At 36.3% G+C, this 506,508-nt stretch overlaps 2 protein-coding genes and 2 long non-coding RNA genes across 21 annotated transcripts; 2 read left to right on the top strand and 2 right to left on the bottom strand.

The window, feature by feature from the left end:
- Positions 1-15,491: 15,491 nt before the first annotated feature.
- On the bottom strand, positions 15,492-27,360 carry LOC106035732 (uncharacterized). 3 transcript variants are annotated; one of them, XR_007162935.2, is made up of 3 exons: positions 27,221-27,360; positions 21,706-21,815; positions 15,492-15,613 (listed from the first exon to the last, which is right to left on the bottom strand). It is a non-coding gene; the product is annotated as an uncharacterized lncRNA (long non-coding RNA). The 3 variants fall into 3 exon arrangements; XR_007162934.2 differs by lacking the exon at positions 15,492-15,613 and adding an exon at positions 17,100-17,546; XR_001206950.3 differs by lacking the exons at positions 15,492-15,613; positions 27,221-27,360 and adding exons at positions 17,100-17,546; positions 26,924-27,041.
- A 345-nt stretch (positions 27,361-27,705) lies between these two features.
- LOC106035729 (uncharacterized) lies at positions 27,706-49,023 on the top strand. Its single transcript, XR_007162933.2, has 3 exons — positions 27,706-28,865; positions 31,446-31,523; positions 47,997-49,023. It is a non-coding gene; the product is annotated as an uncharacterized lncRNA (long non-coding RNA).
- A 7,089-nt stretch (positions 49,024-56,112) lies between these two features.
- KCNIP4 (potassium voltage-gated channel interacting protein 4) lies at positions 56,113-489,897 on the top strand. Of its 10 annotated transcripts, none has more exons than XM_048062812.2 (9): positions 56,113-56,312; positions 436,935-437,036; positions 442,927-443,051; positions 470,221-470,290; positions 476,248-476,318; positions 483,163-483,270; positions 484,386-484,490; positions 484,834-484,896; positions 489,748-489,897. In XM_048062812.2, the coding sequence occupies exons 1-9, from the start codon at positions 56,252-56,254 to the stop codon at positions 489,793-489,795; spliced, it is 753 nt and encodes a 250-aa protein (XP_047918769.1). In that variant the 5' UTR covers positions 56,113-56,251; the 3' UTR covers positions 489,796-489,897. The 10 variants fall into 10 exon arrangements, with proteins under 10 accessions (XP_047918769.1, XP_047918772.1, XP_066851813.1 ...); XM_066995712.1 differs by lacking the exon at positions 436,935-437,036 and adding an exon at positions 218,810-218,919 and having other exon boundaries at positions 56,177-56,312; XM_048062816.2 differs by lacking the exon at positions 436,935-437,036 and adding an exon at positions 267,547-268,081 and having other exon boundaries at positions 56,197-56,312.
- PACRGL (parkin coregulated like) lies at positions 423,650-504,168 on the bottom strand. Of its 7 annotated transcripts, none has more exons than XM_013180662.3 (9): positions 503,884-504,168; positions 502,405-502,562; positions 501,469-501,536; positions 500,410-500,500; positions 496,851-496,985; positions 495,042-495,149; positions 494,365-494,445; positions 468,880-468,976; positions 461,925-463,841 (listed from the first exon to the last, which is right to left on the bottom strand). In XM_013180662.3, the coding sequence occupies exons 2-8, from the start codon at positions 502,543-502,545 to the stop codon at positions 468,902-468,904; spliced, it is 699 nt and encodes a 232-aa protein (XP_013036116.2). In that variant the 5' UTR covers positions 502,546-502,562; positions 503,884-504,168; the 3' UTR covers positions 461,925-463,841; positions 468,880-468,901. The 7 variants fall into 7 exon arrangements, 4 of the variants coding, with proteins under 4 accessions (XP_066851816.1, XP_013036116.2, XP_013036127.2 ...); XR_010830979.1 differs by lacking the exons at positions 461,925-463,841; positions 468,880-468,976 and adding exons at positions 486,619-491,815; positions 492,174-492,318 and having other exon boundaries at positions 503,884-504,162; XM_066995715.1 differs by lacking the exons at positions 461,925-463,841; positions 468,880-468,976 and adding an exon at positions 423,650-423,691 and having other exon boundaries at positions 503,884-504,165.
- Between the last annotated feature and the right edge of the window lie 2,340 nt (positions 504,169-506,508).

Raw genomic sequence — 506,508 nt, 5'->3', positions numbered from 1 at the left:
ATGGTCCTTCACCACATTCTTCTCTCTAAATTGGAGAGGTATGGATTTGAAGGATGGACTGTTAGGTGGATAAAGAATTGGTTGGCTAGTCACAGCCAAAGGATTGTGGCCAACAGTTCTGTGTCTGGGTGGAGGCCAGTCACAAGTGTGTCCCTCAGGGGTCGGTCTTGGGACCAGTGCTCTTCAACATCTCTATCAATGACATAGACGGCGGAATCGAGTGCACCCTCAGCAAGTTTGCAGATGACACCAAACTGAGCGGTGCAGTCGATACAATAGAGGGAAGGGATGCCATCCAGAGGGACCTGGACGGGCTGGAGAAATGAGCCCATGAGAACGTAATGAGGTTCAACAAGACCAAGTGCAGGGTGTTGCTTGGGCTGGGGCAATCCCAGGTATTTATATAGACTGGGTGAAGAAGAACTTGAGAGCAGCCCTGCAGAGAAGGACTTGGGGGTCCTGATGGACGAGAAGCTGGATGTGAGCCGGCAGTGCATGCTTGCAGCTCGGAAGGCCAACTGTGTCCTGGGCTGCATTAAAAAAGGGGTGGCCAGCAGGGAGAGGGAGGTGATTGTCCCCCTCTACTCTACTCTTGGGAGAAGTCACCTGTAATACTGCCTGCAGGCCTGGGGCCCCCAGCACAAGAAGGATATGGAGCTTTGGAACAGGTCCAGAGGAGGCCACTAAGATGATCAGAGGGCTGGTGCACCTCTCCTGTGAAGAAAGGTTGAGGACACTGTGCTTGTTTAGCTAGGAGAAGAGAATGCTATGGGGAGACCTTATTGTGGCCTTCCAGTCCTTGAAGGGAGCGTATAAACAGGAGGGGAACGCCTGTTTACATGTGTTGATAGTAATAGGACAAGGGGGAATGGTTTTAAACTAAGACAGGGGAGATTTAGGTTAGATATTAGGAGAAAGTTTTTTACTCAGAAGGTGGTGAGGCACTGGAACAGGTTGCCCAGGGAGGTTGTGGATGCCCCATCCCTGGAGGCATTCAAGGCCAGGCTGGATGTGGCTCTGGGCAGCCTGCTCTAGTGGCTGGCAACCCTGCCCAGAGCAGGGGGGTTGAAAGTAGATGATCTTTAAGGTCCTTTTCAACCTAGGCCATTCTATCATTCTATGATATGATTCTTTTCATATTTGTTATGACAAAACACTTTTACTCTATGTCCATTTTAGTTTTGTTTTCAGAGAAGCTTTAAAAGCTGTACAACACATTTTTATCTTTCTTATGGCCTGCTGGTGTCCTTGCAATAAGATATAGATTATTTTGTTTTGAGAGTATATTGCAACTGCATTCAGAACCTGAGACACCATTTTGCTAGCTGCTCTATAAAACCAATAGAACACTATACCAAAGTTTTTTCATTCTGTATGGAGAAGACAAAAATGCTAAACATTTATGGATTACCATGGTGTTTCCTTATATCTTTCTGTGACCCCTAAGATGTATCATGGTGGTCACATGGTGGTCACATCCTCAGTTGATCTAAATAAATTTTTTGCTCCATACTTGATCAGTTGAGTGAAAGCATTTTGCACCATCTGAGAAAGTGGTCCTTTTTATAATTTATATTCTCATAGAGTATTTAATTTTATTTTAAATAATAGGAAACAAACAAACAAAATTACCTTATGCACTGTGCTATTCATATGCGGACAGAACACTAAGATTGGCCAGCTAAACAACTACCCACCTGCAGTCTGTCAGCTGCATTTGTTCCAAAATACATCGCACAGCCACCATCATATACTGTGTCTGGCTGTGATGGAGTTAACTTTCCCCACAGCAGCCCATGCAGTGCTGTGCTCTGCACTTGTAGCTAGAACAGCACTGGTATCACACCAGTGTTTTGTCTATTGTTGAGCAGTGCTGGCACTCTCTCCAACCCCCCAAAAAAACAGTAGGCTGGGGGTGTGAGCAAGAGGTGGGGAGGGGACATCACCAGGGCAGCTGACCTAAACCAACCAAAGGGATATTCCATACCACATGGTGTCACAGTCAGCAATAAAAGGTGGGAAAGGGAAAGGAGAGGGGGGCTCTCGTTATGAATGCATTTTGTCATAGAAATGCCAACAAAAGTTATTAGATATTGGTTAGCATTGAAAACAAATTTTCATTGGTTTTCACTTTTTATTTATATATTTTTTTAATCTGCTATGCAATAGATTTTAATAAGAAGTCAGGAATTGGTTGATGATTTGGCATAGGAACAAGCTTCTGCTTTATTCAATTCATTCAGTAATTTTTATGTTTTATTTTTTGCTATACCAAAAAGCCCAATATTTCAATATTTTTTTTTCCAATTTGGTAATTGAAGAAGCTTAAAACAGAGACAGTTCCAGGACTAAAGGACTAAAGGCCTACATTTTAGATTTATAAAAGCTGCTAGGGCCCATATTAAGGATGAGAACAGCTCATTGCCTATGAGTAGCCAAGGGGAGCATCAGGAAATGAAGAGAACCTAATAGTACTTCTATAATACAGAAGGAATTAAGAGGTAAATGAAAAGCAGAGACAATTCTTTGTCTAACAGACTTCAGCAAATTTCCAGTCTCTGGTTAAAATTGGGAATAATAGTACATATAGGTACAGACTCTTTAAAGAAAGTGCATACAAATATAAGGATAGAACCAGCCTCCAACCTGAAGACTGTATTTGATAATGAAAGTCAGAAAGCATCACAAACCTGGGTATATCACCCTTTCTTTTTGAGATGCAAGAGAACAGGGAAGTGGAAGATGTGCTGGGCCTCTTTTAATCCTTAATACCTAGAAGCATGTTAATGGTTCCATAGAGTTACTTACAGTAGCAGTCCAGCTATCAAATCTTCAGTGATCATCTTCTGATAGTTGGATTGCTCTTACTTTCTTTTGTGCTCAAATATGGCAATAAAATAGAACTTAATAAAGTATCTCCCAGCCAAAGCTTTTCTTAACTTGAAAACTGTCATGTGCTTGGTATAAAGAACAACACCCAGTGCTGCAGTTTACTCCATAAGACCCACGTATACCAAAACATCAATATTTAATCACAGCATAGAGTAGTTTACAATGTAGCAGTCTTAAATTTTCCAGGTATTAATTTTTAAGTGTTTATATCAGACTAACACATTGCTCAGGTTCACAGAACAGGTAGTGATCCAGGACTCATTTGTTTGCGCATCAGCATCACTCATGCTTTCCCAACGGTTGCTGCCTTTGAAAGAAACTGTTAATTTTTCTCAGACTTAGAGAAGAATGTATGCTAGAGGCACACAGATATAGATAAAAATGTACTTAACACTAATTGTTGTTTTGTATGTCATAATTTAAAAATATTGATTGCAGTCTATAATTGAATACTTGCAGCTTCTTAGGTATAAGACATCATTATTATTATTATTATTATTACATATTATTATATAAGATATTTAGGAAGTGAAGTTTTCCTCTCTCGCAGGCATGTTAGGAAAAGAAAAATATTCAGACTTTTTCTTTCTGACATGTCTTTGTATGCTGGTGGAGAATTAAGATCACAAGAATATGATTGTAAATATATTTGCTTAATAAGTAAGCAAAACTTTTGGATAGTTGGGGTCTGACCCATTGCTCTTTCTTTACTGATATTCCATTTCATTTTCATTATTCACATAATTTGCATACTTGCCTGAAGATGTGTAGCAAAGAAACTGTCTTTAAATGATCTAGAATTTGTATCCTTGATTCACTTGATTTTGCATTTTAAAGTACCTACTTTACAAATTCTGGAATGTTAAGTCACTTTATATCTAGAAACATGATCTCATTTTACATTTGATGACGTACAATTTCTGACAGTAAGTTATTTCTTTGATTGAGATAGCATACAGGTCCCATGAATGAATACATAGCATAAATATGGAGGTTTTAATATGCTGAAATTAAACTTCTGGATCAAAAATCTGTAAGCTTTATTTCATATTGAGAAGTGGAGGAACACTATCATATTTATTATTTTAACAATCCAACAGTTAGAAATATAGGAAATTAAAACTGGATGACTGAAAATAAATTCACTGCTAAAATAATCTAATACTTAATCCAGTGACACTTTGTAAGTAAATTGTCCACTGAAGCTTGAGTCTCTGTCCTGTAAATTCCTATAAAAACTAACTATTATCTTAATACCTTTTTGAATATGTATTAAAGTGGGGATTGTGAGCTCTTTGGGACCAGAAAATTAAAGTGCAAGCTTAAGAAAAAAAAAAAAAAAACTTCCCTGGGGAATATCTCTTTCTACTTTTCATGTGGAAATCAGCATAATGCAGGTGAGATTTTTCCACTCCAGTATTTTATTTTTTTCAAATTCCTATGAATTTATGACTATACTTCTTTTTATCCTATTTAAACTGTTAACCATTTTAATCGCAGAATTACAGAATAGTTGAGGTCAGAAGGGACCTCTGGAGGTCATCTGGTCCAACCCCACATCCTTGATAAACTTTTAGGATCAGTGACATTCTGGCAATAAATTCCACAGAGTAGTTCTGATGCACACTTTAAAAGCATTTCTATTTATCAAGCTGAAAAACATTTTTTGGCTTTGTTTACTTTTATTTCACAGTACAGTCCGTCATTCACCGATGAGAAAACAGAAAAACAAAATGCCATAGATGACAGTCTCAAAAGACAGAATATAGATCAAATTCTAACTACGCAACAAACTCAACAAATTTGCATCTTTTCCACAGCTTTAATGTTTACAAGGTGAAAGGGGCAGGTTTGTTCCCTCTAGATTTTTGAATTTTAAAATATGGATATTCTAATTCAATAGAGATATCGTCAGTAAAATACTGTATCAGATTCAGGTAATAGACTCTGCACCATCATTTAGATTAACACATGCATATTATTAAAAGGTGGCATAAATATTAGTGAATCTGACTTACATAATGCATGCTATAATGACATTTTGTTATTAATATATAATAACATATATAGTAGATTATTCAGTATATAATTATACTAGTATATATATTATATGTCTAATAGCTTAATTATATAAGTTTATGATAATCACATAGTATTAACATGCTATATAGTTATCATATATGTTATATAATTTATACATAATTGCTGCAACTACGTGTAGTTGATGGTAGGGAAAGGGAGTGTAACGTTTGTTACACTGGTTAGAAAAATGCATGTCACAACCAGCTGCTGACGGTTAAATTCTGCTGCACTTATCCTAAGAAATTGAGTATTATTTGTATTACATTTATTACTTTTCATGCTACCAACAGTTGCGAAGGTACTTTGGAACTGTTGATTCAGTACCGTTTATAAGGTGTTTGTCTTTTTGGTAGCACAGACTTTTTCAGATCAATAAAATATGAAGATAAATGGTGATAAATGAATAGTTTTTAAATTCCCTTTAAATCTAGCTTTATGATCACACTTACTTATTGTGTTAGTTCTTCAAAGCACAAAGAAGCTGCCTCATCCTTCATATCCATTGAAGGCTATACTCTTTTGCAGTCCAAAACACACCAATACCAGATTTCTTATTAAAGAGATTATCACAGAGTCACTGTGTTATCTGGCAAATGAATCATAGACCTAAAAATTAAGAGTGTTATTACTCTTACTAGAAAATCCATTTAATCCATGTGTTTCTGTTTTTCTGTCAATAGAAGGGGCACTCGTTTTGTCTCTCACAGCTAGATACAAAGCTTGATCAATGGGTACAATATTCTGCCAGTGTTTAGTTCTTGCCTGAATCACTGAAGCCTCACTATTTTTTCCAAAAAATGCGAATTTAGACTTGACACTTGGGTCCTGAAACAGTTTGGAAAAAAATATGTTTAAGCTGTCCATTGGTAACACATCATTTTTACTTTAAATGGATGTTTTTTACTCACAGAAAAAGTATCCCCAGCTTATATGTACAGAACTGGTTAGAAAATTAGATAGTAACATCTGTATAAATATACACTAATATTATCCTCTGCCCTGTCAATAAGAGGATATGGAGGCAGATTAATTCTTAATTTTAATTATCTTTTTATTTCATTGAAGTTTAGTCTTTTTTTTTTTTCTGCTGCTTTTGCACCTCATTAGTCATGATCAAAGTGTATTCCTCTTAATAGTGCTTTAATGTGATGCTTTGATCACATTTTCTGACTAATTTGAAAGTCCGTTAACTAAATTACAACAGAGCCTGGTGCATTTGAAGTTTTTGGATCTCTTTTCCTCAGGCCATTTTACTCGAACAAACTTGGGGTATTTAAATGAGTTTCCTAGGAGCCTAGTTGCTCCGGACTTCTGCTATAATTGACAGAAACACCTTCAGTGAAATGTGAATCAAGGATCTTGAGAAGATGATTTGGCACATCTGTGGTCCAAACCATTCTCAGGTGATTTCTATTGACTAGAAAAGATGTTAATGGGAACCTGTATCTAAAGTTAGGAAACCTATTTAAAAGTTCCTAGCAATAACTAGGATAAGTTTGGTTTGTATTACATGAATTTGGCCATGATCCTTGTCTTACTTACAAGGGACTATTTTAATAATTCTTATTTATGGCTATCAACCAACAATGAAATACATTCATCCATGAGCTATAAGAGCACCTCTCTGTAGGCTCAAGAATAAACACCTTAAGCATAGGTCTTATATATATATATGTATATAATAAATATATCTTGCACTTCCATACACAGTGTATTCTACCAGTTTCAACTATTTATATGCTTTCTTTCTTGGAGACCACCTTAAAGCCATCTTCAACCTTGCTAGCAGAAATCTTTTATCCAAAGGAGAGGATGCAGACCAAAATTTTGCCACAAAAATTTACTTAAATCAATGTTATCCCATAAAAGTAGTTCTGTTGTCAACTTGTTTCTACCTCTGAAAAGTGTTTGGTGAGGGATCCATCACATATGGGCATATGATGGGCAAGACAATGGGCATAGACACAGCAAGGCCACATGATCAAGTACCACATATTCAGGAATCAGTAACTGCTTCAGATGATGGAATAAAGAAGTTTGGTAGGCAGTTAGGAACCCCCACAGGAAAAAAGTGTCAAAATCCTCATTAGTTAGAGGTTGATTTATATTCCCTCTGTGATAGCTCAGTGGTAAATAATTCCTAAGCAATGTTATATGGTGTTTTTTTTTTGCTATCCTGGAGCCATATTCCAAGAGATGTCATTCATCTCATTGCTATCAATAGTCAACATACTGAGTATTAGGTGAGTCAAGGCATAGTAGTTGTTAATTTACAAAACTTAAAGGCAAGAATCCTTGCAGTGTATCATATTAACTTCCATGCTAAAAAATGGTGTGCAGTCAGTTCAAGTTAAATCCTGTGACACTACTCCATGAAAAGCCATGCCATACACTTCATCAGAAGCAACCCAATCCTGCAACACAGGCAGTATATGAGAAGCAGGGAACGTATCCTTTGAATCAACATTTTTGTGTGTGTGTATGTCTAGGCACCAATTTCTTGGACATTCCCTGCTTATTTCATCTTGGTGGTCTCTGGGGCTGAAAGTGTCTAGAATTGGGGCTACTAGCCTTGCTAAGGAGCACAGATGCAGGACAAATAAGTTGACAGCAGCACTGTGTGTCTTCTGACTGAATGGGATCACTCAGAACAAAACTGGAGATATGGCAGGCTGTAAAAGTTCCATCCACACAGTGATCATGTTTACATAATCCAAGATACTGTTTAAAAAGGCAGGAAGTGATCAAAATAAAACTAGTTAAAGATGAGACAGTTCATCAGTGGTTTTCAAATGTTCTCCTCCACTAGTGTTTAAGCACACTTTTTCCTATAATTCTTGGAATGTGCTCCTTACCCTGTAGTTTTGTACTTTGCAGTGAGACTTGATTCTCATCAGGACAGTCTTTGCATCTCTTTCCTATTCAGTGAATACGTATTTATTGTTAATTTGTGTAGCTGCTCAGACACTCACAATTAGCACTTTCATTTTCTGCCAGTTGTTTAGTCGCATCTAATCATTGTGAAAGGTACAGAAAATCTTTCTGAAAAATCATTGAGTTTTCAAAAATGCATCCTGACAGTTATATTTGGCTTTATAATTTATTGTGTTCATTTTCCTACCCCTGGCAATGAATTCTAACACTTATTGCCGTACAAACCTCAGCTGCCTCTTATTCAGCTGATATATGCTCCACATAAAGATGCCACTGAGTCTTTAATGTCTTTACTAAGGCAAAGGGTGGTCGGTTCAGAGTGATAGGACCTGGTCTGTCTCTGTTGGATGAAATTATACTCTGCTTGGATAAAGTCTTCCATTCCCAACACTGAAGCTTGCTCCTGACTATAGCATTAAGCCTTATTCCTAACAAAATGTCAAATTTTAGCTCTTGAAAATCCAATTGTATTTTTTGTAACCATTTAGAATTAAAAAAAATTAAATTCCAAAGTGCCTTAGACTTTGTTAGTGTGATCTTAATGCATATCAGGAGGAACTGAGAAGATGTCACGAGTTCAAGCACAGGCATCAAAACAGCCCATTTAGAGATTATTTCACTGGTTTATTTGATGATATTGGATGCTTGTGAAGGAAAGGTAGAATCTCCAAAGACAAATAATGTAAATCAGTCCTCTTGCTGCCGACCTAGCCAGGATGCACAAGCAGATGTGTTGTCTTTCTTGGCAAACCATCTTTGGCAGGTTGACACATGCTCTGAGAAGGCAGGAATCAGAGCAAGGGCAAACTGTCAGAAAGCAGAAAAGCTGAAGTTTTACAGCACAGAAACAAGGGAACTCCTGCAACAGCTTATGAAATGTTGGGTGCCTCTCAGGCTGGCAAAGAGTTCAGAGTAGGATGTAGAGAAGCTGTGAACCACAGGAACACTGCAGAAGGAAGAATTGAGAACTGCTAACGAGTCAGCAGATGTGGTAGCTGGATTCTGACAGATTCACATTTTACATAAAGGAAGCTGAGGTGAGATAGAGGCAAGCCTCAAAGCTTGCAGGACACAGGGCTTGGAGCTAGCCCAGGCTTTTAAAAAAATAATAAAAATAATGCTTTGGGCAGTGAATTAACCCAGATCAGGAGATGCAATTGCTCTCCTACAAGTCTTCATTGTTAGATCTGCTGCAGTTTGAACATTACCTACTCCTAAAGGAAGTTCTGCCACAAGAATCTGTATATTTATATGTCTCTGGGGAGAATATGTCCCATTAACCAAGATAAAACAGAATCTGATTTTGAAAAACAGATCTTTAAAAAGAGTGGACAAGCCCTACCTTCAAATTGACCTTACCAGAACTTTCCCTGAAGAGCACAGGAGAAAGGGATTTTACTTCATACTGTTATGGAACATCTTCAGCAAAGATACATACTCACCTGCTTACCCACCCTGCATTGTATCCAAGTGATTTTCTAGCAGCAGCTGAATCAGTTCAGCACTTTCCAGCTCTACTGAATATCTCAAATAGTTTGGGCTATGCCATGGGAAACCTATTGTCTACTTCAGGTCATTCTCCCAGGCTTAAATCTTCCCTATAATGAACTACTTCATGGTAAAGAGGCTGTTAATCTCCCAGCATAAAATTCTCCCTGTACGCAAATTAAGGTTTTGAAAATAAACTTAATAATTAACTAATAACTTTTCTGACTATATATCATTTTGTCTTTGCTTACACATAAATCTAAGTGAAAGAACGACTTGAAATTAAGTAATCATTACACTAATTTACCTTCAATTTTGCATAGTTTTGATACAAATTTGTATTCTGCCTCCATGTATTTAAAATATAAGGGAGCATCAACTTAGTCCTAGTGGAACAGTGGTCCTAGTTCAGGTCCACTGCTACGTGTATTCAGCTGCAGAGACAGCAAAAGTAGCATAATGCTTTTTGACAATAATTCTAAAGCATAGAGAGGAGATGCAACAGAACCGGGAATTTATCTCAGACATAAGCAAGTATGAAATTCAGTAAGATGTTAAATCAAATCAGCAACAGAAATGACCGTTTTTCATTAAGACACTGAAACTGAGGTGAAGTAGTCTGAAGAGATAGATAATGAGATGACTCAAACATCTGACAAATGTCAGTGGGCTCAGGTGTGCTTTGTATTGAACTTGCTGGTCTTAATACAGCAAATATGAGCATTTATAAATATATTCAAAGTTTCACCAGCTCACCAGCAAGTAAACAAATAAAAATAGCTCATTGATTTACAGATATGTCAGGGTTTTTAAAAAGGGAAATTTGAGTAGCTGGGTGATAGAACAGTTTCTGCGGTAGCTACCACATTAAGCATTTTTTTTCCCAGCCTAGCTTAATTATCTTGTTAAAGAGGTTATTGGCGTGTTTTGAAGCAGCACCAAGTCTGACAAAATCTGACAAGAGTTAAGATTGCATATATTCTTCTGTCTCAGTCCTTGGAAATGATGTGAGGAATAATAGGTTTACCTAGGTTTTAGTTGCTAGAGGGGAAGACAAAATACATGTGGATAGGAAGCTAGTGTGTTCCTCCCAGAGCATACTTGTCCATAAACTGCTCCCCAGGCCATCACATCTCTGGCACAGGTGACTGCCAATAGGCATTTTAATGTATCTGGGTAGTGAGCTAGATCATGCAATGTTGCCTGAGTTGCTCAGGTTGTGTGATGAGTGTCCTTGCCAGCAGGTAATAGCAGAGTGCAGTGACTGGGAAGTGTGTTTCTCCCGTAGACCCACCAGAGCATGTAGACCCAAGGGGAGGTGCAGTGTCACCTGCAGCTTAGCATCACCCATCTTTCCTACTCTCAGGCTCCCTGCACTACGTGCAGCTCATAGTGGGAAACAAGCCACTTTGCTCCATGGTGAATGTGCTGTGTAGCTGTGTCTGGGGGGAAAGAAAATGTTCAAGCCCCCCACTGACACACAGAATGAGAGTTAAGAGGACTGGTGACCACTGACCTGTGTTAGTTTGGTTACAATAAACCATAACTTGAAACACAGACAAAGGAGAAAAGGCTCCATCAGCAGAGAAAGGCAGGGAGGTTTGTGTTTTGATGGGGTGCCTCATCTGCCTTGAGCTTGAGGAAATATCTGCTTTTGTCACACATACCAAACAATGTGTATGATGGGAACCTGCCATATAGCAGAGTGAGTGAACTGTTTGTTGGACCTCCTGCCAGGAATCTTGCTGACCTGGACAATGTTTTATATAATGGGAATTATGACTTTCATTTTATGACAGAAATGGCTTTTTCTGTTTGAGATATTAACTTTACCAAACTAAATTTTACATTCAATTTACCAAAGTCATATTTTTACCTGTTTGTAATAGATTGGCAATGGTCAACAGATACCAGCTGAGCCATATATCACTGCTGATTTATCAGTGACATGAGACAGAAAGGAAAAATTTCTTCGAGAGCTCAAACTAGAAATAGCTTGTACACCTTAAAACCCATGGACCCAAGGGAGGTGTCTATTTGTGCTATACTTAAGTCCCTCTTACTGCAAGTGACGTTTTGTAAACCCAGAAACTTTGGATATGAGAAAATGGCAGTCAGGGAAATAGAACCTCAGCAGATACCTATCATCATATGGATGAATTAATTAATTCAGTGTTATATGGTTGACTTATACCAGCTAGACCATGATCTAGCCTCTTGCAGGATATTTTATGCCTACCACATTAAGAGATAAACAACTTATGTTGACTTTTTTTTCCTTATTAAGAATAATGCACATCATGAAAGCTACTGTAATCTTATCTACTTATTTTGATTAGAATAAAATATTAGCTATTTTTTTTCCATTTTAGAGTATGTGTCTATTAAATACTACGCATACAGCTTTGTAACTGTCAGTCCTACAAATGAATGAAAATATTATTATGTTGTTAGACTTCTATAATGTCTTAAAGTAAAAGGTAATTTTCCTCTGTTGCAAACTCTGTTTCTTTCTGGAGCTGGGACTGCATAAAGAGAATGTAAATTTTAAGGAATTAAAGTTAATTATGAATTAAATGTTCTATGAGTTTTCTGGGACATCAAACCTGCACTAGGTTGCACATGCTCTAGGTATTCCCTGTGGTAAGGGGTATGTTTAAGTCTCAAAACCTAGATCTTTTAAACCCCAGATGCCCTTTTGCACATGCTCTCAGTTTTCAATCATGACATCACTGGGTTCCTGTGCATACATATTTTTGATCTTTTAAATCTATCACAGCTATTACCAATATATTATTTCAACTGTTCACTGGGAAATGGTCTGAAGATACAGCCAAATATTAGCGTGTGAAATGACAATATATTAATATCTAAAGTCTGTGGACTCTTAACACTTCCACTAAATTAATTCTCAGAGCACCTAAATAACTGACAAGAAGATTTTGCTTCACCATGGAAATTTTGCTCCAAATCAAATATATTGCTTGCACCTAACTCTGTCAGGATTTCCTTTAATTCCCCACATTTTTGCTTTCCAGAGGATCATTGGTTATCTATACCTAACTCCAGACAAAAGACAGCAAGGAGAAGAATGTGTCTTTTCCCCAGTCCTTCAGCCCTGACTCTTACCCTTCTACCAAATGAGTAGGGAGAATGGAAAGAGTAGGAATATAAGGGCTTACATTTCTTTTCTGTTTGTGGAAGAAGAAATGCAAGTTTCAGAAGAATGCTGCAACAATTAAACTGAATAGTTATGCAAAACTAATATTGGACAAGGAGGAGGACAGAAAATAAATCTCTTAGCATAGACATCTGGAATTAGGGGATACTGTTTTCAGTGAATACTCTAATGGATGTCTTTATTTTCAGCTTTCCTAGCAGCTAGCTGAGGTGACTTCTTGTTCACCTGAATGTCCATTGTGATTTGTGCTTGCTGCATCCCAAACTTCCCCTGTGTTTTGGAGAGCGCTTTATAAAATTCACGGAGCTAAGCACATGCAAATTCCTTATAAAATATAAAAGAGCTGTAGGCACTTTAGGAGGGATTAGAGGGAGAACAGGATTAGCCACTGTTCTGAGCAGGAAAACTCAAAAAAAAAAAACCATTTAAGGATTGAAATCAATCAATCAAGTGTTCAAGGTAGAGTGGCATTTTAAATACCACTGCTGCTGGAACAGGGCACATTTGCTCTAATCTCTTCTTTCTCTAGATATCTAACTCATAACTTGAACTCTGCCAGGCACCCAAAAAACAGCTGCTGCTAAACCTGAGCTTTTAGCTGTTAGGATTTGTCTGGTTTGTTTTGTGGGGAAGAGTGTCAGTTATTTTGTGGGTTTTGGTTGTATTTTTTTTGCTTTTAAAACACTAACATGCTTTAAGGTGATATTTAATTATTTATTTATAATGGTTAATTAAGAAGTTTGCAAGTCAATTATGCTGAACGTTAGTCTGGAGAGAAAAGAAAGTATTAAAACAGAAATGACCACAATAAATGGTAATAATAATAATAAAAAAAATATTAAATGTAGGAATTGTAAATTGGATGTGAACATAGGACCTCCTTTGTATCATTCACAAATAAAAATTAATTTTAAATTAATTAAAGACATTTTACTGTCTGGTTCTGAAAGACAAAAACAAGAGAAACTCTGTACAGATGCAAGAAGTACAGGTCTGTAAGTTAATTTATTGCAAATCAATTGACTTTGTGGTGAAATCTGGATGCTGAAAAGGACATTGGAACTGTCTTAATTTAATTCAGTGAGAAGCCTTCACCACTTCCAGAAAAATACTTCCCATGCATTGGTCACTTAAAATTAAAATTAAAAGGAAGTGATGCCAAAAACATGTCATATTATAATAAAGCATAAAACAGACAGTATTTTTATTCTTCTTATGTCTACATTCAAATATCTATTAAGTATATTGTGATTTAACTATGCATACCCATTAAGGATACTTGTAAATGGTGATATCATTACAGTTTGCATTAGAAAAATACCAAGACAAACATCAATTCAGATTTAAATTAATATATACATGCAAAGGAACTAGCTCAGTAGGTCTCTTTTTATATATTAAAAGATTGTTTTGTCTTCAGGAAATACAAGGGACCATCTCTGAATTGCTAGTCATTTTACTGATTTGTATTTTGACAGATCCTAAAATGTATCTGCTGGTGGCTACACCTGTCAGAAGAAATGAGCGGGGAGACTTTGGACTTAGTTTGACTTAATTCTGTCCTGAAGTCCTAAAAAATTCCACTGCCCTGCCATCTAATCCTCAAAATGCCCTCTGTATAACAGTTTAGTGGTTACAGCTTCTTCCTTTAAATTACACAAAGAGTTTTGCATTCAGAAACCAGAACTGGAGGATCTGTTCTTCAAGGTGAAAAATGCTGCAGCCTAACGTCACAAGAAGATTCTCATCTATGCTTAATGAATCTTTTGTTTTCCTGCCTTTGGCACAGTTTCAATAGAAAGCACAGAAAATTCGTGCGGTTTGAGAGTCTGGGTGTTCTTCCAGGACAGAGGTTTTAAAACTCTTCAAGCAGAGGATGGAAACGTGAGCTTCCTACTTCCTGAATATGTGGTTCCTGTATTAGTTTACTGTACTAACCTACATTTTAAAACTTACTCACTCTTTGCTTTACCAAAAAAAAAGTGTGCTAACGCCCTTGCAGGTTGCAGCATCTTGACTGGATAGATATAATTCCCTGCAACTTTGACTATACCATGCCAAAGACAGGCTTTTAGAAAGATTTTGGCTAGCTGTAAGTAACTGCCAGCTAACTAAGTTGAATTTGTTGAACTTTTAGTTCTGCATGCTGAACATAAGTCCCATTTACTATCACTTTCCAAGGCTCTGTATCTTAGCCATGTGGGTATGTATGGGGTAGTTAAGGATGGCCCTCTGTATTCTTTGTTGGTTTTGGCATAAGTTAAAAACCTTATTTGAAAACCTAATCTTTCATGATATAGTATTTTAGTTTTATTATAATATAAATATATTTAGTTGCATTGTTTTTAACAAAAAATTATGAAATAGTAGAAAAAGTAGAAAAGTAGAAAAAGTAGAAAAGACAAAATACTTGTAAATCACCAAATACCATAAAGTCTACTTGAATCACTCAAATAACTCGTTTATCAATCATTAAAACTAGCATTATGCTCCTCAAGCAATATAATGGAAATTAAGACCAAACCAATACAGGATAAATTTAATTTCAGCATTCGTTTAGGCCTAGATAGTGGTTTTGATATGAAACCAATCAAACCTATTTCTAAAATAGAATATGCTGAATATAATCCTGAAATGGTGTTTACATTCAACAGTTTTGCTTCATTGTGACTCTAATATTGTATACATTTTAATTAAGCTATATTTACCTCCTTCACCTTTTTTTCAATCATTTTCTGTCATTGACCTTTGTTTAGGTAATAGTCAATATTCACACCAACTTGGACTCAGACACTTAGTACACACACAAGGATTTTGTCACTTGGATCCCTGAACTTTACTTCTGTCTAAATACACAACAAGGAAAACTTATTCTACTTTATCAAAAATGCTAAAACACTAAGAAAGAGACACTCTTGGCTCTGGTACTGTCCATACTGTGAGCTGTCTTGGTATCATGAAGCCTGGAAACTCCAAGCTCTTCCTTGGTCTGTCAGATTGTCTTCTGAGATGCTACCAGATACATCAGCAAAATCTCTGCCAGAAAATTGATGGAGTTTTGGTAAATTCAGACATTTGGTATTTACTGAATCCACAACTTCTGGTAAAACACCTCATCAATCTTACTTGTTTGCTGCTGTTTCTCATCATGTAAATTTACTACTAACTCAGCTCTGTGCTTAGTCATCCCTATATTAATTTGTAGTCTAACTGTTTATAAACATATGTAACATAAAAAAAAAGGCTATTATAGTTTCATACTTCCCTGCATATATTTTCTGGATGTTTTAGAAAGGTATTTCATAAGGCCTTCTTTACTTGTCACTTAAAACCCAATGATTCTGCTTTTCAGTAACTAACAAACTGCAACATTGGCAAATACAGGTTCATAATTCACAAATGAGGTCTATCCTGCCATCACTGGAAGCTTTGACAGCAAAACTAGACAAAAAGCTGGAGAAACAAAGAGCTTCAGATCTTGGCTTTATGTCAAGAACATTATAAAGAGCTATTTATACTGTATAGCATTTTGTAAGTACATTGTTCCCTATTTTAGGATGTTCTGTTTGTAAAATATGAAACCTAAAGGAAAATCAAAGAATGTGATCTAGTTCAATTAGCCATTTAAAAAAAATAGTCTTATAAGGATTGCCATCATCTGTCACAAGAAAAAAATCCAACATTTTGGTGAACTCATTTGAAGTGCTCTGTCAATGATATGCCAGATGTATTCAGGTTTTCATCAAAATTCCAAGTTTGTGCACAAATATGACAGAAGATACAATCACACAATGTTTCTGACTGTTATACTGTAGAGATGCAGAGATCAAAATAGATTTTTCAATCCTGATTATTAGTTCAAATATCCTGAATACTAATGATAATTTCATGATCTAATTATAAATGCTCAAGAGAAGAAGGATCACTTAAAAGTCCATGGCATAAGAAGCATGAAGATACTCTCACTATAAAAAGCAATTCTACCATTTCTTTCTTTTATTCTAGGCTATCCTTTAGCTCTAACTTGCATGTCTTCACAGCCAAATTTTTCAGGCCATAAATCCAATTTAGTACTGCCTATATTTTATGCTGACTATATTTCTGAACCCTACCCCCAGGACAAACTTTTTTTTTAACCATGAGGAAAAACAAACCACAAACACTTGACAGAAAACTTCTCTTCCCTTCAGATACATTGGATAAGACATGCAAGTCCTATGGACTGTGTTATACAGAGGTCTCTAAAAATACTTGTAAAAGTTTCTTCTGATTTTAAACTCTAGGCAGCTATTACATTTTGGAAGAGAGAGAGAAAGAGAAGGCAGGCAGTCAAGAAGACAAGGAAAAAGAAAGGAAGGAAGGAAGAAAGAAGAGAGGGAAAACTCTTGTCATCACTGAATTCAATGGCAATTCTTTCCATAACTAAGCAACAGCAAGATTTCATTCTGAGAAAAAAGTATCTACTACTGTTATAATGGACTTCCAGATTATCTAAAATGCATACACTTGTTTTTATATTTGATTGTCCTGGCTGTGAGTAGAAGTCATCCTGTATCAGTAAGTTATGTTGATGAAACAAAAATAAATTCCTAGCAAAATATAAAGGGATAAGAAATCAAAGATATTTTTGATGATTTAATTTGATAATTTAATTTTCATTCCATTGGATGTAATTGTCTACTTAATCTTCCACAAATTTAATGTTGATACTCAGCAAATTAAACCCTAATACGTCAGCATAAAACCACCGTAGCCAACTGAAGTACAAAACCTGCTAGTGGAAATAGGTATCAGATCAGTTCTGATTTTCTGTGTTGTGGTATATCTCCCTTCATTAGTAAAATGATATGACTATCTTTGTAGCTGATAAGGCATTTTAATTGATTTTTAGCATTTTTTCTTAGCATTCATTTCTGGCAGATTCACTCCTTTTTTCATTATACAAATTGACGTGCAATTAAACTATGCCCTGAGGAGAAAAAAAAAAAAAAGGATGAATCAATAATATTGATATTTTATGCAGAACTTGAAGCTAAGGATTTTAATAGAATTAAAAATATGCTTGGTAAGGTTAGTGCAGAAAGTGTGGACAGTGTGAACCTTAAAATCAGAAGTCTATAAAGGTCGTTGTGAATAGGGTGTATGCTTACAGGGTATTTCAGTAAATTTCTCCTAAGCAGATATTTACCGTATGTTACAAAGTAAATGTACACATACTTTTTCTGATTTTCCACAATGTAGCCACAAACCCACACATTCCAAGGTCAGACAGAAGCCTCCTGTATTGCACAGTCATCACAGAGTTTTATTTTGATACCTCTGCGATGAATCAAATAGTTCATAGTTACATTTCTGTGGCTTTCTATCAGATGGCTAACCTGCTCAGCCTTATTTCAAAAAAAATTTGGTACTATAGAACTACAATGCATGCATACACAATTAAATACAAGTATATGTAGCTTGGATGAGTCTGAGCAATAACAGTAACACGCTCTGGAAGAAACTGGTAGGGAATATGCAAATTTAGATAACCACGTCTGTCCCTTGCACTTACCTCAGAGAGAAAGTATTCACCAGACTATTCAATATCCTTTATGCTTAAGCATCCATGGCAACAAAATGGGACATCCTACCTGTTACTCAGATGGCTCTGAAAACCCGGGGTACCTGGGAATACCATGGAGTGCAGGGATACATAGATATGATGTGAGTGAAGTTGAGGTGACCCACAGTTTCAGTTATTATGACCTGTGGACACTTCCATATTACCTAATAATAAAATGAAGAAAAGGATAAATTATGTGTGGTGTGTGGCCCTCCAGAGGTGTTTGAAAGGCCTGTTTGAATAAGGATAGCCAAGAGTGTTCATCTTATTTCCTGCACAGACCTGTAGCATGAGTCATAGTTTGCATCCCTCATTTGCAGTCTTTGAAATGGTACCCTCTGTTTCCTACATTATAATTATAAAGCAGCTTTTAGTAGAAAATATCTAACTATGAAACTGGATCACGGAGCTGAAGAGAACAATCCCATCATTCGGCCCAAAAATATTTTAAAGCAAACAGTTTACTATTATACAGTAAGGCATTTATAATATGATTTAGCAGAGTAATTGAACCTTGCAGAGGATTCCCTGACACAGACATCAACTACTTTTGTTCTAGCTTGAACCATTATATAAGCTGTGTCCCACTGTGATGGGTTGAGCCCGGCCAACAGCCAAGCACCCACACAGCCTCTTGCTCACTCCCCTCTCCTGTGGCATGGGGAGAAAGTAGAAGGAAGGCTGGAAGACTTGTGGATGAAGTCAATTTGGTCAATATTGATCAGTTGTCCTCTCACAACTTCTTGCCCACTGGCAGCCTAGTCACTGGGGGCAAGGGCAGAGGGTGAAAATGAGAAAACCTCCAGGCTGTGTAAGCATTGCTCAGCAATAGCCAGAACACTGGCATGTTATCAACACTGTTTTAGTTGCAAATCCAAAAACACAGCATCACACAGCTGCTAAGAAGAAGATTAACTCCATCCCAGCCAGATCCAGTACACTACCTATATGAAAAGTCAGGAGCGATTTCTATCAGAAAATCTTGGCAAGAAACTAGACTTGACTGGGGAGCAGGGGGAGCTTACAGATAGGAGAAATTATGTATTAAGTTGAGAAGAAGGCCCTTAGAGTAGCTCTATCTGCATCATGGCATCTGGTCAACAGCCAGAAGAACCCCAGGCCCTTGAAAACTGTGCAATACTGCTCTGTTTTTCTGCACTTTGAAAGTTTTTAAAATACTTGAGAACTGTTATAAAAACATATGCAGTTCTTCAACTGTTGCCATGCTTTGAAGTCTGATACTTGTCCTCACTTCAGCCTGAATTCAATGGCAAAGTGCTGTGGAGTTTAATGATTTCAGTGCCTCACTACATTTGCTACTTGATACGCTCCATCTGTTTTGTTCCTGTCAAGCCAGTCATGTTATATGTTTGATAAATATTTATAAATACAAGTTATTAAACTGAATCCATTTGGAAATAGAGTATGGACCAGTAATATTCAGTGCTGCTTTTGTATATGGATATAATTACACTGAGGTTGCTTATAATATGTATATAAAATCACAGAAGAAACCCTGGGCCCTGGGAAATGGTGGCCACTTATAACATCCCTTAACACTTATTATATTTAAGAACTTTAGAAGCATCCTGAAATGGTCTCTTCCATAAGCATCTGGTTTTATATTATTTTCATTTACTATCACCGTCTTTCCATTTATTTTCTACTTTTCTGAATAAAATATCCCTTTCAATGCTTGCATTGCAGACATGACTTGTATAATAAGCACTGCCCTGTTACTCTTAGATGAGTCACTTACACTTTCTTAATAAGTTTCTCTGGTTCCCAAATTCTACTGCCAAAAGTGCTTGCTATAGAGAAATATTTATTTTGTAACTTTACCTAGACTTCTAGCAAACTTTGGCATAGTTCCTTTTTACTTTCTGTATAATTTCACCAATACTATTTCCTTGTTCTATCTGCTGGTGAATTCTTATTTTTCAAGTACTTATGTGTTAAAATGAACCAGAATGATAAAATGTATCTTTCCCAAAGTGTTAACAAGTATTGTAGGAAAACGGCATTGAATTAACAGCTTGTACAGTAAACAGCATTATTGGTTTGCCCTTATGTATTATAGCAGTAAGCAAATCAAAAAAAAAAAAAAAAAAGGAGATTTCTGTTTTTTTGTTTGGCATTGCTATTTCCAATTCCTTTTCATTTTTACTTTGAATGAGTCATCTTAAGGCAAATTAACTTCTGCCCTGCGCTGCAGGAGGTAATTTTAACATGGCAGCCTAATGGGGCCAAATTATGCATGAACAAAATGTGGGAAAAAAAGATGCTCTATTTCCATATGCTAGCATCTCTTGGGCTATGCTTGTGCTAGGGCAAGAGAACTTCTGCTTCAAAAGCCATTTCTCAAGAATGTTATGTCTTTCAGCTATTAAACATTATGTAAAAGAGAGATACATTTTGTCAGTCTTCTGCTCAGCATAGTAAACACCTGAGACTCAATTACTGTAGCTGCAGTTGCAGGTATTGAAAAACACACCTAATGACAGTTCTCTTTCATAGACATGGTCTAAGCTCCTCCTGAGCTATATTTGTCATTTTAGTAATTCAGCAAATTAAGATTTAATGACCTTGAGGAACAACTTTTGACTGTGAGGCTGTACCTTCTGTGAGCTATGAAGTTTCCATTTTCTACTGCTATGTCTTTTTGCTTTTGCTTATAAGCCATGAACAGTAACTGAGATAACTAAACAAAATGCTGCTTTTTGCCCAATGAATGAATGGGATTTGAACAAACCATAAACAATAGTATTTCACTGATCCTTTCTTTTCTCTTCATTAGAACCCCTAATTCTTGTTATTTTGTTGTCACTTGCTACTTCAGCTCATTCTTACGTTTTCATATGTTGCAGAAAAATTAGTAAGTTTGTTTGGGATTTTATACAAACAGTTTTAAAATCTGATATTTTTTAACACTCCTCTCCCCTTGTTTTCTGTTCATTACAAGTCGAAGATCAAACGAGCAAAGCTTTGAAACTAAATGGTTGCTTACAAATATTCTCCTTATGCTATAACTGAACCTGATAAATTTGAATATATTTATTGCTTTGAACCTCCAGTGATGTTCAGGGTTGTTGGTACTGAAGTATTTTTTAGGGTTTTTACTCAAAGTTTCTTTTTTTCCCCTACGTGTCTGGCAGATCAGGAAGCTAATATAATGATCGAGAAGGGTGATTTCTGAATTGAGAATTCTGCATGTTTATGAGTTACTGAGAAACAGCCACCATATTAGAGAATGACTAGTAAATAACTTTACTGATGTCAGACAAGTAAGGCTTACACATCAGTTCTCTGTCTATCACTTCTTGAATAACTTTAAAATCTGCTGACCCATTTCAGCCACACATGGCAGAGGACTAAAGCTTTTTAAATGTTCCTGCAGAATTCTTGAAAGAGAGTTGTCTGGTCTGTAAACGAGACTTACAATGGAGTGAGGGAAAAACTACACATGCTACCAAATCTCATCAGCCACTAGAGAGTCTCTACAGAATAAAGCTGTTACACATACCTCATCTATGGAAAAAAGCTTCAGGTGGATGTTGTGCTCAGGCATGAGACATGATCCATGGCAAAACTAGTTCCTTCAGTTGTGCTGCTTGGGGAACTACTTTAGCGTGCCTGTTAAAAATCACAAACATATGAAGACTATGGTTGATATAAAATGTTAAATTTTCTTCTTCAGGGTTATGGGTAATATACATTGATGACTTTTCTGGTTCTTTCACTTCCAACTGCAACTTCCAACTGTAAATTTTTAATTGCAAGGAAGGATGAACCTCTTTTCCTTTTCTGAGACATGTAAGAGAGGATTTGGCTTTCATAGGTATGAGTGGACACATCAGTGCTGTTGTTGCCAAATGTCTCTTCCCAACTCTTCTGTTCATATCCTGTTTGTTCCCATGTACCTTTTTTCACTTCACTACACTCTTGCTGGTAATTGGGCAACTTTCAAAACACAGACGTGTGTTTCTCATTCTCAGGTGTTAATCAGTTCTAGGAGATCCTCCCGGCTGCTGGTTCACATGATAAACAGAAGACCAAACTCATCCTATGGGTGCACATACTGGAATGCAACAAGTTTCACAAAGTTGTAATGTTTGACTATTAAATTCAGTATAGAAAGTGTCAAAAGAAATTAGCAGAGCATTTGGGTTTTCTGGTAGATTTGAAAACTGTGAAATCAACACTGTACAACAACACAGGAAATGATTTTAAAATGATACATTTTATTCAGAAAATGTATCTTTCCTGGGAATATTGCAAGATTTTACTAAAAACTGAAAACTTGCACTTTTTCTTTAATAAAAAATAGGCGAAGTGTTGATATTTTTCGCAGAAAATGTGTCAACTAAAATGATTTTTGTAGGACAAATTTTTCTGTTTTCTGACAAACCAGTCAGCAATGACATGGCACAAAAAAGAAAAGATTCCAAAAATACCTTTTATTCAGCTGAAAGGATGAACAGAGATTTGACTTGATATATCTTTGCAAATGTGTGTGGGTGGTAATTACCAATTTCTTTTCAGTCCTCCTATAACTCATTTGACTTAATTTGATTTTACAATTAAAGGTTTTTGCCTGCTTCTATGTAATTTTTAAGTATTTGTATCATATCAAAGCTCTCTGAATGTCTATATTCTGGCATCTACTGATTAAGTACTTTTTCATTTGGTTTTGAACAAAGGAAGATTAATTACAGCTCTTGCATTAATTCTTTCATAGAGTTCTGGTACCTTGGGGAAAATGTACAGATCTACTGAAACATCTTGCTTATGAGTGTGAACAGCTCAATCTATTATTTTACAGAAAATATTTCAAAATGTTATGCCCTTCCTTTATTAACACCAGAAATATAACCAATTTTTGTGAACTGTAAATGGATTAAACAAAACCTGTAACCAGGTGCAGTAAAAATAGCCACTAACCTTTTTTTCATGATTCTAAACTGGTTACCGTACACCACACTGTCACACTTTACTGCACCATTGTGAAGAATGACCTAGTTCTGTCTTTTTTTTTTTTCCCAGTATATTTTTTGTTGTAAGATTAGAAATTAGGAGTTTTTTTGTAATAATATAAATTACACTTTTCCCACTTTGTGCTCTGTGGTTGTCAGAATGAAGTTTTCTGTAGCGTTTGAAAAAAATGATAATAGCATTTATTAAAAATCCATCTCCTGTTATGTAAGCTTTTCAGAAAATACTGTTCAATTCTACACATGCAAAAATTATGACTTTTCTAATTTTTAGTGTTTCTAATATTTCCATGGCTAATATATCTGCTACACAGTAAATGAATGGAAATTTTCAAACAACTGAGCCTGTACAAATAACATTATCTTTCTAAGTCATTGGTTTTTCCATGTGAAGTATGATCTCATACTAGCAGTGCATACTGGTCTTAAAATATTCATAGAAGGTCAAAACAAAATTATTCTTGTGTAGACATATTAATTCTTCTTGCTTCCTACACAAATGAACATTCTGATGGAAGCTAAATTTATGGGCCATATCCAATCCAATGCAAAGTTAGGAGAGCTTTTTCTTGGGCAAAATAGGAACAGGACACTAGCTGTTATGATTCATCTTAGATTAGAATGAATTTCCTTAACTGCTTTATGCTACTGGAGGAAGTATGGCCTTATGGGTAGTATTAAATTCATAAAAAAATGAGTTGGGTGGCTGTGCCACAGGTTTAATGGCCACTCCTTCAACTCCACACATAGGTGAGGCAGAGAGGTGTCAGTGTTTTTCAATTTAAATAAGAAATACATAAGCTTTTCTTTCATTCACAGAAAAAAAAAATCTGAAACATGCTGCCATGTTTTAACATTTTAACAGAGAGAATCAAGCTCTAGCTGACATATAACACAGAGCAAAGTACGTTATTTTCATACATTAATGAACAAACTCTTTCAGGAAACGTCCAGGTTTAGATTATGGTTTGGTGTTTAGGATTAAGGAGCAGCTGGGGGAGAAGGGGGCAACAAAAGGAAAATGTTTCAGATTTTTGACAAATCATTGTCCCATAAGCTTGAAGACTTTTATCTCAAGAAACTAAAATCTCAGTGCTTTTGCATCTGAGGTTTCAAATCCAAGAACACCTAGTGAAATTCTAGAGGGACTGACACAAATATTACCAATGATGAAATGATCTTAGTTCAAGCCCTACATGACAGCCCCTGTGGATCAAGAGATATACTTAAAATCGTCTTGTACTTGTTTCTAGGAGACATAGATTTTTGTTGTTGTTGTCACTAATTAAATGCAATACTAACTTCTTGTCATATTTTTGGAGTGTATGAAAAGAATAATTTCTTTTCTTATTTTGGTTAATGAGAGATACAATTCCTTGGCATTTTCTGATATTAATTTCTAAATCTACTCAGAAAATATGTCCATTGAGTATATAGGTTCCCCACCTTGGTTTATGTTCTGAAAATAAAAACCTGGCTGCAACTAAAAAATAGCTGAGAAATTTTAAGAGATCCAAGTTTCTGCACAAGAAGTAATGCCAAGCTGGTATCTCTTTTCTGAAAATTGCAGAATGTGTTGTATAAAAACTTGAAAGGGGTGGAGGAAAATCTGTTGGATCGGTTATAGAGTATTACAACAGAAATTGGGTAAATGAGGGTTATAGACAGAAAATTCAGCAAAATCTTTCTGAATGTTCATGATTCTCCTCAGAAGACTAGAAGACTGGTAGCAGATTTTTTTTTATTTTTTTATTTTTTAGTAGTATTTCTAAATTATGTATGTCAAAAAGCTGGAAAGAATGAATATCAGTGTCTGCATTCTGCTCTTCTAAGAAACAGTAAGCCAAGTCTCTATAGTTTGCTTTTCCTAATAAGAAATAGAATATATGTTTAAACTACAAGATTACTGAACTCTTCAGTAATCAAAGAGTTAACATTATCTGTTGTTCTTGGCTTCCAAGTCAGAAAAGGGTTAGGTAGATTTAGGAAGTTTAGAGACATTATCCTCTTAGCCTGTTTGGTTGCATGCCGAGGAAAATCTCATTACAAAGGACACATTCAGTTCTCCTATGAAAGTTTATCTTCGCATATATGGGAGTCAACAGTGTTATTCTGAATTTTATAATGAAGTTACAGAATTCAATGGATCCAGGAAAGGCAAACTGAGATTATAAACTAGTTTGTTGTTTGCTTACGTGCTTTAAGAGCAAATCACTGGTAAATGCTGTTTTAGTAATACACAAATGATTTGGTTGCAATTAATAGGTGTTAATAATGTTTAAAATATTAACTGAAATTTAAAATGGTGCAACAGGTAGATAGAAAGTGGGAAGTTGTTTACTATCACCTATATGCAAATGGTTTTCATTTAATTTTCCAAACTTATTTGGAAAAATTAATGAACTAATTTGGAGAGATTTATTCTCTGAAGGATAATAATTTGCATTGCAATTCAGTTTGGAATAGTTGCTAATGTTTTTAGGATAGAATGGAATTAGTATTCTGGAATTAATTGGTTTTCTGTGTTATTGTTACTTAGAAATATTAAATTTATTTTTTCCTTCAGAATCTGATGGTTGCTAAGGAAACCACTTGTATTATATCTGTGGATATGGCATAGCCCTTAACTATAAAAAGAAAATAGGCAAATGTGTTTACAACTACCTTACTTCTAGCCAGAAAGAATCATGCATTTTAATCAGCAAGTGATCCTCATCTGTCTTAATTTCTGTATTTTAATACAACATTTAGACTGCACACACTATTTCAGGAGGATTTATGCATAGTTAGTGTTTTTGCGTACATAAAGGTAACCTCAAGGTAAGAGTTCAATACTCAGTTAAACAAACAGAGACTGGGTTGAGGTGTGGTTGAGAAACTATGGTGGGACACCTAGTTGGTATTGGATTTACCTATAGCCAAATGCTTTCATTTTCTCTCTTCAATCTGTCTTGCCTGAGTAGAGGTGCAGAACTCTGTTCTGTGGGAGGTACTACACTTTGGAAGGGAATTAAAATTGATCTGAATGCTCACAGCCATCAAAGACTATCTGATACTTCAGTAAAACTACTTTTGAGGGCACAATCAAGTGATAGCTTGGATTAGCTATGTTTGCTTTATGGAGTTGGCCTATCTTTGGCAATCTATCTGCTGAATAACATGGGGTTCACTTGAGCAGCTGAGACAATTTGTCTTAGAGATGGCTGAATTTAGATAGGTGATATAGGTTATATTTATATAGGTTTAGATAAGTCATAGAAGATATTGGTGGAAGAAAGGGGAGATTTACTATCAGTCCATTGTTATAAATTTGCCAATGACTTCCAGGTATTCATTCAATAAAGGATGCTGAATAAAGATAAGATTGTTCTGATCACATTTAGGAATTCTGAAATTCTGACATGAGGATCTGAGTGATGTTTATGAGCTCCCTGCTGCCTGATGGCAAATACCAGGACGAGTGTAATGAATCTCATGATCTCAACATGGTGCTCATGTAACTGTGTGTCAGGACTCTGAGGGCCCTACCAGCCCTGCCTGTCCCAGCCAGCCCCCGAGGGCCTCCTCCACTCTGCCCATGCCCCAGGACCCCATTTCAGCCCCCCAGGGCCATCAGCCCCTGCCCCAACAACACTACAGTAAGGCTGGGCTCCGTCTCCCCCCAGCCTGGGCCCACTGGTGGGCCGATGCCCCAGCCTGGCCTCAGCCTCTCCCCATCCCCAGGGATGTGCCTGATGCCCAGAGCTATACCTGACTGAGGATCCCCTCATCCTGATCGCCCTACAGGCTGGCCTGGCCTTGGCCCCGTTGTTGCCACGGGCTTGCCTGATGATGTGAACTCCTGGTTGAACCAGGCCTCCATGCCTGCCTTGCTCAGGTCCTCCCAGTCGGGAGCCATTCCTGTGCTCAGCTGTTGGCCCTTGCTACTCCCCACACGACATAAATGTCCGAGTTGCTTCACTTGATATGCCCTCTTCCCACTGAAATCCCATCAGCTGCGATCAAAAGGAAGGTTTCCCTTGATCATAGTTAAAGCCTAGATCTAACCTCAGGCACAAACATGGGCAGGGTGGATCCAGGATGATGCAGTGCAGGAGGGGGTGAGGAATGCAGTGGAAAATAGGCAGGTCCACGCTGTGCTCCCCAAAAGCCTTGCCTGGCTTCTCTTCAAGATATCACTGAAGCTGTTTATCTAATGTAATTCTAAAAAGGGAAGTATAAAAAGTACTGAAGGGAAAGTGAGTGAAGAAGCTCCTTAATGTGTGGCTGCTTTGGCCTAGCAGCCTCAGGAAGGCTTTAGGGCCCAAAATGCCTGCTTGAGAAAGAGGGCATCAGCCAGAGCACACAGCAGTGGTGTGGCGACTGGTTTCCTAACCCAACTTGAGCACAGGCACCTGAAATACTGGTGAGCAGGAGACTGCAGTTTGCTGATGTACATGGGCCTTGTGACTGGGAATTATTGTGAGGGACTGGTAGCAACCTGCAACATCACTGAGCCCAGGCAATATCCTGTATAAAAGTGACAGGCAGGATTGTGATCCAGACCTATTTCAATCCCTTCTGACCCCATTTAATACTTAATCTAATCAGGAACACATAGGGAACAACTATAGTTCCTATCAGTCTCTGGGAATTAACTTTTCCTATGTTTTTCAGCCATTCCTGGTTAGCATGCTTATCTGAAAGGCTAAATGTATAGTAAAATTAAAGGTACAACAGACTACAGAACTGCTTCAGTTGTTAAGCAGCCATAACAACAGAGGCAAGCAATAGTTTACCTAAGCCTGCTTTCCCAACTTCTCCCAGTGCTGCAGAGAGTCGAAGGCAGTTTATTCCTTTGAAGAATAAAGTTACGGCTGGAGTACAGTTACAGAAAATAACTTCTGCAAAGCTAATGTCGCTGTTAAAGTGAATTTAATTAATTCAGATGGGCTAGAAGATATAATTTGGGAGATGCTACCTGCAGCTCTGACTCACTTGCCATTAATTTTCTAGGAGTCCTGGGTTTCCTACCCATCTGGAAACTATTATTTAGGATTATAGTTAGCCTTAAACTCCTGGAGACTAGAAGCTGTGACTTTGATAGGAGTTTAGCTAGGCCAGGTATATGAACAGCTAGTAGTTAGAGGATAACAAGAAAGCATTATTCTCAGTTTTCCAGGTGTTTAGAGAATTTATTTTTTTATTATTATTTTTTTTTTCTGATAAATACAGGGGGAGGTTAAGTGTTTTGTTTGCAGCAAATGTGGCTTCTGGAGCAATTCTATTATAAAGTTGGCAAGCTCAAAGAGGTAAACGGTGGACTAAAACAGATTCATATGAACAATTTCTGTTCTCCAGAAGGCCTGTGAACCTTGCCTGCCTAGAAAATTGTGGCTGATATCAAAGTGTTTTCCTTATAAAGTCTGAGAACATCAGGCTAAAAAAATCTGTTCAGATATAGTCAGTAGTGACAAGAAAACCTGTTTTTGGGTTGAAGCACTTTCAATCTGCAGAGTCCTTGCTTACCTGAAATAGCATGTGTAGATAGGCTATTGATTGAATTGACTGCATACTTTAAAAATAAAATCAAGACCAAAAAAAGCACTACTGTCAACTGGTATAAGAACTTTGTCTTCAATTTTTAGACGACACTTAATATCTTGCTTATATGGGAATCTATGGAAGCTGATATGGAAGACAAGATTCTTCGGTAAGAAGGGTCTTTTTACTATCTGCTGAATTTCATTTCATTCTCTATAAGCAAATCAGAAACCGTTATTGCTCAGTTTCAATGTTTTTTTCCTCAATTTTTGGTACTGTGTTGTTTGCCTGGGTGGAATGCTATTGTTAGGGTTTGGATTTGTATAGATAGCAGCTGCAGGAGGAAGGTCTTGCAAAGCTGTTTCAATTCTTAAGCTTGTTCAGCTTCAAAGAACTAAATAGAATGCTGTTACCTCTTTACATTCCTTTTCTTTTCCTGGGCTTGGGAACACTGTTGGTTACCTACTTTATGTACCAGGCTAGAGTCTGAGTTGCAGCTGTATCTTGCTGTGCCTGTAAAGGCAGGACTACACATTGGGCCACTTGCATTTTATTCACACCACTTCTCTCCAGTTTTCAAGCAATATTGATTATCTTTCATATGTGGAAAAAATAAATTAAGGTTAGGCTAGTTTACAACACTTAGGAAGATGAACTACTGTGGAGCAGCTAACACAACAACCAGGAAAATGTCTGTACCAGGTGAAACCCACCATTCATCCAGTGTAGTTTCCTTCTGTTAATGATGCTGGCCAATACAATATTGTAGAAAAAATAAAAACAACAAGTTTATAGTGATGATTTCCAGAATACTCTTTCACCTCCAGAAATTTGTGATTGAGGTGATTCAGAGGTTTCCTGTGCCAGAAGCATTGCTCTTGAATTCAAATGTGCTGTACCATACACCTTACCCTAACTAGAAGCCAAGGTTCAACTACTACACTGGAGAATATTTTTGGTTTCTTTGATGATAGTAGTGTTTGATACTGGGCCAAATCATCCTGAAGGAAAGTGAGAAGTTAAAGGTGTTTTCAGAATCAGGATTATATATGAATTGAATGTTATGATCTGGTGCTGTTGATAATCAGCTTATGAAACAAGAATGAAATACCCTGATACAACTGTTCCGGGAAAAACACGTAGCCTGACAGCAGAGCGATTGCTTGGCAGGTAGCTCCGTGGTAAGTACTGAAGGAATAGAAGTCACCTTGAGAGCAGATGGAACACAATCAAAGATTAATAGCAAATTTATGATCCTTTTAAGAACAGGAGCCAAATAAAGGCAAATTGAATCATAAATTTAGAGGCTATATAGGATCAGAACATGTAAAAGTAGTCGTTATTGGTAAAATCAATTTGGCTAACATGACTAAGAAGAGAGAGCATTCTGAAAGGCTGCACCATGGGTTCTGGGCTAGTTTTGCTAATCTCCCTTAGCAATTAAAAGAGAGGAGGAGGAAACAGAGCACAGCAAAAGCCGTAGGTTTTCTAAATTCAAACAGGAGACTTTTCTATCCATGGGCTTTGGGAATTCTGGATAGGATATGGAACAGCAGTAAATCCTTCTGTCATAGCAGAATAACTTTGCATTCCCTCTGTTGAACAATGTGCATATTTAACAGTTTATGTGAGAGGCGCTATAGAAGTCTAGGCTCATCTGATCGTGCAGCACTTGAAACAAAATAACTATTTATTTGTTTTCTCAAGTTTTATTGAAAGAAAGCTGTAAAAGAAATGAATTCATAAAATATTGATGTCTGAGATGTGATGTTTATTCATAAATATTTATTCTACAATGTTTATCATAAAATGCACTAGCAGTAAAGCTATATTAGCTTCAAATCTGGTAGCCAAAGTTATGTCAGTTTCTCTGTGCAATCTAGTTCCTTTTATTTCAGCTAAAACTAGAAATTTCAGACTTAACTGCCTTTTCACATTACCTTGTTTTAGGTGGGGTGAGTCTGTAAACAATAACAACCGGGGAGAAGAAAGTGAAACAGGAAATTAAGAATTTGTACAGTGTTTCATCAATTTTGTTTACATGCTGCCTTTCAGCACCAAGTATTGCTTTAGAAATGAGAAATAAAATTAATTGAGAAAATAAATTGAAGTATTGCAGCTGCAGCAGTGTTGAATTCAACAAATATATTCATTTTTTATAGTTAAATCTAATGGTAGTAAAATTTAGTGAGGCTTTTGGAATCATATTCTGCACTGGTATAGGAACAGCTAAACTGTCGTCAAAGGTTGACAGGTATTTCTGCTGATTTCTAGAAATCTATTTCTTCTTGATAGTGATAAGATGCATGGCATATAATACAAAACAGAGCTGGGTGTAGTGTAGTGTTTTAAACAATCATCCAAACCCTGATATTTGTCTCTGGGAAGTGTTTAGGGATCAAGGTAATTCATCTAAAACTTAATGCAAGAATGAATAATGTCAAAAAACACCAGAGCAGGGACAAATGCATTTTAATCTAGTGTTTCAGCTATTATGTCAACTGAGCTTTGTTTTGTGTTTTTCCAATGCTGAACTGTAATTAATGGTGTTGTTTATATTCATTGCAATAGCATCAAGAAACCACAGTTGAGAACAAGGCATTATTCTTTTATTGAATTTAGTTGTTGCTAGATAAGAAAGAAGACGACTCTGCAATCTACAGTCCTAATTCTACAAGTGAACATTTTGCTCTCAATGAGAATTCTGTTGAAATCAACAGAACTTAATATAGAAATGCCATCTTTGCAGAAACAGCATCAAGATCAGAGCTCAAGTGACAGCAAGCTGGAAACAGGCTGTAATGAGCTGAAGAGAAGGAACACAAAGGTAAAAGTGACAAGAAAATATGCCTGTGCTAGACTAATGATATACATGCTAAGATGCATTTAAGTCATTGTTCTCTTTATTTGAAAACTGTAGACTCACAAAAGAACACCTCCAACTAGTTCAGGGAGAGGTATGCATCAACACATAGCTGTGGCTGTCTGTTTTGCTGTTGATTCAATGCGTTGACCCGCTCTGAAGTCATGCATCTACAAATCTTACAAATACATCATTATAAATGATTGCTGTACCCATGGAAAAGCTGTAGCTAATAAATAGCTTAGGACTCTTCAAGGTGGGCTCCAGTAACTACATAGAAATATGCCTACAGTAAAATTCAAGCCTTGGATTTCTATATTGCTTGTAAAGATATCCCAGCCAAACAAGGGCACTGTCTTTTCATGAGGGTATGTATCTGCAGCTATTCTTGTAAGACCTGAGCAGTGTTAACTCTTTATCTTAAAATGTTGGAGGGGAAGGTGACCTTTTCAATTAGTTGCATAGCAGGTAGAGCACGTGCTCAGGAACCCATGAGGTACTCAAACCTGTGAGTTTCCTGTGAATGTTCTGATCATTATCAATTCAGCTCACCAAGAGCTTAGGAAAATTCACAAGAAATCATAAGATCTGGTCAACCTATAAGGCAATTCATGCAATGCAAAAATCTCCACACCCATCACATCAAAGACACTACGGGAAGAAGGCAAGGGGCATAGGGTTCAAAGTATAAATAAAATCTAATAAATAATCTGTATACTTAATAAAGTGTTTAAAAACATTTTAAAAAATCCCAACAATCTAATAAATAATCTAAATATCTAATATAAAGTAAATATGATGTATTTTCTAAATATAAAGTATCTAAAAAAAGTTTAAAAAAAATCCAAACTGCACAGCTTATATAAGAAGAGAATGAAAAATAGGCACCAAAATTAGTGTGATCCTAACTCTAATTAGATTTTTCCAGGTACTATTTCAACACACTGAATATAGCTTTTGCTCAAGAAAGGTGCCAAAAAGTATAATTTATTGCTTTCTATGGTAAGAATTCAAATTCTCTAGAAAAAGAAAATGGTTAGTATGGGCAATTTCACTTTAATCCATTTCTTCTGTATTAACAAAGCTATCAGGGAGCAGAAAGAGCTTATGCTTAATGACACTAGTGCAGTAATTCTCTCTAATAACCCTTTCAAAGCTTAGACTTTTATTTTGTTTTTAACTATTAAGGAAAAACATTTTTCATTTGAGTAAATGTTAATATCTGTCAGTGAAAGTATTTATGAACTTTGAAAGCTGAAAATATCTTGAATTTTCACATATGAGCAATTCTGTTGCTTTAGCACAAACAAGTTTATTTTGACAGGAAGGGCCTTCTGTGTGGAGTAACCTGTTTGTATTGATTTTTATAGCAAAGACTTCCACCTACAGTCTGCAGTTTTAACTTAAATGGTAGGTAGGTACCACCACTGCCAGCTACAATGCAGTTTCACGGCAGTGGCCATTTCATGCAAGATGTCTTCCCAGGCAAGTGAGTTAAAAAGTGTGACATAACTACATTTTTTTTCCTAAAAAGATGTATTTCATAAAGGCTTACCTACATCTTCTTTATTAATAAAAGATTAAACTTGCGCTGATTTAATATTGCTGAATAAAAGCTATTAGATGTACATTTTTGTCACCCTTTAAGAAATAGACTTCAAAAGGTAGAACTTGTGAGCTATTTGTATGAAAAAGAATAAGGAAATTAATTTGCACCCTCATTTTGTGTGCTTTTTTTCTCCTAAGTTAAGGATGGCTGGGGTCATTGCCCATTTGCTTGATAACATTCCATGCCTGGAGGGTATAGCTTTCAGGAACAGTATTACATAGACCTAACAAATTCTGAATCTATTAGTTGACTTTTCTTTAGTAATTTAGTACAATTTCTTATCTCAGCAGATAAGATGTAATTAGAAGAGAACCTCTACTAGTGTATTTTCTTTTTCTCCACAATATTGTTTCCATTTGTACACCATTAGTAAACTTACAAAATAACGAGTATTCAAGTGCTTTGAGTTTGGTATTAAATATAGAAGAAACTATAACATTACAAATAATATGAAGCAGTTCAAATGTTATCTATTATTACAGATGCTGCTAATAATTTGTCAGTGAAGTGTTTCAAAGCATACAAAATGTCACTGACCCAATTACTGAAGCTACAGTTCTGAAGTAGACTTTGTGCTGTAATTGCTAAAGAGTTATTTAAAGCACCTACAAAATGTGATTGGGAAGGTAGCTGGAGCTGAGTAAGAGGGATATATATATTTTCTGTTAAGTCTGTGACAACATTCCTAAGCTATGTATGAAGAAAATAGTAACTTTGACACTTGGGTAACTTTGCATTGATTTCATTAATGGTATCCAAATTCAGAAAAGGAATGAGTGATTCAGTCTATTCCCTCGGTATATACAAACTCAAATAATTACAAGTTGAAACAAACATTACATATTTTCAGTCAATATTATGTATTGTAATGGAGCTGTGTGAAGATGGGCTAGAAAGTTGGCAGATAATAACAATTTGCCCCCTTTTGCGTGAGAAGAGTACTGCATTTGCCAAGACTACAGAATCACTTTCTGTCTCTTGCATGGATAAAAATTAAGTCCTGCTGGCTTAGGAGATGCTCATCTTTGCAGGGTGATTGAAATACTTTGGTAGCAGCTGCTGCAAGCTGTGCTTTCATGCTCCTAAGCCCAGGGATTTTTTTTTTCCTGAAGATTTCTTTTGGTACCACCCTGAGGCTCTTAAGGTTTTATTCTTTTCCACTTAACATTTGTAAATTAATGAAAATTATTTTTATTCAGCATTATTTAGTTTCTATTGAATTGATGAATTTGTCTCATTTCTTTCATTTAGTCAAATGATTTTTTTTCTTATTAAATGAACTATCTTGGCTGCCCTGTACTTACATTTCCTGACAGTGATACTTTGTCAGCTACTCTAATTCAGTTATTTCTTACATTGGTTTCTGGGTTCTTTCCATGCTGTAGTTTTGCTTTTTGTTGTCTTTGATTCTCAGTATGTAGGTCATGCTCTTATCTCATCCCCTAACTTGAACTTAGAAAGGGTTGAAACTTATAAGCTTACTGCTCAGCACTTAGTTAACTGGTTCTCCATAAGCAAAATTTAATTCAAAATAATTTGAATAAATGTAGGGATCACTTGAAGAAACATCAAAAATTAACTTTGCTAGTCATGGTGAATACATTGAGACAAGGATTTTATTTCTAATCAGAGGCACAGGAAATTATTTTTCATAAAAAAATTTCATTTTTATTTCAAAAAATTAAAAATTTTCATTTTTATCTTGAGGGTCATCACGCGGCACTTGCATGGCAAGCAGGCGATCAGGCCCAGTCAGCATGGGTTTATGAAAGGCAAGTCCTGCTTGACGAACCTGATCTCCTTCTATGACCAAGTGACGCGCTTGGTGGATGAGGGAAAGGCTGTGGACGTGGTCTACCTTGACCTCAGTAAGGCTTTTGACACCGTTCCCCACAACATTCTCCTCAAGAAACTGGCTGCTCGGGGCTTGGACTGGCGTACGCTTCGCTGGGTTAGAAACTGGCTGGATGGCCGGGCCCAGAGAGTTGTGGTGAATGGAGTCAAATCTGGTTGGAGGCCGGTCACTAGTGGAGTCCCCCAGGGCTCGGTACTAGGGCCGGTCCTCTTTAATATCTTTATCGATGATCTGGATGAGGGCGTCCAGTGCACCCTCAGTAAGTTTGCAGATGACACCAAGCTAAGTGCGTGTGTCGATCTGCTCGAGGGCAGGAAGGCTCTGCAGGAGGATCTGGATAGGCTGGAGCGATGGGCTGAGGTCAACTGCATGAAGTTCAACAAGGCCAAGTGCCGGGTCCTGCACCTGGGCTGCAACAACCCCAAGCAGAGCTACAGGCTGGGAGATGAGTGGCTGGAAAGCTGCCTGGCCGAGAAGGACCTGGGAGTATTGGTGGATAGTCGGCTGAATATGAGCCAGCAGTGTGCTCAGGTGGCCAAGAAGGCCAACGGCATCCTGGCCTGTATAAGAAGCAGTGTGGCCAGCAGGTCGAGGGAAGTGATTGTGCCCCTGTACTCGGCTCTGGTGAGGCCGCACCTCGAGTACTGTGTTCAGTTTTGGGCCCCTCGCTACAGGAAGGACATGGACATGCTCGAGCGAGTCCAGAGAAGGGCGACCAAGCTGGTGAGGGGTCTGGAGAACAAGTCTTACGAGGAGCGGCTGAGGGAGCTGGGCTTGTTCAGCCTGGAGAAGAGGAGGCTCAGGGGCGACCTCATCGCTCTCTACAGTTACCTGAAAGGAGGCTGTAGAGAGGTGGGGGTTGGTCTATTCTCCCATGTGCCTAGTGACAGGACGAGGGGGAATGGGCTAAAGTTGCGACAGGGGAGTTTTAGGTTGGATGTTAGGAAGTACTTCTTTACCGAAAGGGTTATTAAGCATTGGAACGGGCTGCCCAGGGAGGTGGTGGAGTCACCATCCCTGGAGGTCTTTAAAAGACGTTTAGATGTAGAGCTTAGGGATATGGTTTAGTGGAGTACTTAGTGTTAGGTCGGAGGTTGGACTCGATGATCTTGAGGTCTCTTCCAACCTAGAGAAATCTGTGAATCTGTGAATCTGTGAATAATTCCATCCTGATCAGAATGAATTGTTTTTTCTCTATTCTGATACCAAAAAAGTCTTAAATGCCTGTTCAACAAATATATATTATTGTTGGCAGATGATTCCATTCATTTATAGACCAAAATTAAAAAAAAAAAAAAAAAAAAAGGAGTTGAAGGGCAGTCATCCTTTTAATTAAATTATGGGGAGAGGGGGAAGCTTTAGTCATATACCAGAGGGAATACATAGGGAATATTTCCACTATGATTTTCAGGTTCTACTATGTGTTTTGGAATGTTTTGGAATCAGTATGAAGTGGCAGACATTGTAGGCTGTCTTAAAAACTAAGATGAACCAAATGGTCTTTGCTATAATTTCTATAGGTCTTCATTAACTATTTGATCCGGTCAATTTGTATGTTGATTAACAAAAGACAGTAGCAAAACTGTACTTCTGCACTCAGCTGCTGATTGTTAGCTCATTAACTAACTTTATTTTATGATCAGTTTTCTTCTGTGTGTATTAAAACCACTATGCAGAATTACCTAATAGCACAACTTAAGCATTTATTTGGGTTTATTTCCTTATTTATCCATTTTATCATATTAGATTTTTTGCATTATCGTTAACTTCATGGTTGCATTTTTCAGCATCAAGAGATCAAATTCTTTCCACTTGGTTGCACTGCTAATATTTCTAAAATGTTTCTAAGTATCTGCAGATTGTCTTACTGATAGTTCACTATTTTACTTCATTTCAAGTTATGTTTTTTTTCCCCAAAAAAGATGTTAGTGATGGTGAGCTATCTTAAGAATTCTTACTGTCGGTGATGTCTGAAATAATAGTATTTTCCCATAACATTATTATTTTAGCTTCAAGGGAAAACAACTTTCATCTTTAATACAGCAAAGATCATACTGTATGTAAAGCACATGCATGAAGAAAGACTCTAAGCTATGTGAGGAAGAAAGAAAAGATATTTTAAGCATATGGCATTGCTACGTAGTTATGATAAAGAGCTAGAAGGTTTTAGTAACACTTTCTAGAAAGACTGTTGGTACTTTAGTTCTATTAATAACAAATATTAGAGATGAAGCATTGTCTCATAATTCCTCATCAGGAAAAATTACCAGAGCAACTTGACTTTGACATCTGGCCTAAAATAGCACTGAAAGAGAATTTTGCTTAAGTGATTTTATACTATATGCCTTCATCTTTTGCATTTGTGCTCTAGAAAGTCACGTTGACTCTTAGATGACATCATGATATGAAAGAAACTGCTAGTATTGGCCAAGAAGTCTTTCTCTCAACTCTGATCCACTGAAAATCTATGAATTATAACTTAGTTGTAAATTACAACAATGACAACTAGAGCAATATGGAACTGAAAGTATGTTATGAACTAAAAGTTCATAACTTTTTAGGAAATAAATCTTTATGGTGGAATAGAAGTGGTATTAAAATATATGGGTGAAATACACCCTAATCTAGTCTTCTTTTTTTTTTTTTTTCTATTTTGAGCCTGTTATGGTTGATAGAGACAGGCACTGACGCCATTAAAATATAAACTGAAACTTAAAACACTGGGGATGAAAAAATATTTGCTGCCTTCAGTTGTGGGATCCTTGATTGTGTTCTGCTGGCACAATTCTCATTGTTAGAAAACCCAATAATATTTCTGATATTTATGGTAAAGGACTGTGTTTTGACTGTAAGGCCTTTGTTATATAAATATAATAAAGCCAAATACTTTTAAACTGCTTACAGTAAGGTTATAATACAATTCTTCTGGGGTGACCATTACCAAACTTATAAGCAAGGTGGAATAGAACTTTAAACATAATATTATGCCTTGATTTTTCCCTGTGTTAGTGGCTTTTGTTTGTTTATTGCCGTACTTTAACTATTTAGACAGCTGCTGATCCCTCTCCCCCAACAGTTCCCCTTTCACTGTTGGAGAAGAGCTCTGCTGCTTTAGAATGCCCCTCCCGACAACATCCCATTTAAAACCTCAGCTTTTTTTTAGTTTTTCTCCTTGTGAACCACACCTGTGGGCTTCATCCATGCAGCTGCTGATGCAGTCATCCAAACATGTCTCCCCTTCTCTTCCAGCCTGCCAGCTAAGGCAGTGTATTCATGCTGGGCTTTTCAGCTGAATGGCAGAGCAACCTAACCCTTTTGTGACTCAGCCAAAGGTGAAGTACATGTACTTCATATCAGGTTTGTTTTTCTTTCTTAAATACATAGCACAGAAATGTTTCTCTTCTTTTGCCTGGCTTTCAGCAAGAACACAGAATATTGGCTGCTAGAAGACTGACAAGAAGATTATAAATTTGAGCTGTCAAACAGGTATCAGCATTACACCCCCATGCAGTTTTTGTTAATTCTGCTACTTTGGCTATTAGATTTAAGCTATATATTCTGCAGACAGCACCGAGACAAGTGAGACAGAATGGGAATAAGGATCGAAGGGACTGAACACTTGGAACATCTTTTTTTCTGTTCTTAGGAGGTTCTAGACATAAAACCTGTTTTTCAAATGTGAATGACTGAAGTATGTAACCTAAAAATAGTTGACATTGAAAAAAGGAAGCACTTTCATAACAAGTACATCAGTCCATGCATAGGAAAGTTTGCAGTAAAATGAAGCATTAAGTTTTCTTGCTGAAAATAAGAAACCACATAATTTCTTTCTATATTTTGTCCTTCTAGTTAATAAACAATCTTTCTTAACAAAATAACAGGCTTCTTGAGCCATGTAAACATATTGTAGTTACTGTAGAACTTCCAAACGAAAATTGTTATTTTCAAAAATAATTCCGATTTCATATTAAGTAACCGTTTCTCACATACAGAATATACTAGCATGGATTGTTTCCCACCTGTGCAGTAAGTGGACTTCTGTATTTTTACTGAAGCAACATGTTAGAAATGGGTGAAAGTAATTTTACAACAGAAAGGTCAGTTTATTATTGTTTTCTTAAGTGTAGATAGCTCTGAAACTAAGTCTTTGAGTAGTTCTTGGGAGTATTTGAGAGATTCCAATGGAATTATACGTCTGCTTTCGAAGCCTCTGTAGTATTTACATAAAAACCTAACTGACATTTTCAGAAGCTAAGAGGAATCTGGTTTAGGTATATATGCTGAACAATTTTGATAGAATCCTGAGATACAGATTTTTGAAAAGGTATTTAGGTGCTTCATAGTGTTTTCAGAAACAGCCAGACGTAACACCAGGGAGACTTTGTTTAGGAAACTGTCACTAGCTATTCATTGTGTCAAAATAGTTTCCCACACCTGGCACACTTTTTTTTTTCTTTGTTTTCTGATTCCTGTGAATCTCAACATCAGTGCACTTATTTGGAAACAGCAGTTGCTGCACAGGTTGTTCCTTGAGACTGCAGTTGAGGCTGAACTGAATTTAGATATTTTCAGATTCAAAGACTGGATTAGAAAAGGAGAAAAGCAATCTTACTATTCTTCTAAAAAGACGCATTAAACCTATTCTATGAGCAAAGCTACAAATGAAACTGGTGTATCTGCTCTTTATCTGCCAAAATCTATGCAATTTTCAGATACAAGTCATACCTGAAGTAGAGAATCCTAGCTCATTCACGGAGAAGTATCTTGGCTTTTGACACCTTGTGTGTGAAGAAGTCTTTGCTTTTATTTTGTTTTTCCTTGAACAATATTCCATGCCATGACAGTCATCAGTCTATGATTTTTAACTATGATCTCACTTGAGACATATGCATGTATTGACATGCATAAATACAGTGAATCCTACCACAATTATTCAGAATTTCCACTCCTCATCCTTGTTACAAAGTTTCTTGCAGGCAGAAGCAAAACATTTTTGTTTTTAATTTCTCTCTGGGAAATTATTTTTCTTCCCCTCTATGCAAAATAGAGCAAAGATACAGAGATATAGCAGAGGTATAGCAAAAATTTAGTATCTTTCTTCAAACACAGAATAAATCAATACATAGTTGTTATGATTTTTAATGTAATCTTCTCGTTAGCTTGAAACACATTTGAGTTCATAAAAAAAGATCCTGAAACCTTTCTGTATGGCAATAAAGGAGCTGAATCGTGTTTTCCATTGAAGATGTGGTTTCAGTATGACAAGTTGCTTTCATTCATTTTTTTTTTTTTCATTTGGCCTGAGCAAGAGCATGAAGAGTAAAAATGATGGCTTCATTTTGGTTTAATTTTTTCCCAATACTGAGTCAAAACTTACAGACTTTATGGAAGCCCATTCATCTACTCAAATCAGGAGGACTTCTGCTTTCCTAAGAAACAAACAATTGGCTCTTTATTGCATGATCTGAATAACAAAACAGTGCTAAAAGACATTTTTTTTTGAAGTGGTATAGCTGGCTTTGTCTTCTGGCATTTTGTTACAGCACCCTCTGTGCTGTACTTTAGAAACCTAACAACTTTTTTGTCTTATTTACTCTTTACGTATTCAAAAATATCCAACTGGGTTGTTTCCAGTAACAGTGTAGAGGTCTTTTTCTGCTTTCACTCAAATTAGCTTCATTTTACAGATAAGGAAACAGAGGAGGTAAGATATGTCAGCATTCTCTAAGGGATTGGTAAATGAGTCCAGGTTCAAGCTATAGTCCTTTAAGATGATCCTCTGAGTAAGTTAGACTTAATAAGTAAGGTATGGGAATAATAAGTAAGGTATCTATTTGCTTCTGATATTTTAAAAAATCCTTTGATAGTGAGTAATCCAGGTGAAAAGTAATATTCAGAGGGAGAAAAGGCAGTAATTTTAGGGATTTGGATATTTCTGTTCCAGAGATGTAATTTCCTAAGGCATTTAGACCTGAAAATTATTTGTCATTCCAATACCTATTACTGGTTCATCTGACATAAAGGGAGATTTTACTGCATCCTCTGTTATGTTTTGCTTTATATGTGACTCTGTAGATTGTTAAACTTTTACACCTATTATGGGATTCAATTTCTTCAAAAATGCATGATAGTGCACAATTATAACAACGTTCTCACTTTGAATCAGCATGTTGTAGGCAGTTATGGCAACACGTTGTCTGTCACTGAAGCTGAGTTGAGATTAATATTTCTGCTGCTTTTTCTTATATGCCTAAAACAGCATTTGAGCACTGAAAATAGTGTGTATTTCTTAGCTCCCTTTCCAAAGACAGTTCTATGCAAGATGAGATCAAAAAATCTGCATGCGTATATTTAAAAAACAAACAAAAAAACCCAACAACAAACAAACACAAAAGATATAGTTACTCTTTGGGCCTGTTAAATCAGTAAGTACAAAGATAACTTTCACTGAATGTCTTTTATGCTATAAGAAGAATAATGACTTTATTTTTATTAGCTGTATTAACTGTTAGTGAATTTATTCCCATAGCAAGAAGCTGTTTCAAAGGAAATTCTTCATTTCATATTGAGTTTACAGCTTATTTTGCTTCTACCTGATTTATTTATTTATTTATTTATTTATTTTTAACTCACAGAAGGTGATCAGATGTAATGAGTTTTTTTCTTGCTGGATGGTGAATTAATGTTCATGGAGTTAGCTTATGCTATGTATTTCTATGGCACAGAGGTGTATCTTAAAGAAACAAATGGTAAATCTGCTTTTATTATCAAATACTTTTTCAAATAATTTATATTGTCTTCTCTGAACTGACTAGGAAGTGCAGTGTAGACCTCTAGATTAGTAGTTGATGGACACTATTAGGTCTTCCCTTTAGGAGGCTACATTGCTACTTCCCCCTGAAGCAGTATTCTGACACCTGTGCTTTTATGTCTGACAGTCTTGTTAAACAACAAATAACATATTTCGTGCTATACCTTAAGATCTGTTGTCTGTCAATGCTAATTTTGATGGGTTTTTGAAATGTTGGCAGTCTTTTGGAGATGGAATTGCTTTGAGCTAGAGTTCCTTCTGATTTGTTTTAACTATTTCTCAAGGTCATGAATCCAGCTACCTGATGTTGGACAGGTTGCTCCAGAAGGTTATTTTTGTATAGTTACTAAAGTATTATCAATTCTGTTCAAGAAATATGTTACCACTAAATTTCTTAGTGAATAGTGAAATACATCTGTCATTTGCTGTCTTTAGCAGTGTTTGACTAAATCTGGGCATGGAAGAAGACTAATGGGTAGGTAAGTGTCATCAACTGGTAGGAAGCACCAGGGCCAGGAAGTTTCCTGAGCAGGAAAATGTGTGTGTGATTTGCTACTCAGCAAAAAATACTGTCATGCTGTTTGATGTTCAGGGAATGACATTAGCAAATACACTTCTTTTCAACCATTTCACTTTTGGAATTGTGTAGTCTAGACTATTTTCCCTGTGATTTTCAGAATTTTGAAACTTTAATTATGGTACTGTGGCAGATGGTGCTCTGTGTTATTAATGTTCTTGTTATCATGACACAAAAGTCTTCTAATAGGTGTTCCTGAATGTAATTTAAAAAAACAAACAAACAAAAAAACCAACCAAACAAAAACAAATTTCCAGCATGTTTCATCATTCTTTTCTGTTACTAGCAGAGTTTCATAGCTATCAGTCAGCTATCATACCAGTAATACAGTCAGTTATCATACCCCAGAAATACCAAAGGTGTTACTTCCAGGTGAAGACTGCATGTAGTTAATTATAAGAACTTTAGAGTCAGAATGGTTTTGGTTGGAAGGGATCTTAAAGATCATCCAGTTCCAACCCCCTACTATGGGCAGGGACAACTCCTACTAGACCTGGTTGCTCAAAGCCCCATCCAGCCTGGCCTTCAAGGCCAGGGACAGCGACAGAGCATCCACAGCTTCTCTGGGTAGCCTGTTACAGTGTCTCACCACCCTTATAGGAAAGAATTTCTTCCATGCATCTAATTCAGATCTATGCTCTTTTAGTTTAAAGCCATTATCCATTGTTCTATCACTACACTCCCTGACAGAGTCCTTCTCCAGCTTTCCTTTTGGTACTGGAAGACCTCCTTAATATCTCTTTCCGGAGAAGAGAACCTTCTCTTCTCTTCTCTTCTCTTCTCCAGGCTGAACAACCCCAGCTCTCTCAGCCTGTCCTCACAGGAGAGGGGCTCCAGCCCTCTGATCATCTTCATGGCCCTCCTCTGGACTTGTTCTAAAAGGTCCATGTCCTTCTTGTACTGGGGGCCCCAGAGCTGAATGCAGGGCTCCAGGTGGGGTCTCATGAGATCAGAGCAGAGGGGGGGAATCAACGCCCTCAACCTGCTGACCACGCTGCTTTTGATGCAGCCCAGGGTACGGTTGGCTTTCTGGGCTGCAAGCACACATTGCCGGCTTATGTGGAGCACCTCTTCAACCAACACTCCCAGGTCCTTCTCCTCAGGGCTGCTTTCAGTCCGATACAGAATACTGTAATAAACAAGAAAGGTTATATGATAGAACTTCAGGAACTCATGATAATACTGATTTATAAAACAGTGCTTCCACTGGATAGCATGTACAAAGTCCATATAGGCTCCCAATTATTTCTAGTATAATGTGGGTGCTTTGAATTATAAAAACCAGCAGAGGAATTAACAAATAAAATGGCTGTATTACACGTTAGATGTCTAATGTAGTCTTTTCCTCATATCCATATAATTTCCTCATGTCCATATATTCTGATTTTCATCTGAGCATTACAATACTTGCTTTCTAATGGTTTAGCAACTGGAACACAAGAAACAATGGTCTGAGCTCTGTATGATAGAATATGGTGCCATGCAGAAAGGCTTGCAATAGCCGTATCGCTAGCTGAGGTATCAGTGGCATGTAGACACCATAAGAGAGTCTAACAGTTATTCTTCGAAGTATTTTAATTTGGAAAGGTGTGGTGCTAGATAGTCAACACAAGGTTGCACTCTCCTCTTTTTCTGGTTTATCATCTTTGTCAATACATTACTATCCACATGGCCAAGCAGTTTTTTTAATTTTTTTTTTTTTTTTAAAGCTTTGCCAGTTGGTCACAACCTTTGCCACAGGAGAATGATGGCTTGATAGCATTAGCAACTGCAGCTGGGTTTATGAGTCTGATTGCTGGTTTACCAAAATTTGACAGATTTTCAAGGCACAAATTACTTTTGATTGTTAAACTTGTTTCCTAGCTAAATTTATGTCCCACTTGCTCAATTCTGTTGCCTGGTGCTTGTCCTGATCTCCCTATCTAATCTTCGCTTTCCTAGTTCTTGACTTTGGCACAGTTCCTGGCAACATTCGCTGCATAGACCTTTGACTTTGTGGAATCAATTTCTTCCCCATTTCCTGACCTTACTTACCCTGGCCATGGTAGCAACTTTCCATCTCCATTTCTGATTCCATTTTGTCTGACACTTAGTGTCCTAATAGTATTAAATGTGCACATATGCCATTTAAAAAGTAATTTATTCTGTAAATCGTCCTTCTCTTTCTCCTATTAAAATAGGATTGAGAAGATGAAATGATCTAACAGATTTTAAAGTATACAAACCTATAATTCCATTACTGATTCAACAATGCAGTCACAACCTCTCTCCATCAAGAAAAAAATCATACGCAGGAGGCGGTTTAGGTCAGGTCATCCCTAATGAGTGAGTGGCAATCTTTTCTTTACATAGCTGTCACTCATAAAACAGGCTTTGTCAGGTGGTATTCAGAAGAAGCCCCGAAGTGTACCTTATGGAGAAATAATTGCTTTTGCTAGAGACTGGTTGTTAGTTTTGTGACAGAACTAAGGCACCTGATGTGACAAGGCAATGTGGTGACTAATCGCATGCCTTCAGGCTCATATGAAAAAGGAATAACATGGAAGTTAGCAATGTTATCTTTTATGACAGTAAGCTGGTTAATTTTTTCACTATACCCTGCAGTAGCTCTAGCTGCATTGATCAAGTCCTGCTGAGGGCCACATGGTGTAAGCTGGGAAAAGGTTATGCATACTCCCTCTTGACCATTACTTTCATGTTTATTTGCTGGGATCCCCTGAAGCCAAAGAATGTGAAATCCCTGAAATGGTCTCCAAAGTTTAACCTTAGTGGGAGAGAAGTGCAACAGAAGCACACAGTCCTTGTAGTTTGCCGCTGTTGCAGACGTATCTCAGAGCTAGACTGAAGCTGAAAGTAGGGATTCACTTTCCATGTTAGCTTCGCTTTAAAGTTGGAAATGTATGGCATAGAAATGTTGGGAAATTGGCATTCACTATGGCTATCTGCATTTGTGCTACCCATTCAAAATGTTTAAGAATTAATTCTTCTTTTATTGGTTAATTGTTCACATAACCTATTTTGTCTTTTAAACGTGTTTTCAGGAATTGGAAATTCACCATAGTTCCTTCCAAGCCCTGGTTTCCTAAGCTTTCCTATGGTTTTCTGACTTCCTGCTCCTTGCTCCTACCAGAGCCCATGTCATATCTGGAAATTATTATCATGGATCCTTTGCATTTCTTAAGTTGATATTTGCCCTTAAGTTGATATCTTGCTGGAGCTAGTCTAGGCTGATAGTACTTGGTCACTCAAATGACTCGAAGAATCATTTACTGTACAACTCTGCCTCTGTAATAATTGTATAAGAATTGTATTGAAGAAAGGAGAGGATAATAGAAGAGATAAGCAGATGGGTAAATAAAATCCACAAAAATAAACTTTGTTCTGCAAACTCTCCCTCAATCCCAATACTCTCATGTAGAAAAATGAGGAAATAGTGACTTTGTATGACTACTCAGGCCTCATGTGAGATGGCATGAATCTCAGAAAGCTCAGGACCTGGTGTTTCCTAGAGCAAAGGAGTCCTAAGAGTTGAAACTGGCAATTTACAAATAAGTTGGATTCTTGTGAGAAAAGAATGGTGAATCTGGAGTGGCAAAAGCAGATCTAAATCATCTAACTGTTTGAGAAAGGTGTCAATGAATCTTCTGTCTAGTGACCCCAAAAATGAGCAGCACATAGGGAAGTCTGACTTTATTGGATCTTCTAAGCAAATTCTCAGCATAAATCCATTTTCTTCAGCACTGCCTTTATCTGTGCCTCGTACATGCAATTCAGTGAGCTCAGCATTGTGTGAGAGTAAACTAGGATGCCCTTGCATATTAATCTAGTCTGTGACCTGGTAATCCCTTCTCTTTTCCAACTCCTGTGGAAATATAAACATTCATAGCTGCTAACAAACCACATCTCTCAAATCTCAAAAGCAACAAGCAGTACCACATTTCATATTGACATTTCTCATAAAGTGTATCATACAGGTCATGGTACTCTTTCTTCTTAGGGACACAGCTTTGAGATTCAGGTCAATTTTATCTTTAACTTATTTTGAAAATTTTCTAGCTGGTATGCTGAGAATGTGCAAGTGGAAATAAAAATGAGTTTCAGGCTGACAGTATTTCAAACAATGTCATGCTTTGTTGATGGGAAGGAAGAATTAACCTCATGTTTTTTGATGGTAAGAATAGCAATACTTATTATTAAGTTCTTAATAGATAGTACTGGTCAGTTGACATTCAGCATTAGTTTATAAATAAGCACATTGGGGCAGGAATGACATATTTGAGAATTTATCTTTCAGTTCTTAAAGTCATAGTACTCTTCTGGGAGATGTAAAAATAAAATGTGTATATAATCTTTCAAAGCTAAAAAGTCATTTGAATAAGAATGATGCAAAAGGGTAAGCAAACTGATAGTAACCTGTAAAATACATACTATATACATATATATGTAATGGAGAACTGAAGTGTTTAAAACTGGAAGACTAAGAGACAGCTTCATAAGTTTACGTATTTATACTTATTCACTCCAGTGTACTGTCACCACAATAATAACTTAAATTAGGGAACACAGAGACCCACAATCTTAAATCACATTTTGCAGTGATTATTTTTTTTATTATTATAGAAAAAAATAATTACTACCATTGAACTGACTTGATCTGCAGCACTTAGAATACTACTGTAAAGGAACAAAGTAATTAAGAGAGAAAATTCTGGCTTTAACCTAGTCTAGTGGATCAAACTGGGAGGATGCTGATGACAGCAGCTAAGAGACAGAAGCCTGCCTTATAGATTTAATAATAAATAAAAGTGTGATCAGTGATGCTGCTTTATGCTCTACTTTAGTCATTAATTAATCAAGCTATATGCACATATGGGAGGCTGTTGAAAAAAAAAAGTGAGTTCTGCTTCAGCATGCAGATAATACAGCTTTATATCTGCATTTCCAACTCCTGATGAAGGAAGATTACATTGCTGTCTTTCTGGGGGAACTGCGGCACAAATGCAATTTGGCTGAATATCAAGATGGCATTGGGTCAGCTAGCTGGTGAAAAAACTGGAGAGTAAGGCAGATACATTCCGGCGTTTTTCATTTAGGATGTATATCTGCCCTTAGGTCATTGGCTGGAAGGTTGACCTTGGCAGCTTCTTGATCATTAAGTTGCAAGTGCACCTTTTGTCATATGCTTAGAGACTAAAATTATTTCATTCTGATGTAGAACTTTCATTGACCATAAGATGAGCTATGGGTGGACTAAATTCTAAAATCCCTCCAGGTTGTTAGTGACCAAAGCTTGTTATTTTGGAGGACTGCTTCTTCAAACATTTTTTTTTTTCCATATGCATATTATGCATATGTTTCTTCTATGAAAGACAGTATTTGTTTTCAAACTTCTCATAATAGCCAAAGGTGTAATGCCATTTTTACTCATGAAAGCCTGATCTCACTAAATCCCTTCAGTATTTATATCTGTGATCACTGAAAAATCTGAACCTACCTGGGCTGCAACTGGTGAAAAGTAAGAGACTGATAGGTTGGCATTTATGTGGAAGGAAAGCTGATGTGATTCATTTTTTTGCCTTAATCAGGTATTTCAGCTTTCAGGACAGACTGTGAGACTACCTTCAAGCAATGTAAGAAGATGGGCATAGGCAAGATATTTGTACTGTGATTACTCAAGCAATTCTACCTGAATTTCATTACAGCTATATCCTTTCTATCATTTCATAAGTACTATGACTTCTTGCTTGTTTGCTGAGCTGCCAAATCCTTATCAACGTGGTTGCTCTTTCACTGAAAGAATTAAAAATATTAATTCATTTTAGTCAACAAATGGCATCGTATTAGACTTAATACACTTGTCTAAAGTGAAACGTCTTTTCTTATGGCCAAGTAGTGTGAGGTTTTGGCCTGAGAGATGGTAAGACTGTCATTTAGATGTAACAAGTTGATATATGGGAAACCTGAAGTAAGAATAAAAATTAGTTGATGATGCAGAAAATTTGAAACAGAATTGAAGCAAGAGAACTGGTCTTCAAGGACTTCAGAGAAGAGATTTCCATGACAACAGAATACTTAGGTATGCAAATTAAGAAACAAAACATCTTTAAAAAAAATCAGGAAATACACCTCTATTTTTATAGAATAAAATCCAAACAATCTAGGAGCACCTGGATTGTTTTCTCTTTTTCTGTAGGAGAAGTGGGGATGGTGAGCTGACAAGATAGGGCCACTGCTGGCTAAATTCCCTTCTCGCTTCAATCAGTACTATTCTTTTAACTGTAGGACCATAGAGGTGTATATAGACAGAAATGCGTCAAGGTCTGTCATAATGCTGGGCTGTGACACAATCAAAAGCTCTAGATTTTCTTCAGCAGGTCATCTCCATGGCAGCTAAAACAAGCTCTTTAATGATGGAAATTCCACCAACCTCTTCAGAAAATTGATCTAATATTTGGCTTAATCTTAGAACTTAGAAAATTTCCCCTAAATTTTAACTACTTTTTTTGCTGCAAACTAAGTCCCTTTCTCCTATGACTCTCTGCCGCTGACCACAGAGAACAATTGATTGCTGTCTTCCTTGTCATAGCCATTTAAATATGAAAGCCTGTTATGTTATCGTGTCCTACAAGTTTTCAGAATATTACATAAAGGAATTAATGTTTATTATAGAGGCTCTTGGTATTATAGATTGTTATGCAATCTCTGCAATAAGTATTGTAGCCCTTCTCCCATGCTGTATTATGAATTTGGCATTATGTTCAAGAGCTTTTCTTGCTAAGGAAAGGAAAACATGTATGATTTATGATCATACAGCTCTCTGTTTCATAGATATCATATAATTCACAGACTTATCAAGCTCTGCCTTGAAACATTTATTTTGCTTTTCCTCCTATTCATTCGGAAGGTTGTTCCAGTTTGTGAATGCTTTAATGCTTAGCAACTTTTGTTTCATACACAACTTAAATGTATAGATACTAAATTGTACTATTTGTTCTGGTGTCAACAATGACCTTTAGCTGAAATAGTTTTGTGGTGTTTTTTTTTTTTTCTTCACTCACTGTTTTTTACCTGCCTGATGTATCTATACAACAACTATATCCCCTCTTGGACTTCCCAGGAGGAACTATTCTAAGAATCAAAATGCTTTAAAACTGTCTGAAATTTGCTAAGTTTGTATTGCTAATGATTGTTTGATATTCCTTAAAATGGCTTTTGAATTAGCTAGGACTCCATATACTTTTGTTCTTAAAACCCTGTAGTCTGGCAACTCTGTGGATCTGGATTTAAAAATGGAAAATATGAAGCACTGCATTCAGTTACATTCTGTAGCTGGCTGTACAGAACACTACTGCTCTCTGATCTCCACTAGCTGAACATAAAAGCCATTATCCTTTCAGCTGTTACTCGTTTTTTTGGTAAGAAATGATGTGTGAGGTAAATAGGAAAGGGAAAGGAAATGGAGGGAAGGGAGAGGGAGGAATAGAGTGGGAGAAGGGTTTACTGGAATAGAGTGCAGAATTACCTGCTGAGAATGAAGTACAAAGAGCAATGTGAAGCCAACATACTGCTGAATGTAAAACTGCCAGAAAAAGTGTTGAGAAATCATGCTGCCATAAACTGGCTCAGTCTGGGCGCTGTCCTACGCTAGGTCAGCTCTGGGGTTTTTATTGCTGTTTTTTGTTTAGGCATTTCTTTTTTCTGTCTCTTCTGAGCATAGTGCAGATTACTATTAGCAGGTATTTCACATGAGATCTTAAAACCCATGGTCTATTTTTTTATAAAAAAGTATAGAATCTACCCCCCCACCTGCCACCCCCAAGAACATAGGTTTGCTACAGTATAATTAGCCAATATTTTTCTTCAACCTACACCTGTCTAATGCACTGTTTTTCAGCTGCCTGTCCTCTGAAGTTGGCTACATTTCAGCAGCAGGTGAAGCTGCTCCCAGTATGCTTTTATTTATAAAATGTTTTGTAATCTGCCAGGCTAAGAATGAGGTGCTTAAAAACCGCAGTGCTGTTATTTTACATGAACTTTATGTAAATATGAAACATTATATTGACTCAGGTTTACTAATGAAATAACTTCAGTGGCAGTCTAATAATGACAACAAACAATTCAATAGCAATTTAGATTAAGTGATACAGATTATGCCAAGGAAGTCTATGAGCAGCACATCAAAGTCGTGTAGAATATTACATTGGTTCTTAAAAATATAACCTTGCATTAGTTTGTAATGACTCTCTTCTAAAATATCTGCAGTGTGGCCATTACAAACTATGAATCACAGTTAAAACATAGATATAAAAACAGAAGACTCTCACAAATCAAAGGTAAAGTACCTAAATGCCACCACTGAGCAGCTCCAGTCACCTGCAGCATACTGCAGTGAAGCCAACAAACAGATACAACAGCAGAAAAAAATGCCACAGCTTAGCATTCCAGAGTGCTTATTTTCCATTGACAATGACTGAAGGGTGGGCCCCAACTTCCCTGAGTTTTGTTTTAAAAGCCCCAGCAAAGAAGTCAAAGCACATCTTGGCAGATTTACACCCGGAGACAAAGTTTAAATTGGAGGGCTGTTAATTGTTTTCTATTTTCTTTTTGGTTACCACATACTAATTCTGACTTGTTTATTCATTTCTGGTAAATTGAATTGCTTCTGACCCCTAGAGAACTTACTACAAAATGCAAATACAAAAAAATAAATTGAGTTTCAAGGAAAGTAGGTTCTCACCCTTTCCTCTCACCTTTTCAGTAACAAGGTAGAATAATAATAACGGCTAATTTTTGTCAAGTTCCAGGACAGGACTTCATTGTTTCTCAATGTTTCCTGTGAAAGAGTAGGGATACACATTGCACTTCTTCTGAAGTGTCATGGTTGAGGTTTAATAAGCACAAAAATCGAAATATGCAAGATTACTCTTTCTGAAAGCACCAGTGCTTCCTGAAACAGTGGATGCTAACAGGAAATCTTAAATATAGATGCTTCCCTGTTTCAGGGACAAGTAACTTAGTAGTAGTGATACCTTTCCTACTCCTACAATCTCATTTTGCACTTCGGACTCTCCTATATCCCCCCTTTGCTGGGTTGGCCCCAGCTGGCAGCCAAGCCCCCACACACCTGTTTGCTCACCCCTCTTCCCTACTTCCGCAGGGGAGAAAATGGCAAGAACAAGAGGGTGAAAACTTGTGGGTTGAAGTAAAGACAGGAAAATCATTCAGCAGTTACTGTTATGGGCAAAACAGACTTGGGGAGATACCTTAATTTATTGACAATCAACAAAAATATTTAATTACTTGATTTGGGTATTCAGAAACAAACAAAAAAAAGACAAATGTTTAAATAGTAGAGGAAAAACACATTTCATCTCCCTCTTCTAGAGTCAAATTCACCCCAGACACTTCTTTCCCCTTGATTTTACTGCAGGTTACATTCCACTGAATGGATGATGGGCAGGGCAGGAGGCTGGGGTCTGTGCATAGTAGTTTCTCTCTGCTGCTCCTTGTTTCTCACGTTTTTTCTATAGTTTCTTCATTGTTATGGATTTCCTCTACTCTGGCATGGACTTTCTCCTTGGGCTGCAGTACTTCAGGGGGGTACTTGCTCTAGTGTGTGTCCTCCATGAGCCTCTGTCCCTTGAGCGGTATAGCAGACACTGGCTGCCCCTGAACTTTCCCTGAGACCAGCCCTGGAAACCCCCCACTACCAAAACCATGCCAGCAACACACACCCTAAGTCAGGGTGCCAGATGACTCTCAAAGGTGTAGGCAACATCTCACTTAAATAGAGTATTTATATCATAGACACTTGTAATATTTGAGTATGGCCAAATTATAGTTAGCATTTTCTGATTTAGAGGACACACAAAGGTTTTTTTTTTTTTTTTTTTCCTAGAATGCATCCTTACGGAGTATAAGTTAAAGATAAATACAATACACTTCTCGTAGCAAAAATACTCTTAGAAATCTGTTGTAGCATAAAGAGCAGTCTTTCTTTCTCATGCCTGAATAAAAACTAGCAAAATGGAATTTTATTACTTTTTGGAGGAGGAAGAGAATTTATCCTAGAAGTAAGTGGCAAACTAATTTAGTTGTTTTTATTTATTTATTTTTGTATTTTTAATCTTTTGGAAAAACATCATAAGTGACGTGCACTATAAGCTGAATGACAAATTTACAACTTCTGGGAGTCAAGAAAGGGCCCCACCTGGAGGGCCATTCTCCAGCAGAGGAAGCACTACAGAAATAAATGGCTTCTCAGGAGGCCATCAGCACGTGGATGCACTGAATCATTTGGGGTTATATTGGTTCTATTCAACTGCTTGATTATAAATTATTCAGATCCTTTGTGCAAATACAATTTGGGTTGCTGAACTAACTGTGTTAGCCCTTTGCAGATGTCCCAAGACCAGTGGGGAAGTAGAAGAGGCTGAAAGGACTGAATCTTTGGATATTCCTATATGCTTTCTGAGCCTAAGCCTTTTCTCATCTACACAAATAAGTAGGAAAAAATCAGGTCCTGTCTAAGAGGAACGTATTACCACCGGAAATCATGATGAATAATCTTGATTCATCTAAGATGATTTGATTAATTTTCTCTGTTGGATGAAAATGACTCCTTGATCCCTAGTCTAGCTTCATGATTTAATAATTAATTCTACGTATTATATATTTTAAACAGCTGTGGAAATCTGAGCTTGATTTGGACATAGGAATCATAGTCTTGTTAAGTCTTTCCAATTAGTTTACATTTGAGGCTAACAAAAATATGCTGATTCAGCTTCTAATTGAAGAAATCAAGTGGAAACTGCATCAACGATTTCAAAAAGAAGAAATTAAAATTTTATCATAGGTGACTGGAATAAATCTTAATATATACGTGTACCCTTAAATATATGAGCAAAGTGTTACTAGCATTTAGCTCTGAAATAAGTATTTGAAATAAATCAGGAAGGAAGAAATTACACATTTTGAAAAACAGAAACTAGAACTAGAATGAAACTCTATATTCATAGAAATGTAATTATACGTTGAAATGTAATTATATAGAAAGGATGAAATCACAGTTGATGTCAATTTTTACTGAATGTTATATAGAGCAGATACGTGGTCTTGACATGCTAATTGGAGAAAACTGAATCAGGTTTGGTAAATGACAGAATTTTCCCTTTAAAGCAAATTCGGAAAAAACAAAAACAAACACATTGAGGTATATTTTCTTTTACATATAGCATCAAAATTACACATATTTAATCTTTATATTCAGGAATTATTGCCAACCTTTGTCATAATCCAGATTTAGTTAAAATTAAACCAGATGCTCAGTGGTTGAAAATCTGCATGGTTCTATTACTGTTATAGCTTATGAAGTCAGAAAATTATATTCATTTATATTAACTGAGGTTTTGCCCTGTTATTTTTAACTAGGCTTTCATTTTTAGTACTGTACCCCTAATTTGTAAGTAAGTGGTAAATATGCTGATGTTTGGATTTCAATGGCGGTAGTGGTGAAACAAGAAAACTGGTATTTAGAAGGTGAAAGAAAATTAAACAGCCAAGAACTGGAAAAGTTCAAATGGAAGCTTGGGAAAATCTATGGCTTTTTCCAACAAAAATCTTTATGTCCTGAGAGAACAAAAAGGAAAAAAATAGGCAAAGGAATTTGATCAAATTATTTTAAGCAAGGTTTATGAAGAAGAACAGGAGATGAAGAGCAGGTGGGTGGAAACAGAGAGCAAGTAGAAAAATAAAGGAGATGAGCTTGGGAGAAGCATGTAGATTGATAGAGACTGTTGAGTTTATTTGGGTCACTTTCTTTTTTCTTTGCCTCAGACACAATTGATCATAAAGGTTACACACACTGCCTTCTCTGTACAAACTTGGTAGTCACTGTAGTGCTCACATTGCGTGCTGTGCTACATACCCGTAATTCTTTCTAAGACACAAGACAAATATCTATCTTACCTGGCAACTGCAAAGGTGTTTTTGATGTATTACTACCGTTCTTTCCCTAGCTCACTCTGTTATGACCAGCTGCTACTGTATATTTAGATTGTTTTCATAACTCACAGAGTTTTGATACAATGTTGGGGTACGGCATAGTGAGGAAAAGGAGGTGACAGCCATAAATCAGAATTGCTTCACTCTGAAAACTATGTATGTGTGACACCAAGGTCTCTTGCAAAGTTGTGATGCATTAGAGTTATCGGTAGGTTACCTTCTCAATAGTAAGCCAGCTCAACTCTTGATAATGAAACCAAATCCTGGTCTCTCTTCTCACTCCTTTGAATTTCTCTCATGAAGGGGAGCCATATTTTGGCTACCCGAGGATTCTCCTTATAGAATGAAAATCTTTTGATGGTGTTTAGCAAATACAGTACTCTGAATCCTGACTCTTCACAGTCTTTCCTAAACCTGCAGCAATGCATGTGTTTTTATCAGAAAAGATCACTTGGCAGAAGCTACTCAACATTGAGTTGTTCTTGGCTAATGTTATATATAGCTCTCTGTCTGCCCAGTCATTTCACCATTTTGGAGTGAAAACAGGCGTAAGTTTGTCCCATGGAATAGAAGAAGGTAGGAGTCTTTTCATAAATCATTTCTTGGCAGTATGGTGTAGCAAATACACCTTTATCCTTCAGCTGATAAGAATCTGATTAGTACCGGGTTCAAGAAATGATATGAAATCAGACACCAAAATAATATTTAAGGTTTTAGGTAGCAAGTCTGTAAACTTTATTTGCCTTGAAAAAATCACTATGATGGTTGGGGAATGTACACACCGAACAAAAGAATAGCTGGGATTTCCAAAACAAGGCATTATTCATGTAAGAATAAAAGAAATAGTAAAGAAGATTAAAATGTTAACCATATAGAAATGAACTGGAAGAGCTGCCATAGTTGAAGCATTTTCTAATGATTTCTTCTCTCATGGAAGGCCGTTATAAATTAGAGGTGCTATGAAGGTCTATTAAATGCCATTTCCATTTTTCTTTAAGCATAATGGCCAAATCTTTCCAGGTATCACTGGGCAGGACCTCCTTAGTTTCAGTGGAATTGCCTGAATTTCTCCCAGAGCTGTTCAAAGTGCCAAACAAGCCATTTCCGTCAGGTGTTATTTCTATGCTCCATACGCTGCCTCCTACGTTTCACATCCTATGGCACAACCGATCGTAATTTGGCCAAATACAGCATTTAGTAAACAAGGAAAGGGTTTGACACAGGCTTTTTTTGTTTGATACAGGCTTGCTCTTTCAGATCTGAGCTGGTGGCCCCCCAGGAGCTCTTCCGACAAGCACCCGTGGGCAGCAGCAGCGCTGTGAGCCCCCCAGCCCCTGCTAACCCCTCAGAGGTAGGTGCTCGTGGAGCACAAGTCAGAGGAGCTCCATTATTTGAGGGCTCGGTGCCGCCAGCGCCCGGGCACCGAGGCGGGGCGGGACAGGGGCTCCAAGAACCACCTGTGTGAAGCCGTAGGGCGGCGGGCACGGCCCGGCCCTCGCGGGCTCTCCCTCGGGGCTTTCCCCGCTGCCAGGCCCGCCCTGCTCGGGCTGCGGGCGCCGCCTCCCACCCCGCGGAGCCCCGGCAGGGCAGGGAGCCGCTCTCGGGCTCCCCTGCCCGGCGGGGACCGCACCGGGACAGGTCTCCCACGGCGTCGTCCCACAGCCCCGCGCCGCGGCCCGCCCCGTGCCGCGCCGCCACGGGTGGCGGGGGAGGCGCCGCCGCCGAGGCGGGGCCCCGCTCCCGATCCTGATCCCGATCCCGCTCCGGCTCCGCTCCGCCGCCCCCTGGCCCCGCTCCGCCCCGCTCCGGCTCCCGCGGCCCCGCCGCGGCTCCCAGCATGAACGTGAGGAGGGTGGAGAGCATCTCGGCGCAGCTGGAGGAGGCCAGCTCCACAGGCGGTAGGACGGGAGCAGCGTGGGGGCGCGGGGATTTTGTTTTATTTTTCTCCCCCCTTTATTTTTTTCCCTCGTAGTTATTTTGGGGTTTCTCCCCCCCCCCCCCACACCTTTTCAGCTGCAAGTCTTGCAACTTGGCGTGGGGCTGGGGGGGGGGGGGGAGCTGCCTGCTTGCATGGGGGAAATGCATCTGTGGTGTCTTGCAAAAATGTGCGTGTGCCTTATGGGGACGGTAAGCAAACGCTTAGTGCCTGGGATGTGGGGCTGGGAAACCGTCAGCGCTTCGCAAAGCCCGCCGTAAGGTGCCTGCTGTGACCCAACTGGTACTTTTGCCTTCGCTGAAATGATCTGGTGCTGGGTACGAACCTCTCGTCCTCTCTGGTGCTAACTCCCAGGAGGTAATTTTGGTCAGTCCCACTCACGCCTCCCTGCTTTGGTCTCCTTTGCACCTTCCTTGCGTAACTACCTGATGGAGACCAGCTCGTTCTAAGCCAAAGGATACCTGCTGCCTGTCTCTTCTCTGTACTGCAATTTGCAGTGTGCACGCACCTGAGGGAGGTTACAAAATAACTTGTGCCTTAGGGAGGAGAACAGCGTGCTTTGTGGTCCGTCGCTGCCAGGGTGCTGGAGTTTTCTCCCAGCATGTGTAGGAAACAGGTTTATTTAGAAATGAAGCTGTGTGGGTGCGATGTGTGTAACATGCTGTTGCTGAGGAAGGTGCTCTGTTGAAGGTAAGGTGGTGCAGAGGAAGGTTGGAGAGTTAGCTGAAAAACTTTGCAAAATAGGCAGTCAAAAATAGAGGAAAGTTGCTCTCTAAAAAGAAAAGATGGAAAGCTGTTTCATATTTGCTTCTGTGTTGCTAGATTTCTCATAAACTGTGCAATGCCAGTGTAGAGTAACAGTCTTGTCATGAAGTTGTTTGAAAGGTGCAGTGGAGTCCCACTCTTCACTGTTTTCTGATGTTTCAAAGTAGTCTTTCTGCTTGCCAGAGGAGGCTCACAGCCACGTGCCCTCTGTTGGATTGCACTCGGTTTTCTCTCTCCTTAGTCTCCCAGCTTTTCTCATTTGATAGGGCTTGGAGCCCTTCAAAGAGGATACTAGATCACTTCCCTTAGGGATAAGAAACTTTTGCAATTGTGTATGCAGTTCGTTTTAGGTTATCAGCTCAATTGTTAGACTGGCTTTGCATTTCTTTAAAGCTTCAGAAAAATATACATTGTGGTTATCCAGCAAGGGGCTCAGCCACCAAAGTCATGTTGTGATACTTCTCGCTGCTTTTCAGATCTCAGCCCCAAAGTTATAATTCAGATGTGTCCCTCCACATACCACTGTCAGCCTTACAGGTCTCTTCTGTTAAATATCAGAAAGTCAGTCTGTTTTCCCTTAACACATACACCATCACTGGCAAACACCAGGCAGACTCTTAACTACACCTGTACAACCACCCAGCAGGACTGTTCAGGGAAAACACAGCTTGGGTCGTAATTCAGATGCAGTGGATTTGTACAGCTGCTATTGAGGCATAGTTTGGTTTATGGGCTGTTACTGTAGGTGTTGAAGAATAAAGAAAGTTTGCAACTTAATGTTTCATCTTACAGGTGTGGTTAGCAGTAACGGGAAAGCGTCTGTGTGTAAACTAGGGAAATATTATCTGAATCCATGCCATACAAATAATGTGATATATCAAGGTGATGTTTTTACAGAAAATACTTTCTGTTGAGCTGTATATTATGCATGTGTTTCATTCTGGTTCTCTTGATATGTCTTGTCATTTTTAGAAATGAAGGAAGGATTTAACTCATATTAAGCTTGTAATGGTCAGAGCTAAGATACACTTTTGCACTGTTTTAAAGTAAGAAAACAAAATCTAACTGAAACATGAGTTGATGTAGGAAGAGCATCTCTCAGAAATAAGTTATCTTTATTTTTTCCACTTCTGGCATAATAAAAATGACAGAGCTAAAAGGAGATAGCCCCTTTTCTTAGAGTGACATACCTGAGATCACCACTCAACTTATATCCCATCACTAGCTTGATTTTTGTTAAAGTCAGTGTCTAGCTTCACTGCTCTGGGCTTCCTCCTTATATGACGGAGTGCACACATGTTCATAGTCTCAAAATTTTGTTCCTTTTTGATCTGAACTTCTCTTTCCACCTTTCTCTTCTCTAGTTGTCTCCCAGGGCCATCAGCATTTTGGAATGCATTTGTTGGTTATTTAATAAGGAAGCATTCAGTAGATTTATTATCACTATTTCTCTTCAAATACAAACAATATTTAAAATGTTACTTATTTTTTAAATGGTGATGTCTGCAGTAGAATTATTGTAGGGGTTTAAAGGTAGTACGTGAAGCTCAGTAAATGAAACCAACAGAAAGCAGTGCAATTGTTCTTCCATTTCATTTTTTTTGAAATAAAGCCCAAGCAATACACAAGCAGCTTAAGTTATGAAAATTATTAGCAACAAAGGAACCACTTTGTACCTTTAAATGAGTAATGATGCCCTTTGGCCACTCTTCCCCTTACATTTACTGTATTGCAACTTGGAGGACATCTTTTACATTCAAGCTAGCGTCGGCTGCAGCACCACTGGGAGTTGTTGAGTAGCAAAATGCTTCCTCTCTGAAATACTCAGCCATTGTAAAGATGAACTGTTTCATCCCTCTGCCACATGAAACAGTCTTTATCAATGTCTTGTCTGTGGGGAAGTTGTGTTTGTACTAGTGATAGCCAAAACTTGTCTGCTACTGGGTAAAGGCAATGGTCTTGGCAAAACCAGAAGAGCAGAGGGAGATTATTAGAACAAGTTCACGCGGCTACCTGCATGAGTAAGTTTAACCAAAAGGTGTTCTGTGGGTTGAATGTCTAGGACAAATTTAAGGTGGGGGGTAAACTAATATGAATGAGGCACTTCGTATGCACTGCTTGCTTTACTTTACAGTATCATAAATTCAAAATGGGAATTGTGCTGACCAGTATGCCCTTCCTTGTTCAAACAATAGAAATCCTGACAAAAGCTGTGAAGTAAATTTATGACAAGTTTTGAAGCTTTCTCTGTGGCTAGACAGGGCAATGTCAAATTCTGCATGTCAGAAAAGAGGCTGTCATTTCTACAGTATGTGCAGAAGACAGAACAACTAGTACTATTGAAAGGTGTTTATCCAACTTGAAGTTTTCTTAGTTTGGTATTCTCTGCCATACCTCTGAGAGATCCTTGTGCGATAGCGTTCACTTTTGATTTTAATGAATGGTTTGCTCTTGTTGCTTGAGGCATTCTTAGAAGACAAAGGAAGCAGTGACAGAAGGACAAGAAACTACACAAGGGAAAAGTTAAATATAACAATTTAGGAAAAGCGATGGCAAGAAAAATGACGAAAGTAAGGAAAAAATGCACTGGAAGACAATGACAAGAAAAAAGGTGGGAGGGAGGGAATAAAAAGCAGTTTTTTATACTACTTAAGGTACAACTGATATTAAAGAAAAGCGTACCCTACTGAGTGATACGGGAATAATGAGGTATATACTGGACCAAGTCCTTCACAGCCAAGTTGGGATTCACCTGACACGATGAAAAGCAGGTGGTGACTTTCCAGGCAACTTCCACCAATAAATACATCAGAGCTTTGGGTTGTCTAGGAGCTCCATCCATATGGCATGCTGTCAGTCAGGAGTCAGTATCACTTTGGCCACTAATGGTCTGTTGGCCCTTAACACTCTTCGTGTCATCATAGATACGATAGATCTTCTGGCTGTTTTATCTTGTGCACTTGTATCCAGTGGATCTTGTCTGTGCCTGAGCCCTCTGTAACACAGATATGTTCTCTTTGTAGGAGCCACAGTCAGAAACGCTGCTTCCAAATTCCATGTGGTTCTGTGAAATTGGCAAATATGCAAGGGAAGGAATAAATTAAATGGACTCCTGATCTAATACAGGAGGTATCTTTACAAATAAAGTATAAAAACATGTATATGAAGTATAAAAACATATTCTGTTCCTGCACGACGGAGGAAATAACTGAAGTTTTGAGAGACCTAAATGCAGTGTAAGCCTCTGTATAAAATTTGGTCTTTGCCTCTATCACCAGTTCCTGCATTCAGTGAGCACATGAAGCAGTGATTATATGCAAAATTCTTGTATTGAGAGCCATATTTTATATGAATGCCGAAAATGCTTTGGCCTCCCACCAGTATCAATTTTATAGACTTTGCAGAAAATATACTTTTCATTATTCTGTGTTTCAAAGTTACTAACCACGACAGGAGAGTTGATGCAAATAACCAAATGTCTGGACAAGTTTCAGGTGTATAGAGTTTAGAGAACTGATTCCAGGTGTTTTTAGACTTTATGAAATATATAGAGGCAGATGCAGGGTCTAGCAGTTAATGTAGCTGTAAGAGAAGTAGATGGCTTGTGTCATGGAAAGCTTTTACAGTGTATCAGATATGCACTTAGGACTCATGCTTTGGGTTGGAGCTGAATATTTGATCTGCGCACTGTTCAGCTGTAATCTATCCCATCTCAGCCATCCTGTTTGCCATTGTGATTTATTCAGAATCTTTGGCACTTGAAAAAGAAAGTATCTAAAAATACCACAACGCCTGATTGCTTCGCTGTTTCATAGATATCTGCATTCTTGCCAGCATGCCCTACTATCCTTCTCCCCCAAATTCTGCTTGTCCTCTCTTGCAAGTGTACAGAGCACTGAAATAGACTGTATGGGAAACCTTGCTTGCCAAATGAATGCTGGTCATTTATTGTCTGCTATTAGCAGAGGCCATTGCTCCTATTTGAGATGAGAGAGAAAATATTGGCACGAGGTTGTGCACTGGGCCAGGAGCCAAATCTTTTTTTTTTTTTTTTTCCCAGTAGTTGTACTCAATACAGTCTGAATCAAGTGGTGTGTGCTAATAAATAACAGAATCCTTTAATTAATAGTTTTGGGCCTATTCTGGGGAGTAAGGGTCACAGATATAAAGACCTTCTTTCTTGTGAGTGTGTCATGGCAGCATAGCTGGAGATAGTAATGGTGAGGTTAATGGGCTTGTTTGGACGTTATATCTCTATAATGTTTGGCTTGATCTATAATGTGTGGTTGTGTCAAAAGTGAAGGGACAAAAGGCTGACATAGGTGTTAAAATTTTGATAGTTGTTGTCTCTTCAGAATCCTGTTTTCCCTGATCTTTGCTTGCTATTGCTTGGCTGGGTAGGCAGCATTTGGCCCAGGTTTCTCACTGGTTACACCAGGTACGATGTGGAAGAGAAGTGAAAACATATATATATATATTTGTCTGTAGAACTGTGGAAGGCAGGGAGTCAAATTATTTTGTGATGTTCTTAATTATTATTTTGTAATTGTATTGCAGGAGACTTGTGTCATGGGCTCATATAGATGAGGACTCCCCATTCTCACTCTCTCCAGAGGAGATGAGTTCGGCGTTACCGCCTTCATGCATGCAGCAGCAGAGGAGGTTAGGCTCCAGCCTTGCTGCTATGAATCTGAAAGGTCCATAGAAAACTATACATTGGCAGCACTTTAAAATATGTGGTTGGGTTGAAAAATATATCGAATCCATTCACCTCTAAGAATAAACCCAAACACAGAATAAAAGCTGTATATCTGAACACATACTGTGTTTTATTTCTGGCAGACTAGCAGAGACTTAATATGGTATTAAAAGGAGCTAGCTTTCTGTCAGAGGTCTGAAATAAATATAGCGTTACTTTTCTTTTGTAGTCTTTTTCACCTATAAAACAACTTAAAAACATACGACAGGGAATCACAACTATAAACTGTACCTCTAAAGAAATTTATGCTGCAGTGACACGGACAGTGGAATGAAAGTCGTAGATGCTTGTGTGTCCGCTGGAGAAATGAACTACAGGTGCAGGGCACAATAATAGGGAATTTTTAACTATAAATGTCTTGACCCGTTAAGAACAATGCTTCACGCTTCGATGTTTGGATTTTATTACAGGAAAAAATATTTCTATTTGTAGGCCAGATATTTTCACCAAAGAAAATGTAAACCCAGAAGCTTCCCTGAGCACCATGAAGTATCTAGCACTCTACAGCATGCTACATCAGTATGCCACAAAATGACTAAGTGGTGACAGCATAGAAATGGTTAGACAAAATTAAAGGCTCTAAACGTCCTAAGACATAGACTGCAAGGTGGTTGCTTTATTTCATCCTGTCAGTAGGAAAGTGTTTGCTATTTTAATGATAGGAAAAAAGGGCCATTTTACTGATACATTGTCTTGTTCTTTCAATTTTCAGTTGTCTTTCCAGCAGAGATTTTTTTATGAATGATACTTTAGTCATGAGGTCTTAGTGCAACAAATCTTTTTCTTATTTTTGAATTAGTTTGCTTTTGCTTATAATCCAGAAGAAACATTTAGGATTTATTAGAATTTTAAACAATAGCCATAAAACATTATGATGGCTCTGATTTGTCACAGTGTGGTGTGCTGTTGTCGTTGTTTTTCTTTTAAAGTCATTTATTCTTGCCCAAAGTGAGAACAACCAGAAGAGCATGTCAGCACAGTAACTCATTTGTGTCTCCTTACTATACCTATATATCCTTTGATACCTGTGGGAATAATTGCAGTGAATAAGGATTTGGGCCCTAATATTTGTGCAAATCAGGAGAACACTAAACCTGGAACTGAAACACAGATCAAGATTACATGACTGCACATAAAGGAAGGAAACAGCTGTGCTGGAAATACTTAATGGTAATTAAAAGCTTTATAGCTCTAGTATATCCTGAAATAAAGTCAAACGACCAAAACCTCTTATTGAATCACTTGTCTACATGCCTAACAGTAAACTGAACAGCATGTCTAAGCACCCCTTCATTAGCTCTCTAGTCTCTTAATGATACAATATCTGGGGGGCTTCCCTAATTTGTACTACCTGGCTCGTGCTGCCAAAGGTGCATTTGCTGTCTGGGCATCGCAATATGTTGCATTCCGGCTATTTTTCCCTGCTGTATAAAAGGACTACAGTAGGAAACATTGAAGCTAGTGATGCTCATGCTGTGCTAGTTGAGGACACCTTGGGTCAGATCCCTAACTTGTTTCCTGCAAGAAATTTGACTTTCTGTACGCTCTCACAGAAATGGTTCTGGTAATCTGTACCAATTGATTTCCAAATCCTTGAATGGTTTTATTAAATAGAGCAGAAGCAATATGATTCAGATGAAATCACTGAGTCACTGCAGACATGGATGCTGCAATATTGACAAATATCCATCTGTATATAGAAATATATATATTTTTAATTTTGTTGTTTGTGCACCAAAACATAGTCTTTAATTATTTAAAAAAGTAATTTAAATAGTTGCAGTATAACATTATGTCCTGTTCTTTACTTGTATTGCCTGTATAGTTTTTGCTTTGAGTTTTAATTCAAGGTAATGCTTTTTAACAAAGAAATTATAGTGTATCCTAACTTACAAGCACAGAGGAATTCAGTTTGGTTTAATCACTATTGAACAACCTGAGGAAAATTTTATAAAATTTAAGTAATTCTGAGTTTTAAAATTAAATATAGTTATTTGACTTTCTTAGAATTTTTGACAATATTACAACATATGTTATAATAAAAACATATTGAAAGGCACCATTTTGCCAAACAAGAGCTAAACATAATACAACAACAAGAACTGCACTAAATGGAGAATGTCCTAAATGCGTGCAGTAAGTTAGAATGGAGGGAAAATACAGGGTTGGTTTTTTGTTTTTTTTTTTGAATGTGATATAATTGCCTCATGCAATTAAAATTATGACCTTCTGAAAGTTGTGCTGTGTATATCTGTCAGATACAAGTGTTGCTGCAACTGAAAAAGAATCTTTTGAATATTATAGTATGTAGATGAGCCTGTAAACAGGTTAAGTACTGTAATTTAACAAGGTATGATCACAGTTTCCAAATAACTGAACTAGTTCTTTCGTAGTACTTTGGCGTGAGCACTACTGCTCATGGTCTCAAAGAACATCCTAGAAAGGACTGACTTTTTTTCAAGATGGTTTGTTTCAGAGCACGCCATGGTGCGTAATACCAAGCCTTCTGGGCTGGAAGCATCGGGATGGGGCGGGGTGAGCCCCTGCACGTAGAGCCTGAGCACCATGGAGGGATGTGCTGTGTGTGTGCTGCACAGGTGAGCACAGGGATAATGACAGGCTGGGCTGTGGGGCTCCAGTCCTGAGCAGGTAAAAGAAAGGAGAGAAAAAAGATCCAGAAATGCCTTCTTATGTGTGTGGCTTTGGTGGTATCTGAGCAAGCTGATTGTGGGATCTGCTGTTTTATTCTCTTTCACTGGAGATAAGCGAACCAGGTTTATCTAAAATACATAGGGGGAAAATCCTTAAAGAATACTCCTTTGAAACAATATAGAAGATGCATATCAAGTAGATCCAGCGATAGAATCATGTTTTGCTTTATTGAATGCTGGTAACAATACGATAGGTGTTTTCTCAGATCTCCATAGGTCCTGAGTTTTAACAGTATGCCTGTCAGATGATCCCCAGATGTCCTTTATCATTCTGACTATTGATGTATATTCCACTGTTCAGTAAGGGAATGGTACCCTACATATCTAATTCTTTATATTCTTTCTATATTTCCTTTTCTCATGTTGATTTGTGGGCATCTGAGGTTGCCAGATTTTGTTCTAAGATGCAGTGTTATAAAAAGTATCACATGTAGTAATGCTGTCTATTGAGGATAAATCTAGACTGTTTCTCTGGAGTATTGTGTGCTGGCAGCATCCACCTGCTGGTAAGTGAAACAAGTATATAATGAAGCTCATTGTTATTTTTGAAAAGATGCTGTAATTGAATACATGCATACACTGGCTCTTAGGTGCACATCCAGGCTATGCTGTCTACCAGCATCTAAGATGCCTAAGGAAGGAAAAGAGGAAAAAAAAATAATAAAGAAACTACTTTCTCTCAGAACTTACAGGTATGATTAAGATACAGAGGTCTTCATGCTACTGGATTAGTAACATACAGTATTTATATACTATGATCTTTGATCTCTGTGTTGATGGTAATGAATGTGGGAGGGTTTTTTTTGTTTGTTTGTATGTATGTATGTTTTGTTTTTGTCCTCTGTTGCTTTTTGGAATGTCATGTTGTGCAATTGTCTTCCCAGGCTATTGTCCAGAGTTGGGTAAAGGAGTGAACTGTGGCTAGGACCTAAGAACCCACTTCATTGTTTTTCTTCAAATCTATTGCTTTCAGTCCATTTCTGTAGGACTGCACACTTCTTTCCCTATCCGGGCATTGGGGAAAGAGGAGGTCAGATATCGGTAAGGATTTTGTAAACAAGCATGGGTTTTGCCCTTTCTGCTGTCCATTACTTGGTGGTGAATATCCCCTTTGCAGGAGAAGACAGAACCTCCAAGCAGTTCAAGCAATATCTCCCTGTTCTGCCTCTGTTTGGGTGCCACTTAGAAAGGGCACATGAACCCCTCAGCCAAAAGGGCCCTTTCTCTCCTTCCTTGTGTAATCTTATACCTCAGTCTGATGATGTTTAGGCGTTACACAGTTCTTTCAAGTTTGTTTGATTGTCAGTCAAAGGAGAGGAGAATATGCGATGTCTTCGGTGAACTTCTAGGTTTCTATTCAAGTTTTATAAAACTGAATTCCAGTAGTCAGGAGGAAAAATATGATGAGGTTAAGGGGAGGAAGGAACACTTGCAACTGAGGATATATGGTGACGTGGCTCTTTACATGGCACACCTGCTATCAAGCTTTCCCCCTAATACTTTAGCTCTTCTTTAAACACATAAGCTAGTGAGACTTAAAATCATACAGATGCATGTTAAAATACCTTGCTTAATTAGCTTGCAAGGTTGTAGAACATTTAGGCATTATGTAGACCTGTAACAATATTTGCCTCCATTGCACTTCATTTTTTTTTTTGCGTTCAGCTAATTTTCTGTTACTAAAATAGAATAAAACAGTTCTATATTTTAGACTTAGAAACAAGAAGCAATCTTTATAAAGTCTTTGAGTCATCACAGACTTCTTAAAAATCAGTGACTTTTTTTAATTCCTGAAGATATGGGTGTTATTCAGATAAAACCTCATGATGTTTAAAAAAATGAATTAAAAATCATAATTTAACTGTATGTTTTACTTTACCGGGTTTCAAAAGCTACTCCATATATTTAGAAATACAAAAGCGAAAACATTTTGACCTGCTCAGAATGGAAAGTAAAGCTATCTGAAAGGTGTCAGTATATTTCTAACATCTTATTAAGGAGTGTTTTATCAACAACACTTTAAATTACTACTAGACTGACAACCTGTTAAGACATTTTTAATTAAAGAATTCAGAAGAAGGGAAAACACAAAAAAGCCTTTCAAGAACCCATAACACTAATGGTGTGTTCTCCAGCATGCTGCATCACAAAGAATACATGTGGAAACAGCTGTCAGTTAAGAGGCTAATTCCTCACTGAAAACAACAGCAAAAAGTTGATGGCATTATCAAACTGTTATTTGGTGAGTGGCAACTTATAATTCTGCTTGTATAGGTGGTAGATTGTCCATTTCGCAGATGTAGTCTTAGAAGAAATGTGTATTCAATAGTAAACATACAGTTAATTACATAAACTGATGCCAGCTTCTTGTTTGAACAACACTAAAACAACACTTTGTGTTCCAAGAGAGGGCATATGGATTAACTGCGCCTTGCACTGAGGCAATTAATATGGATCTTCTCAATCCCTCGGTGCCTGTTGCATTGTGATTAGAAGGGCTGATTTTATGACAGTTGCAGTGCAGTGTAGTGATTACAACTGAGAATCATCCTATTGTACTCAAGAAATATGCTTTGTCATAAGCCTTTGAACTTTGTTGATAAATAAAACCTTTTATTCATCAACACTTTATATAAATAAAATGTTTGAACTAGACTTTAGTCCTTCAGATTCTGAAATGTGTTACAGAGAAGGAAAGAAATAAAGCTTTTATTTCTTCCTGTGTGGTCGGTAAGTTATTAAACCAGAAAAAGATAGATGGTAGCTTTATAGGATACCCAGCTACACTGACAATGCACCTTATAATGCTAATGTAATGCAAAAGTATATGTGAAACAAATGAGCTATATAAGTAGAATCTGTTTCTCTGTTGAGGCCACTGAAATTGTAACTTGTCTTTTTAAGAGTCAGCTACTTATTTACTATATGGGAAACAAAACTTTTTCAAGGAATGCTGGTATATTTGGGTAATATCATTGTTTGAGAGATTTGTATTTTAAGGGGAAAAAAACAAACACCACCACCAAGAAAGCTGTCGATTTTCTGTCTCATAATGAAATAGACATAGTCAAGTTTCTAGGTCTATATTCTCTGAATGTACAACTTTATGTAATCAGCAGCGGTCTACTCTGGGCAGAAGGCTGATGCAAAATGCAGCTCAAATTTTTTATTACAACAGATTTATTTGTAATTTTCAGATAAAAGCAATAGAGACATAGTTACAGAAAAATAGTTTCAAAGAGAAGCTGAGAAGTCTCGCCATCTATCCTGATGGCCAAAGGCAGAAACAAATGTTTATACGTTAGTGTAGACAGCTTTTTTCTAATGCGTACTTAAAATCCACCGGTACTGTGTGCTTCATAACATTGTTAGATAATCTATTCCAGAATTTATCTTTGCTGGTACAAAGTTTTTCTTAGTTCTGAAGTAAATCTTCTTACTTGTAAAGCCTGGTACACATAATCGATGAAATACCTGCCCTAGATTTTACAGTACAGAATAGAACAAAACCATTATTTCATAAATATTGCAGACTGTTGTCTTGTTTATATCTTCAAGTAAGAATGGCTGCCTCTTTTGCAAAACACTCCACGCTTCATGTGTTCAGCAGTGTCAGACCTCCCAGATACATAGATGTTACAGAATGAAGAAAAACTGTTTAGGTTTCTATAGGATAGATTATTTCTGTGGAACTCTGCCTCATGTTTTCTAATTTACAAATGAATCTTTGGATGTTGTTTTTTATCTTCTAACTTCAAAACCTGTTCACTAACCACAGTGTTTGAAATTGAAAAAATAAAAGTAGGGTGCAGTTTTCAACTTAGCTCTGGAAGCTGTTGCATTGTACGTAGGAGAGGTTTCATCTTGCTCCTGTTGATGGCAATTGGTCTAATCCTATGAGTGCTCAGTAAGAGTTATGTCTTCGACAAAGGTGAAATCATCATCTCCCAGCTCCTGTTGGGTGTGAGGAGCAGTCACTGTAAAGTAAGCATCCTTGCAGTGCAGGAAATCTTTTGCTTTTGTACAAAGCATCTCTCAAGAATTTGGAATGGGATAGGAGCCATTGTGTTACAAGAAATAACAACTATCAGCTCTTCCTTATTTCTGTGGGAAGCTTGATGAAAGTCTGTAGGGATCCTCACGGGCCTCCAGATCTGGTATCTTTTGTGATCTGAATGGGTATTGGGGGAAGGACAACTTGAACTTGCACAGCTTTCCAGGTGTTAGATTTGGACCTTCCCTTCAGAAAGCAATTATACAGGTGAGGGGGAAATTTTGACAGTGACCTTTTTATGAACTGCATGTTTTCTTAGGATTTTTTTTAGCTCTTCAACATTTTATATGTAGCATTAGCATCTTTGCTTTCTCTTCCATGAATAAAAACTGAAGACAGTTGCTTTAAACAAATTTTTAACACGAAAAGTCAATGTCACAGGCAATAGTAAAGCTTTTGAAGCTTCAAAAACTTGTTATTCAGATTATTTTTATCAGTGGTGTACCATCTCACACTTGAAAAGATGTGCCTCTGCTTTATACGAGTGTCTAACTGAATGTTATTATAATGATAAAATAGTGTATGCTCATTCCTCTCTCGTTTTTCAAGGCTGATGTATCTAAGACTTTAATCAAGAAAGATGTCATGTATTTTAACTTTTATGCCAGCTTAAGCCTTTCTAGTTGTAATTTTTGGTGTATATACTCCAAAAGTATTTCACTTGTTGCCCGGTGCCTGATTAAAATCGCCATTAGAATGGTACTTGCATGCAAATGACCACAGCATATTTTTATCTATCCTTTCAAAATTCATTTTTATAGTTTGATAGTTTAGGGGTATGGTTCTTTAGGCTTGTAGTTCCAGGAGAGTTCTGTGATAGCTCATCTGTGCATGTTAATAAATTAAACTGTGTGTTTGAATTCAGTTGTGAGGTGTGATAAAGCTGTGTTAACTAGCCCAGACAGAGCCTTTTATCAGGCAGTCCTCTAGAGGCACCAAGCTGGCGCTCTGACTTTACACCATTCAATATTCCTCGCCTTTTCCTTGCTAGGAAAACGTTACACTGTTGATTTTTATACTTGTATATATATAACATCATTTCTTTTGTGTATACTTTGGCAGCTTCACAGGGTTAACGTTCATCACAACTAATGCATTTTATACATCGTGTGGCTTTGCCTTCATGGTATTTTTTCTCCCTTTGAATTTAATTTAAATGTTCCATAAATACATCAACCTTGCATTGCCTTTTTACTTCAGAAGAACTTTGTCAGACACTTGACCTTAGCTGGAAATAAAGCAGGCAATGTATTGTATTTGCTGTGCCTGTTCTTGTATAACTTTTTATCAGACTAGTCATTAGCCTTTTATTAAGCTATTAAGACATTAAGCTATTATTTACCTTTTGATAGTGCTGTAAAGAGAACTGCATTGTTCATTGGGTGATAGGTTCACAATGCTTTTAATTAAAATTCTCGCCATCTTAAAATAAGGTTGCTGGACAATTTCTGAAGTTTTGAAGAAAAATAATTGGTAAGAGACAAAGAAATTAAATTGAGATGGCTTAGGAAGATCATGACTTTCTCAGTCTAGGCATTCAGACTCTGCCTAGATTTGGGAAATAGGATTTGCAGAATGAAATGGTATTCAGTAATGATGAATAAAAACTTTACAAGGTTTTATTTCAGACTGGCTCTTGGCTAGTTCAATGGACTGAATACCTGCTAATGGTTGGAGTACATTAAGTGATCTTCTGGAGCACATCTTCCTTCTTAGTTTCATCTAAAAGAATCCAATTTGTGCATTCTAAATCCATTCTGTGACGTGAACCAAGATGTGGTATCTAAGGAGTATTAGGTGACTTATTCTGAAAGCACACCCCCAACCTGAAAGGAAATGCTAAATATGTTCACATCAGACAGCACTGTGGGAGTCTTCCACTTCTCTAGAGGCCCAGAAATTGGGTGTTTGTTGAATTACAGCTTCATCTGCTTTGCAGAATTCAAATCTGATTCTTTCGAGCTCAGGGAATTTATGGAGACACTCCTGGGGGCCATGCTAATATTTTAAGGATGTTTGTTAAAGTTTGGGCCTATATATATATATATTAACGTTTGCTAAAATACAGTAAAATATTCAGAGTAGATATTGATTTCAACAAAATTGCATCTTGTAAAATATTAAAGTCAAATTCTCTGTCAGAGATGTTCCTAAGATTTAATCACCATCACCAAGCATTAGTATTATTGAGGAGAAACTGTTAATAGCACTGCAAAGAGTATAAATCAGTATGGAGATTGGGTAACATTTTATATTACATTATAGAATCATAGGATGGTTTGAGTTGGAAGGGACCTTAAAGATCTAGTCCCAACGCCCCTGTTGTAGGCAGAGATGCCTTCCACTAGACCACTAAATCATGTTGCCCAAAGCCCTGTCCAGCCTCACCTTGAACACTTGCAGGGACAGGGCATCTGTACCTTCTCTGGTTCACATTAGTTTGTTACGGCACCAGAATTTGAAATTCTGAAATACAGTGCCAAAGCTGTGCAGCTTACAGATTCTTTTAAGTATGTCTGTAAGTACATTTGTAGTTTGATCATAGCAGTTGAGTAGGGTTTTCCTTGCACACCATGACTGTAGGGTCTAATATTATTCTCACTTGCTATAGAAATGACCACAAAGCCAAAGGAATTTCATTTGGTCTTCACCATATTTTTCAAGCTTAGAAACTACACCTTGCAATGCCTTTCTATCTTAAAGAATCAAGTGTATTGTTCAGAGTGATTATACTTCTTTTAAACATTGCTAAATTGCTTCCAAATCCAATTATCTCAGAGATGACGCAGCTACCAGATTTATTCTTAGCTCATGTAAGTACCATCTCAGCCTACTATGAAAAGTGCTTTAAAATCTTGAGTAGATAAAGACTTTGTTCCTTGTCTCCCATATTCATTTAACTTGAGAAACACCACACAGGTTTGGTTTTTGCAGAGCTGTGTGAGAGGAATGCTATTGTTTGATGTAAGCTAAGAATGGAAATTATTAATGGTAAATTCTCGAAGGCTGAGAGTGATTGAAACTGATGAGGCCACACCTGGAATACTGTGCCCAGTTCTGGGCTCCCCAAGGAGAGGCATGGACATAACGGAGAGAGTTGAGCAAAGAGCCAGGCAGATCATGAAGGGATTGGAGCACCTCTCTCCTATAAGGAGAGGCTGAGAGAGCTGGGACTCCAGCACAGGGAAGAGACTCAGGGTTTCTCATCAGCGTCTGTAAATACCTGAGGGGATGATGTAGAGAGGATGGAGCCAGGCTCTTTTCTGTGGTGCCCAGTGTCAGGACAAGAGGTAACGAGCACAATCTGAAAGACATGAGGTTCCCTCTGAGCATCAATACACACTTCTTTACTGTGTGGGTGACTGAACACTGGCACAGGTTGCCCATAGAGGTAGTGGATTCTTCCTCCTTGGAGATCTTCAAAAGCTGCCTGGACGTGGTCCTGGGCAAACGTCTCTATGTGGCCCTGCTCAAGCAGGGGGTTGGACCAAGTGATCTCCAGAGGTCCCTTTCAGCCTCAGCCATTCCGTGATTCTGACTGAAACCAATTACTTTTTTTTTTTTTAAGTGCCATTACACACTATAGGTACATTAATTGCAATTAAGTTTTTAGGGTTACTTGTGATTTTGTGGCCCCCAGAATGGCCATATATGGCATTTTCATCTTTATATAGACTTCTGTGCATAGTTTTGTATTTAAAAGTTATGCCAAGGATGATAATCACTGAGAATAGAAAACTGGAATTAATATTTTTAAACAAATGGCAGGGAAGGCTGTAGTTATCTATGAAATTTGAAGAGTTGTTCTATAGTTAAGATGTACCGTGTAACTAATGGTTTATGGATTGGAAAGGAGTGGTTTTAGGTGTTTGGTGCTAACTATTTCAGCTCTCGATAAGTGAAATGCTTAAACATCAAAAAAAAAAAAAGTGATTAGGTTTTAATGGTTTTGTTTAATATCTACCCAAAGATGTAAGTACTGAAGCATTACACATTTGAAAATATGCATCTCTCTAAAAAGTTAGAACTTTATTGCCGTGGTCTATCTGAAAATAATTTTGGGAGTAAAATCTTATGTTAATTTCATTTTCTTATCTGTTAGAACTCTTATTTCTGTACATAGAACCCTTGTGGAATGGGATCCATTCTTTTTGCAGTTTCTCTAGAGCTCTTCATTTGCCTCTTCAACCTTGTTGGTCTCCTATTTTTGTGAATAGCTATCAACGGCTGCCTAGGTGAGCATCAATAGCTGGAGATTTGAGCCACATTGTTGAAATGCTGCATTTGTGTGCATATGCATATACAGCATGCAAGAAAACTTATTTTCTATTTCACTGTCCATGTATGTTGACTTTGATGTACATCCATGGTGTTTATAAATGAAATTAATAGGTCAGCTGGATAAAACAGATAAATCTGTTCATACTGGCTTTTACAGAGGTTTTCATAAGCTAAGTCTGGGATGTGTACAAAGCTGTCACATTTTTCCAGTGAAAATATAATCCTGGTTAGGGGTCTGGAGTTTGTTCACATTTTTCACTTTGATAAAATGGTGTTGAAAGTTTCTTAATGTGTTGTAGCCCATGGCACTACCATCTAGATATTACATAATGGCCCATTTAAGAAATGCAGTCAGAACAGATGCTATAAAGCTCATATATTAACTTGTATAGAGATGCCTCCAGTCAAGTGAAGAATTTTTCAGTTACTAGTCGAATACAAGGAGCTGCACAGCTGAACTCATGTCAATATTAGCCTATTTTTAAAGAAAAATATTTGGTGATTGTATCATAATACAAGCTGGAGCTTTTTCTTTAGAATTGTAGTATTACATTTTTCTCTTCATCTTTATTTGAATCACAGGAAAGTTTTACCTGCCTGAAATTCTGTCTCTCTTAGAGCCTTATTTTTTGCTAGGTTGGATACTGATATCACTATTGTGGTTTTGCTCCATATTTTTTATGATAGAAAAGTGAATCTTTAACTCATAAATTTTCTTACTAAAAACTATAGTATTAATAAAACACACTCAAAAATGTTTCAGGGAAGAACACGAGCTGAAATATTTGTACTTGTCAGAAATCTCTTTTCTTGTAAATAAAAAGGTAATTTCAAGGACTTCTTCATTCTTACAATGAAGCATCAATGTAACCTTGTTTGCAAGCATTTGTTGCATGTCTAAAAGTTAGAAAAGAATAATAATAATGAAAAAGTGTCTGAAACCTTTCCAAAGCATTTAAATTATTTCAAATTTTGATTATGAGGTTATATCTTGTGTCAAAAGCATACATAAGAAAATTGCCCATTAGATTTTTACAAATTCATGAATTTTTAAAAACAGGTTGACACTTTGAGGTGGTCCTGGTGGGCGTATTAGCTCTCTACCAGTTTTGAAGGCAAGACAGATTTTTTATCAGTGTCTTCAGACCTTGTAGAGCATATGTTAAAGACTTCAGTGGGACAGCTGTTCAAAGTATCTTTCCATGCTGAAACAACGTTCTGTTAGAACTTGTCAAGACCATACTGCTTATTTTAGTAGAGAGGAGATACACGTTCAGTTGCTTCAGTTTATTTATTAGCAGTTTTCTTATTTGGAAACTTCCTGTTTTTCAAAGTGTAGGTTAGAACAAGATGCTTAAATTTCAAAAATGACAACTAGTATTTCCATATAATAGAACGTGGCTACAACCGTACTTCAAATGTACCACCTTTTATTGAAAGAATTAAAACCACTAAAAGGAGATTCAGGAAAAACTGCAGCTACCTGTAGGCTGATTGTTTTAGTACATACCACTTACCTGTACTAGATCGGCTAACTGGATAATCTGCTTAAAAAGGTAAACTAAATTGACCATCATAAGTATCTCATAGTTGTGTTCAGAATGCTTCAATCTTTTCACTGTTTCCTTATTTTGATGGTGCAAGCTCTATAACTACATTATGGATGTTGATACTTTTCCCCACTAGTAAAGGAAATTGGTGTTTACTGGGCCAATCTCTCATGGACAATGGACTATCAGAAAAAAAACAGCTTCTCCCCAAATTGACATGCTCCAGCTTGTTGGACCGTTTTGTATTTTGCAATAGAGGGGCCACCGGTGTGGTGGAATCCCAAGTGTATGGCCAGGGATGGAGAAAATTCTGTTGTGATTTTTGGAGGAGCAATACAAATGCCTGGAATAGGTGTCACGTTCAAACTTACAAAGTCATAACCACACAGAAGAGTGTACATGCAGATAAGGAGACCCAAGTTGGGTATAATTGTTCATGTCTGGGAAAAACAAAACAGAAAATACCCTAATGACTGACACTTCTCAAAATAGAGATGTGCACCTGTGGAACTCCTTCTCTGTTAATATCTTTATTCGAAGATGTAGAGTCATCCGCAGAAGAGGTAAGTCACAAAATTTGACTGAATTTGTGCTTGAAAATAGTCAGGGATTAAAAGTATTTTGATGAAAAAGAGAGCCTGCAGCCATGCTCTACTCCCTCATGCTTTAAGACATAGTCACCAGGACTGAAGATGGAAACCCTTTCTCCAGGCTGCAAGAAAGAGAATACTCCAAAAAGTCAGGTTATATTAGTTTGTTACCTTTTTGCCATATTAATGTAGAGCCTGTTTAAGACTCTGGTTTCTGTATTCATTAAATCAAATGACTTTGTTAATACTAGCTTAGGGCAATCTGGGGATACATTAAACCTTAATTAAAGCTAGTGTTAAGTGTTGTATGTGGGCATCACCTTTTGGAACTAAAACCACTTCAGTGCAGTTATAAAGCTGTTGAAGTAGTGAACTGACATTGATTTTGAGAAGAGAGCTCTTGAAGTCATTTATTCTATTTATATGGCTCCTTCTATCTTGCAGTGAAGTTTAGCTTTTCAGATTGGGACATAATTTGCACAGAAACCTGGTAGCCTACTTAAAAAAAAATAAAGTCTTATTAATATTGAATTTCTTTGCTAATCAGCCAGCAATTAATTTAATGTGGATGGCAGCAGGCTTAAAGGTACTGTTCTGTGATTAATTTGCAGTTCAGCTAGGAAAGGATTATGGTAACTAGTTATAGTAGAAGCACTTATTTTAAACTGTTTTTACTGAAGGACCACTTCTTGTATTATGTGATTATTTCATAATAGCCCTTCTATCTTTTGATATCGATACCTAGAGAATGCTGAAATTAGTGCTATACATGCTTGTTTAAAGCACATTTGATATTTAAAACTTTTGATACGAGGAATATTTTTCATGTCTTCACTTTCCCTTTTGGTACATCTAAATAAATATGTTTGATATTAAGACACATTGCATCAGGCCTTAACAGAACTGTATTTGAAAATAGAGAAAAAAAAAAAAAAGAAAGGTAGAGAAGAAAAAAAGGCTATGAACCTGTCTAGCTTCTTGTCTTGCTACTTTTTGATCTCAAATACTTTCTGACATGGTGAAGATGACTAGATATCTGTATGACTTAGTCTTTAAAATGTTCATCCAGTGGTTTATTTGTGCTGTACATGTAACTCCCTTTAACAGGAAAGGAGAAAGAAGATGGGTTTGATATCACATTGCCTATGTGTAATGGGGTATTTAAATCAAGTTGCTCATATCTGGCTGCCTTGGTTCATCATTCTGCTCAATTACCTTAATATCTTTCTTTTTATAGATTAGCAAAGTTTGGTGTGCCATGTAAGTAACAAACACTGCTGTGCAACATGATGTTAGATGGAATAAACCAGACACATTGCTGTATAATTCAAATTCTCCAAAAAAAAACCAAACAAAAAAAAACCAATCAAATATTGATGGTATGTCCTCCCCTTGCAAATTCTCTATTCATAGAGCTCTTACCGATTCATATAAGAGTTCTGCACCCTTGAGGGCTTGCAAAGTTAGACTCTTACTTAAGCTGTATGCAATCCAGCACCAATTAATGGGATAATTTAGGTAAGGTTAACTCCCTTTCATTGGCATTTTGGCACTTCCCATGATGATTAATTCCGTTCCACTTCCAGAGAAGTTTTTCATCCTATCCTTAACATCAACAGTTTACTCAAACAGCAGAAAGAAAAGAAAAAAAAAAACCCAAACTGTAGACATTGGTAGGGAGAGTAGTATTTTGAATGCTTTGTTTCTCCCTGTGGAAATCTTCAAGTATAATGACTCTTTTTCGCTGACATCAGGTTTCAAGGGCTCTGCAGAGAGTAGTGGCGTGCTCTAAAATAAAATTGTACTTTTCAATGTGCGCTACAGGGTCCTAAAGTCTCCACTAAGTTTTCTCTCTTAAAAAAAAATAAATAAAATAAACTTGAGAGAATTGAGGGTTAATTCTGAGGTTTTTAATTATTTTGTAAGATGATTTTCAAATAAAACATACATCATCCTGGCAAAAGCAACAGAAGAATTTGTGTGTTTTGTTTTAAAATGGAGACATTCAGCAGTGCCTCATATAAATATATAAGATTTTGGCAAATGTGACAGAGAAATGTCTGTTCCTTTCCATGAATATTAAAGGTTTTCTGACTGAATGAATGCTTAATGCAAGGAAGAAATAAATTACCAATTTTTTACTGGTCAAATCATTACTTTTTGACAAGTTTACTTAAAAATAGCCAAATGGGACTGAGGGTAAGTGAATGAAAAATCTTTTACTTTATTTCTCGTTTTGCCTAGTAGGAAATTCCTCTGTCCATTTGAAACCCATTCATTCATAGCATGTTGTACTTACCTGTGTTGGGCCTAGTATTATTTTTACAGACGTAGAAAGTTCAGCCTTCTGTGTAAAGGAACTGGGGTTTGCTTTGACTTTTTTTGGAGGTAGACAATTATGAGTAATGTCAGTCTGTCTCCCTAACAACTGTCATTGCATGGCCTGATTCTTCTGAAGACTCCAGAGATGAATATTAAACGTACGCACTTTACAGTGAGAAAGGACTACACTGAAATTTCACAGAAGTAAGAAAATACCTTAATTTGCATCATCTTGTGATTAAAATGAAGTATGCAGGTTTAGTTCAAATACTGAAATAATATGATGCTTTTTCTCTGCATTGGATGTTTTTTTGGACACAAGATAAAAATACTGTGCTCAGTTCATCCAGTTCAAGTCGGAAACACCACAGCTTAAGAGAACTGTAAATGTGTTACCTGAGCCCTGACAACTTTTTGAAATGATGCTAAATATACTAAGAAATTTCCCTTTTCACAGCAGAACTAGCCTGAACATTTTATTTCTTTTTTGATCAAGCAGACTCTTTAAAGTTCACACAAAATTTGGGGCTGTGAGCCTGTGGGGAGAAGCTAAAAGTTGCAACCCAGGAGACTGACAGTATTAGTGGGTATCCAGCCATACCCACAGCTTTTTAATTCCAGCTGCTGTGGGCTCCAGAAGGGCCCTGGTGGTTTGCACCGTGATGCCCTTCCACACAACCATGCTGTTACTTGCAGCTGCCTGCTGCTTTCGCTCCTCTCCCATTCCCCAGGCTCACGACAAGGTTTGGGAGGGGATTATTGCAAAGCATTTGTACCGCAGCATGGATCCTCCTCAGATGACCAGGAAAATTTTACAGTGCTCTGTTTCATATCATCGAGAGCACTGGTAATGATCCTAATCTTCCAATTTTAAAAAAAGGTGATTACATTGTTATCATTAGTGCCTGCCTGTTCTGGCTTCCATCAGGTTGATGCTTCAAGGAAGCAAAAATAGTGAATTCAGAAGTTTTTTCCACAGCGTTTTTTCCAGCCCAGTGATAAATGGGTAGTACTGGAAACCTGAAATAACCCCCTTTTAAAAATTATTTTTAAGTAATTGATTTGGCTTTGGCAAGGATCTCGCAGTTTTGGAAGCGTGGCCTTTATTTAGAGAGGTTTGATAATGCTGATGCTATGTTTCAGTACAAACTAACCCACAGAATGCTTTTGGAAGAGCATTGGCATTTACTGACTTTCTTTCAGTGGGTAAGGAGGTCTTGAATACCTTATCTGAAATCTATTAATGTAGATTTTATTGGATTATTGGGTCTTGAAAGTTTAGTTAATATTATTGATTATTTTTTCCTGTTTATTTGTTAAAATATTCTGTGAGTTTATGAATGAAATTCAGGATTGGTTAAAATTGATAATATATAGTATATGCACAAAATCTAGGGTTGAACGTTTTTTAGCTATTAGATTTGTCAGAACTGCTGACATGAGCAAATGTAATGGTGCATTTGTGTATGTGTTTCCAGTTGCATATTTGTTTGCTTAACTAAGAAACTGGAATGGATGTACAAAAATTTTGGTAATATTGCTATCAAAATATTAAAACAAACAAACAAACCTTCAAAACATTCCAATATGCAGATGAATTAACAAGCTAGTAATTAAGTAAATATTTACTGCACAAATATTACTTTTTCATCATTCTAAGAAGTGTTGATCAAAAAGGGGTAACCAAGTAGGATTTAAACATTATTTTTTTTTGAGTTTATTAAGTACTTGAAATCAGAATTGTATCGGGATTATTTTTATATGATAGCTAAAGTAAGGTAATAAAACTAGACATAGCAAATATACAGTACCATTGGAAAAACTTCATTGAATTCAATATCTAAATCAGTACCTGGGATAAGCAAATGTTTCTTTTTTTAACCTAAGTAAAATCAGACTCTGTGGAATTCACTACCACAGAAATGGTTGTTTCATTCTGCAACATATATAGAATAAATTATCCCTGTTCTTTTATATGCAAATACGGACAAAAATGAAAAAATATGGTCTAGTTGAAGAATTAAAGGGATTTATTTTTTCTAGGAAAGGCAGAAGAGATGTCTAGTGTTACACCATACAAACAAAATGAAAGAAAAGAATCTTTTAAACTGAAGGGAAATACGTTTAGTTTTTAGGGCTTTCTAAGAGCCAAAGATTTGGTTCTCAGTATGATTTAAAGACAGTGGAAGAACTATTACAGGTGGCTTCCGAGAAACCAGAAAAGCCACATCAGATCGCAAATGAAGACTTTTGCATCTTGCTTTGTTCCTTGGTTCTTAGCTTTCCAATTTCCATTGGGCCATATCAATGTACTGGATTGTTTTAAAGCAATAGCTATCCATCTATTTGCTGAATTCTTATTTTGAGGCTTACTGCTGTGGTAATTTGAGCGCAAATTAAGCGAGAGAATTCAGTAGCCATCCAGTGCACAGTATATGAGTAGCTTTTAATAATGTACATGGCAGGAGCTTATACAATTATTTTTCTTTGAACTTTGCTTTCTTTTTTTTTTTTAATACGTATTCTAATGCTGTGCAGTGTTAAACCCACCTCTCTCCATTTATCAGTCACTTAAAAGGAGAGATTTTTCTGTGCCAACATCAGGCGACTGGCACAAAGTTAACTGAGTGCTAATTACATTTCAAAAATTTTCTGTGCTCAGAACTGATTAGTTGCAAAGCCAGAAAGTGTTCTCCTGCTTGGTTCCCATCTTTGTAGATTTTCTAGGTCATAAGGTACCTAAAGACCATGGTTCCTCAAGCCTTTAAGATATCCATAAATTAACCTGTTTTCAAAGCATTCTGTGTATTAATGTGTGTTGAAGAGTCATGAGCTTCTGTTTTACTTCGCCTAGGGTTGCAGTTAGAAAAGTGCTTTTGTTAGACTGTCTTCCATGGGCATGAAATATTTGTAATATCTTGGAATCAAGGGTGCTTTCTACATACAGATATTTTATTGAATTAAAGCTGTTAACTTCTGAACGGTGAAGGTGTGGAAGGATTTCCCATGAAACTTCGAAAGAGAGGAATAGCAGTAAGATCCAGATGATGGAAAGGATTCATTTAGATCTTCTATCAGGATGATATTACACTTACCAGTAAGGGATTAAACATTCTTTACTTACAGTTGTAAGAAGTGCAGTATACGTGACATCTCAAAAGTCATTGAGATTTAAGTAGCTGCTTCAAACTGATTTTCTTTTTTTTGTCTCTTGAACTGGTAAGCTAAATAAACATTAAAAATGAGATGTCTTAACAGGGCCATAACACTTGAATTCTGAATAGTATGAATGGTACAAGAGCAGTTGTACTAATAGTTTTGTCTTTCTAATACAATTATTATGAACCTTAAGCATTGTCGGAATTGATAACATGAAAAAATGCAGATGTTTTTCCATTAATTAAAGTAATAATTCTTTATATTTTCTTCCTAGTCCAAAATGTGATTAGATAGTTTCCTTAATGTAGTTTGATTTGTTTAGTAGCTAGTAGTTTAAATTTCCTTGTGACCTTACGCATGCAACAGAATAAACAGTTATTTTTTCTCATGCGTTAAATAAGTTTGTGGTTGGCCAGATTACAAAACAGAATGTGTTTTCACAGAGATACTTTCAGAATATTAATGTGCTTTTCATGTTGTACCTAACAAAGACTTCAACTTCAGTACTAGTCGGTATAAATATATTTAAATGGCTCAGATGTTCAAACTACCTTGTAATATAATTAACTCAGACCCATGCAATTATTTCAGTATAATTACTTTAATCTAAAACTTTGCCATTACCTTCTCTATTTTCAAATTCCAGTAACCAACTCTATTTGCTGCTGCAGATGATGAACTATAGTGCTTATCTTCAGATGTTTCGTTTAGAACTTTCTTGCATCATGACTCTCTTAGGATGAAACTTTACAGGACTTTATGAAGGGAAGAAACGTTCTGCCTTCCTCATGAAACATGGTGAGGGAAAGAGTTTTTCTTATCAGTAAAAAGAAAACTTTGCAATGTGGTAAGACAGAAACTTGAGACTTGTCTAGAAAAAATGTCCCTAAGGTTTAGAATACTAGACCTTCACAGTGAGAACAGGACTAGGTTTGGTTGAACTATGGTATGGTATGAACTATGTATACAAAAAAGGTTTGATTCTGTCTGGTCTCCTTGATACCAATGTAGGCTCTCAGTGGCTCTATGGAGCCGCAAGTTTTTAGCCGAGAACCAGCTAGTGCTCTGCCTAAAACCTGTCAGCGATAAGCACAATAACTACGAGGAATGAATCAAAAATTTTTGTTGGTGGTAGGCTGGGTGGATCAATTATTTCCTCCCAGACTACTGTTGTAGGCTCCTATGCAAGTCTAGGTAGCCTAGAACTGAAACAGGTTTGGTTGCCTAATTTTGAGTACTAAAGTATGCCAGGGAAAAAAATGATCTTTGTAAGCAAGGCAAAAATATATTGTCATCTCCTAAATAACTATCTTTGCTGTTATATGTTGATTTCCAATCATACTAGTGAATGATAGTTCCTTACCTTTTCCCTAGTAGGTTGTATGGTTCTTAATGCATTCAGTGTTAGAAGAAAAAAGCCCAAACAAACCAGTGAATACCATTCTGATGGCAATTATTTTCCTATTTTTGAGCTGCCTAAGCAGTAGGTACTTTTATTCATGGATAATTATTCTCTGCAAATTTTCCTAAAGTTTTAATAAATATCACTTGCAACTAGTTTGTGTCAGCATTTCTCTTCATCCAGTCTCACTCCACTGCCGTATCCGTATTCTGTTGCATAAACTAGCCACAAAATTAATTTTAAGTTTTTATAAGAAGTGTTTGAGTGACAGAGCTACAGCTTTGGTATTGACATTTTATTTTTATTTTATTTTTATTTTTTTGCCACAAGGCTTCTTTTGGCTGCAATAAAATTAGAAGGTAGAAGATTGTTCTTTTTCCTCATATTTTTGGGGATTCATTATCAATTTTTTCCTTTCACATTTCTTATTTCCAGTATAAATTTGCTCCTAATTTGTAGTATATGTGCAGAACCTACATTTATTATATTCTTTTCAAAGGGTCTTGATTCCTTTTTCAGTGGTAATGATTTGTCTTTCTGTATACTGAGTAGAACAGATAATTGCAGTAAACAGGATCAAATTTTGGGGACTTGCTTATGAAAATCAATAGGCACCTAGGTGATTGTGTAACCTCTCTATTTTTGTAGCCTCATTTGCCCTGTTTCTTTCATCATTACTTTTTTCAGATGAGGATATCATTTTGCAGTTATCCCAGAGGTAAGGCTTCGGAGTGTACTGCACACTTCCCAAGGCTCAGAAAAACAATATTCTTCTTAAATCAAAACCCAGCTATTTCTATTGTTAATATCTTCTAACTTCTAGTCAACAATTTCTTGTAAATTTTTACATGATGTTAAAGCACTGAAGTAGTCTGTGTTTATTTAGGGAGTTTTCTTTCCCCTGCTCTCCCAATTATACTGATGTCTGTCAACTGAACATTTGGCTCACTGATATTTTTTTAATCTCTGTCTACCAAACAAAACCCAGAGACATGTAATTCATTACATTGTATAGGTTAGAATTTAGGAAAGTAATGATTCCCTGAACTCATTGAAATTCATCTATTACTGTTTATGTATGGGACTTTTGCCTTGCAACAAACGAAAAAGAAATCTCTTGTACTGTCTGCAGCTATCTTATCTAGGACTGTACTTCTGTTTTATCCATATTTACAGTTGCTTTCATTTTTCACACTTCAGTATAAGGATGTATGAAGCATTAAACCTAATCACTCAGTGTTATGATACAAAACTGAATCTCTAGTCCATTTGCAGAGTGGCACAGGTGTGCATCTTTTGAACTGCTTTCGGAAACATTTCTCATTGTTCATGTTTATTTTCTCTTCAAGTCTTTAATATTTGATTGATGAAAAATCACATTAGTGGTTTAACTGAAGTACTGTTTCATGTGATCTCAAAGGACTTCCTTCCAAAGCTTGAATCAAATTACAGAAGATGGTTTGAAGAACATAGTAGCTGAGGGAAGAAACTAAAATCAATACAGCTTAAAATTTATTGTCTGTTTTTCAAAGTTATTGACTCCTGTATATCATTTTAAGACTGTGCTCCTATTAAACTTGGGACAAAGTAGTGTTCCTTTACTTGCTAGATTATGGCAGAACATGCATAAGGAAGCAGATATTAATGAGAGAAGGCATTGGTCTGGAACTCAAGCTGTCTAGGTCAAATCCCTGGCTCTGCTACACACTGCCTTGGGCAAATCACTTGGTCTCTCTGGGCTCCCGTTCCCCATCTGTCAAATGGAGACAATGGATGTATTCTTCTGTGTGGCCTTTGCCTTGCCTAGTAGTACTGTGGCGCAGAGGAAAAAGAAATGTTTCTTATAACATGTTTGTATACTACCTAATATACTGCAGCCATTAGGTATTTCCATAATATAGTAACGGATGACAGCCCCAAGGCGGGAGCATTTTTAATGTGTGTTCTGTGAAATGCATTTGCAGTCTACTTCAGACCAGTGTAGAACTTGAAATAGTGTAGAACTTTCTCACAGCCTTTTTGACAGATTAAAATTTTTTTTGGTTACCATATTGTGGTTGCCATAAAGACTTAGCACTGACAGCACATACCACCCCGAGGTATTATTCTTTGAGTCCCCCCCATTCTGCCTACCCTGTCCACTCACAAATACCCTCATAATGGGCATTATCAGTAACTAGCGTACATCAACTGTTGATAAATAATGGATTTTTACTGTCTTCCATGACACTGCTAGTAATATTAACTTTTACGTCTCTTTTGCATTTCTTGATCTCATAGTCACTATGGGTACTAGGACTTGATAGAAATTGAAAGGGTATAGTATGCAGCCAGAAGAGGGCAGGTCAGGGCAGAACATGCAGGAATTTTGCATCACCCTCTGCTGGGGCTCCTTTCTGAGAGGCTATAGGTTGAATTGAAGGAGTTTACACACTCAATTTAAAAGGGAAGCTAAGCACCGAAAATCAGATGGCTTCTCTGTCTTTTACTCCCTTCTAACACAGCAATTTGTGAATTTCCGGTCTTGTTCAGGTTCTTTCCCACATAAAATCTTCAATCTCGACCACTATGAAGAAATGTGCAATTTATAAATGCCTTCAGATGAGTTAGAGAACGTAGAGGTGTTCTCAGTTTCATGTTTTTTATGTGGAAACACCTTCTGAAAATCTAGTGACCTGATCCTTTAACACAGAGTTGATTAATATATATATTTTTGGGTCTGAAATTAATATCTGGAAAGAAATAATTTATCATTGTGTAAAGATCTGTGCGTGTTCGTATTTTAATATATCACTTAAAGTGAAAATCAGAACATGTAGTATTTTGACAGACAACTTTGACAAGGTTGGAGATTATTCCATAGTGTGTTTCCTTTTTTTTTTTTTTTTTAGATTAATTTGGCCATTTTGAATTAGAGAGTAGTATGGTCTTAGTATAATATGGTATAAATTAATATAGTGTATCGTGAAGACAAACTGAGTACCACATTCTTCATCCTTGTACTGAAGGTTCATACATCATAGAATTTTGCTTTCTGGCATTATTATATAGATATTAAATAACTAGCTATCCCTGCAGATGTGTGAGACTTATGTGAAGGGAACTTCTTGCAGTGCTACATGTAGTTTCCATGAATTAACAAAGAAATGTAAGAAAGCAAGATACAGTTACCTAAATTAGAATTTGTGATGATAACCTAGATCTTCCAAGAAATGTCTTAATTTACTAGAACTCCACAAGTTCCTTAGCTACACTAACATGGTACAGAATTAGGTCTGGGAGAAGTATCTGGGTACTAAACCACCTTCCCAACTTTCTGCAAAGTGTTAGCTTCTTAAAACATGAGCTGTACTCATGGTAGTTGTCTTAGATGAACAGCAATAACAGAACGAGAGTTTGGGGAGCTGTAGGACAAATGTCATGTTAATTACATGGGCTGGTAGTGTTTCTTCTTATGAACGTTATGATATGGGGAAAATAAAACAGGAATCTGATAATGTCACACATCCTGGATTTTTAGCTCTGTGTCTTATTAGTGTTTATTTTGCATCACAAATTGAGTTTTCCAACTTGAAAAGAAAGGTATAATAAAGAGAGTCCTAATTGCAGCGTTTCTCCTCTTTTACCCCACATACTCAATATCTCCCTTTTTCGTTATAGACTTGCAGTTGGAAGTTTTTGTCTGTTGAAACTATTTTTGTGTTACTGCTTAATATGTTCAGTTGTTTATATATCACTTCATTGTAGTGCAATATTTAGCCATAACAACAGTTACTAGTATGAGTGGGCTGGATCATCATGCTGGTAACACCTGTCATGGACATACATAATGAGTACTGCTGTGGTGCTCCATAGGAGGAGCACAGGTCCTATCTTATGGTACCTTCATATTGTCCTGAGTGATATATATTTATTAATTTATTTATTTACTACCAATGCATGTACTATTTTCTTTGTTTGCTGATGTCCCTCCAGTCTGTTAATATTTCTAAGCCTGTCAATTTATTTACTCTCTTTTACAGTTTTCCCATCTGTAATATGGGATAATAATGGTGCTTAACCAAATATATTCATCTGGTTGAAATCTGCTATTAAAATTTGCTCAGTTATTACTGCGGATGATATAATATAATTGTTTGCTTGGTCATTATGCATTATGTGACAAAAACTGGCTACGCTGAAGTGTGAGAATCAGGATGTTTCAGTTAGTGGACTCGAGTTACTGGGAACTAGGAACTGCTATAAAGGAATGAAAAGTGAATAGGAGTCACAATGAAGATGAAAAGAAAAAATAAGGATATCAAAAGCAAAGCATGAAAAGAGTCAAAGAAATATGAATGCTTATTTCTCATAAATTGGACTCAACTTTTACCATCTAAAATGCCAGGTACTAGAGAATAAGCTTAGTGACAGTGCAACCACTTTATTATAGATATTATATATTATAGGTATTATAGATATTATATAGTTATACATTAATTGTCAGCATTTGATATATAGTCTTATTTTATAGAAAGTATCTAACTGATAAATTACAACTGCATATCTTTTACAAGAAATAGAAATATGTATATTTTTGAAAAGGAATGTTCATTTCTTCATACGCTCTGGTCCCTGATTTTGCTCTTCTGTTTTAGTCTCCTTTAGAGTTAACACATCCAATTACAAGATGGGGACAATGACAAAGCTGAAAGCTTTTGAATTTAGTAGCAAAATGTGTGCCCGTGTCAGGCACACATCAATTTACATGACATGGGAAGGTCGAAAATGTCGTTATTATTTGCAAAACTTATGGCTGCCTTCCTAACCAGTAGTTTGAAAAACTCAACTGTAGATGCTAGAAAGCCATCTGATCTATGAGGTGGTTTAGTAATTCAAACCCCTTGATATTGCCTAAAGCTATGAAAACAGGGATACACTAAAGAACATCATTGTAATTATTCTATTAGGAATCCCTTCAATTATTCAGATGTTTTAATCACTGGAACATTTAATGTAGTGCTGAATGATGATCATATGACAAAATACAAATTTGTATGGAGCTTTGACACCCTCTTCTTCGCTGAAGGACAATGTAGACAAATGGCCTCATCCTGGAAAATTGATTAGAATTCGTTCATTAGTATTTAGATTTTGTTAGAAGTTTTGTTAGAATTTCTAAATTTTGCCAGAAAATCTGACAGAACTGTTACAGAAATGTGTTACGTTTCCAGCTTTTAGTGACTGTGATGATAACCTTGTAAGCAACCTGTTAAATAAGCCGGGAACAGCATAGTGTTCTTTTCTTCTATCTGGAAATCACAGTGATTATTTAAGTCCAGAAGTGATCACAGTAAACTTCTAAACTGACTGTTAGGCAGAGGTCTTTTTTCCACAGACCGGATGATAATTTATGTTTCAAATATGTTTTATTGCTTCTTAGCAAACCAAGCAAGAAAGAGATCATCACACTAATATTTAACTACTCTAAAATTTCATCTTATTTTTCAGATTTGTCTAGCTTCGGTTTTCATCTGTTGTATTATACTTGGTCCATGTCCATCAGCCTCAAAAACTTTCCATAATCAGCCCTTTTTTTTTTTTATTTTATGAGTATCTTCAGAGAGAGATGTAGCCATCTATCAATTTCCTTCACTATGTAGTCCCTTGGAATCATTACTGTTTTCTCATCTCTTTGTAAGTGTGGACTCTAAACCAGAATGCTCTGTATGGCTTTTTTTTTTCTTGAGTAAGTTTTTGAACAAAGCTAGATCTATTCTTTGTTCTTAGAAGTGTTGTTTTGCATTCTGCTGAACTGAGAAATGTTACTGAATTTACCCTGTAACAGTAAAATGTCCTCTTAGATTATTGTCTCCCTCAGTTTTTACATTTGTCCATATAAGGAATTTATGGCATCCTTTAAAGTGCTGATAAAACTATTTACAAGTTGTACAAAAAGTCAGTCCCTTCTTCATTCATAGATGTGTGCTCATTCATGGGTGAACTCTTCCATTCATAATTAGTAGGTTGTTAACTATGAAACAATAAAACCTAATGAACAGAGGCATAGCTGAGGACACTGACATGAAAGCTGCTAACACAACATCTGGCTAAGGTGTAATGTCAACCTCTTCATATTATGTGATAGAGAAGGGACATAGAATTACCCAGAATTAAGACAGGTAACACAATCTTAATATGTTGATGCATTTTTCAGGCTCCTTGGTTCATAACTAATTCAGCTGTCAAAATGTGGTTTCTAAATCTAAAGTTTTTTTATAGTGCATCAGGTGAACAGTCTTCATCTATGCTGCCTCCATAAGCAATGTGGAAATACATATCATTTTATCTCATTTTCCATCCTTTATTAGAGCAGTCTAACTCCTGTCTCATTTTTTTGAAAGAAAATGATTCTTTGTGTGCGAATGCCCAAAGAGGAAAATGAAAAAAGATTATTCTTATTCATTAGCACTGAGAAATAAGTGAACTGTCTCTCATTTAGTAAGGATGGATAAAGATGAGACTTCTGTTTGTCTCTCAAGTACATCTTCCAAATGATATAAAAATCTGCAACATTATGACAGGCTGGGTTGCAAAAGTGTGTGAGCTACTAAATTACATCTTTGTTGTTTCTTTCCTAGTTCTATAATGCCTGCAATGCCATTGTGTAGGAACAGCACAACATGGAGGTTTCTGAGAGCATACTAGTTCACTGGGAAGTGACAACTTTGATTTTCTGGAAGGAAGCAGTGGAATTGCTATAAGCTTGCAGTGTTTTCCATCGTCACAAAGTATTAGAATAGGGCATGCTGTTGATGGAATTTGTTTTCCTAGTTTCCAAGTTTCCTGTATCACTGGTAAAGTACCCTGCATCACTGGACCATTAAAAATGTTACTGTAAATACCCTGGCATCACTGTACAAGAATAGGTATTTAACCTGTTGACAGGACATAGTCAAATGTAAAAATACACCTTAAGATTGAACATTCACAAATTACAAACCTGTCGTTGGAGTTTATTTTTGAATAGTGCTAGCTTCCTAAACCATTGGTTGGTTTGTTTGTTTGTTTTGCAAGTAATACTATATCTGACTTTTCCCTGAAGTAGTCTCATGTAAATATATCAAAACATCAGGGTCCACGATGATAAAGTTGTTTCTGTAGTAAGAAGTTATGTTTTAATATATTAAGATTATTTTAGGAAAAGATCCCCAGGTGTCCTAGTTATGGGAATTATGGAAGGTCTTGGAAACTGTAGATGGTCTCCACTGTACACACTGATTACACTGTGCTTGCTCTAGAGGGAATTTTAAGTGGACAGAAGCCTTATACGTGACAGTGTTTTAATACTTCTGTAACGATTATTCTTACATGGACGTGAATTTGAGATAGGGATAAATTGATGAGAAGTTCTTCAGTCCTATAGCATTATTTTATCCGCACTGTACTGCATGAGGGTCATAAGGCTATTATAGAAAATCAATAGATAGAATATGACTATTAAAGGTTTTTTTCTTTAGTTGCTTGTATTTTGTGTACTAACTACTGAGGGAAACTGTCTTTTTTAATTGTAAACCTGTAGTTCATAGTTGTCTGGTTACCATTTTGTGTGAATTCGGTTCATTTTCTCTGAAAACTGTGTCCACAAGAATCACCACAGCTATCAGTTCTGCTAACTAGCTGCCCTATTAGTCTGTCCAATTAGGCCAAGAATTTAGAAGAAGGAAGGAAAACATTGTCATTGCTTGTAGCTGTTCTAACGGAAGATTAAAGGTGTTGCGCTCTCATAGCTTTCTCTGTTCTTTGACAAAACAGAAGATTTCTGTTTCCGTTGCTTTCAGGCACATTCCCAACAAATGATAAATCTTTGTAAAATAAGCATTTCAAAATTGTATGGGTGGCCCAAGTGCTAAGTTTTTGGGACATTCAGCTTATCAGATGCTGACTCGCCTTGAACCTAAATTGCAAGTATTGATCATCTTGGTCTCTGGATATTTATAAACACCTTGAACTCATGTTTTAATAGCCATGGCACATGTAACTAGTTTTTGACTGCTGTGCATGTTGTCTAATTTAGTAAAGACTAAACATTCCCTGACAGTCCTAGAAATAGAGAAAGCTACTATATAAGAATGGTAAATAAGTCAGAATCTACAATTTTAACTTGCTGTTAATAGATCCAGTAGTACTGGTAAATTTATTTGTATGAAGCAGCAAAAACCATGTCACTTATTAATGTAACTTACTAAATAGTAATGTGGTTAAAGAACACTTGTAAAATGCAGTTATTCTAAAGTTGCACAAAAAAGGTTCCTCCTGTTACCCTTTTAAATAATAAATGCCCTTTTTTTGTTTGCCAGCATTGTTTCTGCCTCCTTAGTTCTTCTCAGCTTACCACAATGTGAATTTCCACTTGCTATAGGTTTTAGTTTCACTTTAGGACCATTAAGGAAGAAATTGTACATCAGAAAAAAAAAAAAAAGATTCAAATGGTAATTTGTCAGTGTATAATAATCACCTGAGCCTGATCTTGAAAATTGCTGAGTACTACATCCTTCTGTTATCCACGAGTGTTGTGAGCACTCAGCACATCACAGAATCAAGTGTTGATGCTTATGTGACTGCAGTCTAGTGCAGTTGATTATATCCTAAATTTATATTCTCTACACCTCTGTTTAATCTTTGAGGCTGTTCATATCCAGGAAAAAAATAAATTATTTGAGATCAGTTTCATAAGAGTAAAATTTTATGACACCATATGAAAGCCTTTATTAAAATTCAGAAATATCTGCTACTTTTTAATTCACTTCAGAACATTGTTCACACTGCATGTATATCCAAATAAACACAGAACATTAAAGTCTGAGAATATCTTTATTGTTTTTATCTCCTATTCTATTGTCCTTGAGACTGTTTATCATTATTTTGCAGAGCATTAGGCAACAGGCATGATATGTAACGAGATGATGATTTTATTTGGTGCAACATCATATGACACCCTGAAAAATGTAAGTTTGCATCCAATATGTATGGTTCTCTCCAAAATCTGGAAGATTGTTTAAGGGTTCTTCAGCTGATACTTCATCAGGCATCCAAGTGACAAATGTGTTCATAGTGATTCATGTGTAATCTCTCCAGGCAATGTGTATATCCCTTGTAAATGAGACTTCTGTGTCTTTTTGAGGAAATGTGTGAGTTATGTTCTGCTGAAATATGAAATCATCAAACTTCTCGTCTAATGGTTCACAGTCAATATTATTTGAAACTGAAATGAAATATGAAACCTGTTTTGCTTCCTTTCCCAAGTGTATCATGCGGTGGCATTCCTATATATCCTCAAGCTCCTTCTTCAGTGACCATAATACAAATAAAATTCTTCTCATGGCTAAACCAGATTTTAAAAGCTTCTGATTTCAATTGCTCCGGTGTGCCCCCTTTTCCTTTTTTTTTTTTTTTTTTAACTTTTTTAAATTAAAAGAGAAAAATTTCTCTTTTTTTAACCATTTAAAGGACTGTATTTATTGACACTTATGACATTATACCATATGATATCTTTTGGATTTGTTCGTGCTCTTCAGTGAGTAAAAGACAGCAATAAGAATTTCTATAGGAGTTAGGAACTCATTTTGTAGATGATTTGTTATAGCATTTTCTTATTCTAAGCTGTTTTACTTCTGACAATACCCTGGATGAAGAAGACCATACCTTGATCATTTAAAAAAGGGGGGGGGGGGACGTTCTCATTGTCATTCAATTAGCTTCATTTGTTAGTACAGACCCATCTACAGCAGTTTGATAAGCAGTTTGTTTTGCATGTGAGCTGGAGGGTTCTGCCCTTTTTTGTTACCAGCGCTATGCTCCCACTCAGTGTTATTCAATGCTGACAAAAGATGGCTGGAAGATATAACATCCAGCAGATAGGAAAGGAACTATCAATTGTGCTAAAAAGTTAATTTCTCTTCTATTTAATTTTTTTGTGAAAGCCTTGCAAGCTAGTTTAATATGCATTAATTAAATGTTCATAAATAATAAATAAATCATTGTCTCTAGGAGTTTTACTGACTGCATTCTTAATTCAATTTCATTCTAAAAAAATAATTCTTAAGTGGATCTGTGAGAACTGAACACCTTTTTTCTATCATGTATTGAGTGATCTACAAGGATGGAGACAGTTTAAATGTCCTGGCCAAATTTAATTTTGTTGCATTTTGGAAATTCCAGGCCATGGAATAAGGATGAACAATTTGTTTCATAGTTTTGTAGATATAAATTACATGTAAATGATAAAGATCCACAAAGAACGGAAACCCTAGGGAACTTCTAGGGGTATTTTGACAAATATTAGGCCAATTGGGAGCCTGAGCAAAAGCCATAGAAAGATTTATCTCAAAATGTAGCGCTTTCCAAAGTGGTGATTGTCACCTTTCATAGAGCTCTGATAGCTATGAGTTAACTGGGAATATTCTGCTGTTTATGTTGATGCTTTTGAGCACAACAGGTGTAGGGCCCATTAGAGGTGTCAAAGTCAATGGCAGGGAGGGATTATTTCCTCTTCCTACAATAAACTCAAATCCAGTTTAAAAATGAATACCTCTCACTGTTTGAAAGCAAAATACAAGCAAACACTTGTGTTATACAGAACATTACTTACAGTTTTCTGGTTAGTTTAAAATGCAGACTGTGACAAATACCCGTATTGATGAGTGAGATATTACTTGTAAAAATGACTTAGACCAAGAGAAGAGTTTTCAACAGCAAAATCTAGTTGGATTTTCTCTTTAGAGGTTGTTGCTAAGTCCATATGCTTACAGAGTATAATCAAATAATGCACTTATGTTCATTTCCTCTACTTTTACTGCTCTACATTTTATTCATCTTCCCCAATGCCATACATTCATGGCACCACTTTTGATACAGATAGGTAGCGATTCCACGCTGTTTAAGCCCAGTTTCGTATTCTGATACTTCTGAATTAGCATCTTGATCTATCAATATTTCTAACTAATTACACACAAAGCAGTACCATAATTAATCTCATCAGTATTCATTCTCAGCTGTTGGACTTCTTAAATAAGGCCTTTTCTTGTAAAGGCATGGTGATATACCAAAGTACAAAACAGTATCTGTGTGTGTTAGACATGTAAGACTTCTGTATATTCATCTTCCGACTATGATATATAACATTTTGGTTTAGAAAGTTAAACAGTCCAACAAACATGTTAATTCTTCATGAACTCCAGCTGTGTTTAGCACACTTCCAGGTATATTTCTACCCTTTTGTAGTATCCGAGGATACCATTCTCACATATAAAATGGCTGAGCTCAGCCTTACTCAACCCATCCCTCTGACATCCTTCTTCCAGTGTCCATCTCAGTGGGAGGATTGACCTCTTCAGTTTTGAAAGAATACCCAGCTGAGGTAATCTTGTAAGCTATTGATGCTAATGAATAAGTTTTTAAAATATATTTTCTATGGATTGTTTACTTAATACCTTTCACAGCAGTGGCATGTGATTGTTCAAATTTGCAAGTGTAAAGTTACCTGTAAAAAGAAACCTTCTGGAAACAACTGAAAGAGGTTCTTAGAGGTTGCATATATATATTTTTTTCCCTCTAATTAGTTCAATTTTCTCCAGTGATTTTAGAAAATGAAAGGTTATTCTGCACCTGTAATAAATTCTGTAAGAATTAAGCACTTAAAATATTGACAAGAAAGCTTCTTGGCAATTACAATTTTTTTTGACCTGCAGATAGACTATATATCTCTTTGCTGAGAAGTATTTATTACCACTAAACATCTAAAAATCACTGTCATTTTAACCAGTTGGGGTAGAATATATATACCCCAGACAAATGCTACCAGCAAGCAGGAAGGTTTTAATTAACATTAACATTTAATTAACATAAAAATCCATTCTGCCCATATCAGAGTTACAGTTATTTCTGTCATCACTATAATCTGACAGGAGGTAAACCCTTTTTCTCAGAGCAGTTCAGCTACTGAATCATGCAGTGAGAGCTCATCCCAATATATCTATATCCCCAAGAGGGCTCATTATGATGTGAAATTCCTCTGGCACAGTGAAGCAGCTCTCTGAAATGCCCACCCACAAATACTTGCTCTCGCTTATGTTGTTCATTGTTCCTGCTGCAGTCAAATAATTGTTGAAGGTGTCAAAATGTGTTCCTGTCACCTGCACTGCCCACAAGTACTGTGACATAATGCATGTGGATTCAGATGTTCTCCTTCTAATCCAGGCAACCAGATTATAACTGAAATCAATTATTACCCTATACTACCCCACCAAAGGGTCCAGAGCTAAATAAAAAGAATCTCAGGGAGTGCTGCCCCAGAGCACATTCCTATTTTTTTTCCTTACTCCTTTACAATATAGAGATTCACCATGCGTGAAAAGGCATAAACTGCAGACATTTCGTACATCAAGGAGGATGACCTTTCTGAGGTGAGAACAACTGGAGAAGATAGCAGTTTTCCCCATATTTATAGGAAATGTTCGGATGCAAGACCTTCCACAGACCTTCCAGAGTGGCCGGCACTGCTCAACTCTTACTGCATTTAAGCTAAATTAAGATTTGCCTGTTTATTTTCCCTACCTCTTGGCAGAAGCAGAACCCCAACTTTTAATTGATATTAAAGAACACAGGAAGCTTTTGATTCCAAATGCCATTTTTTGCCTTTAAATAGACAAATAAAAATGTTGAAAACATCTTCATAAAAAGTTGTTAATAGAGACCAAGTTAATGCAAAAGCAAATCCTTAGAGAGCACTATATAGGGGGACAAATAAAGAGCTGATAAATTTTCATTTCCAGTCTTTCTGTTCCATCTTTCATATTACAGAAATAAATTTTCCTTTCCATTAACAAAACCTTTATTTGATCATCCAAAATTTGATATAATAAAATATTATTAAAAAATGCTTCTGCTGAGAAAAACAAAGCAAACCTTCTGCTTTTTCTCTGAAGCAACTCATTGTAATATTCCTTAATATGCCAGCAGTCTCCTGCATACTCGTCCAGGACTACATTCTGCAACCTTCCCTATTTTTCAGTGTTCATTTCTTAACTTACAGCTGTAATCTCTAGTGGCCTAAACATCACTGGTTAAACCTAGCTTCATCATTGATGCTAAAAATTTCTTTCATCAAGACCCTTATGAGACCAGAGTTTTCACAGTTTGTAGTTATCAGGAAAGATTCTTGAAGCAGTTGTACTAGAGTAATTAACTAATGCAGCTAAAAGTTCTGTAAAGTTCCCCAATAAAAACATATAGATGCCAGGTCAGTTTTGACTCTTTCCTCTAAAATCTTAGCCATTTCTCACTCTATAATGATGCCTCTGGTCTTTCCAATTGCTTTTTTTTTTTTTTTTTTTTTTTTTTTGTTATCGAGCAAAGAATTATATAGTTTTCAATAAGTCTACCCAAAATTCAGTTCCATATTCCCAAACTTCAGTTCACATCAAGTAGTGATAAGAGACAACTTGCATACATGCTATTATAGCAGTCATGTTCATGTGCACCCAGGTGAAAGACATTCTCTCCTAGCTCAAATAAGTATTCCTCAAAATGTCTGCAACTGTGTGGTATCACATAGCACTTACATGATTCATTGCCTTGTGACTCTGGAGTTTTTAACCAACATGACTGAGATCACTCATAAAAGCAGTTATTTAACAATCAATAGGAAATTAACGACTTTTATACAGAAACCGAGCTTTATTTTTGGAGGTAACTTATTACGGATGAAATTTGATAATAGGAAATAGTGAATAACCTGCTTTCTTTCTGCACTCCCCATTTCCATGCTGCTAAAGGAAAAAATTTGCCTTTTCTGACTTGAGGCATAGGGTCAGGATGAGTACAAGTTCCTAGTTACTTGTGCAGTAACATCTAAAAAAGAGCTCAAACCAGAGGTATTCCAGCGTTTTTGCAGATCATTTATCCACATCTATCTTGTTTTCGATACTCTCACTAGTACATAGTTCTGTTTATTTTCTTTCTTACATATTTTGCTAACTCTCTGCTGGGAGATCTCCTCATCCCCAGATGCTGAGGTTGCTCAGTCTCAGTAAATTCTAGGCACCAGTTCCCAGTAGGTGCTAGCTGAACCAGGTGCATCGATTTCAGAAACTGGCTGCTCATTTGAACTTGCTGAATGATTCAGCCTTCCACCTCAGTGTGTTCCTTGGTTCCCTTAGATTGTTTTGCCTAAATTATTCAATGATTCTAGATACTTAGGGAAAGGAAGGATCCTGTGCATCTGGAAATGAAACATTTTCCACCCATAATACTTTTCTGTATGTTGCCTACAACATGATCAGTTTCTCTCCAACATTGCACATACAATCATTTTTTATGATTGTTTGTAAATGTGGATTTGCAACCAAACCATTTCCTTTTGTCACAGACAGAGAATGAGATTCTCAGAGGAAAAAGATGTAAATAAAGTGCATTGGTTCAGAATAGCGATGTTAATTCCTTTTATAAATTAGCTTTTATGAAAGTGTGACGTACGGTCAGTTGCTTGGAAAAATTCTGTGGGACTTTGAATGTTATGATTCTATCGCTTAGATTTATTGTAAGATGACTAAAAAATTCTAACCTAACAATCAACTCTGTGAAGAATATCTGATTGATGTTATACTTCTATTATGGAAAATAATTGCTATGGAGTTGATTAAGGTTGGAGGTAAGGAAACAGATACATTCTGATATGAACCCCTGAACATCTGAACTGTTTTTAGGAAAAATACTTCCTTCTAGGAGTAAAATCTCAAGTGAGGTTCTTCACATTGTGGCAAATAGGACACGTTTTGCAGCTGCACATAAGCAATTCCTGAAGATTTCAGTGAAGGTTCTACTTCTCCATATCCTCTTGAGTACTGTTAAATTTGTGCTTTCATATATCCCATCTCGGGCAAAGCTCCTTTGCATTCTCGCTGCTCCTGAAGAACTTATTCAACTAATACGGGACTAATAGGAGGTCGTATCAAGCATCCTTCTCCCATCGTGTTGGAACAGTTTCTCTGTGTCTAGACAATATTCACTCCTGTTTACATCATGGTATAATTTTCCCAGATGCCCATCTCAGCTCCTGTGTCTGCTTCCCCACTCACTCTGCCTTTGGATTCACGAATCTCTGAGATAAGGCAGCTCAGAAGTGTCCTAAGGAAGACAGAATAGGTCATGAAAGCTAGTGTTTGAGTTGCAGGATCAAGAATTTTGCATGTACCTTTAGATGAGTAGGCAGTTTCTTTGCAGATTTATATCAGGAAACCTTTAAGTTATTTCAATAACAATGTCTAGTTTTAGCTGTTTGGGGCTATCCTATATGATGCTGTATACTATACGATCCCACTTACATTTATGTTTTCTTCTTCCAATTCAAAATTTTGTTTGAGGAGTCACCTGGACTAACTCTTTTTTGGTGAAAATGTATTTCTTTTCTTAGCGAACTGAAGCACCAGTTTTGTATTCATTCTCAGAATTACACCTTTCAAAGTTATTAGAGGAGAGCTGCGAAATATGCTTGAACTGGAAGAAGGTTCTCTACTGCATGTATAGAAGTTCCAGAAGCTCTTATCAGATTGAAATTCAGCTCACCTTGATAGTGGCTGGGGATGGGAATACAGCCATGACTGGAGTGCTGTGTCATGCAGTAGGACTCAAAGAACCCGATACCATCAAGTGCTGTTCAAACAGTGCAAAGTCAAGTCTTCCTCAGTTCTAGATAATGATGGGCCTGAAATACATCCCTAGATAAGAATCTGAATGGAAGTGCTGCCCTATGCTTTAGCAGCCTAAAAATCTGTTGTTAAGGCTCTTACTGTTATAAACAGAATTGACTGCTGGTAGACTGTTTATAGAGGTGGAATTAGTACTTAAAAAACTCTGTCCTAGCCTGTACTGATAAATCTGAGGTGCCTGCAGGTAGGTACATGGTTCTGTGTGTAACTATTTGTACTAAACAAAATTGCTAAGTCATAGTTCAAATGTATGCAGGAAATTTCACATTGTGTATTGCATGGCCCAAACTCGCAAATTTATATAATCAGCATGAAGATTAATTGAGGTAGAAGGAAAACTGAGTGATTAAAACAAAAACACACACAAAAAAGCTTGGAATTCTAGTATCTGTTAAAAAAAAATAAATTTCGGGAAATGGAAACATCTTCCTTGATTCTTTTGGATAACCAATAGAAACTCTTGCTGCAAATGCACACAGTTAGGTCATGAGTTATATCATGTTTTTTGTTTAGGAAGAAATAAGTTTACAACTGAAAAGTCAGCTTTATTTCTGAAACTCGTGTGTATACAGTGAACAATGCCAACTTTTTTTTTTTTTTTTTTGTACTCTCTCTTAATTTTTTCCTTTAGAACATAAATTGCGCTTCCTGTTGTTAGATTCAGGTCGTGAGGGAGAATGCAGTGAGAGGGAACAGGAGGGGAGTGAATTGGTGGCTGCTTTGGCATCCTGGTTCTGGCTGGGTATAGTTGCTGTGTGTAGCTGAGTAGCTCCCCCAGTGCAGCATGGAGCCAGCTGTCACCCGGCTGCAACAGCGGGCACGTTGGTTCCCTCAGCAGCAGCGAGCTCCGTGGCATCAAGCACTGGAGCAAACAGGAATGCTGCTTAGGACTCTTGCATGACCTTGGAGTAGCATAAAAGTGCAGGAGCCCTAGGCAGGCACCTATTCTTGTTTTTTTTTTTTTTTTTGGCCCCTTAGTAGGGCTTTGGTTAGGTCCTAGTCAGAGCTGGTTGTTGCTAACGGCCCCCGGCTCCTTCAAAGTGGCAGTCTATCAAGAAAAATACTGTCATATAGGAATTTATTGGTCTCTCTGTGTGAATCAGAAGGTAGTGTAGAGGAATGGTCCCCAAGTGTACAACTGGCTTTAAGTGGCTCAGCTGCTTTTCTGCATTTGAGTGACAGTGGCATTAAGGCAGCTCAGAAACCCAACTATTCATCTTTTCTGGGTAGAGCAGCTGTCTTTCAATAGCAGCTAGAGGAATGCAGCTCTCCTTTATGACACTGATGTAAGGCAAGCTAAGATAGGAAGGATAATAGGTTCATGCATAGAGGATTACATTATTTCCTTTACCTAGACAACTGACTAAGGTAAGAGGTAAATATTTATTCACCATCTAAAGATGTTATGTAATTTATAGATTTTAAGTAATATCAAAATTTTTTTTTAATAGCAGATAAAATCTGAAGTTTTTTTCTCCCTATATCTGTAAAAATATATTAATACTCTAGATAAATAATTCATAACAAACCAATATGAATACAATAATTCCATTAAAGTTAATTAATATTCTGATTGTATCAGCTGAGAATAATGGTCAATGAGATCTTAAAGCTTTTCCCTCTATCTCCCCTCCATCTCCTCCATTCTCCCCCACACCCATCTCCCCTACCTCCAGTCTATGGATTTAAGTTGTATATGTATAACTTTCAGGAAAAGTAAAGGTTAAGTTTTTGTTTAGGATGGATGTCTTAGTACCAGAGAAGAAAACACATGAAGAGAAAGAAGATTTGCAACATTATCATCAGAAACCTGCAAGCTGCAAGAAATTGCTTAGGAATTGCTGCTTGGTAAAACGATTTTTTGCCTGGAAAAGTTTGAGCTCTAAAGGTACCTTTCCTATTGAAATTTTTAGTGTAGGAGCAATTGCTGTCTTTCCAAGAATTCCGAATTTTTGATAGAGGTACTACTGAATTTAGCATCAGTCAAGTTACAGGTACAAAAAGTCTCTACTGTCTTGGGTCTATTGTGCAAAGAGATTAGAAATGGTACAGCTTTGATTGAAGGTGCTTTATCATAATGTGATATAAATAATTGTACTGCATAAGCATTCATTTTGTAGCACACCAAAATACATGATCTGCAGAAAAGGTCTGCAGAAAAAAAAAAATCCTTCAATCACAAGCTAAATGAATACATGTAAAATCCCAGTAATTAAATCTATCAGTTTATCAGGGCTCAACCCCAAGATCTGTTTTGATGAGCATAAACTCCTTTGATCACTTTCAGAGTATATTTACATGGATATTACATGATCAATTCCTTTGTCTTAGAGAAAATGGAGAAAGGTAACATCCTGTCACTTTTTTACATAATGATGCTGTGTACTGTATTTATTAATAAATATTGAAAGAAATGCTTCTTTTTAAATTGGAACTTGGCTGTGAAATATCTCACCCATTGAAAGTCTAACTCTTTTATGAATAATAAATTAAACAACAACCACAGTGAAGTGATGGTTAATCTGCTTTATTTTCCTCTGGAACCTACACACATTTAAAGATTTTATTCAGCACTGATTCCTCTTTTTACCATCATATTTGTACTTTGCACCATTATGTAAAAATAAAACAAAAAAATTGTCCCAAACAACCCTTTTGTGATTTGGCAGCATTTTTCATCTCCTTGCACATTGTTTATGACAATTAAAAAAACAGGCCCTCTATATATTGAATTTGTGTCAAACTGAATGAAAGAATGGATGACATTATTTAGTCATGACAAACTAAGTCACCATACCCTGAGTGATATACTTTTTTATTTATACATTCATTTTAAAAGATATGCTTCAGTACCTTAGTTTCAACATTTAGGAAAAAATGAGCTGGTTAAATGCAACCTGCCTCTGATCTTAAACTGCCCTTATCCGTCTATTATCCAAGTAGACATGTGTTTGATATGCCTTTTAACCTCAGCACAATCATTTATCTGTTCTTGGCCACTCGTTTTTAAAGCTTTAGGATAATACTATGAATGGTTGCTTTAATCAGTATACATATTATGGTTTGCTAAATACATCCTTGATTGTGTATCAGTTTGTACCTATAATTCTTGTCACTTTCATTTATATTTTATATTGTTACTGAAGCTAATGAAGCAAAAATGATTTTGCTGTAATCCTTTCAAAACTCATTCTTTTGTTCATAGAAACTTTTTTTTTTTTTTTCCCTATTGGGTCATTTCATAGTATGGCATGAGTTAAAACTCATGAGTTATTTATCAACAGTCTGTGTGGGCCTAGGGAATCAGCTCTCTAGTCATAGTGTGTGAATAAAAAGCAACTTGCACTGAAGTTAATATGTTTGATTCTTAGTAACTTTAAACTGGCTAATCATTTTCACCTCTGGAAAGGGTCTACAAACTGTTGACAGGAAATGACAGAATTGAGGATTTATTTTGTCTTGGTAAAGTGAATCAGAAGATAGATGAATCAGGATGAATCAAGTTACTCTGGGTTACTCCAACAGAGACAAAATGGGAATTTAACACGTTGTTAACTCAAAATTAAGCCATTAATTTTACTTTATCAACCAGATGATAGAAAACACTTTCTCAAGGGAACACCTTTACAAGAACCTTTGTATATTCATCAAGATCACCAAAACTGACCTCCTGAGGTACTTTCTTCAACACTGTTTTTCCAAGGTGACTCCACTGGCCAAATAGGTTTTCTTGGACTTGAGTACTATTGTCTTCTGACACCTGTAACGTGTTATATATGGCATATCACACTGAGTTCCTGATCCACAGCTAGGTAAGATTTCATACACATAAACAAACGGAGCATTTCTGTAAACACCCAGGCTTGACCATGCAGATACATACCCACCCATTCTCTGGAATTAGTTAACTCAGCAAGAGGTCTTCTGTAAATAGCCTTTCTCCTAGTACCCATGACACTGCTATGGCAGCTACAGAGCATGTGGCTACTGAAATACTCACTCAATGCCTAATACTTTCCGTTGGAGGATGAAGATGGGTTTGCAATTGATACTGTGGTGGCTCATTTCCACTTAGTCATTCCTTTACACAAATCAGATTCCTCATTGGTTGTCTTAAGATACCTCACACTTGTGAAGTGGTATAAAAGTTATCATTAGGCATTTAAGATTAAATACTTAAAAAGCAACCAAAATTTGTTTGGTCATATTTTTAAAAAATAATGAAGACTGTAAATAATGAGTTATTTGGTTATTCACTGCTATTATAAGGGTTTGTAGCAGGAAATACTGTATAGTAACATGCAGTTGATCTTTCCTTTAAAGTAGAATTTATTTATTTTCAACAATTTGTTTTTCTTATTGTAGGTCATTTGCATGATCTTGAAACTGAGTTTGTCAACACGTTCTTTTAACTTTATAGAATTAATTATACTTTCAGAGACAATTTCCATTTATGAATTCAAAGCATGCAAATAAATACTTGACTTACTGTTATGTTCAGATGATTTAACACAATTTTCAGAATGAATAATCTTAACTCCTATGGTAAAACGTTAGAATGTCAATGCACTGGGGTTTTCTTCCTGCTCTTCCTGCTTCAACATCTGTCGTATGAGTAAGAGAAGAATGTTGTAACATAAATACTGGAAAGATGGTTACACTCAACCCTTTTCTATGAACTATTAACATAGCATGATTTTCATGCAGCCGTGATTGCTCCAAAGGAAGAGCAAGAGAATAAAAAATGGTGTATTGGATTTCAAAGAAAAGTAAATGGAATAACAGTTGTCAATGGGAAACAATTCGATACTAAAGTCACTATTTTAGTCAATGTTCAAAGCTCAGTAATTTGAGTAATTCCTCGCACAGCAGTTTCAGAGAGTAGGTATCTTGTAACTAAGGCTTGAGGAACAGTTTCAGACTATTGCCAGGTATACATCAGTTAGAGCTTGATGTTTCAGTGAGCTCTGGGCCCAAGTTTAAAGTGTATTTGAAAAACTGAGCAGCCTGAAGTATCTCCTTACTAAATTGGCAACCTACTCAGTTAACCTAGGGCAGTTATGAGTCTTCCCTGATTATTCCATGCCATGAATATACATCCTGCTACAGATTTTTTAAAATGCAAATGAGGGACACCAAGAGGAAAACAGGTTGTCTTTCACAAAGATAAATCTGGAGGAATTATATGGCTGACTGCATTAAATACTGCTAAAATGTTACTGATTATCAACTGTTTGTTATTTATAGATTTTTATATTGTTTGTGTTTTCTCAAACCACTTATTTATGAGTTAAGATAAGAATAATTTAGGAATAATTCCAAGCTGTCAACTACTGAGTGTATCTTTCTCTGTCAGCATATTTGACAGAATATTTAATGAAAAAATAACGAAGTTTTTTGAGAACTAATTAAATGTTCTGCTCTCCCTAGAATACTTCATATACTCTCAGACTTTAGATATCTTAAAAAATTCCTTCTGGACTTTGTCAGTACTGGTTTCTTAAAAAAGGACTTCCTGTGAATGGGATGATAGTCTGCCCCCTATTGTACGTTTGCCTTTTCTTATACACAAATATGTTGAGCAGTACTTTTGAATCCAGTCACATCTTAGACCATGAAAAGAAAGTTTCCTCCCAGTTCAAAATTAGGAAGAATCTGTGTTAATATTGAGCACGGGTCCTTTGGACTGAAACATTCTTCCAATGTGTCCCTCAGCTCTAATTCTTGTGTGTCTGTTTCAACTACATTTCTGCTGAGCAGTGAAGTAATGGTGCAAAGACAACCTGAAAGGTAGACAGCAGGATTACATACAAGGTTTAAAGTAGATGTCTTTTCCATTATCAAAGCTCACAAAGCTACTAAACAGGAGGCAAGGGTTGTTTCCTAAATTCATTACTGAAGCAAAAGCCTTTTCTTTTCCCTAAAGAGTTTGCTCATGCATAGAATGATAGTTACTGAAGTCTGCCTTATTTCAGGTTTACTAAGTCATGCTTTTCTACACGAAGATAATAAACGAAGATAAATGAAGATAAAAATGACAGAAAACAACAACACTAAGTAATATATATCCAGAGTCAAGGACAGCATATCCTCCTGAGTTCATTCCCTTTCTCTAGTAACTGCTCTTCACAAACATCCCTCTCTCAAAGTATTGCTGATACACAGTTCAGATATTAACTTGTCCAGTAATTGAATTTGTATTCAGTTGTCAGATGCATCATTTTTCAATTCATGTCATGTCAGTTCAATGTTTTTCCCAGTTTTTTCCCCCCTAGCTTTCTCCCAGATGCTTTGAACAATATCATGTCATCACGAGAAGAATTCAGAAAACTCCAGATGAGCACAAAGAGAAATTTGTCCTATGTGCCTATAGAACTGAAGTTCATATGACTTTGCTGAGTCTGAGAGCCGCTAAGAGAAGGAAAAAGGAGAGAGTTGGAGAGAGGACCATGTCTCTTATCCTTTCCATTTTAAATGGTCAACATCTGTAAATAAGTAGACTGAAATCTTTTCCTACTAAATCTGTCCAGAATGCTCAATAAGGAGTATGTATATTACTATGCATGTTAACCACTGAAGAGATTAATGCCCCTGAGATTTTATACTCTGAAAACAGATAGAAATGTATTTAAAAATTGAACCTTTCATAGTTTTAGCCAGTACATAAATCTTTGTCTATTTTGTAAAGACTCTAAGAAGAGAAACTTAACTGGGAATTCAAAATGAATGATGTTTAGCCCACTTTGTCTATTTGAAATATTTATGAAAATGTTTTACGTGTTGATGATGATGCAATTGGTGTACACATTGGTCTTAAGTAAGCTAGCTACTAAGGCCAGGCAAAGTTACAGTTAAAACCTTATTCACTTTGTGTCTTTTAATAACCTTTTTCAAAGAGAATGAGCATACTTAGTGCTGCGTTAGGTATTTCTTTTATCACAGTGAACTATGAATTAGCATTGTTTTCTTATTCAGCTATAATAAAGCAAAAGTTTTTGTGGTGCCTTATATGTTCTGGCGCACTGTGCAAACATTGCATTTTATGCTGCAAAAAAAATCACCTTCGGAATAAATACAGCATGTGTTGCATGTGCTTATATTTTCAAGGGGCTGAACTGAATGTAAAATGTGGATGTATTCTGTTTATTTGTTAAAATTTTGCAAGTAATAAGCTTCTTTCAGATTTTTTCCCCTGACACTAATTTAGGACTATTCTTAGCTAAAAAATAATCAGTATTAAAATAGGGATGTAGATGTTCATATTTATATGTAGGAAAAGATTGTTCTACAAATTTTAATAAAACATGGTGGAAAGAAAAGAAAAAAGGTAAGAGAAAATAAGGTATTTCTGTTCTTGTTTTCCACCAGAGCTTGTTCTTCCCTTATGATCTCAAACAAAAGAGTTTGTATGATGAGACTCGGCAAAAAGGGGTGCCTCATAGTTTGTTCCCTTTTTGCCAAATGTTAACTCTGAAAGACAAATCATGGCAATAAAATTAGGAGCTCTCCCTGGTGGATGTCATTTTCTTTTAAATGCGCAGCACAGAGTGATCTAATCTCAATAAGACCTCTAATACTCTCTTCAGGGTAGCAGTAATAGTTAATGGCACAAATTAACAGGAAAGAATATTATTCAGGAATGTTTGTTATCTTTCAGGTCATTAAGGGGGAAATTGGAAAAACATTGATTCTCACAACTTAGAATCATTCCAAAGCGATTATTCCAGTGATTAATGTTTTGAAAGGAGCTTTTCACTGTGTATTTGTGTACAGACTTGCTAAACAGAGCAATGCATATAGCTAATGAAAGTATGAGGCTCTGACAATTATATATAAAATTAAAGTAATATAATTTTTGGCTCAAGGAAGTTTAGAAATCATTCTCCAAAATTTGCCTTAGAAAAAAAAACATGAATGCATACCTTCTGAAGGTTTTAATACCTCTTAAGGTTTTAAAAAATAACACTCAGAGGCCACAATCTTGACAAAAGCCCTTGCTGCTTTACTTATGTGCATATAGATGAAAATTTTGATAACAATTCCAAATTTAAAAATCAAATTGCACAAATTTTGCAATAACCACTGGTTTACAGTTTGGGGAGAATTTGTTCATGCCTCTTCAGAGTCCTTGAAACAGTTATTTGTGCCAATAAACATAACTATTACCCATAATTTTGTTTTTTAGATGCTTTAATACAAAGATAGCAATTTGCAAAATGCAGATTATGAAGTCAGTTCTGCTAAGGGTGAATGTGCTTGTAAAATGGATATTTCATGGGAATTAGATTTCCTCAGCATTTGAGATTCGAAGGATTGAACGTGCTCCATAGTTAACCCCCCCAGAAACATGGTTCTGAAAAAAGTGAATACATCACTCTATGGAACTTCTGCTTTATGCTTCCCTGGATATTTAGGTGTTACAGAACACGGAATGCTTCTCCTTTTCTCTTGGAGCTTTGTTTCCTTTATGTTAGAATAGATATTTATGGTCTTCTGCAATTGCTACCTTGTCATCCCAGCATTTCTTTGAAGCAAGTTGCAGTTACTAGGAGGGACATGATACTAGAAAGTCAAGTATTAACTTATGGCAGATTTACACAAGGGCACGTTGAACTTCAAAGCTTTTTGTCCTTTGCTTCCCTTTCTTTTTCTACAGAGCAGTGTTGACACTTAGTAGTATTCATAAGCTTCCTAAGAAACAATGAACAGTTTTAAACTAATTAAGAGCCTCAAATGGACATTTTTTATTGATTTTTTTTTCGTGAAAAAATAAAGAAAGTGTGTTTTCCTTTCATATAAAAAGCATGAGGAACCACTGAGCTGAATGGAACCTTCTCAGGGATGTCACTCTGGACTTTGCATAATGAACTTTTATTTTTCCACTGAGATCCTTAATCCTACTTACCAATGATCACCTTATTCTTCAATAAGTTTAACCTGTTAGAAAAAACCTCAGCATCTTCGTGACTTTGGCCTAAGAATAAAAAAAATATGTGATTAATTGCTCTTTAATGAGCTAGTTATATCTGAAAAATAATTGTTTTTCTAATTGTAGTTGTTTTTTTCATAGAATTGGACTTGTTGCTTCAATGTCATGCAGATGTTAAAAAATGATTAATTGCAATATAATATAGCAATTGTATGTCCTGAACACCTAAGCAAACTATGGAGTTATTACCTCTTTATTTGTAAATCTGATGTCTAATTTTGTCTCCCCAGATTTCCCTTCTTTGTTATACAAGGGTCAGTATGCCATTTAAAAAAATACTAAAAAACACAGTTGTTAATTCATTGAAAATCTTTTACTTAAAACTCAAGTTCTAAGGATTGAAGGTTTGGAATATAATAAATGTAGAGGATCGCCCCATTTGGGAAACTAAATTGTGTCCTTTATGAAACCAATATATACTTCTAGTTAGTCTCTGTATTCACAGTATCTTTGATTTCTGCTGTGTCTGCCAACAGCTGCTTTTTTTATTTCAAGACATTCTATCAATCAAAAACTAATAGGCTGAAAAAGTGTATTAGATTAAGTGGAAGGACTTTTATATTCATGGCATACTTAGAAAATGGAATCAATCTTTAAATATCTTGCCACTTTCCATCTGGGCATTATTCCAGCAATTTAAGTGGCTAAATATATTGAGAGTATTCCAGATTAAATGGTAGTTCTGAATGTCTTTGTGTAAATGGTATGGCCCATAAAGAACTGGATTTGTTGTGTTGGTTAGTGATATCTGAATTTTGTTTACCGAAGTGTATCAAATATTAGTGCAGTATAACACAATTGTGTTTGTGAGCATCTGTCCCTGAAAAAAATGCTGAGACTAGAAGGAGCAGTTCTGCTACAGACCTAATAAGCTGCCAGAAGCAGCTTCTTTAAAGTATGCAATGCCAACTTTTTTCTTTCCTTTTTTTTTTCCCCTTTTTTTTGTGGTGAAGCACTGGATAACTTTTCACAAAAGGTCAAATTAAAAGGAAAAACAACGTATCTTAGAAGTGGAAAGTTAGGTCAGAAGAAGGGAGGGAAAAATAGTAAGAAACAAATTAATTGGAATGACTAAAACAAGAAAATTACATGTTGCCTTGTTGCTTTCCCCACTCTCCCCTCCCCCATTTAATTTATTGCTGCCGTCGCCTTTCTTGAATGCTTGTTTCCATTGGAGTCTGCAGTGTGGTCCTGACAGCTCTTCTGGCAGACAATGATTCTGATGGGATAGATTTGCCCTGCTTTCAGCCCAAAAGGGGTAAGTGGGAGGACCTGATGCTCTTCGTTGCTTCAATAATGCTATCCTGCTGGGACCTCCCTGCTGTTCCTTCCAGTAGCATTATCTTCTTGGCAAGGAGATGTGTTCTCAGTTGTTCTTTAATTTTCTTATTCATCCTTTCTGTGTGCAAGAGACTCACAAAAAGACTGGAATTCTTCACCGAGCCATCTAAATGTTTTGTGGGCACAGTACTGTATTAGTCATCTGTGGCAACATTGCAACTGAATTTTGCAGATCACCTCAGCCAAATGCCAATAAACCTGTACTGTGCAGCAAAGCAGAAGGCATACTTGATTTCACATATGTCAGAGAAAATGGTGCTGCAAATATTTAGCTACCTAAGCACTTTTGGTACTTTTCTCTTGCAAAAGCGAGATACCTGGGGGGTATCTCAGGACACATTGGGATGATCATCATTCCCAACAGTAGATGAAACCTATATCTGACCATACAAGGTCCAAAGGTCTAGGGCAACAGAAATGTGAAGCTGGCTTCATTACCTGCTTCTGGCTAACGCAAAGGAATGGATTAAGTCTGTGGTGAATGTAATAGCAAGAGGTGTCTAATGGTGAGAATGCGTCGTAGTTAGACCTCTGTCTATTCAAATCACCCAGTTCCTCAGAATTTAACTAGCATCAGTCTATGTGACTTTTATGTTTTACCTCATGTATATGTGTATTTAAGGCCATGAAAATACAACAACTCTTGAATGTAGTATCCATCAGCTGAGCTTATAAACATCTCTATATTTATCTTCACTGGTTAAGAGGTAAAATGTTTTAGCTTAGCTTTCAGTTGACAAGAGCTACCTTCCCTAGCTATGATAGTTTGGCTGCTTTTAACAATGACCCTTTTCTGACATTTGGTTCATACCACTTCTGATGTGACTGAGATGAAAATGATTGGTGAGAAAGATCAAGCTTAGATGGAGGTGGGGAAAAATCTCAATGTATCCCTACAGCAACTTAGAATTGAACCTTTTTTTTTTATTTTTTTTTTCCCTGAATCTCAATAGTATCTGCTGTGATTAAATGTCTCTAAGCCCAGAAATTATTTATTTCCCTCTAGTTTTGAACTATATGGAGGCACAATATGCTACTGCAGCTATCAGTTAAAAAAAATCTACTTTTTAGTGAACATAGTGAAATTCTCAGACGATGAACTGATTCACAGAAATGCTTGTAAAGAAGACAGTGCAATTTCTTAGCTGTTTATTGTGTGAATAAGGAAGTAGTGAAAAAAAATGCAGGAAAGAAAGGAGACCCACATCGTTAATTTAGTCTGGAGAATGGGATTTCTTCTGACAGAGTGCTCCTATGTGATGTTAGAAGAGTCAGTTAAGACAAATTTAGGGATGGGCACTGAGTATTTCTTGTTTTCTGAGAAAATCCTTGCAGTTTGATTTGCAGACTACTGAGCGCTTGCAGCATTCCCAACTTGACTTTGAACATATATTGAAAGGCTGTGTGAACAATGTGAGAATCAGCTTCCATTAATTTCCTACCAAGTGCATGAATTAGTCAATACCTTTGATCTTAATCTTACTGTGCCTTTTATCTGCATTAAGTAGGTATCATACCCTCTCATCTCATGGGGATGTTGTGAACGTAAATGTAGCAAAATTTGTGGAGAACCCAGACACTGTCGTGATGAACATCGTAGAAAACTCTATTTTGAATTCAGATTCTCAGTAATATTTTGCAGGTAAATTACTGGGTAACAAGATGTGGAGAGTGAGGTTCTGAATTTGGTGAATAAGTGCTACGCATGAATTAAACTCCTTAATTAAGCTTAATTAATCTCCTTTTCAAAATATAGCCAATGGTCAAACCATTAAAAGATTTCACCATAATGCATAAGTGGAAAGGGGCTGAAGTAATGCTGTTAGTATTTATGAACACAATGCAGTTATTTTCCTGTATATTACCTACATAAGTAATATATACAAAAGAATTCCTTAGTTTGAAGGATTTATAGCATAAAACTCAGAACTTGTCTTGTCAGACCTTGTCAGACTTGTCAGAACTTGTCAGACTACAAGTAGTAGTAAACCAAAGTGATTGATCAAAGGATCAGACCCTACGATACAAAGTATGAAAAGTGTGGTGAGTAGGGAAGGATGTGCATCTTCTAGTGTACTTCCACTTGTGTAACGTTACAAAAAATCAGTGAAAACCTTGCCATAAGTTTCATCATAGTAGGAATCACCCAATTTGCTTTATAAAAATGCCTCTGTAGTGAGTAAGATAAATCTTTATATCAAATAACACTCTACTGTTGGCTTTGTAACATTAAGTTTTAATGTAGTAGCTCCTTCACTGATTTTTGCTAGAAATGCTTTTTGAATGAAGTCCCAATATGTCTTATTTGACCAATATCCCCACTTCACTCCTTATTTATTTTATTTGAAGTAAATTATGAAATCTCCAAGTCTTAGAAAGTTTTTGAATTTTCATTACCAAAATCAAATCACAGAAATGAAAAAAAATACAGATTTATTTTTATAATTTATTTAAGCTACAATTGATTCTATACTAAAAACTAATCAGTATACCATAATTGAAGAGATATTTTTGGACCAATGTACCAGCTGGTATCACAGATGGTACAGATGGCATAAGGCTCTTTAATGGGATAAAGATAATGTGTTGGCACAAAGAGAGCTGAGTATGTGAACATGATTTTTCTTTCCCATTATGCACTATCTAATCAGCGTAATTTTAATTGATACACAATTGATATATCTGTATTCCACACATCTGGATAAATGCTAAGATCAATACCTTGTAGTCAGTGACATTAGTATAACCATACTTTGTTCTGGAAAAAATCATACACCGTAGTAGGCAACAACTCATTAAACCTTGTGGTTTAAAAGAACGAATTGCAAGGTAAGTTTGATATTAAAATTTTAAAAGGAATTGATATGAAATTTCTGGATGCAGATGAGTCCCTCAGAAAGACTTAATTCTGGTTAGCTTTGGTATTGGCGTCTGTATGGCAAAAAGTATGATAGTGGTATTGGTAATGAACGATCTTGCTGATAAATGATGAGGAAATCATTCTAATTATTTTCTCTGAAGATCCAGTGGGGCTGGATATTTCTTGACAGTAGTAGAGGGGTCTCACTGGGTAGTATGGGTTTTACTGGACTTAATTTCTTTTTTTACATATGATGTCCTATAAAGTAGTGTTGAGTTCAAAAGATTTTTTCTTGCACTCCATTCAGATTTTTTTTCTGCTTTGTGTACATTGCACAAGACAGAATAAACATCTACAGTATATTGTGTAGATACGTTGTGTATCTACTGTGGTGCTTTCAGTCATGAAGACAACAAAACATTGCTAGATAAGTTTGTGGTGCTTTTTATTTTTATTATTTATTTATTTATTTTTTCTGATGTCTGACATAATCCTATCTGCCACTGACAAAAGTTGCTAGTGGGGATTTTGCTGAATATGTAACCATTTGCATCCAGATTCAGTTTTCTTTGGTATATAAAAGGGCTCTGTTCATCAGAAATGGGTTGTTGTGTCTTTTCAGGTTAGATAAAACCTTCTGCAAAATTATTTAAGCTTTTGTTTGACACACCAAGATTGTTGAAGTATATTTCACAGAATATTATACCCAAAGACTCATTACTCCAATATTTACAGCCATTTCCAGATCATACAGAAATGTGGGTGAAGGTGTTAGTTGTTTATTTATGGACATTTTCATTTTGGAATTAATTTCACACAGATGAAGCCTGCTGATTGTTAGGGCCTGTTGAAAGAAAACTAGTGAAAACTACTTAGGATAACAAGTTGATGCATTCAGCCACCAGTCTGGAATTAGAACTATATAGCTTAATGTCCCAAAGAAAAGCTTCTGAAGGGAGAAAACCTCTCAGTAAAATGCAAATCCAGCTGAAGTTTCCTGATCAGCATTCCTCTGAATAGCTGTGACTAGAGAGATATCCAAAAACTGCCCTTCTAACAAGTTCATAAAAATTGCAACAGAAAAGGAGAATTTTCCCACTTTTTCTTTTCTTTTTTCCTCTTCTAAAGCGATGTATTTTATTCTCTTTGTGTGTCTCTCCTACCCTCTTCTGTAAGGCAACAGTAGTCATATGGTTTTCATATATACCAAGGACAGAGACACTCTTTTTGCACTGTTTAGTGCCATTGTGCTTTTATTATTAGAGGTAAATGTGCATAAAGACTATCTACATTCTGTCCTGCATCCTGGCATAGATATCTTTGAGCTTATGCACTGAAGTATACTTTTGACCATTAGACAGACAATATTATACCTTCTTGGCAAAGCCAAACTGAATTTTTTACCTAGAAGTTGACAGAATCTAATAAATGAGCTAATAAATCACAAAAAATAAGTGGATTAGGAGAAATAAGTGAGTATGACCTACAGAAGGCAGTACAACTGACCTCCAGATTTCTCACGTGCTTAGGAAATGTAAGTAGGACGTATGAAAATTTTGGATATCATGTCTCTATTTTAAATACTGATCTAGTCACATGTAGCTAACATGTCTGCTCCATTTCCCCTCATTTTGAGAAATACTTTTTTTCCGTATTCAAACACATTATAAAATGAAATATGTCAAAATCTTAAGCTACCAGAACTAAAGTTCTTATGCTGCTATTGTTCTGTGTATGGGGAGAGGGATGAAGCCCTACTTTCATTTGTATTTCAGAAATGTGTTTATACCTCTTGGAAATAACCTGTTAGCAAGTTATCTTTAAATATTGAATTGTGAAATAAATCCCGTTTTTTCTGCTCTATCTTCTTTTTCCATGGTTGGTTGTGAGGACCTTGGCAATGATAGGGTTTATTGGGAGTTACCTATTTCTCTAGTGGGTTCTTGTGGATCCATCCACATGAGAGAAGTTTCTATAAAGTTAATGTTTCTGATTTTTTTTTAAGGGAAAGACTTTGGCTTGTATAGGGACTGAGGAGTTTATATCCAACTGAGGGCTGCAACTATACTGGCACTTGTTTCAGAAAAAGCTCTTTGTTGGACTTTGAAATTCTTGCCTTTTTAGGAATTAAAATTGGATTCTCAAGGTTTTTGTATTATTAAAAATAGGTTTATGCTTAATATATTAGGAAATAAGTCAACACTTAATCATTTGCAAAAACGGGGAAGGAAGAATTTTGGGTACCAGTAAAGAAAACATTATTATTCTGCCATTTGTCTTTTCACTTTCACTGGGAAAGCTGATAAAATTTCTATATTTCATTCATAGAAAATGAAAGATTAGCCTGAATGTTTTGTTTTTCTTCTTGTCTGTTTTCTACTTTTTTTTTTTTTATAGCCTATTTTCTTCCTCTGCTCAGAAACTAAAGGTTGTGATCTCATCTATGAAAAGAGTTCAGAAGAGCCTTCCTTCAGTATCATAACGCCTGCTGAGCTTTCAAATGCCAGCTGTTTTATATTCCAGTCCTATATGTTTTTATTAAAGCTGATGTTATAAATAATTTCAACTTTTATGAACATCCTTCACAATTATGAGAGATACTGCAGTTTAGTGAGATGTTGATTTTTAAACAGCAATTAAATTCTTGGTTTTGGTTTTATTTATTTTTTTTACCCCCCAAAAAACATGTCTTGCTTCTTCTCTGCACTATCTATACCAAAAGTATAGATGGTATATTTAGATGGTCCTGCAGTTTTACTTATCCTGTCTGCCAGATTTTGATTGCATTATATAGAGTTTAAGTTACGCTCAGATTGGAGATTCTGAAGATTTGGAAACTGCAGATAAAATTGAAGCAATGCATTGTTCTCTGAGACAGTGACCCACACAAGAGACTTGCATCCAGTTGTGGAAAGAATCTGCATGAGATCTCTGCACAAGACAAATGCTATGTTACCTTTTTGTTTATAGTAACTAACAGGGTACCGAAGTCCTGTTTCTAAGTGCAAGATATATATGGGATTTTTTAGAACAATGTCCAGACTAAATTCCAAACTTTATATTGCATAATCTCTACACATAATATTTGTGATCTTCCTGAACAGGAACTGAACTAGAAATAAAATTGAAAACTTCCTGAATTTTAACTTAACAAGTCCATATAATAAATATATCAGTGTGTTTCAGTGACTGGTAAAATAATTTTAAGTTAACTACAGAAGGCAACATCTGTGGTCAGACCAAAAGATCTGATTGTTAGCTGCCTTTCACTTCATTGTGCTCTGGGAGAGGTGTACAGGAAATGATTTCTTCTTTTTGCTCAATGTTAGTAATAGAAACCTCCTTAACCTTTGCTGGAGGAATGCAGATACCTTTGTTCTTGACTATCATTGTTGCAGAGCAGAGCCTGAGCTCAGTTTTTTGTTGCCTTTCACTTTGTGTAGTAAAATGCACTTCTACAAATCAAGTAACAAATCTAATAAATAACAACTAATACTTAAAACCCTATTTATGCCAGAAATAAATGACTTAATTAAGGATAAGACTGTGGGGAAATGGGCTGTCCCCAGTTCGTAAGCAGTAAATCCATCAGCTTCTCTAAACACCTAGCAATGTTCTTTGGAGTCCTCCGAGTGAATATTTTTATAATATTTAATTTATCATAATTTTCTCCTCACTGTTCACAAGTTTTAGGTGAGAAGCCAGCTGTCTTTATATTATTTCATTAATTAATAAAAATGGTGTCATATTAGGCAGGTTTTAGTCCTATTTTCAAGTTTAAAAAAAAACACATAATAACAGGGTCATATTTTAATTAATTTCCTAAGTTAAAGGTATCAGATTATAATATTTTGGAAAGGTTCAATGATTCCACTTTTTTTTTTTTTCCTACCATATTATATAATTCTTTTAATATATAATATTATATATTATAATATATAATATATAATAATATATATAATTCTTCTTTTTAATATTCTATATATTTTCAACTGTGAGGAGTGATTCACAATGCGCTAGTTGGTTTTAAACTTTGAAATTATGCTGAAAAGTAACAATTTAAGTTTCTGAAGCCATAATAGTTTTTTTTTTTTTTTTATGTACAAGTATACATTCTAATTTATGTAAAGTAAAATTTTCACTGAACTTGCTACCCTGAGGTGTAATCTAAGGACAGATTTCTTACTTCCCTCTGTCAACTCACGAGAAGTGTGGGTCAAATCAAAGAGACAGATGTATATATATTGCTTGTTTATCTGCCTGATCATCACTATACAGACGTACCAGGAATCCAGCTGTTTTTCCGGACAGTGATGTACTATGCAGAGATACCACAGCTGAGCTAACTCTGCAGTGGGAAATAAGATGCAAGCGCTAGTGCAGGACCTTCACTAGGCTAATTAGCCGACTAAGCAGTGCTAACTATAGCAGGCATTATGCCACGCAAGCAGAGCTGTGCTACTTCTGAGACACAGCTACTGTCTATACACAATGCTATTTTTGGTGTTGTGAACTCCTCACAACTTATTCAGAGCTAGCTGCATGCATCTAGCTTCCCTCTGGAGCAGGGAGGGAGGAAGGCTGCTTCAGGCAACAGAGAAAGAGGAAAAGAGGAAAATGGTGCTGAGTTTCACTCATGGGCTGGGGCTTCTGCAGGTGTACAGTCTCAGTCACATCACTGCTTTCTTCTGAGCTACACGCCAGGTCTATAAGCCATGTCCACACATCAGGCTGCATGCCTGACTTCGCCACTAACTCACTGAGTGTGAGCAAGCCATTTTGTTTCCCGTCAGCTCTCTTACTCAGCTTGCAAAACCAGGAAAACATTTTAGCTCCCTGCAGCTTTGGAAGGGAGATGCTGCAGTGACTGTCTCTGTTTCTTAATCTCTGTTTCTTCAAGTAATTAGCATTACTGAGATATTAGTAGCAACTTTGCTAGTGCCTGTGAGTAGAGATCTGCAAACAGCCAGCTATTAGTTGTGATGGTTGCTCCAAAACGACTTGAAAAGCAGTGTTTGAGATTGAGAAAACTGCTTAATGCACCCCAGAGATAAATAGATTTTTTTTCAGGTTGAACTTCTAGAAAAATTAACGTTTGGTACAAAATTTGAGTTAAAAATAAAAGTTGTTAAGAGTATCTGGTTTGTTTCTTTATAACGAAAAAGTTTGACTGAACTCAGCATAGACCCCCCCCCCCCCTTTGTTTTTTCAACTAAACCAAATCATATTTTTTTGTGTGAAAAATGTTCTGGATAAAAAATATTTTCCAGCTTTATGAATCAATTCCACTAACAGAGAGGAAAGTTCTTAGAAGTTGTTGTGGAGTATTTGTAATGAGTATGTGGTGAAAGTACCAAAACTGCAGCTATTTGTGGTAAGCCATGCTAAGAAGATACAGCTAAAAATATTTCTCCTTCTTTCGGTAGTCTATGATAATGTTAATACCTCCCTTAATGATTTAGACACTCATTACTTTTTCCATATTTTTTTTAAACCAAATTGTAATTCATTTATCAACTTCAGAAAAGCCCTGCATGATTTTCAGCTGGTCAAAGACTTTGGGAAAAAAATTAATGGTGCAAATTATGATTAATATCTTATTTACCCTGCCTTTTTTTTTACAGCAGCACCACCACAGCACATTCATTCAAAGTGCCGTGATATCAGCAAGTAGTGATATATGCAGTATATAGACAAAGAAGGTTATTCACATGGGGAAAAATCATTCTGCAAACTGAAAAATGAAACAAGAAACGTTCTGCTAGTACCTTTTGGCCTACATCAGCTCTCAAGTCATGGCAGGAAGTCCTGCCATCTCCATGTCATTTGGGCCAGGCTCCCTGTCTGGGTGATGTCAGTAACTCTCCCTGGCTCCAGTGTCATCTCCTATGGAAAACCATCTGTTGTTCTCTTACCAACAGCTGTAGGATGATAAATGGAGGTTTTTATGGAAAACTTTCACATGCTACTTCTGAGCAAAGGAGAGTCTTTTCAACTCTGAAAGCGTGATAAGAATCAGCCCCTCTGAAATATTCCCATCATGAATATCAACCTTTTCCCTATTTGAAACTGAGTCAGAGGCAATAAACTATAAATCCTATAACTCGTGCATTTTCTGGATGAAGAATGAGTACATAGACTTTTTAGGAAACAGTCTTGTTTAACCATTCTTTGTTATGGGCAATAAATTCCAACTTGCAGTGTTCATAAAGTGACTATGTAAGAACGAATCAGATGTTCCACCAGGCTGTGCCCTTTCAGAGCACTTCATGGACTAAATCTTACTCCAGGACATCAGATTCCTTTTTATGAACATCATATATGTCTTGGCGTTGTTTTAGTGAGAATTTTCTGCTAGATGATTTCCAAAAGGATAAAGACAAAAGTATGCATGAATAATGAGTGAAAAGACCCACAATATTCTTTCATGCAAAAGGAAACACCATTTCTGCTATCAAAAGGAAAGGTAGTCTAAATATCCCATATAATTCTAATTTTATCATATAAAAGAGGAAAAGTAAAAGAAATTTTTTACTTCAGGTTTACAGCAGGGTTTTTACTTCCATTGGTGGACAAGGAAAGAACAACTGATGTCATCTACCTGCACTTGTTCAAAGCATTTGATACTGTCCCGCATGATGTCCTTGTCTCTAAAATGAAGAGACATTGAATTGATGGATGGATGTTGTGGGTGGAAAAAGGAATGAGGAATGATATGCACTTCACTCGGAAGAGAGAAGCAGCAATATAATTTATTGATAACAAAGCTTATACATATCAACAAAGATTTGATGATGGTAAGGTACACCTGATTATAATTGGAAGGTACACCTAATTGCACACTACATAAAAGGCGTTGTATACAACTCAAAGACACTAAATGAAAGACATTATATACTACACAGAGACTACATAAGAAACTGGGTTAGGTGACATTACATCAAGGAAACCCTCCTAATGAGTCACAAGGTTCAGAGTGGACCCCCTTGCTTTCTAAACTCCTTGAACTGAAGAGGTAAGGAGCCTAGGTGTGGCTGAACCCACTCCTAGTCCCAGACTTGGCCAATGATTTGTGTCTAAAGGATTATATGCATTACAAGAATCTTTTATGCTACTTAGCTAAGATTATAAAGTGTGATCACAAAGCACCATTACAGTGTGTTAGCATACTAGCCCTTGGCTATTTGTCTTCTGTCTCCCTTGAATCCAGGACACCACCATCATGACTGGACACATCCATCATGACGGCCATTGAGTGTTACTGGCTTAGGCCGGATGCTCTGCTTAAGCTTGGGGTAGGGGGTGAGACAGGAGTACTTCATCACAGAGGACCACTGGGTGAATAAGGAATCAGCTTGATGGTTGCACTCAAAGGGTTGAAGTTAGTGGCTTGATGTCCAGGTGAAGACCAGTGACAAGTGGTGTCCCTTAGGACTCTGTATTGGGACAGGCACTATTTAACATCTTTGTCAGTTACATGAACAGTGGGATTGAGTGCACCCTCAGCACGTTTGCTGATGACACCAAGCTGTGTGGTTTTGTTAACATGCTGGAGGGAAGGGATGTCATCCAGAGGGACCTGGACAGGTGGGAGAGATGAGCCTGTGTGAACCTCCTGACTTTCAACATGGCCAATTGCAAGGTCTTGCATCAGAGCTGGGGCAATTCCAAGCGCAAATACAGGCTGGGCACAGAATGGATTGAGAGCAGCCTTGAGGAGAAGGACCTGGGGATGTTGGTGGACAAAAAGCTCGACATGAGCTGGGAATGTGTGCTTGCTGCCCAGAAAGCCAACTGTATCCTGGGCTGCATCAAAAGCAGCATGGCCAGCAGGACGAGGGAGATCATCCTCCTTAAATATTTAAATATATCTGTTATGTCATAGTCTTGGCTTTTTGCATGAATTACTGTGGAAAGATGGTCTATGGAAAATGTGTACTAAAGAACTTTTCTACTTCAAATCTGAAATTATGTAATACCTACAAAAATGCTATCTTTAGGTTAATACAATGGGAAGGGTCAAGAAACGTTTGAAGGTTTGGTATTCTTCTGTTTATCAACAATACATACCAAACATTCTGTCCCTGAGAACCAGGAGCTTTATTTTAATTCCTTTTATCTAGCTAGAGAAAGGTTAAAGGAAAAGATTAAGCTATTAAGATTTGTAAGAACTATGAGATTCTCTAAAGCAATGCCAAAAAAGCTTTATTTTTGGCTCAGTTATATGATAGCACAAAACAACTTTTGTTCTGCTTTCAGCTGAGCTATTTATACTTTGTAGTTCACTGAGGACAGTGCCCTAGGATATCATTATTTTCCCTTATTATTATTTTTTTAATGATAACGGCATTTGAGAATATTATTCAAACATTTATTTTACTTTGTGCTCAGAATGTTTAAAAATGCCCTCATTATTTCCTCATTTACACTAAATGACAGTTCTGTGAGTTTAATTCCATGGAAGAAAATCCACATCATACCAACCCAGAAAAGCAGGTGATACTTCTTGCAGCCTGAAGGAGTGAGACTCAGCTTCTATTTCTCTTCTGGAAATGAAGGAAGGGAGGACGGCAGGTGGTAACAAAAATGATAGCAACACAACCTTCTGCACTGAAACCTGACCCTATAAAAATGCAGCAGAACCATGGCCAGTGAAAATGGTTAACTGTGGAAATGTTGCCTGAGAATCCTGACATGATCAACTATCTCTTCTGTACAGAGGATCACTAAGAGTTAGTAGAGATAGTAGAGCCTGGACTAGGTGCTGAGTGGTTCAGATGCATGTTGAGTGTATATCTTTTTTTGTTGTTGTTGTTTGTTTGTTTAAATACAAACTATAATAAGTCCACTATAATAAGAATTTCATGCTGCAGAACAGAATTGTGGCCAAGGTCTTGGGCTGCTGCTAGGTTAGAGCCCGTGTTCATTCCACTTCTGAAGCCAGATGGAAAGTCTAAGTGAGAGTCTGTAGGTGTTGTGAAACCCCAGTGCTGTAAAATTCATGCTTTGTATCTCGGGTCATGCAAGAAGCACCCAGCTTGGACCCTGGAACAGACAGGGAAGCGTTAAGGACTTTACAGTTTACTTGAGAAAGAGCAGACCAAGGAAACAGTAAGGAGATTAAGTTATTTAATCAAGGATTTGGGTTTGTTTTCTCTTTATTCATAAGTTTATCATTCTTACATGCTCTCTGTAGGGTGACAGTCTGATGCAGACTTCAGAACAGCATGGGATCTTTCACAGTCTAGTGAGAAAGCCTATCACTTTTGGAGAATGGTCCATGTATTTTACTGCTTTGTAGCTCTGTTTTCCTATTGATTTTGTTCATGTTGGATTACTTGTGGTTTAAGTAGAAATTTCTCAGCTTCAGTTTAAAACCTATTTAAGCCATGCTGTTAGCTAATATACCTGATATATTCTTCTTTCCCATTTTACTGACATAAATTACACTCAGTCTGTTTATTCCAAGCTGTGTTCATGCACACTGAGCTATAAACTACGGGACAGCAAATAGGGACAAGTTAAAGAGAGACATGTTTTATGGAAAACATGTTATGTTTATATATAACTTAAATGCAGACGTGCAAACAGAGGTTGGTGTAACATAAAAGTAATACAAACTCCCTCAGTCCTTTTTCTTTGTTTTCCCTATAATGTTAATCTGACATCTTGTGGCCCTGTAGCCTAGTTATCTTCAGTAATCTGTTTTGTCTTCATCTTTGACGTGCAGCTCCCCCAACTAATAAATTTCTGTATGAAATCCTAGCAAATAGTCTTATTACTGCCCTTTCACAGTCATAAGGCTCTGAACGTCCTCAGTGGTGCAGTAAAGTGTGATTATGCTGGAGGTATCGATTTATATTTTTTTATGGTTTTGTTGCATTACTCATTTTCCTTTAAAGTTTTATAGTAGTATATTTGTGAATGTAATTAAAACTAACTGATTTCAGCTATTTAGATTTAAATGTGGAGAGAAACCAATGAATTTAACTTGTATACAATCATTGGAAAAGCATAATTGTATTTCAGAGGTGTCATATTATGGATACCATTGTAAGCAATATGAGAATAGAAAAGCCATGCATTTTTTCCATATTTTCAACTTTCTGTGGTTTCGGTAGCTGGGCTGCACCCAGATGGAGCTCTAAAATGCCTAGAGCTGACCAAGTGTGGCTCTAACTCATCCAGGTGCCAGTATTTGAAGAAAGCAATCCATGTTAGGGGCTACGTGCTGGAAGGTGGGGATGCAGCCTCACCACACAGAGGCTGTCGTAGAGACAAACGCCACTGGCAATGGATCAGGATGTAGCATTAATAGCAAAAGCAGTGTTGTGCAAATGCAAAATCATTATTATAGCAAACACTAAACTGGATAGAAAAATTCCGGTGGTTGATTAGTCTTTGTGGCAAAAGTTAGATTGTATGTCTAATCTAACAGGGTACAGGTGTGCCCAATGTACCTGCTGGAGGACAAGCCTCAAAGGAGAATTGACTTCAGCTGAACTTTGTTTAGCTACCTGGGGGGTAGTGGGACATGGGATTAGGTTTTGTGGCTGATTATCTGAGTGAGGAAAGCTGTGATGTACAGGTTTATTCTGATGAAAAAGGCAGTGGTTGTGGGTGTTCTTTAAATATGCTGTATTTGAGGGGGCCTATTTGAAGGAATGTAGAGGAGGCTTTGGGGGGTCAAAAATGGTGGCCTTTTGTAGAATTCATAAAAGGACTTGTAGAAGCAGCCTTAGACTTACTGCCTTGTAAGTAGCACTATAGGGAGAGAATTTAAATGTGGAACTACTGCAGTATTTAGAAGCATTTGCTAAGACAACACTATAGAGCATTACAATGACTATGTGCCTCAGCTAGAAACAAGGTGGAAGGCTTTTTTGGTGAATGATCCAGGGAAAAAAAAAAGGATTTATTTTTTCAAGCTATTAGTGTTTTAACGAAGAATGGGGTTAGTGGAAGGATGCAACCACAGCAGGTAAGTCTATGCTACAGCAATTTATGCAGCATAAATGGTGAATTTTTCCCTTTTTTTAGTGTGTAGAGGGCACATTTGAATTTAATGTTAAACTGTACTGTCCAGTTGCAGTTTATGCTTATTTTAGCAGACTAGAAGCTGATCTGTGTTGAGCTATCACCACCTAGTGGTTAAATAGAAGTTATAAAAATTGCAAAAACCCGGAGACTTTCAAGTTATTTCTTGTTAGCTGTTGTGCTTTAGCCACTTTGTGGAAAAGGTAGCAGCAATAGGGCTGTTTAACTTTGTTAAAAATGAAAATTAATATATGCTACAATATAGTAATACGTTACAAACTTCCACTTTTAGTGGTTCTTCTTTCTGCATTGTATGATAGCTTACTAAATAATTTCTCTCATCAGTGCTTGCAGAAGTAATTAGCTAGTGGACTAGTTTTCTGTTCTTGCCTGCATGTGATTTATTTTATGTATAGCTTTGGTGCTCAAGAGGATGAGGGCTTTTTTTCTTCACTGCTTTTGTTTTTCATTACATAATGAAAGCCTTAATTGCAGCTAACTGCATTTTATATTTATGATGTACTGACTTGTTTGAATACTCTAGTTTGCCTTTTATAAGATACATATTGTATGAACAAATGGATTCACCTGCTTTGATGATTTTTGTCTTTATTAGTACAAAAGCGACAATGTGACCTTCTCTAGACCACAGGGTATTTTAAATATTATAACATAAACTGATGACAAAATCAAGTTAGCTAAGTATGTCTCAGTAACTAGCTTTTATGATGTGTTTGCCTATAGGTAGCTATAGGATATGAAATGCTGATGTAGACTTTTAATAAGAACACTTTCACCATTGTCATGGGGAGTAGGCTTGCTGGTGGAGCTAGACTGATAGGGCAGTCTTTGAATTTTACACCTGTTTGAATATGTGTTTTGTCTGTATACTTAAACTTTGCTTTACCTGCTGGAGCAATTGACATATGTTCCCTCTATCTCTGTAGGTGGCTGGGGTGGAAACTGTGGCTCACACCTCTATTAGTAAGCCAGCTATTAGGGTGCTTCTCAGTCCTTTAATGTGAATACTTACCCTTATCAATGCTATAGAAAAGTGACATTTTCATTACGCCTTACTTGAAATAATTGCAAGGGGGAAGAGACGGAAAAAATAGATACATGTCTAAAATAAATGGTCTTTTTTAGGCAAAAGATGCTGGGCTATGGGAAAGTGATGATGCATGCTGCCTCTAAATAGCTTATAATGGTGATGTGGAGACAGAAAAAAATGTCTGAGGAGCAAAGTTACACAAGAATAAGTACGAAAAAATTAGCTGTCAATAAATCCAGGCTTCTGGCTGTTAAAGAGATGTTAAAGTGTCTGAAGCAGGCACCTAACAAGTGACAGGACAAGAAGGGTGACTACTTCAGAACTGAAAGTTGGTATATGTGAGGAATAACTAAGATGTGATTTTTCTGCAGTAGTAAGTAGGTGCTAGACTTGGTGATCTTGGGAATGCTCCTCTGAACATATGTCCTGAAACATAGACGCAATATGGTTTTGAGAAACTTTTGAACATATACTCATACATTATTTTTCTGTACCCATCCTCTGCAGAGAGGTGTATATCACGGGTAGCTTTCCTGTCTTGTTTTCTCTAACCTACATAGACCCAGGTACATTTACCTGCTTCAGAGTTGCACTGCTGTGTCACTGAGCCACAAGATGCTCTATCTATGTGGTGTTAAACTGTTCTCATACTGCATTGTTGGGTAGGTCTCTGAAGGTACTGAGCTAAGCCAAATCAACATGCCTACAGCACTTTCACTTCACAGCCCAGCAGTGGCCTTTTCTAGTGCTGTCTTAAGGAACCGATACAACCAAAAGTGTAAAGCTGATTCACAGTTTCCCTCCGCTTCCATCCATGCTGTTTGTCTTCCAGTGCAATGCACTGCATCTATTATCTTCACTGTATTGCTTATCTTCACCTTTTATAAGCTGTCACTCTTTCTGAGAAAAGAATTGTTTTCTTTTACTGTCTTAATTGCGCAGAGAGTTGGTACAAGCAAGAAAGGAATGTGATCCATGATCTTGTTTTATAAGTTCTCTTAAAAACAACTGTAACAGTGCTAAAAATCATAGGTGGTTTAAATTTGTAGTTTTTTTGTTCTTACATATTATATATGTAATATATATATTTATATTGTAACTGCTTTACAGAACTTTGTATCTTTTGGCTTTGTTTGGATTTGTTATGTAATTATAAAGTTGCATATAAGAAAAGTGAGAAGAACAGATTTTCCCCTAATGCACAGATGGAAGACATGAAGATTATGTGCTGTACCTCAGATTAAATGGCAACTTTATTTCCTGAGGTAAAAATAGTATGTTATCTTTTTGACAACTTGAACTTAATTTATTTTATGTTCTGCTCATAGAAGCAGTTTTCTTTGACCACAAATGGCTGTGTTATGTGTTTTGCTGCCTTGTTAGACTGAACGCTTTGTAGCCATGTTTTCCAGGAAGGTTTCTTCTGGTATCTGCCCATTTCTGATGGTTTTGTTCTGAACTTCAGAGATATCATGAGTGTAAATAAATCTGTATCAGCGTCCTTGGACACCTGTTAAAACTTTTGGTGTGAAACACATAAGATTTTTTTTAAATAAAATCTGTTGTTTTTATAATGAGGAGGTAAAATATCAAAACAATTTTTTTAACTTGACAAAACCAATATTTTTTAGGTGTTGATTTCATCAAATCTAGTAGTGTTTTGGAAAAGTGTATTTTTAACTATAAAAAGATAAAAGCCGTACTATGTTAGAAATTACTTCTGCTGAACATCTAATGAGATCTTTTTCTTCAACCAAGATCAAATTGTGTATGCTCCTAGCTTAAGCAAAAATGTCTGGTCTAGCTTTATCTCTGCCCTTCCCATATTCATTATCTTTTCTTATACTGATTACTAGTATTGTGTCTGGAGAAATTTTAATGTTCTAAATGATGCATTGTTCTTTAATGTGTTACTATATTTAATTATGATACTCTCCTTCTAAGAGTTTTGTCTGCTGTCATATTACAAAGTGGGAAACTCAAGAACTAGCAAAACATTATTCAGTACTTTACCACATGTATGGGTTTATGTGCCTTGTCCTGGAAGATGCCCCTTGTGATATTAGTTCATTATGCTGCAGTCCATCTTTGAACAAGATTGCATTGATATACAATGTCAGGGGGTGACAAAAAGGCAAGAGAAGCTGGTGTCTACTGGAAGCACCAGTAGTAGTAGCCTGGTGTGGTACAAAAGGCAGAAACATAGGAGTTGTGGTTTTTCCATGTCTCTATTTCTGGAAGAGCTTTGGCTATCGTATGTGTACAGATAATAACACTGCATTGCAACTGAACTTCTTGATCCTCCAGGTTGGTCTTCCAGTTGTCCTCCATCAGCACTGTCCTGTACCAAATGTATGTGTGAGTTTCTGTCATCCTTTCGTTTAAATACATCCTTTTCCTATTTATATGTATAGGAAAACATCCTTTTGATATTTCGTTGATATCTTTATTTTCCTTTTTCTGATTATTTCCTTAACCAAAGAAGAAAACTAACAGCTGTCTGCCATCATGTTCACTGAAATCCTGTTCCTTCTCCCCTGGCCCCCCTCCACCCTATATTGTTGTGTGTTTGTAAATCTTCCCCAGTAAATTCAACAGTGAGCAAAACAGGGTAGCTTTATTAGTATCTCCTGGGCCTCATTTGCTTGATGGTGCTGCTGCTGATGAGATGGTACCAGATGGAATGATAAAAGGCCTCCCACCATCACATTAAGGTAAACTAATTTGTCTTTCACAAGTGGTAAACTGTAAGAAATTAAGCAGGCCACCTGTAATAATGTCCAGTAAGACTATAAATTATACTAACAGTTTCCCAAGTTCTTGGCTGTAGTTGGTGCCTACTTGCATACCATCAAACAGATGAGTCATAGAGGTCTGGCTGGTAGAAGTTATGGATCCTAGGGGAGAAAACATTACTTGTGGTCTAGGAGAAATACAATTGTTTTCCGTGAAAGGAGTGTGGTTTTTAAAGGATTAGAATGAATAACTAAAACAGCATCCCATGACTTACTAATAAAAAATTTCAGAAACGCTTCTACAGACATGTTGTTTCTCAAAACAGATGTGACCAAGTAAACATTCTTTGCTCTGAAAAGAAAGCACAAATTTATGTCAGTCTAGGATAAACGTAAACCCTTCAGGTGGCAGTCCCTAACACTGTGCCATCTGGTAAATCCCACTTCTATTTGAAGTTGCTATAACTTCATCTGATGTCTTGAGTGAAATTGTGTTTGTAAGGGTTACTTTCTGGCCTACTGCCCTCACTTTTGCCTCTCTGTGGTTCTAAGTTTTTACTACACGTGTTGGCTATGTAGTCTGCCCATCCAATGCTATGTGAAAGGTGAAATCCAAGCTGTGGGCATCTTTGGAGCTGCTAGAAGAACTATAGCCTTTGCCTAGAAGCCATGCATCATGTTCTTTCAAGTGCTTTTTTGTATTGCTGAGCTGAGGGAAAACCCTGTCCATCCTATTGACTTTTTAATGACAAGGTATTTTATAAACTGAATCAAAATTGTGAATGAAGAAGCATTTTCTGTTGTTGTTTTTTGTGGATGGACTATTATTATTTTTACTTGGACAAAGGATGTCCTGGATGCCTACCCAGGCCAAAACATTCAGCATTGCTGATCATGCAGAAGGCTCATCTTGGAGCTCTTGATGCTTTAAATACTCTAGAGTTTCTCTTCTCAAGAGGTAATTACTCTTACTACCTCTGTTTCTCAAGTGTCCCATTTTCTTGAAAATAAACTTGAGATGTCTTCAGTTTGTGCTTTTAATAAAGGCACTATTGGGATGTCTTGGGCTGGTGTATGTTTAGTGACACCTTTCTTTGAAAGACAAAGCCCTGTTGGGAAAAGGTCTGAACAAGGAATGTAAACAATCCACCTCTTCTTAGGCTATGACTAGGCTCCATTTGGACCTAGGTAACTTGAACACTGGAGATCTAGCAGTGTGTGCCCTTATATGTACACAGTTCCACACCCTTCATATAGGTAATGAACAAACAGAAGCCCTCTGATAAAACCCACAGAATACAGTAGTATGCAGGAAGAGGCTATGAATATGGCATGTGCAAAACTATTGAATTAACTGCATTGATTAAAAGCCTGTTTTTTGTTTTCTGATTAGCAAAATGCAGTAATGGTGTTTGTGGCAATGCACAGTGAGAATGTACCTGTCTGCTGAGACTTATGGAGAACAATTTATAGCAAAATGTCAAACTCCACTGTAATCTCTCAGACCACGTGGAATTTGACAGATTTGTAGTTTTTACGTTAGATAATAGTGGAAAAAGATAAAATCAAAGATTAATACATTAGCCCAAGTTTTCAATTGGAAGAACTCTTTAATTTATAGGAAAGCATGCCTTTTCCTGTTGGATTTTAGTATTTTTAAATGAAGAGAGATGGACAGTTGATATTTCTTGTTCTGGAAAGCTTTGTATGGGAATGGAAAAACTGAGGCTATTCTATGCTGTTTCAGAATTATAGAGGCCAATCCTTTCAGGAAATGTAAATGTAAACAAAGTGGCAACAACAGCTGATCTAACCTAGCATTTTTTTTCATTTTATTGTGATCAGATGGAGATCCTAGATTTTCTTTTGTTTTTATTAGTATTTTGCCTAGGTGAGAGTTTCAGAGACATCTTAAGCAGTTTTCTACAGAAAATCTGAAAGTCTACTTAGGTTTTTTTGGCTGTTCAAGGAAACTAATAGTTTAAAGATATTCTAGGAAACCTAACCATCAAAAGTATATCTGACTAGGAGATAACTGTGAAATAGGATTTTATTATAGAAAAAAATGTATCTAAATGTTCATGTGAAACAGTTTTATGTCTATCATACACCACTGCAGCTGAAAATGTGCCTAAACTTTGCACTGAAAAAATGTTTCAGATTTCTTTCCCGGAAGAAAGCAATGAGTGAAATAAGTGTGTTCTTTTACTTGGAACCAAAGGAAGACTGTGTAGTTTTGTAATTGTATGTAGATCTTAATTTACTGCCAGATAATATTACAATTGCAAACTTTAGGGATGCAATTTGCATCCCACTGTACTTGCTTCTGGATGGACATACATTATCTTAAGCATTGCCACAGCAAGACAATGAGAATATTTTGTATATCCAGTGGGATAGCTTTCCCAGCTAATCTGTTGCATTTTCTTAAAAGAAATAGCAATACATCCTCAGTAGGTATGGGAAAATTGGAGTAGATGAAAGATGCTACAAAGTATTTTAGTTATTTGCAGCTTTTCGCATTCCACTGGCCACTGACATCTTTGCTGTCTAGATTTTTTTAGAAAGAAGTTAATGTTATTGTTCATACAGCACATACAATGTAAATACTGAATTTTTGTCATTCTTCCTGCCTCTGAATGGATTTAAAAATCAAAATCTTTATTCAGAGCACAGATTGCTCTTAAAGTAATGATGACATAATAGTATAAGATAACTGCTTAGGAGTTAATTTGTGAACTTATGAAGGACTGCATTAAATTGCAGTAGCTCCTTGAAGCCTGGATCACACTGAGTAAATTTTATTAATTGCTTTTTATCAGATTGTCCAATAAAGTTGGTTTCATTATCCATTACTGAATTTATTCTTTTCTGAGTGAGCTTTCAGGTATTGTTTTCGTTGCTGGCCTTATGCTGCAATACAGTGACATGAGTGGATCAGTGTCAGACTCAGGTGCTTTATTTTTTTTAAAAAGCTTTATTTTCATGGTATTTCTCACTGTCTTGCTGGAGACACTGAGGTGCTAACCAAGTAAGAATGTCTTTTGCTATAAATTGCTCAAACTAATGTGTCTAAACTATGCACAGCAGTGGTTATTTCTGGTTAATAGCCTCAAGACTGGAGATTATATGCTTCATCAGCTGTTTGGCTTTAAGTTATTTCTGTTGAACAGTTATAGGATGATTTGACAGCTGTTATTCTGGGGTGTAATTTTTTTCTTGTTTACATGTATTTTCTACTGCAGATGTTCCCTACCCTCTGGTAACTCTTCCATTGTTCCCGTCCCCTTCCAAAAACAAAAGCTAATTCATAATACCTTTTATGACACCAAAGCTCAGTTGCTTGGCATAGAGCTATTTTATGGCACAGAGCAATCCAAACAATGGGATAAGTAAGTGGTAGTTTCCAAAAAGGCATTCAAATATGAACCAAGCATTCTGTGCCCTGTGAATTTTCATGTGTTTGATTAAGCAGCCATCCATTTTCCATAATGGCCAAATCCATCACTTGGAAATGATGGAAAAAACCTTCCTGCTTCATATTTTTAATTCTTCTGAGTGTGTTCTCGATTCAGCCTCACACCTCTCTGCAGGATAAGTTTATTCACTGATTGAAGATTTAGAACGGGCAGTGCAGACAAATGAAGCTATCCTACTATTAATTTTGGGGCATTCTCAGATACAAATACAGGCTGGATGAGGAATGGATTGGAAGTGAAAGTAGCCCTGAGGAGAAGGACTTCAGGGTTGTGGTTGATGAGAAGCTCCACATGAGCCAGCAATGTGCGCTTGCAGCCCAGAAAGCCAACCGTATCCTGGGCTGCATCAAAAGCAGTGTGGCCAGCAGGGTGCGGGAGGTGATTCTCCCCCTCTGCTCTCATGAGACCTCACCTGGAGTGCTGCTTTCAGCTCTGGGGCCCCCAGCACAAGAAGGACATGGACCTGTTAGAATGAGTCCAGAGGAAGGCCACAAGGATGATCAAGGGGCTGGAGCACCTCTCCTATGAAGACAGGATGAGGGAGATAGCATTGTTCAGTCTGGAGAAGAGAAGGCTCTGGGGAGACCTTAGTGACCTTCCAATACCTAAAGAGGGCTACAGGAAAGCTGGGGAGAGACTCTTTGTCAGGGGGTGTAGTGATAAGACAAAGGATACTGGCTTTAAACTAAAAAAGGATAGATTCTCATTAGATGTTCAGAAGAAATTCTTTTTTTCAGAGGGTGGTGAGGCACTGGAACAGGTTGCCCAGAGAAGCTGTGGATGCCCCATCCCTGGGAGTGTTCAAGACCAAGCTGGATGGGGCTTTGAGCAGCATGGTCTAGCGGAAGGTGTTCCTGACCATGGCAGGAGTTTGGAACTGGTGATTTTTAAGGTTTCATTCAGTTCATTTTATTCCTATATTTGTTGTAGGGTTTGTAATGAAAGGGTGCACATGAATCAAAGCAGGGTAATTCTGTTCCTTTTTTTCCCCTAAGAAAAATAGGGAACAAAAATAAAGGAATATTGAACTTACACGATCAATCCTCTTATTTTTGTATTTAAATTAATTAAATTTTGTATTTACTATTTATACATATGAAACATCAAAAAAAACCTGGATGTTCTTAAGCAGTATTTCTAAAGGAATTACCAATAGCTTTCACTCTGTACACAGGATATTAGAGACCTGTTTATTATATTAGAGACCAATAATCCATTAACTCTGAGATCAATACTGATCTTTCTTGTGCTCAGTCCCAACCTAATATTTAACTGTGGAAAAATAGAATTGTTTGGCTGGGAACGGATGAATGATTCTCCCAAACAGCCTGATAGGTTTATGGCTAGAGCCTTTGCTTGCAAGGAAGAAATGTGGAATGAAATAATCTGTTAAAACTAAGCAGAGGAGTGAATTTATTATTATTTTTTAAGGCTACTTTCTGTATAGTGATTTCTATACTTACCTGTTACAGAAGAGCTGCTTGATATTCCCACAATTCTTCCAGTGCATTTCTGTATCAAAATGAAATATTGTTAGATTTAGAACAAGCTGGTAAAATGAACAGCAGCAAACTGCTGAAGTCATGCAATGACTTTTTAATTTTGAGTGTGAATTTGCCAAACTGCTTGTTGTGGTGCATAACTTTTCACTTAAGTCCATTTCCAGAGGGATGGGAGACAGTAAAAATGCTTTTTAACAACACTTCAGAAAGTACAATCTAATAAATCTGATTTATGGAACAAAAAGTTGAAATGATTGAACTAGTAGAAATACGTTGTAAAGGGGAAGAATAAATCTTACCTGTAAGAGAAATTGCACACTGGCATCAATCAGGATAGATTTTTGGGTAGGCTTTTGCATAAAATTGTTATAATTGATTCAAGTATGGTAAGGATTTGAAGGACTTTTTTCTAAAAGTTTTCTTACCAAATAGTTTTAATAGGATAACAAGAAAAATACTCTCCTAGCCTAGTAAGAGAGTAAACTTAAGAGCCAAAGGCATAAGAATTAATGGAAAGAGGTTTAGTTTTTCTTACACGTTAGTCAATTATCTGGGAAAGAAGTTGAATGCTAAAATGACAAATTTAGTGGATGTTCCCCAAGTTAATCAGAATATTTAAATATAAAATTTAGTAGCAGTAGTGGCAGAAGATTATTGGTCAGTTGGGGGTGACAGTTTGTATCAGTAATAAATCTAAATTATTCAGAAGAATATATATATAACCAGAATTAGAAACTCTTAGTTCTGGAAGGCGGGCATGTCATTGGGAATGTGGAGGGAAAGGAAGTGTTTAACAAAATATCACTGTTGCTCCTCATACATTCTATGCGCACTCGCTTCAGAAAGGACATGGTAAAATCAGCAAAGGTAAGAGAAAGGGCACATTGATTTTTCTTTGCTTTTGGAATAGCAGTGTGTCCATGTGAGGAGAAGTTATTTAATTTAGAATGCTTCTGTTTGGAAAAAAAATATGAAGATAATGGATACTAGAATATAAATGGACTGAGGAGAGCAAATAGAGAAGGTTGTCCAGTCTGCCTCACAACACATGAGGCAGGGAGCAACTAATGAAAGTATTTAGTGCAGATTTGGTTTTAAAAAAAGTTTTACATACGATGCTTAATTAAATCAGGGAGTTCACCTCTGCTAACTGCTAATAATTTTTTTAAGCCATTAGTCAAGTTCAAATAAAAAAATGCTTTAACTGATTTTCAGTACACTGGCTTATATAAAGTCTGTTTGGCAACTCCTAGGCTGCAGATAACCTGTGATGCAAAAGTATGCAAGGAGAAGTAGTGGTATGTATTTGCCCCAATTTCCTGTTTCAATATCTCTTATTGAAATCTTTGATCAAGTCCCCTAGTTTTATCATTCTTAATATATGTATTCCATAGATGTGCTTGCTCGCTCTTGAACATGAGCTTTTGGTTATTGACTCATCCAAGTGCAGGGGAATGGGTCCCAGTTTGAAGGTCTTGAGAAACACACTTGAATAACTTCCAGTCTCTTGGTTGTGTGGCTCATCTACCTTCATGAGGAAGGGCTTATGGGAAGACCTGAACCGTAGAGAATGAGCCACTATGTTGTAGCAGGACTGTATCTTCTTGGTGAACCTGTTTCCCAAATATCCTGATGGTAGAAACTTGTCTGTGCTGCTGGCTGCTGAATTACATGGGAGTGAAACCTATTTTCCCTCACCTGGCCTGACAGTCTTGCACTAGGTATGCTTGGAAATGTGCTCTTGGCTAAAGATCACACCTCTAAAATGTTACAACATTTAGCTGCAGTGTTTAATGTTCTGATCTTATGAGCACCTCTGAAGATGGATGTCCATATTCATCAAGTCCTCAAAATCGTATCGTGTAGCTGGAAACAATACAGCTTCAAATTTTTTAAATTTCTGCTGATGTTGGCTGAAGTTGGTACATGGTGCTGTACTGGTGGCAACATACAGGAATGAGTATCTCTGTGAGCTCTTCCACTCCCTGTCCTGAGCTCCTTTGCAGCTTCGAGTTTTGCTTCCTTCGGCCTATAATCATTAGTGATGAAACAATTCCCTTTGTCTACCTTACGAAGGCTTCATTCTGATCATTTTCCAGAGCAACGAGCTAAAGATAGTGCAATGTATCTTCCTAGAAAGGACGGGAGTTGCAATAGCTGGCTTTGCAGTAGCTCTGTGACCCAGGTTGGTGGCCAGCAGGTGGCAGCGCCACCAGGCACAGCTCAGCACAGGGAGCTCCGAGTTTCTTCCCCGGTAACTTTTTTTTAGGGTCTTATGTAAGAGTTACATTTCAAGTAAAAGCATTAATCGGCAAATATGACTTTCTCTTTCTTATAAGACTTCAGTGGGTTAAGTTGTAAAAATGATTTTATGTTTTCAAATGATAATTGGAAGAAAACATGCTTTTTTTCTTTATACTTCACTTTGCAGGCTCTACTGCAGCCAAAAAGGGGGAATATAAAATGCAATATGAAAAAAGTCTTTATTTAAGTTCTTAATCTCTAGACTTGCTCATTACTGTTATTCATAATGACACTTTATTGCATGAACATGAGGATTAATATTCCGTGATTGTAAAGACTACTAAGAGAATATGCATTTTCTTATACATGCGTATATACTAGCTAGCTCTTGACTGACCTTGACAAAAACCTTAGCATGATTTTTAGTTCCCTTGAAATCCATTAAGAAAGTTAAATTGCTCCCTGTGCACAACTTCAACCTGAACATAAAACAAGCAATGAATACTGGGTTGTTTGTGGGTAGTTCCAAATGAGCCCTGTGCCTCCCTATGATTTTTCCAGACCCCTTAAATTTTATGGTGATATAAGAAGGAAAGAGCCATTAGTTATTGGAATGCTTAAAAAATAAACTAAAAAAGAAAGCGGGGTAGTGGTAAGAAATAGCTACTGTAAACTGTAAGAGTGGAGTTAATTGTTTCTCATCGTATACTCCTTTTCTTGTTATGTTTTGCTGTGTTGCTCAGTGAATGCAGGACAACACACCTAACTGCATGCTATTTCCAGAGAGGAATGCTAATGCTTACATACCACAATGCCTGCGTGGTTTAATCACAGACAGCTTATTCTGGAGCAATACTAGGAGAAAATTTAAGTAAGAGATGTCCATGTTATGTATCTAAAAGGAAGCGGTCACCAGCCTAAACACAGAGATGGTTAATTCAGAAGTGTTCAGCAAAGTACATAATGTGAAAACATCCAGGATTCTATGATCCACCTTCATCTAACTATATAATGTAAATCTATTTAAACATGTAAAGTGAAATTATTAAAATTTTAGCAGAATAGACTAGTAGACAACATCTTTAAGGCAATTTAAAATATGTAATTAATACAAAAACGTGTTAAGTTTAGTATTTTATTGTTTGGAAACATTGGATATGATGGAATCCAGCCTAGTGTTGGCTGAATAATAGTGGAATTTTGTGAGTGACAAGACATGGGTCTGGGAGGGCCATGGTTAAAGCCAACTTTCATGGCTTCTGTCCCTCACTGCACACACAGAAGTAGTTCTTGATCACTCCAAGGCTTTGAAAAACTTTTTTTGCCATTGCTTGCCTTGACTGCTCGATTTTTATTTTTTTTACCTTGAAGGTCATGCTTAATTTTTTTACATGAATTTTCCATACTTGCACATGATTATTTCTAGCTTAATTTTGCACAAATATTGGTGGACTTGAGCAGGCTAACTGGATTACCACTTTTCAAACAGAGCTCTTACTTTTTTTGAATGGCTTTTAAACAGTGTACTTGCGTCATTTAGCTTTTTGTCAAGTTTCTAGACACTCCAAAAAGCTGCCAGTGTATTTGACTTGCATAAGTTTCACACATGTAGAAAGTTTTCTCTGCTTACTATTGAGATTTTAATTACTTTTTATGTAGTGTTTGCTCTAGCTACTGTAAACAGCTGTCTTGGGATGGTTTGGATGATGATGATGATGATTTTCTTCAAGCAGTTTTAGGAAAACAAGATTCTTCAGGAACAGGTACTGGAAAAAAGGAATCCTTAAAGACCAGTCAGCTATTTATCAGGTAACTGTACTGAGCCTTAAGCAATGGTGCTTTTTGAGTAACAGGGCATTAAAATGCCATGCTTGTTTAAAGAATGTATGGGAGCAGCTGGCAGATATTAAGATAAATTTGCTGCTTTCCAAAGGTTATGCTATTTAAGTTCAATTTAGTCAGCTTGTGTATTTAGATGACTCTGCATCACCCTGCAGAGGCCACAAGATGCTCCTTCTTAACTTTCTCAAGAGTACTTGCATCTGGCTTTGAAGGGAGCAACTCTCATCTTATGTGGTTCGCTTCTTGTTTTTTTTTCCTCCTCACATCTGAAGTGCAGTCAAGTTAATCCCCAAATCTCCTGTGGCAGTAGTGAACAGAACCGGGGTGGTGGGAGATCCTGACTGTGGCTGCCCCTTGTGTTGTCATGGCTGCTCCTGGTTTTCTTACTTCCCTTCCTTCCAGTAAGGGGATAATTGAAGGCTGTCCTCCAATTTACAATCTTCTTCATGGGCACCTCTGTTAGGTTGAAATTCTTTATGCTTTTCACAACAACGTACATGAAAATTTGCTGTCATTACTTATCACAATTCAATGTAAGATAAGTCAGTCACCTGTTTCCTAGTAGGGTGGAGAAACAGAGGCAGGAACCACATCCATGGAAAGGATATTCATTGTTTGAGGTGCTAGGACACTTAAAAGGTACAGAAAAGAAGGAAAGATCACTTCTGATTTAATTGTGTATCTCACTAATGTAATTGGAATATGGCATTAAATGTTCTGAATGCATTCATGACAAAACATCTCTGAAAACAATGCAGTTCACCTATTGGAAAAATACACCTAAATGCTATTTGAAGGTGACATAGTACAATTAGACTACCCAGGTTGTTCATTTTATGTTAAATCGAATGGAGCTGGAAAAGGTATTTCAGAAGAAAATAGGTATAAATCCCTCTCTCTACCCATTCCTTGAGAAACACAGCACACAAGAGAACCTGTCAGACTTTATTGATTTCCATGGGCTTTTGTATGGTTTAGTATTCAAACCACTCGGAACTCTCATTATCTGTTAAATGTTCTCTAACTGCTGCCTGTCATAATATTGAAAATAGGAAGCAAATGCTTGAAGGAAAACAGGAGGGGCACAAAACTTTTCCACATCCCCTAAATTTGCTTTTAGCCCTTGTGCAGAATTTTAATTTAGACCTTTATAAACTAGAAGCTTGGTAAACTGTGCCTTGTCTCAAGTTCTGCTGATTGACCTGAATTAACTAAAACAAAAGAAGATCTTAATAATGTAAACATAGCTTTAAAATGAACCAATGAATTCTGATAAGTTTAGGGTTGTCTTTTTTCATTTGCACACTTCTCTAAATTAAAAATAAGTTATGAATTCTTAAGGATTCAAGTACTCAGAGGCACATAGAAACTTTTTACCTTTTTTTAGTATGCGGTCCTGGCAATGTTGGAATCTACCCAATAAGCAGATGTTGAAAACTAGAACTGTTGTCTAGGGAGGCTGCTCTGTTCACCCTCTCATCTTCCATCTTAAATTTCATTATGGAAGCTTCCCTTTTTACTTACAATGTTCTTCCTACATTGTTTTAGTAAGGACAATAGAAGTCAAAACAGACGAAATTCTACATGGAAGCAAAAGGACTGAGAGGAAGAGTCAAACTAGAGCTCTGTATTTGCAAGATCTTGGGGAGAGAAATAAGTTTCTTTTGCCTGTTTATACCTTATGTAATTTAACCAAAATCTCATTCTTTTATTAGTAGGTAGATTGACATAATTGTGTTAAATTCAGGCTTTGCTTCCATACACAGTATTTCTTATCTGGACTCTTTCCTCAGCTGTGCTAGGGTAGCTGTTTATAGATCTGTGCTATAATGAAAATTGTTGAAACTATTTTTGCAGTATAGTGCACTTTATTCCTTCCTACTTATGCATTCAAGGGCTAACTTTAGTTTTTTAGATGTCGCATTACAGTGCAAATGTGCTCAACTGGGTATAAATGATGCATTTTAAGTTCTTGCATCAGAAAATTACCCTAGTATAGGTCATGCAGAGCAGATTCATGTGTCATAATGGCATCATGACTTTGCTACTGTGCCTAGTGCCTCAATGTCAAATTCTAGAGTTCGGGGGGGGGAAGTATGATTATTATTCAGGTGCTGGAATAACACTGTTTTTCCTGGTCTGTCAGCTTCTGAAGTACAAACAACAGCTGTTGCTCAATGCTGTGGGTAAGTGTCTGGGGCACAAGCAGTTGATTCTGTACCCAGGTTTGTGTGTGCAGGGCCCTGGAGGTGTTGAGGAAAGTACAGCTGGTGAGACCCTTTCTGCAGCGGGGCATAAGAGAAATGCTGGCACAGAGACATCTGTATCCATTCTCCAGAGACTGCATGCATCACTGTGGCACCCCAAGCCCATAACATACCTGGGCAGTGGTACCAGCTTCTGAACAGTTTTTTCTTCTTCTCCAAAGGGAGAAGAGCCTGTGCACAGAGCTGAATTTCATAAGCATTTCCATTTGCATCACACTGTCCTCCAAGAAAACGTGGCATTGCCCATTGCATGTTTTCAGTTAAATAAACATCATTCAATTAAGCAGTCTTTTGCTTGGTGTTTGGAATGCATTGACAGCTTTTGCTGACCAGATCCAGAAGTTGAGCTCTCCCTTTGTAAAGGCCTTGGCTGTTCTCCCAGTGATCATTCAGAAATGCTGATACAATCTAGTGAATTTTTAACTGGCCACAGTGGCAGACTGGCACAGTGTACTGGAAATAGCTTCACACATAACCGGTATGCTTTCAGAGGATCCTATAAATATATTTAAAAAGTTGTCATTCCGCCTTGTATTGTAATGGCTTATATCAGCCAACATTTAAATACTTCCTTAAAAGCCACTCCAAAAATGCACAAAGTATTTTTGAAAGTTGCCTACCATCTTTGTTAAAACCTTTCATTTATGCTTTCTAAGGTGAAACAAAGCATAGTCTGGGGGTGATAAATCAAGCTTCACTTATTTTGGAAATAATTAACACTTCAACTTCATAATGAAGTGCCCAAGGCTTATAATAATAAACTGTAGAAACAGTCATAGAACATGACTATCCTCTGAGACTCAGTTCCATTGTCTCAACAAGCTGTGCATAAGTTTCAGATTGTATCTTATTACTTAGTTTGTTTTGAAGCTGCAAGCAAATATTTAACAGCTTCAAAGTAAAAGTCTGAAAATCCTGGAAATTCATTCTAGTTTAATTAACCAGAATGAATTAACAAGAAAGAATCCATTTATACAATAGCAACAAGCCTAAAGTTAATTCCTAAAATGGTGATGGTAGAGTTTAAAGCTCTACTAAAACTTACACAAAATGTGGTTTTGTTTATGTTCAGAGTATCACTAAAATGCTTTTATACTGTATTGACATCTGAGATTTTCTTACCGAAGTGTCCTGAAATGTATTGCCATTAATTGAGGATTTGAAATGCTTACAACATACAGACAAAGGATAAAATAAAACATTCTGTAATATTAAGAATAGGAAAATGTAATTGTATCCACAAGATACATATACATCCTGTCAGATATACCAATGGTGATGAATGAGAACAGTTTCTCCAACTTTTTTTCTAGTATGTTATATATAGTATTACACATGTTCAATGTCCATCTGTTTGATTTTAAATGCCTGTTCCTCATGACATAACTCATAAATCTACAGTACCACAGTTACAGAATCTGTGCCAAATATTAAATACATTTATGGTGGTGCAGTTGTAAGACCTGTTTTATAGTTCCACACAGAGGAAGGGCTGTCCTTTCTCTATACTCTGCAGGAGCCTTTTTACTGCATCTCTGATTAGGGGGATGTATCTGAGGAAAAACTGTTCACGTGGATTTAGATACTGCAGCTCATTTGGATTCCTACCTGTGTGTGTAGCAGCAAACTACAAGTCCCTTCAGTATATGATATGCCGTTTTCATACAGATATTTCATACGCATACGAAGCTTGTGGTGGGCCACGTTTTCCAGATGCTGTAGTTACTTGGGGTAAAGTTGCCCAGAAAAACATATCTGGAAGCAGATCTGTATAAGCTACAGTAGCTGCAGAATAGATTTCAAAGGGGAAGAATGCAGAAGGGTTGTATGCATCCGGGTTGTGTGTGTAGGGGTTGAATAGATGGTTAAAATCTGCAGCATCCTGGAGAGATGAGGAAACCACTTATCCATCTGCTGCCGGAAAATTATTCAGCAAAGTCCTGAAGTCTCATCCTGCATGAACTGACTCCTGGGGTGTGATGCTGGTGGCCTGCCCTCACACCAGGTGGCTGTCAGTGAAATGTAATGGGCTGTTGACTCATTTCCCAAAGGAAGTGGTAGAAGTCAGGTTATTTGCAAGGCTTAAAATTAGGTGTGACAAAACTCTTGGCAAGGTACGGACAAATAGTGGTGCATCTGAAGGAAGAGGAAAGTATGCCATCTTGAGCTTCCCAGTGCTTTTCCCTCTGTGGAAGAGTCCTGTGAACCCAGATTTACAGGTGCCCAAAGCAGCCATGTGGCAGCAGTGAATCCAGTTGTATTTTAACTGTTCTAAAGGCTGCATTAGACTACTGGCAGCATCCAGAACTGAAGTGAGAGAGCTGTGAGGTAATTCATACTTTTACTGCTTAATGTGTCTGCTTTGCTCATCAGTTTTGCACTCTGGCAGCTTTAGGTGGCTGGTGGGGTCAGTGAGAACTGCATTGAATTCTGGCAACCCACCAGTCCTGGGAGGTGCTTAGCAGCTTATGGGAAGCCTCACCTGGAAATAGCCCTGAAAAGGCACAGAATTTTGTGGTGCCAACTTCTCAAGAGCTGGTGGGACAGGCAGGGTTTTCCCTGATCTAGCAGAACCTTACTTTAGCTGAATACTTCGGCACCTGAATAAGCCTGGAAGATATATTTTTAAGAAGTATGTAAAGTTTCATTTTTAATGGGTATCCTAGTTAATCAGAAGGCTTTCACCTTGTATGAATTCTATCCAAAAAGTCTTGCATACCAAAGGATTTTTTTTAACTGGGGTAAAGAAAACTAATGAGCATCAGATGAAATATTAAACCTATTTGGAAGTGTTCAGTGTTACCAAAGTAATCCATCAGATTCTGGACAGGCAACTGAGATAGGCTTCCAGAGTCTGATTTGCAAGTGTGCTAGGGTCTGTGGACTTAAATTTTGTAATACTTGCGTTTTTTATTTACTCTTTTTTGTTGCTCTCCTTCATCTGAAAGAGAGATTATGGATAGGATGATGGCCAGTTTATTGGTCAGGCTGCTTGTTAGCTTTCAGTGTTTGCTTTCTGAAATGTGCTTGTCTATTTGCATACAAATTGAGCACAGAATTGTTCTATACTTAAGTAACTTCAGAGAAAGTTGTCATTGGTAAAGAACAACCTCTGAAGTTCTAAAGGAAATAATACCATTAGTTACCTTACCAAAATATATTTTTACTTCTTGTTTTGTTAGGGTTGATCAAAAGCTGCCAAAACTGATTGTATTTCTCCATGTCCCAGTGGTATTGAAATAACATTAGATGAATCTAGCACAACTTCAATGCAAAAATAATCTTCACTACTTTTGAGTAAAAATTAGATGCACTCTGAATCAAGGCTGATGTTTGAAAATGCAACTTGGTTTTAGCTATTAAAGTAATAAGAAGGAAAACAAAACAGAAGGAACATCAGCTCTGTTCCAATAGTATATATAGCTGACTAATTTAACCGAACTTTCTCATTGAGTATGCACTGGAATGAAAAGAAAAAAAAGTAAATCAATATCACTCTTGGATATCTTTGAGATTGTTTCAATTCCTTGTGTCAGTCTTCTCCTTTTATCAATGAATGAATATGGCAAACATGGGTATGTAATGGTCAATATTTTGAGGTCAATATTCCATTCCCTTTTAAATACATGAGGAAATCACTGTTCTTAGGATGTTATTATCTCAGTGGTCTGGTTTGTCTGGGCAATATACTGCTAACGTATCCTTGGTTTAGCAGCAAAATACATCCCGCTCTTACAGAACTTGTGTCTTGGCAGGCTGTTTCTTTGGTGCTTGTAAGACACCTGCTGCCATCTATATTGGTTTGTTGTCTTGTGGCTTGTAGTGTCATGGGCTCTTAAGCAGACTTTGATAGTCCTTGTTTTGTTACTTTTCTTTTGATGTATTTAGTCCTTCACAGATCTGTTAGTTGGTTTTGCTTACTTCTCTGCCTGCTCTGTGAGAAGTTGTCATTTAAGAGGACAGGCCACACGAATTTGTCTACCTTCTGTTGTCCAGTTTATTTTTTGTACTGTGCTCTGTGAACTTATCTATGCATTTCTCATCTGCATCTCAGGTAGATGAGACTATCGTCTGCAGGACGGGGAGGCTTGTTGCTGGTACATGCTGAATTTCTCTGGAGCCACAGTAAAATCTATAAGGGATGCTTATGTATCATCAGGGGGATTTGGGCTCAACTTGAACTGAGGTTTAAAAAGATGAAAAACAGGAGGAAGAAGGAACAGTGAGATTAAGGTATTAAATAGAATGAATCAACATGTAAACTAACATTATGTTGTCTTTAGAAAATAAGTATCTAGTGAAGTAGCATCTTTAGAAAAGGCAAAATGAAAAATCCTCCTGCCATATTTATCTCTAGAATATTATAAAGTTCAACTATTAAAGATATTTTCTAGCAGAACAAATTTTCTGTGCACTATGTTGTTAAAGCAGATACTGAGAGTTTAGACTTGCCAGTGCATAGAAATGCGATGCATGGTGATCTATTTTCCAACTTAAAATTGGAAAAGAAGTTCTTAAGCGAATAGTTTGTGATAATGGAAGGATTGGTACATTCTTGGTACACTGAAATGGAGAATCATCGTATTTTCTTCTGAAAAAGAACGATTTTCATATTACAAAGGGAGTAGTTCAAATAGGCTTTGACTACTTGCTGCCTTTCTTCATTTTACTGCTGTATCAGATTGCTAGTCTCCTTTAAATGTTTAAGCCAGGGCCACTTTTGGAAGGACCCAAGACATGATACAGGATGATTAGCCTTTGTAATGTCCCAGAGAGATGAGACTGAATTACTGCCTATGTCAGAAATTTTAGCAAGATATATGCATTGGATCCCATAATAAGGAAGTGGCTGTGCAGATGCCAAGCTTTTTCTGTCAACACTCACAGACAAAACATGAAAAACTAACTCTGAGACGTGTTAGGCGTTTATTTTTGCAAATGTCTATAATACACAACTCGTCATTTCCTCCTCATCTCCTGTGTTTGCATTGACTGAGCCAATTCACCCTTTCAACCGAAGTGTGCAGATAACTCCTGTTAAACTGAAACCTGTGTCTCCTTCAACTTAGAAAATACATTGCAAGGAGTGTTTTCAGGTTCAAAAACCACTTATGGCGATAATTCAGATCAATTTTCGGGATAAATTCAGTGCAGGTACTCTACAGTTTGTGGGGCAGGATTCAATTTTGCTAATACTTATGTCTTCCCTATTATTTGTGTTAAAGACTGGATTCCTTGACCCAGTTTGGGATTGCTGACTGCAAAAGCAGCAAAGAAATTATCTGGGGAGCTTGTAGGAGACTTAAATTTTTTTTAAACTGGTGTTTTTTGATTAATTTCACTGTTCTAAAGATACCCATGCAATTCTTCACACAGGCATGCCTTTTTGATAAAACTGAAAATAATTTTTGATCATGAATTCCTAGATTTTCTTCTGATCTTATCTGAAACCTGTATTTTTAGGTATGAACATGACTAAAATATGCAAAAATATTCAGCACTGCAAACTTGTGAATAAATTCCTATTTCTGAAAGTATCCTTTTGTCTAATGCATTGCCAATATCTTTTTGACATTACCATATTTCACCTCACAGAAGCTATTTATTTCTAATTTCGAATCCTAACAGTGACATGGAAGCAAATTCAGTTACTTTATAACTCATTAAATTCTTTTCAAAATTTACTATTAAATGTAGTTCTTTTTAAGACTGATTATTTTTGCGCTACAGTTTTTGTGACTCCTGGGGACTACTGATAATTTCTTGTGCTCTAATACTGAGACATGCCAGAAAAACATTCCATGAATAAACATCCTACGTGTGAGTCAAGATTAGGCTTTGTTAAAATTACTTGGATTTTAGTTTTCCTACTGTCCCACGCTTTCTTCTGTAATGACATGCCAAGAGCACCTTGAGTTTACATAATTGAGTTAAAGCTTTTGCTTTAAATTTCTGTTTTTGATGCTTTAATATATTCTTGCAGAAGAAAAATGATTTGTATTTTATCATGAAAATAGTTTTCAAGAATGAAACAAAACATTTTCAAGGTATTCAGCTAATTTTATTTTCAGCTAAGTTTATTTTCAGTAGTAAAGTGTTAGCAAATCATGTCTTCCCTGTGAATATAGTCAGTTCTTCAGCTTTAAGTCAAGTTCTCCGCCCCTTAAGAATATGTATGAATGTCAGCGTAAAAAGCTCCTCCATGAAGATAAAGGTCATAGAGAACTGATCTCTTCTTTTCACTTGCTTTTTTTTGAGAGTTTGACAAAACAAATCTGTAAAAATAAATTATCAATTGTATGCTGTGCAGTGCTTACCTTTTCCAGGTGCTGCCTGGGCAATTAGTTTATGATGTCCTCTCTAACAATTCCATCTCCATCAGTATCCAGAATCATTGAATGGCTTGTGTTGGAAGGGACCTTTAAATATAATCTAGTGATGATATCCAACCCCTGGGCCATGGGCTAGGATGTCCAGGGCCCCATCCAACCTGGTCCTGAACACCTCCAGGGATGGGGCATCCACAACCTCTCTGGGCAACCTCTTCCAGTGCTTCACCACCCTCTGAGTGAAGAATTTTCTCTTAACACCTAATCTGTCTCCTATCTTTCAGTTTTAAACCATTCTGCCTTGCCATGTTGTTATCCAATGGAGCTAAGAGTTGCTCTCCATCTTGTTTATGAGTCGCCTTTAAGTACTGAAAGGTCACAGTGAGGTTTCCCTGGAGCCTTCTCTTCTGTAGGCTGAACACCCCCAGCTCTCTCGTTCTTCACAGGAGAGGTGCTCTAGCCCCTTAATCATCCTTGTGGCCCTATGAATCAGCCAGCACATGATTCAGGCTGGAAAGGATATTTGGTCATCTGCTCTAATTCCCCGCTGAAAGCTTCTGCTAGGTCTTCTCCATTCCCTTTCTGATATGGAGTTGTGGTTGAGCTCACCCACTGGGATGACCCCTGTGGTAAAAGAGTTGAGGTGGATTTTGTGCACTCATAGCTGCTTCTTGGAAGAGTCAGTAGCAAAGAGAAGAGGTCTGGAGGAAACTAAGACCTCTGTGATGCCCTCGACTTACGATTCTTTCCCACCTGGGATTTCAGTCCTGCAGAGGTATATGTATAAAGAACATGCTGCACATGTCTAACTTTGTTAATCTGTCACAAGAAATTAGGTGAAGGACAGAAGATCTTGAGAATTCAAAGATGAATTTAAACCACTTCTGTGCATGTGCAGTATCTGTATTTGCTGTGGGTAGATACATAATACCTCAATAACAAGGCACAGTTATCAAAAAGTTATTTGTTATGAGTTATATGTATGTATATATAGATAGGGACAGACCTATCTATACATACATTATATATATATATACTTACAGTGAAAAAAAATTCCTTCAAGTATGAGGGAACACAATATATAGCATTAATGCAAAGCACAGTAGTCACCCTTAAGTGTGTGTGTCAGTATTTACAGCAGGGAATACTCTAGAAGGTAGTATAAGACGAGTTAGTGTCTCTTTCACCAGCTCCTGTGGTGGTTAGTGTGCATTTAATGGAATTATTTTTTTCCAATGGCAATGAAAGCTTACCTTTAAAAGTAAAATCTAAGTGACAAATTGCAGACAACTTCAAGCATTAGATCATTAGGATCTCTTATCTAAATTGGTTGCATGTCAGTTTTCCTTTGTAGCACTGAATAATTTGGATAAATGATTCTTCAATTGGTAATTGCATTTCCTTAACAACAGTTGGGTGATGGTACATAAAAAGTAATAAAAGCCTTCATGCAGTGCCCTTTCCTGGAGCTTGTCACAGTCTCTACCTCTGATAGTGTATGACAGTGATTGCTCAATTCATATTTCCTTAAAAGCTGTAGCTTTACTGAAGTTGTATCTAAAATTATACTGCTTTATTTCACCACTGCACAATTCACATAAAACTGAAATTTGCTTCCTTCTTTTGTTAATACTAGAATATATTTTGAGAAAATGTTTAACTTCAGTTCAACTTTTTAACTTAAGTGCCTGTAATTTTTTTCAAAACCTGAGGTTGCCATTAGAAACTTAGTTTCCTAGTATTTATATTATATATTATGCTGAAAGATTGTTTGAGCTCTTTGTCAATGTCATGAATTATATAAGTGAATTTAATTCTGGATTATTTGTATGAAAATTACACAACTTCTATAGCTGTGTATATGTTGTCTGAAGTTCATATGGGACTAAAATCACGTCTAGCCATACTGGGATTTTTGCTGGCTATCCCGTTCTGATTGCTTGGAGGGCCATTCATGAGTTACCTACAGCAAAATTAAGTGAGGTCAAATGTTGTCCACCAGCTTATTAATTTTGTATAAAAATATCAAAAGAGAAGTGAGAGTTCAGAAAGGAGGAGTGGTAGAAAAGGTGTCAAAATGTAAGCAAATTTGTCTTATAGATTGCAAGAGATAATCACCACCATGGATCCAATGGTGTCCCATTGGTCCGTTGTCTTCAAAGATTTGGTGGGGAAAGTACCTTGTGTCTTGAAAAGGCACTGTCTTTCCATAGTGTCCGCTCATGGTATTTCTACCTGGTTTCCAATGTAATTGTATGTACTGGTTCGTTGCTATGCATGTTGTTAAATTTCTGATTGGTAGGGATTGCTGTCCCTGGGCAGGAAGGGGCCCAGCACCACGTGCCCAGCACGCGCTGCACTGGCATTTTCTCCTACCCATGCATTCCGGCCAATCCAGAAGAGATGTGCTAGCCATAGGGAGAGGTAGGTCAGCATTGCTAGGCAGGCAACTCTGCAAACAACGTTTGAGACAGAACAAAAATTTGAGATTTAGTCAACAAAATGCAAGTATTGTGAAATATAGAAACATGCAAATCATACAAATGGAGAGTAAAAATGACAGATAATCATGAGTGTTTTTTGTTTTTATTGTTTTAGATGAAGCTATTTTCCCCAGTTATTTGATATAGCTGGAGGAATTACGAAAATTTACAAAAATAATTAAGGAATAGATTTCACTCAAGGAAGACAGATTTTCCAATATCTCATTCATATTGTTTGAAGTTCCTTTGGCTTCTACAATAGAAAAGATTACTGCAATTTGAGTAAAATCTTTCATATGTGAAAATTATTAGAGGCATAAAACTTTAATTTGCTGAAACATTCCCCAAAATACTTTTCATAATAACTCCTACCTTTTTTTGTAAGCTGAGATAGAAGTGATACCCTGAGACCTGCTTGTTACTAGTATTCCTCATCAGTCTTCCATTAATAACTTTTAAATTTGATTTTATCTGTAGAGTCTCTCTTTCTAGAATATAAGCGGATGTTTGGTTTTACTGAACGTTTTCTACCCTGGCTTTATCTGGCTTTCTATAGAAACATGTAGTGCTTGTTAAAAATGATTCATAGGTCAAATATCTTATTATTGGTACAGGTAACGGCATGATAGCTGTCTAGGAATATTGGCTGCTTGATTGCCTGGAATAGAAAAGCTCTTATGCCTCTGCAATATTCATACATATAACTTTTTTATCACACACAAATGTAAATTCACTTGGTGGTTTTACTAAGAGAAAGCAAATAAGTATATAAGTCCTGTGTATCTGTTCTGACTCTCCAAGAATATAAATTCTTCAGACTTGTTAATTATCCCGTTTTTGTTTGAAAAATTGGTAGTGTGATAGGATAGCTCTAGAAACCCTAATCTAGAATGTAATAAGCATTCAAAGTTGTTCAAGTCTTTGCATTATGTAATCTGAAATGCACAGTTTAATTTCCCCCAGTAATAAACCAGTTTAAAACCTCATTGCAACTAGCACTATCTGGAGTTTCACTGTATAGAAAATTGATTGAGATATGAGTAAGCTGCTCCATCTTGAATGAAAATACAATCAATGTATTAGATATATTAGTTTCCTCATGCATCTTTGTCTCCACTGCCTGAGTTCTGTATCTTTTCCATTTTGGTGAGACTTACTAGGAGCCATTATACTTGCAAAGTACTTAGTAGACTTTTGATTGCTACAAAGAATATAATTGTGTTAGAAAAGAGGAATCAAAGCCTTCCTATTGCATGAAAGTGTCCAAACGACTTGTAAATTTGCTTGCAAAATTCTGAAAATCCTTAGCAAAATAAAAGCACAGTGCATTTTTATAAAACTAATGACGCATCAGAAATTTCTTAATTCAGATCTTATTGAGTCAAATATCTAAATAAAATAGAGTTGATGTTCTTTCTTTGGAGGTAACTTTGATATTTTTGCAAAAGAATTTTTTCCTTTATTAAGATGACTTTTGATATTTAATGTGCTATTTTAATTAGATGATGTCAAAGTCTAGGCTGAAAATAGTGTAGCCTTCTGAGCAGATGTGAATAATTATTCACTAGATGTTTTTGACAAGGCTTTGATGTATACATTTTTTTCAATGTTGAGTTACTTTTAATAAAGGAATTATGTATTTGGGGAACAACTGGTTGTACCTGCCTATTAATGTGTGAAATTGTAACAGTGTCCCTAGAAATGTCATTGCTGGAAACAATAATTGTCATTAAAATCTCAGAGCTCAAACTGTTCAGAAAGCTGGTGAGTTTCAAAATACAAATATTGCCATCTTCCAAGTCAATTAATAATAAAAAAATGCTCTTTTTGTCACAGAATCACAGAATTGAACGGGTTGGAAGGGACCTCAAAAGATCATCGGGTTCAACCCCCCTGCCAAAGCGGGTTCCTTAGAGCAGGCTGCCCAGGTAGGTGTCCAGATGGGCCTTGAATATCTCCAGAGAAGGAGACTCCACAACCTCCCTGGGCAGCCTGTTCCAGTGCTCCGTCATCCTCACTGTGAAGAAGTTTTTTTTGTATGTTGGTGCGGAACTTCCTGTGCTCTATCTTGTGGCCATTACCCCTTGTCCTATCCCCACAAACCACTGAAAAGAGGTTGGCCAAATCCCTCTGTCTCCCACTCCTCAAGTATTTATACACACTGATCTCATCAATGTCCCCACTGACTTTTAAACTTCACCAGGATAGATAAATATGACTCCCATTTTAGTAATTCATATATTTATTTTGTTGTCTTTAAAATCATAGAATGGCTTGGTTTGGAAGGGATCTTAAAGATCATCTAGTTTCAACCCCGCTAGGACTTGCCACCCACTTGACCAGGTTGCCCGGGGCATCATCCAACCTGGCCTTGAACACTTTGAGGAATGGGGCATCCACAGCTTCTCAGTGCAACCTGTTCCAGTGCTGCCACACCCTCTGAGTGAAGAATTTCCTCCTAACATCTAATCTACATCTCCCCTCTTCTGGTTTAAAACCATTTCCCCTGTCCTATCAACCTGACCACGTAAAAAGTTACTCTCCATCTATTCTTCATAAGCCCCCTTTAGGTACTGAAAGACTGCAATGAGGTCTCCCCGGAGCCTTCTTCTCTCTAGGCTGAACATCCCACAGCTCTCAGCCTTTCTTCAGGAGAGGTGCTCCAGCCCCTTGATCAACTTGGTGGCCCTCTGGACCTGCTCTAACAGCCCCATGTCCTTCTTGTGCTGGGGGCCCCAGACCTGTCTGCAGCACTCCAAGTGGGGTCCCTCAAGGGCAGAGTAGAGGGGGACAATCACCTCCCTTGACCTGCTGGCCATGCCTCTGTTGGTTGATTGTTTTTTCTTGACTTCCCCTCCCTTTCAAAAAAAAAAAAACAACAAAAATGAACATTTGAAAATAATATGAACTTTCAAAGCAAGTATGTGCATATATACACAGATTGAGTTTAGAGACCAAGCTCCTAATAACAGTAACTTCTACTGAGTGCAGTCTTGGATGGAAAGTTGCTCTGTTTCTGCAATTATTTTTGAAAAGTGCGGTATAGTACTGTTAATAATGGCAAAATTGTTTTCAAAAATGTCATTTCTGCCTTTCTTTAAAACATAATCTATCCCCTTAGTACTTAATATTGACTTGCCTAGGATAGATATGTGTGGCGGATGCCTCATAGCTATGCTGCCAGTCTACTATAACAGTGCAAGAATATCAAACTGTTGTAACACCAGAGTGAATGAAGTAAGAGTTTTTGGACGCTATCATCAGATAATCCATTCGGTTTCTGAAGCTCAGGAGTCTGTATCCAACTGAACAATCCTTTCTAAATCAGTTTCATGTGCTGCTCTGACTTCAGAGTGTGAATGCTTTATGGAATTTACCATTTTAAAGGGCAGTTTTACTATGGAGGTATATGGCTAGTAATACACATGAATAGCACCATTTATAAAGCCTTTCAAGACTTCTGTGAAATTACATAATATCCCTGCTTCACAAAATCATTAGTCACAGACTTAAGAGAGCACTGAACTTAAGCAGAGCAAAACCAGTATTTTAATTCTTTTTAATGTTTAACTCCTTTTAGTTGCCTTCATTTTAATTGATTTGTCAACTAACTTGCACTTAAATTGTAGCAATATCTTAAGCTCTTTGTCTTTTCTAGGTGCACCCTGATATTAAACTCTAAAACAACTGAATAGAGAAGAGAATATAATTCATGCATTGACACCTTTCTTAACCCAGCTTTAGAATGAATTTCTGATGTTGCTTTTTATATTGCTAGGAGTTAATCTATAAATAGTTGCAAATGCAAATCTTCTCTCTGTTTTTGCTTGACTTCTCATTCCAGTGGTTTTCTTTGAAGCAGCACTCATAAATATTCCTTAATAGATGAAAATATCCTTGAAGAGCAAATGCATTCCTAAAGTGTTGTAAATGTCAAAGGAAGGGTAGAGGTAAAAATTATCTCTGAATTTCTTATTTCTACCAGAAATTACTAGAATAAAACTCTGGGGGGGGGGGGGGGGGGGGGCAGAGTGGAGCGGGGCAGGGGGAGAGCTTGCAGAGAGCACTGATAATGCAAAGATAACCATGCTGTTTCAGGGTGCGATCTTTAAGATCAGATGCATGTTGTGACTTATGGAAAGCTATATCTGATTTAAGTTACTTTCTTCTTGTAGCCACAGAGGAATTCATTAGTACAAAGGAACTCAAGTTCTATATCGTGCAACTTCCATTTCCAACCTTGGCTTGAGTCAAAACTCAGTTTTCCACAAACATGTTTTTTGATTGTCTATCCTAATGAAGTTTATAGACATATCCTTCTGCTTTCTCCATCCCTATGCTTATCAGATCTACAAAGATGTTGTAGATAGGTATACACAAGGACAGTAATGGGTTAACTTCACGTAACTTCACCAATGATCTTAGAGGATATTACTATAGCTGCTCCAAATTTTTTTTCTTATTTAGTGTTGTATACAAATTTACTAAAGCACATTCAAACTGCCAATTATTTTTGGTCACTACCTAAGAAAAATAAAGTAAAATATGGAAATTGGAAATGCTTTTTGTATCAGAATATCAAATGTTGGTCAAGTATTTCTCACGAACCTGTTGACACTGATTTTACTTATGGTGACCACAAGAAGAAAATGTCAGTATCTTATTATAAAGATTTTTTGCGTCTCGTAGCAGCTCTGGGGAACAGTAAAACCAAGGGCAGGTAGCAATGTACCTGAGGCCTTACCAAACTGGGACTCTCTTCAGCTGTTAAATGTTTCACTTCAGTTTGGAATTAACTGTGTTGTTTAATACTCAGAATCTCTTGAGACATAATTTTGTTTTCTGGCTTCATATACTTCCCCTAAAACATGGGAATATTTGCACTATGAGACACAAAAACATAAAAGAACAAGGCTGAATATGGAAGGCATCTGTTGTTGTTGTTTTTCTCAGTAGGAATAGGATCCTGAGGGAATAGGATGATCTAATTGAGCTAATATAAATTGTGAACTATGACAGATTCATTTAGAAGAGACCTGAAATGGGATTCCAGCTTAAATTGTTCTGGAAAAAAGTCTTGGACCTGTAATATTAAACTGATTATTTCATGTATATTCATCTTTTTGTCGCTCTACATTAGCTGTTTCTTGTAACATTGTGTTTGGAAACTTGGCTTCGGAGATTGTGGACGTGTCTTCACTTGTCATTTTCTGTCTACTCGTTGGTTTGCTCCCTTGTACTTGTCACAGGCTGGAATGAAGTTTTACAAATTCACGTCAGTGTTGTTAGTTTTTAAGACTGTTCAGTTTAGGATTCACGTGTCAGTGTTGTTAGTTTTAAGACTGTTCAGTTTAGGAAATACATATAAGATTTGCTAGATTACAACACGCTTATATACATTGCAGTTCAGAAAAATGAAAGTAAAAAAACCACTTTGAATAGTATATATTTGTTGGTCCATATTCATAGGCTATACTGAATAATTAGAAATCAGAGTAGTTCAGTTGGAAGGGACCTGCAACGGTCACCAAGTCCAACTGCCTGACTAAAAGTTAAAGGATATTATTAAGGGCATTATCCAAATGAACATTGACAGGCATGGGGCATCAACCACCTCTAGGAAGTGTTTGACCACACTCTGGGTGATTTTTTTTTCCTAATGCCCAGTTGGAAACTGCCATGGTGCAGCTTTGGTCTGTTCCCATGCACCCTATCATCAGTTCCCAGGGAACAGAGACTAACACTTCCCTCTCCTCTTTGTTACACTGATAAGCTGTCAACAGCTGATGCTGATGTAGTGGCAACAATGACTAGTAATTTCCAGCCACTGGTGTATTATGATGGCAATGAGAACCTTTACCAGAGAAAACAGATGCTTCTGAAGCTCTATTGAAGGGTTGTTCTAGTGATGCTTTTCTGGCTGGTTGAAAGAATCTTTTATGCACTTCTGTTTTCAGTATCATCCTGAAATTCTGCCACTTTGCACTCAAATTTAGAAACCCATCACATCGTGTTTCCTGGTAAGTAGAATGTCAGTTCCAGCCTAATATTGCTGCATGTACTCCAACAGGCAAAGGAAAAAAAACTTTTCAAGAGCTTTTCACTCTCTCATTCACTTTTATATGCAGCTGTATAGATTCAGAGTAAAACTACTACTTTGTTTATTTTGGATTATTCCCTTTGTGTACCATTCTACCATTAAACTCTTTGCTTACTGAGTCTCTTTTCTTACTGAGTTATTGGGGGGGAGAAGGAAGAGGAAGATAACTTATGACTTCTTCTTTGAAGGGGTAGAGGAAGCTAGTTAATTGAAGCATCAATACTGGCAACATTTATATTGTATCTTTTTTGAGGTTGTTATTCTAAAAGAAGTGTAGCTACTTCAAACCCCAGAATGGAAGGAAAATACAGAAGCATGCATCTCAGCATCATGGACTCACTGAGCCTTTCAAATTGCAGGAGTGACAGTAAAAGACTTATTTTGCAAAGGAGTCTGAGCCAAGGAATTTTTGGAAAGCACAAACTTTGTAGAGCAACTTTGGTGATTTTTGTTTTATCTCTGAGATTCAGCAAGAAGTTGTTGTCTTTGGCAAAGAAGATTAATTCTAGTTCTATTCAATTTTTAATGCATTATCCTGATGTGCACTTTCTGATTAGCTTAGACCACTGTGCATATTTTTCTAAGTATTTCAAGATATTTTCAGAGAAGTATCCTCTACCAGTCACAGATGTGTATATATATTACCAGCCACTTTGAAAATAACATTTATTTCTAGGTGGATTATTAATGTAATTCTGGGGTTCATAGAGTGTTTGCTGATAGAATTGAAGCTCCCAGACTCCACACATGTTTACAAAAAGCTAATAATTATGGCTAGGTTTTGACAGTCTTCTCCAGCGTTATGTAGATCAGAGCAATCTTCTTGTGTATGTAACTACCTCAAAAACAAGCAAAAGCCTATAGGGAGGAAAAAAACAACAAAAAGCCAAAACGCTATAGAAAAACACTGAGGATTCAGCAAGCAGAATATCTCTCTATTATGAAGTTGTCAACAAAAAAAAAATCTTTAAGGGTATTTGATACTTGGCAGATCTGCAATAGCTAGTTGTTTGTAAGTTGAATTTCCTATAGGTTTCTGATAGGAAAAAATTGTTATAGGCTTGAAAATGAAGCTTTTATTTCCACCTTCATTCTGAATGCAGATTTGTAAAGGGTCCTTTAACTTTGGAAAAATGCCTTGGCCGTAAGTATTTGATTGCTTAAACTTTTGAGTACTGTAGCATTTTTGTTACAACTTTTGTCATCTCTTTAGAGCAGATGTGCATTTTGACCACCAAAAGCTTTGTGCCATTTAGAATGGATAAATTTGCTGATATCCTCCAAACCCAGGGGAAGTGACAGGGGTAATTTTTGCAGTTGGTTTAAGATAACAAAAGAGTATCATTAAAATTTGATCACCTTCTACTTAAAGTACTGCTGGAAAAGGGATAGCTGTTGCTCTGGGCAGACCAGATTTTTTAGTTTAAATGCCAGATGTTAATAACCATGGAATAGATTATCTAGTAATGGACCAGATAAAGGGGAGTTATAAAAGAAAGCATCTTTATAGAAGTAAATAAAGTCTGGATGAGGAGTGGAAATGGTTTTGAGAATGCATTTCTAGAAGAGAAACCAGGATAGGAGCCTCTGGAGAGGCAGTACAAGAAAAGACCCGGCCCCCTGAGGAAAGTCTAATTTACTGTGGAAGAACTAAAGAGTGATGTAGAAACTGTCATTACCCACTTCAGATACCTTTACTACTACTTCAGGTGCAGGAATGTCTTGAGTGGTATAAAGTAAAAATTGGTTTACTTGTTGCTGTCTTTGTGTGCTATGGTGATCAGTCTGAACTGCACATTCAGAGTAGGCACAAGGTTGCAGCCAGGAAATTATGTTCTTCTACTGCTAAGCAAGTTCAGAAATAGCACTGCCTTTAAAGAATGAAAGTGGTTAGATCATGAGGATGCATTGCTGTGAAAGGTGACTGGAAAGAGACCTTCTTGTGGTAAGAGGTGTTAACACATGAAATGTTGCTGTGGGCAAAAGAAGGAGAACACTATTGTCTGTATCTGGTCTATACATCTACAGAGTCAAGAGTTAAACTTTAAATAAGCAAAAATAAAATAATTCGTAATCAAAATACAAAAAAAATTTATTAGTCCAATTGCAATCATACTAGCAGTTCATGCTGACCTGAGATCTTGTAGTGCAATGAGATCCATGACCAGAGACCTTCAGGAATAATTTCATTTTGATATCATCCTTATTCCTTCCCCAGACAGTATTGTAATCTTTCCTCAGGCTGTAGCATGTTTTGAAATAAGACTTTCTCCTGTTGGTTACTATTCTAATTTTAATCATAGTTATTTTCCAAGGCAGAGTCACACAAAGTGCACTTGTGGTGCCAGTCTCCCCCCCCCCCCACACCTTCCAAAGCCAAAGCAATATGTTATATTTAGAAACAATATTAAAAAGTGAGAAAATTCTATAAATGTTTTCAAATAAACATTTTATCTTCAGAGAAAAGTCAACTAGATAAAACATCTGTTACCCAAATTTCTTTTTTCCCCCCTCATTCATCATGTGGAAAACAAAGTTAAGCTAGTAAAATGTGACCAACTTGAATTCTCTCAAGAGTCTATATGGGGGAGTCTGGCTAATGATGATATAAAATGTAGGATGAAATGTGGTTACTAATTGAAAGCATCTTTAATTTAAGGAGTGTGGAATTACCTAGTTTAACCAAGAGGCAAGAACTGAAGCTGTACATAATGCCATAAATTCCTTATTGACCGAAACTGGTAAGGGCATCTTTGCAATTAAGATGCTTATACCTGACAAGTTACCTGTGTATTGGAAATTTCAGAGAATTTTTTCCCACTCTAGTTCCTTGGACATGAGATAACTCTAATAGAATTTATTTTTTGACTGAACAGCTTATCTCTTTCATTTTTAATATAGTTTCTGCAGTAGAAGTAGCTGTCCTATTCCGATGGGGGAAAGTTTGAAGTCATAATTTCTGTAATATAAAACACGATTTCTACTTGGTGACTGAAATTCTATATCCAGGCACGTGGAGCAGCTGCTATGAACTAAGATTTCTGCAGGGTTTAAGAACGCTCACTCACCCCTGTACCATACAAGACCTCAGAAGTTTACCATCATTTTTCTGGTAACTGGTGGTATTTTCCTGTATCTTTCATCAACACCGATGCTCAGGAGAGCGTGCATGATAGAAGAATTATTGTGCTGATGTATAGAAATGAGAGAGATGCTCTGTTGTCATTACCAGCCTTGCAGTTAACTTCCTGTTCTAGGCTTCTGAGTTGGAAATTTATTTACAGCCAACTAATGAAATTTTCTTTTGCTTGTCTAGACCATATATAGATTATTATGGTTATCACTGATTTGTAACCTCATAATAGCTGAGTTCATAATAAAAACTACTTCACTTCCTTAGGCTAGAGAGTTGGAAAATGACTTGAATTTATGCTGAAGGCCCTCATTTGATTAGATCTTTTTAGACTGTGTTATCGCTAAGAGACTGCAATGATGTCATGCTAAATTTTTATGGTTTCCTGAGCTCTGAAGCACAGCAGCCCAAATACCTGCTGTACCATGGGATGCTCTGAGCTGGGAATCAAAGATTTGGCCTTTCATTAATGCCTGTGGGTCACACATGAGGTTAAATTCCCTCTTTGCTCCATTGTACTGTTTTTTTTTAAACTCTAAGATTAACTTTGATTCTTCGTCCTTCTGTCTCTGGTCCTTGCGGACTGATTTAAAGAAGCATTACAAGGACTGATGAGGGAAGCTTGCCTGAAGCTGCAGGTAGTCATGGCCATACTTCTTGGAGAAGTGGCAGTGTATATGGCCGCAAAAGAATGTGTGTTAGGAGGCAGGGAGAAAAATGGTACTGCAGCTGTGTGTAGTGTGTGACTTCAAGATCATAATGCAGACTCAGAGATTTTACTTTACAGGGCCAGCAAAGTTAAATGGATGTGATGCTTTCTCATTTATATCCTTGATCGTTGTGTCCTATCTGCAGTGCATAATGTGTAGCTTCTTCAGGCTTATCCATCGCATGAAGCCAAGACGGATTTCAAACTTACTGTAGTTAATAAAAATAAAAAATTAAAAGCTTTTGGAATGTTTTTCATTTCCCTGTAATGCAAACAAATGTGCAGTATAGAAAATCTTAGTTCTGAGTGGTACAATTTTGAGCATATAAGAACCTTTCTTGTGGGTGAACAGGGTTCAACTCAGGTTTATCAGACCAAGCAGATCAATTCTAAGTCAATTTAAACTGACAAATGGAAAAATAATTTTAATTATTATATACATTGGGAGAGCTAATCATCTGTATTATATGGAATATCCATGGGCCAGTATTACAATTGCAACAGTTCTGGAAAACTGGGGAGTAGATGAGTAACTGCTTATAACTAAAGGGTACTGCAGGATTGCAGACAGGCTGTCCTCAATATCTGCAGGATTATGCTAGGAGGGGAAAGACAGACACCTCAGCCTAGCATTGGGGTAGTTTAACTTTTTATTTCGTATATGCTTATACATGAATACTTAACAGGATAAATTTTGGGTTGCAGGACAGCTTGTTTCAAAATTACTCCAAGCAAGGATGACCTAGGCTCTGAAGAGCTGTTAGGGCTGTTGCCTCTGCCTCTTCTTTCTCCTCCCTGAGGTAGTAAATGCAGCATACTCACCCAAATGCATTGCAATTCATGTGAGGTTAAGGATGTAAAGACTTCAGGAGTTGCACCTCTAAATCTTAATTTTGCAGGTTTAGTTTGATTTCCTGATTAAACTGCAAATTTGCAGAATCCACAATTGTTTTGCAATGCAAAATGATGGAAAGGTGGTGGTGATGATGGGGGGTGATCCCTGAAAACTCTAGGAAAGCACTTGACTGAAAAGATGAGATGGAATTTCTTTCTCTTCCATTAATCTCTCCATTAAATAGAGATTGAAATGTGTGTAGAGTCTAGTAGAACTAAAATGAGTATAACAACTCCAGATATCTTTTTCCATAGGGAAGAGAAAATAGGAATTAATTCTTTCATCTTGGGGGCAAAATTTAAACTTCTTATGAATGATGTATGTGAATTTATGTTACTTATGAACTCAGAGCCACAAAATGAAGAGAGAACCCGTATACTTGTTGATAGTAGCACATCTTAATCTTTTTTCATTTGAGAACACTCAGCATCGGTTTAAGTTGAAAGATAAGGCCACACATACAAAACGGGGTCTGTATAATAAGGGTGAATATATTTTAGTGTTCTGTAGAAAGACTATTCGTAACACAGCTCGTGCAGGTTTTTATAGTTAGCTTTGCATACAGAGATTCAATTTATATTGAATGTTAAAGGCAGTACTCTACGTTCTGCAGTGAGAATTTTACAGCGTGTGCACAGAACTTAACGTGCAACATGAAAACTGCATTATGCTATTTTATGTTTCAGCAGGTAAGTCCTAGCCTTGTTTATTCCCCAGCACAAACCTCTGGCTGGCCGTGGAAGGTCAGGCTGGGAAGTTGCTCATGTTTGACACTGCAGCATTTGGGAGTGATGAATATTTAATTAGGCAAGAGAGGACCATGTGGGAGGTTGAGGCAGCTGTAGCTCCTCATTGAGTGTCTGCAGTATCATCTTAGAGCGTTGTGTGGAAATGAATCCCTGGGGTAAGCTTCAAGGACACAGACTAGGTTAAAAAAAAAAAAAAAAGGCATTCTGATTGAGTAGCTAGTTACAGGGAAGTCAGAAATAATAGAGACAAATGACAAGCGTTTTAAAAAGTGTTTTTGTTATGCTGGTCAAAGGTTTTATGCTCTTTCTGGCTAAGCCACCAGGTTTTACTGAGCTCCATAAATGTAATAGAAAATTAAGTCTGAAACTATAGAGTTTAGAAATATAACAGCAATGGAAGTAATTTCTTGTATACAAGTATTAGCTATTAGAATGGAGCATGTGTATGACTTGCTGATATTATGCAAACGGCATGAGATAGCAGTCATTTCTCTGTAGTACCATTCTCAGCCCAGCACTAGTTGTTTGATTTTTGATGATATTATTCTTAGCAAGCTTTCAGGAGAAGCTAAAAACTAGAGACAGAAGCAGGAAGATTGTGCATTAATTTTCAGTGGTATAGGCTGGGGTAAAGGTCTCATGTTATTTTGTGTTGCACATTAAGAAACATGGACGGGATGGATAAGTGAATTTGGAATGCTATGAAGTTGTTTTTTTTTCCTGTGAAATTTTTGTTAGATTTTGCTAAATGAAAAAAAATGTTGCCTTAAGTACATTGGCAGTCCCCCTGCTAACTGTCCTGGGCTCTGTGGCAATTACTGTTCCCACCCACGACAGAACAAGGCTATGTCCACATCCCATATGAACATCCATTTTAATATGGAGTAGATGAAGTAGAAAGATTTTTGTGTTGCCTGTTATTGCTGTAATGTTCAGGACAGAAAACAATGAGCAATAACAGTTCTAAACCAAGTAAATTTAGCTTCATCCCCTAGCTTGTTGGCATGGAGCAGTGAGGAAGGGAATATCTATCTGCATCTCTGCTCTCCCTGCTCACATTCTAGCATGTAACAATTGCTGGTTTGTGTTATTATCTAAGACTTAAATTTGGGCAAAAAAATAAATTTTTGGGAGAAATTTGTATTGCTGCTTACTGTTTGTGGTTAAAGCCATGGCTGGTATGGTCATAGAAATGGTGAATACCGTGGAATTCTGCAGTTTCTGGTGCTTTTTGTGAAAAAGGGCTCTAATCCTGCTGCATCTATTTTAGATGGCAGTCAACTTTGGACACCTTGCTACAAGCTACTGTTGAGTCAAGAAATAAAAAAAGAGAAGAGCTATTAAAATAAATACACTGGGGACTATGATTTAGAAAGACTCTCACATTTATGACAGGCAAGGAGCAACTGAGAGGAAATCTGATGATGGTCATCTACGCATGGCAGCTGTTTATTGCGCTGATCGTAAACATCTCGCTGTTACCTTGTGTTCACCCATCTGTTTGTTTCTGCCCATCTGTTGTTTCTTGCCATGTGCTTAGGTTGTAAATATCTGTTCTTTGAAATAAGGTGGCTAGAAACCCTCTGATAAAATGTTCAGTTGTGGAATTCAGCATTTGCGTTAAGAACAAAGACTCTGGCAAGGCTCTTCAGTCAACAGTGAGGAAACTGTGTACAGGTTCTCAGTGTTCCTGGTTGACCCTTCCTGAGGTTGAGGCCGCTTACTGAATTTGTTGTTTTTAGAAGATTCAAATTAGCTCTTTTTAAGGAATAGCACAGGCTACTTCAGGAGGAAATTGCACTCTTTCAATTTGGAAGATCGTTTAAAATGTATGTGAATGAAACATACAATGCAAATAGTCTCCAAGAAGCTGATCAGCTTACGTACTCTGCATATGTCACTTCAACTCATGTTGTTGTGTGTGTTTTTTAATTTTTTTTTTATTGCCAGTCTGGTGAACTTGCATCTAGCAGGCAATGTCATCCTTATTGCAGGGATTTCTTATCTGTTTTTTTCTTAAACCATTATGCAGTGCTTTTTTGCAAGTTGAGTCCTTGCTGTTGTTAGCTATGACATCCAAATTTAGCTTCTGATGGAGTATTTTTAAGGGATGATTTTGCTTTATTTTGTTATTAAATGCAATCTGTATTTAGCGTTTTTTCTCAAAAAGAAACTATAGTGCTAGCTAATTCAACATTTATCATTTTATGCTAAGTCATCACAATGGATTATTCTTTTTAAGGAAGATTTTTCTTGTAGCTTTGTTTAAAAATCTTCATATAAAAAAATAGAAAATATTTGATTATTAAGAGCTGTAGAGTATACTTCGTACATTCAGAGGAACTTTTCTATTTTGTATTTAAAGTGCTGCTGTGGTTGGTCTCTTTTAAAACAAATAAAACCACATTTCCTGCCCTTTTATTTCATGCATTCCAAGTACTTCAAAATAAAAGAAGTTGCTTTGTACTGTTCTTGGGTGCCTGTCGATTGGGCTGGATAAACTAATTTGAAAGTCCAAGAGTTTACAAATAATATTTACCTTCTCCTTCCATTTGCTTTTCCTAAACTCTGGGAAAAGAATTGTTTTGCATACTTTATTCCTTCTCTATTGTACTTCAATAGTGGTTTCTAAACCCTGATTTCTAAGTACCTGATTCCCAAGTCCAGAACTTCCAGGAGCTGATCCATGTCCTTCTGATGTTAATAGAAATCTTATTAAAAAAAAAAAAGTTTTACTTCAGACCTATATATATTACGAATTAGTAGGGGCAGTCATTCTTATAGATATAAAAAGTATTTTTATATTCCAGTGCAGAGACTCTGTTTCTGAAGACTTTAATGTGTCCCATCTTAAAAAAGTGTATTGCCAATACATAGGAGTTGGTGTTCTCCAAAATTATTTCACTATAATGTATTTATTGACAAAACCATGGTGTTTTTTAACTATTCTTCATTGTGATTTTTCCTTTCCACTCTTCCCTGATCTGCCTTTTTTTTTTTGATTTGGGGTAAGTAGCTTCTAGTCAAAGATTGGACAGCCATTTGTTTTGAGCAGGAAAATAATGGGAGCTAGATTCGGATTCAGTTTTATCGGAATATTACACTGTTTGTTAAAAGTCTCTTATTGAAACTGGTCTGAAACCTTACATGAACTTTTTCTTAGACAGTAATTACTGTTATTGCTGTATTGAAATGTAAAAGGTTTAGGAAAATTAGTCAGAACTGATGCTACTTTGTTTTAGGGGAGGGAAAAAAACGATCATGGTGACAATGCTTATTTAAAGCTTTAGAAAACCAGTATTTCACTTCTTCATTTTGAAGTACTACTGCAAGTGAAATTTATATAAAGCAATTAAAAATGTTAAAGGATTAAGCAGGTCAAGGACTCTGGCTGAGAACCATTTGCATTGGCCTCTTCTGTCTTCAGCCAAAGACGAGATGCTCACAGTTCTGTTTTCAGTATCCATCTTCACTTCTACCAGCTGTTTAGGGAGTTTCCCTTTCAGAGGTGGAAGAAGGTGGCAGTGGTGTTAAACTCTCTGTGGCAAGGTTTTGTTTTCTTGTTGTTTGTGGATTTATTTATTTTTAATGCCTTTTCTAAATAGAAGAGTGGCTGTAGGATGAAGCAGTGCAAATACGAAATGCTGAAACTTGCCTAGTTTCTTCCAGGGCTAAACCCTGCAATGAGCTAAAATGGGGATTTCTTGGGGGTGTTTCATTTTGGCTCTTTCTGATAGCTTCATGGCCTCACTGCAAGCATAAGAGAGCAGGCTTGTGTTTTAGTTAGCATAGACAGAAAACATGTCATCTAACTGCAAGTTTGCTAATGCTTTGATGTGTTGCGTCTAGAATGTATCTATCCCTGCTCAGTGCACAGTACAAAAATAGTTTGAAGATGCGCATTTGTGTTTATTACAGTTTTTTAAAGGCATTTACCAAAATGTTTGTGTGGTCGATGCTGTCATTAAAATTAGATCAGACAGTGATTTTCTTCTGTTAAGCTTTTCCTTAATGGGTTCTTTGTCTTCTTTTAACTGTATTAGGCATTACATATTGCATCACCATCTAATGCAATACTTGGAGTTGTTCTGCGTTTCTGTAGTCCAGGGAAGTAGTCCGAGGGAAATGAAAACGTATTCTTCAGCTTCTCTGCTCATGGGGAAAGACTTCAGCAGATCACTTTTATTAATAGGAAACGCTTCTCTCACGCAAGGCAGCAAAGCATGAATTTCTACGGGAGCAGCAAAGAGTGCGTGCAGCTTCCCACCCAAAAAAAAGCCTTTCTTGGAGCCACCCTAGCTAAGGTCTGTTGGCTGCCGCCTGCCCCAGCCTTGGGGGACCCCTGGGGCCCTGCAGCTTTTGAGGGGCTGGCCAGGAGCCCCCCAGCTCCCCTGCCTTCTGCAGGTGAGCTGGAGGTGAGGCAGCCCTCTCTTCTGACCTTGAGCAGCGCGCTGTGATATCCGCCACTGGGATGTTTTCTGTTAAACCCACCTTTTGATGTTGTGCTGTGATTTATTTATTTTTTCCATCTTCCTCCCAGCAAAACGGAGCGATGCCGTGCCCTCGATTCCCTTGCTGATTCCCTGAGGGGCAAAGCGGAGCCTGTGTGTGATGTCTGTGGGGTGTGTGTGTGGTGTGTGTGTGTGTGTGGGGGGGGTGGTGTCTGTGTGATTTATGTGGGGTGTGTGTGTGTATGTGTGATGTGGGGGGTGCGTGGTGTCTGTGTGATGTATGTGGGGTGCGTGTGGCATCTTCGTGTGGTTGTGTGCGGCGTGGGGTGTCTGTGTGTGATGTCTGTGGGGTGTGTGTGTGATGTGAGGGGTGCGTGGCCCCGCCCCGGGGCTGCGGTGCCCGCCGAGCCGACCGCGGGCTGTGCGCGGGCAGCGCCTGCGGCGGGAGCGGCTCCGGCCCCCCGGCGCCCCCCGGTGCCCCCCGGTGCCCCGGGGCTTTGCTCGGCAGGCAGCGGAGGGAAGGAGCCGGGGGAGTTTGGGCTCGGCTGCTGGGAGAAGGCGAGTTGCGAGGCTGCCAACTGCCTCAGAAGTTTGCTGCCAGGAACGGTTCCCTCTATCGGCAAAAGTGCCCGTCTCTTCTCAGAGGAATACCTTGTTGCTTAAGATGAGTGGCTGTAGGAAGCGGTGTAAGCGAGAAATCATGAAATTTGCCCAGTACCTTCTCAGGCTAATCACAGGTTCTCTTCACACAGGTAACGGCTGTTTTTGTTTGTGGTCTAACCGTGCGGCGTGATAACAGGACGATTGCCTGCGTTTAATGTAGTGATGGCATTGCTTTATGTTTATAATTCTCATCTTGTAAGTAATAAAAAGAAACCTACGGACCAATTTGTGGCTGGGGATAATAAAAACAGAGCATGTGGTCTTGTGAACGTTGTGGTGTTTAGACAATGTGAGGGGTTCCCTTGAGCACTGGCAAACCTGCACCCCGATGGGGCTGCGTGTCTACGTGCCTTCACCCGCTCACGTGCGTGCCCTAACGGGGAGCACAGCACCCACGGGATGCATGGCCATAGAGGGGAAGCTCCTGCTTTTTATTTTCACTCTCCCCTACAGATTTACCACCGCAGTCAGCCTACATTCTTTTTCGCAGACACTTGTTTTTGCTTATTTCCACATGTAAACCAACTGCGATGTGGTGCTGTAGCAGCTCGCTGCAAACTTTAAATAATGCTTGTGCTTTTTGCCCCTAAAGAATTTGGAACTTAAGTGGCTGCTGACTTAATCTATTTTGGGTAACCTTGGATCAATTGTACAGTGCCAGAAGGGATTTGTAAACTGGATTGATCAAACAGTGTAGTTTTCTTTTTAGCACTTGGGAAAATACAGTTTTCTTGCAAATCAGCATTTTCTCTGGTTATTCCCAGGGACTGTCACATATGACAACTTACATGACGTGTCATTCTGTACTAGTGAAATACAACTTTGCTTCTTTCTAGACTTCAGATATGTTTTTCCTTGGAAAAATCAGCAAGCAGAGGTGCAAGTCCAGCTGTAGCAGATAACAAGCAATTATACTAACAGGATTATTGAGAATTAAATGTTCACTTTGCTAAAAGCATTTTGAAAGTTTCTGCTGATTATTTTATTTTTTGGTTTATTAATCACTGATGGAAAGCTTTGAAAGCAGAGTTGACTCTGCACTCATACTTTATTGATAAATTGCATTTATCAATATTTTGGGTTATACTGCTGTAGAAATCACTGGCAACCAGTACTTTATAAGGTACTTGTAACTTATATAAATCTAATATGAACTAGTGTAGCTTTTCAGTATCCCCGAGTGTTTCGTAAAGTAGAATTTCCCTGTCTTTTTCTGTCCTATTCTTATTCTGTCATTTTTTTGTATATTGTATCAGTTCAGATTTCTTTGAAATGCTGACTTCTTGCTCCTGTGGGTTGCTATGGAAATTAAGTAATAGACGATGCAAGAAGAAAGCTGTATTAGAGATGAAGGCCAATACTCCTATTTCACAAAGTCATTCAAGCTTTTCCTTTCCTGTCTACCAAATGATGTGCTCTATTTTTCAGACTGATGTTTGTATTGCAAGCTTTCTAAGCTCACAATTCAAAACCATTTTCCGGAGTTGTGGATACTGGTTATACTGTTACTACTAAGAAGTTGTTTCACTTATAATTAAGAAGCACATCTTGGAGGCTAAATTACTATGAAGACGGTAGAGTGTATGAAATATGTTACCTTAAAGGAGGCAAGCCTTAATCCAGTCTTTTGCATTAGTGATTTAAGGCACTTTCACACAGGTCTCAGGAATGGAGAAAGTTCCCAGGATTTTCATTTACTTCTATTACAGATAACAGCAGTATCTTACTACTCTTACTAGGATAATAGTCCCTGCTGTGTTCAAATGATGTAACAAGTAAGATCAAAATGTAATGTGACAGTAATTGAACTGCAAAGAGGTAGACTTAAACCGTTCAGTTCTTGCGTAGCCCAGTCTATCACATCTGGTAGTTTGCATCAACCACAACTGTTGCAATACCAGTTAACTCTTCTACCTTCAAAATCTAATGCATAATTCATTATGCTGATAATTAGATGATAATGAAGATGAATGAGGAAGTCTAGTTGAAAGTGTTAGAAAACTATAGTTAATTTGTGTATTGAACATGTTGCTCTTTCTGTGAGTGTTCATTCTAAAATGTAGAATCACCATCAGAAACTAAAATGTATGCTTATTTAGGTTTTCACATGTGGGCAGCCTGCTCTGCTTACATGACTCAAGTCACCAAATTATTTTCACACTGCAGATATCTACTAAGGAGTACAACAGGGAACCCAATTTAACTTCCCTGTTGATAAGATTTGGCCCGTGTTTCTTCTTTCAGGTGTTTATTTAAATTTATAATAAGTTGGAACTACACATTGTTGAAAGCTCGAGCACTAAATCTAATCCATACCTTTTTTTCTGTATGGGTAAGTGTGATGAATATATCTCACCTTCATTAATATAAATCTGCATGAGCACTGGTGTTGTGATTTGTTTATCTTCTAATAAGGGTGAAGAGAGCTAGGACAAAGGCTCAGTTTGTTGTCTATAGGCCCAAGTAAAGTCACTGTTGTTGATTGTTTTTACTGCTCACGTTTTGTAATCCGTTGTGATGCTAAATGGACCTGTTCTATGGTGAAACTTGATTTATTTTTCTATATAAAATATTATCTAATATGGCTGTCTGAGATGCAGTGTAAACATGGACTTGTGCTTAATATTCAACTTGGCTGTAACTAATGTTAATGAAACTACCCCCCTTATTAAAGGTAAATGCTACATACATTTTTTACAATGGGCTCTAAGCGACTATCTCCGCCTAAGTCCAGACTTCTTGCTTTTTTATTTTACAGCTTGTTAGCATGGTTGAAAGCAATATGTAGTGAGAATAAAGTCTTTGAAACAAAGTTTTTCACTTTCTCTAGTTTCTGCTATATATGAAGTTGATGTGATTCCACAACTGAAAGGTACTCCCTCAAATACTTGAAGACAGCATTCCCCAAATGTCACACCAAGTCCTACTCTATTGCCTGCTGCCTCTTGAGGCATGTTGGAAGTGCCTTTTCTTTGAAACATTGTCATACAGAACTTCGTGCTGCAGTTGCAAATGTTTCGGTTTTGAGATGCATCATGAATTTGTGTAATACAAATACTGAGATTAACCACTGAGAGGGAAATGGACCATAAATTACTCTGAAGTGGAAAAAACAATTTCAGAGCAATGGCCAGGAAGTTTTTTTAACTATTTTAACTGGTAAAATATGGGAATTAAAGAGATGTTAGTAGCAAAAGTGCCATTGATTTCAGTGGTAAATTTCTAAGAGTATATCCTTTTTGGGTATGCTCATATTACGTGCCTGCCACAATGGAATCTAGGATTTTGAGTATGGATTCAAATTCCTGGCTACATGCATTTACAAAGAAAGAACAATTCTGGCTGTGATGTGCTCTCTCTCTCCAGCAACCTGAGATGATAATCTTCTAGAGTTATGCAGATAAAGCTATGGACTGATTGTGTGTGTTTTTTTAATCTATAGACTGATGCCATTGGTGTAAAGTAATATTGATCATAAGCTTGAGATGTTTTAGTTAAATCTGTTTGTGAATGTGGGATATACTTTCTGATAACACTTTCCCTGAGAAACTGATGTCTTACCAAAAGATCATCTTTGGCCTTTTATGTGTGCAAACAAGCAAATTAATGTTTTTTAGCTTAATGCCAGTAGGAAGATGCCCTCTGAGCATCATTTCCCTGAAGGTGAGGCGGACACTAGCACGGGCATCCAGGGGCTCATGACAAGTCCTGCTGTGTCTGTTGCAGCTCACCTGCCTATCAGTGCCTAAAGTTCACCTCAGTTTGAGACGGTAGTTTTGAATCCTTCCCAAGGCTGCTAACTTTGCATAGATTCATTAGATATCTCCCTCCCTCCTGCACTCTGGAAATAAGGGGTGTGTAGCTGACAGTCTTCCCTGAAGAGAAATTAGATGTTTCCCCATGTTCAAGGAGAATGCACCTACTTCCAAGATCCAGTATTAGAGATAAGCCCTCTCCACTTTTGTCCATCTTACAGCTGAGCATGTGAACATCACAGGACCAGAAACAGACAGTGACAAGGCGCCTAAGTCTTTGCTGATGATTAGGGAATTCATTTGGGAGAGAGTAGAAGTGGGCTGTAAACTGCACTTCATGAAGTCATGCAATTAAGAGATCTGTAACCATCCCAAGGGCAAGTACCATCACCATGCCACTTTTTGACATTCATCTTTGACAAAGACCATGTAGGAATAGGTACCAGCCACATGGAGATCCTGAATGCTTACCAGCTCTGAGTTATGGATAGATTGAATTATGCTGAAGGAGATGCCTTACTTCATGACCTAGTTCAGAGACAGGGAAATGCCGAGGCTGAATGCCCCACTGGGCAAACTTCCTGCCTTGTTCCCTTTCCTACTCCATTCTGTCACAACAGCAAATCCATGAGGCAGTCTTTGTTTCATCATCAGTGCTGGTGTGGTGTGGATTCCATGGTTGTTATAGTATCCAGTTTCAGCTCAGCCTTAATTTTTAGGTATGCATGTTGTGGCTGCGTTGACTGAATCATTCTGAAAAATCAGGCGAACGCATTGGGATTTTTACTCACGGAGTAAAACCTAGCAGAATATGGGATTTGAGTTCAGGAGTCTGAATGTAAAACTCGCACAATATATATCAGCTTTTTTAATTAAGCTATGAAAAGTTCAAAATGAATGGTTATAAAAATCTGAAGATTAATTAAAATATTTTATAGGAATGTAATAGACTAATTAGTGACAGTAGCTAAATGTTCCAGAATAACTTTTTCCCTTTACAGTTAAAAGGTTATGTAAAAAAAAGAATGTGGAGACTGACAAGTGCTTTTATTTAATTATACTTTTTCTTCTTTTTTGAGTTTTGTGCTAAGGAAAAAACGCTTTACATTTAGTCTACGAACAAACGAACAATCATCTTAAATATGGTAAATGAGGATATTCCAACAATTGATTAAATACTTTTCTAAATCTCAGTAGAAGTTAGAGATGAAAAAGTATTGTACTTCTAATGCAAAAGACAGTTTCTCTTTTAATAAAGAACTGATCCCAAAATGAAGTTAGTGTACCTTTCTCTGTGTAGTCAATTCTCTGCATAGCTTTATGAATGAGTGATGCTAAAAACCCAACTTAAATAGACATAGGAAACAACTGTCAGACTGTCTCTGAGATGGTCTCTTTAGACCTTGAAGTATAATAACCATGAGGAAAGTATTCCTGAATTATTAAAGCTAGTTAATTCTGTTATTATTTTCTAGTAGTTCTTTTCCTCCATGTTGTTTTAATTGTTTAATATTTGTTTTTGGTGAGTTGTAAAAAAAATACTCAGTTTAGCCAAAGATCTGGAATTACTGTTAACTGATTAGTCAATATGAACACTTGTAAGACATGTTCTTCTAATGGGAAGATAGAATAATCTCACAAATTAGTAAAAAGATCTGTAAAAGGTGGGGTTTCTTTATATATATAATATATATTATATATAAAGAAATATTTCTATTCTATATTGCTAACTATATATATAGTATATATATAGCATATAGTTGGCAATAGCTATGTAACAGCATCCTAAACAGCAGAGCAGGTAGTCTCCATACATTCTGTCAATTCTTATACATGCTGCTTAATTAGGTAAATTCAGAGGGACTTAAAGACTCTGGCAGACAGCAAAGGAGGATAAAAATCAGAGGGCTGAAGCAGTTGCAGTCCCTGGGCATCTGCCTGTCTCTGACAAAAGCTGCTGCTAAGGACTGAGCTGCTCATTTGTCAAGTCCTGTCCAGCTTCAGGTTCCAGCCAGGCATATGCAGGTATGCAGCTGCTGCTTCTGTGTTAATTCCTTATATTGTGCTGAAGTTCAGGCCATGATTAATGAACTGATCAGACACCTTTTGGGCCAGTGATGTCTGGCAGTTAGGTTGGCTGAGGCTGGGGAAGTTTAAAAGAAAAAAAAAAAAGCAACTGAATTTTTGAGCATGAAAATGAGAAAATGCTTCATGTGTTGAGCTAGTAGAGCTGTGCTTTTGCTGGAATGCTTGGTGTGATACAATGTGGAAAAACAGATCCACATGGCCCTGTAGAATTTATCCCCAAACAATTTCCTTTAAAGACTGTAAGAGTTGCAGTTCTAAAGAGGATTTTTTTTCTATTGCTCTCTGATACAGTTTTACTGAAAGTGATATGAGGAACTGAAAAGAATTATCAAATGAAACTAGCTTGATTTGCACCCCATCTCAGATAGGATTTCTATCAAGAGAACATTTTTCATCATGATGGCTTTGGCCTTTGAAAACTTCAGGTAAACTGTGGAAGACTGAGAACTGAATAAAAATAACAAGATAGGAAAGTAAAGAATGGAATATGTGAAACATTTGGTGAATTAATTTTGTAATGAGTTAAAGAAAAAATGCTAAGTTTTTAAAATTCTGGTTTGGCTTTAATTTCATGCTTAATCATATTGATCATATAACCTTCTGAAAGACCTGCACTGACTTTTGCATTTGCTTAGATTTATTAGCTTAGTACACAGTCAAATAAATGAATGAGAAACTACGCTCACTTGTTAAGGCCACCTCTGAGTCACGGGAATAATCTTCTGAAAGTGAAGATTAAAAGAAACTAGGTAAGAAACGCAGCTATTCATGAGAAAGCATGAAAGGGAACATAATTCCCAGTAGTCCTTACAAAAGCAACAGAAGCGGAAAAACTACATTGCTGTATTGTGTGGGATCGTACGAAGTGAAGAAGTGGAAATAAGCCCTCATTTTTACACAAGCAAACAAGAAACGTGGTCCTTTTAAAGCAAGTTGTGCAGTTGGATCTCATTCAAAGCCATGGAGCCTGTGCTAAAATAACTTGATTGAAGCAAGGCCTGCAGTGGCAGTAGATCACTGGTCTATTAACCTACAGAGAGACAATACAATTAGGCAATAATAAAGAGCAAGCCTTTCATCTCTTTAATAAAATCTAGGCCTTTTTGATACATCTTTTGCCTTCTGAGGTACTAGCAGTGGATTCTTACAAACCAGAAGTGCTGGAAACTGTTGGTTAGATGGTGCCCATGCAAGTGAACTTCACCTTTCCCAGCACTGTTCCATGGATGTCCGTGCACCAACTCTGACATTCCTAAGGTTATCAAAGAGGTGCTTTTTTCAGGATTCTTAAATTTGCATCTCCCAAGCAAAGGAGATGGCAAATGAATAAATATTGAGAAACTAGAATAAAACAGTAGACAAATGCAGCTATTCTCAGTTTGTGTCTGGATGTTAGTTCTGCTTCTAACACATGGCTTAGATGCATTTAAGGGTCATCTGTTTCTTGGATATCTTTGGATAGTTTTATGTTTTTTTAAGCTCAAAATCATAACTGTACAGTACAATACTAAAAGTGCCATGGTGAAGGTGAACTCACCCTGTGTGAAAACTGAGTAGAGGAACATCCCTCTAGGCCTTGCACAGGAAGAGCTGTGCACTCTTATACTTGGACCACTTCATGCATCCCTTGCTTTTCCGTACCTTGCAGTGAAGATGGATGCACAAGTGCAGTGACTAAGGACTCCAGTGCAAGGCTGGCCAGCAAAAGGGCATCCTGCTTTTTGTGAGAGCATGGAGAGCCTCAGGTGTGCTCTATCAGCCCTTCCCAAACTTCTTCCTATATTGGCCTTTGCCGTTTCTCCTGCCCTTTCCCAGGCAGGAGAAATACTATGCTCATCCCACTTCCATTCTCACATGATATCAGGAGGTGATTTTAGTGCTGTGATTGCAAAGCTCTCTCTGTTCCGGGCTGACTTTGATTAAGTAGGCAAATGAGGCCTATCACACCGGGGGTTTTAATTGAGCTCTTGTATTGCTCTTGCAGTGGAGTGGTCACTAGCCTGTTCCCTGCAGGGACACATAGCTGTGAGTGTGAAGCACACAGTGGCACATCAGAAGCATTTTGTTAAAGAATGACTTTAGCACTTGGGAGTAGGCTACTGAATGAATAACCCTGAGAGAACCTTGTTCTTTCCCTGTATTTACAAAATCTTGCTAAAAAGCAGCAGTGCGCAGAGAAGAGAGCAGTAGAATTTTCTATGGATTTTTTTTTTCCATAGCACTTCAAACTGTTTGGAATCAAGCTTTTACTTTGTTCTATTTGAGAAGAATATATCTCATTCAAGGCTATATTATATGACCCCCCTAAAAATTATTTCTGTATTTCTTTTCATCGCTTGTGTTCACTGAAAATGTTAAGTGATTATCTCATACTGAAAAGATTTTCAAATAGCGATGCACTGATTGATGTATGTCCAGTGTAATAAATTTTCATTTCTCAAATATTTTCTTGTAGCTCAACTAGAGGGTTGTTTTTCAATAAATAATACAAGGTAGACTCTCAAAGTGAATTTACAGCATTGTTTTCTATGCATAGACCCATTTTTAAAAAGTACTGTTTAATTATTTTACAGTATGTAGTAAAGAAAGCACAGTGAAGAAACTTTAATGAGTTCTCAGCACCATTTCCCTAATGACATTTTAAAATTTTCTTCATTAGTTCTAATGTAACTACAGAATTTCTACCATCTTTTTTTCTCTCATTTCATGAGATGAAATTTTGGAAGTATAGTGCCAAACTATAATAAAAGGACTTTGCTTAGCATTAAAATTCAGAATTGAGAAACGGATCAATGAACCCAGCCACCCAGCCAGAGATGAAGTAGCGGGTCCAGGCAACTGTTGAGCAAAATCTATAACAAGAGGACGAACAATGGTTTCCAAGCTTTATTTGAGGCTGTTTTGTTGTTATGGGGCTAATAGGGAACTTTAACAACCAGGGAAGGTGAATTACCATTTTGAACGCAGGTTAATAACATTTCTTTATCATCTGTTGAAAAAATGCATAAAATAAAATGAGAAATAGAATAAGTTAAAAGAAAGCATTAATCCAAAATATCAAAATCATAAACAGCATGAAAAAAAGAGCAGACAAATGAAGAAGATGTTCCCTTTTTAATGCAAATGGTGTCTAAAATAAAGTTATTTTAAAAGGAGATCGTAGCTTGTAGATGTCACAAAAAAGCCAAAGTATGAGCATTCATGGGGAAATAATGGGTTTTGCTTGTTTCCAAATGCTGCTACTTTTTTTTTTGTTTTGTGTTGCTGAAAGTTCCTGTTCCAATAAAAGTACTGTTCATCAACCTCATAAGGATTTTTTTTTCCTGAAGAAATGATTCCAGAATCTGCATCTCTACCTCTTGCCTTTGAAGTAGTCTGAACCTCACGATTCTGTTATTTACATATATATATGTATACATTATATATATATATATAGGTGGAATGCACTGTATGTAGTCACCTAAAAAGTTCCAGTTTGCAAGGGTGAAATCTTAGTCATCTCGTACTCAAAGACAAATGTCTTTTCAAAGAAACCAATCAAAATTTCATCTGAAGTTTGCCATTGTAATTTTACACTTGCTCAATTTCCTGATTATCTTTGATAACTTTTGCCAGTATAGGCTTGTTATTAGTCTTCCTTGAAGAGAAATCACTTTTGTGGAAGGATGTGATAGATGCAGTAATGTTACAAGGTTGGCATTTAATTAGGTTTCATACTTTTCATTGACTGAGACACCTAAATGTAAACTATGAGACACTGAGAGAAAACTACTCTATGAAAAAAATGCATAACAACCTTTTCTTAAAGTCCTTTTCTTGACAAATATGTTAGCCAAATTTTGCATGCGTCCTCATTATAATGTTGCTAGATTTTTGTTTTATAGCATGGTTGAGTACCTGAGTTTTGTAAACACCTTTTTAATGTGATCCTAAAGAAATAAGGCCTCCTACAACCTTGTATTTAGAAGCAGACTGTACTGTAAGAAGCACTCTGAGACAAAAGACCAAGATGTATTGAACTTATCAGCAGTTAGCTTAAAAGAAGTCCTGCAAAATGCTGAGAAAGCCATAACTTAGTGCACTTGTGGTACATTGTGCTTCAAGCTGGAGCCTATTATAAATATTTCTTTTATTCACCAGAAAAACAGTCTAGCTGTATACTTCACACATGCTGCAGCTACAGATGTACTGTGAACTTCAAGCATTTCTGTAGGAGATCACTCATATTTTAAGTAATGCAATTAATTAGAAAATATTTGATAATAAACCACTGCTAATCACTCCTTTTGGTAATTGTAAACTTTTTCAGAAAAAAATCTAGATTGACTGTCTCCGCTTCCCTCAACTTGCATACCTCTCTCTTCTTTTAAGCAGCATCTGCAAAACTCAGTGTTGTACAAAGCATTTCAACTTCAAATTTTATAATACTGGAAATGGCAGATGGATTGGACATCACAGAGCACTGAAGCAGTAGTGAAAAATTTGTGTGGGTAGGAGAATATCTTGAAGTACAGGATCTAAAAGCAATACTCTAATCTTTAAACATATTCCTCTGAAAGCGTTTTGCTCAAATGTCCCATATTTTTAGCACATTAACTCCATCATATAAGAAATTTCAAAAAGTTTTTCTCCCCTCAGATCCTACTAAAGAGTCTTGTTGGAAGTCTTAAGGTTTTTTTGTAGTGTGTTAACAGGAAGAGGACAGACAAAATTGAAGTTACCATGCTGTATGCCATTTCTATTAAAAAGGTGTTTGAGTTTTTATTCTTTCATTCCAAATTTGAATCTTAATTATAACGAAAGATCCAGTTCAGTTTCTCTTACAAATGATGCTCTGAAAGCATCCAATTGCCATCCTTAGTGATCTCTCTTCAGAAGTCCTGTGTTCTCTAACACCCTTGGAAGAGTCCAAATTACTGGTATAATTTTTAAAGATAACATTAAAACTTTGGCTGTATGTAGGATGCACTTGACATTACAAGTACTCTTAGAAGAACTCTCAGCAAGTTTCTAAATTATGCTCAAAAGATGTTAGGAAATGGCACCATTAAGATTTCCTTAGATGCGTGCGATATAATGCCCTTCTTAATTGCGTGTGTACTTTTCTTTGAACCATTGTAACTAAGAGTACAGAAGTAATAAGGGCTAGAGTATACTAAGAGTAGGAAAAAAAAATCAGGAAATTTTGATGCTTGCTGTAACAAATACTACCTTTAAGTATACCAGCTGTTTTTGGTTTTTGAGTTTTTGTTCATTTCCAGGGACTCTGAGACTGTCTCTCTGACAGTAAAATGGCAGATAAAATTCAACGTAGATTAACGTGAAGGGGTGCATGCTGGGCAAAACGAGCAGTACATCTAAAAAGGTAGGGGGTGAGATGACCATTATCTGCTAGGAATGAAACCCTGGGGCTAATAAATCTGTGAAATTCCTTACTATAGGGTGTTGTAAGTGCAAAAAGGTCTGCTTGAGTTCAAAGCGACAGGCTGGGCAAGCACTTAGAAGAGAAATCCTTTGGGAGTAACTAACTAGTAGCTGGGAAAGTACGGGGGGGGAATACACTATATACTTTTCCTGCGTCTGTTCTCTGGGCGACCGCTTAGCAGTTACTGCTGAACACAGTATATTGTTCTAGATGGAGCCTTGGTCTGAACGAGTGCTGCTATATTCTTACGTTTCTACATCAAAAACACCAAAACAACCTTCTCTCCAAACAGTAATATCACTGCTTCAAAGGATGGTAGGGCAGTTTAACAGTCACAACCCCTATTGCTTCCATAAAATGTGTTCTTGACTGATCATCTCTCGAGTCCCTTATTCCAGTCCTCACAAGTTTCATACAGGTAGATTGCATGGAATTAAAAACCAAATACGAAGTCTGCTGAAACTTCCAGAAAGTGTTGTTATAAGTGCCATTGTATGTGCTTTTAAAATATCTTTGGTTTGTTAAGCTTTGCTTGAGGAATAGCCTTAAAATAAGTCTTAGGATGCAATACCCTTCTCTTTCTGTATTACGTTTGACTACTTATGTGTTTGGGGAAGGGAACAGAGAAGACTCTGTTTGTTTTGCTTTGCTTTGCTTTGCCTTTTTTGTTTTTTAATCATGCTTTGAAACTGAAAGGATTTCAATGAAAACTAGTGACTTTTTCTAAAAGACAAACATTACTTCCCATTCTTAATTATGATTTTGAGACAATGCATTTCTCTTTTGGGCTACACAAATAAAGTCTTTGGTAATGTAGCAATGATCTGCTAGGCTGTGTTATATATGTCAGGTATTTAGAAAAGTAAACTGCACTGCCTGCAATTACTGTTAAATTTACACTTAAATACCACTTCTTTAACCAAAGTGCCACCTGGGTTTAACACACATTTTTCCCTGAAGTGAAAATAATGCTTTTGCTTTGTTTTCGTAATGTTGTCTGCGAATGAAAATATGAGTAGTTATGTTTGAAGCCCCAACAGAAAAACCCAGAACTAGCCTGAATACTTCCCAACCCCCTCAGGCAATTGTACTCTTTAGCATCCTGAAAATGAATTGGAAATTTATTAATGGAAGAAAAGATGAGTAGGTAACAACTAAGGGTGTTGCATCGGCAATGTCAATAGATTATCATCCATATAAAGATATTCAATCGTAACAAAAAGATGTCATTGTATTTTTGGATCTGCCTCGTAGTTTTATTTGTGGCTGTTATTCGAAAGATGCAAGCTAGGAAGAAAAATGAAAAACCCTGACAATCTCATTGACCCAAATATGATGATATGCTTTTAGATGATTGTAGTAAGCATACTCAATTTGACTTTTAGTTGAATGAATGGCAGTATATTCAAAATGAGGATAACCACACGTTCATACTTAAGAGGCTGTAAAGGCTATTTTGAATGTGAACCTGCATTCACAAAACACATTTTCCCCATTTAATAGTTTATTATAGTTTTTCCACTCTGTAAGAACTAAGAGTTAGGTGATGGTCAGTTCAGTATGTAAAATAGATAATTTGGAAAATGGCACTAGTAGGTTGACTTGGAGCTATGTGGGCACTTGAGTCTTGAACTGGTTATTCTGTGTGATTGGCACAGATGCAGTCAAGTAGAAGCAGCAGAACTGATGAAACTTAATGCTGCTTTGTGGCCATGGAGAAAGCCAGCCTTATGCTATATTATGGTGACAGTCACCAGTTCATGTGCAGTAACATCACACAGCTCATCGCATACTGCTATTGTGTTTCTCTGTATGGTGTGGTGGTCTTTATGTGCTCTGAGGTGTTTTCAGAGTATATAGATTTATTTTTTAACACTTATTGTTTCTGTGTGTAACCCCATTTATTGGAATTCTACTGGCAGATTGTTATATGCCTCTTAGTTTGTTTAGATATTGATTAAATACAATGAGACGCTTTGTGTGACACTAAGCTCTAAATTTGTCTCTTGTCTCTTCATAATGACAGCCTGTTGGAAAGGACAACACAGTTCATTTTCTCTCTTTCAATTCCAAAATTAAAATGCTTATTTTGAAGTAATTTAAAAACAAATGAACTTTCCTGAACTTTCTGCTGGAAAAGGTGTCTGAATTACATCATTTGATTCTCTAAGCAGTAAGACACTTTTTTTAGATTCTGGTTCTTTTTTAGATTCTGGTTCTTGATTACCACTTTAGATTTTTGCATTTTTTTATTGAATTCTGTAATGCTGTGCAGATGTGTACTCTTTTACCTTTATGTGGGGACTCCTCCACCAAATATTGGCAAGAAACTAAAGATCTTATTTTCCAAAACATGTTCTTAAAGCTACAGCCGCTATTCTTAGGGACGCTATTTTCCTGTTACTGCCCAACAGTATTTAACTCTGACATGTCAGTAATAATGTACTTGAAGTTCTATTTCAAATACTATTGATACCCTAATTATACAAATTAAGTTTTCTCATTAATGTGTCCTCAGCATACATTATCTGAAAAAAAAAAAAAAAAAGAAGATATACAGTATTACTGCGGGGGTGGGGCATCAAATATGCTCTATAGCTTTTAAAACTGGTAATAATGATTTTTCCTCTTGAACTCTTCATAGAGTGTCCATCTGAGCAATGTAACTAAATTTAAATACAAATTAAAAGTGCCTGGAATAGGAAAAAAAAGTCTGTTTTCACCAGCAACCATACTTCATTAATTTAGGAAATTGAATAAAGCTGAGATGAGGCACTAAATTTTGTGTCTCCATTAGTCTGCTTTTTATTGGCAGATTTGTTATTCTTTAAATCACTTTTATGAGCCATGTGATCAAAATCAAAATACATTTAGCATTTGGGATGTGCAGACCCTTTTGCATACAACCATTGTAACCTTCAGTTAATTTTGGGAAAAATGAATGGCAGCGGATATTTGATTTTTGGTAATATTTGTAAAGGTCATCAGAACATAGATTCTTTAGTCAACTCTGAAAATAGGAATTAGGGTTTTACGTTATTTACTCCTCAAAAGTTTGTCCTTAACTTCTTTAGTCTAGTGACTGCATTTTGCTATGTTAGTAGGGGAAGACTTCCTTAAAAGTCCTGGGTCGGGTTTTCTCCTAAGCTGAGTGCACTGGGACCTGGACTTAGTGGAGCCTCTGTGTCATATAGCACTGGCATGCTCTTAGGCGCATCCAGCTTGGTTGAGCCTCCTGGCCCTTCCCTGGCCTAACTACCAATGCAAATGGATTGGAACTGAGTGAAAAATCAAGTGCTTTTCTGATCAAGTACAGTAAGTGCTAATGTTGATGATGTAGATTGTCTTGGATTATGGAAAAATTAGGACTTTTGCTTATATTAAAAACTTATATATTTATATTCAGAATATTTTTTAATATTTTTTTTAAACAAGCTTTCATCATGCTCACTTACAATTTTTAAATGCGCTCATATTTAAACATCTTTTGTGTCAGGTATGATGAGTGCTCTAGCCAGCTAATCACTAGCAAGGGTGCCTCTGGAAACCATAATGGTAGAAACTGCAGAAATTTCTGTTAAGAATACTTATGAAATTAGTTATTTACTATAAACACGAGTCTAATTATTGTATTCACTTAGTCAAATACCCCCAAATATCATGTGTTTGTGTCTAGACAAACAAAAGCTCAACACCAGAGATAAGCTGCTCTTGAACTGCTATACTACTGCCTAACACAACTTTTGTAAACTTCTTTCAGGATCTGTTCAGGAAAGGAACAGTAACATAAGAGAAATCTAATCATGTTGAGATTTCATTCAAATTAAGTAAAGCTGCTACATTTCAGAAGGATCAGAACAGTAGTGACCTTGCTTTAATTTAGCATAATTCATTTGTCAAGGAAATTAAACCAAACAAAGTCTATTTTAATTCTGAATGAGAAGGTCTCAACGGAGATTGAATTCATTTTAACTATTCTACCTTACTGATTAATTAATATTTAACTTTCCTGAGTAGCCTGTGTGCAAAGCTCCTCAGGAACACTGAAAAGGCAGTGCATCTTAGTGGGGACAAGACATTTTTGATTTCTTATCAGTTAGTAACTTTTAAAAATGCAAGTAATACAAAATAAGACTTTAAGACAAACCTATCTAAAGTAAAACGGTTGCACTCACACCCAGTGGGGTGAGGAGTGGAGACGGAGGGGAAAGAAGAGGCAGTACAAGTGACACTAATATGTAAAAGTGTACGTACGTGCACAGGCGCTGATACAGCTACATTATTGTGTACCAGGTTCATCGTTGGCAAATCCATCCAGCAGCAAATCCATACCAGCTTAGAGTTTGAAGCAAGAGGAGTAGTTAAGGCATAGCACAGCATCATGTCTTCAGTCTTACAGCTTTGTGAGAGTTGAGACAAAATGATCAGCCTGATAATTTTCTAAAATATAGTGTAGAAATATTTATTCCTTCAAAAACAGGCAGGTTTTTGAGTTCATGGAGTGACAGCTGTAACAACAGTCTAGGTCGGGGAAGACTGAAATGCTGGCAGTTGTGTTTGGCACATCTGTTATCCTGGCTGCTGGTTTTGGAAATCTCATCACAGACAGTTAAGGCCCTCTCCTACTCGCTGCACACAGGTGAATCTGAATGCCGTCACATACCCACTGTCCATGTTCACGGTGCTCTGAATCTTTAATGCTGAGTGACAGATGTGAATGGAAACAGCAGGGCATTCCTGCCCCTGTGAAGAACTACCAGATGAAGTGCTTCAAGCTCCTCGAATAACCACTGTAGTCTATTGTGAGAAACTAATTGAATTGTATGTATTGCTTACAGGAAGTTCTGGGCTGATCTATTAAATTACTTACCTGTTGTCTGTACAGGATCATACTGTGTCAGTAATTGAAATGTCATCCATTTGAGACAACGTAGGAAGAAGGCCAGTTCTTTTGTGACTAGTCTGCTGAAATGTTTTTATCACAGTAATCATGCCATATTGCAACAGATGTTCATCTTCATAAAGTAGGAAACTGGCCTCCAAAAAGGGATGGAATTCTCCTGAATATTCTTCTTGACACTGTGGATAGGCAGTTTGATATGTGCCTTTTTTTGTTTTGAAGAGTATGAATAATTTATTTCCTGTTGTTCCAAGTAGCATTCATCAGTGAGAAGGAAATTACCGTGTAATAACAGAAAATAGAGTTTCTAGAATTTTCAGTGCTTGTATGTTACCTGTATACTTGAATATAAGGAGGACATCTATTTAAAGCCTGACAGGGCAAAGTATAAGCGGCAGAAATGACTGCACCACAGTGAATCAGCAGCATGAAATACAGGCCATGGAGTGCCTGTGGATCTGAGAGCTCTGGGATGCTAAGGCTTTTGCAAGGTCTAAAGCTGGGCTGGGTTTGAAGGAAAAAGCCTTTGGACATGTATAGTTGTGTCTAGAGGGCATGGAAAAGTTGGTGACTTCATCATTAATATATCCTGGAATACATCAATAATATATCATTATTATATAATATATATCATTAATACATATCTGGCTTCATGTTTCTCTCCATGTTACCCGTTGAAGCAATATGGAGGATGTGCTACACTTGCAGCCCTTTGCAGACTGGGCATTGCTAAAGACCTAAGTTCAGAAGCTAATAAGTGTTCAGCTTAGACTTAGTGAATTAGCTATTTTGTCTGTATCCATTTAAGCTTCATCTATTTTGGCACCTTCCAGCAGTGTAGGTTTGAGCTGGCAAAACTGATATTATATATTAAGATTTAAAATTATTTCTCTTGATGTTCACACTTCTTTCAGGTAGTACAGACACTTGTTTACATGTAGTTAAGTGCCTTGTATTGTGCTTCTACTAAATCCTTTTTACTCTAGAGACAACAGAATGTCTTGTACTTAAAATGTACAAACCCTCTGTGTTTTAACAGTCTGGGATGCTTGCTCTTTAATTCTTTAACACTTTTGCAATCATTCTTAGTGTTTTGCTCTGTGTTGTTTAAGTGCTTCTGAGCTAAAGTTTTCCTAGAGGTATGTATTACAAGACTAAGTTCCCATTTTTCAGTGGTTATACTTCAGCTCAGCAGTGAGCTCAGCACTCTGTGATGTAAGTTAAAGTTGTTTTTCCTACCTGCCTAATGCTAAATTTGTCTACATTGGTTCATCTGACTGCTGTCTTTCATCTTTTCATCACCCAGTCACTCGGTTGCATGTCATATGTCTGCAGTTCTTGCACTCAGTCTTCACTTCAGTGGAAGACTGAATATAATGTACAAATTTAGCTAGTTTCATTGTCCATCTTCTTTTTCTGAATGCTTATGAATGTGCTGAACATTGGGAGCTTCAGTACTGACCCTATAGAGACTCCTCCGTTGTAACTTTCCTTTGCTATGATAATCTGACCAATTACTCCTACTCCATTTTTGTCCTTTTTTTTTTTTAAACTTATTTGTGATTCTGCTTCATAAGCTATCTTTTTGTTCAGCTCTTACCTTATCAAGAGCTCCAGCTATGAGAGAGCAGTGAACCTAATACATAAGAGAGTGGCTGTCTCCATAAAATGGTGACCCCAAATCAAGGGGTTGTTGTACACGTCCTGAAGGGAACTGAAGCCGTGAGAGCTGCCTCGAGAAACCAGAATTCTTACGTGCAGTCTGAGCTGTGCCACTCGTTTGCTTAAATGACTTTATGGTTCTTCATAACGGTTATTGCCTTTTTTTTTTTTTTAAGAATTGCTTTCTACCAGAATAACAGTTATGACTGTTATATAAATATGTTATTAAAAAAAAATAACAATTAAGACATTACTAAGGCAGAGAGTGTCTATGAAAGATACTGTGAATTTCTTCCAAACACAATGTGAGGAACAAAGAAATCCTAAAAATGCAATAATGTCTCACAAAGATAATTCAGTAGATGGTACTGTCAGTCATGAAGATCTGTCATTAGAAAATGAGGAGTAGCTCAGAGCTACTAGTGAGATTTTGTTCCTAGTCCAGTGTCTGGACTAGGACAAGTTATTTCAGCTCATGGGTAAAGAAACTGGGGCTTTGGTGCCTATATTCTGCTGAAGTCCAAGAAAACATTGATAAAACTGCTGCCTTAACTGCCTGTGCTTCAGTCTTTTACAGTCCTGGAGCAGAAGCCGTTCTGGTAGAAGCAAGTAGTTTGGTATCTGTCTTATGATGTAGGATTAAAGAATCTGCATCAGGCTCCCAGAAAGTCCAGTCAAGAAGATGTCAAAGGCATACAGATGCATTAGTGCAGTAGCACATGCCTTAATACAAAGCAAAGTTACCAGGACACTCTTGCTCAGTAGGGAGCGATAAGCTACTTTTAATGTAATTCTGTAGCAGTTACAGCATTTGCTCATCCCAGCCAGGGGCTGGGATACCTCTTCTCCGAAGGTCACCTTCCACAGAGTCTTGTTTTTTCTTTCCAGTTTGTTAACCGTCTGTTCTCTCAGGCAGCCAGTTGCACAGTATCCTGTCTCCTAGTGACACAGAAAACATATTGAGGCTACTAAAAATTCATCATGTGTAATTTGTCGTAGTTTTTTTTTTCTCTCCTTACTTCCTCCCCAGGCTGAGAGCAGTAGCTGTTGGAAATTGAGTGCTTAAATTACATGGCAAACTATGATAAATTTCCAGGCATAGAACTATACCAACTGCTGAAGTAAACTACTCATTTTCATTTCAGTCTGTTGTAAAAATGCAATCAAACATCCTGAATCACAGATGGATGTTTATTATGTTTAATTTGTTTCACTCTGTACTATGCATTATACAAACCAAAACCTGTTTAAAACACACACACACCCCTACACAGATAGAAATCACATCCTAAAAGTGAATTTTCTTTTTAAAATTGTTTGTATAAGATGTTTTCAATGGGTTTCTTTTAAAATCCTATTTTGAACAATCCCACTATATGGCATCATAATTTGAAGAATGAATTGCAAGAAAAGGAAGAAAGTGTGAAGAATTCTGCCCTTCCTGAAACTTTCACTGATCACCTGTAAAACTAATGGTTATTTCTTAATTTATTTCTGTTTCTCTAATTTTATTTTAGAGATAAAGGTTATCTACCTCTCACACTAATGCCTGTGAATGCTCCTTTGATTTTCACTCTGTCACAAATGTCTTTCATGTTGCAGTAAATTGTGTAATGCAGATTGGAATTCCAGAAAGAGAAGATTATTTGGTGTGATGGGTACAGGGGAAAAGATTAGGTACATGGGCCCTACCTCAGGACAAGCATTTTGACATGTTCCTTCCTATAAATTACCAGTATAAAGCTCCAGTAGGGAAAAGCAATTCCATCTGGATATTTTTACCCACAAAAGCCATATATTCCTTTTTTTGTTTTTCCCTGCATCCTTATGAATATATGATTATGACCTGGGTTTCAGTTGTATTTTTTTCCCCACATCAAAACATGGAGTGGCATTAAGATGACAGGTTGCTTTTGCTCTCAAATGTCTAATTAGTAAGCACCAAGAAAGAGAAATATTTCTAAAAAAACAAATAGGCTCCCAAATGGATGTCAATTACTGATACACAAGGCATGTAAGCTGTCAAAACTGGTGATCATTCTTCTGTGTGATTTCTCCTATGATGCACAAGGGTTTGTTCCTAGAAACTTGGCTTCTTTATGGAATAGAAAAAAGTAGCTCAGTGGTAGAAAATGGTGTAACTTGGCTTTCTCTTCCCCCCGCCCCCCTTCCAGTTACAGCTATTTTTTCTGCCACTGTTAAGTTATATCTGTTTTAGGGAAAAAAAAAAAAAAACCAGGAATTTTATTAAAGTTCAGACTAGAAAAAAAATAGAAATGTTCTCCAGCATTTTTTATGTCATGCAATTTGTATATTTACTGATGGGATACCTCAGGCCTGGGATTTCCTTAATTATCGTAATAATTTCTCAAACTCTTTATTAAGGTTGTATTCTAGTATATATTGAATTACCTTGTGTAGTACTGCTCTGAGTCAACAGGAGGAGAAAAATTAGCTGCAAATTCCTCTCTCTTCAGATTTATTTGCTCTCAAATTCAAAGCAGATTCCAAGGATTTTGGGTAAGGCTCTTTGGATTTCTTTTTTATTTTTATTTTTATTTTTTTGAGATACTTAATAAGTATCTGAAATAGAAATATATATTTCATTCCTGCAGGCCTTGTGCAGTGCCATCTATAACCTCAAAAGCTGTTTTCCTCACCCTACACCTCCAGCCCCTGGTTACTAGTCAGTTAAGAAACAGAACTGAACTAACAATTCAAAACAATAAATCTTAAACGAAGTTTCTGAATATATCAAAGAAACCTGTTTTCTTAATGGACTAGATGGAGTCCACTGAGGTGTTGAGTATAGTAGAAAGACACAAATCTTTCACTCTCCAAATACCTTTTTGCATAGGTACCACTCAGTTTCCACATAGTTTCTTTGCTTGTGTTTTGAGGTTTAAGTAGAAATGAAGGATGCAGCCCTTGACCCTTCGGCCCTTTGCTTCTGAGTGGTTTAGCTTCAGCAGCTCTCTGCCACGCTCACTTGGGAGATCTCTGTTACCTGAAATGCTCTTCATATTTCTTACGCTTTTGTTCCCTTTTGCCTGCACAGTGCAAGCAGTTACTTGATTGAATAGAAGGTTTGCTTTCCTTCTTAACAGGGTAACAGCTCTTTTGTGTGGATGTCTTTTCTAATTTATTGTCATATCCAGTTTATAAGTCATACCTTAAGTTCAGCTATTCCGTAGTTAGCCCCTGCAAACCACGAGTTTCATCTGACTCTTTCCTGCTTTTAACTTGCCTCATGCTCCTGCGGGCTTGCAGAACTCTGCCCACTTCAGATAATTATTCCAGTTACTTTCAGGTTGGGTGTTGTTTTATAGACTTTTGGAACTGATGGTAAGCATGTGTTTCTGCTTCAGGACCTGTTTTCTTCATTTTCATATTCAGTACAGAGAAGATTTTCATTCTTAGAGCTTCATCTTGAACTAAGGGACTCTTTTTCCTTGATGAAAGTTTATTTAGGGTCTTCTACTAGTCTTTGTTTTGTTGTAAATCTCAGTGAAATCTGTCATCCAGAATTTAACTCCTCAAATATGTCAAATTAACTTTGTGGACTTAGAAGAGGCATAAAGACAAGTTAGCTGTGCTTTCCTTTAATTCATATGCCTATATGTCAGTTTGCTTTTCTGTAATAAAATCATATAGCCCTCTCATACTGAGCTACCTTAAAACTACAGGAGCTGTCTAGTTCTGGGACCTACTGATGTTGTTATGTTTCTTTGTTCCCACCTTGTATTTTTCAGAAAATAAACGGGTTTTGAGCACTCTGCAGCTCTCTTCACTGTCTCTGGAGAAATTGCGCATTCATTTATGAGAAGTTTTTTTATGGTTTGCTGCATAAGTTTAATTCTTAAAGCTATGTGGAAATTGCTTGGATCCAAGCAGCCTGACAATAGTCTCCTGCATCCTGTGTTTGGAGTGATTGGCGCTGGGTAATTGGAAGCTCTGTAGAAGATGCTTCCAGCTGGTTATGTTAGCATTTCTCAAAGATTGGTTGTAGATCAGTTGTTCTGCTTTTTCTTATACCTTAATTTACAAGCCAGCCTCATTTACCTTTCTCAAAAACCTGATGTATAAAACTGGCCTTTTTGTGAATACTTGGAAAGTCAACAGATTTGGGCTTTTTGCCAGTTTTTAATTGAGGCCAATTACTCCTCTGAGTATTGGGTGAGGGAACTTGCTTCTCTGGTGATAAAAAGCAAGATAGGGAGAATGCATTAGTGCTTCTAGCAGCTTTCAAAGCAGAAAGGTCGATAAAAGTGCTTTGGCAGTGGCTGTTTTGTCACGCAAAGTGTGGATGGAGATCTACATGAAAGGCGTGAAAGCAAAACAGAATAAAAAAAGAATACTGGATGGGAAACAGCTTTGAAGAATTTAAGTACTTAGAAAATCGAATAAAGAGTCTCACTGCCACTGCCACCTGAACCAAGAGTTTCTTTTAGCATTGTATTTCTGTTTGTTTGAAAATTTCATGGAATAAATGCCACCTCCCCTTTGTTCTAGGAAAGAAGTGCACTTCTGGCTACATAATACACTGGGTTTTTCAGCAGACTGCTGGGAATAAAGAAACCCTACTAAATTTAACAGCATCTTAGGGAAGTTGTCAGATTGTCTTTTGAATGTGATAAAATATAAGAAGAGTTTTAAGCCTGCCCATGTCAAGAAGTTGTCTGTTGCTCCGTTCAGCACCAAAAATTTCTTCAGTTCTGCTGCCTCTAAGACTGTTGGTGTCCTTCTTGTTGAGATCCCCAGTATTAATACAATGATTTTATCAGGAAAATAGACTTTTATTTTTATTTTTTTTTCCCAAAGAATAGCTAACCCAACACAATCACGTTGTGTCTAGGCAATGATTGTCGTATAGAATTAAATATGGGACTCAGCAGTAGTAGCTTTACAATTATGTAAACTGTAATATTTAGGGGGAAAAATAAAACTGGGAAAAAAATATTTCCAAATAAGTTTCTAAAATAAAGCAGAGTAACATATAACCACATAAAAGTTTCTGTAAGCTGCTTATGGTTATTGCTGTCTAATGGTGCTATTGAGTTAATTGTCTTCGTATTTAACTCACATGTTATTACTAGGATTTTAATTTTTCAACGGACTTTAGCTGATCTGAAATCCAAACGAATGAAAAGTCTGCTAGGTAAAATGAAAAGTCTGCTATAAAATAGAAAGTTACTACTGGCCTGGTGCTTAAATAGGAGCTTCCTGGATGAGGGAAAACCCTGGGAAAATAAAGAATAATTCTCAATTTATTTCACAGTATATGCTGCAAAGTTTCACAGTCTCTGCTAAATTAGAACTTTAGTGGTTCTAATGCTACTTTGACTCAGATGTCCTTTTTTTTTTTTCTTCTGAAAACAGACACATTAATTTGTCAAAGTATTGTCTACTTTTTACATGATGTCCACAGAAAATGTTATGGTTAATGAGGGCACCATTTGAGGCATTCAATTAATTGAGGAGATGGCTATGGTCATTTCTACGTAGCGAGCTGTACAGCTGTTCCCCAAATGTTAGCAATCCATCATTATAAGAATAACCTAAATTAGCATAACCTCTCACTTGGAGGTTACTGTTGATTTTTAAAAAAAAACTTTTGGTTCACCTGCACACTTTTCCCCTTGTAAATCTTTAATTTCCTCTTAAGACCTATGCCATTTGTTTTCTTAAACTTCCTGATATCTAATCTAATATCTGATATCTATTAATCAACTGTGCTGCAAGGTAACTCCATTCCATTGCATCTGGAAGTGATGTTATTTTTCTGGTTGTACAATATAGTTTGCAAACAACTCTGACTTTGACCACTGCTCTTATAAAGCTTGTGCTTGATACCACCACACAGCACATTTTTGAATTGACTGGCACAGGATTCATTTGTTGTGTGTGAGCCATCAGAACACAACTGTGTAGAAACATGCATAGGATAAAGGTTCAAAAGGCTTGATACTCAGTTCAAATGTAAATTCGTGTTATAGCCAATGTAGAAAAAATACAGTTCTCCTGTATTACTGTATTTCCTAGTGCTGTGACAGTCATTCTTCCTAATTGCTCAGGAATGTTAGACTGCTTGGCAAGGGATATTATGATCTCTATGTAAGAAGAAGCTCAAAGAGTTAAGGTTATTTTTGACCGTAACCTTATCTGTCTATTCCTGTAGTTTTATTTCTTTCCCCAGAAGATCCTTCCGGTGATACTACTTTGCTCCTCACCTGAGACCTAGAGAAAGAGAGAGCAGGGGTTGCAAGAAAGTGTCTAGAATCATTTCATTGCTAGTCAAAAAATACAACTGCTTATATTTAACACACACACACCTGCAAAAAGACATTCTTGGAGAAGTAGGCTTTGGAGTATCCTAAACAATCATTTTCAGTTTGAGCATATGCATTGTAATGCATCACAACTTATTTCAACAACTACCTTGAAATACAAGACTAATACAAGTAAGTTATAATATGTCATAAACTAAAACTTGTAAATCTTGTAAAAAAAAGACGATGCATGTAAAATCATAAAGTTTGAAAGAAAAAATGAAGATGGTCTTGATGTTCAAGATATGTAACTGAATAGTATTTCTTTTAAAGTGAAAGAATGGGAATCATATGCCAAGGAGAACAGATGGCCCTTCATGTTGACTTGAAAAATGTCAGGGAACTGTGAAAGAAGAATCTTTGGCTTGTTTTGGAGAGACAGAGAAGGACAACAGATTTTTGGAAGCATGGGAAACAATGAGGCTAATAAGTTGTGATAGAAAAAGACAGAAGGAAGTGGATGATTGAGTATAATCCTTGGGAGAATCTCGAAATACAACGTGCTTGTTGCTCATCTTTTTAGGCAGAAAGTTCAAAGGTAGAAATTGTCCTAGTTCTGAATGAACAGAAGTCCTATGAATTTTCATTAGACTGCACAGAAGGAACATCCAGGAGGAGAAGGGTTTATTAAAAGTAAGGAAAACAGAAAACTGTGTACCAGTCCTGAAGTTACGTAAGTGGATCTTACCTGAAGAACAGTGCCATTTGAGAATGAAATCAGAATGTACGTGGGAAGCTTGATGAGTTGAATGGGGAAGCAAGAACTAAATTCTTATAAATCTGTGAAGCAAAGTATAACCCTGTGATTGATTATTATTACTTCCCCCCCCCCCCCCCCCCCCCCCCCCCCCCCCAGGGTAAAACAATATTTAGTAGGGTTTGGGAATGAAGGCTGCCCAAATTATGCATTGCATTTTTTTTAATTTTATTTTTTAAATTGTCTTGATCAGTCATAGCTGATGATTTTTAGTGATCCCCCTCACTTTATGAACTGATCTCTGAGAATGGAAGAACCACATAGGAACAGACTCATAGACATGTTGGTTTGTTATTGCTATTTTCGCTTCTGTTTTCAGATTTTTGCCCAGATTTTGGCTGCTCTGTGGAAGTTGTATATATTATTAATTAACAAGTAAAATAAATTGCCTTCTGAGTTGAAATATTAACTTGCCTTTCCATGAATTTTCATAAGCAAAAATTTTCTCTCTGTATCTCCCATAATAAATCTTGTGTATTAATAATAGATAAACTTTCCTAATAAATTAAGCTTCCTAACACATTGTATTTGAGGTTGATGCTATGACTGTGCAAACAGGAAAACTTCGGGAAAGATTAGGGGAAATTTCATAGCCAGATTTCCCGTGGTAGGTGTCAGGTCTGTAATGGGTAAAAGATTTTTTATCTTCATGTCACAATTGCAGACCAGTTGAAAAGTAAAGCTTTGTTTCAAAGTCAAGAATTGCTTAATATCTGCTTCTTTTCTAGCATTCATAATCTTTGAATACTCTAGGGCACTCTCCAAATAGTGGCATTTCTTTTTTTTTCCCCGTCAGCAGAGAGGGTACAGTTGTGATGGATGTGTACCTATGCAGTGACTTTCCAGAGAGGATCTTATGCAACTGATGCTCGGCTTTGGTGGCTGACCAGAAGCATGGGTACTTCTGCTGGAGGCTGCAGATAGGAGCAGGTTCAGGGAGACCCAGTCTCTACGGAGGTGCTTACTGCTTTGAGCAGCTGATGCCCTGAGTGAAAAACTGTGTTCCATAAGTTCTTCTAGGGGAAGTTTATTACTTTGCTTGCACAATTTTGCTTCCCCTAATCACTACCCATGGCTTCTTTGATGAGGGACACACAGAAGATGCTTCACTATTTCTAGCTGCAGCTATATAAATATAGTCTTTGATTTCCAGCCTCATCCAATTTTCTCTTTTCTTTTAATTAATCTTTAACACAAAATTAAGTTTACTTCTTATGTGCCCACACTCTTCTCTGCAGAGTCTTTATTGTAAAATATATACTATAAAGCAGAGTGAACAAGTGGCTCAGTAATATTGGCTAATGCTGGTTTTGGTTATTTAAATTTTCTTCTATAGTCTCTTTTGTACTATGCAAAAATAAGGCAGGGAGACTATATATCATGAAGATAAACCTGTCAGAGCGACTGAAAGATATCCTTTTAGGAAAAAATACTGCTATTAAACTAATGGATATGCAAAGCCCTGTAAAGTGATTTTACAGAAATTGCTATAATTCAGTCAGGCTTAGTTAATATGTATTTAGCCTATCTCTTTATAGCTATAGCTTGTATGTAGGCTATTTTTTTAATTGTTTGACTTTTTTTTCCCCTTTAAAGATTCCTGTTTTACTGTTTCAATTGGTGAAATAAAATAATGTCATAAAGTAGCAGCTAGTCTTTCCATTTTCTTAGACCGTGTATTGTCCCCTATGAAATATATGACATTGCATATGACACAGTACAGTCAAATAACTTTCTTCACTTGTTAATCCTTAAAGAAGTTAAATAATAGGGTGTAAATATCAGACTGTATGCATGTTTGTATTACCCCATGAGTTTGGGGGGCTTTAATTACTTTAAGTGTTCTGCTCTTGCACTCAACTAGCTGTTTCTAACTTAAGTGCATTAGGTATAGCAGTGTAATAAAATCTGTCCATTCTGGCCTTTTGGGTTTTCCTCCTCCTAGTATGTACGGCTGCCACTTGGTATAAGAAAGATAAAAACAACTTTCCATTTTGATATGAAATTGTTCTGTGAGCGGCTGTATTTTCCTGTGATTTAGACGGGGGGGGGGGTCAACTTGCAGAATGGCAGATTCGTAGTCTGTGGTTAGTTCATGCTTTTGTGGCAGGAATTACTGCTGTGATTCACAACTGTTGTTCTAGCAGATTTGGCAGGTTTTCTGCTCTCATCGCGTGTAGGACCAAAATACATATACATGTGGGTATGCACACTAACACAATTTTCAGAACAATATATTAGCGTTTTGTATTTATAAAAGGCAAACTACCATTTTTGCATATTCTTCCAGCCAAAAGATTTTCAGAATATTTTTGAGATCTGACTGAAAAAACATTGAAAAAGACTGCCCTGTGCTTTAATTTCTTTCCTTTTTTTTTTTCTTGAGGTGATTATGGCTTGAACTGCTAACTGCTGAAAATGTAATTTTTATAAATGCACTCTATTCCTTCTTTGTTCCATTGAGATTGGAGGGAGAGTTCCAGAAGAGCACCCCTCATAACATCAAGAGTAATTTCCATCAGCATAAGAAACATCTGGGTAGGGTTTTTGTTTTGTTTTTCAAAGCATTGTAGCACTTTGTCATTTCTAGACTTTTACCAAGAAAACACGAGGAACTACCCTTCTCATTTTCTTCCATAGGGCAATTGGCTTAATTTATAAGGAAAAAGAAACCTGATGATCAACTGAGGCAGTATTTTGGCCTTTCTGTTGATTAGCAGACGTGACCTACAGAATTCATCTCCTCCTTGGAGCTTTTCAGGAAAGATTACTGTGTTCCTTGCAGCAGAAAGTGTCACTTGCTAAATATTCTGTGAACCACAAATGTTTTCAGTATCAGTGACTTTTAACGTGACTTTTTCTGAGTCTTGTTTTGGCAGCCACTTTGTCTATGGTAAATCTATGGTAAACCTTGTCACGAAGATCAGGTCTATTACTCAGCAGACAGTTTTCAAATAGCACATTATTTCTGTCTGACTTAAGTAAAATCTTCTATCTTATTTATTCTTTGGTAGTAGTATTTCTGAATCTCAGTCATGCTGCACTAAGGAACGTGTGTGTGTGTGTGTGTAGCCATACAAACAGATTTAACATATCATATGTTGAACATTTTACATCTGTAAAATTTGCTGGTAAGATAGTCAAGCACAGATGCATAATAGAAAATATTCTGTGAAATGACTTCTTGAGTACTTTTCTCACATTTAACAGCTGGTTTGGCAGCACTGATGGTTTCTCCTTGCTAAAACTCCCAGAAAAATGTGTTAAGAGGAACAGAAATAGTGTGCAATGCCCAGGTTAGGATAAGAAGTGCTTCACAGGAGTTAAAATGACAGCATCTGCTAGATGAATGCTTGCAAAAGGAGAAAACTGTAGAACCCCCTTGAGCCAATTTTGATTGGGAAATGTAGATTAGCTTTGCATGAATGGGCTTATTTTTCAAAGCAGAAGGGTATTTTTTGTTTATGGAAGTTGCAAGTGTCACTGAGGATTATCCAAGTCTAGCAAGACTGAAATAATAGCATTAATGATTGCATTTTTAAATCCTCTGATAATTTCAGTCACTTCTCAGAGCATTTAACATTTCATAGACCTTGCAATGCATGCCTATGAGTAATACTGAAGGTTACATCTACAAGAATGTGGCAATTGCATTGTTTTCACTGTGACCAGGTTTTCACCTATGATGAGAGAGTTGATTTCCAGAAATAGGTCCCTTGGCATCTGTTTTTTCATTATGTGAATAGGATTTCCCTCAAGATTTCTGAACTGTTTCATCTTTAATCACTCCACTGATCTCATAAGGACTTGCACAAGGGGCAAAACTTACACCTGCTACGTGAGAGGCTGAAGATACTAAAAAATTTTATGATAAATGCGTATGTCCTGTTACCGCTTGAAAATATTCAGCAAAATAAGCTGCTTGATTGCTTTAAGCAGTTTCTTTCCAAGTATTAATTTGGATGCTCTTTGTATAGGAAGTTTTGATGCTATCTCAGATACAACCTAGCATTCAAGACCTAGAGATCTCTGTTGAGCCATTCAGAAGTATAAGAATTCAGCCTTCTGGGAGGGGAACTAGCATTTGTTTGCAGTCCTGATGCCTTTCTGTAGTGGGAAGGATCTGATGATCTTCCTTTGCCTCTCTGGTGAGAAGGGTGTGTTGTTGCTGCCCTGTCCTGGGGTTAAAAGCATGGTGGATTCTGTCCTCTCTGCTCTACGCTTGACTTCAAGTGATGTGGTTGTCCTTTTTTCTTTACTTAGCTGAAACAGCAGATGTTTGCCTTCTTAACTTGAAGAGATTTTTCTCCCTTGTCCTTCCTAGTGATTAGCATGGTGTCAAATGTCCTTTTTGATGCAGTGAGTCATTCCAGCATGGAATTCTTATGGCATTTACTGTGCCCTAGCAAGATCTGCTAGGGCTCAGGATGACCTCTTGGGGGTACTGAGAAAGGATACTGCGGTTCTCCTGCTTCCTTCTGTTCTTGACATCTCCTAAGGCTCTTTAGAATACTGTCCCATCTTCTCAGCTAGTCCACACACACTTCCCAGTGTCAGAACTGTATGTTGTAGATGATTTAACTGAGATGCTTTTCGGGTAACGGAGGAAGAGGTTGAGAGGGTCAGACAGAGAGAGAAGAAATGGATGGAAAGCCTTCAAAGAGTAAAGAAGCTAGGGGTGAAAAAAGAGAGAGCAAACGAGCAGCAAGAGAAAATGGCAGCAAATATTGAAACCACTAATGACAAAATTATACAAGAAAAAAAATCTAGAAAGAAAAGTGGAGGAAACAAACAATGTAGAAAGGGGGATCCAGTCTGATTTTTCAGGTAACTGTAAAATTTCAAACTAGCACTTTTTAGCTGTTTTATGTGCTGTGCTGAGAAATCTGCACTTTTAGAGATTTGGCCTTTCATACTCAAGAACACCTTTTTATATTTGAACTGTTGTGTCTATTTTAATAAGTAATGCAGTTGAACAGTTTGTTTATTAGTTGATCATTCACCTGGGCTTGTGAGTTGGAGTTTTCTCCTTTCTTCTCACTTATGTAAGGTCTTACCATAGCAAAAGTTCCTAGACAGCTACCACAGCCAGTGGTTTCCTCTATCTGGTACTACAGGGTGTGCTTTCTGTGCCCTCACTAATAACTTTCTGCATGTGCTGGAGTTAAGAGGCAAAAGAATATTTGAAGTAAAAAGCAATGCTGAAATCGGAGAAACTTGGAACAACTTTTATCTTCAAACCACTGTTGCAATATGGCACTTTACTTTTAGGAGGATAATAATATGTCTCCTTGGGTTTTCAAGCTAATCATAAGACCAATGTGTGTTATATAAGCTGTCTTGAGAGACCTAATAATCCATGGGAGACAACTGCCTGTTGAGATTAATCTTTTTTTTTTTTTTCCTTCTCCTTCCACATAAAAATATGAGTCTTTTTCCTTTTAAGCCTTAGATTTAGATGTAGGATGCATTATAACAGCTCTTGCATTTTTCACTTCTGTGAAGGGAAAAGACTTTTGCTATTATGGTAATGTGCTCTAGATGGGCTTTTTTTTTTTTTTTTCAAGAGTTGAAATACTAGATTACGTATACTGATTTTATACCTGCTTGATTAGAGATAAAAATAATTTCTCCTACTGTTAAACTGTTTCATCACACCACGGTGTCTGCTGGTACACATTTTCAAGCTATTACAGATTCAGAAATCCCTGAAGCTCACTTCAGGACCATTTCCTTCCTGGCATGTACCTTGTGAATTTTGCTAAATTGAAAATAGTATATTTAGATCCACTTGCAAACAAATGCTTCTTGTTCATTTTGCTCTTCATGGAAAAGGTTTGGTCGCGTTCAGAATGTAAGCAAAATCATCTGCAACCATGATTTAGAAACAATTTGTCTGACACTTTCCTATTAAATTTTTGTGTAATTGTTCCAGGCTTTCAGCTTGAATGCATTTGGTTCAGTCATTTTCACTGTGGTAGAACAAGTTTTTCTTATAGAAGAGATGTCAGTGTCTGTATTGCCCTACTTTCAAACAAGTGATGCTTTCTGCCTATAGGAATCATGTAGGAGGCATTGCATTTCTTATATGTGATGGAAAAAAAATCCTTGTCAGTGTCTGAGGTGCATCTAAGACAGGATGGTGACAGCCCTTGAGGATATGTCTTCAAAATACTGGGCATAACTGCTTAGAAGTTGATACCTTCAGTGTATCATCCCAAAATAAATCTACAGATTGTTAAAGTAATTTTAGTTTACATTTGGTCAGATGATATTTTTAATAAAATGATCAATTGGTTGATGGTTTTCTGTTACTAAAACACAAAGTATAGATCTGGATTTAGGATATTTCACAGTAGTATCTTAAGGAAGAGTAATGGAAACAGAACATTTTATTGGATACTTCTGATTTTAACTTATTTTATTATTATTATTATTTTCATTCAGTTGGGATTTGTACTAGTAGAGGAATTTACATGTCTATGGAGTGTTGGATTTCATCAAAATTCTTTCTTTGTAGAAACATTGGATTATTTTTCCTTGTGGGATTTAGCTCTTGAACAGCACAATATAATCATATATCTTAGTTGTGCAGGGAAAATTTAGGCTCTTATGTAGAACTTTCTAAGTATAATTGAACTCAGTGTAGTTCTGCACCATTGTTAACCTAAGACTGTGTATGTAAGCAGAACAGCTTAAATGATTTAACTGTAGAAAATACTGAAAACACTGAGCTATGACTTCACTATGACTCTTAACCTAAAGGATGGTTTTGAGGAAATATTAAAATTTGGCACTTTAAAATGAGATTGATAGCTAGTTTTCAAGGCCAATGATGCTAAATAGAAACTGTGCTATAGCCTTGTGACATTAAATTGTTAATAATGAGGTCTAAATGTGAAAGTGAATCTGACAGTGTTCTGGAATTAACCTATTGCTGCTATAACAAGGGAAGGGTGCAGGTTTGGGTGCCTTAGTGGAATTGGCTGAATTTCCTCAAAGGGAAGGTAGGATTGAAATGAGGAGAGGTTATAAATAGCTTATTGAGAGGTTAGACTCATGGGTTGCTCACAGGAGGTTGGAGATTCAGGGGACTTCAGTATTTAGTCCCAAAGTGACAGTGTTCTAGTTACTCAAACTCCACAATCTCGGTGATGCTATCTATATACTGTCTACCCAGTGGTGTAACTTTGGTTCCCTTGGGGTGTGTTTCACAGGACCCAGCGGTTTTATTCATAATAGTGATGGTATTTTACAGTCCTGGCATAACACTATTAGTATGAGCGGGGAGTTAGGAGATCATATACTTTGCAGGTGTTGGATTTTAGCTGCCACTAGAGTACTTTCATGTTGTGTGTGTTTTTTTCCTCCCCAAGACTCCTTTCTGTGCAAACCTTCTCAATCCTTTTTACCCCGCCCCCCCCTTTTTTGTTGTTGTTTCTAAATCCAAACTAGTATCTTAACTTTTAAATTATCATGCAGAGAAAAAAAAAATCCATGGAGTGGTCATAATTTTATTTAAGGCAAAGGAAAAAAGAGCTATACATATTGAAGTTATTCAACTTTTACTGTGTGTTGTAAAAAATTATGAATTACGAAAAATCTGATATAATCTTGCAATCAGACCTGATTTTTGGCTTCTTTTTGGAGGATACTATGTGTTTCAGAACATATTTCCTCATGCCACAGCAGTCTTTATCAGCTTTTCCAAGCCAGCTGCTATCATAATAGCAAACCACCCCAAACATAGATGCAACTGAGTGGAGTGGTTCCCCCAGGGGCATGCTCATTCTCACAAAAGAGACAGCAGTAAACCAGAGGGTAGTGTCCTTCAGGGACATCAAACATCATGCATCGAGAGAAAGGCCATCTTCTGAAGAGCAAAATCCAGCATAATGAATATAATCCTACTTTGTTTGTATTTGCCCACAAGCCAGCTCCTCAGTTTTCAAATGTTTCAATTTTCATTATATTTATTTTCCAACGTGCCGAATGTTCTGTGATTCATACTGACATTTTCAGCTTACAAAATCAATTCAGACAAACTGATTACAGCATTTATTGAAGAGAAGGAATAAAATTTAATTAAAGTCTGAAATTCAAATCAATGGTAAAGACAGGAATCCACCTACAAAACACGCTATGGGCTTAGATCTGACCTTGTATATACATTTCTACAGAGAGAAAAATGTGTGGGTGTGAATATTGGGTAGTGGAGGAGGAAAGCAGTAGTTATCAAGATGCAATCGTCCGTCATTTCTTTCTCCTATAGGAACTCCACCACTTTTATTGAAGTATGTGTATAGAAAGGAAATAATAAAACTTCTATATGTAATGCATTTTCACTAATGCTGTACACTGTACCTCTTTCCCTGATGCATTTTCATATCTGAAAGAACTTAGTGGTGTTTTATGTTTTTGTTTGTGTTTCCTTGCAGATCTTTCAGATTGGTGTAGTAATGTGTATAACATAACAGCTAGTGTCATGCTCCCCACATTCAGAAGGACACTGCGCAAATTCCCCTGTCAAACTGTATAGTCTGCTCAGTTTTACTTCATGAAATCATTTAAAATTCCTGATCAATCTTTTTCACCTCAGAAAGTGCTTTGTCTTATTTCTTAAGCATACTCAGTTTCTCAAATATCCTTTAAAAAGTTTTAAGGGATGCTTGCAAAGAAGCAGACGGAAATCACCAAATTGAAGCAAATTTATTAAAAACTGTCTCCAAGTAGTCTTTCAAAATGGCGTATGTTCTTTTCACTTTCTACATATTGCAAAGAACTACAGTGTGTTCTCCCCACTACACAGTGACCTCCAGCACTTTTCTCTTTTTAGAAGGAACTTGTGTGGCTTTAAGGTAATGCTGTTTTATTTGCCCTTTAAAATATATTAGACTGAACCAGATTTGTTGCAAAATACAAGTTAATGTTGGATCTCATCTACAATGCAAAGAAGAAACAGGTGTTAGTAACTGCAGTATGACTGTGTGCTTACACCATTTCCTGGCAAGCGGGTATTTATAGTCTAGACGTGTCCTTGGTTTTTGCACGCAAGATAATATTTTATGCAGCTATACTGGATAGAGTGAAATTAGGTCAGGTCTAAAAACTTCATATGAAAGTGTAGCCATTTGGTAGTGCTTGATAGCCTAGGATGTCCAGAACAGCATTGCAGGCTGTGAAAGGGGTGAGAGAGGCAGAATAGTTTCATTTATGTGAATGCAATAAAATGTTTTAGAGCTTCTTGGTTACACCAACTTCAGAGTTGCTCTAAATTGCACCTGAAGGTCTTGTTTAACTGACACTTTACCCACTGTGGTGGTTTTACCCAGCTGGCCAGCTGAGCATCCCCACAACTGCTGTTGGAGCTGGCTGAAGTTGGCCCCTTATCTAACATGGGGCAGCTGCAGGGCTCTGGTCTCAGAGGCCACCCCTGCAGTGTCCTGCTACCAAAACTTTGCCACATAAACCCAATACACCCACTAGTACTAGTAAATCAAAATTCCCACATAGCTGGCATTTACATTTTGAAGTAGAGATGGGAAGTTCCCTGGGGAAAAAAAAAAGTTCCTATACGAAAGACAGGTACAAATCCACGATCTGCCACAGCTTTGAGGCCGTGCACTTGAAAATGGCAATGAACAATGGCATTATTTCAATCACATGTATATTAAGAGACTGGATCAATCATACCACATCTTTTTAATTCTTGGTTGTCTGATGGGTACAGTGCCAAAGGGAGGAGAATGGTGTTGATTTCTGTTCATTAGGAGTTGGACTGATACCACCAGACAGAATTAAGATAGTCTTTCAGCTATGTAAATTCACAACAATTCTATGTTACTATTAAATTGAGCTGGTTTTGAGCTAGTAATGATTACTGATAATTATACTATACTCATTGGAGTTATTTTATACATAAGTAGAAGTGTTGTTCAAGGAAAATGTGTGTTCAAGGAAAATTCAGTCAGAAAAGGTCATGTCTAACTAAGCTTCTGTAACACTTTGAAGGTATCACTCACTGATAGGACAGAGAAGAGAAATTCAGTGGATGGCAATTGCTTAGATTTTCTAAAGATCTCTGAGAAACTTTTACTTTCAGATTAAAAGCTGAAAGAAAGAGCTTTGACTACCAAAAAGGATGCTGTGAAGAATAACATCAAAACAGTGAAACGTCTTTTTATGCTGAAGTGCTATGTAACTTGCCAGGCTTGTGAATGGGTTACCACAAAGATTGTTTGCATGACCTGTTGCTTAAACTAAATTAGTCCTTATGAATCTGGCATTAGTGGGATACCAGTAAAAATGTCATGTTGCTTCTTTTATTGCATCTTTCCACAATGAATTGCAGCTGTTAAGTATCTATCCCTACTGGGCCTATTACTTTTAGTAGTGAGTCTCCTGTGTCTGAAATAAATTCATCCTTCTTTCACGTGTTCTTCTCACGTTATCCTAGTTTTTTGTTGTTGTTGTTGTTTTGTTGTTGCCTTTTTATTTTTCCCCAGTAGATTCATAAATATTAATATAGTCAGACATAGAAGCGTTTACTTATTCCACCACTGTAGGCAATAAACAGTGGTATGTACAACCTCAGGCACTGTTTCCAGCAAACTTTTAGCATTAGTGAGTGGCAGTAGCCTCTGATATTTGTGTGGCTTTTTTGTTTCAAGGTGATTATATTTAAAAAGGCTTTCATAACATCTTTCACAGCTTTGCAATGTTGTCACTGAAAGGATTATCGGATGGCTCCCAGCATTTAGACGTTTTGGCTGGGTGAAGGACACTCAGTTCCCAGAGGCTGTCGTTTGGTACACGGACATAGACCAAGCAGTGTGTGTAGGCACAATGAAATTAAAAGGCTGATTAAAAGCTGCCTTAAAAACCTCTATTACTACCCTGCTGCTGTATTAGTATGTTGAACGTTACCAGGAACGTCCCTAGCACTGGGACGTAACCATCTGTATTGGTATCGTGGTCCATGGAAAGCTTCTGGCATGTGCTAACTCATTGTCTCCCCAGCAATTCCTGGACATCATTCAGGAGTTAAAACTTTTCAGAAGTTATTCCCGAAGAGAATAACTTTACATGCAGCTGTGCAATCTTGGAGGATAAGAGAGCTAATAGAGCCATGAGCCATGCCATCATATCAGCACTCAGGGACATTTCCAGGCACAGTAAATTTATTAACCTAGATGTATTTTTTATGACTCCTATGGTATGGAAAGGTGGGAAAATAAACTTGCAGGAAAGAATTAATATATTTCGTCAATGATGTCGTCACTGTATGGGATTACGAATACAGAGTGACCCCACGCTGTATGTTGAACTAAGCGAATGAACACTGTGGAGTATACAGAGGATGTTGTGTTGTGCTCATGTGTGTGCTGGCTATCTGTTATCTGTTATTTCCTGGTGCATTGTGTGATGTGACTAACATCTGTCAACTGTTGTTGGTTATTCCATCCTCTCCCCAGTGAGAGGAGAGAGTGCAGTGAAGTGTAACGTATATTGAGAAAAACCTGCTGAAACAAGTCTATGTATACACACACCAGAAAAGGCCTACATTTTTGTTTATGCTAGCAGAGTTCCAATTACTTTAAGGTTAATAGTACAAGGCTAAACTTTGTACAATTAAAAATTTACCGCAACAGCTCTTCTGGTTTGGTATGTGACTTCCTGTTTAGCATATTTATATTTGCAAATGTTGAAATATAGATGAAATACCACAAAGAAAAGCCCTGTTCTCTCTCACTGGGGCTTTTTTGAAGGGTGGCAATGTTAAGGGTTTATATAGTATTTCAAAATGTGTAGCACTATGTGGATAACTGTTATTAAGGAATAAAGAGGATCTCTTTTGAACAGTCTCAGTAATAAATGAGACAGGATAAATCAGTGAATGCATATAGCATTTTATTAAACCCTATTCACTAACCACTAATATATTTCTTTAACATTTGAATGGCAATTTTCACTTTATATTATAACCAAAGACACTGCTATCACTGTGTTGTGCAAATGAGTCATGATTGCTAATTATGCGTTAGTTAAATGAGGCAGCTTGAACTATACTTAGCCTGAATCTTAGTTTGCAATTCAGTATGTCAAGGAAAAATATCCTAACAGCTTAGAATAATGCAGAAGTAGCTAACCTGCAGTGTTTTAGCTATCTTTTGCATTCTGGTCGTGTAAACATTTGCCTGGTATTGCATCTCAGTTGTTAAGCATGTTCTTTATTAGTACTCACAGTATAATGCTTTGAGAGAAATTTTCATAATAACTAAATATCTTTTATTATCAACCAGCAGTGCTGGCACTTTCTTCATGATTTGGTGTTCATATGCGTACCTGGAAATTCTGCAACACAACGGTACTGCCCAAAAGTATCTTGATGCTCCTACCTGCCCTACCCCTACTGTGCTGAGTTTCTGCCTGGCCTGCAGCTCACACCATACCCCTCAGACACCATCAGCTAGCATGTACTAAGGGTTAAGTATTTGTACAGGTGCCACAGAATCCCGCTTACAGGGTTTGTCACTGTAAGCTCTTTCAGCCCTATGGGCAGGCAACACAGTTACAAATGAGTTCATTAAAACAATTATGCTTGACCTACTAGCGCCACGGTTGCAATAAATGAAGTATTTGTTGCCCTTGTTCATGACTTGCTGTTTCTCTCAAGATATGGTGTAATTCTATTTGTCCAACTATATCCACCCTGTACGAATTTTCATTCAGCTGCTATGGGAGTACTTTACACTTTGTAGCTGGCTGTTTTGACTGTTCAAGTCTTGCTTAGTTTTTTACCTTAAAATCCCTCTACCTGCCCTATAATGGAAGACAGTCTTCTTTGTTAGAAGACGTTCACTTCTAGAGGAATGTAAAAGTCACCTTACTTCTCTAGGAGTCATTTCCTGTGCTTCCCTCAGCAGGTTTTATCCAGGGAAATGTGACAGCCAAAAGTATTGCTTCCAAGAAGATACACAAAATTAGCTAATGCTGTGGATACTTTCTACTCTAAGCACTTTCTACTCATAAAGCAATAAACACACTGTGATTCAGAGCAAGATTGCTTCTGAATATGCAGTAAATGCTCAAATGGCAGAAACAGATTTTCCTGTTGGCTTGGTCAATCTGGGCAAAGTTTTGAAAAGGGTGTATGACGGTTTGAGGAGAGTTCTCTGAGTGACTACAGAATTCTGGAGCCCAGCTGAGGACAAGAGAAAATGAATACCCCATTAGGGTACCCTATGAATACCACATTTGGTGCCGTGCTTCTGCACCATGCTTTCCAGCAGGGTAGCTGTTGAGGTCTCTCCACCCAAGCCTGGCAAACCTTCTCCTTCATCATTCAGAGGATACTAATGAGCTTGGTTCAGGAACTCCTGGATGTTACACTCCCTGCTATTTGACAGGTGATGTCTCTGTTCCCTATGTGTGCAGAGAGGATTGTACTGGAAGACGTCAGTGCTTTTGTACCTCAAGGCACCAGACCGTTGCACAAGTGGTTCCACAGGAAGGAATTAGATATTCTGGGCAGATTGCTGCAGGTTCCTGAAGGAGAGAGACTTAGGTTCTGACAGCAGCTCATCAGTGTTTCAGACAGTTTTGTTGCTAAAATCACTTCTATTATTCAGTTTTGTAGCATTCTGACATTTACTTTGCTTCTAGTTAAAGGCATGTTTCACTAGTTACTGAATTTACCAAGGAAAATAAGTAGTGGCAGGAGGAAGATAGCACAGGTATTTATCAGTCCTTAGGTTCAGTCATGATATTGCAAGGACAACAGCCGTAGTTGCATTCATTTCTTGTGAATCTTGACAGGCTACAAATCTGATAGAGCAGTTGTTCTGCAAAAATAAACATTTCCTCGTTGTCGCTTAAAATTCTGGCTTGGAAAAAGATATTTATAAAACTTGATTCACTCCATAAGTTTATATTATATGTCTGCAAGTATGGTGACAGAGTGTAATGTATTAGATAAAAAATAAATTGAAAATGTATTGTAGACATAGTACATAAATTCAACTGGAGAGAATGTCAGCTTTAGCTGTTAAACTAATAACCTTGTTCAGTGAATTGAGTCATTCTCTAAGATGACTGGCACCCTTTTAAAAGGTGGTTTATCAGTTTCAGTTTTTATAAAATGTGAAAATTGAGACATGGATCTGTTGCAGTTCTCAACAGCAAAAAAGGACGAGTCTGGTGTGGAATGAATAAGTAAAGTTATGTTCACTGACACTTTTGTACTGAAGCAATGAGGGTCTGGTGCCATCATGTATCAAACAGCTGCCGAAGGATTTAAGGATAACTACAGGTACTCCAGAAATAGTCCTTATTTCATAGTTGTCTGTCTATCTGGTTCTGTTTCAACTGATCTTACACTATAAGGGTGATCATATTCTTTTTTCTTCCCCTGTGAAGCAAGTAATGGTCCGTTAAATACTGAGGAAAGGCAAAGGAGAATTATTTTAAGACTTCTTGAATTCTTTTCATTATGAAAAAAAAACGAACAAACTAAAGAAAGACAAACTTTTTCACTCCACCTGTTTTCTGAAAGGTATCGACCAAATGATTTTAAGAAAATCTTATCTGAGTACACAGAGAGATTCTTGCAATTACCTCATGGTACAGGAACTTAGCAGCTCAGAATCCAAATAGATGTTTAAACCCTAAAATAAATTTAACTTTCTCAACATCTTGTGACATAGCACTAGGATACATTTTTTGTTAGCTCTCATGATAGAGGCACTTTCAAAGAGAAGAGTAAAGGAGGGCAATGAGGTGTTGCTTCAAAAAGCCAAGTAGTCTGTATTCCTCAGTCGTTTGCTCTGTACCCTATTGCTTCAATAAGCTTGTGTTTAATTAGTCTTTTTAATGATTAGTTTTGTGTCTTTTGTTATTGGGTGTAATGAACTAAATTTGCAGGTATAAAATATATCTGCCTGTTATTTAACGTGTGCATGTGGATTTTCAACCTATTGGATCTGTAACTTGTTTTCATTGTTTTTGAACAATGGTTTCTTTATTTTTTAATACATTCTGCTATTTTAAGGAGCTTTTTAATCAGGGAATTTGACAAAAACCTTTTCTAGTTTAAATTCTGTCTTCTATTGCTTTCTGAAAAGTTTATCTAGAAAGACATGAATATGTTAATTTCTCTTTCTGAGACTCTTTTTTATGCTATTTTTGTTCCACAATAGTTAGATGTATAATTCTAAGTAGGCGCAGTGTTAGTGTAAAATAGAGAAATTGCTTTATTATAAAAATAAGTTAGCAGTAAAATGGAAATCATTAAATGATAATATTACTATAATCATGTTTCTAAAGTTTGCAGTGTTAATCCAAACGTCTCATTCTTGTGTGAAATGGTACTTCTTAAGAAAGAACAATTTTTAAACAGAGTTAACCTTCTAATGGAAGATAGCTGTCACTTAAATTTTGTGGATCAATGATTTTCAAGCAAAGATGAGTTTGTCAGAGAAAAGTTAAGTAGAAAAGGAGGACTTGCAGTGAGTGGGGTGAAGGTCAGAACAGGGTTTCAGGAGCACTGATTTGTACTTCTGTGTTTGTCAGAGGTACTTACATTTTAAATCAGTAAGAAAATCTGTTTAGTCAAGAAGAGAATATACTAAGGCCATCAGCCAAATTTACAAAATAAATAACATGATGTGAGAGTGAAGATGGTATAAAAACTAAAGTTATAATGATGACAAAATAATGAAATGAGAACATAGCAACAGTTGTAATGTGTCATACTAAGTATTCAACAAAATGCGTAACTTTGATCAGTCATGGAAAGTATAGGAGAAATTGAGTGTAAATTTAACTTGATACTTCCTTGGTAGTGCTTTTTATGTTCTAGATGAACATAATGCTTTTTAAGTTCTTGTTACACAGAAACCACTTTGTCTTACCATCCTTGCTTTCCTTTCCTCTGAAAGATGCTCTTTGTATATTGTACCACTGTCAATCACTGTGATGATGTTTTCTGGTATCTGACCCCTGGATCTCTTCAGAATGTAAGTAAATCATTGTGAATGACCATTTCTTTTTGGGCTTGGTGTGTTGTACTTGAGTGCTTTAATCTCGTTGATTTGTTATTTTAGCCTGTATAGTGATGTGTAAACTGCTGGACAAAAAAAAAACAGGTGATCCAAGAATTATGGGATTCCTGGCCTCAAATTTTGATTCTTCAAATATTTTCTTGCAATATTATTTCATCATTTTGCAATTCAGACTCTTAATTGTACAAGTGGCTTGGCGGTGGTAACTCTCCATATCTCACAGTAGATTTACGAGAGGCTTGGTCTGCTTCTATATAAATGTTGAGAGACTTGGTCTGCTTCTCATTGGGAAGGGAAAATTCACAAAATCTTATTCATTTAATTCATTGAAAGGTTCAACTACGATCAGGTAGAGGGTGCGCATACTATAGGTGACAACATAAAAGGAAAAAAAATAGCTTATAGTACACACAATCTTGGCCTTTGCTAATGATTAGTTAAGATTCATACCTTAATGTAATAATTTAAAAATTATTTCAGTGGGATTTCCTAAGCAATATGCGATGATAACATTGGGAGATTATGACAGGAGTTGTCTTTTTATGTTTAGTGAGCTTGTCCTAAAACACCCAGAACACATTGGCAAATGCTTTTTTGAGAATAAGCTCTCTGAGTAGTGAGGAATAATAATAAAAAAAAAACCCTACCTCGTGCTGTGTTGGCACAGTCAGTGGCTACATGGGATGAGAAGTGTTAGACAAAAACATTCTTTACTAACAATAGATAAAGAAATAAGGTTGATAATCACACCACAGTTTTTATTTAATACTGAGTAACGCGTAAACTGTTTTAACAAGCAAGAGCAATTCAATCATAAATTATTCAAGACATTTTCATTATCTAATGAAGAGAGATTGTAATCCACAGTCTTTCAACCTCTAATCTTAATGCAAGATTTTCTACCTGTTTTGTTGGTGTTTTTTCTTTTTATTTACATTCTTTCTTTGAAAATGAGGTGACCTATTTATCTGGTAGGCTGTGTTAAATTTATTTATTTGTTGGGCCTCACAGTCTACACAGTGATTTACTAGTCAAACATTTTGTTTCAGCAGCTCTGAGAAGGTGAGAAAATTCTTTATTTCTCCTGTCTGCTTGATCACTAATAGAAAATGCCTACAGGTATAGAAAGGTCCTCTCCCCACCCCCTTTTTTTTTTTTGTTTCATGCCAACCTATGTGACATTAACAGAGATATCATTATTGTGCGTAATAGTGTGAACTATTTATAATGCATAATATATTATGTATCATATAGATAACTTAATTGTAAGTTTTAGCGTGTGTGTACAGTCTTCTGTGCTATTGACATGGTACAGAACACATATGATAAATATATATAACATCACTCTAAAGTAGGTTGTAGTTCATTCTGAACTTTTCCTGTCAAGTATTATTAATTTTGTTAGCCTTTTTTATCTGCAATGAGAATTATTATACTCTTTCTGAAGAGTTCATGAGGGTTTATGGGCATATAAATAAAATTCCAGTTCGACATATAAATGACAATACAGAATATAAAAATCTCTTGTAGGTCAGACTGAAGTTCATTAGCTCTACGTCTTAGCTTGGTCAGGGGCCAAGATATTTAGAGAAGGTAAAAAGAAAAGCATATAGCGAGATGTCCTAGGATTGCTTTCCTATTCCCAGGAATTTACAGTTCAAGGACTTCCCAAACAGATTATGTTGTATTTAATAGTTCTTGACATACTTTTCATCTATGAATTTTTTAAGCTCTTTTCTTTTTTTGTTGTTGCTGCATCTCTTTATTTAGGATCTGTAGTGTTCTGTGAAACAGGACTTTGTATCTTAACTGTGTGGCACGAGAAGATATTTCTTTCTCCACTTGCTAGTTTCATTGATGGTCCACTGTTTTTTCAGCTATAAGATCTACTGAGCAACTGTTCTTTGTCACTGTATTTTATTATGTTTCACACAAAAGTCCATTCCTCTCTTTTTTCCATCTCAGAATATTTGAATATTAAAACAAATTTTCAAAAATGATCTTGTAGCTACTTTTACATTTCTCCAACTCATTTCCCTTGCTAAAGAGCAATGATTGGTTGCCTAAACTTCGAAACTATCTCTCTATTATTTTAAAATATTCCTGTTTTCTTGTGTATTACATATATATTTTGCATGAAAAAGTTGAGCTGAAGAGCAGGTATCTTCCTATGTTCAGTCATTATTAAGTATAAAGAATAAATGCTTTTGTGACTTTATCTGTTTTACAGTGAATAGTTGACTCTTCAATGATGTTATTGAATGCTTTTTCCCTTGAGAGCATTTAAACTGTGATTTATTTATTAGTTTTGAATGAGTTCAGGCTATTTTACCTCTTCAGTTCAGAGATATGTTGAGAGATGGCACAGATGTATACATTTGCATTCCATGTGAGAGTTCTCTGACACAAACAAATTGAGATTTATGGGCTTTGTGGGCTAAACTGTAATGTTTTATTTAGCTTTTGTTTGCAATTGAGATTATTTACATTTTTCTGAGGGTATGACAACAGATATAACATGAAAATCTTTTAGATATATATTTTAATCACATTTTTCTTAAACTGAAATGGTATTTCTTGATTTTTACTTTCTTTATTCCTGTCCTTATCTAAAGTCTAAATACTTCTGAATGAAAACTAGTAGTTATTGAGTGTTTAGAGTAATCTAGAATAAGGAAGTGGGAGAGGAAAGGCAGAAAATCAGATCTGATCATCCTTGGAAAGAGTCCAGTGAGGACAAAATATAAGAGTAAATGTGCTAAGTGTGATTCATGATTGGAAGAGAAGTCAAAGAAAATGCCATGAAGTAGTTCAATATAGAAAAAAAATATAGGTGTGAACTTTACCTTTGTAAAATTACACATAACTGAAAGAAAGCTCAAAGAGGTAGCTGCTGGAAAAGGAGCTACAGTCACTTGGAAAGAAGCCCTTTGCCCTTAATGGAAAGGAGTTTGGAGTGTGCTGTTTTCACAGGCTCATACCTGTTAGATGTAGAGACTTTCTGACATATTTCAGCTTGATGTGTGGTTTTTGTGTGTGTGTGTTTTTTTTTCGTTTGTTTGTTTTGTTTTGAGTGTTTTTAAAACTGCTTGATGAAGGAAAAAAGTCAGTGGTTAGAAAACCATTTATTGTGAGCGTTGTGCTATGAAATCTTACCCAGAATTCATAACTGTAATTTTGAACAACTTTGATGTAACGGAGGGACTAAAGTCACCTGGCAGGCTCTGTGTTGTGTAAAACCTAGAATCATTGAATCATCCTGAGTTGGAAGGGTCCCACAAGGATCATCAAGTCCAACTCCTGGCTGCACACAGGACCGTCCAAAAACCAAGCCATATGTCTGAGAGTGTTGTCCAAACACTTCTTGAACTCCGGCATGCTCAGTGCTATGATCATTGCCCTGGGGAGCCTGTCCCAGTGCCCGACCGCCCTCTGGGTGCAGAACCTTTTCCTAACACCCAGCCTGACCCTCCCCTGTCCCAGCTCCATGCTGTTCCCTCGGGTCCTGTTGCTGGTCACCAGGGAGAAGAACCACCTGGTACCTGTTTACAGACAGCATGGATATTCTATTTGTGATTTTTTTTTTTTAAAGCTGATGCTGAACTGTTTGTGTAAACTTAGGGAGTTTGCTTCATTTTTAAAGAAGCTACAGTGTCTATAAGCCACGTATGTTCCCTAGCTATAACACAGTTACTGTAAACAACTGCATCTGTGGATTTTTGGAGTTTAATGAAGCTCTGTGCTTTGTTCTTTTAAGGTGTCAGATGTAGATATACTAGATAGGCAGATCTAAGTTACTAAACATTAAATTCTTTCAGTTAGATTAAGTAATTTTCAATTAGTAATGTAATTGGTCAATCAAACTTACCCTTTCTGAGTGTATTAAAAGTGTTGAATAGGAATCAGGTTCTGGGATGATCTTTTTACAGACACTTTACTGATGCAGTGGCTCTCAATGTGTTGTAAATTCTGTGATAATAAACCCAGATAAAATTATGGCTGTAGCTCTAATGAAGAATAAAGAACTTGAAGTCTTCCATGTCCCTTTAAAAACTGTAGTTTTGTCCTGTAGGTATCTGTTTTATAGTAAAGTGTCAGGCTCTCAAAGAATGTTCTACATAGACCATGACAGCACATCAGTTGAAGATTATGTCTTTCAAACCAAGTGTTTTTATAGAATTTCCTTTGTAAGTCATTATGACCACCCCTAGTGGTACTAGCTGTTTGTGGATGTAGGCTGCTTAGTGCTTTGGTTTTTCTATTATTATTTTTTTCTTTAGTCATGATTTAATGAATGGTAATATGAAAATCAAGCTTCAAGATTAATACACAATTTGAAGTAGAATGGCAGCTGAAAAAGGCAAGAACAGAATGAGATAAAGGAAGGAAAAACAGAAGGAGTGAAAACATAAAATAGTACCCTGAAAGCTGTAAGAGATTTTTTTGAACTTAATGGAAGCAGTATTGCCACTATTTCATTGTGCCTTTTTTTTTCCTTCCACTTGCTTTTAAGGGATACATTTCACATTGAAGAACAATTTTAAATGTAATTCAGGATCAATTTTTATTCTTGGTATTCAGACATAGACATAAGAATTTAGTATCTAAAGTTAAGAAAGGTATTTAGTGAGGTGTGCCATAGAACAATGCCACTTTAAATATATATATATAATGGAAAAATTCCATTATCCCTTTGAAGATAGGTTAAATGTGATTTCAAATGTAAAATTTTAAGACCTGGAAATGACTGTCCCATGTAATAGCTATTCAGGGAACCACAAGAAAAGAAGAAATGTTTATTTCAAATAGTATAGGACCCAGTTCAGAGCCTTACTGTCAAAGAACTACTCTCCAACTCTTTAGGTCTTTATAATGCAATTAGATTCAATATCCTGACAGGAACAGCAGAATCCATTATACTGCTGCTTATCTTAAAAAATAAGGTCGATGTAAAATTGAAGAGTTCATTGAAAGGAAATTGAAAGGACCATTCAAAAGGGTTAAGTGTGTTCAGATTTAATGGGGATGTTTTTAAAATATCATATTAGAGGCTCAGTAAAAGTCCACACCACTTTATCAAAACAGATTTTAGAGGGGGAAAAAAGTGTCATCAAATAGAAGATTCAAATGGGTAACTAGGGAATCAATATTCAGATGGTCCAAGAAACAAAATAACAAAAATCTATACACTGTGCTTATATATTAAAATATTATGATAAAGGCATAAAAAGTATTTTAAAAATTGTTAACAATGAATAAGTAGCAGAAAGCCTTACAAAGGAAAGGCTAAATGACTGCATGTTTTTATGTTCACATGCAACATGAGGGAAGAGTTTAGGGTATCTCCCCATGTGAGGAAACTCTCAGTACAGTCACACTGCGTGTGAGAAGATGTATTTCAGATTACAGGGCAAGGAGAAGAACAAATCGATCAAATGAAACATGACAGTTTCTCAAGTGTTAGACTGTTAGATCTGTAGGTATATGGCTAAGTGAAGTTTACAAAGCTTTCCTAAGGGGAAATCATGCCTCAGAAATCCATTTGTTTTTTCTGAAGTAAAAAAGTAAAAAGGTGGATGCTGTCAGTGACAGACCTGAAACAATTGTGTATGTGGCCTCAACACACACAGTTGTTACTTCTAAAACAGTGAAATTATATAATTGGGGAATTATGTAGTCACAGTGGGACACAAAAGTTTGCATTGGTATTTCCTAGGTGGGTGGTCCCCTTACACCTAAGCAGTATCCTCTAGCATGAGAGTATAGAAGGTGAAGAGGAGACCTGGAGGGTAGTCTTCTCCAGAGGAACAATCAAACCATCTTAATGCCTCCTGTGAACTGAAAATATGTTCGATTCTTTCCATTGCATGCAGTGTTCAAAGAACTGAAATGGCAACTCTTGGCAAAGGTGCTGGAGTTAACTAAATGGGGGAGGTTATCAAAGCAAATGGCAGGTCAAAACATGACTAGCTGGAGAGTGGTGGAGGAGAGAGAAGTGCAAAGGCATGGCTCACAGGAGTAGCTGTCAGAGGGACAAGCTAGCACAAAGTTAAACTAATGGCTTAGTGATCTTTAAAGGGCTTTGCTACCCACTGTGACTTAATCTTAAATATTGATTAGAGCATTCTACAAGAGTAGAAAACAGTTCAGATAGAAATTGACTCTCCAAAGGAATAGACTGTGAAACACTATTGCCAAAGTTGTACTTAAGGAATGTCTCTGTTACCCCACTTATCCACTTTTTCGGCTATTTCTTTTTGCTTTTATTAAAAAATACTGTTTTTAATCATTCAGTTCATAACTGCAAATGTTGAAAAATAGCTCATGTTATCAGAAAAGCTAAGGTAATTTTCAGGCTTCATTGGTAAGGATGACTACTGTTTTTTTACAATGACCTCCTTAAATCTATGTCTTATCCTTATTGCTGCTATCACAATCCTGGAAAAAGGGGATAGCAGGGGCGGGAGAAGTTGCTCTTAGGGATTGGCAAAAGGTCAGCACTAAAGAACGCCAGAAGAATGTTGAATGAATGGGTGATAACCTGTCAGTACTCATAAATGTAAAGTAATGTACATGTTAAAAGCTGGCCTCCAGTGACATCCACAGTGGTGTGCCGTGTTTGTGGTTTTATTGCTCAAGAATGACATCTTTGAATTATAATAGGTTGTGCTCTGAAAATGTCATCTCAGTGCTGAGTAGCTATCAAGAAAGCAAATATGACACTAAAAATTATTAGGAACGGAATAGAGAACGAAAGCAAACATCATTATACCACTTTATGAAACTCTTGCCTTCATCTTGAATCCTGTATGCTGTTCTGGTGTCTCAAAAAGGACAAAATAAAGCTAGAAACGGTACAGAGAAAGGCAGCATGGATGATCAAAGATATAGAAGGGTTTTAGTACAAGGACGTGTACAAGTACATCAGGGCTCCTCAGCCTTAGAAAAAATGACTAATGAGGAGGAAAGTGGGAGAGGAGGTTTTAAAAGTGAATGGCGTGAAGGAAGGTTCATTATTTCTCATGATTAAACTATGAGGAGTGAGATTATCATATGGCAGATTCAAAATGTACTGGGGTTGTACCTATTTCACTGCACATAGTCAAATTATAGAGCTCTTTGCTAACAGATATTGATTTGGGCCAATGCTTAGAAGGATTTAAAAAAAAAAAAAGGCAGTTTTATAGATTCATGGAAAAGAAATCCAAAAAGGCAACATCAAGAATATTGTGAAGGAGATATTACTATGTTGTTGGTCTTCCTTTGTAGTCTTTCCCAGTCTTCTACATCTGGCCACCACTGGAGACAAGACGGTATGTCAGAGGTGCATTTTCCCTTCCTCTGTACAAAAACTGAGTATGGAGTTGGCCTTTGCTGGCTCTGAAGCCATGCAAGTTTCTGGACATAATCCAGAATACAACTTGTGTAGTCTGTGCTAGGAGGTGAACACAGAGAATTTAATTATTTTTCTCTTCCGCTATGAATACCACCGCGATGAATGCTCCAGGTTGAAACTATCTTAGAGAAAAGCAAAAGATGACTGCTATCCTTGATTGTGCCTTTGATCATGGTTTTTCAAACAATGCAGGTTCAAAATCCTTACAGTTTTTTCTAGAACAATTCTTGGCTTTTACAAAGGGACTGCAAAAACTTGTCTTTAAGGTTTCTGTAGTATTGAGTGTCATGGATCGTGACATATGAACATGTATGGCTGGCTAACATGTATGATTTTTTCTGCCTTGGCTTGTTTTCCTGCTAAATATCATGCATTTTAGAGCCAAAAGAGTTTAAAATATAGTTGGAAGAATGTAGACCGAGCCTCTGAGACAGTCTAAAAATAGTGCTTAGGTGGTTTTCCTTTAATCGCGCACTGTGGGCTTTAAAACTTCAATCATATATCTACAAAGGTTACTGTGAATTCAGTCCTTTAGCAACTGAAGGCTCATTGCCTCTGAGCAGACCTACTGGGGGAGAAGCTTAGCAAGTGGAACTCATCTTGCTTGACTTCTTTGCGCTGACCTGGGAATTTGCTAGATGTTTTCTGTACTGTTTTGTCTGAGGGTTGTTTGAGGCAATACAAAGAGATAAGCTATTTTTGTGTTACTGTTGTTGTTGGTGGTGGTGTGTTTTTTTTTTTTTCTTTTGTAATTCTTTTTTCTGAACATGAAAAAGGAAAAAATAGAATTAGCAGTTTGTCTGACATGGCTTCTCCTATACTAGTTTGGAGAAACATAAGAAGAGAAAAGGTGATTATACTCATACTGATTTCCTTTACCTGTTAAAAACCCTTGGTTAAATTGGAGAACATTTGTGATGTTGGTCCTTTAGCAATTACTTCCCTCAGCTAACTCAGGGGAACTTTTAGCAGGAGTGAAAGAGCCATTTCCCACCTTGTAGCCTATCTGTGAATACTGGGTAGGAATCAAGAAAGTCCATCTCTAGAGCAGATGCAGACAGATTTAATAAGATGGAAGAAATATTTTTTTTTCTTCTGTTTTGTGTTCTTTGTCCTGTAGCAGTGCTCTGTGAGAGCAGAGGATGAGTGCCCTAGACAACTGTGTCCAACTTTGGGTTTTGCAGTACAAGAGAGAGTTTGTCATACTGGAACAAATACAGCTGAGGCCATCAAGATGTTTAAGGGGATAGATTAAAAGGCACTGAACAGTGTCAGAGAGATGGCCTTTTTCAGCCTGAACAAGAGAAAGCTAAAGATGAACATGCGCTACCTAAGGGCAGATTTTAGCTGGATGGAGCCACTCTTTGGTTTATGCACAAAGTGCAGCAAGGGAATCTCTGCACAGACATAAGAAAAATTTCTTAGCTCTGATGGTGATCATACTCTGGAGCAGGTTGCCCAGAGAGAATGAAATCTCCATCCTGAGAAGTTTTTGGACCTTGGCTGGCCAAGTCCTGAGCGACCTGACCTTATTTTTAAATTGGGTCTCACTTTGAAGTTGGCCCTGCTCTTAGCAGCAGGTTGGACCAGATCATTTCAAAAGGTTTCTGTCTGACCTTTTTAATTGTGTGAGCTTATGTAGTGTAGCTCTGTGTAGCCTGCAGAGAATATGCAACTGTCATGTTGCTCTTGGACTTGGAATCCATTTGCAAATCTTTTTCTGTTATTGAGGAAAAAAAGAATAGTGCATTATTCTCTAAGTACTGCATCTCTTTGGTAGTTCATGTAATTCTTCTGGGTCAGTTTTAAAGTGACTTTGCCTAAATTTGTACTATATTCCTGAAGATGTATTATCTGTTGAAGAATATTGACACTCTTGGCACATGAATGCCAGGAATACACATTTTACTTCTATATTTCGTGATCTGCAATATCTTCTGTCCTACCCTATAAAAAAATAATAATTTTGCACTGGTTTGACAAACAAAACTTTGTGGGTTTTTGTTTTGTGTGGATTTTTTTTTTCAGTAAAAGAATTCTATTCAGAAAATTATGTGGACACTGGCATAGCAATAGTTTATTCTGGGATCTTTGCAGGAATAAAATTCCAAGCGATTGGTCTGTCACTCCATCAGTCTTCAGTCTTTCCTTTTCTCTTCCCAAAGAGACAGGTGCTATATTTGCCCCTGTACAGTCCTCTGATGTTCTCTGTCCTCCACAAGCTTGTAGAGATAATTGTTAATGACTCAGAAATTTTTCTGTGTATTTTCTATAAGATGAATCTAATCAATCCCAGCCAATTTTAACACATCTATCTTATCTAAGTATTCTTCATTGTATTATTAACATATTGTTAACTTACTTTGCTTTATGATCCTATTTTTTTGACCTTGAATGTCTTGTCAAGATTCACCATTTTGGGAGGGCTAGAGTTAAGGAGATATTACATAATTCAGTTTTACTTTTCCTTACATTGCTTTCTCTACTTTTATATCACCACTGACTTTCTTGTTTGTTTATTTTTTTAATCAGGTATTTTAAAATTCCTCATTTTGTTTATTTTGCACTTGGCAATTTAAAACTCATTTAATTCTTCAGCTTTTTTTGCTGTTGTATATGCTTTTCTTCTATATTATTCCAGTTTATCTGACATTATTTTCCTCTTTTGTTTGATTACTTTTTCACAGCCAGTCGTTGGGGATTTCCAAATGCAGGTATACAATGCCCGTTTCCTTTCTTTGGGACAATTCATGCATTTAATTTAATCTTCTTTAGTAACTGCTAGCATACCTGCACGCATTTATCTTCAAGTCATCTTATAAAAAGACATCTAAAAAGTGTCTGGAGTTTGCTGAGGTCTTTTGTTTTTGATGGTCATAGTGCCGTTGGTGGGTGTTTCTGTTTTATTTCTGCAACTGTTATGTCTCATTTTTCCTACATCAGTTTGTGATCGCTTTCCCCTGAAGACCTCCTTCATATTGTTTAATCCATTCTTTGCTGTTAGACAGCACCAAACCTAAAATAACCGCTCCCGTGGTAGCTTCTTCACTCTGAAATGAAAATTTGTCTTCAGTGCAACGTGCTGACAGGCTAACTGTCTTAGTTTTCTCACGTGGTACCTAAGTATGAAAAATCTCTGTCACATCTCCTTTAGATGCTTTTATAGTTTTTCATTAACAAAAGCCTAAACCCCTCTCCCACCACACACACACATGAAGAAAGTCTTCCTCACTTTCTGGCTGTAAGAGCTTCTATAGCATCTGCTCTTTTACTTTCTTATCTTTGCCCCCGCTTCCCAAGATTTTCAAAAAAAATAAAATCATTTTATGTCTGTTTCTCTGTATTATAGCATGTATGTGTGCCCTCGAAATGAAGCACTTTCTCACTTTTATTCCTTTGTGAGAGGTTGTTTAATAAGTGACTTGTTCCACACCAATACTCCAGTCCTGTGATTTATCCCACAAAGCTCTGCAAAGCCAGTTATATCTTCACTTGTTAGGTAATGTCTCATTATTTTTCTTTCTTTCTGCTGTGGTCATAGCATGTATAGGTCCCTTTCATGTTCATCAAGTTGCACTGCCATTCTCTCTGTGTGTCCAAGGAAACCTAGTCATTGTGGTTTTGAACTGTGACCTGTTCAAGTTAAATACTTTCAGAGTCTTTGATAAGCTTTGCAGCTATCAGGACATCTCTGTGCTACTATCAGGTTATTGATGTAGGCATCTAATTAAGTGAAGTTAGGATCTTTGTTCTGCCTGTCCTGTTGGTGACAGTTCCAGATTAGCTGTTACTTGGGAAATTAACTTTTTGCAGCATAGCTTTTTCAGTTGCACACAGTATAATTTTTGTGTGCCTTTAGCTCTAGCCTATGAACTATCTAAGAACTATGGCTCGCTCCTGATTACAGCCTCCAGTTGTGCTTTTCAACTTTTCTTTCCTGATCAAAAAGTCATATTTGTATATCTTTGTAACCTTTCATTGATCAAAAACTTGAAGTTTCCTGTAAATGTGAAATTCTGAAGACTATGCGGAGCCTAAATAGTGATCTGAAGAAATCCTTTACCAAAGGGAATATCAAATGTATACAGACTTGTTTTGGAAGTTGCCAGAACTCTCTGAATGGACCTACAACTCTTCTTTCAATGTCCTATCAACACAGTTTCCCTGTGTAGAGGAAGAAGTTTCTCATTTCTCGCGTGCTTGCTAAAGTCTTTTGGGTCGATGACCAAACAGTCAGCTGACTGGTTGGTTTGTTCCTTTTCCTGTTTTTTCCTTCTACTTCTTGCACAAGTAAACAGCCTGACCTCCTCGGAGTTATTTTGGTGTTCCCTTAAGATTGCAGTAGTGTTTCTAGGAGTGGCAATTTTGAAATTAGTAGAGTATTAGTATATATATTAATATATATATTAGTATAGCAATTTTGAAATAGTGTATAGTATTTATAAACTACATCCAAAGCTTTAAGAGATCTACAAATGTTTCCTTGGCTGTTTTGTCCTTTCATATGCTCGCCACTGCTATGCCACTGTCATGCCTGCACAATGACTTTTGAATATGCAAGGTTAGTGGAATTTTCCACTGCAAAAAACACCTTCTACTCCAAAACCACAACTTTGTTTCTCACACTCAGTACATATTTTTGATAAGAGCAGGAAGCTAGCATGGTACTAATCCCATGAACTTCTATCACAAAGAGGTAAAAATGTATCCAATAGCAATGTAGATAAAACCTGAACAGTAAGCTCTGCATTTCAAACGTGCTTTTTTCTTGCCATTACTTTTGTTCAATGATTCTTATACTACACTGATTTGTGTTTTCTCGCGCAATTTAATATTGGCAAGTGTCCTTATATTTCTGGGCTGCTGATCTGCTCATCATCCACCTTAACATTATCTTTGCCCCTTGAAGAACCCCTAGTTTGGATAAATAAGACTGTTTGCAATGTTAATACTAGCTAAATGCATATATATATATATATATATTTCATTTCAATTAAAATCTCTACCTGGCAAGTGAAAAGTGAAGTGAAAAGGAGCAGCTGCAATCCAGCCCAGGGGCAGAGGAGTCAGAAGCTCTTCTCCATCTCATGGCAGAAAAGAAACCCTGAAAGGACCAGAATACTTTGTTTAGAGCCCTTTGCTAGAGAGCCTCTTCTACTATAGGTTGCAAGTTTAAATTGTAAGTGGGTCTTACTTAGATTGTGCTGCAAAATCACAGACAGACCTACGTGTTTGGAGATTGCAGTCAAGGACACACACATCATGAAAGTTTCTGGAGGCCATTAAACAGAATTTTATTTCAAAAGAAAGAAAGTGCGTATTTGATGACAAGGCAATTCCAGATTTCATATCAATGTTTTGAGCACTTCATGGCCATACTGGCAAATCTATCTACAATGTAGAAAGTACATTTACAATACTTCAAATAAAATGTATTACTGATATTTTTGGAAGAACAGTAATTTTCTCAGTAAAAATTGTCAGAAAATTCCACTCTGAAATTAGATGTCAAAACATTTTTAAAGTTGTTGAAATTATTAAATTAAGGCTTTTTAATCATATGCTATTTCTTTATGTAATTTTAGAAATAATATATAGTAATTAATGTAGATTAGGTTTGAAATTCATAATCCAGAGAGAAAGACAGTTTTGAGCTTAGATTTTAGAGGTTGATAGTTTTTGCAGAATAATTAAAAGTCCATGTGAAAAAAAATGGGAACATTAACAAATATGATTAATTTTTGGTAGATTTTATCCTTCTGCTTGGTAGAAAGACCAATTCATTTTTTATGAGGCTGCCAAGGATCTTTAGTCTTTTAGTTAATGCAACATAGTCCTGAGATTCATCAGACTGTCAGATCTGTGAACCCTAGCCACATTCAAAGGGTGTTTAATAATTCAAAAAGGAAGTTTCCTTGTATCTTCGCAGTAAAAGATGGAGTTACTGGTTAGTCCCTACTATTAAAGAAGTATTCAATGTGTGAAAGATTGATTTTGAGATATTTAGTATTTAAAGTCATTGCAGAAAAAAATAAAAATAAGAAACAGAATTTTGTTTTAATATCTTCTACCAGTTATTATAGAGAATTATATTTCTAACTGTATCCTTTGTTTGATAGATGTTTTACATTGGGAACATCTTCTTTCTCTAAGCAGAGAATTACAACCAATTTCTGAAACTTTGGAGGAAAGTCCAATGTATATTATAGATTATTTTTTGTTCCATGTTTAAAAAAAATATATATATATAAAATTTGTTCCAAATGATAGGATTTTAGACAATTTTATATATGTATCAGATAATCTTGCTGGTACATTAAGCAGCACATTTCAGCCTCAGCTGCTTTTTGACAACAGAAATTGATAGTTGTTAGCACCTTCCTGTCTTCTGCTATCAATTATGCAGACATGTTTTCCCATAACAAAGCCAGTCACTTTTATGGAACATAATTGTGAGATACAAATAATTTCAGTCAGACTCAGCAGTATGCTATAAATAAAGCACTTTAGTGACAGCACTGTGATCAGTGCTAGACAACAATGCTGTAAAACAGTTGAGTGATCTGCACTGCTTGCCTCAAAAGGATGCAGCATGACTGGTGCAGCACTTTCAGGAGCACTTGTCAAATTGTCTTCCACTCTAAAGCGTAAGTAGAAGTTGGGAAGAAAGAAAATAAATGTGGGTTAGCTATGAATTTCTGCAGCAAAACATGGTTTTCTGAGAGGGAAATTTTATTCCCCACTTACTGAATCAGTTATTTTCACAAATAGGCTGTAGTATGCGTAAAGGCATACAAGTATCCAGGAAGTAAACCTTCTTAAACTATAATAAAAATGGAATAAATAAATATACTACTTTTTGTGAATCATTTCTGCTATTAGAGCCACAAGTACTTTATAAAGGTACTTCTCCTTTGATATTCTTTCTTAACGCAGAATAAAAGCTGCTTGCCTATTACATTTGGTAGAAGACAGGTGGGTTGTCTTTGAGAGATTTGCTTAGCACTGGGAGAAGACAGCAACAAGGGACAGTGCTGAATGAATCACTCCAGTGACCTGTAAACCCCTCACAACTGACTTCTTTTTCTAAGGGGGTCCTACACTGATTTCTTCATGTGGCTGGCAGCACATCTGCAATGGGATCAAACGGGCACTTTCATCACAGAATCACAGAGTGGTTGAGGTTGGAAGGGACCTCTGGTTGTCATATGGTCCAAGCCCTCTACTTGAGCAAGTTGCCCAGGACCATGTCTAGACAGCTTTTGAATATCAAAATGGCAGTAGGATGGAGACTCCACAACTTCTCTTGGCAACCTGTATGCACACAAGGAAAAAATGTTGCCCAATGTTTTAAGGGAACCTTCTGTGTTTCCATTTGTGCCCATTGTGTCTTGCCCTGGCGCTGAGCACCACTAAAAGGAGCCTGGCTCCATCTTCATTGCATCCTTCCTTCAGGTATTTATATACGTGGATGAGATCCCCCTAGGCTTTCTCTTCTCCAGGCTGAACAGCTCTCTGTTCCAGCTCTCTCAGCCTCTCCTCATATGAGAGATGCTTCAGTCCCTTCATCATCTGCTTGTCTCTGTGTTGGACTCTTTCCAGTATATTCAGGTCTCTCTAGTACAGAGGGGCCCAGAACTGTATGCATTACACCAAATGTGGCCTCAGCAATGCTAAGTAGAATGTAAGGATCACCACCCTTGACCTGCTGGCCATATTTTGTCTAATGTAGCCATGAATACTGTTAAGACTTCTTAGCAGCAAGGGCACATTGCTGACTCGTGTTCAACTTGGTGTCCACCAGGATACCCAGGTTCTTTTCTGCAGAGCTTCTTTCCACCTTAGTGGCCCCCAGCATGTCCTGATGCCTGGAATTGTTCCTCTCCAGGTGCAGGACTCTACAATTCTCCTTGCTGAACTTCAAGAATTTCCTGTCAACCCTCCTCTCCAGCCTGCCGAGGTCCCTCTGGATGTCAGTATGGCCCTCTGGTGAATGAGGTGGGTGGGCTCCAGGGGAGAGGGGAGATGGTGATGGGCTTCTGTGTGTGTGTGTGTCTCAGGCCATGTTGGGATGGATACCTGTTTCATAATAAAAACCTGGAAGTCAGAAATTGTCCTATAATGTGATACAGAAAATTTGTAGAGTCTGCCCTGTGAGGTTCATCCTGGCCACATGGCTTCCCAGCCAAAGGATAGGCATTAATTCTTGACTTCAGAGAACATATTGCACTCAATATTGTCTTCTGCCAAAACTAGATTTTTCCAAATATCAGTGGCACTGGGAATCCTTTAAAAGCCATGGCATAGCTTCTTAGCTTCTTAATAGCTTCTTAATATAGCACGCTTCTTAATTTCCTGTATGCTTTCTTTGCTGTTTAAGTGTAAAGGTACTAATGCTTGGGATACTTATGCTTTTGTTTTCCAGTACACAATATTTTTTACATTCCAAATCTGTGAAACCACGCATATTCCTGTCTTCTATTAACTTAATTGTTTTATTAAGGATGAACATATGCCTTTATCTTCTGAACTGTTTACTATTCATTTTCTGTTACAAAAACAAGGGCAGGGCTCATTAAGTATTGTTAAAAGGTAGGATACGGTAAAATTAGTAAACATAGTAATTTCCTATTTGTGTGCTCTTATCCCCTTGATACACATGTGAAGTACATGAGAAAATATAATGTTTTTAACCATATAGTCAAAAAAGCTACCATGAATAAACTGATGCATTCAAAGATAATTTTCTAGTTTCCTACACAGTTGCATCTCTGTAACTACAGATGAATATATGAATATTTGTTATTCCACAGTAATAGCATTAATTTTTCTGATAAGTCAAAGTACATTTTTGGCCCTCCATTTCTAAAGCTGCCCCCTAATTTTGAGTAACTTTTTTCTGGATAATTACTTAGAGCTTTTTAACTTATCTGTGAATAAAATATAATAAAAATACAAGAAAATTGTATACTTTCATGTCTAGTAACGCTCAGATTGGCCCTGTCAGACCTACTTTTCTGAAGTGGCAGGTAGCATAAGCACCCAGAGCAGTGAGCTGAAGCTAAAAATGTTGAATCTGACCAATGCCTCTGACAGATCAGTCTTGACTTCTTTATTTTTTTCTTCAGGACTGTATATTTCCTTTGAATTTAACAGCTGCTTCTTCAGAACAACTCTTTTATTATAACTATAGCTGGGAAAGGGGAAAGTAAGGCTCCAAAAACCTTTGTGCCTACACATCTCTTTTAGATGCTGAGAGTTTTTCATATTTTTGGTGTAGTCCATTTGAAATCGTTGAGTGTAAAATATGTTACAACAGCACTGATTGATGAGGACAACTCGATAGTGAACAAACTGAAGAGATCAGGAATAAACTTCAAGTAACGTTTTGCAAGATCTTGTAAAATGTCTTCAGTTATGGAGAAATAGAAAATAAAATCTTTGTCTTTTTTTTGAAAGTTCCACTACTCACTGTTCCCCTGTTCCCTTACTAGTGGTTAAGTATTGCTAAATGTTTGACTCATGCACAGTTAGTTCTTTGATATAACGTAGAGATCCTGACGCCTGATTTATTTTTTATTTTTTAAAACCCTCATGCATTGTATTGACAGGGAAAGGCACCATTCCCTCCCTGTAAATGTATAAAGATATGTTCAGCTGTGTGAAATACTTGAGCATGGTGGTGCTGATGACCTTGGAAAAGCCCACGTGATGTTGCATCCATTGTATGCCTTGAGAGGGTATAGAAAATAAGGCGGGGACAAGTAGTTAAATAAGGTTAAAATAGCAGTCTCGTTCCTTCTGTGAGGACGGTCTAACCATGCACTGAGAGACAATAAGTAGAGACAGTACCTAAGAGAACAAAATGTGGTGTCACAGTATTTTCTAAACCCATATAACATACAAATTATTGCAATATTAAACTATATAGTGTACATGTATTTGTGTATAACAATGTAAATTCCTAGACTAATAAGTCAATATTACTTAATGAATTCTACCTTTGTTTAAAAATGTTTGTAATACACTCTCTCAAAACCTTTTGACTTGCTTTTTATCTCTATGTCATTCTCTAGTTTATTTTGGATGTTGTGAAACTGGTTAGACAATTATAAGAACTCAATAAACCATAGCTCTGCAGTTTCATTGCATATTTGTTGATGGAGGCAGCATCAGCCCATAAAAGAAAATTGCATTCTGTGTTTGTGTGCAAACAAACACACACACACATATATACAAAATTTAAAAGATTTTTTCCCACTTCATTAAATCATCACGTCCCATTTGTGGAATATTTGTTCCTCTCTAGTGGAATTATGGTCTTTCCCAAGATTCTGAGAGAGACATTAATTCTTTCTCATCCAAGCTAAACCTATTTATCACGAAGAGACCTTAATTTATAACTTTCAAACTGAAATATTTTTTTTTCTTCCAATGACCTTCCTAATCTTGAAACTATGCAATCACCAAACTTTGAAAGGATGTGAAGGAAAATAGAAACTTAGGTCTTCCCTACAACTCAAAACCTGATTCTTGTATTTGTGTATATATTTTTAAATCGATTGTTAGTGATTTTGAATTGAAGCTAAAGTAGCCAGGGAGAATGCTGTGGTGATACTCCGCAGCATAAAAAGAAAGCACTCATCAGAGCATGTGTTTGGTTGTGGTAGACTGGTTCACTGAAACTCATGTGAAGCACAGTAGGGACAACTTGACTGAAGACAGTGAAGGGATATTTTATGAATGTTTGTCATGGTGACTGCAGTACTGTTCAGAAAGAGCTGACTCAACTTTAAACAAACCAATTGCAGCATGGAGTTCAATGGGGTAAATGAGCTGACTTTCTTGTGCCTGCATTGCTTTGTGTACCTATAATTTTGGGTTTATTTGAATATGAGCTTGAGTTTCCCTTGCTGGAGGGTGGACATTAAAAGCAGTGGCAAGAAGAACTACCATTACATAGTTTTAAGACAGACTGACATCTAATTTTGATTTAAGTCTATTCTAAGTACGCTTATTTTAAGTGCTCAATAAATGCAAGGAAATCCAATCATGTTTCCCCACAGAGGTTGCTAAGTTACTGTCCATCATATTTGAGAAGTCCTGGCAGTCTGATGAAGTTCCCACTGACTGGAAGGGGGAAACCAAAGCCCCATTTTTAAAAAGGGAAAACAGGAAGACCTAGGGAACTACAGTCCAGTCAGTCTCACCTCTGTGCCTGGCAAGATCATGGAGCAGATCCTTCTGGAAACTATACTAAGGCACATGAAAAATAAGGTGGTTGGTGACACCCAACATGGCTTCACTAATGGCAGATCATGCCTGATAAATATGGTGGCCTTCTACAGCAGGGTTACAGCATTGGTGGACAGTGGAAGAACAGCTGACATCATCTACCTGGACTTCTGCAAAGCATTTGACATTGTCACCTGGGATATGCTTGTCTCTATACTGGAAAGACATGGATTTGATGGATGTACCACTCAGTGGGTAAGGAATTGGCTCAATAGTTGCACTCAAGGCGTTGTGGTCAATGCTTCGATGTCAGTAATGATCAGTAAGGAGTGGTGTTCCTCGGGCTGGTATTGGCACCAGCACTGTTTAACATCTTTGTCAGTGGCATGGATAGTTGGATTGAGTGCATCCTCAGCGAGTTCGCTGATGACACCAAGCTGTGTGGTGCAGTTGATATGCTGGAGGGAAGGTATGCCATCCAGAGGGACCTGAGATGTGGGCCTGTGCGAATCTCATGAAGTTCAACAAGGCCAAGGTCCTGCATCTAGGCCAGGGCAAATACAGGCTTGGCAGAGAATGGATTGAGAGTCCTGAGGAGAAGGACCTGGTGTTGTTGGTTGATGAGAAGCTCAATGTGAGACAGCAAAGTGTGCCTGCAGCCCAGAAAGCCAACCATATCCTGAGCTGCATCAAAAGAAGCATGGCCAGCAGGTCAAGGGAGGTGATTCTCCACCTCTATTCCTACCCATGAGATCCCACCTGGAGTTCTGTATTCGGCTCTGGGGTCCCCAGCACAAGAAGGACACAGAAGTATTAGAGTCCAGAGTAGGGCCACAAAGATGATCAAGGGGCTGGAGCACATCTCTGATGAAGACAGGCAGTGGGAGTTGGGGTTGTTTAGCCTGGAGAAGAGAAGGCTTAGGAGAGACCTTAAAGTGGCCTTCCAGTACCTAAAGGAGGCCTACAGAAAAGCTGGGGAGGTACTCTTTGTCAGGGAGTGGAGTGATAGACAGAGTGTAATGGCTTTTAATTAAAAGAGTACAGATTTATGTTAGGTATTAGGAAGAAATTGTTTACTCAGGGTGGCGGGGCACTGGTAAAAGGTTGCCCAGAGAAGCTGTGGATGCCCCATCCCTGGAAGTGTTTAAGCCCAGGTTGGATGTGGCTTTGAACAACCTGGCCTAGTGGGTGGCATCTCTGCCCATGTCAGGGGGGTTGGAATTAGATGATCTTTAAGGTCCCTTCCAACCCAAACCAACCTATGATTCTAATTTACCTTCAGGAATTCATACATTACTACAATACTCTTTAATTCAGCAAAATACTTATGTGAAGCAGAATTTAATAGACCAGGATATAGTCAGGTGATCCTGAATCTGTTTTTAAAATATATGTAACTATCTAGCAGGTAAGTTTGTGTTTGTATGCGTGGATGTTGGACAGCCTACATGTGAGATTCCATAACCATGTTGTTACAATTCACTTCAATAAGCAATAGGAACTATCACTGGCAACCTTTTGAAACATCTATATATATTCTTCATCATTCCTGTTAAATTCTTTTATTTCTTAGAGTATGTAACCTACAGTAATCCTAAATGTGTTAGCTAAAAATGCCTATTTAAATAGTTCAACATCTTCATCGACGACCTTGATGAGGGAATAGTGTCTGCCCTCAGCAAGTACGCCGATGATACAAAGCTGGGAGGAGTGGCCAACATGCCAGAAGGCTGTGCTGCCATTCAGTGAGACCTGGACCAGATGGAGAGATGGGTAGGAAGAAACCAAATGAGGTTTAATAAGAGCAGGTGTAGAGTCCTGCACCTGGGAAGGAACAACCGGACCTATCAGTACAGGCTGGGGGACGACCTGCTGGAGAGGAGCTCTGAGGAGAAGGACCTGGGGGTCCTGCTGGACGACAGGTTGACCATGAGCCAGCAGTGTGCCCTCGTGGCCAAGAGGGCCAATGGGATCCTGGCGTGCATTAAAAGGAGCGTGGCCAGAAGGTCAAGGGAGGTGATCCTCCCCCTCTACTCTGCCCTGGTCAGGCCTCACCTGGAGTACTGTGTCCAGTTCTGGGCTCCCCGGTACAAAAAAGACAGGGATCTCCTGGAAAGAGTCCAGCGGAGGGCCACAAAGATGATACGGGGCCTGGAGCGTCTTCCCTTTGAGGAAAGGCTGAGAGACCTGGGTTCAGCCTTGAGAAAAGAAGACTGAGAGGGGATCTCATCAATGTGTGTAAATACCTGAGGAGTGGGAGACAGAGGGATTTAACCCACCTCTTTTTAGTGGTTTGTGGGGATAGGACAAGGGGTAATGGCCACAAGATAGAGCACAGGAAGTTCTGCACCAACATGCAAAAGAACTTCTTCACAGTGAGGGTGACGGAGCACTGGAACAGGCTGCCCAGGGAGGTTGTGGAGTCTCCTTCTCTGGAGATATTCAAGGCCCGTCTGGACACCTACCTGGGCAGCCTGCTCTAAGGAACCCGCTTTGGCAGGGGGGTTGGACCTGGTCATCTTTCAAGGTCCCTTCCAACCCCTTCAATTCTGTGATTCTGTGAAATTATGCCAAAAGAATCTGAACTTCTGATATTTAATAATCAGTCTTTGAATATAGGGAATAACTTGGTCTAAGATCAATAGGTCATATCATAGCTGTGGGCAACACATAGGCAGCACACATGCTCTGTTCCTTGAACTGCTTTCATTAAACTTTTCTGAAATTAATTTGAAATATTTTATAATACATTGAAGTTAAGATCTGATTATGGATGACTTTGTAGCAGTAGTTTTGTAGTAAATGGACTTGAAGTCATCCATAACATGGATAAATCTGATTTATACCATTAAAACAGTCCTGTTCTATTATTGAAGATAAAGGAGGGTGACAAGACAGCAAGTCAGTATTGATTTACCAGAATATGACAGTAATAATAGAATAATTTCTAAAAGATTTATGTTGTGGATCATTCAGTGTTGACATGCAATGCCAAAGCTGATATTAAAAGTTTAAGGAAATTGCTATTTTTCTGTGTTCTTTTTTTTTATAATCTTTTTATTTAAATCCTCCCTATTTTTTTCAAGACTGGATTGAGTGTAGACAAATATTTATTTCCTCCCACAGTTTTAAATATTAGAATTTAATAGTTTCTTCTGTCTGATACACACCATTAGACACTTTCCCAGAAGTAATTTATCACTGTGTGTTTAAATCATGAGTCAGCAAGTCCCGGATGAGAAATGAACTTCTCTCATATAACATATTGTATCCACTCTAGTTTTTCTGAATTTCTATAAATCCAAATTTCATGTAATAAGGTTTAGATTTATATTTAGACCAAATGAAGCATATTCAAGTAGATACATGTGTGTTCATATTGAGCACATGTATCTTAAGAGAGATCTCCCAGTAGTTTCAAGATTAAGGCTCAGTGTTCAGTGTACTTTATCATCCATCCAGAAAGATTTCATTATTCAATTACAATGTAGACAAAGATCCAGCCAGATGCCTAAAAAAATCTATATTGTAGATGTCAGATAAGATGATCTACATCTAAAATACTGATTTAATTAACTGATTTTAATGCAGACACTGTGGTTTTTACTTATTTTCACATTAGACATTATTCCCTAAAATTTAATCATTTTCTTTCGTCTATTTCAGAAAATAAATCAACCATACTGTTTAGTTTTCTTATTTGATACAGCCATAATTAAATATTTGGTTATTTTCATGACTATAGAAAGTCTTTTATTGAATGAATTGCTTTGAAACATACCGAATGAAATAACTAATTTTCCTGGAAAAAAAATGATTTTTACCTTTTCCAGAGTAACAACAATTTTCTCTTAAGCCTTTAAGAAAGTGAGAACCACATATATAAGAAAGAATTTTGCCCTTTGACTTCAAATGTGAAAGAATAAATAGTTTTCTTGAGAAGGTCAAAAGTAAACTGATGATCAAAATAGACGTGCTCAAGTTCAGGCAGCTTCAACCTGTTTACTTAGTAAGTGTACTGTACCTAGAAGTTGTAACTAGTAAATGTAGGTGAAAATTAGAAGGAATGAAAAGCACTCTGTTTCTTCATTTATTTTAACTGAGATGGAAAACAGGAGTCAGACCACATGCTGGAACATTGCTGCAATCAGGAAGGTTTTAGCCATTGATCACAGAAATGCTATTACAATTTTTGCTTTTTAGAAGTAGTGATCCTGAGTCTGGGGCTTTAAATGTTTTTGTCTGATGTAATTCTTCAGGAATTAGATTTCCTTACTTTTGTCTTCTCTCTTGCAATTAGCAGAGAATTAGAATAAAATAAAACAAAATATTGGGCATCGGGAATGAAAAATAGAACCTAGTTTGACGTGCAGTGCTCTGCGTCATTTCCTTATCTGATTCACAACACTTACAGAACTGCAGGACACTACTTGCCTGAGTGTTCTGATGTTCTTCCTATGTAATGTTACAGAAGAAGGTTTCTTTGACATTTTGCCTGTGGGCAGCATGATTGTATAGAACAGCAAAACATCATTATAAATTTGTGTGAACTATTTCAAGACCTTTATTATGGAAAAAAAGAACCATTAGAAAATAATTGTGGTAAAGTAAGAAGACGACCCTGCAGTGATTTACAATTCTAGAGTAGAAAGTCTTCCAAACACAATCCAATTCTCTGGGAATGAGGAATCTATGGATTCTGACTCCAGCAATTGATAACTTTCAACTGACTGACTTAGCAAAGAGTTCTTGAGATGATACAGTTCTTTGTCTGAAAAGGCTTTGCTGCCACACTGTGGAAAAAATATTTATTTCATGTAGAACATTGTTAAAAATAACACACAGCCTCAGTTTTCTCATCCCCAACATACACCCCATGAGTTTAACAGAGGTCCAACGGGAATCAGTTGGAGGATTCATCCTAATCACAGATGGCAGGTAAAGAAAAAACATTTCATAGAAGACATTCAAAGGCAATGTCAATGCAGATATTAAGAGTAAACAGGGAATAAGTAAAACTAAAAACAAACAAGCAAACAAACAAACAAACAAAAACACACAAAGAAAACACCATCAAAAGAAGTTTTTCAGATGTCACCTTTGAATTCATATTTCCGTTTTTTTTCTAGCGGATTGATTTCTGCTTTCAATAGCCAAGGCACTGATGTCTGTATAAGCAATATAAGTCGTGTCCAAGAGGCAGGAATTCACTGTTGTTTGTTTGTTTGTTTCTTCTGTTTTTGTCATTTTCATTTTCATTTTGTTTCATTTTATGTTCTGCATTCTGATTTTTGAAAACACTAGTTCAATGACCAGAATGCTATCCTGGCTTTAAGGCACAAGCGCTTCTGTTTGCTATGTATTTCAGTACATCACTCAGACTCCATAAAATATTGATAAAAATATCATGTATTGGCAATTTTACCACTAGAAGTGGAGAAAGCACAATGTAGATAGTCTTACTGCTCTTCAGAAGCTGGGAACAACCAGCATCAGATGGACTGACAGGTATCACACTACCCAGATCCCACCCTTGAGCACACTTACAGGATTTTCCTAGAAGTGAGCAATTTTATTCATCGTTTCTGTGGGAAAGCAGCTACTCAATGAGAACACGCCGCTTCACATCAAGATACCCCACCCATGAGATGCCACCAGGAGTGCTGCATTCAGCTCTGGGACCCCCAGGAGGACACAGAAGTATTAGAGACAGTCCAGAGGAGGGCCATGAAGATGATCAGAGGACTGGAGCACCTCTCTTACGAAGACAGGCTGAGGGAGTTGGGGTTGTTCAGCCTGGAGAAGAGAAAGCTCTGGGAAGACCTTAGAGCGGCCTTCCAGTACCTAAAGGGGGCTACAGGAAAGCTGGGGAGGGACTCTTTGTCAGGGAGTGGAGTGATAGGACAGCATGTAATGGCTTTTAACTAAAAGAGGATAGATTTATGTTAGGTATTAGAAAGAAATTGTTTACTCAGAGGGTAGTGAGGCACTGGTAAAAGGTTGCCCAGAGAAGCTGTGGATGCCCCATCCCTGGAAGTGTTTAAGCCCAGGTTGGATGTGGCTTTGAGCAACCTGGCCTAGTGGGTGGCGTCTGTGTTCATGTCAGGAGGTTGGAATTAGATGATCTTTAAGGTCCTTTCCAACACAATCCATTCTATGGTTCTGTGATTCTATAAAGATAAGGACATGCAAATGTTGTAAATGTGTGGGAGCTGTACAGAGTGTGGATATGGAGTTTGTCCTGTTAGTGTCTTACTTGGGATGGTGATGAAGGAAAGTATATTACAGGACTCGGGTGGTGCAGCACCTCCTTCCTGAAAAAGTACTTAGGAGTAAAGATCGCTGGCACTCATTACCCTTTATCACATCTTCCATTTCAGACAATGTTATTTCATTAGTTTCTACAAGTATTATTTTATTTTCTCTCCTCCTAGTTTATTTTATATTGGTTGTTTAAATTGAACTTTCTGGCTAAGCAAAAGAGCAGAGCAAGAGGACACTCCAGGCTATATGATGTTCATCAGTGTGTGGCATGAAAGTGGAAATTAATGAAGAGTAGCTTTCAAGCTTCAAGCAAGGATTGGCTCCATTAATCATAGGCTAACCCACAATAAACAGGTGAAAGTGAAGCTGAAGATGACAGCTGAATTGTATTAACTTGTAATACTTTCTGGACATTGGTATCTACACTATCCTAAGAATTCTTAGTAGTGGAATTGAACAAATGAAACACAGAGGAAAACAAACAAAAACCAAGAAATAGTAATTTGTTTTTGGATTATAAAAAATTAATTTCCAGATTCCCCAATCTGGTCTAGGCACAATGTGAAACACCTAGGTATGCCAATGGCTAAGCATACTATTAAAACAACTGGTATTGTGTAGAATTAAATAATAATTTATTTTTAAAATTAGAAATATTAGAACCAACTTTAACCACTAAAATAACAATCTCAGAGGTAATGAAAATGGTGCCTGCTGCCAAAATATCCACCTTATCTCATTTTTCTCTTGTTTTTTTCTTTTACACCCTGAGCTTTCACAAAGTTCCTAGGTGTCTATGTCTAAAAATGAAATATGTTTAACTATACAGGAATAGAATATGTTTACAGAAACAAATATTTGTATATAAAACTTAAATACTATTCACTGTATCACTAAACGTAAAATCTACTTACTATCTAGTATATTGTTAATGAGAAAAAAAAACTTCATGAGAAAACCTTTAAAATGCAAATTTTTGAAGAGAAAATAGAGGCAAAAACTAAGGGAAGCATTTGAAATGGTAATGTAGGTATCTCAGTATGTAAGCTCATTAAAAATCAAAAAAAGACCAAAATTAAAGTTTTATTAATTTACCTACCAGAGGGATTCAGCTCACTTCTCAGTAGTTAAAAAGATAAAAATAGCATTCACTGAGGTTTATTGTGAGCATGTGTAAGACAATAGAATGCAAGCGCGCTTCCCATGTACTTCCCTCAAGGTTATATTTTTTAGATAGAGGATTCGATAGTTGTCAGTTAATCAGCTGGTGTTTTGATGAAATTTTTTGGTTCTTTATCTCATGACTGCAAACACATGGGTAATATTACTCCTGGAACTGAGACATATTTTACGTGGATAAAATACATCTAGAAATCTAGATTGATTTTCTGGGAAAATGCAGTTCTCTTCCATGTTTTCAAATCTTTCTAATAGCATGGAAGGAAAAAAAATATAAGTTGGTCAATTATTACCCAACATTATTACAGTAAAATCCTAAAACCCACAAGTGTACGGTTGGAGAAATGGCAACTTTGTTGTTAGAGCATGGTGTATTTATTTGTTGTCTTAATTCTTTAGAAACTTATTCCAGAAAGTTATATAAATGGTGTAAGGGGTACAAAGACGATTTACAAACCCTTATGAAACATTTAGGTAATTTCTCTGTAATTAATCTCCAATTTGAGAACAATGACTGTGTTGTCCTTCACCAGTGTTCTCCAGTGTATCCTTCCTGTAATGAAGAATGCTGAAATTTCTCAGAACTGTGGAAAGGAATGATAGCAGTACTGAGTCTACGCTTTTTTCTCTTAATCAAATAAATTAATAAACAGCTTGGTTCAGGCTGAACATCGGAGTCTGTTCAAGTTTTAGAACTGGTCTTTCTCAACAGGAGCCCTGCCCAGCAGCCTGTCTACTACTCACCACCACTTGGTGAAAAATCTTGCTGAGGTCTTGGTAAATGACATCAACTAAGCCAGTCATTTTGTCATAGAAGGAATTCTAGTTGGTCAATGATGGTTGGTAAATATTGGTAAATCTGTGCTGGATTTTCCTAATGAATCTCTAATACTTGGCCAGGACTAAAAGAGCTTCCCCACTGAGGTGATAGAGGAAATAAAATGCTCTTAAGCATTTACACATATTTTCACACAACATTCTGATGAGGGTAAACAAATGTGCTCCCTGACTGGTGAAAAAAGGATGGCCTTCTGTAAATAAACTGTCATCTGTTGCTGGAGGAATGAATATCCCAGGACTGAGATAATGGCGTTTTCCATGCTTGTGTGAGATCGTGTTCTGCTACTCTATTCTAGCAAGGACCGTTCACTCAGTTTCTTTCCATTGGTTTCCTTGCTTATGAACTTGTTCAATTTGCTGCATGTAATTTATCTTTTTTCCACTGGGGCTTAATCTTAGCTTCAGAGCCCAGGTGCTTTGGGATCTGGGATTGCATTCTGTCACTGAAGAGAGCACTGAGAAAATGTGTAGAAACACCTCCTTGTACATTTTTTTGCTGTCCTTGAAACACTCCAGTTACTCACTTTCCACTCGTTTTGTTACCTATTTTAAATTGTCAAGAATACACGTCCATGTCTAATTTGTATTCATTTTTTCATTTAGAATTGAATCGTGTGGTTTATGTATAATATACTAATAGTGTCAGTGTCATTTAGAATTAACTATTTTAATGTTTGTCTAGTTTTGGAAGAAATAGAGAGATTACCTAGCCTCTTAGGAGCATTTCCACTGAAAAGCTCCATTAGCAGATTATATAAAATGCAGTACTTTTGGACTGATTTTGAGAGTGGCAAGAAAGGTATTAATCACCATCTCTATTAACATAATCAAAACTCTTCAGTTTCTCATTCCGCTTTCTTGAAAGTAGGTTGTGTTCAGAACATTAAACAAACTGCCATAAAAAAGTGATTTAAAAAATCATATCCATTCTATAGAAAAAATGCCATGGACATGTTCCTTTCCTGTACAGAGAACTAACATTGGTGCAGTTTCTGGGCAGTAGCAAGGGGCTGTGAAAAGGACAGGAGGGTAATACCCAGACAATGGAGCTTGGTGCTGCCACAGTGACATGAAAAAATTGACACTGCTACCGTGACTTCAACAGTGAATAAAAAAAAAATCAAGGAATTTTAAATAAACAAAGTCGTCCTAAAATTTTATCAGAAAAAAAATATAAACCACAGTAGGTGATTTATTAATAGAAATTAACTTTCCCACTTATGCAAAACTGTGACGGATTTTATAACATGTATTTGCATGTTTTAAAAAACACGTTCCCTCCTCCTGCTTTCCCTATCAGCATTTCGGCTTCTTTTCTTTGGTTCATATGCATTTGTATTAGGTATTGTGATAAGCAAATTTGTGAACCCTGAGATGAGGGTAATAGCAGCTGGAAATGATGAAGAAGAGCCGGTGAAAGCCTGTGTTACTGTGAGAGTTACCATAACCGCAGCTCACATCCAGAATAACCTGTTTTGTGTCCCATGGCTCCATTTTCTTTGGGAAAGGCACAACAGAAATATGCCAGATACGTTAATTTGGTGTTTTTTTTTCCCCTAACCAAACACAACTGGAAAGTTTAAGTATTCTTATGAGAAAAATCTTGCAAAATTTCCAGTCATCTACTTTATTTAAACCTCCCAATGTGGACTTCAGTATATTGCTCTCTGTTCTTCTGGGAACTTTGGAGTTTGTTTAGGTGGATGATAAATTGTGGCAATAAGTCTCAACTTGCTGTTTTGCATAGCATTTTCATATTCATGAATCTAGAGTGCTCATTTGGTTTAATAAGGTGAATGCGTTTTCCCAAGAATAGCTTCTGGAGAATAGATAACTCCACTGCGTATCAGAGCTGGTTTGTCAGGTCTTGGTTAGATTTTTTGAAGGAGTAGGGAAACATCTGTTATTAAATGAGGTGTAAATTATTTCAGTCAAGGAAAGCACAAGCTATCAAGCAACAAAAGCATGATTCAAAATGAAATTCTTGAGTAATATGCTAGTGATCTCTTCAGCAAAGGGGGACATTTCTGTTCCACTCCCCATCATAGTGTGTTATTTTTATCATTTTTCTTTGCACTAGTTGTAATGTTGTTTTTAGTCCTCCTTGCATGCAGATGTTCTTTTGCTTTGCAGTAATTATCAGTGTGTCAGTGGTTGCTGATGCATTTATTGCTTCCTCCATCACAAATTTCCCTAAAGAATTTACTATATTGGGAAAACAGCTGTTTCTCCATGACTCTGTTTGCATTTCATATGCAATGCATGGCCAGCCTCACACTGAAGTTTCTTTAGTAGAAGGGAGGGTGATATGAAGTCTAGTTGTACGTCAGCTCTGTGCAGAAAGCATATTAAACACGCTCTCTATCTCTAAATCAAGAGCTTTAACATCACTGTGAGCAAGGTAAAGTTGCAGCTTCAAAGTTGTGGGGTGCCATTTATTTTGTTTTAAAAATAGTCGTTGTGTAATGATGCTCCAAAGCAGTTAGAAATCATCAGGTGTTTAGCTCCTCTGCTCTATATCTTGAAGGTGGAAATATTTTTCTGCAGAACAGTTGTAACCATTACGTATATTACAGAGCAATACTGTCAAAGGTTAAAGTCAGAATTGTTTAGACATTCCCTCGTACTACTGCGACTGAAAAACTTTCCTGAGGAGGAAAATGTTCTGGTATTTTTTTCTTAATTCTTCTGTTGTCAGTTTCAAACTTTTCTGAATAAAAACTTGTTCCATCAGAGGTAGCTAAAGCAAGTCCAGCCAGTTGGAGACAAAGTATTTGTTTCTGATATAGTCACGTAGCCTGTGGAATTTTTCTCTGCTGACACCTTTTATTAAACTTTTGAACAATTTTTTGCTATTTCTAATGTGTTTACTTCCCAAAAATTATTGAGCTTGGTTAGTTTTTGTGTGGAGTTGTGAGTACTCGGTCCCACTGAGTTTCTAGTCAAAGGAATGTGGCAGTTACTGTATTTTCTTTTTAAGAAGTATCAAAAGACAAGGAAGTGTTTAATGATGGACTGGAAGGGGCTTTGAGCAACCTGGTCTAGTGGGAGGTGTCCCTGCCCATGGCAGGGGGTTGGAACTGGGTGATCTTTAAGATCCCTTCCAACCCAAACCATTCTATGATTCTATAATTCAAGATAGAAAATACATATATATCTTATATACATATAAAGATATGTATTTCAAGATAGAAAATCTGGAGAGACAAGCATATTAGTACTTAGATTATAAAGAGATGCATGCTTAAGAGAAGGTAGGTGCTAACACGTAAATGCTTTCTGTGTTTTTGTAGTCACAGTCCTGGTTTGTTTTTCAGACATTGTGCAATAGAGCAACCCTAATTTAACAAATCAATATCAAGACACTAATATGTGGGACAGAAGGTGAAGCCATCATTAAAATTATGACTTTTTTCTTGTTTATATAATAGGGAAGATGTAGTAGAGGTAAGGGTATTGGTTTGTTTCCATTTCATAGAGGTAAGCATGCATGCATTGTATGCAATTTTGCAGATTATTTTACTATGTATACGTATGTATACGTATGTGGTTTCAATATTGAGTTAGACTTTGAAATTGTCTGTGGTGTAAACTGAACTAAATTAAACATTTGTAATGAAATTACTGTTTTGAAGTAGACATTTTTTATTATCTTTAGGGTAGGAAAAACTATCTACAGAGGAAATTGAAATGCCAACTACTTAGACTAAAAGAGCAAAAAGTACCAGTGGCATACGTAAATTATTCACAATATTTTTTCTCCTATCAGTCAAGTTCCGGCATAGTGAAAGTTGTCTGCATGATGCTGTTTTGATTACAATTGTAGTTTTAAGAAGCTGTGACTATTGGTCTAGGATTTCTTAATGGGCAAAAAGATTTCTTCAGTTTTGACTTCACCGTTTATAAAGTCATAACTAATAGGAAAGGAAAGCAAAACTGACTTCAGCAAGGACACTCTAGCAGGGGTTACAGACATAGTCACGGCTGCCAGAGCTTGGATTGCAGGCAATCAGATGTCCTTGTCACATTCTGGGCTTGATGACCAGCAGTTTGGGTTGGATTATTTATCACACCAACAGCAGTAAATGTTGCTCTAATATTACAGAAAAATGGCAAAGCTTTCATTGAAAAAAAGCACAAAGTAAAACAAAGAAGAAAGAAAAGCCTTAAAATGAAGTAATTCAAGCGGGATTTTTACAGACAAAACACACTGATTATTTTTCAAGTGTAAATCATAGATATGTATATATTTGCAAACGTGTATGTATATTTGCATAGATGTGTGCAGCCAAAGAGAGGATGTTTTAAGAACTAGTGCTCGAGAGTGTGGGAAGAGTATGTAGGACATTTGTTATTTTCCTGTAGGACACTGGCTATTTTTCAGGTAGCTCAGCAGCTTCCACAGAATTACTGGGTGTCACAGAAGAAGATTCTGTTTAGCTTTAGGATTTCCCTGCCAAACACATGGCTTTCCCCAAAATATTTATTTTTTAAAGAGTGAATAATCTATAAAACACGAGTTTTTTAAAGCTGCACAACCCCAACCTCATTAAGGCCATATGTGGTGGTGTCCTCTTTATTGAAGAGGGTGATCAGTTGCGTGTAGTGCCATCAGTGGTAGTTTAGAGCAGGTACTGTGTTTCCACAGCTTTCAGAGTCTTCTTAAAAATAGGAAGGCTATAAAGATTTATGTCCTTTTTAGAAATTCTATTACAGTATTATTTCTTGCCGCAGTTACTCACATTTTAAATTTTTGCTACTGTATAGCTGAATGGATCAGAAACTACAAAAGCATTTGAAGAATTTCTTAAGAGATGAAAAGGATCTGATGTGATGAATTAGATTACACTATCACTCACTCCTGGAAAATATAGGTTAAATGAAAGTCAAACTCTCAGAATGTTCTCTTTCCTGGTCTGAACAACATTGCTGCCATTTAGGCCTTGGTATTTCAGAAATAATCACTAATGCCTTGTTAGCAGAAAGCCATCACAATGACATAAATCACATCAAAATGTGAATGCGAATCCAAATTAGGTTTCTTAATAATAATTATGTATAGACACCTTTGCTTGAATAATTGAAGTACAGGAAACCATTTTCATTATATAGTGTATGTGCACTGGAGGAATGAATCCTAAAATAGCTGACATTTAATTCTCTGTAAATTCCACACCCTGTAAATGCATGCCTGAAAGCAAAAGGAAAGAGGGAAAGGGTACGAAAGGAACACTTGCCAGCTTTGTAATGTATAATAATATAAACTTTACATTAAAAACTAAACTTTGCATGTGAACATTAAATACAACTTCCAAAGTATTTTGGATGTTATACTTTTAAGTCTCTGTCTTCTAAGCTCAGCTGCTGATCCGCACGGTTCTGTGTTTAGAGCATCAGCCCTTATGTTACTCAGCAGTACCAGGTTATCTTGAGCAGGCTTGGGTTCATTGTCACATTATGTCACTTAGCCAGAGGGACAGTCTGGGTTCAGCCTGGTACTGTTTTCTTGGTCATCGTTCTGCTACTTGTAGGAAGATGAATACTCTCAGTTGTGGTAAAACTCTAGAGTGTTGAGGATCCAACCTCACAGATGCTAGTGTAAACTCAACCTGACAGCATTTTTTTTCCCCAAAAAAATGGATTGTCAAGAGAGACAGTCTTGACAAATGTCAAGAATGTCAATACTATACCATGTTTTGCATCACTCATATTGTCATAAAATACTTAAGTCAATGAAAACTTATCGAAATATCTATGAGCAAAGGAAGTAGAACACTGAGGAAAAAGTTTAGCATAACGTTCTTTTTTTCTCAAAAAAAAGAAGAAAATAACAAAGATTAAAGGATAACACTGCTTCTACTCAACACGTTATCTTCAAAGTAACTTACAGTGCTTCAGAACTATTCAAAAATATCCCTGACCTCTTCCAATCTGAGATCTCATACAGTGTTCACAATCTTGTAGTCAAAATTTCTGTTTTTTTTTCCAAACAAGCCCTTTCACCAGGTCTTCAGTCTCTTTCTTGCATGTGCCAATTCTTCCTCCTCTCACATGCAATTTAAAACTTTGATTCATGTGCAGGTGTTCCTCTCCAGCAAAGTGCTGTGGATCTGGCCCTTAGCAGGGACACTGCTGCACTGCTCATTTGTCACTATTATTATTTCTAGCAACCAGATGGCTGAGTCAAAATTTATACACCTGAACAGACCTACAGAAATGAATGGGACTACATGTGTGGAAAGGCAGTATTTTATGACTGATCTCTGTGGCTATGCAGAAGTCAGTAAAAGTTTTGCCATTTACTTTAATAAGGCTCTATTTCACCCCTCACCAGCTAGAATGTTCTGAGCAGTGGAGGATCATTGTTCCCAACCTTTTAAACTCAGTGCTTGAATGAAGAGAAAAAATAAGTAATTTCTCATTTTTTAGCTGGAAGCAGTAAATTTACCAACAATTCTTGTACTGAGAAGGAATCTAAGCAGTATGTATTGTTATACTACTGATGGCTGATTCACAGTAGATTTAAACATGCTTCTTAACTAGCTTTATTATTAATTTTTTAAAAAAAAAAGTTGCTTAATTTTATCCTGGATTTAACTGTTCAGTAAGGACAGTCTCTGAATAAAATTGTCTTCAATGATGACATGATGTGAATTTCATCAGAATCTCTGTATCTTGTAAGCTGTCTATCAGCATAGAGTGCACATTTCAAATCAGAATAGTTATTTTTAATGTCATCATATTCTAAAATAATCCGTCTTTTCCTAGCAATTATTAAAAATCTATGGTGTTTGGTTAGATAACTGTCATCTAAATATTTAATCTATTGATATATTAAATAGATTTTTATCCCTATAACTTTGCCATGCTTTCATTTCAAGCCACTGAATATCTCAGATTAGTCAAAGTATACCTAGGCCATTTTAGCCTCTATTTCTCATTCCAATTTTATGCCCACTTAAACTGTTTCCACCAGTGACCAGGACTACTGAAGTTTTTTTTAAAGAAAGATAATAGTTGGCATCATTAAGTAAGGATGTAGTAAATGCCCTACATAAGTGTAGGTGTGAAGTAAGGCAAAATCTGAAAAATAGCAAGAGCTAAAAGTAATGGTTGGTTTTAGACTAACCAAAACAAAACTATGACAAAAAATAAAATGTCTTTAATTTAGAGTTTGGAAGCCTGAAATTGTAGCCAGTATTAAATTATTATAATAATATAATAGATTTATATAAATAGGAAAAGAGTTGGCAAAACAGCTTGGAGCTTCATCAGGATGAAAGGTAGCTAAGCTGTCTGTGGAGGACAATGAAGTTAGGGAGCGATGACATTCAATAGCTTAAAATAGCCAGTGGGATCAGCTTTGAACTGATGAACTGTGAACTGGTGCAAGTAACAGAACACTGGCTAATGGGTACTTTTAATGAGAAAGTCTCTGCCATAAATATGTGAGTGGGTGTCCAGGAGTAAATGAGACGTTCCTCATTCCACCAGTTCTATAAAGAGAAATGAGCCACAGTGGGACAGTGAAGATACCTGGCCAGGACACCGAGCTGACAGCTGCTGTCCCAGCAGAGATTCCCTGGGAAAATCCACACAGATGTTGGGGTCCTTCCTGCCTGCATATTCTTGAAGGAAATATTTAGGTACATATTTTCATGACAAGCATAGGAGACTCACAGAATTTCAGATTATCTTGAATTGGAAGGGACTCATGGGGATCATGGAGTCCAACTCCTGGCTCCACATAAGCCAACCAAAGAGTTAAACCATTTACCTAAGAGATTTATCCAAACACTTCTTGAACACCTTATCAAACTCAATACTAATGGACTGGAGTAAACATAAGCAGCCCATCAGGAGTTTATGGCTTTTCAACTATGTCTTGAATTATCCTGATTTTCATATGTGCAGGCTACTGATAGCTTCAGGTGTGCTGTATGGAGCAGGCAGTCCCTGGGGAGGAAGGAGCAGGCTCTGAGGTTTTGGTGGGGGCAGAGGAGTCAAGGTGCTGGGGAGGTGCAAGCGCAGGCTGAGGCTCCTTCCAGCTTCTTTCACAACAGCTCTTAGCAGCAGGGTGGCTTCAGGCACAGACCTGAGCTTCCAGGAGAGGTGAGAGGGAAAGAGTGCCCCGACATGTAAGAGAGGAGATGACCATTCAGGATCAGAGGTACGAGGGGTATTAGAAAACAAGCACTTTCGCCACATTTTTCCTTGTATTACCTGCATAGAGCATTAACATAAATTCGTGCTGAATATCAGAATCCACCTTACTCACCAGGGATCCAGCTGGATGTGTCTAAAGCACAGGGACTGGAAACTGAAGAGACAAAGGGAGGTGCATGGTACGTCTTCCGTATTGGGTATATAGTAGCTGCCCTACCATCTAGGAGAAACCTTACAGGAAGCCTATATAGTTCATTTCAATGCAAAGTAGAATTGGGAGAAAGTAGAATGGGAGGCAGTCGTGGAAAAACATTCTCACACCCAAATGTTATCCAAGATTTGTCATTTGATTCAGTACTTGAAATGTGTTTACGGAGATTAGGTGGGAAAAGTTGAAGTTGATGCAAACATCAAAAAGTTGGATTTGGAAGTCTTGAAAAGGGTGTGAAGCATAAAGGTTACAACTTAGCCCTTAGGATAAAGTCTAGATGAGTCATGATCTTTGTATTTTGTATGTAGTAGTCCCTGAGCTTTTTTAAGACTGGCATCATGGAAATAGTAAATTCACAGCCTGACATAAGGTGGAGGTAAACATTAGACAGTAGTAAATGGGGATTCACTTTCCTCTTAAATCATCCAGAGCATTACATGCCTAAGCGGAGGTAATGAAAAAATAAATTCAAAAAAAAAAAAAAGAAAAAAAAAAAGGAAAGAAAGAAAAGGTAAATGAAAAGAATGAGAACTGCATTTTGTCTTTTAATAGCTGTTAAAATAGCTTCACACAGACTTCTGACAGCAGCTCAAACATCATAGCCACAGCAGTGAGTCAGATGAGATTAAAATTAAACAGTGAATGAGAATGAGAAACAGTAGCACAGCAGTTTAACGTGACACAAGTGCAACATTTGAAGAAATAACAGGCTTGAGTGGTCCAGCGAATAAGGTTATCTGCTGGCAGTCAGCTGTACTGTTCAATGTAGTTTGTGCTTTTGGTAATGAGTTTCCTTGGTGATTCATTGGCAGGTAATCCATGGAGGGAAACGTAAAAGAATAGCATAGAGCATCCTGGAGCCAGGTGGCATACTCCAGTGATAAACATTGCTGCAGGACTGTAATAATGGTGTAGAAAACTGGCAGACATAAAAGCTCTTCTCAGCTCTAAAGACATTGAAATACACCAATTTTAGGAACGAGATTTCTTATGAGCCTTCAAGCCATATGGAGCATCAACATGTTTTCCATCATCTGCCTGTCAGTTTAAAGAGAAGTAGTAAATTTGTAAGACAAAGTAATTCAGCAATTTTTGCAGGAGCTGTGTGCAAGCAAAAAGAGAGACAGCCTGTAATCCTTAGCATATTTACAAAGGGCAATTTTAACCGGCTTCATGCTTTAAATTGACAGTGAAACAAGAGCTAAATAATTTTGAAATTTGCAATTGTCATGTTCTGAAGCCTATCTGATTGTACCTCGTGTGATAACTCTTACCAGCTCTGGTCAAGCGTTTAAGTGGAATGCAATTAACTTTGTTTCCTATGGAAATGGTATGGTATTATTACACTGTGTGTGTTTAATTGGATGCATGCTTGCATTGTGTGGGGCCTGTCTGTGACTTGATAAGGTTTGAAAAAATCTAATTTCTTTCAGGTTTGAATGAGGGTAGATTCCTGCTGTATTACATTCCCACCTGCTTCATAAAGATATGTGACTGTGGAGAGGAAAGAAGCTTGTTAGTAGCCATGCAGAGGGAAAAGCCAGGATCAATAAATCTGAACCTAGGAGTGTTCAGACAGCTGTGAATTGTAACTCTAGCAAGCAGCGTATATTTTTAATATTTTGCTAAGTACAGCTGCATTTGCCTTGATTAGTACACCTTTATTTACATTCTAGCTGAATGTAGTTCCTTTAACTGAGAACGAGTTGGGAGGTGACATCGGGACAACATCTGTGGAAGATCAATCGCATCACCCAGTTACCTTGTCCTCATGGATACAGAGAAAAGGACAGGCATATTCATATCTAACTACCACACAAGGTGCCTGTTTAGAGAACTAAATGAAATGAAAGATAGCCAGTGGCAAGGTGCCAGTCACCGTAAGCATCTCAGCACCTTCAGCTTGGGAGTGCAGTCTGAGCAGCACGAATGTGGCTTTTGGCACTATGGTAGCTGTGGGTAGCAATGGGTGCTGATCAGTCTGAACGTCTGTACAGAAATGCGCATGTGTTTGGTTTGTAGCACTCTTATTCATTCATAACTGTAACTATCTTAGAATCTGCTGAAAGCAGGTGGATCCCAAGTCCATTGCTTTGTCCACTTGCTGAGCTCTCACATTGCCAAGCAGTAGTTTTCTGCTTCTGTCATTAATTTATAAGTATAAATCAAATGGCAAATCAGCTGCATTGCATTACACCAGTTGCCAGTTGACAGAACATGAGAAAGACTTTTGGTGAAAAATCATGCAAAGAGGAGTCAGTGTTTTAAGCTAAGGACTTAATAGCTCTCTGATGATGCTGAAAGTTATTATTCAGAGAAGAAAGTGTTTCAAAGTGAAGTATGTGGAAATTAAAACACTAGGTGGTACTGCCATCTGATTTAATTTATAATCTCTTCATCGCAGTAAAAGAGTGAACATTATATTTCCAATTCAGTAGGAGTAATCTAATGTGCTGTGAGATTGGCTAATGATTTCTCAGATATTCCATACTCACCAAAGCTTTTGTCTTTACATCTGCTCTATAGATGAATTTACATTTTAATTAAAGGGTATCAATGAGTGATATTAAAGACTAGAACAGCGAACATAATTTTCATATCCTCTCAAGTGTGATTTTAAACACTGGATTAAATCTACTGAATAGCTTTAAAGATAAAATCAATTTATTATTTTTCAGTTTATTTGGTAGTTGTTCTATTTTAATTAAGAACTTCAAAGTTATTTGTTATAAAAGAATATAGTTTAAGCTACATTATTGTAGCATAGCTACTACACTGTAAAATGTATGCATGAATTTCTGAATCTGTAAGAATTTGTGATCTTACAGTGTTACCAAAGATATTAAAGCTAAAACTTTGATTAAGTGTAAGGGTCAAAAAGTACACTGAGTTTCACAAAAACTACTGCATGATAACTTAAATACATTTTTGTTCTATCTCTTTCATTAATTTCTGACTGAACAGCAAAAGCATAAAATCATAACATTGATTAGATAGTAGAATAACAGAGAAAGTCAACTATTGTTTAGAATTAATATACAACTAATGTATGTTTTCAGGGTTTCTAGATGGCCCCAGTGGAGTGCTTTTAAGACACCCACTTTAATTTTCCCTCATCCAAGAAAGCTCTGACTAGGATCTCCAGAAATTTTGGTAGAGGTCCATCAAGTTGGCCACATCATATTCACTCTTTTTTTCCCATCTTAAAAACTTCTATTCTACACAACTTCTCCTTAAAGGGCTTTTCTTTATTTTCCTATCAGTTTAAAAGAGATCTCTTATGTTCCAGTGATGGATTCTGTCTACAAGAACAGGGGATAAAAATCCCCTTTTAATCATTCAAATAATGAAGGAAACTAGTAGCATCTAAGGCAACTCACCTGTGAAATTCTTCGTTTGTATTCCTTCTAAGGAATAGGCTTTCCTCCACAGCTGATGCTTCTAACATGTGTGCTTTAGTTCCTCTTCCCAGAACAGATCATTAGTGTTTCTTTACCTTGATCCAGGTTAGAGTCTGTTTACCGCTATGATAATAGAATTTACTGACATGTGTCAGTAAGGCCTCTCTTTTCCCATCTCTTTAATACAAATCTCTTTAGTACAAACACAGTTCTTTCCTCTGATTCTCTAACCTTCTGGTATGTCAATGTTTAATTTTTATCATGCAAAGTGGATTTTGACTGATGCACAATTTTTACTTGATTCAAAGTCATTCAAACAAAACAAGAGAAGATCAAAATTATCCTACAGATTCATAGCATGCTCACCTATCATCTTATACTACCTGTGTCACCTGTTTAATTGATTAAACTTATTTTTTCATGTGTGTGCTGGGTACCCTTTACCTGTGAAAATGGGTTAAGAAAGCTGAATTCACTTTTCATTGGAATATATTTGCTTTAATTTTGGGGGAAACATGAATCAGACCTTCACTGTGTTGTGTGTCCCATGAGTTGGCTGGAAAAAGTTCAAGAAGTTGTGGAATCCATGCTTTTGCATCAAATGCTGCTTTCTCAATCAAATCCTCAAAAGGAGGTTTTATTAATAATAGAGAAAGCAATGGATATGAATCAATTAGTGAAAACTTTCACTTTGAGGTTAAAAACAGCTTTTACAGTTAGTATTTACAGTGTTCTTTCTCTCTGTGTCATTAACAAGTATGGGTTTTCATGGGATTAAAAAATGGCAAATCAGTAAATCAGTGATTTTTGCTTTTCCTGAGAAAGGTTAGAAATGTTATTTGAAACTGTTTTACTGCAGGAAGACATTAAGAAATAAATGAGTGAGGAAATAAAAACAGATTAACAAATAACAGATATCTTGATTATATATGCATATATATTCCAAAAATAACTTACTTGTATTTGTTTCTTTTGTCTTTTTGTTATCTTATGTAGTTCTTTTTCTAACTCTGCCTTCCTCTAACTTATAGTAGGTAATTTTAGAAAGGTTATGCTTAACATACAGTTTGAAATGCTAAGGAACCTCTGGTTGGGAATTCATTTTATATAATCAGAAAAATATTTCTGTGAAAAAGAAAATAATAAAGTCAAACCAGAAACTATTTCAAACATCTTTTTGCTGAATATAATAAACTTATTTTTATTAAGCTCTGCTGTTCTAGCAAAGTGCATAAGAGGGCAGCAAAGAAGCTCCTAGAAGTAAAAATGCTTTTATTAAGGAAGAAATATAAACTAATATCCATTTTCAGTGGAAAGATTAAAATTATAAAGTGACTGAGAAATAATGATTGTGAAGCTAGTAGAGAGAACATTCCTGGAAATGTGCTTTTCTACATCCAGAGTCATCTTCCTGCTACGTATTTACATCACCGCTAATAGGATTATTGGAATACAGTCAAATAATACTGTTTGCATTGTAGTCATGCCCAGTGAAAAATAATGCGGCTTGGAGAGTCACTGAAGACTTGTTGAATAAAACACATAAATAATGCTGTGAAGAGAGATCCAACCCCCAAGTCCTCTCTCCCTGGGAAGTCTGCCAGGTTCTTTTGGACACCATGCTCTCTGCTTTTCGACACAGTGGCTCTTGCTGTCCTAAATCAGGGTCCATGTCAACATCTGACAGCTGGAAAGCATCTTCAGCTCCTTCCCTTCCTGAATCACTGCTTGATCCACTCAGTCATGACGCAAGACCAAGCTGCCTTCTTTTCTTATCCCTTCATCCTGCTTTTGGAATGTCAAGTGAAAGTGGGGTGAAAGTCCTTTGCTGGGTGCTGACGTGGGCTGTGAGTGGGTCAGGGCTTCCCTGCACATCTCCGCACCGTGGCTGAGCCCTCTTGGGTCCTCTGCAGTCCAAAATGAGGGGATCCAGTGAGTTAAAGTGCCTCCTGGTTCAGGCGATCCAACTGATTTTCGGAAACATCTCATAAAATGCCGCATTACAGGAGAGTAACTTGTTAGCAGTGTGCACCCTCTGCTTCTGATCTCCTTCTGTGCTGACCTTACCAACACACCCTTGTTTCAGCTTCCTACTTGAGTAGCTCAAAATATCTTGTATCTTTCCTAAATCGTTGAATATATTCTTAAACTCACCAGGTAGATTGAACGTACCATCATTGATTAGTCTAAAAGGCAGCTGTGGAGAATTAGCACTTTACAGATTGATTGATTTATTTTATACATCCTGTATTTGCAACTTTAGGGAACACTGTAATGTATGTGATTAAATTCATCCCTGCTTTCCCTTCTGATGCTGGTCTATACCACCAGTTCTGAACTATCTGATGCTATATCTTTAGAAGGACTGTGCAGTAAAAATGACCTTGCTTTGCTTTTCACTGAAGCTACTGGAAACTTTTGTTTATACTAAATAACAGTGAGAAAGAAAAAGAAAAAAAAAAAAAAAAGGAAGAGATTATAGAGGAAGAGATACTAACCAAAAATAGTTGTTGGAAATCTTAGTTCACTAGTTTCTCCTTTACAACCATAAACCAGGAATTTCTTGCATAAAGGTAAAACAAACAAAAAACAAACAACAAAAATTTGAACTCACAGGTGGAGAACCAAAAATATTTGTTGAGAAGTATGAAAGAATCACTTTTGCTGGCATATATTTTGTATCTCCTCAAAAAGTATAAATACCATGAATGAAATCTTGAATATGAGAAGTGTCACACATCTGTTACACAAGTGCACCCTGTGGTAAATAATTGTTTCTAGTCCTATTGTCTTTAAAAGTTCTCTTTGTTGGTTGCTGGTTTGGGTCCTTTTTTTTTTTTTTTTCAACTGTGGGTTGTTGCCTTTATTTTTTTTTTCCTGAAAAGAATCAAAAGAAAAGTTACTTTACCTCAAAGTTAAGAGAAAAATGATAAATGAGCCCATATAGATTACATTAAAATTCAGGAATAAAATGATTATATGCTCTTTCAGTTAAATTTATCAAGCAAAAGAAATTTTCTGACAATATAATTTGAATCCTTTTCTGTGTATGTGTTCCTGTAGTACTGTTTTTCATTTGAAAATGTGCTGTAATATTCCTAAGTAAGTAATATATCAGGGGAGCAGTGTTTGAGTGTTCAATAGACGATTAAACGTCATTCTACTCGCTTTGTTGTTCCAGCTGCAGTATATCTGCTGACCAAGGGAGATAAGGTCATTCCTTAACTTTGGGCTAGACCATGACAAGATGCTGAAGGAACATGCAGGAGAGGTGATAAGGTTGAAACAGTTAGAGATAGGCAGCTAGAGGTGGAATATATGCTCTTCCCTAAACCTATGCGAGAATGGTATTTATACTTACGGTACCTAAATCTTCTTGAAGATGTTTACACACCCACCACCTACTTCACATGCTTGCAAGAAGGCAGCCTGGCAGCTTTACAGACAATTCCCCTTTTGTCCTACATGGAGGCAGGTTGCTGAAGGTATTGCTTTGAAGGGGTGCTATTTTTCATCACAGTGTTGGAATTAGAAACAAGATTAGTTTGATGAACAGCATAAATTGCATCACATAATATTTAGTTATCTAGATGACCTTTATTTAGGTAATACCTGTTGTTTAATACAGCAATACTGTGGGTAGTTTAACATTGCAATACTCTAGATAGTATTTACTATCCATATATATACATTTAATGTTAGCCTTACAAAATCACTGGAGTCTAATACATATACTATAAAATATTGTTTTTCTAGTACTAATTCTGTTATTTTTGTTTTGCTACATGTTCCTTGAAAGTTCAGTCTGTTGGATTAGGTTTTTCTCTAAGACTGAATATAATCAAAATTATTTTATTGTGACTGTGGTTAAACTTTTTTTTTTTTCTGTAAAAAATCAAAGCATAGTCTTGTCCACATAACCAATCTTGTTTGCTCACTATGGTTTGAAAGATATAGATATCCTACAGTTATGAACCTATAAAGGTATTTGTCAAATAAATAAAAATAGGCTGTTTTTTAGATACCAGGTATGTTAATAAAAAAGTAATTATGTTGACTGAAAATAAGTAAAAGCTCCATCTAGCAGACACACATTTTTTTTTTCCATCACTCTCAGTAACAAATGCCTTTTAATACAGTGGAAAATTACTAGACAGGTCTGAAATAACTAAGCAATTACTGCAGGCTTTGTTTAAAATTCCTCAAGAGAATGTCACAAAGAAAATGATTACCATTATTTCAACAATGAGTACAGTATGACGGTTTCACATGAAAAATAAGCTCACATTTAACTATCAATTAGCAGCTTTTGATACTCTGAAATTGTTTCAGCATTAATGTATTGATTCATGTATCTGTCTAAATATACCTGCAGAAAAATGGAAAGAAACACAAGGTCTTAAATACTGCATTTTAAATGAGAATATTGCTATAGAACTTGATTCTTGTTTAATAATTAACGTACCAGAGTCATTTTTTATATAGCCTAAAAATGTGGCTTGTTAGCAGGTCCTTTTCTCCCCAGAAATATTGTCATTCAAAGCAATGATTTAGGAATTGAAAAAAGGAAGTAATACACTAGCTGTCTCATTTTTTGGTTACAAGTCAGATTTTGAGTTCAAAATTAGCATTTAAAAAGGGAAGCTTTATTTTGGCCTTTTGTACCAAATATGCTTGGTACCAAATACATTGAGGTACCACTGAAAGTCTGTGCTCCATGCTGAAGGGGTCTTACAATATGTATCACTGGCGTGCGAAAACCAGAACTTTTAAATTTAGGGAGCTAAACCTCAGCTCCTTCCTCCATCTTCTGTAGCATATGATTCAGTGTTGGGACATGACAGGAAGGATTAAAAGCTCCTGCACAGGATACACATGCCCAGCTTACCAAAGAGTTTCAACTACAAAATATTTCAGTTATTAAATAGAGGTAAATGAAGACAGGTGTGGGTTTTGTGCCACTTAGCACACCTCTAAATATACGGAGCTAACAGGCGCTGGGTGGTGGGCACTAGCATTGACAGCAGTGCCACTCCACTGTGCAGGATAAGGTTAAATATTTCTCCTTTCTTCTGGGTGAATTTTCCTGGCGTATTGCCTCAGCAAGCAGCCTACAATTTTAGTTGGCAAGAGAAAGACTGCCAAAACTCCCAGCTAAATAAAAAACAACCTTTGCTTCTTTGATTAAATCATCCCCTCTGCTCACTAAGGTGGGAATTTACATTGTTGTGATAGTTCCTCTCAAAATAATGCACATTGCACCTAAACTTTAAAAGATATGAGTCCCACTTTCAGCTACCTCTTGTATATCCAATTTCTTGAACAACCTGCTGTGCCCTGAACACTCCCAGCTATTCAAAAGCTGCCATAGTTGTTAAAAACAGTAACTATGAAAGCCAGTGGAGCAAGTGGGAGAATAACAAACTTATAAATTACAGAGTATAGATGTAGTGGTGACACCCTGTCAACAGCAACTCACAACATGTTCCCTATGAAGATTTGACTTGCCCTGTGATTTTTATCTCAAGTGAACAATGTCCTCAGGATTGAAAATAAAAGTAATTCTGACTTGTCAACTGCTAACACCTAAAATCACCACAGTTTTTACTGTGACAGAGAAATGTTCTCCTGATGCTTGTGTCAGAAAGTTAACTAGCATTAAGACCTAGATCCATAAAGCACTGCCATGCAAGAAGTGTTTAAGACCAGGTTAGATGGGGCTTTGAGTAACCTGGTGTAGTGCAAGGTGGAATTAGATGATCTTTAAAGTTCCTTCCAACCCAAGCTGTCCTATGGTTCTAAGAAAATCTGTGTCTAACAATGTACATGGGGCAATTATCAGGAAAGCATTGTAAATATTGTTTGAAGCTTTTGTATGTGATTTGGTTGGTAGAAACAAGTCAGAGAGTTAGGCCCCTATGGTCTACCATCAGTGCCACAAATCGCACTATACATATAATAAATTCTCATTTAGACTTTCTAACCAAACAAGTGAGGCTTTGGATCCCTTCACAAGACAGATGATCCAAACAGAAGAGCAACTGAAATAATGTGATTACAGGTCTGTTGTGCTTTTTAAATGTTTCCCATCATCACCTCAGATAACCATTTCCACACTCACCTTCTCCTCTCTGAGAAAAGAGAAACTAGGTTTTCAATTAATCTAATCAGTTCTATAACACTAATACCATGAAGTATCATGTATGTATACTGCCATACTTTCAAAGTCTGTCTATTTATTTTGGAGTTGTATTATTTGTAAAGGTGCTCTAACTCTGACAGGATGAGTATGAACAAGAGGTTTCTGGCCAAAAGTTTATGTCTAGAAACAGATGTACGTTCCTCTGTCTTTTCATATGCCATTTTCATCATTTGGCAAGTGTATTAATAAAAAACACCTTGCAATCTCCTAAAAACATGTAATATATGGGAAGCAACTGTCTATCCCAAGGACTTCTGCCCATAGATCTTCTCATATACATCCTATCTGCCAACAAGGGATACAGTTGCTAACAAGGAGAAAAGAGATTTCTGTGCTTTGTATGACAACAGAAATTTTATCTAAACCATTATTTTGTTTATTCCCTGTTTTGTTACCGCATGAAGGAACTGTGAACTCATATCAGTATTAAACAACTATGCTTTAAATAAGAAAACACTCTGCAAGTCATGTACAACAAGCTGTTTTCATTCTCTTTATTGCTCGTTTGATATTGATGTGTTCTAGTTTGGCAAGGTCTTTTTAGTACCACTTTGTTTGGCTCTTCGTTGAAAAACCATTCCTGGGATTTAGAAAAAAATATTTTCTGAAAAAATTGTTTGTTATTATAACAGGGTTATTAATTTTTGTTATTAATGTTTGTTATTAAACAGGGTTAGTTTTCCTGATTTCTTTCTGATTTCTTTTTTCCTGATTTCTTTCAGTTTGCTTTTTTTCAAACTCATACAGGTCTCTTTACTCCCTTTTCAATGTTTAAATAATGGTTAACTATGAAGGAGACAAAATAGACAAAGTAATTGCCACTGGTTCCTTTGTCTCATTGTGCCATGCTGTGCTATAAATGTATTTAATCTGGACAGAACCAAAGGGGTAAAACCTAATCTAATAGCTATCAATCAAAGGCAGGAAGCCTGCAAGACAGCAGCTCAGACTCAAATCTAGCGAAGGGAGAAAAAAAAAAAAAAAAGAAAAAAAAAGACAGTATGACTAAGATTGTGAGTCTTTAGGAACACAAGACTAGAAGGAATCATCAGGGTCATCAAGTCTCTTTGTAGGTGCCAAAGCACAGAGATCCTTTCATAAATACACCTAGATTTTCCTTAAAAACAATTATGTCTTTTTATTCTTACAACTCCAGTTGAAATCTTATTATGATTTCCAGTCAAAATTTATTCATGGGCAGTTTAATCACTGATGCTTTCATCTTAAGCAGCTTGTATGTTCTCTTTGTATTTATACTTTTTCATTCAGCTATATCCAGGAATATTATCATTACCTACCATTTTGCTATAACAAGTAATCAAACTTTTCCTCACCTCTCACAAAGGGAAAGTCTGTAACATTCTTGGAAGAGAGCAGGATTTTAAATAACAGTGAAAATGATTTACTGCTTTTCTTTTCACCTATTCTGACTCAGTTTAAGTGTTTTTTTTTGTTTGTTTTTCTTGGAGCTGGATGGACAGAAATGTGTGCCGTTTTTCATATGATAATTTGTTAGTTTCTCATTCCATTATGTTTATACTTTTTTCTTGCCTGGGAGTCACTGTTCTTGCATATTCTGCAGTCATGTATTTCTAATGCTTATTCTTTCACTATTTTTTTTTTCCAGAAGTGTTACTTTTACACATTTTCTCTGATAGCAAATAAACTGTCATAGCTCCTGAACTTTAATCCTCAGAAATATCAGTTCAGAATTTTCTGAGAAGCTTTCTACAGTATTAATTAACTGATCATAGCTAAAAAGTTGAGAAGGCCATGTAGCTCTGACAACTTTACTATCCTCAGCTAAGAAACCTTTGCAAGTAAAATAAACTTAAATAAATTAAATTCATGCTTTTCTTACAGTGGAACATACCATCATTTTACTATGTATATTTTGATTTTAGTAGTTAATTTAAAATGCTGATTTTTTTTTTAATTGTTTCTGAGTATATGCTTAACCTTGCATATGCTATAGATCACCTAGGTTGGGAATATCTCCACAAGATTTAATGTTGTATGGGTGTGAACATTAAAATTCAACTCCGAAGCAAAAAATATCTGAAAGAATCTCACTGTCTTGCTTATTCATTAATAAACTTTCTGGACTTCAGTCAAAATTTACATAAGGGATGCTAAATGCTTATGAGATAATCAGGAATAATTCATCTACACAAAGTTTGTAAAATCTAAAGCAGCTTCTGACTTTAATTAATTTGAACAAGTCAGAACACAAATAAGTTGGCAGGTCTGCAAGAGTATGGCAGTGTCTTAACTGCCTCAGGTGTTACGTGGACACATTTCCTATACTCACTAGAATATAGTGTATAGAGAAAGTGTCTCTTGCAGAATGAGGGTCTAAGGGACTGTTCATAAATTTATGAAATACAGCAAACTTGGTAAGAAGTTTACTTATTGCATGTAAATTGGGAAGAGTATTGTGTTAGAATTTTTACCATTCTAGTTTTCCATTGGTCCTTGATGTATAATTGCAAGGCTTCTTAAAATGTTCTCGGTCTGAATCTCCTGGTTTAAAACAGCCCCTGCCATTGTAGAGGGAAAGTGGAATAGCTTTTGACTAAGAAGAGCACTTTAGAGAAAAGAAAATAATGGCTGAAATTCTGACAGATCCTGAAAGAAAAAGAATGACTATCAATGTTTTATGGATGAAGTTAGCTGAAAGACGTGGCAGAGAGAAGAGGTTGAAAGTAGTGTTATAACTCTTCGATTATCAATAATATTTTTGCTCTCTGTTCTATACAGTGTTGCTTAGTTTAACAGTAAAAATAAAAATTACCTCTCTAGCTAAGAGGAGTCCAAACTTAAGTACCAGATCAGTATTTATGGATTAAAAAAAATAAAAAAATTAAATGCACTTACCCATCTCGTCACAACACAATTGCTTAGGTTAGTGTTTGTCAATTAATGTTTATTAAACCAATAGACCTTTTAGCTTCCGAGTTTCCTTGACATTTGATGTGGCCTGGGAGAGAGGGAAGCAAAGTGCCATTAACCGAAGAAAGAATAAGGATGAAACAGAGGCAGTACCAATTGAGGACTGGAGAACAAAACTAATTTGAAGCAGACATGGATTCATTATCACCATTTGTTTTCAAAGAGTTTCCCTTCCTGCTCCCAGAACAGCTGGCACAGATATTTTTTTTTTCTTGTTTAAACTGATTCAGTGTTTGGGAGGAGAGCTAAGGCTCCAATCTCTTTTGAACTTTGTGCACTCCGTGTGAAAAAGAGAGTTTTACAATTACATTTTTGAGAAGGTAGACCATATTTGGAGCAGGATACTTTGTCTCTACTGTGTTTGTTTCTATAGGACTTGATAAATAAATAATGGAAGAGAACAGAGTATTAGTCTTTCTCTACCCAGCAGAGCACAAGTCACATAGATGTGAAGAAACAGGATGCTGAGCTGTAGAGCTCACTCGTTCCTTCAATTCAGACAGTAATTGAGAGACAGCAGGAGATACAGCCTGACATAATTTTTTAAGTCAGAGCCCATGGTAACTAAATCTGTGGAGAAAGTAGGGAGGAAATGGGGCATTCGGATTTCATCCAACAGTTTGATCTAAGAGTGAGGAAACTTTTCACTCAGATCCCCACATTTCTAAATGTGTGGTGCTAACATGCAAAGAGCCCTGAGATTGCCTGCAGCATAGGTAATTGTATGCTCTTGTGCTGAAGTGCTGAGAGTGAGCAGAAATACTCAAGGGAGAGATGATTTCTTTGATGTCGGGTTATGATAATCCTTTGTATGAATTCTGGTATTTCAGCTGATCCAGAGATGACTCAGTTTCCCAAGTCTATCAGCTAGTAAAAAAATCCTTTGATTTAAAGTCAGATTGGTTGTTGCTATCTATGAACATTGTCAGTGAAAGCTACTTGGAACTGCTGCAATTGTGCCTGATGCCACTACTAGTCACTGTTGTCAAATGGAGCTGTCATACACATTTTTTCCTACCAGAATGAGTGTACGGCAACAGTAGTGATGTATTCACTTAAACTCCTGTAGCCAGTTCTTTGCTCAACAGTTTAATAGCTGTGTGATATCCAGCTCTCAGAAGCAAGAGAGTATTTCTGGGTCTTCTACATAGGAGTTTCCTATGCTTTATCTGTGTTCTGTTTGTTGCTTTTTGTTTTGTTTTGTTGGCTTGGTTTTTGCATGCCTCTGGATAGGTAAAATAAGAAATGAAATGGTAGCAATTTTTATTTCTAGACTTTCCAGACAGGTCTTGCAGTGTGGATCTCTGCTGGCGTCAGGGCTGTAAGCCTACAGTATCATTCTGGGAGTGTTTGTCATTGAGGACCCACAAAACACAGCTATTTCACTGGTCTCCAAGAAAAAAAAAAAGATGAATTGTACTGTATTGTCCTCCAAGGGCTTCTCGTTAAAAGCACAGATAATTGTACAGATAATTCAATAATTGTTTCTTCTGTTACTGTTATTTATGTACCTTCTTAAATATGCAGTGCAGGTCAAATTTGCTTTATAGAAAAAGCTTTGAAGAGGTAGGAGTGGCTCTAAGTTTCCGTATTGAGTTTGTCCAATATACACGAACAGTGTCCTTGAAGGCTCCTTCTCATTGGCACCTTACTGGTGCATGTGTTTTGCCCTGATTTATGAGTAGAATTTACTTTAAGAGCCTTTCTTGTTTTCTTCACTTCCATATAAATTAAAGAGAAGGAACAGTGTGCAAATATCTCCATGTTGCTGCAAAAAAATGCCATCATGTTCTCTATGCAACAAGGAAAATTGGAGTACTGTCAGCAGACAGGTCAAGGAGTCTGGTCAAAGTGCAGTCTAAAAAGCCTGAGAAAGTGATGTCACTGACTTCTGTCATACAAAGGGAACATGAGCTATTAACATCTGCACATTTGTTTGTTTTTACTGGATGAAGGCCAGAACCAAAGCCACAGTGATCTCCAGTGGCTAGCCAAATTTGTAGTACAAGGGGATGTCATGCTGCCTGTGTGGTGAGAGGAAGTGTACAGAGAAAATGCCAAGATACTTGGAAAGGTATGCTGAACTGGGCAGTGAAAAACTGAGGAATCCAGAAAAGACATTTCTGAATGCCAAGCCCATTAGTTTCTCTTTGATTTGTTTTTCTTTGGTTGGTTGGTTGCCTCTATTTTCCCCATTTAAGTATAGGAGATAAAACATGAAAGCTTCTATCTTATTGGGAGATGAAATGAATTAGTCTTTGAAGTACTACAAGAACAGTGCTCAGAATGTACTGGATTACTATAGATCATTATTAAAGAACAGTAGCTAGCATTATTCATTGACAGACTTAATTTGTGCATGGGAAATGTGGTAACAGTGCTGTTCACTAACTTCACAGGTAAGCTACGAGGAAGAGACAGTCCACCCCTTCACAGGTCTCATCTCCTGCAGAAAACCTGTTAATAATTTCTCAGTATACAAGGATGCAGAACCTTATATTTGAGAAGTCATTGGAAAGTGGGACCACTGCTTTTCAGAGGCTCATCCAAAGAAAAATTATCAGAATATTTACATACCACCTGTGCCTCTCTGCTAGTTTTCAGGAATTAACAAGCTGCATGTCCCAAAGCATGTAACTCAAAATAGTTGCAACACTTTAATTAGCACTGAGCAGCACTAACTGGAGTTAAATGACATTTTATTACCTCTTTGTGACTAATTTTTCAGCCTTTGGCTAATTCAAAATAATCTTGCAAATATTCAGTCAGAGAAGATTTTTGGCAAGAATTCTGGAAAACGGACTTTCCTAATGATCTGCCATTCACTTCTAACAATATGTCTTAGACTGAAGTCTGCATAATGATTAGCTAGTTTTAGGAAATGGCTACTAATAATTCAGTTGCAAGGAGATCCTTCAGTTAGCATATTTTATTATTACAACAAATTTTATTCATTTTCATACACACGTATATTTCAACAACAGACCTAATTTACAAATCAAAGTTTATGTAAGAAATGAACAGCAAAAAAAAGTCCCTTGCTGTGACTGATTGCATTAGTTATAGTATTGCTTCAGATGTAATCAGGACTATTTGTCTTTCTGACATTACCACAATGATATGAGATACAGTATGCTAATATCCCTATCTTGGTTTACAAACTATTATTAGTCCTTTCTTTCTTTGAGTCTCTTAATTAGTGACCGTTGTTTAAAGTCATCCATCTTTGCTCACATTTATGCAAATATTCCAAATTATTAACGATAGCGTCAGTAGGCTCATGTTTATCCATTTATATCAAGAAAATATTTTTTCTAAAAGGCTCATGTTACCACTTTTGTTCACATGGAAACTTATTCTGTTAATAAATCTAGCTTTTTGGAGGAGCAAAGAACTACTTCTACCTGTGAGTTGCAGGTAGATATGTTAGGGAATTTAAATTATACATATGTACTTTATCAATAATACATAAATGAACTCTTCCATCAATTGCACATCAGTATTTTCAGAGAATAACATGGAGTGGCACACAAAATACAAAGTGCTGGCAGAATAGCCAGCATGCAGCTGAATGGTTAATTTTATTTTTTATTTTTTAATTACAAATTATTTTATTTTTATTAAATGAAAAAGGAATATTAAAGAGTAAATAGTTATAAATATATAAAATGTATTTTCTAAGGATAGGTTGGTAATTTCAGTTGTCTGTGTTCAACAGTCATCTTCGAGGGACTGGAAAGTGGCCAGAAGTCCCTTTCCCTCTCCTCCTGGAGGAGGACTTCTCCCTCTATTCAGCAATGGTGAGACCACAGCTGGAGTACTGGATCCAGGTCTGGGCTCCCCCGTACAAGAGAGACATGGACCTACTGGAGAGAGTCCAATAAAGGGACTGAAGCACCTCTCCTGTAAGGAGAGACTGAGAGAGCTAGGACTGTTCAGCCTGGAGAAGAGGAGACTTGGGGGGATCTCAACAATGTCTATAAATACTTGAAGGGAGAGTGCAGAGAGGATGGAGCCAGGCTCTTTTGTGTGGTCCCCAATGCCAGGGCAAGAGGCAGTGGGCACAAACTGGAACCCAGGAGGTGTCATCTAAACAGCAGGAAGCACTTCCTTACTGTATAGGTGACCAAGTACTGGCACAGCTTCCCCAGAGAGGCTGTGGAGTCTCCTCCTTGGAGATTTTCAAAAGCCACCTGTACATGGTCCTGGGCAGTCTGCGCTGGGTGGCCCTGTGTGAGCAGGGGTTGGACCAGATGGCCTTCAGAGGGCCCTGCCCACCTCAACTGTTCTGTGATTCTGTGAGGGACCTTACTGGAGAGCAGGAGGGATTGGAGAGGTGAGCAGGTCAGGATGGCTATTCCCTCTTCCCTTGTGAGTAGCAGGACAGCTCTCGGTTCTCCTCTTTCCTCATTTCATTCACTTTCTTCTCTTTATAACTTTTGAAATTGACAGTAAGAACAGCTAACCAAAATTTTGCAGAGATGTTGTGCAATCAAAGCATCCACTCAATGTAATTTGACATACTCTAACAAAGGATTGTAGGGGTACTATTTTTTATTTGATTTTCTTCTTCATGAAATGGTGTTTCCTAGAAAACGGCCCTGTATACCTACCTGGATTGGTGTGGAGGTGACTCTGATGTGTAAACTGGGTGCCTTATAACTATGGTGAAAGTCCTTCTGTCCTTGTTGATCCTATTGATGAACAGGAAGCTTATGCTGCTATGCCCTTATGTCACCTTAATAATCAGGGCCTGTGTGACTTTGCAAGACTGAAAAAAATGTAAACTTTTTAATGTGCTTTAAAAATTAATGCATGCTGGTGCCAAAGCAATATGTGGAATGACTGAGAGAAGAGTAATTCGACATAATTCTATTCATTTATATACTAAAGGAATGTTGTATTTGAAGGGGTGAATACACTTATGATTAACTTATAATTATCATTTAGCTAGATTCTTGTAGCATATTCTATGATTTGTTTTGTGGAATTGTTTTGTTGTTGTTGTTGTTTAATGCCTAACCAGAAGTTTATGGATTACTTTAATTAGTAAGTATATGCAGCATCTCTCAGTTAAGTTAGCTGCAAGTGAACCACTCTTGTGCAATGTCATTAGCATAATTTTAATACCAGTGCTCCACAGTAGCATAGAAGCAGAAATATTTTCTTCAATGCCGAAATGAACCTTGTACGTAGCTGAGTAAGACGACTTCTTTTGTAGAAGAACAGGTGAATGACTTTGATGGAATTTTCCTTGGTAATTCAGACATAAGACATAATCAGTTGTGCATTTTCATCTATCCTTTAAAAAAAAAAAAGGTAATATAAAAGCCAAATAATATTTCAATCATCAATATTTTTTATTTTTTATTTCTTTCTGAGAACGTATATAGGGAAAAGATATAGAGACTATATATATTAAAAATAAGCTTTATTCTGGTGTAAGTCAAGAATAATACATTAAAAGAGTAATTTACTGGTTGGAAGAAAAAGCTCTCTGCTGTCAAATAAATGGGCAGATTAGCAAATGAAATAGAGGAATTATAATAATAATATAGCTCTGATTTTTCAGAATATATTCTGTCAGTCAGGAAAACCATCTGAGAACTGCAGTTTCCTATCCTAGGTGTAATAAGTATATTGGTATATATGCACAAAAATGTTTGAACACTAAAAGAAAATTGACTTTATTTAGAAAACAACAACAACAACAAATGTTTTCAAGTAAGAGTAAGATTCCTATAGTTTGGGGACTGATTACATTTTTAATTACCTACAGTCCCTTCTCCAAAGACCTTATTCTCCTTATTTTAAATCATATAAAGTTAATAGGAATAAAAAGTAGTTCAAAAGTAGTTGCTGATAAGTTTCATTGACCTGTAAAATATTAAATAATATTCTGTGCTTAGAAATGATGAAGCTATATGTCTTCAGGCAATATTATGAAATAATTCAGCGTGCCGGATTTGTATATAAAAGTAGGTCTGGAATTCTATGCAATGTTTTGGAACAATGTCTAGAACTCTAGCAAGTGATGCTGGAGCCAGGCAAACTAAACGCAGACCAATCAGAATATGGATTAAAAATGAAGAACATCTAACTAAAAGAGAGAAGCAGAATTATGAAGATTGCTGACACTGAGGTATTCTTATACTTCTCTGAGGCGTTACCATCAGTAGGCACTGAAAGCATTTTAAGTTCAATGTTTTATGTTGAGTTTCCCTGTCATAGTATGACATAGTATGATGTGACTTCTTCTGCTGGTTTAGATCTGATCACCTAAGGAAAGGTTATTTTCATGCTTCTCTTTCCATTAAATGGTCTCCTCCCATTTGTTTCTCTCTATATATATTATTTTATTTTATTTTTGTTGGAGCGCAGACACAGCAATGAATGGTACATCATAAGCAATTTCTGTTCAATGTCTGAGTGTTGGGAATCCTGTATGAACAGAGCTGTCTCCCAGAAAAATGCATTATTAAAGATTCTGTGTTTGCAGTGGTCTTGTTTAAATACCAGCATGCATTTCTATTTAAAGCACAAAAGAGAAGGTACTTCAGTGTAGATGAGGCACTATATAAATGCTTCTCACTTGAGAGTGAGTCTGCAGAGGTACTGGCCCTTTGGAACAATTCCTGTAATAGCTACAGATGTATTTGGTCATATTTGGCATAGATTTTGTTTGCTTTTACTTAGGAACAAGTTGCTGCTAAGAAAAGCAAAAGGCAGTTTGACCGAAACCTTCAGTCTGTCTTTACTGAAGGTCAGTACCTTTGTCATGGTGATTTACTCCAAATCTCCAGCTTACATTTCAGATGGAAACAGCCCTTTCTGCGACCAGCAATAGCCCTCTGTGAGCATGTATCATTTATCATTTTATTGGTAGCAGCTGAGTATGCTCTAAAAATAGATGTGTGAAATGATGGACAGTTCATGATTTGTTGGCATGGAATCAAGATGTGACAGAAGGGACCAAGCGAGCCAATTGCATCCTCACTGCCAAGGTTACCATGGAAGCTTTAACTCTTTATACTCTCTTCATCTCTCTTGGTCACGTAACTTGTGCAGTACACTTTAATTGTTATGGATGAAGTGTATTTCATAGTGTAAAATCTACCTGCCCACATTAACGGAAGCTGTCAGACATAATTTAGGTAGCTGTGTATATTCCATAAATTCTAATAGGAGAATGCAGGTACATTTGCCAAGGCAAAAAGCAGTAGATATGCAAACTTGAAATGTAAGTAAGTGCTCATTTGTCTAAATTTTAATATCGTACTTACAGTGAGAAATTAAGGGAAGGGTTCCCAGTGAGTAAAGCAAAAGGAAGGAAAAATTCAAGGCAGAGAAAATGAGGGGATGTGAAATCTCTTATTCAATTTCTTCAGCTGTTTTCTTTGTGGTCTACAAGCACCCCATTTCTCACCTACCCTTCAGTTCAGCCAAACCCTGTAGTATCCTTTTATCTCTGAACTGTTTTTCTTTTCTGTCATTTCAGTATGATTTTCTCCTTCAGCTATATACATAGAGAATTCAATTTAAATACCTTCTGGCTTAATGCAACCATCCCACAGCTTCTTCCACAAACTGCTCCTCACTTTTTTCCACACCTGAACATTGCATTCTATTTTTTCCTCTTCACAGACAGCAAGGGAGAGGGACAGAGGGCTTTTAAGGCTGCCTTTCACTTTGCCACCTGTTGACACACAGTGTGGATGTAGTGATAAGAATCTTTCTCCTTTATATCTTCCCGTTTTCATAACCAAGTAACAGAGAAGTTTGACAAGGGCTGTAGTCTCACTGCTCTCAGTGAGACTGTCTTCTTTCCAATTCTTTTATTGCATAAGACTCAGATTAAAGACAAAAACATGATGTAAGTAAATAGCAATATTCAAAGTGTCTAATTTCTGGAGCAAATAATTTCTTTCCTTTTCTCAGTACTCAAGTCCCAAAGGAGTATTCCTTTTCTGTTGAATTTTGTTGACCGTAAACCAAATAGCAGAGGTGAAATTTTCAATCAGATTCCCTTAGACCTCTCTGATAGTATGCAGAGAAATCCATCACATTCTATCTCTCTGTCTTGGAATTTCTTCTGCCATATTTCATTCACTTGCTCTCTAACACACAATCACTAAAGATTTTCAAATAAATGCCTGGGGAAAGGGTGGGGAAGCAAATCTACTTAATTTTTCATTAGCTTCAACCTCAGAAATGTCTTTTCCACTTTAATTTGGGCCTATGGAAAATTCACTTTCCATCTCAATGTTTTAATTTGGCATAGTTTTTACTGCTCATTACTGTGCCATAATTTTAACTGAAGTAACCAGAACCAGCTAGAATGGTCTTTTCTTTCTCTGAGTCAAATGAATTGTTGGAAGATCTGTTTCTTCCGTGAATTAAGAAGTATGCCTTTGCCTGAAAACCGTTTCACAAATTTGCAATTTGTTTGGAGCTCTTAAACTTACAGAGTGCCACAGGTTATCTGGAAGTTTTAGTGATGATGAAAAAAGGATACGACAATTTTTTTAAGCTTCTAAACACAGGGTAGCCTGTTTGAAGATGTAGCTCCAGTCAAGATAACATCTGGATAAATGGCCACCAAACATGCTCGGGTCAGTTTTTTGGCAGCAGGTCCTCACTGTGTGATTGTGCTGTGGGTAGTTCAGTGCAAAAGCCCAAAGGGTTCTCCTTGTCATGGAAATTACTGCACCTGTACAGATCAACTGCAGCACAGGCATGGCTGGTAGGACATTTCCCAGCTCAGTGGATTCACTGTATATGTAGCAATGGGTCAGTTTTAGAATACAGCAAAATCAATTTATTTTTTTTTAATTAGTCATAAAAATTTTAGGGGATTGTATTATGCGTTTGCCAGAAGGTGTTTCAACAGCTTGTACATTTCAAATCAAAACTCATCATACCTGTAGATTGTGTGCATGAATTTCAAAGCTTATCAGCCTGTCATTTCTAAGTGCTCCCAAGCTTTCTCACAGTCAATATCATTAGAAAGCTAAACACTTAAAAGATTTTGATATGGCTGTTCCTAAGAAATCAGAGACTGTTATTAAAATGCCTGTTTATCCTTCCCAAAATGTAGCAATCTGAAGTTTGTCAACTCTAATGCTTTATCTAGCCCAATAAATGCAGTGCAAAATGAGGAAAAAAGGAAGTAATAACTAACAATAAGTGGAATCATGTCCTTCCAGTTGTTCCTCATAGTGCTTGGATAACATTGGGAAGAGGTTGGAACTAAGGCAGTGCTAAGTTGAATTCTTGCATTCCTGATTATTTTTAACTGCCAAAGTCTCTCTTCCATGTAGCATCCCATGCCATTTCGGCCAGAACATTTCATTTAAGAGAGAAATGTTCTTCAATAAGAACTGGGAACTTAATAACCTGTTATTCTTTATCCTCTATTTGACATGAAAGATTTCAAGTGAAGGTGCAAATCTCATTTTCAGAGTGAAAAGAATTCATGGAATAATTTTTTAAAACAAAATGTTAAATTATTTACATAGTTAATATTATGCTAGAGAACTCAGCAGGTAGAAATAAATGCACAATCATCAATCTATGTAGTCAGTTTTTTAACACATTCAATTTTAAGGAGTTTGTGAGCTTCAACAGTTGATTAAACCATTATGATTTGGACTCCTTATGAATAAACTTTTAGCTTTACAGTGACAAATTTCAAAGAGTTTTGGAGTCTCTTTAATCCTAACTCCATAGTTATTCTATACAATAAGAGTCTGCTTGTGCCTTTTCCAGATTACATTTTTTTTCACAGCAAGAGCTGTACTCTACCTTCTCTGTTTCAACCTTTCACAGTAGACTAACACACCCAAAACAATTACAGACATTGCAGCAACAAAATTATAGAGTGTTGTTACAGATACTTTAAGCTGTAGCATAGCAGACAGACTGGACACCAGAAAGACAAAAGGATATACAGGTTGTACTTTTGGCTCTATAGCTGTGTTTTGAGAGGCAGCTCATTACCTTCTAGTTTGTTTGCCTTTCTAAAGGTGAACAAATATTCCTGCAAAACACTTATGAAAAATACTCTGAGATCCTGGGGTAGATGTCCAGGCCTATGCATTATTGGTTACAATATGTGGAGTGTGTATATATAGAGAAATGAACCAATTTTGAGAATACACCAAGAATGAGTTGGTGAAGTGAATATATACTAGAAATTGATTTTTTTCTTTACATAGAATCCAACTCGTAGACAAAGATGTTTGCCCAGAAAAGTGTTACTTGCCAATATTCCTCTCAAGGTAAAACACCTGATCTCGTTATCTGTTTCAAAAAATTAATTTGCAATGAGATCTATTACTTTTCACAGTGTAATTGTTGCTTTTATTCTGATCACATGAAGTGAGATTAACTATGCTCACAGAACTTTGATAAGGATACAATAAAATGTACAAATATTGTCTTAAATTAAAAAGAAGGGAGCAAAGAAAAGAAAAATGATTCAAGAACTGTGACTTATCTCACTTAAAAAACGGAGGTGCATGTCTATTCATCTACCTTCTATTTTAAAATATGTAAGGGCACTCTAAGGCACTCCATCAGCCTGTGCTAAAGCAAGCAGCAATACAGAATTGAATTCTGTTTGTGAGTATCCTTTATTTGGTATTATCTGTCCCATTAAAATAGCCCAGAGTAAGTAAAGCACTGGCTTTCAGTCAAAGTTGTTTTTTATTTCTTCTTTCTTTCTTTTTCTTTCTTTCTTTCTTTCTCTCTCTCTCTCTCTTTCTTTCTCTCTCTCTCTTTCTCTTTTTTTTTCTTTTTTTTAGGAATTTAATCATACTTGAGTCTTTCTGACTACATTTATCCAAAATACTAGGTGACTGTTTTCAGAGTGAATAATGGACTAAATATAGGTTCTTTACTTATCTGTTTCTGTAGAAAACGAAGTAATGTCAAGCAGGCTTTCCATTAGGCTTGGTGCTTCCCCATGCAGACACTAGCAGCTAGGAATGGTATTCTTTCACCACTCATTACAAAAGCTGGGCCCAAGTCTACTAATGAGAGATGACATATATGCCAATATGAGCAGAGAGTGCTGTCAGACAGCAGCATTTTATTTGCATTTGATGCAAGTGTGAAAGATTAAATTGGTTACAAGACAATGCAACTCCAGTAATTCTGCATAAGGGACTGGTATGACCCACAGCTATGGTAGTCAGCAGTACTGCTCACAGGAAGACAGGAATGCCTCCCTGCAGGACCTAGTTCTGTCCCCTGTGCGAGTTACTAACTAGTTGCATGATGAGGAATGTGTAGTAATTGTAACACAACCAAACAGTCCACCTTAAAGCTCCGGCAATGCAAGAGTGCTCCACAGAGAAAAGTTCCTTGTGACCACAGGCTCCCCAAAAACAGAGCCAGCACACCACAAGGCCAGAATACATCTGGAGAGAAAAAGCATGGAGTGCCTTATTCTGTCCTTTCACTTTCATTTTTGGTTAAATCTGAGGTTAAAACTGTTTCGACCACCTTCAAATAAGTTACTTTCTGTTTCAAAAAGAGAAAAGTCTTTCTCTGCAGCCTTCTGCTGACCCTGATCACCATCCTTCTCATAGTGGCATGCTGGTATTTACTCTAGTGCTGAATAAAACATTTATTATTTCAAATTTTGCACCCATTTTGTACTTTTGGAAATGATTGTATGTTACAAACTAATAGTAAATTAAGTCCAGCAACTTTGGGCCCAGCAGTTTTTTATAATAGGTCTTGTTGCTTATGGATTGTGTTACAGATTACATAGGGTTTTAATTTGGTTTTGCTTGTTTGTTTCTTTTTAGCTGAGCTCCTTCCACTGGGAAAAGAAGGAGAGACGTTATCTCACACATATTATTCCCCTGGCCTCTATGAAATCTCATGTTATGCTTTCTCAGCACTGAAAATGGGATTGGGTCTACAGTAAAGCAGAGGCAAAAGTGTTTCTCAATGATTCTTAGCCCACTTACAAGGGGCATCTCTTTCCCTGTCTAACATGACAAAGTTCAACCTCAGCCAAACTGTTTTATTTCCTGAAAACACATGCACTGGAAATCCGTCTGTCTTTTTGGATGCTGTAACAGATACTATTTTGCTTTCCAGTACCTCTATGAATTCTGCTCTTGGATGACCCATACTTCATTTGTACTTGATTTTCTTTTAATTTCTCCTGAACCTTGTAATAAAACTCTCTAGTGTTCCATAAATTATGTGGAATTGAAATCCAGCCACATAAACTGTTAATGTGCAATGAGACAGTTATTTAGGGCTCGTTCTGCCCAGAAATAACACATTCAAGAGAAGAATGTTTTATATATATGTTGAGTATCTGGCAGCAGCTCCCTTAACACAGGGCAGTTTCTCTGTTGGGATACTGAATTCCTCCAGCAGAGTTCATGAGGTCAGAAATATGTATTTCTGATCAAAATTCCCTGAATTTTGATGTCCTGGTTTAGACGTGTTACAGATTAAGTGGTCTGTCTACCCAAAACTGCCGTATCAATACTAAATTGATTTCATAAAACAGACATTACATTTTCCTGAATAAATAACATATACAAGATATGTAATTGTTTTAGCAAGTCAGAAACTCTATGACTACCCCTAACATCATTTATCTTTCAACTAACACAGAGGTCAAAATGCAAAATCACTGTGTACAGACATTCTCTGTATTTGCAGGATTTCTGGTAGGACTTTCTTTTCCAGTGCAATGGGCAAACAGAATAAGAGTCTCCAAGCGCTGTTTTTTTCTTTTTCAGTGAACTTGGCCACAGTACAGATTTGTAAGTGTCATGCTGACCTCTGCTAAACACTGCATACCTAAAATAATTTTGCTGTTTGCAGCTGATCTCAGTTTGAGGTCACAGGTCCAGATAAACCTATGGAAACAGTAGTTTTCAGTGACTTCCAAATGAAATAGCATGTCCCCATTGGACTTTCAGTTCAGTCATGTTCCACTTAAAAAGAAAGCTTGGATTCCTTGTATCATTTTATTGGCATTTATTATTTAGATTAAGATACATCTGGAATGATTTTCTGAATGTATACAACACAGTCAATGCCTAGGGAAACTTTTTATCTAAATGGGGAAAAATAGGGGAAAGATTACATTGTAAAAGGGAAGTAGTCAGTAGTCCAGTTTTAATATGGGTTATGTTTTCCACAGGCTATGAAATAATTTAGAATTTATTCTGAATGATTTTGAATTTTTTATACTTATGGGAAAATTGTGTTTTGCAATACTTTTTTCCCTTTTTTTGGAAAACTTTTTAAAAATAGCTTGAATATTTCAGATATTCAATTTTCTGATTAAAAAATACACCAAAGGATCATAAGTAAGATGTTTTTGTAAGAAGGACATATGGAAATTATGTTACTGCTTCATAGAATTTCAGTTGCTTCAGTTCATTTTTGTAGACCAGACCTGCTTCAGTTGAGAGACAGATTTACAGAGCTGCATGACTAAGATGAGAAGAAATGGGTTCAAATAGCAGCAAAAGAGACTGGGGAATTTTGAGTAAATACTGGGTGAAGGACCGGATTCACTTTTTCTAAAGACTGAAAAAATGCTTCAGTACTTTGGCAGGGGCTCTAATTCTTTTAATGTTTCTTTTTAAATATCTGTTAGGAGTGATATAAGTATAATGCAAGAGACTAGACTAGGTGGCTTCATGAGATCCCTTAAAATCATACTTTATCATTCTGAGTCTGCAGGATTATTAAAAAAAATAATAATATATTTATTAGGTGCTTCTCTCATAGCTGTTTTTTACAGGCTATATTTTAAGTCTTCTTGCATAGACTCTGTTTTCTAGGGGTTCATTCAACTTCAGTGATCCCATTTGAAACTTGAAATGTAAGGTCTATATACATTTAACTATCAGCAGAGGTAGGTGCATCATTTCTGGTGATCACTAAAATATTGCTCTAGTTTCAGATAATTATTATATTAAATTTTTACCTTGACACTTTTACTACTTTTGCAACAATATGAAGTAGTGAATTGGGAATAGGACAGATTTCAAAGCTTCATGCACAGAACAAGTTTCACCAATGTAAGTCATCAGAATGAGGAATGACTCCCTGTAAATTGTGCAGTTTTTCAAAATGTCTTCTGAATTTATTCTGGATCACTGAAAATTGTCCCCATGTGAGAGGGGAGAAAAAAAAAAAAAAAAAAAGATAAAACCACAGTCTGCTAACCTTCCCTGCTTCTAGCATTTTTTGATTACAGGAATATCTCAGAAGCTTTCACACTTACTTAAGTATCATGTAGTAATATGCCATGTTTTTTTCTTTTACTAAACTCATTTATTAACATCTAATTGAGAAGATGGATCAGCTTTATTCTGACCTCACTAACTTAATATTGTTACAGCTGGCATGTAAACATTCAGCTTAGGAGCGTATCATCATACTCCTTGTCTCCATAGACTTTTGTACCTTCAGTTCATAGATTACCTTTTATAGGGACTATAACATACTTGTAAAAAACATTGTGGATACTCCATCAAATAGATTTTGTTATTTTCCCTGCATTTATCAGAATAAGGCATTCCATTATTTGTAGAGAGACTAGTAATTTCTAGTAGTTTGATTAAATCTGCTAATAAGCATGAAAGCTACATTTCAGGCTTTCTTTTCTGGCTTTTTATTCTGTACTTGCTAGACTATTAGTTAACTAATGTGTTACTTAAAGATAATTAAACAAGGATACAATGTAAATGGATTGGTGAAAAAACATGATGGAAGCATGTGCTGATCCCTCTAGTCAAAACTAGCATATTATATCCATATGTATTTTATTTTATTTTATTTTGAATAGGAAGAAACTCCCTATGTTGAAATTACAAAACTATCCAAAAGATAGGGTATCATTAGGGCAATATACTGAAGATGGTATATGCAGCTTTAATTGAGCGCAGATAGTAGAACAGAATGCTAATATTGAATGGGTAAAACATCACATACAGTTCATCTTAATATGTTATTTACAGAGGATTGCATGTGTGGTTGTGTATCTTGATAAATGCAAAGAGGATGCTTTATCTTCAAGTACCAGTATGTCTGATCTATCTATTGCTTGGCACTTTGATGGTGAGACACCAGATAGAAAGAAATGGTTAATGTGTACATGGATAAATAATTGGTCTGAGATCAGTATAATTTGGCACACAACTCAGTTGTCAAAATGTTGCTCAGCTGCAACAGGAGCAGATTTGAACTCACAATTTTAAAAAGATTCCTGGCCGATTTAGAGGGCACTGTGGGTTTCCCTGGGCAGTCATGAAGCTATAGAAATTTGGCCAGTGACTTTTTAACAGTGAGCTGTTCTAATTAAGAAAGTTAAATAATCCAGAACAGTGATTTTTGACCTGAGCCCTGAACATGGAAGTGACTAGACCATGTCTTTCACAGGAGGTAATGGAATGAAAACATTAAATAAACTGTTCCATCAATTGACTTGTTCAACTGTTGAAAGCATTAGCCTCATTTGTATATGAAATGGACTAGCTTTCATTTCTACCTGTGAAATCTAAACTGATATTATAGCTGCGTAAAGTAGAAAAGTTAAAAAAAAAAAAGTAAGTCTCAAAGCCTAAGTTATGCAAAGCATCATCAAAGATGCAAAGAGAAGAATCTGGTTGCAGAAAGATTTATAGCTGATCTGAATAATTTAACAGAAAAATGATGATTCTGAATTATGAGATTTACTCAAAGGTAGTCTCTATTGCAATAACAATTAGAATAGAACCTGGAAAAACTTTGCAGGCAAACTTTCACCTTTTAATTTCATGTTCATATTTCAAGTGATTAGCGCCCAGGACAAAGGATTAAAATAAGAACTTTGTCCAAAAGTGGAAGCTACAGACTGACTCTTGCTGTTAGTGATCAAGTAAGCAGGACATTTTACAAAGAAAGGAGCCAGAAAACTAGAAGAAAAATGATACTGAAATGAAAAGTGCTGCATCCAATTAAATGAAAATATTGCTTCAGAATTAAAGTCACAGAAAAGTGAGCAAGAATGGAAATAGCCAAGCCCACAGGCCATGACAGGCAGAGACCAAAACCACAGGCATCAAAAAGTTGCTGCTTTATGGTTTGTAGGGTTTCTAGAAGTACAATTATGGGAAAGTTCCTGAGCCTGCTTCTGTTTCTAGGAGGTGGAAGATAAGCAGTAGGACTGCACTGTGGAAGGTGCTGAGTCTGGATGGATGTGTACCACAGCTCAGTTCCTCAGGATCCTTTCACTGAGGAAGCAGTAGAGCCTGCAGTGTGGAGAAGGTGCATATTGGGAAGGAGAAGCTACCAGCAAACTCCTGTTTCTGTCTTCCTATTGGATATCTTCCTCATATGCAGCAAGACTGACAGGAAGGTGTAGAATTGCTCCAGCCATCAGTTAGTTCTGCTGTGTTGCATTTCTGTGGGAAAGCTCTCTACTGGTGACCATCTCCACTGCTGTGGGCTCCCTCTGCCAGAGCCTGCCATTATCTTCAAATACAGAGCTTGAGTTTCCTCTTCTGATGCAAAACCCTGCAACTCCTTCAGAGGGATATTCCTCAGGGAAAAAGTAAATAAATAATGGCTGAAGTTATGAATGAAGAATTTTACATTTGAAGCATATTGATAATCCTGAAGAATAATGTAAGACGTGAATTGCTGTTACAACCAGCCACTCCCATGTTGTGTACATAGGTATGTATATATTTAATTTCACAGTTCTCTTGTACTCTGACAAGGCTATATTCATGGCTGAGTCTAAATTACATTCTAAAATTAATTTTGAGAATAGCAAGTCTCAGGATGCCATTTGAACCCTCTGTTCGTAGCTTGGGGAAAAAGAAAGTCTTTCAGAATCTTTTTTCTTTCCTCCATACTGATCTTTATTTAGCTCTGTTCAATTTTAGACATTATTGTTTTCAACATCATTGTTTTCATGTGAGATCTCAAAATACTGATCTGAAGGTCTTTAAATGACTTCTTTTAACTTATCTAGCTCGATTTCAGTGTTAGTAATTCGAACAGGCACAATCTACTTGCTTCAAATATATTTTGATGTCCTCCCATGTGAAGGAAGTATTCAATTTTTTTCATTTGTTCTTCTCTGCAGAATATTTCAATCACCTGACAGTGTGAATCCTTTCTCTGTCATGTAAACTGATAGGCAGCCAGGTGAAAGGGTTTTACTAGGCCACCATGCACAGCATGCATCTTTTGATGCCTATCCTTACAGGGCTTAACTTTACTACTTGAGTAGGATCTTTTTATGTTTTCAATGAATGACAAAATATGGGCTCTGTTACTCACTGGTATCTGTAACTATAGCAGCGCTATTAATGGTAGCAAAAAGTTTCATGGAAAAATGCTTGATCTCTCTTTGTTTCATGCTAGTTCATACTTTAAATGTGGCCGACCTGCGCTATTCAGAGCGCCAGAGTGACCATACCATAAATATCCATGTCCGCTCTCTGCTTTTATACCTGTCTCCCTTTCAGTTACTGGATATTTTGTTGTTGTTGCTATTGGTAGTTTGGGTTTTTTTGTTGTTGTTGATTTGTTGTTGTTTGGTTTGTTTGTTTGTTTGTTGTTTTTTAATTCCTGATGAACAGACAACTTCTCACAGTCTTCTTCTCACCCCTTATGTCTTCTCTCCTATGTACATTGCACAAAACAGAGCTATGGTTGCCTATCAGTCTAGTGTATCCACAATGAAATAAAGAATTTGCATGAATGGTGTCATTTTCATGATGGAAGAGAATATGGGGATTGAACATCAATCAAAAAAACTCATCAGATTTTCAGAGAAAGCAATAGAAAACACAAAATAAAATAATAAAAAATAATACCTAACACCAGCAAAGCTTTTCATGCATCACATTGTTTTTTGTTTATTTTGACAAGCGAGGAGCATTAAATGTCATATTTCTTATTGTTTCACATTTCTGAGTTCCCTGGAACATTCTGAACTCTCTTCATCATCCTATATTGCCAGTGAATATAAAAGCAAAGCAAATATTATCTGGCCTCTCTTCAAACTTCTTATGTTAAAATGAAACAGCAACATTCTTTTGACACTTTTAAAAGACTAATATGTAAACAAGTCTCAGTGTCCCCTGTATTCTGTGGGTATCCACTGGATCTCTCTTTGCTCCTGAAATTTCCACACCCTTTTGGAAGGTTACCAGCTCACATAGAAACATGTCTGTGTTCCAGAAACAAATGGAGAAGGTATAAATCAAGACACAGTCTTTCCAGTGCAGGAAATCTGAATTTAAATAAAAGCAGCCTTCAAAAAGCATAGAGTGATGAGGACTAAAGAACCATGTAGAACTAATAATGTGTTAGAAAATGGAGTCATATTTCTGGTATGTAGATGATTTTTATGAAGAAAAATATATCAACTGATAACAAAGAATGTAATAATAGAGGAAGGAAGTGGTAATGCAGACCTTTATATTGCACAGAGACAGGAGGGAGAGAGAGAATTTAGATAAGAAGAATTTTCTGCCTGTTAGTTTAAGAGTAGCTCTGCTGAGTTTAGCACTATTGAAAGTCTCTAAGTCTCAGTGCTTTGTGCACAGAAATCTCCTTTGCATTGAAGTAGCAAATGTTAGTACTTTATGTCTCTCTGTACTATTGCAAACACATTCTTCAAACCTATGCTATAAAGACCACATATGCAACTTGACTAAGTAGGACTAGTTGTTCACGTAGAATGGCCAATTATCCTTGTCATCTGGTTTAAAACAACCTTGTTTCTTAATGATGATTGGGTATCAATGAGGTACACCTTATTATTGAATATATTGTTGATGTAAGTAATTTGTAAGATGTTTTTTTCACAGTGCGAAAATTGGCATAATACTTGATTCTTTAGAAAACCTAGCCCACCCTTCAGTGAGTTTCTCCAATAAGATGACTTAGCATCACCCACCTAACAACACAAAACTCCTGAGAGCTTTGGGCTCTTACATGGTACAGGTGTGTAGGAACAAAAAAAGAAAGAGAAAAAAAAAAAGGAGAGAGACTGTCAAAATGTTAAGAAAAACCTGGGGGCTTCTTCATCCAAGTAGATTATTAATTGGGCGGACTTGAAAACAATGTCATTTTCTTATTTACTTTATGACATTATGTATGTTGGTTAGCTTTATATAACCAGCCTGAAAAAAAAGACATTCAACTTGTCACTGTTTTGTTCTGTCATTTGTCTTAATAATAACTTCTGGGAAAAGTAGAAGCTCACATTTGGACTAGAAGTACACTCTAGCAGCACACTAGTGCTTAAGTCAGACTGTAAGGTTCAGCAGACATTGGCTTTCTGATTTCCCTGGCTTTTTGGTTCTGTTTTGTTTTGTGCTTTTTTATTTTTTTATTTTATTTTATTTTAAGCATAACTTTGAAAAATGCTGCCTTGTTGCAGTGTCTCAAGCTGTTTTCCATAGGCATGTGAGCTAGGCTTCCCTGTGACTTTTTACTGTTGATTGGCATAAAAGTCCCTTGTCGTCTGCAGTGAGCTACTAATGAAGCAACAAGGGATTAGGAGGAAAAGCCTGGCAAACATCCACATGCTCCATCAGCTGAACTGAAGGAACTCTTCTGTCAGTCTTTTATTTTGAGACTGTAGATAAGTTTCCTAAACATATTTATGGTAAAGTTCACTTAACACAGCTAAAGCCCACAGGAAGCTTGACAGTTTTCCAATAATACACAGCAAAAGATGTATCAAAAAGTAGTGTTATTCTAATTATTAATGATACCTCTAATTATTAATGATGTATCTTCTTTCTTTGTTATTTGCATGAAAATGTTACTGTATTGTGTGATTCAATTCTCACCTTCTATCCGTAGCTATAGGTTTAAAAATGTAGGTATCTGCATGCTACATACCACACAAACTGCACATCTGCCTTGTTTGGCAGAAAGAAAGCATAGAAAGTGATCAGATTTACATAATACTTGTTTTTCATTGTAATCTCTTAATCTAGTTTCTTTATGGGATTATAATTGTGGACAAGAGTTTGAATAGCTGTGTTTGGCATAGTTGTGATTTTAGAAAGCCCTAACATAGTTTTATTAAGATTTGTTAGCAAAACTTATTACCAAGATATCTAGTTAGTTTATTGTGCATGGTTTTACAAATTCAACAATTGAACATACTGTATGAATGCTTTCCCATTATGTAGTCATGCTCTTTATCTTGCAGAGCTACATGGTTCCAGAGAAAATATGGGTTGGTAATAGTTTCTAAGTTTTTGCAGTTTCTCTGTTGATCATTGTGAAGGTCCTTTCCAGAGTGATTGCACCTCTCAGAGGAAGAAATCAAAACAAAATTCCAGAGTTACATGTAGAATGCTGTTCTGGAAGACAGAAAATAGTGATCTACAGCTGAATCCAGATATGTTGAGGAAATGTTTCTGTGCATTTTGTGCAGTTTTCATTCAAGTCTGTTATTCCTAAATCTGCTGTTCCTAAAATGGCTTATCCTATGACAAAAACAACTTTTATTTTTGAGAGAAAAATATGGAGAAAAGATCATATTTAAGAGCACAGAGACAGTGCTAATTAGAAACAAAGAGGAATGTTTAAGTTTCATCATACAAGTTTGGAAGATAGCTCTAAAATGTTCCACCTCCCTTACTTCCTATATGCAACTATCAAAGGTATGTATTGGTTTGTTTGTGTTTGTTTTTTTTTTTTTTTTTGGGGGGGGTGGGGGGGGGGTGGGGAGTCAATAAGTACATTAGAAAACAGCCCATGAGAGAAGACCTGTGACTTTGAAAAGAAAATTGCCAAGTTATTTGTTGTTCTTTTAGGTATTGAAACTAGTTTTAGTTTACTAGAATTTTACTTAACAAACATTTCCAGCTGTAAAAAGATGTTCTGGACAGCTTTTACAAACTCTTTCTTCTGTTTAAAGGTATTTTTCTTCCATTAGCTTTGTTGTCATCAAGCTGTCATGACCATGTAAAAAGAGTGTATGCTAAGACTGCAGAAGTAATTGAGTTATTAACAGTGTTCTGACAATCATGAAAGCTACTGTCCACATCCTTGCACTTCTGTGTGTTTTCTCACATTCCCAGAGATCTCTTGATAAATGTTTCAAAATTATCTCACTCAGCCATAGACCTCTTCAATTTTATTTTTCTGCTGTGTTTACTAAACTTGCTCACTGTTGAGCTGTTGATGTCTCAATAAGTTAATAACGTTTTGAAGCATTGGTAGTCTTTTTAACATAGCAGTCTTTTGCAACAGGTATGGCATTCTAGGTCTGCTTAGACTGTTTTGCCTTACACCCAGTACTGTCACAAATGCCCTGATACCAGGTGATTGACATGTTCAGAGAATATGAGCTTGGGAAAACTTAGGAAACCCCTCTAGCAAAATTTCAACAGAACTGTGGTCATTTAAAGTACTGACTAACTAGTATTTATTTATTTATTTATTTTGAATTCATGTAAATTTGTCTCAATTCTTAGATTTCCATGTTTTGTAACTTTTCAAGGCAACCCTGGCTACCCTTTTGAACCTATGTGCTCAAAAGTGGAGCAGGTTTTCTTGAAGATATTCTCTTTTTAACGTCAGCTCTCAAATTATTACACTGAATCACTTAAAATGCAGCTGATAAGTTTGGACTGTGCCTAGACTAGTTAATTAAACACTTCCAGGAAACATTCTTGCACATTGAGACACTGTCATCAACTCTATTAAAGTATTAGAAGAGTGCCTGTAATACTCTTGGCCTGTGCTAGCTAACACTCTCCTAAATAACCCCTGTACATGGTTTAGGAGCTATCATAGACCAGAAACTAATCCTAGCATTTCTATTTCAACATTTTTTCTATAGCCATACTGTTTTAGAGGACGAGAGATGTGTATAGTATGGATGCAGACTGTTCTATGGTAGTCAATAAAAGTAGCAGAGAATTATATATTTAATTTACTAATTTAGACAGCTTTATTTTCTAGGGGTAGGTATTTTCAAAAAGACACAAGGGGGTCAGAAGCAGATATTCTATTGAGGTCCTTGGAGCCTTTATCATCTCTGCTTATATTCACTTAGCCTTGTTCAGCAAAAGCAAATGTCTTTCAGACACATGTAACAAACAGTATGCAGATAGTTCCTTGCAGATGTTTCTCCTAGATATGAGTCTCATAGAAAGTGGCTTACTAAAATAATTCTCCTAATATGGCACAAAAAATTTACTGTGATAACTAACTTGGGAACACAGTGAAGAATAGCAATGGATCAGTTTTTGTATCCCACATATAGGCTAAAGTATCACTTTTTTTTTTACAAATCACTGACCATATTCCTATATCATCTAGATGCTGTTGGACTTGAGTAAGCAAAGTACTATGGTGTTTTGTAAAGTTAACAAAAATTGCTCCAAGACATCTAATATTTAAGAATAAAATAAGAGCTCAGGTAGAGTGACAGGGATGGGAGAGCAAACAAACACAATTATGAATAGAAAGTTTTATGGTGGACACATCACTGTAACTTCTGAGGTTTTGGCAGGGCATTGTGGACTTCCTATTACCACAGTTTAAGGAGAAACTCGAGGAAGAACAGATGTATTAATATTTCAGAATATATTAAAGGGCTGTATTAGAACCAGCAACATTTCTTATGAATGAAGTTTAATTTATGAATGAGTAAGGCTATCATTATTGATTGAGGGAGTTGACAGCTCAATATTCTTTGAAAGTCAGAAGTGTCCAAGTATGGCAGTAATATGTTAAGACTGGCCTTGAAGGTAATAGCAAATATATTTGTGTATGTTGAAATGGATCCATTAGGGAAATGTAAAGGGCTGAGAAAGTTGTGACAACCCAGAATGATGACTTTAGCAGGAGTATCCTCAGTGGATAAAAAGAAAAGAAAGATAGCACTTGCTAAGGACAGCAAAGAGAAAGTCATGATAGTTGAGAAGCAAAAACAGGAAAGTCTAAATTAAGATTTTAGTTCTCTGACAGGAAAAACACTGAATCTTAGAGCAGTTGTACTGGTGGTATTACATATACCCCTGATTCAAGAACACAAAGGGAGAAATAAATAAGAGATACCCAGGTTGAAGGGCTACAGGACTGACATGGCTAGAAAAAATTCTGTGAAATTACTTGTCTCAAAAGCATTAGCTCAGACACACAGAGTCCTTGCTAATAAGTAAGTAGCACAAACGAATCATGAGGAGAGTTGAGCTTCATCTATGGAATTGCAACAGCCAAGAATTTTTCAGCTTCAGTTTCCACAGAGCATTTGAAAGTGTAGTTGTCTGACATTTTTGACATTGGACTTTTTTGATGATTTTTGCTTTTTAATGTGGTTTAAGAATTTCCAGTAAAGGTGGAGTTATCTGGATGGCATTTTTCAACATGCTGAGAAAATTTATGTCTTCAAATGACATATAATTCATGGCCACCATTACTACAATATCTGCACCAACTTCCAGAAAAATACACTAACAGATTCAGGGAGCCACATTTCCACAGTATGGATGGGGATAAACTTGAAATATAATTCAATTTTAAGGATAAGAGAATATCCAAAGACTATTCAAATGACTACTTAGAATAACTGGCAAAATGACTGTATGCCACTTCTGACTTTTTATAGCAGATCAGAACTTCTCAAGAGCAGTGTTATGATACGAGAGCTTCAGGTATACTTTTCAACTGGGACTACAAATCAGTTGGCTGGTGAGGGTGTTTTACATCAAGAAGCCTTCAAAAAGCCTGTTTATGAATATTATAGTATATAACATTTTCTATTTTAGTCACTTCTGTAAAAGCACAAGATGTAATGTATTGCTATTTAAATACAATGCTGAGTGTGAAGAGCCAGAACTTTGGCTTCATGACTACACCTTGCCCCTGTCCAAGACTGAAGACTCTTTGGGTGAGTTACACCATGCATGCTAGCCCATAAAATTATTGCTGCCTGCTGATATAGAACTGGAATGCATGTTTAGGGCATCACCATGCATATCAGTAGTCTGACTTTTTGGATGGTACTAGGAAATTATCTTCTGACGTCACTTAAGCATCATCGTGTCCAAACTGTGGCAACTCCTTGAGTAGTGACAAGTGAAAAAAAGTTGGGCGCAGTTTGGGATGTGAACATAGGTAAAAGTTGTAAAGAGGTAGAAATAATGTACTGTGATGTCATATTGTTGTAATTATTACTATTATTTTTTTCCCCAGTACTTAATCTGGGAAAGATCCTATGGAAGTCAAGCCGCGCTGGCTTACTGCCTAGAGGAAAGTTGAAAGGTGTGGTCCATTATAAGACTTAATATAACGGCTGATAATATCATTGCATTTTGTATCTTTTGATTCATTAAATATTTACTGAGAAAGAGGATTACATTCAAAGAATTGAAGCTAAAAGAATAGCTTGTATCTCTTTGCTGCTTACGCTCAGTGATTTGATGAACTAGAAGATTTGCTGTTTATATATATATATAAGAATTAATATATATATTAATTCTCTATATATATTAATTCTCTCTATGTATTAATTATCTCTATATATTAATTCTTAGAATTCTAAAAATCCTAATTGGAGTCATGACAAAATCCTGAGAGTAGCTTAATGGCAACCTGATGAATATGAGTGCATAAGAAGAGAAAGTGTAAGGAAGAATATAAGCATTCCTGGGATTCATCTGTGGACCCACTTACCATTTCTCAGTCCAAATTGAATGGGTCTTTTTTTAACATGAACATTTTGTGATATACAACATTAAGCAGTAGCAATATGATTCGTAGTACCTGGGATCCTAGTCATAATAATGTAAACATATTCACTGTATTGTGGTTTAGACTTCCATCACAATATGAGAAGTGAGCATTTAGATATGCCCCTAGCTTGAAATATGACCAGTGATTTCAATTTAATATATTTACTCTCATGATAAAAGGTAAGAATGTACTAAATGCTTTTTCGAATAGGTTACAGAATCTATAACACTTTCTAGGCTGAAACTTTTTATCTGTAGTTACAAAATAAGAAAAATACAGCTACATGCAGTTCTTTATAAAACACCTATATGTAATGATAATTTATGCATTAATGTCTTTTCATCACATTCCTATTTCCTCCATTCCTAACTATCTTGTAGACCTTTTTCAAGTTTAATTCCACAATATATTAAGTTTTGGGTGGTTACACAAGAGAGAAAATAGGGTTTCGGTATTTGCAGATGCGTTAGCTACATTCTTCCTCTTGTATTCTGACAAAAATGTATGGGTAAATGAGGATGACTTTTTTTTTTTCCTTAAATGTAAGGAAAAGAAGAAATCAACAGTCTCTTCATTATTTTTGGCAAGCTATTTGGAGAGAGAAATAATTATTCCATGCAGTTTGTAACATTAGTTGTCAATAGAGTCAACTCCATTTTTAAGCAGGTAGAAACATAAGGAGCAGAGAGCTCTGGGGGTATTTTGCCTTCCTACAAGAGAAATATATTTTTGTAAGGTTTTGCTAAAAAGCAATGACCTAATGAGGAAAAGAATCTTTAACTGTAAGTATATGAAAATTGAAACAAAATATAGAGGAGATTGTCATGGCTGATTCACAGAAAGAGAATCACAGAATTGTTGAGCTTGGCAGGAACCTCTGGAGGCCATCTGATCTAATCCCCCTGCTCAAGCAGGGCCACCCACAGCAGGATGAGCAGGACCATGTCCTGGTGGCTTTTGAAGATCTCCAAGGAAGGAGACTCCACAGCCTCTCTGGGCAGCCTGTGCCATGCTCAGTCACCCACACAGTATGTGTGGCAAGGAAGCATCAGAAGTGCTTCCTGATGTGCTCAGTCGGAATCTCCTGTGTTTCACATTGTCCAAATTTCTTGTCCTGTCACTGGATGCTGCTGTAAAGAGCCTGGCTCCATTGTCTTTTGTATATAAATACCCTTCAGATATTTATAGACATTGATGAGATCCCCACTGTGTCCCCTCCAGGATATGCTGAACAGACCCAGTTCTCACAGTCTTTTCTTATAGCAGAGATGCTCCAGTCCTTTCATCATCTTTGTGGCCTTTTGTTGGACTTTCTCCAGTGCATCCATGTCTCTCTTGTACTCAAGAGCCCAGACCTGGATCCAGCACTCCAAGTGTGGCTTCAGCAGTGATGAGTAGAGGTGAAGGATCTCCTCCCTTGAGCTAGTGGCAATACTTTGCTTAATGCAGCTAAGGACACCATTGACCTTCTTTTGGCAAGGGCACACAGCTGGCTCTTGTTTAGCTTGGTGTCCACCAAGACCCAACTCTTGCCAAGCTGCTTTCCAGCTGGATGGTCCTCAGCATGTCCTGGTGCCTGGGGTTGTTCCTCCCCAGATGTAGAACTTTGCACTTCTCTTCTTGTTGACCTTCATGATGTTCCTGTCAGACCATTTCTCTAGCATGTTGAGGTCCCTCCAGATGTCAGCACAACCCTCTGGAGCATTAGCAACGTCTCTAATTTTTGTGCCATCTGCAAACGTGCTCCCATCATCCAGATCATTAATGAAGATGCTAAAAAGAACTGGATTCAATATTGATTCTTGAGGCATACTGCTAGTCACTAGCCTCCAAATTGACTTTGTCACTGCTTATCACCACTCTCTGGGAGTGACCACTCAGCCAATTTTACTGAGTTTGGTTACAGCTTTCTTGCAAACTCCTAGCCTGAAGATTATTATTCTTACTGCGTTTTGGCATCCACCTGTAAAACTGGAGCAATAGTGCTTCCTTCTTTTCTTCTGTACATTCTATGCTATGTCTTGGAAGAATAGTTGGAATACTTGGAAGCATTAGACATAGGTGCAGTGGACCTACGCCTCTGGAAAAAAACTCTCTACTTTGTCCTGCTCATAGCTGATAAGGCAGACCCCAGACAGCAGATCCCCCACTGTGTATTTCTTAGTACACAGCAGTGGGAATCCAGGTTTGGGGAGCAATTACAGCTGCCTTCTTTGCAGAACCTCCACCATAACCTCTGCTTGCCATTTTTTTCTTCTTGGCCCTGGCTTGAGTTCAGCTGCTGTCAGCCTCAGGAGCAGTCCTAGGCCCATTCTCTCCCTCATGGCTATGGAGGTGGATGATGCTGCTAGGATAGAGGGAGAGGAGCTTCCTAATTCCTCTGTCTCCTAGAATTTTTCTCCAAACCTCCAGACTTCTTTGTGCTTTTACCTTCTACATCCCAAAGCAGCTGTCTCACCACCTGCAGAAAGGTGCAGGCACATCCTTCCCTTCCCTTCTCACACTGCACTTCACTGGATGAGGCTGGTGTGGCTGCCTTGACAGTAATAGCAACTGGTGCTGTCACAGAAGTAGTTAATATTGGGTCTTTTTAAAAATCATTTACTTTTCTGTTCATGTCAACATTTGCAGCAGACAAGTATTAAGGAAAGCTATTAATGCAATTGAATATGTCAGTTCAGGTGGCAATGTTAAATGTACTGAGACACAGCTTGTATCAATCATTTGGTTAACATGCACACAGGTTGCAGAGGTTATGCTGCTGATAAGGGTAAATTATCCCATTTTAGTCCCACCTTAAAGAAAGCTGGACCCATTGTCCATAAAATTATTGATAAGTTAGCTTAGAGGGAGGTATTTGACCTTGTTTGAAACAAAGATTAAATAAGAGACAGAAGAATGGAAGGAGAAAGTTTGAAGTAAATAAAGGCACGGTTACCTAAGGAAAAGTAGCCTACAGAAATGAAATGAAAACAAACTTAGAGATTTGCAGTATGTCCTGAGCACAGACAGAGAAAGCCCATGTCGGTATGTTTAAGAAGGAGCATTAAACTTTAGGTTTTCTGACAGAAGAAGCTTAAGTAGTTTCAGAGATTTCAATCCTGAGCAAACAAAGCATAGAATAGTGACATGCAAAACACTAAGCTGTATGGATTTACCTATTCACAGTAGAAAAAAAGTCATTTCTTTTTCTATTTATTATATCAGTCCTCATATTCCCACTTCTTTCCATTGTTTTCAGTAATGATAACACCCATCATAATGTGAGTATACCTGGGGGATTTAGAAGTTGCTGCCAGTTCTTACATGACACAAAGATTGTTTTTTTTGAATCTTATCCAAAGAAAGAAATGGACGGTAATGGATTTCAACCATGTGGATGACAGTACTCTACCAGAGAAGATTAAATTTGTTGCAATTGTTCCCTTGCCCATTTTTTGCTGTAATAAAGGTGCTGTTTTTCTGATGTAAATTCCTTTTTATGTGCTAAATTATTAGGGGATTTAAATAGTAATGCCTTAACTGTGAATAGCGTTTTGTGCTGTGTGTGACAGAACTGCAAACCTCTGCAGGTAGGCCAGCAGCCCATAGTGGTGGAGGACACCAATTCAGACTTGTGGTTAGTATTTGTGTTATTTTGCTGCTAATGTTTCACTTGGAAAATACTTTGGTCAGCACATCCTACTGAAGTGAGAGACCATCAAAAACAATGAGGTTGCTTTTCCTTTTCCTTCTCAACCCATTCTTTAAAATTTTTCTTTTTCAAATCAGCTTAAACACTAAATAAAGCTCAGTGAGTGTGAGACAGCAGAATCAAAGAAGTTCGTGGCAGTTAATGACGAGAGACGATCCTTGACGCGCAAAACTCGGTGTTACCGGCCGTATGCAACAGTTTCGTGGGCTGTTTTTTGTAACCCCGGGAAACTAGGAGAGGAGCTGGCCGGACGCACCGGGCAAATCCCCGCGTGCTGCCCAGGCCGGCGGAGAGCCGATCCCTGCCGGCGCTGCGGTTCCCCCCCTCGGCTCCGTGCTTCACCCTCAGGCCCTTCGCATCCCTCGGTGCCCGGCGCCGGGCCCGCTCCCTGCGTTTCCATGGCAGCGCGCTGCCCGCAACGACGCCGCCGCCGCCAGCTTCGCCGGCCCCCGGCGTTTCGGCGTCGTTTTTCCCGCGGACGTTTCCCGAGTGACTCGACCCAGGGTGGGGTGGGAGGACCCCTCGGCCTCAGCTCCACGCCGGGCCGCCCGGCTGCGGGAGCGCGCTCGGGGACCGGTGGCGGAGGCCGGAGCGGAGCCGCTCGCCGCTGCTGGCCCCAGCTCGAGTGGATGGGATGCCGCCCCCCCCGCTCCCTCCCTTCCCGCTCTCCCCCTTCCCTCGCAGGAGCCTTCTGCGCGTAGTTTAATGGCTTTGCAAAGAAAGCCGGGCAGGAGAGCACTTTCCTCAGTGGCTGTGGTTAGACCATGACCTAACTCATCATGAACTTGGAAGGGCTCGAAATGATAGCAGTTTTGATCGTGATTGTGCTTTTTGTTAAAGTGTTGGAACAGTTTGGGCTGATTGAAGCAGGTTTAGAAGGTAAGGGAGTGCTTTTTGATGGCTCGTCCTTCTTTCTGTTCCGGCTCTGCTCCTGCGGCGAGGCCAGGGGCACCTGTAGGGTGGGCGTGCGGCGCTGCCTGGGTCACCTCCAGCTCTGGGGGCTGCGAGCGGGCGGTCTTAGGGCTGCGGCGCTTTTCTTCCGCAGGAAAAACACACCGGTGTCCTGAATACCGCAAGTAGAAACTTAAGCGTTGAGCAGAGGTAACGTGAATAGAACGTGAATATCTTGTTCCTGTTGTAAATCTGCAGTTCTAAAACAGCAGGTGCCAAAGGAGCTTTAGGGATGCTAACGTGCAAATACTGCTATATTGCCTTAAAATTTTCTTCTAGCCTATTCATGCAAGTATCGTCTAGATGGGAATTGTTGTAAATTCAAGATATGTATTTTGTAGTATTTAAAAACCTGTTGAATATTTAATGTACTGTTAAAACTTAAAATTGTTCTTGAGGAAGAAGAACTGCAATGCTCAGATTGAAAATAAGCAACTTTAGTGTTCACTTATGGCAATTAAGCGCAAGTTTTATTGCTTGATGCTTTATCTCAGATCACCTCCTCCCTTCTTATCAATATGGTTTGTGTATAAAGCAGTAAAAATGAGAAATAAGAAGCTAATGTTGTTCTTAATGTGCTTTTTATTTGCAAAAGCTAGTGGACTATTGATTACTTTCACTTTTTTTTTCTTTTATTTCTCTAAAGGCACTGTTATTCTTACCATATGAGTAGTTAATCAAAAAAGAAAAAAAAAAACGGAGAAAAAAAAACAAAAACACTGCAGCATAGTTGATAATGTAGTGATATTCATTGCATCAGGTTTCAGACTTAAATGTTCTGTCTCAAATATTGAAGAAATATGTATGTTCAAATCTTCCTGTAAGATAGCATTTGAGTACAGTGTATATATTTATGCCTGTGAAGAGGGGAACTTTGTTACTGAGAGATTGTGGTTTCATGTGTTAACGAGTGAGAATGTAAGCAAAATTTGCTCTTATGAAAAGGTCTGAAAATGCTACTTGTGTAACCCTTTCAAGAAATGCAGTCATTTGATTTGAAGTAGGGAAGTTCACTCAAAGGTTTCTCTGTGTTGCTGTGTCAGATGGACTTGCTAGTGTTAATTACAGAATCTGAAAACCCTGCAGGCACTCACAAAAAATGTGTTATCAAGTGCATTTTTACAAAGAATGTATATATGCATTGGAGTGTGTTACACTGAGTTGAAATAACAACAGAGAGATTCCCTTTGAATGCATTAATTTCTGCTTTTCTTTTTGTTTTGTGTTCAGTTGTAAATAGAAATGTCAATCAACTAGAGAAATGGGATAAGTTACCTGCAGCATTAGAGGTTGTGGAGATTCTGAAAAAAAAAAAAAAAAGGTATTTACTTCTTAGGTTGGTTGGCAGGTCTCTGCGTTCTTTTGAGCCTCACATGCAGTCCAGTTCCTTGCTAAAATTTAGCATTTGATTGTTGTCTATGCTTGTTTTTATGGCTGGGGATGGTGATAATGGGAAGGCAATTAGAAATATAGTGAAGCTGCCTGTAAGTGATTGTAAGAGTTCTGTAAGAAATAAGTTTATCATGCGGCTGCCTATTTTGTCTGCCTCAGTAGAAAAAACAAAAACAACAACAACAAAAAAACAACTGTTAGTATACATGTATATGAAATCTTAAAGTTTCTTTCTTCCTAGTGCAGTACAGTTTTCCAGCATGCCAGCCAAAGGAAATCACAGGAAGGTGTATATCCTTCTGTGATATTCAAATGGTATAAATGAGATAAAAGGCATGTTGTGTGAAAATCCAGTAATAGATATAAACAATAATGTATGAAAGTGGGCATTAGATACCTAGCACAAACTTATGGATTCATTTGCTCATAGTTTAGGAACAGTGCAGGTTAATTCCCCGGGTATTTCTTAACCTTGTGAATTAAAGATCTGAACTATTCACAATAGAAAAAAAAAAATAGATTTATGCATTTTTACTGGGGAAAAAAAAAATTTTAAGTAGTATCAAGTCTATTCAATTCCACCCATACATAATGAAAAGTGCATGAATCATAAAATTGTGCAAATGTTATGCTTTTAAGTAAAATGTTAAGAAAAAAATGAATTTTACAAGTGTGCTCAGAATATCTATATGCTTTTCTGGAAATCCGTAAAGAAGTTGGTGACAGTTTCATGAAAGTGTTGTTTGTTATAAGAATGTTTGTTGCTGTCTGGTTTAGGATATCTCTTTTTTTTTTTTTTTTCTCTCAAAGGTTAGTGTGTCCCAGTTAAATGTTTTTGCATGTTTCATACAAATGAATGGTTTTACGTACTTGTGGCATACGAAACATGCTACATCTATCTAAAAATCATCTGTAGATTCAGTAATGATCTGTAATTCAGTGCAGCCAAAACAGTATGCTGAACTCTCTAAAGTATACTGAGGCTTAGGTGGAGATCTGAGTTTCAGAATTGTCTCTCTCTAAATCCTTACCAAAAGCTTGAAGCTAGCCTTTCTTTCTTTCCACATCAGTTTTTCATGATTCTGAATGTTGTGAACCACCTCCACATTTAACGTGAAAAACTCAAGTGCAATTTATGTAAATCAATAGCAAAACCACATTTTCTTCATTGTAGTCTTTTAATAACTACCATGAGTAATATTCTGCTTTCTTCATAGTGTTTAATATAAACTATATGTATAATAATAGTATGCAAAGACGATGAAAATAATATCTTCAGAATAAATATTGTATATATTTGATAATATTTATTTCCTAATGCACTGCAGTCAGGTAACAGTATGTTTTCTGTGGTTTTGCCCAGTTGCCTTCAAGCACTGAGTGATTGTTGTTGTAGTAGAAGTATTTTGAAACAGATGCTTTTAATATTGTATGACAGCTGCTAAAGTGATAAGTAGCAGAATAGATTTATATACTTCTGTCGGTTGTGGGTTGCAGGGACTTTATCTGTAGATTAAGTATTATTTTATGATGTATTGCAATCACTGAGGCAACTGTGCTTTCTGTGGTTTTGCTCAGTTGCCTTTAGCTGCTGAGTGGTTCTACTGTTGTTACAAAAGTGTTTTCAAATAGATGTTTTTAATATTGTATGACAGCTTCTAAAGTAGCAAGTAGCAGAAAAGATTTATTTGTTCTCATTGGTTGTGGATTGTGCAGACTTTCTCTTTAACTCTTAGCAAATTATGTCCTCCTTAATAAAGTTTATATTATTTTAAATGTAAACTTATTAGATGTAAAGAGGATACCTAGCAAGAAGAGTTTGTAGATAGAAATTTAAAATCAATTACACTTCTTCTTGTACGAAAAGTTTTTCCAAAAATCATTCACAATTAAAATTAAAACTTTCTTGTGCTGGGGGTCCCAGACCTGGCTGCAGTACTCCAAGTGGAACCTCACAAGGGCAGATCAAAGGGGGACAATCCTCTCCCTTGACCTGCTGCCCACTCCCCTGTTGATGTGGCTGGCTTTCTGGGCTGCAAGCGTGCACTGCTAGCTCATGTCATCCACCAGAACCTCCAAGTTCTTCTCTGCTGTACTGCTCTCAATGAGATCTTCTTCCAGTCTGTGCTCATGTCTAGGATTGCCCTGAGCCAGGTGCAGCCCCTTGCACTTGGCCTTGTTGAACCTCATTAGGTTCACATGTGTCCAGTTTTCTAGCTTGTCCAGATCCTGTTGGATGGCATCCCTTCCTTCTGGTGTATTGATTGCACCACTCAGCTTGGTGTTATTTGCAAGCTCGCTGAGGGTGCACTCGATCCCATTGTCTGTGTCACTGATACAGATATTAAACAGCACTGTTCCCAAGACAGATCCCTGAGGGACAGCACTCATCATCGGCCACCACCTGGACATTGAGCTATTGATTGCAACCCTCTGGGTGCGGCCACACAGCCAATTCTTTATTCACTGAATAGTCCACGCTTCAAATCGATCTTTCTGCGATCTAAAGATCATGTGGGACTGTGTGACCTTGCAAAAGGCCAAATAGACTGACTGATGTCATCTACCAAGCTACTCTTCTTCCTCAGTGTAAGCATTGAAACCAGTACCACTGGGCATAAGGTTCAGAGAAGAAATGTAAAGAAAGTAAGTGATCCAGAATATTCATGTAAAAATATTCTGTTTGTTAAGAAATACTTTCATAGCAAGTAGGACCTCTAACAGGATAAAAAAAAAAAAACACGTAGTAGTAGTCATACATGTTTCTGTGAAATGTGTCTATGTTGTTTGTATCTAATATGATAATATCAAGATTAGTGTCTAAAAAACTTTCTTAGGAGCCCTGAGAGTGGCAGTAGTAGAACTTTTTGGATAAAATTGTAATAATTTAGTTAAATTACTGAAAAACTTGATTCCTCAAAATGTCAAAGCAGCTTCTAATTCCATTTTAATTGTGATAGCTACTAACAATTTCCAGTTTAACATTTGGAAAACAGAGGAAAGCCACAGAGACACAGGGAGTCACTTGTGATATTTATAACTGTCTTTGACAGACTGTATGTGAGTGGAAATAACACTGAAGTTACTTGTTATTACTCTGAAACTCACAGCCAGTTAAGTTGGTTTTTGATCCAGTTTATGATTTGCTGGGAATTTCAGTGCTTCCACAGTGATGTCACCCTCCACAGTGATATTTGTGGATGGAAATGGAGGAATATTAATTTCAGAGCATTCGTTATCACTAATAGTACTTCATACCAGAAACAGTTTGTAGTAAGAGTATGGGATCAGGCAAAGATCTATGTGTGACTCTTTCTTTTTGTACATAACTCTCTTTGACATCAAGATAATGAAATATGAAACCAACTATGGACCAATATGTGAAAAGATTAGACAGAGCTGACAGTATGCAAAAGAAAAAAGATAATAGAAACTTTAATGTTAGGAATTTCAGGCATTCCTTAGAAGTAATCTGTTCAATTAAGTCTCCATATATAAAAAGATAGATTGAATTAAGACAACTGTTAAAACAGCTACTCAGATGTGGATGGGTGAGCAGTAGATAGAAATCTTCAACATAGAACTCCAGTGAAGTTTTCCTTGATTAAATATTTCTGCTCAAACAGCACTACCATGTCATTTGTAGATGGTGGCAAGCTGTCTTCCATACTAGAAGCCTCAAGTTCTGGTTGCAGCATCAAAAACCAGAACTGGGCAAGCAAGCTTGCTAACCAAAGCAGTTCGTAATAGGTGCCTTCTTTAAAGCAGTGTCTGCTTTAAAGCAGTCCAATGTCTCTGAATCGTCTTCTGAAGGCTGATCCATTGTTGTTGAAAAGTGTTCTGAGTGTTCCCAGGTCAGTATCTACTGAAGAGATGTTTTTCTTAGGACTAATTTTCACTCATGAGCTTGTTTAGTGCTTTACATCCACAGAGGTCAAAAGTAAGCAAATACTGTAACTGCAAGTGAAAAAGAGATGTCAAAGGAATAAGTCAATAAAGAATGCTATGCTCCACATTACAATACAATACCCTTCGCAAACTCGTGAGTTTATAATTAACCTTAAAAAAAAAAAAAAAAGATACTAGACCCAAGCAAAGAGTTGATCAGAGGACTCTCAACTTTCCCGTGATGAGTAGTTGTAATGCATTTTATGAACACAAGGGTCTCACTCCTGTTTCAGTTTTGTGCAAAAATGTAAATTGCCTCATTTACTATAGAATGGAAGACTACTAAAACCTTATTGCTCATTTTTACTCCTTTGCAATTTTAGATAATAACCCCCCAGAATTTATGGGATTAACGTGGGTATGAGAAAGTCCTGTGATTTTGGTCTGTTTTATCTCCCTCAAGGAGACAACTTCTGATATTTACTTTCCCTATTTCCTACTGGCTACTCAATATAGAATTTATATTATGAAAGTATCTGTTTTATTTATTTAATTTAAATAAGTAAATTTGACATTCCTACTGTCAAAGAGCCACCATAAGCAAAAGAAAAGTATATACAGCACAGTGTTTGCCTATCACTATAAATGCCTTGATTTTTACTTATTCTCTACAAGATTCAATTCCCTTTTAATGAAAATCTATAGATGCCCTCTAGAAACAGTTATTGACTCTCTCTCACTCTCCTTTTTTTTTTTTTTTTTCCTGGCCTGTATATTAGCTAAGAGTAAATATGGGTGGTACAAATTGAAACATGCACAATTTATACCAAGTTTTGAGAACATTTATTACTTTTCAGTACTTAAGGCTAAAATAGCCCCCCCAAAATCTTTTTTTCTTCCTTTTTTTTTTTTTTAGTTTTAAAAACAATAGAAATTAAATTGTTGTGGATTTTTTTTTCCCCAGATATTTAGAACTAATTATTTTAATGGGCTACTGAGTAGAAGAGTAAGCATCTTATAAGAATATAGTTTTGTCAGTAAGTAGGGGGAAAAATGGCATACCTAATTTTGTAGGCAGAAATAAATAATCTGAGTAGTGAGATCAGGTCTATCCATTCTGTTATGAAATATATTAATGCTAGTAAGACTTCCTGTACTTTTTTTTTCCCATAGAATTTAAAATGCTTTGCAACAGTAAATAGAATTATTTCTTGATATGTGGAAATACATGAGGAAAATTATGCCAGAGACTACAAAATTTCATGGGTTGATCCATGAAGTTAAAAGAAATGATCAGATCATGTGCTCTTAATGCCTGTGTACTACACGGTGATAACTTCTATGTATTTATTTTTATGATGACCACCATAGCATGTTTAGACTAATCATAGAATCATAGAATGGCTTGGGTTGGAAGGGACCTTAAAGATCATCTAATTCCAACCCCCGTGCCATAGACAGTGATGCTACCCACTAGATCAGGTTGGCCAAGCCCCCATCTAGCCTGGCCTTGAAAACCTCCAGGGATGGAGCGTACACCACTTCTGTTGGCAACTTATTCCAGGGCCCTTACAGTGAAGAATTTCCTCCTAATGTCTAGTCTAAATCTATCCTCTTTTAGCTTAAGACCGTTCCCCTTTGTCCTATCATTATCCACCCGAGTAAAGAGTCCTCCATCTTCGTTTTATAAGACCTCTTTAAGTATTGAAAGGTCACAATGAGGTCTTCCCAGAGCCATCTCTTCTTCAAGCTGAACATCCCCAGCTCTCTCAGCCTTTCCTCATAGGAGGGAAAATCAGGAAATATATTTGATGAAGGGAGAAAACAAGTGAGTACAAGTGACTTTTTAAATTTGGGATCCATTCATCTGGGTCAATGATATTCTCAAATTAAGAGAGTTACAGGGTTTTTCTAAGACTAGGTGGGGTGAATCCAGAACCTAGATGTGCTCTGAAGATGACAAAAGACAACAGATAAATCACTTTGTTTCACAACTTCCCTTTTTGACATTGTTAAAAACAGCATCCAATGCCAGTTTTCCCCCTATCTTCACCTACTGATTCATTTTTTTTTTCTCTGAATCACTCCCAGATTTACACTCCATTTTAAGAAGGTAATCTAAGTTTTCTAGCCATTAGCTCTGTGTCAGTCAGAAAGACCAACTAAACCTACTATACCAACTAAACCTTTCCTTAGTTAAGTTACAAGCAATTGTGTATCTTCTTAAGAGTATAAGGAAGATCTTGTGGTCGTAGTGTTGTTTTTAATAGGAAAGTTTTTTCCTTTAGTTATCTGACCTATTTCTCTGGTAGCTGTCAATGAATTTTTCAGCACCTGGTAGGAAATTCTGTCCAGCCAGACTAAATGTTGCCTGAATCTAATGAAGCAGATGATTTAATCAGATGAAACACCTCTGGTTTTTGCTTTCTGTCGTCATTTTCTCCTTGTGGTATCTCTAGAAGTAATTTCTGGTTGTTGTCCAGTCTTTTCTTCTAGTGGCCTTTATTGATACTTTCCAAAAATATTGCAGAAACATTAAAGAATAAATTTCTCCAAGCACATTTTCTTTCCTTTTTTTTTTCAATAAATAGTTCAAAATTATTCTTCTTCAAACAGACAGATAAAACTTGTATCATCCAAAGCAGTCCACAGCAGACTCCTCGTTGTTTACAGTGTGAGACAACCTGGCAATTACCTGTTTATTAACCAATTATTTTATACTCAGTGCTTATATCAAAGCTTTTATAGGAAATATTGTATACTTTTATATACAAGCTGTATGATTATAAATTTAATGCTCTTTAATAACAACAAATTCTAACACACACACACACACAAAAAAATCAAACAAAATAAACCCGTTATTCTAAAGCAGAAAAGAGAAAGGGGTTATTAAACAATTGAATTAAGACATTAAGTAAGATATCTTCACTGGACGTATGCATTATGGTTATGCATCACACATCAAGTATTTTAGGTACATTGAATAGACGCTTGGATTACAGGGCCTACCCTACATCATGAAGGTTTAATAGGAAGGTATTGGCGCAAATCTCTTTCATCTTCTCTTTGTCTATACTTTCAGTAAATCTCATTTGTTTTTCCCTTTTACAGCAAACTTCACTTCCAAATTATTTCTGTTGAAATAGCCCTATTTAAATATCCCCATTGGAGGAAAGCAGAATTGAGTTACATTAAATACACCTTTTTTGGTCCCGTTACCCATTTCTGTCAGGTTAACAACCCTTTTTATTCAGCTTGCTGTTGCAGTGGCAATCATGCCATTACATACACAGCTGAGTTGCGTAATCATGTCTTAAAATCATTGGTGGTGATGACCAAATGTAAAGATAAGCATTTCTGTGCATGCATATGGTGAGAGGGGAGATGAAATATTCTGGAGAAAGTCCTAATGATCCAGAACCCGAATCTGTAACATACTCTTTTAAAGAGGAAGAAAAAGAAGAGTTATTTGCAGTATGTAAGGAGTGTCACACCTCACAGTTGCTAGGACACTTGTAAAAAGAGATGCCTTTTGGACCACTTACAGTATCCATACCACTGTCTCCCTGGTTTAGCACAAATGAATAATTGGTAAGAAACCTCTTCTTGTAGAAATTATTCCTTCAATAATGCATTTTTTTTCTGCTTAAACTATCCAATTTACATATGTTCTTGTAAACAGTACCTACACTTTTGAATAATTGATCTCACAGGTTAAGGTTGTGCCTATATTACAGTATCGTCAAAACCCTGTCATTATTGAGATTAGCATTTTCTTGAAAAACGGTCTGATTCCACTAATGCATTATAAGAGCACTTTATATTAAAACTTTCTTATTACCTAGTTTACAAATATTTCAAAGCTAATGTAATACATTTCAAGGTTAATTGCTACTATTATCTCCATTTAGAAAACCTTCTGCTCTCTCTTGTATAGAAGATTAATTATTATACAAGTATGTATTTAAATATGCTTTATGCATTAGGAATATTGCAACAGTTTTTTCCAAAGCTTTCTTTAGCACCTTGACTGATAAGGGAGGACAGCATGTCGCTTCAGTGTGGCCCAAAAGTGAACTCTTCTCCTCTCTCTCCCTTCTTTTCAAAAAGTCTTTTCAGAAGATCAGTCATTCATCCTGCAGCTCGTGTTATTTCTTGCTTATCAGGCCCATTTTCTTAGGAAGTTTGTTAGGATTCCAAATGCAGAGAACAAGTCATCTACAGGCTGGTATGTTCTTTTAGCATCAGAAGCTCCTACTTAATCAGCAGTATTTATGACATTGCCCGTACTGATTGATGGAGTGCCTGTAGGTCACCAGGAAAGACAACTGCTGCTAGCAGAACAAATCACCTACATGCAGGTACTTCTTGCCCATGTCTCAGAAGCTTTCAGGACCAACAGAACCAAGAAACAGCCTGCCTAAATTTCTCTGGTGGTGGAACCCATGCTTAACTACTATGCTTAAAAAGCAGGAAGAGATCAATCTTGTACTGCATGTACAGTGAGCCTGATATTTCTGGAAAGCCAATTTATGCAGATAATCCATAATGTCCATGTGTAATTCTGTTCACTTGGAGGATAAGACCAAATTCTGCCACTTCAAGAGGGTGTGTAGTGTGCCCACCTGGAAAAAAAAATCTATAACCTGAATTAGGTCCTTGAGTATTTTGTCGTTAAAAGGAACTTTTTTCTCACTCTGTGTCAAATTTTATCTAGCCATAGGTTATGCATGTTAAATATTTAAACTGTATTAACGTGCCATCTGAGCTACCTCCTTTGAAGTCTGAGAATTAAACTTACGTTCATAAGACCATAAAAAAAAAAGTACATGTGCTCTCAGAAAAATGTTTGGGATTTGAAGACAAGTTAGAACTCTTTCCCTCTTATTTATCATGACAAAGTTCAGAGTTCACATTCAGGTCAATTTTAAGGCCAGATAAGACTTTTGAGTTGAATCAAGTTACCAGTATATTATTGTCTTCAACAGTAAAGAAGGCAGAATGTTGTGTTGAAATTGTTGTTTAGCAAGTTGAGATATAATCAAATGTAGTAAATTTCCCTACAATCAAACTTGCTCTAATAGTTCAATAATAATAAAAATGTCATTAAAACAGGAAAGAATTCTTAATCTGCTCAGGTGTTGACATCACCTTTAAATTATCATTCCCCCCCAAAATGCAATAGTCTGCTTAAATTCATGCATTAAATGCTACTTATTTTTCTCTTTGCATCCTTACTGATCTCTGTCAGGACAAATTATGTGCTATTCCATTCATGAATGTTAGAATTGTTTTGATTGAGCTAATAATTAATAGACCTAAAACATACCTATTTGAAAAGTAATCTCACTGCAAAAACCCGAGTTAGATTGGGTTTTTATGCCATTAGGTCATTATGACATTTTTTTTTGACAGGCTGGTCCATTGTTTAATTACTTCAAATGCTGGAAATGATATATCTGCTTTTGGCTTCTGTTGCTGTTCAGCTCAAAGTTTACCTATGTAATATCTTTGCCTACTCTTTGCTAGATAGTATGTAGCATCAGATATCTTAATCTGTTTCTTAAGTAAAACTCTTTTAGCTCTTGTAGCATTTGCTTTCCAGATTCAAAATATTTTGTCTGGTTCTTATCTGAATGTGTTTCAGTTCTTATAAATTTTTTGGAGTTTGTAAAGAACTGACATATCCAATCTTTGGATACAGGATTGACACAGGATTCAAAACTGGTCGCAGACAGGCCAGAAGTAAGAGGTAGTATCCCTGCTTTGCCCATACTTGATAATTACCACTGATGCATCTGAGCATTAGCTAGCTCAACTTATATTTTCATGTAATATATTCACGAGTCATTCTACATAGAACTAAAGACAATTATAAATCCTCCTTCCCCCCTTTTTTATTTGTTAGAAGAGCTCATGAGAAAAACCTTTGGTAAATTTATTTTTTTCCTTTGAAATAACCATGTTAAAGATGGAACCTTCTGTTGTGAAGCCTGATATGGATTAGTACAAGTGTACCACCTCCTGTATTTTCTTAGTTTTAAATTAACCTACCACAAAAAGTGAAATAAAACATTGAATTAGGAATGCTGCTTCAGAACTCTTCCATTTGTTTCTAGGTTATGAAACTAACTTTAGGAAAAAAAAAATAATCTGTAGTTATTTATCTTACATTTTTATGAATACAGGTGAGTATAAAGAGGTTTTTTATTTTTTATTTTTTTTCTCTTTGGGAAGATCTCCTTTCCTCCTAATTTTATCTTTATCGTTCCTTCTGAAAGATTTACTACTCTGGGAATTTTCTGTTATTAGAATCCTATAGTATCACTACTCATAATTTACAGCCAGATTTTTGCAGACAGGAAAAAAGATAAAATGTAACACTTTTCATGCATAGATTTTTTTTTTTATTATTATTTTGTTTGTTTTGAGTTCTGTAATGACTTACACTGTAGGAGTAACAAATTCAATATTGGTATATTTTGCATATTCATTAACATTTTTAGAAATCACTATGTTACTTGGAAGTATAGAATCAGAAAGGATAGTTCCAAGTACTGTGCTAAACAAGTGGTGCTATCTGATTCAAGCAGATTTCTTTTTTTTTTTCTGTAAAAATATCTTTTTCTATTGTAATTGAAGATTAATGAAACTTTAACTTTCTGTTATCATAGTGTTAAATGCTTTCAATTGTTTGAAGTATGAGGGTTTCAGTAACCAAATAGAGGTATACTTGGATCTAGTTGAAGCTGATTATAGTCTTGACCTCAGCCTGTTTCTTGGAAGTGAGCTGTAATGGGCAAGTAATTCAAGACCTTTTGCACTGCCCTTGTTAGACAGGTACAAGGTGAAAAACATCCTCACTCGTCCAGTCCATCGGATAACTTATCACTGTAAGGTCTTCTCTCAAATAATTGCTCAAGGGAATGATTACTTCTCTCTGAGTCAACCACAGGTTTGTCCTGACGAGGTGTGGACTCCAGCAGACACAGCTGTGCCTGGTTATCTCAGAGAATGGTGGAAATCAACTGGTGGTGAATCAATCTGGATTGCAACTGTGTTTTCTATTGTCTAAATCCTAAGGACTGATCACTGTCATTGAGTCCTAGTGCTAATGGAAGCAGGTTTATTTTCTAGTCATGTGACATCTTGGTTAAAGGTATGGAAGGACGTGCAGTAACACAATAGTGCCATGGCAGAAAAGCATAGGCTTTGGTATTTGTTCATGCCGTAACCTACTAGGAGTTAAATCCTCATCTTATCTACAAACATTTTAGCATCTATAAAAATGCTGGAACTTGCCTATCTCAAGAGATGCTCTAACAGTGTTCCCCTTCAATTGAAGAAGGCCTTGTAGCGTCAGACATTATTCAACAGTGGTAATGTAAAAATTGAGTGCTACATTCTACTCTTGTCCACCTTGCTCCTAAGCTCTCAAGAATCAAACTCTTATCAAACTTATTTATTTATTTTTTTCCCTGAAATCCTCATGACATCTGAAAGCACCCTTAGTGATTCTATATCCACTCTAGAATTTTCATTTGAATTTCAGAACAAGAAAGGCATTTGCAGTTGTACTCAAGGGTCAAGTCTTCTGAACTTCACTTCTGCTATCTCTCTACAGATACTGGTGTCAAGAGCTATATAAGAAAGGATGTGTAAATATTATACAGTAAACAAACTTACCTGTTCTTTCTTTTGGGTCCTTTCCTATCTTTTTTTTTTTTTTTTTTTTTTTTTTGCCTATTAAAGCTCAATGTCCTTTGGGTATTGAAAGTATCCCCAAAATAGAACGGTCACAGTCAAAACAGACTCAGCTTGTGGAAGATTAATTTAATTTATTGCCAGATGATAACAGAGTATGACAGTAAGAATGGGGGAGGGGGGGGGAACAAAGAAACAAACAAACAAAACCCTCCAGGTTGTCTTGTGTGTAACAAGTAACACGCTTTGGAAAATTTCCCTTTTTATGTTTCTACCTCCTTAGAACTCTTTAGACCCTTTAGCTAATTAGCCAGTTTCTTTTAACATACTCAAAGGCATGGCTTTGCATTAAGCAAATGAATAGAGCACATCTGGAGATCCTAGGAATTGGAGTAACGTGGTCTTAGGAACTGCCGATATCCAGAAACTCTAGTTTACTACCACCAGTAAAATATAATAATAGTAATAGTAATAATAATAACACCAGGACTTCCCCTAAAATTTCATACCATCTAAGCGGACTTTCTGAGAAACAGAAAGATTTCCACTGATGGTCTGTTGCTGACAGGTCTATTTCAGAAAGAAAGAATGTGTACTGAAAATATGAAAAGGCTACCAACAAAAATTTAGCAATAACTAATTATACCATAACTCTGGAGTTACTAGTTTAACTCCAAAATACAGCATTCTAACAAAATCTCAGGGCATGCAATTGTCTTATAAAGCTCATGCAATTTTCATAATATTTCATCGTAAAGTTTGTTGTTTGTTTGTTTTTAATAAGAACTTCTAAGGGCTCCATTGTGTGCAGCAGTAATTTGTTTCCAGTATATCTATTTAGAAGTAACTGCCTAGTGTTTACAAGAAAAAAGATTTTTTTATTTTTTTCCTGGTGTGCCTGGTGTGCAAGTGATGTATAATGCATGATAAAAGTACTGCTTTATAAAGGAGTGTCCTTCACGTTAGAGCCTAACACGTAATTATCCATTACAGGAATTGAAATGCAATTGCTGGACTTCATGTTTCAGTCTTCCTCTGTTACATAACAATCACATTTGGTTTTTAATTGCTAATTTTCTTCTGCCTTCTTTCAGCACAATCATTATATCTCTTGTTCCCATCATCTCATTTTGGGCTGTTTTCTACCCTAAAGCACATATCATTTTTTTTCTCCAGCTTACTCTAACTGATAATTAGCTTTTTTTTTTTTTCCCCTCAAGATTCAGAAAGCTTGCAGAATAAACCAGGTTGTAATCTGTCTCTTATTTTCATAGTCATTATAATTGTGAAAATACATCTCTGTATTTCTAGCAAGTTTCTTCAGTTGCATTTATCATGCAGAAAGGATCCTCCCATGAGTGTTTTCTGAAATGCAGCACAATTTTGGTTCTAAACAATACATCAATGAGTATCTTCAGGAAAATAAAATTTAAAAAAATGGCTTTATTACATGTGATTAAAACAAGCATAGCATATTTTCTTCTTAATTATTTCAGTTCTAGGCTGCGGGAAAAGTCACTCTGTTCTCTGTAGCAGTAATAGCAGCATTTTTAAACTGTAAATTATTTTAGTATTAGTTATGGTCAACCTGGAGTAACTTTGTGTATTTGGAGAGGACCGGATGGAGAGGGGAAAGTAAGAACCAAAAAATGCAGACATTTCATATCTTGAATTCTCTGTGGATAAATGCATATTTTGCTTTTTACTATAGAAAATTTGGCTAAATCCTTTGGCAAATTTAGTCTGATATTCAGTACATCCTGTGATTATTTCCTTGCTGTGCTTTATTGATGACTCTAAGTTTGAAACCAAGAGCTTTATATTCAGCTCAAGATTTAATGTGAAAGGAAAAAAAAAAAAGTGATTTAACATGATGTCATGAAATATTGGAATGGTAAAATGCATACCAAAGTCATACTTTGATAAGCTCAAGTGTTTGTACCTGCATTGTCAGAACAGAACTCTGGAAAGTAGAGACTCAATCATATAAAGATTTGTGTGTGTGTATATATATACATATAAAGGTATATATATACATATAAAGATATGTGTGCGTGTGTGTATATATATATACACACACATGTATAAAACTCCTACATTTTGAATTCGTTCATGTTAACTCTTTATATGGTTTGTTACTTTTCTCAGGGTAGCAAAATTTCTAGGTATTATAGATATTTTCTTCTGATTCTCAATCTTTTGCATTCAGTGGTGAACTATAGAATAACACATTTCCGTGGGGGGGGGGGGGGGGGGGGAATTCAATATGACGCTAAAGGATTTCTTCTGTTAAAGCTTTATCTGTAAAGGTTTTCAATATTTGCATGAGGAAAAAAAATGGCATTTCAAACATTACAGACATTTAAGTTATTTGGTAGGAGGTACATATTGTTAAAGCTGTTGAACAAAGTACTTGTCAAATTGAGATCTTCATACATCATTGTCTAATAATATCTTTAAAATGTATATTTACTATGCCAGTATTTGCTAAATAAAATATATTTAAAAGACAGAGTAAAAAATGATTATAGTTCGTGTCAGCTTGACATCTTGTGATTTGTTAACATAGAAACTATGCAAGTTGCTATTTTGGAGCTATAGTCTGAAGCAGAAACTGCTGTACTGAGTCTAGAAAAAAATAAGTCTCAGGGGCTGCTGAGTCATATATCAAGAAAAAAACCTTGTATCATTAATTGTTGTGGTGCAGTTCTCCATGGGCTTTTTATGCGGGATATTGAATGTAAAATGTATTCTGGAAATCAATCAGAAAGTGCAGCTTAAATCTTAACCCAGTGTATCTTTCATATGGGTTTGGAAAAAGCTATAGGAAATTGTTGCTACAGATTGGAAACATACAAATAAATAAATAAAAGGGAAGGATCATCTTTCATTTGAAGAAATTTGTTGGTTTGGAAAGGAAGCATCAATACTCTCACAAGGAGGGAAAAAGAAGAATGAGAAAGGTGATTACAGAAACACGATGCTCATAGTGCCCTTTCAGAATAGAATAGAATAGTTCACCTAGAAGGGACCTTCAAAGATCATCTAGATCATTCCCAGCCGCCAGAGATATACAAAAGTTAAAGCATATTAATGAGGTCTTTATCCAAATGCCTCTTGAACACCGACAGTCATGGGGCATCAGCCACCTCCCTAGGAAGTCTGAGGTTTGAACACCCTAATTTTAAAGAATTTTCTCCTAATGTCTAGTCTGAACCTCCCCTGGCATAGTTTTGTGCCATTCCCTGGCATTTTCAATTAAAAAGTTACAAATTTAGAAAGAAGTGAATAAGAGTTAAAAATGCCTTGCTGACAGGCTATCTGCTTTGCTATTAAGAATAGCAGAGAGCAGGGTAGTTCAGCAGGAAGTTCTCAATGAATATGTATATAGATGGTTCCAACAAACTCAAACTTTATTGAACTATTTGCAGTAACGTTTCCAGAATGTCAAATATTACCGTTGAAGGTGGGATGGCTTATTGTGTTTTCATAAATGGTATCTAATTTAGGGTAGTTTTTGCAGAAAAGAGAGATAAGAGCCAGCAGGCCAAACGTCAATAGATGGGTCTTGTATTTATTTATTTTTATTTATTTTATTATTATTTATTATTATTTTATTTTTATAAATAAAATCTGGGTCCAGTCAGACAAGTATGGGATCTACAGTAAAGTGCAGCAACAGAATGTATAATTATTTGTTGATAGCTTTTGGTCCTTTTCTTACAGAATTTCTGGTGGTGAAGTAAATTGTATGTAATTTTGTGCAGTGGGGGGTAATGTAAAACAAAGAAAATACAGTGAAGTATTAAAAGAAAAACCTAGAGTTTAGTTTCCTATATATGTTCAAAATGACGGCTTTAAAATAGCATCCTAACAATAAATGGTTTAGAGTTCTGTTTATTCAAAAATGTATCCTTTGTTTTATCTTTTTCCTGTCGTCTTTATTGAAAAGTGTGTGAAATTGTGCTTGCATTAGGGAAAGAAAGAAATTCTTGAAAGAACTAGGAAAGAATCAGTTTTTATTCTCCCTGTAAGGCTAGCCATAGATTAGGAACATACCAAATGAGTGAATTACTTTTGTTTTGGTATGGTTTTCCTGCAATGTACCTATTTCTGAGGCACAATTTTCCATTAAAGGTTTTTACACTGGTATCACTCATTTGAATGTTGAACTCACTTTACAGAAACAGCATCAGATGCGTATGTATGCATTATTTATCAACTACAGCATTTGGTTTGTAACATCTAGAATCTAATGACATAAGTGAACATTCAGCTCTCCACATCCAGCTTTGGATGTGAGTTTTAATCAAGCATTTGTGCTGAAGGTTGATTATTTGTAAATCAGCGCCAATAAACCTGAGCCTGACACATGAAAAGGGCTATTTTTAGAATCAGAGACTGTCAATGCTAAGGTAGAAATAGAATTCCCAAGCTCAACTGCTAGACAGCTGAACTGTAAAGACATTTCTACCTGTACAGGATTGATTTTGCTGTTTATGCAGAGCATCATTTTGCAGTCAGTAACAGCAAGTTTTTAATTTTTAATTTCTTTTACCTTTACTCATTACAGAAATCATGAAGTGCCTAGTGAGAGATGGAGTACCCGAGAAAATATAGTCAAATATGCCATAGTATATGGCCTAACTGAGATTGTTATAAATCTGACACAAATTGGATGGGTGATTAGGATTTCCTTTTGCTCTTTTGTAAACTGAAGCTGGATCTCCCCCAGTTTCTCTCAAAACTGACAGGCTGTTGTACTTTTTTCTCACTTTTGGGATAACTGTGAAAGTGATAATTATCACTGCACTGTACAATGGTTTTCATTTGAAATTCAAACTATATAACTAAAAACCATATTTTATAGGTCTATTTAAAAAAAAAAAAAAAAAAAGTGAGTCTAGTTCTTTACTCCTTATAAGAAAATTAGCATTTTGTAGGGGCAATGACACCAGCATTAGTGGTATGCAATAGAGAAAGCCTATAAAAACATAAAAGCCGCATATCTGAAATGTGGGCTAAACTTTTATAGTATGAACAGGAAATTAAAAGCTATGCAGAAGAAAAATAAAAAAGATTATTTAGAAGATTAGACTGGAATAATGTTTCCTGCTGCTCTTTAACATCAACAACTAAATTAAAAAAGTCATCAAAAAAGAAAAAAATCTCTATATTTTCAGAAATCAGTATCTTAGCACACTAGTAGCCCCCTCCTCCAATCCACCTGCTTATCTTTGATAGTGAAACTTTTCCTCATAGTGTATTTTTGTCTAAAGGAAAACTGGGATTCCTACATTTCTTGTAAATCATGGAATAATAGGATGCTTTGGATTGGAAGGGACTTTAAAGACCATCTAATTCCAACCCCACTGCCCTGGGCAGGGATGTCTTCCAGTAGACTAGGCTGCTCAAAGCTCCATCCAACCCGGTCTTGAACACCTCCAGTGATGGGCAACCTGTTCCAGTGCCTCACCACCCTCTAGGAAAGAATGTCATCTGAATATTTAATATAAATCTACCCTTTTTTAGTTTAAAGCCACTATCTCTTGTCCTATCGCTACCCTCCCTGACAAAGAGTCCCTCCCCAGCTTCCCTGTAGCCCCCTTTAAGTACCAGAAGGCCATTGTAAGGTCTCTCTTAAGCCTTCTCTTCTCCAGGCTGAACAACCCCACCTCCCTCAGCCTGTCTTCACAGGAGAGGTGTTCCAGCCCTTTGATTATCCTCGTGGCCCTTCTCTGGATTCCTTCTAACAGGTCCACATCCTTCTTGTGCTGGGGGCCCCAGAGTTGAATGCAGCACTCCAGATGGGATCTCGTGAGAGCAGAGTAGAGGGGGAGAATCACCTCCCTTGCCCTGCTGGTCATGCATTTGATGGATGAGTACTTTTGACAATATAATGATTTTGCATTGGGTTATGCTGCTATTTTACTTGTGCTTTTGTTTGTTCTACGTCAAGAATTTTGTTTAGTTTCCATGTGAAAATTAATGACAGAGCAAACCAAAACAAATAAAAAATCCTGAGCTGTAAACAGTGTCGGCACTGGTCCAGGTAATATTGCCAAATTGGCAGTACTTAAGCAGTCTGTTATCTGTCAAGCTATTGCATTTGTTGACCAGCAATTCATTGCTAACCATCTGTTTAAAGGTTTTTCATGTCCTGTGGTTATACTCGTTTCGTAGATAATTTTTAAATATGTTAGCAAAATGTTACTGACCTGATGTGCATTAGAATAAATGAATAGATGAAGCCATATGGTTCTAGCCTAGAAAGTCTTTACAGCTGTGTCCCTCACCCATAGCATTTTTGGCAGTAGCTAATTAGGCAGAGCTATTAGCCAGAGTCTCTTTAAAGAAAATGAATGGAACTGAAGTGATTGTAGTGTATTTTTAGTGTATCTGGGCCAAATTCTCAAGAAATGTATAGGCTATATCTTCCTCACTGTCAACAACTTATTTCCATGAACAAATCTTCTAAAGCATCATCTCAGTTAGCTTTCATCTGAACCAAACTTTCTCAAAACTCAAGAGAATTTGCTTCTGTTGGGACTGTGTACCTAGGCAGTGTAATGAGGATGTTCAGAGATTTGATCTGCTTTTGGAGATATGTTTATATTTCTAAGCCTTAATTTTAAGCAAGCATATATTCTTGTAGGCAAGTTTAATTTTAAAACAAAATTAATTTTGGAGAATACATTAATAAATAACATTTCCTCCTTAGAGCTTCATCTGATGCATGCACTATGACTAATGGTCAGCTTTGCAGCATGTGTTTCCAGGGGCAACGGCTGAAGAAGCTCATATGAATAAAAGACAACAAGCAAAATGCAAAATCCTTTATGAAAATCAGACCACTGCCTTAAAACATATATTTGAAGTGTGCTTATTGACTATCAGGAAGATGAGGAAAAATGCTCATATTCATGACTTGCATTTCACCTTTGATTTTAAAATACAAGCTGTTGGGGTCTTGGTTTCAATACGGTATTATAACAATTTTATTATCTTGTTGGTTTTTATTTTTATATTTAATTTCAAAAATATACAAAATATTAATATAATAAAATCATTAATTTTATTTTTATTATTAATATAAAAATATACTCATAGCAATTACACTTCTACAATGTGTCCCTTACGATATACAGGAAATAAAACTGTGAAGTCAAATACCAAAATGTGATAAATTGATGTCACGTTTAAAAGCTAATTAGCTTAATTCCAAGTAATCTGGAGATCCTATTACTAAAGCACATTCACAATTTATGGATTTGAAGCAAAATCATAAAAATTTACATATCTCAAATTGAATAAACAATGAATTGCATTGATTTATTTACTACAAGAATAGATTACAAACTGAGTATTTCACCATTTGGTGGGGGGGGTGGATAACAGACATTATACAGTGTCAGGACCCACAACTTTTAGTTCGTGTTTAATATTTTGCTGCATATAGCCCATTTTAGCATTATTAATTCCTTTATTATTTTTTCTATGTCTCATTATTCCAACTGCAAGCCAGTCAGGAGTATATTGTGGCAACCTTAGTTTTGCATTTTGAAGACAGATACTGCAGCCCCAAAAGCCTCTAGGAATAGGGCACAGCTCTCCCATCCTGCAGTCTCATTTTTTTAACTGTAGAGTGTATGCTTCTTCCATTAATATAGTTTGTGAGAGGAAGATAACACTATTAAAAGCCCACAGTATTATCTCAGTTCTTCTTTAAAGAAAATGTTGTGCTTTTTTTTTTTTTTTAATTCTTTAGGATCAGTATTATCATGAAACTGAATTGGAGATAAGGATTAAGTGTAAATAGTAAATCTTCCCAAAGTGTTTGACTTAAGCATATAATTTTGTTCATTGACCCATCCCTTGTCCTTACTTATTTGTTGAAAACTCTGCATTTCAGTGGTCTGGATAAGGAATGTAGGGCTGAGTAGTTTTGTCACCAGTGATTTTTCTTCTATAAGTAATTGCAGACACACTAATCGTTAAACTTGAGAAGCAGATACACCAGTGCTTATGGAATACGTCTGCCTCCTCCAGAGCTAGTGGAAAGTCACACACCTGACATGTGACTCACCCTTCTGATGAGTCAGTCAGAAGAAAGAAAATCACACGGTGAGATATCAGTTGATTATATTTATATAAATGAAGAAGACAGATACAGGTCTTGGCAGGTCTGATTAGCTGAGTGCAGCCAGGTTTTGTCCTGTTGTTTAAATGCCACATCAAGTGTCATTCTCTCATGTGTGTGCTCTGAAGCAAGAAATCACACATTGAAACTTTGAGTTTCTCCTGCTTCATCTGAGTTATTTCCGTTAGTTGCTTTCCCCAAAGGTATTGGTATGGGAATCCACCCTTTAATCTATCTGTATTTTGGGACACAACTGGAAACAGAATGTATTTCGTTTCATAGTCTCAGTTCGTTCTTGTAATTTTACATGTGACATCTCTATGGATAAATGCCTTTTTTTTAAGAAGTGTAATTGGTATACTTTTTATCAGGTATTTTCCTGTTCTGTAACATCTGCTTGTATTGCAGCTATCTGCTTTACTCATCTCATGTCTTCCTATATTCATTCTATTCTGTAGTGTTCTTACTCCTTACAACTTCTTTTGTTTCATGCTCCAATAGTAACAGTGCTAGTAACAGACTAGCACAGCTAAAGCAAACTAAAAAGACCTTTCACTCATCCACCATCCACTACCTCCTCGCCCCAAAGAGGTTCGGGGGAATGGGGAGTGGGGGTTGTGGTCAGTCCATAATGCTTCATCTCTGTTACTCCTTAAATTTATATGGAATGTTATGGTATTCTGTCACTTCTGTTTTTGGCAGTTCAAACCCTGGGAGGGTATTTCTGAGCACTGATTAATTTACTTTTCACACATGATTGTTAGTGCTTTAAAAACAAAAAGGGAAGTGCTCTTGTAGTAGTATGGCCATTTATATATTTGTTTTGTGACAAGTTTGTGCAACATCAATAGGCCTGACATTAGATTTTAATATTCTTACCAAAATTATTCATAATAACTGATGACACAGAACCTCTGTTGTACTAAATTTTGGTGCAGTTTTTGCACCAAAAATTTATTTGACCAAAGAGATCTGGACTTAATTTTGTAAACCTCTTCACCTTTCCCTTCAGACTCTTTGCAATCATTTTATTACTACTTACTAGTTCTTTAATTTCTACCATATTTTCCATGCTCTCCAGATATATTATTATATTGATTGGTCAGTTTCAAGTATGTTTTCACCCCTCTTGACAGAGCTGATATAGTATCCCAAAAAGGAGCATGTAGAAAAATGTTAGTTGAAAGAACGAAGTCTACATTTCTTTCTGAGCTCTTCCAGAAATAACTTTACATGCACGTTCTGTCATCCACATTTTTATAAAGCACTGAACTGTTGCAAGTTCTCTGCTGAGCTGACACAAGTCAATGCAGTGTGCAGGACTGTAATGTATCCAACAGACAAGTCAGGGACATTTTTCCTGCTCCAGCTGGCTTACTAGACTTTCCAAAACGTAGGAAATACTGTACATAGATAGAACTGGTGAGAGCAAAACTATAATATCCTGAGAAAACCAGCCCCACAAATGTCCACCCACCCTTTCTGCTTCTCAGCAGAATCTTGTCAGCAGAAATTCAGAGAAAAATCTTAGCAAATAGAACAGGTTCAAGAGATTCTACGTTCTGGGGGCATGTGAAAAACATCCCAAAACATCTTCCATCAAGAATCTGTAAAGGCAGCTTTTTGATCCTGGAGTGGTTACTGCTCACTAAAGGTTCTTCTTTTTATCCTTAGTCAAAGCAAAAGACTTTTGGCTTGGCAAACTATTTCTGACGTTGGGATATAGCCCAGGCCCTTGTGCCTTTTTTTTTTTTTTACAGCATTATTCAGAATAAATCCATAGTCATTTAGTCTGAATTAATACAGGTTTCAGATAAAATAAATGCGGGACTGTCTTATACTGAAGAACCAAGATACTAAACTGCCATGGTCACTTCAATAGAAGGTAAAAATGAGTGACTGAGATCTTTTCTGAAGTATCAGAGTACAACATTATTTCAACCCTCCAAGATGATCACATCCATCATCCATTTACACTGCTGCACATTCTCTTGGTGCTTAAGATGTCAGGGTCCACTTCATCTGGCAATTGAACTATCCAATGTCTTTAAGTAGATATGCTATACAGTTACCAGATGTTATTTTCCTCTTCCCATTATGAATGAGTGCATTGTGACAGCTGATTCTTTCAGATTTTTTTTTATTTATTTACTAACTGATTCTTGTTTTCATCAGATCTTTTGCTTGCCCCTACCAGACCTTGGCTTCTTCTATTTATTTATATATGCACATTCTGTTTGAAGACATTGTGAATAATAAAAACAAGCTTTGAAAATGATCACATTCTTTTGAATATTGAAACGGCTGACCACATGTGCAGTGCTTCAGGAGCAGAACTCTCTGACTTAGTTTTAAAATAGAGGCTTTCTCCCAGATGAATTAAAAGCTTCACAAACTGAACTTTTGCATATGAATTTTTACACAGAAAGCACAACTGCGATTCAACTGAAGCCAATATATCATGGAGAAAAAAAAAATGAATTTTTATATAACCTTTTGTCCTAGACAAATGGGGCTGTAGCTAGGCTGGCATTTCATAAAATCAGAGAATCATAGGATAACTTTGGTTGGAAGAAGGCCTCTGGAGATCACCTAGTCCAATCTGCTACTCCAAACTGAGCCAACTTTCTAAGCAGTTCAGTCAAGGTCTGAGTACCTCTTTCAGCATTCTGTCTCAGGGTCTGACCAGCCTCACAGCTGACGCTTTGGACATTTTTTTCCTTAAATGTGAACATAATTTTCCTTGCTGCACCTTTTTTGTTGTCTGTTGTCATTTGTATGCCTCCAAAAAGAGTTTGCCTCCATCTTCTCTCCAGAAACCCACTAGGTAATGGAAGGCATTGGTTAAATTCCCCTTCATTCTTTAGTGAGAAAAAGCAGCACTCCTTGGCTCAGCTTTGGAAACATCCCACCCAGTTCCATGGACTGGTGTACAAGTTCCATGGACTGGAATGCAAGTGCACTTTGGCACTATCCATCCTCTGCCATGAGCTGTGCTTCCCTTTTGCACTGGCACTAGGGACCAGAGAGGCTACTGAGCAGACATGGCTGGGAAAGGACAAGACCAGGAAGGTGAGAGTACCTCAGACTTTCCAAGTTCTTTGACACTAGGTTCTCCACCTCTTTTCATTCCCAGGTTATCTCCTCTGCTATAAAATAGCAGGTTTTCAATGTGAGAACTGCTGTTTTAGTGGTAGTATGCATGAAGATCAAGAGTCTGGAATAGGTGATGGGTACTGCTGGTGATCTGTTGATTGGAAAGGAGGTGGTTTCACCTCTTACAACACTGAAAGAGCAGATAAAAAGACAATTAGAGTTACTCTTTGGTCTCTCAAAGAAGCAAGGCACCATGATTTGCTGTTTTGTCTATGTATGACAGACATTGCAGCCTTATGGAAGCTCAGAATGGATACAAGAACAAATACCCATGTATGGAAGGTCCAAAACAATGGAGTTTGGACTCGAATAAGGTTGTGTATTTGTTTTGTTTTATAACAGTAAATTTCATGGGAGAATACTTACATATTTATATAAATTCCTTAAGAGTGAAGAAATGCAGGGTAAGCTTCTGTTGCTATGAAAAATAAAAAGAACAACAACAACAAAAAAAAAGCTGTAGAAAATTGAGAAACTGAAAAAAGGAGTCTGATTTGAAAAAGAAGAGGGACAAAATAAGACAGACCATCGTTGTGGAAAGTGAAAATGATAGGGAGTGAAAAAACAAATTTATGGTCAGGTAACTAGTTGGGACTTTTTTTTGTTTTCTGAACACAACAAAAAAGCTTAAAGGTCTAGGACTGCCCCCATGCTTGTATGTCTTTCAGGAGACTGATTAAGAACATCTGAAGTCATTGCCTTCCAAGCTGCCGATAACTTTGAGGTAGGTAATGCTACTCCCCTCTCCTTGCTACATCTAAATTATCCATGAAAAAGAAAGGCTTCCAGGTCATGTGGATCATCTCACAAGATTTCAGGATTACCATAAAGATCAATTTTATGCTTAAAATCAATAAGGATGTTGTCAATTTACTTTATGGATATTAATTACATGTTACAACACTTGTGAAGTGAATGTAGAAATATTAATTTAGATCAGTACATAGAAAACACAGAGAAGTAAAATAATACAAATCAAGTTCCCAAATGAAGATAATATTTAGAAAGCCATCCTTCTTTCTAAACAGTCTTGTTCATCAATAAATTTCCATGTAGTTTAATAGAGGAAGAATCAGCACATACATCAGATTCTAATGTAAAGATTTATGAATTCTGACACAAGTAAAAATTCTAATGTCATGCAGTGGTTTCAAGAAATTAATGAAAAGATGATATAGAACATTTTGTGTGTATTCACACCCAATTGTTGGTCATTTAGGCCTGCATTGTCAAAAGAGGGAAGGTCACACAAATAAAAGAATGTTACATTTTTTTTTGTTTTTTGTTTGTTTGTTTTAAGTGAATAATGAAAGGGTGAACCTGCACTGAGTAATCAGTTCCCAGTTACAACATTGGCCTGAAATGTCACATTTCCGACACACTTGTATTTGTGGCAACTCTTTATGTCAAAAGGTCCTGAATTAGTTGTTCCATCACAGCTTTTGTAAAGTACAGCTGCACTGATTTGTGTCATCTGAGTGTTTGACTATCATAACACTTAAGAGGATTTTTTTTTTATTTCAAAAGGATTGCTTTAGCAACTAATGTTCTTTGACAAAATTATGTTAATCTCTTGCACTCCATTCTTTCTAGAGATATTATAATTCTGCTGAATTATAACACTGAAGCTGCAGCAGGTATTGTCACTGTGGATGTTTGAATAGTTGTCTGGTATGAAATAATGATTCAATCCTCTAGATTTGATCCCTACTCTGCCGTTATCTGGCATGTATTGTCTTTGTGTTTTTGGAATGTTTTTCATATATATCAACTACTGGCCTCAGGGAGGCAGTTGCTGAGGACTGGCATATTCAGCATTGGTGCTTTGCCTAAAGACACCTGCTCATCAGGACAAACTAAAAGTAGTCACAAGTTGGTAGGATTCCAGAAAATTAAATGTGCAGCATTATGGGTCTCTCTTAAATCTCCTTGGCTCCTGTTATTTAAGAATATGTTGTTTAAGCAAAATAATCAGAAAAAATGAGAAACACATTCTGAATAGAGGTGATTTTGACAGTTAAAAATACTTACAATTGTCTTTGCGCTTAATTAAATATACTTCCCAGAACACAGTTCATTTTCCAACCACTTTAAAATAACTTAATTCTTGCATTATATATAACTTCCGATTTGTCTGTATCCTGTAGGAAAAAAGGTTGCCTGACAGATTTTCAAGAGTGATTTTACTGTGTGTTTACAAAGCTGCATCTGCTCTGTGAAATCACACAGCAATATGCTTATTAAGCTGTACAGCGCACATTCATACAAATGTATGTTCATCTTGAACCACACAGGCATGAAACTTCTACTTTAAGGATAAATGCTAACACTAAATGGCGTTAGAGAAAAGGATATTTCCAAAATCTGTTCATTATTTGAGATAAAATTGTATGTTGCTACAGATTATTCCATGGGCACTTGTTAAAAACAGTGATATGGATGTTCTAAAGAATCCCCAGGACTTGTCCTGTTTCTTGACTATTTTCTTGGCTTGCCTTGCTGCTTTCAGACCAAAAGGCAATTTCCAAACCTAACAACCACTGAAAAACTGCTTCGACAAATTCTATTTCAGTCCCACTCCATGTCAAAATCTTCTAGTAATAAATTTGCAGTCTCACAGTTAACCTGTGAATCTGAAAGCATCTCTGTCCCCTGCTTTCCTCACTTTTACTTGTCCTTCTTACTGCCTCATTACCATCTATTGCTGCCTGTGTTAGTACACTAGTTACTACTAGCACAAGCTATTCCTTACACTCCACTCTTTAGACAGTTTTCTGTTAATTAGTCCAGCTAGATGTAAGGCAGTTATTCAACAGCACACTCTGAACTACAGTAATATGCTTTGGACCGATGAAATATTAGTTGATGTTAACAAAAACCTCTAGTAAATGCAAAGCTCAGGCTGAACTGCTGCTTACTGAGCTGCCTACTAAAATTTGTATGATTCTTTACACTGACTGAAGCTGTTATATATACAATACTGTGGGTGAAATCATGTGAAAAAATGGACCTCTTAGAAAGCTATCTTGTGTTACCAGTCAAATTGTTAGCAGTTATTACATGTTAAACTGTTCTTCTCTTCTTGTCATATCCACTATGAAAACCAACCTGATGAAGTACTGTTTAGTATCGTAAGTCTTTTAATGGTGTTGAACATAACCTGTGTAGTTTTGAACAAGCAAATATCTGCAACGCACAGGACAGTGTTGTGCAGGGATATTTGATTGTGGAAAAGTGGTGCAGTGGTAATTGGCATAGCCCAGAAAGAAAGCAACCAACAGTGAATGATTGCACCTGTCAAAATGTAATCATCTACAAGAGTCATGATGGCTTCTCTTACTTCTTTAGTAGTCTTTGCCAAGCTGCACATAAATACTACTTAGAGAAAATGCCATTCAAAGCATGCTACTGACAAAGTCATTAGATATTTCATGTAATGTTGTTTTGGAATTTCAGGACAACCTTTCTTGGCTTGTGATTCCAGCTGTATTACACTCAAAAAGAGAGGGGGGGGAGGGTTATTAAAACTATCTAAATTATCTAATAGCAAGCAGTTAACAAATGGATTTATAAAGCAATTGGATTGCACTAGTGTCAATATAAAAATTGAAATTGTTTTTTGTTGATGAACTGGAAATTATAATTTCTTTTCCTCCTTATATACATACATACATATATATATATATATACACACATACCTGAAATAGATCTGTATTACTTTCTGGTGACTGGATTTGTTTGGCACAGATGAAACTTTTGCGTGTTATGGTAGCAGACTTTTTACTCCTATTTTTATGCATATCTTCTAAAGTACAAAATAGCATTTTATAATGTTCTAGATTACAGTACACTGTGACAATACAGTAACTAGTATGTATAAAGAATTTAGTAAACAGCGTGAACCATGGCCATCACTATGAAACGTGGCTCCTTATTTTGTTTTGTTGTCTATAGTGTCTACAATCCAACCATAAGTATTTTTTTTTTCAGTAGTTATGCTGTAGCGTATACTGATGTTATCGACCTCATACTGTAAACAAGCTGCAATGCCTAGCTGAATTATGGTAAATCCAGTGTTATGTGTGAATTTATGTGTATTCTCACTCATTTTAGATAGGACTATATTTTACTACTTGCATCCCCTGCTGAGGTGGAGAAACATGCCTAGTCATGTAACATTCCAGGGAAAAAATATATATATATGATTATGCCTTTGTTAATTTGAACCTCCTTGACGGTGACAACCACAGCAGTTTGGTTTTTTTTAAGCAAATATAGGCATAAAAATTTTAAACCAGCACCCTTCTTTTGCAGACTTCTGTTGACAATTAGGTATCATGGTCTTTTTGAAAATTTGACTGCATATATCTGCAAAATACCAGAATTTTCTTAGTATCTGGAAAGTAGCCCTACTTGTAGTTGTACTAATATTTTTTATTATGTAACAGAACAAGTTACATTATCTATTGAAAATAAAGGGAAATGTGAGAATAAAGGGAATGGCAGGGAAGTATATGTAATATTTATTTTAGGTTTAGAGGCTATTAGGAAAATTTGAAAGTGTTTGTGATTTAATAGAAGAGCAGACTGAAGAGAAACATGGTAAGAATTTCAAGCAAGTGAAATATTGCTGAAAAGTGGAAAAAGAGAAACTGTTCTAAGTGCCACCAGGGAAGGCTAGAGTAGAAAATGTGATAAAAAGAGATTTATTAGGTATTAGAAGAAAATTCCTAGCAAAAGGACAACGTCTTAGAAAAACAGAACTGGAGGGAACTTCAAGAGTTTAGTCCATCTTGTTTTCCATAAAAGAGCCTGCTACTTTTTTTTTTTTTTTTTCCTAAGAAGTATTTGGGTAGAAATTTGACAGTTCTAGCGACTCACTATGTTTGACTTTAAAAAGATTGTCTTTGTATGAAAGCTGAGTGTTTACACTTCCAGTTTTAGTTCAAGTATTTCCTTTCCTAGGTGCTATGGATCTAAAGAGTGCTTCTGGTTCATACAGCATACTTTTGTCATCAAAACTGTTATCATACCCAACCCTTCAGTCCCTTTAGGCTATTATCTATTTTAAATAACCCCAGTTCTTTCAGTCTTTCCTGTTAGGTCAAGCTTTCTAGTCCTCGGATCTTCTAGTCTTATATCTTCTTGCTGTCTTCCAATCTTTCTCAAGTTTTCTGCAACTGTCTTAGAATTAATACTTCAGTTAAAGACTTATTAATGCTTATTAGAAAGACTGCTTCATGCATCTTGCACATAGGCAGTGTTCCATTGCTTAAAGCAGACTTTAAAGAAAAAACAAAATAGACAAATATTTGTCAGCAATTACCAAAGTGTAAGTTGATTTATTTTTTTCATGAAGTGGAAAAGCTCTCTGACCCATCAAATTATTTTACAGCTATATTTCCTATGATTCTGTGAACCTATTTTGTTCTTTCATTAGCCAAGATTATCACAGTATCACAGTAACTGTAGCATTTATTGTCTTTAAATAGTAAATGTATTAAAATTCTTATTCAAGTTAGTAATATGTGTAGGGACATTAAATAAAAGATCAGTGGAGCTGAAATAAACAAAGAATTTGCTTCCTTGATCTATTAAGCTGTTTTTCTTCTCTGAGAATTGTGTTAAAAAGGAGAATGAAGTGGTAGCTGAGTACTGTCCACACCTTTCTATGTTCCCCAAGCACCAGACCCACATTGCTTGTACCTATTTCCAATCTTTTTTTTCTATCAAGTGTTTGTGGTGAAACACAAGAAGGCAGTGACAGTTAGACGAAATCTTTTCAATATGAAGAACTGTCTTTCTGATGTTCACCTGCTTCTGTGCTTGAAATCAAATGCCAAATTTGCATCAGTGTGAAAATGCATCTGTGACCTGCCATTCCTTGTATGAAATCTGGCAATAAAAATAAGATCTTTAACCATGAATCTCACTGCACTGTGTTTTACACAGATGTAAAATGCTTCAGTCATCCTAAGCACCTATGTCTAACTGTGTGCGTCTTCAGTAGAAACCACTTTTCCGTCTCAAATTTGTCTGTGATCCCTACTGAAGTGGAGGAATGGAGGAGATTTAGTGAGGAGCGAATATAATATTTTCAATTTGGAACATTTTAAATAAATTTCCAATTTTAAAAAAATCTTTTTTTTTTTTTTGGCCTTACAAAACCAGGCAGAGTTGATTTGAAGTCATAGTTACATAAGCCCTTAAAATAAAGCTGATCAACAAATAACTCGTCAATGTTCATACTGCCATATCAGCAGGCTATCATATATTTCTCTGTACATTATATTTTTCCACTTGTTTTATAATGTTCCCTGTAGAACAGTTTTGCATCTGAGTATACTAAATGACAAAGGGATGTGTGCAGGGATGACTTACGCTGGCAATCTTTGAAGATTGAATGACTGCATATTTTGTTATATTCATAAACCATGATTCTCATTTATGCCAATATCTAATCTTCTTTCTGTCTAGGGAAGGATTTCTGGTGACAAAACCCCAACACTGCTTGTCTGAATATTTATTTTTTCATTCACAGATCTTATACGAAACATTTCAAACAAAGCTGAATTTAGGAGAAAAAAGAACTGTATAATTATATTTTTAATTTGCATGGGATTAGTGTGGGTGGAAAAGAATATAAATAAGTGTCTCCCTTGCTAAAAGCCATTGAGCTTCTGATTTTAAAAAGCACATAGAAAAAAAAAAATCTACTTCCTGTGTTTTATTTTCAGATTCCACTGCGTGGACCTGCCTAATCTTAAAAAAAAAAAAAAAAAAAAGAGAGAGAGAGAGGGAAAAAAAATTATCATAGTTATACACCAAATTCATCCTTATTAAAGATTGTTAAGGCAAGAATTTTGTTTTGTGTCTCCTGGACACAACATGTTTTTCTATTGTACTGGAATGCTATGTGCATTTCCAGATTGCACCCATTCTTCCTGAGGAATGGCATTCTGATATTCAGCCCAACTACTGAGCAGCAGAATAATAAATGTATTAAGTATTTATACAGATCATGTGAATGAGGCATCACGTTTGTAACAGTTATAAGAAAGAGTTCATGGTAAGAAAACAATACACAATATTTCTGATCAGAAGAGAGTGATATGATTTGGTTAAAGCTGAACTTAAAGTCAATAGCCTTGAATAAATATGTATTTTTCATAGCAATTAAAAGTCTTTCAGAGTAATTTCTCTGGAACGTGACTCTTCATATTCTTTTAAACCTTCTAGTGATTATGTAGCTTAGCTTTTCTGTAATGTGTTTCCTTCCTGAGGTAGACTTGAATTTAAAAACACTGAATGATAATAAACTGTTACCTCTTTTCACAAAACTTCAGTGTTTCGATGGAGAGTGAAATGTTACTGAAATTTCTGGGTTTGTGGGTAAGATTGATTTTATGAGACCGTGATTTTATGAGACCATGACTGACAGGGTATATTTTTGACTGTGACCTCAAGGTATATTTTTAAATTAATCTTGCTCATTTCTGTGTAATTAGAGCAGTGTTTAGTTCTTTAGATTATAAATTAATCCATATCACTCTTCATTAGGGACAAGACTTTGTAACGATGGCAATTTTATCTTTGATACCTTTTCTTCAGGAAAAATAAAATAAAATCATTTTATCTAGTTAGTATTGGGCCTATTATCTCTGTATAGTCTTGTGTTCAGTCTGATGTTTTAGGATTTTCTGAGATTTTTCTTTCTTTTAATTAGAAGTAAACCTTCATGGTCTGGCAGAATGTGATTTTAATATAGAATCATTAATTTATGGCACTGCAAGTGCTGTAATATAGAAAACATTTATAGATAGTATAGAAACAAATGTATAAACTGTAAGTATGCTTTTTATTGGTCTTGGCAGAGCTATCCCTTGGAGCTTTACAAAATAAATGAGTTACTGTTTGCCGTCTTTCAGAGAGGAAGCTGAAATAAAAGAAAATATTCCTAATGCCCTTAGCTAAACATATGGAGCCAAAGGGTATTACAGAAAGTGATACACCTCATAGTATGTTGTTTGGTTGATGCTCTTTTAAAAAGATTTTGTGGTTTGTTATGATAGCACACCTTTCCTACTGACTTCCACACTTTGTTTAAGAACAATTAAAAGTGCCATGGAAATTTGAATGAACTTGAGCCCTTTACCTAGCTTGAAGGAAAAAAACCAGTGCTCTCTGTATTTATTTTTTTTTTATTTATAGCAGAGCACAAAGATCTGCTATATAGATCCTGCCCTTCTTCCCTCGGGTGAATGCAAAGCAAGGGATTTACATCAGTTTTTCCATTTAAAATGTTTAAATAAAAACACATGAAATATCATATGAAAATAGTTGGCACTATTAGTCCAACTTTAAATGGGCATCTGTCCCTAAATGGAAATCTTGTCATCTTCAGCAGAGTACCCAAGAACTGACTGGAAATGAAAATCAAATACTCTCACTTTCATTGTTCCAACTGATGAAATAGCTTAAGATTATCCATTTTGTGAAATATACTCAGGATTCTGTTTCTAACATACTAATTTTAGAATTTCTCCTGAATCGTGTTTGTTTCATGAGTCCATTTTTACATCTGTTAGGTTCAGGAAAACTCTTATTGCATTAAAAATTAGAAGAAAAAGAGAGAAAAAAATAATTGGTGCTGAAAATATTAGTGCCTTACATTCATAACTAACAGTTTAAAAATTCAATATAAATTCCTTCGGAAGTCACAGAAGACCAGACAAAGGGCCTGGTCTTTGAAGTCAGAAGTCTAAATGGCTTCTGTTCATATTCATGAACCTACAGACGACTGTAGAAGCCTAACCTAGAAAAAAAGTCCTGAGATTCCAAGAAATGCTATGTAGAGTTCTTTTGACTCAAAGCAATGGAATGAGTTGTGGGATCAATGACATCTTCAGAACTGATTTTGAAGAAACACGGTGAGTTGTCAATGATTTTTTAAAAAATATACATATTCAGTGATACGATTTCTATTTTAAAAATAATGCCATATTCAAAAGTATTTTCATTGGAAATATAATCTTCTCAAGCTAAATACAAATTTTCCTATACAATCAGCTTATTTTTTTGAGTCTGGTGATGTATTAAAGTGTATTTTATACCACTGTGCTCCCAGGATCTTCATGGATCCCCATGATGGAGGTCGTCTTCTCAGCAGGTAAAAATGACAAATTTTCTGAATTTGTGGGATTTTGCTGAATTGCAGGATTCAGCTCTGGTTTATTTAGTCTTTCATGTGAACAATAATACCACAATGTGGCACACCTTTAGACTTGTCTTAGGAGGCAATACAAAACTGCTCTTAACTCTCTCTGCACAGCTGTAGCAGATTTAAAAGACAAGATATTAATACCTGGTAAGTTATGGCCTGTAGTGGAAAGTCTGATGTATCTCCAATTAAAGCATTTTGACTGTGACTCTAATGAAACTTGACAGTGATAGTTGTAAACATTTCATTATAGGCCTAGTCATGATCTTTTGTCTCCTAATGAGTTTAGCGTCTAGATTACAGGAGTGCTAGCTGATGGATAACGTCTTCCAGTTGGAACAATGTGTAAGAAAATAGGAAAACCTTTTCCACAGTGCAGGGACAGGACATCTCTTATATTTGTGCATAAGCGCGGGTCAAGTGGCCCTTTGCACTTCCCTGAACATGTCCTTCAGTTAGGGTCGGTCCATTTCTCTTTTTTCAAGGGTACAGTCCCACCACATCACTCTCCTGGACTGGGTGTGCGCTTGGCGGGCCCTTATTTTCCTAAGCAGTAGGGGGCAGTGGGGATCCCGCACATTTTTAGTGCTTTTGCACCTCTTTTACTGGGAGGGGAAAAGGAAGGGGAAAGCTCTATCTGACATAAGACTCTCAAGAGCATATGCTCAAACCAAAATAATAATCACCCAAAGTTATGTAAAAACAGGCCTCTTTATAGATGGATGTGACCTCAGATTTTCTTATAATTACAAATCATGTGGAACAATGGAGAATGGTGTGGAAATGATTATCCATGTTTTAATGCACTTTTATTTTTTAAAGTGAATATTGAGAACCTGACGTACGGCAGAAGTTGGTACTCTTTAAAACACAGCTTGCTCAGTTTACAAGCACATGCTCTAACATGAATGCAAAGGAAGTAAACGACTGGAATAGATGCGTTTTAAGTTTTGTATTGCTATACAATCAGATAAAAAGGGTTAAAAAAATGCTCTTGGGAAAGGCTTTCTCATTGTTTACGCCTTACAAACTTGAAGACTTGGCAAACCTGCTGTGTAACTGTGCCTGTTGCCTGGAAAATAGCTTTTTCCTTTTTATTAGTCTAACTCAGGCACTGATTTATTGAGCAAGAGAAGGATAAGGCAGCTTTAGCTCTTCCATTAACACCAGCTGGGGCCTGCATCACATAATGTTGTGTGAATGCACAGCTTCATCCCATTACTTCGAAGCTGCAACAACCCCCAACCTTTGCCAGTAGTACCATGACTTTCTGGAAGTTATTTATGCCAGATGTCTCCTTAATCCTTTGTGTTTTTGTTTGTTTCTCTACTCAGTGCCATTTTTGCTTTAATGTTACACCATAAAAGAGGTGAAATCAAGGAAACTGAAATTGTAGAAACAATACAAATAACCTCCTCATTATCTGTGATATGCTAAGAAGTTTCAAAGAAAAAAATAAGGGAAAAGTGCTTCATTTGCTTCACTGAATCTTACAAAGCCCACTATGAAAAACATCAGTGATAAATAATTGAAAAAGTAGTCAGTCTGATGGCAAATTTGGTTAATTATCCATTTGTATGTTGGAAAGAATACATGTAATTCAAGATCACTCTAGTTACTTAACTTAGTATAATCTACATTGATTTTTACACTAACAATATTTGTTAGCTTTTCAGATGATTATACATACAGCTGTTTAAAATATTCTCGTTGACCTCACCTTCTAAGTACTGGCTCCAACACTACTTTTGCTGGTGAAAATCAGACCACCTCCAGTGAGCTTTTAACACATCAGTGTAACCCACCATCTGCCATGCACCAACAGCTCTTAAATTTTCTCAGTCATCTCTCCATTTCTTGGGCATTTTCTGTTAAAAGGAAAACAGTTTTCTGTCCCCTTCTATGAAGCAGATACTTTCCTCCTCTTTGCTCTTCCAGCTTCAGGGCTTCTTTGGTGGTTCATTCATCACCAGCAGAATAAAGAACAGATGTTACAGTCTGCTGTCAAAGTCCTTTTTTCTTAATGAAAGGGATGCTGTGTAATTTGCCTTCTTGGTCTATATAATGCAGTGGGACAAAGAAGCCACCATTTCCAAATTATTATTATTATTATTTTTTCTTAACTGCAATGGTAGAAGTCCATGTTTATCAGGATATTAAGCCAAGAAACCTGTCTTCAAAGAGAAACTAGAGAAAAACTCCCACTGTTAGCTCAAGGTGTTCCAAAGTTAAAATTTTTGAACATGTTCAGTACAGCTAGTGTTGAAAGATAGGAGATGTCTGAGAAAACTTAATGTCTGCACTGTAGTGAGGGCAGAGGTGGAGACCAAACTTGCAGCATGTCATTTCTTTGCTCTGGATAAGACTCATTAAAGAAAATTTGATGTAGAGTTACAGGGTGTTAGAGTACTTCCAGGTTTTCAACCCAGGCCTGAAGGAGCTGCATAGTTCTGTTTATTATCTTGCAAAGAAGCCAGAAACAAATGCAGACAAGAATAAAATGGCATTTTATTTGTGTTTGTTTGATTGTTTGTAGTGCCAGAGCATGAGGTAAAGCAAGCACTTTGGGAACTTATCTTGAGCCATATGATGTTTTTTTTTCTGCCAGGTTTATATGGCTCACACTATGTACTGTGAACTATTCTGCTTTTTGCACTTTGGTATTTTTGAGCAGAACACTTGACATTTAACTTATCAAATTGTTTATAGTTGTTAAGTTAGGCAAGGTAGGAAGTCCTGCTAATAATAACAGGATATGATAAAACAGTTCAGCAGTTTCATGCTATGTTTAGACAGTCTTGATGGGCTCAGCAGTGAGGTCAAGTGATATGGTATGGCTTGTGTTCATATTTTTGCAGCTTGTAAGAGACAATTTGCATTCACATCTTTTATAGTCACAGTATTACTATTTATAATAGCCATGTGATTACTTTTTTTTTGTAATTTACCTGCTTTCCTCCAGGGAACCTGCCTTCCTGTCTAAGGATCATAAGTACTGGTGACATCAGTAGACTTGTAAGCATAGTGGACCTAGCTTCTTATGTTCGTGCTTGGTCAGGAGGCAATCAAGGTCCACACAGAGCCCTTGGTTCCTGGCTGTGGGTTCTTTCATGACAGGTATTGAGTATCACAAGTTCACAGACTCACTGTGGTCTGCTGAGGCCTTCAAAATTTGTGCTTCAAAACTTACCTCAGCAGTGGCGCTGGGAGATTCCAGGCTGCCTTTACCCAGCATTACCCTTAGAACCCTGCCTCAAGTTTTAAGTTTTTATAATGTTTGTAGGAATTGGATTTCCACTGTGAAGTCTGTGCTTTTATCACAAAGACTTCATGAGAACATATGATAAATAACACTTAACAGTATGACAGCAAGTTTTCCCTCTTTTTTCATTTTCCTTTAGTTACATTTTTCTGGTTTGAGCGTACTCTCATTCTCTCCAGACAGAAGTTTGAAATGGCTACCATATCTCTTAATAAGATGGAGCTAATCAGTCATGACAGAAGTCATTATAGAAAATGATAATGGGAAAAGCACTCATTTGAGTTTTTTCATTATGTCTCCTGGGGTATTCATTTAAAACCACTGAGTCTAACCCAGAGCACTGTGCAATTTGTGCCTCCTCCCGTTTCATGCTGAGCTCAGACATCAGTGACGCAAAATGGTTTATCAAGATGAGGCGAAAGGTAGAATGGTAAATGACACGAGGAGTAACGATTGGTAAGGCAATATTATCACATGTTTAATAGTTGGATGTTAAGTTAAAATTATGTGTTGGTCAATGATGAGAGAGCTGAATTAACCTGTCCCAACTCACTTTCAGCAGTGAGGTTATAGAGACGGACACCATCTCTTTGGATATAGGTCCCAGATTAATTATATCTTTAGAGACGTCTTTAGAAAGTCTTGATTTTTTTTTCAGTGTCCTCCAGTGAAGAGGTAAGAAGTACATTTTAAGATATGTACTATAGCTTTTCAGGGTACCATAATCTACCAGTTCTGCCACATCTACATGCTTGCTCTTTTGCTATTGCTGTGAACAAGCACATTGTGATAAAGACATCAACAGTCAAAAAAAACCTTTGGAGTGGATATGAAATCTCTTTGATCATGGCAGTGAAGAGGTGGTGAAACAGACAGAAGGCAGATTTTCTGCTGCTGTGTTTGGGAATCCAGTAAAGAGATGCATTTGGAAAGAATGCATTAGAAGAAAGAAAATCTCTGAATTTCATATAACAGCCTAAATTAGTTGCTAAGAATTTCTCCTAGGCTGAACCTGAGTTGTCCACCTAAATGCATTCTTTAGTCAGACAGTGGGAGAGAGGTGAAGCACGTGAATGTGAGTCACAATATCTCAATTAATTATCCATCACAAAACCACCCGCAGAAGCTGAATCAAGGTGTAAGTACCTGATGCCCTATTCGTATGATCTAACCAAACTGTACTTCCAGTGAGACAGAAGTGTCCGGCTGAATCTCATTTTCCAAATTAGAGGCCCATTTTCTCAATTGTAGCTAGAAAATGGCCAGATGCAACACAATACTGTTACTCATGCTTAGAATTATGTCCAAATTATTTCAAAATATCACTAAACATTACTGAGCAGTTTTGAAAATTCTGACCACAGTTGCTTCCTTCATTTCTTTATCTTGCATTTGGACATCAGGATATTGATTATTGTGAATTCTTTGAAAGTACAGATTTCTTTGTATTATACATTTTGCTATTCCTACTTGTCATTTGTTTTCAGCAGACTAAAATACAGAAAATGCCTTATAAGAAGCTATGCTCAGAGAAGAAAGGTGAAAAACTTGAGTGACAAATAAGCTTTACATGTCAGCTTGGTTTAGAATTAGCTTCTTTTCACATAGCTGGCATAGAAACATTCCTTGGTTACACTACATGAGCCAAGAGAAAATTATCTGAAATTTTACAGAACCAGATGAAAAAACATTCATGTTTAATACAGATGGATACCTGACTATAAACCTTTGTATTTTTGATAAAGCTATGAATGATCTAAAGCTTTTTTTGGTGTTTGAAAGAAAGAAATTGAAATGGCCACAAAGTGTATACACGTATGAGTCTTAGTTTTTTAAACCACACAGTTGTCATTAAAGAATATTGGTATGTGGATATTTTATTAAATTTTACTATTAAAAATTTAAGAAGAAACAATTTCAAATAAATGTCTTAATAACTTGCAGTGACAACATAAGAATGAAAATGAAAGAAAAAATTGAAGTAAAATATAATCTTTATTTGTTCAAGTTATCTGTTTTAATCCATTAATAATGTTTGTAAAATAAATAAGTTTATCTATTATGCACTGATATTTATATTAAAAAATCCCAGAACATTCTTTCGATAGCAATATATTGGATTGTTGCTTCACTATGTTATTTAAGCTACTTAATCCAAAGTAGAGTTTTAGAAAACAGCCACAGAAATCACAAAATACTTTTCTGCATCTAATTTATGTTGCCATAAAAAGAAGTACATTGACCTCAAGTAAAGCTCTTTGAGCCATTTGGGAATATATTCTTCAACTGGCAATTTTTTTAAATGTTCCATATTCAAAGCCAATTCATGGATCCAGACTAGGGCTAAATGTATCTACATGCAAGTGCTGAGATATTTCTTTGAGGAAAATATGAATTTGGAATAAAAATAAATTATTCATATTGCTGTACTTATCTAATAAATTGTTTGACTAACCAAAATAAAAGAAAAAAAAGCACACACAAATCTGGTTTGTGTTTTCTGCTACGTGCCAGTAATACATTGTTTGAAATGATTTGTGGAAAGAGTCTTACATTCTATATACTGATTGGATGTAATTTTCATCTCACAGTTTAGTGAATTTTAAAATTAGCTTAGTCTGCCATGAAATACTTCTTTATGAAAAGAGAAAATGATTTTTACATGATGGTAATTTGATGTTTATTTTGGAGGTGATTTTACTGAGCAATACTTACCCAGTGGGGCCACTTAATTAAGGGCTACCCAGCTCAGAGCTCTAAAAATGAGACTTCTATTCATATCAGAATTCAAATAGAAATTAAGGAGTCCAGTAAGATCTTAAAGATTCATGAAACTAGAAACTGTAGGAAACATGTTTATTCTATATGATAGAATGTAGCTAAGGCAAAGGTTCAAAGCAGGTTTTGACAGTATAATGTTGATCAAACACCTGCTCGTTTGTTAGGTACATGATAGATAATATATTTTATTAAATGGGCATGAACTTCTAGAGTAATGAGTAAAGGCAGGTTGGGGAAAGTGGATATTCACAGAGCAGCCATCCTGTTAGCTCAAAGGGTACTTTTTCCAGGTAATTCATACTTATGAAAGTCTGAATGTTAACACTGGGAACGTTATAAATTAGATCTATTGAAGTTTGTACTGCCTGTGATTGTACTAATATACAGCTTCAAGTAGACCCTTTGAGGTGCTGTTAGAAAACCTGAATGGAACCAAAATTTGCTTTTGCTATAGCCTATATAGGATATATCTAAAACTACCTCCATCAACCCTCTTGTTTTGCCTTACATCAAGTCCAAATTTCTTATATCTCAGTTGTGCACTATGCACCTCATTTTTCTCACCTCATTCTAACTTTACTCTTTCTGTGCCATATGGTTTATCTTTCATGAATAAATCGGAATGTTTTTCACACTCCAGCAGAACTGTGACTTACAACTTTAAATTCTGAATTTCTGGACTTTTACATTTCTGAATTTAGAACTGGACCAAGGATTCTCAGTCCTAGCTTTTTCCTGTTTGGGAACCGACAGGCATGACCCAAGGCAAAGGAAGAAATGCACAGCTGTGTGTTTCACCATGCAATTCCATACTGAACAGTTGGTTAATTATTGGTTGGTTATTTCTTTTATTATTATTTTGTAAATACATATTTGAAAAGTTAATAAATTTACATTGCAGAATGAAAAGAAAGTTTGACAGTGTGACTTGGCCACCTGGAAAAAAATTGACACTGTGAAATGCAAGTCCATCATACTATAACTACTGACAACAGAAAACACATCCACTGCAAAAATAAACATAGTAACTGTTGTTTTTTATAATACAAAAAAGAAGTAAAAGCTTTTACCAGGGTAATTTCTGACAGCAACCTTTGCTAATTTATTGCAGTTAAAAAAAAAAAAAAAAAGCAGCAAGGTCTGTATTATTTTAATACACACCAACATATGTTATTCTAACATTTCTCACATTGATGGATAGTGTGAACTGCAGATGGAAGTTATTTTCTTTAATCTGTGAAATGATCTTCAGTGCTAGTATTGCACCGTCCCATCATGCCTGGCTAAACTCATAGTGTCACATTTTCATAGTTGATTAATGAGGAACTTTAGGATCTTCCTTGTTCTTTCAAAATTTGAGTATTACAAACAAAAGCAACTTTGTGTACACCTATAAATTGGAATGCCATGGCCTGTGAAGGTGGAGTTTCACCTTTTGATTTCACCTCTAATATTTATTATTAATTTTGGTGCTCCGAGGAGTACAGACTTTCTACAGAAAATCTTTGTGGTGACTGAGATGGTGATTTAAAAGAACTTCATATTCAACTGATATTTAATATGCTTCCCACAATTTTTTCTGAGTATTCTCTGCAAGGTTTAAAAGTAATCATCTCTTTGACCAGCAGAGAGCAGCAAAGAAATACTTTATAATGACCTAACCGTGCAAATAACTGTGCAAAAACTATTGTAGTTCTACACAGGCATGAGAGTTGGGTAACACTGTGTATGATTATCTTCAACGTATTTATGGGGAAAAAAAGTGTTAAAATTAAAATAAGAACAGGCAAAATATGCTCCTTTTTAATTGTATTCATTTATAGGACCTTTCAAATTAAAATACTTTGTTTGACTTCATATTTGTCTGTATAAAACATACAAAGATTTATTTTTATTTAGCCTGAACTATTTATAAGTTGTACTTATCCTTAGTTAATGGTTGTGTTCACATTAATCTGAAAACTTGCTGTGGAGCGACTGTGTTTTTATTGGACAGCATCCGTACTTCAGTTGATACAGTAAAATTTCAGTCAATAATTTTTCTCCTGACTTAGAGCCAAGATTTCACCATTCTTATGTTGTATATATTAAGAGTTCATTATAAGGAGACTGATAATGTAGGCATTTGGGTGCCCTATGTAAGATTCTATTTTCAGATAACTTCATCATTTTAACCATTTAAGCTTAAGTGTCTCATGGTGAATGTCTGCCTTTGCATTTTGATCAGGGTCAGGAGAGGGAAGAGGAAGAGGATGTTGTTCTTTTCTTTTCTTTTGAAGTTTAAACCCTAATGACCAAGTATTTATGGTAGCCACAAAAACAAAACAAAACCAAAAAAAACCACAATGTTGTAGGCTCTGAAAAGGAATGATAATCACCTTGGTTTTGCCCTTTCTAGAGTATCCTAACTGATATGGATCTGTATTCCCTGTTCTTGTCCTTTCTGACTCTGTGGCTCTTGCATGCTTGGTTGTGCAGTGGTCCTTTAGAATAGGTGAAAATCATTGTTTGTTCTCAGGCCTGTTGGTTAAACCTGAAAATTGAAAAAATAAAAATATATGCAATTTTACATCCCACTTCCTGGTGGGACTAGTTTGCACGATAGGAAAGAAGTGTTAACAATGCCACTGTGTTGCCACTTTTGGAAAGAGTAAGATTATTGCATGTTGACCTATATGTTGTCATTATGAGCATTGTAGTTTAAGTCAGGACAGTGGTTCTGGGGTGAATCTTCTGTTCCTGATAGACCATTACAGCAGTCTCTGAATCTGCTAACTGAATTATTTTCAGATGATATATAACCAATTCCAGACACTAATGCATATTTGGCCTGGGACTTCATGCAGTTCAAAGTAAAAACCCTGCGAAATATATGTATATTTGTGTATCCATGAACAGTTTGTCCTTGGAACCAAATATTCTGCCATTCAGATCTGCCCTTATTGCACCACACTCAGGCCCCTCTGTGTAAAGGAGTTCAGGCTGTCTCATGTTTACAAATTTCAAAAAGCTTGGGTGGAAACTAGAATTTATCTCCTTACACTGACACCCTTCTGTCTGAATGCCTGAACTGTGTAGGAAATGTCTGAGTGTGTAGGAAACTCTGAGGTCCAAACTAGAATTGCTGTTTGATTTTAGGTTACACTAGGCTTGAGCAATGCTGTAGTCTTATGAATTTCTTATATTCTAAATCCAACATGAATTGCACAAACTCTCCTCTTTTTTTTCAGTGTTGACGTAACTTGCATTTAGTTTGCTTTGTTTCAGTGTTTCTACTGTAAAATAGGAGCAATAGGAGATTTTACAGGACTAAACTTGCACATCTTTGTGAAGCACTGACATCCTCATGATGACCTCTGTAAAAAAGCTAATGAGGAAAATATTACTCTCTTCCTTCAGTGCAGGTCTTGAATAGCGCACAACAAATTAGCCGTGAGACCACAAACTGGATAAACAGGAGGAAGGAAAACATTAACTACCTCTTCGTTAAATCAGTACTATCCTTTTTGCAAATGTAATGAAAAAAGGTCTTGCAGGAAATTAATGAGATCACGTAATTAAAGATTGTATCAGTATTCATATGTCCATAACCACCTGGCTTAGAGTTCTGTGAAAAATTTTGTTCCAGCATTTCATCACATGAATGATTGATACTGCAGCCTCACTAATATTCTTTTAACAAATTGCTTTACTGCAGTGCACTCAAATTAGGAAAGGAACAGATTTAATTTTGATTAAATAATAATTCTCACCCTTTAATTATTTAATTTGCTTCAATTATTTGGATGGTTATTAAAAAAAACTACAAGATACATTTCATGAATCAGTCATTCATTGATCTTAACTTATTTTATTCAATATAAAGATATTCGTGACTGTCACTTTCATTATTGTCACAGCAGTATTTGTATTGAAACAATATTAGATTCTTATTTTGGTAGGCATAATAGATTGATAGAATGAGATACAGTCACTGACTGGGAGAGGTTTTTGCCTTTACAAGTAGCAAAGAAAAATAGCAGAAATGGAGACATTCAATATGGAGTCTAAATGAAAACATGAGGTGCATGCAAATGTCATGTTAATTTTGATAGTGGTTTTCATCTTATTGAAGTATTTATATTTCTCATTGGAGCTTTGTGCAGATAGGCTTAGCTGTATAGAATTTAAAGAAGAAAAAAATTGTACAAAGATGTGAAAATTAAATGTCGGATACAGGGAGAAGAGTATGGTGGGACACCAGACAGAGAATGAATGAGGGAATGGGAGCAGATAGCTCCAAACCCAAAGAGAGTTAGCATTACAGGGAAAAGGTTTTTCTTCAGCATCTTCTATAATTTTTTTATATAATCCTTGCATTACTTTCTTGATCCTTCAAGCTTTGATTGACGTTTGATTTCAAATTAATTAATACATAGTGTAAAAACAAAGTCCACTTAAAAAGAAAGATGAAATTAAAATGCACACATTTGGTACAGTCATCCTCTCATTCAAGATTCTGCCTGTAAATGCGTACACACAAAGTGTTATACAAACAAGCAGATGAGGGAATGATTAAAAATGAAATCCCATATTTTCACCTTATTTCTCAATTTTCCTGTTTCTTGGGCATTGTTTAAACACATAGGGCTTTTGCCTGCTTCATTTCAGTTTCTGCTTTACTGGTCTGTCCAAGCACTAAGGCTGGGTGCTCCTACTGTGCCTTTGACTGGTTCCATAGACAGACACTCTGCTACCCTGTACACCCTGCAATGACAGTTGTCTTGTGGAGACCTCACTGGTGTTTGTTTCATACTAATTTTAAAATCCACCACCCCACACCTTTCAGTCAGAACACTTTTGGGGGTTATTTGTGTTGATTATTATTTTGATAGAATGAGCCTGGTGAGGAGATGAAAGGCAGAAAGAAACTGGTGGGCACAAGCAGGGTGCAGTACTTTGTGTGGTGAGCCGTGAGTTAATCAGGATGGTTGAAATAAGAAATTATACAGGACCTAAAATAAACTTTCTCCTTTCCCCATGTCAAGGCGCTGACTGCACCCAACACTCTCATCTTTTACCTGTTTGTTTGCTTTTTTACCCAGATGGACAGTTCTTGGTCTAGCCAGAGATGGAAATGTCAAGCTACAATAAGAGGGTGTGTGTGATCCCTGCTTGCAGATACTCTGAAGCAATTGAAACATATCACAGAGTTCTCTAATGAGATTTTCATACCTTTTTTTCTTTCCTAACCTGAGATGTCTTTGTGGTCCAAATACATATCTGAGCTTGGTTTTAAAAAATATTCCTTGTCCAAATCTAAGTTCTGATAAATGAAGTTTATGTGAATAAAGAGTCAGAAATCCTGTTATTTTTGGTCAAGAATCAATATGCAAATCTAGATTTTGATTTTTCACGTAAAGACTTTTTTTTTTCTTTTATTTGTGTGTGCGTGTGTGGGTGTCTGTTTTATTTAACATGAAAAAGCACCAGGATCTCCATTATCCACACAGTGACACTGCATTACAGGAAAGGTCTCTGTAATGTTAACGAATAACTTTTTCAAAGACATTATGCACATATTGTACCTTTTATTATATTGAATATATTGTATACAATTGTTAGATATAATTATTGATAGATTATATGCTTCTTATTATATATTATTAAATACAGCTATAATACTGTAAGTAAACTGCTTGGAATTTTTGTGCCCTCCACAGGATATCCCCACTAATACCGTTCTTTTTAGATAACATTTCACATATAACTGATGAGCAGTATATATATATATATATATATTTAAAAAAAGAATAAAATACTGTAATTGTTTTCTTTTTAAATAGCTTCTAACCTACTCTTTTTAATGCTTATGCTTTTTCTTAATCTGACTACTGTTTTAAGTTCATGTTTTATTTCCTCCCTGCAGCTCTTCCTAACAAAAAGGATGAAAAAACCACAGTGATTTACTTTAATCTTTAGCCTATTAAATCTCTCACTTGAAGGTCAAATTTAAGCAGAGGCAAATCTATGCTTCTTTAATAAACATTAATTCTACAAATAAAATGTGATTGAAACTAAATTGTAACAGAATTTAATTTTAGAATTTCTTTCTTCTTCATCTGGTAAATATTGGTTGAAGGGAGGGTAATGAGAATCTGAAGTTACTTGTTCCCCAGAGTGCAGGCATCGTTTTCATATGGCTTTGTTAGAATGTTACAAGAAGATACCTGGTAAAAATAGTAAAACTATGATCTTATAGCAGGAAAAGAAAAAGTCAGCAAAGAGTAACAGAAAGTATTAGCAATATGGCAATATGAAAGCAATAAGCTTTCAGTTTAAACAAGAAGAGAAGGAACCCTGGTTTGTACTAATTAAATATCAGAAAGGGTAACAATGCCAGACTTAACTTTATAAATCAATATTTTATTCCTTTCTAGAAGAGTTGAATGGGAATTTTGAGTTTTATAAAAAATGATTGGATGCAATTATGCGGCCTGTATTACTTGTTAAAACACACCACAGAATTCTAATATATAGTTCTGTTTATAAAACTGAAAAATAAAGATGTTAAAGCAATAATACTTTTTTTCTTTTTTTTTAATTTTTTTTTTTTTTAAATAATTTCCATCTTACAGATAGGATAGGGGAAAAAGGACTACAGGAAAGTTCAGAGGATTTGAAAAGCTTTTACACATTTACCATATGATTATGTAGGAATGCATTTCCCAAGAAAGAGGAAGGAAGCTGAAACAAAGTTTGTGAAGTTGCAACCTGTATAAAGTGAGAAGAAAAACTTTCTTGGCCTGACAATTCATTTCTTTAAGTCAAAGACATGAGTGAGAATCTATTAAACCAATGTTGAATACATACGGAAAAAGGTGCTGAAAACAAGAAATAACAATGCTGCAAGAAACGGAATGAAAGAAGGAAAGATTTGTGCCTTTTTTTCTCTATTAATCTAACTTTTGCTCATTTAATAATTCTTGTTTTATGAATGAATTTCTGGCAAAAAAAAAAATGCATCTGTTGCTCAGAAAATAATTTCCTCTGGACTCTCTGAAACAAAAAATCTAGAGAACCAACAGGTATATTAATGGTCAGATCATAGGCACCTGCTTCCTAATTAATTGGGATTTCATCTCAGCTGCACCTGGGTTTGCAGGGTTTTGTTCTTATGTCTTCAGTGAGCCTGGATCTTTATGCAGGAGAAATGTGGCATCGGTAGTGCAGTGTGGTGTCTTGAAGCAGAAAATTGAAAAATATTGTCAAAATGGAAGGTAAGGAATCATTTGTGCTTAGAGGTGAGTTTACCAGTCTGTAGCTGGTAAGTAGATTGGACAGAGGGGTTGTTGATGGATACAGGTAGTGGTGAGTTGTCTGGAGGTGAAAGAAGCTTGAATTTTCACTACCTAAGGAAGGGATGAGACTAAGTCTTTCAAATCTAGTTGCTGAGTTAACATGTATTAGGTGGCTGTGGACTAGATTCCTGTGGGAAAGAAAATAAGTGATCTGTGTCACCTGCCAAAGGAAAGGCGTATTGCATATGGCTCGGCCATTTAGGCTGCAGTACTTAGTATGGGATCCCTCTAGTGCCATGAGCCCTGAGGAAGGATAGGATTGGTAATATTTTTCTCTTCAGTGCTTGGTTTTGGACTCCTGAGGTAAATTCAGACTCAGCTTAGCATACTTAACATTTAAATGATTATTGTGATGCTTTTGTTTTGTGTGAAGTTCAGAGGTGTCCTGGTGGATGCAATGACAACTGAATTTGTCTCAGAAACCTTCCCTGGTGCCAAAGTAAAGTGGATGCTGAAGGGAAACGTAAGCCTCAGGACATCAGGCTTGGAAAGAAACATTTTCAGAAATATAATCCAGGGAAGTAAGTTAGGCATATTGTGGCATAGAGAATGTTTGGGGAGAAGAAAGCAAAACTAGCAAATAAGAAGAAAGGCTGTGCAGTGTATTGATGGTGGAGCTGCAAGAGGGGGAGGAGGAATAATTTAAGGTACTGCAGCTATGTCAGGAGGGAGGAGGGAGAGAAGCACTAGAAACATTCTGAGAATTTCTGTCTTTACCTGACTTTTACATGGAAGCTATTTTATTGTTTACCAGCTCTGGAGGGGAAAATTTAGTCTATTTAATGATATTTACAAATCTATATATGATGTTTCAATGTGGTAAAATGTCAGATATTGTGTATAATCTTAGGCTGCTCTAATTAAATTTAAATCTGCTTAAAAGTGATTTAACTAGAGTGAATCAAGCCTTCTGCAATATTTGAATATCTGTTTTAAAATGGCTATGTTCTACATAATCTGTTTATAGTTTAAGTAGAAATTTGTGTTTTTAAGTTGCCATTTCAGCGGAGACATTATCTGGAAGTGTGTATTTTCTTGTAACTGGCAAGCAAAACATAGATGAACTGAAGATGATGCTTCAGAAGTATTTTAAATGCCTTTCCTGGCCTTACGAACACCCTGGGTGTTACATGCAACTGGTCAGTTAGGAAAGTCACTATGTACTGGATTTGAACAATTTCTTGTCTGTCAGTGTTCACATACTTTATGGTAAAATTGCTTCAATCCTCTATACAGAATTGGATTTAGCCAAGGAGCAAATTCTTAGGGATCTTATATCTTGTCTAATGAAGAAGTAAAACTCTTTTGCTGGTATTATCAGATCAAAGGGCTAGACCCCCCCCCAACACACACACACACACACACACACACACACACACTTTTCCTTTTTCTCAGCAAGAAAATGTGCAAAGTTGACTGTCAGGAGTATACCGAATTGTTGGCAGTGGATCTGAGATAGAGACCATCTGACTGAAAGAAACAGTCACAGTATTCCTAACTTTGAATTTTTAACTATATATGAAAGTCTTTGCTAGTGGAAAAAGTATACTTTGTGAAGAACAAAGAAAAGGCTTTTTTCATTTATATATGGAAGAAAAAAAAAAAAGACTGATGACAATGTTGGGGATATTTCTATTGTGTCATATGCTATTTATTTTGTATGGAGTCTTAAAACCCTGTAAAAAGGTCTTGCTATAGTGGTAAGGTATATATCTAGCTGTCTGAAAATCTCCAGAGATGTTGCATGTTCATGGCAAAAAGTAAAAATAATTGCAGTGTATTATGGACTATGCTGAATTCTATAGCATTTAACAGCTCAGGCTTCATTGTTAATTCACAGTAGTTTGTTGTTGATCTTGAGTAAGTTTCCATCCTCTTTCACATAATAAAAGCCTAAAAAGTGCTTATTTTCCATTTTACTTGAAAATCACTTTAAGATTAGACATGCTTCTTTTTTAAAGACTTCTTTGACATTCTAGATACACAGAGAATAATAGACTGCAACCCAAATATCCAAACAATGGTGATCGGTAGTGTTGTTCAACCTCAAATGGCATCAAATTCAATACAGTTCATTTGCTAGTCATCTTAGTCATTTAACTCTATTATGTCCTGATTATACCAAGGTATTATTATTATATTATTTTTCTTATTGTTTTGCTGTAACTAGTTATTAAGAGCTTGGACAAACTATTACAAAACAAACAAACAAAAAAACCCCTAAGTATTCCAGAACTAATAATCTCTCAGAATTTCAAAATTCACATCATGTGCTATCAATGAAGGGTGTTGTGGTTCTGTAATTCTGTGCTCAGGTGTGCAACTCTTCTCTCATTCTCCTTCACAGTTAATGATTTCTGTGTAATTATTTTGTTTGACTAAAATCCCCAAATTATTAGTGAGGAAAATAATGTGCAGCATCCAAACTTAATGTTAGTTTTGGAGCTACATAGTGTCCTTAGGAAAAATTGGACAGTAACCCTGCTACATAATACTTGGAAAAATACAGATGTTATGTCGGAAATTGGAAGGATGCATATCAACTGGTAGACTTGTATGTGAGGGCAATGACGCATGCAGATGGGGAGGAGAAATGGTTCTCTTTTTTTCTGATCTCCCTCTCTTCCCCAGGCTCAGCTGGTATCAAAGGTACAGCTGTGTCTTGCTTCTGAATAAACCCATTTAATCTTCCTGGATATCCACAGAGGGCTAAGAATAATCTTGCTGTTTAGATTTGACTTTTTTTTTTTTTGGTCAAATACGCACAGTCCATCAAATACACACAAATCCATCAGTCATTAAAAATTAACATCTACTGAAGCAGTATGGTATCTTAAAGAATGTGGAAATAATTGAAAGAATAGTTGAAATAAATAGTTACAGCTGCAGAGATCTTAAAACTTACTAATATTTATTTTAACATTTAATGCATAGTTACAGACTGGATTAGGGTGGACAAAAAAAAAGTCCTACAAAGATTTTGAGTTCTATAGAAATCATTCAGAATCGATAACAAGATGATGATTCTTTTTTTCTCTGAAAAACTCTGACTTTTTTTTCAGAATAATTATTACGCAAAGTTTATTCTGGTGAGGTATGTTGCCTTAAGGGTATATGGCTGAGGCCCTCCTATCGAGTCACAAGATTCAGAAAAGACCTCTTTGCTTTCTAAACTCCTCCTCAAAAAGGAGCCTAGGTGTAGCTGGAACCAGTCCACAGTTTGTCTAAAGGATTATGTCTATTGCCACTCACCAAATCTTGGCAGGGATCTCAGAGATGCAAACGACGTTCACTGAGACAGTTTTGCAAAGATGGGTAATTTATTAAGGCAACAGATATAACAGATTTGGAATTGCCATTGGTAAATCTACTTACTGCAATGACTCAACTGGAGTTAACAGTTCAGTGCTTTAGTTATCAATATTTTTCTGGGTAACATCTGACAGAGTCAAAGGCAAGAGTCTTACCAACAGACATTACTGCTTGAGAAGGAGAGAAGTCCAGACCCATCAATCCATCTGATAACTGGGGTTCTCGTCCTCAAAATAGAGGTTTCTGAACACCCTATTTATACTTCTGGCAGGACTCAGTCATTTATTGTGCACTGATAGGCCTTGTTGAGAGCCAAATGCATTGTTTGGTCAAAAACAAAAGGGGAGGAGGGGGTGAGGCCAATGTTCTATACAGAGACCGGTTGCTTTCCTGGCTTTACTTGAAACAACATAGGGCTGTGAAGCTTCTGCCTCACCCCCGACATCCACCATTTGCTGTGGTGGACGGGCCTATTGTCCAACCCCCCAACATCTATTCCGTACTTTGGCCAGATGAGCAAGATATGCATGTTAATCAACTCACATTGCTGCTCAAGCTCCTCTCAGCAATTCTCTAATGATTAATGGTCATTCAGTATTTTGACACCAACAAGCCTGGCAATATTCCACAAGGTATGGGTTGTTTTCCAAACCTTGATAATATATTCTGTGTAAAGAGTAACCTCTCTGTATGCTTTCACAGTTTTACATTTGTCTGTATTTGCTTACTCTTTGGCTCCTACAGCAACATAAATTTGCAGGCTTCCTTGAAAATTGGCATGCTTTAGTCATTTGGAATCAAAATGTAACTTAATGAAACCTTATATTTCCTCCAAGCTGTGATTAAAAAAGGAAGAGTGTGAGAAGAAAGTTTTCATATGAAACCTTTTTTTTTTAATAGTCTGCTGCAAACTTCAGTTAGATAGAGGAGTCCATAGTACCTCCCTGATTTTATTTATTTTGTCCTATGACTTTTGTCATATATATTTATCACTCCCAACTGCAAAGCCTGATGGAAGAATTGACTTATTTTCTGACTCTTTATCTTCTCCCAGAGTGACAAGTTTGCATAGCTCTGTAGACAATAAGAAGACAGCTATTTTCTGTCACTACAACTCTTGCTCTATTTTAAGAGTGGAGTTCTAAAGGTCATAGCTGAACTTACTTACTCTCAGCATGACCATGGAATATATACTATTATTTTGGGCAAGTATATGTGAAGTTACAGAGATGTTTTTGTTTGTTCTTTCCTCAATCAAGTTTAACTGGAAGTCTGCTTTGCTATTGAAATTGAAAAGGAGAGAATAGCAACCTGGTGAACAGCATGATAAAGAATAATAATAACAAAGAAGCTGTATTTTGTTGATTCTCTTTTTGAGAGAGCAAAGACATAATATATATTGAAAATATAGTACAAAAACAACTTATCTCCATGCAGTATATAGACAGCCTAGATTCCCACGTGAGACCAGGAGAATCCAGACTTTTTTTTTGTTACTACCTAGGAATGCAATTTCTTTAATGTAGAGAACAACATATACTTTTATTCCACTTTCCTGTTCATAATGTACATTTTTCTGTATGAAACAGGTGGGATTTTTTTTTGAATTCTTCCAGCTTTCTTGCAACTTTGATTATTGAAGCTATAACTATACTTTTGTCTTCTTTAGAACATCAGAAATGTATGATTGGAGACAGTGTCAAGAAAGCCATATAGGACTCTTTTTTTCGTTTCAGTGCTGATGGACAGTGCTCATACAGTTAAGAACAACTGTTTTTCAGAACCTTCTATGCTCACAGTTTGTGTTTTCCCTATGCTAGATTAACCAAATAGATTACACTATGGGTTCTCAGTGCCTAAGTCTCTGTTATTAAAATATAAGCCAATTACTTCTTATACTGCCTTTGACATGGAAACCTCGTAATTTTTCATTCTTTTTATATTTCACATACTTTAATACAGTTCCCACATATCTTTCCCCTTTTATTCTCATTAAGTACAGCACCTTCTCACAGATCTTAGTTTCTAAGTTTAATAGTTTTCTAAGCAGTACTGCTGGTTAGATATTTCTTTCTTTCTTTTTTTTTTTTTCCCGTTAAATGTGTGATCTGCTTTTGCAGGATTTCTGTTGACACTGCATTCAAAGTGCTAAGTATAAAATGGTTTTATAAAAAATCTTTAGGTGAAACACTAAAGATTGGAAGTAACAGATTTTAAGAACATCTTTTCCTAAAAAGAGAGGCAATATTATACATTTTATTACATATATTCGTGTGCATGAAAATAAAAAGTTAGAAAAACTAAGATTCAATATCCCATTATCAAAGCTAAAAAATCTGAGGAAAAAGTCATCCCAAATAATAGCAATATGCCCGCCAAGTTAATAAGGTAATGGTTAGCTTTTAATTTATTTTAATAATCATTCTCTCATAGGTATTTGCAAAAAACTTAAGAATATTGTTCAATATATCATAAAGGCATATATTTACAAGTTTCATTACATTTGTTTCCAGGAAATTATTTAGTCACTGATTATCCCAGTGACTGTACACTTTTCTCACTGTATACACCTAAGCTCCTCTGCCAGTCATACATAAGCCCTCCTTTCTGAACCCAAGCAAAGCTGCAAAACCTACTCTCTCAACAGAATGTAATGCTCAAACTTCTGTAAAATGTGATCTACAGTGGATTCATCTTCAAAATATAGTTTAAAAAAGTAAGTATTATAATAACTTACTTTAGTAGCTTTTTATGTATGTAATTTAAAATAATTTATATCGGAGGAGATCTTTTATATCTGTTGCCTATATTATGCTGCATGATCTAAAATGCATAGAGTAAACATGTTCTGACTACCAGAATCAGTGACAAACTTGAGCTTCTTAGTAATTTTTTTTTCTGTCATTTGAAGAGCTAGGGAGAGACTGCTATGGATAAGGGTCCTATCTGTCCTCTGTTTCTGTGTGTATAATCCCATTGCTTTTTATGTGCTAGTTTTATTCCTTGTCTGATCATATGCTAAACAAATTCTCTTCAGTAACCTGTAAAAAACTACCTTGGCATAGAAAATGATTTTTCCCCCTTTATGTTGATAGTTAAATAAGTTTACCATGCAATCAGGTAGGTAACAGGTCTACTAAAAGGGAGCATGCAGGGTCACAAGGTGAGAAGAGAAGGAGGAATGGAATTACCCTTTCTGCAGCAGTGAACCACTTAATCAGCTCTCTTTGCAATGTAGATAGACTCCAATTAGTGTATTGAATTTGGATGTCAAATTTGTCATGACAACTAAACTAGGCAGACTTAATACTGTTCTATAGCTCTGTAGTGTATTTTCATTCAATCTTATTTTTGACATGGCATATCTATTCCTGACTATAAGGAGGGAGTCTTTTGTATTTCAAAAATTGCTTAAGCCCTAGATATATATATATATTTTTTTTTCATAATTCCAAGGGAGAAGATCAGAGTAGAAAGATAAACCAAAGTGGGAGCTGGCTATCTATTCACTGTTCTCTTTCATAAGGAGTTTGAAACTGGTAGAAGAGACCACCAATATGCATATTTGGTGGCAACATAAAATTAAGAAGCACAAGGAAGCAGTTAAAAACAAAGAGGGTAGACTGAGATTACAAATATTACCAGACTGCAAGTGTTCTGTCTTTTTCCATAAGTGCATACTAGTTTTCACAGGAAACAAATTTGTCTCTTCTGCTTTTTCAAATTATTTTTAAAGAATCTCTAAAATCACTTTTTGAATTTTTCTGTACTAACAACATGACAGAAAAAGCTAGTAGGGATTTCAAAGAAATGTTTTTTTTACTACTTTCTTATGTTTTTTATTTAAGGATAGAATGAATAAAATCATAAAATGTTGATTCCATTACATGATACATAATGGAATGTTATAAAAATGCTCACATTATAAAGAGTTCCCACACAGTGGCAAATAAGATTTTGCCTCACTTCAACAGATTTAGCACAGGTAATAAATTTGCAGAGAGAGAAAATTGCAAAGAAAATAATTTACAACAAATAAACCTAAAAATATAACCTAAGTTGCATGTCAGCAGTTCAGGGCTGACCTAGGTTATGCAGGTTATTTCTTCTGCTTCCTTATATCAAGTTATTTGAGCAGTCTACATTTGGAATATAGCTCTTTGCTTTGGATGTGCATTATTATTATATTTAACAGTAGGATGAGTATATCAAATTTGTGTCAATAGTTCTTAAATTTCCAGTTGACTATAACCTCTCAATGATATGCTCGTTTCTTTCTCAAGGCAATCCATTGCAAGATTAGTAAAGAAAATTTCAGTGTTTTTTTTTTTCCTCCAAGTTTTTCACCCACCCTATTGTGCACACATAATTAATATAAATGGTTGTTGAATACAAAATAGTCCTGGTTTTAACTTTGCTTTGATTAAAGAGTATTGGGGGGTATTGTAGGTATTAACATCAACAGTTCATCTCACTTTGAAACCAGTCTCTGTGAGTGGCCTGGTAATGATAAAAGCAGTTATGAAAGAACATAAAGATCATGTTACTGATGCTTCCCCAGTGTACCAGTCCCAAACGCTGTGTATCTTGGGGACCTCAGAAGTCTTTTCTCTGCTTTTAACTTGTCTGGAGGGATTTTTTTTTTTCCTTTTGTTCTTTGTCTTGTAGATTTTTTTTTTAAATCTGAAAAATTGTCATTTAGCAAGGATCTCCACATCATAACCATGTAATTAATGCACAAAGAAGATGAATTTTGTTTTAAACTTTTTACTGACTTAACACAGAAAGCTTCATAACCAGTTTCACAGGCTTCACTAGTCATCAAGCACACTGAGTGCTTAATTTCAAAAGTGTGTGAAAACAAATTAAAATTTGAGATGTTTTACTTGACAAAGCTCCACATGAAACTGGTGGCTCTAATTTTCCATGTTTTGTCACTTTTTCTATTTCTTAAAAAACAAAAAAAAATCAACAACAATAAAAAAATAAAAATAAAAATAAAATAAAATAAAAAGACACCACAACTTACTGCTGATGATGTATCTTTGATTCCCAACCCAACGTGTTTCCAATGGGAAGGATGTTCATTTGAAAAAATATCTAGAAGAAGCAATTGTTCTATGAACTTATTTTAAAAGTACTTATTTGCACAAAGCCCACGCTATATAACTGCCAGGAGTATAAGTCCACCATCAATTTCTGACAAGTATTATAATCACTATAATGAAATGTAAGTTTTAGGTATATATTATTCTTTAGAATGATATACATACAGTCTGTTACCAGTATTGGAAACTAAGCTTGCTCACTAGGGGGTTACAAACTGCCAAGAAATTATTTCTTTAAAACTGTGCTTAGAGGTCTTTGTTCTGACAGTTCATTACTTTTAATGAGCACAGAAGATTCTAGGGAAAAGCCAACAGTTTCAAACGCTGCCTTTTGAGTCTCCAAGTGCTCTCCACAGTCTAGGTCGTAAAGAAATAACATATTTCATGTTCAGAGAAAATGTCTAGAATGTTTTTGTTTGTTTTCTTAAAAGTCATAGGCATTGCAGACAGTGCAAACACGCAATAGCTAAAACGGCTATTTATAATGCAACTTTTCTTGAAAAATGAAGTAAAGTGTAGGAAAATAATTTTCTATGTATTCCCCACTTTACTGGATATTTTAATTCCTGCTTTGAAGATGCTGTACAAAATGTTTTTAAAGCTACCCTTTAGGAAGACACACCTTTTGCATAATGTTTGGGTAGCAAGTCTGATGTGACCTCTGCTGTATTCTGCTTTTGTAATCCTTTCTGTTTTCTTCTGCTTTCTACAATGCTTTTTGTCTACATACATATCTCACCATGACTGAGCTTTGCAGGGATATGTCTGGCAAAGTTAGAAGTAGGTGACCTCCAGGGCTGTGCTGCTGAAAATCTTTACTGTGGACTCTGTTATGCTGGGGGGGAGAGGGGAAGAAAAGTGTTTTTTCACTTAGGAAGTAATCTGTGCCTGGGATTGCCTGCTCTGGCAAAACTGAAGCTTCGCAGCTGTCTGTCTGTGGCTTGGTTAGCAGCACTTTGTCAGCACTGCTGCATGAGCAAAACTGTTTTGGTAGATCAAGTCTACCATCTAATTGTAAGTTCTGGACTGAATATCATATCTATATTGTTCTTTCCCCCTGTTTGCCTAAACATAGATTTTTTAATTTTTTTTTTCCTTGGTTGTCCCTGTAAAATTTACCTCTCACTGCCACTAATGTTCCAGAGATCAAACACTGAGAATGTGAACTAGATGAAATGGTATCTTTTAATACACTCTCCTATTTAAACTACTACCTTACTGGTGATGAATGGCAGAAGTCAAGACTCCAGTGAGAATGGGGTCCTTACCCAGAGTAACACATTCAACATTGCTGCAAAGTTAAATTTTGATGATGTCCTGTGGCTAGTTGTTTTTTTCTGACAGTACAAAAATGAGGCAGCCTTTGAGGAAACTGAGAAGTAAATAGTACTTGCTATGCGGTTAACCTTGGGCTTATTCAGAACTACTGTAACTCATACGTGCGTCAGGGCAGGGGGCCATCATGCCTGCCACGTGGATCATTTAGTGTTTTCTTTTGGGTGAAATGTCTCCCCTGATACAGCAAAATCTGGAAATACAGGAAAATAATTTATGTTGCACCTTGAATACATCTCTGAAACCTCACTGGCAGGCATCTGAAAGTCATTAATTGTCATGAAGGTTAAAGGAGGGTTATTGGATTCTGATATATAGAACTGCAAGAGTAGTTCATTTGTCGCTCCAAGCAAGGTCCTTGTACATATTTTGTGTTACTGTGTAGAAGGGGAAGCAAGAAGAAAATAATCACTCCTGAGCAGAAATTTGACGAGGAAGTGCTGAAGTACTAAGCTGGAATAGTTATTTTTGGTGCTTTAAGACCAGTTAAATCAATTTTGCAGCTTGTCCTGGGAAAGTTCTTGAGCGACAGAACTAGAAAGGGTATTTGGGTTCTTCACCACTAGGCCAGAATTGCTGTTCCAGCTAGAGTATCATTTGAAATTCTAGTTCAGAGGAAAAAAAAAATCATCCTTCAGCTTTCAGATTATGAATTAAGGTTATGTAATTTATTCTTCAGATGAGCCAAAGGTTGATTTGATAATGTATTTTGTTAATTTGGGTTGTAAAATAAATATTTTTAATGTATTGATTTATCAAGTAATTCTCCCTTTGTGATCTGGTATTATTCAATTTTGATTAGTTTGTAATAATTTTTATAGTAGCTTTGTTTAATGTTGATATTTGCTCATTTATTAATTCTCAGAAAATGCATTAAGACAAAACTGATTTATTACTGCTGCTTGCACGATAGGTCAGTAACTTTAAGAATTTAACACAGTAAATTGAAGAAAATTCTAATTGACCTCAAAAGGTTCAATTGGATTGTTTTTTTGGATTGGATTGTTTTAACAAGAAAATAACAATGAAAGATCAACACCTCCCTTTAGCCTCTTCCCGCTTGTAAATAAGACGTTTTAATTTAACTGAAGTTAAGGATATAATAAAATCAGATATACTCCCGAGCAAAATTTCTGTAGTGTTGTATGCAAAAATCTTCGACTTGATAGAGAAATCTTCTCAACTCTTTGATTCATCTAAAAATACAGCTATGATTCGAGTTCAATTAACTTTTTTTTATGTCTCTGTGCAACTGTTTTATCGACTCATTCAAAGTATTCAAGAGATTAGTGGGGTATAATTTTTTACGTCACAGAAATATCCTAGTTTAACCTTATTCAGAGATGATTGTCTGACCTCCTTACTACCTTACACAGTCCACAAAATTTCTCTTGTAAGTCTTGCATGCTTTGTCTTTGGGCTTAATAACTCTACAACAGTAAGAATTCCTGAAGGGAAAGGATTTTACTTGTCTTAATTTTTAACCTCACTAATTCATTTTTTTGCAGGTAAGTAACTAGTCTTTCTGAAAATGTTTGGATACTTAGCTATAACATTTCCCACTCTCCCTTTACTTTCCTATACTGTAGTTTCTATGATACTTTAATGTTTTCTTCCTGGTGGTGAGCTCTGTTAGCTAACGGAAGCATATTTATAAGCGTGTTATGAGTCACTGTCAAGTTCATGCATAGTTTATGGTCTAAGTTTTTTGGAATGTTGCAAACAGAGTAATACCTTAGACATAACTTAATTTACAAGTATTCAGCTGTCTGAATCATGGTACATATTAATGATAAAACAGAGTAAAATCAATGTGTTTCCCTTATCATAACCCATTTTTTTCTTGATGTTTGAGTTGTTTCAGACTGATGTGTTTACTTACTAGAATTTGCTCCTGAATGGGAAGCATCACCCTCCGATGTGTTCGGTTTTATCCTTTCTCATCTGTTCTTTGTCATCCATTTTCATGTGCTATGCTATGATGAGCATTGGTATTATGGGATGTCATACACTGTGTTTGTATGGTGACAAGACTTGTGCAGCATGACATATTAAAAATGTGGTGCCTGCAAATAATGTTTGACTTTAAAACTGGAAAATACAGTTAAAAAAAATAATGGGGGAGAGAGGGGCACAATTATACTTTACTTTTAGTAACGAAATACTTTTTTTTCTGATTTTTCTTTTTATAAGAGTTAGATTAGGTTCTGCCAGTCCCTGCTTCCCAGTTTTCACAAACTATATGAAAACCTGTAAAAAAAAAATAAAAAAAAATTATTCTTACTATTCCACAATTTAAAAGTATGTAGCCACATCTGATTTTGTTCATGCATTTGTTTGATCACCAAACATGGGAAAAGGAAAGGAAGAGAAAAGAATTTATATATATAAATTTATATATATGTAAATAACTAGACTAGTTGAAATGCAAACATAAAATTCCTGTCAATACTATAGGATTTAGAGAGGATTTAGTACTCTATATATTTTCTACCTATTCTTGCTATCTTGCTGTTTTATTCTCTTCTGTGAATGTCTCCTGTCTTTAGTTCTGTTTCTGTTTTTTGTTTATTTTTTTAAAGATTCCCCTAAAATGTCCTATTCTGGTTTCCATTCTCTTGATATAACACTTCCCATCTATGAGTGCTTAATTTACTAATTAAAGTACTAATTCCTTCTCTAATGTATGTATTATTAGCTGTGATCTTGCATAAAATATTTTTTCTTGGCTTTCCCATGTGTTTTTCAGTGGCCACTTTCTTAGTCTCATATTTCATTTATCTGATTATTTGAAGTTCATTTACAGGACTGTTTTCTTTCTCAAGGGAAAAGGTTTAATTTATGACTTCTACATCACATACTGAAAATATGGCTTGTTTTATTGCCATCAATCTAAAGAGTACCTACTGCATCCAAATCAGCTGTAGGAGCAGTAAATTTTGCGAAGTGATCTTCCTTGGTTACTTACTGTTAAATGGTCCTTTTAACATCAGTCTTTAAAAACTAATAATAATCCATTAATTTTTTTTTTTTTTACCTTTTGTAATGACAGTTTATTTTCTAATTATTGGGGGAAAAAAAAAAACAACTTATATTTAAAGACTCTAACACAGCTTTCCAAACGACAGCAGCTTTCCATTGGTAACTGTAGCTATAATACGTATATCAGTATCAGTCTGAGGGAAGATTAGATGGGGAACTATGAGTCTTGCACTGACTGAGGCCTGCCTGTTTTTTTCCTTAGCTTAATGGACATTAAATATCATTTGGGATAGAATTTTTTTTTTTCTTTCACCTGCTCAGAACTTGGAGGAAAATACCAAGAATACCCGCAAATATCACCTGCCTTAATGAGCTATTGTATATTTTAAGGACTTGTAAAAAGGTAGGGAAAAAATACCAGTTAATAGTTCTAGGAAAACCACATAAGGGTTGCAATAAAATATATATATTTAAAAAGCAGAGCCAACACAAGACTAAGATCGATACGGATATGGACTGATTAATAGCGTACACAAAACAAACAAAAAAACAGGTCCCCTTGAAGTGCTACCTCTCTTCGTTTTAAAATGTCTTAATTATTGATCCCAATAGATTTGCTGTTTTTGTTTCCCTTTATCGTAAGGGAACACTGATATATCCATTCCATTTTTGGAATCTGAGACAATACATTCATATCTTCCTCTGGTGTTAGTTCACAAATAACTGCTGTTTAGTAACTTGAAAAAGTTTCCATTTGCCCTTCACAAGTCAGTGAGCTGTAAACACTGAAGTAATTGAGCCACCCACATTCTGGTCTGCAGGTGATATGAGTGATGTATTTTATTAGCATTTAATTAAGTTGCAAATGTTATGCTGAACTGAATTTCTGGCATAAGCTGAATAACTGGATTAAACAACAAACTTGTTTAAAAGCAGTAAATTTAAAGATTTTTGAGTAATCTAGAAAAATACACTCTTCAGCTCTTGAAGCTACACTCTGCTGCTGCTTCAAAAAATAAAAAAATAAATCTTTATCCCTTAACAAATGCTGAAATTTGTGGCTTATGCAATATTAACTTCACACCTTCCTAGTTTAGGTTAATGGCATTTGATTATAACAATGAAGATTAAGTGGATCTCATTCATTCTGTAGTAGTAAAGAGATAATATTCACTTGGAACAACAGCAATTGACTAAAATTTATATTTGAAATTATTGCAGTGAGATTCAAGAAGGTATAATACTTTCAGGTTATTAAAAAGTTGATTCTATTTCAGTTTGGGGAGCGCTGAAGGATTTGCCTTATTCGTATTTTCTTATTTGGATACATGCCTTGGGAAGTCTAACAATACAAGAGCTATTTTATATGACTTTGTTTAGAACTGAGTATTTCCAATTAGAATTTATAGTTGTCAATAGAAAATGCAGACTGCTGCAGAGAATGCCATGGCCAACTTGAAAGAGTATTCTAAAGGGCAATGGGAGGCTGAAGGGCTCCAGCGTCGCACTGTGTGGTTAAGGGATGTCATGAAGAAATGTGGAAAAATGCAAGTTTTCTGGCTGAAGAACAATGACGAGTTAAAAGACCATGTGTGTGTGCATGTGTAACACTGTGTTTCCATCTAGACTTTTTTCTTTTGTAAGAATAGGAACCAAAACCAAAACAAAGTGTTTGCTTTGGGGAAGCAAACAACTTCAACTGCCTTCTTGCAGCTTTGCTAAGCTGAAAACCTGTACTTGGTTGGTTTCTGTAAGTATTGTTTCCAAAATGTTAAATATTTGTGGATTTTTTTTTATCAGGATGAAGCCCTACTGAGTATTTTCTCTATTTGTTTTCTTTTTCTCTGTTCGGTTCTGTTCTATAGAAAGTGCATAGCTACAGAGTCAATATTTGAAAATGGCTCTGAAAATGCGGAAATTACAATTTCTCGTACTTAAGTGGTTTTAAAAATTGTAGTGTTTAATTTCATAGTGAATTCTCTGGATAACTGGAACAATTTTTTTCATCTGAGTATTCATGAGTTGTACAGTCACGTGACTTGTAAATGGTATTAATGAGGACTACTAGATAGCCTGTACATGTGCAAACAAAGGTCTAGTATTTTAAAGTGCTTTCCCTTTATTTATTCTAAAATGAAATCCCTTTTAAAGCAGTCTGATTGTTCAGACCTGAATGCTTAGCACTTCTGAGAACAACTAGCTCCTTAATGCTGTCTGTATTTGGCGAAGAGAATTTTGAGTAACTCCAAAACCTTTTCAGAAAAGAAGTTTTAAATCATAGTAGTGTGCAAATCTATACTACATGGTAGAATACTAGGGGGATATGAAGTCTTTTTTTTTTTTTTTTTTTTTTTTCTTCAGTAAAGCTATGGTAATTATTATGTGCTTTCAGGCTCCAATCACAAGATTGCTGATTGTGCTTGGGAATAGATTTAAAATTCCAGATTGCACTGTGGCAACCCAGCAGTCACTGGTTTTAAATGAATACCAATATGTGAAAGAAGCACAATAAATGCTGACAGAAGCTAGGTTAATTTGTTTGCAGCTTAGTTACATATTTGAGATTACCTCTTTCTAAGAAATCCAGGATCTAACTGAAATCTGTTCATTTTCTGAAAAGTTAAAGTACAGTAGGGGGGTGGAGTGAGGAAAAACGTGCTTTTTTTCTCAGACCTTTCTAGAGCAGGCCAGCTCTGATATTAAGGAGCAATCATAATCTGATTCAACATCTGTTGAGGACAAAGGAGAGATGCGAGACAGTTTAATGGACCCAGGGTTGGGTTGGAACAAGATGGCTATTATGTCTCCAGACTCATTCATTCTGATTTGATTAGTGTGGTTTTGTTGTTGTGTGTGTTTAAAACTGGATGGTTATCAATTAATAACTACATTTAGATCTGCTAGCTTCAAAAAGATTGTAGAAAAGCTATTAGAGAGTAATAATTGTTAAGCTCTATTGTCATATAATTATGAAGGCAGTGGCAAACTGAAACACATTTTGCTTTCTGAATAAATTTCTATAAGATTATATTTGCTGTTCTTGTGTGAGCAGTTGTTACAGCAACTATTGCTAACTGTAGCTAGTCGTTGATATTTTGTTTAGTTCAGTAGCCTGAAAATATGGGAATTCATGAAAATATTATTTACCTTAAATTCTCTGTCCTATTATACATCATCTTAACTGCTTACTGCAGTAAGAGCTTTTCTCACTGTATAAAATAATTTCTCTAGAAATGGCCATAAAACTGAATATCACATGTAAACCCTCCTTCATGATGGTGTTAGATCATATATTCTAAGACAAATCAAGAAAGAACATATCATGAAGCAACCAGTAAGCATTTAGAAACAGAATTGGCATCTAAACTTCAAAACCTAATATTTTATTAGGTAGTTTGGTAACGCTTTTTTTCTATATGTTCCTTCCCATTTTTTGAAGTTGCTTTAAGGCTCAGAAGGAAAAGTATGTTAGCACTTGATCTTTTCAAGGAATTGTTATTTATGTGTTAATAACAAGCTTTTTAGTACACTCCACAGCTAGTGCTAAAAAGGTTTCAATATATTCAAACAGGCAGGGAACTCTGAAAATTACAAAATCCATTTTAATTATTGTGTTATAAAATGGGAATTATTAACTGGGTTACAACCAGCAATTTCTGTGCTTATAATTCTTTTCAAAAACTCAGGAACGTGACCTGAGCGAAACAGAAGAGAGGAGGAAGATTTGGGAAATGCAGTAGATGGAGGTCTTAAGTACCTGTTATTATTGCTGGTGAACAAAAGGGACAGAGTTCCATAAAAGGGATGCAACACTGGGTACTAAAGTCTGCTCATCTACACAGAAATGGTTCTGAGTCATCTGGAGTAGTTTGATAGAGTAAGAGACGTCACAAACTTTAGATCTTTTAGTATTGGAACAGGAATAAAGTAAGGGATGGGAGGAAAACATCACAGAATTGAAGGGGTTGGAAGGGACCTCAAAAGATCATCGGGTTCAACCCCCCTGCCAAAGCAGGTTCCTTAGAGCAGGCTGCCCAGGTAGGTGTCCAGATGGGCCTTGAATATCTCCAGAGAAGGAGACTCCACAACCTCCCTGGGCAGCCTGTTCCAGTGCTCCGTCACCCTCACTGTGAAGAAGTTCTTTTGCATGTTGGTGCAGAACTTCCTGTGCTCTATCTTGTGGCCATTAAAAAATCAAAGCAACAGATGACATTCTGTCAGTATACACTTTTCCAGTACTTTCAGTAAAGGGCAAAAAGAGATGGGCAGCTGTCACAGTTGTTTTGGATCTCCAGATTTTCAGTTCCAAGGGAATACAGTCTTGGACTACAATGCTGTATTCATGTGAAGTGACATCCAAGTTTATATTATAAATGAAAACGTAATCATGAAACACTTTTGAGGGAAGTATCTTGAAATACACTCCATTAGTTAAAGAAAATTGTTGTTTTTTTTTTTTTCTTCTGCTTCTCTCTAGTGTTATCTTCTTTTGTGGCTCTACTATATATCTTTTTGTCTTATAAAGACCTTTTTACTTCAGCAACCTGTTTTCCATAGGCATGCCAATCTGTCTTTTAATCTGCTGCACTAGGAACAGTTACAGAACTGCCAGAAGTGACAGCAGTTCTTTTAATCGTGCTTCTCAAATTATGTACTGTTTACCCTATACAGCTTCACAAAGTAGAAAACTCAATAAGGATCGGGGTTTGTTGAAATACTTCATCTAGTATGTGTTTACCTTCTCACTTACAACTATATAGGAAAATGATATCTCGGTTACATTTACAGATTACCATAAATGCTACATTGAAATTTTAGTGACCATAACTTATAAATTTCTCTATGTGGAAATGTATTCTTCTCCTAACAGTGTCATCATTCTTCTCATGCTTTTTACTGACTGTAACAAGGCTCTTAAGAACATGCAATCAGACAGAATCAATAAGCTCTGCTTGAAGGTTTGCTGCTACGTGGTGGCAGAATGCTGATTTATTTAGCTAAACTCTAAGTGCCACATGTGGCTGGATGTTTTTCTTGCATGGAAAACAGAATTTGCACTGGGCCAGATGGTAAGTCAGCAGCAACCTGGTGTACCTGTATAGAGTACTTGAGGGAAGAAGCACTTTCTCCTTTGCATAGCTCATTAAATTACTATTTTATGCAGGAGATGAAATTGCTGGGAGTAATGGTTTCTACCAAAAAAAAAAAGTGAATGTGTATAGTCATGCCTCACAGCAAACTTTAATGTACTATGAACAAGAGAGGAGTCAGCAAAGTTCAGATGAACACTGTATTGCATGTCATTCCCTGAACTGCTCATTGAATGGAATGACTGTGTTGTACCTTACATCTAAGCTGCTTGAAAAAAAGTCTTTGCTGTTCTCACAAGTAAATGACAGAAACTGAAATGCTTAAATGTACAAATGCTAAACAAAAGTGATTATTCTCTGTTATGGTTAACCAGCAATTTTAAAATGGTATTGTGCTTTAAATGTGGTTAGTTGCTTTGCCTGCTGCTTTATTGCTTCAACATAAAAACATCCAAGAGGCAAAACCTCCAATTCAAATATCTGGGTTCATAGAAACAACAAAAAATCTTCCAATAAAATTTTAAACCTCAATCAATATAATTCTACAGAAAAATGAGTTCTTTTAATGCAGGAGTCTTTTGTGGCTTGTCCTTTTTGGTTTTGCCAGTAAATTAGGTTGTTTTTGTTGTTGTTGTTGTTTTCCCCTTCATCAATGAAATATCATGTATTCCAATTTTGATGTTGTTCCAAAACATGGTTCAATAAGATCTGCTGAGGATTACTGAGGCTCCATCTGTTCTCAACATGAGTAAGAGATACTACAGATGATAGTGAGCAGATGTATCCCAACTATTACAGTCATGCTCAAAAACAGTGAAATATTGTATTGAAAAAGCGAAAACATTTTAGTTTTACACAGCTTTCTCCTATGTTTGCCAGACTCTATCTATATCTGATTATCAGGTATCTGAAAATGATTTTACCTCTTAGCAGTCTCTGAAGTCTATTTTTTTCTTGAAATTAATGTTGTGCACAGCCCAAGACAGAAGTCCAAATTTCACATCCAATCCTGTATATGTGATATCTTACCTATGAATTTATGCTCACACTTCTTCTTCTGCCGTAATAAATTTTTACAGGTTTTCTGTATTTTGGATTGATTTTTTTACTTCTCAAGTGCAGAAAGAACCAACACACCAGCCAGACAACCTAAAACTTCTTATTTGTCACTGCATTGGATGCTCTGAAGTTCTTTGAGTGCAGGAGGGGTTTGAATGCAGGTCTCTCTTAGAGGAATGTCTTCAGATGCACCAATACAGACTGAGAGGAGAGATAGGGTCCGCTCTAGTTTCAAAAATGTAGCACCACAGTCTTTATGAGAACAGATTATGTTGCAAAAGTCAAAAAGTACCTTTAACATTTCAAATACATGTATGATATTTCTGTCAGGATTTCATTTGTCTTTACATGTATTAAACATCTCAAAATTGAGGTGAATTTGAAACGTATGCTGGCATAGCCAGCATGGCTGGAGTGTGAGTGACCCAGTAGTTGTGAGCACAGGCATGCAAATCTTGTCCACTCCTTTCCCTGTGGTCCCAAGATGGGGAAGCCACAGTGCCTGGCATGCACTCGAGCACACAAGACTGGTTTGTTTCCTGCTGGGTTCGCTCTTGAGAGATGAATTCAAAGTGGTGCAGGTGTAATGAATGATCTAGGGCCACAGGGGAGACAAAGCATCTCATACAAGAGGAGACTGAAAGAAGCTGATCCCTTTAGTATAGCAAAACAGAAAGCAGGAGCAAGATACGATCGAGAGGAAGAAAAAATAGTATATAAAGTAAATGGTAAAGTTGGCACAAGTGACAGGTTAAGCTAAGTGTGAGTCAGTGAGACAGTTCTCCAATAAGAGCAGGAAGAGTGATTCTTGATGAGTGGGATTTAATATAGTTTTTAATATTAATAAACTTCACATTCAGTATGATCATGTAATTAATTTTGACTTTTTTTCTGAAGCTTTATTCTGAGGTTCAGGATATAAATGTTCACAAAAAAAAATAGTAGTCTGATGCTTTACAAACCTTAACTTTGATTTTATATAAAATACTAACTAGTAGCAGATTTCAGTCTGTAGGCATGTCGACTGTGGTCATTGTCTGAGTAATCATGCTTCCCTATTTCTTTTTAGTGTTATTTTAGCTCTAGAAATGAAGGAAATATGAGAAGTGTTATTATTTTATAAAGGAGTTAACTACATTATGTCCTTTCACCTTGATCATTATGAACACATCCTTAAAGTGAGCTGTTGTGGCCAACCCAGCACCAAGAAAGTCAAAGCTGTGGCATCCCTTCCAACCCAAGCTAATCAAAAATTCTATCTATGGAATATCTGGCCCTTTTTTTCTAAGAACCTGGATCTTACAAGAGACAGTGGTGATTTGTAGCGCCACATTGTAAGATCCAATCATTTAAGTCATTAATTTCTTTCGTTATGATATTATAACACTGGTAACTGCTTATTTCCTTCAGTGTAATTTAGATAAGTATGTCAGTAGTTGGTCTCCTCTTGCTTTAATCTGTTTTTAACTCTTTGAGACTTTTGAAATCAACTTTAAAGACATAACAATAATATATAAAAAAAAAAAAAACTCCATTCCAAACTTAACGCTTTAAATGCTTTTTATTTACTTATTTATTCTCAGTAGGTACTTTTTCTTGATTTTTTTTTATACAAAGATCTAACTTTGTAAAATACATTTTATTTTATTTTATTTTTTTAAGTTTGATCATGACTTCCTTCCAGTTTTACATTTGAATAAAAACCACACAACTTTAGGCATATGCATGGGCTTGTAAGTACCAAAATTTAATTGTCTAATTCTGCAGACTTCTAAATAATCTATTACTGTTCCAACTGAACACTTGAGTAGAACCTTAGCTTTATTTAAAATAAAGAAATATACAACATAAAGAAATTGGAGAGTCTTAGCATGTTCAAAAGTTAATATTGTACTGAAATTCATTTTTTTCAGTGTACTGTGGGGTTTAACTCAGTTGGAACCACCTTTTCTTGAATGATGTATTTCTTATTGTTTACTTGATAGCGTTTAAGCTGAATGATAAAACTGCAGCATCAGTATACTTTTTTCTAAACTTGTAAAAGAAATGTTTTCTGACATTAAAGGAAAACTTTTTTCTTTCTAATAATTATATTAGAGCTAGGAACAGTTACAAGTTCTAAACAGGTGCTGTAGGTAATATTATATGGATAGTAAAGAAAATGTACTGGAACAGATTTTGAAACAGTGATTGCAAAGCATTATTATGACCTTCAGATGATATTTTGAAGGAGAAATATCTCTTAGTTGAGATAAAGAATAAATGCAATTATTTTATACTGCTATTTAAAAACTCTTTAGTCATTAAGAGTTTTTATATAAGTGTATATATCTTACAACTCTGTGATTATTATTCCTTTCTCAAAATTTGGATAAATTGTATTAAGATGCTTTAATGTTTGAGTGTGTATGTATATGTATGTGTGTATATAGAGAGATTTGTCTTAACTGCAGTTTTTGCATCATTTATCTTGCAGTCTTAAGAGAAAAAAGCCACTTGAAGAGTGTGAGTGTCCCATTATATAAATAGTGTTCACAAGTAGATGGCATCTATAGATCTGTGTCTTTTATAGTGTTATTTATAGCTTCAGTGACCAGTCGAGCCACTTCTAAATGCAAATAATATTTTTGAATTTGTGACTGTAATCCCATGCTTACACAAGCTGTACTATATATTTACTAGTTAATGTAAGAATGAGGACAAGACCTGGAGCTCCAACCTTCTCTTGGGAAACACAGTGAAAATCCAAGAATTTATGTACATCGTCAAAAGATTTGATTTTGCTTATTGGATTTATCAGTTTTATAGAATCTGTGTACGTTTTCCTTATTCACATGACGTTAGGAGTGCACTATGAATTAAAGGAGCAGAACAGCACAGGTAGGAACAGCACATCGTTTCCTCTCCTCCTCCTCCACTCCCCCCCTCCCCCCCCAATATTGGCAAAAAACCTTATTCACTTATTCAATCTGAAAATTGACTTGGCTATTTTTGTGAAAGTACCTTTTTAAAAATATATATATATCATTCACTGTGCTCTTACTGGTTTGCTTAGCAAAAGCAAAAACAAGGGTCTTAGCATTACTGATTAGAAATAGTCACATACATTCACACATCTGGAAATTAATAGGTACAGATAAGCAATATAGTGTAAAGGAGGCTATGTAAAAATTATTTGGAAATTTGTAGACAAAAATGTGGGACAGGAAGCTACCATTCCAAGACCATAAGTCTTTAATATGCTGTTCTGGGAGTTCTGAAATGAGTCAATAAACCAAAACCAAGAATAGAAATGATTAAAACTGATATTTTAAAAAAAAAAAAGCTTCTTGCTGTTATTAGGAAGAATCATATTAGTAACCAGGTAAGAGAATTAGAACGCATGGAATCCATGAAAGACTGACTTAAATGTTTTGCAATATAATGGACATTCGTTTCTATATCTCTTTTCAGACAATTCAAATAATTCAAAACCAATAAAGGTTATTTTGTTGTTGTTGAAAGAATGAGAGAGATCTGCTTTCATTGTGTTGTATTAAATTCCAGTTTAACGTGTTTGTTCTTGTTTCACTACTGAAATGGCCTGTAGAAATTACTGGAAAAATAGAATTTCCAAAGGAAGGAATGGAATTTCAACTGGATTTTGTTTTGGTATGATAACAGATAGTGGCTATGGTTTTGTAGTTACAAAGGTACAACAACTCTTCTTTGACCTACTGTTTCTTACCTGTGGGTTTCTTCACAGTTATCATCTCTGCAAATGTCTACAGAAGAAACATTGTTAGAAAAAATCTGATTCTCATAGTAAAAATCAGGAGGCGTGAGTACTTTAGTCCCATTGAATGCAGTAAAGAGATTACGCTTGCGAAAATAACTCTGGAAGACAGGAAATCACTTCTCTTTTTATTAAACTAGAGTGGACAAGTGAGAGAATGAAGCAGCACAGGAACCTTTGAAGGTAATGAGCTTGTATTCCTCCTTTTTTCCCTGCTGGATGGCAAACACTTCAAAACAGTGGACAACAAAATTACATTTATTTAATGGCTCTAACAAATGAAGGAAAATACTTTCCTACAGTAGTTCTTAAGTTCTTACTTTCTAATGTTGATGTTAGTAATTTATGTTTGTCAAATATTGATGACTTGGGCGAGGAGCAACTAGGGAGTTATTTTTACGTGCATTGAGAACTTTCCCTTTGCATTTCATCTTAAGATTATGTAATAACTATAATTAGCTGGCAGTTCTTGTAGTGTTGCCAAATATATAAATGTGTTGTCTTATGAACGTGCTGTTGATTCCAGTCTGTTTTGGTCAGGACAGCTTTTAATATTAGTTTCAGTCACACACTTGACTTATTAAGTAGCAAATTACATCATCTTGTTACTTTCTGGAATAAGAATTATCTTGCACGTACATCTTAAGCCTTTACAAGTACTTTAAATACAATCAAACACTTGGTCCTGCTACTCTATTATGATCTTGTAATGTAGATGATCTGTGAAGATCATTGTAAGACATGTGAATGAGACAGTTGTAATTAAATTAAAATCTGTGATTTTCTTTGAAAATTAGAAGTTCTTTGTAACAAAAAGTGCATCTTGACCTATCCCTTTATGTAGGCTGAAAGAAAAAAAAAAAAAGGCAGATTAATAGTGGTTCTTAAAAAATTTAGAAGTGCAGAACGCTTTGTACCGAAGCATTCTATGAAATTATTTGGATAGATGCTTGATCCTGCAGCTCATCAGTTCAGGCAGCAATATGTCTGCATTGTGCTCTCCAAGCAGCTTTTAAAAGTCTACCAATGCATCCAGGAATAAGATTCATCCTCCAGTTCTGTGCTTGTGTTCTTTTCTGTCTTGGGGTAGACAAGATTGTAAGGCTATCTGAAAGTGTGCATGAACCTGAAGTACTATATCAAGAAACTTATAGTTTGGGTTGGTGGACAATGAGAAGGCTTTTTAAAAATAAAAAGAAACAACATCAACAAAACACATTTTGCATTTGGATGACCAGGCTTAGAGGGAGCCTCTACATGGAGCACTACATGAATCTATCCTTTCACAGCTTTATCAATAACTTGGAAGGAGTACAAAGAAGTCCACTGTTTGGAGAGACCTAGACTGATTAGAGAAATAGGCCAGCAGGAATCTTGTGAAAGACAACATGGTCAAACGACAAATCCTGTATATGAGAAGGAATAAGCCCTGGGAAGCAGTTCTGCTGAAAAGGATCTGGGGGTCCTGATATTCAACAATGTGAATGTGTTGCCTGGCATATTGCTAGTTTGAATAAGGTTAACAGCATCTTGGGGTGTATTAACAGGAGGGATCACAGACAGTAGACTTGAGGGAAGTGATTATTTACCTCATTAGCCTGCATCTAGGCTGTTGCATCAAGTTTTGGATGCTCTAATGTGAAGTGTTGATAAAAGGAGGTGAGTTCACTGGAGGCCCACAAGCAGGCCAGGGGCTGGAGCACATGTCCAATGAGGAGGAGCTGGAAGGGAGGCTGAAGGAGCTGGGTTTGTTCATCCTGGAGAAGAGATGACCTTGGGTAGCGATGGGAGAAGTGCATAACAGCAGCCCCCCAGCTTCTGCAAGATCATCAGAAAAACAGAGTCAGGTTCTTCATAGTAGTCCATATCAGAAAGACAAGAGATAAGTCACAAATTGAAATGAGAGCCTCAGACTTCGTAAAAAGTCAAGTAGGACTTGGCTTAAGTGGGACCTTCTTTAAAAGTTTTTAGAATGTGAGTGGGTCAATCCTTGAGTGTCCTGGTCTTATCTCAAGGCTGGCCTGCCTTTGAGCAAGCGGTTGGACTAGACACTTCCTCAAGTCCCTTCCATCCCAAATTATCCTGTGATTTTTAGCAGGAAAAAAAAAAAAAATCATGAAAGCCTGGTGTGAAAGGAGACTGCAGAAACCATATTCAATACCTCTTTCTTCTCTCAGACAATGTAGTATGTACTTTGGAGCATGTGAATATGTATTCCTGCAACTTGAGTGCGTGCAGCTATTAATGTGCTTTGATTTGATACTGAGTGTGAGTTAAGAACTCTGTGGGAGAAGAGGCATAGGCAGAAGCAGCTTTGTCTTATTAGAAGAGCCGAAAGAATGGGATGTAGGGGGTGAAGAATACCAGTAAACTGAAGAGAAGAAAAGATTGTGTTAACTGTCAGCCACCTATTTATAAATGAGATGGATTTTGTGTGGAGTGTTCTGGTTTTTCTAAGTGTGCTAGTAGCTCTTGAAGACAATTAATGACATTGACCATACAAGTGTTCATTTCTGTGGCATAAGTTCACAGCGTTAAAGAGGTTTGACGTACAATTAATGCTCCTTTGTCTCACCCCTACATAATAATCATAGAATATCCCTAGTTGGAAAGGACCCACAGGGATCATGGAATCCAATTCCTGGCTCCACAAAAATCAGACCATATACCTGAGAGCATCATCCAAACACTTTTTGAACTCCAGGAGCAATGAGGCTATGACCACTTCCCTGGGGAGCCTGTCCTTTGAAGAACCTTTCCCTAATCCCCAGCCTGACCCTCCCCTGTCCCAACTCCATGCTATTCCCTCAAGTCCTGTTGCTGTCCCCAGAGAGCAGAGCTCAGCGCCTGCCCCTCCGCTCCCCTTTTGAGGGAGCTGCAGGCTGCCATGAGGCCCCCCCCTCAGCCTGCTCTGCTCTGGGCTGAACAAACCAAGGGACCTAAGCCACTCCTCGCACTCATTACCCTCCTTTGGATACTCTTTAATAGTTTTATGACCTTCTTGCATTGTAGCACCCTGAAGCTGCACACAGTAGTCGAGTTGAGGCTGCTGCAGCACACAATAGAGCAAGACAATCACATAACAGCATATCTAAGAAACTACATGTGTGCTTTTAAGCCTCCACTTTTTTCTGCGTATTTTCAGAGGTGTTTCAACGTGTCATGTTCCTTACAGGAAAATAAAAATAAAGGTTCACTTGACTGCTGTGTGATTGTAGGAAGTATTGCCTTTGTACTACTTATCAGTAGTGGACTTAAAAACAGATTTTTATTTGATTTAAAAAAAAAAAAAAGGAAAATCAGTTGTGGGAGCATGGGGAGGAAATGATAGATCAAATGTAAACACTATGATATCAAGGATGAGAATGGCAGGGGGATTGCATTGATAGAGGTGATAAGCCAGGAGCTGACATTGACCCCAGCATAGTCAGTGAATGCCCTTATTGACCAGGGTGTGGTCCCACTGGATCTGAACAGGGCAGGAATGCTGATGGTAAAAGTTGTTGTTGACCGTGCAGATGTCATCAGAGACCGATTTGTCCTTTTTCTCTGTGTAGAAAATGTATATGTAGATCATTTCAGCTTCAGTAACCACTGTTGTCTTTGCTGAGTGTGTCTTAGTTCTTGTGATGTAGATCAGGTAGAATTTACAAATAAATAAATTGGCTGAGTTGTTCTGCTACTCCAAAATCTCACTAGGTTGCTTGGTCAAGTTTTCATAGGGTGACTCAGGCAGTGTTTTAAAATTTCCAGGGAGATTTATGATTTATGATTTCAATTTAAAACTACACATAATTTATATAAATATTTCTCTCAGCAAGGTACACATCAGAGGAAGAACTGTACTAGCTCTAGTTTCTACTTTTGGGCTTTAATAATGTGTCATAACCTCTTCATTCCTCTCATACTTCTAAGAAAAATCTCCCTCTTTTTCTCAAATGAAACATTTCACTTTGCGTTTGAATTGTCAAGGGCCTTTCTTTTTCTCAGCATCTTTTCTGTGATGTGTGTGGAGGTTTTTTACATGTTTTTTTTTGTTCGTTTTTGTGGCTGTATGATTCAGTTCCCCATTAGCAGATTAGAAATGTGATTTAGTGTCATGTAACCCTTCATTAACTGAGCTAGTAAACATAGAAATAGCTGTAGAAAGGACTGAAGCAGTCTGAGTAACTACAGAGTAGAGAGATTAAAAAGCATATTTAAAGTCATGTTAGTAGGTGAAAAGCTTTTTGCAAAGTTATGATCTATTTTGTAAAATCAGAGCAGACCAGCTTTCAGCTGTGAAGGATTCTGTCACCTGCTAAAAACAACAAACTGTGCTCCATTTTGACTTGATCACAGACCATTAGCATTATTTTTCCATATACGTTTAAAAGTATCAGTAGCTGTCACTTGCTTCCCAGAGGTGAATGAGACTACATTTCATGCTCGGGAATGCAGGCTCTTGAATCCCAAATGAATAGGTTCAAAAGAGGCTCTGAAGTGTAATATTTCATCATAGCTAGAGAACTGCCTGCTTGTCTAACAAGCAAATAATTTCAGGGATATTCTGAAGTTGCTAATCTGGGTGAACATGTTTTCTTCTTTCTACATTAAAACTATGGGAGGACAGGAATTTTGTTGTAGTTTTGATCCAGTGTGTGTGAAGAATGAATTGAATAACACTTTGTTACTGAATTAGAAGGAGCTTATTTAAAAGATTTTTTTTAATGTAATTAATTGCAATTAATATGGTAAATGAGCTTTTGGAATCTGAAGTTAAAAACAATCAAATTTCTACACAAAATATTACTGTCATTGAGCTCTAGTTTTGTAATTGCCCTTTGCCAGTGAGATTTCAGCATTCTCTTTTCTGTTATAACGCTTTTAAAATGGTGGATGTTCAAGGACACTTCAAATACTTTTTTGTTGGGACACTGGTGAAGCAAAGTCAAAGAAGCTTTTCAATGCCAAATCAGCAGTACGTTCTACTGAGATAGGTAGTACTCCTGTGGAAAATATTTATAGAATGCAATTTGTTTATTCTCCTAAGTTTCTCAAGAGATTTTTTTTTTGTTTGCTCAGTGTTGTATAATCTAGGAGAAATCACTATTAATTCTCTTCAGTTTTGGGCTGTAATAAATTTACTTAACTTTTTTTTTTTTTAATTAAAAAAAAATGACAGTGCACATTTGCTTCTTTCCCCACTTGTGGGTATTTTGAAGGTGAGGGTTTTTTGGTTGGTTGGTGTTGTTTTTGTTTTGGCACCTACTACTACAGCAAACATAGCAGGTACATTATTTTTTTCTGGTATGTTGTATAGGTAGTTTATAGTATCTGTAAATGAACCATATCAAAGTGCTGAATATCTATAACACTTTTCAGGATTTAGTAAAAATATCTTTCTACTCTCAAATAAATTTGTGATAAGCGATGTGGTATAATATAACAGGAGTGATTATTTGTGGCAGCCTGTGGTAACAGGAAAATACATTTGTCTCCTTGAAAATCTTTTTTCAAATATATCCTCAAAATTGCATTGAACACCTTCCCATTTGTGATATTTAGTTAAAAGCACTTTCTTGGTTCTAGAAATCTTCTTGTTTTCAGTGTAAAGATGGAAATAATATTTGGCATTTCTTGAGTTCATTTAAAATGTTTTTGGTAAATATTATCTGACCATTTGTTTTTTTGAGGAAAAAGGCAACAGGAAATTGCAATACTTTTATTAGCATTTGTTAAGAGCAAGTGGAAGTCCAGTTTAAATATAACAGGTAAATTCAAAATACACTGTTTTGAGAAATTAGCTAAAAAATATCTCTCATCAGTTCCTAGTTGCTTACTTCCTGGCTAGTATTGGCTGTGTAAATACTACATCCATCCTGGTTTGCATGAAATATATTAGTACAAGTTGTGTTGCACTGGGTAAAGGAGTACTGAAGAGGAACCAGGATATTCTGCTCAGTCTTGCTCATGACATTATTTGATGATGACACTTGACAATGCTTTATCTGGCCCTTTGTAAGCAGCATATACTACGTATCCTGCACTTGTAAATTAATACAGATAACATAGGGAGAAGATTTATGGCCCATTAGATACTCTGTACTGAATGCTGGCATGTAGATATGTAATCTATTATCCAATGAAAAAGTGGCTCATTTTGGAGTATTTAGTATGTTGTTATATAGCTGTACATTAGACTGTTTGGTAACTTTTGTGAGTCATCCTTGTCCTAGCTTGACGTATGTAGAGTTACAAAAGAAAAAAGTTCACGTGAACATTATACAATGCTATATTTGTTCCTATGTTAAAACAAGGAACAAATAAAATTGTAGCAAACTTTGGTTTTGCTCTTCAGGCTCTGATAACTGATTTAGAATACATCATAGAGGCTTGAACAAGAGAGGAAATGAAAAAACACATTCAAGTTTATTCTGAGATTAATTTCCTTCTTGCACAGTTCATGTTGTCAAATGAACATTATATCCAGTGCCTTACCCAGGTTTAGCTGGACAAAATACTTTATAGAAAAGTATACTCTTCTGTGTCAGTTCTTTCTTGCTTGTGTTGGGAAACATGGGTAGGGAAGTACCTGCTTCTATCTACTTCAGAAGCTTGATTTTAAGAAGAAAAAAAAAAATCTCCTGGTGTGCTGTTATAGATGAATCCTTAGGAAGAAGAAAAGTTATTAATCGTTCAAATCGTTCCCATTTTGAAAGTGACTTCATCTGAGAAATTTTACTGGAAAGCAGGTTAGCAATATGAATGTTTTCTTCTCATCAAAGAATGAAGTCTTGAGTAGTCAGTCAATACTGCTTGCTTTCTTGTGATGAAGTGGGTCCTGTAAATCCTTTCTTATTCTGGAAATTCAATAAATCACTAGGTATGGAAAAAATAGGTTTGTGATTAAAGCCCATGAAAGGAAAGCAGATCTGGCTGCTACTTATGGTTTTTCTATTGTTTCATTTTGTGATCTTAGTGTTCCTGAGCCTGTGTTTGTGTCTCTGGACTCTACCTCACAATGGGTCTGAGACTTCAAGGCAACTTCTCTCATTTTTGCCTGTTGGTGGTGAATTTGATCCTTAACTTAATCCATAACCTGAAAACATTATGTAAACAGATCATTCACTCTCGAATCCTATACTGTTATCTCTGCTGAGAAATAATCTTGGCTCTTAGATCTGACTATTGAATACTGTAAAGATCATTTTCATGAAGAAGCCTGTATTCATTTAACATGCTATACCCTTTTTATTTTTGCTTACTAATTAGCTAGTCGATGTTTTTGAAAAGTCTAAGCAGCATATACAGTGTATTTTCATCATTTTAGCTAGACTGACTGACTACTGTAGTACACAGCAAAAGGAGAATTCTATTGATTTACTTTGGAAAAAGATCTGTATCTGCAGAATGCTGGCTCACTCTGACCTCTGCATCTTTACTGTTCAAGAGATTTATTAAAAAAGCTAGCATGAAGTAGTTCATGTAGCACTCTTTCAAAATTAGTTTTACTCTTGGCTGTCATAGCTATAACCTACCGTGTTTGAAAAATTGTTTACAAACTTGGGAGAACAAAACCCACAGCAACTTACTAAAACTAGATATTTATTCCTAGGGATATCGTTGCTACTTTAGTGCCAACGTTTCTGCTAATTTCACTGTAACATTTTGGATGTGTATTTAATTGTGGGAAAACTTAAGGCGTTCTCTTTTTTGACATCCTAGTAATAATAAAGAAGTAAAAACATTGATATTTTGGTTTTGCTTTGCCTGTTAACACACAAGAGTAGTAGGAAGAAAGCATCATTGTAGCAGTGGCTGTGTAAGCATTAGAAAAAATGCTTCTGAGATCTGATCAAAATGTACAATAATATATATATATTAATGTGTCTTCCTTAGGCCCTACAATGATAAATGTCAAATACTGAAGGTGATAAAGTGAATTCTCTGAGAACAGATATTAAATCATTGGGAAAAAGATAAAAATCACAATAATGCAAAATTCTCTCATATGGTGATAAAACTAGACCTCAGAATAATATATATCTATATCTGTATATATATATATTTTGTAAAGCACCATGGCTTCAATTCACAGATTAACAGACTAAAGCCCAAAGTGAAATGCCTCGTTCAAAGTTATACATAAATCCTGGAGCGCAAATATGGAAAGAGCATGAGTCTTTGAGCACGTTTTAACCACTATTCTTATTAAACAACCAAAATCTGTCCTCATTATTCTTTTTTCCTAAAGTCATATTTTTAGCACTTAAAAAATGTTTTTCATTAGGGAAAATTTTATTGTTTCCCCCAAAACAGCACAAAAAAAAAAAAGCACAAAAATTTTCGAATTCTGTGCTATGTTTTGGGATCTGTAGTGTCAGCATAAAGTTTAATCAAGTCCATATTACTAATAGGCTCTTGAAATCAGCCTCTCTTACTGGAAGTACTTCAGTAATTTTTCCCCTTGTTTTCACCAAATAATTACTGAAGAGGAAATTGAAGTCAGTATAGCTGAGCATAGTTTTTATTTGTCGCAAGCTTTATGGCAATGTACTTATCAAAAGTCATATCCTCTATGAAGACAAAGGTACTCATGGGACCTCATGATGGATTAGAGTGGCTCAAAGAGGTTACTCACATCTTAAGTCATAGAAGCAATCCTTTAACTTTTGCCTGTGCCTAGATAGTTCTTGCACAGTGCATGGTTTCTTCCTGCTAGAAAGCTTTTTTGTTTATTTGTTCATTTTTAATCACAGATCACAGTAAATCTCAGAATTAGAGTTATGAGGAATACTTAATATTTTTAGTACCTGGATCATCATTGAAGTTCACTGATGAGAAAGTCTGTGTTTTTTGATATGATTTGTCTCCTAATATGTCGTAAGGATCAGGAGAGATTTGTTATCGTTATTAACACCTCATAACAAATGTTAACCATTTCTTTCACACCAGTTATAAGATCCCATTGCCAGGAGGGAACAGTACTCTTCCTTTCCCAGAATACTGAGGCAGTTGTGATGCACATTGTATGCGGTTTCTTACAACAATTTCCACACTTGTTTTAGTCTGACTTGCTGTGCTCATCCTTTAAGGCAGATTATTTTATACAGATAATAAAACTCAAGTGTGCTAATCCATTAGCTTTATCTGCAACTTTAATTATCACTGACCATACTTTTTTTTTTAATCAAAGTTAGAGTTAACCATATGGTCATCTTGGATACTGCTTTTCCCTCTTTTCAGCTTTTGGAGAGCTTCCACCGAACTGACTTTGCAACAAACCACTCTGCTCACAAGATACTGTGATGCTGATACCTGCAGCTCTCTTGAATGGCAGGTTTGCCTTACCACATTGTGATAGTGCTAATGGATTGCAAGTAAATGACAGTATTTCAGAAATGTTTTCTTTGGGAAGAAAAAAAAAATACATAAATTCTTTCTGTTCAAATAAGAATTACTGTTTCAATTGACTTCACACTGATCATAACTCCTATGCAGTATTAATCAAAGATGCAGCCTCAGAAAACAATATAATTGAATTGATTACTGAACCAAATCTAAGACTAGAACAATTATGTGTTTTTTGTTGTTGTTGTTGTTTTCTTGTTCCTGTGGGTTAAAAGATTTTTTCCACCTCCTTACAAAGCTGCTAGTCCTCTCTACGAATTCTGTGTCTTGTAAATCTTGTGTTTCTCGCAGACAGAACATCTATAACAGATATGGTTATTTAGTCGGTCAGATAACTTCTTTTTACAATTGTTTTTATGAAGTATGTAAATTATGCAATATGCCAGAAGGAAACTATTCTCAACCAACATGAAAATCTGAATTTAAGATGCTTACCCCAGCATACAGGCAAAACTTCAGGGTGAAAACAAGGTCTAGTTAGAAAATAGGACTAATAAACCGTGTAATTAATTAATAATAGTACATTTTCTATTCTTTAAATACAATATTAATGTATTCTGTTCTGTAACAAAATATTATTCAAGATACAGCGGATTCATTCTGTTTGCTATTTAAATAATTTCATGTTGGAAGGCACTAAGTAGATGTTACTAATATTATAATTTATTTCAGATTTGTCCATATTTGGAGATGTATATCAGATTTGAGGGTGAAGTTTACAAATTCATTGTATTTAAATGAACTAGACATCAAACTTCCACTGATATTCAAAAGCTGATTCACACAACTCATGAGTATGCAATAAAACTTACCTTTTTCCTATTACTTTTAAAGCTATGTTGCTGGGCAGGCAAAAACATGAATTTAGTTGAAACAACAGTGAAGTTATCATTGTTATCTCTGTGGCAAGGAAACCATCCCCTTCAAAGGTTTTCTTGAGATATTCAGAAAAGTGAAATAAGGAAACAAATGCTCTCAGAGATGGATTGCTCACACTTTGTGTGTTTTAAATTGAAATAACTTTTGGTCTTTATCTTGTGCCATTTAATGAAATTTTTATCTTAGTGCCCTCTTCAGTTTTGAGGAGTTGAGCAGATGAGTCATGAAGTTGTAAATGAGATATTCACAATGAGAACACTGGAAAAGTCTTTGAGCAAAATGCCACGTTTGAAAACTTTGATTGTTCTAAAGATCAGCATGTCAAACATGCTTTCAAAACAGCTCTGCTAACAGTGGTCCTGCTTCTCTGCCTCTGTAGCCCAGCATGAAACTTAGCACAACAAGGATCATCCACACAGGCAGGATGTGTCAGAGATAGGAATAGAAGATATTTATTCTTTATGAATACATGTATGTCAGCTTACAGTGAGACACCAATCAACTCTCTTGGATCAAAGGAATTTAATCGTACAATGCAGCTAAACAGCTGCAAAAAGTTTACAAACATAATTTATTAAGCCCTGTGATTTTTCTGCTGATAAAATTTACTTTCTAGTATCAGGGATGTTTTGTTCATTGGTAATTGATTCTGATATCAAAGATATAATGTGTACGTATAGAATACATTATGAATATATTCTTGTATAAATACATATTCATCTTAAACTGCCTTTTTCCACTGCATATGACAATGAAGACTATTTAAGAGTCTATTGTTATTTGTAAGAAAGATCTTTATTTTGCGGCAGCAGGAAAGCCTGCAATTGCATATGTAAAGAGATGCTGCTGCTAAAACAGCTGGAGTTACTGCACTCTAAATGTATGTGAATTAATAATATTTGAATGTGTACTATAATTATAATAGTAATAAGAATCTTGAGAAATGGAAATGGATACATGAAGCTTTGCACAGTTCCCAATCAGTTCAATATTTCTACAGTGGGTGGTCAGGGCAGGATTTTTCTCCACACCACTATGATCAAGTTTCTGTTCTGCATTTGTTCAATTAAATGCCTCATGAAATTTAAGGCAGATTGGCAATATGGTCACTGGAATGCGTGAAAGGGGTGTAGGAAAAAAATGCAGTAAGTAATCTTTCCCACTATATTGATTGTGCTGGTTTCTGTGCATAAATAACTGTACTAGAGAAAAGAAATAACAGCTTAATAAAACATGCCAGGATGTTTTGTTTTTGTAAATGTGCTAGTAGATTGAATCATAATGACTCAAAATTCCAGCTGATTAGACAATTGTCTCCTGAATATGCTTTTGTACGTCAGCAGCTGTTCCCAGACCTCTCCAAGAATGTTGTTGGTTGAAAGTCAAGAGTCTTTTTTAGTATTGAATCCAACTTTATTTTAATCAGAGTGAAAGAGAGACTGTATCAATATTAGTAAGTAATGCAATCAAGAACAGCTTGGTAGATTTAAGCGTTCAGTGGTGCAACCCCTATCTTTATGCTATATGTTGTTTAGGGATTTCGACTTCAAAGTAAATTTAGCCTGGGTACCTGCCCTGAACAGCCCGACTGCAAATGGTTTGAAGGTCTCCCAAGGACCAAATGTTTTGGAGTTTAAGGACCTCCTTAGGGTTTGGATGGCATTTGGTCTGTGCCTGGAGAGAGCTTCCAGGTTAAGTGGATTCCAGAAGGAATTTAGCTGACATAAGACAAAATTGTTGTACACTTCTAGTCAATATGTAATATCTAGGGATAATCACAGGGTGTCTCTTAAAACTGCTCTTCCAGTCCAAATCAAAATGCCAGCTTATCTGTAGCCAGAATTGCACCCTTGTGCTAGAACGCTGCAGTAACGCTGCTGATAGCTGTAGAGGTCAGAAAACACTTCCACCTCCAAATGCAATGCATTGATATACATATGTCTATGCACATTCATATACAGTTTCCCAAAGGAATATATGCTCCAATGTGACCTCTTTCAGTGTTTCTAAGACTTCTGCTGCATCTTCAATGCTGTGTGAGTTTTGTCCTCCCAGAGGAGCAGAACTGGTGAAAGTAAGAGAAGGGCAACAAGAACATCCAAGTGTGCTGTGTGTCTTCTTTTGAGTCTTGATCAAAGAGACTGTACTGCATAATCTGAAAAAGAGATAGTTAAGAGGATTTTGTTAGAGGTCTGTAACAGTATGGTTGTTCTGAAGAAGGTAAATAAAGAATAATTTACTGGGGACATCAAATCCAATTAATGCATATAAATGAAAAGTAAGGACATGGCTTTTAGAGCCAAGGCATCACATGTGACAATAACATACCATGCAATACTCATGTATGCAGTTCATAACTGCCTGCTTAAAAAGAGGTGAGGTTTTCTTTTCCTCCAACCAGTTTAAGCACACTTGTACAAACAGCATGTCTGCATTTCAATGTATGCATACACATATGAGATAAAATTTGACACACAACATGAAAAGGTAGTAGATATTTGTCTGCACTACTGTATTTGTCTGGCACAATTGTATTAATATGTTTTGAATGTTTAATTGTACAGTGAAAATGGGTATGCTGCCACAGGGACCAATATTCTTCATGTAGTTTCTCCACTTGCTTTAATCACTGATTTGATGATCTATTTAATATGATTAAACATACAGAGACAAATCTTTTACATTAAATGCTATGCTTTTATTTAATTTCTCTACACAGCAATGGGTTGAGCAGATTAAGAGAGCAAAAATATGAACTGAGATGAAAAAAAATAAGCAAAATTCTGTACAAGTGGCATTAGATACTGGTGATGCAACTGCAAGCATTAGCAGGCAGTAATGCGGATGACAACACAGCAGTAAATTACTGTTTAATGGCTCTAATAAAAGGTTCGGAAATCATTTTTTCAGATATTAACAAAGTAAACCTTACAATTGAATGTTATTTCACACCTCAACATAATGTTATTTTGGCAGAGGTGGGGTTTGGTTTCCTGAACACAAGAGAGGGCTCCTGCTCTCACTCCTGGGCCACACAGAATTTGAACAAGGACTTAATGTGGGCTTCTAATGTACATGGAATCTCTGTAAACAGAAAATATTATTTGAATTGCATTAAAATTTTCATACTTATGTTATCCCTATTGTGCTGCTGATTGAGTGTGGCCAGTCCAAAAATCTGCTAAGTAAGGACAGAAGATGTAGCATTTGAAACTCCTTTTACAACAGCATTTATCTTTCACTGCTTTACATCCTTTGTCATGGAATACTTATTGTAGCATAAAATTCATAAAATAAAGGAATTATCCTGTGTACAAGGAGGCTGTGTCATTTTTATCTGGTACCATATTCAGAGCTATTACAACCTGCCAATGTAAAAGTATTCAACTCTTCTCTTTTCTTTATTGGTATGAAATTACTGTTGTTAATACATTTGAATAAAATAAAGTGGAATCTTTAACCAACAGAATTCGTGTCAACATGTGCGGCTTCTCTCTTTTCATTAGCAGTATCTTGTAATGGATGTAGCTCAGTCCCAGATTCTGCTCCTGGGTGTATGTCATGTCACACCAGTGAGTGTGGCTTTTTGCACCTTAGATTCCCATTCCATTAAAAAAAAAAACAACAAAACCTCTCAAACCTTCTGTGCTCTACAGTGGAATATAAAGTATTAATATTCACTAATTAATTTCTAATGATGACAAAAATGAGATCCATTTATTTTTTTCTTCTTTAAAACTTTCATTCTGATTCTTAAAATATGCAGAAAATATCTATCAAGTTAATGTCACAGCTGGTGAGATTTGTTGTTGATTTTTCTTTCTGAATCAAGAAATCCTACTCTTGAATGTCAGAAGAATGAAGCCCAGTTTTCCTCTTTTCCAAATCAAATTAGCAGGGCCCTTTAATTCTACCTCCTTCTGTAATATCAGTGCCACCTGCTGCTTATGCAAGCAATGCATATGGAAATATAATATAAATTGGTAACTTTACATATATGTCCAAGTTTCATTGTTTTCAGTGCATCTTGAGGACACGATACTTCAGTGCTTTCCTGTCTAATGATGATGTCCTGAAGCAGAGTTACTCTTTTATTCTCAGTAGAATGATGAATATTAAATACTCGAATCAAAAAACAGTATGTGAACCTTTAGGTCTTGTAGTGTTAACACACTCAATAATTTCATTAGTATAATAGTAAATCAGTGGGGATGAGGGATTTATAGAGTACGTATTAATCACTGTTAGCATCACCTGTCTGTGCAGTTCTACTACTAAAACTACAGCAATATCACAAGGTGGACTATCAGAAGCACTGAAGTCCATAGTTATTTGGTCACATAATGTCTGAAAAAATCAAAATCCTAAAACAAACAAAACACCCAAAGTAGAAGGACGTCTGTCACCCAACAATTTTTTAATTATTTACTTTTTTTTTTTAAGTAAATGCAAATCTGCTTATTCTAGCTGTTACTGCTCAACGTTTTGAATTGAGGAAATCACTGGAAAGGGATAGACATCAGTATGCTCTGCCTACCTGATTTACAGTGCATTCTAATAACTTGCATTTAAGTGTTTACATCAAGACTAAGATAATGTGAGTTTCTGTGCACCAGTCAGTACCTGATAGTGTTCTTGACCTAGCGTATCCGTCTGATTTGTACTACTTTACCAATAAAATCTTAACATCAAAATCTTAACTTTAAAAGCATTTAGATGGATGTCCCTTCTAGCATCAGTAGAAATTTATTACTTTTGTATTTTACATAAACAAAGATTTAAAAAGTATAATTAAAATCAAAAATACAATACGTCACGAAAATATTTTTTTTCTTCACATTTCTTCATATTTTTCTTAATATATTTTGGTTATATTTCATATTAATTTGGAGAACAGAAATAAAATGAAAGAATAAGCTAAATAGGTTGTAAGAAAACATCTGTTCATAAACACTTGACACTGGTACTGTTAGTCTTGGTAATTTTTATGAATAGTACCTGGAAAGTGAGCCTGGTTTTCAGGTATTCTAGTATGAATAACTTTGACTCCAGACATGATGTGGTGCCAGTCATTACATTCATGAGTGCCACAAACATTTTTTTCTCTGTGAATGTTATGCCCTTTGCTATCTCCCTTGACTGCATTGCTCTTGGCTCAGTCATATAACATTGTTTATTGCTGTATTGAGTGGTAACTGTTAGAGTGAGTATACTTGAACTGTTGTACTGATTAAGAGATAATTGACTCTTAATATTCTATTTAAGCTACTTACAAGTTTGCAATGTCCAAATCATGCCAGAAGTCAGACAATTGCACCTACTGCTGCTGCATTTTGTCTTTTCCTTCTTAAGACCTCATTTATTAATTTTTTCCTCTTTTCTTTTGTATTCTCTATCTGCCTTCAACCATCTCTTACTGACTGCCTGATTCACCCCCCTCCTCCCCCATATTAGCAATAGAATTGCAAACCCGAAGGTAGGATTTCCTAATTTGTATTTAATTCTCAAAAGAGCAGAGGTTCAAACAATCCATTGTCTGTAACTTCACTAAGATATTCTGCATGCAAGAATAAAAGAAGAAAATAGCAAATGTTCTTATTTTTCCTATCATTGATCTTGGTGATTATGAGCAGAAATACTATTCTCAGCACTAGTGTTCAACACAACAGCTTGCTAAGTACAAAAGTAGCTTTCCTTATTAGCAGGTGGTGGTAGTGATCAAAACTAATTTACAGTTGCAGTACTTATCTAGCAGAATACGTGGAATGGAAATGGCATAATATTATGACACAATTATCATAATTACCTTACCAGAAATTAAGATGTACAGAGTAAGATGTAAAACCACGCTTTGGTTTTACTTAGTTTGCCTTGTTAATTTGACATACACTAGACTGGGACAAATCTGCTTAGAATTATTTAATTTTTTTTAAAGACATTCCAGCTTCCAAGCAAAGAAAAAGCTTACCTTATTCTACTTCATATAGGGATATTTCTATGTGAGGTATGAATTTCAGGCTCTGTACTAGTGTTTTATGTTCACAGAGCTATGAACACAAATCACAATGATTACAGATAAGATATGGCTGAAAAACTAACAGATTTTTGATTTCTTTTTAGGCAGATTGAACCACTCTTCTTTTTCAACCATTCTTTTCTGCAAAGACATCTTAAGAAAAAAATTGCTTAACGTTATGGGAGCATCAGGAGTTGTCATTGGCAAATGGCACATTCTGAAGTCAGAGTTTATTCAGACAGAAAATGGCAGCACAGTATTTGGAGTGAAGGGAAGGAAGATGGGGAGGGTGGAGATGACCCTCTTTATAAAGGTCCTTGTAAAGAATTTCACTAAGGGTTTCACCCTTATGTCTTCAGTGCCAGAAACATTGTTGGCTCTATATATGGTCACATATATACCTCTGGAGTTTAATTAGACTGATTAATTAATTATTTGTTTTAGGGGTCTTGTTGGGCTAGGTGTCTGGAGCAGGAACTGGTAACTTACAAGCAAGGTTTTCTTATCTCTGAATCTGGCTTTCTGCCTCACTTCTGTCATTTTTCTTTTTCTTCCCTTCAGTCTAGTTTTGTAAAGGGTCTTTGCTAAGCAGCACAACTGAACAATTGAATTAAACAAAGCACAAGCAGAACTGTTGACGGTGTCAGCAGTGGCATCTGGTCAGACCAGTGTGTCCACAGGCGTGAGAACTGGAAACCAGAGTGGGTTTATGTGTTAGCAGAAAAAGAAAACAAAACAAAAACAACTTTGATTGGATCATGATCTGCTAACAGATGAAAATACAGTGGCAGTGGAGGAAGTTGGAGGGAAGAAGTAGCTGATCAGCCATCCATAACAATGATCTCTGTTCCATTGACTTCAGAAGAAGATTCGTACTTTCTATTCATTATAAATTGGTTTGCCACTCGGGAGGGAATATAAAGAGAGTTAACAGATGTAGTAAGTCATTCTTTTGGAGTGCTGGAGGCACAGCTACAATGATTACAGCTGTATGAAGAAGGCTGCTATTAGTTTTAAGGGAGAATGTAAACTGCAGATAAAAGATAGCAGACGTGAAAGTGGCATAATATTTTATGGACCTAAGTTCCTGAGATATTTCATTGTAATAACACTATAAATCTTCTTTGTTATTTATTCTGCAATTTGATAGCATTCCAAAAAAGAAAAATATATTAACTCCTGTCTGTTATGGTGCGTACAAATGAGTTGCCAGTGAAGCACAAGTATTTTTTTGTTCCTCTTATGTGTGCATAGTTGTTAGTGAGCATGATTTAGATATCTCTTCTCTAACATTCATGGCATATTTTTTGTGTAGTAAAAAATAATGCTATTGTGAAACAGAAAATCTTTTCCTTGACTTTTATTAAATTTATCAGTAGTCCACGTGCAAATTTTGCTGATGTAGATGTATTATTATTATTATTTTTGCTCTTAGGTTCTTTTTTATTTTATGAAAAAAAATAAACCTCTTAATAACAGTGGAAGAGAACTTGAAATGTGCTGAATTCCCATGGTTCTCATCCTGTTCTCTCTTCTTATTGCTCTTAGTCTCCTTGCACCTTTCACCTTCCTCGAACAACTCCCAGTCTTTTCTGCTCTCCTATTCCACACCTCTCTCTCCTCTTTGGATTTGCTGCTGTTTTTTTCCTCCAAATCTCTTCTCAGAACCACTGTTGCCTTGCTATCTATCCAGCCTTGGATCACTGCTCTTTATTTCTGTCCATCTTCCCTCTTATTTGGCAGGTTCAAGTTGTTTCTTTGCTGTTGTCACTTTACTGTTCTTTCTAGGATTCAGTCTCCTCCTTGTTTTTCTTACTACTTTCTGTATTCTTGCTACCAGTGTAGCAAGATGATTTTTCCTGTGTTGGTAAACACAGAAGATACTGCAAGTCCACTGTATTCTCAGGCAGCAGCAACAATAAGTTCCCTTGTGAGGGAAGGATGGATGTCAAGCTGGGAAGTCAAGTCTGCAAGCCAGGTTCAGGGTGTGGAGCAATGGGGCGGGTATGAGCCTGGCACCTGTATGACTGCAATATTGCCCAGGAAGGGAGCAAAAGCAAGAGCCTCAGAATAAATGCAGCTGAAGAGACAAATGGGGAAGATTTCTTCCTGCTCTTTCTCAAAGAGCTTCCTGGCCAATTGCAGCTTCTGAAACACCTCTTGCTTCCCAGGGAGCTGGCCTTGATCACAGACAGCAACACTCCAGGGGTCGGGGAAACATTTCAGCCTTTGACACTGCATACTTGAACTGAAAGTACTATATTAAGGGCCAAATCCAGTGTCATCTTCCACAGATTTTTAGGTGTCAACTCAAGACAAGTTTTACCTAGCTTCTGCAACAGCTAAATGGTTTGTCTGCTTGCTATGATATTGTTATTCACTATTAAATCTTTTTTTTTTTTTTACAAGTTTTTGTTTATGTATTTTTAATGTACTTTAGCGTAGGTGAGTACGAATTTTATAAATGTTCTTCCTGAACATCTAAAAGTGGGCTTTGGATACCAAGTGTATATGTACTGCTGTCAGTCTGCATCTTTAATATATGATTCCACTGGTATCTCCATGAAATAAATTATTGCTTATAAATATCCTGGATGGTTTCAGTTGAATTATGGGATTACAGAAAGAAATGCAAAAGGCCAATAGAGGTTACCTAGTTTATCCTTGTCTAAAGGGGTCAAAAATAAAGATGCATTAACAGTTTGGGATTTTTTCTAAGTCTGAAGTAAATTACATTTTGCAGTTTGTTAAAGTGTTGGGTTTTGTTATTTATTTATTTTTTTAAGCAATAATAAAATTTGCATATTCTTTCCCTCCATCTGTCTAAAGATAATATTTTCAAGCTTTAACTTCTAAATTCTAATGCTATAGTACAGTATTATTGTTTAAGATAAAGGTATTACTAATTTTATCCGAGGGTTTAGCTAAGTAGGCCCTAAAAAAATAATAAAAAAGAAGTAAAAATAAATAAATATTCCTGTATCTTCTAACAAAATCACTGATTTTACCAATGAAATGCATGTCATAACTAGTCATATATATGGATGATTGATATTTCCATTCTGTCATTCTGGTAAATTTTTGTGGAGAGTGCAATTGAGTAGACTAAAGGAATCACAGAATCACAGAATCATCTAGGTTGGAAGAGACCTCCAAGATCACCCAGTCCAACCTCTTACCTAATACTAACAAGTCCTCCACTAAACCTTATCACTAAGCTCTACATCTAAACGTCTTTTAAAGACCTCCAGGGATGGTGACTCAACCACTTCCCTGGGCAGCCCATTCCAATGCCTAACAACCCTTTCAGTAAAGAAGTTCGTCCTAATATCCAACCTAAACCTCCCCTGGCACAACTTTAGCCCATTCCCCCTCATCCTGTCCTTTGTTTTTTAAAAAAATAAAAAATAAAAATCTGTCTGATACTTTAAGTTATTGAAACCTTAATTGATTACTGGGGCTGATTACAATCGGTATTTGAAAAAAAAAAAAAAGAAAAAAATCAGAATTACTTGTACGTTCTAAATTTGGTAAGGTTTTAAATGATGCTCTAATGGCATCTTATTTTCACTGATTTGTGAAACTACTTGTAGCCTTATTCCCCCAGTAATCTGCATCTTTTTTTTTTAAGGAAAATTGGTGTTCTGCTACACTGTTTGGAAGGAATTCCTGTCATTGCTATAACAAAGCTAAGGTTTTACTCCTTATGGTGCTTTTAATCCTTTGCATTTCAAAGAGAGTCCAGGTACCTTGTGTCTCCAGACAAAGGGAAGCAGCCTTCCTTTGCTTATATCCTGCAGAAAACAGAGCTGCTTCCTCCAGTGGCTGTCCCTGCAGGATGCCTGACACCCTACCCTCCTCTCTGCAGTGCCACTTCTCAGAGCCCCACCCCAGAGGCTGCTTCTCTTCCCCTTTAGGTCATCAGAAGCCATGCAGTGAAAATGAGCAGACAGATGTAGGCAGATCACCTTGATTTTTCAGCATTTCTAAAATATCATTAGTTTTATTTGGAGGACAAAGTTTAATTAATACAGACCATTAAAACTTTGAGTGCAGAAGATACCCAGCCTAGTTTCTCCTGTCTTATGGCATCTGTCTGCATCTGGGTAGGAAGGCAGGATTTCTTTATCTGTCTTGATGCCTTCAGTTTCCTTAGGCATGCTTTGGGCCAGAATTCTGGTAAAGAGAGCATTTTGCTTAGCCATCACAGAAGCTTTCTTTCCCTCCTTTGTCTTTCTAGTCCTTGGCTCATGTTGCTGCTGACACAGGCTACCCTGCAGCAAAAGTGTGCTCAGCCGCTGATCCTTTCCTCCCTATGTCAGTTTCCTGTGCATTTTGCCTGTCTCCCATTAGCACTTTTCAGTCACCGTCTTTCTGACATCTCACTGGAAATTTCTTTCCCCCACTCTTTATAGTTTCCACTATTCTTTTCGCCACTGTGCAGTTCTGGAGCAACAGAGAAACGTGTTTGTTGAATGTGTGTCAAAACCATTTAGATGAGAAAATAGGAGAAAATCGTTGACAAAAACTTTAAAAACACATCTGTTTTCACAGGAACAACTAATAAATGAATAACATCAATCATAATTCATAACATGTATGAGATATTTCTCAGATCATCACACACTGACACTCCATGAAAATCTGTTTGGTGAAAAAATTGCTGCTAACCTCTTCACTAGACATTTTTCTTTGACCTTTGTATGTACAGTGTCTGAATTTCCTGAAGTATATTTAGTGATATATTTATGTATAGCCACAGTGTCTGTTTTAAGATCAATGTTTCTATATGTTAAAATTCATACACTTGCACAGCAATGTTATTTGTTTTGCACAGGTGAGAAAAGGATAAACAGGAGAACTTCAAATATGAACAAAGAAACTAAGACAGCCTCCTTTAAAAAAAAAATAAAAATCTTAGTGGTAATATTTCTCTTACTGTTGGTTTTGTGTCTTTTTGTAATAAGGTCATGATTTCAGCTGAAAAAAAATGATTCTCAACATTTATTTTACTGCTGGGCAGTTGATAGCTCAGGACACAAAATGAAAATAATGATAAGGTGAAAGTTTAACTCAAAATTGGTATGAGTCACTTTTGAACTAAAAAAGACTGTACTGCACCAAATGACTAAGGTCGCTGGTCACCAACTGCTTCAAAGGGCAGTGTGCAGCTCTTTGAAGCTAGGACCTAGGACCATGCCTAGGACTATGCATTCAGCTTCAGTCTCTTTATTCTCTGCAAAATAGCTCTCGTGTATTTTAAAATGCTGCAGCTACCCCCAGAATATTAAGCATTTATCATGTGTACTCAGTGCTGGTACCTTCTTTTTCTTCTTTTTCTTCTGAAAAGCTGGATTGCCCAGAGCATTGAACCATTAAGACTGTGGACAGGGGTGCAGTTGGGTCTGGCTGCTCGGTCTCATTATCTGATAGTGTCCAAAACCCTTTTCCTTATCCCACAAAGGGGCTGAAATTCCCCCTTCTGTCAAATAGTGTCTCAGAACTTCTCCTCACCCTTACTGCTTCTCAGCACAGGACATAACTCTGCAAATTGCCAATTTAACTACCAGAAAACCTGAAAATGCAAAAGTCAGCTGAACACCACTCCTACATGCCTAGTATATATTCATTTTGTTTCCATTGGAGTATGACAGCTCCAAAGAGGCAAAGGTAGTTGGAACTATTCCTTAACTTTTGCATCTGGCTTTTTTGAAACTTGCCCGTTGCTGATATGTATTCTTGAAGACCATAAAACCACCTTAGTTTTGTGTCGGTGCATCTTTTTATTTCTAGCCTCCTTAAGAGATAACTTGTATGAGTAGAAACTTGAAAAATATATATATATATATTTTGATTAATTTATTCTTTACAAAATTAAATTTTTAAGAAAAATCTAGATAGATATTTTTTTTTAATTTTATGATACATAGAGAATGTCTTTCCAAATACTCTGTCTATCATGTTCAGAGGTTTGGGATGGAAGAAAAATTATTACATTTGTTCAAACTGTTTATTTTTAGCATTTTTCTCCATCTATACTAAAATGTTTTGTGACTCTTCACTTATTAATATTTCTGAGAAGCTTCTTTGGGGATCAGAAATTCCCTCAGTCTGCAAAATGGGAGCATCTGTTCAACAAATAATGCAGCAAGTATTGCTTAACCTTTACTGCAGTTGCATTCCCTTTCCCCCAAAACAATTAAAAATGAAACAAAACAATCAGCAAAGGAGTGAGACAGCCATTGCATTCTGTTAGGTTGTATCTCCGAGCAGGTATCATATATATCTACTTTGGTATGCTAGACAGTGTAATTCATTAGGAAGAAAACATGTACGAGACTTGAACTTACCAAAAGAATTCACCAGCTGGCTGGTGAATTCACCTTACAATATACATTTAACTTCTTCCTCTAGCCAGGATCCACATGAGAAACTTTTAAGGAATCCATTTTCCTTAAATTTTATAGGCATGTCCTCTATACATATGTTAAACAGTGTAAATAAGGATTAATACACAAAGCTGGACAAAACTTTGTTTTTCTGTTACCACGTGCTGGCATATGGGCTGTGTTGAGTCCCACGCAGTAAGGAACACTTGGCTACTGCTTTTCTTCACATAGATCTGGTAGTACAGAAAATCTTGACATTGTATTGCAAAATTCTCACGCGGGCGATGTTGGCCAAAACCTGTTGTTACACTGTTAGAGTCTGGCTCTCGTCTTCTCCTGAGCTTGCACAGGATTACTAGTCTTGGACTGCAACCATGAGACGAGTACAAAGGGAGATGAGTTACTGTCTACAAAGTGTATTAAGGACAGATCCTCAAGGCTCCACGTCTTTTTTTTCTTTTTGTCAAATTATTTTTCTCCTGTTTTAACAGTCTTCTGTTTTAACCTGCTTAGGCTGTCTTGGGAGAGCCTAATAATTCTCCAGTGTGTTTCAGAGCTGCTTCAGTAAGAGACAATGTGTGTTACTGTCATTGTTAGCAAGAAATATCTCTAAGTTCAAAAAGAAACATTATGAAAACAAACATCAGTTGCAGTGAGGGAGCGGGCTGAATTCCTGGCACACTCTTAAGATACCTCTATTGGAATACAAGTTCCTAAAAACTTAGGGTGTACATAGGTGTCTGATGTTAGGGGGTAGGAGTACTGAGTTTTATTTGCTTTTAAGTAATAAGACAAAATGTTATTAAATCTTTAATATTATTTTGGTCAGAGGGGGACATTAATGGATTGTAATGGCTATGTCTGGCAGTTGCATCGGACAATCCTGCTCATGACTAATTTGTTTCCACCTAAAAACTAGTTAACTACATTTTTTTCTATATAACTGTTCTACCTAATTGGAGTGAGTTCAGAAAAGAGCAGCATGACTGGGAAGCTAGGGAAATTGCTTTTGAGGAGATTAGAGAAATTAAAATTCATAGCCTGGTCCACTCATGAATATTGGAGGGAAATGATTCCTGGAGTATTAATGGCAGCAAAAATATTCTTGGCCTTAGAAATGGTTGAACATGGCTTAAAAATCCAGCAATCTCTGATCCATATTTTAAATCTATTGGTGTAACAGGGAGGAAGGCATGCAGGTGTCTCCTTTATGAGACCGGGATACAGCCATTTGCATGTCAACAAGCACATGAAAATGAACTCATGAGCCATAAGCCTGCTGTGCATAATGGAGTATCTGCTTATCCAAACTGTCAGCATGGAGTACAGAAGCTGTGATAAACCCTGCAAAACTACTAAAGACAAAAAGAGCTAGTCCCTGCAGTGGCATAGCACAATCAAAAGTGGTGTCTAAAGTTTTGTTGGAAGTACAGAATAGTGTGCTTCTGTATTTTGTTGCTTCCCTTGTTTCAGTATGTGCAAGAACCTCATGATGCAGTCTGTTGGACATCATAATGCTTCCTCAGGGAAGAGCTGAAACCCTTCTTTTCCTTAATTGATAACAAGACATTATAAACTTATTGTTTCCTTCAAGGTTTTATACTGTTGCTGCTTTCCAGAGTGCTAGAACAGCAAAACTGCTGAAGCAGATCGTTTCTCATTGTGCTGCATGGATCCTCAAATACCACTGTATGAACAAGTAGGAGCCAAGAAAAAACTGCATTAGGAACTTAAAAACACCACCACATTATGCTATTTCTTCCAACTCCTTCTACATAATGATTTTTTTTCTCTTTGTGAATGAACAGGAGTCTAGTCACAAAACCTTGACATTTTCTGTAAATTTCCTGAATCATTAGTACTCTGCCAAAACTCATACTTCTAATGGGGGAATTCAAAAAAGCAATACCCCTACTCCTTTCAGTGTAGGTTTTACATGCACTTTTATCCTTATATTCTTGTTCATTTCCCTTTGTTACCACTACCACTTCATTGCAGTAAACACAATCATTTTTATGTAGAGACCCACACACTGAAAAAAGTCCTTTAGTGGCTAAAAGCAAGAAAAGAACTGGCCCTAACAAGTTTATTTTCAAGTTTATTTTCACAAAATGGCTGAGGCTGGAAGGGACCTCTGGAGGCCATCTTGTCCAAACCCCCTGCTCAAGCAGGGGCACCCAGAGAGAGCAGGCTGCCCAGGACCACGTCTGGTTGGCTTCTGAAGATATCCATTGAGGAAGACTTCACAACCTCTCTGGCAACCTGTGCCATGCTCAGTCATTTGCACAGCACAGAAGTGCTTCCTACATTCAGAGGGAACCTCCTGTTTTCCAGTTTGTGCCCGTTTGGGCACCAGGACAAGAGACACCACAGAAGGAGCCTGGTTCCATCTTCTCTGCAAACTCCCCCCAGGTATTTACAGATATTTGTTAGGTTCCCCCTGAGCCTCCTCTTCTTCAGGCTGAACAGTCCCAGCTCTCTCAGCCACTCCTCATAGGAGAGGTGCTCCTGTCCCTTCATCATCTTGGTGGCCCTGCATTGGACTCTGTCCGGTATCCCCATGTCTCTTTTGTACTGGGACTCCAGAACTGGACACAACACTCCAAGTATGGCCTCATGGGTTGATGCACCTAAATGATATTTTGTCACTGATTGGAGGAAAAAAAACAATAAAAAAAATAGACGTTTCAGAAGCTGTTAATAAATCAAACACTAGTACATAAGCAAATAGCATGGACTAATTCTGAATATTGCATCATTCTGAATGGTTACCACATGCTACAGATGTGTAGTCAAATCTACACATTTCATATATAGTCCAAGTCTTAAACACACTGAGGGGACAAGATTGTGACTGTAGGCTTTTTGATTTGTATTCCTTGAAAGTGCTGCAGCTGTATAATATAGGTGTTTTTTTTTGTTTGTTTGTTTGTTTGTTTTTCATCTCATCTTTACAGGACAGATGCACTTATCTTTTAACAAGTACATTAAATGTAGAAATATGTCAGCCTCCTCAGACTTTTATAATACTTTCCTGTTGCTATGGGAAAGTACAGTACTTCACCTTTCTAAAAGCCAATAAGAGAAATAGAACATTTACTGTACATATATATTAAACCAGAGAAAGACAGGTTCATCACAAGATAAGAGCTCCATGGTAGTGGCATATATATGATCGTCTTTAATAAAATATTTTTTCTCCGGTTTAGTTCCTAACCATACCTTGAACTATAAGGAGCCAGCCACACCAGTTTTGAAATAAAGGAGTTGCGCAGGATAGTTTCAGGATTTTAAAATGATAGTTGCCTTTGAGGTTTGGATGATTAATATTCCTGTTGATTACTAGAATATTAGGTTTTGAAACTAAAATACATGGATCATTTGTTTTCTTAATCATTACAGCAGAAAATGCCTGTAACTTTGTGTAGGAACTCATCTGAAGTCATCTAACAGCTCTACAGGCCATAAAAATGTAGCTTTTTAGATGTATGGACAAGCATAAGTAGATATAGTCCTAATTTGCCTAACAGAAAATGACAATGTGGAGCTGTGAAAACTGCTACTCTGTCCCATCATTTCTACCAGCTTGAGCTGAGGCCTCCCAGTAGGTCCTGTTTGCAGAAGTAAAATGGTTGGTAAAGGTGTCATCTGATCCAGTGCGTAATTGCAAAGGTATTAGTGAAAGAAGAAAATCTGCAGGTCAGACCCTGCTTTTACTATGTTCTTTCCAAATGTGCAAAGACTGAAGAGGAGGGTTGTGCAGGAAAGCAAACAAACAACAACAAAAAACCCACACCATTTTATTACAAGCTGGGAAAGGATGTTTTACTTGTAAGGTTAGTAAGAGAAAGGAAGTTCAAAGAGGTATTCAGATAATATTGGGAATTTAAGATGAGACATGTCTCAGGCTTGAACTTTTTTATAAATGTTTGCATTCCCATTCAGGGATTCCAATGGCTGGAGAAGCAACAATCATTTAATTTTAGAACCAATATATAGCAAGCTTTTTGTGGGGTAAGTTTTCCTTTACCGATTCTCTGTTGGGTATGTTAACCCAGTCTGAGCCTTATGATAACACAGCTGCATTACAGGTAATAAAGCAATTGGGTCCAACTGACCATAAGTAGCTACATTATACTGCAGTTCTACAGTATGGACATACATTTATGCTTACAAACTTGGCAGTGGCAGTTGCTGCTACTGCAACATCAAGTGAACATAAAAAGAAAAGCAGGTCTGTGGGCTGAGGACATAGTCACACAATTTAGAGATAATTTAGTTTACCAAGCAAGCCAGTGGGCTCTGCAGTAAAACAAACCAGAATTTGATTACCTACTATTACTAAATGTGATTTAACCTTGTTTAGGAAAGAGATAGTCTCTCTCTAGTGCTTTGCTAACGCTTTATAAATTAAAATGCTGCAGTTACTCCCATGGCCATTCTGTTTAATTTACAATCCACTTGCATACTAGCTATTTAAGGCATAATTGTATAACATGTTATGTCAATTAATTTTATAGAAAAAATGAAAGCACCTGTAGCTGTTATGTCATGGGAGGGAGCTGGTAATGGTTGTCTTATGGGATTCCTTTTGGCTCTTGTTTTCAGATCAGTAATGGCAGCAGTCCTTTGATTTAGATCAAAGTAAGAACAAAAGCTTCTAGGAGCAAGTGAGAGTTGGAAGGTGAAAACAAAGAAAGGAAAAAAAAAAAAAAAGTAGTAAAATCCCATTCCGTAGCCTAGAACCAGACTACTAAAATGAGGAAATCAACTTTAGATGTCTACAGCCACAATATTGTTTCAGTGTAATTTACTTCTAAGGATGAGACCAAACATTCAAAAGCTTGGATGTCATATTTTCTCCCTTGATTACAAACCAATGAAATCTTATCTTGCCTGTACAGGTGTTGATTTTTTTTTTTTTTCCCTCAGCCTATATCCACTTACAGTCATTAAAGATCTAGGACACTTAGTATAAATATTAAAGATGATATATGAAGTCTGACAAATTTCATCTTGGGTAATTACACTCTGCATAGCTCTTCTACCTAGAGAAAGTTTTTCTGCAATTTTGGTAATGTAAGTATTCTGCTGGTGCGATATTGTGCTCTTCAGTAGCTGCAGCACTGGTGTGATGAACAAAGTGATTTCATATTTTAGTCTCATTTTTCTAAGCATTTTATGAAAATTAGACAGTATTGTGTGTTTATCTGTAGCAGCCTATGCAGGAGGTTTTACATTCAAGAAAAGTGAATTATTTTACCCAATAAAAATTATTTCAATCGTTCTGAAATGGATCTGTGTAAATTAATTACTCTTGGTGGTTCCCCAAATGCTTTCTACTTGCCACAGCTTTCTTCTTTAGATCTGAGATATAAACTTTTCTGTGTAGAAAACTGAAGATCTGTGAGCAGATTTCTTACTGGCTAGATAGTAGGAGAATTAAATTCATAGTCAGCCAGATAGCTTGCCTAATAAGCTCAGATCTGGCATCAACAAGAAATTGAAGATTACAAGTTCAGCTGACCTGCACGTAGGTGCCCTTTCTGTGTTTATTTGACAGTTTCTTTCTCTTCTAGCTGACTGACATTTCCCTCTGGAAATAAGAGTACAGAAAGAAGGACAGCTAATTAATACCTCCAAATTTTGTTTCTATTTCTAGCTCAGCAGCAGTTTCCCTTTTCAGCCACTTTTAGGGAAAATCTCAAATAGTTTCTGATGAACTATTATTGCTAGCCAATTAAAGCTTTTTTTTTTTTTTTTTTTCCCTGTACATTAGTTATAGCACTGGGCAGATGTAATCATTTAGGAAAACAGTGTAATTCAAGTCAATTAGCAAATAACGATATATCCTCACCTTGCAAAGTGTGTTCCATTTTGGTCAGATCCATTCTACATTAGACAATAGCAGATAAAGAATGTCTGCATAGAAGAGAAATGGAAATCAAAGTATAAAAAGAGCCTTTATCTTTGAGAAAAGGCTGAGAAGACTGATGTTTCCAAGAAGATGTTAAAACCAAAATATAGTGGAAAGATAAATTACTTCAACGTATTTGGGATCAGATAGGCATTCTTATTTCTCTACTGTCATGTACAAAACTCAGAAGAAATTGAAAAGAGGAAGAGTTTATAAATGACAGTGAAAACTTATTGTAAGAACTAAAACAAAAGCTGTCATTAATAAATCTGAAATTTAAAACCATTAAAAGAAAAACATATACTTCCCATTTTTACTGTGCTAATTAGACTGACAGATTGTAGTTAAAAGATAAGATTTTACTGGAATTAAACTATGTTACCAATGTAAGAGAAATATGATAATGCCAAATAATTTTGAAGACCTTTGAAATCATATAAAATTATAGAGAAATTTTATACCTTAATACATAAATCTCAGAATTATTATTTATCTATTTTTAGAATTTCAGAACAGTTTGTTCCTTGTTTGTTCTATTCATAGCATCCTGCATGTTATCCTGAAGCATTATGATGTGTTAAATTGGGTGAATTATTGTTTGTTTCGAAATGGCAGATCTTATCCTCTTTTAGTCAACTTTAAAATTATTATAATTCAGTTCTAAGCTTTATAAATAATATCTTGGAGCATTTGTTTCTGCTTCCAAGAAGCAGGGGAAAATTGCAGGTACTCTATGAGTACACAGCAATCAGATCTAAAATTTACTTGTATATAATACACTATGTTATTTCAGGCATCTATTTTATGTTCACTGCGTTCCATATGTGAATCATTCTATTTAAAATGATCAGCGTAGCCAATAATTAATTGGGATTGTTTGTGGAAAAATTATGTAAGGACTCCAAAATGTGTTTCTTCTACTAGATCCTGCTAATTTTGGCATATCTGCACTCAGATATGTTCAGAACTCCCTGAGGATTTGTGCTTCCAGAGAGAAGATACCTTCTACAGTGCTTCAGCACAGGTTTCTCTTCTATGCTTTCTTAGAAGAGAAAAACTTATGCTTGCACAGATAATCATCAAGGGTTCAGAAGGGGAGGCAGTAAGTCCATGGACATGATCTTCTTCAACATATCCTTTGAAGAACACCATGCTTTGACATACCTGCTGCAGCCTCACAGTGCAAGATATACACCCCTTATTTTGTGGGGTGGCAGATCAGCCTAACATTGTAGTTTTGTGTGTTTTGTTGTTAATTTGGGAATGCTCTGTATTGGAGTTTAGCTACTGACATACTAATGCTTTCCCATAATTAGTGGTTCGGTAAACCCACAGGGCAGTAGTGCCTGAATTTCAGGCAAAAGTTAAAGGTTCTGCTTCAAATATTTGTGGAGAAGAATATGCAGCCAGCAGAAGATGCAGTGTTTAGATGTGATAGCTTTCTAACAATATTGACATATACATATATATATATATATGTATATTTATATATTTCTTACAACTTATTGAAGAATAACAAGAACGTTTATGCAAATTTATATATATTGCTAAGAGAGTACCACGATGCATTGCAATGCCCAAAACGAAAGAGGAAATCAAGACAAGACAATAAATCAGTGCAATGCTTGGGTATTATAAGCCATCCACTGCTGTTTCATTGCTTCATGTAAAGGATGGTGTTTTCTTTTGTAACTTGGATATGGCAATGATGAAAAATTCCTTTCCTTTGAACAGCTTTTAAAATTTGCTTGTAGTGTCAATATAGGCATTGACACTACATTTCCTTTAATACACTATGCAACAGAAATAAGGGCCTGTCACAGAAATATTTATTTTTAAATAATACTCAAAATATGAAGTGAGGGAGAAATTACACTTCACTATGAATTTAGGAAGTAATCAGAATACAATGAGGTGTCTTATATGAATTTTATGATATCCTTGTTCAAGATTGATTTAATTTTCAAATGCCTAGAGGTATGGATTTTTTTTTTTGATTGAATGACTTCCAGAAGAACTGAACTCTGTAAATTGCACTGTTGTTTGAATCTGTTGCATAGTGTATTAAAGGAAATATTTCATTCATCACTTCTTGTTCCTTTCTATGTAATTTATTAGCCTTACTGCTTTACATGGAGTTTTTACGTGGTTCTTCTGACTTAGAGAACTATCATGGGAAAACAATGATTTTTTTTAAAAAAGGAGCAGAACTTTACAGGAAAATATATTGAATAACTATTTTACAATATAAGAAATGTACAGGTTGAGGATAGTGAATTTTGTTTGATTTATTTTTATTGTGCTTTCCTCCTACATCATTAGCTCTACAGCTTAATAGGGAAAGGAATTGACATTCAGCTTGAGAGCACATACAAATATTATAGAACTCATGATATTTTAGTATTAAATATCCAGAAGATTGAAATTAGAGAATATTGTTGCTTATATACTACATAGATATAACCTAAAACTAACTGGAGCCCATGTGATTTCCCAATGAGTAAAAATATACATCTCCTGGAGCCCTGTCTATAGGGAATATTCTGTGATTTGTTATTGTAATTAAATATAGATAGCCTTCAAAGAAAAACAAACAAAACCAAGATGGTAGTCCCTATGAAGTTATGTTTTTCTTTCTCTTCATGGCAGTCTGTAAACAACAGATTGTTAATGTTACAATTTGTTATTATCCATATTTAAAATAGTAATAGCTTCCTGATCAAAAGTAAATGTTTCTAAACTTTTCAAAAAGTTAGTAAAAACTGTTTCTAATGGAAAGAGTTAAGTGACCTAAGGTTAATGGTCACTACCAGTCCTCATTTAAGAGACTGTTTTTAGTGTTAGATTATATGTGTTTCTTGATTATATATATATATATATATTTTTTTTTTTCTGAGAGTTGCTTTTACATTACTGCCTTGTATACACGTGGACAGGATTTAGTTAAATTATTAGGATGGGCACAAGATTAGTGTTTAGGGTTAACCTTACACTTTGTATGCATGTGCAGATCCTATTTTTCACACTGTGTACCCTCTTGGAAATCACATTAATAAACACAGGGCAATTAATTTTATACAGACTGTCCCCTAAATCATCTGGGATCATCAGCTTCTTTTGTTTTTCCCCTGATGCACAGCCTAGGCAAGATCTTCCCAGTAGCTGTTGAAAATGCCTAATTGCCATTTATAAGATCAGGATTTGGGGCTTGACACTTCTAGGTTAATGTTCTGAGACAGAAAAGCACTGTTTTGTTTCTCAATCAATAAATAATACATTCTCCCTGGCTGCAGAATAGATGTTTGGACACTGCATGTCTCCTTGACAGCACTATATTTTGCTAGCTGGAGGTGCCAGTCGTGCTGATGTGCATTTCTTTAATTTTCAGTCTCATTTAGACTAAAGATTTTAATTAGATACTGGTGATGCTTAAGAAGAGGAAGGAACAGTGCTTCCCTACATTATTTCTTGTAATGCAGAGGGCAGGGGTTTTCTGATGTGCAGTATTCAGCATGTGTGGAAACAGATGTCTGTCTTTAGCAAACTGTCATGTGTCACACTTAACAAAAATTGTACTAAAATAAGCTGGGGAAGGACTGTGAAGCTCAGGGAGAATCGCAAAGCCTGGGTCTGGAAGCACCGGAGTGCAGAGTGCTGACAGCAGCGTGCTCCCTCGTGCAAGTTTGCAGGGAGCATTTCTTCTTGGCACCGACACAGCAAAGTCTTCACTCCTGACACAGATGTTCCTCCAGCAGCTCTGAAGTAAGGCTGCTTGCCGGATACCATGCCATGCCCGGGGGGTAGTGGTCCACCTCAGCCTTACAAGTTGACTCACTACTGATTATCCAGTGCTTAGAGAAGCATGAGATGCGGGGCTTTATCTAATAATTCTGTCTCAGCTAGGGTGGCTGGTGAATTGCCACAGCCCAGTGCAACGTCGATTTGCACCACTGCAACTTTCTTCAAAGCAAACTATTGGTAAAATCCTCTCGTTTCCCTCTGATCACGAGCTGGTGTGACGACTGGAATGATTTGCCTGTTGGAAGAATGTTGACTCTAGAGTGGGAGTCGGAGGGACTGCAAACAGTGGGTATTGTTGTGATTATATTTGCATCTCTGAAGCTGCTTCATTTGCTGGGACTGATTGATTTTTCTGAAGGTAAAGTGGTCACTTGCAGTTTGTGCTGTTTGTAGGTGTGGTATCTGATCTGCTAAAATAGACTTAGAAAGCATCAGGTATAAAAGCTGGGAAATGAAAATGCTTGGGAAGTGAAAATAGCATTCAGACTAAAAATCTCGGTTTGTTCCTGCCGGTTACTTTGTTATTGTAAAACAAAAGTATATGCTAGCATCAGGTTGGAATTTTACAAGAAATTAGCAAGGATGAAAACAGTGTACATAACATTTATCTGTCAGTTGCCTTTGAAAGCTGTTCAGTGATAGAAAGTTGGTACATTTAGTGGATCTTATCTCAGTTCACATTTATAACACTTTGCTTTTCTGATTTATGATGCAGTTAGAGTTTTGTTCTGTCTCGGTATCTGTCTTTTACAAATCAGTTTCATAGATAAATGCAAAACATTATTACTATAGGATAAGTAATATAGGTGCAAGTTTAGGAACAAATCTGCTTTACACCTTTCAGAAAAATTCATAGATGCCAACATTAAATATGGGTATTTTAAATATATAACAACTGTATGTTTTAAAACTCATTTGCTTGCTCCGATTCCTGTCTGCTCTCTACTATATGGGTCGTATCATTTAGTCTATGCTCAAAGAAGATATCACATTAATTTTAATAGGATTTTTATCTCTATACAAAGTGTTTGTTTAATATATACTTTATAGAAATATGCTATTTCAGTTCAGTTATTAATGAGATCTTTGGCTGTCAACTTTTCAACTAAATTTCTTAGTGTGGACTGGTGTAGTAAACAGAAGCTATTCACTCACAAAAACCTTTTCTCAAAAACTACTTTTTTTTTTTTTCTGTGTGTTTGTACATGTGAGACCAAACCTCTTTTACTGTGTAACTGTTTCAGTGAGAAACACATAGCCAAGAACACTCCAGTTTTCTGAAACATTAACTTTTCATCATAGAATAGGATCTTTGATGGATGTAGATTCACATCATCACCTCATAAAATCATTCAGTGTGCTGATAAAATGTGAAATCTTTAACATAGCACTTCTGTAGTTACTGAACTATTGAAATAAATCATCCTTAAAGCCATATGTGAAGAAAATATATACCATTTCCTATTTTTCTGTATAATACATTTGTTATGGAATTGTAAAATTACTATTTAAATTCTAAACAAATATGTAATTTTTTCTCATAACAACCCTTTCTTTTTGTTTCTTTATGCTCCGGGTGTGTAGAATTTTTAGCATTTAAAAATTCCTCTTACTAGATATGTGCTAACTTTATTTTTATGACACATAGTAACATCATTTATAGAAAAATAATTATATGTATATACACTTTTTTTAGCAGATGTGCACAGTTACATCTCTTTCTTAACTTTTCACAGAATGATGTTGCTGTTAAGTCTGGGAAAGCGCTTCATGTAATTTCAACTATATCAGCTTTCCAAAAAAAAAGAAAGGTAAAAATTGTACCAATTTTAATATAAATAGTAAATTCAAGGCAGTATAACATCAGAAATCTAACTTTTTGTGTTAATATACTTATTAGTGCCATCCATGATAATACAATAATTTCACTCAAAAGTACCCAGTGACATAAAACCAGTCTCTAAATGTAAAAAGCCTAAATATTATAAAGTAGAGTGTATATATATAACATCTCCAGTGTGAATGGCTCCAATGGCTTAGGGGATTTCTAGTTCCCTTAAGGCTGATGTAGCCTATTTAACTCATCCATATTGTTGCACTGCCATTACCATTAAACAAGAATTCTGCCCCAAATGATTAAGGAATATTTATAAGGTATTCAGAACTTATGGGTGTTTGTCCTCACACTGAATGCAAGGCCAGGTTTGTTGATATGCAAGGAGGACCATGACATTCAGGTCAATGTTGATCCTGAAACCAAAATGGTCAATAAGCCCACCCCATCTACCCCACAGAGGCAGGGTGTGAAGCACATGCTGAAATATTTTTTTTCTGTAGTTAGGCTTTCTGAAGCATTAACATGTTTGTCTTAATATCCCCAATATATTGACTTATTTTGAAAATGTCACTGATGGATAGGGCATGCTTGTCCCAGTGTTTGCCAATAAAGGGCACAGAAGACAGCTAAATAACAAATCCTTAGTTGCTATCACGTTAAAACTCCACTGATTTTTGTTGAAGATGTTGTGATGCACTGCATCAGTTTCTACCAGCAGAGTGAGTTGTCTAAGCCCAAACCAAGAGTAAACAGCAGAACTAGGACCAGAAGTGATCCACAAAAGCATTATGGTTTAAGTAATTGGAGTATTTCCATGCTAACCGTTCACTTTTCCTGTCTGTCCACACCAGTGTAGAGGTATCTTTAGCTTCACTGCTTGCTAATCTGTTTGTAGTGTGAAAATGCAGCAGCTTGTATATTGTTTATTTTTATTACCATTTACAGCGTGATACAAACTACCCTATATCTTGTATGCAAGCACTTTATAAATTATTTTTTTAAAAGAACAAAGGTAAAAAAAAAATTTGCACTCACCGGAAACAAATAAACAAATAAACAAACAAGACCACCTCTTCTTTGACACTGCGGAGGTAGTGTCAAACAATACCCAATATGCTTTTTCCCCATAGATGTCTCCCACAAAAGTGTACTTTCAGCTGTAGCTCACTGTGCTGTCTATGGTGGACAACCACCCTCCCTTGCTTTACACAGTGAAGGGGTTATGGTGAAGAAGAACTTGACTGTCCACACTTCTCCATGGGAAAGTTAGAAGAATCCAGGCAATTTGTTTCTTTTTTGTTTTGTTTTGTTTTGTTTTTGTTTTCAATGTTGAGTACTTGACAGCACAGGGAACCTGACTTGATCCTGTATCCTAGTCTAGGAACTATGCTGTGCTACTTCATAGTTCCTCCACTTTCCAGACAGCAGGAAAGAAAGACCAGAAGGGGACAAAAACTGGCTTTACCGGAGCTAGCAAAGACAGAATTGAATCAATACCACTTTTAATGTGAGAGAGTGAAAATCTCCTTTTCCTCTCCTTCCATTATTTTGTAAGTGGTTTGACACTGATCAATATTTTTCCTCCTGCTTACTTGCCAGAAACTTTTGCTGCTGGGCAGCTTCCCTCAAAGCTTTTGTTTTGTTACACAGCTGGAAGGGGAGTGGAGGAGGGAGTTCAGAACTGGAGCAAAGGATCAGAGCACCAGACATAAAGGGAATTCATCCACTAGAAACAGGGAGGGGAGAGACTGGCAAAATGAAGGATTCACTTTACTTTTGTGTGCACAGAATATCTGTCATGTGGTAGCTGTATGGGATACTATATAAATATGCGTAAACAACATTACATTTCAGGGGACTGCATAAACCAAAGTCTTCAGTAGGACAAACTTAGTACTTCCTCCTTCATCATGCATGGATTATGTTGTATAACACCTCAAGTAGAAATGTTTTTCTTTTGTGAGTATAATCAACCAGTGATGCAATCTGTTCCACACCCTGCTATTCTCACTCATTAAACTCTGTTTTCTGAGCTTGCTATTATTTTTCAAATGCTTTTTAAGATCTATATTTCATATTTGATGTATGAATAGCCAATTAACTCAAAATCTTTTGAGTAGTAGGACCCACTAGTCATGCCCTATAGGTCTTTCAACTGAATGGACCATCAAGACTACTTGATCATTTTTTCTTACTGTGATGCAAAATAAACAGTAGTTTACTTACAGTTATCAATAAACATATGTCTGTAAAGTCAGCTTTGAGAGTGAACACAGTATTGCTGTTGTGGTAGGAATTTGGAAATTAGGAGAGGGGGGGTTGTATTCTTTAAATAAGAGTATTTGTCTGTCTTTGGACAGTAAAGTAACAATTTTTCTTTCAAATCATCCAAAAGTTGGATGGACGGAAGTCCAGAAGTCATATTAGTGCATTTGAATTGATTTGTTCTGTCACACTAACATGCTGAAATGTGTCCTTTTTTTTTCTTTTTTTCTTTTTTTTTTTTTTTCTAGCTATTCTGGACTCAAACACCTAAAAGCACATAGAGGATAAGCTTAGGTCTGTCTGCAACCATCTGTGTTAACATGTTGTAAGTTACCCTTACAGCTTAGCAAAACCAGTAAGGTTTAAAATATTGCCTCAAGTGCAGTATGACTCTCCCCCTTAGTAAATGAATGATACGGGGAAAGATATACTGCTGACAAATTCTCCGTTGCTTTGTACTCTTCTAAGAAAAAAGGCCCCAAAAAGCATGGGAGTTTTGAGGACAGATGCTTTGTTTAGATGTGACCGATAAGAATTATCCAAATTTTAATGTCCTTATACCTATGAACTGGTGGCTGTGCTAAAAGTTTGACTTCTATCAGACTCTCCTATCATGCTCCCTTCCATAAAACATCTCTCTCAGATAAATGGAATGCAATATAGTATCACTCCACAATAAACAGAAAGGCATGGAATATACTACACAGAAATACATCCTCTAGCCTTTCCTCAGCAGCTCTGTGTAACACCTGATTAGGATCTGTTATCAGTTAGCTGTTCAGTTTACACATGATGAAATGTCCATTTCTTGCATGTACTTTTTTCTTCTCCAGAGACACTTGTGGGACTGAGGGAATTATTTAATTCTGAGTAAGTCAGTATGATCTGCCTCAGAAAATTCTGGATGCTGCTATCCAAAAAAATGGATGCTGCTATGCTATTGTCAATTCATTGCATCAAGGCACGTAATAGTGTTAAGTTTCCTGTGATCATCAGTGATCAGTGATGCTGTCACACCAGAAACAAGAACTAATAATTCCTTCAGCATCAAATATATTAGCACTTGTGCACTCATACTTTTTATTTATTTATATTTTTTTTTTATTGCATTTGGGACACGCCATCTTAAATAAGACCATGATCTTCTTATGTAACAAGAGAACAATCTTAACGTAATTGTATCAAAACTGAGGATTTTGTTTTGTTTTTCCTTTACTTTAGTGGCTTTCCTACCTAGACCCAATGATAAGATGCACAAGTTATATACAAATGTAAAGTAATGTACTCAATAAATGAAGACTTTGACTTGTCAAAAACAAGGAAATCATGCATCAGCCTAAATGTTTGCTTTTAACAAACTATGAATTAAATGGGACAAAGTGCATAAAAATTTTGAGAAGGGCCTTATTTTCTTATGGACATCTTTTCGTCAACAACTTCCCATGGACTTCCCATGGTAAGGTTTGTGTGAGGATAGGAATGACAGTATCAGCTTCTCCAGGGAATTTAACACCCAGACAGTCTGAATCAGTGAGGTCATTCTACATCCATAGCACTCTGAATTCAAAGTTTGGGTACTGGCTGTATGAAAAGTGGAAAGACATATTTAAGGAACGCCTGAAATAAGAAATACCTGGTATAAACCAGGAAGATTTCAATAGGGATAACTTAGGTAGCCTTCACATGAGAGTTTCCAGAAGGATCAGATATTATGAATTTTCTGGACTGTTCAGATAAAACATTTCTTTTGCATTCACACACTGGGCTAGAACTACTCTCTGGTTCAGGATCACACTTTTGCATCCTATCTTGGGAAAAGTACCTTTTGGCCACACTGCTGTGGGAGAGCCTTTCCCCTCGATTGAGGGATGCTCCTTTTGAACGTTTAGTTCCTAGTCTTGATTATTCTTCAGGAAAAGTTTCTTAGCGATATTCATTTTAGTCTGAAGAATTGAGTATTTGCAAGCAATTAGGGCAGGTTGTCCATGTATTCATCTTTGCAAAGATATGGTTACTTTTGAGCCTCTTCTGAACTTCTTTCAAGAATGCTGGCTGAGTATTCATCTTAAGTAGATCATACAAAGACATCTGTTTGTTTGTTTGTTTTTGTTTGTTTCTTTCTTTCTTTTATCACCTTCTCTGCCGTACTAGATCAGACACCCGTTTTCTCAGGATCATTTTACTGTCATTGTTCATGTAGATTCTGAATACCTGTATTGAGTATAATACCTATATTGAGAAGTGACTGGAGTGAAATGTATTTGAATGAGCACCCAGAGGAAAAAAAAAAAAAAAAAAAGGACTGGGTTTTATTAGGTTGTACTGTACGCATGAACTGTAACCTACCTTTAATCTCACTGTTACAGGTTGCTAAAATAGATTCTTTATCAACAAATTATATCAAAAATAAAGAAAAGACCACACCGAAAACATCCAGTATTCAAACATAAGAGCCCCAAGAACCACCGCTGGCTGAAATAACATGGAATTTGAAAGGGAAGGATGTAGTTTCTTTCAGAATATAGAGAAAAACATACAAAATAGAGGCAAGTAACATGTATTTGATACATGTAGCAAAGTCTGCATCTAACAGCACGAATACCAGAATCTTCCTAAAGAATGATCTGCATACACATTTTCCCTCTGTATGCTGCCATTGCTTCAGGTTCAACCTGCTTTTAAAACGTAGCTCCACATAAACTAATTCATTTTAAGATGACAGAGATTTGCTATGACAAAGTATGCTTCTGAAACATAACTGCACTCAGTCAGCTGAGTTAAGGTGAGGAGAGAAAAGCATTGCTAGTCGTGAATGTACTTCAGGGCTGAGAGTCTGGAAGGCTTTACTGGTAGAAAATGATACTTGCAAGCATAACTAAAGCATTACCTAAAGTGGCATTATAGAACAAGATTAAAAATATGCAGTAATGGAATGAGTGAATGAAAATAAATAAATAAGCACAAAAATCCTTAATTGTGCACTGATTGGTCACCTTTAGTCTCAGTCTCTTGTAATCTTAAATTATCTGTTCTCATGTTTGATGCAGTTTTCAATGAGATTTTTTTTTTTTTACCTTTGATATCAATGAGAACATGGGAGATACTAGATTTTTTAGGGATTTATGTCTCTGGATTATGTGTAGACCTATATGAAACATCAAAATTTACAGAGCAGTTGAATCTGTTCCATGTAATGAGAAAATGATAATATAATTTAAAGCACTTATACTATAATTTTATCGTCCATTATGCATTTTAGCTCATAATAAAAATTCTCATGAAATTATCTTTGAGAAAAATTGTAAAAGCAGCCATAAAGCTGAACTTGCAGTGTCATCTGGCCACTTAATGTTGTATAACTGCTTCATGCTACTGTAGCAGCATAAAGAAGCATATATATCAGGCTCTTCAAGTTATAGAAATGTAATATGCCTTTCTAAAGGCTGCAGTCTCTGAACTTTCAGAACTACCATAACAGTCGATTGAGTACATGGTTGTATGCATCTGTGTACATTGGTTGAAGAGAAAGAAATAATCTAAAATTAAGACTTTGTGTACCAAATTTTGGCACTAAGTAACTTTTAATGGCTATGGTATCCCAAGAGAACAACAGTATAGTGAAAGGTCTGGCAAGTTCTTAGGTGGTATTGGTAGAAGTTGGTCACTTTTTATTTAAAAAAAAAAAAAAGTCATTATTGATCAATTTATTATTTGTCTGTAAAATATATTAGTGATGAATAGTCTATAAATATTAAAGTAGCAGGCTGCTGGGTAGATTTAATATTTTATATTTGCTTTTAAATGGATGGATGGGTTCCATACTTGCATTTGTCTGATTTTCAAATGTTTATTTGGATGAATTGATCTTGAATATTTCTGATAGGTATCTGCCCATGTTTTAGGTATATTTTATTTTCAGCCTTCCACTAATCACTTAAGAAAGAATGAGTGATGTCATATAAAACAAACAATTGTTCAGACTACAGGGCTTTTGGAAGTTAGGAGGTATATTGATCCCAGTTCACTGAAATGAGTTAAGCCAAGATGAAATGCAGCAGTTCAGTGCCTTTCATGATGCTCCCAAAGGTAGTTTGTTCCTTGCAGATAAAACTGCTGGGTTTGGAGTGGGAAAGTGGATTTAGAGGAGAGAAGGGATGGTTGAGAATTACAAGAAAAGTAAGGTCTAGTTTGCACCGTGATCTATCACCAAGCAAATAAGTAGCAAGGCAAGGAGGGACTCAAAATAGAAAAAAAATGGGGAAAAAAAAAAAAGGAAAGTAAATAATAATATTACATTAAAGCATGTACACCTATGTAAGAAGAGGAAATGTAACATTCCAAGCTTAAAAAAAAAGAGGATTGTATTCCCCGATGATCTAACGTGGACACCACACTAAGTCGTGACCCTTCAGACATCACAGCATCAGAAGTGCTGGTTCATCCTGGCTATATCATCCTGACTATAATGTTCAACCTATGTACTAGCAGTTTGATTTCTTGATTTTTTTTCTTCTTTTCTTTTTTTCTTTTTTTTTTCTCTAACTGCAAATTCTTTAATTTCCTTTGTTTGCTGATAAAAGATGGAGTTCTAGATTCTGCACATCATCATGAAATTTGAGCTCAGGTGAACTGGGTAGGTTGGCATTTGTATTGCAAGGTTGTGTTTTTGAAAAAGTAATCTGAATCTCTACCTCAGATGGCAATAGAAGAATAGTCCACTTGATGTGAAATATCATTCTTGCTCCTGATAGTATCTTTCAACAAGTGATAGGGCAGGGGTACTGCTTACACTGAAATAGTTACTGTTGTGTTTTTGACAAAACAGAGTAGGAGTGATTATTATCCTTAGATAACCCACATTCGGATTCTCCCTGTATTGCTTCTATATTTTGAGTTGTTTATAAGGTGCTTCATTATTTTTCTGTCAGATGGGTATCAATCATTAACAACTTTAGTTGCATAATTGTAAGAATCAGCATTAAATATTTAGAAAGCTGGGTTGGCATTTGGGAACCCTCATAATGATTCCCTTCCTTTTCACTAGAAAATAGTGAAAATTATACTAGTAATTCACTGACTGTAGTGAGGGTAAAGAGATTAGAATTTGTTCCAGAGGCTAGAGTAGTGAGGTCAGCCAAATGAGTATTGAGAGACACACATCAATAGAAGTATTGTTAATCACACTGTCAAAACCAGGAGCTCAAGTTTGAAACTTGATTGTTGTAAGTGATGGTTATGAGTAGGTTCAACCTGTTGAGACTTTTTAAACCAAAAAGGCACTCTGAATCCAATAAGAAATGCATTGGCATTGACCAGTAGCCAAGACTTCATTCTTTATTATGAATTATAATTATTTTCTTGTTGAGAAAGCAGGTAGTCTCATCTCAGATTCTAAAAAAAACGTGGTTCCAATATAAATTACAATAAGATTTTTACTGTAACATAGTAAGCATCTTCTGTTTTACTTCTATATACTTTCTTCAGCTATAAATGTTTTGTATTGCCTATTTTTAAGCATTTACAAACCATTATCTTTCTTCTTTATTACAAGTAATATATATTTGTTCTCGTGATTATATATAGAGTAATACACTAATTTATGAGATATATAGCATATGTAAGTCGTGCTATAGCACATATAGCACATATGTTATTAAATATATGGCAAATAATTTTCGATAATTTTCATTTTATGGTGTAATAAATGCAAGTAGGCAGATTAGCAGTATCTCACAGACTGAAAAAAAAAATAAAAATTGTCAATTTGTATTTCCTTTGAAGTATCTCAAAATACAGGCCCTATTTCTTCATGTCTTACCCATATGATATTCTTTCAATAAAATATATTTGTAAGATACACGCACTTTTAATTTCAGCAAAAGATAATACTCTGATATTAAAATGTGGAGAATTTCTTTGGGATTCTAATATAAATATAAGAAATATAATTCATTTTAATTTAAACTTTTAACATAAATTATAAATAATAACTTGGAGTATTTTTTATAGTTTGACATTTCAGATAGATTCTTTCTTGTCTTATTTCAATAATGACACACTGCAAATACATATTTCTTTGCTATATTTCAGTAATGAATAATATGATTTACATTGCTGAAAACAACCAAACAAACAAAAACCTGTTTCCAGTTATTTCTTCCTCCTCTGAGAAATTTTTATTCTCATTACTGCAGTCACTAAATGGAAGCTAATCAATTAATTTCCAGTAATTGTTTAGGGATTGGATTCAGTTCCTGATCCTCAGATATATCAGAAAACATTAATGCTTTTTTTTTGCTCGCTTGCTTGCTTTTCTCAGATGATCAAATATAATGCATTGAACTATGTAAAATTCCAGCTGATTTCTTCAGAGTTTTTACATGTCCACCACTTTATTCTCTTAGCAGAGTATTATGTGCAATATAGCACATTCCAAATATAGCAATCAACATAAAAGTATAGGCTGCTTTTTATTATAAGTAGAGAACCTCAAAGTACTACCAATAAATGGATGCTTCACCATCTACCCATATATTACCATGAATTTGTGCTTCTGGCTTTTTTCCAAATGGAGATGAAATTGCTGAAAATAGTGTTATTAAAAGCTTTTATTCAGATCTCTTTACCTGTGCAAGGTTAAACAAATATCTCATGGATGAACACTTGAATAAAAGCACCTGAAAAGTCATAATTAAGTAAATTCCTTAATATTAAATCTTTTTCTTTTATGAATTTTACTGAATTATGCAATTGTGCATCATTTGTATAACCAGAGTTATAGTCACTATAACTATAGTCACATGCGTTCTATCAGTTACTTTTAAAAAAGAAGAGAGTGTCTGCCCAAAGGCTTTACTGTTCAAGGACCATTTCTGTTTGTGTAGCTTTGGAAGCAGCCAGGCTGTTGAGTCAGGGAGCAGCAATCTCATTTCTAGTTCTCTGCTGCTGAGGAATAAGTAGTGACAGGTCAATATTTATGGCAGCTCACATTTTCTTCACTCTGTATAGCATCCTAATCAGCAGCATCTGATGGGAGGGGGGACTCAATGCCATGCTCACATGAATAGAGAGCAGGGCAGAGCTGGTCCTTGAAGGCATCCTTACCTGAGTATAAGTGGCAAATAACCTAATATTTGCATGCAAAGATAACATACAAAGGCAGGTGAAGATTTTCTGCCTGCTACATGGGTCACAGCCAGTCCAAGAGGCATTGTAATAGAGGCACATTTTGGGTGCAGTGTTGAACTAGAAGTATTGTGATTTCAGATTTCAGACAAAACATTTCTGAAAATTAGGCCATGTTGCTAGGTATTGATCTATGCTACCTAGTTCAGATGCCTACATTTGAAAATGGGGTTTAAGCATTGATGGTTCTTTGCATGATATTTATCCTCAGCAGAAAGTCTTTATTTTTTAATGCTTTTAGACCTTTTAAGCAGTGGTATATATGATTGGTCTCTTCAGTGAAATGAATCCAGGCAGGTCTAAAGCATGCCCTGGTACTTAATTTCTCCAGGTTTTGGTGGATTGATGTAGCGGACTCAGATGGCCAGAAAGCTGCCTGGAAACTACATCAAACTGTGTAACACCAAGAAAACAGTTTATAGAAAACGTATTTGAATACTCATGTTTGTTTTTATTTCAAAAAACACAAGACTTACCCTGCAGGTAGTGAGAAGTATTTTTTAACACCAAGGAATTCACAATGTATTATTACTGTACTACACAGTTGCGTACTTCTGAACAACAACAACAAAAAAGTACCTAGTAATAGTTTTATTACTTTATTCCTATTATCACTGAAGTCATAAATTAGAGCATTCCTTCTGCTTTAAAATTTATTTCAGAATGCCTAAGAGAGTCTAGTACTAAAAATGAATGAAAAATAAGCATTGTATTTACCTGGTTATTCTAAATAATATCATTCACAGTTTCTATTGCTTTTTTTTTTTTTTTTTCAGCTGTGGTCTTGTTGTGAAATATTTCTCTCAGTTGCAGCCTTAGTTCAAAAAAAATTATTTAGAGGATTACTGTAAGACTTTCTGGATCATTATGAAAAGGAAGAAGGAAGAAAATATGTTAATGAGTTAGAATTAGTTTTTTTATTATTATTTTCCTTTTAAATGTTATGGAGACAAACTCAAAATGCCCTTCACAGAATTAAAACTCAGGAATTCAGAATGTGACTTGGCAAAATATAGTCAGATTTCACCTGATTTAGTGTTTTCTGATTATCTTATTTAATATTTGTTTTTAATATTTGATAAATATTTCACCTGTAACTCTTTCCATTCCCCAAACCTGAATAAACAGCAGAGAGAGAAAAAAAAAAAAAAAAGCATGCGTTTGAAATGTCTAGATTCCTGTCCTAAACATATTCCTTTAATGTACATTTACCCTCTACTATCATCAGTACTTAATTGAGAGCAGTTTAAGACCTCAGAATAAGTCAAGAGCTGAATTTCCGTACTGCATTCAGTTCATATCTTTCTACATAGATCTTAATTGCACTTTTATTTTTCTTGCAGTTGTATATGCATTTGACTCCTCTCTTTTTTTTTTTCCAAGTAATAAACTTCCCATTTCTGAAACATTCTTTTATGATGACAACAGAGAGCAACCTGGGTAATTTATATGTATAGCAGTTTCATGACAATTAAAATGGGTTCCTGCTTTGAGTATGCTTTGGGGAAATCATTTATCTTCCTTGAATTACCATATTTTTAAATTTAATGTCCAGAAAGTACATGAAATGAATCATGTAAATTGATATTTTTAGCAAAGTAAGGGTGACATAGTCTGTGACTAATGAAGAATGGAAATGTACTGCATATTTACTTTCTGTAGTACTATGGTTACGCTCTTGCTATAGATGTTGGGATTTTCTAAGAAAATATTTACGGAGATAACTTTAAATTGCAAATTCCTCTTACTCCCAAAAATATCAGTTTGTGATCATAGTTTCAGCTAGCACTCATCTCCTGTAGTTTGTCTTGTGGAAGATCAAGCAACATTAAGTGCTCAAAAACTGTATTCGATTTAATGTCTGTCATTTCTTTATGTATTTGGCACCAATCGTGTATTTCTTATTCAACAGCAGGATAGAAGATACAAAGTAGTTCTGAAAGTGTTATTGTAAAATTAGAATTGAAAGCTTAAGTATTTTTTTCTTTGATTACTACAGCTGTCATCCTGCAGTTCTCAGTAAAGACATGTTTGTCAATTGGGAAGGAGAGGACAGGATCAACCTCTGAGCTGCTTAGCCCTTATTTCTTGTCTTTTAAGCAACATGCTGCTAAAGGCCAGGTTTTTTTTACTAGAGCTAAAATTAATTTCCAAAGTTTCTTGACGTCACAATAGTAGTGTTTTAATTTAATCATTAAAGCATAAAAGTAGCATTTTGTCCTGGTTTCAGCAAATGTGTAATTTAGTTTGTTTCTTTACCTCTTAAAAGTAGTAGGATATTAAAAAATAAATAGCAAAAATGAATTCACAAGTTGGTGATCTGGAAGGAACAGATTCATGACAGAAGTTGGATTGGGATTAACTATAGTGATTCTCGTTCAATATATGAAATATATAGTTAAAGTACTGGATTATGAAGGTGTGAAGGCATGGTACTAAGTGAGAGTGTACTAGGTTCAAAGGAGGAAAGCAGGACACAATAAGGCAAAGGCATTGCATGATACTCCTGTAGTTTATGAGCATACATATGCACAATATCAATCCACTTAAAAAGTGGAAGGCTAGAAATAAACTGAGCTAAGTAAAAATGATCTAAATATTGCTTACAAAACCCTTTAACTGTGATTTATTCTGTTGTTGTACATAGTAATAAAGAACAAGAAGAACTTCCTGGAGCATGTATGATCTGAGAATCGTAAATGTTAACAAGAAAGAAGATGCATCACCAAGACTATATTTGCCCACAAATCCCTGAAACACCACTGGGGACTTTAATTAAAAAGTAACACATAAAAAAGAGAAAAAAAAAATGTGACTAATTATTAACCTCCATAACTGAACTAATTTAATTAATTAAATAATAAAGGTCACTGTCAAAGCTAACTGGAAAGGTACATTTTCTGTCAATATTTATTGAATTAGCCTTGTCTGTTTTCTCTAAGCTTTATATACTGCAGAGTGCTGCCTTATGTTCCTATATATATTCACTACCTGGATCTATAGGGCATCATGGTACCCATTTAAAGCTTACCTCACTGTAACATTCAGTCTAATGCCAGCTTCATAGGATAAGCAGACAACCATGCCACCGACCAGTGAGCTGGGGTCAGCTCCTATGACAATACCCATGGCGTATATAGTATTTGGTCATTTTGAGACAGGTACCCTCACTCTTGCATTATATGTATTTAAAATAAGTGCAACAGCATATATAATTTCAACACCAAAGCAAATTTCAGATATCCCAGACTGTTAGGAATGATATTTACAGTGTAATTGAAATGAACTTCAGGTTAAAAAGCCTGTCTAATATTATTTCTTCTGCAACGTTATCTTAAATTGGGTTAATACACACTGAAGCATTTTACCAGTCACATTCCAATTAATGCAGTGAACCATATGCTGTTTTTTTGCAGGTTTTGTTTGTTTTGTTTTATTCTTTTGATCTATTTCATATTAAAGCTATTTTTAAAAGAAACACAATTGTGATAGTTTAAAATATACATTCAAAACATATAGGTACTTGGGACCTGTCTTGTACTTTCTCCCCATTCCCATTTCCATGTGAATAACCCTTGATGATAATTTTCATTACTGAGTCTCCAGGAGTTCAGGATGCACAAGAAATGCAGAGTAAGTCTTTCCTATTGTTATCAGCAAAATAATAATCTTCAGATAATATGAATAAATTACTATTTTTCAAAGATGCATAAAGGTCAGCTTCCACCTGTCTGTTTTTTAAAGAGAAAATTTCCACTTGCTGTTGTTAGTTTAATAGCTTCTATTAATAATGAAGAACTTTTCTGAGAAAAAAAGAAATTGAATGTCAAAGGATTTTCAGTCTCCTTTTCAGATGATGCACAAATTTATTTATTCACAAAATTGCATTCTGAAAATGAGACATTTGTTGTCATAAAGTATTAATTGCCTTTTTTGTCATTTATTTATTTGTTTGTTTACTAGCATATATATAGTAATTGAAAGACATCTTTGGTGACACTGCTGTGTCACAGTGGCTGGCCATTTTAATAGCTGTGAAGAAATCTGCCTTTCTGACCAATTCATTTATAGGAAAATCACCTCTTGGCTTCTCCTGTAACCTTTAATCTTTTCTTGATCACAGGCTAGCAGAGAAAATAGCTTAGCAAATGTAATTGGTTTTGCTAAGCTCCCGCAGATGGAACGTGGAGGCTGCCACCCAGGCATTCAGCCTATGGGCCGCCAAGCACTGCCTCCCAAGAGCAAGATGGGTGAAACCACCTCTGTCAGCTGTCCGTTCCCCTTAATGACAACAAACCAGTTGACATCCTGACCCTAAATTACAGTAGTCGAAGAGTTTGCAGAGATCAACACAAGCAAATAGGCTCTAGCCCCTGCATGCTGGTTTCCTTTCTCATAAGCTGGGCCATGGGGATCCTCTCTTTGCCGCAGTAAAAAAGTATCATCTCTGCTCCCAGGGGAGGGATGGCCTGGGCAGCTGCCCTGTATGTCTCCTGAAAGCAGCCAGCCTGTCTGACAAATAATTGAATCTTACTCCCTGCCTCTCTGTGGAAAGCATTACTCATTTTTCCATCAGACCTGGTTGCAAATTCAAGCTGTTTCAAATGATTTGACTGCCATTGTCCCATTAAGCTCTTTTAATCATTTTCCATTTCCCTCAGTTACATTCAGTTGTCTTCAATAAAGCAAATAGAACTTGGACTTTTACAATTCTTCCAGCATCGTCCTCCTAAAATGTATGTGAATTAACATTAATAATTTCACACACCATCACATTTTTAGAATCAGACCTAAAGATGGAATATTAGTGTCAAATGTGTCTGTACACCAGCAAGCACTTCCTTATTTGCAAGTGACCAAGCAGTGACATAGGTTGCCCCTAGAGGCTGTGGAGTCTCCCTCGTTGGAGATTTTCAAAAGCCACCTGGACATGGTCCTGAGCAGCCACCTCTGGGATGCCCTGCTGGAGCAAGGCGTTTGGACCAGATGGCCTGCAGAGATCCCTTCCCACCTCAGCCATTCTGTGATTCTTTGAAATCCCACCGAATGGAGCATTACAAGACAGTATAATGGCAGTTCCTATTTCAGAGTACTAGAGAGGTAAACCTTATCAGACACTGAAATATGGGGAGGTAAAAAAAGTTGCTAGGAACATCTGGTAAAGACTTTTCAAGAATCAGGTTTTTGGATCTGTTATGCTGTTACATACTTCAGAAGATTCTTGCAGATCTGTTTTCTACACAGTAGTTCCCCAAAACTGGATAGTGATACTGATAAGTTGTATGAATTAATTGGTTACTTTGTGTAGTAAAAATGCATTCCATGAAACTTAATGTGTAGGAAAAGTAAAGTGCAGTACTTCTGAGGCTCTTCATTGCAACAGCATCAATCATTTTGAAGGAATTTGCTTGTAGTTTCTGCATGACAGTCCTGTTTCTATCAGGCTGTTCAGAAAAGGCTTCAGAAATTTCTGTATGTAATAGCTCTAACTATTGATTTGTGTCTTCTGGGCTAGGTTGTTATGACTCTTCATCTGTGCATTGTCTATAGTAGTCCAAAAGCTAAGTAAAAATTACTTTGCTGCTACATTGACTGCCCCACTGAAAAATGCTCAGCCATCGCTATGCTTTTGTTCTACTGAAGCAAGCACCGTTTTTTTAGTACATCAAAACCTCTGCAGAAAATGCAGGTCGCTAGAAAAATGAAATTCTTCCAGTCAAAAAAAATAAAAAATAAATAAAAAAAAACACGATCACTTGAGTTGCTAAGCTTTCTCTTGACATTCTGAGTTTTATGGGTCACAACCTTTTAAAGGCCATGAAACTCAAGCTTTTCAAAAAAAATATATAAATCTTTGTCTTCATAGCTGTTGTGGGCATCTTCCTACAATGTCTGAAAAATAAAGTAAAGAAAGAACCAGACATGGAATCATTTTGCCTTATTAAAATAAATAAATAAAAATAATAAAAATCTTTAAAAATTAGTTTCAAAGCATCACATCCCCCCCCCCTTTTTTTTAAGCTTAATAAAAAAAAAACTACTTATTTATAAAAGAACTTGTAATGGATAATCACTTTGCCAAGTTTTTTAATACAGAAGTACTTTCAATTTTACCTTCCATGCACTTGTAACTTCCTTTAAGTTAAATTTATTTCTCAGAACTTCTGAATAGATTTTATTTTTATGGGTATGGCCTAATGAGTTTAATCTTTAAATTCTTAAATTTGGAGTGAGATTTTAAATGTTAAAGGTGTTCTTCTCACTGTAGGTGAAAAAAGTAAAATGTTAAAAAACAAAATTTGAATTTTTTTCTATGAAGGAAATTGTTCTATATGGAGTATAGATCTCATAAGGAAACAGTCTTTCTGTCAGCTGGTCTGTTATTCAGATTTGTCTCTGTTGGGGATTTTTAACAGTCTGCAAATACAGATAAGAAAGGCAAAAAATAAGGCTTTGGCTTTCTGGCATATTTCAGCCACACCAAATATTCAGTATTTGAGTGAAATATGAAATATCAGATGGCTCTTACATCCTTTAATATTTCCTAACACAAGGAATTAGAAAGCAAACTGTGAAATAAGTTCTAGTTTAAAACTGATTCTTTACTTAGTATTTATTTATATTTGACTCTTTAGTTACACTGGTCTGGAGACTGCAAAAAGTTTGTGCAGTTTAGTTCACTTTTTATTCAGTCTGTCTGGAATCAGGAAGTCAGTACAACCTCACAGTAAATATTATTTGTGTTAAAGGACCGCAAAAAAGATTTTTTCATACTCAAAATATTTTCTCTCTCAACAGAGATACAAATAAGCACACACACATAAACACTGGCTTCATATATAATGACTCAGCTATCTGAATGATTGGTATAATCATGGTAGAACGTCAATTTTCACAATATTTCTTTTCAGTACAGAGGCTAAAACTGTTCTGGAGCTGAAATCTTATATCCTACAGATATAAGCTGAAACTTATATCCTACAGATATATTTATAGGCTTTCCTGCAGGATTTTTATTTCACATTTTCTAATCCAGTTTCTTTTTGCTATTGATTATTAGTAGTATTTTCAATGTTTTTTCACTGTATTCTAACTTCAGATTTTCCAACTACTACTCTAGGCAGTCCAGTTATTGTCCCTGGATCATTTAATCTGGGCAGACCTCTTCTTGTTGCTGCCTATGTTTCATTCTCCATTCTCAGTTCAGATTACCTCTGTGCAGCCTGCTACTATGAAAATCCTGTTCATCCTTGGGTTACTTACCTTCTGAACCTTTGGACAAAAGGAATTTAACTAATAAAATTGTCACAATTTCTGCTATTTTTTTTTTTCATTTTTGGTGAACCACAATTTCAAAGATTTATAACAGTGGCCAAGTTTTAGTAGGTTCTCAAGGGGGGTCTAAAGGTTATTTTAAGTAATGGGCAACTACAAGCTAAATTTAAAATCCCTGTTACAAAGTATTGCCATAGCTTGATAAAGGTCACAAGAAACAGTTTTAAGTCAGAAAAACAAAGTATATTTTCCTAGCAGGAGGAATGACAGCAGTTCTTCTCCACAACGCAGGGGAAAGAATCTGAAATTTTAGTTGAAGCTACTTTAGATTTGTAAAATTATAGAAACAACTGGAGAAAGGACACCAAAATGCGAATAATAATAGCTGGTAGCTTTGTCATACATGAAAATGCAACTCAACTGGTCTGCTTTAACATATAAAACAACAATTAACTTGTGTACTTGAAAATAGAATTCTTTCTCAGCCATCTCCTATCATCTGTCTAACATACTGGAAGAGACATCACGTAGTATATAGTTTTCTACTGTTTGTCATAACACCATTTCCAGATCTCTCAGTGCAATAAAGCCCAAGGGAAATTAATATCTCAAAAAGACAGTTAAGTATAGTGCTTTGAAAGCACATAAAAATATGATTTCCAGTGTTGTCTAAGAGGTTCTTGAGCTGTAACATTTTTCGTTTAAACAATACTTCTTTTTTGTTTGTTTGTTTGTTTGTAGTTGTTGCTTTTAAGAAACAGAAAAATGTTTTTAAGAAACAGCACAAACATAACCATAATTTACGGTCACATTGGAGCTTTTACTCATTTGAAAAATGAATAAGGAAAGTTGCTATCCAAAGCATAAATATGCAGCCTTTAGAGTACTGATAGAGGTACTGTTGATGGGACAGATGGAACTATATTTTCTAATTTATTTGTAAGTATTCCAAGTATTCCTCATTAAAAACACAACAAAACAAAATAAAAACACCCATTCAAGTAATTTCACAATATGGTTATAAGGTTATATGCAGTACAAAATCATCCGTCTCCATAAATAGCAAAGATAATGAATATATTATACCAACTATTTCGTCTCAACACTTGTAACACAGAGAGTGGAAAACTGGAAAGTAATATATGTTCTGCATTGAGAAAGGCCAAACAAAATAGACTGATTTATCAAGAGGCAAACTTTTCCCTTTGAATCAATTGTTAGTGTGTTTTGTTGTTGTTTTTGTTTTTGTTTTTGTTTTTTTTTGTTTTTGTTTTTAAGATAGATGGTGAAAATGATGCACAAAGAGGTGAGAGGGAAAGGGATATTATGTCTTCTCCTGAAGCAGTCTGCAACTACATTTTTAAAGCTTAGAGGTTACTCTAGCTAAAACTGCCAAGGTAGAACTTATCTTGACTATCAGGCTTTCAGTTCTTTTCCAAAAAGAAGATATTATCAGTAATACTTGTCAGTAAGTCAGACAAAGCTCATCACTTTGAGAGATAAATCTGTTACCCTCACTCAGGGTCAACTAAACTTGGAAATATGCTTTCAGCCAAAGGTCCAAGCCTGATTTACTGATTTGTTTTTTTTTTTAATCAAACATTAGAGTATGAGATCACAATAATTTCTTGTATTTAGATCCCTTGTTGTAAACAAGTAGAAGATCGCTGCTGTGCAGCTTTTCCATGGCTGTTCTATCTTTTTTGCTCATGATGTTCCTGCTTATAGTGAAAAGTGGGTACTTTAGTCATTTCTAAATATATTTGCATATATTACAGAAGTCAGTCTAAATAAGAGTTACCACCTTGGAAAGGGTTTATGCCCATCTTGTGAACTTGGTCTGTTCTGCAAATGTCTGTTATGGTTGCAATGACTGGAGTTTAAAATGGAGAATTTGTTAGTAAAAGAGTGATATAGAGAGATATATCGTCTTATTTTCCAGCCTAGTTCTTCTTGCCTACATCAAAAATGTTGAACAAAGAGACAGATCGGATGTCTTAGACTGATATTTTCAGTTGGGACCACAGTAAACCAATCAAAAAAATACATAGGATTTTCCAACCAGTAATTATAAAAATATTGTTCTTGAATTTTTACTGCCAAATAAGACTGTAGCATTGTCTGTCCTCAAAACCAGTAATGTGTGCTTTCCCACAAAGTAAATATGAGTAATAATTATGTCTTAGGCCCCTAAGAAACTCTTATACTGATCCTTAACTTTGTAAAGTGATTACTTACAAAGGAATTGGGTGCTGTAGGGTGCTAACCATATTTCTCCTCTCCAGTAAAACAATTACATAAATTCCTAAATTAAAAGGTAATTGTTTCCATTAAAGACACTTAAGAATCAGTTGAATGAACTGTGCTTTAACCTTTGAAGCTTAAAGTTAGAAAAACATTAAAGTAATTAGAGCTTGGCAGGGTCAAATCTATGCTTAGCCTTTAGACCTAATTTATGGTGTTGTCTTGTGTTTATCTTGACAATCATCAGTGATATGTTGATAGGTGTAAAGTGAACACCAATGAAAATCAACAGCTCCTAAAAACTACCTGTCACTAACATGTGGCACTGTATTATGACACAAAAATTTAGGGAAGTTTACAAGACATATTGATAATTAAAACCTCTTGTTTAAACTAGGTCTGATGTTCCTTCCAATGTACCCAGAAATGTGCATTAGTCATCATTAGAAAATCAACATTGTCCAACAATTACCACAGAGTGATACATGGATACTGCAGTTGTTTCATGGAAGCATGAAAGCCTTTGCTCTGCAAACTATACATTCTGTTGCTGAGTTGAAAAACATTACTAAATCCTGCAGACCTCTGAGCACTTTGGCTGTGTTAGGGATGAGGTAGTGGCTGGATTGCTGTGGAAATTTATGGCCCTCCAACAAACCATGTTGAAGTTGTGTTATATTAATATGCAGGGTTAGAGTCTCTCTGCTACAGTAAAAATCAAATTAGGCAATAGTATTATTGTGGGATGGCATTGTGCCGTTGCTGGTACAGAAATGGACTCTGACTCAGGGACAATTCCTCCCATTAGAGGTAGTCATGAAATATTCAGGACCTGCACAGCTGTGTTCTGTGGGGTTAGGGAGCAGAGGAATTGATACTTACAGAACAGCTGGTGTCTTGTGAGCTACTCTGTAGCCTCAGAAGTGCTTAGAAATAAGTACTATCACCTCTGGAAAAGGCACGTGAGATTAATAGGTATTTCTGAAGCAAGAGAGCACTTATGTCATGAGCTCTGATTTTTTTTTTCTACTGTACCTCTTTCTACTTCTAAACTTTTTCTTTTAGTGCAATAAACCATTACTAGTGGATAGTTGGTAGAAATCCCTCACCATAAAAATTATTTGCAGCATTTGTTTGCATTAAAAGGCTTAATGACAATGATCATGGTTAAATAAACACAGAGATAAATAAAAGAATGGTTACAAATGTAAATATTCCAGTTTAGTAGTTCACTGAAAATTATAAACACTTTCCTTTCTGATCTATGAAAATATATCTCTAGTATTTGTGATATTGTCACTAACACTTTTCATAACCTCAGAAGTTTATGCTAGATATCATATCAATTTGTGACAATGGGATCTGATGTCTAGATAAAGCTTTTCTCTTGGCAGACCAAAAATCAAGATTAAAAAATAATAATTTTTTAAATCTTGATTAAACACTATTCCATCTGGCGTGACTGGGAGAAGTCATGTGCACACCATTTCTTATCTCTCAGCAGCTGAGGACAGTCGTTGAAATCAGGTGCTGATAAACTCATATTTGGCAGACTCTTAAACAGTTCTGGCATCTTCCACTACAGATTCTTCAACAAGTTCTATTTGCCTCATCGCTTCTCTCTCTCTCTCTCTCTCTCTTATTTTTTTTTTTTTCATTTAATTGCATCAGAATTGCTATAGGAAGCTTGAACACCTTATTTTCCAACAATTTTCCTTTAACTGTGCAGTTTGTAAATCACTTTTTTTTGCCCTTTTTTTTTTTTTTTTGTTTTACTCATGCTATGAATGAGTGAACTTATACCCTTAATCTTAGAAGTCATTGAAAAGGACCTTCATTTCTTTAAAAAAATGTGATAATCTAAATTAACTTGGAATTTTATGAGGTGGAAGTATATTACTGAAATATATATATATATATTTAGGCTGAGTTGTAGATAAGAGGCAAAAACTCCCAAAGAATATGTAAACTTGATATATAGTCATACTCCTTGGCTTCCCTTTTCTGTGTCAGGACATTGGCTCCGATCAGTAAATGTGGGCTTTTACTTCTGTTAAAAAAAATGTCTGAGAAGAAAATATGGAGATGGGAATGCCTATGAGATTCTTTCTCAGAACTATACAGTCTGAATATTTCATTCAACTATCAGAAAAGTATTCTCTTTCCTATATATGAGTTTTCTGTTCTAGTTAGAGAAATAGCCCTTCTGCAACAGAAGCAGAACCCCACAAAGCTCTCCTGTATGTGCCAGACTTGCTGACTTTTTGCTACATTTGACTTTTTCAAAGGAAACCCTTTTGTTGCATCCTTTTCTGAACAAATATCATTTCCTTAGATTCCATCCCAAACTTACCACAAACAATTTGTAGAAGTGTTAATTCCTGAGCATTTTCAGCATACCATGCTAAAATGACATCCCATTACATTAGAAAGTTGATAACATATTCCAAAAGTTATTACTAAAAATGTGACAGACCCTATCATATGTTTCTTATCGTTTAAACAGGTCTTCTTTCATATAGCAATATGACTTTTAAGAAGATAAAAATTGTGCTTTGATATCAGTATTGTTAGTAGCCTTTTTTTTTTTTGTAAAACTCTCTGTTCAGCTGTGTGTCAGAGATATCATAATGATATATTCTTAGAAAATTTCAGACTGTTCTCTGAAAAGATTTGCAGGTAATATCCACTTTTCAGACTTGTTAAATCTCCTTCACCAAGCATCGGTTATATCTCTTGTTATATTTTGACAATGTTTGTTATGTTTTGACAATATTTGTTGTATTTTGTCTGGTTCTCTGAACAATTTCTTTAAACTATCAGTTTGCTACAGAATTGTGTATTAATTTTTTACTAGTTTCAGGTCTTCTTGATACTAGTACACATAAAAATGCAATAATATGGAATTTATCTCTTCTTGCATAGGTTGTGTCACTTTCCCTGTTGGGGTGACTTTACTGTGTTTCTTCATACATTAACGCATACATTTAACCACCCATTTGTACTAAAATATTGACATGAAGCTTCCCTCTTGTCTCCTTTGCCTCAACTGGAGCTGAACATTCTGCTGACCTCAATGAGTTAAAATCTGAGGTAAAGTCTGGTAAAGCCTCATCTCTCCCTCCATTTCTGGCAGAGAAATTCCTTTCCCCTTCTTCCAGATACTTCAGGCTTCTATTTCCATCTAAACATATTTTCCTAAGGTTCTCACTTCAGATCATCTTTTTTAAACTTGAAGATGTACAGTGTCTTGACATCTCCTCATCCTGGAAACTGCGGTTCACATTATGGCTCTTTTATTTGATCTTGTGGAGAAGACTTTTGTAAATTCACAGCCTTCTCAGTATTGACTTTCTCCCTGACCACTGAGAAACCTCAAGAAGCTGCACTTTAATTTCTTCACAAATTTCTGAGCTCTTCCTTTAAATTATCTCAGTCATTTCTTTCTATGTCTATGTGCAATTTCATTATTGTTCTATCTTGGTTTAACATGAATAATCATTTCCAATTTCCCTGCTTCATCTCTCATGCCAGCATTGTTGTTTACTTTCATATCAGCAATGTTCTATTTTTTTGATGACTTTTGATTATGGCTTGGTTTGGCCAAACTATTTTATGCTAGTACAGGAAGAAAAATAAATAGGACTCACATAATTGCTAATACACTACTGAGGATGTACACCGGGCTCTAGGGCATGGTAGGAACAAAACAAGAAGGGGCAGGTTTCCATTGACAGTTCTCTTCTCAATAAGAAAATTGCAAACACTGTCTCTCTTGACTTCTTTGTGAAGCTACATGTACAACTGTGTGCGTCTTTTGTGACTGTAATACATTTAGAAAGTTAGTTGCATTTCTTTGCTTGTATTTTTTCTCCTTCTTCTGTCTTTCATTTTTAGATCTTCGCTGCCTTTATTAATATTTCTATTGAGTGGCAGGTGCCTACTGACTTGATTTTCCAGTGCAATTATTTCGGGAATCCCTGCTATTAAAAGGTTGGCATAGCAGACAAATGGAGTGTGGTGTATAGTTCTTGCGCATGAGAACATGAGAAGTTATGATTCACCAAGGTCACTTTCAAAGTCCAGGGAAATACAGGGAACTTAACCTTTTTTTTTTTTTTCTTTTTTTCCCCAGTGTTTGGGATACTGATTCCTACTCATCAAAGAAGCAATCAGTAACATTCTTTATTAGTGTGATTTCTGTTATATCTATCACAATTATCTCCATATAAGAGGAAGATTTTTTTATTTTTTTTGTCTGTTTCATAGGTTTCCATGTCTTATATGCAGACCCAGATTCCCTGTAGCTTGTATTGTGCTTTCCATCTGACTGATGAAGAGCAGAGTTACTCTGAGTATATGGTTTATTGGGAGAGAATTTTCACAGTCAATGCCTGAAGCACACTGAATCTCTTAAACATCAAAGTAGGTGGTACAATAAAAACTGGGAGAAAACCTATGTCAGACTGGAATAGAAAGCCATGACAGTAGGAAGTTGATCTGTAAAACTAGGCAGAATTTTATGCATGCAGTATGAAGATGAGATTATGCACGTGAGTAATGTGTAATTTTTACTGTGAATCACTGGTTCTTTGGTAAATGACCATGTGCATGTTTTAGTATGTTCAAGGAAATATGAGATGTTTCTCTCTTTTTCATAGTGTAAAGATTTAAACAGAAAGCTTCCCTCATGGGAACATGTCTGTCTTTGGTAGATAGATATGTCATGTTTCATCACTAATACGAAAAATAGGGTGGGACTTTGACTTGAAAAAAATATGTGAAAACTGAACTATAACTCTTGAAGGCTTTTACAGTGGAGCTCACTCATGTCTTAGAAAACTACTATGTTCTTATTAAATGCAGAAAACTAAACTCAATGTTAGTTAACTATAAAGTGTATGAAGGACATAGTCTTTATTGTCTTTTCAACTGGTTTATGTCACCTGCTGTTTCCTAACAGGGATTTGAGTGTTTTGTTTTGTTTTGTTTTTTCCTAGGTAAAAGGTAAAAGAGTTTAGATAAACAAATTGTCAATTATAACAGGAAACCTACAGCTCCAAAGTCCAGTTTATGTCTATAGTAATAGCCAAGGAGTTCCTCTTAAAACATTAGTTCAGGTAATAAGGAAACAAAAAGCAAAAGCTAGAGTATAATGTATGCATTTTTGAATGACAGTGTACATACAACTCTCAAAACAGTCAGTGTAAAAGAGATATGCAAAACTATTAAATATAGATAAGAATAGTTACCAAAAAAAAAAAAAAATAGATCAAATACTTTGTTGTTTGCCTTTGCCTTTTTTTTTTTTTTTTTCCTGGTGTTTCCGAAGAGGTTTAAATACCCACAGAAATGTTTAAGTGGTAGCATTTCATGTGAATATTTTGACTTATAAAATTGAATTACGACCTAACTGTAATCCAACCCTGTAATTTAGTGAAGTTCACTGAAAAGTGTTAAAGGAATTGTGGCATGTTGCAAGGTGCTAGCTGGATAATAAACCCCAGGGACCAAGACTGAAGAAGAACTTCAGTCCTGACACATTCTCACAAAATCTTCCCTCCATAACTCTTCTGGAGCACCTGCATTGCACCAAAAATATGGTAAAGCTCTGCCCCAGTTTCTCTCCCAAACCTCTGCAATTCACCAATGTTCATAATTAAAAATACTTTAAAATGTAGTTGTTCTAGGTCACAATAATTACTGTGGTAATTTAAGGAATATGCTTATGTATAATTTCAGAATTCATTTTGAGAATGTGAACCCTGTACTTATAACTGTGTCAGGCTGAAAGCTTCTTTTTCAGTCTGGGTCCTCTCAGAATCCTCTATTTCTACCTCCACTTTGGACAAAGAGATAACAAACGATGTTCAAGCTTTGATTATTTTCCTTTGTATGAAAGTATTTTTGACTGTTTTTGAGTAGTATTGCTGCAGGTGAAATAGAAATAGGATAATTTTTCATCTGTGTTTTTTTTTGTTTGTTTGTTTGTTTGTTTTGCCTTTTTTTTTGATAGGCTACCTAGAGCAAAGAGGAAGTGTATTATAGGTTTTCTCAAGTTGCACATATTATATACGACAACTGTTACTTGATCCTGAGGAGACAAACCATAAACCATAACATTGGTCAAACTTGTGCTCTGGTAAAGGGTGCTTTTAAGTAGGATTTGGTAGAGCTTGGGACCTCATGGGGCCTCAGAAGTTAGACTGTGGGAGATCTTACCTTTCACAATGGGATCCTGTCTGGAGAATCTTGTAAGTCTCCAGACTCCATCTGGAGACTGAAAAGCAGTTTTATTTTTTAGCATACTTAAACTTTGGAAACTCAAAAAACATTGTCTTTGTAAGTAATCCCAAAACTCCATCCTGGGAGTATTCAGCAAAGGAGGATTAACCGAAGCTGTGATGATTGCTAGCTATAAAAATCAACAAACAAACAAACAAACAGACAAACAAACACACACACATATATCTATATGAATGTGAAACATTATTTTTAATCAGAGGGTATTTCAAGATATATGTTTACAGCATTAACTGTTTCTAAAGGAACTTTTTGTTTGAAATAGAGTCTTCTGGGAGACTAGGAGAAAACAAGTGCCTTCAAGTGCTATTCTAACAAATTCTCAAGCAGTTACTGTAAGATTTGGTACTGGCTATAAGCTTTTATCATCCATTAAGCATAGTCCTGATAGAACTTGCACTAAAAGCCAATGGAGGAATTTAGGAGGAATTCAGGAGAAATAATTGTTGTTTCCTTTCCAGAGGCCAAAGTTTAGGACTATGAAAGAGTTATTAAACTTTGACTGATAAATTATGGTACTCTTCTTTGCACATTTTTGTATAGAAACAGATGGTTATCCTCTATAACTTCCAGACTGAATGTCCTGGATTCCCTTAACAAATGTTTCCTCATACATTCTGTAAAAAGCAAAGAGTTTTTTTAAAACTCTGTTTTGCTGCAGTGCTGCAGCATGTTTTCATGCTGAAGGTGTTGTTCAACTCACACCCTATTATTTAAAACCTAATGTACAAATTTGTGCTCTTCTCTTTTTTACAAGTAAAATGGACTTCAAATAACATCACTCTCAGCTTATCTGATTTTTAATCAATGTTTCCCATTCCTTAGTTTCTTTGATTTTCCAGACACCTTTGGACAACACGGAGTTCTCAGTCTAAACTGTCAATTCACTGTTGCTGCATAATTACTGACATTTCAGACTTCAGCAGTAGTCTGTCAATGCAGCAATTAGTCAAAAAGAAGCAGTTGGTGAACAGCAGTTACTTTGTTACAGTAAACTAATGATGTGCCCTGGGAAATGATTAGCAATATCCAGAGTGATTTTGATACTTGTTAAAAAATTAAACAAACAAAAATCAAGTATCCCAATGATTTTTGGACAAAAACTCCTCTTTGCTATCTTTGATCTGGGTCACAAATACAGTATGTCCAGAGGTGAGAGAAGAGATATACAAGATTTTCAGAAAACCTATAGCTCAACCAAAAGGGGGAAATAGATATAACAGTAGTGTGATGGGTTGATATTGGCCAGCTAACAGAAGCCCACCCAGCCACTCTCTCACTCCCCCTCCTCAACAGGACAGGGGAAGAAAATACAGAGGAAAATCTCATGCGTCAGGATAAAGGTAGAAAGATTACTTACCTGTTACCACCATGGGCAAAAAGGACTCGGCTTATAGAAAATCTTTTGTTAGTATCCACTTTAACACACTTGCAGTCATATCCATTCAAGCCAATATTATTCTTTAGTTTAAACAGTATGATTTCCAGTTTCCAAGTTTGCATTTCTGGTAAATTTGCAATTAAGAGTCATATCCTTTCTTGGCACCTCATTCACTAAGCTAAACAAGCTCCAGGTCATTGGAGGACAAACATCTCAGGATTGTTTGTCTTCATGTTCCAATTTCCATTGATCTTTCATAAACATGAGTGACTAGAACTGTGTATGGTATGGGACTGTGTGTCCCTAATGCCAAAGACTCAGTGTGTCCTAAGAGAAAGTGAAACACTTTCTTCGAAGGACTTGATATATCTTCTGTCTAGGTAACTTTGGATTAGTAGTTGATGGTCATTTTATTATCAAATAATACACACAGGTCTTTATTATTCTCTGTCGTTTCAAAATAAGAAGATTCTTTGTCAAGTTCACATTTCTGCTATTATTATATTTAGCCCACTGTTACTTATTGTAACAACATATTTTATGAAAGCTTTGTTATTTTGGTATTAATATTTGGTACAAGCGTATAAGTGATCTGAATATCTATGAAAGAGCAAAATTTGACAGTTACAAGAAGTGGAGAATTAATATAGCAAACATTTTTGATGGGGAGATAAGAAGAGATAAATATAACTATCTGTGGTAAACATGTCTATCATGTAAGAAGAAAATTGTGGCAACTCAAACAGTACAGTGAGCTAGGTGTTGGATGAGTACATTATTTGTTAGTATGCTACAGTATTTTTTCTGGCCAACTGTCTTAATACTGTAAACAAAACCAACTAAAACAAAGGGCCCACATTCCCCCTTCTTCACTTACAGATTTTGTCTTTTCTTGAACGATCTTTGTGGGCTCCAATAAAACCAATTTGTTCATCTTTCCCTCTTGACAAGAAGGAAGGCTTAAGAACAAAGAAAGAGAGGGTCTCTTCCACCTGCAGATCACAGAAATATTCTGGCCAATTATTATTATTCTAAACTTGACTGTAAACTCCCAAGAGTTGGCAGACTCCCACAGAGTGGCAGTCATGTACTCTGCTTTCATCCTTACCCCTCCGATTTTTTTCTGCTTTTCCAGGTCTCCATGGCAACAGCCATTAATGATGCTGCAGCAGGTGTTTTTATGCCAGAACTTCTTAGATCTGTTAGTTGACCAGATCCATGCACCTGTAGGTTTTTCATTAACACTTAAGTTATTCCTATTTTCTAGCCTGCAGGGAAAGCAACAGGCAATTGATTTGATATTTGAAACAAGTACATGGGCTGCCACCAAAATCTCAATGTACGTAACTATGCTCGAGCCTTTTTTAATTTGTGAGAATTCAGGGACTATTTATAATATGAAACTCATGAAAGACATGAGTTTCTTCCACTCAGTTAAGTTTTCCTTTAAAATTTAGATTAATAATTTCTGATCTTCAGTTCTCTAAATTGTAAAATGAAGATAGCAATAATTTGTGCAACCTGTGCCAGAAAACAGCTCAGATTCTGTGCATTTTGTTTCAACTGTAGATAAGTATAGCTTTGCATGAAGAAAATCAGAGGCTTAGGTGTCAATAGCTTCAGTGTTATTCAATTCTGAATGCCTCATCTTATTTAGGTGTTCATGTTGTGTAAAACACCAGAAGAAATTTTTTTATAGTAAAGTTTTAAAGCACACTACACAGCTTCTACAGAGACTGTTTTCCGATATTACTGTTGTGTGGGGTTCTGTTGTTGTTGTTTTAGCATATTTGCTGTCCAAAATGATTTATGATTTCTTAGATCACAAGGGCCAAATTGTGGGTGAAATTGTTTTTTTCTCTTTATATATTATTACTTGCAAAGGAACAGAGAGTTGTAACTGCCTCAGAGCTCCAAAAAGCCTGAATCTGTAGACAGTTTAATTCAAGAAATTTATCACTTTGAGGCTTTGTCCATACATACATAATGACTAGGGAGAGATTTTTAACAGAAACAGTGATTATCCCACCAGGAAGTTTGTCTTGGCATGTGAATTCTGGTAGTGTTAGATCAGATATCTTTGTTTCTTCTGTTATAATCCTTGGCTAGGTGTTGTAAAGAACAGCCTTTCCCTCACAGTAAGGTGAAGGATCAGACTCGTCTTGCTGAATAGTAAATACCACTAGCATATGGATAAAAGCAAGCCATTTTCACCTAATATAGCCTACAACTTTGTCATTAGTACTAAATGGTCATTACTAGACTTAAAAGAATTCTTAGGGTGGTGTTTCACTACATGTTTCATGTGATCTAACTGCAAATGAGATATACCAAAATGAGATATACCAAAATGAATATCCTATTAGGTTTTCCAAATGTATCTCATTTGTCATGTTTTTGTGTCCTCTTCATGTTGAAAGCAGGGATTGTGTGAGCTCATGGTGAGTTCAGCTCGCTGATCTAGCTAAACACTATCTCAGCAAAATAATCTGACTCAGTCGTCATAATCAAATGAATACAAAAGTCAGAGCAAAAGAAGCAGCGGAGAGAGCAGAAGTGTTACTTCAGAGCAGCATGTCATCAGAAGCATTTTGAATTTGATTGGGGATGAGAAAATGCCTTTGAAAAGCTGGTCTTCTGGTTCTCAGGAAAAGCACAAGAATCCCCAATGGGATTCACTCTAAGTGATTAGAGAATGGAGAAAAGTAGGTTTATCTTTTATGTATATATATACTAAAAGATAAAAGATAAACCTACTTTTATATGTATATATATATAGATGGTGGTTCTCCTTTTTTGTTGCTTTCTGTAATAGCTTGTCTCTCAGCTTTGTCAGGAGAATGAAGTATTTATGATTACGCTTACAAGGTAGAGAACTCCCAGCCTCAGCCCACATATCAAAGGAGAAGAAATAAGTATTCACAGAACGGAAACCATTTTTCAGTAATTGTAGGGGGTCCCCCATTATCAGTGGGTCATTGTAAAGGTCCACAGAGCAGTGAGGCACCACCAGGCTTGCCCTGGAAGCAAGAATGGAGCTTTACAGCCTCTATCACTGTGTCTAATAATATGCTCTGTCATGTGTCTGGGAGGAATTATGCCCCCTTCCTCCCCAGAAAATCAGAATTTAGTAAGATTTCTCATTTATCTTCTCTTCTTACTTCATTGCCATCTTATTCATGTCTTTCTCCCACTTCATAGATTTGCTCTTCTCTCTTTGGTCATCCGAGATTTGAACATGATTGCATTGCAGCACAAACCCCACTGCCATTAATGGAACATATTTTTTATGCTTGTGTTTTCCAGGGGTATTCTGGTTTCCTCATGTACTCCAGTGTGGAACTGCATTTTGTTGCTTAAATAAAGTGAAAATAAGGAAAGAAAAAAAAAAAAAAGCTACTGAAAGCTGAACTGAACAAAGATGTCCACATGAAAACAACCCCCTAAAATACAATGGTCTAATTTTAAAGAAATCTCTAGTTCTCACTGTTTGCTTTTATTAGTTAATTAGATAAGCTATTTTTTCTCAGCAAATGAAATACAGACAACAGATACATTGCAAAAAAATTAAAAGAAAGAAAATTTTGGTTGTCAGGGAATTCATTAGAATTGTTTATATTTTAATAAAAATTTCTAAAAGTAAGATTTTTTCATATTATATTTCTACTCATCTGTGTTAGTCTTAGAAACCACCTGCAACCCTGTCAGTAATATATTAGCTGGCTTATATATATAATTAATCAGGGGGTTTCAAGGTATTTTCAAATCTTACTATTATATTATTAGGAACTACAAACTACTTATTTCTACAAGTAAGAAATTTCTGTTCTGAACTCTGTCCCTCCTAATCAACATGGGTTCATGTAATACATCATTTCAATAGCCAACAGCTTCCACAGAATACTAATTGGACTCCTGGAAAGTTGTCTTCAGAAAGAAATTATATAAACATTGTGTTTTGTTGTTTGTTTGTTTGTTTGTTTTTCATGGGGAGTTTTTGTGAGTATAAGAACATATCCAAAGATATGAAATCCTGGAGATGGGTCTAGAAAATAACAATAAAATAACAAGAATCTTCTTTAAAGTTTGCCTTCTGTTAAATCATTAATCTTGTTTAATAGTTCACAGCACTTTTTAGAGTGCCACTGGACTAGAACAAATGTCATTTGCTGTGATAGCCACCAGGTAAGCCCATATATCACACAGGAAGGAGTTGTCTGGTTCTTCGCAGAGTTTAAAAAAGGATTGAATACAGCTGTATTGAGTGAAAGCACATCTAATGGTCACCCCCATCATATTGCATTTGTGCTATGCAGTAACATATAGTCTGTGAAGAAAATAATTTTCTGTTTCCATGTCAAGTTGAGATGGAAGAATATAATTGATATTTGTTTTTGACTTTGATAGGACAATTTTTGGTATTATATTTTAAGGAGAGGAAAGATTCTGGTGTGGTAGTGTGGTTTATCTGTCTATTTTGATTTCAGCTATATATAAGTATCAAACAACAGCTTTAGATATATTCTTTGCTGTAAAAGCGTGTAAGGGAACAGATATGAAATCACTATTTTTCTGTGACAGGATGTTTCACTACAGTTTTCCTCCCTGACACCATTCACATGCTCAGATTCTTGAGTTTGACTGCACAGTAAAATTTCTTCTGTGAGTTTGACCTCTGTACCACTTCTCACCATCTCCCCATCTGAAGCCTTTTTCAGTTTCATTGAAAGAGAAGTCAGTAGTGCTTCAGACGTTTGGGAGGGAACCACTGCCACTGACAGAGCTGATATGAATATTTACAAAGCTAGACTGTGTAGAGGAGACTATGAGGATACTTCATAAAAATAAATAAATAAATAAATAAAAATTAAGGGCTCAGCCATCAGGTCCTGAGCTTTGCTGAAATCACTGCAGATATTACATGAGGTCCAATCTCTAATCTGTTGATCTGTTGGTGGGAGTCTGACTCCCACCTGACAAAAAAATGCTGGAGAATAAGGAATGAATAAGAAAGTGACAAAGTATGGTATCCTGCATCCTGGGGGCTTTTTTTTTTCCCCATTTCTTGTACTCATGAATCTTCATAATTTTTTTTTTTTTTTAGTATCTCAAACATTTTCATATATCAATTGCTACTGATAATAAGCATGCATTTTCTGAGTACAAAACCACAACAAAGCAGTAGGCATACCATGCCAATGTTTTAACGTGAGGTAAAATGTTTACGTTAGACAGGAGTCAGAAATACCTACAGAAATATCCTGCCTCAAGCTTTCTCACTGGCTAGCTCCAAGAAGCTCTTTGCTTACAGCACAGACCTGTAAGATCATTAATTTGAGAAATTTAAATCTGTTATCCAACAAGACATTTATTCTAGGTTTCTGAAAAAAATTCTCTGGCTAACAACCTAGTAGTTGTCCAGCTTTCATAGACTCTTGCTGAAATCTTCAAACAATAATTCCTTAAGAAAACAATGTGCATTTCATAGCTACTCAGTCATCTTAAAACGCATTTTGGAAATTTTAATGTAATAACATTTTCAAAAAGTCAAAAAACACAAATCAGAATTGTGTGTTATCTTCTGCTCTCTGAAAGCTGCATATTGTTCTGTCAACTTGTAAGCAAGCAACAGTGGTATTAAAAATTTATTTGAATACCTTTTTGATCCAATTAACTTGCTATGTAACTTGGCTCATCTTCTAAAGTTAAACAGAACTCTGTATTTGTATGCATTTTGTGCTTACAGTTTTCATATTTCTCAGTTTTACTTGTGAACTTCTAATTATTTGGGACACAGATCTCAGTATCAAAACACCTGCTTTTGAGTTGCATGAGATGTATAGTGAAATACCAGTATCCTTGCCTACTTGACACATAAAGTACTGGAGCATGCCTTTCACTGTATGGCCCCCAAAATCAAATAACTGGGTAATTTTAGAATTCAATTGACAGCTGCTTTCATTCAGCTTTCCGTGTTGTTGAATTACTAATAATGCAGTCTGGTGACAGCAGTAGGGCTATACTCCAGGAATAAGACAAATTAGATAAAGCAGATCTTTCATTAAAGTCAGAGAAGGAGAACAGAGAAGAGAAAGCTTGTTATTTGTTGCTGGAGCTGCCCTAACAAATATTTTTTGACTAGTATCTGTTTTGATTTAGGTCCAAGCATCTGTTCTTGGATCAGACTACAGTCATATTATCAGTCTAAGCTGTTATGAGCAGAATTAGTGAGGAGCCAGCAGAAACGGGTTGTGATGGATGATAACACAAGCCCCGTTCACAGGAAATTAGATTTTCTAAGTACTGAAGAGAAACATTAGAAAACTCAAACACCGGTAAATAACTGCTATCTCCATTCTTTACCCTGGAAGAGGCCGCACTAATGTTCCTGTAAGCCACAAGGAATGTAATTTTAATAATTGAAACTGTGCACTTGATCTTACACACATTTTTTTTTTTCCATTAGACTTAAAGGCAATTTTGATTCCTAAGTGGTTATTCTCTCCACACAGTTACAGAAATACATATGGAAGAAAACAGTATACAGACTTTTAAAATGTCTCTACCAAAATGCCTTTTTTTTTTTTTTTTTGGATCATGATTAAATATTTTATTTATGCTGATTAGGAATCATAGAATCATTAAGGTTGGGAAAGACCTCCAAGATCATCTGGCCCAACCATCCCCCAACACCAACATCACCCACTAACCCATGTCCCTAAGCACCAGGTCCAACCTTTCCTTAAACACCCTCAGGGATGGTGACTTCACCACCCTTTGCCATCCCTGGGCAACCTGCTCCAATGCCTGACCACTCTTTCTGAGAAGAAATGTCTCCTAATTTCCAACCTGAAGCTCCCCTGGTGCAGCTTGAGGCCATTCCCTCTAGTCCTATCACTAGTTACCTGTGAGAAGAGGCCAACCCCCAGCTCCCCACATCTTCCTTTCAAGTAGTCGTAGAGAGCAATAACGTCTCCCCTGAGCCTTCTCTTCTCCAGACTAAACAATCCCAGAAGACAATGACAAAGACATCCCAGAAAGACAAATGAGAAATAAAACCAGAAAGATTTTGATTTCAAGGGAGGCTGTTAGTGACCAGATCTTTAAGCAAACTAGTCAGATTATGTTCAGGTAATATATTATTGATGAAGGTGAAGGCTGACTTGATTCATGAGTTCTGAGTGTATGTAAAATTAGAAATCTTGGTTTCTCCTTTAAACCTGTGTTATGTCCCTCCTGTATTCCTTTCCAAAATTGATAAAAAAATTGTTGATGAATGTTTACTAATGATTAATTTACCAGAGTACTAAATAGTCAGAACCACCCATTACCCAAGTATCAGGAGGGGAGGAAGGTAGAAGGAACTCATTGCTGGGAACTTGTCTTTGTGTATTTTTCTGATTGGAGAGTTTGCTGACAGCACTGTACTAGCCTTTTCAGAAGCAGGGTTACCAGAACGATTTGTTAGTTTGTTTTTATTAACTACTATGTGAATGCATCACAGGCTCAAGGAGATGCACAATACCTGCCTCAAAGACTTAATCTAAAGTCATATTTGACCCAGCTGAAAATCCTTGATGGGTTTTACTTAGAGAAACAGACTTATAGTTTATGATGACTTTTTTCAGAGAAACGTAAAAACAAAGTTGGTAAAGTTGTCAGGTGGTCATTTAGTCTGTTGCCTAGTCCTAAAACTTAAACTATTTCTGACGTTTTGAAACAGCTAAAGCCCACAACATGCCTCAGAAATTTGCCTGATTATATTAGGATGATTTTCCAAAGACTGTAATATAACATAAACTTTTTTTTTCTGAAACCTAGGCTTATTACTTATTGTCATTGTCTCTTACCCAACAAACCTTAGAGTATTCTTTTCCTTTTTGTGACAACCTTGTGCATATCGTCATATTTCCCTTTAGTCTTCTCCTCCCTAGATCAAAAAAACAAACTGCTTTTTCACTTCTTTTATTTTAGTGTCCTTTTCATTTCCTATATTCATCTATGCACTCTCTGAAACTGCTCTTTGTCCTTGAAAAATGGTACCCTAGTACAGACATAAACCCATACTTGAGGCTTTACTAATTTTGCCAAGTTGTTTTTTCTTCAGGGCATATTTTGCACTTCTTTTGACTGAATTGTACTCTTGAGGGTTTACAATTTTTTTTCTGAGTTGCCAAAAGCTCTCTGAATTTTAATCCTGCCTCCAGTTCTTCCCAAACAACTTCTAGATCAGGTATTTTAATTGCACTGCCTATACAGTTATTTCATGTAACTTGATTGATTATCTGGAGTAGATGTAATTTTGTGCAGAAAAGCCTTCTTATCTTAGCAAAATAAACTGTTTATGACAGTTATTTGTTTATTTCCTGCTTTCTAACATTAAGGTCAGCACAATCTATTTACAATATTAGTGACTAGATGGGAATATTGGGCTTTTTTATGGCTTTGTTTCATCAATGTTTTTTCAGCTGAAGTAATGCAAGAAAATGCCCAAATTATTATTTACATAAAAATGCAAATATTTTATATGATATTAAATGATAATTTGTAAAAATATTTCTTATTAACGTATATTAACAGCTAAGATAAAGTTTCTACTATGAAAATGTTATTTTAGGTATCTTGGAAGGTGCTTTTTACCTCCTGGTTAAGAGTGCTATCATACAAATCCAGTCCTGTATTATAGCTGCATTTTAGCAAACAAAATCCAAACAATCATAGCCTTAGTGACTTCAGTATAACTACACTGTTTTATATCTGCCCAGCGTCTGCCTCTGTCATTTTTGTGCAAGTCGTATTGCACGAATAGTTCCTATCATTTTTGTTACACAATGACGTGCAATATTGATACCCAACTGATGTAAATCCATAATGTCAGTGAAGATACCTCATTCTCTACAAAAATGTATGTGTAGTAGGATGTGATAGTCAATCATACTAAAGGTCACTTCCATGTGTTCTTCTGTACAGTTTCTGTCTATATAATTGAATGTTAGGAATGAATTCAAATCCATCTGTTCTTGGGGGTATATTACTTGCTGGAAAATGATACAATTTCATCTGCCATCAGTATTATAAATTTATGATTACCAATGAATTATCATTCCTCAACATTAGGCATTTAATCAAACGTTCCTTGGGGCACATTTTCATTTCAAATCATTAGCGTGATTCTTATTGGAGCACAGAAAGGGAGGTGATGGCAAATACCCAATAATGATTTGAAAGACAAAAATTTTTATAGAGGTTTCAGAGACTATTACAGTCTCATTTTGACATTTTTTAATGAAATAATTTAGGCTAATTTGATATTCTCTCTGTGAAAAGAAGACGTATTTTAGGTAGTCAGAGAAGGTCTTCCAAGAGTACACGAGCTTTTCAAATTTAGACAGTCTAGTGCTTCAAATATATGCACTTACAGAAATGCCTAAATCCCTATCTGAGTCTCTTCTATATGTATTTATTAGCTGGCTGTTGGCTATAACACTTAGTAATGTGAAATATAGGTAGAAACTTTTCTTGCTGTGTTTCTTTTTACACAGTAGTATTATGAACATAACACAGCTGCAAGCAGTTTTGAATACTGAACTGCAACCTTCATAAGGAAGAGGGTAGATTGGAAATTTCCCTCTCATCACAAAATAGTGTATATTCCAAACAGCCAGCACAGAGGAGGAGAGGGTAACATTTTAGATATCTTAACAAGTCTGACCCAGTATTTGGAATCTGGCAAGAAATAATGGTTCTAATAGCTATCCTACCGTGCTACGTCTATTTATTTAATTAACACTGGCAGAATTTCTTAGAACGGATCTTTGTATCTGCTTGTTGTTATTGGTTTTTTTGTTTGTTTGTTTTGTTTTGTTTGTTTGAAACACTTCAAATACAGTAAAGAACATTTGAATAAGAGCAGGATCTCTAGCAGTGGATTTTAGTATCCAGATTAAGATTAAGAAAAAAGAAAGAATTGATTAAGGAACAGTTTAGAAAATACAATGTTTAACTGGCCTAGTTTTTTTGATTCAAGCCACTTCCATGAAGGTTTAAGATTGTGTACAGCTTGGTACTTTCTCTCTTGCCTAGGCACAGTTCTGTCCAAATCTGAATTTTTCAAACGGATTTACTCTGAATTTTTCTAGGCAATTTTCGCTGTTTTGATGGAGTAGAACCATGGCAACCTAGAGAACACAGCACTGTATTTGTGAGGAATGTGAACACACTCTGCAGGGCCCTGGCGCTAAAGAAAAACTAAACATTTTGATTTCTCTTCATCAAGTAGGAAGTAACCGCCAAACTCTTTTATTCATTTTCCTATTGCTGCTGATGCTGGTTTTATACTCCTGAAATTACTGCTTTTGTGTGAGACATCATTAGGGATAGGATCTATGTGTGCTACTTTCAAGCTCTGATTTACTAAGTAACTTCAGTAAGGTCAAAGTGTTGCTTTTTTTCAACCTTTACACTGAGTGAGATTTCAACAAATTCTAAAAAAAATATTACAGAAGATTATCTTCAGGATCTTGGGCTTCTGATGTAACATGTCTCAAATAAGTTACCCAGGAGGCATAATCCCGATCTCTAGGCTAAACTTGGACAAAATTAATAATCTCACATTAGTGTTTTGAAAGGATTTACTGACATTGCTTCTAATTACAATGTTGTCAGTTTGACTCCTTTCTTAAAGAAGTCCTCTAGGAATGGAGAGGAGCCCTTTTAAATACACATTTCAGATGTAACATATTCGTCAGTATATGAGGTACAAGGATAATTTGGGGATTTTGCCAATCTGAAAGAGCTCATTGTCCAGAAGGTATTAACAAATAATCCAAGGGGACAAAATAACATATTTAGTGTTTTTGTTTGATTGATTGATTGATTGATTGATTTTGTTGTTGTTGTTGTTTGTTATTGTTAGGAATGCAATTAGCGTGATTATATGCTAATTACAATTTAGGAGAGATTTTGACAAAAACCGGTGGAGCACCTTCTCTGAGAGGAAGAGATGAAAATATAAATTGCCAAAAGAGATATGTTAGTCAAAGTCAGTCATGATTAAATACCCAGGTGAATATTCTTAATAGTGTCTTGAAGAATATCTTATAAAAATCACAGATAGAAAAGATAACATTCCAATTTAGGAAAAAATAAACAAACAAACAAAAAAAAAACACTGGAACAAAGGTTTCACTGAAAAATATTCTTCCTTTTCTTTGATATATCTTCCTTTCAACCATGATTAAAAGACAAATTTATCTTTGACAGGGTGGTTTCAAACAGTGCTTGACTCAAAATTGAAGAGGAATGGATTTTCTGTATATAAATGTAAACACTTGCTTATTTCAGTGGGTGTGTTTTCTATCTGCTAATGAGAGGTATTTGTTTTAATTTTATCAGATAGTTATCCTGTCTGACAAAAGAGACTGTAACAACTCTGACATCAGTAGGGCCCTAAAGGCTTAATCACTTCCAGCTACAGCTTTGCCAGCAAGAGAGATTATTATCCTCTGCTTTCTCTCAGCCATTCATCACTCTGGGGAGATTATTGTCTTCTCAGATCTATTAGCTCAGTCTCAAAAATAAACCACATTAGTGTAAACAGTTTCAACAGTATTTTGTTAACATGTCTAAGGATATATATTAGTTGAATAATGATTTTTTTTTTTTTCCTGAATTAACTGCCTTAATGGTTGTGTCACTGGTTACTCAAGGAAAGAAAGAAAAATGGTGAATGTTAATTTAGGGTATATTACACCATGAAAAACAACCAGGTTTGATCTCAAGGACTCATTAAGCTATACAGTAATAAAGTGCTGTAGTAAATTGGTTATTGATTCTGAAATACTGACTGATGGGTGATCAGGATGCTATCTTAATGTTCTTTATCCTGTTTCCCGTTTCCTCTTTTTTTTTTTTCTTTTTCTTTTTAATTTAGCTAACAAATATGTAAAGCTAATCCAATACTAGTGCTAGAGATGGTAAAAACTTTAGAGTTTTCAATCACAAGGCTTAAAGTGTGTAAAGAGCTTCAAAAATCAGTAATTATAAATAGGAACAACACTGGAAAAATATGTAATACTTTAAATCTCTCAAACAAAAGTAACACTAAATACTTACAGAATATTTTAACATAAGAACAAACAGAATAATTAGATAATGCTAGTATAGCTATCGCTGGTTATTTGTTCCAGGCAGTTTCAGAATAAATAGTTGCCAAAAGATGTTTTATTAGGTGAATTTGTATCGTGTTCTGCAGCCACTCAAAACAGTTTGACTGCTCAGAGTGCTGATTCCCTGGGATTTGTTTTCTGTAACCCTAAGTGATCTGGAAATAAAATGAAAGAAAGAGGGTACTTACTATTCTTCTTTTCTGAGCTGGCTAATAAGCTGCCTTATGATACATCAGCAAAACAGGCATTTTTGTGGGGGAGATTTCGGTCCTACTCCCAGGATCAGACTTTCACGTACACATTCCTGGTGTAGCACCCTACATGTAGAGTAACAACACGGATTTTAAAATCACACATATTTGAAAAGTACTGCACATTTTGTTGAAAATAATATTTTAAGTGTTTCAGTATGTTTAATCTGTGTTTTTGTATTACTAGTCTTATTGTTTTTTCCTTTGCTTCTGAGAACACCAGAACAGATTTTATTTCTTAGTAAGAAAGCACATGTAAATCACAAAAATTGTCATTACAAACTATATCAGAAATAATGTCTGAAACAATCACTGCTCTTACTTAAACAAATCTAATTTCTGCCAGTGTCTCCAGTGTCCTAGTTCTATAGGTCACCAGCAACAGTTTGTTCTCTATCTCCTACTAGACCTTTAAAAACCTTTGAATTATGCATTTTTTAGAAAATACCAGCTGCTGTTTTTATGTTTGTTCTAATATGATTTTCTTTCATTTCAAAAGAAGTACTTAGGAGAGTCCTTTTCTTTAAAAGTAAAGAAAGCCAGCCAGATAGAAGAGCTGTACTACTGCAGCCCATTATAAATAAATAAATAAATAAATAAATAAATAAAAATTAAATAAAGGTCTGAACTGGGAGCATTGTTCTGTGTTAGTGAAGAGGAATTCTGATGAATCCTGGAATTACCTTTTAAATTTGTACGGTCTGTAAGTAAATTGGATATGCATAGAGTTTAAAAAATGTATTAAAAGTGGACCCTTCCCTTACTATGGCTTCTTTCAGTACATACTGTGTCACTAGGCTGATATCTTTCCTCTTTTAATTCCTATTAGATAAAGTAAGAATTACTTGTTCTCTTGTAAGTATTGTTGGTTTCCTGTACCATGAATTCTGATAAATATAATTTTGTCAATACGTGCCCAGGTCTGGAAATGCAAGATACTGTTTATGCAAATAATTTTCCAGTCTATTCTCTCTTATTGCTTTAACTCTGCCTCCCAGTCTTCAACAACTGAAGCAGTAGCTCTAGTGCTTCTCTTCCAAAGCACTCTCCGTACCTTTGTACAAGCTACCTACTCTCCCCTTAGTACAGTTCCTTTCCTCTGTTTTGCAGAACCATTTCTTTCTCTTTTAATTCATCTCTAAAAAGCATATATCATCCATTTTATCCCATTTACATACATCAAGAGTATCTGCTATTGTAGAATTTTCTCTATTTCATTACGAAGTAGAAGAGCTGGAGAACCTCTGTATTACAGAACTTTTACCCAAGAATTGGCATTCTTGTGCTCTGTGCTCAGTAGTAACAGTAATTAACCATAGTTTGATAGATGACCATGTATCAGTACAGAACACGAAAGCAAATGGTTTATAATCATGTATCAATCTTGAATATCGATTTTTTTTCAACAGAATTAAGCATTTGTTCCACTGAGTTAAAGTATTGCTATATTTTGTGTAAAACAAGACCTATAATGAATTACTGATTATATTCAGATTCTTCTTGGAGTTAAATTCCACGAGTGAAAAGGACTGCAAATTGAACAGCTTACTGTTACCCATATCTTGCTTCCATGGTTTTAAACAAAAATCAAGAGGTTTTCTCTACCTATAGCCGTTTGACATCTAGTAACCTAAGAAATAAATTGCTTTTGATTTTGTACATGAACAGTGAAGGGACATAATAAGAAAATAAGTACTTCTCCTGCTTGGATTTACTTGACCAGAAAAAATGAGTGCTTTATTCAAATAAAGTGTGAATTACATGCCAAGGGTCTGATTTTTTTTTTTTAACTTTCTAAGAAACTACTGTTTGTGTCTTAATTAGAAAGTGTGAAATTTAAAAATGTAAAAAACAAAAAGTATATGTAGTCATTCTAGATCTTTTAGTATGACATAAGTATTTTTATGAGTTTATAAAGCTAATATTTATGCATATATAGACATGGTTATATCTTTATCTGCTCACCTGGTTTTAAACTGAGCAATAATAATAATAAATAAAATAATAATAATTTTGCAGATAACATTTTATAATGTAAGGCTCCTATCTCTAGCAGTTCACATTAGACAGCTGTGTTATTTGGCTTTGTGCAAGAACACATAAGATTCCATAATGAGTTTGTTTGGTTTTTTCTCCTTTATTGTGTCTTCCCTATTTCCATTGTCTGGGAGTTACTGACATTATGTATTTCACACTTTAAAGTGTTAACTGTGGCTTCTAATCTGAAAAAAATAATATATATATATATGTAAAGCATGTTGTGAGGATTCTGAAGAAATAGAGTAAAATTACATCTTTCTTTAAAATGTGTCTCTTTGTGTTCCAATTTTAAATAAATAATTTTAAGAAGACTTGAGGAACTCAAAATGAATTTCATTTTATCCTTGGCAAAAGTTTCAAGCTCTGCCCGAGATGGCTGAGATCTCTATGTGAATGAACCATCAGATAAGACAGCAACATGAGGACAGTTGACAAACTATAACAATAAAAAGGTCCAAGGTGTTTTACTTATTTGGAGTTAACAGTGAAAGTGGAATGGAAAAGAGAGAAAAATAAATCAGAGCCTTCTGTAAAAGAAAATAAGTGGATTAACATGCTTTTAGGCCTGCTAAACAATTACACCCACTAGAACAATTTATTGTGATAATGCAGGAGCATGGTTTGTCAGATTCTCCGTGGAATCTCTGAAATTAATTGATTTGCCCTGGAAAGAACTCCCAAATCAAGGACCTTTGTTCTGATCTTGGTGCTTCCTATGTGCTCACATTACAAGATAGCAATACTCAGCAATCCTCCTACATACTCTGTCTGTCCCACATTTATTCACTCATAAATTGTTGTTCCTTTGGTTGTTCTTTTTCAACACAATATAAGTGTGGTGTGTATTAACACATATAGTTTCTGTACTCTGATTTAACTAAAAATTTTGGACACTAAACGGAAAAACATTTAGTAATACAGAATGAAAAAGGCATAAGAATTTTATGTATAGTAAATAAGTTACAACCAGTTTATACTAGGATCTCTGAAGTTTAGAAGTCAGATGTATTTCTTCTGATTGACACTAAGTAAGCAGGATTTCACTGGACTACCACAACTTCTCAGATATGATGGCCAGTGGCTTACCAACTTCATCTGCCAGTTCCCTCAGGACCCACACATGGATGTATCTCTTCAGGTCCAATGGACCTGAAGGCACCTGCTGGTTCCTTAGCTGGTCTCAAACGTGATCTTCCCCTACACAGGGCATTTCTTCATTCTCCCATTTCCTGCCTTTGCCTTCTGCAACTTGAACGGTGTGGCTAGAGCACTTGTCAGTGAAGACTGAGGCAAAAAAGTCATTGAGTACTTCAGCCTTCTTCATATCTGGGGTAAACAGGCCTCCTGATTCTTTCTGGAGAGGGCCCACGTTTATGATTTGTTTGGAAGCAGATGACTGAAAACATGAGGATTTGGACTGTAAGATCCTCAGTCCAAGCACATGTTTTTCCATCACAGTTAAAAGCTCCATCAGGCTGAATGTAAGCTTGCTCCGCTTAGCCCATAACAGAGCACTGCAAGGCTCTTTGAAGTTAAAATCAAAAACTTCTTTCTGTTCAAAGCTGCACTAGTCAGTTTTTGTTCTTTCTGATAATTGTCTTGGGGAGATTTTTAATTTTTACCACTCTGTATTACCTCAGGATCAAGATCATGTCTAGCTTGGATTTATTGTAGTAGCTATCATGAGAAACCGCTGGTGAAAGTAGAAATAAAAGACAAACAAAATAAAAGGTAGCACATGTTTTAAATGCCTTTATTCATGATCACAGGTCTACATGTTTCTAAGTACAAATTCTATCCATTTACTTGAATGGAAGAGTTTTAAGGGATGGCTAAAAAACAACATGTGGGCAGTTCTCATTTCCTTGCGCATGCAGTTTTATGAGCAGAAAGAATGAAATTATTAGCTCAAAATTCAAAGAAATGGGTGATGAAAAGCTGAGATCACAAAGGGAACAAAATAAGACATCAACCGTATATTAAGGTAACAAGACTAATGAATTATATATAGTTAAATTACGGATAGTTTCCTCAAGGCAAGGCGGGAACATTGGTGCTGGAAGAGGGACAAAGGGAGAGAAGTTTGAGAGAGATGTTCATCAAGGTTACAGAGCAACAAGCAATATGTTTATGTCAGGATGAAAAAATTATCTTAGCAGCAGATTTTGAATGGACTGCAGCAGAACTTTATGAAAACCAGGAATGTAATAAAGGCACTACAAGTGAAAACCATAATATACAGGTTATGAGTGAGGTGAAGTAGAAGTTATAGGCAAAAGAGAAATTGGGCACTAGTAACTACGAAGCCCTGCAACCAGGGAGAAAAAAAAAAAAAGAAAGCAAATATGTAGTTACAAAATCAGGATGATGAAATCAAAAGCCCCACCTTTTGCAGTAGTTTATACCTCTTATCTTGCAGTCTGAATTGCCACAGGAAGGATTTGTAATCAAAGTCAGAATGCTGTGGTCAGAGTTTGTATGCGCCTATGTCTGCAAGTGTTAGTTCATAGTGAAAAGCATCTTTAAAAAGCAGTCCAAAAATAAAGGTTTACACTTATTCACTAAGTGACCTTTCATATTTCAGTGTTACTGCTCCCTTAGGTCCTTTGCAAAGGTTAGCAAAACATCAGGATGGAAAGACAGTGATCAGTCGAATTTTTTTCTAATGTTTTGTGTAATCTGGTGTCAAAGTTCCTGTATAACTCAGATTTCACATGTGTTTTTACAAAGCATCTAATTTTATTTGGGGTTTTGTCCATGCAAAGGGAAAGGAATTTGCTCCAATTCTCCTGATAATGCTCTGTGAATTAACCAGACTTTTTATTTGTAATTCATAGAAAAAAAACAGCAGAAATAGATTATTGGAATTTTTAATCATAGCTTTGCATGATTTAGATAAATCTCATTGTTCTGATAGCATATATATATAATCATCTAAAATTTTTTGGTCCATTGTTACTTAAAAATTTGAGTTTTTGTTATATGTTATGTCCCCCAGCTGAAATTAGATGCCTTTCCAAACACTCTTGAACAAATCTTGCAATAAAAGCAATTTGTAATCTCAGAAAGTATCTTGGAATATCTATTTTTCTTTCTTTTGCTTAGATTAACAGGAAAATGCTAATAGGTTAGCAAGGGATGGACTGATGTTCTTCTATTTCTACTTTATATCCTGTTTTTTTAATGAAGCACATAATGAATGACACTGGATTTGGTTTCTTGAAATCTGCTTGCAAAAGAGAAAAGTGTATTCTTCATTACTTCATTGTGCCTCTTTTCTGCCTTGTTCAGAAATGTTATTTTTACTGAAGCAGGATACAGATCACCAATGAAATGTAGAGCACTTTACCTCAAGACTGTCAAGGCTTGGTGACTTCTGTAAAAAGGTGGTACAATGTCACTACCATTTTAAATCAAAAATGAGCTTTACCCAAACCACCAAAATTTGAAGCCCTAAAATAAATATAAGACTTGAGCCCTAGACATATCCTACTGATCTCTGTGGAACTACTGCTCTGCTGTTGACTTTGACAGTGGATTTGGAAGTGAATTGCATCAGAATGATCTAGGTCACAGCTGACTCACTTGGGGGTAGTTCAACAGAATTGAGAAGTGTGTGCTGTTTTCATTTCACTGTCTTGTGAAAGTTCTCTGAGCTCTTGGTGAGTTGCCTTTCATAAGAACTAAATTCATATAAAGCATTAAAAAAATGCAATGATAGCCTAGAGCACTGCAGATTAATTATTTCCTCTCAGAATAATTGAATAATATTGTGAACACTATGAAGGCATGCTCCAGAAATTATTCATTAAAAGTATCTGTTTCTGGTCTTATCTAACTTTCCTAATGAGAGTAAAAACACTCTTCTCTGTAAAGTACAGTGCTGCTGTTAAGGGATGTCATAAGTGGCTGCTGCTTCCATCAGCTCAGGGAGCAGGGATTCTTCCTGGTGTCCACTGGAGCCCAGCCTGGCCCTGCTCCAGCCATCAGCACAACCTGTCACCCACTCTGTTCTCCTCAGCTGGTTTTGGGGACACACACCATTCCTAATCCCATGGTTGGGGCTGAGACACCCGTCCAAGGCAGTTGTTGGCAGAGACACCCCACATCTCCAACAGCTGACATCACAGGCCAGGGATGCCTACACCCCTGGTCTGACTGCATTTGCTGGACACAAATCCACTCATGGTGGTCCCCCAGTAGCTGATGCCTCATCCTTGCAGCACTCACACACATGGGAGAGAGTGAGATTGCACAGAGAGACAGTTAAGAAAGGGTAGAAGAATAAGACAGGACAGAGACTGCAGTGATCAGGTACAGATAACTGTGCTGATCAACAATGGTTTACACACAGTTGGTCTGTTTTATATCCCTTTCTGTCTATTCTTCCTTCTGTTCCTCCTTCAATCCCTTCTCCTAAAAACACCTTCATAATCTTTGCATAGTCCCACAGGAATACCCCAAATATCCCAAATCTTCATGTTCCAATTTTTTCCCCTTAGCTGTCAGTTACAAAATCCATGTTGACTCTCTCCAAAGCTATCCTTGGAGTTTCTTGATGGGCCTTCAATGAGTAACTGCAGACTTTTAGCCTTTGGTCAACCTTCATGGAACAGTTTTGTGTCTCTACGTATTCTTATTTATCTCTTTTCCCTTTACGTATTATCCCCTTTTGCATTGAAATGGTCCTTGATCAGATAACTCTGATGAAGCAGACAAGCTCTTCTTATACATACCATTACAATCACGTTGTGGATTAACTTGCTAGATCATCTTACTTACAATTATAATCTTCTGAAGATATGGGCCAGAATAATGTCTCAAGACTATTAGCTGTAGAGTCCCTTTAAGGGAAGTTATCAATCTCTGTGAACAACATACAACTGTCAAGGAAATTTTGATTTATATTTCCATAATCATTTCACGTTGTATTCACCTACGATCACTTGTATACTGTAATCCATAGGGAAAAATCATTGGGTTAAATTGTCTTCCATACAGTAACTTTTGCTTCCTTTGTACAGTGTCTCTAGTAAACAATAAGCAGAACTCTTAAATCATAAAGTAGATCAATAGCACTTGTTCTACCAATTTTCAGGGACTCTCAAGAAATGAATACTCCTTGGAAAACATAAGCATATCTGTGTTGAGCATTGAACATGTTCACACACACCATACACACAGTTTAGATAAGATAGATGTATGTAGGGAATAAATATTTGAAAGCTTTCTCACAACTTTTTATATCTCCCTGTTCAGTTTTTCATTCTAATTCTTAATTCCCTTAAAATTTTTTTTTCTGTCTCTTTCCTTTCTTTTCAGAACCCTTCTTTTTTCATTGCAGCTCACTTATTATCATGCTTTTGATTCCTTTCCATCACCTGTCTCTCACTTTGATAGATTAATCCTTTTTTCTACAGATGTTCTTTCTAGTCTTTTCCCAACAGTATTTCCCTCTCTTTCCTTTCTTATTCTTGAATATCATTTTTTTGTAGTCCTTCATTTGCAACCGATCCTTCATTTTGATTGAAGCATTGGTTGGTGTTCCTCTATCACAAAACTCAGTGAATCTTCACTAATCCAGATAAACTTATTTTGTTATCACTGTTTAATCACATTTACTCATTCAAACTCTTTAGAAGGTTTTCTTTACAAGTTCTTGCTGTCCTACTTGCCATGCTGAGCCTCTCAGATCACATAAGCAAGGGAGTGCTTGGAAGGGTTCTCACTACCCATCACTGGTACCAAGCCTCAGGTTCCTCACTGACCAGAGACTGCTATTGAGATATCCAGAGAGCCTAGTGGTAGAGCCTACTTTACTCCTACTGTAATGTCCACCTTGCTAAGCCTATGATTAATAAATAAATAAATAAATAAATAAAATATATATTTATTCTTATAAGACTCTTAAAAAGACTTAAAATCCCCTAAGTGAACAAAATGCAGATTCCAGCACTACTGGGAGCTTAGCTGTACTGCTGAAGCATGGGATGTGGCCAGTGTATTGCAAATACTGCTGAGTAAAAAGTGGAGAAAGTCTTAAACAGTGGAAGCTTATCAGCTGGCTCTGCCAAATAAGTAGAGAGACTTTGTGAAATACAGAAAGTAAAGAGAAGTAAAAATCCATGAATGAAAGAGTGTGAACAAAGAGTTTTACAGGTGACTTTTCTCTTTCAGTGACACTGAGGAAGGATTTTGTTGAGATAATTGTTCCTAGTTTTTGAACTTCCTGTTAAATAGGATGATTATCAATCCCAAAAGCTCTTTTAAGTACTCAGATGAGTGTGCCTTCTAGGTTGAAATTTATCACTCAGATGTCATTATAGAAAGTCAGCAATGAGTCAGGAGGCAAGGCAGGAGGGAGCTGCTTCAAACAGAGGGAGTTTGTTGTGGGCAAGAAAGGGTGTGGAAGACTTAGAAGGAAGGGCAGCCACAGCAGTCACAGTCCACCTTGAGCACTTACTGTGGATACAAGACAGGCAGAAGTCTCTTCTGCTGAGTAGAAGTCTCTACCAACAAAAAGTGGCTACCTGCTCTTGTTTTCGTGCTGATGACAAAGTATTTGAAATGAAAACAATTGCATTTAGAAAGAGATATATTTTGCCTCTGAAAACTCCTGAAAAGATCCCTTGGCTTGATATTCTTTCCTGGGGTAGTCTGACCTGTCTCTGTAACAGCAGGGTAGTATGCAGTATGTACTGCCTTTCTAAAGGAGAGATCATATGTATGAAGAAAATAAACGTGTAAAGACTTAAGATAGGTCTAGTCTAGGTACAGATATATTGTGATTACAAATGTATGGCAATTTATAAATCAGTCATAACTTATAATGCATCATTTTTATACCCTAACACATCTTTTTTCCTTATCTTTTACACTCTTTTGTGTACACCAATTTTTTATTTCAAGAGTAAAAATTTATCTGCTTCTTTGTGTATATCTTTTGTAAACAGCAGTGTCATATCTACATCAGACTGTTAATGTTGTGATATTGGAGTGATGACATCACACACAAAACAATGATTTGGATGCTTTTGGCCAAGTATGATTTTTAAAAGTAGTGATTAATAACGCAATTTTATTGGTTATGTGTATGCATGGTACTATCTGTATTATACTTTTCTTCATATAGTAGAACAGTTCTCTGGTTTACATCTCTGTAAATCAGAGTTTTAAACAATTGCTTTATTATCACTTGCAACTACAGATATAAATCATGCTAAATAGCAGTCACTTAAAATATGTGTAGTATAACTAAAATCTATGTATATACAGCACGTATATCAGTACAGCAGTGCCTAAATATGAGTTTGTAAGCCATGCTCTAGTTACAGAAGTTTATATGAAGTGTGAGCACCTCCTGGGGCCACAAAAAATAAAATAAAATAAAATAAAATAAAATAAAATAAAATAAAATAAAATAAAATAAAATAAAATAAAATAAAATAAAATAAAATAAAATAAAATAAAATAAAATAAATCCAGGTGGTGTGATATGGAGATGAGTTTTAGGACACTTCCACAGTGAATTCTGGGGAAAAATGTGTCTCGGGATTTAACTTTCATTACAGAGGAACAAATTATTAAACCAAAGAGCAAGGAGCCCTAGTTAACTAACCTGAATAGAAGAAGTGTCACACAGCACAGTGGAGTTTGTGGCTGATTGGACTAGAGATAACAGCTATGAAATCTCTAATCAACACATTATTAAACAAATGAAATCAAGAAGAGTTTTGGAAAATTCAGTTTCTGAATATCTCTTCACAGGCTAAGAATTACTATTATTCCATTACATAGTAGTTAAAATGAAATAACGTCAGCCAGTCATTATCAGTTCATTGGTGCTTAATGGCTCTCCACATCCTCATGATTATCCATTTTGAAGACTAATGATAAAATACGAATCTCTTACTACATAAACAGTACTTTTTAGTCTAGCTTAGAGTCTTAGTCACCACAGTTTTTCCACAGCCTATTTTAAGCTGAGCAAACAGCTACAAAATTTACTGAAATGATTACAGTATGTCATCTTAATTAGCATTTTTTAGTGTCTCAGCGTGTATTAAACACCAGCTCAGCACAGGTCCAGAGCCCAACATACTTTTTCTGGGGCATGAGTCCTTTACTCATGAAAAATCACATTAGGAGTTGTAGTACTGATGGGGAGGTCATGAAAGTGGACTGCAGTAGTTGCAGATTCAACTCGCTGCATTCAGTGGGAGCAAAAAGCTATCACAATGCTCCCCCATACCATAAGATACACCACTTAGCCTCTGCTCTGTTCTTAGGGTTAAGGTTCTAAAAGACTTGCCAAAAATGAGTATAGAAGTTATACTGTTCTCCTCTGTTACTTCTCTGATATTACCTTCTCCCACGTTGTTTTATTTTTGACCTTGCTCATACCACTGCAAAGTCCATATTCTTTCCATTAAGTTCTGTGATCTCTTGAGTGAGCATGAAAGTAGTAAAAATGTTTGCTTAATTAAGGCTCTGAGCTTCAAAACCTTTGGAAATAACACATCCCTTTAGGTTTTGCAGAATGCTGAATACATCTTCAGTAATTACATAGGTTGTGGAGCTTTGTAATTAAGTAAGTAATACAAGGACAACAAAACTTTGCAAACTTGAACTCAAATTAAAAAGATAGAAGTAAACATTTCTGGACTATGTATATGCTTGAAGAATTCCCAATGAAGAAAAGAATCTTTAAGATAAACAAAGTGCTTTCCGGAGAGCAGCTCTGCAGAGAGGGACCTGGGGGTCCTGGTGGACAGCAGGCTGACTATGGGTCAGCAATATGCTGTGGTGGCCGGGAAGGCCAAAAGTATACTGGGGTTCATTTGGAAGTGTGTTGCCAGCAGGTCAAGGGAGGTGGTCCTCCCCCGCTTCTCAGCCCTGGTGAGGTCACACGTGAAGTATTGTGTCCAGTTCTGGGCTCCCCATTACAAGAGGGACATAGAACTACTGGAGTGAGTCCAGAGGAGGGCTACGAAGGTGATTAGAAGACCTGTCACAGGAGGGCAGGCTGAGAGAACTGGGCCTGTTCAGCCTGGAAAAGAGAAGACTGAGGGGAGACCTCATCAATGTGTATAAATATCTGAGGGGAGGGTGTCAAAAGGATGGAGCCGGTCTCTTTTCAGTTGTGCCCAGTGACAGGACGAGAGGCAACAGGCACAAACTGAAGCACAAGAGGTTCTTGCTCAATATGAAGGGGCACTTTATTGTGAGGTTGACAGAGCACTGGAACAGGTTGTCCAGAGAGGTTGTGGAGTCTCCTTCTCTGGAGATATTCAAAACCTGCCTGGATGCCATCCTGCACAATGTGCTCTAGGTGATCCTGCTTGGCAGGGGGGTTGGACTAGACGATCTTCAGAGGTCCCTTCCAACCTCGGCCATTCTGTGATTCTGTGACTCTTTCTATTCAAATCTGTACATTACAAGCATAGTGTGGTACTCCAGACACTGCCAGCTGAGACCAAGAAAAAAAAAGAAAAAAAAAAAAAGGCAAATTTTAAGATACCCATCAGATCAGAGAGTCTTTTATTTTATACTTTTACCTGCAGTGTGATTCTGAGTTGAGCTGACAGTTAACTGCTACAAATAATAAATGTATTCATTCTTATTATTTGTAATAGTTTTTACATTTCCAGAGAAATTCATGAATTCATGTAGGTTCATTTGATCTTATTCTGAAACTGGATTTTTTCTTCCATTCACCAGAGCTGGAGTTTTCTTGGAGGCAGAATTTGTGTACTAACAACAGCATGCTTGCAGCCCAGAAGGCCAACTGCATCCTGGGCTGCATCAACAGAGGCTGGAGTTAGATGATCTTTAACAACCCTTCCAACCTGAGCCATTCTATGATTCTATGAATTGGTTGATTTCTTAGGGCTTTAGTTGAGTCTTTCCTTTTTTTCTCTTTTTTTCTCTTTTTTTTTTTAATTTCATTTTCTTTAATATTTTACTCGTATACAAACTGAGAAATATTTTTCTTTCATTTAAAACTTTTAGTATCTTTAAAGCCTTCTCACTCTTTCCTTCTATTCCCAAATAAAGTACACACTTTTTCAAGATTGCCTGTAAGCTGCACTTGGTGTTAAGGGTGGGAGGTTCCTTCTTGGTCTAGTTTGGTGATAGAGAGGAAACTATTCCACATAATGCCATGAATACCAGTATTCAGCACAAGTGCTGGAATAACCCGGGTTAATCCTGGTGACTGCACCACTAGCACAGAAACTCAGTGTTTTCTTCCGCTTCTTGCCCCATCAGATTTGCATTCTAGCTGTTGTAGCAAGTCATCGCAGAACAGTGTTTATGTTTGAGCACTTGCAGTTCAGATGAAAAGTATGGGAGTTGCATAGTGTTCAAACTAAGCTTTACTGTTCCCAGGAACACAAATCATTTAGTCAGCTGTTTTACAGATGTTAAGTCTGTCATTTACAGCAAATATCCAGCCAGGAGACGTTTGCTTGTATTAAACATTCTGTATGAAATGGTTAGTTAGATGTCACAGGCTTTTTGTCACTCTGACAATTTCCATTGTAGTAAATAAGAATAATACTGTTTATCTGTTTTATGGCACACAAACATTAACTATTCAGCCATGAATATTTGAAGATGAAAAACCTAAATAATACTTATAGCTATATATATGCAGAATGACAAATATTAAAGAAAAGGAAGACTGGCTGTACATCATGGTTGATATTTTAATATTCAGAAAAGGCAAAAGTACCAGGCTGGTTATCACAATTGCTAAATGGATGATACGGGAAAACTCAGGCTTGGAAGTAGAAGACTGCCAGAAAGGACAACAAAAGATATCTTTGAAGTTTTATTTATGTGTTGTGTGTTTTTATTTATTTTTTTTCCCACTTTAAAGCTAAAAATCAAATAAGTAATTAAATAGACTTAAAAGTCTTTAAAATATTTTAGCATTAAAATCTTTACAAACACTCTCTCCTTGTGTTGTTTCAAATATATAATCTGATACCATAGTTAGATGTTTTAAAGTGGCTTGTAACTTAAGGGGGTTATAAGAACTTTTCCAGAGATGCACATATACAAAACATCCCCTTTGCTGGAAAGATGCAAGCACAAAATGATTTTGTTGTCCTGTTCAAAAATTTTGGTTGCCTTTTGCAATTCAGGATGGCTGCTCTCTGTTTGGCCTTTTCCTATCAGGATACTGCTATAATGATAAACGCTTCAGCATGTACAGGAATTGTTCTCAAGACTATGTTAACGGTCCTGATAATGTATTTTTTAGGTTTCCTCTACGCTCAGAACAGTACCAAACGCAGCATTAAAGAGCGACTTATGAAGCTCTTGCCCTGCTCGGCTGCCAAAACGACATCTCCTGTTACTCAAAGCAAGTTTTATTTTTCATTTGATTTTTTTTTTAATTTTTTTTTTTTTTAGGTTTGCATGCATCAGAACTTATACTTTCATTAACTGCACATTTGAAAGTCATCTGCTGAAGTGACTGTATGCTCTATTGAGGTTTAAAAAGGAGTGATGAACAGATTTGTGGGCTGGTAATAGATTTGTCTGTGCAGAGTATGCTGGCAAGATAACTGTGCCAGGGTCTGCTGTGCACAAGCTGCTGGGTTGGGACTTACACTCAACAACCTAGCTGAAAAGGGGTTTACTGGTGAAGTTAAAAGCCTGATCTCAATGCATTTACAAAGTGCTAGCTTTTTGTGTATGTGTGCATATATTTATGTATGTACAGTCCAGTACATAGGATAATAGTGGCATTACTGATATGGGAGGAAGTTGCAAGTTGACTGTATAACATCAAGCTGTAAAGGGAATGAGACCTAAAGTATGTGCCTGGGGAAAAATAAAAAATAGAAAAATAAAGTGTCAAAAATAGAGTGTGTCCGTGTACTTAAAGGATAAGCACACTGACATTTCCTTTACTGTCCTGATCCTATGCTGTAAGAAAATAAGATCCTTCCTGGATGGCTAACAGACAGATAAAAGGGAAAAGACAGACAGACAGAAAGACAGATCCATCTGTCCGTCCGTCCGTCCATCCATCCATCCATATATACCTAGGTAGAGATAAATTACAGCAATAATACTAACATCTTCCTATATCATTTGGCCTCTATAACTGATACTAAAATATCTTTTTGTACCCAATTCAGTCTAGATTAATTTATCTTAATTCTGTGTGCTAATTTGAACACCTAAAAATAGAAGCTGAATGGTCCCTATGCTTCCCGTATCCTATTCTTGATACAGCATATTGATCAATCTAAGGCAAGAAAAGCCTTCAAGAGCAGTTCCCTCTGTCCAGTGATCATGGGACAACCTGAGGCCACTAGGTTATGAACATAGGCCCTTTATTAAGTGCTAAGACTTCAGTGATGTGGACATAGGATTTCTTTCTGCTATTCCATTTCACTGCCTTTCACATGCTCTTCCATAGAGAAGACTGGTGTTTTCTTTCCTTTCTAACTATTTGAGATCTCAAAGATGAAAAGCACTAAAGATTTGGATGCACAGTAACATTTTCATGGTTGCTTCAGATGATGTGTTTTATTGGGAACTCGGGTAGCTTAAAAAGGGCAGTCACTGTTGTGACAGCTAATACTAATTCATTAAGTAGAAGCTGCTTTCACCTACATGACATGACATAGTCCTAGACTAAAAAGTAATGGATGGTTTGATCCCTTTGTTTGAAGTTATTCGAAGAACAACACATCCTTATTCATTGCACATATCTATGCAACATTTTTGTCTGCACAGGTAACATGAAAATATTTAGAATCAGTCTTAATAGCTTTGACCATGCAAAATACGCATATTCAAGCTGTGTTTTATAAGCCAGAAGAGAAGTCAAAGTAAAACTTGCATCAAATGTTTCATATTTGAGAACCACATAGTAGAAAGAGAAGATGCAGTCAGCATTTTCCTCAGTGCTCTTGTAAATAATGAAATGCTGTTTTAAATGAGAATATTATATTACATGAAAATATTATATTAAATTGTAGATGAACATTGTTATTATCCCATTTTGACATAATGTACTGTTTGATTTCTGCTGGTTTGGAAGAAACAACATTCTAATATACTAGGAATGAAGTCAGCACTACCTACAATGACAACCACATAATACAAATTCTTTAGAAATTTTAAAGGGAATATTTTTAAAACAAGTATTTTGTTGAAAGAATGTAAACTCTGAATTTGCAATTCTGTGCTTACTTTCTATGAATATGTGCAGAAAAAGATTATTTAAATAATAATGAAAAACTTATTTCAGGATTCACATTCAACGAAGCATCTCAAAGAGTGCTTTTTCTTATTTGTGTGTTTTACTTTGGTAAACTTAAAATTAAATCTATCCTTCCTTAGCTAAACACTTAAATGCATATGCTACAGAAAGGGCTAGACTCAAGAATGGCTTTGAATGTCTTTGAAGTGCATGTGCATGTAATTATTATATAAGTAGGGGACATATCATTTGGGGTTTGTGCAGGGAAATGCACGCGGACAATTTTTACAGATATGAACTAAACCCTAAGATTGGACTTGTTTCTCCAGCAGTCATTATTTGAAGAGTATGTCTGGGTTTTGCACTGATTTTACCATTTTGTAATTTAATGAATGATGAAAGGTTCAAAGCATAGTTCCCGTGGCAAATACATTAAAAACTCTTTACTGGAAGAAAGATATTCATTAATGACATAAATAAGAACATATATTTAATATATAAAGAATTGAATATGAACTTGCTTCTCTTTCTCAATTGACATATATGGATAAACATGCCTTTTATGGATGGATAAATAAATAAATAAATAAGCCCTTAACTTTCTTAGGCTGAATTAACTAGAGAACTGAAATAACTATTTTATTATTATTATTATTAAGGTCATATAAATTATGAAACTCCTATGTAGAAACACATATATTTTCACACACTTTCAGTGTGTATATGTAACTATAAATATTTTTTCTTGCCTGGATAACTAGGCATAAGTATGAATAAATAAATAAATAAAGTGCAATTGACTCATGAATTTTATTCATCATAGTATTTTAATCATCAGTATTTTAATCATCATAGTTGGCACATTATAAGGAAATTCCCAGTGATATTATTTTTAGATTATTTCTATCTACAAGGTGCTACAGAAGTAGGGCATGATTAGATTGTTGAACTGAATATTTTCATTAACAGAAAACTAACATCACCACCATACTGCAGTCTTTTACATTTTTACCAAATCATTAAAACAAAGTATAAACATTCATCACTAAGGATATACCAGACACTGTGCTCAGCCTGGTTCTGTGGCCTATGTATCTAGCCTTACAGTTATTATGTCTACTGATCTAGCTTCATGAAGAGCTTATAGATGTCTGTCTAGGTAGTCAGATGATTCACAGAGAGCTCGTTTCCAGTTAAGTCACTCTCTTTCTAAACTGTAGCCCATTTAAATTCCATATAACTTTTGTCATATAAAAAATAAGTTAATTTGAACAATATTTATTCTTGGGTGACTCTTTTGTCAGTTTAGCATAAGCACCTAGTGTTGACTGATAGCTGACAAAAAAATCTCAGCTGTATATCTAAAGCATGACATTATTATAGGGACTTTATAATCAATATAAAAGATAGTTCCCTTTAAAACATGATGGAAAAGCTTTAATAACCTTACAAAATAAACCTTGGGTGTTCTCAGCCAGAATTAAAATGTAGCTCAAGAACTTTGCTAGACATTCCCCATATTGGGATGACAGCTTGTTAACCCTGGACCAACTTTATTAAAATTTTATCTATAAGGGTAGGTTTTTCAAAACTCACCCTTTGCACTGCAGCATGACAGAAACTTTCTTTTTAAAGGTGAGAGCTGAAATGTTCTTATAATTTTGATCAAGACTATCGTCAAGCATCATAAGTTCAATGTAAAGTTGTGAGAGTTGTTTGTTGTTTTTTATTATTGTTCATGTTGATAGCATTTACTGTGGTATTATTCATAAAGATGGTGGTGGTCTCTGAGTCATCTGAGACAACCTACAAATAAAAACAAAAAAGAACCACGATATAGCTTGCTCATAGGCCAATGCACAATGGACATTCTCAGATAAAATTATGGGTTACACTGATTTCGAAAATACCTTCTGTCAGGTTAAATGAAAGATACCATGTTTCATTTTTCCTACAGACATTCTTCTCTGTAATGCTTACACTGATAACTAATGACTTGGGAAAAGCTAAAGTACAGAGCCAGACAAAACTATCGTGTCTCTCAGAAGAGTTATGAAATGCAGAGGGTTCTGTGAATTTGCAGTCTGGTTCAGTGAATGAATTTAACATTATATTAGGGCATTTGCAAACATGTCATTTAAACAGATTAGCACTGTATTTCTTATTCTAATAAATCTTTCTGCATTGACTGTAAGCTGAAAAGTTTTAACAGAGACAGCTTTAATGAATAAAATAAATGTACTCAAGGCACACTGTCAGGAGAAAATGATGTTCAAAGAATCAGGTTTGAGAAGCCATAAAGTATTAATGAGGTTCATTTTTCTATCTTATACCATGCCTTTCATCTTGAACTTGTAATTACAACTATTAAATGATTCTTACTAATTTGGTAAAGGCAGAAGCTATAGTTATCACCCATTTGTTGGTTATCTTGTCTGAAATATTTCACAGTTGATGAGTTTAAAGTGGACATCTAGTCTTGGGATTTAGGGTAGGAAGCCAATCACTGGAAGGCTCTCAGGCAGTGGGACCCACTTTTTTTAAACATCTGTTTTCTTCCTTACCACACCTGGAATAATTCTTTAATCCTTACATTTCTGAGATGACTGCCAACAGCAACATCTCTTTGACAGGAAAAAAAGACATGGTCCTACAATATTATTATTATTATTATTATTATTATTATTTTAATTTATCCAAATAGTTTATATATTATGGTTATGAGTTTTAAGCAACCTACTCTAATAGAAGGTGTCCCTGTTCATGGCAGGGTTATTGGAACTAGATCTTTAAAGGTCCCTTCAAACCTAAACCATTCCATGATTCTCTGATTCTATTCCAAGGTTGTTCATTTTTTGTTTTTGTTTGAACTGTATCTCCAGATTTCTCCCAAGCAGCTGAAAGTTATTATTACTGCATTGAAGCAGAACAAAAATATGTGAAGATATAATCATAACACTGTTTTAATGGTGTATTTTCTTTGTGATCTTATGAAAATTGAACACAATGAAAGTTTATTTTAAGAATGCAGAGTTCCACACTGATTAAATAAAATATATATTTTCACAGTTGTAGAAGTGAAAAATTATACATGCTTGGTTTTGCTCAAGTTACATTTCTGTAGTTGGTATAACTCTTCAAAGAGAAGGTGAAAGAGATTTGATTAAATTTGTCTGAAGTTTTGTATAACCTATGCTTAATGCCTGCTTAATGCTCCAATTTTTGGTCAAGTGTATGCCTGGTACCTCCATATTAAAATAAATAAATAAATAAATAAAAATCTGTACTGTAAATTCCTGTATCTATTCCACTGACTTTAATTTTCACATTTAATCTCTACCCGGAAAAAATGTATTGCTTTCTCTCATCTTTATAGGGCCACATTTATTTAAGCCTTAAAGACGTATATTTACATTCATATTCTGTTGATGATGAGGTCACTAAAATCCTCAAGATCCCTGCTAAGGCTGCTCCCCATGAATAATCATGTTTGTCCAAAAGGGTTTGTTATATGGTACTCAAAGCAAGGTCTACTGCTGAATGTGCAGTATCCTTCTCACACACTTTAGAAAGTACTACTTTACAATAAAAAGAGAGCACTGGGAATCCCAGTCTAATACAGTGAATTCACTTCCAGTAATAAAACAAGGGAAAATTGTCAGTATTGCTGTGACACTAAGGTTTTATAAGATTGTTTTCTTTGCTCAGAGTGTTGTAGAAACAGCAAAATCATACTGAATGTGTCATGCATGTCCTTGCAGAATGTCCACTTTCCAGTTTATTATTATTTATACATGTGTTGTGATAATATCCAGACCAATGGATTATCACCACTGTTCCACATTCTGTGCAGCCACTGAAGCAGATAGACACCCTTTCCCCATGAGTTCAAAATTAACATATCTTAAAGGCTGCAAAAGCCATTCTTTAAATTAATGTCATTTAAGGATTTTTCTTTTCCTACAATGGATAGTCATTTCTACATTCTCTATTTCTTGTTGAGCCTTCCTTCTCTGTCTCTTGTATTCTGCAGACACTGTAGAAGATGAAATGGAAATGGCCACAGTACGACATAGACCTGAAGCTCTTGAGCTGCTGGAAGCACAGAGTAAATTCACAAAGAAGGAACTTCAGATCTTATATAGAGGTTTCAAGAATGTAAGCACTTCATTTTTCAATTTACATGATAGGCCACTGCAGTCTCAGCAGTTTTAGGATGACTGGCAGCAGAGATTGTGGGATTCAGTATTTAAATGCTGCATGCCTGATCAAGTGTGGAAACAATCAATCTGCAACAATTGGGCTGTTTAATGGCTGAAAGATACAGACAGAAATCATCCAGAAGATAATAATTATAAGTTAGTAAAGTAGGACTGTACAAGGACAGATCGTGTCAGGGCTGTTTGGCAAAAGCTGAAATAATGGGAGAGAAAATTAGTCATGAAAAGTTTGGTCACTTAGAGGAAAGATTTTGATTTTTTTTTTGTACAAAATAGTTATCACAAGATGCAATTGGCTAAAACTACACTAGACGAATTTTTTGTTAGGTGGACAGCAGTGGATGACTTGTGTTTTTCCTAGCTCTACAAGTCTATGAATTTGTCAGATCCCTTTATCGGAAGTCATTTTTGGTGATTTATTGCTGATATATGTGTCTTATCAACAGGCCCTATATTTTCAACTGGGTAGGATCTCCACTGAGGGCCCCATACATCTACCTCCTTTGCCAATGTACATTTGCTGTCCTGTGCCTCTGGGCTTGGTGCTGGCATGTGAGTTTCCCATAGCTGGAACAGCAAGGAAATATGGCACAAAAAGATTTTACTAAGTTTTATTAATTTCTATACTAAACATGGCTCTTTACCAAAAGTGAGACCTGCCCTGATGTCATATATGTAGTGATGAACACTATACACAAGAAAAACTGCTTTATCAAAAAAAAAAAGTCTTGTTTTATTTTTCATCTAACACTTTTATAAGATATTATATGCAATTAACATTACATAGAAAATATTTAATATTAAAAATTTTGAATAACAGTAATGGCTTCCAAATCATCAGAATGTAATATTAACCTATGAAGTCAGTTTTGAGTACTGCAACTGTGCAGTTACTAAGTCTTCTGCTGAGCTGAAGGTAAATTGCATGATAATTGCACTTATCACCTTTGGATTTAGTTTTTCTTTCACCCTTACATAAGGGCCTTCATCTTGCCCTTGGCATTTACTACTTAACTGAATTTGTGTAACAAAGTATTATAAGGCTAAAACACAGTGAAGCTTAACTATGGAATCAGAGAGAATATTTTTAATAGCTTGTAGAAGAAGAAGTGTAAATTTTACAGAATTACAAATGATCTATTCTTAGATATCATGTATTTTGTAGTGAAAGCAAGCTGTGCAAAGGGATATTTTAAAACAACATTTTTATTGAAAGCTCACAACGCAAGTAAAATATATAGTCACTTAATGTGACCTGGCTATACATCATCCCCATTTCCAGAAGGTATATAATGTTGGCATGTTAGTGATTAACAGTGATTGCTCTTAAAAGCTTCTCATTTCCTCAGGGTACCAGAGAACTTTCCCCTGTTAATGACAGTATTCTCAAGCTATTTCAAATCATGAGTTAATGTCCCTAATTATCTAAGGCAAAAAGGTAAAAGTATAGTGGATAAAATACACCTTCTGTCTATTTCTCTGGAATCATTATTTTTGAGTGTCTCATAAATAAAGGACCTTGATGTTTCTCTGAATAAAATGAGGCATGGAAAAAGAGAATATATTATAAGGAAGTATTTTAATTGATTAGTGTTATACATTTTTTCCAGGAAGAATGCCAGCTCTTCATGTACTTCTGTGTTCTAGGATGTATTACTTACATCAGAAGGGTTTTGATAGTAATATATCTTTATTCAAGTGTTTCATTTCTTTATCAGCACATGGTAAGTTAAGATAGGCAAATATAAATATCTGACTATTTAGAGCTAATGAACACAAAACTCAGATTTTTTGTTTAATGTAATTACAAATGTATCAATTACTTCCAAAAATGTTGTAAAACGTGTCCAGGGCTGGTGACTGTTATAAATCAGTCTAAAGCAGAAGTCTTACTTAACCCAAGCTTCAAACTTCAGAAATGACTGGTTACAAATCTTTCAGATGAATTGGGGTTTATTTTGTTTCTCATATTTGTCTGTTTCTACTGAAAAATTTGCAGTTTCCTATTATTGCAGTTCCCTACTCTCTTCAGAGAGTGGTTAGGACTGGTCTCCTCAGCTCTGTGAGCAGCTTGTCTATGTGAGTTCATTTTCCTGTCACCTGTCTAGGTTTTACCAAAAACAGTTTGGGCAGCTTTGGTAGACATTGATATAGGATGGAATTACAGTGCCTCTCATGGCTGTGCTTAAATGCTCTCCCCCTGACAAAGATCATTGGCTTCTGTCTGTCATAGGCTACCTCTCTTCTCACTCTCCTTCTTTTAATATCCAGCTGAATGCTATCCTGCTAATATTTTCACCCCATGTGCTTTATCTTTGTGCTTCGTGCATTGATATATGCTGAGGGTCATCCACCTGGAAAGTAGCTTGGCAGACCTGGAGGTGTTGGTGGAAAGGTTGAGAATCTATCCTGTGAGGAAAAGCTGAGAGAGTTGGGACTGTTCTGAGAAGAGAAGGCTTGGAGAGGATTCAACAATGTCTATAAATACCTGAAGGGAATTTGCAAAGAAGATGGAGACAGGCTCTCTTCACTGGTGCCCAGTGCCAGGATGAGAGACAGTGGACAGAAACTGGAACATAAGAGGCTGTCTCTGAACATCAGAAAGCACTTCTCTACTGTGTGGGTGACTGAGCACTGGCACAGGTTGCCCAGAGTTTGCAGAGTCTCCATCACTGGAGACCTTCAAAAGCTGCTTGGACATGGTCCCGGGCGACCTTCTCTGGGTGGCCCTGCTTGAGCAGAGGTGGTTGACCAGATGACCTCCAGAGGTCCCTGTTAACCTCAGCCATTCTGTGCTTTGTGATAATCTGCTTAACCATTCCTCTAGGGTAGAAAATCCATTGAAAGATTTGATGAAATACACAGGCACACATATTTAACATTATACTGTCAAAATGTGCAAATCCGACCTCTCCGCTTTATGCTTTTCATTTGATGTTTGCCTGTCTTACCATCTCTTCAACAATATAACTATATAAACCAAAACAAAACAAAAAGATATGAATTTAAGTTTAAATTAAGGCATGAAATTAAACTGCTGTAGCTCTACTGGTATTATGCTCTAAAGAAATTAGACTAAATTTACATGCCATAGCACAGTAGCATCAGCATTTCACTGGCAGGGGCTCAAGAGAGCTGTCATGCAGAGTTTGGGTCCTAAAGGCAGCACAGATAACATCACCTGGCATAGTTATTATATGTACTTTGATTAATTCAACAGAATTATGCACTGGGTAATCCTATGCACACAGTTTTTCTGGTCCATACTTGTACCTCTAATAAGTTATAAAATAATTACTGCTATTTCATCACTTAATATGTTGAATCATTTTGTAAGAGTAAAGATAGTTCTACTCTTTCAGCTAAAGTAGTTACTACTTGTTATTTTACCAGTAAATGTTACTGGTTTCAGGCACTGTTTTCCTCTCTATAAATTCTCTTACCTATCTCTTTACAGAATAAAAAGACAGCAACAATCTCCTTATAGAGAGCCTAAAAACCACAAGACTTTAAATAACTAAGCTGTAATACTACCAGGAGATAAAGTATCTCTAACATTAATAACCAAAATGAAAGTAAAAAAATTAAGATACAGAAAGGATGAGACTCCATACATACTATAGTGAGAGTAGATATAATTTCATAACTGACATTTCTTTCTGAAGAACTTAAATATCTCTATATTATAATGTTTAGTGCTGTAGGTGTGTCAGCAAGTAAAGAATAAAAAAATTCACATCACTTTCTGTGTATTTTCCACAGCCTTTCTAGTATGCACATTTTTCCTCTGTCTTTATGCAAGCATGGCAAGAGGAAACAGGTCCCATTCATGATAAAATAAAACAACTGATGAAATACAAGAAAAGCAGCACTATATGTCCCTCTGCCTCAGTATACTGTTTTCAACAGTGACAAATAAAGGAAAGTGTAAGGATATGGGAAGTTTAGAGTTATAAATCCCCTAAAATACTGTTCTGTCACCTGGCATTCTGCTACTGAAATATTTCCTGTGATGAAGGTTATAGCTGCATCTTTTTATTTTATATACTTTAACCAAATTTAGGTCTATACCCTAATTATGCCTTCTCTGAAAAATAATTCATGCATATTTCAAGCCTTTTTCCATTTATTTTAATAAGATATCTATAGTATTTCTTCTATGAAAACCATTACTTCTAGATATTATTTCACACATCTCAATCACATTTATTACTTAGTCACTTCTTTTCCTAAATGAAACCTTTTTGTCCATATAAACTCTCATTGTACATAGGCCATTCCAACCTGCTGAGTTCCCTAAATCCTGCCCAATTCTAGGATGTCTGTTCGGAAATAGGGATGACCAGAATTTCACCCAGCTTATGTCCAGTAACTTATTATTTATGATTTCAAGTTACTTCAGATAAGAAAGCAGCAAGTATTACTGTATTTCTGTAGTGTCAGTGATATTTCCAAAGTTTGATTTATTATATATATATTATTTTTATTTTAACAAAAATAAAAATATAAATCTTTAAAGGTATTTTCATCAATTAAAAGGCAAATTGCACTCCAAACCCAGCAAAAAATAGTTCATACAGCAGGAGCACAAGGTCTCAGATTGCATTTCTTTGTATATGTATGCACATGAAAGCTTTAGAGAGTCTCAAATTGTACTGTAGAACAGCTGATGTTTCAGAAAGCAAGTAGAGAACAACTGCAGAAAAGGACCAAAAAACATTGAAATGCTTATCTTGACAATGGATGTTTTGGTAGTAATCAAGGTCAAAATTTAAAATACAAGAGGAGAGAGATACACTAAACAAAATGTATGGAGGTGGGATAAGCACTTTCAGGTGACCTAACATCTATTATAAGGAAAAGTATGAAAGGAGAACTTATGCTTGTATTCAAAAATTTAGCCATTTTAATGACTCTATACTATCCTCAAAAAATGATCTTAACAGAAGTCCTAAGCCCTCCCCACGCTCAAAATGTTGTCCCTCACACTCTGGTTTTACAATGCTCTTGCACTTTTGTTGATGAATTGTTTCTCAGCTGCCATCACAGTGGGACCTCTCCATTTTGTATTTGGCTTCCTGTCATCCCATTTCGTGTAAATTGAAATTGTGATTGCTGCAGTCATTAACCTTTCAAACCAATGGCTCTGTGGCAGACCTAGTACAAGTGGTACTTCACAATAAATTGCACAGACTATCAAGCATGCACTCAACATGTGGTCCTTCTTTCTCTTTTGTCCATTGATAGGTCTCTCACAGTTTTAAAAATGTCCCTGAGCTATGGCACATTTCCATTTAAAAATACTTAGGAAATGCTTTTGTTGCACAAAAGATGCTCCTGTTCTAAACCTAAATGTTAATGATCTTTTAATTTTGGTTGATTATTCTCATCAAAAAATCTGTAGAACATTGCGTTGGGAAACTATTAGGCTTTCCTGGATGTGAAAAGATATTTTGATGAACATCTTATCCAGCTGTATATCAGCGAAAGTATAAATTGTAATTTTGAATGCATAAAAATGCCCCTGAATACATACCGTAGCTTTAAACAGGCAGCTCTATATTTGTGACATTCATTGAGAAAACAATATTTCTAAGATACTCTTCTTTCTTATTACTGTTAGTAAATGAGGCAAATGAGAGTAAGAAAATAGCTCTGATAATGTTACACTCAAAGATGGGTTCCTCCCATCATACTACGCATTACTACACGCAAAGATACTTAAATGCATAACTCAAAATATGCTAATTTATTCAAAGATTTTTCAATTTCAATTAGCATTGTAATATTGTGTGTTGCATTGATGACTCTCAGACAGCTTAATGACAGCTCATTTTTTAGGTTTTAACACTCATTTATTGATTGCGTAGAGCATTCAAGAGTTTGTGTGATAAGGTACAACTATTCTCATTGACCTTTTCAGAAAAAAATCCTTCTCTTTTGTTTGTTCATCTGCTAGCATCTTAGAAAAAATAAGTGAGAAAAAGCACCTTTTTAATGTAATAAAGTATATTTCCAATCTATTGAGGAGGAAATAAAAGCATAAGGTTCATGTCCTCTGAGGCTAACCATCTATGGTTAACCGTCTAATGTATATGCAAATACCCAACTGTAAAAATATTTATAGGATATTTTTCATAAGTTTGACTAGGTGACCATCACAGGCCTCTTCCAGTGAACAATTCTATCAGTTTGTGATCTGAACTGCCCACATTCATGTTGGATGAACTGAACATAACTGGAAGTCACTTGGTAAAAAAGAAAGTATGACAAAAGTGTCCAATGCAGAGATGACTTCTATCTTTATAGCTATTGTTTGCACATAGAGCTCTGCTCTATGACTAATGGAGAAGTACACTTCTGTCTTCCACTTTTGTCTTGCAGATTCCAAGATAATCAATGTCTTGATTAGAATTGATTTAATACAAATGAAAAAAGAAGCTGATAGGTGTTCTGCTGTAAGAGAAAAGGGGGGGATGGGGAGGGAGGAGCGATGTACAAAGTTTGAAAACCTGGATGATGAATCAAACAGATTTAGGATGTCCATTCTATTTTCCTTGCTTCTTTAATTAGCATTTGTCACTTGTTCAAAAGCATAACAAGGGGAAAAGGCAACATAATCCTCTTATCATAAAATCACAAAATATTTTGGGTTGGAAGGGACCTTAAAGACAATCTAATTCCAACCCCGCTTTTACGGGCAGGCACAACTTCCACCAAGATCAATCTGCCCAAAGCCTCATCCAACCTGGCCTTGTACACTGAAACAAGGTTTCACACAAGGTGTAACAGTTTAGCTTGGATCAGTTATCTCTGAGTCATGAATTTCCCGTCTCACGGAGGCAATAGGATGTCTTCATTTCATTGTGATCCCATTCAGTTGTACACTGAATTCATGTGCTTGTACTGTAATGAATTAATGTGGATTCAAGATCAAAACAGCCAAAGAGAGAGAGTGTAAAAAAAAAAAAAAAAAAAGAGTATGAGGGATATGAGCGATGAGGACACTAGTACAAAAGAATATTGCCCCTCACATTGGTTCTCCAGAGCTTGTTGCCCTTAAAGATGAAGTGGCTTAGAGTTTAAACACACTTTTCAGCCTCCCCCCACTGAGTCCTATGAAAGGAATGATTTCATCTCACCACCAGCAGCCAGTGTACTTTCAGAGAGACAGCCGTCTTGTACTACTGGGTAACTGCCCAAAACTTGTCCATTGTGCTGAAACTTTTTGTAGAGGTGCTGATGCCTCTTCACAAACAACAGCACTGTGGACATGAAGAGGGTGTATATGCAAAGGAACACCAACAACTCCTCTTTTCAAGTAGACTCAGTGATGGCATCTGGAAGGTAGGTTTGTGTCTCATGCTTTTAACAAATTTAACAGCATTGTTAAATTTGTTATATAGGAACACCAATAAAACAATAAAATAAAGGAAGTTCTGAATCTTACTATAAAATCAGATAGTAATAATTCAAACTGAAAATTAATATCTACCCCTGTTAGAAAACTACCGTGTCTTGCTCAGCTGGAAAAATCTAAATAGTAGACAGCAGCATAATGAAACTCCAAGGAAGTAAACCTACAAGCTGGATAGCATGTCTGCTGTCATGAAACAGTTCTGTAAATTACCTTTTTCTATCCAGAGATAGTTATTGAAGATGTGTATAATGCTCATAGCCCTTTTTATTTATTTGTTTGTTTGTTTGTTTGTCTTTACTAGCATTGTTATTTACCAGTTGTGGCTTCAGATTATTTGTTTTCTCAGTTTTAGATGACCGAAGAAAGACTATAAAAAAATAACACTAACTTGCCAGTATAGAAGTTTGCAATTATGTTTTGAAAGCACTGGCATTCATACTAGTGCTTTATAGGGAACTTTTCTATATTTCAAACAAGGTTATGTGAAAATCTTTTAACAAACTCAGCAATAAGTAATGCCTACATTTGTTTTATATTTCCTTCAAGAATTAGGAGAAACTTGAAACCCTTCAAATATGAGTACAAATAATTTGGAGGTAGAATTTGACAGACCAAGTGTATAGATGTCAGTCATCACAGATTTACAGACCTTAATGCATTCAGTGGAGATACTCATCTCAATTAGTCTCACAGTTGCTGGCAGAGACTGAAATCTTCTTTTTGAAAGTTAATAATGAACTCAGTCCCTACACTTCTATTCATCTCATGACTTACTACTGTTCATGGAGATACTTCATGTTGTGTTCACTAGGGAAAAACTGTCATCTAGCACAGCAAAGACTGTCTTCATAATAGTGATTGCTTACTTCTGAGTTATCTCTGAAAAATGTAGGTCCTAAGTCACTAATAAACCATATAAAAAGAGCATGATTTTAAACGCCCAATATCAATAGCAGTGCAGAGTGCGGAGTGCCTCTAAAGTTCTTCTTTATTCCAAAAAAGAGTCTTTTTAAATATATTTTTGTTGGATCGTATTGCTCTGTGTGCTTCACACACACACACACACACACCCCTCCTATTTGAAACTGGCAATACCCTTTCCTGTGGCTGAGTGCTCTGGTGTGATCTTAATGGAGCTCACCATAAGGCATAACATCGGTCATGCCAGGCTGACACTTTATGTGCAGTATATACCTTCTGCTCTGCTAGCCAGCTGCTTAACAAAAACCAGCTACCAGCAAAGCGTTTTTTCTGCCATAGATCTTTCATGTGGATCCGAAGAATATAAATGTTTATGTACCGGACTATGACCAGCAAAATATCTTTTGGCTACAGCTCACTGCAGCTACTTTTTGCTGCATCTGGACTGTGATACAAAGCTTGTTACTTGAGTTACACAAAATTATTGGATTATTGTTTCTGCATCATCACTAACATTAGAGATGTAAAATTTGGTGCAATGCACCCGTAAGAATGTTGTCATTTAAAAATGTAGCAAGGAGACACCTCTTATTCTTGCTTCTTCTACCTGTCCCCTTTTCTTCATGAAGGGGGATGAGTAGTAACTGTAACAGCTACAAACAGTTTTAGTGAACACATTTTTCAGCTGAGAAAACAGTGTTCAAAAGTCTTGATTCAAATTTCTTGCTACTGATTTTCATCTTTGCAAAGAGGTTTTTTTATATAAAACAAGATAATTCAGTATTAAATCCTGTACCAAGTTATTTCCCTGTTAAAATGTAATTCAGGGACTCTGATTGGACACAAATATTTTAAATAAGCATGCTAAGCCTGTAAAATAAGAGAACAGGGAATAAATACATGTTCTGATGATACTTCTAGATGGTGCAGTTCAAATATTTGGGTCCTGATTACTTCAAAACTTTACAGATAATTTTATTTATTTATTTATTTATTTATTGTACTGAACTCATGGATCTGTTCTGTGTGCCAGGAATTTCCAAATAATTTTGAATCTTTATCATTTTTGCCTGTGTAAATTCCTGGACAATTTTTACCAAATCAGCAATGTCTAGTCTTTGCCAGAAAGCACTGAAACCTTCACAAGCACGAGTCTTTTTTTTTTTTTCCACAGAAGTAATTTTTTATAAGAAATTTAAAAAAAAAAAAAATTGATCTACATCTGTCCTAAAAATAGGCAGTGATAAATCTTCAAATAAAACAGTAAATCAAAAATGCCAAAGCATCAGGGTCAAGTTCTGTAGTGCCATGGAAAAATATCACACGTCATGGACCAACCTGCCTCTGCATTTGAGGGAAAGTCTGAAATCCATTTTCTAGCAGATCCAACATTCTTTAGATCAGATGGACATTTGTGTGGATTATATTATCAGATTATGTGAATGATTCTCATGTTAACTTTCAAGAAAGGGAATTTATTCAACCCAATCAATTCCATTGTGAAATACAGTTAAAAAACTTTGGATACAATGAGTGTAACAGAAGAAATAGGAACCAATAACGCAGAAGACAGTGATTCAGTAAACACAGCATGAAGCTACAAATCTAAAAACACTAGCATTTTGGCTCTCCAGCTGGCTTATTAACTGCCATGCACCTTTAAAACCCTAACTACCACACTAAAAAGCCTTCTGGGTTGCAAAGCACATTATACTAGTACTTCACTGCCTGCATGGGCTCCACATTGACAACTGGCTAATTTAATGTCTCTGCTCTGACAGCCAAAACCTTTCAGTGTCCCTGGCTATCTGAGAGATTGCTTCTCAGCCTTTGATTAAAGCTTCCTCAAACACACCCTGGGAACAAAGTGGGGAGCAGCAGTAGGGAGGCTGTTGACTGTGGGAAACTGAACTTTCCCAGGAGCTGGAGACAGCAAAGTTCATCCTTACAGGAGAAAAAAATGAAGGCTGAATTCCTCTGCATTAAGAGTGAAATGTGTGTTCTGTGGGCGGTATATTTGAGCAATGAACATGCTCCATGACCAAGCTCCATATCTATCAACTGGAAACAACAGTAACCTCATGTCTGAAAAAAAACAACTGATCTAGGAAACACTCCATGTGGTATTTCTAATGGTGATTTACTTGCTCCATTTACCATCTCCAACATGCACTACCATTACTGTGGCCTCACAAAAAAACATGTGTCAAGACTAATTTTTATAAGTGAACCTGCAGTAGTTGGATATAACAATATTTGACCTTGGTCAGCTATTTACCAGCAGTTGTAGATATCAACAGGTACATGATTGTGCTTGAGATCATACTTATCAGCAGCAACCACTGAACCTAGGTGAACAGGAAATGTACTGTCCAGGCTACTGAGCTTTGGATCAATATGCAGCTTTTGCTTGTTTGGATCAATATGCAGCTTTGGACCTTATTGCAGCTTTTCAATATTTAAAGGGGGCTTATAAAAAAGATGGAAAGCAAATTTTTGCTCAGGCAGACAATGAGAGGACAAGGGGTAACAGTTTTAAACTAAAAGAGGGGAGATTTAGATTAGATGATAGGAGGAAATTCTTCACTCGGAAGGTGCTGAGGCACTAGAACAGGTTGCTCAGAGAAGCTGTGGATGCCCTCTCCCTGGAGGTATTCAAAACCAGATTGGATGAGGCCCTGGGCAATCTGGTCTAGTGTTTGGCGTCCTTGCCCATGGCAGGAGGGTTGGAACTAGATGAGCTTTAGGGTCCCTTCCAACCCAAGCCATTCTATGCCTCCATGATTCTATGAAATCCAGGTTCAATAACTAACTTCTGTATTATCCCATTGAACAATCCAGTTCACCTCACTTTTTTTTTTTCCCACCTCTTTCCAAAGTTTCTAGGGCAAAAGCTCTTAGTGTGTCTCCAGATCCAGAATAATGAGTCGTCAGTAAAAATCACAGCAAAGTGGGTGATTCATTACTGTTAATGAATTTTTAAACCAGCAATGCTTGTTACTTTCCTCCAGAACAAGACAGAAAAGGAGAGTGGCACAGCATAAAACAACAGAGATATTCGAGCAAACGCAAAATTAAATTCATCTTGACACCAAAGAGTAATGAAAGATTTGATTAGCTGCTTTTAACAACCCCTACAGATAGTTCTGGATACTTGTAACATTTAGCTCCTGAATTTATAATTTTATTCTTCTAGAATAAAAAACCTGCCTCTTTTAAAGTCAATGGCAAATCCTCATTGACTTTAATGGAATATGCCTAGATGTGATGAAGATCCTATTTTACTTTTTTTTAATTTCTACATGTGTTTTTCACTATAAGAATATCTTCTCAGGGACTCCAGGGCTGTAGAAAAGTGGCTGTTACGGTTTCATTCAGCTGATTTGTCCTTCACTGCTTTATCTGTCTGTGATGAAAAGAACACCACATTCTTTCAGTCTGTCAGACAACCATAATTTAGTGGTAATTGGCTCTAAAATCTTCCAGTCTAGTCCCAGAGGAAGATATGTCCATGAGGCAACACCCCCATGTAGTCTAATTCTATTTTATTTTTTACCAGTAGATAAACAAGTACCTGTCCCTGTTGCCCCTTGCTGGATAAAATATGATCCTTGTATTGGTTTCTTCAGAAAAATTTTTTCTTTCATGACAGACTACACATCAAGATATTGCCTCAGTTCAAGTGGGAGCATGCTGGGCTTCTTCAGAGTTCTCAGTTATTAAACAGAGGACCTGCAAACAAGATGCCTTCTGCATTCAGATTGCCTTGGAGCAGCAGCTTTTGGCAAACCTCAGGGCCCTCTATGAAGTTTTCCTCTGTCTCCCAGCTGAGATCTAATTAGGATCCTAACATTGAAACACATCTCTTTTCAATTAATGTAACGGTTTCACCACTAAACACACCATGAACTGGCTATAAGCTTATGCTCAGGGATCAATTATTTTTTCTTTCTTATCTTTAAGAAATATAGTTCTTCAGATTTGACTCTCATAATCGTCCCTCAGACTTGATCAAATAACAACACTGAATTTGATTTCCAAAAACTCCATTGCATTTCCAGTACTGTTGAAAAAATGAAATAAAGTCATACAGCATCTGCTCCACTGCACCAAAGATGTAGTACTATCCTTTGTAATGGAGCCCAAGCTGTAAAAGTCTTTTTTTTTTTTTTTTTTTTTTAAATTTTGTTCTGCAGAACAACTGCGGAAGCTGCAGCTATGGAACAGAGAAAAGTTTTATGTTTTTAAGTGCCTTAAACTTGGCAGGTTTTGCAAGAAGTTTTTACGCCAAACAATTTCATCCTCAATGAATCTCCTAAAGGACTGATACCACTATGAGAAATGAAATCTCTCTTAGGCCTACCCTGTATAACACATAACTCTTTTTCAGATGTGTCTGATTCTCCAGTTATCTTTTTCCTTTGTCTGTTCTAACTGGGACATCTTCAGCTTCTTTTATATTTTTCTAAGCTGTTCGTTTTCACAAAAATATCCCAGCAAATTTCCATCACCATTTATTTAGGTTTATCTCAGCATTCAATTCCAGTGATGTGACTTACTTGACAAATTTTAGAAAGGCTACCAAAAAAAAATATGTATCAAGTATCTAACTATGAGACAGTGGAGTCTTCAGAACAATCTAAAGGAGATTGATTTATGTAACTTAAGATTTTTTGCTGTGCTAAAAGATGTTATTAGTTTATATTTCTGACTAAACTTTAAATTGCATTCTGATGGTTTTCTCATGTCTTTTACTGAATTATAGAAACAACATCTCATCTGTAAGTAGCAATGCTACATCTTTCCCTGTCTTATGGAGCTGTTCATTCCTCCTTCTCAAAGGCGTTTAGATTCATGTCCCAAAGCCTTGCCATGAAGCCTACCCTGGTCTGTCCATGATTACCATGAACAGCACTACTCTACTAATCAGGTTTCTTCTCCGTACTTTGGGGATGACCTCTTTGGGTAACAGAATAAAGGAAATGTAGGTGTGGTGTGCAGCAGGTTGGACAAGTGCACGTGACATTTTGTGACATGGAACATATGGCAGACATTGAATGCCAAAAAGCCTCCAGGACAAGGTACAATGCCCTCACATTGTGAATTGGGAAGAAACATTTCTTTCTATGGATATAGGAAGAAATTTCCTACATATATAGGAAGGAATATATATAGGAATATATATATATTTCTTCCTTTATATGGATCTCAAACACAGAAGCTTCACATATTTCACTGCCCTTCAATAGTGTCTGATTTTCACCACTGTACTTGGTGAATCAGGTCTTATTTATGCCAACTTCAAGATCAGTTTTGTAAACATTTATGTAGGTAAGCAATTCTGTTCTTATGTTTGTAATGCTGAGGCTCTTCTGCAAGAAAGTGTTGGTAGCAGAGAAAGCAAAAACCTTTGTTAAAGGATAAATGTATTACTATATGTAATATAAATAATGAATACAATGTTTGATTTCCAGTTCCTAACCTACTCCCCCTTGACTTTCATGCTCTTTGCCGTTTCTGCAAGCTGACAGGATCCTGTAGGGGCTGAAATTCCTCAGAGGTTTTCATAATAGCTAGCACTAACCAAATATTGATCTGTCTGCCTTTACCACTGCATGTCTTTAAAAGAAAAAAAGAACTACCACTCTGAAAAATACTGAAATAATATGAGTTGGGAGCCAAATGTCTTGCATGCAGATGTGTCGCAGGAATGCAAAACCCAGTGTTCTTATTTCATGATTAAAACAGTGTCAGTACTTAGTATCAACCACTGACTCTAACAAAGAAACAACAACAAAAACAGAGTTTTAAACAAAATATAGTTCTAACCCCAACATACTGAGGTTGCTTCATAAATATTTTGTCCTAAATTCAGGCTTTCTCATTTTCAGTAATGATTATAAAATATTAGTAACGATGATAGATTGTGCTAGTCTGCCAACATGAGAGCATCAGACCCTTTAGCAGAAAGCTGTTTGTACAGATTCATCCTCCATGCATTTTCCAATTTCTAAGACTACAAGGAGCACCAACAAAAGCATCAACTGAGCTCCTAAATTCTATCTAAATTCTATTCTCTCTCTCTCATGTAAGAAACATAAAATAATGGCCTCCATGGTTTCAAAGTAGGGAAGTGGTCTATACTTAGACAACTGGTAGGGACTGGTGATGTTCTTCATCCCATTCAAGGATATTACTTGACAAGGTTTAAGGGAGTGCAACCTGGGCAACTAGCATTGGCTGGTAAGGGACTATTTCTCCTGCTCTCACCTGAGAACTCAGCTGATATGAAGGGACTTGATAAAACTTCTCACGAGAGTGAATGAAACGCAGTGCCAGGCTAAATACAGATTGTCCCAAGAGTGTAAGTACTTTGTCTTTGCCAAGTGTTTACAACAAACTGCACCACGCAGTATATGAAGCATGGGTTCTGCTACATTTAATTTAATTATAGCTCCTGCCTATGTGTGAAGTTGGGATTGTAAAATGCCCTCCTGTAGTGAGAAGCAAGGACAGAAACAGTAAGCACCTTTCAGATGCCAGGGACTCATCTATAAAGTTTTGGTGTGTCAGGCTTTGGGGTGAGCTTTTAAGTTCAAAGCTTTAGTTGTGTTGTTTACTGTTGTTTTACTGCCAGTGCTAATAATAGGAAACTAAAAATTACAGTGGGTAGCAGGCACCACTAAATAAAGAGCAGCACTGATTAAAAGCTCTGCTGGCATCTAGCCCACTGCATGGGAGAAGCAGCCAAAGCGTTGATTGTTATTTACAGTGTGAAGTCACACATGCTGGATGTGAGCCAGTTCCTCCTTTTCTGCTTGTTTTCCTCTGGAACCGCCATAGTAAGCAGGGGGTGGGGAGAGGCCTGTGTTTGTTAAAGTATACTTCAGAGGGCGCCTCAGACCCTCGTACATCTTTGCTGTGCCACTGGGAAGCATTATCATAATTCTTATGCAGATGGCTAAATTCAAACAAGAGGCATTGAGTCTTACCTGATGAAAACAGGTAAACGCAGTTCTTGAACACAGTTCTTACATGTATTTCATCAATGGATGTCAATGGAGACTGATCTGATCAGTCAGATCATATTGGATGCTCTCAAGTCCACTGGTTTCCATGAGTTGTAGGTTGTTGCTACTGAGCAACAAGCTTGCAGCATACGTGAAAGAAAAGGTAATTCAACACCCGTGATGATATCCCCATGAGCCATTAGCTAAATTCTACTGCACGTTAGACCAGGGAGGAAAAATCGAAAGGAAGGATATCCCTTCAGACCCAATAATCAGGGCACTCCATTTGGGAATGACTCCAGGATTCCAGCTCCTCCTGCAAAAACTGCTTATGCTTTATATCTGTAACCATAAATGGGCAAATTCACAGGAAGGATTTAGAGCAGGGATCACGACAAAAGACTGAGGTAACCATCCCTTACCATTTCACACACAAAAAACCACCCTTTTCTATTTCATCAACACATTTCAGCATTCATCGCTGTTTGTCCATGATATAGCATTTTTCTATACGGTTGCACTGAAGTTATTTTCAAAAATGTAAAACAAGAATTGTTTCAATAAAGGAAAGGAGCTGTGAAGGCACTTTTTTTTTTTTTTTTTTATAGCCTACATCTGAGAAAAATAAGATGAGAAATCTAATCAGAAAAAAAAAAGAAAAAAAAAAAAACTCAACCAAGAGCTAATTCAGTTTCAATAGGCAGGAGGTTAAATTAATAGCTGTCCTTTTCCTGATAACACAAAAAGTAGAAGTGATAATTGGAATTAAAAACACCAGTGGTTTTCAATGTAATTGAATAGAGCAGAAGTTACTCATTAGAGAAAATGAGTGAAAATCCATCACGCTAGAGATAGGTCATTACAAACATACTCATTCGTATATATAACATATCGTTGTACATACTGGGGATAATATTCCACAGATGAAAAGAATAATAATTCTGGCCTTAGAATTATTTTTTTTCATAAGAGTAATTTCACGAAGTGTAATAAAGAATGACTTGGGGGAAAAAAAAAAAAAAAACAGCCACAAAACACCTTGTGTTTTAGACTTGTAAAATTCCTATTTTCTGAGAATCTTCATCTGTATTACACATATTAACGTACCGGATCTTTCAGCACTCCTACAAAGCAGGAAAGGCTTCAATTAATCTTCATTTTACTCCAGGAAGCATTTGAGAACAAATATTATATGAAATTCCTTCAGCTATAATAGTGTTTTAACTACACTTTGTCCTACAATTTGTATGTGTTTTACTTTAAATAGACATAGTGCAATTAGGAAATAAGAATTATGCTTAGTTGGGAAAAAGTCCTTGAATTAGTCCATGTCTGGTATTTCTGGCATACCCAAACACACACTATCTTGACATTTTTTTGTTTATCAGTAATAATAATATTAATAATTCATTCATTAAAATAAATATAGTTTTAAAATGTTAGAACAGCTAGCAAAACATTTTAATTATTCAATGAAATATGAAAAGTGATTAGAGTAAATATTCTGAGTTGTTTAAAGAATTATTTTCTCTGAGAAAATTAACTGATGCTCTGTTTATGGGTAACTGGCATGAATAAGAAGACACCTATCTGTTGGCTTGAGTAGCTAGTAAGCCAGCTATTAAACCAGTGTAAGAGGATTTAAAACTACAGAGGGGACTCCCTTGTGTGGCAGAAGGAAGGAAACGACACTTTCTTATTTACACTGAGGGTCTTTTTTTGTCTTTAGTATGAGATACTATTTATACAACTTGGCAGTCTCAGCTGTATGGTTTCACCTGCATAGATCACCCCCAGAAAAACAAACAAACAAACAAAAAAACTATTTCCACCTGTGCGGTTGCCACAACCAATGAGGAAACCTCCAACACGTGTTCATTCTCTGCTACTAACCCTCTTGCTGTAGCCTACCTCTGCTCATCTCTCCCTTTCAAGCAAGCAGGTATACTGTCTTTGTTTGCTGTCCATGGCAATGACTTGGAAAGCAAAAAGCCTTTTCTGCTTTCGTATAGAAAAGCTTTTTCTACAATAATAGATAGTACTTAAACAGTTTTGTATGTAGGTTAGCAGCAAGTGCTGGAGTTCTGTGTTTCCTGGAGTATAATTGTCAGAAAAACACTTTTTTTTTTTTTTTTTTTTTTTTCCCCTTTGGTAGTTAACAGTATTTCCCTAAAGAACTTTTCAGAAGAAAGGCATCTGAGGTCTGGACTTGTTCCATCATACCATAGACCTGACCAGACCCTAAAATGATAGCTGTAAAAATAGAATAAAAACAATTCTCATCCTTTGTGAGGAATTTGAGATGTCATCCTGCCAGTCCTATCACCCCCAGTCCTTTGACCATCTGGGTTTTATAGTAGGGAAATAGCAAAGCTCAAGAGAAACTCAGGGGATGGGGGAAAAATATAATTGCCTGATCAAAAGAACCAAAGTAGGTATCTCTTCTACAGTCAGTGCAATTATCTCATACAGATGTTGATTTCCTAAAATCTTCCTCAAAGCTCCCATTTGATGTGGAAGTGTTGAATGATAAATCAATACAAAGGAAATTAGATGTCATTCATCTAATTTCATAAAGAGGAGCCAAAATACTGACAATACTGCACTTCAGAAGACTCTGGTTCAAAGAAGCTGTTTCAGAGAAATGATGCTCTATAATAGATTAGAAAGACAGGGTTTCTTTTAATCCATAGGAGAAGTAACCCCTTGAAATGTTACCTACCCTTAATGGACAATACTTTGCTTATAGTTCAATCTCCATGAATTTGTTTCTCCCTCTTAGAGGTATCTGACTGTGGCACGAAAACTGCTGCTCCCCTCACCCCACTTTATTTTTTTCTGTTACCGCTTCTTCTAGAAGTAATTAGAAGGAAAAAAAAAAGGCATAAATATGATTGTCTGAGATATTTTAAATCTGTATTAAAAAGAAAAGAAAAAGGTCTTCTGAACTATCTAACTATTCCCAGGTTAATTTTCACAGCCTTAATTTCCAGTGGTTTATTCAGCCACATTTCAAATATTTCAAGAGAGGTTTTCTCTGAAATTACTTTTTTTTTTTTTTTTGAGGCTGCTTCATAGGCTAGTGCATAACAACGCTTTTAAGCATATCTTTTGAGATATTTTTCAGACTGCACTTGCTTTTCCTTTAATGAAATCAAGCCCTTCTTTCCCCCAAAACCTCATTTTGTTTGTACCATCTGCTTTGAAGTCCTTCTAAAATCATCTCATTTATGTTAGATGCTGATGTTTTTCTTCCTGCTCTTGGTGTTTCTCCTATGGTGCCCAATAATGTGATCTGAACTCCAGTAATGCCTCCCAGCCTATTTGTCACAAAGATCACTTCTTCTATGTTTGGCCTGTTTACTGAAAAAAAATAGTATCAAAATTGAACCCTGTATTCTAAGAATACTTTCAGGACATAAAGTTAATCACACAAGCACTCATTTAAAAATAAATAGAAATTTATTCCTGGTAAATATGTAAATGATGAAATAGATTTATATTATTATAGATAAATTAGTTAAAAAATCACTTTTTTGTTTGTTTAAATGACAATAAATTAGAAACTTATTTTTTCACAGTACAGAATTTTAGGGGTGGTTGAAACTAACTTAGCCTGATTGGCATTAGATAAACAGATCTTTAAAGCTAAAGGTATTCCAAAGTAAAATCAGTACAGTACCAATGTATGGAATATGAATAATACATATTGAATTATATAAGCATATTAAATAAAACACATGGAAGAATTATATTTGTTAAGTGAAAAATATGAGGCCAGATTCCACAGCCTGAGAGAGAAGAGGCTGTTACCTCTCCATGTCTCCAGATCCAACCAACAGCAAGGCCGAAGAAGTACATGCCCATAGAGCATATGTGGACACCACAAATATACATATATATGTGGCTGGCCACACAGATCATGAGCAGACACCCAGAGCAGCCACACAAACACGGGCAGTACCAACAGCTTCATCCTGCTCCACACTCTGTCTGAGCAGGGAGCTCAGCTCATATATATAAGCACATACTTATGTACGCTGCAGCAGCTGGGCTCAGGCACTGCCATTGTGCTCCTTGTGCTCCTTCGTGGGTGTGCTTTTACAAACATAAGCTAACAAATTCAGCATACATCCAGGAGCAAGATGCTTATAAAATATAAACAATTTTGTTAAGTATAAATATAAACAAGTTTAGTCTAGTTTGCATTTGTGTGTCCTACTCTGCTTGAAGTACATTCAATTTCCTGCAGACATGACTAAATCATTTTATGTCATATCAGCTGGATGTTAGCTAAATTTCAAATAAGCAAGGAATAGTACAATTGTAAAAATCCAGTTCCTGCAGTAGCCCTAGAGAAATAAGCAGAAATAAGTGGACATTGAATTCTCTTCTTCCTGTGTCAGCAGGCTATGGGATTGCTTAGACTAACTTAATATATAAGCTTCTCCTAACTAACATCTACATGCATGTGCAGCTTCACTGCCATTAATTATTTGAAATTAAACACCTAACATAACACCTAGTCAAAATAAAAACCTATTTTCATTGGTAGCATGCATTCTTATTTAGACATTAAAGAAAACTATTCAAAGATGATAAGAGTAACTATTTTTTCTATATTGCATTTGCTTGCCAAATTAATATCAACCCTCTTTCATGGCCTACAACCACTGCAGCTACTGGGAGAGCACTGGGTTTTCCGGTTTGCCACAGGAATTGGCCGTAACAATGTAACATTCTGCTCTTGCTTGCATTCCCTCAGGCTGGCAATCCTGAATGCACCTGTTCTGTGGGTTTGTTGGTTTGCTTTGTTGTTATTTGGGGTTTGTTTGTTTTGTTTCCTTTTCCAGAAAAGGGTTCTCTCTCTGCATACTTTTCCTAGGTTATATTACAGAAACAGCACATGGCAAGTTTTGAAACAAAGTAGGAATACAGAATATTACACAAGATATTCTTTAATGCTTTTCACAGAATGTGTTTGTTCTTAAAAGGGAAATGGGATTTTTGTAGTTTGACCAAAAACTTGCATTTGATGCCTTCTCTTTTTGATTTTGCACTGTTATGTCTGATAAATGGGGTAATGTTTGGTGATAACACACTTAAAGTCTATGAAGGAGCTGATGAAAAGGAAGAGAACGTGAGCTGGAGATTGTGAGAAGTGGGGATTCAGAGGGGACTTGATAGACCTTCCATGAATCAGAGAATATGTGAAAGAGAGCTTGGCGCATCCTATTGCAAGGGTAAAGAGAAAAGAGGAACTGAGAGACAGCAAGCCAGGAAAAACTCTCCCTGTAGATTGGAGGGCGATGAATGCAGAAACTAACAGGGACAGGTTCCATCATTCGACAGGGCTGAATTGAATGGACAGCTGCATCTGGGGAAAAAAAAAAAAAATCAAAACAACTGTGGTCACCGTGTGCACCCTGTTTTGGAGGTAAACTGTGATATTACAATAATCAGCAGGCACTCAAAGGAGTCTTTTGAAATAAGCTGTAGTGTTTTGCAGCTGTAGGCAGGAAAATTAAACACCTCAGAAACTTTGACATTGAAATTACCATCTTGATGCCATTGTTGCTCTTTGGCTTTTATGTTGCTTCCAGTTTTTGTTTTTATTCTGAAACTTTAACTTCGTGCAGTAGAAGTTTACCACCCCTGCTCAGCCAATTATCCCATCTAAACATGAGATATATGCATTTCTAATGATCCAGCAGCTTAATCATTACAGCACTTAAATCTCATTAGTTATTTCAACAAACTCAAAAAACATTTTTTTAAAATGTGACACTGCTTGCTTGAGATAACTTTTTCTATTTTTCTTTGCTCCTTCCACCCTCACCCTTCTGCTTTGTAACCGCTCGCCCTTCTGGCTGTTGGGTATTCAGCTTTACTTTTCACATGGTCCCATTGCTACAGAGCTGTTACCTAAATAGCAGCAGTCAGGAGCGAGACCACTATTAACTGAAGTGAGTTGGCAAAATACATAGAGGCTATTGAGGGTTAGAGATTCAGATTAAGGTTTTGAAAGAGGCAGTTGGTAAGATTTATAAGGCTCATTCTTTTTGGATCTAGCCTCATATCTGTGCTACAAATACCTGTTTGGCTCAACTGCCGAAGCATAATACCTGATACACACAGCCATTCTAGCAAAAGTCTTTAATGTGGATGTAGTGTTAATAGCAATGTGTGTCAGGATGTGAAGAGGCCCTTCCAGAGTGAGATTTATCTGTTTTTTTTCTCTTAGTTCCAAGGCATAGTGAGACTATGTTAGATGTCTTTCACCAAAGTCCCTATCATTTCGATCCTTGGAGGCACTGTTTGTAACCTTAGTTCCTTATGTGTGCTACTTTTGGCACACTTTTTATGTCACAGGAGGAACACGACAGGAGTAATTTGTGCATTGAGTGTCAGTGGGCTTGTTCCAGATAATTTATATAGTACTAAATTCTCTAGTCAATGAATCTGCAGATCATTTGAGTTCTTTTGTGGTTAAACTTTTCATAAGCCTAGAAAAAACACTGTAAATTTCAGGTATAAATTTGCTGATATAACATATGAGCATAGCAACACTAAGAAAAATGTTTCTATTAGATATGACACTGACTAATGATTTGCTGATAATTTTACTGAGTAATTTTACCACATAGCTGTTGATGTCTTCCCATGGGAAGTCAAGTATACAACAATGGGCATTGGATAAACACCAAATAGATAGATTTTTTTTTTCCTGAATAAAACCAGGTGTTTAATCCAAAAGCAAAATTGTATGTCTAGGTGGGAGAAATTAATTTAGTATTGCAACTCATGTGAATTGTACAATTATCATATGGCTCAATTTTCTGCAGATATGAAAGACATAAGAAGGCCTATGCCTATGCTTCAATCACAACAAACAGAAAAATACAGCAAATTTAAATGAACTTCAGGGATGCAGCTTTGGAAGCAGAGAGTGCACACAAAAACTCTGCCAAGGCTGTTCAACAGCACAAATTCTCACTGAAATTAGGGGCTACCTCAAACATCACCACACTTCAGTGTACAAGAAGCGTGAAAAAGTTTGTCCTAACGTCCAGTTAGGACAACAAAACTCATAAAACTCAGACTGTGGCCACTGTTAAATTGTCTGCTCCTACCAGCTGTTTGGCTGTTTATCTGTTACTGCCTTTCAGGTAAGCTGCTACTAGCTCATAGCTCATCCCTTAGTGTTGACCTAGACTAAGCAAGCCCAGCTCTCTCAACTTCTTCTTATTGGCCACGTGCCCTCCATCCTGATAGCCTTTGTGACCTTCTGCTAAACCCTCTTCAGTTTCTCCACATCCCTGGGAGGGACCCGAGCCTGTGCTCCTTACTGTGCCAAGCAGAGACCCTAGCACCCTCAGCCTGCTGGCTATGGCTCATTGGTTGGTTTGTCTTATTTGCAGTAAGAATATTTTCCTTGGCTCATACTCAACTTGACATCCACTGTCACACTCAACTTGACATCCACTGTCACCCCACATCCTTTTTGGCAGGGTTGACATTCAGCCAGTCACTTCACAGCTTGCACCAGCACAAAGGAGTATTTCTTCCCAGATGTAAAGCACTGAGATTCAGGTTGAACTTCATGAGGTGAATATTTGCCTGGATTTCATTATTAATTTGACCTACATTATGTTATTGAATGAAGGCCATTTTTTAAATTTTCATGATGATTTGATCAATGTCCTACTATACTTGAATGCAAAATTCAGAACTGGCCTGAACTATGAAAAGCCACTGTGGGTTTGGGTTGTGGGGATTTTGCTAAAATTAGCTTTAAAGCATATGCATGTTATTTCAGAATTATATGATTTTCCATTATATTATGTACTCATGGTAAATTTAAATTTTCAGTCAGAATAGATATACATGCAAAAAAGAGAAAATATTGTTAGTCAGAGATAATTAAATCAATAGATGTGAATGTTTATCTGAAATGAGGCAGAACAAACACTGACAGCAGATAAAGCATGGGATGCAGAAGTTGACATGCAATAACCTATACATAAAATATATGTAAAATTGCCAAAGCTCCTAATACAGCTTCATCCATCATACATTGTTTATTTTGCAGACAAAACTCTGAGCCTTGTGTGTTTTTTTCTTTTGTTTTGTTGGGTTTTTTTTCCTTCATTCTTGTTGCTACACTTCTCTGTTTCTCCTTTTTTGTCTTTTTGGGTTTGCCTCTTGTCTAAAAAGGGTGTTGATTAGGTGGTAAAAATGAGTCCACCCGTTGCAGTATTCTTATAAATGCTTTTTTTTAAAAGACAGCTTAGACAGCATGAAGCCTGTAAATAATTTACAGGTTTTGGAGTAGTTCACAAGACCATGTACTGGAGGTGTAATTTCCCAGCAGTAAAATTGCAAGCGAGAGAAATCATCAAAAGGCAGAATCATATTTATTATTCTCTGTCTCTTCTTTCTGTCAGTTTATCTTATTCTCTCTTTAAAGGAGAGAGGACTGGACTCAGGAAAAAACAGTTCAAGATGAACTTATGCTCCTTTTTTTTTTTTTTTTTTTTTCTTCTCCAGAAGGAATATATAATGCATCTGTAATGCAATTTTAAAAGACTGTCAAACAGTTATTTTTCTGTAACAGAATAAATTATATACATCTGGAGGAAAAGAAGAGTATAGGAAATGGTTTAAATGTCTCACATTTTTCGTTCAAACTATTTTTGAATTATTTTCCTTTCTTTTATAAATGAAAGCTTAGAAACATTTTTTAATTACAGTTGGTATGATGGAAGAAGTCAGCAATAACTCGACGTAAAGCCATGGCGCATATTTAACAACTACAATATTAAATATCTTCCACAGAACAAGAGAAATACAGAGAACTAGAGAAATACTCTGTCCTGATAAATACGATAAAGCCAGATTTATGAGTCAGGAAAAGAATATTCTTGGACGTAAATGATGTTGGCTACATATATATTTAGATTAAAATTACTTGAGAAGAGATCTGTTCACAGTGTTGTAGAATCTCAAAGGAAAGACTCAACACAAAGAAAGAAAAGTTTGAACTAGGTATTTCTGATAAGAGTAATTGGCCAACATTGCAGATTTTTAATGAATGTCCTTAAGATACCATTACAACAAATCTCCAGAGATTGAAAAATTAAGCTGTTACTGCCAATGCTGTGGTAAAGACAGGAGGTAAATACAGAGGGTCAGCCTAGATAAATTCAAGAGGTTGTATTTATCTACTCTACTGCCTCTACTAATATACAATTCTGTGAAAGTATGTTGCCTTTTCAAGCAGTGTTCCTTTCAAACAGTGTGGTGAAACTGCAGTTAAGTGACAGAAAGAAGCACTGCCTTTAAGTAAGGTCTGTAAGTTGTTTACTTCTATAAAAACAGTCTGCTAACTTATTTTAAACTAGCCAAGAATAAATCAGACAAATTTTTCCACAATACCTCTAATTCTCCTCTAGCATGGCAACATTGAAATGCAATCAGGAAATGGGAGTCACTTTGCAGCTTTAGACTAAGGACTGGCACTGTTGGCAGTGTTGGTATTTCCTGTGGCTATACAACTTACTGTAAAAAAGAGGAGAGCGCTGTTTGCAAGATAAGCATATTTTGAATATGAGTATTTCCTTTCTCATCAAAGGAAAAGGTAGAAAAATAGCTTTACATGTTAATAATTCATGGACTGAGATAAACATAAATACATGTTTTGTCATTCATTAAGTTTCTCAGAAAAAAAATAATTATGTATATATATTGCAGAATCTGAGTTGTACAAATTCAAATGTTCAGGGTTTTCCTTTTTCAGTTCATTCAAAATGTTCCTAGCTTTTTGTCTGAAAAGAAAATACATGCAGAACAGAAAGAAGCTATGACTTCTTTTCCTAAATTTTAAAATATTGCATTGTCCTTTCACATTCCCGTTTGTCTCAGAGAGAAGGTTGTGTTACTCTTGCTTGAGCAGGTCTGGTAATGATGTAAAATAAATATCAACGTATGCTTAGAAGAGGAACTTGTGAAATGCCTTTGTTACATTTTCTACATAGAATAAATATATTGTTATATCAATGAGTATCTCAATGCTTCACCGATGTTTTAAAGTAAATATACTGGTCTTTTGCTTTCATTTATACAACTCTGAAAGGCTTCACATCAGAAGACAAGCAGCATGTTAATCCTTGAGGGACCATAGAGATTCTAGAGCACCTGAATACAGGGCGTTTTGGAAGATGGGAAAGCAGAGACACTTTAGAAAACCCTCACACCCAAATATCTAATAGACAGGGAATGCCACCTCAATTAATGGATTGCTCGTTACCTGACAAAGGGTGGATATCTTAGATTCATTTTGCTGTCCCCCTTCCCCAAAAGGCCTTGATTTGAAAGGCAGTGTGGCCCAGCAGACAGTATAGAGCTAGTCTTACCTGTGCTCTGATTCTGCCTCCATCAGTGACAGCCTCTGTGACCAGGAATAAATAGTTTTGTACTTCTGTCTCCATGACTGCTGTCTGTTTGCCTGTTCTGATCAAACAGAATTGTTTCTTACCATGTGTTTGCACATTCTTAGTTATGGTGAAGATCTGATTTTTGCTGAGAGTAAGTGACATAAATCAAAATAATCCTAGATCTACAGATCTGACATGTTTTTCAGGCAGTGCATCATCTCTCAATTAGCAAGATTATGCTATTTGTTTCTTCACATAAGCTGTCAAAGCTATGAATATCTCAGTGTTCCTTACTTGATCTAATAGAAATATCATTTGCCGTCACAGGGAAAGCTGTTATTATATTGGCAAATGATGTTACACCGTTCTTTATCTTCACATGAAGCTATTTTCTTTCCCCAGTGCTCCAGACTAGGAGCACATAAATTGGAGCCATCAGTCTGAATAGCATAGCAATGGACAAAGAAACTGAACTATGAACCTTCACTATTTCACTTTTCTTACTTTCTTTTTTATGTTTCTAGAAATACTTTTGCCTTATAGAGTTTGCCAGGCTTTTTTTCACCCACTGTATTAAGGAAGGAATTAAAGCAAAAAGAAATTAAGTGCATTGCCTAAAGTCATCTATCTGCTCAACCTTGCAAATTTAGGACTAGATACAGCAGTCTTGCCTTTGATTTTTACTGCATGACTTAGTAACTGAAACTGTATTCCGTTTTTCCTACCTCTTTACATATGCCATTTTTGTAAAGTACAGTGTTCTAATCTTCTCTTTTCTTCTCTTCTGTTTCATTTTCTCTGAAATTGCCCTACTATGACACATTCTGCTCATTCTTGCTTATATATTTCAGTTTATGAACAAGATGTAAAAAGGCAGAAGGATTTGCAAGGCTTGATTAAGACCTTCTGTGACAGGTCTAACTGCAAATGTAGTTTGCAGTCCTGCTTGTTTTCCATGCTACATAAGTGCTACTTGCAGCTGCAGGAGCCATCGCCCATGGCCTGTGGAGACACCGACAGCACCATGCACTGCAGCACAGCGGTTGCTGCTCACACCCATCACTCAGTTCTCAGTACTGAAATTGAGAAGAAATGGCACAGAAGTAACTTTTGTCCATTTTTTTTGTCCCTTCTCTTTAACAAGACACTTCAAAGTGATGCACATTTAATGCTCTAATATTTGGTTTAAAGTGCAAAATCAGGCTCTTGCAGCATGTTAAACTCTCACGATCATGTACGTGTTCTCGATGGTCTCCTGCACACAGGATTTGCCTGAACCAGATTCAACACTATTTATTTCTTGTGTTTAACTTTTTCCAGGAATGTCCCAGTGGTGTTGTCAATGAAGAAACGTTCAAAGAGATTTACTCTCAGTTCTTTCCACAGGGAGGTGAGTACTTGGCAAATGTAATTGGTATGACAATGTACAGAGAGTTATATTTGTTCACTCCTGAATCTGACAAAAGATCCTGTTCAAATTAACAAGATTGTTGATGGCTGGACACATTTAAAAGTATATGTTTCCGAATGAAATGCAATGATATTTACAAGAGGTCAGTATCCTGTTGTGAAGTTACCCACCTGTATTTGTGTATCTTTGAGAACAAAGTTTCTCCGAGTAGGTTATTTCCTTTCAAACTTTCTATGCAGTCTTCCCCATTATCTGTTATTCTACAAAACCTTTCACAGTAGGAATGAAAACTGTAGGAGGCACTAGAGGTGTATGTCAAATTAAAATCTAATAGCAATGGGAGAACTCCCTTGATTTCTATGGGCTTTCTCTACATAAACAAGCTCTTTTTTTCTACTCTTAATTTCAGTGAAGTAATTTCCAGGGCCTTCAATGACTTCTTTTTCTTGTCTTTTGGTACAATAAAGGTAATACACACACACATATATATTATATTTTGTCTCAAACCTCAGATTTTCTTTTAGTTTGAATAGTTTTCCTCTTTTCTTTTGCTTACTTTTAGCATTCAGTCCTCCCCCTGCATATTCTCTACAGCTCTTCAGCCCTGGCTCTTCATCTTCTCCCACAACTCTTGAGATTTACATTTTTCCCTGTTACCGTTGATAGCTCTTTCTTTTCACTTGTGTGTAAAAAACAACAAAAATTCCCAACCAAACAAAAAACTTAATTGGTAGGAACAAAAACTCTCCCCTTTCCCAATTAGTTTTATTTTAAATAAAAACCTGCAAGGTAAAGAGCAGTATTCAGTGTGGATTACCATCACCGAAATCCTCAGCAACTAGACACAATCAATAGGGAAGAAAAAAAGGCTAGATGAGTTCGCCTGCCTACTATTATTTCTTTTAAACCAGGCTAACAATCAGAGTTTCAGATATTATAATTTTTAGCTACCCTGCCTGGTGAAAATAACTTCTCTGCATGTGATTTACTACTCCTTTACTACTTTTAAAATGATAATAATAAAGAAATATGTATTTCCTATTGTTACACTGAAAACCATTTACAGGCAAAGAGAAAGCATGCCTTTTATGCAAGTAGAGTTAAAATTTACTGTTAGAATAACTGAAACCTCAAAAGCCTAGTCTTTACTAATCCAGACCTAATTGTTACAGAATAGAAATAACAATGCAATTAAAATTGTTCTATACACAATTCTTAGTTTCTATCCCTCTTCCTGGTCCTGTACTCACCTGTCCACTGCTATTCTGGGCCTTTAGGGCAGTGGCAGTATTTGGGGAAAGAGGGTTGTCAGCATCTGGAGTCCATCTCCAGCAGGAATACAATGTTCATGTCAGTGCTTTCTTCTTCCTTGCTCTAGGATTTTCTTGGGATTATTTCTATGTATTTGCTACCACATTTTTGTGCTTTCTCTTTCTCACTTGGTTTGCAGCTGTACATTACACCCAAATGTATTATATATGGCACCTTATACATGTGTTAGATACTATTTCTTTCTTCTCTTTGCTACTCCTAAAACCACTTTGTCCAGTTCCATGTCTGCATTTCCTCATCCAGCTGTCGGGACAGTGCCAACCTGTGCCCCGTCCCTGCTCATCCCACCCATGCCTGCATCCACTGCCTAGGATAACTGCTTGTTGCTGCTACCTACATAAAACTAGAGTTGCACCTCAAAAGTAAAACCAAACAGCCTTAGAAACCTGGCCAAGAAGAGAAATGGCTGTCACAGCTAAACTGGAGAAAAAGCTGCAGGCAAGTCATGAAGAGTCCATGCAATGTGAGCCTGACAGGCCTCCACTCTGCAGCAAGCTCTGTACAAAACCTGTGGCTTGTTAGCAGCAGCTGCTATGTTGTCTTCAGGGCTGACATGCGAGCTAAAATTTTTGGAAAAATTTGCTTTCTCTTCTCTCTTCATTTAACTTTGGTAAAATACAGTAAAAAAAAGAGTTCTTTAGAAAATCAGGATCCCATGGACTACTATAAACCCTTAGCTGTCTTTCAGTTTGGAGCCCATGCAGTGACCTTCTTCCCCCTGAAATGAAAATCGAAACTCCTGTTTACTTCAGAGGTGTTAATACTGTAGTATTTCCTGTCACCTTTGCAGCAACTTGGGCTTTAACGAAGTAGGAATTCTTTTTTGAGAAGCTTATTGAAAAGAAGCCCCATGTGTTTAAGCATGCTAGGAGAGTATCAAACCTGATAATTAATTCATCAGCAGGAGATGTTGTGTACTACTAACTGCATTTTAGCTTCTTCAGTAAAGCCATTTCAGGGATCTCAGTGAGGCCCCCTGAGAAGTGACCATTAGAAGCTAACTCCACCCACGAGCTCCACAGTCTCCACACAAAGGCCTACAGCCAAACAGTGCATAAAGACAGCACAAACAAATGTGAAAGCGTTGTGTAGTTTTCCTCTAAATGTCAGGAAAAATGTTCAGAGGAAACAGCAGAAGAGCTGATTCTCCTCACAAGAGTAACAGCACACATCAGTAATCCTAAAGTTTCTGTGGGCCTGTGCTGACCTTTGCCATTTTTTTGAGAGGTCTGGGGACCAAAGTCTATTCTTGGTTTCTCAGATTAGCTAAGCATCGTTAATTGTCTGTATTTGCATGTTAAGTACAGGGTGAGATCTCTGTATTTGAGTATTTAGTTAGGCAGCTAGTCTGAATAGTTGCATCTGTGCAGGTATTGCCAACATGCTGTGTACAACCAAGAGCTTTGACTTTCAGTTGCAGTTAATATATTGCTTTTAGGTATGTGTGAATATTAAAAAGAAAAGTTTGAAAACACAACAAAGACAACATATTAACATGTCCTCAAGTTAAAATGTCATACATGTAGATCTGTGCCCCAAATGTCCATATAATACAAAACCAGATACAACACAGTGTATCATTATAAATTCATATAATTTGAGCAAACAGAATAATGTTGAGTAACATTTTAAGCTTTAGGGTGACCAAGCAATCATCAAAAAGTCATCTACCAATGTCATCCAGCAAGTCACTTCATCAAGTGATGTCCAGGACTATCCAGGACTAAGGACAAGGAATCCACAAGAATATCAAGGGAGGTGTCAGTGAATTGTGGTAAAATCAATGTATTTCAAAAAGGCAGAAGTAGCTTTGTGAAAAACTTTATGTGCCAGAAAGGCACTCCAGCAACTTTTTAGGAAATGGGAAAACCACAGTTACACCAGTGAATGAATAGGTCCCAGTAGCTCCCCTGCACTCATGCAACAAGTTGCCTGATATAAAACTTGGGATTTCTTCTTCAGCCATGCAGATCACAGGTAAGAATCCACATAAGGAGCAATTATTGAGCTCTTCCTCCCTCAGTTATGAAGAGAATAGGTTATGTTCACAGTTTGATAAGGCTTACTCTAGAATATATAATGACTACCCTTTTCTTCCTTTTTTTTTTTGGTCTGATATTTAAAATGTTTTAACAATGTATTTCAAAGGAATTCTGATTTAATATCTGTTCCTGCTTCAACCTGTCAAAACATCAATTTCACCAACTAGTTATGATACCAGATCCCTGGAAAGAAGACATTTAAGAAGTAAAGCTTTTGTCTAACGTGGTTAATGTTCAAGATTTAGGGGATGGCAAGGGCATCACATTAAGAAGTAGCTATCGTGTAAACATCAGTCTACCTCACTCTGCAGTGGTTTTGAACGCAAAATTTCAGACCAGAATTGCCTGCACAAACAACCCTGAAAGAGACCTCTGAATTTTTTAGACTTTTTCAGAAGAGGTTAGTAGACATAAAAATTCTGCAAAATGAGTTTATTATTATTACTATCCATATACTATCATACAAAAAGAGTATTAAATTGTATCATGTATGGACAAAAAAAGAGTAAAATACTTTGTGTTAATGTTGTGATATTTAATGTAAATCTACAGAAAATGATTAGGGATGTTTCAATTTTTGTTGTTGTTGTTGTTGTTTTGTTTTGTTTTGTTTTTTTAAGAAGTACCAAGAGAATGGGAAGGTACTTAAAATTCAATTTACAGTCATTATGCCTCTATAATGTGCTTTTTCTTAGAAGATGGCTTGCATACTGTTGTTGTACAATAGATGTCTTAGTAGATGATAGAAAATGTAAACTGAAGTCAACAAGTTTACCTTTTTCAGTTAAAATAAAATTTGCCTTTTAAAGTTAAAGGGGATTTGTCTACTAGATTATACTTAAGCAATTACACTAATCTCTGGCTACATGGATGAGTGAATGAATGTCTCAGTATTGGGGGAAAATTCTCTGAAAATGTGTTAACAGACACAGGGCTTGATGGCTGCAGAGTTTGTTCTTGTAACAATTACTTTACATCACATGAAATAAACATATTGAAATAAGACCAGAGACTTCATTTACCAACGTCAGGTATGAACCTGTGAAGTGCAAAGTTTTGAGGTTTGGTATATTTGGTTTCTTGGGGTCAAGGTGGTATTTCAGGTGACCCAAAATCATCACTCCTTTTAATTAAAAAAAAAAAAAAAAGTTTGAGCTGTGATGAATGCAGTTTTTCAGGTTTGGTACAAAAGGTAAAAAAAGGTTTAGTGCCAAGAAATCAGAAATAGGCATCTCAGCACTCATGAGGTTTTCCCACAATAAGGGCAGTTTTCTTCTAAGGAAGGAGAAGGGACAGGAAAAAAAATCTACAAATTACTACTGTTCAGGACATGATGGTTTGCTATTATGAAAAGCATTTTCTGCATATAATGGCTAAAAATACAGTGGAGCAGAAACAACTTCACTTGTAACTGTTCTGGCCTGAGATGGTTCTACAGCCTTGGGAAGGATCACCTTAATATTTAGGGCAGCACTTGGGCTGTGTGCGCCTCCAAGGATTTGCAGTCATGGCTGTGGACAAATTGTTCTTTATCCCAGTTTTTCACCTGTAAAACGGGGCCATGACACTTCTCACTTTACTAAAAGTTTGTGAGGTTAATGTTAATTAACCTAAAATTAATGTAAATATATAAAATGGAAAGAGCAAAACAATGAATATCAAAAGAAAACTGAGATGATACGCTGTTGAATAGGTGTGAAAAGTAAACAATTAGTGAAGGCATCACTTTCCTAAAGTCATCTTTCAGAGACTTTGTGACCACTTCAGTTACTTACAGCCACTTTTTTTCAAGGTTTTTAATCACCTAGCTCTCATAAGATGCTCATGGGAATCAAGAAGCCACACAGTTTTAAGAATCTGCTTCTCTGGACAGGATTTTATCTCACCTATGGCTGTCAACAGCTATACAGCAGCCAGGCTGGTGATATATACTGCTGAAGTGATATAGCATAAGTTTTGGCACTGGTGCCTGTCCCTGTGCCACTTTGTTGTGCGGTGCATTGAGCCCCGAAAGCAGCAGCAATTTTCTGACCAGCTCATCTTCAGCTGGGGCAACACGCCTGTCTCCAGAGTAAAAGTGATACGCCAGATGCACAGATGGTAGTGCCCGCTTTCCTCATTTAAAGTGACAAATGAACACATTTTTCTTATGTAACACAAGAGAGATCCACTATCACAGTCATTTAACTGGTAAAGTAGCGTTCCCATTGACACAGACTGCTTCAGAGTACATTAACATGACTTCTTCGCTATTTGTTCAGACATCAGTGATTAGTAGTTCGCATGCAGCAGTGGTAATGAAAATGAATAAAAATACTCTAGTCCAGATTTTCACAATTTCTTTTCCAGTCTAGTTACCCATATACTTGCACTTGTAATTTATCCCTCCTGCCCCACCAAAAAAAATAAGTTTAAGCTGACTGGAAAATTTAGCCTTAGTTGTTATCAAAATATATCTTCCTATAAAAATATTTCATGAAATGAAATTAAATTAAATAAGATGTGCTTACTATGAAATAAGACATGCTTACTGTGAAATATTCTTACTGTTTTAAATTGTAGATTCCACAACTTATGCACATTTTCTGTTTAACGCATTTGACACTGATCACAATGGATCTGTAAGTTTTGAGGTAAGTGATGCTGTTACTTCCTTTATGTTTTCTTCAATGTTTTGACATTCTTTGTAATGAAGTGAAATTTGGTCAGTTTTATTATATGGATCACATAAAATTTAGTTTATGTGGCAAAAGTTTCAAGGTTTTCCAACGTGTTAACAAAAGTCATTATTTTACAATTGTGTATCCCAGAATTTTAACTCATACTGTGCTGCTACATTAACTTTTTTATAAATCTGCTAACTTAAAAGGTAACCCAACTTATTCACAAGTTATGTAACAGAATCCTTATCCTCCTGCCTGTCTTCAAGATGAGAACTCTGATCCAAATAACATTACAGCTCAGCCAAAATAGGGTTGCTAATAGCCTCTATTGTTTTCCAGAAGAAGGTTCTACCAAACAAAACGAAACAAAACAAACAAACAAAAAAACACCTCTATAGCAAATATATTTAAAAGCACAAGAGTTTAAAATTCATTCTTCCTCCATTTACATGCCAAATCTTCAAACTTCTGCCTTTCCCTGCTGAGGCTGACGTCATTACCTGCAAAGGCTGACATCATCAATACAAAAATCATGACAAAAAAGGCAACTCCCTGCAATAGTTAGATGAAAACAGGGTACACTGCAAAGGAGCCATTACTTTAACATATAGAATTAAGAAATCTCCCAGTTCTTCTGCAAAACAATATTTACTTTGTTATATTGTGCTTTGTTTTGTTTTTCAATTGACAGATGGTATCCTTACAACTTGAGATTGGTTTAGGATTAAATATATCCACTGTAAATTTGTTTAAATGCCCTATACGTGTTTTTATGATTTACTTGACTGAATGATGTTGTGAGATCTGAGGGAATATCTTTTAAAAGTATTTTCATTCTTTTATTATTGATGTAATATGGAAGGAGAAGTATTGCCAAGCAGATGCACTGTGATCATAAAACTAAACCTCACCTGGGAATATAACCAGAGCATTTTGTGGGAGATTACTTGCATTTATTTAAAAAACATGAACCCCATCTGCCTTATTCCAGGCAGCTGAAATCAATGGGCCTGGTGGAAGCAAAAAATGGAGCTTTTATTCACATCTTCTGTATGTAGGCTAATTCTACAAGGAATCCTTCTGGTCATATCAGCAACAGCAGAGACAATACTAGAAAACATTTTTAGCATCAATATTTGAGAAGTATTTCTGCTGTTATCATTAGGAATAATGAGAACAAAATAAGTTTTTGTAGCTTTCCTGAACAATTTGTTCACATTTGTATCTCAAAAAGAAAGACTTATGAAATGCAATAGATGTAAAGCCTTTTTTGAGGGATGTGAATATCTCAAAGTGCAGGTCTATGTTCGAAAGAGGCTTTGGAACAAATGAAAATAGGAAAATAAAGCATTTTTTTTTTATCATTGAGAGAACAGACATTTTCCAACTTGCTTTTGTCCACTATCGACTCAGAGTGATCCAGACTTTGATTTCATTTGCACTAGCTGTAAATCCAGCACAATTCCAGTGCTGTCAAAAGACTCTCTATTTCTGTGTCCTCATACCATGCAGCAGCTTCATATTTATAAACTATACAATAACCACTCTAAAAGCATCCTGCTAAGGTTAAAAATGTTTAGATTTTTTCTAATTGTGTAAAAGTAGCTCTGAATCATGGAAGTAGTAATTTTTTTTCCTGATCATTTTTTATCTCAGATGCAACTGCCATATCTTGTCTAAACCAATCCACACTCTAGCTTTCTAATTCTTATTAGGAAGAAAAAAAAAACAACACAGCATAAAGGTGGGAAAAAGGGGGTGTGATTTATAAATAATCATTCATCACAGTGTAGGAGTAAATACAATTTAATATAATGATCTAAGAAGAAAAATGCTCTTTGGCTCTCTTCTGTGTGAAAAGAACAGGAAATTTTGAAATGAACTGGCAGAACTAGAAATATAACTTGTAGGGGTAAGAGGTTGTTGTTGTTGTTGTTGTTGTCTGTTGCAATCTCCTTTTTCTAATGAAGCTGTGGTAGCTGGAATTGCAAAAAAGGAGGACAAAATTTGTTCTTTTTTTCCCTCAAATTTTCAACCATCAACAATGAAGTATTAGACTTTAGCACAATGTTGTACTTGTAAAACCCATACCTTCATTAGATGAGATTGCTTAGTGAGATTGCTACATATGTGAAATTTTGCACATCCCTAAATCTGTATACTCTCTAGTAAGAGTCAGATGAAACATTTTGTATAGCATAAGAACAGAATCACAGAATCATCTAGGTTGGAAGAGACCTCCAAGATCACCCAGTCCAACCTCTGACCTAGCATTAACAAGTCCTTCACTAAACCATATCACTAAGCTCTACAAAAACACAAAGCTCTACAGAAACACAAATGTGATTCACATTTTGCTTATAAAAAACAAGAATCTGTAGGTAACTGAGTAAGTGTTTTGAAGATTTCAGGTCATCTGGTTTTAGGCCCTGTGTATCCAAAGGTGAAAATGACACAGGTATTTAGAAGCCTCTCTTCTAATGATTTTAATGGTAAAGTGGTATCCAAACTAGATTTATTTGATGGGTCTAGTACTTCTAAGCATACGTCAGTAACAAGTTTGGGGATAATAAGGTGTTTGAATGGTGTCAACACTTTGAAAATTAGAGATGATAAAGAGAAAAAAAAAAAAAGAAAATGACAGCTATTTAACTTCGGATACGTAGTCAAAGGTAAAGCACAATGCATCCACAAACAAATATTCAAATCAATGCCCTTAGTCCGCTGTAAATGCAGATTAATGCTACTCTAAATGTGATCTTGTTGAAAGGAATTTCACTCAGTAATCCAAATTCTCAGTGCCTTAAAATACAAAAGCTGTGCCAAATGCAACAGATATTCAAAGATTTTGGTCATTTTTAATCAAAAACAAACTTGCATTTGTTTCTCCTAAAATGATTCATTATCTCTTAGCAAAATTGTTGGTGAGTTTCTGATTACTTTATTTCTCAGCTGTACCCTCAGAATTTTGCATTAATTAATGAATTAACAAGCTTGCTAACTCATTTCTATCGGAGAATCAAGAATTAACCTACCTAGTTATGTCTTCTTTTATGTCCTGAGATCAAAGACATCTTTAGTATTTAATTAATAAGAACAGTAATGAACAGTCATTGTCTCCAAGACAGTAACAAGGTGTTTACCGATTTTAATTAACGTCTTCAAGTGTGATTCTCTGTGTTAAACATAGAAAAGCCTTGTTTATGTCATATATGAAATAAGCTAATGTTTCTCAGGGCACCTGTGATTTCAAAGGCATTTTGATACCAGCTCGTGTAAAGTAGCTACAGAGAAATATAGTTCCTCTTAACAGCAGCTCCTCCATGTCATTGCTAACCTTCATTGTCCTAAGAGCATCAGTGCCCCACCACTGCTGTGACTAACATTCACTGTGTGATTTCCCTCCCAAAATCCTAAGGGCTAAATCCCAAAATGGATGTCGGTGCCTACCTGCTTCTTCTGGCCTTGAACAAGACACAAAGGAACATGTGATCAGGTGGAATAATTTCAGGCTTTCCTATGAATCACACTATTCCCAGAGTGCACACTAGTAAGCTTGCTAATTAATTTATTAATGACTGGTTCTCCCCAAAGATTTACTGAGGGATGAAGCAATCAGAAAGTCATCGACAACCGTGCTAAGAGATAATTTATCACTGCTGGGAAAAACACCAAATACAAGTTAATCACAGACCACAACCAGAGGCTCTGCACAGCTCTAGCGTGGCACTGGCAGCTGGGCAGGTGGTAACAGCAAGCATACAGAGGCTGTAACATGGGTGCAACGATGCTCCGCTTTACAGCCCTTCAGTGAGCCATCCCCCTTTCGTGGAGAATAAATTATATACACAAGAGTGTTTGGCATTCGATCGAGGTCTTCACAAATACTTGCAGGCTCAGCAGGAAGCTAAAAAGTTGGAAATAAGGAGCTGTGGAAAGGAATAAGGGCAAGTACCAAGAGCACATAGCTTCTGTGCTTCTGTCACAGAGTGAAGAGAGACCCAACAGAGAGGTGTGCCTGAGTCTGGCCCTCCTCTGAGTTTCAGACTCTCTGCCCCTAGATCTGATGCACCTTCCTGTGATTAGGTGCTCAGCTGGGCAGGCCTTCTGTCCCTCTCAGTGGACAGTGTTGGCGTCCTTAGGGGATGTAAGTGTCCAAGCAGTACTATCTATCTTGCTTCAAAAATAAATAGTCTCTGAAAGTAGAAAACCTCTCTCTCCAGGAGCCAGATGCTTAAACCAGGAAAGAAAACACATCTGGGTACAGTAAATATTGTAATGGGGACTTGGGTTCATGCTAAATGGAGTCCCTGAGTCATGTGTCATTGAGGTGCTGGTAACAAGAGTGTAGACAGACTCTCTCCAAGCTTATCAGCTACACTAAGTACTGTTGCTCCACCATAGCATTTGGCACTGGATCACAAGCTTAACAGCTCACAGAGCTTCATCACTCCTCTCGTGTACAATGCCTTCCACTAGGCAGGGACTTGTTCTGTTTGAGGATCTAGCATGAAATGCCCTGTGGATTCAGTCTGTGTCCATTGAATCAGATTTTCCATTTATACGTTGTTTTATTGTTATATTCTTAAATCATATGAAATTAAGTATGTAGAAAGATATCCTCTCCTAACTAGTCCTTATTCAGCTCATCACAACTTCCTCTTATAAGCCCTTCTTATTGTTCCTGAACCGGACTGCTGCACTGGGTGACCCCAGGGAGCATTCAGACAAAGGTGGTGAACCTAAACCAAATTCTGTGTGATTCCCAAACACCTTCATGCAATATGGAAGGAGGTGATCTGCTCTTGCAAAGTTTAGAGCAGACACCTGGAAGGTTTTGAGCTTTTTCAGCTTTTACAAGGACATACATTCCTACAAAGTCAAGGTTTTTTGATGCATGTTTTTTAATACTGGCGATAGAAGGGCTGCCTTGAATATGGGGATATAAATAATGCCAGTAAGCCAGCTAACATATGGGTGGCACCTCAAAGAAAGGAAGAAAGAGAAACAATCAGGAAAAGGCAAGTAGATACGATTTAAGCATCAGAATAAATGCAAAGATGTTGCTGGCGCCAAATTAAATTCAGAGCTCTGAAACATAATACTTTAAGAAAATAACATTATTGGAGACCCTTGCAGAGGTTCAGCAAATGCTACATCAAGAATGCAGTAAAACAGTGCAGAAGAATGTGAAGAAATAGTACTGAATTAAAAAGGTTAATTGCTAATGCTGTAATGTGATCAAATCTGTTCTGAATTTCTTGGACATTTTAATACTTAATATTACGTTGTTAAAGAGCTGTTTGGAGATTTAACCTGGTGACCCTCAATTAGTCACTGAGATGTAGACAAGAGAAGTTGAGCATAACTCTTTTCAAGATTCATGTATTAATTTACCCCAAAGGGCACATGTACCAATAAGAGAGAAATTTATGAGAGACTAAGAACACCCAGAACATACTACCTGAATTGTTAAAAAGACCGAAGCTGTCAAAAGAGCTATGCTTACTAGACCATCTGACACTGTGATATCTGTGTATTCTTGACTGCATTGGGTATACTTATTTGTCTATGTGGTACATCAGGCCTTTGTAATTTATGGCTAACCTCCATGCATTCTTTTCCATTGTTCCTGTTTAAAGAAAATGCACAAACATTGCCAGTGGTGATACGAAACCATTCAGCTTTTGTAGTCTCTGCTTTAGTGTTACTCTAAGACTTCCTTTGCCAATAATGTAAAAACGCACATTTAAATATAAACTTTTTCAGGACAATTTCACAGATTTATGGGTTTACAAACTTATCAAACAGAATTGGGTAGAGGAGAAGGTTAGGAAAAAAAAAAAGCTGTTATTTTAAAAAATACAGTTAATGTGCTATGAAACGCAGAAGACAGATGACAACACATCCTGATTGATATTTTCTCCGATCTAGAAGATGTTCATGCAATGTAAATAAGGTTTGTGCTATTAAAAGAATATGAATTATGAAGCCAAACTCTAGTTCTAGCTCTAGTGTAATGTAAGTATGTGTACTGTTATAATTGTTTGTCAGCTGATCAAGACCATAGAATGACAAATCCCATTAGTTATTGCTAACCTTATGTTAATTTGTTAGTGATCTATATCAAATACTTCATGTATATAATCTCAATAGTCTTCTGACTTACTTCTGTGGAGTAGTTCTATAGCATTAGAGCATTGGTGGGTAACAAGACCATTAAGGCGTCATGGGGACATAAAATAAGTATATTCCTTATCAGATTTCCAATAAAAGGTTTAAGTACTGAGGTGTATTGTGGCACACATGAGGTTTTAATGTTGACTGCACAAGACTGATCCAAGAGGTCTGGGAACCACGTATTCCGCTTCCAACAAGGCATATATACAACAAGAATGGAACATTCCTTAGTGGATAATTCTCCCAAAATTGGTCTCCTGTGCTAAGATTAATCTAACTCCCACTTAAGCTTTGTTCTGGACCATTAAACCATGGGGGTTGCTCTTCCTTGGTAGCAAGTTCAACAAGGACTTCTTATGCGAGGCATTTCAGAGGATGAATACACTAATAGAAAATGATGGCTTATTTTATAGAAAATTACTCAATTTACTTATTATTAGTGTAGCATATAGTGCCTAGATCTGTAATTATTTAAATAACCAGCAATCAGTAACACTCGCTGTCAAGTGAAAGAAATAGAAACAACACACCTTTCAAGACTTCTGTGATTCTGATGAATGCATTAGTCTGCATTTCTGAGTGTTTGTGAAAAACTGCTTAATTCCAAACTGACCCAGAGCTTTTGTCTATTTAGGATTTTGTTATGGGTCTCTCAATTTTACTCCGAGGGACAGTACAGGAGAAACTCAACTGGGCTTTCAATTTGTATGATATAAATAAGGATGGATATATAACTAAAGAGGTAAGGTCTACTTTTTACATTAATCACTGAAACTAAAGGTTGTATACACAAGGCCTGTTTTGAAAGAAGAATGGCTTCAGAAGCAGCCTTGTCAAATTAGACATGTCAACCAATAAACATACAACATATTATGAAACTAAACAAGCTAAAAATAATTTTCTCATTTTAAAGGCATATATAGAAATTGAAAAGGAAAAATTATCACAGAAATAATGGATGGCCAAAATTCTTCAGGTACAGAGACATTTGGCTTCTACTTTTTTTTTTTTTTTCACTAGAATAAAGTAGTTTGGTAGGATATTTGGACCCAAGAAAATTAAGTGGGCTTCAGCCATAATTCATTTTTTGAATCTATTTCTATTCTAAATAGAAATAGAATCTATTTCTATTCTAAATAGAAAATTCTATTCTATTTCTAAAATTTTTACTTGAAACATACATATAAAAAGATTCTTAAATCCTTTATACTGCAAAGATCTAACCACACCTGATGGTGGGACCAAATCTGTGGCTTCATAATTTTTTTTTCAACAGTAGGTCTTTATATAGATATTTTACACTTTTGGTTTTGCACTTTGAGAGATACTTCATGATTACTACAGAAGGTCAATCTATAAAATAATCTCAGATGACGTATTTATGATTATCCTTACAGTTTTCATAACCCACGCTATTAACAAAATTCTATTTATTTTTTTTTAATAAAGAAGGAAGACTTTTTGCATATGTGCAAGTGTATGTATGGGTGTTTCTTCTTTCTTTTGAAAACTCAGTTGTATGAAGGTGTGTGCTTTAACATGCTGTTACAGAACTTCTTTTCCTGGTTACTTTTATTCACTAGGCCTCAGGAGACTCTTCCCACAATCAGTGAACTTGCACATATTCTAAATCATTTAAAAATGATTTAAAATCAGAAACATTCCTCTGAATCTATGAAAGATGAACTAATATGCTAGAATTTCTAGGAACATACAGTTCATTCTTGAAGCTATTCTATCATAAAATAGTAAAATCTCAAATTTTTGTTCTAAAATGTAAAACTTAGAAACCTGTTCTGAGCCAAAACAGTATCTACAATGCAGCTTGCATTACACAGACATATTTTTTCTCTTCAGGAAATGCTTGATATCATGAAAGCAATATATGATATGATGGGGAAATGCACTTATCCTGTTCTCAAGGAGGACGCACCTAGACAACACGTGGAAACATTTTTCCAGGTGGGTGAGGTAACATAAGGAACTAAAAAGACTGCTCTGTTAGCAGGTACGAATAGATTTTCTTTGTTGTAATAGTTTTGCATATCCTATCAATTTTGTTATCTTTTTTCTTTCTTTGTGGTTCCATCCCAAGTCACTTGTTTCTCGGATCTACTCACCACACCTTGCCTTTTCAACAAGCAGCTCTTTAAATTTATTCTAGTGTATCACTTCTTACATCTTTCCAGCATTTTGGCCTGGTTGTTCCCTAGGCTGATACATAACCCAAATGAATAATAAAAAGGACTTGTTTTATGTACGATTATCAGTATGATAATCATACATTTTTATTCTTTTTGAACAGAAAATGGACAAAAACAAAGATGGAGTAGTGACCATAGATGAATTCATTGAGAGCTGCCAGAAGGTAAGTACCCAGTGAAGCGTCAAACCCCTATCAGTTGGCTAGTGCTACCATAGTGCTACACAGTTTTTTTGGTGTGACAGTGAGCAGAACAGCATTTTTTTTTCTGTAGTTCATAGCAAAAAAAGGTTCGTCACATTCAGCTAAATGTTTATTTCTACTGTCTGCCCAGGCTGGGGAACATTCCTGTTACAACTAGCATATAGTCATAGCAATAATAATAATAATATTGCTTGAAAATTTATCATATATAGGAATGTTCCTCCAAGAGAGAGTTTTAGGACTGAAGGTCTTAAAAAGGGCGAGTAGAAGGAGCTTGCAAAGTGTTAGATGGCAAGAGTTAACAGCAGGCAATTTTTTTTTCATTGCAAAGGAGTAAGAACTGACTGTGATTACCAGTTGCAAGTGTTTACACTGCTCAGGTGGCTGTTAATTTCCCTCAGCTGCTGAAAGCAGCTCATTGCCTTTGGAGCCACGAATGAGAATAAATTTATGTAGCAGGGATTACAGACTCTTTTCACTCTTCTGCCCTTTGGGAACTGGCTAGCTTTTGGACCAGGAGCCGCTATGAGAAAAGGTAAGTTTTGCTTTCAGAAATTTAAGGAACTACTATTAATTTGTTGGTTTAAAAAGGCAAGAAAAAGAAACATGATATAGTACAAAATAACTGTGAAGTGTTGTATTAGACCTAGTGATGAGATGGGGTAAAAAAAAACAAACAGTGCTATTTATTGCAGTGAAAAATATATGGAATTGTAGCAGTGTTCAGCTGGTACATCCACCTTGTCCAAGCTGACTGATTAACATGAAGCTGACAGAGACCAACACTACAGACTGTGTGTATTGCTTCTTACCTCCTACGCCAAGAAGCATACAGTAGGCAAGAGACAGGATAGAACAAGACCAGCAAGAACAATGCAGTTAGTGAGTGATAGATTTATAATCATATGGAATATGGAAAGCTGACATATTGAAGATGTTCTGCTATTTGTCTCTTGTTTTATGTGTCTGCAGTTATTCCTTGGAATTGCCTTCATGATTTAAAAGCAGTAAGATACAGAGGGGTCACAAACACTTATTAAGTGAGTCTTTGATCAGTTTTAATCCACTGACTTTGGTGTATAAAGGAAAGAAAACAGCTCTTCTAACTGGTTGTTCTGTGTACCCTTAGTAATAGGTACTGGATAGTGTCCTATCTGTCAGCAGTGCTACATCAAGCATGGTTCTAGTTCATCAGTCTTGTTCAATATGAATGAAAGGTATTTGCTCTGATAAAGCTGAAGGATCATCTGAAACAGAGATAAGATTCGTTTCCCATCTGAGGTCTGCTGAGTTCTGGAACTTAAATCAAACTCCAGCCTGAATGTGATAGTGATTATGGCAATGGACTGCATGATTCATTTTCAAAAAAAATTAGTACATTCAGTAAGGAATCGCTTGTTCTCCTTTTCCAATGTGAGTCACGCTTTCTCACTTCTGTTGGAAGATTTCTTATTTATCTCTTCTGATTATTCAGAATATACATGATAGAGAGAGATATCCTCTAAATCGTTACACTATTCTCTCTTCTTAATGGACAGGTCATCTTGACACTTTTCTTCACTTTATTTTAACTTCAAAGGTGGCATACAAAAAGTACCTTGCTGTCTAAATTTTTGTCTCTCTATCTATGAAGACCTGTTCTCTTATTAAGCTCTGAGCTGCAGTGTTTAATTCATGTTTACATCAGGATTTTGTTTCAGAAACAAGATCTGGATTTTGGATTCAACCTGAATCTTTCAAGAAACTTTATTCAGAAAGTGTGCTCTGTTAATGTGGTTTCAGTATTTATTTTCAGGATTACGTTTCTTCCAAAGGACGGTAGTGGCCTCTTCCTTTTAAAACACAGCTGTAGGAAAACCTTTTGCTAATATCTTAGTAGGTACAAGACTGATCTAGAAAAATAACGTTCAACTTCCTTTATTTTCTCAGCATGCAGTGATTTGCATTACTCCAGGACTGAGAATTCTCGTTCATGAGTACTTAACAGTGCCTAGAGCAAACTTAGATAATTCTGTGATCTCTCCTATAGTAAACTTGTCTGTGTTTTAGACATGACATGAAATATTTTTTATAGCCTTTCTGTATGTTCTATGGAAAAAATAGGGTTACCAGTATTGCTTTTTGTTCAGCACCTCTTTTCCAAGATGCAAAATACTCATTTAATTCAATTTTTCCACCTAGGGAAAAAGTCCAAACCTGTAACCACACCTGACCTCTGTCTGGACCATTGCTAGTTCTGCTATAAACTTTTGCTTACCTGAATCTTTTGCTACTGAATCTGGAAACTCAGGACGGGGCACAGCATGCTTCCAGTTCCCTAGACTTTTACATCTATGTTGGTTTCTTCATCTGTGAACCCTCTTTTGGCATTAAGGCTGACATCTGAGCAAGTCTACTCAAAACCTTCCCTGCTGGTTTGCATAACAAATGACTCTACCTCAAACCCTGAATTGGGAATGCCCATTGATGAATAGTCTTCTCTCATCACTGGGTATAAGGACCTATCTCTGACCATGACAAAGAAAGGACTGCAGAAGTATTTCCTTATCATCATAACTCATTTCCTCACTTCTGTCCTCTCACTGCTTGGTGCTGGTGGGAAGTGGCCTGACTCAGGCATTGCTTCATATCTACAGCAACACCATGAGGAACAAAGGTGAAGAAGTAAGGCATGCATGGTGCAAAAGTGAATGACTTAAAGGACCTTCTGATAACGAAAAAAAGGTTTCTGGGACAGATTTTCTGCAAGAGTAATCCATTCTGTATGGAGTCCTGATAGGTCTGGGCTAGTCTGAAGAGAGCAAAGGAGCCATATCAAAGTTCAGGAAGAAAAACCTCAAAGTGAGCTTGCAGTTAGGTCAGGCCTGGCAAAGCCCATTCATCCATATTTTGTACTTTATATGGACTATGCAAACACCACCCTTAACACCTTGAGTCAGGAATCTAAACAAAGCTATTACAAAACATTGTTCAGGAAAATGTACTGGGAGAAAAAAAAAAGAGGCAAATAAGAAAGATTAAGGTATTTTAGAACTCTTTGCTAAGTATAAATCAAGCATCTGCATTTTTCTGAAGATGGAAAAAACATTCTAAAAGCCACCATGTTCCAAATATCACGACAAGTCTGTAATTTCTTCTGAAGACCCTTCCCATCTGACTGAATAAAGGAGGGGCATTTAGAAGGCTTCTGTATTGAAGCGGAAAACTTCAGAAATATGGAGCTGATTTTAGAAAACAGCTAGTTTCATTAGTAATGATACATGTATTAGGAAATGTCAAAACACTTTCTAAATGAAGAACGTTTGCTTAGCTAAACTTCATTGCTAATGTATATACAAAACATTTTTATATGATTAAATGACAAATGATTCTAGTCAAAGCAAACATTTTAACCTCACAGCAATGAACTTCAAAGGTATATATTGATATTACAAAACAATGCAGTGGAAAAAACTTAAATTACTGTAAATTAAAATAAACTTAGTAAATTTCATATGCGAACTTTAAAAGCATTAAATTTTTCAGTTAGGTATCATTGCTTTGATAAATTACTTTGCTAGTGAAAAATAGTGTATGGATCACTTCTTACAGCAACACCACTTGAGATGCCATATAGAATCAAAGATGAAAACTCTACTGTGCATGTGTCGTAACAAAATGAGAAAATTACTCAGTTGTCATTTTCTACGAAACAAATCAACCCTAGACTGAACAGGGAATAATTTAACTGTGATTTCATGCTTAATCATGTGTTATTATTGGAATATTAATGTACAGAAGGCCTACAGACCTATCAGTTGTGGACAGCACTGATAATCCGAGAAGTGTTTTTGTCTGCACTCCTTTTATGAAATGTTCTAAAATAGTCTTATTTATTCATTTGAATTAAAGGTGGTCCGTTTCTCTCTTGAGAAAATACTAAGTGGTATTAATTCAGGTTAAAAAATAAAAATCATTAGTGGTATCAACAATAGCTCAATGAACGTGTAACCTACCCTTGCAACTGGACTGGTGATGCAGAAATGCCACCACCAAATACAGGCTATTAGAAGTAAACTCTTTCTTCTGTACAACGAAAGGTATACATTATAAACAATTTCTTTTTTTCTGACTGCTGTGCTGTTACTAATAGAAATCGGAGTGCAGAGTGATGCATCAGTAAACATTGGGCATTACTTAGAATTTGAAGGTTTTGTTGCCTATCTAATGCAAAGCAGAAAGTAGAATCAGGAAGCTGTCAGCATCTTTCAGTGTGAGCACACACAAAAAATAAGCTGAGGAGTAAAAGTGTTTGGTGGTATCCGGGGAATTGACTGATTCTTCCAATCAAAGATCCACACTTAAATCTATTTTATTTTAGTCAACCATAACTATACAATAGGATGGGTCAGAATTGGAAAAAAAGGCTTTGGTGTATGATACGCAATACTAGTAATTTCATGTACTGTATGTTATGTAGTAATTCCTGATTCACACTACAGATATAGAAATCATTCCTTGAGTATTTGTCTATTTATACTTTCTTAAATTGGATACAAATTTATAACCTCCAAAATACTGCAGACCATATTTTCTTAACATGCTTATGCATTCCTGACAGAGTAGTTTTGGTTTAATTAATGTACACAAATTAGGAGTAGATCCATTAACAGCCATTTTCTGTTAACACTTTCTCCAAACAAGATGAAAAATAGACATTGTCATTACATATGTACAGTTAGTTCCACCCAATTTCACTATAGATATTTGCCAACTACATTTGTAATGGTGTATGACTTTTGTGTTTGTTTTATGCTTTTTTCTTTGTTACAGGATGAGAATATAATGCGATCCATGCAGCTTTTTGAAAATGTGATATAAAGAAGGCATTAGGTCAACATCTAATGGACAAACATGAGCTATTCTGCAATACTATCCAAAAGATGGATTTCCCACTTTACCATAAATAAAATTACTCAGCTTCATACTGAGACATGTATTATGCAAATAAGTCTTTTTTCTATTAGAAAGCTTCCCCCCATCTTTTCAAATTATACTATTTAGCATCTCAACAGTGGGTACTTAACAAGATTGTTCTGAAAAGTTAGGTTTTTATTTCAAAACCCCCAAAACAGGACCCGACTTTATGCAGCTTTATTATCATTCCAACCCCTAGATAAAATAGATTTAATCTCACAAGGAGATTAAATAAATACTCTTAGTTTTGCTACTCATTTGTATTGGATTCAGCTCCAGGTATTTGAGTGTATTTATTAAATCTCAGCTTCTAATTTATACAGAGGCATTACCATGTATTTCCTTTCCACGTTTGTATGGTGTAGTCCTCAGTTTTTTAATAATAATTTAACTTAATGTGCTATGTGCAATGTGCAATGCACAGCTTGCTGCAATTGCCTTCCACCTTTAACTTGCTTCTCTCCTCTTCGAAAAAGAAGACCAAAACCCCAAGCCTAACAAAATAAATAACTTGAGAGGAAGAGATGTTATGTAACACAAATTTAAAATGATAATTACTTAGGTAGATTTATTCCCTAAAAAATACTAGTAAGCTTCTATTAATCATACTTATCTATTAAATCTGCATTTATTTTCTCATGACATGAATATCAGGAGTCCTTACATACTATATTACTAATTATTCTTGGGCATATACACAAAGATCTTTGCTTAAAACTAAGAATCTTCTGACCTTGAATTTTTCATGAAGAAAACTTAACTGGATCCTAACACTGTGTTCATGGGTATGTGTCTTGTTGCCTTTAATGAAGAAAAAAACCCACGAAGTTCCTTTGAAACTTCCGTTCCTCTTCAGTGCACAGACTGAATGTCACTATGTAGTAACATCTACTAATAATGAATTCTAGACAGGATAACATCTGTGTCAGCTTTTCATAATATCTTTAATTATGAGAGAGAATTAGGAAAAAAAATGAAGCTTCAGCTATACAATATCATCTATGTGTGAAAAATGCATTAAATTTTTAGGATAATTTCTTCATTAAGATTGGAGCAAGCTTTATCTAGATTCAGAATTAAAACGTATGCCCCCTCCAATACATGTAATTTTTAAGATATGTTGTCCAGAGATTTATGCCAATACTTCAAAATAGGTGAAATGCTATCAGAGGTAAGCCAATCTTCATTGTGACATTGCTGCAGAAAATGTGAAATGGGATTAATGAAGTAGAAAGAATGTGGCAAATGTTCTTTCGCAAAAAAAAAAAATCAGGTATCTATTCTGGTGTAGAGATGGGATGTTAGAGGCATGTTGAAGGCTGCTCTGCTATCACCAGTGTAGGATAAGAGTAGTACAATACATGTACACCCGAAATTTGCTGTAGCGTGTTTGTGTAAACTAAATGTGCACATTTTGTAAAAAAAAATAAAATAAAATAAGAAATAAAGTAAACAAAGAAAAACCAGCATGATCAATTTTTTGTGTTGTTAAATAATTGTATTTCTTCAGATTTAACATTTCTGCCAACAAAATTAATTTATTTTAAAAAGCTTAAATATACATATCTTGACTTAGCTCAGAACTTAACCACAGTTGTGAATTAAATTAGCTACCCCTTCAGTCAGTTAGTTCTCCCCCATAGGGTAACTCAAATACACAGGACAACAAACCTGAACATTATTTATTTCAAGATCTGTTGGTCAACATTTTGCAATCAAGCTCAAGTACGCTTATGGACAAATGCTCTTTCAGCTTCTGAAAACAACATGCCCAGTACGCACTGAGCAAATACAGCTTGCTACCTGTACAGTACATACAGCTTCATACCTTCAAAAGGTGACTCTCAAAAAATCTAGGTCAGTTCTTTTAGTTCTATGTCTAATCCACTAAGTCCTGATGAACCCAAACTGCATCCATCTGTGCCTGTGGCACAAAATAAGTTAAATGTTTCAAAAGCGCATTGTAATTTAGCATTATGTGAGTTCCCATTTAAGTAAGTACAGACAAATTATTTTGCATCATACAAATCTACAAAACATACTAAGCAGATCTATTAAAGGAAAATGTAATTTACAACAAACTATGAATCTATATTTACTCAGCCTTTGAAATAATAGCCAATTTGTCAGTGTCCTTGTAAGCACAATGCATACATAAATAGCAGCCAATAGAGAATTATTTTAAACATTCTCTCATAATTATATATTCACAAACTGATGGGATGTTTCCCACTTTCCATTACACTGAAGAACTGTGATTAGTTTAAGAGAACATAGCGTACCATAAAGAAGTGTCAGTGATGCTCACAGGCAGTTTATCTTCAAACTTGACCTCACAGTACAACTCACTACAGTTTTTTTTTTTTTTGTTCAAGAGGATATAGAACAATAGGTTGGAATTTTAGATTTGATGATAGCCACAGTCGCCTGTTGATGAAAATACAGTAAGTTTAAACACAACAATGAGCCGTAGCACTACATAGGAGAAGATTCATTTAATACGTATAAATCGTATAATTTAGAACTTTCGCTTAGTTACCTTTATCTAACAAAACAGTACAAAACTAAAATTTAATACTTATGAGAAATTTACTTTCAAAAGAGCTGAAAATAATGGGCTTAAAAAAAAAAGGAAACAGTCTCGAAGGGATTTCCAATAGAAGTACTAATCATATTTATTGTAACATTTAAAAATAAGTGGATTAATTCATTAGTAGAACTATATAATGTTGCTGGCTATAATCACGTTTTAGGAGCTTGTTTCCACTTTTCTGCCTTATCTTCTTACAGCATTTTAAAGGACGTACAGAAAGACCACTCTCAAACCCAACATACTACAAGAAATTAGCGGACAGACATAAGATGATTCACTGGATTAGCTCCATTATCTCAACATAAATTCTCAGGACATCAAAATGAAATGTAATTTTCTTCTCATCCCACTACACACAAAAAATTTTCGTGCTGCTTTGTCAGGATGTTTTGAAGTCTGCAAGATAAGCATTCCTATTGCCCTTAAGTGAATATGAGCACCCCAAAAAAATGAAGTGGTCCCTGAAGATTATTTGGGTGCTTACTGACTATGGAAAACAAGTTCAGAAGCAGCAAGATCTACAGTCGTCCCTGCTCTTCAAGTGATTCCAATTCTTTGTCAGTGACCATATAATATCTTACATTCAAGTGCCCATGGGGTCATTAGAGCAAGTACTTTCCATTCTAGATGAATGTCCAAGCCAATGCTCAATTTTTTTTGCTCGTCCTTGCAGTACAATGTACAGCAAAACAGAAGATGTGAACAGAATACTATAGTACTACACTGTATTAGAATTTAGAACACAGAAGAGTACCCTGTCATCTACTACTTAATGCATTTTTTGATGTATAACAACTGCAGATCTAACCTCTGGGTTAACCAGGGTGGGCTAGAATGTTAGTATCTGATTTCCTCAGTAAGTGACCTAAACACTAAGCTATTAAGGAACAGGCAAGCACCATCAATAACAGCAAAGAGTATCCTTTAGCAAGAGTAAATGCTGCTGAGGAAAGCACTTAGGCTCAGAAAAATGAACACAAAGCCTTCATCCCAAGTGTATTGAAGCAAGGCAAATATTCAGCCTGTGGTGTCAGGTGTCAATACTCCAGAAGGAACCTAGATCTATTTACAGGTTAACATTTGGTGAATTCCTGAATCACTCTTCATGGGTATCTACCCTACCTACGGCCTGTACAAGTAGCCCAAATGCTTTACTCAGCATGAAAATCTACATTCCAAGTGCTGCAGTGCCTAACTTGGAGTAAGGACTCATAAAACATCCTGAATCTTACTGTACATAATCCACTCCACACACATTCTAAACCCTGGAAAAAGACTTTAAACTTTATAGAGAAATAGAAAATGTTAAAAAAATAGTAATAATTAAAAAAGAACCAACAACACAGTATCTTATTTAGCCACTAAGGCTGCATGAGCTTCCCCTCAAGGACAATAAAGTGTTTCAAGCAAATATCATGAGTAGGGATCCACATGGATGAACACTTGTTCCCAAAAAGAGTTCTCTTGAATTGATGTGCTATAGAAGTAGAGCCAAGCAGTTTCTGATATAGGTATTGACCCCTTGGAATATTTTACTGAAATGTACTCCTGTATTCTGCTCTGAGACTGAAACAATGAATAACATATGAAAGTGGGAGTTAAAAAATGGGGGACAACAAAATCTAACTGGCAGAATACAGATCACACAGTGATTTAATGTCATTTCTATCATCATTCAATACCTCAGACTAAAACAACTATTTTACCATGGACTGGAATTGCCACAGTGCAAAATCCAGTGTTTTATGCAATATGAATAGTTGTGACATGCAAAGCATTACTCAGAACAGGGTTATTAATCTGAAAGCCAGAGATGAAAGCTGTCTTGGCAATGCTGTATTCAAGCGTCCAGATTACAGATTATTATCTGTTTAACTCACCTTTCCACCATATTGCTCCAACTTCTGTAAAGCAACAGTAATTTTTTCTCTAAATTTCTTGTCCATTAATCTCCTTGAAAGCTATTGGAAAAGTAAAATAAAAAGGTCTATTGCCCAATATAGTACCATATATGCAAAAAATCCAACATAATTCTATTTTACTACTTTATCTATCTTTGGGAAATGAGATCTGAAAGAAACATCACTTTATAGCTTGTAACTGATGTCAAAGTATAAAAGTCAGTCAAGGCAAAAGGAGTGAAGTATTAACTGATGAGAGAGTTAAATTCAAAGTAAGATCAGCTGTTAGCCAAACAATTTTAAATTGTTGCTTTTTAGCAAACAAGTCTTAAAGAGGTATCAACGTTAAAGCAAAGTGACTGTTGAAGTACTGTCCACAGGAAAAGTTGACACACTCAAAGCTGGATCTTTTTAAAGTAGTGCAGAAAACACTTCCATTATTCTCCAATTTACCTTAAGTTTTTGGAGCCTAGTAGAACTTTATGTGTCACCACATTATTAAAGAATAACAGATTTACACAGAGGAATATACAAAGCAATGCTTTTCATGAAACTGCTGAGTCTTCCAATGTATGTGTGCAGATATTATAGTAAACATCTCAACAAAGGTAACATAAAAATACAGATGATCTGTTATTACAGCACTAAAAACTTACATTTGTGAGCAGATGCTTAAGATGATCATTAAGAGACAGGCCAACAACAGCACTCAGTTGAACTACAGCATCCAATCCCCTTTCAAATACTTCATCATCTGAATGGGCCTTCAAAGGATGCGGAAAATCCTGTCAGACTAATGTTCAGACAAACGCACAGTTTCTTCAAAACTGCAATCTCTATACTATGATTGTATATAGTATTTTGATAAATTTAAAGTACTGTGGAACTGCTGATTTTTATAACATTACAAGCAGTTTAGAAATACAATATGGCTGAATATGACTATCCAGATGTAATATTTAAATGCAGAAGCATTTTGTAAAGCAGAAAACAAAAGCATCCATGCCAATGAAACTACTGCACTTATTCAAAAAAAAAAAAAGGAAACTAATATATGATTGATAAACAAATCAATAAGTATATTCACCATGCAAAAGAGGCACTACACTGACAGTTTGGAACGTATCCTATATGCAGTGCTCCACAGCATGTTAGAAAGAAACTTTAAAATGTGCATATATCAAAATTTAGGGACGTTTTAATTACAAATGTATTGAATACATGGTAGTTCCTAAGTAATTCATAACAATTGTCTTTGTTGCAGAAACCCACAAACCAATGATATTCTGGCTCAATGAATTTAGTCCCCTGCCAACTACAGCTTTTTCACCTGCCAGCAATTATCACACTGTTATCTACTTCTAAGGTGGCTTTGTCATTTCTACTGCTCCTATGGGAAGGTTCTTCTATATGAGTTCTCTACTGCTTTAGTTATCTCACTCTTCCCTGAGCAGAGAAATTGTTTCATGACCATTTTCCTTGTACTAATACTGACCTTTATTTAAAGGGTTATTCTTCTATTCTGACATTTGGGCCCTGAATGTTTTGGTGTTTTTTTTGTTTGTTTAAGTAGAAGTAAGTAGAAGTCATTGCTCAGTAGAAGGTTTTGATATAAAGTCTTGTCTTGTTAAATAATGCAACAATGAAAATTATCAGATAAATAAGTCATTGGAAGAACACACAAGAATAATTTTTCTAATTATGTCTTCCAAAATAAACCAAAGATATTAATAATAAACAATACTGATCCTCTACTACACCTGATCCTATTACACCTCTGAGCTGGTATCTCAAATAATTTTCAACTTTCATCCATCTCTGTAAAAACAGAACTGAAGCATAGCTAGATTAAAGGACAGAAAATGGCCAACCTAGAAAAGGGCTCTGAAAGACATTAAAAAGATCCAAAAGAGGATTCCAGGCCAGAACTTTAACAACACATTATTTTCTAAAGGAGTAGAAAAAATTACAAATATTTTAAAAGTGAAGAATATGTACTCAAACATTATAAAAATATTCTTCCTTTTTCCTCATGGATGTATTCTATTTTATCTTTGTAGCATTTTTTACACTTTTAAATGTAACATGATTATTTATTCTGGCATCTCCATTTTATTTCACATCAAACACATTTTGCATGTGGACATAAAAACCACCATGAGTACTTATATTTTTTTCTGCTTATATTCAGATCTTTAATAGAATATTTCTACAGAATTTGCCCATAGCTACTATCACTCAGCTATAGAAGGAGTTGCTCATCTGATTTTACTCTTAACGACTTGTTTATCTAAGTGAACCAAGGCAGGGATAACATGAGAAAGAGAGACCATACCCCTACACCTCTGAATCCCAAAATAAAAATCTGTTGGATAGGCTTATCACATCAATGTTTTCTTTGTAGTACTCACTAGCAAAAAGAAAAAAAAAATCATGAAAATCTCTGTAGAAAGAGTAGGACATACCAATGCAGCCTTTAACACTGGAACTAGACGAGGCAACAAGGGAATTGCTTTTTCAGTAGCACCTTCAACCATAAGTAATTCTTTAAAACCCTCCTTTGAAACAAACGTATAGGGATGCTTTGTCTCTCTCAGACCCTGTTGTAAATGTAAAACATGTTTTCTTAATAGTTAGTCTTTAAACAAAATCACATTTAAAAAGTTCCACCTAGCACAAAGATAATGTTTAGATAACAGATCAATTCAAAACATAAGATACACTAACTCCACCGTGTGGATCCATTGAGTACAACTCTGCTCACAGAATATTCCTATTTATTTTTCTTTTGCAACACTGAATATTAAGACACACATTTTGAACATTGCTATTTCAGTCACTACTTGTACTTCATTATCTTTAATCCCTCTACCCAAAGAATTTTTTCAACAAGGCCATGAACAAGAATACATATATATTTGTAACTAATTTCTGTACCCTGAGGGGGAAAAAAAAAAAAGAAAAAAACAGAAGGTAAAATACCCCCCCACAAATACAAAAACTTTTAAATGGTACAAATATGCATGCCTAGCCAAGACCCAAGCAGCAGAATTCAAAGATTTAAAGCCATATGGTAGAAGTCTTTCTTCTTTCCTTAACAGGAGCTGTAAACTACTTTAGATATCGACAACGTCTGATCTTTCAAAAGAAAAAAAGTGTATGCTGTTGAGTGAGCTTTTTTTTTTTATTCTACCTCCCAGACTGGATTCAACATTTATTTAGACTCCTGAAACATATTTGGTTGGCAGTGAGTTGAACATAAGCCAGCAACGTGCCCTGGCTGCCGGGAGGGCCAACCATACACTGGGGAGCATCAGGCAGAGCACTGCTAGCTGGTGTGGCCTCAACTTGAGCACTGTGTGCATTTTAGGGCACCATAACACAAGAAAGACATAAAACTAGCAGAGTGTGTCCAAAGGAGAGCTACAAAGATAGTGAAGGGTCTAGAGGGGAAGACACATTAGGAGTGGCTGAAGTCGCTTGGCTTATTCAGCCCAGAGCAGAGAAGCGTGAGGGGAGGCCTCACGGAGGCCTATTGTTGTCTAGACTGACTCATTAAGCTCTAGGTCAACAAAGTACCTTGAACTTTTTGTACTCCTGTACCTCAGAAAGAAATCCCTGAGGATTTCTGGTCAGTATTAAGATTATTTAAAAATAACATTCAGATGGCTGAAGTTGATAGACATCCTTTGGAAGAAATCTTCATGTTTACCTCTACGTGAGTGAGACATACTGGTTACAACAGCATTTTAGAACTACATTTCCCTTCCTTGTCCTAAGTACCAATTTGTAGTTTAACAAGGAACACATGATGAGTACTAAATATACTGCTGCAGCTAAGTAACTGTCAGTAAGCCACTAGGCCCCTAATAATTCCTTTGCTGAACTTTCTACCTGTAATGAAGTCTGACTGACTCAGTCACTAGCAAAGTATGTATCCACAAGTGCACACACACCCAGTTCAATGTAAAAGCGTAACTCATCTGTTACATGAGTTCACATCTAGTTACAAAATCTAGCCTCTCAACCAGTACAGAGCTCCAAAAAGGCCAGTGATTTAAATTGCTGAATATGAAAGAGTGCACATAGCACACACATACAAAGCAATGTAGCAGCAACAAGAGGCAATAGGCACAAACTGGAACACAGAAGGTTGTCCTAACATTAGAAAGCACTTCTGTGCTGTGTAGGTGACAGAGCACAGGCACAGGTTGCCCAGAGAGTTTGCAGAGTCTCCCTCCTTGGAGAATTTCAAAAGCCACCTGGACATGGCCCTGGGCAAGCTGCTCTAGGATGACCTGCTTGAGAAGAGGCGTTGGACAAAATGACTTCTAGAGGTCCCTTCCAACCTGTGCCGTTCTGTGATTCTGTGTCACATAACCTAAGAGGTAAAGCATCCTGGAAGAGACAACCTCACTGCTTGGGCCAGAAAAGCATCTACAACAAGCTGTTAGAATGTGAAGAGGAAAATATTTTAGGTAAGATTAAAGCACAAGCAGATAAACAGTATTGATTTCCATTTCTTCTTTGGTTTCTCATGAAAAGTCACAACTGTCTCATCTGTTTTTCACATCTAAAACACTACTTGTATTTGGATTTGTCTTGAATTCATCAGGGTTTTGGATGATTGTGTTAAAAGAGGCTAACACCAAAGCCTTCCTCCTCTTCAGGTGTAACAATTTGTAAAACAGCATAACTGAAATGCATATTAGTATCTAGTTCCACAACACTTTACTCAGATGCCCCCAAAGAAAAAGGGTATACCTCTAGCTAAACCACATATCTATTTCAGAAATGGCACTATGAGGTCAAAAGAGGAAATAACATTCTCCAGTGACCTAGAATAATAAGAAAAACTATGGAATATAGCAAAGTAGAGACAAACATATACAGACCGCAGTGGTCAGAAAAGAGCAACTACTTTTTATCCCTTATAAAAGAAGAGTTTTATACACATACATTTCTGTATGTAGGTCTATCTGATTTGGACAAAGCTTTTTTACCCTTTGCATTTAGTATCAGATAAACAGTGAATTATTCATCTGCAGGGAAAAAAAAAAAAGAAAACAAAGAAATTCACCAGGTGGCTGTTACCAGAAAACGGGTAAGAGAAAAATCTAACACAGCTGGTTTTAAATTACTCTTTATAGTATCCACAGTAGATATCAGTTGACACTAGCTTGGAGGTGGGCACTTCTTTTCATGGTACGGGCACGGTCAGGACCTCCAAAGAAGTAGAAAGAGTCCATGACAGTTCAGACATTTCTATGCATACAGATCATTGCAGAGGCATACAAAGGCTAACAACAGTTTTTGATTGAAATTGAGCTGCGGAATTCAACTGCACTGACTACTGAATGGTAGACTCCAATGCTTCCAAAAGGTATGAGCTAAAGAATCAATATTTCTTTGTGAGCTCTGAAAATGCTTAGACCTTTTCAGTTCCAGCCAAATCCAGTCAGTGAACACATCCCTATGCATTTTTGGTGACTATATGATCAGTCTTTTACCTATAAAAGGTTTATGTTTTCACAATCCCTAGAGGACTTTTTTTGGACCCCAGACTGTAATTAATACACATGAAAGGTTTGTACTGTGGAAAAAAAAATAAAATAAAAAATAAACTCTTTGTAGGTGTTTGGAAGAACTGAAAACCTACTTTTTTTCCACAGGGTTCCCACATCCCAGCTAAATGCTTAGGTCAGAAAGGGATGACTTTGCTTCTAGTTTGTTATTTAACTTCGTATTTGAAAGTGGGTCTGGAGACTGGCTGCACCTTAGCTCCTCCTACAACAATTTTAATTGAATCCTGAAAAAGTAGACTGGCATTTTAGGAGCATATAGCTCAGAGACGTTTTTATTTCCCTCTTGTTTCAAAGCATAAACCACAAACCACGGCAGCCCAGCTATAGTAGCAATTAAATAACACAGCAGCTGACATAAAAATGTAGCTAATGTACATCCGCATAACTTTTCAGCGCTATGTGAAAGAAATACTGTATGCATAACTATGCAAGAGTTTACCTCTGCCAGTGTTACAAGAAGAGGATCAAAAGGAACAGTTTCAGGAAGGCATTCCCATTTCAGTCTGTGTTTTACTGAGCCATGCACTAACCTGTATAAAGAATTAAAGTTTGAACAAATTAACATACAACAATGCATGATTTATTTCTAACACTATTCACATTGAAATATCACCACCAGCTTTGTAAGATTACTATGATATTACACACACAATTTCAATACATACTGCCCTCCATAATGAAATATATAGTAGTGTATAACAGTGCAAGTATAGTTTTCAAGTATGGCAGTTTTCAGAATTCTTCTCCCAAACACAAGGAAATCAGAAAATAAATTATAGTAATTATGGATGCCTCTCATACTGACATAGAAGACGTTCCCTTTGCAAAGTTACTTCCATCAAGAAACATTTTCCTGAAATAACAACTGGCAAGGAAAATCAGTTGAAACAAAGAAAATCATACTGGAGTTCATCAGTTACTCCTAAGAGGATGATGTACTTACATGTATAAAAACATTCATTTATACATGTACTAATGATTACTTAATTTTTTGTTTACTAATTATGCATCTGCTTGACAAAACAGTAAAATGCTTCTTATGTATGCAAATATATAATAGACAAAAGGAGCTTAAAATACATAAACACGTGGTTTTGTTAATAACTGATATTGTTGGCAATTACAGAATTGGAATATTCAGGAAAATATTTTCATAGTACTTACTGCAGACAAAAAAAGACTGCAAGATGTCTGCTTACTAAAATGACACTTATTTTATTGTCTTTGTTATTAGGGAGGAGAAAACATATGAAGAAATCTCATTCGTTCGTGAAAGAGGTTTAATACTTTACAAAAAAGAACAAAAAGAAGCCACGTCAAACACGGAAAATTGCTTATTTCTTTGAAAAGAGCTAAGTATCAGAAATCTTTTCAGAAATGAATGGAATCAAACTGCCTAACTAAAAGAGCAAGGAGTTTTGAACAGATGTTTTTCAACCTGCATAATTCTACCTAACCATAATACATATAAGAAAGAAAATAAACAAAACTAACATACCTGCACGGAATGCCACCTTTAGCATATATAGCAGCAAATGCAGAAGGTGTTCTAGAAGGAGTACCAAACTGTGAGGGCATCAACAAACAAAATTACTTGGTTATAACAGTAATGTTTTAATATGTTAAAACTGCACTTTATCAAGAAAGGAACTTAGTCACATGATTCTAAAAATAATCAGAAAAAGAAAGAGCTTAAGATGGAAAAGACATAGGCTGGAAAACACATGATACATTTATCAAAAAGTACTTCTCAGAATTACCTGGGTAGGAGGTTGCAAAAACGAATACATTCCTGGTGGAATGCTCTCATTTTTCTACTTTGTCGTGCAAATCTTAACACTGAAGTCTTATGGGTTCTCACTTAAGACACTAAGTACCTCTCACTTTCCTAATGATCCTTATTGCCATTATATGCAGGTAACATGCAGAAGGTGGCTTTGCTCCAATTCCAGCCTGATCTGAGTACAGACAAAAGTACAAGGTGGCAAGATGATAAACACCAAATGTTGGGCAAGATGGTATGAGGGCACTGGAAATCAGTGGGGAGCTTCATGGCAGGAAAACCTGCACAAAGTTATATTATATGCATGCTTCTTATCCATGTAAGGTATGGTATCATTTACTAACATGATCATTCAATGCTACTTTCAAGATTAAACATCATATCACAAAGCATATAGCAGGAAACACCATGAAACCTTTATTTTTATCTTTCTAGTGTTTGCGCCTACATTAAGATTGTTAAAATTGCGTGCATGATTTGACTTCTTTGCTTAATTGATTGTATTAATTACAAAAGGTTTCAAGAAAAAAAATCACTAATAGAAATTCCCACATGAAAGTATCATCTTCTGCATGTATTTCCTGAAGCATGGAAATTTCTTCCATCAAGAGATCTATTTTAAGCAAACAGAAAACCCATACCTATACATACCGGATCAATAGTTTTGGGATTCAGCTTGTCACTAGGCTTTGGCTGTGGTTTAGTTGCAGGTTCTGGAGAACATGGCAAAGGAGAGGATGCCTTACTTTTCTGAACTGCAGTCTTTGGTTTTATTTGGATGCCTGATGACATTCTTAGAACATTACTACCTATAACCAAAAAAAATTTAAAAATAGATGAGTTCCCACTCCTATAAGACAGAATACCAAGGGTTAGAATCCTGAGGTCTGAAGACTGACATTAACAAACAGTGAAGAAAATCTAAATAAGTGTATGACAAAAGGAACGCTTATACTTCCACAACCCATGCAGGACCATTTTCACAGAGAAGTTTGTCACTTCATCTTTCAAGTGCATACATCTCATAATCTTGCACTGTTCTCCTTTACTCTCCTAACGTTTTCAAGATATAGCCTGCCTTCAGTGACAGTCTTTTTAAAAGACAAACTAATGTACCACAGTTAGACAACTAAAAGTTTCTTTAGAACACACAAAAACATACATGACACAGGAATTATATTTGTAAAATGAAAATCATTAAAGTCATAAATAATCCTGAAGTCCTAGAAGACTGACAGTAACTGAGAACGAAAATTTACTAATTTTTAAGTGCCACCTTATTACCACAAAACTCTAATCGTTTCAAAAAACACATTTCTTTCTACCGGAAAAATAGGAAACAACATATTTTCATACTACAAAAACACCAAATAAAAAGTTCTTGGCATTAGTATTATATATCACAAAACAGTGCTATCAGTGTCAACCTTTGAAATGTACACTTGCTCATAATGCAATCATCTTAATAATAATACAAACACACTTCTCAGAAAAATATTTAGAATTAATTTAGAAGTATTCTTTTTTTTTTTTTTCCCAACAAGTAATTAAGATACACATCAAGGACTTTAACAGCGTTTTAACTAACATCAAAATCTAGATGCGTTTCAGAAGTCAGTGGTCACACCATCACAGAAAGCTAAATAAATGAATAAATAAGTAAGACATGGCAACAGGCAGCTCAGCCCTTTGGGACAAAAGTTATGATGGAAGTTAAGGACGGTGATAAAGGTTTTGCAGAAGCACAACTGCATACCTACTGCTAGAGGGGGAGGTGGAAGGGAGTGGAAAAAGGACTTTTCATAGGGAGGCCTCGGCCTCAGAGCAAGATGAAAGTCCTTGTGTAGTCAAGAGCTGGAAGAGACACAGGCATGTACAGAGCTCAGGCAGCACAGGCGCAGCCGGGAATCAGACAAGCGACACACGAGGCTTGATGTGGATGCGAACCGTCCCGCCGGCAGGTGACAGACTTCAAGCAAGGGGCAGAAACATACAGACAACAAGAAAGAGCACATTTGAAACGGGCCTTTCAAGGCAGAACGAAAGAGGCCTGGGCTTGGCTCCTGGAAGTCACTTATTAGAGGCAGAACGACAGCAAGCAGGACTTTAAGGGCTAAGCTGCTCACTCACCCTGCCGAGCGACAACCCTCCCGGAGCACTGCTGGGGCAGAGAAGGAGAGAGATGAGGGGGACCCGAGCCCCGTAACCGTTAAGGGGCTCAAACAGCCACCCTCTGCCGGCCGGCGGGCAGCGGCGATACCCCGTCCCTCCGCGCCGCAGGGGTCCGGCGGGGCCCGACCCAGCGCTGCCGGCCCCGGCGTGCCGGGAGGAGAGCCCCCGCTCCCCTCCGCTCCGCTCCGCGCTTCCTGCCGGTTGCCGGGGAAGCTACGGGCCGCCGGGAGCCCAATCTTCCTCCGGAGCATGCGCGGGGTGCGGAGGGGAGGGGGCGTTAGCGCTTCGGGGGGCCGCGTGGAGGCCGGGCTGCGAGGGCTGCGTGAGGCAGGTGGTGCCTCAGGGGGTGACGGCCGTGTGCTCGTCCTCGGTCACCCCGTCACGGGGCACCGGCCTCTTGACCACCTTTCCGCCACGCTTCATGAGGGCTTCCAAGATCTCCCATGGAGATCTTATGCACAGCCCCAAGACAAACACCGCAACCTGTGGGGCAGTGGCAGCCATACCACATCAAGCGCAAGCCTCCCCACTGGCTCCCGTCAGTGATTTCACTGAATCCTCTGGACTTTTAACACACACAAAAAAAGTAATAATAAAGCTTACCTCCAGCAGCCTTTGTGTGTTCTTGTCCAGGTGCCAGCGTCTCCACACATCATCCTCGTGTGCTGGTGGCTTTGGTTGTGTGGTCTACTGTGCCGGCCTGGCTGCTTGGAAAGCATGGTGAAATGTCAAGGAGCTGAGGCTGTGTCTTGAGCGAATCAATGCTTAAATACTTGCTTTCAGGCTAACAGGAACAAGGAGAAAGACGGAGTAAAGTTTAGAAGTCAGATTTCTCAACCTACCTCATCTATTTCTGATTAGAATGGAGATGGTAAATTTTAGTATGAAATTGCCACTCCTTGATACTCGATTTCTTAGTATCTTCACAAGGAAAACAAGATTCATGAAATAGTCATCTTGCCTTTTTAGTTTTGTGTGACAAAAGTTTAGCTTACAACCATGGGGTCATACTCCATTTGAAATTTATTTTTGTTTCAATTATAAGGGCAGAAAATATGTTTCTTTTAACAGATAACCCTCTCTCAAACTATACTGAAATTTGCGTCATAAATACAGTATTTATTCTTATAAAGCACATCTGAATGTAGTTAATGACCTTTTGAGTAAAAGGATACATTTTTTTCTTCTGTGAACCCTATTAATTATCAGAATGCTTTTTTGCTTTCTTCAAGAATTGTGTTTATTCTTTCACGCACTCAGCAGTAAATCTCCAAGCAAGACATTTTTTTGGTTTGCTTAAATTGTGTGGGATACAAGCTTTCCACCGTCACACATTCTTTTTCACTTTTGTAATTTATAACGAGGAGCTGAATGTGTATAAGTGGCTATTCTGTTATTTGCCACAAAAAAAAAATAAAAATAAAAAAATGCGCTGACAATGTTGAAAAGTCCTTGGTGATTTGAAAACTACCATTTTCCTTAGATTTTGGCCAGTGATAGCATGTCATAATTAGTTTTATCCAACACAAATAGTTTGTATCTGCCAATAATTGGAAGTTGTAAGTGAGGACATTTACAAACTTAAAATAGGGCTACATAACTTTATGCTTTTATATGAGTGCAAGAGACCTGTTGAAAACACAGAAGAAAAAATGTTAAAAATAATGCTGGAGAAACAAAAGGGAAGAGAAGATTTTTACTTTGTATCTAAATCTTTTAACTAAAACTAACAGTAAATACAGTACTTCCACGTTATTTTTTTTTTATTGTTTCACAGTACCAAAAGCAATAGAAGAGTTGATGTCCTATTCATAAATTTTACAAACTGGTGAGGATCTCAGAACAATCCAGTATTTTTAAAGCATACGATGTAAGTCTTTGAAAATCACACTACAAAAATGCAAACCATCATGCTCATCTCCATAATGGCAAAAAATAACTGCTTTTCTGCATGAAGTTTAATTTTAGTTTAGTGTTTTAGTATCATGTTAGTCATATATCTGCTATAGTTGCTTTGTGAGTACAGAGCAAACTACAGATACACTCAAGCATGGGGAAAAAAAAAAAAAAAAAGTAGTAGCATAATTCCTAAGTCAGTAGGAGGTATGAACTGCTGTGTTGTGTGAAGCAAAGTACCACTGATCAGCTCTGTGGAGTCAGCAACTCCCACTGAGTTCCTGGAGGCATAGAAACTACTGGGTTATAGCAGGGCAAGTCAGACTCGGCTTCTCTGCAAGAGCAGGTTTTAACTCAGTGTTAAAGCCATTTCCTGAAAAATGCAAAATAAAGGAGTGTTACAATAAAGTGGTGTGTATGGTATGACAGGGAATCCTGCCATACTTTGAACATTGAAACAATATGTCAAATCAAGGACTGAGAGAGAGCCACTGAACTGTGGATGCCTGATAGACATGTCCCTCTAGGGGGGTCATATGGCGGACAGTTCCTCTCTGGACCTGGGACAAATCATTACATCTGTCTCTCAGGAAACTGCCTTCATGTAAAGCTCTTTCAGGTATGAGGTAACAGAATCACAGCATGGCTGAGGTTGGAAGGGACCTCTGGAGGTTATCTGGTCCAACC

Source organism: Anser cygnoides, chromosome 4, assembly GCF_040182565.1.
Source record: "Anser cygnoides isolate HZ-2024a breed goose chromosome 4, Taihu_goose_T2T_genome, whole genome shotgun sequence".
Lineage (NCBI taxonomy): Eukaryota > Metazoa > Chordata > Aves > Anseriformes > Anatidae > Anser > Anser cygnoides.
This window is presented reverse-complemented; position numbering and strand designations above follow the sequence as displayed.

Bases quoted from the DNA above. Each gene is read 5' to 3' on its own strand.
- PACRGL (XM_013180662.3), bottom strand. From the start codon at position 502,545: ATGTCATCAGGCATCCAAATAAAACCAAAGACTGCAGTTCAGAAAAGT. The intron at 496,986-500,409 runs GTAAACTCTTGC...CATTTACAACAG, and splicing joins TTCTTGTAACACTGGCAGAG to GGTCTGAGAGAGACAAAGCA. The intron at 468,977-494,364 runs GTGAGTTAAACA...CTGTTTGATCAG, and splicing joins TGGAGCAATATGGTGGAAAG to AACAGGCAAACAGACAGCAG.
- KCNIP4 (XM_048062817.2), top strand. From the start codon at position 382,964: ATGTTGACTCTAGAGTGGGAGTCGGAGGGACTGCAAACAGTGGGTATT. The intron at 383,076-436,934 runs GTAAAGTGGTCA...TGTATTTTTTAG, and splicing joins ACTGATTGATTTTTCTGAAG to GTTTCCTCTACGCTCAGAAC. The intron at 484,897-489,747 runs GTAAGTACCCAG...TCTTTGTTACAG, and splicing joins TCATTGAGAGCTGCCAGAAG to GATGAGAATATAATGCGATC.